This window comes from Tachyglossus aculeatus, chromosome 23, assembly GCF_015852505.1.
Source record: "Tachyglossus aculeatus isolate mTacAcu1 chromosome 23, mTacAcu1.pri, whole genome shotgun sequence".
In the NCBI taxonomy this organism is placed as follows: Eukaryota; Metazoa; Chordata; class Mammalia; order Monotremata; family Tachyglossidae; genus Tachyglossus; species Tachyglossus aculeatus.
Window position 1 is genome coordinate 16,737,157 of NC_052088.1, and position 450,579 is coordinate 17,187,735.

Below are 450,579 nucleotides of genomic sequence, written 5' to 3' on the forward strand. Positions count from 1 at the left end.
AGTGTATGTCTCCACTAGATTGTGAGATCCTTGATGATAGTGATCATTCCTACTAAAGGAAGCAGCATGGCTCAATCAATCAATCGTATTTATTGAGTGCTTACTGTGTGCAGAGCACTGTACTAAGCGCTTGGGAAGTACAAGTTGGCAACATATAGAGACAGTCCCTACCCAACAGTGGGCTCACAGTCAATGGAAAGAGCATGGGCTTTGGAGTCAGAGGTCATGGGTTCAAATCCCGGCTCTGCCAATTGTCAGCTGGGTGACTTTGGGCAAGGCGCTTAACTTCTCTGGGCCTCAGTTACCTCATTTGTAAAATGGAGATTAAGACTGTGAGCCCCCCGTGGGACAACCTGAACACCTTGTAACCTTCCCAGCGCTGAGCCCACTGTTGGGTAGGGACTGTCTCTATGTGTTGCCAACTTGTACTTCCCAAGTGCTTAGTACAGTGCTCTGCACACAGTAAGCACTCAATAAATGCAATTGATTGATTGCTTTGCACATAGTAAGCGCTTAATAAATGCCGTTATTATTGTTACTAATTCTGTCAAGCTCTCCCAAGCACTTAGTACACAGTTCTGCCTGCAAAAGGTATTCAGGAAATACTGTTGATTGATTGACTGGGTGTTAGCAGAATTCGTCCATCGTACTTGAAATAGAGTAGCCTCGAGGTCACTCCGAGGAGGAACAGTCAGTCTCACCAGGAAAATGAGAGAGCACAACTGAAAGGGCCATTCATTCATTAACCCATATCGATTGAATGCTTATTCAGAGTACTGTTCTGAGGCTTAGGAGAGTACAATAAAGACATAGTCCCTGTCTGCTAAGAGTTTACGAAGAGGAAACAGGAATTTAGATGCAAATAGTCAAAAAAGACACATTTAAATGAGAAGAGGCCCACTGTGGTCACAATTTTGAGAGTTTAAAAAAATTAAGGATTAGATTTAATGAATGCATTTGTGATTTTTTTTCAAGCCCTTACCTATTGGGTAATTTTATGCTTGTATTTAATCAATCAATCAGTCAATCAATCAATCATATTTACTGAGTGCAGGGCACTGTACTAAGCTCTTGGCAGAGTATAACAGAGTTGGTAGACACATTCCCTGCCCACAGCAAGCTAGGGCAGCTGCTCTACCACAAAATACCACAAAGACAGGCCTGATTTGTCCATTTTCTGTGACAAGAAACAAACTAATATAAGTTCCTGAATTTGAACTCAGCTAACATGATTTAACTAACATCTTTTATGCTTTTTTGAGCAAAAGAAAACTTTTTCTTCCAACTCTGAGCCATATTCTGCCTGATGAGATCATTTACTCCCTATGTGTAAAATGGGTACATTAAAAATGGTGATAACTCTTCCAGGATGCTAAGGTTCCTTTTAATAATGCAGCAACAGTACTTCAGGATAATTTAAAATCAGTGCAATTCTGAAAATGCCTCATTTATGGGAAAAAGTTTACCCATGTAGGAAGATTTGGCAAATAGCATGCTAACAAAAAAAAAAAGTCCTATTCCTCTTCTATCTCTCCTCAGTGACCAGGGATTTAAAGATTGGGAAATTTGGCATAAGATACTGATGTAGTGCTGAAAGTGTACTTTTACATAATCTGTTTAGGAACCAATTATCTATCCGTCGCTACATTCTATGTATCAGACAGCAGCAGTAGTTGACTGGCGTCACGAGGAGCCAGGCTGGATTTGGGGCTGCACTGTACTCTTCTACAGAAGCGGGGAAATCATCTTCCTTGGTGTCTGAAGCATCCTGCCCAATTGTCTGACACTGTCATTTCTGCATCACTGTAGCAGAAGCTCTTTTGATTATCCCTGTAATTTCCTCTCATACATCTTTTACGGATTTGAATAATTTAGTAATAATTTCAGCCAGTTGGATCCTTATGGGCAAATTTGATTTGGTTTTCCAAAACATCAATGGTAAACAAAGAACTGGATTCCAAAAATGGGAAGAATCTAAAGTGACCAAATGATCTGGCCATAGTCTGTTTTTTTTGAGGGGGTTGGGTATTTTTTTATTCATTCAATCATATTTATTGAGCACTTACTGTGTGCAGAGCACTGTACTAAGTGCTTGGGAAGTACAAGTTGGCAACATATAGAGACGGTCCCTACCCAACAGCGGGCTCACAGTCTAGAAGGGGGAGACAGACAACAAAACATATTAACAAAATAAAATATATAGAAGAAATATGTACAAGTACACATTCCCTGTCCCAAAGTGGGGCTTACATCCTAGATCTTGGTCAGGGGAGGGTTTGCTTTTTGAGTTTTTTTTTATGGGGCTTGTTAAGTGATTGCAAGGTGCCAGACATTGTACTAAATGCTGGGATAGATTCAAGCTAATCAGGTTGGACACAGTCCATGTCCCAAATGGGCCTCACAGTCTTAATCCCCATTTTACAGATGAGGTACCTGAGGTCCAGGGAAGTTAAGTGACGTGTCCAAGGTCACACAGCATACAAGTGGAGCTGGGTTTAAAACCCAGGTCCTCTGATTCCCATGCCTGTGCTTTATCCACTAATGATAACAATAATAATAATAGTTGTGGTATTTGTTAAGCACTTACTATGTGCCAGGAACTGTACTAAAGACTGAGATAGATACAAGGTAATTGGGTTGGTCCCAATCCCTGTCCCACATTGGGCTCATAGCCTTAATCCGCATTTTACAGGTGAGGTAACTGGGCCACACTGCTTCCCAATGTTCAATGTCTAGGCCATCTAAGCCGGGGCTGATCTAACCTATTTATAAAATTCTCCAGGGATCAAGATCCCACAAAATCAGACAAGGAATGGAGGTGTAACAAAGTCCTTCTTTATGTCCAACCCAACTCTTGTGCTGCCAGTTAAGATCATTTCCTCTTGCTTTTTTTTCCTGAGGTAACTGAGAAGAACAGAGGGGCAATCTCCCTATTATGTAATTTTGTTTATTGAAAAACTAGAATGAAGTCATTCCTTGCCTCTCTCTTCTAGGCTAAACCAGCCCGATTCCGTTTACCCTTGTCTTCTTTTCTGGCCTCCCTCCAGGTTTTGCAAATCCTTTTCAAAATGAAAAGATCCAACTCAGAGACAATGCTTTAATAAGGGACTGATCATGGACAAAATAGCAGGAGGGCTGCTTTTAATCCATCAATCATTTATTGTGTGCAAAGCAATGTAGTAAATGCTTGGGAGAATACAATATGACAGTTGGTAGACACACTCCCTACCCGCAACGAGTTTACGGACTAGAAGGGGAGACAGAAATTAATATAAATGAATAAATTACAGATATGTACATAAATGCTGTGGGGCTGAAGGAGGGGTGAATATGGGTGAGAATCCAAGTGCAGGGATGGCACTGAAAGAAGTGGGAAAAGAGGAAATGAGTGCTTAGTTGGGTTTAGGAAATGAGAACTTGGTCCCAGCCCTGATTTGTTCTACTTCAGTTAATAGATGCCATCATCATGTTTGGTTTTTCAAAAAAATCAGCATCACATTGACCCCTTGTTCTTCTAAAACTCCTACCCTCTACTATAACAATTCTGTGCCCAACTAATTTCTCCCCAGTTTTGTCTCCCTGTGGCACTTTTTTGCTTCCAGCCGTGTTCTTGTACTTAGTGAACTTGATGAGCCTGGGAGTCAGGAGGACCAGGATTCTAATCCTGGCTCTGCCTCTTGACTGTTAAATTACCTTGGGCAAATCACTTTACTTCTCTGTGCCTCAGTTCATCTGTAAAATGAGGGAAATAATAATGGTATTTAACTGCTTACTATGTGGCAAACACTTTTCCAAGTGCTGGGGTAGATACGAGGTAATCAAGTTGTCCCACGTGGGGCTCACAGTCTTAATCCCCATTTTACAGATGAGGTAACTGAGGCAAAAAGAAGTTACGCGACTTGCCCAAAGTCACACAGCTAAGTCTGTGAGCCCAGTGTGAAATAATGGACCGTGTCCAACCTGATTAGCTTGTATCTACCCCAGTGCTCAGTACCACAGTGCCTGTCACGTAGCAAGTAAATACCACAAAGTGAGAAAAATGTCATTAATAATACTACCGATCATTATTATCGAACCAAGATTTGTCCCCTCTCAGATGGTGGCGTGCCATCTACCGGGTACCAGTCCTCCAAACAACAATCCATTAGGCAAGGTAGCAACTAACAAAAGGATGATACTGAGCACAGTTAAATGCTCCAGGCCCAAACCGTATGCCAGCTTCCCCGCCAAACCAATCCCTGCACTATAGCTTGTCTCTGCCATCCATAGCACCACTCTGGGATCGCCTCTGGGTTGTCCCATTGGCAGCCACCATCCTGGTTCCGCACCGGGCACTTGCACCGTCTGGTGAGTGGCAGGAGGGCGGTGGGCATCCTTGAGCCCTAAAGTGCTCCTATTGCCTTGGTATGTGCTCCCATTTGGTCTTCATATCACTCCGAAAGAGAAATGGTCCAAGTCCAGTCTTCTGTAGTGTTGATGACAATGTCCTGCGGGGCTTATCCAAACAATTACTATTCCTTCCTTACTGAAGTCTGAACATGTTAAATATATCACCTCTCACATTTAAATTGGATTGGCGTAACTCACAAATACCTCCTGAATGCTGCTCAGTGCCTTCACAGAGACTGATGTTGAGAGGAAGAGGATCAGGCTATAACAGCTTATAGTTTTTCTCAGTCAATTGTAGTATTTATTGAGTACCTACCATTCATTCATTCATTCAATCGGATTTATTGAGCACTGAGTGCACAGCACTGTGCTAAGCGCTTGGGGAATGGGAATGACATTTTCCCTTTTCCATTGTTCAGAGACTTCTTTTCTCTGTGAGTCGGCAGAATGAATGTGCGATACTCTGCAGTTACATCCGAAATTTCATTGTCCAAAATGCATATTAATTAGGCCCTTCTGATTGTGATGGTGTTTGTTAAGCACTTACTATGTGCCAAGCAGTGTATGAAACAGTGTACTAAGCACTGTACATTACTAATTATTAAGTGCCATCGAGGCGTTTCCGATTCATAGGGACTCCATGGATATACTTTCTCCAGAACGTCCTGTCCTCTGCCATTATCCGCAACCTTTCTAATGGTTCTTCCATTACCGTTGTTACGTCTCTATCCATCTAGCTGTTGGTCTGCCTCTTCCATGTTTTCCCTGGACTTTTCCTAGCATTAGTGTCCTCTCCAGAGAATTAGTCCTCCTGATTATATGTCCAAAATATGCTAATCTATGTCATGTCATTTGGCCTTCCAAAGACCACTTTTGGTTTAATTTGCTCAAAAATCCATTTGTCTTTTGGGCAGTCCATGGTATTCCACAAAAGCCTTCTCCAACACCACATTTCAGAAGAATCAATGTTCTTTCGATCCTGTTTTTCCACTGTCCAGCTTTCGGATCCGTACATTACTAATTACCTCCTACTATACTGTGCGGTAGATAGACGATAATCATGTCAGACAGTTCTTGTCCCACATGTGGCTCACAGTCTAAGGGGGAGGGCGAATAGGAATGTAATCCCCATTTTTAAAGATGAGGAAATTGAAACCCAGTGAAGTGACTTGACCAAGGTCACACAGCGGTCAAGTAATGGAACCCAGATCCTCTGACTCCCCAGCTGAGCTCTTTAGTAATTCTCAACCATTTCTGCCCCCATTCCTACATCATTCCTATGTTTGTTTAGTATACTTCATTCCCCTTAACCAACAGCACACTGGCTGATCACAGTTGTATTCTTTTGTAAAACCAGAAAAAAGTGGGGAAAGCCCTCCACTCAATGTCTTTGCTTTTTTAGTTACATGCATTTCTCTCCCCAGAAAACAGAAAAAAAGGTTAGATTTTTAAGAAAAAGTAATTATTAATAAAGGAATCAAATTTGAGGCACTTAGATATTTAATTCAGTTTTAAGCCTTTAGTGATGATCATTATTTTCGGCATGTTCTCAGTGCTTGTGTACTTTTAGAATCAGAAATCTTTTTAAAAGAGGGAAATTTCTAGAGATTGAAAGTGTTATGGAGGGAGCCAGCAGAAGCATTAGAGGGGAACTTACTTGCATATATTTGAATCTTATAAATACATGAATTATTTCCTTTTTATTAAAAGAACATTGACTTGTCTGATTGTTGAGATACTCCCTTGCCATATAGGTGCTAAATATAGTCATTGGTGGTGATAGCAGTGATTAGAATTAGATTCCTTCAGGTTAATATTAACCAGATATAAATTATGAGATTACTGTGATACATATAGATGTAGGTATGTACATCTATATATATGTATGCTTAATACACATATATAATATAGAATATTTTACATTTATATTGAATAAGCACAAATATATCTGTATATATACATATATGTGTGTATGTATATATATGTGAAATATACCCACATACATACAGTGAGGCAAATCAAAGGTAAAACTGTGGGTTAGAATGATGATGACAGTTACCCATTCTCATTAAGTTCTGTTCTTATCTAGTTAAAAAAAAATTGAGTTGATATGGTCACCACAGTTTTGAATATCACAATGCTAATTAATAACCAAGGAAGCCTTGAGTGTTGAATGATATTCAAAATGATCCAATAGATAAGTTTCAAATAACATCCAGGTAATCAAGATAATCAGTTTTGGGTGTGGTAAATGAACAGTAGAGAGAGTCACTTAGAAGATGATGTGATTGTTCTTGCCTTTTCTTAATAACCAACTGTGTAAATTGGATTTCATCCAGATTACTGAATAGTTTGCAAATAAATAATTGCAAATTACATTTCACAGACACAAATCTCTCTCTCAATACTACCTTTCTTTTTAGAAACAAACAACCGATCTAAGAATTCTCATCCTTTTAAACCACTGTTAAAGCCTCATTCTAATGGTGTTCTAAGCAGCCAAGAAAGATGTTCTTTACCAAACACAGGTAGACCATACAGAACAGAAAGCAAGAATACAAATAATTTGCCTAATGGAATTTGCTTTTCTATTTCTGGTATATTGGTCATGTACATGGGAGTAGCAACTCAGGAAAAAATGTTCTAATGGCAGAAATTTTAATCTATTGGAAGCTCATGTGACTGATCAGGGAAGAGTCAAGGAATGTTGATGATAATTTTAATCTATTGGAAGCTATAATTTTAATCTATTGGAAGCTCATGTGACTGATCAGGGAAGATTCAAGGAATGTTGATGATCCTTCTTTAATTGCCTGGCCGATGTTTCACTTTGGAAGATAAATCCAGTGATTTGCCTGACTGCTTCTCCGTTTATAATTTTGGAGTTGAGGTGTCTGTTCCAGCCACCTGTGAGAACAAAGAACCCCTTTTAAACTGCAGAGCTAAACGTGCAAATGACAACTGAGGCAGTTCTCTCCTCTATTCCCTCTCGTCCCCTCTCTCCAGGGAGAAGTCCTGCCCCTGCTTGAGCAGAGCAGCCTGGAGTCCCCTAAACAGCTATTAAATTACCAGACAAGAGGTGAGCAGTTAGACCTACAGTCTTCTTGTTGGAAACCATGAGGAGCCCAAGGGCTGTTCCCTCGCAACAGTTTTAGTCTGTATTTTTTGTTCCTGTTTTGAATTACTGTTTTTGTTTCATTGACCCCGTTATTTGTTTGCTTCGGAGGCTATCGTCACCTTCCGGCCTTTTAGACCTTGAACACTCTGTGGGCCTGAGACCATGTCTAAAGGTAATATCCTGGTACTTTCCCCTGGTTTGCTTTGTACAGTACTTTGCACAAAGCAGCTAACAATCAATCAGTGGTATTTATTGAATGCTTACTATGTGCAGAGCACTGTTTTAAGTGCTAGGGAGAGTACAGTGCAACAGAACTGGTTAGACACATTCCCTGTCCACAAGAAGCTTACAGTCAAGAGGGGGAGACAGACATTAATATTCATTCATTCAATCGTATTTATTGAGCGCTTACTGTGTGGAGAGCACTGTACTAAGCGCTTGGGAAGTACAGGTTGGCAACATATAGAGACGGTCCCTGTGAAGAAGTAATTTATAACAAATGTCTTGAGTGATAAAAATCCTAATCATCCTTGGTAAAGTCCAAACCAAAAGAAGCCCACTGATGATAGGCCCAGTTTTTTTTTAAACTGGTTGGATTAGAAATAGATTTCTTATTACCAGCATAATTAGCTGAGAAACAGGCGTAGTGGAAAACATGAAACCCTAGTAGTCAAAGGAGCTGAGTTCTAATCCCAGCTCCACCACTTTCCTGCTGTATAACCTTGGGCAAGTCACTCAACTTCTCTGTGCCTCAGTTTCCTCATCTGTGAAATGAGGATAAAAATCTGTGAAATGAGGATACCTGTTCTCCCTCCTTTAACTGTGAGCTCCAGATGGGACGGGGCCTGTGTCCAACCTGATTACCATGTGTCCATCCCAGGGCTTAGTACAGTGCTTGGCACATATGGAAAGCAAACCGCTTTCTGGAAGAAATGCATCATTCTTGAATTTCACATGTTACTCCACCAGTGGGTAGAAAATATCAAAGGTCTTCAAACACACTGGCTGCATGACTACTGAGCTTTAATGGTGTTTGATAGATTTAGGGGGTGGCTTAGTGAGGTCACCTTCACTGTTCCCTCTGCCTACTGGAAGGGTTTTATCAACCATCATTATCAGTGGTATTTATTGAGCGCTTACAGTGTGCAGTGCACTGTATTAAGCTTTGGGGAGTACAGTACAACAGAACTGGTAGCCATGTTCCGTGCCTAAAATGAACTTACACTTTAGAGGGGGAGACAGACATCACTGTGAATAAATAATTTGTAATATATAATTCGTAGATATGTTCATAAGTGCTGTGGGGCTGAATATGGGGCAAATATCAAATCAATCAATCAATCAATCATATTTATTGAGCGCTTACTATGTGCAGAGCACTGTACTAAGCGCTTGGGAAGCACAAATTGGCAACACATAGAGACAGTCCCTACCCAACAGTGGGCTCACAGTCTAAAAGGGGGAGACAGAGAACAAAACCAAACATACCAACAAAATAAAATCAATAGGATAGAAGTGTACAAGTAAAATAAATAAATAAATAGAGTAATAAATATGTGCAACCATATATACATATATACAGGTGCTGTGGGGAAGGGAAGGAGGTAAGATGGGGGGATGGAGAGGGGGACGAGGGGGAGAGGAAGGAAGAGAAGGAAGGAGGAAGGAAGGAAGGAATGCCCACAGATCCAAGTGCACAGATGAAATAAAAGGGATAGAAGTTGAGGAAAGGAGGGCTTAATCAGGGAAGGCCTTTTACTGGCATTGTGACCTTAATAAGGCTTTTAAGGTGGGGAGAGTGGCGGTTTGGCACATATAGAGGGCTAGACAAGATCGAGGTACAGTGAGAAAGCTGGCGTTAGAGGTTTGAAGTGTGCGGGCTGGGTTGTAGTAGGATGTCAGTGAGGTGTAAGGTAGGAGGGGGCGAGCTGATTGGTTTTTTTTAATGGCATTTATTAAGCGCTTACTATGTGCAAAGCACTGTTCTACGCGCTGGGGAGATTACAGGGTGATCAGGTTGTCCCACGTGGGGCCCACAGTCTTAATCCCCATTTTACAGATGAGGTAACTGAGGCCCAGAGAAGTGAAGTGACTTGCCCAAAGTCACACAGCTGACAAGTGGCGGAGCCGGGACTTGAACCCACGACCTCTGACTCCAAAGCCCGGGCTCTTTCCACTGAGCCACGCTGCTTCTCTGCATACTGATGGAAAGCAGTTTCTGTTTGATGCTGAGTTGGATGAGAAACTACTGGAGGTTCTTGAGGAGTGCGAGGCATGGATTCAACGTTTTTTTTAGAAAAATGAGCTGGGCGGCAGAGGGAAGTTTGGACTGGCAGCGAGGTTAGTGAGGAGGCAGATTCAGTAGTCAAGGCAGGAGAGGATAAGTCCTTGGATCAGCGTAGTAGCGTTTTGGAGGGAGAGGAAGGGGAGGATTTAGTGATGTTGGGAAGGTTGAACTGATAAGATATGACAACAGATTGGATATGTAGGTTTGAATTAGAGAAATGTGTTGAAGACAATGCCAAGGTTACGGGCTTGTGAGATAGGGAGGATAGTGGTGTTTTCTACAGCGATGAGAAAGACAAGGGGAGGAAAGGATTTGAGTGGGACTTTAAGGAGTTCTCTTCTGGGCATGTTTAGTTTACTCACCTGACTTACAGTATTCTCATTTTACCCATCCAAGGTCTTCTAGGTGGTGTGAATGAGACTCACTACCATACACAATGCAATTTGCTTCTGTAATTCGAGAGTTGCTAGGGTTATTACCTTCCTCATTCATCAGGTAATATTTCTGCTCTACAAATGAAATTTTTTCTGAGCAACCAGCCTGACTGTCAGACTCACAGAGACACTTTGTAGCAGTTCTCCATTGAAACTCACAGGCATGAATCCTGCTAATAATTGAAGGTTGTGTGTTATATGTCTTCTCTAGCATTATGATATGCAACTATAGTTCTCAGAATCTTTTATCTTACCTAGATCACATTTAATTCCTGTGAAAGGTTTCTTCCCTCTGAGCATTCTCGTTTCAACTGCACTGGAAATGTTCAAGGTGTAATGGAGAAAATGCAGATATCCTTTCCTCAGCCCTCTCACCCAACTCCCTCCTCAATCAGTCAGCTCCTGGAATCCCAACTCCTTTGGGATTATCTAATCCTTTCCTCTCCTCCCTCCCCTCCCACCAGTTTACCGGTTAAATATGCAGTTTCCAAATCTCCTTCTTCAATCTCCAACCCTTCAAAATGTGCATGCCTCAAGAGTTTCACAGTGGAAGCACTTTATTTTTATCCGTTGGCTCCTTTTTAATTATAATAATTATGGTATTTGTTCATTCATTCATTCAGTCGTATTTATTGAGAATTTTAAATGTTGTTAAACATTTACTATGTGCCTGCCACTGTTCTAAGCCCTGGGGTAGATAAAAGATAATTGGGTTGGACATAGTCCCTGTCCCACACGGGGCTCACAGTGTTAATCCCCATTTTATAAATGAGGGAACTGAGGCACAGAGAAGTTAAGTGACTTACCCAAGATCACACAGAAGACAAGTGGCGGAGCTGGGATTAGAACTCATGACTTTCTGACTCCCATGCTGCTTGTGCCCTCTGCTTTTGATTGTGATTGTCACGGATGAGGATCGGGTCAGTTTAGCCCATGGATATTTGATATGTGCTTTTGGTTTATCATAAAATTTAATCAACTTGAAATAACTTGAGACATCTGAACCCCCAAAAGGCAGAAATAACAGACTTTTTCTTAATTTTCTTGGGACCGTTTATTTTTCTTTTACTTTCTGGTAATGACATCACTGATGCCATGTCTATTTGAAAGAAGATAGTTGTCAAGCAACAGACCATTTGAGGTGGTTGGAAGTAGAAGTGTCAGAAGTCTTCTTTCTGACAGGGCAGTTTGCTGTAGGATTTCACAGAAATCAAGTGGTTGAGTCGTAAGTGAGAGTGTTAGAAAGATGGGTTTGTGAGTCAATAGAAAATGTGTAACTACAAGTGTTAGTTTGTATTCATAATCAAAACCTGGTGACCATTGGTCATGACCTTAGTAAAGTGCTCTGCACACAGTAAGTGCTCAATAAATACGATTGCATGAATGAAATGACCAGATCTAGCTGTGATTCCCTGGAGGAAGTTCAGTCCTAAGAGGGAAAATGATGAAGAGACCAGATGAAACAGGTGGAATTCATATAGTTCCATGGCAGCCTATTGGAAATCACATCCTGATGACGTGATCTATGCTTGGCTTTCCACACAACTGGGGATTTGACCCTTCCTTGTTACTTACCGTTTGCAGAGTACTGTTCTTATCACTTGGGAGAGAACAATCAAGTTGGTAGGCATGATCCCTGCCCTCAAGGAGTTTACAGTCTAATGGGGGAGAGCTCAAGGCCCTGCTGAGAGCTCACCTCCTCCAGGAGGCCTTCCCAGACTGAGCCCCTTCCTTCCTCTCCCCCTCGCCCCCCTCTCCATCCCCCCCATCTTACCTCCTTCCCTTCCCCACAGCACCTGTGTATATGTATATATGTTTGTACATATTTATTACTCTATTTATTTATTTATTTTATTTGTACATATCTATTCTATTTATTTTATTTTGTTAGTATGTTTGGTTTTGTTCTCTGTCTCCCCCTTTTAGACTGTGAGCCCACTGTTGGGTAGGGACTGTCTCTATATGTTGCCAATTTGTACTTCCCAAGCGCTTAGTACAGTGCTCTGCACATAGTAAGCGCTCAATAAATACGATTGATGATGATGATGATGATGATAAAATAAATTGCAAATAGGGGAAGCAGCAAATATAAGGATATGTTCATAAGTGTGATGGAGGGAGAGTGAGTAGCAAAGTACTTGGGGGTAGAGGTTTAAGTACCTAGCTGATGCAGAAAGCAGGGAGAATAGGTGGGAGATGAGAGGTTAGTCAAGGAAGGCTTCCTGGAGAAGGTATGACTTTAGTAACGTTTTGAAGATGGGGAGCGGTGGTCTGTCAAATACAAAGGGGGAGTGAATTCCAGGCAGTAGGGAGGATGTGAGCAAGGAGTCGACAGTGAGATGAGATCAAGGCACAGTAAATAGGTTAGCGTTAGAGGCTCCAAGTGTGCGGCCTGGGTTATACTAGAAGATGAGTGTGGTTAGGTAAGAGGGAGAGAGCTGACTGAATGCCTTAAAACTGATTGTGACGAGTTTCTGATGCAGAGATGGATTGGCAAGCATTGGGGGTTTCTGAGGGATGAGGAACTGTGTGCAGAATGATTTTTTGGAGAAATGATCCAGGTAGCAGAGTGAGGTATGTACTGAATGAGGGAGAGCCTGGAAGCAGGAAGGCCAGTGAGAAGGCTGATACAGAAGTCAAAGAAGGATATGGCAAGTGCTTGGACCAGGTTGATCGCAGTTTGTATCAGTTTGTACCAGCTCTATGTGGACGATTCCCAAATCTACTTCTCCAGCCCCAACCTCTCTTTTTCTCTGCAGCCTTGCGTTTCCTTCTGCTTTCAGGACATCTCTACTTTCATTCATTCATTCAATCGTATTTATTGAGCACTTACTGTGTGCAGAGCACTGTACTGAGCGCTTGGGAAGTACAAGTCGGCAACATATAGAGACGGTCCCTACCCAACAGCGGGCACAGTCTAGAAGGGGGAGACAGACAACAGAACAAAACATGGAGACAGGTGTGAAGTCATCAGAATAAATAGAGATAAAGCTAGATGCACATCATTAACAAAATAAATAGAATAATAAATATGTACAAATAAAATAGAGTAATAAATCTGTACAAACATATATACAGGTGCTGTGGGGAGGGGAAGGAGGTAGGGCGGGGGGGGATATCCCCCTTGGATATCCCCCTGACACCACACACAGCATGTTCAAAACAGAACGCCTCATCTTCCCACCCATTTCCAGGAGATATAATCTCCTCCCTTTTCATCCTCACTCAAGGAGGCCTTCCACTGTCTCCCTCTTCTCTGCTGCCCTTCTCCCTCCCAACTGATCTTCGTCCAGTAACCTCCCCAGGGGCCCTATCGCCCTGACATCTCAGGGTGCTTCCTGAGAGTGAATGGGAGCTTGGAGCTAGTAAATGTCTCTGCATTTCACTTTCTGCCTTTCTGAGAGCTCCTCTCTGTCTCTGCCTCTCCTTGCTTGTATCTGTAAGCAAGGGCCCAATACAGTGCTCTTCAACCAATAGGTGCGTGGTTGGAGAGCGCTAGCTCTCTTCCTCCCTTCAAAGCCCTACTGAGAGGTCACCTCCTCCAAGAGGCCTTCCCAGACTGAGCCCCCTTTTCCCTCTCCTCCTCCCCATCCCCCCGCCCTACCTCCTTCCCCTCCCCACAGCACCTGTATATATGTTTGTATAGATTTATCACTCTATTTTACTTGTACATATTTACTATTCTATTTATTTTGTTAATGATGTGCATTTAGCTTTAATTCCATGTATTCTGACGACTTGACACCTGTCCACATGTTTTGTTTTGTTGTCTGTCTCCCCCTTCTAGACTGTGAGCCCGATGTTGGGTAGGGACCGTCTGTATATGTCACCAACTTGTACTTCCCAAGTGCTTAGAGCCTACTGTTGGGTAGGGACTGTCTCTATATGTTGCCAACTTGTACTTCCCAAGTGCTTAGTACAGTGCTCTGCACACAGTAAGCGCTCAATAAATACGATTGATTGATTAGTACAGTGCTCTGCATACAGTAAGTGCTCAGTAAATATGATTGGATTGAATGAATGAATGGTACCACTGAATAGAATGTTTTTCTCTGTCTCAACCTTTCACCATCTTTCCCTTCTTTTTTCATTCATTCAGTCGCATTTATTGAGCGCTTACTGTGTGCAGAGCACTGTACTAAGTGCTTGGGAAGTCCAAGTTGGGAACATATAGAGACGGTCCCTACCCAACAGTGGGCTCACAGTCTAGAAGGGGGAGACAGAGAACAAAACAAAACATATTAACAGAATAAAATAAATAGAATAAATATGTACATGTAAAATAAACAAATAAATAGAGTAATAAATGCATACAAACATATATACATATATACAGGGTGCTGTGGGGAAGGGATGGAGGTAAGGAGAGGGGGATGGAGAGGGGGAGGAGGGGGAGAGGAAGGAGGGGGCTCAGTCTGGGAGGTTTGTCTGTCCTTGTTTTCTGTTTCCTGCCCCTTGTTTCTGTCTCTCACTGGCCCCGAGCTCCCTCTAGCATGTAGGGGCTAATCATCATCATCATCAATCGTATTTATTGAGCGCTTACTATGTGCAGAGCACTGTACTAAGCGCTTGGGAAGTACAAATTGGCAACACATAGAGACAGTCCCTACCCAACAGTGGGCTCACAGTCTAAAAGGGGGAGACAGAGAACAAAACCAAACATACCAACAAAATAAAATTAATAGGATAGATATGTACAAGTAAAATAAATAAATAAATAAATAAATAGAGCAATAAATATGTACAACCATATATACATATATACAGGTGCTGTGGGGAAGGGAAGGAGGTAAGATGGGGGGATGGAGAGGGGGACGAGGGGGTTCCCTTTGACTAGCAGGAAAGGGCTGGGATGCCCCTTGGTCCTGTGGAGAATGAAGGGACACCCAGGATTTCCATCTTGTGGGGCAGAGAGGGGAAAAAGCCCTCAGGAGCAGGGATCCTCATTTGATTACCGTATTTCAGTTTTCTAGGTCCCTTCTCTCCCTCCCGTCTCCTGCCCATCTATAAGTCCTGGCGCTCTGTCTTGGAAGGAAATGAGCTCTGACACGATTTGCTCTACACAAAGCCAGGCTGATTACTTCCCCGTGTTTGCCAATCTTCCCAAGTAACAGGTTGAGCCGACTGCCTTCTAGTTTCTAAGACCTTTTCCCTCTCTCACTTCACCTCATCTGCTTCAGAAGTTGAGCCGTTGGCTCTCTGGAAAAGCTTGACCATTTCCGAGGACCCGATCCTGCCGGGAAGTAGCACGAGCGCATTAGAAGCAGTGTGGCTCGATGGATAGATCTCAGGCATGGGAGTCAGAAGGACCTGGGTTTGAGTCCCAGCTCTGCCACCTGTCTTTTGTATGACCTTGGGCAAGTCACTTAACTTTTCTGTGCCTCAGTTTCCGTAGTAAAATGAGGATTAAGCAGCGTGGCTTCGAGGAAAGAGCACGGACTTGGGAGTCGGAGGTCATGGCTTCAAATCCCCGCTCCGCCGCTTGTCTGCTGTATGACTTTGGGCAAGTCACTTAACTTCTCTGTGCCTCAGTTACCTCATCTGTAAAATGGGGATGAAGACTGTGAGCCCCATGTGGGACAACCTGATCACACTGTATCCTCCCCAGTGCATAGAACAGTGCTTTGCACATAGTAAGCGAACAAATGCCATTATTATTATTATTATTAAGACTGTGAGCCCCACATGGGGCAGGGACTGTGTCCAACCTGATATACCCCAGCACTTAGTACAGTGCCTGGCATATAGTAAGGGATTATCAAATACCATTAAAAAAAAGGCACCCAGAGCTTGAGGCTGGGAGGACATATCTCTAGTCCACCCTCATCTAAGAAATCTCCTCCCCAGTCTGGCCTGTGGAGTCCATCACATGCCCTCTCTTGGTGAGGAATCACTCCAAGGGGGCTTCTTCCTTCCAAGTCGACCTCTCTTGATTGCCACTGTTGGCGTGCAGATTTTAATGAATGCTTTTTCTTTTAGACTTGGGTTCTGAGACAGACAGACTGCGCAGTATGCAGTTTTCCCAATCAACAGTGAAATAAACGAGGACAGCAATTTCAAACTGAGCTGGGAAGCCAAGAATAGCTTTCATGAGGGCAGCTGATCGTAACGTGGAGACTGCTGAAGGGTGACTTTGGGGTCAGAGCTGACCCCTGCCTCAGTAGCTCACCAACTGAAGTGACCATACCCAAGATCACCCCTGTCCTATTTGAAGTCAGTGCTTAATCAGTGTGCACAATAGGATAATGTTTCCTCAAGAAATAAGCATTTGATTTTGATCGTCATTTCTTGTTTTATTAAAAGAGGGTCTGCTCCAGAGATGTTTGCTTCCTTTAGTGTTCTAAACTGCTCCACCTCCCTAATGGGCCCTGGAAAGGTGTAAAGGAAGCAAAGGCAGTTTCTGACCATGCTCAGCTGCAATCCCCTGTAACTCAGTTGTCAGTCAGCTGATAACTTGATTGTCCCTAAACAAAAGACTCTCCATTTAGAAACACAGAAGAAAAGCTTTTATGCACTCTGCAAATATATTCATATTGATTTCTTCAAAGAGCAAGAAAGTAATCTATCAACTGTGCCTAATAAAGCCAGGATGATTTTACTGTAATTATGTGCTGCAGATTAAGACTTAGGGATTGTTTTTTTTTTTTTTTTTTAACAAAATCAGTTATATCTGTTGAGTTGCTCCACATTGTGTTAAAAGCCGATGTCAGATGTTTCGGCTAAGCTCTAGGCAACAGAAAAAGCCATCAGCAAACAGTCCCTTTCCCCAGCATTAATTGAAAGAAAATTAGGGTTATATAACTATCCCAATTTCCCCCCTCACTCCTGGGCATGGGACAAGAGGATGCGAAGATCCTTTGAGTGTTTCTTAAGGAAGGTGACCAGAAGCTCACTGTGGGCAGGGAACATGTCTACCAACTGTGTTATATTGTACTCTCCCAAGCATTTAGTACAGTCAGTGCTCAATAAATGCAATTGATTGATTTCCTAGGGTCCAAGGCAGGACAGGGGCATGGCCAAAAAAAGGAGATGAGTGGGACACAGAAAGACAGAATGGGAGCCCTGGGGAGACACACTGAGGAGGAGATTTAAGAAAAGTAAAAAAATTGTCATGGATAATAATTACCTTGGTCATTTAGACTGTCTGTATGACCTTGGGAAAGAGCACCAGACTGGTAGCCAAGAAATCCAGGTTCTAGTCTCAGCTCCACCACTAGCCTGCTCTGTGACCTGGGAGAGATCGCAGCCTCTCTTGGCCTCAGATTCCTTATCTTTAAAATAGAGATCTACTAGAGTGGGACCCACATGGGGGACAGGGACTGGATCCCACTTGATAACCTTCTATCTACCCCAGCACCGAGAAAGTGGTAAGCATTTAATACGGGCCATAATTACAGGAAGAAACAGAACGAGGGAGGGATGGATATAGGATGAGAAAAATAGAGAAGGGAAGAAAGTGAAGGTTAAAGAGAGAAGGAGGTGCAGGTATGGAGGCTCTCTGAGCTGCTTTCAGCTGCTGTTCTTTTTCGCTCCGCTGCCATCCTTTTTCTTCACCCTCTGCTGCCCAACCACAGCAGACCCAGCCCGTCCTGGGTGGAGACTAACGGGCCCAAAAAGCCAATCTGTGGGGCTACTAGGGCCAGAAGCCGGCCATGCCACAGTGCCCCAAGCCAGGTAGCTGATTGGCACACTAAAACTGACCCTTCCAGGCAGTTTCTGGGTATTTCCAGCCCGAATGAACAGCATGTTTCTGGCTAAGCCAGTGACTCCGTGAATGGCCCAGAACCATCGTCATCATCAATCGTATTTATTGAGCGCTTACTATGTGCAGAACACTGTACTAAGCGCTTGGGAAGTACAAGTTGGCAACATATACAGTCCCTACCCAACAGTGGGCTCACAGTCTAAAAGGGGGAGACAGAGAACAGAACCAAACATACTAACAAAATAAAATAAATAGAATAGAATAATAGAACCATAGGGAAGCAGTGTGATGTAGTGGGAATCAGAGGACCTGGGTTCTAATCCCAGATCCTCCACTTGTCTGCTGTGTGACCTCGGACAAGTCACCTAACTTCTCTGTGCCTCAGTTACCTCGTCTGTAAAGTGGGGATCAAGGCTGTGAGCCCTATGTGGACTGTGTCCAAAGTGATTATCTTGTATCGACCCCAGTGCTTAGTACAGTACCTGATACGTAGTAAATGCTTTGCAAATACCGTCATAAAAAAACAGAAACAATTCAATCACAGTGTGAGCGCTGCAGCAGGGATACCTGCTGATAATAATAATAATAATAATAATGGCATTTATTAAGCACTTACTATGTGCAAAGCACTCCACCCCAAATAGGAAACAGAGCCTGAGGTGGCTTCCTCCTCTCCTCTTCCTCCTCCTCTTCCTCCCCATTGTCAGGCACTGCTGCTCCGGCTGTAGGATTCTCCTCTGCCACCCCAGCTGGAAGCAGGCTTTTGGGTGGTGGTACAGAATTCCCTAAAGTGTGGCTTTCCCACCCAAATCAGGACTCGGTTCTCTTAATAATAATAATAGTAATGACGGTATTTGTTAAGTGCTTACTATGTGTGAAGCACTGTTCTAAGCGCTGGGAGGGATACAAGGTCATCACGTTGTCCCACGGGGGGGGGTCACAGTCATAATCCCCATTTTACGGATGAGGGAACTGAGGCCCAGAGAAGTGAAGTGACTTGCCCGAGGTCACACAGCTGACAAGTGGCAGAGCCGGGATTTGAACCCATGACCTCTGACTCCAAAGCCCAGGCTCTTTCCACTGACCCACGCTGCTTCTCTCTTACATTAAAGGCGCTCGCTACTGCAAGCTGACAGAATTGCTCTCTTGGTGCTCAGGGCCCTCTCTGCAGTGATTCTCCTTCCCCAAGTATTGCTAAATTATATAGACCTCAGAGGGGATATGGCTTGGAGAATGTTTGGGAAGCACTGTGGCCTAGTGGAAAGCGTATGGGCCTGGGAATCAGAGAGCCTGGATTCTCTCCCAGCTCTACCACTTGTCTCCTGTGAGACTTTGCTTGGGCAAGTCACTTAACTTCTCTGTGTCTCAGTTTCCTCATCTGTAAAATGGGGATTAAATCTTGCTCCCTCCTACTTAGACTGTGGGCCTCCTGTGGGACAGGGACTGTGTCCAACCTGATTACCTTATATCATCATCATCAATCGTATTTATTGAGCGCTTAGTGTGTGCAGAGCACTGTACTAACCACTTGGGAAGTACAAGTTGGCAACATATAGAGACAGTCTCTACCCAACAGTGGGCTCACAGTCTACCCTAGTACTTAATGGAATATAGTGCTTGGAACATAGTAAGTGCCTAAGAAGTACCATAATAATAATAATAATAGCCATAATCATTATTATTATCACTGTTAAAGGAGCTGGCTTTAATAGAATGAAAGCTACTTCTCTTTCAAGTACTAGATTAACTCACTCCAAGGTGGGCGTCACAGCTGAGCTAAGAGTGCTGTACAGGTGGGGGGGGGGGGGGGGCTCTGTCTTTTATCTTTTTAGATTTTTAGATAGCAAGCCCCCCGTGGGACAGGAACCATCTCGAATTCCTACCTGTGTACTCTTCCCCAGCACTTAGTACAGTGCTCTACACACAGTAAGTGCTGAATAGATACTATTATTACCACTACTACCATCTTCTGCCCCTCTCAGGGTCACATCTGGAGAGTTTCCAGTACTCTACCAATCTCGACTACGGGAGGGAGAGTCAAGCAGAGGCTTGTCCATTCCATTCCTAGCTTGGCCAGTGGCTAGCGAGTGGAAGGCAATCTGCTACAAGTCAAAACTCAACTATGCTGGACAACAGTAGCATGGGAGAGAGTCAATCAATCAATCAATCAATCAGTCGTATTTATTGAGCGCTTACTGTGTGCAGAGCACTGTACTAAGCGCTTGGGAAGTCCAAGTTGGCAACATATAGAGACAGTCCCTACCCAACAGTGGGCTCACAGTCTAAAAGGGGGAGACAGAGAACAAAACCAAACATACTAACAAAATAAAATAAATAGGATAGATATGTACAAGTAAAATAAATAAATAAATAGAGTAATAAATATGTACAAACATATATACATATATACTGGTGCTGTGGGAAAGGGAAGGAGTCGAGGGCGGAGATTCAAGTTTACTGAGCAGAAGGAGGCAGTGGTAAACCACTTCGGCATTTTTACCAAGAAAATTCTACGGATACCCGTAGATACCCGTAGATACGGATACCCGTACTCTACAGAAAACCCCGGCCCACGTCCTCCCCCTGGCCTGGAATGCCCTCCCTCCGCACATCTGCCAAGCTAGCTCTCTTCCTCCCTTCAAAGCCCTACTGAGAGCTCACCTCCTCCAGGAGGTCTTCCCAGACTGAGCCCCCTTTTCCTCTCCTCCTCCCCCTCCCCACAGCACTTGTATATATTCGTTCAGATTTATTACTCTCTTTATTTTACTTGTACATATTCACTATTCTATTTATTTTGTTAATAACGTGCATATAGCTATAATTCTATTTGTTCTGACGATTTTGACACCTGTCTACATGTTTTGTATTGCTGTCCGTCTCCCCCTTCTAGACTGTGAGCCCGTTGTTGGGTAGGGACCGTCTCCATATGTTGCCAACTTGTACTTCCCAAGCGCTTAGTACAGTGCTGTGCACACAGTAAGCGCTCAATAAATCCGATTGAATGAATGAATGAATGAATACGGATACACTACCAGAACGATTGCTAATAGAGGTGGGGTGTTCTGGGAGAGACGTGTCCATGGCGTCGCTATGGGTTGGAGACGACTCGACGGCATAAGACAAGACCACCTTCTGGGCCTGCAGGCCTGGCAGCCTTAGCCCCTCTCCTGTTTTTAGGGCAGAGGAGACAATGTGTGAAGTATCACAGGCCCAGTCCCTGCCCCAGTCATCACCTCTGCCCCCTCACCCCCTCTCCCCCCAACAGTGACAAGGAACAGAGATGAGGGTAGAGAGGGGTCTACCCTCAGGAAGGGAGTTTTATCATGAAATCCCTAGACAAAGACACAGTGGGCTACAGCTGCCTGGGAATCCTCCTTTCCCTATTCACCTAGGCCTGACTGGTGAGGAGAATGTGGAAGTCAGAGAGTGCAACTCTTAACAAATTGTTAAGTGACTCCCCCGCTCTCTAATAACAATCATAATAATAGTAATGATGGCATTTATTGAGCGCTTACTAGGTGCCACGCACTCTTCTAAGCGCTGGGGAGGTTACAAGGGGATCAGAAGCAGCGTGGCTCAGTGGAAAGAGCCCGGGCTTTATAGTCAGAGGTCATGGGTTTGAATCCCGACTCTGCCACATGTCTGCTGTATGACCTTGGGCAAGTCACTTCTCTAAGCCTCAGTGACCTCATCTGTAAAATGGGGATTAAGACTGTGAGCCCCACGTGGGACAACCTGATCTAGACTGTGAGCCCGCTGTTGGGTAGGGACCGTCTCTATATGTTGCCAACTTGTACTTCCCAAGGGCTTAGTACAGTGCTCAGCACACAGTAAGCGCTCAATAAATACGAATGAATGAATGAATATATATTGTGTCTATATTGTGATATTACAAGTCTCTGCAGTTTACATTGGAACTAATTTGTAAAAGTTCAATTTTTAAGGTTCAGGAATACCAGTAAACCATTTCTAATGTTTTAAGAAGACTATATGATCAGCAGTAAAAGCAAGAGTGAAGTAACTAAGAATCCCAGGTCCTCTTTACCTTGCTTCTCTGCGGTGACCTGACAATCAGCCATTACTTTAATGAGAAAATACAGTTACCTTGACATTTTAACGTATAAAATATAAAATCTCTACAGCTTTATGCTGGTTGACACTTAACCAGTGTAGTAATAAGGTCTTCTGAACTCCAGGTCTCTTGGAAACAGCAAGCATCTAGTATTTAATGGCAGTGACAAGACTCGAACCATCAATCCATAATATTTATTGAGCGTCTACTGGCTGCGGAATACTGGACTAGGCATTTGAGCCAGTTATAAATCTTTTAGAATGGTGTTACAAATCATCAGTTTTCTGCTACAATGGCCGTGTCTGGTCATTTAGTATTCTGTAGTTGCAACATATTTCTCAAAACTGTCAATTTGTTCACACAATCTAAGTCTGCTTAAAATGAATTAAGTTTTAAGAGCTCTCCTTCACCCTATAAATGCCATTTACCCTGTAATCTCCTATTGTAGGGTAAAAACAAAGCGAGAGTAAGGAGGTGGGGAGGAAAAAGAGAGTGTCCAGTAGCTCAATAAACTAACTACCCGTAAAATTCCAGTCCTCACTGTCCTCAACTGTCTCCTAACTTTTGTTTCTACTAATTATTTCTTCAGTCTTTCTCAACTTGTTTCTCCTTTAATGCTATGAATTTATTGCAGATATGATGTGAATGAGTAAATCGTACCCCCAAAGAAATACTCAAGGTCAGAGGAAGCTTAGTCACCAGCACAGACTCTTCCTCCAAATTAGGAAGTTTCACCGCTAAGGAAGTACCACCAGTATGGAAGTTGCTGCCTTCCTCCTGTCTCGAGGAGGCAAGGTGAAAGATGTGATGTAGCGAGGCTGGAATCTGCTCTTAGTCATTGGCTTCCGGAACTGCAGGATGAATCCAGGCCTCCGAAAGGTCCAGCGGACAAAAAGTCCTTTGTGTTTTCAGGGTTTCGTGAATAGGAAATCATGATGACTAATCGTACTCTCCGCTTCAATCCATAGAGGATGAGCTCTTCCACGTCCGGTCTGACCTGGTAGTTGGGGAATGCACGAGGCGGGACTGCAGCTGCTTTTCTAATGGTTTATTTGCCACCTTGGCAAATCCTTCTGATAAGGGGATGGATTACTTGGGACCTATCCCAGAGCAGGCCCTGGGTTCTGGGGTTTTGCACAGCAGATGCCAGGGGAGGGACTCCTGCAGAAATCCTGTCTCTATCCCCTTTTTGGCCACGTCCTGGCCTCTTCCACTGAGCAGTAAGGTGGAAGGGAGCATAGGACTACGTTTCAGCTACACTTAATGCCCTTCGTATAAAGCCTAAGTGGTTTTGAGTGCAGCTCCAATGCCTTACTCCTTTAGAGAGAAAATCAGGGCTCGGAAAACGTGGCCTCTTTGATAGGTGGTCATTAAATCTATGAGGTCACCCAGGCAGGAAACACAGGAACTCCTCAAAAGCATTACGTTCTCCAGAGCTCTAAGGTGATTAGTGGAAATGAGGGGAAATAGGCCTTCAGAATGGGTTGCCTGTCAAGACAATGCTAAGCCCGGTGCTATATTTCCTATAGATTTTTTATAGAGTACCTTTCTCTCACCAATATCCACTTTATGTTAAAATGCTGTCTTCCTTCTTTGCATCTGTAAATTCAGGGTGGTTCAAACTCTGGGCTACCAAGGCTCACTAGGTAGCTTGGGCAGCCCCTCCAAGCCATAGAAAATCTTGCTCCGTATTCCCAGCAAGTCCTGGCTTGGCCAAGGGAGAGGAGACGGGCTCATGTATCCCTCATGGCATGCCTATTCTCAAAGAGGCACTCAGAAAAGCACTGGAAACCGGGCAGAGTTGGTCCTTTATGCCCCTTTTCTCCCCCTCCTCATCATCGTTAACATCTTCATCCATTGAGTACCTATTGTTGAGAGACTACGCTAGGCACTAGAAAACATCCAACAGAAATAAGAGACATTAGGTTTAATAGAGTTCTAAGCCTCTTGTCTGCTGTGTGATCATGGGCAAGTTCCTTCATTTCTCTGTGCCTCAGTTACCACATCTGTAAAATGGGGATTAAGGCTGTGAGCCCCATGTGGAACAGGGGCCCTGTCCAACCTGATTGGCTTATATCTAGCCCAGCACTTAGTACAGCACCTGACACATAGTAAGCACTTAACAAATACCGTAAAAAATAGGGCAAGCAGGCAGACGTAAATAGCAAATACAGTATAAGCAAGAATGAGAGCTTGGATAAAAATGATAGGAGTTAAAATAGGTAAATAGATAAATAACTTCTCTCCTCCTACAACCCAGCCCGCATATTTCGCTCCTCTGTGCTAACCGTCTCACTGTGCCTCGATCTTAACCTGTCTTGCTGGCCTGCATCCTGCCTCTCCCCCACTTCAAAGCCTTATTGAAGGCACATTTCCTCCAAGAGGCCTTCCCAGACTAAGCCCCACTTTTCCTCATCTCCCACTCCCTTCTGCATTGCCCTGATTTGCTCCCTTTCCTCTCCTCCCCCTTCCAAGGTCCACAGCACTTACCTATATATGTGTAATTTTATTTGTATTGATGTCTGCCATCCCCCCTACCCCCCTAGATTGTGGCTCTCTGAGTGTAGGTATTATCACCCTTTATTCATTCAATCGTATTTATTGAGCGCTTACCGTGTGCAGAGCACTGTACTAAGCTCTTGGGAAGTACAAGTTGGCAACATAGAGAGACGGTCCCTACCCAACAGTGGGCTCACAGTCTAGCAGGGGGAGACAGACAGCAAAACAGAGCATGCGGACAGGTGTCAAGTCATCAGAATAAATAGAAGTAAAGCTAGATGCACATCATTAACAAAATAAATAGAATAGTAAATATATACAAGTAAAATAGAGTAATAAATCTGTACAAACATACACAGGTGCTGTGGGGAGGGGAAGGAGGTAGGGTGGGGGGGATGCGGAGGGGGAGAGGGAAAAGGGGGCTCAGTGTGGGAAGGCCTGGAGGAGGTGAGCTTTCAGTAGGGCTTTGAAGGGAGGAAGAGAGCTAGCTTGGCAGATTGTTGTATTGTTCTTTCACAAGCTCTTAGTACAATGCTTTGCACACAGTAAGCGCTTAATAAATACGATTGAATGAATGAATTACCAGGGAGGCAGAGATTAATCAGGAAATGCCTCTTCAAGTAGATTGCTTTTTAGGAGGTCTTTGAAGATGAAGATGGTTTGATGGATTGAAGTGGGGAGTGAATTCCATGCAGGGCGAAAGTTGTGAGCAATTGGTTCCCAGGTAGAAAAATTGAGACTGAGATTCAGTAATTTTGGGAGGAGTGAAGAGTGTGTAAGATGAGGGGGGCACCTCCTTCCAGTTAGTACCCCATCTCCCTTCCTACCATTCCTCTCCAAACTCCTTGAGCAAGTTGTCTTCACCCACTGTCTCCATTTCCTGTCCTCCACTCTGACTTCCACCCCTTCACTCCATGGAAAACACCCTCTCTAAGGTCACCAATGATGTTAGAGCCCCACTCTCCCCACCTTCAAAGCTTTACTAAGATCACATCTCCTCCAAGGGACCTTCCCTAAGCCCTCGTTTCCCTTCTCTGTTGTCTGTGCACTTGGATCTGTACTGTTTAAGCACTTTATATTCACCCTACCCTCAGCCCCACAGTACTTACATAATAATAATGGCATTTGTTAAGTGCTTACTATGTGCAAAGCACTGTTCTAAGCTACAAGGTAATCAGGTTGTCTCAAGGGGGGCTCACAGTCAATCCCCATTTTACAGATGAGGGAACAGGCCCAGAGAAGTGAAGTGGCTTGCCCAAAGTCACACAGCTGACAAGTGGCGGAGCCGGGATTTGAACACATGACCTCTGACTCCCAAGCCCGGGCTCTTTCCACTGAGCCACGCTGCTTCTCTTCATCCATAATTTATTTTAATGTCTGTCTCCCCTTCTAGATTGTAAGCCGTTTGTGGACAGGGAACATTTTTACCAACTCTGTTGTATTTTACTCTCCCAAGCGCTTAATACAGTGCTCTGCATGTAGCATTCACTAAATACCATTGATTAATTGACTTTTTGATTGAGAGTGGATGTCAGACGAAGTCAATTGATGAAAAGTCTTAAATGCAGTGGTTTGTCATTTCAGCTTAATGCAGAGAGAAATGGGTAACCATGGAGGGCTTTGAGGAGGGGAATGATGTGTTCTGAATGCTCAATCAGTGGTATTTATTGAGCATTTATGGCATGTACAGTACTGTACTAAGCAATTGGGAGAGTACAGTATAACAGAGTTGGTAGACACATTCCCTGCCCCCAGAGAGCTTTCAGTGTGTTTCATAAAGATGATCTGGGCAACTATATGAAAGTACATATGAGACTATATATATATATATATATATATATATATGTATATATATATATATATATATATATATAAAACTATACTGGGCAACTATATGAAAGATAGACTGAAAACAGAAGAGGCTAGAGGTAGGATGACCACTAAGAAGACAGATATAGAGGTCAGTCATTGTTACAGTAGTCGCTTAGATTATTAAAGAAAATTTCCTTCTGCTCTTTATGCTTAAGTGACCAAGCTTCATATGTTTCATGAAGTAGACCGATCTTAATAGGCTACCTTAGGAACCTTTTGATTTGCAATTCTGGTGGGGACCTTACTGCTGGCACTTCATTTTAGTAGCGGTAAGATATGTTCAATGACTTTCAGCAGTCTTAGGAAATGGTTTTTGAGACATTTGTTAACATTTTTGGATGCCCTCTAGCCTCAGCTGGAAAACTTGTTAATGATCTCATATTATATTTTAGTTAAAGGAGTCTCTCTGGAGCACCTACAGAAAAAGAAGGTGATCTCCGGGAGCTATGGCCATGTTTATGGATTATGGATAAATTCACAGAGCTGTGAAGAGCAGGGTTACGGACTGGACAAGTCAATAATGAAGTGGTCTGTGTGTTTGGTAATCTAGGGTCCTGTGGAGTGAGGGACATGAAGGAGCAGTGTATTGTTAAATTATGCTCTCCCAAGTGCTTAATACAGTGCTCTGCACAGTAACTGCTCATTAAATATGTTTGAATGAATGAATGGCCTAGGGAGGCAGCATGGCCTAGTGGAAAGAACACAGGCCTGAGAGTCAGAGGACCTGAGTTCTAATCCTGCTTCCTCCATTTGCCTGCTGTGTGATCTCGGGCAAGTCATTTCACTTCTCTGGGCCTCAGTTTCCTCATCTGCAAAATGGGGATTCAATGCCTGTTCTCCCTCCTACTTAGATTGTGAGCCCCATGTGAGATCTGATTATTTTGTATTTGCCCAAGTACTTAGCACAGGGCTTAACGACTATCACTTACTATTGTTATTATTATTACTGTTCCCTCAGCCTCTTCTGCTCCAGCCCCAACTAGTCTCTTTAACCCTTTTCTCCTCTAACCCCCACCCCAGTCCTGGCTTTTTAGAATGCTTCCCTCATTTCCCTACATTTCCTTTGTGCCCCCAACTCCCAACCACCACCACACAGACCTCCAGAACTAGTGTCATACAGAAGGATGGTGCATTTAAGTCCAAAACAAGTGTTATACTGCTGAAAAAGGATAAACCAAAACCTTCCAAGTGCCTTTTATCCTAATTTGAAATGTTTAAAATCGAGAACTTCTGGATTACCACATCTACGAGAACGTCCTTCGCATTTCTGAAATATTAATAGCACTTTAGTTTTAAAAATAACAGCTTCTTAAATCTTTTAAAGCCTGATTGCAGGTGCAATGAGGCTGCAGGATAAGTGGGACTCTTCCGCTCACCTCTTAGACACTGCATAATCTGCAAGATTCCTGCAGTGTGGATGAGAAATAAAGCTGTTGTTTACCCAGAGAACCTGATGTCTTTTTAAGAATGGCAACATTTTTCTCATTTCTCTGACATTTCGATTTAGTCATCCTTGTCCTGTTGTTTATTTCACTTTCCTGACAAATGTGATATTCTCTTGACCACCTGCTTACTTTCTTCCAGTCACATAGGAAAAAGTGATTAGTCCAGGTAATGTCAGTCATTCTGGTGCAAGATTTGGTGGGATTTGGGAGAACTGCACCCAGTTCTTTAATACAGGGGTGACATTCTTAATAAACTCCTTAAGGAAAACTCTCCAAAGATGCCCGCACAAGCAGACATCCGACTCTTCTGCTATCACATCATGTTCTAACCAGATAGACATATGTTGTCAGAACTATCCCTAATTGCCTTAAGGCACTCTGTCCAAAACACAAAGTAAGAAACCGAGTGTTTCTGAATTTTCTTATCCTACAATTATGTTACGCTATAGCTAACATAATATAGCATCGAGGCAGCCAATACCGAAACTTGTTAGCCAGCATTTACGTTTCTTGCAAACAAGATAGTTTGGTACTGTAAACACTATCTGGAATGGAATCTCATTGTCTTCCACTAAAGGAAGCAATTAACTCCCGAATCAAATAAGAGCCTTGCTGTGGCATTAATAAGACTGGAAAATGAAGGGCCTATGGAAATGAAGTCGAATGAGTATGTGAGAATGGAAAAATGGTGGTTTCTAAAGGGACAAGTGATATATTAACCCAAGCTAATGACCTAAAAATATTTCAGTTACAGGAACTGCGATTTATTCTCCACCACAGATTAATTGAACTACAGACCCAGTTTGGGGGATTTCCAAGACAAAAAGATGCTGATTCAGCCGGGGTTGAGGTCAAGTTATTTTTTATTATGGTTTTCCCAGTGTTGTTTGGAACCCTTGAGGGTTTTCTAGAGTAGTTTGTTGGGTTCCTAAGGAGAACTTTGGAAAATGTGGTGCAAGAGATTTCTAGCTTCTGCACTGCCTCTGCATTTAATCCCACAAATGTGCCAGTGAAATGTTCTGAGGGAAAACAATGCAGAAAGGTTCTGTACCTCAGAAAACTGGAAAACACTGCTTGTTATGTAACCGCTTCAACTAGCCACCCACTAGTTCTGATGAAGTGATCAGGAATGGACACTAAATCCTTCCTGTTGGCACTAGGCCTTGCCTGCCTGGGAAGATCCTTCCCTGGCATTCTGAATAATAATAATGATAGTATATGTTAATAATAATAATAATAATAATGTTGGCATTTGTTAAGCGCTTACTATGTGCAAAGCACTATTCTACGTGCTGGGGGGGGGGGTACAGAGTGATCAGGTTCTCCCACGTGGGGTTCACAGTCTTAATCCCCATTTTACAGATGAGGTAACTGAGTCTCAGAGAAGTTAAGTGACTTGCCCAAGGTCACACAGCAGACATGTGGCGGAGCCGGGATTCAAACCCATGACCTCTGACTCCAAAGCCCGTGCTCTTTCCACTGAGCCACGCTGCTTAGTGCTTACTATGTGCCAAGCACTGTTCTAAGCACTGGGGTAGAAACAAGGTTATCAGGTTGTCCCACTGGGGCTCACAGCCTTAATCCCCATTTGACAGATGAGGGAACTGAGGCGCAGAGAAGTTAAGTGACTCGCCCAAAATCACACAGCGGACAAGTGGCGGAGCAGGGATTAGAACCCATGACCTCTGACTCCGAAGCCCATGTTCTTTCCACTGAGCCACGCTGCTTCTCTAACGGTGTGAAGAAGACACGGTCACCCGCGCTCTCTCCGTGCAGGCTGCCAGAGTCTAATTGAGGTTGGCGTTTTTCCAACTGGAGTAGCTGCATTTGGCGAGTCTGTTAGGCAGATGGAGACGAAATGGAAAAGAATGATTCTCGGTTCTAGTGGATGAATCTTTCTGGATGAGAACTTGGCCCTGGCTCCAGCTAAATACTCTGTGGGTGCTGGGCAGGATTTATTTCACAGTCCAGCCTTCTCTGGTGAAGTGCCAAACCAAAGCCTGGCTTGGATCACCCCAAATCCTCCAAAACATCGCCGCCTTCACTTGTACCCAGCTCTTTGAATTTCCACTTATTCGCTGAATTCTAACTTCAGTAAACACTTCAATTGTGATAATGTTTTGAGATCATTGAGGCAAATTTTATTGTGCGTTGATTCACTCTTTTGGGGTGAAAGAAAGTATTGTTGTCTAATGAATTCTGTTGCTATCCTTCTGGCTTCGGTATTTTATGCCTTTGCGTTGTCTGCTTTAACCTGAGCATTGATTTTTAGATTGACTGGGAAAAGCAAATGCTAGATCCTCTTGATGCAGTATCTTAATGTTTATATGGAATGTCGTCATACTGTTTGATTCCTTGTATTCTCTGCCCACATTTTAGGGACTTCTACAAGCTCGTTTGGTGCAGGGAATGATGATGATGATGATGGCATTTATTAAGCGCTTACTATGTGCAAAGCACTGTTCTAAGCGCTGGGGAGGTTACAAGGTGATCAGGTTGTCCCATGGGGGCTCACAGTCTTAATCCCCATTGGACAGATGAAGGAACTGAGGCCCAGAGAAGTGAAGTGACTTGCCCAAAGTCACCCAGCTGACAATTGGCAGAGCTGGGATTTGAACCCACGACCTCTGACTTCAAAGCCCAGGCTCTTTCCACTGAGAGAGAGTGAGTGAGTGGGAGAAAAACCTGCTTCGTTTCCTTGATGCCATGGCCTAGCATTGTGAAGTTCTTCTGGTTTGTGAGGTAAAGGTGATCTGACAGCCACAGAACCAATAAATACAAACAAAAAATGAGTTAGTCAATCATGCATCTGCTACCTCTGTTGTACTCTCTCAAGTGGCTTAGTACAGCACTTAGTACTCTCTTAGTGCTTAGCACACAGTAAGTACTCTGTAAATGTGATTGCTGTTTTGGAAAGAGTGAAATAATCACATTTTTCTCTGACTTCATTCTGAAGGATAAGCTGAGCTTCAGGTAACTGAAGCCATCATCCTCTCTGTGGCTGGAGGGGTCATCATCATCATCATCAATCGTATTTCTTGAGCGCTTACTATGTGCAGAGCACTGTACTAAGCGCTTGGGAAGTACAAATTGGCAACATATAGAGACAGTCCCTACCCAACAGTGGGCCCACAGTCTAAAAGGGGGAGACAGAGAACAAAACCAAGCATACCAACAAAATAAAATAAATAGAATAGATATGTACAAGCAAAATAAATAAATAAATAAATGGAGTAATAAATATGTACAAACATATATACATATATACAGGTGCTGTGGGGAAGGGAAGGAGGTAAGATGGGAGGGATGGAGAGGGGGACGAGGGAGAGAGGAAGGAAGGGGCTCAGTCTGGGAAGGCCTCCTGGAGGAGGTGAGCTCTCTAAGCTGGGGTCGGGTCCCCAGCTTAGGTTTTCCCTCCAAAAACACTGCATGAGGCCTCTTCCCAGAGTTCTGATTGACGCTGGGAGTCCAGACCAGATCCTTCCATCTCTAGGGTGCTCTGTCCATGAACTGTTCTTTGGGGCTGAAGCTTTGCTTTGTTCCACGCAGATTCAGGGAACAAACTGAAGATTTCCAAGATACGAGAAAAATCACCCTGTGCGGATGAGGCCAGTGATATTGGAGCTCTTGTTAAACGACGGGATCTCTTGTGAGACGTTGGCTTAACTTTGGTTCTGAGACTTTGGGACCGAGAACTGAATGAAGGGATTAATAATAGGGCTAGGGGTTTGCCAGTGCCACTAGTGTTTTCTCACTCTTGCCATGTGTGTTTCTGCTGGGACAGAGAGTATAATGAGCAAGTAGGCGAGTAGGGGTGCAGTACAGAGAAGCAGCATGGCTCAGTGCAAATAATAATAATAATAATAACGATGGCATTTATTAAGCGCTTACTATGTGCAAAGCAGTGTTCTAAGCACTGAGGAGGTTACAAGAGCCCGGACTTTGGAGTCAGAGGTCATGGGTTCAAATCCCGGCTCTGCCACTTGCCAGCTGTGTGACTTTGGGCAAGTCACTTAACTTCTCTGGGCCTCAGTTACCTCATCTGGAAAATGGGGATTAAGTCTGTGAGCCCCACATGGGACAAGTTGATTACCTTGTATCTACCCCAGAGCTTAGAACAGTGCTTTGCACATAGTAAGCGCTTAATAAATGCCATTATTAATTAATTAATTGCAAAGTGCACACAGATTTTTTTCCACACAAGACCTTCTAGATTGTAAGCTCGTTGTGGACAGGAAATGTGTCTGTTTATTGTTATATTGTGCTCTCCCAAGCACTTAGCACTTTGCGTTGCATACAGTATGTGCTCAATAAACACTAGAGTCAGAGGTCATGGGTCCGAATCCTGGCTCAGCCACTTGTCAGCTGTGTGACCTTGGGCAAGCCACTTAACTTCCCTGTGCCCCAGTTCCCTCATCTGTAAAATGGGGATGAAGACTGTGAGCCCCACGTGGGACAACCTGATCACCTTGTATCCCCCCCCAGCACTTAGAACAGTGCTTTGCACATAGTAAGTGCTTAACAAATACCATCATCATGGCAATAATTATGTACATGTCTGTAACTTATTTATATTAATATTAGTCTCACCCTTTAGGCTGTAACCTGATTGTGGGCAGGGAACATATCCACCAATACTGATGTACTGTACTTTCCCAAGTGCTTAGTTCAGTGCTCTGCACACAGTAAGTGCTCAATAGATACCACTGATTGATTGATTGATTTTCTTCACTACTGTTGACTTAACCAGAACCCTAAAAGCATGCCAAAGGCATGGTTGGACTAACTTCTCTGAAAAGACTGGGCAAAATTTTACCACACCTGCCCACTAAGTGACCTGAGGAAACCCTTGAAGTGCCAGTAGGAAGAAGAATCAAAGATAGAGTCAGTGGAGGAACTAGGGAATGGTCACCTTAGGAGCTTATTCATATTTCCACAGAACTAGTCTGTTACTGCTAAAGGGAAAAGCTATGATAGAGCAATTGTGTAAATGGATTGTATTTTGCTTCCTCCTTTTTCACCCTAAATATTGGGAGGTAAAAATCTGCCTGGGAAAAATGCGAAAAGACCTTTAGCATGTAACGCTTTCACACAGAGTAATTCATTTCATTTTTAGTTTAGAAAGAGCACTCCCAAACCGTGACTTAATTTTGTTTATGGATATTTGTTTGGGTTGTATTGATAACCAGAGAGACAGCCCGAGAAGAGTGTGTAAGGTAAAGAATAATCAAGCTTCTTAAAGACAAAGAACCCTTCGTGAAGTGCTTCATTAGAAGCAGCGTGGAGCACGGGCTTTAGAGTCAGAGGTCATGGGTTCTAATTCCAACTCTGCCACATGTCTGCTGTGTGACCTTGGGCAAGTCACTTCACTTCTCTGAGCCTCAGTTCCCTCATCTATAAAATGGGGATGAAGACTGTGAGCCCCCCATGGAACAACCTGATCACCTTGTAACCTCCCCAGTGCTTAGAACAGTGCTTTGCATATAGTAAGCGCTTAATAAATGCCATTATTATTATTATTATTATTTATTGGGCCTGAAAAATGTGTGCAGTGCTGCATAAAGCCTTTGGGAATGTCTGTAGAAAATGAAGTGAAAGAAGGGCTTTTGCTTCATTCTTGTGTTTGCGTGTCTTAAAGGAAATTAGAGTGGTTGACATGGATACAACCTAAGATAATAATTTTCTTCTCCCTAAGTCATATCCTGCCAGTTGCCACCTTGGCACTTATGCATGCCCGGCCAACCACAGCACTTTCGTAAATATTGATTTATGTATTCTAGTATCTAAGCACTTGTTTATTCACCTATCTACCTTTCCATTCTCTTTTCCACCTTAGTGTCAATCATTTTGTGCCTATCTCCCCCAATAGATTTTATCCTCTTTAATGGCTGGGGTTATACCTTTTAACCGCTCAGACCCTTCCAAACACTTAGTACAGTGCCTTTCCAGTAGGTGCTCAATGAATACTAGTAATTGATTGATATTATTGAGAATATACTTTGCTTTTTTGTTAGAAAAATTTTCAAATGTTTTAGGCTAAATTATTCTTATGTGTTTGTGTAGCTGAATCCTCCTTAGAGCAAAAGTTCAGGCTGTTGAGATTTTAAAAAACCCAACCTCATTATAATGAGTATTCAGCCCATGGATACTCTAAGGGCTTGCCTGTTAGAATAATACTTTTACCTCCTGCCTCTGTAATGATGTTGTTGCTGTAGAATTTCCCTGTTCTAGCCAGATGCCACCTATTTCTATACATACACAACTCACACTCACTATATGCCTCGAAGGATAGGTAGATTCCCAAAGCCCAATCTTCAGATAGGAGCTTCCAGTAGTTAGCACTGCCAATATCTGATTCTCCTATAATAATTTGGGAAAAGGTAGCGCTAAATGTAATATAATTTCATTTCTCCTCAGGCTTACCCAAGTGTGACAGTTCAAGTTTAGCATATTGGTCATTTTTAGTTGTAAATCTTAGTTACAAAATAATTTCAGCAATCCGTTATGATCGGATAAAAACCCTTCCTTTTCCACAGATTTTCTGACAGAACAGATTTTGAGAATTGCCTTTTTAGAGTTTCTTCAAATACTTGTCCCTAGAGGCCCATGAAAACAGTCAACAGGGAAACAAAATTCAGCCCCCTCCATTGTGTTCCCTTTAAGGAACCTTCATTATGGCACCTTCTTTCTAGAACTTCCTCAGTTCTAGAATGCTTTCATTACAGCTTCAAGGTGCTGTCAAAACATTGCCAGTTTTCCCTTCCAAAATGCATCCTATAATCTGGATGCCTGCTTTTTGTCTTTCTGAATGATTCTACGTGCCAATTCATTTCAGATAGAAATACATAAACATAAGGATATAAAGTCTCTGGAGGAAAACCCACTCAGTTGATCAGCAGGAGAAGATTTAATTGGAGCAAACAGAAACTCTAACATCATATTATCCATGTTTAACTCACTGGCAGCGGACCCAGGAAAAAGTAAGCAAAGGCAAAGAGAAGCAAAGAATCCTTTACATGAGACTGTTCCAAATTCCCCCAGCTCCTCAGCCTGGTGAAATGGATCCATTCCACTTGCTTTGCAATAGAAACATCACAGAAGCTTTGGAATGGCCCAGCCCTCAGGCTTGCCTCCACAGAGAAGCTGCAGTTTAACAAGATGAATGTGCACTGCAGCCTCAGTTCTCATATTCGTTTCCAACTCTAAAGCACAATGGGACTGTATTATGGATCATATACTATACCTGAGCCCTAAAAGAGAAAATGAGATGTATTTCGTAGGCCAAATTCAGCGCAATGTTCCTGGGTCTAAAATACAGTCCAGGGCATTACAATATTGACCTTCACAGGAAAGGGAGTGGCCCTGGAAGTTCCAGACTTGAAAGTTCCAAGTGGTCCCTTCCACACAGTTTCATTTGAATCCATTGTAATGCCTCTTTAGTAAATAGAAATAGTTGGGGGTGTGGGGGCTGGATGCTGAGCAATTCATAATGGGATAGGAAGACTCTAAAATCTCCAGTGGCTACCAGTCAACCTACGCATCAGGCAGAAACTCCTCACCCTGGGCTTCAAGGCTGTCCATCCCCTCGCCCCCTCCTACCTCACCTCCCTTCTCTCCTTCTCCAGCCCAGCCCGCACCCTCTGCTCCTCTGGCGCTAATCTCCTCACCGTGCCTCGTTCTTGCCTGTCCCGCCGTCGACCCCCGGCCCACGTCATCCCCCTGGCCTGGAATGCCCTCCCTCCCCACATCCACCAAGCTAGCTCTCTTCCTCCCTTCAAGGCCCTACTGAGAGCTCACCTCCTCCAGGAGGCCTTCCCACAGTGAGCCCCCTCCTTCCTCTCCCCCTCCTCCCCCTCCCCATCCCCCCCCACCTTACCTCCTTCCCTTCCCCACAGCACTTGTATATATGTATATATGTTTGTATGTATTTATTACTCTATTTATTTATTTATTTTACTTGTACATATTTATTCTACTTATTTTATTTTATTAATATGTTTTCTTTTGTTCTCTGTCTCCCCCTTCTAGACTGTGAGCCCGCTGTTGGGTAGGGACCGTCTCTATATGTTGCCAACTTGGACTTCCCAAGCGCTTAGTACAGTGCTCTGCACACAGTAAGCGCTCAATAAATGATTGAATGAATGAATGAATGTGCATGTGCCTGAAAGAGCCCAGGCTTTGGAGTCAGGGGTCATGGGTTCAAATCCCAGCTCCGCCAGTTGTCAGCCGTGTGACTTTGGGCAAGTCACTTAGCTTCTCTGGGCCTCAGTTCCCTCATCTGGAAAATGGAGATGAAGACAGTAAGCTCCCCGTGGGACAACCTGATCACCTTGTAACCTCCCCAGCGCTTAGAACAGTGCTCTGCACATAGTAAGCGCTTAATAAATGCCATTATTATTATTGTTATTATTATTGTGTGCTAATGCCTTAAAGCTATGTCCGAGTGATGGGAGCCCTGGACCATAATTGTAATACCTCTCTGTCCTAAAGCTGGGGAGCCTCTAGGCCATTGCTTCTCAAAGTGAACCTTCCCCACTCCCTGCAGGTGCTTTAGTTGCTCCAAGTCCCTCCAGGAGGGATGTCCCCCTCTGACTATGTCCCCCTCTGACTTTCTCCCCTTAGGTCATGGCAGTTCCCTTGCCCTCTGTAGGGCTTCCCACTCACTGGGGTCCCCAGGTGTCTATCATGCACAAAAACTGCCCAACTCTGGGAAACAGAGCGGAGGTGGCCCTTTGGGGAACAGAGAGGCCTCTCTGGTCCCCAGAGGGGAGTGTTTGTGGCTAATAATAATAATAATTGTGGTATTTGTTGAGCGCTTACTATGTGCTTAACAGCACTTAGGCACTGTTCTAAGCGCTGGGGTAGATACAAGATAATCAGTTTGGACTCAGTCCCTGCCCCTCATGGCCCCATTTTACAGATGAGGTAACTGAAGCCCAGAGAAGTGAAGTGACTTGCCCAAGGTCACACAGCAGACAAGTGGGGGAACTGGGATTAGAACTCAGGTCTCCCAGGCCTGTGCTCTTCCCACTAGGCTAATGGTCTAGCCTGCATCCAAGCTACTGAGTCTGGTCCCTTCCTTTTCAATCAATCAATCAATCAATCGTATTTATTGAGCACTCACTGTGTGCAGAGCACTGTACTAAGCGCTTGGGAAGTCCAAGTTGGCAACATATAGAGACAGTCCCTACCCGACAGTGGGCTCACAGTCTAAAAGGGGGAGACAGAGAACAAAACCAAACGTACTCTGTGCTAGATGACAGCATATTAGAAAATCAAAATAGCCTGAGGGGAAGAGAAGGACGTAAGCAGTTGTCTTAGGTCAGAAAATTAGGTGTTCAGAAGTCACTGGATCTATCCCTTCTAAGTCGAAGAACCTGACCTGACTGCAGCAGTCAGGATCACTTTTTGCTGGGGTGGTTGCCTAGGTTGCCTTTTGATAAGAAAACTCAAGCTGATTGGGCGATAATAATAATAATAATGGCATTTATTAAGCGCTTACTATGTGGAAAGCACTGTTCTCTTCCTGGTGACAGTGGGGCTCTGCCTGTGCTCAAATGCTCTTAGTTCTGAGCCCTGCTGTATAGATGCTAGCCCATGTGAAGCAGCTGATGCTCCCAGACCAGGCTGCAGGGGACAACTATCTAATGCCCAAATCAACCGATACTCTCCCCACTTCAAAGCCTTAATAAAACCACATCTCTTCCACCTTCTCCAACTAATCCATCTTTTTCCTTCTGCATCACCCATGCGCATGGATCTGTGCCTTATAGACCCTTTGATATTGGCTCCAGCCTCAGCCCCAGAGTACTTATGTGCATATCTGTAATTATTTATTTTAATGACTTTCTATTCCTCTAGACTGTCTACCAACCCTATTGTACTAGTGTACTCTCCCAAACACTTGGTACAGTGCTCTGCACGTAGTGAGAGTTCAATAAATACCATTGATTGGCTGATATTTATTGAACGCTTACCGTAGGGCCCTCAATAGGGTAAGTTGGGCCAGTAAGTGTTCCTCACATTCAGAGGATCCTGCTTCCTTTCCTCTATCCAGATCTGCCCTTTCAGTTCCCAGCCCAGGGTTTAGGTAGGAATTTAGCATCTCAAACAATTTCTTGAGTTGTTCACTTTAGTTCGATTTTTGATATTTACAAAGCTTAGGGGTGCCCAGGCCGTGCTGACATTCTATTGGAAAGGTTTTCCTGGACGGAGAGTGGCAGCGGCGGAAGGCATGAAGAACGCAGAATCAATGAACCCCATCCTGCTTTAGCAGAAATCAAAACGCTTCCAGACCGAACTGATGACCTAAAGCAACATCAGCGTCAGAAATGGCAGGCCCGAAACAGACCCTTTTGGAGATGGAGATTGGCCCTTAGTCGAAAAACAATCTTTTTTTTTAACTTTTCCCTCCTGAAAAGTTTTGAGCTCTTGAGAGAATGGCTTGAATAGAAAATCTTCTCTCTAGAGTCTTGCTCATCAAGGGGAACGGGAGGGGAACCAGCAGAGATGAGGGTCAGGGAGATGGGGGGAACCTCTGGTCCTAAAACACCCCTGTACCCCAACCAATGGGTCCTGTACACTGAACAAAATGCCCAGGGCCCCTCCGCCTTCTAGGATGGCAGCCAGAGCTGCCAGTTTCAAGCTCTCTGCTCTTTAAAACTAGAAGTGTTTCTCCTTCATTTCCTTTTTTTCATAAAAGGGGCTCTTTCTTCTTCTGACTTGTGTGAATTTTAGAATAGTTGTTTTGATGGACAGTGTCAAACAGGAGGAAACCAAAGAGAATACTGAGAAGGGAACAGCTTCTTATCATACCTCGTTATTTCCCCCATATTTGGCAGCATTCGGTTAAGCCTGGCTCTGCTGAATGCTTTCAAGGCAGGTTGTTCTTTGGGAACGTCCATGTCCAATAACTCTCACTAATTGGATGTTCAGAGTTTGAACCTTTTCCTAGTTAAACATAAAAAATGTAAATTGCTTTTCTTTCCGTTTCAACAGCACAGAAATAATTTGAAAGCTTTTCGTTTTCCTTTGTACTCTGGTTGAATGATGGTTTAAAAGCCAGGCCATTCGGCTTGTTTTCCACCTTTTTTTTTTTTACGGTATTTGTTTAGTGCTTACTAGGTGGCAGGCACTCTACTAAGCACTGGAGTAGATGGAAGATAATCAAGTTGGACACATGGGGCTCCCAGTCTTCATCCCCATTTTACAGATGAGGTAATTGAGGCATCAAGAAGTGAAGTGACTTGCCCAAGGTCACACAGCAGACCGTGGTGGAGCCAGCACCCAGAATCCAGGTCCTTCTGCCCCCCACATCTATGCTCTTGTCCACTTAGGCTACTTCTCTTCCAGAAACAATTTGGCCTCATCACCACAGCATTTATTGAGCACCTACTACAGACCAAGCACCACCTCAGGCCTGGTGATAATACTAATAATAATAATAATGGCATTTATTAAGCACTTACTATGTGCAAAGCACTGTTCTAAGCACTGAGGAGGTTACAAGGTGATCGGGTTGTCCCACGGTGGGGCTCATAGTCTTAATCCCCATTTTACAGATGAGGTAACAGAAGCACAGAGAAGTTAAATGACTTGCCCAAAGTCACACAGTTGACAGTTGGCGGAGCTGGGATTTGAACCCATGACCTCTGACTCCAAAGCCCGGGCTCTTTCCACTGAGCCACGCTGCTTGACCTTAAGGTGCTTATAATAGTCTCCCAACCACTTGATCCTCATCACTCCTGACACTTGGGAAATTTTGTATTTTTAAAATAGCGCAAATAACCCACTATCATACAATGAGGGATGCAGTCATCTGTATGCTGGACAGATACAAATATATGAATAAAGATGTTTAAAATGTAGCAGGAGCTGGGTTCTAATCCCAGCTGTACCACTTGCCTGCTGTGTGGCTTTGGGCAATAACTTCTCTGTGCTTTAGTTTCCTCATGTGTGAAACGGAGATTAAATCTTTCTTAGACTGTGAGCCCCATGTGGGACAGGGACAGTGGCCAACCTGATTTTCTTCTATCTACCCTAGTGCTTAGTATAGTGCATGGTATATAAGTACTTTAACAATACTATAATGTTTATTATTATTATTAGGGCAAGTGAGTACAACACACATACATGTGTGTGTGTTTATATATGTGTTTATGCACATGCAAACACAAACGTGCATACATTGTGGTTCCTTGTATTTGCCGAAGCCATCATTCCCATCTGTCTATGTTAAAAATGGGAATCACATTTCCATTTTTTTTGTGTGTGTGGGAGGGTGAAACCCCCTATGCTGACTCCCACCCAACCATTGTGAATTTCCACAATTGTGAACCATTGTGAAAGAGAAGAAGCAGCGTGGCTCAGTGGAAAGAGCTCGGGCTTTGGAGTCAGAGGTCATGGGTTCAAATCCCGTCTCCACCAATTGTCAGCTGTGTGACTTTGGGCAAGTCACTTCACTGGGCCTCAGTTACCTCATCTGTAAAATGGGGATGAAGACTGTGAGCCCCTCCATGGGGCAACCTGATCACCTTGTAACCTCCCCAGTGCTTAGTACAGTGCTTGGCACATAGTAAGCACTTAATAAATGCCATTATTATTATTTATTATTATTATTATTATTAATAATAATAATAATTTCAGGCCAGCTGCAGAAGGGACAGAAGGGGGCACTATAGTGTCATGGAATAATGTACAGGGTGTTTCTTCTACCAAAGCAGATCTGTTGCCACAATAGAGTCCCCACAACCCACAGTTTTTGTGTTGCGCCTGACTGCTTTGGCCCTTGGCACAGGTGACCACCTGAGAGACAATGACTTAACTGCTCCCCGAGGATGTTTCCGAGGGACTGGCCAAATCCGATACACGACCGGGCCGATGTACAGAAACGTGTTCAGGCCAAGTTTCCAAATCCAGAATGTTGACGTGGATAGGCCAAGCTCTTCCTCGGCTTTGGGCTTTTGCTCCAAATTGATGTTCAACTGATAACTGCTACCCCAAATGCTCTCTCTTCCATGATTCGGGTGGGCACTGACAACCCTCGCGTGTACTGGACACCTCAGTGTTTTGCTCCCCCTCTCCATCCCCCCCATCTTACCTCCTTCCCTTCCCCACAGCACCTGTATATATGTATATATGTTTGTACATATTTATTACTCTTTATTTATTTTACTTGTACATAGCTATTCTATTTATTTTATTTTGTTAGTATGTTTGGTTTTGTTCTCTGTCTCCCCCTTTTAGACTGTGAGCCCACTGTTGGGTAGGGACTGTCTTTATATGTTGCCAATTTGTACTTCCCAAGCGCTTAGTACAGTGCTCTGCACATAGTAAGCGCTCAATAAATACGATTGATGATGATGATGATGATGATGATTTGGCTGATGTCCGTCTGAGGTCCCCTAAGCCTGAAACTTTTCTCCAGGGGAACACCTGACACCATCGCTTGTTCCAGAGCTTTTGGGTCACTTTACCAGGTCCTGGTTACACAGGCTCCGCTTCCAAGTTGGAGAATTTGGCAGATGGAGCCATAGCAGAGGGAGGCTCGATGCTTGAAATGAATAAAAGCAAACACAGAGGGGCTTGGTGCCGCATCTGTACCAGGTGTGACTGGCTTTGTGAAGCCTAGACGGTCCAGTGGAAAACTGGATGAATGGCCATCCAAGCCATGGGTCAATCCAGGAACTGTGGAACCCAGATCTCTGAAGAGTGAAGATGCAGATCTCATTCCCCCAAATTCAGATTGGATAAAAATCCTCAGAAATTCTCCTGTAGGCTGGGAATTTTGGCTAACTGTTCTCAGCTTTCCTCACCCTGAGAAAAAGGTTTCCTTCACTGAAATGAATGCGCACGATGGTTTAGTCCATTTTAGAGAAGCAGCGTGGCTCAGTGGAAAGAGCCCGGGCTTTGGAGTCAGAGGTCATGGGTTCAAATCCCGGCTCCGCCAACTGTCAGCTGTGTGACTTTGGGCAAGTCACTTCACTTCTCTGGGCCTCAGTTCCCTCATCTGTAAAATGGGGATTAAAACTGTGAGCCCCCAGTGGGACAACCTGATCACCTTCTAACCTCCCCAGCGTTTAGAATGATGATAATAATAATAATAATAATGATGACGGTGGCATTTGTTAAGCACTTACTATGTGCAAAGCACTGTTCTAAGCGCTGGGGGGAATACAAGGTGATCAGTTTGTCCCATGGGGGGCTCACAGTCTTAATCCCCATTTTACAGATGAGGTAACTGAGGCGCAGAGAAGTGAAGTGACTTGCCCAAGGTCACACAGCAGACACGTGGAGGAGCTGGGATTCAGTACATATGACTGAATGAATGAATGAATTTGTTAAGCGCTTACTATGTGCCAAGCATTGTTCTAAGGGCTGGGGGGGATACTAGGTAATCAGGTTGTCCCACGTGGGGCTCACAGTCTTTATCCCCATTTTACAGAAGAGGGAACTGAGGCACAGGGAAGTTAAGTGACTCATTCATTCACTCAATTGTATTGAGCGCTTACTGTGTGCAGAGCACTGTACTAAGCTCTTGGGAAGTACAAGTTGGCAACATCTAGAGACGGTCCCTATCCAACAGCGGGCTCACAGTCTAGAAGGAGGAGACAGAGAACAAAACAAAACATATTAACAAAATAAAATAAATAGAATATGTACAAGTAAAATAGAGTAATATTCTATTATTCTATTCTATTACTATTACTCTATCACTCTATTCTATTACTCGCCCAAAGTCACACAGCTGACAAGTGGCAGAGCAGGATTAGAACCCGTGACCTCTGACTCCCAAGCCTGGGCTCAAAGGTAAAATATTTTATGTTTAATTGGTGAAGCTGTGTGTCCCAGTGGAAAGAGCATGGACATGAGAGTCAGAGGACCTGGGTTCGAATCCCTGTTCCACCTCTTATCTGCTGACTGACCTTGGGCAAGTCACTTAGCTTCTCTATGCCTTAGTTCCCTCATCTGTAAAATGGGGAATGAGGCTGTGCGCCCTGTGTGGGACAGGGACTGTGTCCAACCTGATTACTTGTATCTACCCCAGTGCTTAGTAAAGTGCATGGAACATAAGTGCTTAGCAAATACCATAAAAAAAAATTGCAGGCAGGGACCGCATCTGCGAACTCTGTTGTATTGGACCCTCTCAAGAGTTTATTACAGTTCTTTGCACAGAGTAAGCGCTTAATAAACCCCAGTGATTGATTGATTTTAGCTTTTATTTCTATATATGATTGTCATACGTAACCGGAGCTGTCTTCACATGCTCAGTGGTTGAGGCAACTCCCTCAAGACCCAATGTCAGAGCTGGGCAAGGACATCAGGGGCAGCAGTTGTAAACAGGAAAGCACTCAGGCCACGTCAGAATCAATCAATCAATCAATCAATCATGTTTATTGAGCACTTACTGTGTGCAGAGCACTGTACTAAGCGCTTGGGAAGTACAAGTTGGCAACATATAGAGACGGTCCCTACCCAATAGTGGGCTCAATCACTCAGTCGTATCAATTAAGCGGTTGGGAGACACAATTTTTTGTCCGTCTCCCCCCCCCTTCTAGATAGTGAGCCCCTTGTTGGGTAGGGATTGTCTCTATTTGTTGCCGAATTGTACTTTCTAAGCGCTTAGTGCAATGCTCTGCACACAGTAAGCGCTCAATAAATACGATAGAACGAATGAATGAACAGAGTTGGTAGACAGGATCCCTGCCCTCAAGGAACCTACAATCTAGTGAGTTCAATACGATTGATTGATTGATTTAACGTGTCTGTTTATTGTTATATGGTACTCTCTCAAATGCTCTGCACACAGTAAGCGCTCAATAAATATGACTGATTGACCTATGGAAGTGACACCTGCAATCTAGCGAGTTTAATACGATTGATCGATTGATTTAATGTGTCTGTTTATTGTTATATGATACCCTCTCAAATGCTCTGCACACAGTAAGCGCTCAATAAATATGACTGATTGACCTATGGAAGTGACACCTGCAATCTAGCGAGTTTAATACGATTGATCGATTGATTTAATGTGTCTGTTTATTGTTATATGATACCCTCTCAAATGCTCTGCACACAGTAAGCGCTCAATAAATATGACTGATTGACCTATGGAAGTGACACCTGCAGAAATAAGGGGCTGGGAGGCAAATGTGTTGACTTTTGGGTAAGGGGCAGAGGGCTGTCCCCAGAGGAATGCTCTAGTTTTAAGTGGGGGCCAAAGAAACTTCCATATGAGGTCTTTATGCTATGCTGCGAGAATCATATGAAATAGGGGTGGGGAAACAGCCAAATATCTGAAAATGACCTGGAGAGCAACAGCTGAAGTTGCCTACTCTGTGCTTGGCACTGTGCTTGAGAAAATACTGCAGAACATGAAAGACAAGGTCCCTGAAGTCGAGGAGCTTATGTCTGTCTGAAGAGCAAGGATTTCCTCGGTAATGATTATTCATTATCAATAAGAAAATGAGGTAAATGCGCAACATTACAGTTTCCTGATAGCACACATAGCACTGAAAAGGCACTCCAGCAGCAACCCGGAATTTAACAATATCCTAAACAAGGTCTGGAGGTGAGGGTTATGTATTGTAGTAAGAGGAATGATGATACAAAAGAGATAATCAAAGACTGCCCAAGTGTATGAGATATCCAGAGGTATTTCAGGCTCTTAAAAGAGTGGGGAGATGAGAAATCCCACAGGAAAAAAAGAGGATCTGACACATTTATGAATGACCTAGCTTTCTGGGGATCACATTTCAAAGTACATATCAATTCCATTGTCAACAGGAGAGATATTGACAGCTCATCATATTTATGCACTAAGTCAATTTACCCCACAATTTGACCCAGTTCCCCTGAATTGAGTACTACCAAAAACAATTTGGATGCGGCAATCTCTCTTGAATCTTCCTTGGGTAAGACAGGACAGAATAATTCACTGAGCTTTGTGACTTTCTTTTTTTCCCCTCTCTAAGTGTACCAAGTGATTCTACTGATTTCCTAGCCAGCTTCCTTCCCTTCACCTATTTGAAGAACACTTTATGATTATTTGGCATTCCTTGTAAGGTGTTCTTCCAATTCTTTTTAGGTCCTCCTAATTTCCAGTTTGATTCTGACTGCGATTCTTTATGTGTTTTCCAGTTCTCATGAGGGTGAGCCTTCCATTTCTTAAAGGATGCATCTCCCCCGATCCCGTGACTTCTTTTACTATGATAATCATGCAGAGTTTCTGTTTGATCATTTGGCTTTTTGGTTTGTGATACCTATTGTGTCAAGCGTCCATTAGATTACTTGTCTTTTCAGGTGTTCCTTTAATAATAATAATAACTATGGTATTTGTTAAGCGCTTACTGTGTGCCAAGCACTGTTCTAAGCACTGGGGTAGATACCGGGTAATCAGGTTGTCCCATGTGGGGCTCACACTTTTAATCCCCATTTTACAGATGAGGTAACTGAGGCACAGAGAAGTTAAGTGATTTGTCTTAGGTCACACAGCAGACAAGTGGCGGAGCCAGGATTAGAACCCACATCCTCTGACTCCCAAGCCCAGGCTCTTCATTCATTCAATTGTATTTATTGAGCACTTACTGTGTGCAGAGCACTGTACTAAGCGCTTGGGCAGTACAAGTCGGCAACATCTAGAGACGGTCCCTACCCAACAGCAGGTTCACAGTCTAGAAGGGGGATACGGACAACAAAACAAAACATATTAACGAAATAAAATAAATAAATTCATTCATTCATATTTATTGAGCGCTTACTGTGTGCAGAGCACTGTACCAAGCGCTTGGGAAGTACAAGTCGGCAACATCTAGATGGTCCCTACCCAACAGCGGGTTCACAGACTAGAAGGGGGAGACGGACAACAAAAGAAAACATATTTACGAAATAAAATAAATAAATTCATTCATTCATATTTATTGAGCGCTTACTGTGTGCAGAGCACTGTACCAAGCGCTTGGGAAGTACAAGTCGGCAACATCTAGAGACGGTCCCTACCCAGCAGCGGGTTCACAGTCTAGAAGGGGCAGGCGGACGACAAAACAAAACATATTAACAAAATAAAATTTACACATACATATATTCATATACGCACGTATGCGTACAAATAAATAGAAATAGATGTATCGGCTCCTCTCCCCAGCCCCTCCTTCCCCTCAATCCGTCCCACTTGCAGGTAGAGCCCTCCGCCCTTTCGGCCCTGTCCGATTTTCTCTTGCCACTGACACACGCTGCTTCAGCTTGTAAAGGGTATTTCCTTCTTCCTAGTGACTGAACTGCATTGTCTCCTGAGAAGAATCAATGAATCAATCAATCAGTCGTATTTATTGAGCGCTTACTGTGTGCAGAGCACTGGACTAAGCGCTTGGGAAGTCCAAGTTGGCAACATATAGAGACAGTCCCTACCCAACAGCAGGCTCACAGTCTAGAAGGGGGAGACAGAGAACAAAACCAAACATATTAACAAAATAAAATGAATAGAATAGATATGTACAAGTAAAATAAATAGAGTAATAAATATGTACAAACATATATACCTCTCCATTAAAGGTTAAACTCCTTAGACAGTGAACACCATGTGGGGCAGGGATTGCGTCCAATCTGACTGCACTGTTTCTACCTCACAGCTTGGTTTACCAAGTACCACTATTGATATTATCGTGACTACTATTCATCATCATCAATCGTATTTATTGAGCGCTTACTGTGTGCAGAGCACTGTACTAAGCGCTTGGGAAGTACAAATTGGCAACATATAGAGACAGTCCCTACCCAACAGTGGGCTCACAGTCTATTGAAGGAAGTGAACAGAAGAGGAATAACAATTGTGATATCTGTTAAGCATTTACTGTGGATCAGGCACTGTACTAAGCCCTGGGGTGGATGCTTGACCTTTCTCACAGACCCACCCATGATTTGCTTACCAGCATCTGGGTAATGGATTTAGGGTGGACAAAGCTTCTCTGAGAGGCCAAACAAGGTGGGACCCTGTCCAATCAATCAATCAATCGTATTTTTTGAGCGCTTACTGTGTGCAGAGCACTGTACTAAGCGCTTGGGAAGTCCAAGTTGGCAACATATAGAGACAGTCCCTACCCAACAGTGGGCTCACAGTCTAAAAGGGGGAGACAGAGAACAAAACCAAACATACTAACAAAATAAAATAAATAGAATAGATATGTACAGGTAAAATAAATAAGTAAATAGAGTAATAAATATGTACAACATCTGTCCAGATGTGGGCCGTGGCCTAGACGGAGGCAGCCCCGAATAAAGGGAGATTCAGAGAACCGGGATGGTTGGAAGGGACCTGCCGGAAGGAGCAAGGGCCAGATGAAGTCTGGGAGAGGTCTCCTGGCTAGAAATATTGTAACTCTCAGTGGGTGGGTGGATGTTCAGAGGCACTTTAACCTCAAACCTGTCTGGTTTGAGTTCCCAAAACCCTTGAAGGAGAGTTCCTGTGTCAGTGGCACCACTAACACTGACTCGGTGTTGCTGGGGGCGAGGTGCTGCCGGAGGCGTTGCCGCTTGAGAGCCCACACTATCCACGATGCCGGAGAGTGATGGAGATAGTGTGAACTTAGTAATAATAATAACGATGGCATTTATTAAGCGCTTACTATGTGCAAAGCCCTGTTCTAAGCGCCGGTGGGGAATACAAGGTGATCAGGTTGTCCCACGTGGGGCTCACAGTCTTCATCCCCATTTTACAGACGAGGTCACTGAGGTTTCCCTCTGTCTCCCCCTTCTAGACTGTGAGCCCACTGTTGGGTAGGGACCGTCTCTATATGTTGCCAACTTGGACTTCCCAAGCGCTTAGTACAGTGCTCTGCACACAGTAAGCGCTCAATAAATACGATTGAATGAATGAATGAAATACCTGTTATCCTCCCTTAGACTGTGAATCCCATGAAGGGCAGGGACTGTGTCCGATCTGATTATATTGTGTCTAACCCGGTGCTCGGTACAATGTTTGGTACATAATAATAATAATAATGATGGCATTTATTAAGCACTTACTATGTGCAAAGCACTGTTCTGAGCTCTGCGGACGTTACAAGGTGATCAGGTTGTCCCACGGGAGGCTCACAGTCTTAATCCCCATTTTACAGATGAGGTAACTGAGGCACAGAGATGTTAAGTAACTGCCCAAAGTCACACAGCTGACAATTGTTGGAGCCGGGATTTGAACCCATGAACTCTGACTCCAAAGCCCGGGCTCTTTTCACTGAGCCACGCTGCTTCTACATAGTGAGCGCTTGACAAGCACCTCAATAAACAGTATTATTAATAATATAATTATGATAATGATAATACATTATATATAATAATATAGTAATAATAATTATATTCTTACTTCTGCTGTTGTCACTGAAGAGGGAAACCATAGAAAACAAAATTAGATTTTAAAATTTAGAAAAGAAACTTTGATAGAATATGGAATTTGAGAGAAAGCTGTGTAATTTGTGCCATCAAGCTTTTGGTAGGAAGCGCTACTAGGACTCAATAAGCTATCCTTATCTGATTTTTGTAAATTGATGTGTCCACTGAGGCCACCCAATGCCCATTGGATTCCCAGGTTTCGAGTAGAGACTTGAGGCAAGCGTAAGATGGATCCTTTAGGGGGGTGCTTCCTCAGCGCTTAGAACAGTGCTTTGCACATAGTATGCGCTTTATAAATGCCATCATCATCATTATTATTATTGCCAAAAAGCTGACGGCACATGTTCCACAGCTTTCTCCCAAGTTTCCTATTCTATCAAAGCTTCCTTTCTCCATTTTAAAATCTAGCTTGGATTTTACGGCTTCTCTCTTCAGCAAGAAGATTGCATTTAACTATATTATTATTGTTGCTGAAGGGATCGCCTTTACTAGAGAAGCAGCGTGGCTCAGTGGAAAGAGTAGGGTCTGTGGAGTCAGAGGTCATGGGTTCAAATCCCAGCTCTGCCAATTGTCAGCCGTGTGACTTTGGGCAAGTCACTTCTCTGGGCCTCAGTTACCTCATCTGTAAAATGGGGATTAAGACTGTGAGCCCTCCATGAGACAACCTGATCACCTTGTAACCTCCCCAGCACTTAGAACAGTGCTTTGCACATAGTAAGTGCTTAATAAATGCTATTATTATTATTATTATTATTATTATTATTATCATCTCCTCTGCCCTACACATTCCTGTCTTGTCCTTCCTCCATCTCTGTCTGTTTAACAAACAACCCTTCATTCCTCTCATACTGACATGAAATAAAGGTCTCACTGCTAATCAACTACCTACAGCTGTTCTTTGTGTTTGCTGATGGTGCTGCTGCTGATTAAATTTAATCTATGCATGTGGGTATAAATGAAAACACCAGGGTGTGATTGACAACATCTTTCATGCTGTTATCTCTCTCTCTCTCTCTGTCCCTTTCTCTCTCTATGTGTGTGTGTGTGTGTTTGCTATTTGTAGTGCTCGGGACCTTTTTTGAATATATATCAAATACTTACACCTTAATCAAATATATTTCTTATTTGAATGAGCAGATCTATAAAGTTCATTTATCTCCCCAACATAAAGAGCTTTTTCAGACTTATGGAATAGGTATGGGAGCATTCGTTGTTAAAGGGAAGCAGGTGTATTTACTGAAGAGCGAGTGACTAAAGTCTATATGGGAGAAGTGGTGAGTGCGCTATGAAAATGATAGAGAGAGCTCTCAAAAGCTTTAGAAGCAAGTGTGCATTTCCTAAGATGTCAGCAACGTGAAATTCACCCATGGATTCTAATTTATGCATTGTCAAAATGGACAGTTTCCCTTGTTTGTACATATTTATTACCCTATTTATTTATTTTACTTGTACATATCTATTCTATTTATTTTATTTTGTTAGTATGTTTGGTTTTGTTCTCTGTCTCCCCCTTTTAGACTGTGAGCCCACTGTTGGGTAGGGACTGTCTCTATATGTTGCCAACTTGTACTTCCCAAGCGCTTAGTACAGTGCTCTGCACACAGTAAGCGCTCAATAAATACGATTGATTGATTGATTGATTTTGGGTGTTTATGCTCTATTTGCCAGATGCCGTACTAAGTACTGGGGTAGATACAAGCTAATCAGGTTGTCCATAGTCCCTGTCCCACATAGGGCTCAGAGTCTTAATCCCCATTTTACAGATGAGGGAATTGAGGCACAGAAAAGTTAAGTGACTTGCCCAAGAGCACACAGCAGAGAAGTAGCAGAACCAGGATTTGATTTTAAGGGATTTAAAATCCTTGTTTCGTTTGACACAATCTCATCCTCAGGGATAGGGCCAAAACATTTCTGAATCACATTTAGGAGAATATATTGTTGAAATGTGTGGACGCTTTTGGATTCTCCAGTTAATAGTGCCTTCCTTTTGACTATAAAATGGAAATTGAAACTGTTTTGTGGAAAAAAGAAGAAGAAGAAATCAGCTTTTGGCAGGACAGAGGTCAGATCTGAACAAGTCAAGAAACGTGGCAAATTGAGGTAACTATCCCCTTCCCCACAGCACTTTGTATATATTTGTACATATTTATTACTCTTTATTTTATTTGTACGTATTTATTCCTCTATTTATTTTACTAATGATGTGTATGTAGCTATAATTCTATTTATTCTGATGGTATTGATGCCTGTCTACTTGTTTTGTTCTGTTGTCTGTCTCCCCCTTCTAGACTGTGAGCCCGTTGTTGGGTAGGGACCGTCTCTATATGTTGATGATTTGTACTACCCAAGTGCTTAGTACAGTGCTCTGCACACAGTAAGCGCTCAATAAATACAATTGAATGAATGAATCCACATAATTCAAGCAAAGATCAGTTTTGCCTCAATCCATTTTGACATTTCCAATAAAGGCATTTTGGGGGTGCCAATCAGACAAGGAATTGTGCACTTCCCTCCGTGAGGACCAGACTGGAACCTCATTCTTTCTTTAGTGCAAATGGAATTCCCAGTAAGATCCACAGCACAAAAAGCTCCCTGAAGGAAATAAAAAATGGCTAGGATGTATTTGAACCCGCTGCCTTAGACAAAGATTTTCCAACTCCAGTAAGAAGCTGGGGTGCTGGAACATCATCCCGGTCCATGAAAATGAAAGTGAAATGAACTTGGATATAATTGAAAGTGGGGAAAACAATGGCTTAAAATGAGAGGTGATCACTGCTCAGCTGGAACTCAATATCTCTGCCAATCCAGCCAAAGAGCTGAAAAAATATATACATTTACATAATATCATTGCCCCTTGTGTTTGGAGATGACATTCATGAGTGGTGTTATTTTCCATGTGAGTGAATAAGGCCAAAAAGACTGACACGTGACTAGCAGCGCTGCACACACTAATTATTTTTCCTAAAAAAAGAGGCGAACAGTTTTGAAAAATCTTTTTTTTTTTTTGGCCTCACACCACCAGGAAAGTGATATTCAAAGCGCAGGGTAATATGGGAGAGTAGATGATGGGGAGAATGCTTAACTGTGACTTTTCAAGATGCTCGGCTAGGAGAAGCCTAGAAACTGTATGAGTTAAGAAAAAGCAAATCAAGAGTAGCAAGTAAAAATAGCTGGCCGGATGTTTTCCCTCTAGACTGTAAACTCCTTGAGGGCAGGGATTGTGTCCACCAAATCTTTTGTATTGTCCTTTTCCAAACGCTAAGTACCAGTGCTCTCCACACAATAAGTGTCCAGTAAATACCATTCATTCAATCGTATTTAAATACCACTGATTGATTGATATTTGTAGGCTGAGCAGCTACTATAGGGTCATAGCAATGGAGTTCCCCCAAAGCACAGAGAGCAAAATGAACATTTTAAAGACAATGGGAAGCATAATCTGAACTAAGGTAGTCCAGTTGCTGTGTGGCCTAGTGGAAAGAGAACGGGCTTGGAAGTCTGAGGACCTGGGTTCTAATCCGGTTCTAATCCCAGCTCTGCCGCTTGTCCGCTGTGCGGCCTTGGGCAACTCAACTTCTCTGTGCCTCAATTACCTCTTTTGAAAAATGGGGATTAAAACCGAACCCCATGTGGGACATGGACGGTGTGCAACTTGATTACCTTGTAACTATCCTAGCACTTAGTTCAGTGCCCGGCACATAGTAAGCGCTTAACGAGTACTATTTTAAAAAAAGCTGATTTGGGGGATACAGCGCAGCAGGCAGACCACTGTCTAGAGTGGGTGTCTGAAATTCTGATGACGGTGATAATGATGACCAGCCTGGCACGTGACAATCCGAAGAGAGGGGCTTATCTCTTTCATCAAAGGCTTTGGGGAGACCAGGAGATCAAGACTCATATTTGAAAACAGTCACAGGTGCTGACAGCAGCAAATGCTCCAGCATGACAAAGGACAGTTTTATTCAGGCACACCACGTTTGGTCACCTGTAGATCTTTTCAGTCGCCTCTGCCGTGTCTGGATAGGCTGTCACCATTAGTAGCGACATCTTTGAATATAGGGCAGCTCCAAGTGTACTAAATCACTCAGTGTGAAAGCCCAGGATTGCTTCAGGGCACTCAGTGGAAAGCAAAAAGTTATCACAAGTATCAGAAGCTGTAGACTGGAGAAGGGGCTCTCCAGCGAGTTTACAATAGTGGGAGAATGTCTCGACCAACTCCAGGGTGCATGGATACTGGATTTTAACTGTGGGCCACCATTCATTCATTCATTCAATCGTATTTATTGAGCGCTTACTGTGTGCAGAGCACTGTACTAAGCGCTTGGGAAGTACAAGTAACCTCTTTGTAACCTCCCCAGCGCTTAGAACGGTGCAGTCAGATCAGACGCAATCCCTGCCCCACATGGGGTTCGCTGTCTAAGGAGTTTAACCTTTAATGGAGAGGTATATATGTTTGTACATATTTATTACTCTATTTATTTATTTTACTTGTACATAGCTATTCTATTTATTTTATTTTGTTAATATGTTTTGTTTTGTTGTCCGTCTCCCCCTTCTAGACTGTGAGCCCACTGTTGGGTAGGGATCGTCTCTATATGTTGCCAACTTGTACTTCCCAAGCACTTAGTACAGTGCTCTGCACACAGTAAGCGCTCAATAAATATGATTGATTGCTTTGCACATAGTAAGCGCTTAATAAATGCCATCATTATTATTACAAGTTTGCAACATATAGAGACGGTCCCTACCCAACAGCGGGCTTACTAGTTGCCCCGTGATGGGGGACAGCCTGGGGAGCAGGACTGAGTTGCTCCCAGAGTCTAGAACAAATTCAGCACTTTGTTCGGGCGTATTTACTGAGCGCTTACTGTGTGCAAAGCACTGTGCGAAGTGCCTGGGAGAGTATAATATAACAACAAACAGGAACACTTGCTACTCCAGGCCCTCTGCAGTGCTTTCCCGGGCACTGTGTTGCTGATGGCGACTGGTTCCCCTGGAGAGTTGAGGGGGTTGCTTTCCCTTTTGTGAGCTGTTGCACCTTCTGCCGCTATGGGGAACAGAGTATATATATATATATATATATATAATATATATATAATATATATATAATATATATATATATAATATATATATGTGTACATATTACTCTATTTTACTTGTACATATTTATTCTATTTATTTTATTTTGTTAATATGTTCTGTTTTGTTGTCTGTCTCCCCCTTCTAGGCTGTGAGCCCGTTGTTGGGTAGGGACCATCTCTATACGTTGCCAACTTGTACTTCCCAAGCGCTTAGTACAGTGCTCTGCACACAGTAAGCGCTCAGTAAATACGATTGAATGAATGAATATTTACTATTCTATTTATTTTATTTTGTTACTATGTTCTGTTTTGTTGTCTGTCTCCCCCTTCTAGACTGTGAGCCCGTTGTTGGGTAGGGACCGTCTCTATATGTTGCCAACTTGTACTTTCCAAGCGCTTAGTACAGTGCTCTGCACACAGTAAGCGCTCAGTAAATACGATTGAATGAATGAATATTTACTATTCTATTTATTTTATTTTGTTACTATGTTCTGTTTTGTTGTCTGTCTCCCCCTTCTAGACTGTGAGCCCGTTGTTGGGTAGGGACCGTCTCTATATGTTGCCAACTTGTACTTTCCAAGCGCTTAGTACAGTGCTCTGCACACAGTAAGCGCTCAGTAAATATGATTGAATGAATGAATATTGACTATTCTATTTATTTTATTTTGTTAATATGTTCTGTTTTGTTGTCTGTCTCCCCCTTCTAGACTGTGAGCCCGCTGTTGGGTAGGGACCGTCTCTATATGTTGCCAACTTGGACTTTCCAAGCGCTTAGTACAGTGCTCCGCACACAGTAAGCGCTCAATAAATATGATTGAATGAATGAATATTTACTATTCTATTTATTTTATTTTGTTAATATGTTCTGTTTTGTTGTCTGTCTCCCCCTTCTAGACTGTGAGCCCGTTGTTGGGTAGGGACCGTCTCTATATGTTGCCAACTTGTACGTCCCAAGCGCTTAGTACAGTGCTCTGCACACTGTAAGCGCTCAATAAATACGATTGATTGAATGAATGAAGGAATGGTGAGAATCTGGTGAATTGGAAAATGATCGTCAATAATAATCTCCTTTGAAAATCCCTTCCTTTAAGTTCTCGGAGACTGATCTCTTTGGAGAGCCAAAAACCTTTGGCTTCATTAAAGTCGTAAAGCATATATTTGTTTCCCTGTGATAATATGCAATTACCTATGACCTTTTTGGGAGCTTCTTTCTTCCTCTCACCTCTGGGAACAAGCTCGTCATCCTAGCAGCGCTTAATTTGTTTGTAATGGATGAGGTGTTGGGTATCCTGGCACCTCTCTGAGGGGCAAATCAATCAATCGTATTTATTGAGCACTTACTGTGTGCAGAGCACTGTACTAAGCGCTTAAGAGATCTTCCCCCGGGAGGTTTCAGAGTGGCAGCGGGGTAGGGTTTTAGGGGCCCCAGAAGAAGCTCCAATACCTACGACCATTCATTCAATCGTATTTATTGAGCACTTACTGTGTGCCAGGCAGTGTGGCTGAGAAGCAGCGTGGCTCACTGGAAAGAGCCCGGGCTTTGGAGTCAGAGGTCATGGGTTCAAATCCCGGCTCCACCAACTGTCAGCTGTGTGACTTTGGGCAAGTCACTTCACTTCTCCGGGCCTCAGTTCCCTCATCTGTAAAATGGGGCTAAAAACTGTGAGCCCCCCGTGGGACAACCTGATCACCTTGTAACCTCCCCAGCGCTTAGAACAATGCTTTGCACATAGTAAGCGCTTAACAAATACCATTATTATTATTATTATTACTAAGCGCCTGGGAAGTACAAATTGGCAACATAGAGAGACAGTCCCTACCCGATAATGGGCTCACAGTCTGAAAGGGGGAAGTGTAACACCAGATTAAACTTTGTGAACAGATGCTTTTACAATGACATGGTTAACACCTCAAGAAAACTGTCAATTTGTGCAAATAACTAGTAATTTGACCAAAATTTTAAATAAAAGTACCTACTCTACTCCAGTGGAGCATCAGGGTTGCCCACTTCCCCTGGGGCAACCGGCGCAGATCTCTCCGTGATGGTGCCAAGGGGCTTGAGAATGGGTTCTGGAGCTCTGTCAACAGAACCTGCAAGCCGAGCCCCAACAAGTTGTGGCATAAACTCAGCCCTGCCTCATCCTCAAGCGATAATAATAATAATAATGCTATTTGTTAAGTGCTGACCATGTGCAAAGCACTGGGGAGGTTACAAGGTGATCAGGTTGTCCCACGGGGGGCTCACAGTTTTAATCCCCATTTTACAGATGAGGGAACTGAGGAACAGAGAAGTGAAGTGACTTGCCCAAAGTCACACAGCTGAAAGTTGGCGGAGCCGATTTTTGAACCCATGACCTCTGACTCCAAAGCCCGGGCTCTTTCCACTGAGCCACAGAGGATTCTTTTGTGAATTTAGGGAAAGATTTGGGGGCGTGATTGATATTTGTGGCTGGAATATGCTCGAAACATCTCCATTTGGGAAAGGGAGGAATTTGGGGGTATTATTAATAATAATATAGTTAATATTTAGTCCAGGCTGTTCTTCTGGAAAGTCTCACAGTGCCTCAGAACGCAAATTACTCTGAAGACTTTCCATAACCCTGGTCTGTGTACCTCGGGAGGTAATACTACTAATAATAATATTGGCATTTATTAAGCGCTTACTATGTGCAAAGCACTGTTCTAAACGCTGGGGAGGTTACAAGGTGATCAGGTTGTCCCGCGGGGGGGCTCACAGTTTTAATCCCCATTTTCCATCTGAGGTAACCGAGGCCCAGAGAAGTTAACTGACTTGCCCAAAGTCACACAGGTGACTAGTGACGGAGCCGAGATTGGGAGCCACGACCTCCGCCCCCCAAACCCGGGCTCTTTCCACTGCGCCCCGCTGCTTCTCCGCTAATTAACTGCGGTGCACGTGGTCCTGGAAGGGAGGGGAGGGGGGAGGGGGAGAGGGGACACTGTTTCCCCTTCCCGACTGGGAGCCCGCTGTTCGGGAGGGACCGTCTCTCGATGTTGCCAACTTGGACTTCCCAAGCGCTTAGTCCGGTGCTCTGCACGCAGTAAGCGCTCAATACATAGGACTGAATGAATGAATGAAAGGGAGAGGGGAGGAGGAGGAGGAGGGGGAGAGGAGAGGGAGCGGGGAGAGGGCGGGGGGAGGGAGGGGGAAGAGGGCGGGGGGGAGGGAGGGGGAAGAGGACAGGGGGAGGGGGAAGGGGGGAAAGAGGGGAGGGGGGAAGGGGGGGAAGAGGGGAGGGGGGAAGGGGGGAAGAGGGGGGGAAGAGGGGAGGGGGAGGGAAGGGGGGGAGGGAGGAGGGAAGAGGGGAGGGGGGAGGGGGGGAAGAGGAGGGGGGAAGGAGGGGAGGGGGGAGGGGGGAAGAGGAGGGGGGAAGAGAAGGGGGAAGAGGAGGGGGTAAGGGGGAAGAGAGGAGGGGAAGGGGGAAGGGGGGAAGGGGGAAGGGGGAAGAGGGGAGGGGGGGAAGGGGGAAGAGGGGAGGGGGGAGGGGGGAAGAGGGGAGGGGGAGGGGGGAAGGGGGGAGGGGGGGGAAGAGGGGGAAGGGGGGAGGGGGGAAGAGGGGGAAGGGGGAAAGGGGGGAGAGGGGAGGGGGGAAGGGGGGGAGGGGGGAAGGGGGGGAGAGGGGAGGGGGGGTGAGGGGAGGGGGGAAGGGGGAAGGGGGGAAGGGGGAGGGGGGAAGAAGGGAGGGGGAAGGGGAAGAAGGGAGGGGGAAGGGGGAAGAAGGGAGGGGAGAAGAGGTGGAGTGGGGAGAGGACAGGGGGAGGAAGGGGGAGAGGGGAGGAGGAGGAGAAGCAGAGGAAAAGGGCGCGGGGGGGGGGGGACTCAGCAGGAGCAAGACAAGCGGCGGGTTTAGCAGCGGCACCACTAGCGGCGGCGGCGGCGGCGGCCCCGAGAGCAGAGGAGGGGCCAGCGCACACTTTGCTCCTCCGCTCGCTCTCCGAGCCCATTAGCGCTCGGCCTCCCTCCCGCCCTCCCACGTGACGCTCCCGTCCCGTCCCGTCCCGTCCCGTCCCGCTCCCGCCTCCCCCAGCTGCGGGAAGTTTGGTCGGGCGGCGGCTGGTCCGGGAAGGGAGGAGCAGCGGGCGCAGCGGGAGCAGCGGGCGCGGGGCTGTCGGGGCGATGGCCGGGTCCGGGCGCTGAGCCCCCGGTGCCCGGTGCCGTCGGGCGGGGCGGCCATGCAGAAGAGCGTGCGGTACAACGAGGGTCACGCCGTGCACCTGGCGCTGCTGGCCCGGCGGGAGGGCACGAAGAGCGGCTTCCTGGGCAAGCGGGCGGCGGAGGCGAGCCGCTGGCAGCCCAAGTGGTTCGCCCTCTACCAGAATGTGCTCTTCTACTTCGAGGGCCGCCACAGCGGCCGGCCCGCCGGCATGTACCTGCTGGAGGGATGCACCTGCCAGCACAACCCCAGCGCCAACGGCACCCCCAACGCCAACGCCGACAAGCAGGTACACACGGGCGGGGACACACACGGACACACACACACACACACACACACACACACGCCCGGGGCTCCGGGTCCCCCCCCGAAACAAGCCGGACCCCCGTTGGGGGCCACCTGATCACAACAACAACAACAATAATAACAATGCAATTTAGTGAGCGCTTGCTCTTCATTCGTTCGTTCATTCCACCGTATTTATGGAGCGCTTACCGTGTGCGGCTAAAATGACAATAATAATAATAAGGGCATTTATTGAGCGCTTACTAGTCACTCGTTCATTCAGTCGTATTTATTGAGCGCTTACCGTGTGCAGCTAAAATAATAATAATAAGGGCATTTATTGAGCGCCTACTAGTCATTCATTCAATCGTATTTGAGCACTTACAGTGTGCAGCTAAAATAATAATGGCATTTACGGAGCGCTTACTAGTCATTCATTCGTTCATTCAGTCGTATTTATTGAGCGCTTACCGTGGGCAGCTAAAATAATAGTAATGATAATGGCATTTATTGAGCGCTTACTAGTCATTCATTCATTCAATCGTATTTATTGAGCGCTTACTGTGTGCAGCTACAATAATAACGATGATAATGGCATTTATTCAGCGCTTACCAGTCACTCATTCATTCGTTCAATCGTACTTATTGAGCGCTTACTGTGCGCGGAGCACCGGACTAAGCGCTTGGGAAGGACAAGCCGGCAACATATATAAGCCCTGGGAAGGTTACAAGGTGATGAGGCTGTCATTCATTCATCCATTCAATCGTATTTATGGAGCGCTTACTGTGTGCAGCTAAAATAATACTAATGGCATTTATTGAGCGCTTACTATTCATTCATTCAGTCGTATTTATGGAGCGCTTACTGTGCGCGGAGCACCGGACTAAGCGCTTGGGAAGGACAAGCCGGCAACATATATGAGCCCTGGGGAGGTTACAAGGTGATGAGGTTGGCATTCACTCATCCATTCAACCGTATTTATTGAGCGCTTACTGTACGCGGAGCACCGGACTAAGCGCTTGGGAAGGACAAGCCGGCAACATATATGAGCCCTGGGGAGGTTACAAGGTGATGAGGTGGTCATTCACTCATCCATTCAATCGTATTTATTGAGCGCTTACTGTACGCGGAGCACCGGACTAAGCGCTTGGGAAGGACAAGCCGGCGACATCCTCAAAAATCTCCAGTGGCTGCCAGTTAACCTACGCATCAGGCAGAAACTCCTCACCCTGGGCTTCAAGGCTGTCCATCCCCTCGCCCCCTCCGACCTCAACTCTCTTCTCTCCTTCTCCAGCCCAGCCCGCACCCTCCGCTCCTCCGCTGATAACCTCCTCACTGGGCCTCGTTCTCGCCTGTCTCGCCATCAACCCCCGGCCCACGTCCTCCCCCTGGCCTGGAATGCCCTCCCTCCCTCTGCCCCTCCGCCAAGCTCGCTCTCTTCCTCCCTTCAAGGCCCTGCTGAGAGCTCACCTCCTCCAGGAGGCCTTCCCACACTGAGCCCCTTCCTTCCTCTCCCCCTCCTCCCCCTCTCCATCCCCCCCCCATCTTACCTCCTTCCCTTCCCCACACCACCTGCATATCTGTTTGTACATATTTATTACTCTTTATTTATTTTACTTGTACATATCTATTCTATTTATTTTATTTTGTTAGTATGTTTGGTTTTGTTCTCTGTCTCCCCCTTTTAGACTGTGAGCCCACTGTTGGATAGGGACTGTCTCTATATGTTGCCAATTTGTACTTCCCAAGCGCTTAGTACAGTGCTCTGCACACAGTAAGCGCTCAATAAATATGATTGATGATAATGATGATGATGACATATAGAAGCCCTGGGGAGGTTTCAAGGTGATGAGGTTGTCATTCATTCATCCATTCAATCGTATTTATGGAGCGCTTACTGTGTGCAGCTAAAATATTAATAATAAAGGCATTGATTAAGCGCTTACTAGTCATTCATTCATTCATTCAATCGTATTTATTGAGCGCTTACTGTGCGCGGAGCACTTACTAAGCGCTTGGGAAGTACAAGTCGGCGACATATATAAGCCCTGGGGAGGTTACAAGGTGATGAGGTTGTCATTCATTCATCCATTCAATCGTATTTATGGAGCGCTTACTGTGTGCAGCTAAAATAATAATAATGGCATTTACTAAGCGCTCACTAGCCATTCATTCATTCAATCGTATTTATTGAGCACTTACTGTGCACGGAGCTCTTTACTAAGCGCTTGGGAAGGACAAGTCGGCGACATATATAAGCCCTGGGGAGGTTATAAGGTGATGAGGTTGTCATTCATTCATCCATTCAATCGTATTTATGGAGCGCTTACTGTGTGCAGCTAAAATATTAATAATAAAGGCATTGATTAAGCGCTTACTAGTCATTCATTCATTCATTCAATCGTATTTATTGAGCGCTTACTGTGCGCGGAGCACTTACTAAGCGCTTGGGAAGTACAAGTCGGCGACATATATAAGCCCTGGGGAGGTTACAAGGTGATGAGGTTGTCATTCATTCATCCATTCAATCGTATTTATGGAGCGCTTACTGTGTGCAGCTAAAATAATAATAATGGCATTTACTAAGCGCTCACTAGCCATTCATTCATTCAATCGTATTTATTGAGCACTTACTGTGCACGGAGCTCTTTACTAAGCGCTTGGGAAGGACAAGTCGGCGACATATATAAGCCCTGGGGAGGTTACAAGGTGATGAGGTTGTCATTCACTCATGCATTCAACCGTATTTATGGAGCGCTTACTGTGTGCAGCTAAAATATTAATAATAATGGCATTTATTAAGCGCTTACTAGTCAGTCATTCATTCAATCGTATTTAGTGAGCGCTTACTGTGTGCGGAGCACCGGACTAAGCGCTTGGGAAGTACAAGTCGGGAACATATATAAGCCCTGGGGAGGTTACAAGGTGATGAGGTTGTCATTCATTCAGTCGTATTTATTGAGCGCTTACTGTGTGCAGCTAAAATAATAATAAAAATGGCATTTATTGAGCGCTTACCATTCATTCATTCATTCGCAAGCGTTTGGGAAGTACAAGTCGGAAACATATATAAGCCCTGGGGTGGTGATGAGGTTGTCATTCATTCAATCGTATTTATTGAGCGCTTACTGTGTGCAGCTAAAATAATAATAATAATAATAATAATAATAATGGCATTTATTATGCGCTTACTATTCATTCATTTATTCAATCGTATTTATTGAGCGCTTACTGTGTGCGGAGCACAGGACTAAGCAATTGGGAAGGACAAGTCGGCAACATATATAAGCCCTGGGGAGGTTACAAGGTGATGAGGTTGTCATTCATTCATCCATTCAATCGTATTTATGGAGCGCTCACTGTGTGCAGCTAAAATAATACTAATGGTATTTATTGAGCACTTACTATTCATTCATTCAGTCGTATTTATTGAGCGCTTACAGTGTGAAGTGCACTGTACTAAGCGCTTGGGGAGTACAATTCAGCATTAAAGAGAGACAATCCTTGCCCTCAACGGGTTTACAGTCAGGGGGGAGGAATAGTTTTTTGGGGGGGAATCCAGAGAATAATAATCATCATCATAATAATAATGTTGGTATTTGTTAAGCGCTTACCATGTGCCCAGCACTGTTCTAAGTGCTGGGTGGCGGCTGGGGGTGGGGAGATACAGGGTAATCAAGATTGTCCCACTTGGGGCTCCCAGTCTTCACCCCCATTTTCCAGATGAGGTAACTGAGGCCCAGACAAGTGAAGTGACTTGCCCCAAATCACACCGCTGACAAGTGGTGGAGGTGGGATTAGAACCCATGACCTTCTGACTCCCAAGTCGGGGCTCTGGCCACCGAGTCACGCTGTTTGGTGAAGTGACTTGCCCAAGGTCCCACAGCAGACAAGCGGCGGAGTCGGGATTAGAACCCACGACCTGCCGACTCCCAGGCAGAGAAGCAGCGTAGCTCAGTGGAAAGAGCCCGGGTTTGGGAGTCGGAGGTCGTGGGTTCGAATCCCGGCTCCGCCCCTTGTCAGCTGTGGGACCTTGGGCAAGTCACTTCGCTTCTCTGGGCCTCAGTTCCCCCATCTGCAAAATGGGGATGAAGACTGTGAGCCCCACGTGGGACAACCTGATCACCTTGGATCCTCCCACAACCCAGAGCTTAGAGCAGTGTTGTGCATATAGTAAGCACTTAACAAATGCCATCATCATCATCATCATCCCAGGCCCTCACTTTCTCCACCAGGCCGGTGCTTAGTACGGTGCTCTGTGTGTGTACCGTAAGCGCTCAATAAATAGGACTATTTTCTGAGCCTGGCCGGGTCACAATACCTCGGGTTAAGGCCTGTGTTGAGCAAACAAGGTGGGGAGGAGGAGGGAGCGGGGTGTGTGTAGTGTAGTGGTGTGCGTGTAGTGTGTGTGGTGTGCGTGTAGTGTGTGTGGTGTGTGTGAGTGTAAGATGTGTGCAGTGTGTGGGGGGGTATGTGTAGTGTGTGAGTGTAGTGTGTGTGTAGTGTGTGTAGGATGTGTGTAGTGTGGGGGGTGTGTGTGTAGTGTGTGTGTGGTGTGTGTAGTGTGTGTGTAGTGTAGTGTGTGTGTGTGTGTGGTGTGTAGTGTAATAATAATAATGATGTCATTTATTATGTGCTTACTATGTGCAAAGCATTACTGTAAGCGCCGGGGAGGATACAAGGTGATCAGGTTGTCCAACGGGGGGCTCACAGTCTTAACCCCCATTTTACAGATAGGGAACTGAGGCCCAGAGAAGTTAAGTGACTAACCCAAAGTCACGCAGCTGACAATTAGCGGAGCCAGGATAGTGTGTGTGTGCCTGGGGTGCCTGGCATGGACTTCTCTCCCTGGGCCGCCCCTGCCTTTCCCCTCCGACCCCGGCCCCGGATTTGTTGTCGATTTGGCCTTCCCAAGCGCTTAGTGCAGTGCTCCGCACACAGTAAGCGCTCAGTAAAGACGATAGAATGAAGGAATTTGCCCCGAGTCCTGGGCAGCGCGCCCTGCATTGCGTTGTGCTTTCCAAGCGCTTAGTCCAGTGCTCTGCACACAGTCACTCAATCCGTATTTATTGAGCGCTCAGTAAGTACGATTGAATGAATGAAGCACACTGCCCCGGATCCCGGGAGCCTCAGCGCTGTGCCCAACCAGTGTGGCACCTGTTGTGAGGAGGGCAGAGTGAAAAATTTGGGGGGCTTCGCCTCCGGAAAAGTTTGGGGGCCACACACCCCCACACTGCTCTGCCGCCTGCTCGCCTCCTGGCCAGGGCTGTAGCCTAGACGTGCAGGGGAGAGTCCAAACAGTGCCCTGCCCCGTGACCCCGGGACAACCACAGGGGGCTGGAAAAGAAATGATGATGATGGTATTTAAGCGCTTACTGTGTGCAAAGCACTGTTCTAAGCGCTGGGGGGATACAAGGCGATCAGGTTGTCCCACGTGGGGCTCACAGTCTTAATCCCCATTTTACAGATGAGGAAACTGAGGCACAGAGAAGTGAAGTGACTTGCGCAGAGTCACACAGCTGACAATTGGCGGAGTGGGGATGATTGTGGTGTGGGACTCTTTACCTTTTTCATTTTATACCTGTCCAGCTTTGACAAATAGAAAGGCCCCTGATCATTCATTCAATCATATTTATTGAGCGCTTACTGTGTGCAGAGCACTGCACTGTACTAAGCACTTCTCAGTACTGCCAAACTCCAGCACGAAGACCACTCAACACAGCTAAGGACTGGGCCCAACGTGGTGTGGAATCAGAAAACACTCGGAGTGATTTTAATAATAATAATAATAATGGCATTTGTTAAGCGCTTACTATGTGCAAAGCACTGTTCTAAGCGCTGGGGGGATACAAGGCGAAGAGGTTGTCCCACATGGGGCTCACAGTTTCAATCCCCGTTTTACAGATGAGGTAACTGAGGCTCAGAGAAGTTAAGTGACTTGCCCGAGGTCACACAGCAGACATGTGGCGGAGCCGGGATTCTAACCCATGACCTCTGACTCCAAAGCCCGTGCTCTTTCCACTGAGCCACGCTGCTTAATAATGATAATAATGATGGCATTTATTAAGCACTTACTATGTGCAAAGCACTGTTCTAAGCGCTGGGGAGGTTACAAGGTGATCGGGTTGTCCCACGGGGGGCTCACAGTCTTCATCCCCATTTTCCAGATGAGGGAACCAAGGCCCAGAGAAGTAAAGGGACTTGCCCAAAGGCATCCAGCTGACAATTGGCAGAGCTGGGATTTGAACCCATGACCTCTGACTCCAAAGCCCGGGCTCTTTCCACTGAGCCACGCTGCTTCTCTTGGGGTGGGGGCAGCGCAACCATCTTTCATTAAGCCTTGTGGCGTGGCTTAATGAAAGAGTGAATCCTTTTTACCAGTTGGGCTTTGGGCGTATTATTTACCTAAAACATTCTAGAACGTTGGCCGACTTGTATTTCCCAAGCGCTTAGTACAGTGCTCTGCACAAAATAAGCGCTCAATAAATATGATTAAATGAATGAATTCTTTAAAAAAAATTACTTGGGTATTAGAGCCCCCTCGTCCCCCTCTCCACCCCCCATCTTACCTCCTTCCTTTCCCCACAGCACCTGTATAAATGTATATATGTTTGTACATATTTGTTACTCTATTTATTTATTTATTTTACTTGTACATATCTATTCTATTTATTTTATTTTGTTAGTATGTTTGGTTTTGTTTTCTGTCTCCCCCTTTTAGACTGTGAGCCCGCTGTTGGGTAGGGACTGTCTCTAGATGTTGCCAACTTGAACTTCCCAAGCGCTTAGTACAGTGCTCTGCACACAGTAAGCGCTCAATAAATACGATTGATGATGATGATGATGATGATAGAGCCTGTTGTTGGGTAGGGATCGTCTCTAATAAGTTGTCGATTTGTACTTCCCAAGCGGTTAGTACAGTGCTGTGCACACAGTAAGCGCTCAGTAAATACAATTGAAAGAATGAATGAATGAATCTGTGCCCTTTGGGTATTTGATATTCACACCACCGCACTTATGTACATATCTTCAAATTATATATATATATATATATGATGGCATTTATTAAGCGCTTACTATGTGCAAAGCACTGTTCTAAGCGCAGGGGAGGTTACAAGGTGATCAGGTTGTCCCTCGGGGGGCTCACAGTCTTAATCCCCATTTTACAGATGAGGTCACTGAGGCCCAGAGAAGTTAAGTGACTTGCCCAAAGTCACACAGCTGACAATTGGCAGAGCTGGGATTCGAACCCGTGACCTCTGACTCTAAAGCCCGGGCTCTCTTCCACTGAGCCACGCTGCTTTCATATATATATATATATATATATATTTATATATATAAACTAATATATATATATATAATATAATATATAATATTACATATAAATATAATATGTATATATATATATAAACTAAGGTTATAAACATGAGTGCTGTGGGGCTGAGGGAGGGGTGAATACACGTTGTTGGGTAGGGATTGTCTCTATCTGCTGCTGAATTGTACTTTCCAAGCAGTTAGTACAGTGCTCTGCCCACAGTAAGTGCTCAATAAATACGACTGAATGAATGACATCCATAGAGAAGGCAGCACTAGGTTTGATAATCCGAAGGATCACACTAGAAACCAATTGATTTTTTTTTTTTACCTCCCTTCTGTGGCTTGAGTTCTGTCCACTTTCTTTGCCTGAAATATCCTCATTACCGTTAATTTCCCAAGAGTGTTGGAAAATAAATGATAAATGGTGCTTCATTGACAAATTTCTCAGAATAAAATCTTGATTATCGTGATGAGGTGAAGAACAGATTAAAAGTACACGATGTGTGCATTTTCCTCCGGATGGCTTCTCTTCATAGCAGAAGCAGCGTGGCTCAGTGGAAAGAGCCCGGGCTTTGGAGTCAGAGATCATGGGTTCAAATCCCGGCTCTGCCAATTGTCAGCTGTGTGACTTTGGGCAAGTCACTTCACTTCTCGATGCCTCAGTTCCCTCATCTGTCAAATGGGGATTAAGACTGTGAGCCCCCCGTGGGACAACCTGATCACCTTGCATCCTCCCCAGTGCTCAGAACAGTGCCTTGCACCTAGTCAGCGCTTAACAAAATACCAAAATTATTAATTATTATTATTCATCATTGCAGGTTTCCTTTTTTAAAATAAATCTTTGGAAAGTAAATATTCTAAGATATCTAATACCCTTTTTTAATCGCTTTTATTACTTGGTTCCTTTAATAATCGACTCCCCAGATGTAGGGGGAAGAAAACCCATGATTGTTTTCCAAGAATGTTGGTAGTATAATTTTGAGCTAACTTGATGAGGCGTTCCCAGGATTTTGAATCAGTAATCTTTTCCTGAAGGGAAGGGTCATGGGGCTGGAAAATACCCCATTGAGTGCCACATGAGAAGAGCGATTTGCTATTCATTTTTAGCCACTGAAACCTTTATAAGATAAAATATTTTAAATTGCCCTGAAAACATGCCATCATCTCCGTAAATTCATTAAAAAGTGATAGGAATCTGGAGAAAGACTAGAGTTCTCTTGTTTCCTGAGCCAAATCGGAGAAAGTTTGAACCCAAATCTTCCGAGTGGAAGAAACCCACTCTTTCATAGAGCCAAGAACAAATGAGGACATTTCAACCTGCAAATATTTTCATGGTGATCAGTTCCACCAGGAGTGAAATTACGCCACTGAGGGAATCGATCCAACATCCGTTCAAATTGTGAGGTTTTGTTTTTTTTTTTACTTTTTGCCAAATTCATCAAAGAGCTAATTAAGTTTAAAGTATGATGCAGTCATCACTTCAGTAACGTTATACCCGTTATCTGTATGAGGTTCAATTGTTTGGCCGCTCTCATTTCTGCGAATGAAGGTAACAGAGGAAAAAAGAGCTCCATAATTTGCCAAGAACAGAATCTCAGAGTCTGGCACTGGAACTCATTCAGTCAGTCGGTGGATCCGTGGTGTTTATGGAGCACCTGCTGTGTGATGAGTTTTAGAGAATGATGAAACTCTATGGTTCCTCCCCTCAAAGATCTTGCAGTCTAATGGGGCAGGCAGACCCAAAATAATTTACAGATAGGAGCACCTGCTGCGTGAAGGGTACTGCATTAAGTGCTTGGTTTTCGAGAATGATGAAACTCTGCGGTTCCTCCCCTCAAAGATCTTGCAGTCTAATGGGGAAGTCAGACCCAAAATAATTTACAGATAGGAGTAAGAGGAGCCTGGAAAGATCGCTGTTATTACTATTGTTAGGGACTTGTCGAACAGGGAGTGCTCAATCAACCAATCAATCGTATTTATTGAGCGCTTACTGTGTGCAGAGCACTGTATAGAGAAGCAGCGTGCCTCAGCAGAAAGAGCCCGGGCTTTGGAGTCGGAGGTCATGGGTTCGAATCCCGGATCCGCCACAAGTCTGCTGTGTGACCTTGAGCAAGTCACTTCACTTCTCTGAGCCTCAGTTCCCTCGTCTGTAAAAATGGGGATGAAGACTGGGAGCCCCACGGGGAACAACTTGATCACATTGTATCCCCCCCAGCGCTTAGAACAGTGCTTTGCACATAGTAAGCACTTAAAAATGCCATTATTATTATTACTAAGCGCTTGGGAAGTACAGGTTGGCAACATAAGGAGACAGTCCCTACCCAACAGTGGGCTCACAGTCTAAGAGGGGGAGACAGAGAACAAAACCAAACATACTAACAAAATATGTAAGTTAATAAGTACACATTTTTGAGTCAGTTTCAGAACTTTCTGCTGGAAGCCCCGTGGGGCAACCTGGGGCTCGCCAAATGATCTTGCAAAGCTATGTGGGAGAAGAAGAGAAAAGGAAGATGAAAGAGGAGAAAGAAAAATAATTGACACCGGTGGGAGGGGAGGAAGCTCTGCTTTCTCCTAATACCTCCGCTTGGCTTGTTTCTCCTCCCAAGGGTCAGCTAATCATTCCTTCTGATGCTGAAGACTGTGGCCAGTGCTCATACCAAAACATATTCTTCTTTCTATACTCCCTCTATATTTTGGTTTCTCTGGTTTTACCGAAGTTTTAAGAACATATGAGATACCACGCTGGAACAGACCAGTGTTCCGTCGTGACATCTTAGGCTCGTCGTTTGTCATTTGTCATGCGCCTTCTTGTAACCTTTTGTCTCTTAGAACTCATCGAGGGCCTATGGCCCGTGAATCTATACAAACACACATCATGCACTTTGCATTGCATCTCCTAGGGACCCAATGCATACTGTTATTACTACTACTAACAATGTTGATGGTGTTTATTAAGCACTTACTATGTGCTAAGTACTGAGGTTGATACAAGGTAATCAGATCTGTCACCGCTGCTGGGCCACACAAGGTTCACAGTCCAAGGGGCGGGGAGGGAGGGAGAGGAAGTATTTGATCCCCATTTTACAGATGATGCTTCATTCATTCATTCATTCCGTCATATTTATGGAGCGCCTACTGTGGGCAGAGCACTGTACTAAGCGCTTGGGAAGTTGGGAAGCAGCGTGGCTCAGCGGAAAGAGCCCGGGCTTTGAAGTCAAAGGTCATCGGTTCAAATCCCGGCTCTGCCACTTTTCAGCTGTGTGACTTTGGGCAAGTCACTTCACTTCTCTGGGCCTCAGTTACCGCCTCTGTAAAATGGGGACTAAGATGGTGAGCCCCACGTGGACAACCTGGTCACCTTGTAAATTCCCCAGCGCTTAGAACAGTGCTTTGCACATAGTAAGCGTTTAATAAATGCCATCATCATTATTATTATTATTATTATGAGAAAACTGAGGCCCAGAGAAGTTTAATGACTTGCCCAAGGTTATACACCAGGCCTGTGGCAGAGCTGAGATTAGAACCTGGTTTTCCTGACTCTCGGTCCCGAGCTCATTCCCCTAGGCAACATGTCGGTTGGGAAACTTACTATCTTCCTTAGACCTGGGAATACTATGGTATTTATTAAGCGCACACTGTCTGCAATGCGCTGTACTGAGTGTTTGGGAAAGTATAATGGAAACCTGAACCACCTTCCCTGACCATGAGGGGCTTACGTTTTTATGGATGCTGCTGAAATGAATCATACCCTTGATCACGTAGTAGATGGTGATCCTATCCCTGCTCAGCCTTCATCTTTCCGGAATGAAAAATCCCTTTCCTTTCAGCCTTTCTGTTTTATGAGGAGGCTGTTCCAACCCCCAATCATTTCAAAAGTAGGCGGTTATTGTTTTAAAAGGTAGATGGACCAGAGGTGTCCACTTTTAATTTTGAGTAAGGGGGACGTAAGGTGGCAGACATTTTTCTGGGGAATGGGGATAATTGTCAAGGAAGTAACAGGCCAGAAAGCCACTGTTCATCCCCAATTGGAAACTGTCAGGTCTGGTCAGAGAACGGGGATGAGCGAGGCTGAAGTCCACCGCCTCAATGGTGCGGGCACCCATGATAGGCACTGTAGAGAAGCAGCGTGGCTCAGTGGAAAGAGCACGGGCTTTGGAGTCAGAAGTCATGGGTTCAAATGCCGACTCTGCCACGTGTCAGCTGTGTGACTTTGGGCAAGTCACTTCACTTCTCTGAGCCTCAGTTACCTCATCTGTAAAATGGGGGTTAAGAGTGTGAGCCCCACGTGGGACAACCTGATCACCTTGTAACCTCCCCAGCGCTTACAACAGTGCTTTGCACATAGTAAGCGCTTAATAAATGCCACTATTATTGGTTAGCTATTATTAGGTGGAATGAGACAAAGTAATTGCAAATCATTTCCAAAACAAAAATGAAATTTTGGCATATTTCTTCAGGTGTGGCAACATCCCTGGGGATTGGGGTGAGGCTAGGGATGGAGTGGAATAACAATAATAATGTTGGTATTTGTTAAGCACTTACTATGTGCCAAGCACTGTTCTAAGCGCTGGTGGGGGGATACAGAGTAATCATGGTTGTCCCACGTGGGGCTCACAGTCTTAATCCCCATTTTACAGATGAGGGAACTGAGGCCCAGAGAAGTTAAGTGACTTGCCCAAAATCACACAGCTCATAAGTGGCGGAGCCGGGATTCGAGCCCATGACCTCCGACTCCCAAGCCCGGGCTCTTTCCACTGAGCCACACTGCTGTGGAAGGGAAATGAGGGAATGAAAAAGTGATAAGGGGGTTGAAAAAATGCTTGCCATGGAACCACTGGCTCTTAGCGTCCTGCTTAAACGTCTTAAACATCTGTCGGAACCAAGAAGGGCAAGTTATTTTACGAAACGTATGATCACAGTGCTTTAAACGTCTTTAACCTCTGTCAGAACCAAGAAGGACAAGTTATTTTATGAAACGTATGATCACAGTGCTTTAACACTAGGGCCCAAGCGCTATGCCCCTCTGGGTGACTCTGCAAATATTTATTGATTGAATGAACCTTCCTCAGGGCTTTACAGAGTATGCAGAAGGGACTGTTCTTGACCTTCCAGGTTGGCTGAGTATTAATAGGAGAGCTTTGTCCTAGAGGGTAGACATAGAGGAGTATCTGTGAGGCTGCTGGTAGTGCAGTGAAATAGAAAAACGTGGGGGTGATTATTCATCGGGGGTTCTGCTGAAATCTTAGCTGGGCACGCTGGTCCTGTTGCTGATTTTGGCCATGACTTTCCCGCGCCCGGTGCTGTGGGAGCAGTGAGACAGAAGTGGCTGAAGTAGCTGCACAAGGGGTCTCCTTTCTCTATCATCTCTAGAACAGAGCTAGGCAAGGCTCAGTGGTGGCTTTAGAGTATGTCACGGCTGCAGGAGGAGTGCTCCTGAAACCACCAGCACTCTATTTTTCACTCCCTTCCTCGCCTCCTCTTCCCCCTTGTTTGTTCTCAGCTTGCAGCTATTCTATAAAAATAACCAAGAATTGCCCAGAGGTGAAGTAGGAGGGAGTTTGTCTGCGTGGGGCTGGAGGACGCAAGTTTTACTTGACCCGGATCCTCCTGTCTGGCCCTGCTAGGAACCCCGAAGGCTTGGGATCCTAAGTGGCATTTATCCCTTGCACCTAGCAGAAGTTTTTAAGCCTTAACTAGCTCTCAGAGTCTGCCCTAAATTGTCTTTTGCCAAATGTGGGAAGTTAAACATTTAAAAATGGAAACCAGTGCTTTTAAATGAGTTTGTGAGTAGGCTACAGGAAACTTATTAGCTAAAAGACCCATAACTTTCCTTTTCCTCCTACTCCATGTATTCATTTTGATTTGGGCATTGAAGTAGTTGCTCGGGCCCTATCAGTGCTGTAATTTACCCAGCTCGAGCTGTGTTTTTAACTTGCTGGGTAAGTATTGGTATTTCTTCCCCCCCGATGTTTGCACATTTGTGTGAGGCCCACACTCTCTCCTTGTAGCATGCTCAAAATTTCACATGGGTAATGAGGGGTTCCAGCTCTTTAGGAGGATAAGGGGAGCCTTTGACCTAATGGAATTGGCCGCTATAATAATAATAATAATAATAATGGCATTTATTAAGTGCTTACTATGTGCAAAGCACTGTTCTATAATAATAATAATAATAATAATGGCATTTATTAAGCGCTTACTATGTGCAAAGCACTGTTCTAAGCGCTGGGGAGGTTACAAGGTGATCAGGTTGTCCCACAGAGGGCTCACAGTCTTAATCCCCATTTTACAGATGAGGTAACTGAGGCCCAGAGAAGTGAAGTGACTTGCCCAAAGTCACACAGCTGACAATTGGCAGAGCCGGGGTTTGAACCCATGACCTCTGACTTCAAAGCCCGAGCTCTTTCCACTGAGCCAGGAAGCGCTGGGGAGGTTACAAGGTGATCAGGTTGTCCCATGGGGGGCTCACAGTCTTAATCCCCATTTTCCAGATGAGGTAATTTAGGCCCAGAGAAGTTAAGTGACTTGCCCAAAGTCACACAGCTGACAATTGGCGGAGCTGGGATTTGAACCCCTGACCTCTGACTCCAAAGCCCGGGCTCTTTCCACTGAGCCACGCTGCTTCCCACGTTATAGCCTCCTCCCCGCGCCTTGGGGGTGGGAAATGGACTGGAACCGGATTCAACAGCTCCTGGCCTGACTTTTCAAACTGGGGAGTTGTTCTCCCTCTTTCCCGGCAGGGATAATGGCTCCTTTTACCCTGGCCCAACTCCGAGTCCTTCTGGGAGCTCTGGAGGCCCATCTCTGTTCCAGTGTGGCTAGGGAGCCCAGTCACACGATGAGCAGTGAAACGAATGACTGTCTTTTCTGTCTTCTAGGCTGTGAGCCCACTGTTGGGTAGGGACCGACTCTATATGTTGCCAACTTGGACTTCCCAAGCGCTTAGTACAGTGCTCTGCACACAGTAAGCGCTCAATAAATACGATTGATTGATTGATTTTCCCTGGCAAATGGCAGGACAGAAACTTGAAATGTGAAAATCTATTCTTAACATTATTCTCGATATGACTCCTATGACTGATAATAATATAATAATAATCGCACCCGTTAAGCACTTGCTGCATGCCGAGCACTCTACTAAGCACTGGGGTAGATATAAGATAATCAGGTTAGACACAATCCCCCGCCTTACCTCCTTCCCTTCCCCACAGCACCTGTATATATGTATTTTACTTTGTTAATATGTTTTGTTGTCTGTCTCCCCCTTCTAGACTGAGCCCGCTGTTGGGTAGGGACCATCTCTATATGTTGCCAACTTGTACTTCCCAAGCGCTTCGTACAGTGCTCTGCACACAGTAAGCGCTCAATAAATACGACTGAATGAATGAATGTATATATGTTTGTACATTATTTATTACTCTATTAATTTTGCTTGTACATATTTATTCCACTTATTTTATTTTGTTAATATGTTTGGTTTTGTTCTCTGTCTCCCCCTTCTAGACTGTGAACCCACTGGTGGGTAGGGACCGTCTCTATACGTTGCCAACTTGTACTTCCCGAGCGCTTAGTCCAGTGCTCTGCACACAGGAAGCGCTCAATAAATACGATTGAATGAATGAATGAATCCCTCTCCACATGAGGCTCACAGTCTAAGTAGGAGGAGATAACATTTAATCCCCGTTAGACAGATGAGGAAACTGAGGCACAGGGAAGATAAGTAACATGCCCAAGGAAGGTCACCCAGCAGACAAGTGGCGGAGTCGGAATTAGAACTCAGGTCCTGTGAATCCCAGGCCCCTACTCTTTCTGCTAGGCCGTGCTGCTTCTGTTATATACGAGTTCTGTTCTCAGCAGGGGTTTCTGGTGGGTTGATAATTAACGATACACTGCCGATAACCTTGAAATATGGTGAATACTTGCCAAAAGCCAGGTAGTTTTCCCTTCTCTATATAGAATGAAACGAAGACTATTTATCCCCCTCTCCCCAAAATGAATGTTTGGGTTACTAGCCCTTGTGTCCAGAGAGTTTTTAAAAGAAGGACAAAGCATTTTTTTGCCACTTGAATCTGTCTTCAGCAGTCAACTCTTCTGTTAAAAATAATAACTGAAATTGCTACTGTTACACTACCTCAAGTTGCCTGCAGCACTCTGTGGGAGTTCTCACTGTGGATAAGTATGGCTACCTGTCTTGCCAGCAAGAAAATCTGGATAGCGAAGTTTAATCCACGATTTTTCTCCTTATTTAAAGACAAATGGGCACATACTTTAATTTTTTATTCAATTGAGCTGTTTTTTAGGGCTGCAGGCTTATTTAATAGGATAATCTGATGGCTGGAGACAGTACAAGCATGCAGTGGACTTACGCACTGGGGAATGTTCATTAACATTTATTAGAACTCTGATATTCATTCTTGTCTCTAATGTTCATTGTCCCAAATTAGGGTGACCCTGCATAAATGCCAATTTGTCCTGGGGGAATAAAGTTTGTTTATAAGTCATCAGTTATTTTGCTACCACGTTGCTACCTACTATCCACTTGAAAGTCTTAGAGGTGAGGCATGCAGTGAGAAATCATTCATTCATTAGTATATTTAGGTGTAGATTTTGATTCCATATGATACATTTTAAGTAGTAAATTATTGTTAATAGTCTCTAGACTGTAAACTCATTATGGGCTGGGAACGTGTCTGCTAACTCTGTTGTATTGCACTCTCCCAAGCGCATAATACAGTGCTTGGCATAAGGTAAGTGCTCAGTAAAAACCATTGATTGATTGTTAATCAAAGATAGGTATGATTGAAGGAGTATATTAAATTTGCCTGAATTAATCCCTGTTGAATCTTAATCTTTAAATGTATAATCAGGTATTTAGTGAACATCTGTGTAGTCCTGCACTCGATAGTTGATGCAAATTGGTCTCTTTCCAATTTGAATCTTATTATTGTTTGATTTTTGACAGTAAGTCAGGAGTGAAAACCTTTCTGCAAGCCTGTTAACCTTTATAATGATTTGGCACAATCTTCAACTTCTGGGGTCTGAATTAGGATGTAGTGTTATGTAAAATGTGTATTTCTTAAAGCATAGGACAACTTCCATCTGAGAGGTGCTGTGGTACTGTGTGTGTGTGTGTGTGTGTGGTGTGTGTGTGTGTGTGTGAGAGAGAGAGAGAGAGAGAGAGAAAAGAAAAATATATATTGGCAACTGTTTTGTAGAATTAAATGGCATCAGAAGTTGGACTAGGGATTCAGAGAACAGATGTTCTACCAGTTTTTGGCTCTTTACTGGCACTTAAAATGCTTTTGCGCCAATGAAAATCAGGAATATGAAAATCAATTTTTCTAAAACTGCTTGGAGTATACACAGGATGCCAAAAAAAAAAAAAGCTTGGGGAGCGAGTAGCCAGAGAAAAATATTTTTAAAACTTGGGTGTATATGTATGTTTAAAATCAATCTGCTGTTTCTTTGCCTTTTGACGAGGAAAGGAAAAAAAAAGAGATTGTCAGGAAATTAGAGAACCAATAGTCAGATGTGCAGTGTACCTTCACAGCAGGCTGATTTGGAAACAGATGAAAGTGAAAATTGCATGTGTGAGGGCTGGAAAAATGCTTGTGTGAAGGCCGGCATTCCAAAAAGGTGGACAGAAACCAGAAATTTAAAATTCGTGCTTTGTTTGTTTTTTTCATTTCTGGATTTAATCCCTTTTTAATACTAGAAACTTCGGTATTTTAATATAGTATTTTTGTTCTATTTTATTAATATATTCACTTATTCCAACTTAAAAAAAAGTCTGAGCCCTTGAACAAGAGAACAAAAGACTTAAAGGCAAATAAAGGACTGACCAAAGACACCCCCCAGGAAAGACAAGAGTAAGTGCTGACACTGTGCTTGATAATAATAATGATATTAAGCACTTACTATGTGCCTGGCACTGTAATAAGCGCTGGTGTGGATACAAGCAAATAGGGTTAGACAGTTCAGGTCCCACATGGGACTCAGAGTCTCAATCTGTAAAATGGGGATTAAGACTGTGAGCCCCACGTGGGACAACCTGATCACCTTGTATCCCCCCCAGGGCTTAGAAGAGTGCTTTGCACATAGTAAGTGCTTAACAAATAACATTATTATTATTATTATTAATAATAATCCCCATTTTACAGATGAGGTAACTGAGGCACAGAAAAGTGAAGTGACTTGCCCAAAGTCACACAGCAGACACGTCGTGGAGCCGGGATTACAACCCATGACCCTCTGACTTGCAGCCCAATGCTGCTCCATATCTACTGTTGTTATTATTGTGCACTTGTATGGAGGAAACAACTAGATCAATTGAAAGTTATCTTAAAATATGTTTAGACAGAGCATCAGAAAGATTCACTTTCATTTGGGATAGAGGACTCAATCCCAAACAGGAAAAAAAATCATGACCTTGTCATTGTGGCCTAGTGGAAAGAACATGGGCCTATATCAGAGGTTCTGGGTTCTAGTGATGGCTCGGCCAGTTGCCTGCTGTGACTTCGGTCAAGTCACTTAACTTCTCGGTGCCTCAGTTTCCTTAATTATAAAATGGAGAGTCAGTGCCTGTTCTACCCCCCCACTTAAATTGCCAGCCCATGTGGGACACAGATTGTTTCCTGTGATCATCCTCTATCTAACCCAGGGTTTAGTACAGTGCTTGGCACCTAGCAAGTGCTTAATAAACATTATTATTGTTGTTGTTGTTGTTGTTTTCCTCCACTCTGAGCCCCAAGTGGGACAGGGACTGTGTCCAACCTAATTAATTTGTGTCTATCCCGGTGCTTAGGACAGTGTTTGACACATAGTAATAAGCACTTAACAAATACCATTAAACCCCCCACCCCCCTCAACAACAAATACCACAATAATAATAATACGACAAAGAATAACAAGTTGAAATGACTATTCTGTTTGTTTGGTAGTGGGCTGGGATTTTAATTTTTGTGGTGAAGGAAGTTGAGTAAGTCTTCAAAGTAGATGAAGTTGTCATAATGTGGTTTATGCTTTTTAAAAACCTCCTGTTATAGTAACTATTGAGACAATGGCTATGAATTGGATTAGTGGATAGATGATTTGATACAAATTCCAAAATGTTCACCACTGGCAGAATGTTTTACATCCTTGCCACTCACTGTTATTTTACTGAGTTAAATACTGTAGAATTGCAAGGGAGCCCCTTGACTGACGCTACGATGTACACAATTATTTCTTCCAACACGTAGATTGTATTTTGCCGGAGCAGATTTAATAATAATAATAATAATAATAATAATGGCATTTGCTAAGCGCTATGTACAGGCACTGTACTAAGTGCTGGGGTACATACAAGGAAATTGGGTTGGACACAATACAATCCCTGTCCCATGTGGGACTCACAATCTAAATCCCCATTTGACAGATGAGGGAACTGAGGCCCAGAGAAGTAAAGTGACTTGCCCAAGGTCACACAGCAGGCAAGTGGAGGAGGTGGGATTAGAACCCATAACCACCTAACTCCCAGGCCTGTGGTCTAGCCACTACACCATGCTGCTATTGTGGGAAGAACAGGCCCTAATTCTTCCACTGTGCTATATCCAAATTACCTAATTGACATATCTGTTGTAACAGAACTGGGTGTATTTGATATCAGAGAAGCCTTCTGGTTCCAAATAACAAGACTTATTTAGCCAACAGGCTCAACAAATCGAGAGAGAGGCAGGCAGGCAGTGTGGCTCAGTGGAAAGAGCACGGGCTTGGGAGCCAGAAGTCATGATTTCTAATCCCGGCTCCCCCACATGTCTGCTGTGTGACTTTGGGCAAGTCACTTAACTTCTCTGAGCCTCACCTCCCTCATCTGTAAAATGGGGATTAAGACTGTGAGCCCCACGTGGGACAACGTGATCACCTTGTATCCCCCCAGCGCTTAGGACAGTGCTTTGCACATAGTAAGCACTTAACAAATGCCATTATTATTATTATTCTAGACTGTGATCCCGTTGTTGGGTAGGGACCGTCTCTACATGTTGCTGACTTGTACTTCCCAAGCGCTTAGTACAGTGTTGAGCACACAGTAAGTGCTCAATAAACACAATTGAATGAATGAATTATTGTATATTTTTTGATGCCAGTAGAAATTGGCCTCAAAAAGCCTGGAAGTTGTTTTCTTACACATGGAGAAAAATGTGGATATTCGGTTGTGTTCTAGAGGTTTTTATTTTGGTGTAAGGTAGGTAGTCTTCGAATCATTTACCTTGTATCTACCCCAGCGCTTAGAACAGTACTTGGCACATAGTAAGCGCTTAACAAATACCAACATTATTATTATTATTATTATTTACCTCTCAGTACTAGTTTTTGTCTTGTCTTATGATGTCGAGTCCTCTCCAACCCATAGCGATGCCATGGGCACCTCTCTCCTGCAACGCCCCACCTTCATCTGCAATCGTTCTGGTAGCGTTGTACTTCCCAAGCGCTTAGGACAGTGCTCTGCACACGGTAAGCGCTCAATAAATACTGAATGAATGAATAGTGTATCCATAGAGTTTTCTTGGTAAAAATGCGGAAGTGGTTTACCACTGCCTCATTCTGCACAGCGAACTTTAGTCTCTGCCCTCAGCTCTCTCCCAGGCACGGGTGAGTTTTAATTTGTAGGAGATTGCTTTCCACTCGTTAGCCACTACCCAAGCTAGGAATGGAATGGATATGCCTCTGCTTGACTCTCCCTCCCGTAGTGGAGACTGGTAGAGTACTGGAAACTCGTTAGGTGCGACCGTGAGAGGGGCAGCACTAGTTTGGTCTTGGGATCTGGAACACTTTGATCTCCCAGAAGTTTTCTTGGTTGAAACTCCCATTCAGGATCACTTAGCTCTGTTCTGGGCTTGGCCGTAGCCTGCACACCCAAAAAGATTTCTCCAGGCCTGACTCCGGGGCAATAATAATTATGAATTTTTGTCATCAGCAGTTTTGTAAATCAAAGTTCCCAACCTTGAAGAGTATTCAGCTTTCTGGAGTCTTTTTTTTACCAGCTAGAGACCCCTGTGGTTATAAATTTTACCATTTAAACTGCTCCTGTCAACTAGGAACTTGAAAAATGATCCTCAAACAGGAACTGGAGACTAAAATCCCTTAAATCAACTCTATCCAAGCCTAAAGCCCCAGGAACAGAAGCACAACTTCTTTGGCAGGATGTAGTGGTTTTAAAGGCTTTCTCTGCCTCAAATCACTGCGGTGTAGAGCTGCAGAGAATGTGGATTACCCAAAGTACACACAGATATGTCTTTTGAAAACTATACAAGTATTGTTTTGTGGAGTCAAGAGAAGTTAGGAATTAGGAGAACACAATAGACAGAACATTCAGCAAATTCAAGCCATGCCACAAAATACTAGTTCGAGGATCAAAAGAGCATAAAACAAAATACAGTCAGGAAATACAGCCTTTCCCGTCTCCTGACTTAGTTCTAAATTGGCAGTCAGCAGCCTTCAAGTTCCAGGCAAGTTTCTTGCCCTCCAGTTCCAATTCAGGTCTTTTTCTTCCCAGCTATGGTGCAATCAATCACACCAAAAGATCGGCTGTAGAGTGTCCCCTCCCAAGTCCTTGTAACTGTTTCTTCTTCCAATGTAGTTATGCCTCTGACTCCTTGCTCACACTGTCCCCCTGACTGGGAATTCTCTTCATGCCACAAATCTGCCACCCCTCCGCCCTTCCCAGTTCCAAAGCCCTCCTAAATTCCCACATCCTCCAGCAAGCCTTCTCTGAATAATTTACCAAAATCTCAAATTATTATTAATCTGACACCCACCTGTATATACTTATCCTTAACCATCTCAGCACATGTATATCTATACTTTTATATTCAACTGAACATTAAGTTCATTTATCCTAATTCCACTGCATAGAAATATTCTAATTGTCTCTTCCATTAGCGTTAGCACCTCAGGGGCAGAAAATGTGTTTCCGGCTTCTGTTGTTCTTCCTCCAGCGTTCACTACATCTGTTGTACTTGGGAGATGCTCAGAGGATACCAGTATTAATACTGAAGTCAGGACTGCCATCCATGGGGCTAAATTAGTTCCTTCGTTGGCTCCTGAGGCCAAACTAGCTGTGCCATGACTATGTGGAGATTTTCCTACTTGGTTACCTCTCCAATTTTGTATCTCTTCCCATTGTCCCTGCTCTTCATCATCATCATCAATCGTATTTATTGAGCCCTTACTGTGTGCAGAGCACTGTACTAAGCGCTTGGGAAGTACAAATTCAGATGGGTGAGCCTACATGCTAAATGCTTCCAGTTGTCCTTGGTTCCATCTGCCAGATTACTAGGGCAGGCAGGGCCTAGTAATTATGAGAGTATTAAGTGCTTGGTTTTTGGGTTTGTTTCTTTTACCAAGCACTGGGATAGATATCAAGTAGTCAGATTTGTCTTGCCTGGGGCCCACGGTCGAAAAGAGAGAGGATGGGAATTTTATCCACATCCTACCGCATAAGGTTAAAATGAGGGAAATGGAGGCACAGAGAAGTTAAGTGACTTATCCACTGTCACGCAGGAGTCGGGATTAGAACCTGAGTATTCTAACTCCCAGGTTCCTGCTCTATCCTCTAGACCCCTGTAACTACCTGGACAATTCTGGCAAGCCCGTCTCTCCTGACCCATTTGTTCCCTTGGTACCTGGGATGGTTCAGATCGAGAGGGAAACTATGTTCACACTTTGGGAGTGGTTTGGTCCTCCACAAACTAGAAAAACAAGACTCAGGGAGGGGTTCCATTTTTGACTCCCAGCCTTTCTTTTATTCTTTTAGGTCATGAATTCCAAAATCAGTCGTATTTCAATCAATCATATTTATTGAGCGCTTACTGTGTGCAGAGCACTGTACTAAGCGCTTGGGAAGTACAAGTTGGCCCTAAAAGGCTGGTGTTCGCCCAGAACGCTTAGTAAATGTGGTTGAAGAGGCAGATTGGGTGGCCTGTAGTCCTTGCTGCCTTGTCTGTGGGCAGACTACTGTCATTCATTCATTCATTCATTCAGTCGTATTTATTGAGCACTCACTGTGTGCAGAGCACTGTCCTAAGCACTTGGGAGAGTACAAAACAACAATAAACAGACACATTCCCTGCCCACAAAGAGCGTACAGTCTAGAGCAGGGGAAACAGACATTAATATAAATAAGTGAATTACAGATCTGTACATAAATGCTGTGGGGCTGCTAGGGGAGAAGAACAAAGGGAGCGAGGCAGAAGAGAAGAGAAAACGGGCTATACAGCCTTCCAGTCAGTATTGCCTAGTCACTCCAGTGGGCTACATCCTATCAACATTGCTACTGGATTATTTTAATCTGAGTAATAAATCAGTCCTCGAGAATCTTTCGGCACATTCATCGTCCTCTCAGGCAACTTCTGACGTCGCAGAGGGGATGCGCAGGCATGAGGGAATGAGGGTGAGATCCTTTTAAAGGGAATCTTCAGAGGCAGTGATATTTGCTGTACTAAGTGCTTGGGAGAGTATAATACAATAGAGTTGGTAGACACGTTCCCTCACAATGAGCTTACAGCCTAGACGGGGAAGACAAACATTAATATAGGTAATTAAATGACAGAAATGAGAGGTTCTTAAGTATTGTGGGGCTGAAGCTGGGTTACCAAGTGCCCAAAGGGTACAAATCTAAAAATCATCCAGTATCGAGAAGCAGCGTGGTTTAATGGATAGAGCATGGGAGTCAGAAGGACCTGGGTTCTAATCCTGGCTCTACCACTTGTTTGCTCTTTGACCTTGGGACTTCACGTCTCTGTGCCTCAGTCACCTCATCTGTAAAATGGGGATTAAGACTGTGAGCTCCATGTGGGGGCAGGGACTGTGCCTGATTAGCCTACATCTACCCCAGTGCTTAGTGCAGTGCCTGGAACATAGTAAGTGCTTAATAGATACATTCAAGGAAAAAAGAAAGTATTGTTTTGGTTTGTAGACCACCCACATCCTGACTTTGACGGGTAGATCATACACCACCTCCCCTTAACCACCATGCCAGGGTTGGGCTTTGTTTGCTCTCCCCTAGTCTCCCAAAGATAGCCAGGCCAAGGTGGTGTTCCTCAACTTGCCTTCTGTCCTGCCACTTGAACTAACCGTAAATGCCTCTTTGACTTCCTGGGCCAGGATTCATTGAGGAGCGCCTTCATCTTGGAATCCCGAAGGGCTCCCATTCTCCTATCTATGTTCCTGGTCAAGCTTTGCCATTCCAACAGTCCTCCCCATTTTCTCATCCATTTTCTCTTTGTGGGCAGGAGTGTGTCTGCTGTTAAATTGTACTCTCCCAAGTGCTTAGTACAGTGCTTTGCACACAGTAAGTGCTCATAAATATGATTGAATGAATGAGTGAATGAATTTTCCTATCCCATTTTTCAAGCCACTAGATTGTAAGCTCCTTGCAGGCTAGGATTGTATCTATCAGCTCTTATGTATTGTAGTCTCCCAGGCACTTAATAATAATACTACTAAATAATAAATGCTAAATAAATAATAAATAATAATAAATAAATAATAAATAATAATTATGTGAAGCAGCGTGGCTCAGTGGAAAGAACCTGGGCTTTGGAGTCAGAGGTCATGGGTTTGAATCCTGGCCCCGCCAACTGTCAGCTGTGTGACTTTGGGCAAGTCACTTCACTTTTCTGAGCCTCAGTTACCTCATCTGGAAAATGGGGATGAAAACTGTGAGCCCCCCATGGGACAACCTGATCACCTTGTAACCTCCCCAGTGCTTAGAACAGTGCTTTGCACATAGTAAGTGCTTAATAAATGCCATCATCATCATTATTATTATTATTATTATTTTGGTATTTGTTAAGCACTTACTATGTGCAAAGCACTGTTCTAAGCGCTGGGGAGGATACAAGGTGACCAGGTTGTCCCATGTGGGGCTCACAGTCTTAATCCCCATTTTACAGATGAGCTAACTGAGGCACCGAAAAGTGAAGTGACTTGCCCAAAGTCACACGGCTGACAAGTGACCAGGATTAGAACCCATGACCTCTGCCTCCCAAGCCCGGGCTCTTTCCCCTGAGCCACGCTGCTTCTCATACAGTGCTCTGTACGTAGTAAGTGTTCAATAACTGTCGTTGATTGATTGATTGATCTCTGATTCTGTGTTTTCCGAGTGCATGCTTCCCTTCAGTAGCATTAAGAGTTGACTCCCTTTCCAGAAACTGTTCTGGTGTTGAGCTCTAGCAGTTGAGTAGCCCAGTAAAATGGAGTTGAATAAACACTGATTAAGACTGTAAATGCCATGTGGGACAAGGACTGTGCCCAACTCGATTATATTGTATCTACCCAGCGTTTAGGACAGTGCCTGGTGCATAGTAAGCACTTTAACAAAATACCAAACTCCCCCCAAAAAAGCAAACAAAAAAAATGACTCTAATAAAGATTTGACTAGTATAAGTGGGGAATGAGGCCGTGGTTAGGTTTTAAGCTGAGATCTTCTAAAGGTGCACATGACCTTAACTGTCTCCAAGATCTGAATTTTTATTTTTGAGGGCTAGTGCAGATGAAAATGTCATAAGTGCATTACTGTTGGCCTATCTGAAGACCCATCAAATAGGTTTGCAGTATTCTGGTTTAAGTTCAGACCATAAATTATCCATGTACAAATTCCTGATTTGGCAGTTTGTCGATTTCTTAAGAGCAGAAAAATATGTGTTGTAAATGCATGACATTGGCTCACTTTTAATGCTTTAGAAATATTTTTCTGTCTTTTTTTGTGGCTGAGCTCTTCTCAGAAACAGACATCTTGGCTGTGTGCCTGGAAATCCAATACACATAATTCCTACAGACTCACATTCAACTTGGAGTAAATTTAATCTGATCATTTCAAGGTAGAGTGATAGATTTTAAGAACAATCATAGAAATAAAATATAATTACAAAATAGTAACAGGCTGACTTCTTTATATCCACAGTAATCAGGCTCTGTGTCATGGTGCCATCTGTTTCAACTCTTGGGGAACGAAGCCAAACGCCCATCCCTCTGGCCAGAGTCCTGTTCACATAGGCAGCCTAGTAAATTGATTGCTTAGTCATTGGAGAGTCAGTAATCCTGTTTGACGGTGCTCTGAATATCTGAGCAGCCCTATTTAGGAGTGTACTACTAACCCCAAACAAGACAAGTTCTAGAAGAAGAGTCCTAAAGGCTACTGTTTTCATTCAGCCTGGGCTCCCTGTAGTAGTATGACGGTTGGTGGCTTTTTATTTTTTTTTAATGGTATTTATTAAGTGCTTACTATGTACAAAGAGCCCACTGTTGGGTAGGGACTGTCTCTATATGTTGCCAATTTGTACTTCCCAAGCGCTTAGTACAGTGCTGTGCACATAGTAAGCGCTCAATAAATACGATTGATGATGATCTAAGCGCTGGGAAGGTTACAAGGTGATCAGGTTGTCCCACATGGGGTTCACGGTCTTAATCCCCATTTTACAGGTGAGATAACTGAGGCCCAGTGAAGTGACTTGCCCAAAGTCACACAGCTGACAAGTAGCGGAGCCGGGATTTGAACCCATGACCTCTGACTCCAACACAGTCTTATCATGGATAATGTGCTATCACCATGGGAAGCAGCCTGGCCTAGTGGAAAGAAGGGTCCAGCCCTGAGAGTCTGGGTTCTAATCCTGGGTTCTGAGAGGATCTGGGTTCTAATCCTGGCTCCTCCACTTGTCAATCAATCAATCAATCATATTTATTGAGCGCTTACTGTGTGCAGAGCACTGTACTAAGCGCTTGGGAAGTACAAGTTGGCAACATATAGAGACAGTCCCTACCCAACAGTGGGCTCACAGTCTAAAAGGGGGAGACAGAGAACAAAACCAAACATACTAATAAAATAAATAGAATAGATATGTACAAGTAAAATAAATAAATAAATAGAGTAATAAGTATGTACAAACATATATACATATATACAGTTTCTGTGTGACCTTGGGCAAGTCACCTAACTTCCTTGTTCCCCAGTTACCTAATTTGTAAAATGGGGATTCGATACCTGTTCTCCCTTAGACTTAGACTGTGAGGCCCTTTTGGGACAGGAACTGTGTCCAAACTGATTATCCTGTATCTTACTCCAGCTCTTAGGTTGGTACTGGTATGCTGCTACAAGAGAAGCAGCGTGGCTCAGTGGAAAGAGCACGGGCTTGGGAGTCAGAGGTCATGGGTTCTAATCCCGGCTCCGCCACTTGTCAGCTGTGTGACCTTGGGCAAGTCACTTCACTTCTCTGGGCCTCAGTTACCTCATCTGTAAAATGGGGATGAAGACTGTGAGCCCCATGTGGGACAACCCGCTTACCTTGTATCCTCCCCAGCGCTTAGAACAGTGTTTTGTACATAGTAAGCGCTTAACAAATGCTATTATTATTATTTTTATTACTGGACACATAGTAAGAACTTAACCAGTTCCATAAAAAAGTAACGCAAATAAAATCAAAGTGTCTTAAAGTATCAGGAGGATAGAAGATGATGAGGAAATACATTCCACTTTTTTTTTTCAGTAAAAAGCACTTACTGAATGAGAACAGGCCAGATACAAAGTTGTTGCCCCAGCAATGAATGACTCCAGACTTCCCGATGAAGAATTGCTTATGGAGCAATAGACTGTGAGCCCACTGTTGGGTAGGGCCCGTCTCTATATGTTGCCAACTTGTACTTCCCAAGCGCTTAGTACAGTGCTGTGCACCCAGTAAGCGCTCAATAAATACGATTGATTGATTGATTATGGAGAAAAATGCTGGGTATACTTTACTGGCGAGGGTTCCCTCTTCAGACTGATGATTTCCAGGGGTCAGATTTGCAATCAGTCACTAGTCTCAGCCCTCCCAAATTTGTCCAAAGGCGTAATTGACTGTTGATCTATTTCTACCTCAGAAACCAAACCAGAAGCAGCCCGTGTGCCCCCGTAGTGATGAGTTCTGCTGCTGCACAAGAAAAGTTCTGTAAAGTTTGAGTCACTCCTCATGGCAGTTCCAACATCTGGCAAGTTGCATGCCTAGGGAGGGGGAAAATGCAGGGACTGACCTTCTCCCCACAACCGACTAAAGCCAGGTTGGGTAATGGGTTTCTCTCCCCCTCGTCCCCCTCTCCATCCCCCTCATCTTACCTCCTTCCCTTCCCCACAGCACCTGTATATATGTATATATGTTTGTACATATTTATTACTCTATTTTACTTGTACGTATCTATTCTATTTATTTTATTTTGTTAGTATGTTTGGTTTTGTTCTCTGTCTCCCCCTTTTAGACTGTGAGCCCACTGTTGGGTAGGGACTGTCTCTATACGTTGCCAACTTGTACTTCCCAAGCACTTAGTACAGTGCTCTGCACACAGTAAGCGCTCAATAAATACGATTGATTGATTGATTGCTGAGGACCTGGCAGCCAAAGTTCAGATCCCCTTCTGAGCCTCTGGGCAACTCTTCCAAAGCTAAAGGATGTTGACATCAGCCAAAGCTCTCGAAGCGATTATACCAGTCACAGTGCTCTGAAAGTCAGCATGCTAGAAGACAGGGAAATGATTAGGGACCACTTCCCCGAGGCGGCTTGACACTGTAGAATGATGTCTAAAGAAAGAGCCAGGATTCGTACCCAGATCCATCCCTTGTCTGCTATATGGCTGTGGGCAAGTCACTTCACTTCTCTGTGCCTCAGTTCCCTCAACTGTAAAATGGAGATTGTCTGTGAGCCCAGTCCCATGTGGGACAGGAACTGTGTCCAACCTGATTATCTTGTAACTACCCCAGCACCTAATACAGTGTATGCCACATAGCGCTTAACACATATCATTTAAAAAAAACAAAAAAAAATCCTCAAAACCAAAGTCTGTTCCAACCTGCACCAAAAAATAAAAACTCCACACTGTGTTCATCTGGTCCATGCCCAGTACCATTTTTGAACTGGATGATGGTTGTGTTGTGATTATAAATTATTAGACCCATTCTATCTTCACTGATTATCTTGGATTATAAAAATTTTATGGCATTTTCACAGTTGCTTTGAAAATTGCTAAATAAAATTTTCTCATTTTCTTTAGCCAACACTACTAGATCAGTCTTCAAGAAAAATTAATAGGGAAAGCTTCATGAACTCCAGTATTCAGACATTTATTAAAACACCCCACAAAGCCAGTAGTAATTTTTGGCAGTGCTTTACAACCACTATCAGTGAATGCTTACTGATCATTCAGAGGGTGTATGACATTGTATGAGTTGTGACAGATGTACGTTTTTCCAAGTGTGCCTTTGATAATGAATCTTCATTCCCACTGAAATTGCAAGAAGTTGTATATACATAAGGCTTTGAGAAGTTGGCCTTAAGCAAAGAAAATAACGTTTAAGGGATTAAACAGCATGGAGCAGTGGAAAGAGCATAGGACTGGAAGCCAAGAGCCAGAGGTCTAGCCCCAGCTCTGCCTTTTCCCTGCTTAGTGACCCTGGGCAAGTCATAATGGGGATTATCCGTTTTTTCCACCCCATTTTTTAGTCTCTGAGCCCTTTGTCCGATCTGATTACCTGGCATCTATCCGAGCTGCTTCTGCTTAGTAATACATAGTAAGCCCTTAATCATTACTATTGTCATTTTTAATACTGTATCACTAAATTCAGATGGTCAAAGTGTAGATTGTTAGCTTCTTGAAGGAGGGGCTTTATTTTCATTTTTACGTTAATTGCTGTACAATAGGGAGGGATTAGAAACTTTTTTTTGATTAAGGCTAATGCTTTCTTTCTTATTAGTTCATTTATTAAAGGATTTTGGCTGTGCAGAAACCCTACTCTAATTTTTAGAGGAAAAAAAGTAACAGTCCTTCCACTGTTGCCAATAGCTTTCTCCTCCCCCAGTGACTTGTGTGGTCTTTCTTTAATTCTCTCTGATCCTCCTAGTTTTAATTGTTGTATAATTTGAATGTTGCTTAGTCTTTGGACCCATATGCAAATCAGTTTTTTATTCATCTTGCAGTGTTAATTCTGACTCCTAATAATTGGATAGGCTGTTAATTTAAAATGTGTTTTTTTTCCCTCTGAAATAGCATCGAGTCTACGGATTTTTATTTTTATTTTTTTTACCAAGGTCATTATTCTTTTCAAGAGCTTGCAGAGGTGGTTTGTCATTCTCTATAGGCTATGCTGGTAAATACTTCCATTTTCACTAAACTGACATTTGAGCAATTAATGATAAACCACAGTTATCTTTCCTTGTGAAGCAGTTTTGCACATTGTAATTAGTAATTTCTTTCCATTTATATCAGGTGCCCTCAAAGATTATCCTTCTTTCAGTTCATAGCAATCTTATTTATTGAGTGCTTATTGTCAATTAATCATATTTTTTGAATGCTTACTGCATGCAGAGCACTATAATAATAATAATAATAATGGCATTTATTAAGTGCTTACTATGTGCAAAGCACTGTTCTAAGGGCTGGAGAGGTTACAGAGTGATCAGGTTGCCCCACGTGGGGCTCACAGTCTTAATCCCCATTTTAGAGATGAAGTAACTGAGGCACAGAGAAGATAAGTGACTTGCTCAAAGTCACACAGCTGACAATTGGCAGAGCTGGGATTTGAACCCATGACCTCTGACTCCAAAGCCCGTGCTCGTTCCACTGAGCCACGCTGCTTCAAGCTGTACTAAGCTGTACTAAGTGCTTGGGAGAGTACAGTGTAACAGTTGGTAGATATGATCCCGGTCCACAACGAGCTTACAGTCTAGACAGAGTGACAGACAGTAATGTGAATTAATAAATTGTGGCTTTGATAACTGCTGTGGCTCTGAAGGAGAGGTGAATAAAAGGTGCAAATCCAAGGGTGACATTCATTCATTCATTCAATCATATTTATTGAGCGCTTACTGTGTGCAAAGCGCTGTACTAAGCACTTGGGAAGTACAAGTTGGCAACATCTAGAGACGGTCCCTACCCAACAGTGGGCTCACAGTCTAGAATCAATCAATCAATCAATCGTATTTATTGAGCGCTTACTATGTGCAGAGCACTGTACTAAGCGCTTGGGAAGTACAAATTGGCAACACATAGAGACAGTCCCTACCCAACAGTGGGCTCACAGTCTAAAAGGGGGAGACAGAGAACAAAACCAAACATACTAACAAAATAAAATAAGTAGAATAGATATGTACAGGCAAAATAAATAAATAAATAGAGTAATAAATATGTACAAATATTCTTAACAGTTCCTCAGGAGGCCAGGTGGCGTACAAAAGAGTGGAAATAGATTCTCACTTGCTGTAGAAATTATTACTGCCAATTTCTAGAACAGTAGCAGTAAAAAGGACGGCAGATAAAACTAGCACAAATGTCCTTGCACCAAGAAGCAGCGTGGCTCCGTGGAAAGAGCCCGGGCTTTGGAGTCAGAGGTCATGGGTTCAAATCCCAGATCCGCCAATTGTCAGCTGTGTGACTTTGGGCAAGTCACTTCACTTCTCTGAGCCTTTTACCTCGTCTGTAAAATGGGGATTAAGATTGTGAGCCCTACGTGGGACAGCCTGATCACCTTGTATTCCCCCAGTGCTTAGAACAGTGCTTGGAACATAGTAAGCGCTTAACAAATGCCATTATTATTATTATTATTATCAGTGTGATTTTTGTGCATCTCTAAAGAGAAATGTTGTCATCAGTACCATTATTTATTTATATTAACGCCTGTCTCCCCATCTAGAATGCAAACTCTCTGTGTGTAGGGAATGTTTCTACCACCTCTGTTGTATTGCACTCTGTTAAATGCTTAGTACAGTGTTCTGCACTCAGTAAATACCATTGATTTACTGCTTTCAGAACTTTGAGCTTGGAGAACATACAGTGAAAGTAGGATGGGTGGTCCCTTCCCTCGAGGAACTTATCTACTGAGGAAGACAGGAAAATTGAGTAAATACAGTAGGAAGAAGGGTAAAAACAGATATGGCAGGTGGTAAAAAAAAACAAACAGGTGAACAAGTAAAAATAAAAGTAGAGCAAATGAATTTGTAATTAAGCAGATATATACATTAGGATAGGGAGGTTGATGGGATGACATGACCGTGGAGGTAGAGTTGGTGTTCAATCAATCAATCAATCATATTTATTGAGCGCTTCTGTGTGCAGAGCACTGTACTAAGCACTTGGGAAGTACAAGCTGGCAACATATAGAGACAGTCCCTACCCAACAGTGGGCTGACAGTCTAGAAGGGGGAGACAGAGAACAAAACCAAACATACTAACAAAATAAAATAAATAGAATAGATAGGTACAAGTAAAATAAATGGAGTAATAAATATGTACAAACATATATACATATATACAGGTGCTGTGGGGAAGGGAAGGAGGTAAGATGTGGGGGATGGAGAGGGGGACGAATTCTGGCATTCCCTTAAGAATTTATTGAGTGTGAATTCTTAGAACATCCTGGTTAGGTAAGCCTTTTACACCTGCCGTCTCACCCTCCCTCTCATGGTTTTGTCAGGGGGTGATGGAGGTTGTAAACACCTCATGGATCCCAGATATGTCCTAATTATGCCAACAATGTCTAGGGCCGTGACGGTTGTCTGTGTATTAGTGACTGGTATTCCATTATCCTCAGGCAGTGGCCAAATTGGAGGGGTGGGGATGGGGGAGGGAAGAGAATATGATCAGATGTCCTGCTTTAGGTGATACTGTCCGGCCCCCCGAAAGGTCTCTGGGTAGGGACCGTTCCTTTCCATTTTGGGCCGTGGGAAGGGACCTCCCAGCTTGCGGCAAAGTGGCCCAGCTTCCTTCAGAAACAGCAGCCACCGTTGACCTGGCTGTTTGGTCCTTGGTGCTTCTTGTGTGTTTGGCCTAATACGCTTCTGGCTGCCCCAGAAATTCCAAAAATGGCCTTGGTAGGACCAGGTCAGCCTGAGCAGCAGTCATGGAAGAAGGTGCCTACAAGCCGCTACAGCCAGGGCTGCCACCCCCATTTGGCTTTAGGCAGTTGTTTGGGGTTGGCAGCTGCCAAAGCCTGAACAGCGGGGACTCTGCCTGGTGGTTTTCAGGTGGTGGAGGAAGGAAGCGTCTGGGTGAGTCGGGGGTTTCCCTCTCTATGCATTCGTGTTACAATAATAGTCAATGTTTACTTTTCCTAGAGAGTAGGATTCTCATTTAGAAGCCAAGAGTCCAAGGAGAGCATAATTTCCTAGATTTACAAATGTGTCCATTTTAGACCTTCTTGGGTAAAGTTACCACTGCATTTGTTGCGCTTTGTCTAGTTGGAAGTTAGGCTTTGCTGAAAGAGAGCGGCACTGCTTGCACACTGTGGCACACTGAGCAGCAGTGCAGGAGCTTTGCCTGACGTGCCGCTGAAAGAAACGGACTAATAGGTGTAGGGGCTCCGACAGGCTTTAAGTCTTTGCGTTTCTGGAAACAATTTCTTTTGATACTTACTGTCTTAGTTCAAGTCTACTTAAGATAGCCCTGTTTTCTTGAAGGACTTTTTAAATTTTATTTTTAATAATAATAATGACATTTATTAAGCGCATGCTTACTCTGTGTCAAACACTTTTCTAATCACTTACGTAGATACGTGTTAAGTAGGTTGGACACAGACCCTGTCCCGCATGGGGCTCACAGTCTATGTAATAATAATAATGATAATGGCATTTATTAAGTGCTTACTATATGCAAAGCACTGTTCTAAATAGGAGGGAGGACAGGAGAACTGAGGCACAGAGAAATGAAGTGACTTGCCCAAGGTCACACAGCAAGCAGAGCTGGGATTAGAACCCAGGTCCTCTGACTCCTAAGCCTGTCATCTTTCCACCAGGCCATGCTCCTTTTGTCAAGTAGTGCTGCCAAGTAGTTTAGGACCACAATCTCATGATTAGGGGACAGACTAAATTAAAAATTATAGGAAAAAAAGTCCTTTTCCTGAAACTCCCATTTTCAGCATGTTAATTGTTGACACCTAATTGTTAACACCTCTTTCGCTGCCCTCACCACCTCCAGCTTTTCAGCACATTCTGATGCACTAGTTTAATATCTGGTTATAGCTGGGTTACTGTTCAGCGTCATCTCGTCATATATTGTAAATGAGGTCAATATAGAACCAAGGTTACTAGCTGATTTAATGTTATAGGTATGTGTGTCTGTGTGTGTGCAAATGCTTCAGTACTCTGAAATTTGAGACTGTGAGCCCGCTGTTGGGTAAGGACCATCTCTATATGTTGTCAACTTGTACTTCCCAAGCGCTTAGTACAGCGCTCTGCACACAGTAAGCACTCAATAAATACGATTGAATGAATGAATGAATGAATTTGAGAGCTGCAATTTAACTCTGCATGGTCTTGCAACTTTTCCAGAATTCCACCTGCAGTGAACATATTTTATCAGGTTTTTTTTCCAGAATCCCGGGGTTTTTTTTTTTTTTTAACATGGTAGTCATTAAGCGTTTACTATGCGCCAGTGTCCCAAGGTGACCCTTGGGTACTAGCCATCTCAAGGTCAAATGCTATCTCGTGGCCACCTGAGCCAGCAGGCAGAACTCGGAAGTGAGGGTGGGATTCCACCCCCACAACCAAAACTGCTAGATTGACAGCCCAGGCTGGGAATACAGAAGGTATCCCTCGCCTCCATGCCAATCAAATTAGGTATGGAGGAGGGGGAGGGCAGAGATTGGGTAAACTAAGGCCCGGAAGCTGGAATGGCCTAGGAGCACAGGTGATAAATACCTGCGGCCTCTGGCCCTATAGGCAGAGGATGGAGACGTGCGGCAGATGGCTGCAGGGCACCTCTGGCCAGAGCGTGAGAAGCCCACTCGGCCTGCACCAGGTGAGGAGCCCTGGGATGGGGAAGTGTCCCATCCCACTGGATGCTCATGGGGCTGGAAGCCATGGGCATGGAATGAATGAATGCATTCCTCCCAAATGGAAAATCTTCGTGGGTGGGAGCTAGGAGCTTCCCCCATGGCTGTGTAACTCAAATGGATTTCTCCTGCGTGGGAAGTGCACATGAGTGCAAACCAACTGTAAGGAAATTCTGCCTGGGTGGGACTGGGGGTTCTGCCAAGCGCGAGTAATGTATACGTGTGTTCCTCCCATTAGGGAAGCTCTAATATTACTAATTGATTACATTTTTCCCAGAAGGGAAGTTCAATCCATCGCGCCTAAACAATTACATAATTCAATTCGCCTCGCGGAATAAATTTTATATAAAACTCAGGCTTTCCATCCCCGACCTCTGTCTCTGTCTCTCTCTCTCTCTCGCCGCGCCTATTGCTGAACGAAACCATCTCCCTGGACGACGGGTGACAGCCGGACACAGTAGTAAGTGCTGGGTTGATACAAGGTTAACCAGGTTGGACATGGTGCGTGTCCCACAGGGGGCTCACAGTCTTAGCCCCCATTTTTCAGATGAGGTAACTGAGGCACAGAGAAATTAAGTGACTTGCCTGCAGTCACACAGCAGACAGGTGTTGGAGCTGGGATTAGAACCCAAGTCCCTCCAACTCTTAGGCCTGAACTCTATCCACTAGGCCATTATGCTTCTCCCTAGATCATGCTGCTTCTGGGTTTTGAGAATTGATTAGGGGAATCACCTTTGGGGGCAAATAATTTATTTGAGATCTTTGTATCCTTTGCAAGCATAGGGAAGTATTTTTATCAGTCAGTCAGTTGTATTGATCCTTACTGTGTGCAGTGCACTGTACTAAGCACTTGGGAGAGTAGAGTGTATTAAAGTTGGAAATTTTTCCCTGTCCACAAATAGTTTACAGTCTAGATGGAGAGACAGATATTAAAATAATTAAGAATATGCGCATAAATTTTTGTGAGGCTGAGGGTTGGGGGGAATGTCACATGTTTAAAGAGTACAGATCCAGGTGCAGAGGATACAGAATAGGGGAAAAGAGGGGTTAGTTGGCGAAGGCTTCTCGAAAGAGATGTGATTTTAATAGGGCTTTGAAGGTGGGGAGAGTGGTGCTGTTGTATATCATCATCATCATCAAATCGTATTTATTGAGCGCTTACTATGTGCAGAGCACTGTACTAAGCGCTTGGGAAGTACAAATTGGCAACATATAGAGACAGTCCCTACCCAACAGTGGGCTCACAGTCTAAAAGGGGGAGACAGAGAACAAAACCAAACATACTAACAAAATAAAATCAATAGAATAGATATGTACAAATAAAATAAATAAATAAATAGAGTAAAGAATATGTACAAACATATATACATATATACAGGTGCTGTGGGGAAGGGAAGGAGGTAAGATGGGGGGATGGAGAGGGGGACGAGGGGGAGAGGAAGGAAGGGGCTCAGTATACAGAGGGGAAGGGAGTTCCAGGGCCAGAGGAAGGATATGAGGAAGATTCGACAACGAGGTAGGTGAGATTGAGGTACAGTGAGTAGGTTGGTGTAAGAGGGACAAAGTGTGGGAGTTTGACTGTAGTAGATCTGTGAAGCAAGGTAGGAGAGGGCAAGTTAATCAAGTGCATTAAAGCCCAAGGTAAGGAGTTTCAATGTGATGCGGAGGTCGCTGGGCACCCACTGGAGGTTCTTGTGGACTGGCAAGACATGGACTGATCGGATTTTTAGAAAAATGATCTGGGCAGCAGAGCGAAGTATAGATTGGAGTGGGAAGAGACAGGAGGTGTGGAGGTCCGTGAGTAGCCAACCCAGATATGATAAGTGCTTGGATTCTAGGGGTGTGAAGGTAGAACTGGCAGGATTTGGTGACAGGTTGAATATGTACGTTGAATGAGAGAGATGAATTGAAGATAATGCCAAAATTAAATAGAACTTGTGAGACAGATAGGTTGGTGGGGTTGTCTACAGTGATGGGGAAGTCAGGGAGAGGACAGGGTTTGGGTGGGAAGATGAGGTGTTCTGCTTTGGGCATGTTAAATATGAGATGTCAGCCGAACATCCAAGAGATGTCCTGAAGGCAGGAAGAAATGTTGGGCTGCAGAGAAAGATAGAGGTGAGGCCAGGAGAGGTCTATTTGGGAATAATTTGCCTATAGTTATTACTGTGGGAGTTTCTTAAGAAAGCGGTTTCACTTTGTGAAACATTCTGGATTCAGATTACTTTATTTTCACCGATAGCCAGACTATAGATGTCTAAGCAAGTGATGTCTGGGTGTTTAGGCTTCAGATTTTACAGGGACAGTAAGAATTACTAAAAGAAAAGAAAAAGTAGTCCAAGTGTAAATGTTGCCATCCCATTTGCAATGGAGTAAGCAGCTCTTCCCAAGACATTTCTAATGGAATACTTTCCTCTGCAATGTAAGGATTTTTCACTGAAACAAAGTGCATAAAGTCAAATGGTTTCTTTAATCATTTGTGAGGTGGGGTAGAGTAATCAAACGGCCTCTCGAAGTTGCTGAAAAAATCAGTTTCCCCAAACTGTCTAAAAAAACTCTCCTCCAGGCTATGTGTTAGATTCCTTGAATAATTTATTGGAGGAAAGTTAAATCACGGAAGACAAATTCCAGGAATGAAGTGCCATCCGATTCATAGAGCAGCATCAAAGACAATTATATAAGGGCGAATGAATGGAAAAATCTGAAAATAAAACCCAACCTCTCCCAGAGTGTAAACTCTGGAGGGTGGGATCGTGTCTCCTAAATTTTTAGTTCAGTGCTCCACCCACAGCAGGTGCTCTATAAATACTATTGATTGATTAATTGATCTGACAGGGTAGAGAACCAATGAGGATTAACATGCACGCGCTGCTCATCTATGAAATGGATTTCTAGATTTAACTTCTTGAAGTTTTGAATTTCTGAGGACATATTGTGTATCAAAGGACCTCCACTGAGTAGTAGCATTCTACACTCTCTAGCCCTAGAGCAGAGGCAGACTGGGGCAGATTGGGCCAAGGGAAGTGGGGAATGTAATGACGTTTTCAACATTTCAAAAAGAATAAATTTGAACTTTTGAAGTTATTTGTGATTTCAACCCAGAAGGGGAAATCCAAAATCAGAAATCCACCTAACATGGACAGTCATCAAGAATTAACTTTTCATATTAAAAAAAAATCAAGTTGTATCACTCTGTTCCCAGAGTTTGCTGCCACCTGGGATAAACAGAGAACAGGCTACTGTTTTCTGGTTCATATTTGGTCATCTCTCTGGAGAGAATGCACTGATTTATTGTTTATTTTTTTCTAAAATTGATGGGGAGCATTAATGCAGACACAGGAAAAAGAAAATGAAGTCCAGGAGGGCTATATCTTTCTCTGAAAGCATACATGGGAGCCAGGCACCATGTCTACATTTCATCTGGATACTCTTTCCCCGCACTCAGTACCAGCGCTTTACATACAGTAAGCGCTCAACAAATACTGTTACTGTTATTACTGCAACTGAGAAACCATCCTCCACACAATCTGTTAATGAATTAAAAATTCTTATCCACTAAAGCATTTTTAACATCATTTTAAAATTGCCTCTTGATCATGCATAAGAATGTGGGATAATCTTATATTTTGGTCAGAATCTGATAAACTTTTTTGCGGGGCTGGGGGGAGATGGGGGTGTAATTATGTGTTTACTGTGTTCCAGGCACCATACTAAGCTCCAGGGTAGATACAAGCTAGTCAGGTTGGACACAGTCCATGTTCCAACTGGGGCTCACAGTCTTAATCCCCATTTTACAGGTGAGGTAACTGAGGCATAATTCATTCCAGTAAGTCCTTCTTTGAATATAATTTTGTTACCTCTAAGAGACATCTAACCTTCTGTGATCTGAATTGCATTTTTCATCCCTTTCAGTTATGTTCCAATGTAGGTAAAAGCTGCTTTACCTCCCCTGAAGTATTTTTCTACCTTCCATTTAGGAGATTAGTTATTCCCAGCAAAACCCTACAAAACCTGGCCCTTTAGTGCTATTCTGTTCCTGATTTTTGTTATGAATGATGCTACCACAAGTAACTTAGTTCCAGCAAAACACACGCTTGCGAACCACACACCCACAGATTTGCACTATAAAGTCAGTGTTTTCAAAGGATACTGTAGAAAAATTATTTTAAAGGATCGATGGAAGTCTTGTTTTAAAAGTTTTTCCACTTAAGAAGGACAGAGAGAAAGAGGGAAACCCAGTATCAACTCAAATGATAATTGTTGACCAGAGATTACTACTTTTTGTATGGAATGATTTTTCCAATATTACTGCCAAATATAAAACTTGGGAAAAATTGATGCAGGTATCTTTGAGGAGCCTCTAACTTATAGCAATTCCTAGTGCATATTTTTTTCCTCTGAAATCTGCTTGCTACTCATCAGAGGCCTTGGCGGTTCTGCATTCTTTGACATTGATTATGGAGCCCTAGGAGCCAGTTGAAATTCAAGGGAAGATGTACACTTGATAGTTGTAAGAGTCACTATTTCTCCCTCTCTAGACTGTAAGCTCGTTGTGGGCAGGAATTGTGTCTGTTTATTCTTATATTGTGCTTTCCCAAGCGCTTAGTACAGTGCTTTGCTCACAGCAAGCGTTCAATAGACGAGATAGACGAAATCAGGGCACAGTGAGCAAGGTGACGCCAAAGGAGCGAAATGTGTGAGCTGGGCTTTAGTAGAAAATCTGTGAGGTAAGGTAGGAGGGGACAAGATGATTGGGTGCTTTAAAGCCGATGGTAAGGAGTTTTTGTTTGATGTGGAGGTGGATGGGCAACTGCTGGAGGTTCTTGAGGAATGAGGAGACGTAGGCCGAACAGTTTTTTAGAAAAATGATCCAGGCAGCAGAATGATGCATGGATTGGAGTGGGGAGAGGCAGGAGACGCATGCAGAAGTCAGTGTGGGAACTAAAAATACGGAGCTGTCATTTGGGTTTGAAGAAAATGCTAACGATAGCATGTTATATTGTTTTTCTGAGCTTCATCTAGCGGAGTGATCAGGATGTGAGGGACACAGATCGCCGAAGAAGTTTTGTGTGGCTTATTAAAGTGAACTAAAGCAAATTGAGAGACTCTTATGTTAATGAAATCAATGTCCTAATGCAAAAATTAGATGATTAAAACTGGCATTTGTTTGCTTTTCTCCATGTTAGGATTTTAGCGTGCACCTACTGTTCTAGATAGTTGGGTTTATGCCCTTATCTTGCCTTAGCTGTTGAGTTGTCTCCGACCCATAGCGACACCATGGATACATCCCTCCCAGATCGCCCCACCTCCATCTGCAGTCATTCTGGTAGTGTATCCATAGAATTTTCATGGTAGAAATACGGAAGTGGTTTACCATTGCCTTCTTCCATGCAGTAAACGTGAGTCTCCGCCCTCGACTCTTTCCCCTGCCACTGCTGCCCAGCAATGAGTTTTGACTTGTAGCAAATTGACTTCCACTCATTAGCCACTGCCTAAGCTAGGAATGGAATGGATCTGCCTCTGCTTGACTCTCTCTCCCGTAGTCGAGACTGGTATGTTGTATATGTATGTATAAACATATGTATATGTTGTATATGTTGCCAACTTGTACTTCCCAAGCGCTTAGTACAGTGCTCTGCACACAGTAAGCGCTCAATAAATATGATTGATGATGGTAGAGTACTGGAAACTCTCCAAGTGCTACCCTGAAAGGGGGTTTCTGCCTTAGTTTTCATAATTTCCAAAGAAGGAGATTTAAAACACCCCATTTCTCCTCCCCAGCCCCCCACCCCTTGCTTAATAGTTTGGTTTCCTTTTAAATATCCTTTCTGTCAAAAGTTCTGTCAAAAAATAAAACAGGATTTCAGAAAATTTCCATCAACCTGAAGTAACATTGTAGAACTTCCCACCTCCTACTGATATGATTTCTGCAAGTCCGATTTTCCTAAATTGCTTTTTCTGAGTTTTGTAGACTGAATGCAGAAATCCCGCAAACACTCAGCAGAAGAAATAAAAGCCAATTTTCCTCAAAATGGACATGTTCTGTTACACCTTGCTTGGGGAATTTGTCTTGGGGATAGGAAAAAGCTCACGTTGTTCACTGGATAAAGTCCCGTTTTATTTGAAGTCCAGATGAGAACTTACCTGAAATATTACTACATATGTCTTCAACTAATGTGGCCAATGATTTTCCATTTAAATTTTCTGGACCTCTTCTCCCCCAGTCCTCCCACCCCCTTCCCTCCACATTATTTTTTTGGTTGATGGTTATTTTTAAGTGACCCAGCTCAGGAAGGATGTGAAGGGGGTGGAGCAGTGTGGGAACTCCTGCCAGTTAATGGAAAAATTGAAAATGAGCTAAGACCTCCCAAAGTAAATTGAAAAGAGTTCCTCACAGAATAAAAAAATCCACCCTGTTACAAATAAGTACGGATTTGTGTGCCTGTCCTCAGAATATCTCTGTGAAGTATGAGACTGGTGTTTTATTCCCATGGTGGAATGCTGGGCAAAGAATCTGTTTATTCATTCATTCATTCAATCGTATTTATTGAGCGCTTACTGTGTGCAGAGCACTGTACTAAGCGCTTAGCACTGTACTAGACCAAGGAACTTTGTGGCTTATAACTTTGTAAGATAGAAGGTGATTTCCAGTGCATCAGCTGACAGTTGAGCTACGGTGAATGCAATGAGCAAGTTAAGTACTGAGGATTGTGAGTTTCTTATTAGATGTTCACTAGTTGTAGCATTTATTGAGCACCCATTGGTTGTAGTGCATTGTACTGTGTGCTTCAGAAAATTAAAGAGAAAAATTAAGATCCTATCTTCCAGCTGCTAATGGATCACTTTCATCTAGGGTGACACTCAACTCCTGCTGAGGGGTAGAAGGCCACGTAACTGCGTAACCCCTTTCATCTTTGGGTGGGGGGGCATCTGTCACTGGACCCTGAAATAGTTGCTCTCCTCATGAGGTTTTTGGAGCTGACCCTGTTCTTCTTCCATTTACCCACCCAATTTTTCCCCAGGCTGCTCAAGAGCCAGGCTTGAGGAAGGGGAGTGAGGTAAGCAGGGTCTTAGCACAAACAGAAGAGGATACATCCTGCCGAAGGATGTCGCGTGCTTGAGCTAACTGAGCTGCTCTGTGTAATGGTGGGCTGACTAGCAGGGTGATGGGAGATAAAGGATGCACTGCAGTGTGTTTAGCATATGAGTGAATGATCCTGAGGGGCCACGTCCGTCCGGCCCCATGCCCTGAGTCCCCTGTTCCCCCTCTCCCGGCCCCAGGAGAGGACTTGGCCCAGAGCAGAGGTGAAGTTAGAGACATTATTAGTCATTCCAGCCCACTATCTTGGTGAAATTTTGAATGTGTTCAAGGAGACAGGTTTGTGTGAGGATTTGGGGGCCGCTGGCTCTAAGGGACAGTGTATGGACAGGGTAATTAGGACCCTGTTTTCATCCTGATTAGGTTTTCATCCCTCTGGGCCTAAGGGAGCACCTGCTTAATGTATTTCTGGTGTGGCACCTGCTGATAAATACAGCTACTGTCTTGACAGTCATTCTGTGGCTCTCCGAAGTTAAATTGATATCATCAACCTTGTTAATGTGGACTGACTGTCACATTCTGTCTTGCAGTAATTCTAAAGTTTTATATTGCGTTTTCAGGTTAACTGTGACTTTTCTTAGTTTTGACAAATTTTTATATTTACACGCTCAATCAATTACATTTATTGAGCTCTTTGTGCAGAGTACTGATACTGATTCCACAGTAAGAATGGAGGGGCTATGGTATTTCCAACCCTAAGAGCAATCAAAAGCTTGGAAGGAACTGTTTGGGGTGGTTGCCTTCTTTGTGACCCATTCTGGTTGTACTGGACTGTAGTGGAAAGAGCATGGGCCTGGGAATCAGAAGGCCATGGGTTTTAATCCTGACTCTGCCACTTATCTATTGGGTGACCTTGGGCAAGTCACTTCACTTCTGGGCTTCAGTTACCTCATCTGTAAAATGGAGATTGAGACTGGGAGCCCCATGTGGGACAGGGACTGTGTCCAACCCAATTTGCTTGTATCCACCCCAGTGCTTAGAACAGTACCTGGCACATAGTAAGTGCTTAAATATCATAATTATTATTATCATTATTATCTAACACCCTAATTTTCCCTCTAGTTTTTTATTACAGATCCTTTGTGCATAAGTATCCAAATCACTCTTACCCTTCCTGGTATTTTCACCCTGTAGAGCTTCCTGTGGTAATGAATTTTATATTCTTGCCAGCTATGAAATGCTTCCTCTAAAGTGTTTGTTCTGAACAAACTACCTTAAAACTTAAATAAGTGACCTCTCTTGCTGACTTTATAAGAAATGAGGCAAAACAATCCCTGTCTCTTCATAACTTGGTCAACTTCAATCGTGCCCCCTTTTGCTCTTTGTCTTTCCAGACTGAAAAATTTAATTTTTTTCACTCTCTCCTGATTTGGAAGCTGTTCCATCCTTCTGGATGTTTTGGCTACCCTTCTTTGTAACTCCCTGAGCTCTGTTTGCCTTCCTACATTCAGCTCAAAGTCAGGAATAGGAATTAACTCTCTCTTTGAATAGAAAGATTTAAAGCTATAATCTACTTGGGGATCACTCCTCTAGAACAAAGGTTTCAGGCTAGAAGGTAGAATTATTGTTTGTTGTATTTTTTTTTAAAAACAGGGCTGCATAAGTATTTGCAGACATAGTTTCACAGTTCTTTTCATTTTAGTGAAACATGTTTTAGTCTCCTCTCCCATTGTACTGATAACCCCCAAGACTCTTCTTAATGAGATACCGTACTCTAAGGAAGTAACCCTAAACTCTTGCACAAGTCAGTAGTGTTGTTATGGAATTTCAGGCCATTATGGTAGTTTCATGAAATATGTTTTCATAAGGGGCCAGCATCATGCCAGCAAATGAGAACTAGAAAATTAAATTGATGAAAAACAGAGCAGTTTTTCTTCTTTTATTTGGAGTGCAGGAAACCCAAAGCCCAAATGGTGCAAGATAAATTTGAAAGTTAATGCTTTCTTAGAAATATAAGTTGCTGTAACTCTATTGTTACTGTTTGCTATGACAATAGCTTAACTATAGTGTGCTTAGTATTGATATTGTTTAGTGTACAACTCTTTTAAACCACTACAATTACAAAAGAGAGTAATCCAGGGCATCTGAGAGAGCTCCAGAAGGTGGTGGGGGACTTCAAAACCCTTTTCCAGCCTTTGGCACAGTGCAGCCTAGTGGATAGAGCCCGAGCCTGGGAGCCAGAAGGATCTGGGTTCTAATCCCAGCTCTTCCACTTGTCTGCTGTGGGACCTTAGGCAAGTCCTAAGTGCTTCATACAGCACTTTGCACACAGTATGTGCTTAATAAATGTGATTGAATGAATGGTCACTTCACTTCTCTGTGCCTCAGTTATCTCTTCTATAAAATGGGGATTAAGACTGTGAGCCCTATGTAGATCAGGGACTGTGTCCAATCCGATTTGCTTGTCTCCACCCCTGCTCTTAGTACAGTTAGCTGGCACAAAGTAACTGCTTAACGAATACCACAATTACTATTATTATAATGTGGGAATCTGCTCTGGAATCAGCAGCAGCTCCCCTGCAGCTTGGGGGAAGCCATCCATCCCTTGAAGAAATGGGTGGCCAGTGGGGGTCTGCTGTTACCCTAACATATTTATTTGTGCTTTTCATTTTTTCTTCCTTACCTATTTGAATGTGCATTTGCACACATGTAGGTGCAAATAATTGCAACTATGTCTCTATTTGTGTATGATGAAAAGCAGCATGGCCTAGTGGGTAGAGCATGGGCTGGGAATCAGAAGGACCTGGATTCTAATTCCGGCTCTTCCACTAGTCTGCTGTGTGACCTTAGGCAAGTTACTTCTTCTCTGGGCCTCACTTCCCTCACCTGTAAAATGAGGATTAAGACCGTGAGCCCTATGAGGGACAGGGACTGTGTCCAGCCCAATTGTCTTGTAGCTACCTTAATGCTTCGATCAGTTCCAGGCACATAGTAAGCGCTTAACAAACACCACTATTATTATTATTTATATGTTTGTGTAGTGGCTGTGTGTATGCGTTGCAGCTGGAGGTGAAAATTCTTCTTTTCACTCCTTCACAATAGGGAGAAGCAGCTAAAAGTGGGATGTTGAGTGGGAGAGCACTGGATGTCAATACAGTGCCAAGACAGCTATGAAAGGAAGAGAAACACTATGGGGGAGCGTGCAGGCTGGGAAGCAGGAGACTGAACTACCCTTATGGGTGGTGCCTTGATCGCTTGGGTCTGACCATCTTGGTGGTCCCCTCCCTCTTCAGTGGAATTCCTCTGTCCTAGTCAGCCTTACAGCGCTCTCATCTTTGAAGCTGACAAGTGGATAGTCGATCATGTTGAAAGTGACAGAGAAAAAGCCATGAAGATTTAACTGGGTGGTCATTGGAAACTGATGAATGCAATTACAAAAGGGTAAAAAGGTAGAAATCTGGATTGTAGGGGCTCTGGAAGAGATTATATCTCGTCACAATGATTGTTCATTGAGTATTTCAATGTCCTAGGTCACATATAGCAGAATTATACAATTGACTTGCCTCACCCCTTGAGGAATTTAACATTGCAGTGCTTTTTACTGCCCATTTGCCTCAATCCAAGATATCCCACCCCCACAGTCTGCGTATTCCCTACTGCTTGAACTTCTCATTTTATGCTGGCTATGACCAATGTGACAACAGAAGGGACTCTAACTCTGCAAAAAAATCTGTCTTCTCAATCCTCCTTGCCAGGTGAATGAAGTCAGCCTGGCCTTCCTACTCATTCATTCATTCATTGTCGTATTTATTGAGCGCTTACTGTGTGCAGAGCACTGTACTAAGCGCTTGGGAAGTACAAGTTGGCAACATATAGAGACGGTCCCTACCCAACACTTATGATGTCTACATCTCTCTAGTTGCTAGAATGTACTAGCCAGAAATTAATGGTGGGGATCCTTAGGAAGAGCAGAGATCACAAGCTGGGATGTAGTGATGTCCAAAAGCACCGTGACACACACGTCAGGAAATTGAAAGCTGTCCTTCCCCTGTCATCTCTCTAATTTTCCTTCCAAGTTTATGTCAACCAAGTTGGCTTTGTGCCTTATTTCTGTCATTGTGGCCCTTATGAATGTGGATGTTTTCTACCCTGAAGTTGCTCCCTTTGTATTTGTGAACGTTTCCTGAGGGAATGATGTAGGCTAGGTAGGGAAAGAGTCACCATATCCTGAAGCTCTTCTCTTTTAAAGATCTGTCAAAAAAAATCCCGCGAGAGAAATTTCTGACTTGGGAACAGTAAAAAAAAAACCCCAAAAACCTTATACATTTTCCTCTTCTGTATCATTTTATCCACTGCTCTAAATTATATTATTTGGGTTAAATTCTCCCTTAATGCTTCATGAATCCTAAGGACTGAGTGATGTGATCTACTCCAGACGGAGGTAGCATTTTGGCTGTCCTTTGCCAAATCTGTTGCATGAGGATGTCTTGTGAAAGACTGTCATTATTGGGACACATGGTGGTTAAATCCATTGCAGCAGCAAATCAGAAATGTTGCCCTCTTCAGATGCTTATCATAGTATTGCAGAGCTGCATTGGACCTCAAAAGACCACTAGTCCAGGCTAGATGATAGTATTTATGATTTCTAGTAGTGTGCTTAAGCCTGGGAAAGGTATTGGAAACAGATTTAGTTTCCAATTTCATGGGTATGTTGGATTTTGTTCCTTTATAAATAGGACTTTCTTGTCCCCAATCTTTGTGGGGACAAGATTATCGTGGAGCAGCTTTCTTACAGATGCAAATCTTGTTGCTTGCAAATCCCAGGCTTTAGCTTTGCACCTGTAAGAAAGCTGTTCCATGACAGTCAAAGGATTAATTAATTAATTAATGATGGCATTTGTTCATTCATTCATTGTCGTATTTTTTGAGCACTCACTGTGTGCAGAGCACTGTACGAAGCGCTTGGGAAGTACAAGTTGGCAACATATAGAGACGGTCCCCACCCAACAGCAGGCTCACAGTCTAGAAGGGGGAGACAGACAACGAAACAGAACATATTAACAAAATAAAATAAATAGAATAGTAAATATGTAGAAGTAAAATAAATAGAGTAATAAATCTGTACAAACATATATACAGGTGCTTTGGGAAGGAGAAGGAGGTAAGGTGGGGGGATGGGGAGGGGGAGGAGGGGGCTCAGTCTGGGATTTGTTAAGCGTTTACTATGTGCAAAGCACTGTTCTAAGCAATGGGGGAGATACAAGGTAATCAGATTGTCCCATGTGGGGCTCACAGTCTTAATCTCCATTTTACATTTGAGAGAACTGAGGCTTAGAGAAGTTAAGTGACTTGCCCAGGGTCACACAGCAGACAAGTGGCGGAGCAGGATTTGAACCCATAACCTCTGATTCCAAAGCCTATGCTCTTTCCACTGAGCCACGCTGCTTCTCAAAGGATGCTCCATACTCCATACTCAGATATCCTACCAAGTGCAGTGCTGCCCCTGGCAAGACGAAGGGCTCGATTGTACCCAGAGTGTCAAAAGGCTAAGATGTTTCTGTCAATAAACAGGTATTTATTGGGCACCTACTATGGGCAGAGCACTGTACTGAATTCTTGGGAGAGTACAGTACAACAGAATTAACAGACAGATTCCCTGCCCACGATGAGTTTAGAGTCTAGAGGGGGAGACAGACATTGGATAAATAAGTAATTTATAATATAGGCCAAGGGGAAGAAAATACATTAATTGGTATTGATAGGGAAATCAGTTAGTCATGTTTATTGAGCACTTACTGTGTGCAGAACTCTGAACTAAGCGCTTGGGGAGAGTACAGTATAACAGAATTGGTACCTACTGAGTGCAGTGATCACTTGGGAGAGTAGGACACTTGGGAGAACTGATCACTTGGGAAAGTACGACAGAAACAAGACTCATATTCCCCTGCTCTCAAGGAACGTGTATCAGTGGAAAGAGCATGGGCTTTGGAGTCAGAGGTCATGGGTTCAAATCCTGGCTCTGACAATTGTCAGCTGTGTGACTTTGGGCAAGTCCCACTTAACTTCTCTGGGCCTCAGTTACCTCATCTGTAAAATGGGGATTAAGACTGTGAGCCCCTCATGGGACAAGCTGATCACCTTGTAACCTCCCCAGCGCTTAGTATAGTGCTTTGCACGAAGTAAGCTTAATAAATGCCATCATTTTTATTAAGGAGCTCGCAGTTCAATAGGGAGACCTGGAAAAAAAGACTTTACAAACAGTGGGCAAAGGAAGATATTCCAGGAAGCAATTCAGCTGCATGAGCATGGAATAGCAGAAAAAGTAATTGAACGTACAAATGCATATCCAATTAAAAGTAAGCAGCAGTACATAAATGCTGAGGAGTGGAATGAAATACCTGGAGTTAAAAACAGGAGGAAAAGGACGTCTTCATGCTTACGTTTTCATGTCGAATAAATGTGAATGCAGCATGCCCTGAGCACGTCAGAATATGTACAAGGAGCTATCTGTAAATGTGGAAATGCTCAGGAAGGCCAATTATGGCATTGCTGAGATGCCCAGATAATTGGGCATCTCAGATATTGCTGAGATTGTGAAGATAATGGTGGCATTTTTGACCACAGTACACCAATCAAGCCAGGTATTTCTATTTCGGCTTAGACAAAGGTGACCCTTCTGCAGTGAGCATTTTGCAACCCTTGCCAAAAAGGAGAGTACAGCAGAATAGGCGGCGGCCTTCTCTACCTTCAGGAAGCTTACAGTCTAGCAGGGGAGATATGCGTTCTAACATCTCTGGGGTTCTGGGAGAGGAGATTACTCATTGTGCTGCTTATACCCTTTCTGTGCTAATTTGGCTAGTTGAAGGGAATAACGTGGTGGTCCTCCCAAGAGAAAGAAGGCCATGAAGGTAAAGCATCCGGCCACCAGTTGGAAATGGTTCTGGGTAAGTGAGCGAACATGAAGTAGTAGAAAAGGTGTTTAAAGCCCAGGACAATATATTTTTTTTCTTCTGTATCAACAGTATTTAGTGAACACTGATTGTGTGCAAAAAGCTGTATTAGGAGAGGTGAAGAGAAGCAGCGTGGCTCATTGGAAAGAGCCCGGGCTTTGGAGTCAGAGGTCCTGGGTTCAAATCCCAGCTCCGCCAATTGTCAGCTGTGTGACTTTGGGCAAGTCACTTCACTTCTCTGGGCCTCAGTTACCTCATCTGTAAAATGGGGATTAAGACTGTGAATCCCAAGTGAGACAACCTGATCACCCCGTATCCTCCCCAGTGCTTAGAACAGTGCTTTGCACATAGTAAGTGCTTAACAAATGTCATTATTATTATTATTATTATTATTATTGGTCCAATTCGTGGTCCTTCCAGTCCTTTAGCCTGTCTCCAAGAGTGGCAGCAGGATGCTTGCAAGATCCATGGGGGTTGCCTTCCTTGATATCCACCTTTAAGGAGGGTCATATCATTTTTTCCCTCTAGTAACCCATCGTGAATCACTCATCTATGTATTTACCCCAACTTCTCTTCTTCAACCTACTGACATTTTCTTCCTGCACAACTTCTTGTGATAACAAATTCCATTTGTTTTCCACTGGTGGTGTGAACAGGTTCCTTTGCAGCGTGGCTGAGTGGAAAGAGTACGGGCTTTGGAGTCAGGTCATGGGTTCAAATCCCAGCTCTCCTGTCAGCTGTGTGACTTTGGGCAAGTCACTTAACTTCTTTGTGCCTCAGTTACCTCATCTGTAAAATGGGGATTAAAACTGTGAGCCCCCCGTGGGACAACCTGAACACCTTGTAACCTCCCCAGTGCTTAGAACAGTGCTTTGCACATAGAGCTTAACAAATACCATCAGTATTACTATTATTCTCTTTCATTTTAATCTATCACCTTCACGCTTCACTGGATACCCCTGGTTGTAGTGTTGTGAGGTTCGGTGAACAAAATTTAATTTCTTTTTTGTCCCCACCCTGCATGATTATGTGCCTTTCCAGTTTAAGAGAATTGTGGTCTTTTCTGTGTATAGAGGAAACAGTATTCACACATTGAAGAAAATGAAATGAATCTATTCTCCTTTCCCCTCTTGTTCTCATTTGTTATTCTCTATGTCAAGCACTCTAAATCCTGAGGGGAATTAAAGACAGTTCGCAACACTTTTCCTAACTCCATGCTAAATTTCCATGGTTTTCAAAATCAGAGAGAATTTGAGTCATTGCAGAGCAAGTGCTTATCCACTTTTCTTGCGTTCACTGTTGCGAGGTTAAAATTTTAACTTTGCAGTCGTTCACATGACCTCAAAGCGTGGTTATTGGTTTCGGCAGGGTATGAGTGGAAATCTGAATTCTGAAAATTAATGGCTGGTCTCCCAGAAACTTGAAGGAATTTAGAAAGTCTTGTGAAGGAAAAAAGTAAATTAAAAACAAATCCTGCACAGGGAGGGTTGGGAAGTTGGAAGGAGAAAGCAAATGCTATTTTTCTTTTGGATAATTTTTACTGAATTCTTTCTTTTGGACTGCCTAGATTTTCAATCAATCAATCAATGTCAGTCAGTCAATCGTATTTATTGAGTGCTTACTGTGTGTAGAGCACTGTACTACACGCTTGGGAGAGTACAATGTAAACAAGTATAACAGACACATTCCCTGCCCACAATGAGCTTACAGTCTAAAGGGGAGACAGACATTAATATATAAAAAAATTACAGATACGTACATAAGTGCTGAGGGATAGAAGGGGGGATGAATGAAGGGAACAAGTCAGGGTGATGCAGGAGGGAAAGGGTGAAGAGGAAAGCCTTTTGGAAGAGAGGGAAGGCCTCTTGGAGTCAGTCACTGGTATTTATTGAGTGCTTACTGTGTGGTGAACACTCTGCTTAGCACTTGGGAGAGTAAATATTTGTGCCTTTCAGTTCCAATGGGGCAGTTGTAAATCATTTAGGAAGCAATGAGATATCAACAATCATTGATGTAACAGAAGTATTTCTGAAATGCTGTATTTGCACTAATGTAAAATCACCACCTCATTATGCAAAGTAAAATAGTTGATAATAGGATTAACATGTTTTCCTTCAGGAAATTGGCAGTTTTGAATAATCTTATTATGACAGAATGGCAAACAAATTTTAGGGTTGGCAGTGGTTACGGTCCTTGAGCTAATTTTTTTTTTTGTTTTTTTTTGGTCTGCAAGCTAAACGAAACCGTGGCTGAGATTTTATTGAGCGTTCTATGGCTTTGTCAGAAGGATGTATGGTTTGTAAAAATGGGTTAATTTCTTCTTGAGAAGAATAAATTGAGCCCCTCTTTAGTACTTCACAGGCAGTCAGGTTTTAATGTTTAAAAAAGGAGAGGAGACTTTGAGTGAATTCGCGCAGAGTTCATCATCACAATTATTCTTAGAGCATGCTATAATGTGCAGAGTACTAGGAGCTGGGAAAAATGCACTGAAATTTGAAATCCTAGGTGGTGGTGATGATGGTATTTGTTAAGTGCTTATTATGTGCCAAGCACTGTTCTAAACATTGGGGTAGATACAAGGTAATCAGGTTTTCCCACGTGGGGCTCACAGTCTTAATCCCTTTTAGACTGTGAGCTCACTGTTGGGTAGGGACTGTCTGTATATGTTGCCAACTTGTACTTCCCAAGCGCTTAGTACAGTGCTCTGCACACAGTAAGCTCTCAATAAATACGATTGATTGATTGATTGATTAATCCCTATTTTACAGATGAGGCAGAACTCCCAAACCCGTGCTAGGTGATGATCTTTAGACTGTAAGCTAACTGTGGGCAGGGAATGTGTTTATTATTATATTGTACTCTCCCAAGTGATTAGTACAGTGCTCTGCACCCAGTAAGCTCCCAATAAATAACAATTGAATTTCCCCTTCCTTCCTCTCCCCCACGTCCCCCTCTCCATCCCCCTCATCTTACCTCCTTCCCTTCCCCACAGCACCTGTATATATGTATATGTTTGTACATATTTATTACTCTATTTATTTCTTTATTTTACTTGTACATATCTATTCTATTTTGTTAGTATGTTTGGTTCCCCCTTTTAGACTGTGAGCCCACTGTTGGGTAGGGACTGTCTCTATATGTTACCAATTTGTACTTCCCAAGTGCTTAGTACAGTGCTCTGCACACAGTAAGCGCTCAATAAATACGATTGATGATGATGATGAATTGAATGATTCATCCCGCCTCCCCCACTCATTTGGTGGTGCTGACAAGACTGGTTTAACTCTGTTTCAGAAGTGGAAAGTAGCCAAGGTAAAAGTCTGTTGGATAGATCTCCCCTCTCCTGTTGATAGGGTGATGAGATTGAGAAATTGATTTGTACTTGGTTTAATTTTGGCAGAGTGGTTTGACCACATAAGGAGGGCACTTAAGGTCATCTGGAATAATCGTGACTGGCAGAACAGAATTCCTTTATCTTGTAAGGACAAACACAATTGAGTTTCCTGTCCTTTTATTGTGCATTGCCTTTCTGATATCTTCAATATTCAGCCGGCCTCTTTGAAATCTGATAGGATTTAGCCCATTTCCTGTCGGAAACTCTCCCTGGTTGTGCATGCGAATGACTCTCTCAACTAACCTAGGTTTATATCTACTTACCAGTAACTTCTGGGTGGTTTCTGCAAGTTAGATGTAGAAATTGTGAAGAATTTGGTATGGGTTTGAGAAGCTAGGTGCTGGAATTAGAGATCTGGCAGTAAATAACATGAAAAGAGCTTTCATCTTGTCTGTGAAAGGCCGTAGAGTTGTTGTGTTTTTTTTTTAGAGAATCTAGCCTTACAAATGATTTTCTTATCATGTTAACACATTGTCCTTCCAAACAGGTGGCAGTTCTGGCCTCTTCTATTCTTTGTTTCCAGGAAGCATTTTAGATAACCTAATGTAATGGGAGATAACCAGGTCAACTGGTTGGCTAAATCAGTCAAAATATGTAATACAGACATAGCCTTAGAGCAGAACACTAAGCCCCCCTCTTTTCTTCCCTCTTCCCCCCTCAAAAAAAATCAGCACTGGATTAATATATGAAGGGTTCTGAAGTGCAGGGAAGTAAGAGGGGAAAAATGCTGATAAAATCTTTTCCATTTCTGATGTATGTGAGGCCACCATTGAATATACAGGCTTCCAGAGTGAGGGAGAATTTATACCAGATGAGAGGAAGGGAATACTGATTAAATTTCTTGTGCTTCTATGTGGGATGGTGGGCTGGTAAGAGGAAAAAACATGGGTATACTTTATTTTTATTTTCAGTGCTGAAATAGTACTTTCTTGAGGTGGTGTGGTGATGGAGATTCAGAGAAATCTTTTATGGTAAGGGGAGGCTTGAACTTGTTTAAGGTAGAGTCAGGGAAGGATGAATCAGTAGAGAGTAAGACTAGTAGTAGGATTTATTGAGCGCGCACTTGGAGCAGTGGTCTGTACTAGGTGCTTGGAAAACATAAAATAAATAACACACTCCCTGCCCATGCAAGTCTTACACTCTAACGGGTGGAGACAAATGTAAAAATACTTGTAACTAGATGTGGGGGCTAATTGAGTTCACTCGTATACACAAGTACTGGGGAGCTTATAAATAAGGGCTAGAGTTGGCTGAAGGGATGATGTGGCTCAGCGTGCTGGGAAATTAATTGGGGAAAGACTGTCAGAAGAGGTGGAATTTTAGGAGGCATTTGAATGATGGGGAGAGCTGTAGCCTGTCCGGTGTGGGAATGGTGGGAGGCCTCAGCCTGGGAAGCAGCATGAACAAGGTGGTGGAGGTGGGAGAGTTGAGAGCTCGGAACAAGCCAGAACAGAATGGTGGCATGGGAAGAACGAATGCAGCAAGTTTGGGAAGAGAGGGTGAAGAGAACAGATAGGTAAGATGGAACCAGATGGTGGAGAACTTTGAAACTTACTGAGGCAAATATTTGTTTGGTGCAGAGGTTGAAGGAGAGTTGAAGGGGGGAAGCAAGGTTTCAGGTTGGAGAAATGTTAGGTAAATAGATGAATTTGCTGAAGTATAAATTTTTTATGGTATTTGTTGAGTGCTTACTACGCACCAGGCACTGTTCAAAACGCTGGGGTAGATACAAGCTAATCAGATTGTGGCTTAGGGGAGGCTTAGCCCCATTTGACAGATGAGGTAATTAGGCACAGAGTAGTTACGTGATTTCCCCAAGGTCACACATCTTACAAGTGGCGGAGCTGGGATTAGAACCCAGGTCCTTCTGACTCCCAGGGTCGTGCTCTTTTCACTAGGCCAAGCTGCTTTTCTGTCCTGTCTTGCTGAATGGTATTGCTGGGTATTCGGGATTTGGAGGAGAGTTTTCCAGCACGGCCCACTGACTGGAATAAAAGACCAATCTCTCTCCAAAGCCCTTAGAACCTGCTCTCTGCTTCTTAGTGTAGAAATCAACAGAATTATAGTTTGATGGAGCTTCCAGATTATAATTTGGGATTTTACTTAACTGCTGCCTGCCCTGCCACTTGTGTGCAATTTACTTCACCAAAGCAGGCTCTTTGCTGTTGCCTGGATCACTTTGTCTTAGGCCGTCGAGTCGTTTCCGACCCATAGTGAGGCCATGGACACGTCTCTCCCAGAACGCCCCGCCTCGATCTTCAGTCATTCTGGTAGTGTATCCGTAGAGTTTTCTTGGTAAAAATGCGGAAGTGGTTTACCATTGCCTCCTTCCGTGCAGCAAACTTGAGTCTCTGCCTTCCACTCTCTCACGTGCCGCTGCTGCCCAGCACAGGTGAGTCTTGATTTGTAGCAGATTGCCTTCCACTCGCTAGCCACTGCCCAAGCCAGGAATGGAACGGGTATGCTTCTGCTCCATTCATTCATTCAATCGTATTTATTGAGCGCTTACTGTGTGCAGAGCACTGTACTAAGCGCCTGGGAAGTACAAGTTGGCAACATATAGAGACGGTCCCTACCCAACAGTGGGCCCACAGTCTAGAAGAACTTCTCTGTGACTCAGTTACCTCATCTGTAAAATGGGGATTAAAAGTGTGAGCCCCTTGTGGGACAACCTCTCCCTTCCGTAGTCGAGACTGGTAGAGTACTGGAAACACTCCAGATATGACCCTGAGAGGGGCCCTTGGATCGTTGCCTCCCCCTCAATACTTGTTTCATATTTGGACTGTCACTGCCCGGCCCTTTTAATAATAACAATAATAATAATGGCATTTATTAAGCGCTTACTATGTGCAAAGGACTGTTCTAAGCACTGGGGAGGTTACAAAGTGATCAGGTTGTCCCACAGGGGGCTCACAGTCTTAATTCCCATTTTCCAGCTGAGGTAACTGAGGCCCAGAGAAGTTAAGTGACTTGCCCAAAGTCACACAGCTGACAATTGGCAGAGCTGGGATTTGAACCCATGACCTCTGACTCCAAAGCCCGTGCTCTTTCCTCTGAGCCACGCTGCTTTGCTTCTCTTTAGATCAGAGAGCTCTGAAGTTTATCTCTTTATGCAGAGTATTCCCCAGACTTCTGACTTTCCTGAAAATGTAACTCAGCTGCCTGAGCCTCTCACTTTCCACCAAGAGTATACTGGTGAACAGCATTGTAAAGGTTTTAGTCCAAGAAAGTTCACTCTGCCTTATTCTAAAGCTTCTTAAAAAACATGAGTGGATCTGGGAGAATTCCTGTGACAAGAGACAATGGAACTAGGTTGTTCTCCCTCTCATCATCATCGTCATTATTATGATTATTATTTAAAAGTGGAAAGAGCCCTGGCTTGGGAGTCGGAAGTCATGGGTTCGAATCTCGGCTCCACCACTTGTCAGCTGTGTGACTTTGGTCAAGTCAACTTCTCTGTGCCTCAGTTCCCTCATCTGTAAAATGGGGATTAAGACTGTGAGCCCCACATGGGACAAACTTGATTACCTTGTATCCCCCCCCCCCCCTCAGTGCTTAGAACAGTGCTTGGCACATACTAAGTGCTTAACAAATACCAACATTGTTATTATTATTATCATTATTTGTGTCAACCACTGTTCTAAACACTGGGGTAGATACAAGACAATCTGGTCTGGACATTCTTGGTCCCACATGGGAATCACAGTCTCTAAATAGGAGGGAGAACAAGTATTGAATACTCATATTTTCCAGTTGAGGAAACTGAGGCACAGAGAAATTTACTTGCCCAAGGTCACACAGCAAGCAATTAATTGGCCCAGTGGGGATTAGAACCCAGGCCCTCTGATTCCCAGGCCCATGCTCTTTCCATTAGACCGTGCTGCTCTCTGGCCTTTCCAAGGGGTTTTAGATCAGGAAAAATACTCCCTAGGCTTGGGTCTAGATTAGGACAGTGTAAGGAGCCAAATTACTTTAGCAGCAGGTGGTTCTCCTCTTTAAGATTCCCTCCCACCAACTGAGCCTAGGGCTGCCAGGTAACAAAGCAAACCCAGGAAACAGCAGGGGATAGGGTTCCATGGGGAGGGATTGCCAGTTTCCTGCCTATAAGGAGTTCAGTTTCTGGCCCATTTAATTGAAGGTGCCAGAGGGACATCCATGTCCTGGAAGGAGGAGGAAATTAAAGAGTATAGCAGGTGAAGGGACCAGGCTGGTGATAAAGACTTGGAAGTCGTTCACATGAGATTGTAGAAGAAGGTTTGATAGGGTGAATTCACTGAGTTGTTGCGTGAAGAGCAAGAGAGTGAGCTTTTGGGACCCCACAGTCCAGGGAGTGGAGACATTGAAGAACCAACAAAGGGAGATGAGGAGTGAGAGAATACTGTGTTGGTATAACCAAGGCCACAAAAGTGTCTAGAAAAGTGGGGTAGTCCTGGATATATTTGAGGCCAATAGGTCGTGGAAGATTAGCACAGAGTAGAGCCCATTAGGTTTAGCTGTAAGGAATGCCTTTGGAGAACTTCGTGAGCGGAGTCTCAGTAGAGTGAAAAAGGTTAAATCCAAACAGCCAAGGTCAAGAAGAAAATTATGAGAAAAGTGGAGGCAGTGGATGGAGCCAGTCATTCAGGTAGTTCAAGTAGATTGGAATGGATGCAGGGAGGTGGGGCAATAACTAGAGGTTGTCAGTGAGGAGGTCAGGAGGAAGTTTTTTCAGGAAGGGGAGACGGCTTGCCTGAAGTCAGAGAAGGCTAAGTCAGAGGGGAACAAGAAGATGGAGGAAGTTTTTTTTGGTTTTTTTAAGAGTTGAGAAGGGATGGATTCCAAGGAACGGGGAGATGGGATGTATTTTATAAGTAATAGGAAAATGGCCTCTTGGGAGACAACTGGAGAGAAATAGAAAATATGGATTTGGGGGCAGGAGAACGTTGAGAAGGGATTTTTTTTTTCATTTCTCTAATAAACAAAAGAGCACAGGACTGGGAGTCAGGAAACATGACTTCTAGTTCTGACTCTGCCACCTGCCTGCTGTGAGACCTTTGGTAAATCACTTCACTTCTCTGTCTCAGTTTCCTCATTTGTCAAATGGGGATTAAATGCTTGTTCTTCCTGGATTTAGACTCGGAGTCCTTTGTGGGATAGGTACTGTGTCTGATCTGATTGTATTGTATCTATACAGGGCTTATCCCAGTACTTGTCACATAAGCATTTAGCCAATACTATTATATTATTATTATCAACAAAATAATGAAGTCATCAGGGGCTAGAGAGGGAGCATGAAAGGCTTCAGGTGGGAGTTAAAGAAGTGGAATGGTCTGTGGGAACTTGGGAGAAAGGTCAGAAGCAGCATAATAATAATGATGGTATTAGTGGGTCTTCAGATGAAAAGACAGGAATAATAATGAGAAGCAGCGTGGCCTAGTATATAGAGCGCGAGCCTGGGAGTCAAAAGGAACTGGGTTCTAATCCCGGCTCCACCACTTGTCTGCTGTGTGATCTTGGGCAAGTCATTTTTTCTCCGTTCCTCAGTTAGCTCATTTTAAAAATGGGGATTAAGACAGTGAGCCCCGTGTGGGACATGGACCATAGAAGCAGCGTGGCTCAGTGGGAAGAGCACGGGCTGGGGAGCCAGAGGTCGTGGGTTCTAATCCCGGCTCCGCCACTTGTCAGCTGTGTGGCCTTGGGCAAGTCACTTAACTTCTCTGGGCCTCAGTTCCCTCATCTGGAAAATGGGGATGAAGACTGTGAGCCCCACGTGGGATAACCTGATTACCTTGTATCTACCCCAGCGCTTAGAACACTGCTTGGCACATAGTAAGCGCTTAACAAATACCAATATTATTATTATTATTCAACCTGATTGGGTTGTACCTACCCCACAGTGCCAGGCACAGAGTAAGCACTTAACAAATAACATAAAAAAGAGGGTAAATTTGCAATGGCAGAGCCCTGTGTGGTTTTGGGATTTCCATCAAGAGAACTTGGCTACATAGTGCACCAGCAGAGGAAGTTACTATGGTGATTGTGTAATAAAGAGCAGGGGGTTGGCAAGGTAGAAGGGATGGAGAGAGAGTAGCGTGGCTCAGTGGAAAGAACATGGGCTCTGGAGTCAGAGGTCGTGGGTTCAAATCCCGGCTCCGCCACTTGTCAGCTTTGTGACTTCGGGCAAGTCACTTAACTTCTCTGTGCCTCAGTTACCTCATCTGTAAAATGGGGATTAAGACTGTGAGCCCCCCGTGGGACAACCTGATCACCTTGTAACCTCCCCAGCGCTTAGTACAATGCTTTGCACATAGTAAGTGCTTAATAAATGCCATCATTGTTATTATTATTATTATTATTAGAGTAGGGTCAGGGAAGGCAACTTAGTGCTTGGGTGTGGTGAGGAGGGCTTCAACCTTTTCCTTGTAGCTCATTGCACATTGCGCACAATCTATTTTTGATCATCACTATGATGAAGCACTGGCAAAATAATCCATCGGATGTAGCATAATTCTGACCTTGGCAAGTGCGGGAAGGACAGCTTGAAATGTTTCAGGGTGGAAAATAAAGTGGTGGCAAGAGTGAGGTCACACACACTTCGGGAGGCTGACACTAATTGTGGGAGGTAGCATTCATTTTAAAAAGTCTGTTTTTAAAAAGTTTGACTCCAGATTCACAATATGAAATAAACTCCGTAAGTGACGCATTGTTACTCCTCAAGTAGAAGTGATGTCTATGGAGATCCTTTTGTTGCCAATCAATTAATCAATCAGTTGTAATTATTGAGCACTTACTATATGCAGAGCACAGTACTAAGCATGGAAGAGTACATTATAAGAATAAACAGACACATTCCTTGCCCACAACGTGATAGTTTGCTGTTTTTGAAACTTATAATGACCAGCAGCACTGCGAGGGCCCTGTCGGTAGGTACTGATATGTTCAGTTTTTCTTCATTACTGTAGTTTTGTGTGTTTGTGTATTCTGAGGTTGCAGATTTTTGGACCTGTCATTTCCTCAGTGATTGGCAGCTAAATCGTTGCCTTTGAACTAAACAAATATGCTTTTAATGCTGTAAACCTCCTTTTTGATGGGCCCCCAGAAAAGCCCGTGATGCCACCACGAGTAATTTGGTCCTGTCATATTTTTAATCTCCTCCCTAATCCTGTTCCCATAATCTTTCATAACCAGACATGTCCCCAGATGTGCACCAAGTCATTTTATTCCCTCTGTTTGTTCAGCATTCATTGTATTGTTTCTATGTTTTCAATTTTAAATTGAAACCATTGAGAGCACCGACCCTGCTTCTCACTCAACTGTCAATAGTTTTCCGATAGGAAAACCCCCTAAAATGAAAAGCTTCAAAGTCTTTCAACTTTTTACTTATCCTTTGCTCATTCATCTCACTTGTTTAGAATCTTTGACTGTGCCGAAATGTTTTGTGGGTTTCTTACATTTGGAAGATTTAGTTTGGAAACTGAAAAGAATGATGTGACAGTTTCAAACAATATTCCAAGACTTCCTTTAGTACACATTGCAACATTTTCAATTACTATTTGGACCTCTATATGTCAGATACCATTCGTGAGAAACAGAACTGCACATGAAATATCAGCCCAATGCTTAAATTTTCAAATCTCCATATTTGTAAAGGAAATTGATAGTTATCAATGTAAACTGATCACAGTCATAAGCACTTTTGATTTCTGACAGGCTCTGATGGTGTGTTTACTCATTTTTTTATTCCACCAAATCATAATGCTGTGGAAACCGAACTGTTTAGAAAGCTGAAAAATGATTCTGTTATTGTTCACATATGCCATCTCACACACAACACTGGTTGTATTATGGCTAATACCGTTTCTTGGTTTGTCACCAGTGCTTTTGATAAATTAGAGGTGTTTATGTATAACTGATTTGGAATGCTGAGATTATAGGGCGCTGGAGCTTTCTCTTTTTGTTACCATTTATTCTTCTACTTTCAGATCTTTTCAGTCTACTCATTTGCATGACAGTTTGTGCAAATACCTTCTTAGATATGCTACTTGGCATTGAATTTTCAGCACAATACATATGTTTTTGAAATATTGGTAATTTTTCAAGTATGATCCCCAAAATATCAGTGACCCAGCTCTAAATTATGCGGGAGTCGACTATTCTCCTCCATTCTTCTGCTTTTTCTTTCTCTTTTCTTCCATCTCATCCTCCTCTCTTCTCTGCCCACCTTCTAGATGTTTGGCACCTCCACCAAAAGGGTACTTGACTGGCATGTGACCTTGGACAGGTCACTTCTCTGTGCCTCAGTTTCCTCATCTGTAAAATGGGAATTGAATGCCCATTTTCCCTCCTCAGACAGTGAGCCCTCTGTGGGACAGGGACTGTGTCCTATTGGTTTAACTTGTATCTACCCCAGGGCTTCATACATTGTTTGGTACCATATTATTATTATCATCATCATTATTATTATTGTATTTAAGTGCTTACTAAGTGCCAGGCACTGTACTAAGCTCTGGGGGTGGATACAAGCAAGTTGGGTTGGACACAATCCCTGTCCCACGTGGGGCTCACAGTCTCAATCCCCATTTTATAGAAGAGGTAACTGAGCCACAGAGAAGTTACGTGACTTGCCCATGGTCACACAGCAGGCAAGTGGCAAAACTGGAATTAGAACTCATGACCTTCTGATTCCCAGGCCTGTGTACTATCCACTACACCAGCTAAATTATACAATAATAATGATAATAATAATAATAATTATTGTTATTATCTCCCTCTCTGCTAAGTCCATTGTATTGTACTTTACCTAGTGCGTAGGTGCAGTGCTGTGCACAGAGTAAGCTCTCAATAAATATGATTGATATTGAGGGAAAGGAGGGAACTAATCGGTCATTGAAATGGATATAAACTTTAAAAGACAGATTAAAGCTGGCTGCTTAAAGAAGGTACAGTATTGGGCTTTTGATTCAGTGGATTAATTAAGATTCCAGTTCCTTTTCACTAGAGACTAATCCAGAACAAACCATGTAAAGCAACTCTGTTGCTTTATCATTTGTGCCATCCTTTTTAAATAGGATAAGTGAAAGCAATGGAACTATGCAATGTAATGGAAAATTATTCTTCAGGTGTATTTGTTGAGGGTACCTCTTTTAACTCTTTAAAAAAACTTTGAGGGGTATTACTGTTGATGATGCTGAAGTAATCTCCGGTGGAGAACAGAGGACAAGCTTTGGTTCACAGTTCCTTCATGCAGAACTATTAGCGGATTAACTGTTCTTTGATTCATCGTAGAAAAGGACAGGAGCTAATGGGTTTCAATTACAGCAAGAGAGATTTAGGTTAGATATAAGGACGAACTTGTTGGTAATAAATATGGTTCAGCACTAGGATAGGTTACTGAGAGGTCATGGAATCTTCTTCCCTGACATTTTTAAAACTTAGACTAGTCATCTGGCATGAGTGTTAAACTGAAATTTTAAGGGAAAGCCAGACTACACTCAATTTTTCTCCATTTCCATCCAAGGATACTTTCTTATGAAAAGGAAAAATTCCTTATATTTTAGGCCCACATCTGCACTTCAGTCTTGCAAATTAATTTTCAAGTTATTTTCAAAGGTTGGCATTTGCAGCTGGCAGGGCTTTAGTTGGACTTTACTTTTTCTTTACTTCCCCATACAACAAACTTCAGTACCACATGCCCTCCAACTCTACACACACAATTATGTGAAAGAAATAGTTTAACCTTTGGTTTATTCTGTTAGTGTAATTGCACCTCTGCCTTTTAAAGGTTGCTAAATTAATAAGGGCTCCCAAGCCAAAATTGCCTTTGAGGTTCCAATTGAATCTTGTAACTGGATTTGACCATATATCATTAATGGTTTCCTCTTACCAAGTGAGGCCCGGAGGTTGCAGTTCTTGAAGGCCTTAATTTATCAGCTTGTCCTTTAAACAGTCGATCTGCCCTTGTATAGATCTTCCAAGTTCTCTTTGGCTAAAATTTACATAGTTTAATTCAGTGTAATACTACAGCAAGTTCATTCCATCTTCATTGAGTTTTCACCACATTTTTTCTCATTCATTACTGTGTGGTTTTTTGACTGCTGTACAGCTTCAAAAACTCAAGGCGGATCTCCTCATCTATAGGGAAGAGGAGGTGAGTTTAGCGGAAAGCATCCTGAGAGGACACTAGAGAAACTTGGTTTGGAGACCTAGATCTTCTGGAGAGTAGCCTTTTGACTTTTGGCAAGGCAGTTAAATCTCGTTTATTTTGAAACTGCAAAATAGCGCTCTCACAGTTCCTGCCTCGGACTTCCTTAGTGCATTGATGGTAGGTAGGGAAAAAACTTCAGCTCCACAGAAAATATTGGTTCAGTGAAAGCCCGTTGTGCCAGTTTCAAGCCTGGGCATAATATAGACCAACTCTTTAACTCAGTAAAAGTCCCTCCTTGAAACATTTATCTTGGAACTGTTGTTAGAGTGCCAACTGACAGTACTAAGAAATACTGGACGTGTTGGGTTTTTTTAAATGGTATTTGTTAAGCACTTACTTTGTGCCAGGCACTGTACTAAACCCTGGGGGAGATACAGGATGATTGGGTTGGACACAGTCCCTGTCTCACATGAGGCTCATGTTCTTAATCTCCATTTTACAGGTGAGGGTACTGAAGTACAGAGAAGTGAAGTAACTTGTCCAAGGTCACACAGCAGGCAAGTTGCAGGGCGGGGACTAGAACTCAGTTCCTTCTGGCTCCCAGTCCCATGCGCTAACGTCTAGGCCATGCTGCTTGAGAAGCAGTGTGGATCAATGGAAAGAGCACGGGCTTGGGAGGCAGAGGTCACGGGTTCAAATCCCGGTTCCACCAATTGTCAGCTGTGTGACTTTGGGCAAGTCACTTAACTTCTCTGTGCCTCAGTTACCTCATCTGGAAAATGGGGATGAAGACCGTCAGCCCCACGTGGGACAATCTGATTACTTTGTATCCCCCCCAGCGCTTAGAACAGTGCTTTGCACATAGTAAGCACTTAACAAATGCCATTATGATTATTATTATTCTCGGCTCGGGCTATTGAGACACAAATGAGGTCACTTGTTTCACCAGGCACAGATTAATGTGGTGATATCAGATGGTCCATTTTGCAAAAGTACACTGATCTCTCCTGCAATTGGAGCATTTCTCAGAGGGGAGACCCCCAGCCCCCCCAAATCCTACGAACGGGGTACTGCTTCTGAGCCACGGAACTTGGGAGCCGGAGCTGTGGTGAAATCTCCTCCCTCCACCAGTGTCTTTGACACCATCCCTCCGCACCTTAGCAAAACACTTGCCAATCTTTCGTCTTCCCCTCCCTGTGAAGTCCTTGTGGTCAGGGACTGTGTCTACCAACTCCCAAGAGAAGCAGCGTGGCTCAGTGGAAAAGAGCCCGGGCTTTGGAGTCAGAGGTCATGGGTTCAAATCCTGGCTCTGCCCCTTGTCAGCTGTGTGACTTTGGGCAAGTCACTTACACTTCTCTGGGCCTCAGTGACCTCATCTGGAAAATGGAGATTAAGATTGTGAGCCTCCCGTGGGACAACCTGATCACCTTGTAACCTCCCCAGCACTTAGAACAGTGCTTTGCACATAGTAAGCGCTTAATAAATGCCATTAGAAAAAAAGAGCATAGTACACTTGTCTGCATCCAGTAAGAGCTCACTAAATTCCGTTGATTGATTGAAGAGAGGTTGACAGCAACCGAAAAGTATCTGATACGAATCCATACTAGCCAAGGGACAGACCAGCTGAAAGCCACATTCTCCCATAGAAAATTGGGTGAATGACAACCCTAAATCTTGCCAAAAAATCATTTTCCTGTTGACCTGCTGAGCATCCCCTCTACTGATTGCATTTGGACAAACAAGGGAAAGGATGGCAGCAGTAAGTGTCACAGCTGATAGTGGCCTTGTACATTGGGTACCAGTGAGGTCACTTTTCCATCTTTTTGTTTGGAACAACGTTAAAGAACTTCAATGAGGAACAGTGCATCTGTCCTTAAATGAAGTTGTTCTTCCCCAAAGAAAACATATGCCCTTAAGGTTTTCATTTGAGCAAGTTGGGTATGTGGCAATCTTCAAGGTTTTGTTTGTTTATTGGGCCTAAGTTATGGCCTGTCATTCTGGAAGCCCCATAATTGTTCTGCTGCTTTGGTTGACCTTTAGAGTCTTCCATTCCCCATTCATGGAAAGACAACTTTCTTCTCATGCCAGTGACATCCCAACAAGTGTGTCTGCCTCTGGAACAATAGGCCTTGTTGGGATTTTGCATGCCAAGATGAGAAGTGATTTTTATTTGACAGAATCTGCATTATTTGATTATTACTTAAGTGATGAGTTTTTATAAACATTTTGCTGAAATTCAGCGGGGTTTTTTTGCAGGGGTAGGGAATTACTTTGGCCTGTGAATTTATTAACAAAAATTGCTATCTGGGATGTGTTGTAACCATTTAATTACAGTTTCCTAGAGGGCAGGGATCCTGTCTTTCACCTCTATTGTGTTCTTTCCCGTGCTTAAAAGTACTCTGAATAAGTTAGGTGCTGAATACTATTGATCGATTTGATGTGCTGAATGACATTTTAGTAAAGTGATTTGGGCAGCAGAGTGAAGTAAGGACTGTAGAGTGGAGAGGCTGGAAATTGGGAGGTCAGTGAGGAGGCTGATGGAATAATCCAGCCAGGATATGACAAATGCTCTGGCCAGGGTGGTGGCTGTTTGGATTGAGGGGAGTCAGTCGATCAGTTAGTGGTATTTATTGAGCACTTACTAAGTACTGAGTACTGGAAGAAGGCTTGGGAGAGAGCAATATAATAGAATTAGTAGACACAATCCCTACTCACAAGGAATTTAAATACTAGACAGGGAGACAGACATCAAAATAAATTAAAGAAAGGGGAAATAACAGAGTATAAGGATATCTATATAAGTACTGTGGGGCTGGAGGTGGGGTGAATATCAAAGTGCTTAAGGGGTACACGTCCAAGTGCAATGTAGAAGAGAAGGGGAATAGGGCAAGTGAGGGCTAAGTCAGAGAAGGTCTCTTGGTGAAAATGTGATTTTAGTAGGGATTTGAATATGGGAAGAGTGATGGTCTGTCAGATATGAAAGGGGAGGGAATTCCAGGCCAGAAGAAGGATATGGGCAAAGGGTCAGTGGTGAGACAGATGAGATTGAGGTACAGTGAATAGGTTGAAGCTAGAGGAGCAAAGAGTGTGAGTTGGGTTGTATTAGGAAATCAGTGAGGTAAGGTAGGAGGGGAGCGAGTTGATTGAGGGCCTTCAAGCTGATGGTAACGAGTTTTTTGTTTGAGAAGTTGGAAGGGAAACCATTAAAGGTTTTTGAGTAGAGGGGAGATGTGGATCAAATGTTTGTTTAGACAAATAATTCAGGCGGTAGACTAAATTACGGACTGGGATGGGAAGAGGCAGGAGATTGGGAGGTCTATGAGGAGGCTGATGCAGTAATAAAGGCAGGCTATGGTAAGTGCTTGGATCAGCATAGTAGCAGTTTTGATGGATAGGAAAGGGCAGATTTAAGAGATGTGAAGATAGAACCTACAGGATTTGATAGATTATGTGGGTTCATCATCATCTATCGTATTTATTGAGCGCTTACTATGTGCAGAGCACTGTACTAAGCACTTGGAAAGTACAAATTGGCAACATATAGAGACAGTCCCTACCCAACAGTGGGCTCACAGTCTAAAAGGGGGAGAATGAGAGACATGAGTCCTGGATAGTACCAAGGTTACAGGCTTGAGAGACATGGAGGATGGTCATGTGTACTGTGATGGAAAGGTCAGAGAGTGGGCAGGGTTTGGGTGGGAAGATGATGAGTTCTGTTTTGGACAGGTTACGTTTGAGGTGTCAGCTGAACACTCTGGTAGAGATGTCCTGAGGGCAAGAAGAAATACGAGACTGCAGAGAAAGAGAGACATCAGGGCTGGAGATGTAAATTGGGGAATCATCTGACTAGAGGTGGTAGCTTAAGCTACGGGAGTGAATAAATTCTCCAAGGGAGTGGTTGTAGATGGAGAATTAGAAGGGGACCCAGAACGGAGCCTTGAGGGACTCCCACTGTTAGGGTGGGAGACAGAGGAGGAACCACTGAAAGAGACTGAGAAGGAGCAGCTGGAGAGATAGGAGGAGAACCAGGAGGGGTGAGTGTCAGTGAAACCAAGGTTAGATTATGTTTCCAGGAGAAGTGGGTGGGCAGAGGTCGAGAGAGATTAGGATGGAATAGAGGCCATTGGATTTGGCAAGAAGAGATTCATTGGTGACCTTAGAGAGGGCCGTCTCTAAGCCAGATTGCAGGGGCTCATTCAATACTCACGTTACAACTAGGAGTTCAATTTTAGGCATGTTGACCTTGAGGTGTGCGAGACATCCATTTGAAGATCTGAAGGCAGTAGGAAATGTGAGTGTGGAAGAAGGTAGATTTGTGGAGGAAGGTGGATTTGTGGGCGTCATCTGTGTAGAGATGATCATCAAAGGCATGGAAGCTAAGGAGTTCCCTGAGTTGTGGAGTGTAAAGTGAAAGAAGAGGGGTGTGGGTCCCAGAAGTGAGCCTTGAGGGACGCCCACGTGTATGGGGTGAAGTGGTTGGAAGAGTTTACGAAGACTGAGAAGGAGTGGTTAGAGAGGTAGGAGGCGAGCCAGGAGAGAATGTTAAAAACAAGGTTGAATAACATTTTTAGAGGCAGTGGTCATCAATAGCGAAGGCACCTGAAAGATCAAAGGGGATAAAGATAGAGTAGAATTACAGATGAGGTAACTGAGGAACAGAGAAGTGAAGTGACTTACCTAAGGTCACACAGCAGGCATGCAACAGTGCCGGGATTAGAACACTTGTCCTCTGGCTCCCAGGCCTGTGCTCTCCACTAGACAATATTACTACTACTACATGCCCACAAAACCTTGTTGATGATCTCATCACTGGTTTTTTATGTTCTTTAATATTATCATCATATCTCAGACTTATAAGCATTCCTTTGGCTGGGATCGTGATCCAGTATAAAAGGTCATCTTTTTTTCCCAAAGAACAGGAGAATCAGGATTGTTCCTCAAGAACAATCACCATTGGGGAAGGGAATGTGTTTCTTTTCCTTTTATATTTTTCCGAGCACTTAGTATTGTGCATCCCATTCAGTGCTCGATATAACCGTGACTAGTACTAAAAAAGCTGTTGGTGAATTTTCAGGGGTTATCCTGCATATTGACGCATGTTGTTGATGCAGATGTCAGCTGCATACCAGCCATTCATTTCTTGGACTAATTGAAAACAAACCCGAACAATTTTTGAAATTTCTATGTTCATATGTGTGCCAAATAGCTTATAGTAGATTGTTCCAAGATTAATGTCTTTTTTTCTTCTCTACTCCCGTGGGTGGTAGCACCTGGTTATTGCAGTAATCACTAGTTTTCATTTAATCTCTTGTATCTGTTGGAAGGAAGAGTGATTTAGTTGTTAAAGGTTGATTTTGGGAGTCTGAAAATTAAAATTTTTTGCTGGCACAGACATGACTCTCCACGGGGCCCAGGAAAAATGGGTTAACCTGTTCCATCTTTAGTTTCCCATCCGTAAGATGGTTTGTGAGAGTGAATGCCTGAAAAAATGAAACTTCAAGCACAGAAGAATCCAGAACTTCTCTTTCATTTGGATGGTAGTGAAGGGGAGAAGAGAATAGAGGTACCCTGAAGAGGTAGGGGGTGGTTCTGGAACAGCTAAGGTGGAAGTGTTTGTCAGGATGGGCTCATATATCAGATGCAAAGGTAGGGCAGAAGCAAAGAATTGGAGACTTAGCAGTACCTGAGCTTAGTAAGTGAAAGTGTTTCATCTCTAATGCCCCCTCATTTCAAAACATTGTAAGATTCCTACGTTGCTCAGAATGTTTCACTTCAGTTCAGAGTAAAAGTAGGTGAATGAACTAATAAACAAAATAAACAGAACTCATGCCTCCCCAACTATTTGGATAAGTTGGAAAATATGTGCAAAAATGGTAAAGCTATATAAACTCCATGAGATTCAGTAGGATTTTCTGGGGAGGTTTTCAGATTTTGGTGTAAAGGAGCATTACAGCATATCATGTTCAGCCTGCATGAGGGCCTAGGAAGGTATTTGGATCCCGAGTACTTGGAGGATTGGGGCAGTCAACATTTTGGGGAGAAGTTCTTTCTTTTGAGCTTTTGAAAGAACTGCCAAGAATGCTTGTGGAAATCTTTTCAGTAGGTGCAACTTGATAGGTTGCCATAGTTATACCATTAATAAAGAATTTCTTTCTTTTTTTCCAAGTACTACTTCACGGTTGTCTTCGGCCATGAAGGTCAGAAGCCTTTGGAACTCCGATGTGAAGAGGAGCATGATGGTAAAGAGTGGATGGATGCCATTCATCAAGCCAGGTACTACAGCAATCTCTGCATCCTTGGAATGGGTTGGGTGGACAAATGCTGTCATTTCCACACTTGTTCTCCGGAGTAATGATGATCTTGGTACCATTTTACCTCTGAATGCCTGTTCTCCATCGATGTGAGAGGAGGAGGGCCTCTCTTGATCTAGACCCCTGTGATGTCCCATAGAGAGCCCCCCTACCACTCCAGAGAATCCAGGACTTGGCCAGTTTGTGCCCTCTTTAAAGAACAGGATCGCTTCTTACTGGCATCATCTCAAGTGAGGGAGGGATCCAGAGGTTCAGAGATAAATAGAAGGTATGAGGAGTTAGAGATGAAGCCTTTAGGAGATACATTGTCTTTTGACTTCCCTCCGACCTAAGAAAATGGGAAACCTTATTAATCATTCAATCAGTGGTATTTATTGAGTGCTTCCAGTGTGCAGTGCACTGTACTAAGCACTTGGGAGAATACAATAGAGTAGATAAAAAGGATCCCTGCCCACAATAAAGGGGGAGACCATCATTAAAATAAATTAGGGATGGATATGTACATAAATGGTTTGGGGCTCAGGGAGGGGTGAACATCAAAATCCTTAAGGGGTACAGACCCAAGTGCATAGGCGATGCAGAAGGAAGGGCTAATGGGGAAAAGTGAGGGCTTACTCATGGAAGGCCTCTTGGAGGAGACATGATTTTAGTAGGGTTTTAAAGATGGGGAGAGCAGTGATCTTTTGGATATGAAGTGGGAGGGAGTTCCAGGTCAGTGGGAAGAAGTGGGCAAGGGATTGGCAGCAAGAAAGATGGGATCAAGGCACAGTGAGTAGGTTGGCTCGGGTGAAATGTTGGGTTGTAGTAGGATATCAGTGAGGTAAGGTTGGATAGGGAGAACTAGATTAAGGATACTGTGACTTATTCATTCAATTGTATTTATTGAGCGCTTACTGTGTGCAGAGCACTGGACTAAGCGCTTGGGAAGTACAACTCTACCAGAATGATTGCAGGTGAATGTGGGGCGTTGCGGGAGAGATGTGTCCATGTCATCGCTATGGGTTGGTGAGGACTCGACATCATAAGACAGAAACTAGTACTGAGAGGTAAATGATTGGAAGACTACCTACCTTACACCAAAATAAAAACCTCTAGTACACAAACGAATATCCACATTTTTCTCCATGTGTAAGAAAACAACTTCCAGGCTTTTTGAGGCCAATTTCTAATGGCACCAAAAAAAATATAATCATTCATTCATTCATTCATTCAGTTGTATTCATTGAGCATTCACTGTGTGCAGAGCACTGTACTAAGTGCCTGGGAAGTACAAATGGGCAATATGTAGAGACGGTCCCTCCCCAACAACGGGCTTGCAGTCTAGAGTAATAATAATAATCACACCAGGGCTCAAACTTCCTGACAGAGACTCTCCTGTTGCTGGGGCAGCATGCCAAACCAAATAAAAATCCATGAAGTTATTTCCAGCTGCCATGTCTTCCATGGTCTATTAGTGTTACAATGTTTGAGTCAGTCGGGATTACATTCCACTCCCCCTGATGATCACCAAGCTGACGGTGCTTCCTTCTACTGTGGTAACCACTGGTGTCTCAGTGTAACTCTCAACCCACTGCTGGGAAAGTTGAAAACAATCATTGACTTTCAGGATGCAGGCAGGGCCCTGTGTTGGTGGAGAAGCCGAGAAGCATCTAGATGGCAATGTGAAGCAACCAGGCTTTGCTGTCTATTCTATCATTGTTCTCTTGGGGATTGTTCTGTCCTAAGCCTATTTGAAGTACTTACTCTTAGCCCCAGAGCCCATGTGGTAGCAATAAGAACAGGGCAATTTTCCTATTACCAATAGATGCCTAGAATAGTGGATTTAGGGGTGACTCTCTGGATATGTATTTAGTCTGTTTTGCTATTTAAATGATTGCTATTTCCTTTTTTCCCCTTTTAAACAGTGATACAGCCCTCATCACAGTCTTCAGTTTACATTCCCTATACTATTTAAACACTAACATGTACATTAGCACTTCCTTCCTCCTGACTGTAAATGGTTTCAGTGTATACATTCCCTCACTAATTTGTAACTACATGAGGGCAGAAACTACTGTGGCTTAGAGGAAGGAACACAGGACTTGGTGTCAGGAGACCTGGGTTCTAATCCTGGCTCCACCACTTGCTTGCTGGGTGATCATGGGCAAGTCACTTCACTGTGCGTCAGTTTCTTCATCTCTAAAATGGGGATTGAGTATCTGTTCTTTTTGTCCCTTAAACTGAGCCCCATGTGAGACAAGGTTTGTGTGTGATCTGGATTATCTTATATTTACCCCAGTGCTTAGCACAATGCTTGGCATATAGAAAGTGCTTAGCAAATACCACAATTTCTGTTCTTATTATTAGCTCTTTTACTCTCCCAATCCCATTGTACAGTGCCATGAACACAGTAGGCACTCCTCATTCTCGGCTTCAAGGCTGTCCATCCCCTCGCCCCCTCCTACCTCACCTCCCTTCTCTCCTTCTACAGCTCAGCCTGCACCCTCCGCTCCTCTGCTGCTAACCTCCTCACTGTACCTCATTCTCTCGTGTCCCGCCGTCTACCCCTGGCCTGGAATGCCCTCCCTCCGCACATCTGCCAAGCTAGCTCTCTTCCTCCCTTCAAAGCCCTACAGAGAGCTCACCTCCTCCAGGAGGCCTTCGCAGACTGAGCCCCCTTTCTCCTCTCCTCCTCCCCACCCCCCCATCCTACCTCCTTCCCCTCCCCACAGCACCTGTATATGTTTGTACAGATTTATTACTGTATTTATTTTACTTGTACATATTTACTGTTCTATTTATTTTGTTAATGATGTGCATCTAGCTTTAATTCTGTTTGTTCTGACAACTTGACACCTGTCCACATGTTTTGTTTTGTTGTCTGTCTCCCCTTTCTAGACTGTGAGCCCGTTGTTGGGTAGGGACTGTCTCTATATTTTGCCAACTTATACTTCCTAAGCGCTTAGTACAGTGCTCTGCACACAGTAAGCGCTCAATAAATACGATTGAATGAATGAATATTGTTTATTAGAATTTAAACATACCTGAGCTATCCCCTGTGTTTTATGGCAGCTTTTTATTTGTTATTGACAGTGTTCTTTGAAGAGACACTACAAGAGTGAGACACCGTAATTTGTCATATAATTAGGTAGGGAAATATTCAACTCAGTCATGATAAGGGATGAAACATTTTTCTAGGAACTCAAACAATGGAAGCATATGTGGATGTGTGTTGAGGCTAGGAAGAAAGAAAGCTGCTTTATGCTCCCATTTATAAAGCTTAGATTGGAGCTGGATGTGCGGTTATTTGACCATCCTCACCCTGGGTCCTTCCAGTTGCTAACTGTTGTATTGTACTCTCCCAAGCCCTTAGAATGGCATTTTGTAAGTAGTAAGTGCTTAATAAATGCTATTATTATTATTATTGCTACTCTGTGCTTCAGTTCCCTCATCTGTAAAATGGGGATTAAGACTGTGAGCCCCCTGTGGGACAACCTGGTCACCTTGTGACCTCCCCAGCACTTTGAGCAGTGCATTGCACATAGTAAGTGCACATAATAAATGCCATAATCATTATTATTATATAGTAAGCACTTAATAAATACCATTATTATTATTATTTCATTAGGTCAGTTACAACTGTGTAGAGGCTCTGGTGCTGCTCCCTGTACTACTGTTTTTGATGTGCAGCAAAGATCATGTCCACCATGCCAAGCTGTAGGCCGAAGCCACATTGTGATTTTGGGTGGTAGAAGATGTTGGTTGACTGTGTTCTTTAGTAGCCAATCCAGGAGGATTTACAGCGAGGATCTTTCATGAGACACCTCAATAACTACTGCTATCTGATCTTTGAAGATGGATACAATAGGGGCACATTAAGATCCTAAGCACTTCCTCAGGGGTCCATAGATTGAGGATGAGTGTGTGCAAGTGCTTAAACTAGCCAGTATGTCACCCGGCCCCAAGGATGTTTCCAGTTTTCATGACTTCATTGCAGTGACTTCTCCAATAGTTGGTACGAGTACTGTGCTTCCACTTGTACTTCCCAAGCGCTTAGTACAGTGCTCTGCACACAGTAAGCGCTCAATAAATACGATTGAATGAATGAGTGAATAGTGGGAGGTTTTGTCTGTTTTGTAGAGCCTTGTTTTCAGTTGTAGAAGGCATATTGAGGAGGATATTGAAGTGTTCTTGCCATCTTCTTATGATCCCCTCCTTTTCTTGTAGTATTTAAGTGCTTGCTATGTGCCAGGAACTGTACTAAGCGCTGGGATAGATACAAGGTAATTCGGTTGGACACATTCCCTGTCCCACAATAGGGCTCCCGGCATTAATCCTCATTTTACAGATGAGCTAACTGAAGCACAGAGAAGTGAAGTGATTTGCCCAAGGTCACACAGCAGACAAGTGGCGGAGCTGGGATTAGAACCCAGCTCTTTGATTCCCAGGCCCGTGCTCTATCCATTAGGCAACGCTGCTTCTACCTCCTTATCTTCGGAGGTTTCGTGGTGGCATTTTCAGGGTCATGTAATTTCTTTAGAGAAGTGTGGAAGTTTTTGGTTCTGTGGTGGTCTGAATTGCCCTGGCTTCTGCTTTGGGATCTCACCAGCTGTGGCTGCCTTGGCATCCCGCCATTTGTGGCTATGATGTTGAAGTGCTAATTGCAGCACATAGCACCTATTAAAATCTTCTTGAAGACCCTCCTTAAAGTAAGCCACCCCCCACTTCCATTTGGTGTCTGCTTCTTTGACTCCCAGCAGTTCACCGATGTGCTTGCTCCACCTCTGAGGTTGAGATGAACTGGAATTTGAAAAAGTTTAATTTGCCTTCCCTGCTTTCAGTTACTCCTCGTCAGCACTGTACTGCAATTGTTTCAGCATTCTGCTGGCATCCACTCTCTTCACATGTCCTGTCCAGTAAAGCTGTATTGTGATGAGCATTGCTTTGGTGCTGTGGTCTGATTGACTACATTCTAGGACCTAATGGGCAGGAATCCTGTTTTACCATATGTTTAATAATCATCATCATCATAGTAATAGTGGTGGCATTTATTAAGCTCTTACTATGTGCAAAGCACTGTTCTAAGCGCTGGGGAGGTTACAAGGTAATCAGGTTGTCCCACAGGGGGGCTCACAGTCTTAATCCCCATTTTACAGGTGAGGGAACTGAGGCCCAAAGAAGTGAAGTGACTTGTCCAAAGTCGCACAGCTGACAATTGGTGAAGCTGGGATTTGAACCCCTGCCCTCTGACTCCAAAGCCCGTGCTCTTTCCACTAAGCCAGGCTGCGCATGGCATATAAACAGAAGCGAGCCATCAGAGCATACAACCAGAGCCCTTAAAATGTGGCAGTAACACCACTACCCAATCAAACGTGTATTAGTTTGATTATAATTATTATTAGCAGTACTTTCTAAGGGCCATGTGGTGTAGGCCTTTTCTGCCATTGGGGTGGGGTAGCAACTCCTCCCCCGTACCCATTCCAGGGGGAGGCTCCTTTCCCCCGCCACAGAGCCGGGTGAAGAGAGGCCAGGAGCCTCTATGACAACCGCTACAACTTTGGGAAGTTTGGGACAGCTGCCCTTTGGGGCTTTGCCTGGAGCAGTGAAGAGTGGAGGATTAATCCGTCCAGCAAAGCTGGGCTACATTGCTAAATCATTTCAGACTGTAACAAGCAAATTTTACAGTATATAATCATTTTACAATTGTTTAAAATTTGCATCATTAAAAGCTAGGTGGTAACCATACGCAAAGTGCCTCTGGGCAGCAAAATTATAAATCCGCCCTCCCTGCCGCACCTAGCAAATTAAATGGAGAAAATATAAAAATGCCACGTTACGATAACGAGAAATGCCAGGAAGTATAACGAACTAGGGAATCTCTCAGGAAATAAATTGGAGCGTGATAATTTTGAATGAATATTATTAAGATCAAGACAAAGAAATGGTGCTTGTTAGCTCAGGTGGGGAGGAAAAAAGTCTTGGCATAATTATTTTTCTGTATTTCATTGTTTTGCAAGTCATTTTTGGAGTCTGTGACTTGTTAAGGAGGGAAATGGTATCCTCGGGAAAGGCAGCGCTCTCTCAGCACAAGTGGAAAAATTATTTTTAGGGAAGGAAAGAAAAGAATGGTAGGGTTAGAATACAAATTGTGCGTTTGGTATGGTAAGTAAATGACTGGGAAAGAAAACAACTGGGGTGACATTAAGTTCTTAGTACGATGATCTGTTCTTAATACGTTCTCATGAGATTCTGAATAGAGGAATCATTTTTTTAATGTGTTTTTCAAGCCCCTCTGGCCATTTTTCCTAAAGCCTCCTGATTGGCCTCTAAGATAAATTTTTCTCACTGCCCAATCTGTCACATGTACAACATAGGTACCAGTTAGAGGTGAGGGAAGTTACAGCCTTTTGGGTTGAAGAATATTGCCTGCTGATGGAGGCGCTGTCGTAGTTCAGTCAAAATAACAATTATCACCAGACTACCAAAAAAAAAAAAAAATAGATTGATCATATGGGGCTTGTTCTGACCCCTCCACAATGTTCTCCACTGGCAACCCAATTATATCCAGGTGCGGTCTCTAGTTAGTCCTTTCAGTACCAATAGCATTTATCAAATGTCTTGGGAAGCAGAGACAGGTGGCTCCAACATTGTATAATCAAGTGCAATTGACAGATAGGATTTCCATTCTTGGGGGGTGACTGGCAGTTGGCAGTCCTCTCCCACTGGACTCACCACACTCTGGGACTTGCTCTGGTTCCCTTTGTAAAAAAGTCATAGTGGAAGAGAAAAGTCAGTCATTGTAGAGACACAAATCAGCTCTTTTCAGTGCAAGGAGACTAGGAATGCAAATAGCCGAAAAGGAAAGTTAATATGGAAACCTGTCCAATTCTGGGCAGTGAATGCCATCACACGACAGGGTCAACGGTCACTATCGAGCCATACACACCGTGGGGAGGGAGATGAAAGGCTGTGATCAGAGTATTGAACGTTGGCCTGCACACATACACAGTCTAACAAACTGCCGTTCATCTTACAAATGAAGCATATGAAAAGTAGCATCCAGATGCTAAGCTAATTAAGTCATTTTCTCTCCAGCTATTCAGACATTCTGATTGAAAGGGAAGTGTTAATGCAGAAATACATTCATCTGGTTCAGATTGTAGAGACGGAAAAGATTGCAGCCAACCAACTTCGACATCAACTGGAGGATCAAGACACAGAAATTGAAAGGCTGAAATCGGAGGTATTTCCATGCACGCCAACTGATCTCCTCTTATTGTTTCATTACTCAGTACTCTTTTTGTTGCTCTGGGATTGTCTGCAGTTTTAATTGCAACACAGAAGAGCAGTCAGGAAAGGGCCAATCGTTCTACAAAATCACTTGTTCCTTCTCTCCAACCCTGTCCCTCCCTTCTCAGGAATTTAAACCACACTCTGGTGATATGTTTAAACAATACACTTTGATGACAGAGCTAGTTCAAGCTCAGCAGCTCCTGACTGTACCACCATTTACTCTTGATATCCTGGAAGACATTTATTTTTTTTCCTGCATCTTCCAAATCTTCTGCAGGGAAATTTTCCAAAAATCTCAGCTGTGGTTATTTCCCTTTTCTTTGCAAGCATCAAATCGTCTCTGGTATATGGGATACTGAAGTTATGTCAGTTCCAATCATGATTCCAACTGATGGTAACTTGCAGTGCGTGATCCCCAGATTATTACAGTTTTTAGCATTCTGATGTGGCACTGTGAAATCCAGTGTTGTGGCAAAATGCTTTCTGGCCCTGTAATTTAAAAACAAAACGATTATTGTCTTCCTTTGCCACAGCAAGGTAGAACAGATTCTTGTCTGCCTTGGTGAAAGAGACAGACATTTACAAACAGATTCTCTGACATTTATATATCAAGTTTGTTTTCAAGATATATTCTAGTCTGAATTGTGATCTTTAGGGATGAACTTGCCCCTCGTTGTACTTATCTGCTTAGGAATCAGTTACTCAAGATCTTATTTAGTGATGATTAAAATGGATAGAACTTTGGCCTGGGAGTCAGAAGGACCTGGGTTCTAATCCAGGCTCCACCACTTGTCTGCTATATGATCTTGTGCAAGTCATTTAACTTCTCTGCGCCTCAGTTACCTAATCTGTAAAATGGAGAGTAAGACAGGGAGCCCCATGTGGGACATGGACTTTGTCCAACCCAATTTGCTTGTATCTACCCCAGCACTTAGTACATTGCCTGGAACTTAGTAAGCACTTAACAAACACCACAGTTATTAAACTAGACTCAGGAACATTCTAGACCCCTTTTTCCCTTCTGAGTATTTGTTGCCAGACACAAATGGACAATAAAGTGATGCATCCTATTCCAAAGAGGTTTTCTGTGTGGTCTTCAGCACTGCAGTTGTCTGACTTGTGCGTTTTAGAGCCTAAATGGAAATTTTGCCTGTGTTCCCTCTCTCTCGCCCTTAGTTTGGCTGAGAAACACCGTGGCTCCCTAGAAAGAGCACAGGCCTGGAGTCAGAGAACCTGGGGTCTAATCCTGGCTCTGGTATTTGCCTGCTGTGTGACCTTCTCTGTGCCTCAGTTTACCTCATTGTAAAATTAGGATTCAATGCTGGTTCTCCCTTCTACTTAAATTGTGAGTCCCGTATAGGGACAGGGACTGTTCTAACCTGATAATCTTGTATCTAGTCCCAGGGCTTACTACACTGCTTGGCGTATCGTAAGTGCTTGACAGATGCCACCATTGGTAGTATTATTCATCTCCTGGAAGGGAGAGACAGCACGATCTGTGAGCTCTAGGGGACCCTGGAAAGAGGGTCTGTAAGGACGATCGTCAAGATGCTGAGCCTTTGAGGGTTGCGGGGGATAAATGAAGGGAGAGGCGTTCTTCTCCCGGCCCCCTCTGCCCCCCGGATTGCTTTCTCAAGAGCTCGGAGGACCCCTACCTAAAGGGAGACGGGTCCCAGGGGAGGCACTGAAGTCGAAGATGCTAGGATCTCGAAACTGACTTGAACTGATCATTTAACTCTGTGTTCTTTAGATTATTGCTCTCAATAAAACGAAGGAACGAATGCGACCATATCAGGGCAACCAGGAAGATGAGGATCCGGATATCAAGAAGATTAAAAAGGTGATTTTTTAAAAGTTTCCTGTTTGAAAGGGGGCATGGTCATAAGGGTATGTATTTCCCTCTCCAAGTTTCCGGTCTGTCAACCAGTGGTGACGAGTAGGAAACAAGCAGTCAGGAGAGCTCAATTCTAGTCCTGGCAGTGCTACTTCATTCAATCATATTTATTGAGTGCTCACTGTGTACGGGGCACTGTATTAAGCTCTTGGGAGAAGTAACAATAAAAAGACAAATTCCATGCCCACAACAACTTGATTATAGGCATGTCATTTTATTTCTATGTGCCTCAGCTTTCTCATATGTAAAATGGGGATAAAATGCCTGGTGTGTGTCTCTCTCTCTCTCTCTCTCTCTCTCTCTCTGTCCTGTGTGGACTAGGGATTGTATCTTTTTTGATTACTTTATATCTGGCTTGGTGCTTAGCATAGTATTCAGTACATAATGAGCATTTAATAGGTACCAGGGAAGCAGCATGACACAGTGCATAGAGCGTTGGCCTGAGAGTCAGAAGGTCATGGGTTCTAATCCTAGCTCCGCCACTTGGGCAAATCACTTCAGTTCTCTGAGTCTCAGTTGCCTCATCTGTAAAATAGGGATTGAGTCTGTGAGCCCAGCGTGGGACAGGGATTGCTTGTATCCGCCCCAGCGGTACAGTGCCTGGCAGTAAAGCGCTCAATAAATATGATTAAATGAATGAATGGCACATAATAAGTGCTTAACAAATACTATTATTATTACCATCATCATGATTATTATTAATTGTTATTATGAAGAGAGGTTTCCAGAGTTACACCATGGAGAACCACAAGTAGGATTTTCACTGTGAAGAGATAACGTCTTTGCCTCTCCTTGCCGGTTTAGGTGCCTTGGAAAAGGGTGGATTTTATGTCTCACCCCAGTTCAGTGATTGAGACAGGCACATACCTGCTTGTGCATCCTTTGAGGGCCGGGATTCCCCCTCTAGAGCTGCAAGCCTCTATGTGGGCAGGGAATATGTCTACCAACTCTGTTGTACTCTCCTGAGGGCTTAGGGCAGTGCTCTTTGAGCACAGTGAGGGCTCAATAAATACCATTGATTGATTGATTAGTACAGTGTTCTGTGGACAATATTCCTTCAGTAAATGCTCTTGACAAGAACCCAGGGCTCAGAAAATGTTGCAAAAAGTTGAAAGCCTCTTTTCTTTAGATTGTTTTCTCCTCCTTTACAGGGACTATGAGTTCTTCTCCTAGTTGTCCCCACCACCTGATGTAGGGCTCTGTAGCAGTGGGAACTAAGTTAAAACTGTTGACTGACTGAAAATGGATGGGTGCACCTATGCTGGTCATGTCAGCCATTGCTTTGCAGTGATGTTGCTTTCACAGCTTAATTTTTTAGTTGTTTTAGTTGGAATTTCTTTATCTTCCTCGCAGAGATTTGACTTGAACTTTCAGCAGGCTTTCCCACTGTTTCCTTAATTTAATCACTTTGTTGATAATCACATGCCAGACCAAACAATTCTTTTCCCCCCCTTTTAATCAGGGTGATTATGAGACACTTCCTGGTTGAACTGTGCATCTTGTTGACTAACACCATTAAATTGTACCCTTCAGTGCAGTATACCTTTCGTTCCAGCAACGTAAGTGGGACACTTACAGTGCATCAGAATCTTTCTTATTTATTCAATCTGTAGCACTTTTGGGGTTAACACTTGAGAGCCGTCTCTTTTTAAACAAATGGGCTTATATAGATAGAAAACATGAGAAATAAAGGGTAAAGATCACCTCAGTGCCTATCCAGACTGATTTAAGGCTGATTGAAATTGTGGAGTGGATCATAAATTACAGCAATCCTTCAGTAGATTTTGTCACATAACTTGCAGAATGTTGGGTTATGAAAATATATGTTGTTTTAAATTAAAAAGAATTGAAATCTATTTTGGCCTTTGAGGACCAAAGATCGATTGTATATTTGAGATTAGGTATTTGCTAATGAAACTGACAGACAAATGACAAAGGATTGTAAACACGGTAGAGGTGGTGGAGGAATCAGTTTAAATCCAAGATAGCATAATTCATGTGGGTGAAGTGCCAAGAAAAAATAAAAAGTGTGAGAAATATTGAGCAGGCAGCAGGAAAGCTGAAAGGATATTGTGTTATCATTTAGAAATGAGTTTGCAATCTAAAACTCTTGCAAACTGTTAAATTTGGCTATGTGACACAACATTGCAAATGGTGAAAGTTGTTTTGAAGATATCACAAATGAGAGTTGGAATGTCTCTTTTTTTTTTATAAGAAAATGAGGCTATCCAAAGTGAGGTTGCAAAATGAATGAGAGTTCCCAAAGCAAGGTAACTAGTAGTAAATTGAGGTTATGAGGAGGTTTTTAGGGAAAGAGGCTGTTTTCCTGAGTGCTCCCTTCTTAATTCTTTAGCTTTTTTTAGGCTTCAGCATATACTCAATCCTCTTATCTTCTCATACTAAGAACATGATAGCTGAAAAGGAAATGACTCGAATTATACCAACAAACCACGAGAAACTGCATTAGCATGCTTTCCAATTTTTAATAAATCACATTTTTTAGCATGAAAAAATCGACAGGCAAAGCATCCAGTTTGAAGTTTTCTGTTAATGAGAATATGTCTCAGTAAGATCTCTATTTTGTTGTTCTCTCTAGGTTCAGAGCTTTATGCGGGGATGGCTGTGTAGAAGAAAATGGAAAACCATTGTTCAAGATTATATTTGTTCTCCCCATGCAGAAAGTATGAGAAAAAGGAACCAGATTGTTTTTAACATGGTTGAGGCGGAGTCCGAATATGTACATCAACTCTACATTCTTGTGAACTGTTTTCTCAGGCCGTTAAGAATGGCTGCAAGTTCAAAGAAACCTCCTATTAGCCATGATGATGTTAGCAGCATTTTTCTCAACAGGTATGGCAGTGGGTTTCCTTGGTTCACTTAATTCTGTGGAACACATTATTTCAGCAGCAGTGCACTCTTCCTTCTCAAAGTACTATATCCCACGAAGCTATGTTGTGTGACCGTTTCCTTCAAGAGAGATGACAAAGCTAAATCCGCAGTCCTTCTTTCATTAGAACTAGACTTTCCTCACCATTATCCTTTGGCTTCTGATTGATTTTCTGTATATCCCTTTCTATCCCCTCTGGGGTACCTTACCCTCTGGTGTGACTAAATCTTCCCTTCCTGGCAAACCTAGTTTTGATCTGCCATCCCTCCTGCTCTGCTTAACCAAAAAAGGCTTTCTACCAAGGCCCCGTCCCAGGTTAAAGGGTATCTGCCGGTCCTAATTTCAGGGGATTATCAACCTTCTCTATCCCAGATCTTTGCCCCTGTCACCAGACCTACAGCCTGTCCCACTAGGGTTGGTGAGCCAGAAACAGAACAGACATGATTTTGGTTTCCAAGAGGAATACATCTTTGTCACTATTTGTGGAATCAGTGTTTGTTTTACGGTTTACCAACAGACACTATTCAGTATGAAATAAGAACAGCCGAGTTACATATGTAACCTATTTTCTGTTCATTTTCAATTTAATATTTGAGTATTGCTACCAGGAAGGTTGTACTTGTCAATGTTTCTTAGTTTCTCTCTCCTGGATATTAGCAAATACATAATGAATCGTGCCACAGGTTGTATAACACCGACTACCGTAAGAGAGACTTGCTAGGAGAGAAGCATTGTGGCCTAGAAGAAAGAACTAAGCCCTGGGAGTCACAATACCTGGGTTCTAATCCTGGCTCCGCCACTTGTCTGCTGTGTCCTTGGTGAAGCCGCTTAATTTTTTGTCCCTCAATTTCTTAATCTGTAAAATGGGATTTACAGATTACTGTTTTCCCTCCTCATCACCAGTGGCATTTATTGAGCGCTATGTGCTGTGCAGAGCACTGTACTAAGTGCTTGGAAGAGTTCAGTATAACAGAGTTAGCAGTCATGTTCCCTTCCCATAACCAGCTTGTGAACTCCATGTGGGACAAGGGGCTATGTCTGAGCTGATTACTCCAGCATTTAGTAAAGTGCTGGGCACATAGTAAGTGCTTAACAAATAGCACTATTTTAAGAAGTGGCAGGGCTATTTGATTTACCACTCTGGTTTTTGATTGTCTCCAGGCTTCACAGAAATTAGTTCATCTTGGAAGCTTGGAAAATGGCAGTGGGCACATAGATTCTAATTTGCAAATAGCTTCCAGCACTGTTTGGCCAACCAGCAGCAGTTTGCCACCAAATCTGAAATGGTCCCCACTCCCTTTCCCCCTGAATGTGGATTTAAGGAGGCAATTTATCGAAGGCAGGGCTTCTTTCTCAAGCTTCCTGTATGTACTTACCTTTGAAGTTGCAGCTATAGGCTGGTTCATATACTTTCAATTTAGAACTTCAACAATTGTCCACACTTTCTGTTATAATGGCCTTGGTGCAATGTGGAGGAGGGTAGTTTTCAGGTAGAGGGCTCAATAGCATATGAAGGACAGTCAACCAAGGTGAGTGACCACCACTTCTTTCTGCTTTTGAAGGGGTTGGTGGGGAGGAGGGTGTGTGTGTGTGCGTGTGTACATTTGGTGAGTTCTCCCTAGTGAAGCCATTTCTTGCGAATGAGGGAGTACTAGAGAATTAAATCAATTAAGAAGTAATCTGGAAGTTTGGCTCTTCCATTGACCAAGATCATTCATTTCTTGTTTGCTCTACTGTCTACATATTGACGAGCTCCCATGGATAGAGTCACGGTCTCTATATGTTGCTGACTTGTACTTCCCAAGCATTTAGTACAATGCTCTGCACACAGTAAGCGCTCAATAAGTACGATTGAATGAATGAATCTTTCAACTGAAAGGCAGCTCTGATTAGTAAAACATTACTTTGCATTTCTGAGTGCTGTTTCCCAGTGCAAGTAAGAGATGAACAGGCCTCCCGGGAGAGTTCTTCTTGCCCAAATCCCTGCAGTAAAAGTGTAGAAGTCTTTTAAATGATAGGACTCACCAGATATATTTTCCTTTACAGATCTTAATGGCAGAATGAAAGCTCAGTGAAATAAGAAACTTGGGTGCAAATGGAAGAAGGGAATCTAAAAGCATTCTAGTACTCAGTTCTACCCCATTTTAGTTCTACCCCATAAATCCTTGTTTCAAAGTATTTTCTTCAGAGTTTTTGAAAATGAGCAAAATACGATGTGGTGTTTAAGTACTTACTATGGGTCAAAGACTGTACCAAGCACTGGGATAGATACAAGATATTGAGTTTAGACACAGTCCCTGTCCCACATGGGACCAACAATCTAAGTAGGAAGGAGACCAAGCATTGAATACTCACTTTACAGATGACGAAACTGGGGCATGGAAAAATTAAGTGATTTACCCAAGATCAAAGAGCAGAACCCAGGTTCTTTGTGACTCAGACTCGTGCTCTTTACACTTGGCCATGAAATAGAAGCTGGGAGCATGTGTTGGGATGGAAGGCTTGGGAAAGATGGGGGAAGGATGGACTTGGGAAAATTAGGAGATCCAGGGCCCTGGGGACCACCCACTGGACTTGGTAAGTATTGGTGAGGTCTGCTCTGACAGCTATTCCCCCAGGAGGTATAGTCAGGGCTGTTCTATAGGTGCAGAAACCTGGCCTTCTGTGACGATCCAGTAGCTCTAGTAACTGCAGGTGTCCTCCTGCAAGGATTTACTGATCAAAACCCGAAAGCTCTTGTCCTAACTCAATTTGCTACAGCCGTGGAGTAGAAGAATGAGAAGAGAGGGAATGACCGGGTCCTGCCCTGACCTTGGGATGAGTTCTGTTGATTCCTGGAAACCCTCCCGAAGTCAGAAAAAGGGATCCAGGCATCCCCTCCTCCCCTGCCTCCCTGTTTTCTGAGCTTGAGGTAGGCTAAAAAGGGGCTCCTCTAGTGCAGTAACCTGATCTGTAGGGGTCAAGGAGATATCAGGGTCCAACTTCTGATTCTAAAGTCCGGGGAACTCACCTGGGTCAGAAAACAATATTTCCGTATCATTTTGAAGTCAGTTATCATTCTTTTTATCATTGTGATCTTTTTCAGTGAAACAATCATGTTTCTTCATGAAATATTTCATCAAGGACTGAAGGCAAGGATAGCTAATTGGCCTACTTTAATTTTAGGTAAGTCCCTGCTGTTTAGGCATAATATTTTCTTCTCTCACAGTTGATGTTTGCGTTGGTGTATGATTAAATTAAAATTTCTGTTAACCCAGAAATTAACCCAGTTGAAGAAGGAGAGTGAGAGAGTACGTAATTGATCATGTGGGTGATATTTCATGGACATGTTTGTTTGGGATCTTCTGCTTGAATCTGAACCTCAAGACCAGCCTAGGCCCAGAAGTTGTTTCAACTAGGAGTAATTATTTAGATCCTATTTGGCCCCTGGATTCTTTCCATTATTGACACAAGCTGCTGGTTTGGTGTGCTTTTCCAGGGCTCTGAGTTCCATTTTATCCATCAATAGCATTTGCTGAATTCTTACTGAGGGCAGAGCACAATTCAGTGCTCTGGGAGTACGATGGCATTAGGAGACACTGTCCCTGCCCTCAAAGAGTTGAACTTCCATCTATCAGGGCAAGACAGGAATGAAATACAGAAGCAGTGTTGCCTAATGTGTAGAGCACAGGACTTGTAGTCAGAGGACCTGGGCTCCTCCACTTATCTGTTGTGTGACCTTGGCCAAGTCTCTTAACTTCTCTGCACCTCAGTTACCTCATCTGTAAAATAAGGATTAAGACTGTGAGCCCCATGTGGGACACGGACTGTGTCCAGGCTGATTTGCTTGTATCTACCCCGGTGCTTTTTACAGTGCTTTGCACAAAGTTAAGCCCTTAACAAAAACCATCAAAAATAAACACGTACACAAATAAATAAATAAATAAATTGCAGCTAGGAGGAGGAAAAGAATGGAAAGGTGGATATGTGCATGAATAAGTGCTTTAAAAGGAGTGCTTACGTGTGATTGTGAGTACAGGAGTGTATAGGTAGCACAAATCCAGTTAGCAACCTCCCAAAGGCTTTGTTACAGTGCTCTGAACACAAGTAAGCGTTCAATAAATCCAGTCGATTGATATAGAAACTGTAGATAACCAGGTCCTGTTTCCCATAGCTCAGCTCATTTATTCCAATACTGGTGAGTGTGCTGATAAACCACAGTATTTCCTTTCTCTTTCTAGCTGACCTGTTTGACATTCTGCTGCCGATGCTGAATATTTATCAAGAGTTTGTCCGTAATCACCAGTACAGTCTCCAAGTCCTGGCAAATTGTAAGCAGAACAGAGATTTTGATAAACTCTTGAAGCAATATGAAGCCAACCCCGCATGTGAAGGGAGAATGTTGGAAACGTTCCTTACGTATCCAATGTTTCAGGTAACTTCTGGGGCATCTCTCGATGTGTCATTTCTGTAAATTTGGCCGCACCATTAAATTAAGTGCAGACAGAACAGGTTTATGGAGATGTGTCATTTAATCAGGGTTGCTGAATGTCGCGAGGGTCCAGGCCTAAAGGTCCCCCACTGATCCCTGGATGATCTGTTCTCATCAGCAGGTGGGAGGACCAGGTCCTGTCTTCCTGATCTTTTTTGTGTTGCCAGACCTGTCAACACAGGGAGAGGAGCTTGGCACGGGATGAGTTTTGGGGAAGGGAGGAGAGACAGTGTCATGAAGTCAAACAGGCACTGAGATTTTGGGTTCAGTGCACCTGAACCCAAAAGCCTGCAAAGATTCCCCAGAGCCAGATTGCTGTCAAAAGCAATTCCAGGGCTCTAACTGTGGGGAAAGTGCATGTTTTAGACTGTGAGCCCACTGTTGGGTAGGGACTGTCTCTATATGTTGCCAATTTGTACTTCCCAAGTGCTTAGTACAGTGCTCTGCACATAGTAAGTGCTCAATAAATACGATTGATGATGATGTTGGCTTGTAGCTCCTGCCTTCAGCAATCTTCCAGGGCTCCCAGCACCCGAAGCACTCAGCAGAAAGTGAGATGTAAACAATGCAAAGGGTCAAGAAGAGAACCGATGGAGAGGAAATAAGGCAGCAAGCCTATACGACCCATTCTAGGAGTTTGGATAGAGATGGGAGCAGGGAGAAGGGGTCGCTAGCTGGAGGGGGCCAGAGGATGAAAAACAGGCTTTTGTAAATGGGGGGCACTTGCATGAATGTGAAGATAGAGAGGGAAGAGGTCCTGGAGAGTGAGAGGTTGAAGTGGGCAGTGATGGAGGGGACACCTTTCACCTTTCAGTGCTTGGAATTTCTGCACTGAAGCGCAAAACCTAATTCAGTCAATAATATTTGATGACTACTATGTGTGGGGTATTGTACTAAGTGCTGTAAAAGAGTATAATAAATTTAGCAAACCTGATTCCTGCCCCCAAGAAGCTTAAGATAATTTAATGTTGTCATAAGAAAAGCAGCGTGGCTCAGTGGAAAGAGCACGGGTTTTGGAGTCAGAGGCCATGGGTTCAAATCCCAGCTCTGCCAATTGTCAGCTGTGTGACTTTGGGCGAGTCAGTTAACTTCTCTGTGTCTCAGTTCCCTCATCTGTAAAATGGGGATTAAGACTGTGAGCCCCCCGTGGGACAGCCTGATCACCTTGTAACCTCCCCAGTGCTTAGAATAGTCCTTTGCACATAGTAAGCGCTTAACAAATGCCATCATCATTATTATTATTATAATTCTGTTTCCTGAAGTGCTTGTTTGCTGCAAGTTCTACGAAAAATCAATTTTGTGTCCATGTTCTGTAAATCAATCAGGGGAGACCTTGCAGTTATTCTAAGAAGGAATCCCATTACAGTCAGATCCCACTAGACTGTAAGCTCCTTGAGGGATCAAGTATACCAACTCAGTGGTATTGTAATTTCCCAAGTGCTTAGTACAGTGCTCTGCACACAATAAGTACTCAGTGAATATCATTGATTGACTGCCTGAAATAAGCTGTGTTAGTTTCTTAAAAGTTAACCCTCAAGTTTCTCAAACCCAGCTACAAAATTTTAGAAAACCCGAGACCCAGTTAGAAGTTGCATGCAGTTAGGCAAGCAGAAATAGCAAAATGAAGGGGAAATTTTGTTAGAGAATAATTTTGGGTTATTTTGTTTACTCTGCTTTGGTTTTTTGTGGACTTTTATTTTTAAATGGGGTTGGACTGTTTGAATTTTTTCTTCCTGTGAGGTAAAACATCTCATGAGGGAAAAATGCAAAATAATCAACCAAGTTGTATTCCAGCTTTATGTACCGTAAGACATATTCTCAGGAAAACAAACTTTGAAATCAAATCCGCTGTATATTTGTTGTAGCAAATTTATTTTAAAAGTGAGAAATGAAATTATAGCTTTGGTAGATGAGAGGTCATGCAACGATTCCATGAAAAATGTAATCACATATGTTTCCAGGCATGGGGGCTTTAACACTTGTGTGTTATGAACCAAAAAATAAAATAAAAATGAGAAAACCACATAAAGATGGGAGAAATGCAAATTGCTTTAAAGTACCAAGAAATGCCCGCATAAATGGCATTAAGTGCCAGGACTTCATACCCAAATTTTGCTCTGGGTATCCATTTGGTACTTTGATATTTTAGGAACTTTGTTTCAAAGGCCTAATTACAGTATAATCTATAATGATTCAATTATAGGGCAGCTCTTGGGGTTGCTGTAGTGGTTGCTTTCACCCTGGTCTTTGATTGACTGGCATGATAGAAACCTGTGTAGGTTGTTTCTGTTTCGTCCAAAGGGACAGCCCCTCTTATGATATAATAAAGTCAGTAGACAACAATCCCTGCCATCAGTGAGCAGTCTAGTCAGTCAATTGTCAGTTGTATTTATTGAGCGCTTCCTGTGTGCAGGGCACTGTACTAAGCACTCGGGTGAGTACAACAGAACTTGCTGTGTGACCTTGGGCAAGTCACTTAACTTCTCAGAGCCTCAGTTACCTCATCTGTAAATTGGGGGTGATGACTGTGAGCCCTATACGGGACAACCTGATCACCTTGTATCCCCCCCAGCGCTTAGAACAGTGCTTTGCACATAGTAAGCGCTTAACAAATGCCATCGTCATCATCTTACCTGGCTCTGCTCCTTTCCCTGCTGAGTGCCAAGGTACCTGGCTTCCCTCTTCCCCCGCAACCAAGTATTAGCAATAGAGGACTGGCCCAGCAGGAGTTTTCCGTAGTCTTAGCTTCTCCCTTGGGTTCAGTGACCCAATGGAAATGCCAGAGAAATCGCCCCTTTTGTATGTTGGAATTTTGTACTCCTTTGAACTCATTTTCAGAGGGGGAAAGGAGGTCACAACTTTAGTAAGTCCTCGGAGGTGATTTCCCCAAGGAGATGTGTCTTTCACTTTGGCCCCTCTTTGGCAGGGATGGCCTTTGGAGAGGTGGCTTTTACAGGGCACTGGGCTTTGTGTGTTTGAGAGATTTCTGAGCCTCATTCTTGGCAAGAATTGCATAGGTCAATCCTGGTGAAACTCCTTGGTGGCTGCACTGAATGACAGCAAACCCTCATTATCCTGGTTCCTCCCTACTTTTCTCATTGTATGGGGCTCCTACTTACCTATCTTCTCATGGCCTAAGTCTCCTGCAACTCTGATCTGGAAGAGATCAAGAGTGTGTCCTTCACACACAAAAAAGGTTTAGAGGCAGTCATTTCCATTGGCTTCATGGTGTGTGCACCCAAGCATAGACGTGGGACCAGTCTGGGAGATGGGGCATATACTGTCTTTCTTGAATCAGATAAGGCCATGTTTCTGTGCATGAAGTGCGGGTGCCAGGAGGAATTTTGGGGGTGTTTAAATGGAATTTATGCTTGATTCTTTCACTTGAATTCATTCAGTTAAATCGTATTAAACGCTTACTCTATGCGGACCACTGTACTAAGCGCTTGGGAAAGTACAATGCAACCGTAAACAGCGACATTCCCTGCCATGGTTAAGGCCCACTGAAATATGAAATTGGGTGCAGAAAAGAATTATGTGTATAGTATTAGCCTTGCTTATGAAAGACAACTGCTGCATTTTTAAAAAAAGGTCAGTGAAATCCAAGTGATTTGTGGAGTTGTACCTTGAAAGTCTACAAATAAGCATTTTTATAGTAGAACACTCCCAAGTGTTTAGTACAGTGTTCTGCAAACAGTAAATGCTCAATAAATATGATTGACACTGTTTAATCAACATTTTAATTCCATTCTTTATGAATATACATTTTCAGTTTCCTGAGTTTTAAAATGCAGCAACTGGAAAGGACATCATGTAAAGGCAGGGATTTTTCAACTGTTCAATGAAGTATAATTAAAAAGCTGAATTTTGATTGATTCAGACAAGTCTCTCACTTGAATGGCCCCAATTCCGTTCCCAGTTAGCTCTTAGATTTATATCTAGTGATTGATTATCTATCTTGATTATGGATATTTCAGGACCTTTGTTTATCCTCCTCTTTCCTTCTGCCTGTCCTTTGGGTATTTCACTGCTTATTTGTGGAGAGGCACAATATTTCAGTCAGTTTTGTTCCTTGTAAACATCTCTGACAAAAAGGTTTGTGGTGGGAGGAGATTAAAGGGACTAGCTGAAATATCAAGCTTGTGGGTTGCATTTATTTAGGCAAACCCTGTCTCCTGCTCTTTCAGATAATGAAGGGTGGGCTATATTTTAGTTTTGCCCTGATTATCATCACCGTTCTTTAGGTCATAAATTCTCCATTTAGACTCTAAGCACCTTGAGGACCAGGAATTTATCAGTGGTATTTATTGAGTGCTTCTGTGTGCCGAGCACTGCACTAAGCCTTCGGGAAAGTGCAGTCCAACAGGGTTGGTAGACACAGTCCCTCTGCACAAGAAACTTGCAATTTACTTGGGAACATGGGTCTTCCTTCTTTTGAAGTCTCCCCCAGTGCTTAGTATAATAGTTTACGCTCAGGTGCTCAGTAAATACTTTTGGTTGGTTGATTGGGTCATATTTAGCAGATTCATATGGCAGTTATCAACTTTCTACAGCACCTACAGTGCCTGTGACATCGAGGTTCATCAATGAATATTGAAAAACAGCAGCAACATTCAGTCCTCCACCTGCTCCCCACCCCTCTCATCCATCTTTCCTCTCTTCCATCTCCCATACGAGGCAGGGCTGCTTCTATTCTTATGTTGATCTCCCTGGAGGCCCACAGAGCCCCAGTTCTTTCTGAGTCCTTTTGGGACTAATAAAAGTTGGTCTTGTCAGCCTTATCCCAGGTGAACTCTTCAAAAATCAGTGAGGACTGTGGCCTTCTGCAGAGGAGAGTCACATGATGAAGATGTAAACCCTGTGCCTACCATCCTGATTTTAATAATAATATTAAATAATATAATGTAACAATAATATTTTAGCAATAACAGTGGAATGTATTCAACACTTACCATCTGCCAAACACTAGACTAACCACTTGAGCAGATAAAATATAATCAGATCAGATATGGGCTTCGTCCCTCACTGGGCTCACAGTTGTAGGGAGACAGAGGCAGGTATTTTATCCCTGGTTTACACATGAGGCAACTGAGGCACAGTGAACCTAAGTGATTAGAATCTGGGTCACTCCTGACTTCCAGCCGTATACTCTTCCATCTAGGCCACACTGCCTCCCATATATGTGCTCCTCTTTTATGGTACCTGTTAAGTGTTCACTGTTTGCCAGGCACAGTTCTAAGCACTGGGATGGATACCCGTTCCTTGTCCCAAATGGGGCTCACAGTCTTAATCCCCGTTTTACAGATGAGGTAACTTGAGGCACAGACAATCATATTTATTGAGTGCTTAGTACAATGCTTTGCACAGTGCTCTTAGTGTGTGCAGAGCAATATAACAGACACATTCCTTGCTTACAGTGTAGAGAAGTTGTGACATACCCAGGGTCACACAGCAGACAAGTGCCAGAATTAGAGTTAGAACCCAGGTCCATCTGATTCCCAGGCCCATGCTCTATCCATTAGGCCATGCTGCTTCCCCTGTTCTCGATTGATTACTCGTAAATGAGAACTGAAGTTTTAGCACAGTTTTCTTGATCCTGTTAAGTGAAATTAATAAAATACAACTGGAAGCTGTGGAAGACTCATCTATTTTCAACAGTAGCATGCTTGTGAACAGTGTAAATGAAGTGGGTTTTTGCACACTACAAAAATGTGTTTTGCAGCAGTGGGGGGAGGCAGGGGTTTAGGGATGTGGAGTGTGTGTGTGTGTGTGTGTGTGTGTGTGTGTGTGTGTGTTTCTCAGGCCTTTAAAACTAAAAATTCACAAACCCATTCCTTCTGGCTGCCATGTCTCAATACTAACTGCATTCAGATTTGCTAAGCCTGTTTACCAAACCAGTCTGCAGGAGTCCTCTATTTTGTTCTTACTGTGAGAGATAACTGTTTCATCGGAAAATCTGATTGACCACCACAATTCCTTTTACTGTAATATTTCATTTGCTTTTAGTTTCCCAAATTTTCTTTGATCAAGGAACATTTATTTCAAGTAAAAAAAGTCATAGTTAAAAATATCGTGAGGAGTGATCATTTGTATCCATTGTCATTATGTATCCTGGTGTTCGCTAATGCCAATCTTCATTTACTTTTAAGATTCCTAGGTATATTATAACACTTCATGAACTTCTAGCACATACACCCCATGAACATGTGGAAAGAAAAAGTCTGGAATTTGCCAAGTCAAAGCTAGAAGAATTATCAAGGTATGTGGGGGTCTTTGAAACGGAGAAGTAAGTCAAAGAGTATCACATATAGTGTGTAAGCATGTGTAGCTTGCCCACAGTCCTTGGGGACTGTAGACCCGATTTCCCTTGTTCTCAAGAAGCAGAGTGGCCTAATACAGCACGGGCCTGGGACTTAGAAGGACCTGGGTTCTAGTCCTGACTCCGCCACTTGCCCGCTGTGTGATCTGGGCAAGTCACTTCACTTCTCTGTGCCTGAGTTACCTCATCTGTAAAATGGAGATTAAGATAGTGAGCCCCATGTGGACAAAGGACTATGTCCAACCTGATTATCTTGTATCTACCCTAGCGCTTAGAACAGTGCCTGGCACATAGTAAGCGCTTAACAAATGCCATAAAAGAGTCATTGTGGGGATGACTTTTACCCTGTTGAAAACTGCAGCCATCTGCTGCCCATGTCATGTTGCAGGGTTGTAAAGGATCCTAATGATGATGATAATAATATTAGTATTTTATGAAGTGTTTACTATGTGGCAAGCACTGGGATAGATACAGGAAAATAAGTTTGGACACAGTCCCGGTCCCACATGGGGCTTAAAATTTAAATAGGAGCAAGATCAGATGTGGAATCCCCACTTTATAGAGAGGAAACTGAGTTTTGGAGAGATTAAACGACTTCTCCGAGGTCACACAGCAGGGAATAGAAGCCGGGGTCCCCGGACTTCCAAGCCAGTGCCATATTGCTTCCTTCATTACTACCCATTAGAGCCTCACTGTGGTCACCCCCAGGGAACCTGTCCAGTCCAGTCCTTGGTTTATGACAAGCCACGATGCTGCTGGGAAAAGGAATGGGTGCCGGGGAATCTTCAGGGCAGGAGAGGGAGGTGATTTGAAAGCCTTAGCAAAGCTTTCAGGCAGGAGCAGAACGTCCATTACTTTCATTAGAGCTAACAGCATGACTAACCAACCAGAATTAAATGGCTTGCTCTTGATTTATTTTAATGTGCTGTTTAAATGAAAATCCCAATACGAATAACTAAATGTACAAATTACTTGTGATGCAATAAAAGAAGACTTTTCCGGGGCAAATTTAGAGGAACCATTTAAATTATGTCATCTCCCATGTAAGAACGTTCAGACATATTGTACTTGTAGAAAAATAAAACTAAAATACAGTACTCCACCGTGGTTCTGCTTTCCTAGCTAAGTACTCATAATCATTTCTTTTTCTTGGGATTCTGCTGGAAATGTCACAGTGTTATTCATTGACAAAGTATTCACAGAATTCAGGTTGAATACACTCTGGGCACTTGCTAAGCTTTTTCACTCTGAATAATTTGAAATTGATAGACATAATAGCAAAAAGCCAAATGATCCTAGAGAATATAGCATTCCTCAAAATAATCATCTGTGGCATGATCAAAAGAAACCTAAGGAAACATAGCTAAAGTCATTCTACCGAAAAATCTATTAGTTGGCTTAGATGCCACTTTAATTTTTCTGCAGCTTGGGAGATTATCTGGGGCCTAGCAGTTGCTTATTTTAAGTTGCAGATCTTTTTTAATTTGCTCACTTTCAGTAAATATAGTCCCCCATGTGGAACAGAGAGGATGTCTTCAAAACAGTGTGTCATTTCTGAGGTTCATTTGTAAAAATTCACCTCTACCCAGCTTTTATTAAGTGATTAATTAAAGTGCTGTTTGTGCAAGCCATGAGCTGGAGGAGACCAGGGGCTCATCCTTCCTTGGCTTGACCGTGGGTTTTATTTGCATCCAGATTGGGGCTCCCGGATATTACTTTTCCTTTGAATACTAGTAATGATGGTCTCGTGTATTTTGATGGCAGCAGGGTAATGTAGTGTGATATAACCCGCCCCTGCCTGCTCCTGAAACCCCGTTTGTATCATGCCCAACAGGATAATGCACGATGAAGTGAGCGACACAGAAAACATCCGGAAAAACCTTGCCATAGAAAGAATGATCGTGGAAGGCTGTGACATACTCTTGGACACCAGCCAAACTTTCATTCGTCAAGGTAGGCCTCTGGCTTGGAAAGTCATGATCTGTGCCACTGTAGCATAACGACTATAGGAAAGTGGCCCCGTCTGGGATGATTTGTACCAAGTTGTCCCCATTGACCAGTGGTTTTGGGCTATGGTTGAGGCCCACCTCTATGCTGTTTCTTTTCAGGGGCCATGAAAAACAGCAACACTATAATAGTAAAGCACGATTGGGACAGTAAATTACATTCTGACTGGACTCTCCTCCTCAACGGACCGGACATTATCTACAGCTCCATGGAGAACAGGTCTGTCTGGCCAATTGACGTCGCAGTCTCGGGTGGCGATGACATCCGGGCAAAGACCCAAGAGAAGCTTGAAATCCTCAAAGCTCTGTCAAATAGCGGCAGAGAGAACGTGCGGAGTGAAAACAGCTGTCTCTTGTTCCCATTTTTCATCAGCACTTCCGGAACAGCCCCACATGACATAATTTGATAATCCGATGATCCCTCTGGCTGCCCACTGACATGATTTTTCATGACCGACACCAGCCGGAGTGGTTATTATAGTTCTTTGCTCATGGCACAGTGATTCTGTGTATGAGCTGTCTGTCTGGGGGGCTCTCAGCATCTTTGCTGGTTAATGAAGCCTTGGGTTCCAGAAGAGCTGAAAACATTCGGACCTACAGGAATGAAGAACAAAAGAGCTTGAGGACACATGTTTGTACATGTTTCCACAATCAAAAACATATACGGCATTGTTTCAAAAGGGATAATCCTTTTGAGAGGGATTCTGCTGGTGGCTGTCATAGAAACAATCAGGTCCTGGACTGTTAAATGATGGATAGGCACATTTCATGTAGCCTTGATTTAGCATAGCTGGTATTTTCTTTGAGCCGGGAACGAATTCCAAACTGGGCTTTACTGTAACGTGCTAATATTATTCAAAGGAGTCCGTGTAAAAGCTTGCTATACAAAGTGTGTTTAGCAATTTATGTTTGTTCAGTTGTATATCTTAGCTGCCAAGAGTTTTCATTTGTACTGTGCACAGTAATCTTTGTGTATGGCACCGGAAAAAAATTTAATGCATGCCGTTCAGCACTCTGTGATTTGGTAACGGGCAGAGAAAACCGATTAGCACAGGGTTCGCTGAGTAAGCTTGGAAATGTAATTTGCATATGTGCAACCACTGGTTTTGTCACTTTGTAATGCTTCATTTGAATCTTCAACTAAAAATGGAAAATTAATTTATTATGGAATGCTTGAATATTGATCTACTGGCCTTTGGATGTGTTTTAGATTAATTTTCACTGTTTTGGGAATTCACTGGAAACTCTGCAAGTTGATTTGAAACTCTTGGGTTGTGCACAAAAAAGGAGGAAAAATAGAAAACTTCCGGAATTACTGTCACACTTAAATCTGTTCTGGTTCTTGAAGGGCTTTTAAAATATTTCATTGTAAGGTTCGTGTTCACGGGCATTTATTATGCTCCTTTAGCGTAAGTCGTATATGTATCTGTTAAGGTGCGTGTAACGAAAACTATTGGAAACCAAAATTTACTGGGCATCATCTTTCCTTCCATTGTAGAGACAAAAACTGGTCCAGAATTGTGCTCAGCCCTGATTAATAGTTGTGTACTACAAGTGTAGATGTTTCCCATTTATGGTGGGTTTTTTTTCCCCAGTGTGTTGATGTGTTGCTGCCAGATGTACTTATTTGATTTGCCTATCAGTCATATAACGCAATATCCGTTTTGGCTTAAATGCTGAGGAAATAATCAATAAAAGTTGATTATTTTCAGATCTCAAAATGGAAGAGGAATTTGGTTAAAAAGACCATCTGTGGTTACTGTGGTGTGGTCCCTTCCTCCAGATTCACTCATGCATGTCAGGACGTGTTGGAGGGCTCCATTTGGGCTCCTTGGTTTGAGCATTCTCCACAGAAAGATGCTTCTCCCCCGTCTGACCCATGTGATTTGGGAATGTGCTGCAAAGCTCTTTTTTTCCCCCAAATTAAGTCATCATTCCTGCCTCCCTCTTCTCTCCCACCCCCAAGCACACACTATCTGAGAGTAAAGGTTTACACTACAGACCGTTACTTTTTTTTTCCAACAATTAATGCTATCATTAATCAATTAATGATAGTGTGAAAACAAAATTGAATGCCATTTCAGGGTTTAATTATAATCTCAGTAAACTGGGAAAACTAGGGATTGTGCATGAATTTGTGTGGTACATGACATGGTTGTGAGGTGATAGTTCATGAAACCAACTGTGAAATTATAATTTAATATCCAAATTTTGTTGCATTTTTTAAGAGGTTTCGATTAGGTATTTGAGAATACATGTAAAGAGAAAACAAGATTGCTTGCTTAGCTAAATATGGCATTAACCTAGATTTTCTCGTACATGATAAACAATCTACCTCTCTTGTGTCGGGAAGAAAAATGAGAATTTTCCCTCAAATTTCCCCCCAAGGTGACTGTACTGTGCTCTGCTTTAAAAGACTTTGTTTTACATTTACCTTTTTGGTGAAGTGCTCTCCCACCCTCAGAGGGCATTGAGTGATGCCCTGTGGTTGAACTGGTGAAGCCCATTGGGCACACCTGCAAACTTTGTTTAAATTTACAAGGCTACTCAGAACTCTGGAGTGACTAAGGAGCTCTGGGGATGCAAATTTGAGCCAGGATGGACCTGGAGGCTGTGCTGTGGCCTACAGCCATTCTAGAAGGGTCTCAGTGTGTGAGTGGGCCATGGAATTTCATCAAGGCTTTTTGGCTGATTCTGGGGGTCTCCGTGCCTCAACGCTCTCCGGGGGCTCTCAGCACTGCCCCAGGATTTAGCGGGCTAGGCTGAGAGGGCTTTGGCCAGCGGGAACAGCTTACCAGGTAGCCACGAGTGAGGTAGATGAGCACAAAAGTCTTACAAACTCTCCCTGAGCAATGCCATTCTGCTCATTGGACATACCAACGTACATACCAATGTGCTTTTCAGCAGTCAATCCATCAGTGGTATTGAGTGCTTACCATGTGCGGAGCATTGTATTAAGCTCTTCAGAGAGTACAATATAACACAATTGGTAGACACATTCCTTGCTCACAAAGAGCTTCTACTTTGTATATATCCTCTATTTGCACAGCTTTGGTTACCGACTAAGGGCAGGTGCACCTTTCTCTCCAGTCCTTCTTCACAAGTTCCCCATATCTTATTTCCTGAACTTCCCCAATTATTTGCCTCCTGGTGATGTCTTTGAGTTTAACCTGGAAACTGTAGAATCACCAATTCTTTTTCTCCCGTCCAAGACCCCTTTACCAACGCTTTTCTTGACCACTGTTGAAATGTGTCTCTTGGCTTTCCTATATGAAATAACGATATGTGTTGCTTATTATGTGCCAGGCACTGTACAATCTGGGTATCTAGTTTCCTTTTTTCTCCAGAGTCAAAATGTTGCCAAATCCTGAAATCTTCTTTTGTGGCCTATGTCAACAGCAAAATCCCTGGTTTGGGTCTTGGGTTTTTATATCTGAGTGAATATAGTCTTCTCGGTGGTTTTACTGTTTCTATTTTCACTTCCCTCTAGTTCATCCAAAATATTGCACCAAATAATCCTTCTTGGATACTTCCCTGGTTCCTAACTGCTGTCCCCCTTAAAGTTATTCATCTTCAGTTCCCAGGACGTCTCTGCCCACGTTACTCCTCCCATTCCATTCTATGAAGCTGCCCACTCCCTTCCTGTCAGTCAAACCGTATCTGGCCTCCTCCCTCCTGTTCCCTACATTCCCCTCTTTTTCTTCTCATACACCCACCTCCAGGCCTTCTTCCATCCTGTTCTTTATGCCCAGAATGTCCTCCCACTTCACATCTGTCAAGCATCTACCCTTCATCCAAACCAATCCATAAATGGATTTATTTTTCCAGGGCACATACCCTAAGTCACTCTAGGTGGGCCATATATTTTAGGACGGATGGGCTTTATCAAATTAAAGGCACCCCGCTCCCCCACGCACCCAATCTCTTCATTTTTAAAAAGCATATTAAGAAGGGAAAGTTTTATATATATATAAAACTATATATGTATATATATATATATGTGTATATATATATATTTTTTTTTTTCATGGAAAAGTTAGGCTTGCAAGATGGCACGTCCGTAACCATTAGGATAGTAGTTGTGTAGGAAAGCCATCATATTGTTTCTCCAAACACCCTGCTGCCGTTTTCTGAGGGAGAATCCTGGATCCGATGGGCCACTGATCTGACACAGTTGATGAAATTGCATTCATTCTTGTTTTCTTAATCGTATTCTCTTGTTAGCATGTAAGCTCTGTGAGAGCAGGGATCCTGTTTTGTTTACATCCCATTCTTCGACTTCGAAAAATCTACTCTATTAATGCAACAAGGATGTTATCAGAAACGGTTGTGCATCCAGTAGAAATTTCTAAATAAGCAACACCCATCCTGCCACTCTTTCGAAGGACTGACTCAAGAGTTAGGGAGGAGCCAGCCCAGGGGATGCTAGGAAGAGGCCAGAAGAACCAAGTGGCCCATGACTGAGTCTTTCTGCCTCTACCAGGCTCCTCTTAGCTGACTCTCCATCTGTCATCTGTCTCTGGCATCTCCTTCTGTGGCTTTCCCCCACCTCCCGAAGTCATGGTTACCTTCCCCACACCCCACCTGATGATGGAACCCTTAACTGTAATGATGATTATTTTAATATTTGTTAGAGTATGTGCCCTGCTGTAGACTTTTCTTTCAAAGTAGATTGTTGAGGCAATGTACATAGTATATAGTACATAGAAATGCCATAAAAAAATTTATAAAAGTCATTGGTTGTACAAGGACTTTTGTTCTGAATTAACTTCCTTCCCTGCTGTAAGAGAAGAGTGGTAGAAATAATGAAAAGTGCTTCAAATGTCTCCCTACAAATTGTTAATGCAAACAAAGTTAATTGTGTAGCTCTCCATTTGGTTCAGATATATTGTTTAGCCTAAATTTTTGTTGGTTTTTTTTTTTGTTTGTATTTTGTTTTTTGTTTCCAAAATCTAGTGAAGCTTTAAAATGCTCCAGGCTTGGGAAAGTAGTAGAAATTAAGAGTGGTGTCCATTTATGTGCTGGAGAGAATTTTATCATTTTTTTTTTGAAGAAGCTGAGTCCCACGTGGGACAGGGACTGTCTTCAGTCTGATTTAACTTGTATTTACCCATGTGCTTAGAAAAGAGCTTTACATATAGCAAATGCTTAAACAAATATCATAATTAAGAGCAAAACTACTCATGTGAAATAGATTAGATTCATTTTTGCCAGAGGAGGTGAAACTTGCTACAACCAATCCTGGACATTTATTGTAAATCAAAATATTGTTTTAGCTGTAAATTTAAGCCGTAATTCTTTGCAGTCATGTTTCAGTGAGCAAGGAGAAACTGCATGCCTAGTGGATAGAGCACGAGCCTGGAAATCAAAAGGACCTGGTTTCTAATCCTGGCTCCTCTAACTTGTCTGCTGTGTGACCTTGGGCAAGTCACTTAACTTAGTGCCTCAGTTAACTCATGTGAAAAATGGGAATTAAGACTGTGAGCCCCACGTAAGCTAGGGACTGTGTCCAACCTGATAAGCTTGTATCTAGCCCAGCACATAGTACGGTGTTTGGCACATAAAGTGCTTAACAAGTACCATAGGAAAAAACCTTTCTTTCAACTTACATCCTTTCAATACATTGCCCAAATGCATGCAGAATTCTCTAGATTTGTAGCTGATGAATGCATCTGCATTTGGTGCACACTTTTTGTACTCTTCACAGACCTAATAATGTATATTTAGAGAACATGTGACTAATGCAGAATTGGATCCAAACTGTGTAACAGACTCAGGAGAAGCTAATACAGCGTTTAAGCCAAATTATTAGAATTTCATCACCTTCTTTCCCCCAAAGTGCAAGGAATTTTCTTGTTTAAATTCTGATAAATTACGATTGACAAACATAAAGTCCTTTATGTTTGGATAAAATAGGTCCCACTGAGAATAACAGCTAGAACCTTCACTAAACAGACATTTAATTGAAATGTATTCTTTACTTTTGTAATCACCAGGTTCTCTTATTCAAGTCCCTTCAGTTGAGAGGGGGAAACTTAGCAAAGTTCGCCTGGGATCATTGTCTTTGAAAAAGGAAGGAGAAAGACAATGTTTCTTATTTACAAAGCACTTTTTAATTTGTACAAGAAGTTCAGGAGGAAAACTGCATCTGCTAAAGGTACTGATTTTCTGTAACTACTCCATTTGCTGTCTACACATTTATAAAAAAAATTCAGGGTACTAAATGTGTAAATCACTTCATTTTGCCTAGTAACTTGGCATGAAACGTTAGTGATATGATATTTTCAAATTCTTACACATTGTAGTAAACAGCTGTGAGACAATGCATAATTACAGGCTGTAAAAGCTACCTTGCTGTGTATTTTGAAAGCAGTGACAATACTTTTTAAGGGTGTGTTCCTCTAAGATTTGTAGTTATATTGCAGGGAAATAGTATTTCTAGTTAACAGTTACCCTGCTGCAAAGGAAGTATGATGTACCATTAGGTATGCAGGGGGATTTCGTACATTTCTTTTTGTAATGAAAGTAGCCAATTTTTCTATGTTATTCATTCCAGGGTAATGTAATCCTGATTTTGTTACCTTGGTCTTTACCTAAATGGAGGAATATAAATGGGAGTGTTAAATATTTATGCAATTTGAAATAAGGAGGATTTTACTGACTATGGCTATGTGGATTTTGTAGTCATGGTGTTTGAAAGGAGTGCATGTCTTTTCAAGTGTGGTTTTCTTTCTTTTTTTTTTTTTTTTTTTACTTCACCATCATTTTTTAGGACGAATAGCTCAAAAGCCTGATTTTTGAAAGTCTTAATTCTGAGGTTGTGTAGCATTGAGATGGACTGACCATTCATGAGAATCCCTTGCCCCAGAGTACTGAGAAAGGGGCTACTTGTCTGGGTTTTCCTTTAGGGACTAGACACCCAGTTTATTTATGGAGATTGAGAGGTTTCAAAAAAGAACCACATCCACGTATTGCACTTGCTGGAAGTCAATCAATTTTATTTATTGAGCGCTTATTGTGTTCAGAGCACTGTATTAAACCCTTGGGAGAGTACAGTATAAGAGGATTGGTTAGTGCTCAGAACAGTGCTTGGCACATAGTAAGCACTTAACAAATACCACCACCACCATTTACATTCGAGGAGGAAGCCTGGGTATTGGGTTGAAGTCTTCTCTAGGGCTCTATTTTTCAGCATCTAGAGATTAAAAGTTTTTAGGTTTCAAGGGTTCTCATAGTAAATGTAGTCATGGTATTTATTGAGTGCCTCTTCGTGATGTGATGCACAATATCAACAGTTAACTGCTGGTTCAAAGTTCTAAGGGTTATTCTAGGGGTCTGGAAGGATTAATGCATGCTTCCATGGGACTTATGCCTAAACATCGATCAGTCAGCGGTATTTTCTGAGCACTTTGTTCAAAACACTGTATTAAATACTTAGGAGAGTACACGGGCTTGGAAGTCGGATGATGTGAGTTCTAATTCCAGCTCCGCCTCTTGTCTGCTGTGTGACCTTGGGCAAGTCACTTCACTTCTCTGTGCCTTAGTTACTTCATCTGTAAAATAGGGATTATGACTGTAATCCCCATGTGGGACAGGGACTATGTCCAACCTGATAGAGAAGCAGCGTGGCTCAGTGGAAAGAGCCCGGGCTTGGGAGTCAGAGGTCATGGGTTTGAATCCCGACCCCACCACTTGTCAGCTGGGTGACCTTGGGCAAGCCACTTAACTTCTCTGTGCCTGTTACCTCATCTGTAAAATGGGAATTAAAACTATGAGCCCCTTGTGGGACAATCTCATCACCTTGTATCCCCCAGCGCTTAGAACAGTGCTTTGCACATAGTAAGTGCTTAACAAATACCATCATTATTATTATTATTATTATTATTGTTACCTTGTATCTACCCCACTGCTTCGAACAGTGCTTGGCACATAGTAAGCGCTTAACAAATACTATTATTATTATTATTATTATTACAGTAGAGTTGGTAGACACGAACTCTGCCCACAAGCAGTTTTCAGCCCAGCATAGTTAATCATGTGTCTCATATATTTGATTCTGGTGGGGAGCTTAGATGGTAATGGTTCTTTCCAAATTGGAGACCACCCGGCTCAAGCCTGAGTGCTTTTCTAGGGCAGGGAGAGGTGAGCATCAGGGTCAAAAACTCCAGCCTGGGCCAGAGTGGTCTATGGGAGGTGGTAGTGACATGGAGCTTGAAGGCAACTCTCTGGTGGATTGGGAAAAGCCACTTGGGCCTGAGACTGGAATTTCCACCATCACTGCTATTGCCTCTTCCAGCTCCAGGGTGGCACTGCCAGTTGGCAGGAACTCCAGCTGGGCCCAAGGACCAGCCTAGGGGAGATGGCATTTGTGCCATTGGGAGGGCCAGAGAAGGAAATCTCAGCGGTAGGGGCCCACTTGGTTCAGGGCAGTTTCATCACTCGACCTCCCTGGCTAGAGAGCTGAGTTAAGGATGAACAAATCTCATACTTTTTTTGTGTAGTGCAGGTAAGATGTTTCTTTCTTCCTTCCTTCCTTTCTTCCTTCCTTTCCTTCCTTCCTTTCCTTCCTTCCTTCCCTCAGTAAACGTGTATGAATGCTTATAAGTCCTTTCCTCCACCCCCCTGGCTAGAGAGCTAAGGATGAACAAATCTCATTATTCTTTTTTGTGTGTAGTGCAGGTAAGAAATTTTTCCTTTCTTTCTTTCTTTCTTTCTTTCTTTCTTTCTTTCTTTCTTTCTTTCTTTCTTTCTTTCTTTCTTTCTTTCTTTCTTCCTTCCTTCCTTCCTTCCTTCCTTCCTTCTTTCCTTCCTCCTTCCTTCCTTCCCTTCCTTCCCTTCCTTCCCTTCCTTCCCTTCCTTCCCTTCTTTCCTTCTTTCTCTTCCTTTCTCTCTCTTTCTTTCTTTTTCTTTCTTTCTTTTTCTCTCTCTCTCTTTCTTTTCTTTCTCTTTCTTCCTTTCCTTCTTTCCCTTTCCCTCTTTCTCTCTCTCTTTCTCTCTCTCTTTCTCTTGCTCTCTTTCTCTCTCTCTTTCCTTCTCTTTCTCTCTTTCTTCCCTCTCTCTTTCTTCCTCTCTTTCTTTTTCTCTCTTTCTTTCTCTCTTTCTCTTTCTTCCTTTCTTCCTTTCCTTCCTTCCTTCCCTCAGTAAACGTGTGTGAATGCTTATGTCATCCCAATAGGCATGTGGGTGTGCTATTTTTACATATAAGTGTGTTTATGAACATAAGAACTTTGCATGTCAGGGGTATTTTTGTGTTGCACTCTGAGTGTGACTAGGCATTACTCTTCATATTTAGTGATGAAAACCTGTGATTTGTTTCTGCAGACAGGTGGTGTCCTCTCGTTAATTGACTGCACCCTGATTGAGGAATCAGATGCAAGTGATGATGATTGTAAGTTATATTAAAACATTCTTAATTAGAGACTCAAATCGCAGATTGAAAAATAAGTTGTTGCCCTTTTCTAAACTTCATCATAGTAAATGATTTGACTTTCCTTTTCCAAGAGAGAGAAAGGAAAACAGTGAAAACATATTAGTTTATAATCAGTTTTCTCCCTAAATAAAATAACAGGAATATAATAGTCACTCTGGAAAACTGACCTAAAAAATGGACTTGTCTTCTTTTCTCTTGTGTATATATGATTATATAATGTGTTCTTTTCTAACCATCCCGGAATCCATCCCATGTGTTGTATTTTCCTGACATATGAACTGTGATTATTTTTCAGTGGCCAGGACAGAGGAGAGATTTAAACTGGGATATTTCAATATAGTGATTTAATTTAAATAACAAAGAGTGCATCGACATGTTTTCTAGAGAGATAGGAAAGAGGGTGTCTTTCTCTCTTTCCCCTTCTCCCCCCACTCCTCCAACACACACACACACACACACACACACACACACAAAATATCCCAAAATCTCCTCTTGAGCAAGTTTTTCCTCACTTGGAGTGGAGTCACTTTTTGATAACCCAGTTTTCCTGACCCCAGCGGTCCCCATAGGATCATCATCAATCGTATTTATTGAGCGCTTACTACGTGCAGAGCACTGTACTAAGCACTTGGGAAGTACAAATTGGCAACATATAGAGACAGTCCGTACCCAACAGTGGGCTCACAGTCTAAAATGAGAGTGGGGGCTGAATAAAAGGCCGCCACTGGCCTCTTGGCTGAAATGCTGCAGAAAGAACCACTGCCCTGCCCTGGCTGATCTACACTGCACTCGTGAGCGGGGAGTTCTGCAATGATAATGGGGGAAAGAGACCCTCAGCTTCAGACTGGGCATTGAGTCTTTTCAATGACAAATTATTGGTTTTTTGGCTTGTTTGGTATTTTTGTTTTTTGTATTTTTTATAGTATTTTTTTAAGCCCTTACTATGTGCCAGACACTGTACTAAGCTCTGGGGTAGATACAGTGTAATCAGGGCAGACCCAATCTCTGTCCCACAAGGGGCTTACAGTCTTAATCCCCATTTTACCAATGAGGTAACTGAGACACAAAGAAGTGAAGTGACTTGCCCAAGGTCACAGAGCAGACAAGTGGCATAGCTAGAATTAAAACTCCGTCTAGTTCCCAGGCCTGTTCCCTGCTCACTAGGCCACACTGCTTCTCACTGTTATATTTCCATTTCTTCCTTGTGTAAAGCGAAAGGCTCCGGGCAAGTGTTTGGACACCTGGATTTTAAGATAGTGGTGGAACCTAGCGATGCTCCTCCTTTCACCGTTGTCTTGTTAGCACCGTCCCATCAGGAAAAGGCCGCATGGACAAGTGATATAAGTCAGGTGAGCTAAAGCCGCCTTTGTAATATCGCACATGATCACAGCACTCCAGAAATGCCCCTGTGGGGATTTTCTGTTGCTCGTTCTTTGTTTTGTACTCCCCCAACTGCTTAGTACATTGCTCTGTACATAATAAATACCATTGGTTGATAGATTAGTTTTCAAGATTCTTTGAAATATGACTTGCAGTTGGATTTTTATATTGTCTGCCTATGGTACTTTGACCTGTGATGGCTCTTTAAAAGTGTCCTAGACTCATTTTGATTTTTCTGCAAAAAAAAAAAATCTAGCTTCTAAATGATGCAAACTAGTTGCAGATTTCCTTTCAGAGAAAGGAAAGACCAGACCCTTGCTTGAGGCTTTTCTGTTAAAGCATTAAAGGTTTAGAAAATGACAATCAGTAGTGAACATTAAACAAAAATCAGACAGTTGAGAATTTTTGAGGGTTGCCGAAAATCAGCAAACAGTAATGGGACCAGAGCTTTTTATTCCTCCCATGCTCAAGGTCCTAGAACTGCGGGTTTCTGACTGAGCTGGGCAGGGTTGAGACAGGAGGAATTAAGATTCCTCACTCCTGTTGGTTCTGGAGGACAGATGAATTGATCAAGCTTTCCAGTGTGTTTTTTTTTTCCCATGATTTTCCAGTTCTGGTCTTAGTTTTGTGCTTCCCAAGTTCAAGCTTGTGATCATTTATTTAAGCTCTAAGAGTCCCTTTTTTCAGCATTTTTGCCCTGGCCAGAAACAGCAGTCTTGCCAGAGGTGAAAAGTAGCTCCCTTCTTCATGGGCTAGATCTACGATGTTATGATAATTGTGGCATTTGTTAAGTGCTTATTGAGTGGTTATTAAGTGCTACGGTGGAAACAAGCAGATCAGGTTGGACACAGTCCCTGTTCCACATGGGGCTCACAGTCTTAATTCCCATTTTACAGATGAGGTAACTGAGGCACAGATAATTTAAGTGACCTGTTCAAGATCACACAGCAGACAAATGGCAGAGCTAGGATTAGAACCCAGGTCCTTTTGACTTGCAGGCCTGTGCTCTATCCAGGAGGCCACACTGCTTCTCATAATTCTAGACAAATCCCTGAAGAGCTCTCATATCGGAAACCAAACAGGTTCACCTAAATTGTGTCTGAATCCACTGATTTACTGTAGCGCAGGCTAAAGCTAAGACTTCCATTCTCATAGTGACTCATACTTTGGCCAGTCCACTGGGCAGAGTTGCCATTCTCATTGTTTAAATATAATAAACTCTGAAATCTGCTTCGGTGAGATTAAGCATCTGGGGATTTTAGCGGGAAGGGGAGGAGAGAAAGCCAGATCACAGTCACTACTCCTAGTAAAGGGAAAACTACTTTAGTACCTGAATTTCCCACATGTGTCCCCCATGGGTAAGAGGGAAAAACTCTGATGACATCCTACTTTTTCCCCATCCTATTTCTATGGATTGTGACAGTTAAACTGAACCATTCATTTTTCATTCATTCAGTTCAATTGTATTTACTGAGCGCTTACTGTGTGCACAGCACTGTACCAAGTGCTTGGGAGAGTACAATATAACATTAAAAAGACACATCCCCTGTCTGCAACAAGCTTACAGAGGACCAGGCAGGTGACTTAATGTTTGTCCTAATAAAAGTAACTATTAAAATCATCCTGCTTTGGTGAGTTCTCTCTTCAAGACCCCTTATCCATTCAATGTCTTAAATGGGAAACTCAAGTTGAAACAATCTATAGGAAAGAATCTGCTTTTAAACAGCATCTAATTGCTGGACTTCGCTGTTTGGGGGTCCTTCCGAGCAGAAGGGAGTAGAGCCTCAGACTAAACTATCCCTGAGAACTGTGTAAGCAGCAGTCATATGAGAGCTGATAAGATCCTTGGCCCCAAGCAAAACCAGAGGCTATTGTAGTCAGCGTTAGGAATTGCGGGAAAGAAAGAAGGAAAGCGCAGTTTAGAAGTCATTCAAGGTTTTGTGTACCTGATTCAAATAGGATATCTGTTCTGGGGAAAGCTGATAATCAAAGCACTGGTTAGCTGAAAGAAAAAAAAGCAGTTTTGTTTGGTAATCTGAATTTCTAATAAGCAGAAGTTTAGTTCACAATTCCTGGAGGCTGGATAATTGACTTTTGGCAGCATTGAGGGGAAAATCAGCAGTGGGGCAATGATTGTGGCTTCAGGGCCAGTTTTCCAGCTGATGCGAAAGGAGCTGCTCCGTGAAGAAGAGGCATGTTCATTTTGGTACAGGTCTGTCTAATTAATGGTTGTAGAGTTTCTGCCAGAATGGAGAGGCTTTGGAAGTGAGCTTTGTCTTTCTCTTAGAAATAGGGGAATCATTGGGTGTCAAGTTGAATTTATGTATTGCCAGCTCAAATTATGCATCTGCAAATAGTTGCTGGTGGAAATATTAGCCTCCGACGCCTATTTTGAGGTGCTAGAAGGCCTTTGAACACAATCATTCATGCAATTTTAGATGATGAATGGCAGTTTCAAGAATGCGGAAAGTAAAGAATATTTGTGCCAACATCATGAGAGCTGAAAAAAGAATTTAAGTCCTGTATGTTAGTGTCCTACAGCATGTTATTTTATCAAGGTGGCCACCAAAATATTAAACAGCATTTTATCTTTGAGCCTGTCTCAACTGATCATCCTTGAATCAATAATTTATCATCATCTTTACTTTTCTTTTTTTCGTCTTGGTGAAAGGGGAGAAGTAGTGGGTTGTCAAGGCAGAACATTTGATCCATTTTAATGGCTCTTGGAAGCATAGTTCTTTGACAATAAAGTTATGAAGAATGATCTGAAGCCAAGATATGCCTGTGGTAATTTTTCTGCATTTCATTTTCCACAGTGTGTGGACAATATTCGATGCAATGGTTTAATGACCATAGTGTTTGAAGAAAACTCCAAAGTTACCGTGCCACATATGATTAAGTAAGTCCTGCAATTTTCACCGTTTTTCAAGTCAAGACAAAACTGAATGTCAGCTGGAAACTTTGAGGCAGATTCTTTTAAGCTCAGTCATCAACAGTCTATTAGATATTTCTTTGTAGTAATGTGTTAATTGCACTTTATGGTTTTTTTTATAAATTGCAAGCACACCTGCAAAAATAATCCTTCCAAATTATGGCTCACTATTAAATCATAACTTCATTATGTATGTTATTTTGTTTAAATAACCCAAAATATAAACTTTGTTAGGTTGAACATGTCGAGATTTTTTACCACAGTAGAAGTTTTTTGGGTATCTGATATAGAACATTTCCCAGATCATCCTGTCCTCTGCATTTATTATTATTAGTAGTAGTAATAATAATAATAATAATAATGGTCTTTATTAAGTGCTTACTTTGGGCCAAGCACTAGGCCACCACCTTTGTCCAGTGACTTATGTCCCGACTAGACCACTGGATTCGCCTCCTTGCTGGCGTCAAGGCCTCTGCACTGTCACCTCTTCCCTATCCAGTTCATATTTCCGGCTGCCGCTGGGATCATTATTCTAAAATTTTGTTTTTCAACTCATTCTTGACACTCCTGCCTCCAACCGTCTAGATGTAAAGAGTAGTGTCCTCCAACTGGAGTTCCTACTAGGCCCCAAGGATCGATTTAGCACAGAAACCTAAATGTAAACTTGTCCGTTCTAGACCATCAGCTCATTATAGGGAGGGAATAATAATAATGTTGGTATTTGTTAAGCGCTTACTATGTGCCAAGCACTGTTCTAAGCGCCGGGGTAGATAGAAGGTAATCAGGTTGTCCCACGTGGGGCTCACAATCTTCATCCCCATTTTACAGAAGAGGGAACTGAGGCCCAGAGAAGTTAAGTGATTTGTCCAAGATCACACAGCTGCCAAGTGGCGGAGCCAGGATTTGAACCCATGATCTCTGACTCCAGAGCCCGGGCTCTTTCCACTGAGCCACGCTGCTTCCCCCGAATGTGTCTCCTAACTCTGTTGTATTGTACTTTCCCAAGCGCTTAGTACAGTGCTCTGCACAGAGTAAGCACTTAATAAATACCATTGATTGTTAGGATCAGGGAGATGTGGACTCTTCCTGGTACCCCTTTGTTAACAGCCCATTAAGCCTGAGTAGGGGTTAATGGAGTCATTATCCTCATAAGGATATAGAAATCTATGCCATGCACCCACATTTTTGAAAAGTCCTGGGAGAGGTAAATATTTTGGAAAATTAAAGGCTTGTGTTCTGAATAATGCAGAAGGGATGAAATAACTTCAAAAACCTTGTGAGACTGGGGCCTAAACCCATAAGGACTTGATTTAAAAAATATCTGGCCCCTGGGAATTTCTCTGGAACCTCCGTTTGCCCAAAAGCAGCTTTAGTGCTTATCAATCAGGCAGCCAATTGTATTTATTGAATGCCTACTTGGAAGAGTACAATATAACAGAAACATTCCCTGCCCACAACAAGCATACAGTACATTCATGTGTATTTATGGTCAATGATTTCTTCACTCACCCTTAGGAGTGACAACTAAATCTTGTCCCTCTACATGGAGAGATTTGGGGGTACCACTCTTTTCTGCTAGCTCACCTCTGAACATTCAATTTTACTGTGTTTCAAAGGAATTTTTGATTGTTTTTTTAAAAGCCATGGAAAAAAATTCCTAGGAAAATGAATTTTTTATCTCTTAGGCTTCTCCTGGGAAATAAAACCTGAGCTTCTATTAGCATAATAATGAAATTAATAATGTTGAATTCCATTTTATTGCTCTAGAATGGAAAACATTTAAGAGTCTAAAGTGTAGGAATGCTCATTAGTTACATTTTATGTTGGAGGCCACATTTTGGGAAGGATTCATTCAGTTAATCTATTCACTACATACTTCACAGCTCTGAACCACAGGGAGGATGCAAAAACATTATATGGTAAATTGAAGACTTCACAATTGGTTGCTGAAAATGCACATGAAATTGAGGTTTTGTAACATTTGCTAACTTTGGCGGCCAAATTCAGCCTGTACAGAAAGTGCTCTGTTAGTCTAATTTTAGCTTTGTTCCAGTTAGTTGCTTTTTTTCTTTTTCCTTTACACTGTTCCTAAGAAGTACTCTCCCGGAGGGAAATGCTCACCACACCCTTCTAGAGGAAGAGGGAGGAGGGAAAAATGGAAAGCACTCGTGGCCCGAGATCTCTCATCTTACAGACTTGAGGGTGTTGGTTGCTTATCAGAAACTCCCCCTGTGCATGCATAGCGACTGTCTGAGCAATCAACCTTCATCCTGCGTTTGACCTCATGGAGCAGGAGAAGGACCGAGGGGTGAGCCAGCCTAAGGGTGGCATGGAGGAGAGATGGCAGAGCTGGTTGCCCACAGCTTCGTTTTTCCACCCACTGTCCCGCCTCTCCTCTCCCCACCTCCTCTGCACCTCCACTGCCCCTACAGTGACTGTCACCTCTTCCACTACAGGTCCCACCCCTACTCTAGCCCCAACTTCATCCTGCCGCCCTCCTCTGCTTGACAGGGCCCAGAGACGAATCTCACGTATTTTATTTCTGTGATTTCTTTCACCGTCATTCTGATTAGACCTAATGGATCAGAGTCTGCTTCGTAGGACTGCTGGCTTCTAGGCAGTCTACTTTCTGGGAAGTAGATCATCTCTAAATCTAGAGCTCTTTCCCGTGGTCAGCCTTTTCAGAGGTCCATCTGCCTGTTGGAAACATCTTCTCAGCTAGACTAATGGAGGCTTTACCCAATGTCTGAGCATATTTCTTAAGGAAGCACCAGTTTTCACAGTTGGGGGACGAAGGAAGTTCGCAAGGGGAGTTCCCTCCAAAGCTCTTCTAGGGAGAGCCGAAGGTTGGCCCAGAGAGAGATGGAGTTTTTTTCACGTAGAGTCAGGAGGAGCCCATGTGACTCCTTAGAAAGAGAATTCCCAGTCTTTGGTGTTCCTCCACCCGTTACTGGGTGGAGGAAATATTCTAATAATAATGATAATAACAATTATAGTGTTCTTTAAGTTCTTAGGTGCCAAGCACTGGGGTAGAGACAGGATAATCAGTCCCTGTCCCACATGGGGCTCCCAGTTTAAGTGGGAGAGAGAGCAGGTAATAATAATAATAATAATGATGATGATGGCATTTAAGTGCTTACTATGTGCCAAGCACTGTTCTAAGCACCGGGGTAGATACAAGGTCATCAAGTCGTCCCACGTGGAGCTCATAGTTTTAATCCCCATTTTACAGATGTGGTAAATGAAGCACAGAGAAGTTAAGTGACTTGCCAAAGATCACACAGCAGACAAGTGGTGGAGTCGGGATTAGAACCCCCGTCCTCTGACTCCCAAGCCCGTGCTCTTTCCACTAAGACATGCTGCTTCTAAGGTATTGAATCCCCTTTATTCAGACGAGGAAACAGAGCCACAGAGAAGTTAAGGGTCTTGTCCAAGGTCACCCAGCAGACAAGAGTCTGCTGAGATTAAAATAAAAAAATAATAGTATTTGCTCAGGGTTTACTACGTGCCAGACACTGGATTAGAACCCAGATCCTCCCTCCTAGGCCCGGGCTCTTTTCACTAGGCCACGCTGCTGTCAACTCTATATTTCTTTGCTATGCTTTGATGGAAAAACACAAGTCAAAGGATTTTGCTTCTTTCCCAGAGAAGATTGATTGCCGTTTTTAAGATTCTGTTGAAATATTCCCGGTTGTGTAGGTCCGACACCCGCCTTCACAGAGACGACATCGACATCTGCTTCAGCAAAACATTGAACTCCTGCAAAGTCCCCCAGATACGATATGCCAGCGTGGAACGCCTCTTGGAGAGGTTGACTGATTTGCGATTTCTCAGCATCGACTTCCTGAACACTTTTCTACACACATATCGGATTTTCACAACTGCGGCTGTGGTTCTGGAGAAGCTGTCTGATGTATATAAAAGGCCTTTCACCTCCATCCCAGTCCGGTAGGCCTGGGGATTTTAAGTCACAGGATGGCGACTTTAGCGTTTCCCATTTCATCAGGCTCATCAGGCTGATGAGTAATCCATTGTACCCTAAACAAGGCCCCTGAGTTTAGTTAAGGGAGGATACCATTGTGTAACAACTTTTTTGACCTGAATTCTCTTTTCTGTCATGAATGTGTTTGGGAACATCTGGGTTCCCATTTTGGTTCCCATTTTCCAGTTCATTTGGGAGACGTAGTTTGATAAATAGGGCATCTCAAAAACACCCCGAAGATGTCCTTGGTGATGGGGAAATTAGCCAAACAATAGTAATGTGGCAAATGTGAGATTTTTGCCAGTGAAGCATATGTTGTTGAATTGATGTTCAGAAAGTTAATTTATAATGGGCCTGACTCATTATGTGGTCTTTGGTTTACTTCTAGGTCCTTGGAATTATTTTTTGCTACAAGTCAAAATAACAGAGGAGAATACTTGGTGGATGGGAAGTCTCCTCATGTGTGTCGCAAGTTCTCCTCTCCACCGCCTCTGGCAGTGTCTCGAACCTCCTCTCCGGTGAGAGCCAGGAAACTGTCATTGACTTCTCCCATGAACTCAAGAATAGGCGCTTTGGATCTCTCCACTTCTTCCACTGCCAGCAGTCCTACTTCTACTTTCAGTCCCGCTACATCCCCGCCAGCCAATGCTGGTAAAGTACCACTGGATCTTAGCCGAGGCCCTTCTTCTCCTGAACAAAGCCCTGGTGCCCTAGAAGACAATTCAGAGAACCCACGCGTAGATCTGTGTAACAAGCTACGAAGAGGCATCCGAAGAGGTATTATCTTAACTGCAGAGAGTTGGGTACGGTACATTAGGGGTTTTGTCATTCGGCATGTTCCTGGAGAGGGAAATTCCGGTTTGTCAGGAATTCCGGTTATAATAATAATAATGATGATATTTATTAAGTGCTTACTATGTGCAAAGCACTGTTCTAAGCCCTGGGGAGGTTAAAAGGTGATCAGGTTGTCCCGTGGGGGGACTGACAGTCTTAATCCCCATTTTACAGATGAGGTCACTGAGGCACAGAGAAGTGAAGTGACTTGCCCAAAGTCACACAGCTGACAGTTGGCGGAGCTGGGATTTGAACCCATGACCTCTGACTCCAAAGCCCGGGCTCTTTCCACTGAGCCATGCTAGTTATCTAAAGATTACACACTAGGACAGGTGGGGTGGTGATGATAATAATAATAATAATGGTGGTATTTAAGCGCTTACTATGTGCCAAGCACTCTTCTAAGCCACGGGGTAGATACAAGGTAATCAGGCTGTCCCATATGGTGCTTACAGTCTTAGTCCCATCTTACAGATGAGATAACTGAGGCACAGAGAAACTAAGTGACTTGCTCAGAGTCACTCAGCTGACAAGTGGCAGAGTTGGGATTAGAACCCACAACCTCTGACTCCCAAACTCTTGCTCCTTTCACTAACCTTGATGCTTATGGGCTGTAGTGATCGTTTCTACTAGCAAATGAGCATGGTTTGCCATCACATGGTTTGCCTCCTACTTCATTAACAAAATTAAATCCATCAGGTCCGACCTCCCCAAAGTCTCTTCCCCCCTTTCTCCAACCCCCCGGCTCTCAACATTCTCTGCTACTCTCCCATCCTTCCCAGTGGTATCCTCAGAGGAACTCTCCTCCCTCCTCTCAAGTGCTACTCCGGCCACCTGTGCTTCTGACCCCATTCCCTCTCATCTTATGAAATCTCTCGCTCCATCCCTTCTCCCCTCCTTAACTTCCATCTTCAACCGCTCACTCTCCACTGGTTCCTTCCCCTCTGCCTTCAAACATGCCCATGTCTCTCCCATCCTAAAAAAACCCTCTCTTGACCCCACCTCACCTTCTAGTTATCGTCCCATATCCCTCCTACCATTCCTTTCCAAACTCCTTGAACGAGTTGTCTACACGCGCTGCCTAGAATTCCTCAACAACAACTCTCTCCTCGACCCCCTCCAGTCTGGCTTCCGTCCCCTTCATTCCACGGAAACTGCGCTCTCAAAGGTCACCAATGACCTCCTGCTTGCCAAATCCAACGGCTCATACTCTGTCCTAATCCTCCTCGACCTCTCAGCTGCCTTTGACACTGTGGACCACCCCCTTCTCCTCAACACGTTATCTGACCTTGGCTTCACAGACTCCGTCCTCTCCTGGTTCTCCTCTTATCTCTCCGGTCGTTCTTTCTCAGTCTCTTTTGCAGGCTCCTCCTCCCCCTCCCATCCTCTTACTGTGGGAGTTCCCCAAGGTTCAGTGCTTGGTCCCCTTCTGTTCTCAATCTACACTCACTCCCTTGGTGACCTCATTCGCTCCCACGGCTTCAACTATCACCTCTACGCTGATGACACCCAGATCTACATCTCTGCCCCTGCTCTCTCCCCCTCCCTCCAGGCTCGCATCTCCTCCTGCCTTCAGGACATCTCCATCTGGATGTCCGCCCGCCACTTAAAGCTCAACATGTCGAAGACTGAGCTCCTTGTCTTCCCTCCCAAACCTTGTCCTCTCCCTGACTTTCCCATCTCTGTTGACGGCACTACCATCCTTCCCGTCTCACAAGCCCGCAACCTTGGTGTCATCCTCGACTCCGCTCTCTCATTCACGCCTCACATCCAAGCCGTCACCAAAACCTGCCGGTCTCAGCTCCGCAACATTGCCAAGATCCGCCCTTTCCTCTCCATCCAAACCGCTACCCTGCTAATTCAAGCTCTCATCCTATCCCGTCTGGACTACTGCACTAGCCTTCTCTCTGATCTCCCATCCTCGTGTCTCTCTCCACTTCAATCCATACTTCATGCTGCTGCCCGGATTATCTTTGTCCAGAAACGCTCTGGACATATCACTCCCCTCCTCAAAAACCTCCAATGGCTACCGATCAATCTGCGCATCAGGCAGAAACTCCTCACCCTGGGCTTCAAGGCTCTCCATCACCTCGCCCCCTCCTACCTCACCTCCCTTCTCTCCTTCTACTGCCCAGCCCGCACCCTCCGCTCCTCCACCACTAATCTCCTCACTGTACCTCGCTCTCGCCTGTCCCGCCATCGACCCCCGGCCCACGTCATCCCCCGGGCCTGGAATGCCCTCCCTCTGCCCATCCGCCAAGCTAGCTCTCTTCCTCCCTTCAAGGCCCTGCTGAGAGCTCACCTCCTCCAGGAGGCCTTCCCAGATTGAGCCCCTTCTTTCCTCTCCCCCTCGTCCCCCTCTCCATCCCCCCGCCTTACCGCCTTCCCCTCCCCACAGCACCTGTATATATGTATATATGGTTGTACATATTTATTACTCTGTTTATTTATTTATTTATTTATTTTACTTGTACATTTCTATCCTACTTATTTTATTTTGTTGGTATGTTTGGTTCTGTTCTCTGTCTCCCCCTTTTAGACTGTGAGCCCACTATCGGGTAGGGACTGTCTCTATGTGATGCCAATTTGTACTTCCCAAGCGCTTAGTACAGTGCTCTGCACATAGTAAGCGCTCAATAAATACGATTGATTGATTGATTGATTGATCACAACAGCCAGTAGCTGTGCCGAAGCTGGCTTTGAAAGAGAGGGGACTGTTTGCAGATCACATTAGTGGATCAAAAAATCGGCCTCTCAGGGCAGATGGAGCATAGACAACTTGAAACCGAAGGGGGAACATCAGTGAGGGGAAGGAGCTCGCTTAGTTGGGTGAGTTAAGACTTCCACTAATTTGAGTGGCAGAGGGTTTATGCCAGCACCTACCGAGACTTAAATATCAGATACTCCTCAAGGGTTCCATCAGCCACAGTTGCCTTGAATGGATGATATCCCAAGTGTTGATTGTTGAGCTTTCTGGTTAGTAAGGTGCCGTATAACACAGCTTTTATTATAATGTTTCGGTCACCCTGGACGGAACTTTAGTGCTTATTTCTGTTAATTTCTCTGACTCCTGCATAAAAATTGAGAAGCAGTAAGACCTAGTGGATGGAGCACAGACCCGGGAGTCAGAAAGGCCTGGGTTCTAATCCTGGTTCTTCCATTTGTCTGCTCTGTGACCTTGGGCAAGTCATTTAACTTCCTTATACCTCTGTTGCCTCATCTCTACTGGAGATTAATGGGTTCAAATCCCGGCTCCGCCAATCGTCAGCTGTGTGACTTTGGTTAAGTCACTTAACTTCTCTGTGCCTCAGTTACCTCATCTGTAAAATGGGGATTAAGCCCGTGGGACAACCTGATCACCGTGTAACCTCCCCAGCGCTTAGAACAGTGCTTTGCACATAGTAAGCGCTTAATAAATGCCATTATTATTATTATTATTATTATTATTATTATTATTATTATTATTATTATTAAATCCTACTCCCTCCTACTTAGAATGTAAGCTCCAAGTGGGACAAGGACTGTGTCCAACTTGTGTATCTTGTATCTACTCCAGCACTTAGTACAGTCGTTGGCACATAATAAGTGCTTAACAAATTCCCTGAAAAAGACAGAACTACTGTGACAGTAGCATTGGACCCCGGGGTCCTCCCCCTCGGAGGAGTGGACACTCACTGGAGGCAGGCAAAGAGTGCCCATGAGGCAGTGGAGAAAAGCTGTCTCCCTACTAAGACCCACTTGTGTCCAGCAACACAATTAGAAAGGAGGGGTCACAAGATATTGCTTGTTGTAGCAGGATCTCTCACTCCTCGGGGCTGATCAACCAGTAGCTAAAATATGTCTTAGGTGTGGGCAAGGCAGGACCTTCAGGGAGGTCGTGGTGATGATGGTATTTGTTAAACGCTTACTATCACTGTTCTAAGCGCTGGGGGGGATACAAGGTGATCAGGTTGTCCCACACGGGGCTCACAGTCTTAATCTCCATTTGACAGATGAGGGAATTGAGGCACAGAGAAGTTAAGTGGCTTGCCCAAGGTCACACAACTGACAAGCGGCGGAATTGGAATTCAAACCCATGACCTGGCTCCCAAGCCCGGGCTCTTTCCACTTTCCACAGAATTATTATTCTGTGTGTCAAGTAATCTGGAGTAACGTGTTCACACTTTTCACAGCCTTTCCTCATGGTCAGCTTCCATTTTTGGTGGCAGGGGCACTCACAAGACAGCTCACAAGAACCCCGAGACCACACCCTCATGAAAATCAAAGGAAATGTGGGAGAGGGCAAGAGGTGCCGTATGTTTCCTGGTTTTTTTAGTCCTCCCTGCCCCTCTTGTGGTATTTAAGTGCTTACTACGTGCCAGGCTCTGTACTAAGCACTGGTTAATACAAGTTAATTAGGTTGGACACAGTCCCTGTCCCACATGGGGCTGACAGTCTTAACCCCATTTTACAAATGAGGTAACTGAAGCTCAGAGAAGTTAAGTGACTTGTCCAAGGTCACACAGCGGACAAGTGGCAGAGCTGGGATTAGAAACCAGGTCCTTCAAAATCCCAGGCCTGTGCTCTATCCACTAGGCCACACTGTTTCCTTGGCCCCTGGTCTGAATTCCCTTTTACATTATCCCTGCCAACCCGATTCAAACCTATCTGGGCAGGGCAACCTTTAAGGCCTTGCTGGGGTGCTACAGTTTGAACACATCTTGTGATTTGAAAGAGAATGTTCCTAGTCTCCACGTTTTTTGTTTGTTTTTTTTAACCCACTTCTCCCCATTACTCTGAGGAATCTCAGCTCAAACCAGACAGCTGAGAACTCATTCTGGGCACAGAGCTGTGTTTTTACCCTTCGCAACTGAACAGAAAAGTAGGGAAGCTCTAAGGAAATGTTCATGGATTTTTCTCCCACCATTGCTCCCGAGGATTCAAATCTCGGCCGTAAAGTGTATTTCTTGGCTTTCCTCACCTTGAGGCATGTAATGTGTGTGCCCGAGCCAACCAGCTCTTTTTCATTAGACACTTTTTGCTGACTTTTTTTTTCCTACCGCCCTACGTGCCTGACTTCTTTGAGTCAAACCAGGAACATTGATTTGGGATTATGCTTGTTCTTTTTCCGTGGCAGAATTATGAAGAAACTGTATGGAAAGTAAACCTGACATTGTAGAATTTTTTTTTAACAAGTCACTGTGCCCTGCTTGATGTAAGTGTGCCATTCAAGTAAGCCACCTGATGCTCCCTGTTTTGGGGCCTGTGTGTTCTTTACAGGCTCGGGGAACCCAGCAGATATCTTGCTGTTAGTGTTTTGCAGCTGACATGCTGTGAGCCCCTGGATCAAAGAGAAGCAGCACGGCTCAGTGGAAGGAGCACGGGCTTTGGAGTCAAAGATCAAGGGTTCAAACCCTGGCTCCTCCACTTGTCAGCTGTGTGACTTTGGGCAAGACACTTCACTTCTCTTTGCCTGTGACCTCATCTGTAAAATAGGGATGAAGACTGTGACACCCCCCCCCCCGCCCCGAGGGACAACCTGATCACCTTGTAACCTCCCCAGCGCTTAGAACAGTGCTTTGCACATAGTAAGTGCTTAGTAAATGCCATTATTCCCCCTTATAGACTGTGAGCCCATTGTAGGGTAGGGACCGTCTGTATATGCTGCCAACTTGTACTTCCCAACGCTTAGTACAGTGCTCTGCACACAGTAAGCGCTCAATAAATATGATTGAATGAATGAATGAATAAAATCAATGGAAACACTCCAGAATAAGGGGGAAAAGGGGTTCTGCTGAATTATCAAGGGCACTGAAAAATCTGTTAGTGTGAAATTCAGGGTGGGACTGCAGTGTAGCAGAGGGAGCTGCTCATTAGATGGCTTTGCTGACAGCTTACTAGAGGAGGAAGAGAAAGATTCAGGGCCTAGAGGGATGCCAAGTTCTTATCAGGGGAAGAACTAATGGGAGCTTGCAGGTGGTAAGAAGGGATAGAGAAGCTAGCGTGGCCCAGTGGATAGAGCATAGGCCTGGGCATCAGAAGGACCCGGATTCTAATCCAGGCTGTGCCACTTGTCTGCTGTCTGACCTTGGGCAAATCACTTCACTTCTCTGTGCCTCTGTTACCTCATCTGTAAAATGGAGATGAAGACTGTGGGACAGGGACTGTGTCTAACCTGATTACCTTGTATCTATCCTAGCACTTAAAACGGTGCACAATTATCCCTATTACTATTATCATTGTTAATAATAATAATGCAAGGAGGAGTTGCTTGGAGCTGCTTAAGAATCTCATTGATCATGGAGAGTAATGACTGGATGGGAGTTGGAATTGAGAAGCAGTGTGGCTTAGTGGAAAGAGCACGGGCTTGGGAATCAGAGGACATGGGTTCTAATCTTGTGTCTGCCACTTGTCTGCTCTGTGACCTTGGGCAAGTCACCCAACTTTTCTGTGCCTTAACTCATCTGTAAAATGGGGATTAAGATTGTGAGCCACCACGTGGGACAACCTGATTACCTTGTATCTACCCCAGTGCTTAAAACAGTGCTTGGCACATAGTAAGTGCTTAACAAATACCATTATTTCATTCATTCATTCAATCGTATTGAGCACTGTACTAAGCGCTTGGAAAGTACAAGTCGGCAACATATAGAGACGGTCGTCTTATTATCTGTGGAACCTCTCAGAGGGAGTGGGCAGCGAGAAACCTGTAGGGGTGTTGGATAGCCAAAAGAAGTGGAGCAACATCCAGGGTTTAGGGGGAAGGAGAATGTGCATGAACTCCAGGGAGGCACAAACTGGCTCAGTGGAAAGAGCATGGGCTTTGGAGTCAGAGGTCATGGGTTCGAATCCCGGCTCTGCCAAGTGTCAGCTGTGTGACTTTGGGCAAGTCACTTGACTTATCTGTGCCTCAGTTCCCTCAACTGTACAGTGGGGAAGAAGACTGTGAGCCCCCTGTGGGACAACCTGATCACCTTGTAACCTCCCCAGCGCTTAGAACAGTGCTTTGCACATAGTAAGCGCCTAATAAATGCCATTTTTTTTAAAAAAAGCTGCTACAAAGAAATCCTCCTCTAGTCCAGGAATGACTATTTTTTTTCACTCTCTTCTAAGGACTGGAGTAGATACTAGGTCATTACATTGTTCGCCATCCTTGTCCCATACAGGCCTCACTACCTTTCTTATCCCTTTTTATAATTGAGGAAACTGAGACTCGGAAAGGTTATTTATTGAGTAAGCGCTCAATAAATACGATTGAATGAATGAGTGATTGATTGAATGAATGAGTTAAGTGGCCCGCTCAAGGTCACCCAGCAGGCCAGAGACAGAGCTGAGATTGGAATCTGGGTCTCTAGACTCTTAGTCCTACTATTTTTCCATTAGGGAGTGTCTTTAAGGCCCACATCCCCACCTCCTCCCTTCCCTCACACTTGCCGCGACATTGGAGGGCGCAGGGGGAGGGCAGAAGCAGTGTGGTCCTGAAATCCGTCCTCTTTTAAAGCAGCTGTCCTAGAGTCTGCGTCGCTGGACCGACCGATTCCTGAGAGTGCCCCGCCTGCGGATACGGCAGAACTATCCCCCTGCAGATCCCCCTCCACCCCTCATCATCTCCGCTACCGCCAGCCAGGTGAGTCCAGCAACCTACACCGAAAAGTAAAACCGGGATGAATCTCAACTCCCTCCAGTACTACTTGCTCAGTAACCTTCCCCTGTCTCTGATGTAAAAATGAGCCAGGTGTAGCCCACTACCCTACCAGTAAGCAAATAAATATCCAGATTTTAAATCCACTACCTGCATTACAGGCATGTATGGGCAGCACAACCATTTAATGAGACGCCGTATAAAACTTGAGAGTTTTGTATCCCGGTGGGTAGAAGCTGTTCCTGGTGCGAGAACAGTTAATGAGCTTGGTTCTCTTGTCTGTAGCTACCGAGGGCACCCGTGGGAACCGTGAAAGGGAAAGCAACCTCCCTCTGCTGCCCCTTGGTCTCTCTCCATTTTCTTTCATTGGAATCAGAGATTTACCGACTTCATGGCGGTTTGAGCCTGCCCCTCTCCCTGCCAGAGTGGTGAGGAGGTGGGAAGGAAGCCATGCCAATGGCAGATGGCCAGCAGAAGAAGTTCTGATAGTGTTTATTGAGTGCCCACTCGGTGCCATACACTGTTCTGTAAACACTTGGGAGAAAACAGCAGTAGCATGAGACACATTCTTGGTCTGCAATGGGCTCACACTCTACCGAGAAGCAGAGTGGCTCTGTGGAAAGAGCATGGGCTTTGGAGTCAGAGGTCATGGGTTTGAATCCTGTTCTGCCAATTGTCAGCTGTGTGACTTTGGGCAAGTCACTTATCTTCTCTGGGCCTCAGTTCACTCATCTGTAAAATGGGGATGAAGACTGCGAGCCCCCTGTGGGACAACCTGATCACCTTGTAACCACCCCAGCGCTTAGAACAGTGATTTGCATAGAGTAAATGCTTAATAAATGCAATAATAATAATTATTATTATTATTACCGTATGTGCTCTAGGCTCCAGACTTGCCCCACAGCAGCCCAACCTGGGCCTGATGGTCACATTGTCAAGTTTATATACACAGTCCTCTGCTGCATGTAGGAGGGAGGCAGAAATTGTGAATGTGGCATTTAAGTGCTTATTACATGACAGGCACTGAACTAAGCACTGGGGTAGATACAAACTTGTCAGGTTAGACGCAGTCTGTTTTCGACGTGGGGCTCACAGCCTTAATTTCCGTTTTACATATGAGGGAACTGAAGCCCAGAGAAGTAAAGTGGCTTACCCAAGGTCACTCAGTAGACAAGTGATGGAGCCTGGATTAGAACCCAGGTCCTTCTGACTCCTAGGGCTGTGCTATATCCATTAGGCCACGCTGCTTCTGTCCTCCCCCAGCGCCTGCTGTATGCCTAGACATCTCTAGCCACCAGCCACACTTAAAAACAGCTCAGTCTTAGCCTGCAACGCAAGGGGGAATTGCCACTTGTATTTGGAATCTGGGTGAACTTTCCCAGTGCAGTGGATGGGATTTCCAACTTCTGCCCAAAAGTCTGAACGTGTTCAAATTCATTCAGTTGTATTTTTTGAGCACTGTGTGCAGAGCACTGTGTTAAGCACTTGGGAGAGTACAATATAACAATAAACAGATACATTCCCTGCCCACAACAAGCTTACAATCTAGAGATGGAAGCAAAGTGCAGGCTGAATCAGAATTATAATGTCATTGGTGGGTCTGGGCTTATTTCAAGATGGTTTGATGTTTCTCTCCATCTCTTGCTTTATTCTTTTTGATTGAACAGGGCAGGCTGCTGACAGCACCCACTGTTCCGTGTCTCCAGCCTCAGCTTTCGCCATTGCCACGGCCGCAGCGGGACATGGAAGTCCACCAGGTGAGAAGTGCGAGGGAGGGGTGGAATCCTGGGGAAAGCTGGCTTCCGACTCTGTTTTTAAGGTGCCACGGTGGCCCTTTTGTGTCCTTGCAGCTGGACTCCACAGATCCCAAAGTAGTTGCAATAGTACTAAGCGCTTTCTGTGTGCAGAACAGTATACTAAGCGCTGAGAGAAATTACACAGGTGGGAATTAAACACAGTCCCTGTCCATAGAATGAATCCTACAGGGACCAACTGGGAGTGTGCGGGAGTTGTTTGTGCCCAGTGAGTAAACCCAGGAAGTGTCCCATGTGGAAGTCACTCCGAGTTTTGCTGTCAGATCATTGAAGGTGTTGACTCCATCCCCCCCATCTTACCTCCTTCCCTTCCCCACAGCACCTGTATATATGTATATATGTTTGTACATATTTATTACTCTATTTATTTATTTTACTTGTACATATCTATTCTATTTATTTTATTTTGTTAGTATGTTTGGTTTTGTTCTCTGTCTCCCCCTTTTAGACTGTGAGCCCACTGTTGGGTAGGGACTGTCTCTATATGTTGCCAATTTGTACTTCCCAAGTGCTTAGTACAGTGCTGTGCACATAGTAAGCGCTCAATAAATACGATTGATGATAATGATGATGATGATATAGGGGGTTGCATCCTTGGAGTGGCTTGGGACAAGGAAAACGTGCATTATAGTACTCTGGCCTCGACCGATGCTCACACAGGAGCACAGCTGATGCTTCTCATGTTGCAGCGTGTTCTGTCCAGGTAGATGTGCATTGTCAGCTCAGTGTTTCCTCATTTCCCAATGGTGGTTTTTTTTTTAAGATACCTGTAAAGTGCTCAATATGTTACAGGTACTGTTCTAAGCACTTTCAGTTAGTCCATGTCCCACGTGGGGCTCACAGCTTTAATCTCCGTTTTACAGATAGGTAAATGCAACGGGCCAAGGCTTTGAAACGTCTTTCATTGACCTTTGTAATCACGATATCTTCAATGTCTCACAACCACAGCCTGTAATTCAGACAGTATTCAAGATAAGGGAGAATTGAGCTTGTTACAGCCCTTGATTGTATCCTTCTTGTTACCTTTTTGAAAGTATGACCATTTCTCCTAGAGCGTGAGTTTTCACTCAGCATTTTGGAAGTAGCATGGCCTAGCGAATAGAGCATGGGCCTGGGAATAAGAAGGATCTGGGTTCTAATCCTCACTCTGCCACTTAACTACTGTGTGACCTTGTTTGTCACTTAATTTATCTGTGCCTCTGTTACCAACTTGTACTTCCCAAGCGCTTAGTACAGTGCTCTGCACACAGTAAGCGCTCAATAAATACGATTGAATGAATGAAAATAAGGGGAACTGTAAGAATTTAATATTATTTTCTCCATATGTTCCCATTAAGGGTACAAAGGAAGATATACGAAGGGTGGAACTTTTAAAAATGGGTTAGAGATTCTTTAAGAATTTTAGCTCTTGCTGAATACGTTCTCCTAAATGAATAGAGAACATAATTTGAATTAATTTAGGAATTAATGTATTTGAAAAATGATTTGAGAAGATGGAAAGCAAGAGGGTCCCTGTTTTGAAATCAGACAGGAAGATTTATATTTATAGCTTTCATTAGGAAGCCATACAAATTGATGATAAAATAAGCAGAGGAATATGCATGATGCGCATGGACCTCTATAGTAATTATGTAAATTCTCTCTGAATTAGAGAGTGCAGACTGACTGAATTCAGTTTCTGCTGCATTGGCTAAACCCAGTACATTTTGGGCAAGTCAAGCAAGATGTATTTTTATATGAAAATTGAACTCAGCAGTCCTAAAACTTGCTCTCAGGAAGGGCCATTAAAATTGTACCTAACAGCCTGCAGTGATGATATTGAATCTCTTTAGGGAATTGTCACAAGTATTTTTCTAGTTATTATTGATTTCAGTTTGCAATAACTCACTTTACAGTGAGTCTTTCTTAGGTAAAGGATCTTCATTATGCTCTTAATGGTGATATTGATATATTTTGAATAATTTGATTTTTTCTTGCTGTGCAACTTCATGAAAAATTTGGTCTACCTTAAAATAATCAAGGGCCAGGATTTCTTAAACTGATTTGTACCCCTGGTATTAGACAAGAGGAGGATCGGGGAGGGGACTTTTTGGGTGAAAATTGAGGAAAAAACACATTCCATCTGAGATGTGAAACTGTGTAATTGGAAATGGATTTCGGTTCTTAATAACTTCATTGAGCACATTGAGTTGTGACACTGAAGCAAGGTTGCGTTATGATTTAGAAGGCCCCAAATGGCTTTAGCAATAACACTTCAAGAACCTGGTGTTTACAGAGGAATATTTCATCGTTGTTCAGTGTCATCTTGAGGTGTATATGTACATGGTCTGATGCTTTATTTAGTCTTTGCTGTCAGCTCCTAGTGTACAGAATTTTACCCTACTGCAGGTGGCCTGCCTTGGGCTGTGAATTTTCTAGGTCTTGTGAATTGAGTGATGGTGGGTCAAGGTAAGCCAAGGATAAGAAGCAGCGCGGCTCAGTGGAAAGAGCCCGGGCTTGGGAGTCAGAGGTCATGGGTTTGAAACCCGACTCTGCCACATGTTTGCTGTGCGACCTTGGGCAAGTCACTTAGCTTCTCTGTGCCTCAGTTCCCTCATCTGTAAAATGGGGATTAAGACCGTGAGCCCCCTGTGGGAAAACCTGATCACCTTGTAACCTCCCCAGTGCTTAGAACAGTGCTTGGCACATAGTAAGTGCTTAATAAATGCCATCATCATTATTATTATTATAAGAAGAACGTCTGGAAAAGATGACAGAAATAAAGGGTGGGAAACATTTTTTATGACTTCTTCGCAAAATCGAGTATGTTAGCCTTAAAACAAATTGAATGGGTCTGAGCACTGTACTAAATGCTTAGGGAGCCCTCCTTCAAAACCCTCCTAAAATCACATCTCCTCCAAAAGGCTTTCCCAGACCAAACGGGAAAGCCTTTTGGAGGAAATGTGATTTTTACCACCCTCCCCTTTGCATTGATTATGAATCTGGCTTTGTAGCCCTTGAGCACTTTGAGACTCCTCCAAGCCTGCCATACTTATGTAAATACTCTTATATCCTACTATTTCCCTTATCCCTAATCTACTTTAACATCTCTCTCCCCCTGTAGGCTATAAACTCCTTATGGGCAGGGGTCACTTTGACCAACTGTATTGTATTGTACTTTCCAAAGCAGTTGATATAGTGCTCCACACACAGCGAGGCCAATAAATACCATTGATTGATTGATTCAATAGAGTTAGTAGACATAATTGTCCTTAAGGACTTAACAATCTAGTGGTGGAGACAGACACTAAAATAATCTCCAAGTAGGAGGAAGCAGTAGTCTTGAAAATCTGTGTACTTGAGGGCTTTGAGTGCCCAAGTGCTTGGAAGTATTGGGTGTTTGCCTTTTTATGGTATTTTCATTCATTCATTCAATTGTGTTTATTAAGCACTTACTGTGTGCAGAGCACCGTACTAAGCGCTTGGGAAGTACAGGTTGGCAACATATAGAGATGGTCCCTATCCAACAACGGGCTCACAGTCTAGAAAGGGGAGACAGACAACAAAACAAAACATGTGGACAGGTGTCAAGTCGTCAGAACAAATAGAATTAAAGCTAAATGCACATCATTAACACAATAAATAGAATAGTAAATATGTACAAGTAAAATAGAGTAATAAATCTGTGCAAGTAAAATAGAGTAATAAATTTGTGCAAACATGTACGGGTGCTGTGGGGAGGGGAAGGAGGTAGGGCGGGGGGGATGGGGGTAGGGTAAGTGCTTTCTACGTATGTGTCAAGCGTTGTTTTAAGCTCTGGGGTAGATACAAATTAATCAAGTTGGACATAGTTCCTGTCCCACATGGGGATCACAGTCTAAGAAGGAGTCTCAGAAGGTATTGAATCTCAGTATTACAGTTGAGGAAACTGAGGTACAGAGAGGTGCCTTGCTCAATGTCAAACAATAAACAAGTGGTGGAGCTGGGATTAGAACCCAGCCCCCTTTAGGAGACTGGCAGGCACCACCCTACCTCCTTCCCCTCCCCATAGCACCTGTATAGATGTTTGTACGGATTTATTACTCTATTTTACTTGTACACATTTATTATTCTGTTTATTTTGTTAATGATGTACATCTAGCTTTATTTCTATTTATTCTGATGACTTGACACCCGTCCACATGTTTTGTTTTGTCGTCTGTCCCCCACTCCTAGACTGTGAGCCCGTTGTTGGGTAGGGACCATCTCTATATGTTGCCAACTTGGACTTCCCAAGTGCTTAGTACAATGCTCTGCACACAATAAGCGCTCAATAAATACAATTGAATGAATGAATGAACCTCCCTCCTTTATCCCAGAGTCTCATTTAGCCTGCAGATTGGGTTAGAGTGGTGAATTCTTCTAGCAAACAGTGGAAGGGCAACCAGACAGGAAAGAGTGTCGACAGCAGGGGAGAAGGCAGTAGCCCCCCAGTTGCCAGGGGCCACATTCAGTTCCTCTGAGCCTCAGGGGAGCGGCTTGGTCCAAAGCAAATTGAAACTGTATAAAGCCGGAAAGGGATTGTGAAGATCCGCCTGGTGCCATGGGAATTCGGCCTGGCTACCACCCCAAATGGAAGGTCATTCCTTCCGGAGAAGTGGCAGGGTGGGATACTGAGTCCAGAATGGGCAGAATTGGCCATTCCTGTGTCTCGGGGAGCAGCGCACTCTCTCTCACTGGGGCCTAGCAGAAAAGATAAATATATTAATGTTTTGTGGTGAAAAAGGGTTGGTGTGAAATCTCCGTTAGATTTTTGAGACAATCAAAAATCTAGAGGAGCATTGTGGCCTAGTGAAAAGAGCACAGGCCTGGGAGTTAGAAGACTTGGGTTCTGATCCCAGCTCTGCTGTGTGACTGTGGGCAAGTCACTTAACTCCTCTGTGCCCCAGTTTCCTCACCTGTAAAATAGGGACAAGATATATTGTGAGCCTCTTGTGGGATGAGACTGTGCCAGATCTGATAATCATGTATCTGTTCCAGCATTTAGCACATACGAAGCACTAATAATCAGAGTCTTCCCAACGTTCCCCATGCCCACTTTACACACATACCTGTTCTGTGCACGAAGACATTTTTCTAATCTAAAGTGAGTGTGGGTGTGCCCATTTACCTGAGTAAACGTGGATTTCTGGAGTACAAACAGATTGAATTTGGCTGCTTTGAGGCATTGGTAGTAATGGACAGCAAGGAGTGTGAATTTAGGAACAATAATTTACAAGTTAAACAAACCAACATAAAAATTGCTTACAATGAAACGAAGAGTTCTTAGGAGGAGAATCCCCTGACTCCTCACCCATACCAGTTCTGTAGTGGTAGTAGTATTTATTGAGCCCCCACTTGGCACAGTGGACTGTATTAGATGCTTGGGAAGTTCAGAATTACAGTGACAAATTTCCAGCAGACAAGGGCTTACATGCTAATTGGGGAAAGCAACATAAAACTATTTTCAAGTAATGTGGTTGAAATAAATTGAGCAGCCCTAGATACACAAATGTGTTAAGGAGGGTATAAATAAAGTTCATAAGTGCCAAGAGTGAGCAACATAAATAGTTTAACGTTTAGTTGAATAAATGCATTATCTTAAGTGCTGAAGATGAGAATAAGTATGGATATATGTGGTACAGATGGCTGAGGGGTTTCTATGATGTGGGATGCTGTAATAAACTTGTGAAGAGAAGGGAAGGGCAGACAACACAGAACCTTAACTGTTACTTGTCTGGTCCTACTTTAGGCGCTTTCTCCTTAGTGAGCTACTAAGGGATTCATTTTTGTAATGAGAGTTCATTAAAATTCTGAGCAACCCATGCAGCCATAGCATAGAGGGAACTTTCCTTAAGCAATTGTTTAAACAAAATGGTCTTAATGAGGGGTTTTCCAGGTGGCTTGTTTTCTGATTGAAGCAAATAGCAGAGTTTCATCTGGTTTATTGCATTTCCATGCAAGACACCCATCAAATACTTGCAAAATTAGGGGACAACCTGAAATTAATAAGTTGGTTTAGATTATCCTTGTATTTCAAGACTTGAGAGCACTGTCCCCCTTCTAGAATCACCAGCTAAGTAAGACATGGCTTGAATAGACTCATGTTTTCTTCTGCTCCCGAATCTCAAGCTGTTTGATTTTAACAAAACTGTTGCTTAGCAATACAAGGAAACTTAATAGCTAAATACTCCTCTTCACACTGAGAAGCGCCTCCCTGTGTAGCTATTGTGAAGCTGTACTACTGATTTAAAAAGTGTAATTATCATTGTAAGAGAAAATTGAAGTTTGCCTTTGTGACACATAACACCTTTCCCTTCCATCCCGGCAACAACCCAGTTGGAGATGGGTTGGCCCAGTTTGAACCCAGAACACAACAGGGTTGTTGCTCCTCATCCTCCTCGTCCTTGTCCTCTTTCTCCCCTCCCTCCTCCTCCTCTCCTTCCTCTTCCTCTTTCTCCTCTTCCTCCTCCTCCTCTTCCTTGTCCTCTTCTTTCTCTTCCTTTTTCTCCTCCTCCCCTTCCTCCTAGTACCCAGCATTTACTAGGCAGTCTCACCTGAGACAGAGGATGAGAGGGGCTGGAAAATGGGGCAGTTCCTTCAAAGTTCAAGGATATCGGGGGCGGTTTATGTCATTCAGAGAGTCCCCCCACCTGAGACCCTGGAATTGGGTTGTGGGAGGGAGGAAGGGAAGGAAGACGAGACTGTTCCCTGCCTTTCTGGGGGTTCAACTTGAGGAAATTTGGAGGCCCAGCTAGAATTCAGAATAATGTAGAATCCCTGCTATGCCCTGGTCTTAACTCATCCCACGAGTGAAGGCTTCTCACTTTGGCCCTCAGAGACCTCTGGGTTCTTGAGGAGAGCTACCAGCTCCCAGGAAATCACAGAGCACTTAGCACAGGGAGGCCCCCACTACAAAGGCAAAGGGAGGCCGAGAAGCAAAGCCCAAATGACCTGAGTGATTTCCAGTGCTCCTCGTACCCATAAAGTGCATGAAGCCCTTCGGAGTGAAGCAAAAGTTCAGCCTGGGCCTGGGAAATGGGAGCAAGCAGCTCTGGCTGACCCAGTGTGGCGTGAACAATAATAATAATAATAATTATAATTATGGTATTTGTTAAGCACTTACTATGTGCCAAGCACTGTTCTAAGCGCTGGGGTAGATACAAGGTAATCAGGTTGTCCCACGTGGGGCTCACAGTCTTAATCCCCATTTTACAGGTGAGGTAACTGAGGCACAGAGAAGTGAAGTGGCTTGCCCAAGGTCACACAGCAGATAAGTGGTGGAACGGGGATTAGAACCCATGACCTCGGGCTCCCAAGCCTGGGCTCTTTCCATTAAGTCCATGGCTGTCTTTATCCCTGCCTGGCACACAGAGTACCTTTCACCGTCCACTTAGCATCCCCAAACAGTGCCACAGTCCGTACTTTCCCCACATGTGACGTGCGTGTCTGGCAATATCCGGAAGCAGGAGGAAGTGTCTGGGTGTCACCTGTTCACATTCTGGAGGAGTACAGGATGGGAGAAAGCCCCGGGCTGATTTAGACATGTTCCCCTTGAAAGAGTGGCAGCAGTTGATGATGATGATAGTATTTGTTAAGCACTTACTATGTGCAAAGCACTGTTCTAAGCACTGGGGGGATCCAAGGTGATCAGGTTGTCCCACGTGGGGCTCACAGTCTTAATCCCCCTTTTACAGATGAGGTCACTGAGGCCCAGAGAAGTGAAGTGACTTGCCCAAAGTCACACAGCTGACAATTGGCGGAGCCGGGATTTGAACCCGTGACCTCTGACTCCAAAGCCCGGGCTTTTCCACTGACCACGCTGCTTCTCTATGTTATGTGTTATGGTGGTTGGTACAACCAGAAACCATCTGAGTCCAAAGCTCTGCCAGCTTCCTGGGAAGGGAATTCACCGGGCATGGGAGGGCTTCTCCGCAGGCCTTTAAGCTGAAGGCTGCTTGTGTTTCCAGGAGAGTGCTTTGGTCATGGGAATCCTGTAGCTGGGATTGAAATGATCACTCTGTGTTGCCCTGTGGAATCAATGATGAGAAAGCTAAATTGTCAGATTGATGATAGGGTACTTTTAATTATCCTCCCTAATAGACTAGACTGTGAGCTCAGATAATCGAAATTATGGATAATCTCCCTGTGGCTTTCCCTGTTTCCATGCTGTCTGCTGCTGCTGTGGCCTGCCCTTTCCACCCCCCCTACTCCCACTGGGAATCTGGCCAGCGTGGACCTGAAGGTCATTTTCCAATGCTCTCCATCTATCAGGCTATCCTGGGGACCAGTGCAGCTCCTGAACCAATCAATCAATCAATCAGTCATATTTACTGAGCGCTTACTGCGAGCAGAGCACTGTACTAAGCGCTTGGGAAGTACAAGTTGGCAATATATAGAGACAGTCCCTACCCAACAGTGGGCTCACAGTCTAAAAGACTGTTAAAAGACCAGTTTAACTGGTCTAAAAGACCAGTTACCTTCTCTTTGCTCTCCATGGCCCTGGATGTCTTTTCTTGGATTCTTTGTGCCCTCCACCTTCTCTGGAGTCCCTGGAGCCATGGTTGGGTCTGGCCCTCCTCAGGGCCTAATGCTACCTGAAGGAAGGTGACCCAAGCACTGGCTGGGAGATAGAAAAAATATCTTTTTCTTATACTTTATATCCACCAGTAATTTCTTCTTTATTTTCTTCTTCTTTGCTGGTCCAGATACTAGATAATTGGGCTAGACACAGTTCCTGTTCCAGGGCTCATAGTCTGAATCCCCATTTTAAAGATGAGGAAACTGAGGCACAGAGAAATGAATTGACGAGCCCAGGCGTACACAGCAGACAAATGCAGTGTGGCTCAGTGGAAAGAGCGTGGGCTTTGGAGGCAGAGGCCATGGGTTCAGATCCTGGCTCTGCCAATTAGCTGTGTGACTTTGGGCAAGTCACTCAGCTTCTCTGTGCCTCAGTTAACTCATCTGTAAAATGGGGATTAAGACTGTGAGCCCCCCATGGGACAACCTGATCACCTTGTAACCTCCCCAGCGCTTAGAGCAGTGCTTTGCACATAGTAAGCGCTTAATAAATGTCATTATTATTATTATTATTATTATTATTATTATTATTATTATTATTAAATGGCAGAGCAGAGATTAGAACCCAGGTGACTGCTAGGCCCATGCTCTTTCCACTAGTTCATGCTGCTTCTGAGGCAGGGTGGCCTAGTGGAAAGAGTGTAAGCCTGGGAACCAGGAGATCTGGGTTGTGATTCCAGCCCTGCTACTGACCTGCTGTGGAACCTTAGGCCTGTCCCTTTGGGCCTCAGTTTCGTCATCTGTATGATGGGGATAACCTATCTGCTCTCCCTACCTCTCAGACTGTGAGCACCATGTGGGACAGGGGCCATATCAGATCTGATTTCTATGTCGTGTACTAGTTCCAGTGCTTATAAGCCTGTCAGGGATGAGAACTGGTTTGCAAGTGGGACTGTGCAAACCAGTATTACTACAATAATTCCCACGAGCTTGTTCTCAGTCCCCTCACCTGGGTGACTGTACCATGGAACTTCCTCCCGCTTTGTTTCCAACATATCCCCTCATCTTTAAAGCCCTACTGAAACCGCATCTCCTCCAGTAAGCCTTCCCTGATTAATCTCTCATCTGCCTACTCTATTTTCCCCTCCCTCCCTCAATATGCACTCGAGTCCATATCCACTTTCCATCCCACCCCTCACCCCCAAGTCCATATGTGCATATTCTTATAATCTCGCTTTCCCTACCTGTAATTTATTTTAATGCCTCTTTCCCCCGTAGATAGTAAGCTCCTTGAGGGAAGGGATTTTGTCTGCTTACTCCATTGTACTCTTCCAAGTGCTTAGTACAGTGCTCTGAACGCGGTAAGTGCTTAATAAAGACTATTTAGATTACTAGGTATCAAATAGTCCAGGTTTTAGACAATAAAGCTCACTCTGGCTCCCAATTTTGGACAAAGGGAATGAGGCGATGACCATCTCTTTCCCTAAAGACCAAAGATGCTTTCGTCCAACATAGAAGCTATCTGCGTTCTTTCTGTTTTTTTGGAACAAGACTTTTACAGAATGTCTCAGCCAGGCATTTCGAGAGAGGCTTAACCACTAACTTGACAAGTCAAAATTTTAAAAACACATCAAGGCTCCCAGCAGTGCAGATGGTTTCAAATCTGCTTTAAGGAAGCTTTTTCTCTTCCTACAGTGTGACTAAAGGACCTTAACCAAGGAAGATTTCTTCAAGGATTTCTTTGCCATATTTCATAGTTTTGTCTATGATTTTTGATAACTAGGGGAGGCAGAGTAAGAGTAGTAATAGCCATTATTCTGGGAGTTCTACATGCACAGCACTGTACTAAGCGCTGGAAAGAAGCACACAGCTGAAAAATCGGCATTGGCCCTAGCCCCCAGTGGGGCCCACAGTCTAAGACTACGGGGAACCATGTGGCCTAATGGAAAGAACGCAGACTTGGGAGTCAGGGGGCCTGGGTTCTAATTGCAAGTCCACCACTTTTCTGCTGTGTGACATTGGGAAAGTCACGACCTCTCTGTGCCTCAGTTACCTCATTTGTGAAATGGGGATTAAGACCGTGGGCCCCGTGTGGGACATGGACTGTGCCCAACCTGTTTTGTTTGTATCCACCCCAGCGCTTAGGACTGTGCCTGGTACACAGTAAGCACTTAATAAATACCAGAATTGTCATTAAGAATAAAGATAGGGAAGGGCTTAGTGACAGATACATAAGGAAAGATGAAACACAAATGTAAACATCAGGGACTAGTACAAATATCACTGAGCAGCAGGGTATTCAGGTTTCTCACGGCTCAGACCAACAGAAGACACAGCCATAGCAGTGGCCTACCCGGAGTTTGAGAAGTTGAACAAATCTCCCACTCCCATTGTGCCCTTGGGCTGGAGTAGGGGCCGATGATAGCCCGGTGCCGTGGAAGCGGGGCAGCCTCTCGCCCGCATCGGAGGCCCTGGAGGATGGGGCCAAGGTAGTGGGGAAGGGTACATGCAGCTGACCATTTGTTTGAGTGATTAGTGCAGAAGGAGTACATAGTTCAAAAACATACTTTGTGGGTACCCGAGCTGCAGCTGAGACTCTCAGAGTACTTCCTTTGGGGTGCGGGCAGCAGTTTCCCTCCACCAGTCCGCTTTTCAAGAAGCGGTGTGGCTGAACACAAGGAGGTGTGAAATCTGGAAAGTAGCTGAAAGTTCTCCGGACCCATCGGGCAGATGACTTATTAATGGCCCGACATATGAAATGCAGCCACTTTGGGTTCTCTGAACACAAAACAGTCCAAATACCTCGGCTTTGGAAATGGCAAGTCTTTTACCCTCAGTGATGTTTCTGAGGCACTTCACCTCCTCTGTTGTCAGCTGTTTAGTAGTTTTCCAGATGAGTCTTTGACACTGCTTAACTTGCAAATTTTGTAAATTTATTCATATTTTCATTCTCAATATTTGTTGAGCACTTACACGGTGCTAACTTTATGGGGCGGGGCTACACTATTGTCTGTGGAGGGCTTACTGTCTAGTGGATACAAAATTGGTAACAAACCAGAATGGTGGAGAGCATTGAATCTGGAGGATGGGAGCTTTTCTTTGCTGTTAGAGGACATGGAGAACCACAGGAGATTTTTGAGAATTGGAGAGACATATGCTAAGCTACATTTCAGGAAGTCTATCTGGACAGTGATGTGGGGTATGGATTGAAGAAGGGAGCGGCGAGAGCCTGGGGCACCCATGAGGAGACTGATCCAGTAGTCCTCAATATCATCATCATCAGTGGTATTTATTGAGCACTTACTGTATGCAGAGCACTGTACTAAGCGCTTGGGAGAGTACAATTCAGGAGAGTTGGTAGACAAGTTTTACCACAGTATGAAGAAAGTTTGGGCCTGTTTTCACTTCTACTTAGACTATGAGGCCCATGTAGGCCTTCCCAAACTGAGCCCCCTTTTTCCTCTCCTCCTTCCCCTCCCCACAGCACCTGTATATCTGTTTGTACAGATTTATTACTCTGTTTTACTCGTATATATTTACTATTCTATTTATTTTGTCAATGATGTGCACCTAGCTTTATTTCTGTTGGTTCTAATGACTTGACACCTGCCCACATGTTTTGTTTTGTTGTCTGTCTTCCACTTCTAGACTCTGAGCCCGTTGTTTGGTAGGGACCGTCTCTATATGTTGCCAACTTGTACTTCCCAAGCACTTAGTACAGTGCCCTGCACAGAGTAAGCATTCAATAAATACAATTGAATAAATGAATGAATATGGGACAGGGATGGGGTCAGATGTAATTACCTTGCCTCTACCCAAGTGCTTAGTACAATGTTTGCCACATAGTAAGTGCTTAACAGTTATCACTAAAAAAAAGTTGGGGAAGTGGAGGCTGTTTGGGTACAAAGGAAAGGGGTGGATCCAAGAATTAGTTTGTCAAAAGAACTGGCAAGATTTAGCAGTTAATTGAATGTGAGAGAGAATAGTTGAGGATGACATCTCAAAGATACTGGTATAGGAATGATGGTGGAATTATTGGGAAAGATAGGAGAAAGAAAGAGGGGAGAAGGGAATTTTAGTTTTGGATGTGTTGAGTATGAGGTGCAGGTGGGACATCCAGGTGAGGATTCTGGTGACAAGAGGAAATAGGAGATTGAATAATGGGAGAGAGATCAGGGCTAGAGAAGTTGAGGTGGATTAGGGAGTCATGCACCTAGAGGTAGTAGCTGAAGCCATGTGCTCTGCACATAGTAAGTGCTCAATAAATACAATTGACTGATTGATGTGAGTGAGTGAGGTCCCAGAGAGTGTGGGTGTAGATGAAGAGATACTGGGCAGGAAAGTGGGACAATGAGAGTGGGGGCCAGTTAAAATGGGGTGGCTGGGTTGAAGACTTTGAAGCCTGATACTGGTATTTTGGATCAGTTCCACAGTCTGTAAAACCATCATTTGTCATTTTCCCTGTGTTAAGGACTTACCCATCTGGAGTTCACATGCTAAGTGAAATGTTATCGTTTAAGTTAAAGCATGAGCGTTATTGTCCCTCTGCTTTATGAATGCATCAAGGTTGTTTGTTAAATGGAGTTTCTGACCAGAGAGAGCTGGCTCTTGGAAGCTTCAAGGAAAAATCGTCTCCTCCCCCAAGCTTAGTTGGGCTGGCCTTTCCTGACAACCTCTCTACTGTGAAGATCTCAGCCACTACTGTGGCTATTCCTTCCATCTGGATCCATTCCCCAGCCGCCACCATTCACCCTCTGGAGCTGTTCCCCCAGCTCTGTTCCACAGTTCCTGTCCCACATTGGCTCCCCTGACTGCCACCCCCCTCCTCTCATTGAAGAAGGCCAAGAGTTGGGTTTAATGTTTTGGGGAGGCATAGTCACCCTTTAGTGCAGGACACCCTCCTCCCTTAGGAGAAGCAAGGGGCCCTTGTTACCTGACTGTATTCCTGCCCCTCCCTGCATATCTCACCTGATTTCCTGGGGGTAACCCAGACCCTCAAGGAATCTGGTTCCTTGCCTTGGTCCAGGGAGCTAGAAGGGCCCCACTCCAGGAGAGGTACCACCAGAGACTCCCAAACTAAAACCTGAAAGCAAGCGTCACCACTGAGAACCAGGCAGGTATAAGATTGTTCCCTCTTAGCTGTTCTCAAAGGTTTGATCACCAACATTTTCTTTTTCCTTTCTAGGTGGTTGTCTATCACTTTATATTGTGATGGAGGTTTATTGAGTGTGTGCGGGAGGGAGTCAGGGGTGGGGGGGGAGAGAGAGAAAGAGAATGAAGGAATGTATATGCGTGAATGAATTAAGGCCTTTTTTTCATTAAAAATCCCAAGATAGCAGGAGATAGGGCCAGTTCTTATTTCTTACACTTGTCATGCAGCCTCTATTCTCTGATGTTATTTGCAATTCCACAGAGACAGACTCTTCTTCTTAAATATGTTGTAGAATTGGAAAAGGAAGAATGACCACAATCAACAAAAATCCCCCAAACTTTTGGTCCTTATCAAAAAATAACAAATTCTATGAGAGGTGTCAGGCTAACGGGAAGGGTTCAGGAATTGGGTTTGCAAGGAGTCTGGCCTCATAGCTCCCAGTTATCTATTTGTTCAGAGTTGAGTTGTTGACAGCCTGGGCCAACAGGGACGTAATCTGTGTCAGTTTTGCAATTTGAACACTGTGGTTAGTGAATGTGTCTAGATACCATTCCAGTGTTCATTAATTCTAACTTGGAGAAATTTTGAGCTTTCTGTTTTCCTTTTGTACTGATCCATGGCTGACTGGCAGAAATTTTCAAATGTGGATACGCTGGGAGCTGTGGTGACCAGAAATCGTGATTTTGGAATGATGAAACTAGGATGGATGCACTGCTGACTGGTGCCTGGCTGAGGGAATGGAAGCAGGATGTACCTGGGACCCAAGTGTGTCTGCTTAATGAGCGCACCCAGATCAGACAAAGTGGCTTGAAGTCTTAGTTTTAAAAATAGATGTGCACTTTTAGGAAGAAGTGTTCCATTCTCTTTGATGATAGGTTTCCCCTAAGTCTGAGTGTAATTTTACAGTACATTGATTGTTTGTCATAATTTCTGATCCTCTGAGATTTAATTACTACTCTCAGGCAATCCCACTGGGAGAGACACTTTTTCATAAAAATATGTATGCTCAGTCATTCAGAAACTAGAATTTGATTTCAGTCTCTGTCCCCTACAGGTGTAGTTAATAATAATAATTGTGATATACAGGTGATTACGATGTGCTAAGCACTGTACTAAGTGCTTGGGTAGGAAGGAAAACGGGTTTGATTCTCCATTTTACTGATGAGAAAACAGGCACAGATAAGTTAAGTGAGTTGTCTGAGGTCGCAGAGCAACCAAAGTGGCAGAGCTGGGATTCGAACATGGGTCCCCTGACTCCTGGGCCCGGGGGCTCTTTCCTATAGGTTTCCCCTCCTTCCTCTCCCAATCCTGCCCCTCTCCATCCCCCCAGCCTTACCTCCTTCCCCTCCCCGCAGCACCTGTATATATGTATGTATGTTTGTACGTATTTATTACTCTATTTTATTAGTACATTTTTATTCTATTTATTTTATTTTGTTAATATGTTTTGTTTTGTTCTGTCTCCCCCTTCTAGACTGTGAGCCCACTGTTGGGTAGGGACCATCTCTATATGTTGCCAACTTGTACTTCCCAAGCGCTTAGTACAGTGCTCAGCACACAGTAAGCACTCAATAAATACGATTGAATGAATGAATCAATCAATCAGTCATATTTATTGAGCGCTTACTGTGTGCAGAGCACTGTACTAAGCGGTGATGGAGATGGTGAATGAATGAATGTTAGACTGCTTCTCTATCTGCTGTTGCAATTGGATGCATTTCTGTGGTTAGCATTTTGAAACTCTATGTTGTAGGGAAAAAAATCAGCAGCAGATATATAGAGACCTCAGCATTCCCTAATCCAGTGTTTAAGACATAATTATGGCTCTGACAGGGATCTGTAAAGCAAGGGTGCGAGTGAAGCTGTGATTCATTTCTTTCATGCTGTTAGACTGGCACAAGTGGGTGATTACGGAACCCAGTGTTCTGAATCTGCTCTGAGGGAGGGCAGAGTGTGTGTGTTTGTGTGTCTGTGTGGTGCGGGGGGTGAGGGGGAGGGAGAAGGGAGGGGTACTGGAAGCAATATGGGGCTTGCTACTAGAATTGCCAAGGGCAGGCCGAAGCACATTGTTGAATTAGCGTGGCAGTAGGGATTCATTAATATGGAGCTGTCACCAGCTCATCTAATAATAATAATAATGATGATGGCATTTATTAAGCGCTTACTATGTGCAAAGCCCTGTTCTAAGCGCTGTGGAGGTTACAGGGTGATCAGGTTGTCCCGCAGGAGGCTCACAGTCTTCATCCCTATTTGACAGGTGAGGGAACTGAGGCCCAGAGAAGTGAAGTGACTTGCCCAAAGTCACCCAGCTGACAATTGGCAGAGCCGGGATTTGAACCCCTGACTTCAGACTCCAAAGCCCGTGCTCTTTCCACTGAGCCACGCTGCTTCTACTGTGCAAAGAAGCCATCAGTGGCACCCACGTGGGAAGTAGGGTGGCCTAATGGATAGAGCATGGGCCTGGGAGCCAGGAGGACCTGGTTCGAATCCTGGCTGTGCCACTTGTCTGCTGTGTGACCTTGGGCAAGTCACTTAACTTCTCTGTGCCTCAGTTACCCATCTGTAAAATGGGGATTAGGACTGTGAGCCCCATTTGAGACAGGGACTGTGTCCAACCTGATTAGCTTGTGTCTACATCAGTGCTTAAAATAGTACTTGACGCATGGTTAGCGCTTAACAAATACCATTATTATTATTATTATTATTCACTAAGGGGAGCAGAACCCTGCAGGATCATGCTCTGCTTGGTAGGATGGAGTGGGATAATGTGAGCTGGTGGCCACAGCCTCAAAGAACAATGTTTTTGATTCTCAGGAAAATTCCTTCCCTTCTGGAGTCGCCTCCAGGTTTGAGGCCAGGCCACGGGGAGCTGTTGGCGCCTCACTCTATTCTTCAGCTGGTCTTGGAAGAAGCGGGGGCATTCCTTGTCCCAACCGGGGAACTTTCAGCAGTCAGCTGAGAATTCCAAAGTTTCCTGGGGTCCTGATGGTTCATTCTCAGTTCACCAATCAATCGATGGTATTTATCGAGTGCTTACTATGTACAGAGCACAGCCCTAATAGAGTTGGCTGTAGTGTTCCCTGTCTTTGAGCGTACAGGCTAGTGAAGAGCTTACAGTCTTCATGTGAGATCAGCTTGAAGCCAACCCAACATCCTAGCCCAGGCCAGAAGCCAACGTTTCTCCCACTGAAGTGCATGAAGGTTGTGATACACTCCCCTGTCGTGAACCCCCAGGCAGGTCCAGGAGCCCCAAACCACTATTTGAAGGTTCAGGGACTTATGGTAAGGGCAGGTGGACAGTTGTGTGGCATCTGGGATAAAATTTCCTTGGGGGCTCCCCTGCCCATGGCCACCCTGGTGTTCAGCGGATCAGCCACAGGCTGGCCAATTCCAGCCCCCAATCCTGGGCACCGGAAAGCTCCCCCTGTCCCCGCCTCTTTCCTCTCTGCCTCAGGGCACCCTTCGGGGAAAGCCTAATCCGACCCCATCATCAAGGGCTAACGTCTTCTGGGATGAGGCACGAGGAAGACTGGAAACTTGCCAGGGAGAATCTCCAGAGGGAAAAATGAGTTAGAACGAATTCCAGAAGTTCTTCAGAATAGCACTTCAAAGATGTCTGCCAAAATTCAATTTTATCATTTTCCAAATGGCCCTTTCAGGTCTGTGAGGGCTATGGTCTTTTGTTTATAAAAAAAAGTGTGTGTGTTTGAAAACCGTATAGGTTGCTTTCCTCCCATCCCCTAATTTCCCTTCTCTCCTCTCCCCCACCTCTCTGCATGTTTGCCCCTTCCTCTCCTCTCCCCTCTTTCAGCCGCTCTCTTCCCTTCTCCCTTCCTCCTTTCCCTTCCCCGCCCATTCCTCTCCCTTCCCCTCCCTCTTCCACATTCACCCCCTTAACTCCTTTAGAGAGCTGCAAAACAATCCTCTTGCGTCTTTACAATTAATTTGGCCTTTCTGGCTAGTGATGAAAGAACTCTGATTTCTGATTTTGCCGCTGACTCACTGTGTGTTTCTAGGCGTATGACTTAACCTCTTTGAGCGTCAATTTCCTCGTTGTAAAACATGGATAATAATACTGCTTTATAGGGTGTTGGGAGAATTAATGAATGTTTACATAGCACTGGGGTAACTGCAAATGAAAGGTGCCTTGGGAGCACAAATTTCTGTTATAAATTTCACATTGAGAATGTCTCATCAGCAATTGTCATGCCTAGGCTTTTTCTTAAATGCACCTCCATAACTTCTGCTTCTTGATTGCCCTTTCAACTCCCACTCCCCTTCATTTTCCAGCCTCCCTTTTCTTTTTCTGAGAATGGCTGAGAGAAAGCCATTCTCTGAGAATGGCTAAGGTGTCCAGGTCTGTGCTGCTAAGTTCTGGGCCGGTTCTGTGTTTACTGGAAGTGGAGATTAGGATATTCCAGAGTGACGTGATTCCCTAAAATCCTTATCCCACCCCCAAACTTGATAGTGTCCTTAGTGCTCAGGGTCATATTTGGCAAGACTCTTTAGATCCCCCCCACATCCCATGCCGTTTTCGAGATGGTGGCTGCACACCTACAGGACCGTGCTGGAGGAGGAGTGTCTGAAAGTTGGGGAAGGCCTAAAAAGCTGCAGTGAGAAGGCTGCTGCAGAACCCCGAAGTGGTCACCCTCCACACTGATTCAGAGATGTCACAGCCTGTCCCCCTTCCCGGGTGGTGCCCACTGCCCCTGTTGTGGACTGTTGTCCCTGCAGAGACATGCTGACTTTACTGCCACAGCAGCAAGAGTTAATAATAATAATAATAATAATAATAATAATGGCATTTATTGAGCGCTTACTATGTGCAAAGCACTGTTCTAAGCGCTGGGGAGGTTACAAGGTGATCAGATTGTCCCATGAGGGGGGCTCACAGTCTTAATCTCCATTTTACAGATGAGGTAACTGAGGCATGGAGAAGTTAAGTGACTTGCCCAAAGTCACACAGCTGACAGTTGGCGGAGCCGGGATTTTAACCCATGACCTCTGACTCCAAAGCCCGGCTCTTTTCACTGAGCCACGCTGCTTCTCCTGAGTTCTGAAGAGGTCACTCCCCAGGGACCAAGCTGGTGGGCCCTGGCCCCAATCAATCAATCAATCAATCGTATTTATTGAGCGCTTACTGTGTGCAGAGAACTGTACTAAGCGCTTGGGAAGTACAAGTTGGCAACATATAGAGACAGTTCCTACCCAAGATGGGCCCTGTAAGGCCGCCGTCCCCTGGGTAGGGCAGAATGAGTAGAGCCCAGGCCCTCAGACCCCCTGCCCACTCACCCTCCATGAGGTAATGTGGGGAGAGCTGAGCCTGGACTCTGAGTAGAGAGAGGCCAGACCAGGTGGACACCTGGGCCTCTTTCCCCTCCCCAAAAAAAGCACTTCCCTGCTTCCCTCTTTATTAGAGCCCCTCACTGGCCCCACATGCCAGGGAGCACACTCCTAGCATAATCTGATTGAGTAAAGGCAGATACCTTTGCTGCAAAGTTGTATGTCTACCAGATTATGCTGGGACGGTGAACCCTGGCATGTGGGGAGCTCTAATAAAGGCTTTTGCCTTCTATAGCCAAAGAAATTGAAACTCCCCAGTGCTTCGTAGACTCCTCCCCTTAATTTGCGGTTCATCAAAGAGTCCTTCAGAATGAGCAAGTTCCTCCTTTCTTATGATGAGCATATATGGGGTGTTTAATTCACCTTGTTTAATTTCATTTGACAACCACTGGGCTTTGTAATATCAGATTTGTAAACAGTCTTCAAATACTTTTTCCATTTATGCCCCATCATTGAAATGAAGACAAGATCCTGGGTAGTCATAAATGGTACGAAAATAAGGAGGCAGCACTATAGTATGGAGATGAACTTGGGCCAGGAATGATGGTTGACTTTAGGAAATGGCAGTGGTTTGATTTATTTTTAAAAATTAATTCCCACATCAAAACTTGTCCAAATGTTAAAGGCAGGAAGAGTTAACTGCTCTAACTTTCCCTTTACTAATCTATTATGTACTTCTTGCCACATGAATTTATCTAAACTCCTCTTGACCCTGCTAGTATTTTTGGCCTGTATTGCTTCCTGTAGTAATGAATTCCATGTGCTTACCACCCAATCTGTAGAGAAGGGTTTCTTTCTGTTTTGTGCAAATCTATCCACTTCAGGCTTCAGTTGCTCTTAAACGTGATGATGTGGTGAACAACAATTCCATGTTTGCCCCGTCCTCACCCTTCATGAGTTTAAAAACGTCACACTTGGCCCCTCTCATCTGTAGTCTGCCGGAGAACTGATCTTTTTCATCTGTCCCCAAGTGGAAACGTCCACCCCCCGATCGTCTAGTTTGTCTTTCTCAAGATGCAGCAACCAAATTGCTGGTTTCCAGTTGTGGACACATACCATGGGTACTTGGGTTGCATCCCAGCTCCGCCAGTTGTCAGCTGTGTGACTTTGGGCAAGGCACTTAACTTCTCTCTGCCTCAGTTCCCTCATCTGTAAAATGGGGATTAAGACTTTGAGCCCCCCGTGGGACAACCTGATCTCTTTGTAACCTCCCCAGCACTTAGTACAGTGCTTTGCACATAGTAAGCGCTTAATAAATGCCATTATTATTATTATTATTATTATCTTTGTGCAGAAATGCTCTGGGCATGTTACTACCCTCCTCAAAAATCTCCAGTGGCTACCAGTCAACCTACGCATCAGGCAAACACTCCTCACTCTCGGCTTCAAGGCTGTCCATCCCCTCGCCCCCTCCTACCTCACCTCCCTTCTCTCCTTCTCCAGCCCAGCCCGCACCCTCCTCTCTTCTGCCGCTAACCTCCTCACCGTGCCTCGTTCTCGCCTGTCCCGCCGTCGACCCCTGGCCCATGTCCTCCCCCTGGCCTGGAATGCCCTCCCTCCCGACATCCGCCAAGCTAGCTCTCTTCCTCCCTTCAAAGCCCCACTGAGAGCTCACCTCCTCCAGGAGGCCTTCCCAGACTGAGCCCCCTCCTTCCTCTCCCCCTCCCCATCACCACACCCTACCTCCTTCCCCTCCCCGCAGCACCTGTATATATGTTTGTACAGATTTATTACTCTGTTTATTTTACTTGTACATATTTACTATTTCACCCTCTGCTACACTGCTGCTTCCTCTGGGAATGGGGAAAAGGCCCAGGACGGATTAAAAGTGAACAGATCAGATTAATTTTGGTATTTGTTAAGCACTTACTATGTGCCAAGCACTGTTCCAAGCTCCGGGGTAGATAGAAGGTAATCAGGTTATCCCACGTGGGGCTCACAATCATCATCCCCATTTTACAGATAAGGTAACTGAGACACAGAGAAGTTAAGTGGCCTGCCCAAGGTCACACATCAGACAAGTGGCAGAGCGGGATTAGAAAACACATCCTCTGACTCCCAAGCCCATTCTCCTTCTACTAAGCCATGCTGCTTCTCTGTAGTTTAATTAGAGGAACAGGATTTCATCCTTATATAGTAAACCGTATATGCTTAATTATATTGAGCATCTACTGTGTGGAGAGCACTGTACTAACTGCTTGGGAGAGAACCATAGAAATAGTATTTATTAACTTATTTACATCTTCCTTAACACTCATGTTTGCATTGTCCACTCAATATGTTTATGTTTGTCTCCCATATTAAAGTATACACTCTTCAAGGGTTGGGAAAATGTCACTTAATTATTTGGTACTACTTCACTGCCTATGACACCGCACTGCACCAAGAGGACATTCAAATGCCGCTGCTGCTACTATTACTACTACTAGGATTCCTGTTCTCTAGGAGCTCAAAATCCAGCAGGGGAAGGGAAACTAAGATAAAATGCAAATTGGAAGAAGAGATGGTTATGTATATGTTTGACCTTGAATAGTAGGGTATATGAAGTCAGTGTGTACAGAAGTGCAGAGTGTTGTAAAATAAGAAATGAATTAGAAAAGATTTCCTAGAGAAGATGTGATATCAGTAGGGCTGTGAAATTGATGGGTGTGAATGGGGCATTGAGTACCAGGCTGAGGAAGGAGAGACAGAAACGAGGCACAGTGAATACAATCTTCCTGCTCTTTTTTTGCGCACATTATTGTGATTCATGTGAAGCACATTATTGTGATTCATGTGAAGCAGCATGGCTCAGTGGAAAGAGCATGGGCTTTGGAGTCAGAGGTAGGGGTTCAAATCTTGGCTCCACCAATTGTCAGCTGTGTGACTCTGGGCAAGTCACTTAACTTCTCTGGGCCTCAGTTCCCTCATCTGTAAAATGGGGGTGAAGAATGTGAGCCCCCTGTGGGACAACACGATCACCTTGTAACCTCCCCAGCGCTTTGAACAGTGCTTTGCACATAGTAAAGCACTTAATAAATGCCATCATTATTATTATTATTTCTGTTGTCTCCATTAGATTGTAAACTCCTTGAGGGCAGGGAAACTGTGCTCGGCTTCTGTTGTATTCTCTAAAGGCCTTTGAACAGTAATCCACGCTTAGAAGGCACTCAGTAAATACCGTTGATTGATTCATACCACAGTCATATCAATGTCATTCATTGAGTGCTCACTATGTGCAGAGCACTGTACTGAGCACTTGGGAGAGTACAGTACAACAGAGTTGGCAGATATGTTCCCTGACGACAAGGAGCATGCCGTCTCAAATCATTTATCAAAGGTAACCCTTCCCACATAGCTCTAAGGTTTCGATAGAGGCACAGTTGTAAGAAGTAACAACTACTTTCTCATCATAAGGTCTTGGATTGAACGTGGCTACCCAGATTTCATGATTGATTCTTGTTGATCCCAGAGTATGCTGACCGTAATAGTTGAAGATTACCAAAAGTAACATGGCTCTTTTCATTAAAGAAAAACTGAAGCCATGCTTTGCTGTAACTTTAATGTAGACTTCCCCTTTCTCGGTTAAAAAGAAGAATCTACCCCAGTGCTTAGTACAGTGTTTGGCACACAAGAATAATAATGATGATGGCATTTATTAAGCACTATGTTCAAAGCACTGCTATAAGCCCTGGGGAGGTTACAAGGTGATCAGGTTGTCCCACTGGAGGCTCACAGTCTTAATCCCCATTTTACAGGTGAGGTAACTGAGGCCCAGAGAAGTGAAGTGACTTGCCCAAAGTCACACAGCTGACAGTTGGTGGAGCCTGTATTTGAACCCATGACCTCTGACTCCAAAGCCTGTACTCTTTCCACTGAGCCACGCTGCTTCTTCAAATAAGCTTTTAGCAAATGCTATAACTGTTGTTCTTGTCCACTGTTATATGGAATCTCATATTTCTTTCTTCCAAAAAGACAATTCACCAGTTGCCCTTCATTACATTACTGTTTTCTTGATAAAGCAAACCAAAGTGACTATTTCTTTATCTCATAGAAGCTCTTTTTTTTATATAAATACAGCATCTAGAACTCACCCCTTTTTTCTTAGCCTCTTTCTTCACAGCCTCAAGCTTTTCTATTGTTTGGTGTTACTCTCCCCCCGGAACTGAAGGACCAGTCTAATTGCTCTTCCCCTAAGGAAAATGTGCAGGTTAATGAGGGCTCGGGCTTTTTTCATCCGTTCCAAGTGAACCAGGTTAAGCCTATTAAAATAATTTATGCAGCAGCCAAGATGGCAGAGGTTGGGCACCCTGGAAGATTAGCCCTCAGAGTGTACCTTGGCTCTGGTTCACTTTTCAGTTCCTGCCTGGGGGATAGGGAATTGCCTCAGGAGAGGTATAATTGCAGGCCACTGGCAACAGGTGATGAAGGGGTTCATCACCTGTTCAGAAAGAAGTGTTATAAACACTTCCTGTAAACCCTCTCTCTAGTTATTTCCTTTGACCACGCTTTGTAAGTAGTCCTCTGGAAGAGTTGCAGTCTGTTTTCAGGAATCGAAAATCCTTGTGAGTACCAAAAATCTACATGTGAAAGGACAAAACTCAAAAGGGCATGCAGGGAAAGTGACTTTATGAGACTTTAGTCATCTAATATATAATACAGATTTTTACAAGAAATCTTTATACATTTTCAGTTGATTAGTAGCATAGTTATTAATATTGGTTTGCTCTGTGAATATAGCAGCAAAACTTTTATTTGAATGTGTAAATATATATATAATTTGACATTATTAATTGCCTTTACATGGCTTGTGAAATTGACATTTGGGCTGTTATACTCTGAAAGGCTGTGAGAAAGTATTTACATATGATATTTAAGTTGGCCTGCTGTTAGTTTGGTATTTACTTCCTCCGAAAGTAGGATTGGAGAGAGGAACTTGCGATAACTTTTTCTTGTTTTTCACTTTCTTATTGAGGCTTTAGCTGTCATTACGTACTAGGAAAGTGGTGTTCTTTCTGCATTGTCTATATAAACCCTCCTAGGAGAGGTGCCTTTGAATTTTCGAGTATTTTTCCATATTTCAACCAAAAATTCCTGACCAATTTAAAGAGTGGTCTTTGTGCTTTACTACATATTAGTCTGTTGTTCTAGATCATTAGCAGCTATTATATTCATTTTTAATCTTATTTTCACTGGCTTGCCATTGCTTGCACTCTTCCTTTTAAAATGAAAGTGTCCCTTTCATTTTGCTCTGATGCCATATGGGATCACCTCCACTGCATTCAGCCACTTTTCTGCTTTTAGTGAAGGACTCAGATTCTCATCTTTTTGTTAGGATTCATTCAGTTGTATTTCTTAAGCGCTTATTGTGTACAGAGCACTTTACTAAACACTTGGGAAAGTACAATACAGCAATAAACTTAGTCACATTACCTGCCCACAACAAACTCTCTAGGGAGAAAGCAAGGGTTAGGTGGGCATTTGGCAATTTGTTGTGTAGACTGTGTAAATAACATCAAAATTTTCTGTTGATGAAAATGTAGTGAAAAGTTAATATTCAAATAATGTATGTACTAGAAGTGATATCAACTTTTCTTTTGGTACAATCTGTGGCACAGCCATTCTGCAAGAAACATGTGGCTGCTAAGACAGAATGCTCATGCATCATTTTGATAATTGCAAAAATTGTTCTTTTGTCATTTGAAATGAGGCGAGAAATTGGGAAAAAGTTCAAAATACTTTGAGGGTTTTAAGAAGCAACAAGTTTGGGCTTTAATTTTCTGAACTGTATCCCTTTGCTCAGTTGAATTACTAGTTGATCTAAAAGTCTGTAAATTTTTCTTCAAACCAAGGTCTGAGGAGAGAGGACATGGGGAGATTTAGGAAGGACAGAGGGGTGGTTTATTCCTCCTGTGGGGTGGAGAAATGAGGAAGCCCAGTGGTTCCTTTCCAGGCATAGATTTAAGTCCTAGATGGTTGCAGAGGGATTCATATCCTCCTTATGAAGTGGGATTGGTTTCCCAGCTCAGTCCAGGAGAAACTACAGAAAAACCTGTTGCCTGCGATTGAATAGCAACATTCTGGCTTAGGTTGGAATCCCTGTTTCTGTCTAGCTAAAAATGAATAATTTTGAATGTTTGAGAAAACATGATAGTCAAGCCCTCCCCAGAATTGGTTTAAACTTTAAAAAGCATACTTCGTAAGTCTCAGTCCTGAATACTTCTACTGCTACTACTATTACTACTAATAATAATGGAATTTAAGTGCTTACAGTATGCTAAGCACTGGAGTAGATACTATATAATCAGAACAGCATGAGAAGCAGCATCACCTAGTAGAAAGAACACAGGACTAGTTGTCAGGACACGTGGGTTCTAACCATTGGCCTGCTGTGTGACCTTGGGCAAGTCATTTAACTTTTCTGTGCCTCAGTGTCCTCGTCTGGAAAATGGGGATGGAATACTTTCATTTATTCATTCTTATTTACTGAGTGCTTACTATGTGCAAAGCAGTGTACTAAGTGCTTAAGCATTGTACTTAGCACTTGCTCTCCCTCTGCCTTACACTGTGAGCCCTGTGGGGAGCCAGAGACTGTGTCCGATATGATTGTATTGTATCTACTCCAGTACTTAGCACATCATAAGTGTTTTACAAATACTACAATTATTATTATTAATATTATTATTAGATCAGACACAAACCCTGTCCCACATGGGGCTTACAATTTAAGGGATAATATAGCTACAAACTGTGCCTATGCATGATATATGCCTGTCCCCCATAGAGCACTTATATATCTTTACTCTCTGTTTCCCTAGTCTTCTGGTACTATTTTGCAAACACTGGCCAAATAGTACCAGCCTTCTGGGACCATTTAAAATCAGCAGAGGTTTTTTCGGTGGAAATCTTGTTACCTGGCACTGTGGGTGAATGGAGACCTCTCTGATAAGTTTCTGTTTTGATGTCAACTGTTACTTTCGCTCATTGCTTCCCAGAACCTCAAATCATCATGTCTACTGAACTGTAAGAAGGAATCCCCCAGCAGTCTGCAAGGCAAAGGGATCATAAATACACACAAACCCTATGAGTCATACTGGCATGTGGTGCTGGAGATTGGCTTCTCAGTGACTTAAGAATCTGAAAATTAAAGAGTACAGAATATGGTTACACATACTGAAATTTCAGAAGGCTGTAGCAAAAATGAGCTATTCTCTAAAAAGAGAAAAATAATGTCTGTCAGGGAGCTCAGTCCCCCCCAAACTTTGACCTTAATCGGTAGTGTTTATTCATTCAGTTCATTCAATCGTATTTATTGAGCACTTACTGTGTGCAGAGGACTGTACTGAGCGCTTGGGAAGTACAAGTCGGCAACATATAGAGACGGTCACTACCCAACAGCGGGCTCACAGTCTAGAAGGGGGAGACAGACAGCAAAACATGTAGACAGGTGTCAAAATTGTCAGAAGAAATAGAATTAAAGCTATATGCATATCATTAACAAAATAAATAGAATAGCAAATATGTACAAGTAAATTAAATAGAGTAATCTGTACAAATATGTATGCAGGGCGGGGGGGATGGGGAGAAGGAGAGGAAAAGGGGGGCTCAGTCTGGGAAGGCCTCCTGGAGGAGATGAGCTCTCAGTAGGGTTTTAAAGGGAGGAAGAGAGCTTCAAAGATAACCATTAATGATGAGTTTACCATTATTAATCAATAGTGTCCTTTGAACACTCATTCTGTGCAGAGCACTGTACCAAGCAGTTGGAAGAGTACAAGACCTTTGAGACATGACCACTGCCTTAAAGGAGGTAACCATATTATTAGGGCTGGGCAGTTCCTCCAAGACAAATTCCGACACCTCTGGAAAGCTTAGTTCTATGTGGAAATGTGTGAAACTCCTTATGTAGCTACTTAGCAGCTATTTGTGGAGGGAGGGCATTCCGAGGAGTTTTTGCTTGATTCGTAGGTTGACAGGCAGCCACGGGAGATTTTTGAAGAGGGGAGTAACATGAGTTGACATTGGCCTCTCATTGAGCACCTCCTGTGTTCAGAGCACTGTATTTAATGCTTGGAAGAGTACAGTAGAGCTAGTAGACATGCTTCATTCAGTTGTATTTATTGAGCACTTACTGTGTGCACAGCACCATACTAAGTGTTTGGGAGAGTACAGTGCAACAATATACAGACATATGCCCTGCCCACAATGAGCTTGCAGTCTAGAGGAGGGGATACAGACAATATAAATAAACTTATGTACATAGGTGCTGTGGGGCTGGGAGAGGGGGAGACAAAGGGAGCAAGCCAGAGACACAAAAGGGAGTGGGAGAAGAGGAAGAGGGGGCTTAGGGAAAGCCTCTTGGAGGAGATGTGCCTTCAGTAGGGCTTTGAAGGTGGGTAAGTCATTGTCTGTCGGATTTAAGGGGGGAGGGCATTTCAGGCCAGAGGCAGGACTGGGCGAGGGATCAGCGGTAAGATAGAGGTACAGGAAGAAGGTTAGCATTAGGGGAGTGAAGTGTGTGGACTGAGTGGTAGAAGGAGAGTATAACAAAATACTATACACGGCTTCAACTGTCATCTCTACGCTGATGACACCCAAATCTACATCTCTGCCCCTGCTTTCTCCCCCTCCCTCCAGGCTCGCATCTCCTCCTTCCTTCAGGACATCTCCATCTGGATGTCTGCCCTCCACCTAAAACTCAACATGTCCAAGACTGAACTCCTTGTCTTCCCTCCCAAACCCTGCCCTCTCCCTGACTTTCCCATCACTGTTGACGGCACTACCATCCTTCCCATCTCACAAGCCCGCAACCTTGGCGTCATCCTCGACTCCGCTCTCTCATTCACCCCTCCCATCCAAGCCGTCACCAAAACCTGCCGGTCTCAGCTCCACAACATTGCCAAGATCCGCCCTTTCCTCTCCATCCAAACCGCTACCCTGCTCGTTCAAGCTCTCATCCTGTCCCGTCTGGACTACTGCATCAGCTTCCTCTCTGATCTCCCATCCTCCTGTCTCTCCCCACTTCAATCCATACTTCATGCTGCTGCCCGGATTGTCTTCGTCCAGAAACGCTCTGGGCATGTTACTCCCCTCAAAAATCTCCAGTGGCTACCAATCAATCTGCGCATCAGGCAGAAACTCCTCACCCTGGGCTTCAAGGCTGTCCATCCCCTCGCCCCCTCCTACCTCACCTCCCTTCTCTCCTTCTCCAGACCAGCCCGCACCCTCCGCATCTCCGCCGCTAATCTCCTCACCGTACCTCGTTCTCGCCTGTCCCGCCGTCGACCCCCGGCCCACGTCATCCCCCGGGCCTGGAATGCCCTCCCTTCCCACATCCGCCAAGCTAGCTCTCTTCCTCCCTTCAAGGCCCTACTGAGAGCTCACCTCCTCCAGGAGGCCTTCCCAGACTGAGCCCCCTCCTTCCTCTCCCCCTCGTCCCCCTCTCCATCCCCACAGTCTTCCCTTCCCCACAACATCTTTATATATGTATATATGTTTGTACATATTTATTACTCAATTTTACTTGTACATATCTGTTCTATTTATTTTATTTTGTTAATATGTTTGGTTTTGTTCCCTGTCTCCCCCTTCTAGACTGTGAGCCCACTGTTGGGTAGGGACTGTCTCTATATGTTGCCAACTTGTACTTCCCAAGTGCTTAGTACAGTGCTCTGCACACAGTAAGCGCTCAATAAATACGATTGATTGAGAGTAGTGAGGTAAGGCAGGAGGGGCCAAGGTGATTGAGTGCTTTAAAGCCAATGGTGAGGAGTTTTTCTGTGATGCAGAGGTGGATGGGCAACCCCTGCAGTGTTTTGAGGAGTGGAAAAACATATCCTGAACATTTTTGTAGAAAAATGATCTGGGCAGCAGAGTGCAGTATGGACTGGAGTGGGGAGAGAGAGAGGACACTGGGAGGTCAGCAAGGAGGCTGATACAGTAATCAAGGTGGGATAGGATGAGTGATTGTATTAAAGTGGTAGTTTGGATGGAGAGGAAAGGGCAGATTTTAATGATGTTGTAAAGATGGGACTGACAGGATTTAGTCTCCTGACCTCAGGGAGTTTACAATCTTGTGGGAGAGGCAGGCGCTAAAATAAATTACAGCTTGGAGGAAGTAATTAAATATAAAGAGATAAACATAGCTGCTAAGTAGATACATAAGGAGTTTCATACATTTCCACACAGAACTAAGCTTTCCAGAGGTGTTGGAATTTGTCCTGGAGGAACTGCCCAGCCCTAATAATACGGTTACCTCCTTTAAGGCAGTGGTCGTGTCTCAAAGCTCTTGTACTCTTCCAACTGCTTAGTACAGTGGTCTGTACGGAATAAGTGTTCAATGAACACTACTGATTAATAATGGTAAACTCATCATTAATGGCTATCTCAAATATTCTTAGGTTCCACAGGTTCTCTGTGAGTATCCTGATGAAATTGTAAAAAAATTCTTAATTCAAAGGGGGTCTTCCAGATTTCTATTCCCGAATCTCACATGATGCAATTTCAACTCTAATCCCCTTGTTCCTGGTGAAGGTGGAGATCAGTGGTTTGGCATTCTCCATATCAGAACCCATTTCTGTTGCCAACTTGTACTTGCCAAGCACTTAGTACAGTGCTTTGCACACAGCAAGCGCTCAATAAATACAATTAATTGAATGAATTTCATAGAGAAGCAGCGTGGCTCAGTGGAAAAGAGCCCGGGCTTTGGAGTCAGAGGTCATGTGTTCAAATCCCAGCTTTGCCAATTGTCAGCTGTGTGACTTCGGGCAAGTCACTTCACTTCTCTGGGCCTCAGTTACCTTATCTGGAAAATGGGGATTAAGACTGTGAGGCCCCCGTGGGACAACCTGATCACCTTGTAACCTCCCCAGTGCTTAGAACAGTGCTTTGCACATAGTAAGCGGTTAATAAATGTCATTATTATTATTATTATCATTATTATTATTTTGGTCTTGTAGGCAGTTAAGATTCCTATCACCTTCCTTTCTCCTTCAGACTTGAAATCCCACTCCACCACACAGAAGTAAAGGAGACAAGGGTGAAGTCGAAACCAGTGTGTTGTAAAAGCTGATACAGGGCCTCAGTTTAGAAACATTTCAAGTGCCATTCATTGTCACTCAAAGCATAAGTCAAGGACTGCCTAAGGACCTGAGAATTTCAGAATTTACCCTGTGTGCTCGTTAACTGTTTCAGTCTCCAAATAGAAAAACACATTACGGTAGGATTTGATGGATGTTGCTATCAAAGGTTTAGTGGTGCCATTTTAGGTTGAATGGAGAAATCATTTCCATGTGCCACTATATTGCTGGTCAAATAAAGATATAACAGGGACAGAAGAGCCCAAAGTTGAAGTTGTTTGAGAAAACTGGAAGGCCCACTGGTAGTTAACATTAATCACTATAATCAGAGCAGACCAAACATTTTCCTGATAATGAATAGCAGAGGACAATTATGACCTTGTTTCTAACAAACCCTGTCAGGAATCAGAAATAGCTCCTATAAATTTACTTTTTAAAAGCCTTTCCCGCTTTATATACCTATGTAAAATTTTCGTTGTGTGGTTCAGTGCTGCATTTATCTAGGTATTATAATCAGTTTGTAATTCATATGGCTAATTGTACTGCAAGAGGTTAATCTGTGAAAAGAAAAGCTCTTTAGCAGGAAAATGTTACCTAGGTTACCTTTTATTGGTTAAAGCCAGTGAGCTTTCAGATATTGTATTTGATTAGCAACGGGCAATTAAATTCTACAAGGTACTGTCATGTAGCACCAACTTCAGGACTGGGGCTACTGTGTCAGAGTGGATTTTATTTGTAAGGCCAAAGTCAAAAACGTATCCTAGGAATGTAAAATCTTACATCGCTGATCTCCTACAACAACTCTAACACCAACCTTCTCATTCTAACTCAGTCTTGTCAATCTCACTACCGACCCCTTCCCCACATCCTCCCTCTGTTTAGAGCCCCCTCCAGCTTCATATCAGGCCACCACTCTCCCCACCTTCAAAGCACTACTAAAGTTACATCTCCTCCAAGAGGCCATCACCAAGCCCTCATTTCCTTATCTTAGCCCTCCCATCTGCATTGTCTATGCACTTGAGCCTCTTCTCCTTAAACCCTTCAATATTCACTCCTCCTTACCGCACTTTTGTACACACCCTTGCATAATTTATATTAATGTCTGTGTCCCCATCTAGCTTGTAAGCTCTCTGTGGGCAGTGCTTGCCTGTACGTACTCTGTTATATTGTACTCACTCAACTGATTGGTTGGTAAAATCCTAGAATAAGAAATCGGGTCTTCAAAACACTCAACGTACAATATTTTATTAAAGGGAGTGCCAATTTCCTGAAAGTCCTTCCAGAATTCAGCCTTAGGACCTGAGGAAGATTTTTTTTCTCTCTCCCCACCCCTCCCCTTCTCTCCTTCTCCCCCCCCCTTCCCCCCCTTCCCCCTCTTCCCCCTCTTCCCCCTCTTCCCCCTCTTCCCCCTCCTCCCCTTCTCCGTAAGGTCTCTGGACATCGTGGTGTAAGGTCTCTGGACATCAAGGGGTGTCACCTGCCCAAGGAGTGGTACCCAGGTCATGTGACCAGCTCTGCTATCCTGGCCAAGTGCCAGGGCCTTTAGGATTTTGAGGGTCCGTAGGCTAGGAAAACTTGGGAGGCACCAGAGTGGTGAAGTGGAAGGGATGTGTAGGCAACTGGATGGGGGTGTATGGTCCAATTGAGGAGGAGACAGATGCTGGGGGTCTGTTTTAGGGATTGTTGGTGAGGTCTCCAGGGGCCATTCTAGATCCCACCTGTGACTCCCACCTGTTGCGTTTAGAGCAGCGCGAAGAGTTTTGGACACTAATTTGAATGAGAAACTAACGATGCTTACCAAGGTGCCGATTGTTGGACACAGTTCTGAACGTGGGAAGCAGAGAAAGAACTTTTAAGTCAGGATTGAGAAGAGTATTTCAAATTTGGTAGGCTCATTGCACGCTCAAACAATAGATCAATCACAATCAATCATATTTATTGAGCGCTTACTGTGTGCAGAGCACTGTACTAAGCTAGATGATCTCTTTAGCCTAGTAACTGAAATATTATGCAGTATTTTTGATCATAAGCAATATTCATTCATTCAATCATATTTATTGAGCACTTACTGTGTGCAGAGCACTGTACTAAGCACTTGGGAAGTACAAGTTGGCAACATATAGATATGGTCCCTACTCAACAATGGGCTCACATTCTAGAAGGGGGAGACAGACAACAAAACAAAACATGTGGACAGGTGTCAAGTCGTCAGAACAAATAGAATTAAAGCTAAATGCACCTCATTAACAAAATAAATAGAATACCATCTACCGGCTGTACAGCTAAAGTGGGATTGAGAAGGTGAAGAAATTCAGGCTATCTTTCTCCAATATTGTCGAAAGCAAGTAACGCAGATGATCACACATTTGAGGTAGAAACTCGCAGGGCAAACAGCAGCTTGAATGGTAGAAATAGACAGAATGTATCCTTTGGCTTTTCTGCTTTCTCTTTCAAAATGGAAGTGTAAACTCATGAGGCTGTGCAGGCCATTGGAAGTAATAGCTGTTCAGGTGTATCTGAATAACTTGTCTCTTCCCTCTTTCATTCATTCATTCAATCGTATTTATTGAGCACTTGCTGTGTGCAGAGCACTGTACTAAGCACTTGGGAAGTACAAGTCATCTGTCAGATAGGAGGGAGGGCGTTCCAAGCCAGAGGTAGGATGTGGGCAAGAGGTCAGCGGTGTGATAGATGAGATAAAATTACCCAGATACCCCCAAAATGCCCCAATACCAAAAAAAGTCCATTTTTGGATCCCCCAGCTCTGCCCAGACATTGCCTGATCTTCCTGTGCTTTTCTAAATAATTACAATACTTAAGTCCTTACTACGTGTCAAACATTGTTCTAAGCGCTGGGGTGGATACAGATTAATCAGATTGGACCTAGTCCCTGTCCCACGTGAGGCTCAGTCTAAATAGAAGGGAGAACAGGTATTTAATCCCCATTTTACATATGAGGGAAATGAAGCGACTTGCTTTAGGTCACACAGCAGATAGGTGGTAGAGCCAGGAGGTCTCCCTTGGTGACCTCATTCGCTCCCACGGCTTCAGCTATCATCTCTACGCTGATGACACCCAGATCTACATCTCTGCCCCTGCTCTCTCCCCCTCCCTCCAGGCTCGCATCTCCTCCTGCCTTCAGGACATCTCCATCTGGATGTCCGCCCGCCACCTAAAGCTCAACATGTCGAAGACTAAGCTCCTTGTCTTCCCTCCCAAACCTTGTCCTCTCCCTGACTTTCCCATCTCTGTTGACGGCACTACCATCCTTCCCGTCTCACAAGCCCGCAACCTTGGTGTCATCCTCGACTCTGCTCTCTCATTCACCCCTCACATCCAAACCGTCACCAAAACCTGCCGGTCTCAGCTCTGCAACATTGCCAAGATCCGCCCTTTCCTCTCCATCCAAACCACTACCCTGCTAATTCAAGCTCTCATCCTATCCCATCTGGACTACTGCACTAGCCTTCTCTCTGATCTCCCATCCTCATGTCTCTCTCCACTTCAGTCCATACTTCATGCTGCTGCCCGGATTATCTTTGTCCAGAAACGCTCTGGACATATTACTCCCCTCCTCAAAAACCTCCAATGGCTACCGATCAATCTGCGCATCAAGCAGAAACTCCTCACCCTGGGCTTCAAGGCTGTCCATCACCTCGCCCCCTCCTACCTCACCTCCCTTCTCTCCTTCTACTGCCCAGCCCGCACCCTCCGCTCCTCCACCACTAATCTCCTCACTGTACCTCGCTCTCGCCTGTCCCGCCATCGACCCCCGGCCCACGTCATCCCCCGGGCCTGGAATGCCCTCCCTCTGCCCATCCACCAAGCTAGCTCTCTTCCTCCCTTCAAGGCCCTGCTGAGAGCTCACCTCCTCCAGGAGGCCTTCCCAGACTGAGCCCCTTCTTTCCTCTCCCCCTTGTCCCCCTCTCCATCCCCCCGTCTTACCTCCTTCCCTTCCCCACAGCACCTGTATATATGTATATATGGTTGTACATATTTATTACTCTATTTATTTATTTATTTATTTATTTATTTTACTTGTACATTTCTATCCTACTTATTTTATTTTGTTGGTATGTTTGGTTCTGTTCTCTGTCTCCCCCTTTTAGACTGTGAGCCCACTGTTGGGTAGGGACTGTCTCTATGTGATGCCAATTTGTACTTCCCAAGTGCTTAGTACAGTGCTCTGCACATAGTAAGCGCTCAATAAATATGATTGATTGATTGATTGATTAGAACCTAGGTCCTTTGACTCCCAGACGCATGCTCCTTCCCCTAGGCTATGCTTCTTCTCATTTTTTGTCCAGACTCCTTGAATGGGATGCATACAACTCTCTTGACCCACTACCATCAGGTTTTCAGCCTCTCCACTCCCTAGCTTTCTCCCAGATTACCAGTGACCTCCTCGCAGGCAAATCCAATGAGCTCCAATCCATCCCGGTCCTCCTTGTATTCCTTTCATCCTTCTGTATTTTCCTTCTGTCTCTTGTGCAGCAAATAGGGAAAATTCCCATTACACTGATCTGTGGGTCAGGATCTCCAGGGACGGAACTCCCTGGGGATTCATGACATTCCAAAGTGGTACCACTTTAGAGAGCGGCAGTGCATGGGGAGTGGAGAGGAGCTTAGGCGAATATTAAATTCTGCAAATGTTATTAATTATTAAGTATTTCTCTGTGTCAAACATTGTATTAAGCAGATGAGGTACGGTCCCCATCCCACATGAGGCGCTCAGTCTAAAGGGGAGGGAGAATATGTATTTTATTTCATTCATTCAGTCGTATTTGAGCACTTACTGTATGCCAGAGCACTGTACTAAGCGCTTGGGAAGTACAAGTCGGCAACATATAGAGATGGTCCCTACCCAACAGTGGGCTCACAGTCTAGAAGCAGTGGTATTTACTGAGACCTTACTGTGTGCGGAACACTGTATTAAGCACTTGGGAGAGCACAATACTGTATTTTGACCAAGGTCACTCACAAGCAAGTGTCAGAGTAGGATTAGAACCCAGTCTCCTGACTCGCAGTTCTGGGCTCTTTTCCACTGGCCACACTGCTTCTTGGCAACCAGCCAGGATTACTTCCCTCTCCTCTTTTTCCCTCCATAAAAAGTGAAGACTCTCCCAAAATTCTCCTGGGCAAATCACTTCTAATTTTTGAGTGCCTATGATGGGCAGGATATTGTACTAAGTGCTTGGAGGACAACAGTAGAATTAGTAATGTGATCTCTGCCTTCATTGAGCTTACAGTCTAGCCAGAGACAGACACTAAAAATAAATTACAGATAGGAGGAAGGAATAGAGTGAAAAGATGCGTACGTAAGTGCTGTGGGGGATTGGAGATGCAGAGGTGGTGAATAAGTGTTGAAATGGCAATTGTGGGATATCAATTGGGGGACAGTAGAAATCAATCAGGGAACACCTCCTGAAGAAGCTGAGACTTACGAATGGCTTTGAAGATAGGGAGAGTAATAGTCTGTTGGATGTGAAGTGAGGCAGAATTCCAGGCAGCTGAAAGCCTTCTGCGGTAGGCTAACCCTACTCTTCTCCAATCCTGAATATTACATGCTCTCCGTTTTTCTTTTCTACTGCTACCTGGGGAGGGCCGGGGAGGGCCGTGGTGGGTCCGATGGAGACGAGAGTGGTCCACCCTTCACTCTCCTTTCTTTAACCAGGAAGAGCTGGTTATTCAGGAAACAGGAGTAATAGCTGTGTGTTAGACTTTCCATTTTATGGACTGTCATAAGCCCTGTACCTCCCTCTCCTGCCAGCAATTTCAAGAGCCTCTTCCAGAAGAATAGGCACCTGGCAGGCAAGAAGCAGCCTCAAATAAGTGGTGGAGAAGCAAGACTCTTTGCCCCAGGCCCCAGACCACCTGGCCCAGTCCTAGCTTTCTTCTTCTGGATTCCCAGGGTGGGGAGCCAAGCAGTACATCCATCCCTTCCAAAGCTAACTGACCCTATGGCTTTGGATGACTGACCGTCTTAACACACACCATCTTTGCTCCATAAAATGCTCTCTGGTTTGCATCAGCTCCACGTTTCCTGAATGGTTTTACTGAAACTGGGAAAATAACTCATTTATGTACATTTGCAGGTATTTAAGACGATTAGAAAGGACTTGGAATAGATAAGTAGAAGTAACAATACTTTGAAATGACCAATGCCATTATTATGCCATTGTCTCGTTTGCATGTTTAATAACAAATGACTGTTTCCAGCTTCCTGAAGAGAGGCTTTAATTTCACTTTTGATTTTTCCCTCCGAAGGATTTAACAACTCTGAGAGAACGTGCGACAAAGAGTTCATAATTCGCAGGGCAGCCACCAACCGAGTCCTGAATGTTCTCCGCCACTGGGTCTCAAAGCACTCTCAGGTAATTTTTTTTTTTTTACAACCTTTGGGAAAATGATTTGTTGGCGTTTTGGGTGATATATGAATGCAGATAATTCATTCAGTAGCATTTATTGAGCTCCTACTGTGTCCAGAGCATTGGACTAGACACTAGAAAGAGTACAGTAACAGGAGGAGACACGGTTCCTTCTCCCAAGGAGTTTACAGTCTAATGGGGGAATTAAATCATGTACAAAATGAAGATTAACGTGCAGTTGTGACTACAGCCTCATGATTGGATTCTCATTACCCTCTCCATATTCATCCCAGTGAGTTATCGATGAGATTGAGAAACAGGGTCGCCTTGTGGATAGAGCATGGCCCTGGGAGTTAGAAGGACCTGTGTGACCTTGGGGAGGTCACTTCACTTCTCTGTGCCTTAGTTACCTCATCTGTAAAATGGGGATTAAGATTCTGGGCCCCAAGTGGGACCTGGGCTGTGTCCAGCTGGATATTTTCTATCTACCCCAGAGTTTAGTACAGAGCCTGGACCTTAGTGCTCCCTCCTACGACCAGTTCTCCCTCCTACCTAGACTGTGAGCCCCATACGAGGCAGGGACTGTGGCCGTCCTAATGGGGAAGCAGCGTGGCTTAGTGGAAAGAGCACGGGCTTGGGAGCCAGAGGTCGTGGGTTCTAATCCCAACTCTGCCACTTGTCAGCTGTGTGACCTTGGGCAAGTTACTTAACTTCTCTGTGCCTGTTACCTCATCTGTAAAATGGGGATTAAGACTGTGAGCCCCATGAAGGACAACCTGATAACCTTGTATCTATCCCAGTGCTTAGAACTGTGCTTGACACATATTAAGCGCTTAACAAATGCCATTATTGTTATTATTATTATTATTACCTACCCCAGCACTTAGAACAAGGTCTGACACATAGTAAGCACATACTACTACTACTAATAATGATAATGATAGTACTTGTTGAGCAGTTACTATGTGCCAAGCACTTCTAAGCTCTGGGGTAGATATAAGTAAATCAGGTGGGACACAGTCCTTGCCCCACATGGGGCTCCCAGTTTTAATCCCCACTGTACAGATGAGGTAGCCGACGAAGCCCAGAGAAGTGAAGGGATTTGCCCCAGGTTACACAGCAGACAAGTGATGGAGCTGAGATTGGAACCCAGGTCCTTCTGATTCTCAGGCCCATGCTCTATCCACTAAGTCAAACTGCTTCTCCATTAAGCCATGCTGATTAACAAATGCCATTAAAACCCCCCCAAAACCAACACCCCCCTCTCCCCAAAAAAGATTCCATTCCGATATATGCCGGGGGAATATTTCTATTAGTCTTCAGGATATCTGGTCTGCTTTCTCCCTGCCTGAGAACGCCCAGGTTTACTGAGAGGGCTGTAGGTACACCCCCAATGAACATTTTATAATGGGAGGAAAAAAATCCAAGCACTCTTGTTAGAACAGCCCTCAATTTTGGTCATACATTTCAGAACAAAGACACCTAGATGTTTCCGTGACATTCAGCTCTCGGTAGCAGCCCCCAAGGGCCCACCGTGCTCAGAACTGAGTTGGACTGTTATTGGGTCACTGGCTCAGTGTTCTGCCTTCAGAAATGGCTGGAGGATGTTTAGAAGTCCCCATATGATGGTCGACATCATTCACTCGTATTTCATTCATACAATCATATTTATTGAGTGCTTACTTTGTGCAGAACCCTGTACTAAGTGCTTGGGAGAGTACAGCACAACAATATTACAGACACATTCCCTGCCCATAACAAGTTGACAGCCTAGACTGATCTATGCTCCATATCAATTCATTTTATATTTATTTCAAGTGGTTCATCTTCTATTCAACAGTAAAAGGTGGATAATCTGTCAATCTAAGGAAAGCAGTTAAATACATTTTAGCTATACTTTTTTTTTTTGCTGGGTTGGGCAGTAAGAGAAGGTCATTCAGTGTTAGCAAAAAGCCATCTCTAGAAGCTTTGGAAGCATCATCTAATTTAATCCCCTAGACTGTGAGCCCACTGTTGGGTAGGGACCGTCTCTATATGTTGCCAACTTGTACTTCCCAAGCGCTTAGTACAGTGCTTTGCACACAGTAAGCGCTCAATAAATACGATTGAATGTATGAATAATTTTGGACATTCTAATTACATATATCCTTTTCTGTGTTTGCCTAGACATCCATCCTATTAGATATGAACCATCTAAAAATCTTCTCTATGTCTTATATATCTCTGTCTTTCTATCTAGCAGCCCACTTTAGATTACTCCTTCAGGAATATCCATATCTCTCTTGAGCCTGTTAATGTTTCCAGCCTGCACAGTTTCCTACATAATAATAATAATAATGTTGGCATTTGTTAAGCGCTTACTATGTGCAAATCACTGTTCTAAGCGCTGGGGAGGTTACAAGGTGATCAGGTTGTTCCACGGGGGGCTCACAGTCTTTATCCCCATTTTACAGATGAGGTAACTGAGGCCCGGAGAAGTGAAGTGACTTGCCCAAAGTCACACAGCTGACAATTGGTGGAGCGGGGATTTGAACCCATGACCTCTGACTCCAAAGCCCGTTCTCTTTCCACTGAGCCATGCTGCTTCACATCAGTGCATCCCTTATACATATTGGTTTTGGTTTTGTTCTCTGTCTCCCCCTTCTAGACTATGAGCCCACTGTTGGGTAGGGACTGTCTCTATATGTTGCCAACTTGTACTTCCCAAGTGCTTAGTACAGTGCTCTGCACGCAGTAAGCGCTCAATAAATACGATTGATTGATTGATCACACTGGGTGAGGATGCATTTTCTCTGTCTTGGATCAACCGCCTTTAGATTGTGCATCAAAACTTTGATAATGTGGCATAGATGCACTCCATGTCATTTCACCAGTGGGGCTGTGATATCAGATAGAGAGGCCCTCAGGGATCTTAATAATCTGTGGCTGGAAGGAAAAACAATTTGCTCTTCATTTTTTCACATTTTTTCCCAAATATTTGTCAAAGGGAATTCTGGTCATATTTTTAACATGGGACTTGGGGGTAGGGGGGGCTTCCAGGGAGTGGGACAGGTGGCCCAAAAATGGAGGGGGGAGAAAGAGGGCAAGAAAATGAGACCCAACAGAGAGAACATCAAAAAGAGACAGAGATGGAGACACAGTGAGAGGGAAAGAAAGAAACAGACAGTCAAGGAGGGAAACAGACTGGAGGGAGAGAGAGAGGTAAAGGGGTGATAGGCAAATAGACATACCCTCATTCATCCAGATAAGCTACTGTATCTGGTTCAAGAGGAAGATTATCTGATTGTACCAGAGACAGCCAGCCTGCCCCTCTCCCTGTCACTGCCTCAGCCTTGCTGTTTGGGTGTACAGCTGCTACAGGCTCCTTCCCAGAAATTTCCAGCATGTCCACCCTACTTGCAGCTCCCTCAGGCTGGAAACTTGAAAACAGAGGGCAGAAGATGTAGGCCAGCATCGGGGCAGCTTGGCTGCTTCTCCTCCCTCCTCCACCTCCCTGCTGCTATCTTTCCTGGGGTTCCCGCTCCCTTCAGGAAGACTTAAGACCATTCTGGCCCAAAGGGAGACTCCACGGGGTCCCATTGGCAGATTATGGGGAGTGGGCTGAGGGCCGGAAATTTGTGCTGCATAATGGTCGGTTGGGTGTCTGATCATGTTAGTCTGCTTTCCTAATCAAGGCTAAGTAGTAAGACTGCAGTGCTGTCATGGCACAACAGTGGTTTCAAAGCTAAGCCTTTAAATGTGCAATCACGTGGATTAGTTGTTTTCCCAGTTCATGCTTATGTTGTCACACTTGTACTTTTCCTCTGTGAATACATCGTGAAATACGGAAACCACTGAGCTTTCAGAGAGAAGAAAAGCCAATTATTGCTAAAAATAGAAAGCCGAGATAACAGATTATAGGTCTTGTCGGGTAAAAGAATTTGTATAAATAACGTGACGTGCTTCCCTCCAACAAATAATCAAGAGTAGTATTGTCTCCATTGTCTTGAAATGTTTTGGGCACTATCTTTTTGTGTTCTTTCATTGCTGATTTGTCAAGTAAAATTCATTATTTTGAGTTTGTAAGTGTAAGTGTTATGGTACTTGCTTCGATTATCAAGGCTGCAAAGCATTTAAAAGAAGACTTTCCATTTTTTTTGGATGGTATGTGTTAAGCACTTACTATGTGCCAGGCACTATACTAAGTGCTGGGGTAGTTGCAAGCTAATCAGATTTCACACAGTCCGTACTCCTCATGGGGCTCATAGTCTTAATCCCCATTTTGAAGATGAGGTAACTGAGGCACAGAGAAATGAAGCGACTTGCCCAAGGTCGCACAGCAGACAAATCATGGAGCCGGGAGTAGAACCCAGGTCCTCTGACGTCCATGACCTTTCTCTATCCACTAGGCCACACTGCATACAATGCTAAGCACTTAGTACAGTGCTCTGCACACAGTAAGCGCTCAATAAATATGATTGATAATTTCATCCATTAATACTTTTACAATGGTTTTATTGTGTGAAGGGATTATCGGGTTTTGCCTACAAAGAAACCATTATATCATGCTGTAAGGGCAGAGGTGATTTTCCTGCAGAAATATCATTGAGTGGAGGCACCACGTGGCCAGAAAGTGGGACAATAGTCACAGCAGGAGAGCTGAACCCCAGCCTGGGGAAAAAAATGTTTGGAGACAGCCCCAGTCATCCCCCCCAAAACAAAACAGCCACTCAGAGCTCCCCATTACCTTCTTTTTCTGAGACTGCTATTATTGAGAGGACCCTGCACGCCTCCCCGTCTTCCTCCCGGGCTCACACCCAGAAGTCGATATGTCCAACATCTTCCCTTTTTTAGATGAGAAAGGAAATCTCTTTTCAGATGCAGATAGCAAACGTTAAGCAGATGTGGTTGCTCCTTTCTTCAAGTTAGAGGCTTCTGAAGTGAGAGGGTGAGCCCCGTGGGGCAAGCGTGTTTCTCTCATAGTGCTGGCCAGCCGCGCGTGCAACCAAGCACGCTAATTAGTGGGGTCGGCCGTCGCTTCTGTCGGAGCCTGACAGCTCCTTCTTCGGAGAGGTTGGACAGCGCAGGGCGATGGAAGGCTCCCAAGCCGTTCCATAGAGGCCAACTGTCATGTTACTTTCTGGTTCCCAGCCCCTTCATCTGACAACATCTCGGGACTTGGTTTTACCAGGAGGTCCGTACGCCTGTCCACCCCCGGCACTGTCGTAAGCTGCGTACAGTAGCTCCCGGCACTCTGAGACGAGCTGAGCAAGTCCTCCCACCTCGGGCCGGGTGCCCATTGCTTCGTTTTAGCAGGCTCACACAGCTTGGGTGTAGAAGCAACAGTAGTAATGGTACTTACTGGATGCAATACACTGTATTCTGCACTTGGGAAAATGTAAGAGGAGCACAAGACACATTTCCTGCCCCTCAAAGACCATACAATGTCAAGGGGGAGGCAGAAAAAGTATTAAGCCGTGGCATCATTATAAATCCAGCACACACACCAAGTGATGAGGATGGGCAGAGATAAATACTTTGGCATTAGGAGGTGGTATAATCCTTGAGTGAAGGATGGCTGGGGATTATGAAGCTGTTACCCCTTCCTCTGCTCCTCTGTCTCTCCTCTCGGTGTCCTTTATCACTTTACCTTGGTGTCTTACTTTTGTCACTTCCAGTAGTCTGAAAGTGGGATAATTGTGCTAGTGAAAGAAATGTTTCGGAATGTTTCAACTTAATCGTGTGAAGGGATTTCTTTTTTTATTTCTTTTCATGTAGGTAGTTGAGGTTTTCAGTTATGGACTCATTGACTAGGATCTGAGTTTTGACACTTTCTGGATATTGTGTGTGGGAGTCACAATCCCTGGGGAAATCAGGCCAGTGCAGGGCCCTGTTGGTTGGTGGGGGATAGTTTTAAAGTGCAAACACCTCACCCTAAAATCTTCCTCCACCACTGATGCTGTGCAGTGGCAGGACTCGTAGGAGACATCCTGTTGCTACAGTTGTTGTTGCTCCCCTCCTCATACCCCCCAGCCTTCCTAGGGCAGGCCCTGGGATCCTCTGGTCCCCCCTTCCCCCAGCCCCAATTTTATGTGATCGTTGGCTTTCCAAGAGAGACGCTGTGCACCCGTGGTTGGGAATCCAGAGTGCTGCCAGGAGGGATGGGGAAACAGCTGATATTTTAATGGCGACCAGCAAGGGGCAAGAAGTAATACTAGCAGTGAACCTGGAATAGTCAAACATCCTAATTAATACCAAGGATCTAGAACAGGTGGAACTCACCAGGGCTGGAAGTTATTTCTGGAAGTTTTTTGGTCCTATATCCCATTCAGATGACAGGAGACGAGACTGTTGTAGCTGTGCTATGGACCAGCTTTTCTGAAGAGACTTCAGACAGCCCCAGGCCTGCGAGAAGGGGGTCCCCTGTAATGGAGGGGGCCCAGAGTTAGCTGCCTTGATTGGCCCTATCTTACTGACAGCTCATATTGTCTTGCTATTTCTGTGTTTCCTGGGCTGCCTTGATTGACTGATCAGATCTGATCTCCTCATCTCCTACTACAACCCAGCCTGTACACTTCAGTCCTCCAATGGTAACCTTCTCACTGAACCTCGATCTCATCTATCTCCCCGTCAACCTCTGGCCCACATCCTACTTAATAATAATAATAATGGCATTTATTAAGCGCTTACTATGTGCAAAGCACTGTTCTAAGCGCTGGGGAGGTTACAAGGTGATCAGGTTGTCCCACGGGGAGCTCACAGTCTTAATCCCCATTTTACAGATGAGGTCACTGAGGCCCAGAGAAGTGAAGTGACTTGCCCAAAGTCACACAGCTGACAATTGGTGGGGCCGGGATTTGAACCCATGACCTCTGACTCCAAAGCCCAGGCTCTTTCCACTGAGCCACGCTGCTCCTCTACTTCTGGCCTGGAATGCCGTCCCTCCTCATACCAGACAGATAATTGCTCTCCTCCACTTCAAACCCTTATTGAAGGCACATCTCCTCCAAGAAGCCTTCCCTGACTAAGCCCTCCTCTCCTCCCACTCCCTTCTGTGCCACTCTTACTTGCTTAATAATAATAGTAATAATGGTCTTGTAAAGTGCTTGCTATGTGTCAAACACTGTTCTAAGCGCTGGGGTTGATACAAGCTAATCAGTTTGGACAGAGCCCCTGTCCCACATGGACTCACAGTCTTAGTCCCCATTTTACAGATGAGGTAACTGAGGCCCAGAAAAGTGAAGCGACTTGCCCAAGATCACACAGCAGACAAGTAGAGCCCATGACCTTCTGACTCCCAAGACCGTCTCTTTCCACTAGGCCATGCTGCTTCATTCATTCCTTCATTCATCCTTCCTCCCATCCCCACAGCATACATGCATATCTCTGTAAAGATGAATTTATTTATTTATCTATTTATTTATGTTAATGTCTGTCTCCCCCTCTAGAATGTGAGCTTGTTGCGGGCAGGAATGTGTCTGTTGTTATATTGTACTCTCCCAAGCACTTAGTACACCGGGAAGCAGCGTGGCTCAGTGGAAAGAGCATGGGCTGGGGAGCCAGAGGTCGTGGGTTCTAGTCCCGGCTCCGGCACTTGTCAGCTGTATGTCCTTGGGCAAGTCTTTTTAACTTCTCTGGGCCTCAGTTCCCTCATCTGTAAAATGGGGATGAAGACTGTGAGCCCCATGTGGGACAACCTGATTACCTTGTATCTACCCCAGCGCTTAGAACAGTGCTTGACACATAGTAGGCACTTAACAAATACCAACGTTATTATTATTACATTTGCTTAGTACACATTAAGTGCTCAATGAATGAATGAAATCCTGATTAGACTTCCCAGCCATTTATGTAGAACAGAAATAGACCTCACAGTTTGTGAAAGGAATAAACAATCTGCACTTAAACCTGCAGCTCTAAACAGCCTCAGGATGTTCCCGAATAGCTTTCCAGCCCAAATGCCGGGTGAAAGCAGCTATATTGGCTAGAATGCATTGTGGCAGAACAGAGTATATGTCATAATCAGAAGTTCTCACAAAACCCCGAGATGGTGCGTGCAAACAAAGGGTAAACTGGGGGGCTTTAATTATAGAAATGACCTTTGCAGATATTATTTTTGTGCCGGTCCTTTTCTTTACAAAATGGCATATTGGATTTATAACTAGAAATACAAAGGTTTTTGCTCCTTTGGAGGTGACATTTTACACTGTCAGAAAAAAGGTAATGAAATTCGGAGTTGTGTGTCCTTAGCTGCTCTACTTCAGCTGTGCACTGTGGCCTTCCCCCATCCCCCTGCTTGATTTTATTGGTCACAAGACAGGGCGGGTGGGAAGTTGGCACTTACACATGATAATAATAATGATGGCATTTATTCAGAGCTTACTATCTGCAAAGCACTGTTCTAAGCGCTGGGGAGGTTACAAGGTGATCAGGTTGTCCCATGGGGGGCTCACAGTCTTAATCCCCCATTTTACAGACGAGGTAACTGAGGCACAGAGAAGTGAAGTGACTTGCCCAAAGTCACATAGCCGAAAGTTGGCGGAGGCGGGATTTGAACTCATGACCTCTGACTCCAAAGCCCGGCCTCTTTCCTCTGAGCCGCGCTGCTTCTCACATGTAGCCTAGGCCCGGGATCGTTTTTGGTTTGAAGCACAAGATATGAGAGTTGTCTGTCAGGAGTGAGCCTCCGCTCCCTCAGGGTGGCCCGGGGGAGATAGTCCACCCGCATCATCATCATCAATCGTATTTATTGAGCGCTGACTGTGTGCAGAGCACTGTACTAAGCGCTTGGGAAGTACAAGTTGGCAACATATAGAGACAGTCCCTACCCAACAGTGGACCAGAACCCTCGGTTTTGAGCGCCTCAGAATGAAGGGACGAGGGGGTATTGGCTCCTAGAATATTTGGTGCAAGTGCTGACCACGGATTAGGGCTATGTGCAGTGTGGGGACATAATAGCTTGTTTGAGAATTTGCATACATCCCAAAGATATGTTGCTTCACTGAAGAGGCATGCCTTCCATCTCTTTCACTGCTTGAGACATTGTTTGTCATTCTGGGACAACTAATAATAATAATGATGGCAATTATTAAGCGCTTACTATGTGCAAAGCACTGTTCTAAGCGCTGAGGAGGTTACAAGGTAATCAGGTTGTCCCACGGGGGGCAAACAGTCTTAATCCCCATTTTACAGATAAGGTAACTGAGGCCCAGAGAAGTGAAGTGACTTGCCCGAAGTCACACAGCTGGCAAGTGGTGGAGCTGGGATTTGAACCCATGACCTCTGACTCCAAAGCCCGGGCTCTTTCCACTGAGCCACGCTGCTTCTCTAATGGCACGCTGGTGATGTTTGGACAGGTAGAGTGTAGTCACAGTTTTACATTTCAGCCTTCAGCTGAAATTGTGTGTGGTGTACTTCTCACACTTTCTTCAAAATTTGAAATTCCAGTTTCCAGGGTCAGCAGACTGGAATGTCTGGGATGGGAAGTTGCCAAATCCCAGTGTTCTTACAACCTGGGGGTGACATTCCTGACGAACCAGGATTGAGGAAAACTCACATTTTATTAAGTGCCCCATAACAGACACTGCGTGATCGCACACAACTGTTTCTTTGGACAAGGGTTGCTGAAAAATATGCCCTCCTTCCCTCTCAGCAATCTCTTCAAAGCGTGCAGTGAGAACTCATTTTATGAGGGAATAAGGGGGTACGTGGGGACTGTTACTCAAGAGACCTGCCCCCAGCCCTTCTCACTCTGATGTTTGCTCCCAGACTCTTGTATCACCCCCAGCTTTGTTCTAAGGCACAACCTCAGCCTTCGAACTGCCACCATCCTTCTTTGCAGCATTTCTTATCCAGCCTCTAGCCCCTATTCCACCTCCTCCTGCCCCATTCCGCGTTTCCTGAAACAGAATCCATCCACTTCCATGGGGGAGCAAGAGTGCGCAGTGCGCTTTCCTCGCTCTTAGACACCTTCCACGGCAGGGACTGCCGGGGAGGTGTGAGCTTTATCGAGGTCAAATCTTGGCTCCCCATTTTTATAGGGCCCCAACGAAACTGGGAGATGCTGGAAGGCATTTCCTTAAAACAGGAAAGTGAATTTTTTTTCAGGTCCTTAGAATACAGTTGATACAGTTGATTCTTTTTGTATTACATCTGTTAAACACTTACTGTGTGCCAAGCACTGTAGTAAGCACTGGGGTAGGTATAAGATGATCAGAGTGGACACAGTCCCTGTCCCACCCAATGCTAACAGTCGTAATTCCCGTTCTACAGATGAGGTAACTGAGGCACAGAAAAGGGAAGTGACTGGCCCAAGGTCACACAGCAGACAAGTGGCAGAGCCAGGATTAGAACCCAGGTCCTTCATGCTTCCAGGCCTGTGCTCTATCCACTAAGCACGCTATGTCTCACAAGTTAAGTGACTTGCCCTAAAGTGACACAGCAGGCAAGTGGAGAAAGACCCAAATCTTTTCATTACACCACGCTTGTCAACAAAAGGCATTTCAAATTCAAGTCAACAATAATAATAATGATAGCATTTATTAAGCGCTTCTAGGTGCAAAGCACTGTTCTAAGCGCTGGGGAGGTTACAAGGTGATCAAGTTGTCCCACGTGGGGCTCACAGTCTTCATCCCCATTTTACAGATGAGGGAACTGATGCCCAGAGAAGTGAAGTGACTGGCCCAAGGTCACCCAGCTGACAAGTGGTGGAGCGGGATTTGAACCCATGACCTCTGACTCCAAGCCCAGGCTCTTTCCACTGAGCCGTGCTGTAATAATAGTAATAATTACAGTATCAAGTACCAACTAGGTGCCAAAGCACAATCCTAATTAGGGTTTGGCATGACTAGACATCGGACACAATCCATGTTCCACATGGGGCTCACAATCCAAGAGGGAGGAAGAGCAATTATATTATCCCTTTTTACAATGCATAATAACACATAATGCCATATATATATGTAATACATATATAAAATATATTTATCAGTATGTGGTAACTGAGAGGTAGAGGCTTTAACTGACTTGCCCGAGGTCACACAACAAATCAGTAGCGGAGCTGGGATGAGAAGCCGGGTATCCTGACTGTCTCTCTGGACCATACTGCCTCAGTGCTCCCTGTATTAGTAAACTCTGGCACATTTTCCAGGAATAATATTTTCCCGAGAATACCTTCAAACGCCGACTTTGAATATGAGCCAGGAGTTGGCGAAAGCTCTTCCCAGTGGGGTAAAGACCGCCACGAACGGCTCCTCCCCCCCCATCACATGGCAGGCCCAGGGCCCCAGGGTAGACCTGCCAAGTAAAGTCTGTCCACTTGCCTAAGAAGTTGAAAATTGGCTGTGATTGTGAAATGCCTGCAGCTAAAGGGGATTCTGATTACGCCGCATTAGACATTTATTACTTCAGCTTTAAAAATAATTTTCTAAAAGTATTAGGCCTGCAAAATTGTCTGTCTAAAACATCTGCCTTTGCCTCCACTCCTCCCCCTCCTAGCCGTCTCCACCTCCGTTTCCATTCCTCAGGTCACTTTCTGCCGGTTCCCTCTTGGACCGCCCTTCCCGAACTGGACTAGGGCGTCTGCTAGGGACATTAGCCCAGCTTGCCTAACGCTGGTTTCAGGATGATGATGGCATTTATTAAGCACTTACTATGTGCAAAGCACTGTTCTGAGCGCTGGGGAGGTTACAAGGTGATCAGGTTGTCACAGTCTTAATCCCCACTTTACAGATGAGGTAACTGAGGCCCAGTGAAGTGACTTGCCCAAAGTCACACAGCTGACGGTTGGCGGGGCCGGGATTTGAACCCGTGACCTCCGACTCCAAAGCCCGGGCTCTTTCCACTGAGCCACGCTGCTTCCCAGAAATGAGTTCTTTGAGAGCCACTACTGAGGGAGCAGTCGGAGGGAACTTGGCCGTGCAGCAGGAACCCGGCAGAGCCGGCTTGGGGGTTGGGAGCTGGAGGCAGGGGTTAGTCTGGGGCCAGGCCTGTGGTTCTTGGCTGCAAGGTGAGCCCACTGTTGGGTAGGGACTGTCTCTATATGTTGCCAACTTGTACTTCCCAAGCTCTTAGTACAGTGCTCTGCCCACAGTAAGCGCTCAATAAATGCGATTGATGATGATGATGATCAGATAGCCACCCCGTAAAGTGCCTCTGGTGGGGGTTGGCGGGCTCCTGGGAGATGGGAGGAGAAGCATGGGAAAAGCAGCGTGGCTCAGTGGAAAGAGCCCGGGCTTTGGAGTCTGAGGTCATGGGTCCAAATCCCGGCTCCGCCAACTATCAGCTGTGTGACTTTGGGCAAGTCACTCCACTTCTCTGGGCCTCAGTTACCTCATCTGTAAAATGGGGATTAAAACTGTGAGCCCCCCCGTGGGACAACCTGATCATCCTCCCCAGCGCTTAGAACAGTGCTTTGCACATAGTAAGCGCTTAACAAATACCATCATCATTATCGTCCTGGACAGCCCCCTTTCTCTAAATATCAGCATTAACTCTAACCCCATTTCACAAGGTTCTGTCTCCAACAGATACACTCTGTGATACTGCTTTGGACTCGGGTGCCCCCAAAGTAATAATAATGACTAATGACATTTATTAAGTGCTTACTGTGTGCCTAGCATCATGCCAAGTACTGGGGTAGATACAGGATATTCAGGTCAGCAGCATGGTCTAGTCCGGGCTTTGGAGTCAGAGGTCATGGGTTCAAATGCCGGCTCCACCAATTCTCAGCTGTGTGACTTTGGGCAAGGCACTTCACTTCTCTGTGCCTCAGTTCCCTCATCTGTAAAATGGGGATGAAGACTGTGAGCCCCCCGTGGGACAACCTGATCACCTTGTAACCTCCCCAGCGCTTAGAACAGTGCTTTGCACATAGTAAGCGCTTAATAAATGCCATCATTAACATGGGCTTGGGAGTCAGAAGAACCTGGGTTCTAATTCCAGCTCTGCCACTTGTCTGCCGTGTGACCTTGGACAAGTCACTTCACTTCTCTGTGCCTCAGTTACCACAACTGTGAAATGGGGATTGAGACTGTGAGCCCCATGTCAGGCAGGAACTGTGTCCAGCCCCATTTGCTTCTATCCACCCCAGCACTTAGTACAGTTCCTGGCACATAACAAATACCAGAATTATTATTGTTAGGTTAGACTCCATCCTTGTCCCACACTGGGCGCTCTCAGTTTCCAAGTGGTAGGGAGAAAGAGATATCCCCGTTTTTCAGATGAAGAAACTCAGGCAGAGAGAACTTGCCCACAGTCACACAGCAGGCCAGTTACATAGCTGAGATTAGAACCCCAAAATAGAAAAGTGGAACACATTTCATACCCTTTAAGTCTGCTATATTTCATTTCCCCTTATCCTGAAAGCATATTTCTTTTTGGTGTGCTCTGATTTCCTCTAAGTCCTGGGATGGTGGGCTGGGGCTTATTTACACGGGCTTATTACTTCAGTAGGTTACAGCACTTCTTTGAAGTATAGATATTCCTTGAAGCAATGCTATTCTTGGTTACTCAGATTTTTAGAGATGCAAACCGTCTCTTCAGCCTTCCCCGAATCAATCAATCAGGGGTATTTATTGAGTGTTTACTGCGTGCAGAACTCTGGACTAAGCACTTGGGAGAGTGCAGTACAACCGAGTCAGTGGACGAGATCTCTCCCCTCAAGGAGCTTTTAGTGTAGTGGGGGAGACAGACATTATAATACATTACAGAAAGGGAAGTGGCAGAATTTAAGGATGCTGTACATAAGTACTATGAGGTTGGGGTTGGATGACACCAGGAAGAACCAAAAACAACCGTATTGGTTGTTCCCAAAGAAAGTCAACAGACCTAGCCGTTGGGACCAGAACTCTTATATGTCACCCCCCACCCCCCTTTTAGACTGTGAGCCCACTGTTGGGTAGGGACTGTCTCTATATGTTCCCAATTTGTACTTCCCAAGCGCTTAGTACAGTGCTCTGCACATAGTAAGCGCTCAATAAATACGATTGATGATGATATGTTTCCAGTCCCAAGTTTCTGAATAGCTGTTGCTGCTGGTTTGAATACTGTGACTTTCTTAGAGAACCTTTATTTAGGCAGAGGGTGGGTCTCATGGCTCCCTGTGGAACTCTGAGTGTCCTCTTCTATCCTGCTCCTTTTATTCATTTAATCGTGTTTATTGAGCACTTGCTGTTTGCAGAGCACTGTAGTAAGCCCTTGGGAGAGTATCTTGTGACAGCAAGCTTCTTTTAGGTCCACATTGCCGGCTCCTTCCTCCCCTGATGAGGATTTCTTTAATCAGAGGGTGAAAGAGATGGGGGAGATGGGGATAGAGAGGAGAGAAAAGATGGATTGAGGGTTCTGCCATCCCTTCCAGCCCACGGGTCACCTGTGCTGTCCCCTCTGTGAAGGCAGTTCCTTGAGCCATTATCTTGTTCAGCATCTGCAGGACTGGACCAGAGTTGTTCCCAGACTGCGGTACATTTATAGAAATTACAAAATATCTGCCTTCTCTCCCTCGTGAATTTGCCATCCTGCTTTCACGGACAAGATTTTTGTAGACTAAATTAAAAGCTCGTCTCTAGGCAAGGAACATGTCTTCCAACTCTTATTGTACTCTCCCAAGTACGTAGTACTGGGCTCTGCACACAGTAAGCACTCAATAAATAATGATTGATTGACTGATTGATTTTTCCCATTCTCCTGAGGCTGTGCAGTGGCAGATTTGCACTGAAACAAATGACGATTTGAAATGTTGAGATTTAGTTGACCAAGCCAGACATGGGAAAATAAAGCTTTAAAAACAGACCCTCTCATCTCTGTAAGCTTGTTGAGGGCAGGGAACCCATCTACCAACTTCGCTGCATTGTATTCTCCTGAGTGCTTAGGACAGTGGTCTGCACTCAGTAAGCACTCAATAAATACCATTGATTAATTGTGAATTTTTTTGATCTTTGATCTCCGACTGTACATTCTTTGTCCTCAAATACCAACACTTGTTAATTAACCAGCCTTTGAGAAGACTAACATTTTTATTTGGAATATTCCCGTTTTTATTCATTCCTTCAGTTGTATTAAGCGCTTACTGTGTGCAGAGCACTGTAGTAAGCACTTGGGAAAGTACAATACTGCAAACTGATTTTTGATTGACTCAGTGGTTGAGCTGCCAATGGCTAGGAAGCACCCTGATTTCTGAACGATGCAGCTGATTTCACCTGGAGCCCAAACACCAATCAATCAATCAATCATATTTATTGAGCGCTTACTGTGTGCAGAGCACTGTACGAAGCGCTTGGGAAGTACAAGTTGGCAACATATAGAGACAGTCCCTACGCAACAGTGGGCTCACAGTCTAAATGGGGGAGACAGAGAACAAAACCAAACATACTAACAAAATAAAATAAATAGAATAGATATGTACAAGTACATATCAAGCACCAGACAGTTCTCCAAACGTCAACCCTCCCGGGATGAATTTGAAGCACTTTTCAGATTGGATTTTCCTCTCCACGTTAACTAAGAGGGTGTCATTTTGTTGCTGTTGGCCTCTTCACAGTTATTTCTGTTTTAATGCACCTCCTCCTCCTCCTCTCAGATCCACGCCTTTTTCCCAATCAATCTCCTCAGTCTGGTACAGCCTCCTACTCCACTTCTGCTTAGCTACGTCCCTGTTTCCAGGAGCACAGCAAGTCCTTCCTACCCTGAGTAAGAGGACAGGCAAAGTAGATTCCCCTCACCACCCTCCTTACCCCTTACTCGCCCCTCCTACCCCAACAATCAATAAATCGTATTTATTGAGCACTTACTGTGCAGAGCACTGTACTAAGTGCTTAACAAACAACTGTCCCTTCCACCTGGGACCTCAAGAACAAAGGTGGAAAAAATGTAAATGTTCTGTCCTTTCCCATCTCTCCTTGGTAGCTAGGAACCACATTGTGTGTCCTTTGAAGTTGAGCTCAGTAAACATGACTGCTGATGACAGTTTAGGATTATATCAACGATGGTAATTACTGAGCACTTACTGTATGCAGAGCATCATCATCATCAATCATATTTATTGAGCGCTTACTATGTGCAGAGCACTGTACTAAGCGCTTGGGAAGTACAAATTGGCAACATATAGAGGCAGTCCCTACCCAACAGTGGGCTCACAGTCTAAAAAGGGGGAGACAGAGAACAAAACCAAACATACTAACAAAATAAAATAAATGGAATAGATATGTACAAGTAAAATAAATAAATAAATAGAGTCATAAATATGTACAAACGGAGCACTGTACTAAGTGTGTGGGAGAGTACAGTGCAACAGAGTTGGTCGGCCCTTTCCCTGCCCACAAAGAGTTTTCCGTCTAGGGATGTTATAATGAAAAGATCCTAGAGGCTGTGCATTCTGCTTTTATTGTACACTCCCAAGAACCTAGTGTGGTGCTTTGCACAAAGTAGCTGCTTAATAACTACTGAGAGTGTTCGTTTAATTATTAGTACATAAAGTACATCATTTAATACCGTATGCCCTAGCACAGTGGCTATTGTTTTTTCCCTCTTGCTGGATTAGCCTCTTTTCTACTTTAATCCAGTTTCCCCCTTTCTGCTCTATAATGGATATGTGTTCTGCTTATCTGATCATGTCTTAACTCTAGACTGTGAGCTCCTTGTGGACAGGGAACGTCTGCTAACTGTTGCACTGAACTCTCCCAAGCACTTAGTTCAGTGCTCTGCGCATAGCCAGCACTCAATAAATGCCATTGATCGATTGACCGATGTAACTTTTGTGCTTTGAAATAAGGACCTGTGTTTCAGGGTCATAAGTAATTTAGCTTTCTCTTTCCTGGTAAAGAACTGTAGTACCCAAGGTTCTACCCTTGTTTCTCAAGTGTGTGAAAATATTTTTCTATTAATAATTTTTCTTTGATGCTGTATGTGAATTTTTGCTTCATTAATACTGATGTTATCACTCTCAATTCTTGCCGAACCCTTGTACTCTCCAGTGGTAATTTGGCCTAGCTTCCTACTTTTTGTGGCCCTCCTGCTATCAAGTTCATTTTGCTTTTGGTTTAACAACAGAGCCCTTTCCTTGTAACTTTTCTTCCTCTCCCTCCTGTATTCCCCTTTTCACTTATTTTTCTTAAAGAACATCCAGTTCTCCTGAGCTGTTTTGCCTCAGAGACTTCACTTCCGTCCCGTAGGAGTCTTCCTGCGGTTTCTCTGAGTTTTTTTAAGTTCACTTTCTCAAAATTCGTTTTTTGACTATTGTTTTACTTCTATTCCTTTCTGTTGGATCTGAAATTGCAAAGTTTTGGGGTTCATAGAGGCCAAAGAATGATAGATCAATAGGTCAATAGTATTTGTTGAGCCCTCACTCAATGTTGATGCTGTAGTAATCGCTTGGGAGAGTACAATAGCGGGTATGGAAATGATCCCTGCCCTTAAGCACTTTACCATCTAGCCAGGAAAGCAGACATTAAGTAAAATAAAGTACAGGTGGGAAGAAACAATCATCATCATCATCAATCATATTTATTGAGCGCTTACTGTGTGCAGAGCACTGTACTAAGCGCTTGGGAAGTACAAATTGGCAACATATAGAGACAGTCCCTGCCCAACAGTGGGCTCACAGTCTAAAAGAAACAATAGAATATAAAGATACATTTAAGGCAGAGAGAGTGATTAGTACCCAAATGCTCCGCTATACTTGAGGGCAAGGATCTAATATATGTACTCTTGATCTCTTTCAATCAATCAATCATATTTATTGAGCGCTTACTGTGTGCAGAGCACTGTACTAAGCCCTTGGGAAGTACAAGTTGGCAACATATAGAGACGGTCCCTACCCAACAATGGGTTCACAGTCTTCAAGTTCTTAGGTCTGTGTTCTGCACCCAGTTAGAGCTCAATAAATACCATTGATTGATTGACTTTAGGGAGGTCACTCAGCCCAGGTTTCTGAGTCTTGAAGTGTGAATGGCCCCCATCCATTCTTTCCTTAATGATGTGCAGGGGAGGAGTCTTTATCAGTGATTTTTTTTTGTCCTGACAAGTTTTGGTCCAGCCAGATTTTCTCATGATTTCATTTTAACCAAACTTCCTCTTCTCTACAGACGCAAACAACACCAGACCCTTTCAAATACTTGTAGACCATGTAAAAATCCCCGTGTTAAATAACCCTGGTTCCATTATTTCCTCGTAACTTCTATTTTCCATCTCTCTATTCGTTTATGTCCCTTTTCTCTGGACCGTCTCCACATCCTCTGCATCCCTTCTGAAGTATGCTGGCCGAAACAGGAGGAAGCACTCTAGAAAGGGTCTGACCAACGTAGAGGAATGTGAGCCGGGACTTTGGAGTCAGAGGTCATGGGTTCAAATCCCGGCTCTGCCGATTGTCAGCTGTGTGACTTTGGGCAAGTCACTTCACTTCTCTGTGCCTCAGTTACCTCATCTGTAAAATGGGGATTAAGACTCTGAGCCCTCTATGGGGCAACCTGATCACCTTGTAACCTCCCCAGCGCTTAGAACAGTTCTTTGCACATAGTAAGCGCTTAATAAATGCCATTATTATTATTATTTACCCACTCTTACAGGGCACACACTGGTTTATTCCTCCACTAAGCTTGTTGGCAGTTTGAATTTGAAAACCATTTACTACAGTGCTGAAATGCATTGGCTTAATAGATTACAGGACTGGGAGTCAGAAGGACCTGGGTTCTAATTATGGCTCTGCCACATGTCTGCTATGTGACTTTAGGCAAGTCACTTAACTTCTCTGGGCCTCAGGTACCTCATCTGTAAAATGGGGATAAGAGTGTGAGCCCCATGTGGGTCAGGGGCTTGGTCCAACCTGTTTAACACTTATCTACCCCAACACTTAGGACAGTGCTTGGCACATAGTAAGTGCTTAACAAGTACTGTAATTATTATTATTCATTATTCATAATTATTATTCCACTTTTGGCTCCTGCTTAATATTTTCTGGCTGTTTCTGAACCCACACAGTCTTTCCTTTGTTCCCTGTTTGTGTGGTTTATTGACCCTGAATAAATTGCTCGGACTTTCATTTTATTTCTGGAAGATCATTTTTCTAATTCATCGAGGTCGCTTTGAATCTTACCTTCCATGGAATCTTTATTATTCTGGTATTTGTTAAGCGCTTACAGTGGGTCAAACACTGTTCTAAGCGCTGGGGTAGATACAAGTGTGTGTAAGGCCTGCTGTGGCATAGAGGAAAGGTAACAGGCTTGAAAGGCTAGAAGCCTGTGTTCTAATCCCCACTCTGGTATGAGAATCTAAAAAAGATTATAAATACCCAGGAGGGTTTAAAACAAACATCATTAAAGGGCTGAGGTAATTTATTTCTTCTAGACTGTGAGCCTGTTGTTGGGTAAATTGTATTTTCCAAGCGCTTAGTACAGTGCTCTGCACACAGTAAGCACTCAATAAATACAATTGAATGAAGTGCTCTGCACACAGTAAGCGCTCAATAAATACGATCGAATGAATGCATTCATTCATTCGATCGTATTTATTGAGCGCTTACTGTGTGCAGAGCACTGTACTAAGCGCTTGGAAAGTACAAGTCGGCAACATATAGAGACGGTCCCTACCCAACATCGGGCTCACAGTCTAGAAGGGGGAGACAGACAACAAAACGAAACATGTAGACAGGTGTCAAAACCGTTAGAATAAATAGAATTATAGCTATATGCACATCATTAGGGCTCACAGTCTTTCAGCTTTAAATGCTTGGCTCCTGGACCTTCCACCTGGAAGTTGTGCTGTGAACCCCCCAGGAATTAGTTGGATATTGTGGGGTGTGCAGTGTTGTTCACCTGCCTCTGTGACTTTTGGAGAAAGGGGGTAATGTTGTGATAATAATAATAATAATAATAATAATAATAATAATGGCATTTATTAAGTGCTTACTATGTGCAAAGCACTGTTCTAAGCGCAGGGGAGTTACAAGGTGATCAGGTTGTCCCACAGAGGGCACACAGTCTTAATCCCCATTTTACAGAGGAGGTAACTGAGGCACAGGGAAGTGAAGTGACTTGCCCAAAGTCACACAGCTGACAATTGCCGGAGGCAGGATTCGAACCCATGACCTCTGACTCCAAAGCCCATGCTCTTTCCACTGAGCCACACTGCTTCTCTGATGCAGTGCAGAAGTGCAAACCCCATCAGGTCATTGCCCTCTTCTTTTCCATTTTTCAGGGGCATTTGGAAGCTTTCTTCTTACGGTCTTCATTTTCTGGGTAAAAGAGTAATGGTAGAAGTCTGTCATGCACAAGTGAACATTTCTTTCCGTTCTGGGCCCTCTAACCCATTTTTCAGCCTTCCAGATTTTTTCCCTGGGTACTTATGTAATGTCTGTTGGTGTGTAACAAAGACTTCCAGCTTTTTGGGGGTCTTCGATTTCTTGCGGATCTCCACACGTTTTGGGCAATACCGTAGTGTATTTTTTTTTATCCTCTTCTTCTTGTTACTTTGTAACTTCCTCATTGCCTTAATCTTTTTCAAGATCATTGTCCAGTGCCCATCACCTTGAACGTTTAAATCATACATCCTTCAACCCTGGTTTTGAGCCAGAAGCTTCCCAGTGAGGATGCTGTTTCACCTCGTATCCTCAATAGAGATTGTCCTTCCTTTAACATGAAAATTACATTCTTCCTCCCCGCCCGGCCCGCTTCTCAAATCAGAAGCTAAAACTCCTGTGCCACAGATACAAGTTGCACAGTTTCTGAAATAATCTACTAGGGCTGGTGTATCTGGCAAGTCAGATTTCATGAGAAGCAGCATGGCTCAGTGGGACGAGCACGGGCTTTGGAATGAGAGGTCATGGGTTCCAATCCCAGCTCCGCCAGTTGTCAGCTGTGGGACTTTGGGCAAGTCACTTCACTTCTCTGGGCCTCCGTTACCCCATCTGTAAAATGGGGATTAAGGCCGCGAGCCCCCGTGGGACAACCTTGTAACCTCCCCAGCGCTTAGAACAGTGCTTTGCACATAGTAAGCGCTTAATAAATGCCATTATCATTATTATTATTATAGTTTTTCCCCAGGAGCCTATTGTGGGTAGCAGAAGGGTTTGCTGTAGCATCAGTCGAGTCCTGCATATTGTCTTTCCGGCTGTTCCAGGAGCACCATCTTGTGGAAACTCTACTCTTGCATAAACCATAGGAAGAGCTGGGCTTTGAATATAAAACTCATCATCATCCTCATCAGTCGTATTTATTGAGCGCTTACTGTGTGCAGAGCACTGTACTAAGCGCTTGGGAAGTACAATTTGGCAACATATAGAGACAGTCCCTACCCAACAGTGGGCTCACAGTCTAAACGGGGGAGACAGAGAACAAAACCAAACATACTCATGGTATCATCATAGTAATGACAGCATTTGTTAAGCGCTTATGATCTTAAAAAAAATTCTTATAATCGCTTTAAAGCCATGCTATATAGGCTCGTTGCTTCCTCGTAGGCATGATATACAAATTCACAAAAATACAAAACTAACTGGTGTGCCAGAGTAAAGCTGGAGTGTTTCAATCTGTAGTTAAAAAGCCGTGAGACTGAAACATCCATATCCAGCTCCCTGAATAAAAAAAGGCAAATTTCATACTGCTGTCAGGACGATTATTTTTAATGAAAGTAGTAAATAGATTGTGGCGGCCTAACATATTTAGAGCTGAACTTGTAGGACATTCAGTTCTCTCAGTTATGCCTCCTTTAAGATGCTCCAAACAGCACAAGCCAACTTGTACTTCCCAAGCGCTTAGTACAGTGTTCTGCACACAGTAAGTGCACAATAAATACGATTGAATGAAATGAATGAAAAAGAAAAATCAAGGGCTTCGCTCTCCTGCAGTTCTGTTCCTTTTCTACATTCTTCTATCAGAGTGTGCCACATCCCCAATTCCTGATCGGGAACCACCTTACGTAAAACCCACGGCCACCTAAACCAGAGAGCAATCAATCAATCAATCAGTAGTATTTATTGAGCGCTTATTGTGTGCAGAGCACTGTACTAAGCGCTTGGGAAGTACAAGTTGGCAGCATATAGAGACGGTCCCTACCCAACAGTGGGGTCACAGTCTAGACGGGGAGAGAAATCCTACAAAATGTTAGAGGGAAAGGGGGAGAGCAGTGTGGTGTAGTGCATAGAGCAGGCTTGCGATTCAGAAGGTCATGGGTTCTAATCCCAGCTCCATCGCCTGTCTGCTTTATGACCTTGGGCAAGTTATTTTACTTCTCTGTGTCTGTTACCTCACCTGTAAAATGGAGATTGAGACAGTGAGCCCCACGTGGGACAGAGACTGTGCCCAGCCCTATTTGCCTGTATCGGGCACTAAGGTGCAGTGCCTGGCACATAGTAAGCACTTAACAAATATTATTATTATTATTATTACTGCTATTAACAGTAATAATAGTAATTGCTGACTGAAATAATTTTGCATGTGCAAAGTGATATTCAAGTTTTTTTTTTTTTAATGTGATCACAGACGGTTCTTTCAAGTGAATTTTCCAAAGACTATAAGGTACGAGTCATCTGCAGTCCGGCAGAAAATTGCAAGTTCTGTACTGCTACCGGTAGGATCTGCCCCTTAGGTTAACCAGGCCGTTGACTATAACCAAGTTGATCCTTGTCATCGAAGACACCTTACCCTGTCCATTATGTTCGTCCGTTGGGCTAGTGATTCATGTTAAGTAGGAATTAAGGAGGTGCACATTGGCTGAGGTGGGGAGGTGATTAGCATCTATGAAATTATTATACCCTGAGAGGGGAAGACTCTTAAGAAGTTACCATGCCTGCTCCCTGCCCATCCCCACATACTATATATATATATGTAAAGCCTGGCAGTAAAGCTGTTTGAATAGGCTCTAGTTGACACCTTTGGGAGAGGCTAGCATCTGCAGTACATACACATGGTAATTATAGATGAAATTTTCAAGAGTTTCTAACAACTCTAGCTCTTGTAGTCGGCTGCTGCTTCTGTTTCCAAGGAAACGGATACTGGATGGCAAAATACGTAAGGGCGTTTTGGTCTTCATTGCACAGCTCTCGAGTAAACCAGCTCTAAAAGCAGCTTTAAGGTAAATGGAACAAAGGTGGCTAATTTCTCCATTTAAGCGTTTGCACTGGTCTTCAAATTGCAAAACAGATTAGTTTGGCTGACTGATGAAGTGGGGCCTTCTCTGAGGAAAATAGGAAAGCTAATTTTTCCACCAACATCCAGTTCTGATAGGCTGTAAGCTCGTTGTGGGCAGGAAATGTGTCTGTTTATTATTATATTGTACTCTTCCAAGCGCGTAGTATAGTGCTCTGCGCACAGTAAGTGCTCAGTGAATACAATTGAATGTATGAATAGTTAAAAATAATAGTTTCAAAATAGTTTCCCTTAGCCCATAAGAGGGATTTAGAATGAGCCAACTCCTACCTGTTCCAGGAAAAAAAAATTGAATTTTTAATTGAATCAGGCAGTGGTATTTACTGAGCACTTACTCTAAACAGAGTACTGTGCTAACGTCTTGAGAGAGTACAATATAATGGAGTTGGTAGACATCAATCAATCAATCAATCGTATTTATTGAGCGCTTATTGTGTGCAGAGCACTGTACTAAGCACTTGGGAAGTACAAGTTGGCAACGTACAGAGACAGTCCCTACCCAACAGTGGGCTCACAGTCTAAAAGGGGGAGACAGAGAACAAAACCAAACATACTAACAAAATAAATAGAATAGATATGTACAAGTAAAATAAATAAATAGAGAAATATGTACAAACATATACACATATATACAGGTGCTGTGGGGAAGGGAAGGAGGTAAGATGGGGGATGGAGAGGAAGGAAGGGGGTATGATAGGATATGATAAGGGGCTGACATAAGGGGTGGTAGTTTGGATGAATAGGAAAGGGCAGACATGTTTCCTGCCCACAAGGAACTTAGTCTAGAGAGGGAGGGAGACATTAAAATTAATTATAAAGATGTATCTAAGTGCGGTGGGGCTGAGGGTAGAGTGAATATCAAGTGTACAGATCCAAGTGCATAGGTGGCACAGAAGGGAGAGGAAGTAGTGGAATAGAAGGCTTAATTGGGGAAGGCATTTTGGAAGAGATGTGATTTTAATAAGGCAATGGGGTTGGCTACGAGATAGATGCGATCGAGGCACAGTGAGGAATCTAGCCCTCGAGGAGCAAAATGTGCAGGCTGGGCTGTAATAGGAGATCAGTAAAGTAAGGTAGGAGGGGGCAAGTTTTCAAGCTGGTGGTAAGGAGTTTCTGTTTGGTGTGGAAGAGGATGGACAGCCCTTGGATGCCCTTGAGCAGTGGGAGGTGTGAACTGAATTTTTTTTTAGAAAAATGATCTGGGCACCAGAGTGAAGTATGGACTGCAGTTCAGAGACAGGAGGCAGGGAGGTCAGTGAGGAGGCTGATGTAATCAATCAATCAATCGTATTTATTGAGCGCTTACTGTGTACAGAGCACTGTACTAAGTGCTTGGGAAGTACAAGTCGGGGCAACACATAGAGACAGTCCCTACCCAACAGCAGGCTCACAGTCTAGAAGGGGGAGACAGAGAACAAAACCAAACATACTAACAAAATAAAATAAATAGAATAGATATGTACAAGTAAGATAAATAAATAAAACAAACAAAAAAAAATAGTCAAGGTGGGATATAAAAAGTGCTTGGCCCAGTGAGGTGGTAGTTTGGATGAGAGGAAAGGATAGATTTTAGCGATCTTGTGAAGGTAGAACCGGTAGGATTTGACGACAGGTTGAATATTTGGGTTGAGTGAGAGAGATGAGTTGAGGATAATGGCAAGGTTACAGGCCTTCTGAGATAGGGAAGGTAGTGGTGTTGCCTACAGGGATGGGGAATCTCCTCCCTCACTTTTTGTTACTTTCTAGCTACAGCAGAAGCACCATGGTGTAATGGACAGAGCACAGTCCCGAGAGTCAGAAAGTCATGCATCCTAATCCTGGCTTTTCCACTTGTCTGCTGTGTGGCCTTGGGCAAGTCACTTTACTTCTCTGTGCTGCAGTTACAAAATGGGGATTAACACTGTGAGCGGGACAGGGACTGTCCAACCTGATGTGCTTATAATAATGGTATTTGTTAAGCGTTTACTATGTGCCAGGCACTGTACTAAGCACTGGGGTGGATGGAAGCAAATCGGATTGGATACAGTCCCTGTCCCACGGGGGACTCACAGCCTCAAACCCCATTTTACAGATGAGGTAACTGGGGCCCATCCACCCTAGCACTTAGTACAATGCTTGGCACATAGTAGGCACTTAATACCATTACCAGTGTGATTTTTATGTAAAGCCATTTCTAAAAGAATTGGTTTCTTCTGTCAAATGATACTCCTGATGATAGAATCAGGAATCATTTCACAGTATCCCCTTAAAACCCCCACCTCACTGCCTGAGGTAGGCATTTCATTTTCAGGACCTTTTCCCTTCAAATTCCCAAATGAAGAATAAAAAAAAATTATTTTTTTTTTTGTAGGATTTTGAGCTAAATAATGAACTGAAGATGAATGTCCTAAATTTATTGGAAGAAGTTTTACGAGACCCTGACCTCCTCCCCCAAGAGAGGAAAGCCACGGCCAATATCCTGAGGTGAGGGTTTTTCTGAACTCGTATAACTTGAGGGACCCTAAATTTGGACCTGGCTTTATGTAAATTGAAGTTGTACAAGTAAGGCCAGGAGAAGTACCCCGGAATCAAGGGATCTGGAGAGCCCATCAATCAATCAATCAGTCGTATTTATTGAGCGCTTACTGTGTGCAGAGCACTGTACTAAGCGCTTGGGAAGTACAAGTCGGCAACACATAGAGACAGTCCCTACCCAACAGCGGGCTCACAGTCTAGAACAGGGAGACAGAGAACAAAACCAAACATACTGACAAAATAAAATAAATAGAATAGATCATCATCATCAATCGTATTGAGCGCTTACTGTGTGCAGAGCACTGTACTAAGCGCTTGGGAAGTACAAATTGGCAACATATAGAGACAGTCCCTACCCAACAGTGGGTTCACAGTCTAAAAGGGGGAGACAAAACCAAACATACTACAAAATAGAATAGATATGTACAAGTAAAATAAATAAATAATAGAGTAATAAATATGTACAAACATATATACATATATACAGGTGCTGTGGGGAAGGGAAGGAGGTAAGGTGGTGGGGATGGAGAGGGGGACGAGGGGGGAGAGGAAGGATGGGGCTCAGTCTGGGAAGGCCTCCTGGAGGAGGTGAGCTCTCAGTAGGGCCTTGAATAGATATGTACAAGTAAGATAAATAAATACAGTAATAAATATGTACAAACATATATACGTACATACATCTCGTTCCGTCCCGTCTTCAGGACAGCCACTTTAGTCATCCCAGAAAGATGAGGAGTCATTTGTGTTTGAGGTATTAGTTAATTCGTTAATTATGATATTTGCCTTCAGAGAAGGAGAATCTGCAACCTTCCAAAAGTAAATAATGGATTTCCAACTGAAGAGCTAAAAATAGCTCAGGGCAGTGAAGCCTCGGGGTGGCACGGGTGCCTGTCGGCCTCTCTTTGTGCTTCTGCGGTCCTGGCAGGGCCTTTCCATGGAGCTTTTCTGCCTCGCCTTGGCCACCCTGTCAGAGCGGAGCCTGGAGAGCGGAATTCCGTCCTCGGGACACAGGGACAAAAGGACTCTTACCCCCAGGCCTGGGGCACTGATTTATTGGAGGGTGGGGAGGTGAATTCTCCTCTGTCCTTTCCAGGTGGGCAGAGACTCTGGGCACAGCAGGGTACTATAAACTGCAGGCCCAGGGTCTCAGGTTATGTGGACTCTTCAGGTACAATACCTGGGTGGCATCAAACACACTAGATCAATCAATCAATCAATCGTATTGAGCGCTTACTGTGTGCAGAGCACTGTACTAAGCACTTGGGAAGTACAAGTCGGCAACACTAGATGTGGGAGCATTGATCAGGCTAGCGGCCAGGATGCCCCCCAGTAGTTGTGCCAACTTGTACTTCCCAAGCACTTAGTACAGTGCTCTGCACACAGTAAGCGCTCAATAAATACGATTGATTGATTGATCAAACACACTAGATGTGGGAGCACTGATCAGGCTAGTGGCCAGGATGCCCCCCAGTAGTTGTGCCAACTTGTACTTCCCAAGTGCTTAGTACAGTGCTCTGCACACAGTAAGCGCTCAATAAATACGATTGATTAAATGAATGAATGGTCTGTGGTCAGAGACTGTGGCTATAACAAGGGAGGCCTCGTCTCTGCCCCTTATTAAGGCTCAGGGGAACGTGAAGGCCAAAGAGGCCGAGTCGGAACAGAGCCTGCCATACACCTGAGATGGCTCTGAGCGTTAGAAAGATTTCTACTTCAGGCATTTATCTGCCAATCCAGGGTAGAGTTAAATAATGGCAAGTTTGCTTACTGGCAGACTTTCCCGGATAAATAGGAGGGAGAGATGGTGGAGCCACCATTAGTAGAAACCCTTTCAACAAAGAAAACATCGAAGCCTAGAAGATGGCGGTAGCCTACTTTTGACTTCACAGAAGTGACTTATTTAATAACACTGAAAATAAATACGACAGCTCAATCGAAGGACTTTGGAAGAAGACAGCAAATGGTTTCAAGCTAAGAGGAGCGGTCTTAAATTATTTAATCGACTTAGAGAAAATACTTTTCTATAGAAAAAATTATACTTTGAGCATATTGTCCAGCAAAGAGAAGTGGTTTGGAAGTTCAGTAATAAGTAAAGCCCCTGTGATCTTAACAGAATGTGTCCCTGAAGGAAAACAGATTGGTATACTAATTATGGAGGAATTCAGTGTAAATCAGAGATGGAGATGTTTTTGGTACATGAAGGATTGTTTGTTCTTAAAGAGCAACATGATAGAAAAGGAATTTTTCCTAATAAGCTGAGCAATTCAGAACCTGGATTAAAATCACAGGGTTCAGATCGTACTGAAATATAGCGGCTTCAAAATAACTCATGATGGATAGATAATAAAGAAAAAAAAAGACTGTCTTACCATGAAACCGTGTTTTGCATTCAGGAGAATGTGAACTGATGTAGACATACTCAAGACTTGCCTTTTTAAGAAAATAAGTTTTTAAGGAACAGAAATAAGGGACTAAAAACCTCCCAATTGGGTCTCTAAGTCTTGAAGCCCAGTGAGGAGTCAGGTGGAGACCTGCCCAATCTTCCCACACCAAGGGAAGTTTGAGGAGGAATGAAATGATTAAAGTGCATAGCTCCCCAGTCTCAAGAAGCCTCGGAGAGGCTGGCATAACCACTGGCCTAAGACAAGAAGGGGAACTGTCAACTACTGATGTGGTAATTTTTGCATCTTGAAAAACTTAGAAAATGCAGTATCTGTAAGTAAAGGAGTTGATGTTATTTTAATGTTTCTCTCCAAGCACAGGAACTCATAAAAATGAGCCCCAAACGCACTAGGAGAGTGTAGTTACAGAGCCGAAGATCTTCCCATGTTGCATTCGCCTTGGCGACGTGGGAAGCCTTACATAATAACTGGGGGAGTGGAATTTTTGTCTGTTCTATGGAATCCGTAAATGTACCTTAAGTTGTGCCAGAAGAAAGATGCAGTTTCCCGCCACGCCAAAAAGCCTGGAAAGGTGGGTGGATGGACGGCAGCTGCTCACAGTAGCAAACCAGAGTTTGGAAACCCAGGGGTTTCCAAATTCCAGATGCCAATTTGTCCTTCCCAAGCGCTTAGTACAGTGCTCTGCACATAGTAAGCGCTCAGTAAATACGATTGATGATGATGATGGAGTTGGTTAAGTTTGGGGGAACCCCTGAACTCAGGAATTTCTTCCCTCTGCTGGTCCAGCCAAGCCAAAATTTATTGACTAAACTCTGTTTTTTGGCTTTACTTCGGACTGAATTGTTTTGAGACATTAAATGTTCTAAAGCTGTTCAACTATTTAATATTTGAATGTGTGCTTGTAGGCATAAAGTGCAGCCGATAGAAAGTTAATAAATGATGAGCTTGGTTCTTGCAGAAGTCAGAGGGATCACGGAGTAAGTAAACCAATCCTAGGGACTTGGCGCCAAATTGACCTCAAGGGAGATTGCTTAGGCCCCGGGTACGTGGGTCAGACCCCACGAATTCTTAGCTCTTTTAGGAGATCCGTTTCCGTGTCTGTCAAATGACTTTCCACCTAAGCCAGTGGAAGGAGGGAGAGCTTCCATGGGAACTACAGAGCCAAAAGTCAGCTGTGTGACTTTGGGCAAGTCACTTAACTTCTCTGGGCCCCAGTTACTTCATCTGTAAAATGGGGATTAAGACCGTGAGCCCCCTGTGGGGCAACCTGATCACCTTGTATCCTCCCCAGCGTTTAGAACAGTGCTTTTGCACATAGTAAGCGCTTAATAAATGCCATAGTTATTATATACAGAGCCTCCCCTAGCCATAACTTTAAAAACTGGGGGCTGAAGTGTCCTGGCACAGGCAAAGAAGAGATAGTAATAATTGTGCTATTTTAAAGCGCTTATTATGTGCCAGGCACTGTAGTAAGTGCTGGGGTAGATACAAGCTGATCAGGCTGGGCACAGTGTAGTATTCCCCTTAAGCTCAAAAAGGCCACGTCCCCAGTGAGGGTTGCATTCTGACTGAATCTTCAGATTTTTTGAGAAGCAGCATGGCTTAGTGGATAGAGCACAGGCCTCTAAATCAGGAGTTCTTGGGTTCTAGTCCCAGCTTGCCATTTGTCTGCTGTGTGACCTTGAGCAAGTCACTTCACTTCTCTGGGCCACAGTTCCCTTATCTGGAAAAGACTGCAAGCCCGGTGAGGGCAGCGATTGTCTCTCTCTATTGCTGAAGATTGTCTCTCTCTCTCTTGTCTCTCTTTGCCAGCGCTTAGTACAGTGCTCTGCACACAGTAAGCGCTCAATAAATACGATTGAATGAATGAATGCTCTGCACACAGTAAGCACTCAATAAATACGATTGAATGAATGAATGCTCTGCCCACAGTAAGCACTCAATAAATACGATTGAAGGAATGAATGAGATTGAGACAGGGAGCCCCATGTGGGACAGGGACTGTGTCCAACTGGATTAGCTTGTTACACAGTAAGCGCTTAACAAAGCGCTAGAGAGGCAGCGTGGCTTAGTGGAAAGAGCACGGGCTTGGGAGTCAGAGGTTGTGGGTTCTAATCCCGGCTCTGCCACTTATTGCTGTGTGACTTTGGGCAAGTCACTTCACTTCTCTGTGCCTGTCACCTCATCTGTAAATGGGGATTAAGACTGTGAGCCCCACGTGGGACAACCTGATTACCTTGTATCTACCCCAGCACTTAGAATAGTGCTTGGCACATAGTAAGCATTTACCATATACTATTATTATTAATAATAATAACAATAATAATAATAAATACCACAATTATTTATTATTATTTTGGGGCAGCAGAAATGAGCAATAACCCCCTAAATTAAAATGGTGTTGGTGTCTTGGAGAGGTACAGATTGGACGGGGATCTGATCAGACCCTAAAGCCTAACCTGTCATAACAACAATAATAATAATAATAATGGCATTTATGAAGCGCTTACTATATGCAAAGCACTCTTCTAAGCACTGGGGAGGTTACAGGGTGATCAGTTTGTCCCATGGGGGCCCACAGTCTTAATCCCCATTTTACAGATGAGGGAACTGAGGCACAGAAAAGTGAAGTGACATGCCCAAAGTCACACAGCTGACAATTGGCGGCGCTGGGATTCGAACCCACGGCCTCCGACTCCAAAGCCCATGCTCTTTCCACTGAGCCACGCTGCTTTGTACATATTTATTCTATTCCCATTATATTGTTAATATGTTTTGTCATCCGTCACCCCCTTCTAGACTGCTCACCCGCTGTTGGGTAGGGACCGTCTCTAGATGTTGCCAACTTGTACTTCCCAAGCGCTTAGTACAGTGCTCTGCACACAGTAAGCGCTCGATAAATACGATTGAATGAATGAATGAGCAACGCTGCTTTGTCACAAGTGGCTGAGAAAATGGGGCCAGAATGTTTTTCTAGCCCTTCTTTGAGCCCAGACTCGGAGGCAATCTTTGAGAAGAACCGGTATTGCCTATGGTTCCTTAAAACCATGTGTTTGGGCATGAAGATCAAAGTTCTCCCTAATCTGCTCACCCAATCAGTAGTATCGATTGAGCATCTACTGGCTGCTGTCCCTCCCCTTGCCCACTTTAATTTTGCGTCTTTATCACTCAGCACTCAGGTGTGCTGTTTGGTCAGGTTTGAAGCTCAGCTTCCAACCAAGCCCTCCTCCCCCGGCCCTGTAGACTTTGCTGGCAGGCCTGCCTCACTTCGGTCATCAAACTATCCGCGGGATGTGGAATTCTCCTCTTGGAAAATGAAGGCCATGGGTCAGAATTCCACTTCATCACAAACATTTCCAGCCCATCTTGGGTAATAAAAACGCGACAGCCTCTACATAACGGTTTATCTTGACTTAAAAAAAAAAGGTTTTCCTGGTTCACTTTGTAATTGTTTTCAGACAATCCTGCTGACTCATCATCAATCGTATTTATTGAGCGCTTACTATGTGCAGAGCACTGTACTAAGTGCATGGGAAGTACAAATTGGCAACACATAGAGACAGTCCCTACCCAACAGTGGGCTCCATAATATTCCTTGGTTTACAAAGAACAGTCCTGAGAGTACTGTTTTTTTGTGTGGCCCTAAGGCAAAAATCCAGGTAGGGACTGTCTCTATATGTTGCCAACTTGTACTTCCCAAGCGCTTAGTACAGTGCTCTGCACACAATAAGCGCTCAATAAATATGATTGATTTTGACCTTTTAACTCTAGGAACTCCATTACGGCTGCAGATTTGTTGCCGACTTGTACTTCCCAAGCGCTTAGTACAGTGCTCTGCACACAGTAAGCGCTCAATAAATACGATTGAATGAATGAATGAATGAATTTGGGACCTCTAAGCAGCAAGAGAGCTGGGATGGTACTTACGAAGAAGAGAAGCTTGCCCAAGTCCGGCACACTCCACAGGTCCCAGTGTTGCAGCCGCTTTCTGTGTCCAGGAGTGTGTTGGGCAGTGGCTGTTTCCCTTTGATCGTCTCTCGAATACAAAGTTTTTCCAGACCCTGGGGCCTCCAGAAAGGTGTGGGCATGAGTATTTTGCAGCGGCCTAGGGCGTTTCAGCTGAAGGGAAAAGTGGGGTGTCAGGCCCTGTCAAACTCAGGCTCCAGTCCACAGCGACTACCCAGTTAGTCCCAGGTGACATCCAAGGTGTTGATTGTGATCTGTAATTCCTTGGGTCGTGGTTACCTTGGAAATAGCATAATCTTGTAGTCTCCAGGAGAGCTGAGGTCAAATGGAGAGTTTCAGTGATTGACCGAGAGAGAACTGCATTTAGCCCTTTCTTTCCGCGTGTTTGAATTTCATCTCTCTGTTCGTTTGGGCCAGGAAAAAGCCCTTTTGCAATAACCACCAACCCTTATCCTTGGCCAGCGTCCCCAGCTCGGGGCTGGGCAGCTGTCCCCTAGCTCCCCAAACCTGAAATGTCAAGGTGGGTACCCCTAGCTGGGCTTAGAGAAGCAGCGTGGCTCAGTGGAAAGAGCCCGGGCTTTGGAGTCAGAGGTCATGGGTTTGAATCTCGACTCCACCACATGTCTGCTGTGTGACCTTGGGCAAGTCACTTAACTTCTCTGAGCCCAGGTTACCTCATCTGTAAAATGGGGATTGACTGTGAGCCTCACGTGGGACAGCCTGATCACCTTGTAACCTCCCCAGCGCTTAGAACAGTGCTTTGCACAGAGTAAGCGCTTAATAAATGCCATTATTATTATTATTATTATCCCAGGCTGTGTGAAGCTTGGTCCCCAGGCCTCGCTCCCAGAGATTTCTGCCATGCTTCCTACTGCTAGCAGTGCTTTTGAGGAACTTTCCACCTTGGCAGCAGTTCTGAGGGGAAAATTCCTTCCGAAACAACTCTAACTTGACAATTCAAAACAAGAAAACCAAGGCACGTCCCGTTCCCTGAGAGACAAATGAGCAGGGACCCTTCCAGGGCACCAAATGACCCGTTCTGCCAACAAGTGTGTTAGCACAGAGCACCAAAGGCCCCAAAGGACCCGTTCTGCCAACAAACGAGGGTTAGCACAGAGTGCCAAAGTACTGCCAGAAGGAAAGCAGGTAGGAGAGGAACCTGATATTCACCAATCGAGCCAGTTGTGGTCTTTGAACCGTCTGGGCAAACTTGCATCTTATCAAATTTTTTCAGCTCACCGTCTGGGCAAGGGAGAAATTGGACTGACTTCTTGTTCGCCCAGGCTCGGCAGCACAAATCTAAAAACTAAAAGAACAAACTTACCTTATTCACCAATACACGCAGGCCCTGACCTCCTCAAGTGGTGCAAAATGAACACTATCTTGCTGAACAAAAATATTTTGTTGGTTTATTTATCTCAAGTGTCCAAACACTGAGATAGAGGATGAATTTATAAGGTAGTTTAGATTCTCATCAGGCATTCAGAAGAAAGTATCTCTCCTCCCTTCACAAGATAAAAATTGGAGGGTGAAAAAGCGGAATTATGAAGAAAAGCTGTAGACATCAATTCTTGGTTGTAACCTTGACCTTTGTTTCCGGTGTGATTGTTGCATATTTAAAAAATTCCCACTGCCATCCTGATGGGTCTTATGTTGATCTCTGGCATTGTGGTGTCTTTTTCAGGGCTCTTTCTCAATATGAAGAAGACGATGCCCGTCTTAAAATAGAAGATTTAATTCAAGCGGTGAGTTCGACCCAAGTACCCATTCTCCCCCTGCACTACAGTTGTTAATTGATGGTGAATTTCTAATATGCAGATCCTTTGCAATTTCTTCCCAGTATCTAATGAATTAATGGTATTTATTGTGTTTACTGTGTATGAGCCCTGCCCTCAAAGAGTTTACAATCTAATTAGCTTCAGTATAGTTTAGCTAGTTAACTGGCACACTGCATTGAAAGCTTCTTCATTTAACTGGATTGATTTTTCTACTAACATTGCTAGTTTTTACTGCTAAATACACCTGAAGCCTCATATACAGTGAGCAGTCAATGGAAGTATGTTGCTAAACTGGCACTGAATGTTTAACACATTCTAGTAGGCGCCTTAGAGCGGATGTCTTATTCTAGATATTCTTTTCTTTGACTTTCCTAAGGCAATAAACAGTATAAGAATAAACAGTTCCATTCTTTTCGAGTTGAGATATTGCTAGGCGATATATTTGGCATAAAGTGATGACTTCCGGCATGCAACTTGGGATGGTGAAAGTTTAGTCATAGCTTGTAATATGAAGTTAGACGGCCTTCTGAAATATTATGAGCTTTTATCATGCTCCGTTTTCCAGCTAAATATGTCTGTACAGTGCTGAAGTCATGTGGCTACATCTCGCACCTATTGCGTTTCCAGGGAAACTTAGAGTCTCCTGTACACCATGGTGTATTAACTGCTTTTTCTTCTGTCCTTGCATCAGTTTTTGTTTGTAAATTGATACCTCGTATTCTGTCTGTACACCCGTAGAGTTTACAATCTACTGGGTGGGACTGACATTTAAAATAAATTTCAAGTAGGGGAAGCAACAGAGTATAAGGATAGGCCCATGAGTGCTGTAAGGGTTGGGGGGGGTGAGCAAGTCCTAGGGGTAAAGACCCAAGTGCATAAGTGACCGTGAATAGGGTGGGGAGATGAGAGGTTAGCCAGGGAAGGCTTCCTGGAGGAGACAGTTTTAGTAAGCTCATTGTGGGCAGGGAATGTATCTGTTATATTGTACTCTCCCAAGTGCTTATTAATACGGTGCTCTGCACGCAGTAAGTGCTCAATAAATGATTGATTGAAGCCTCTGAAGATGGGGAGAGTGAATTTGATGTATTCTGCATTCTCAAAATACCCCCGTCTGAGACGGCAGCAGAAGTGCTCATTCACTCATATTTATTGAGCGCTTATTTATTGTACTAAGCGCTTGGGAAGTACAAGTTGGCAACATATAGAGCCCAACAGCGGGCTCACAATCTAGAAGGCTCGGGGTGAAAGATAGGAGGGGGTTAATTAACTTGCCGACATGGTGAGATTTTACTCCTGCGAGCTGGCGTGATGGATGAAATGTTTGGGTGGTTGTGTCGTGCTGCAAACTCAAGACTAGGATGGAGAGGTTTGAGGACGGACGTTCTTTATTTTCAGCGAGACACAGTTCACCCACTTGTGCCCACCAGGAATTTGCAGGCTATGTTTTGGACCCTTAGAGATATAAGACCCAGAAGAGTTTTTCCCTTAACAATTGCGGGCACTTATTAAGGGCTTACTACGGGAGAGCAGAAGCACGCGGGGTCCATAATCCAGGGGCCGAAGGATCGGAACTTTTGAACTGTAAAATGGGGATTGAGACTGAGCACCCTGAGGGCCAGGGACTGTGTCCTACATCAATCAATCAATCAATCGTATTTATTGAGCGCTTACTGTGTGCACAGCACTGTACTAAGCGCTTGGGAAGTACAAGTTGGCAACATATAGAGACAGTCCCTACCCAACAGTGGGCTCACAGTCTAAAAGGGGGAGACAGAGAACAAAACCAAACATACTAACAAAATAAAATAAATAGGTATGTACAAGTAAAATAAATAGAGTAATAAATATGTACAAACATATATACATATACAGGTGCTGTGGGGAAGGGAAGGAGGTAAGATGGGGGGATGGAGAGGGGGACGAGGGGGAGAGGAAGGAAGGGGCTCAGTCTGGGAAGGCCTCCCATTATACATGATTAACGTATATCTACCCCTGCCCTTAGCACAGCGCTTGGCACATAGTAAATGCTTAACAAATACCATAGTTGTTGTTGTTAATTATTACTGTGTGTCAAGCACTGTGCTAAGTGCTGGGCTGGATAGTCAGATGAGACATGATCCGTGCCCCACACGGAGCCCAGAGTCTGAGAGGGAGGGAGAACAAGATGTTAAAATGTTAATCCCCATTTTACAGATGTGGAAACTGGGACGAAGAGAAGTTAAGTGACTTGTCCAGTCCCATAGCAAGCAAGTGGTGGAGCCAGGATTAAGAACCCAGGACCCTGGACTCCCAGTCCTTCAGTAGGCCAAACTGTTTTTCCTTGCAATAAGTTTGGCTGTGGAGCAGCCAGCCGTGGCATTTCGTTCATTAATGTTGGTGTTGAAGGTTTTCATCTCTTTGCCTGCTTCCTGCATAACCATCATAAGCCTAGAAATTATGGTACTTTTTCCCCTCTTTCAGGAAAAACGAAGGTAGATACACCTAGGCTTTGGAGCAAGTGAGTTTTGATATCATTCCATGTTTGCTTAACTGCTCTCTCCTTTGTTTCTGCAGTCAGACTGTGCCAAGGCCGAGTGCTTTGAAACCTTATCAGCTATGGAGCTGGCAGAGCAGATAACCCTCTTAGACCACATCGTTTTCCGAAGTATCCCCTACGAGTAAGTGTTTCCCCGAGGACACTCAAAGCACAGGTCTCCCAGCTGTCTTCCTGTAAGTTGTTTTATATGGCAACACTGATTCACAGGGAAATTTCTGTCCAGAGAAACATTGATCAGCCGCCTTGGGCATTTCAGGTTCTTGAAGAAGGGCATTTCGAGAGCGGAGACTCTTTAGAAAAACCCCAAGCGCAACATTTTGAAGTCGTGCCTCTTTTTTTTTCTGTGACTGTGACATGAATCTACAGTCAATGTACTGCATAGAAATGTCTGTCCCCACCAACTCTCTCCCAATTTCTAATACCCAAAAATGCTATGGATACAGTTCCGGAATGATTGCAGATGGAGAGTGGTGTGTTCTGGGAGAGATGTGTCTGTGGTGTCGCTATGGATCAGAAGCAACTCAACAGCATAAGACAAGACAAGCGACCAGTTCCCATAATAATAATAATATTATAATGGCATTTATTAAGCGCTTACTATGTGCAAAGCACTGTTCTAAGTGCTGGGGAGGTTACAAGGTAATCAGGTTGTCCCTCGTGGGGCTCACGGTCTTAACCCCCATTTTACAGATGAGGTAACTGAGGCACAGAGAAGTGAAGTGACTTGCCCAAAGTCACACAGCTGACAATTGTTGAAGCCAGGGTTTGAACCCATGACCTCTGACTTCAAAGCCCGGGCTCTTTCCACTGAGCCACGCTGCGTTCCTCTGGGTGGAGAATTATTAATCCCCTGGTGACGGTTGCCCTGTGTGGAACGGGGACTATATTCAACCTAAGAGTTGTGGTATTCGTTAAGTACATCCTGTGTGTCCAGCACTGTTCTAAGCGCTGGGGTAGATTCATTCATTCAATCGTATTTATTGAGCGCTTACTGTGTGCAGAGCACTGTACTAAGTAAGCGCTTGGGAAATCCAAGTCGGCAACATATAGAGACGTTCCCTACCCAACAGTGGGCTCACAGTCTAGAAGGGGGAGACAGACAACAAAACAAAACATATTAACGAAATAAAATAAATAGAATAAATATGTACAAATAAAATAGAGTAATCAATCAATCGTATTTATTGAGCGCTTACTGTGTGCAAAGCACTGTACTAAGCGCTTGGGAAGTACAAGATGGCGACATATAGAGACAGTCCCTACCCAGTGGTGGGCTCACAGTCTAAAAATAAATACGTACAAACATATATCCAGGTAGATATTAAGTTAATCAGCTTGGATGTGGTCCTTGTGCCCACAGTGGGCTCCCAGTCTAAGGAGGAAGGAGAACAGGTAGGAATCCCAATTTTACAGATAAAGAAACTGAGGCACAGCGATGCTAAATAACATGCACAGCAGGCAAGTGGCAGAGCTGGGATGGGTACCCAGGCCCTGTGATTCCCAGGCCGTGCTGCTTCTCCTGATGATCTGTATCCATTCCAGAACTTAATGCAGTGCTTGGCACGTGATCTGGCACTTAACAAATACCGCGATGATTATTAGTCTGGCTTCATGTACTTGAGCTGTTCCTTGGCTCCATAATGCTGCCTGTCTCACTATCTTGTCCTGCACTCCTTAACTCCCAAGTGCCCTTTGACCTCACTTCTTCCAGGTCCCAGAGGGCGAGTACGCATTATGTAAGTTCCCTCCCAAAGCTTCCTGCTGGGCGTAAGATGTTTCAGTGTGCATCTAGCCAAGAGCTCCTGGAAGAATGAAAAGCAGCTGCTAATAATGGGAGATTGGGCAGAGAAGGTGAAAACTTTATTTCAGGTTAAATAGCGACTGGGTTGATAGGCTTTTGTTTTGTTCTAAAGCTAAAAACCAAGACTGAGTTGTGCTTGGTTCTCCGCCCATATCTAGTGTCTTTCTTTTTAACCTTTCCCTGTTACTGATGCCTTGGTAATAATAATAATGGTATTAAGCACTTACTATGGGCCAAGCACTCTTCTAAGTGCTGGAGTAGACACAAGGTAATCAGGTTGTCCCACGTGGGGCTCACAGTCTCAATTCCCATTTTACAGATGAGGTACCTGAAGCACAGAGAAGGTAAGTGACTTGCCTAAGATCACACAGCAGACAAGTGACGGAGCTAGGATTAGAACCCACGACCTCTGGCTCCCAAGCCCATGCTGCTTCCTATTGATTTTGAGTCGATCTCAGTACCAACCATTGGCGTGGGCATATGGGAAATGGAAGAACCAGTCTCCCTTGGCAACTGCACTGCAAAATGCTGGAAGTGAAAGCCTGCTTTGGTGAGGACAGTTATTGCCAGGGCCTAATTTATCAGCCTGACAATGATCTTAATGATTGTTTTTAATTGTAATAATTGTTAAGCATTTACTCTGGGCCAAGCACTGGGGTAGATGCAGGAGAATCAGTTTGGACACAGGGCTCACAGTCCAAGTAGGAGGGAACACAGGTAGCTAATCCTGATTTTAGAGATGAAGAAACTGAGGCACAGAGCAGTTAAACTGGGATTAAAACTCAAGTCTCTGCTTTTTCCAAGCTACCTTACTGAAGATTTGGGTAACTGAAAGTGTTTTGTTGTTCTTTCAGGGAATTTCTGGGACAAGGTTGGATGAAATTGGATAAGAGCGAAAGGACGCCCTACATTATGAAAACGAGCAAACACTTTAATGATGTGAGTAATCGGAAAAATACTTAGCCTTGGAAGTGCAGCAAAGGATGGAGTGCAGGGTATGCCTATTTATTAAGCATTTATTGTTTGCAGAAAGAGAGCAATGTACTAAGCCTTGGGAAACAATACACAGGTGGGAATTAAGACACAGTCCCTGGCCCTCAAAGGGTTTACAGTCTAAGCAAAGATTGTGTGTGTGTGTAGTACATAGTTGTTCTCAACCTGTTTGGTTTAACTTTCCAAACCATGAGAGTGTGGAATTCTTTCTGGTTGGAACGACGACTGCCTGGCACTGTATGAAAGAGATGAGAGTCCATCTGCTAAATCAGGCAAAATCCTTCATGGTATTCATTTGCAACGTTTCTCTGAGTGAATGTCAGTCTCATCTTTCACCTTTTGTTCGCCTTTTTCCTTCTTGTGATTTTTTTCCCCCGTTTCATTGTTGCAGTGGTACTAACGAGCCTCCAGCCCTCTCATTAGTGAGTCTGGCCTCCCGGCTTTTATCTCACCGTGCCATCTCCGGCATCCAGGCGAACAAACACTTCCTTACAGGGTCTGGCTCAGCAGCTTTGTACTTGCAGTCATTCTAGGTCGAGAGAGCGGTCCTGAAAGTAGTAGGCTCAGCACCAGATTTCTGCTCCCCGGCAGGAGTCTGGACAGTGTGATTCTGCAGCAGTTCCCCACTCAGGAGGAAAGGGGCCCGGTTCTGCCAAACCCCTGGGGTTCCCAGGTGGCACCAGTCGCTAGGACCCGGGTTTGGGGAACGGACTTTCACCTTCCGTACGAGATGGGATTAAACAGACCAGTCGCCCCCGACTAGATAAGAATGTGAGAGTCTTTATTTAGCCTTCTGGTTCACAATATCCGAGGAGCAGAAACCCGTACAGAAAGGATCAGGTTGCCAACATTCAACACAGTGGCTCCTTGAAGCCACTCGTGGCTGTCCCAACTCACTGGGAAGACATCAGGGTTCTCTGGCCATGAGCCCCAACACTAACACCTAGAACACAGCTTTGTCAAAGAGAAAGAAACATGGGTAAACCCGATGTAACCTGTTTTTGAGGATAACGCAGGTAAACACCGAGCAGCAGGTCCTTAAGGGACACACCTATAGGTCAGTCACGCTTACTCAGCCCAAGGGGGTCACTGAGCTCTATTCTAGGTCAACAGTAGGGGATACTTATATTTCCAGTATCTTTACTAGTATCTAGTATATTTCTAGGGGGTTCCTCATGGCATTACTGGCCCTCACAAAGTGGGCATAGCACAGTGTGGGTGGGAGGGGGTCCCATCTCGCAAAAGAAATGATCTCCAGGGTGCCAATTTTCCAGGATATCTGGCCGATCCAGGCTTCCCACCCCAGGCGGTGCATAGCTAGCATATTCCCAGCCAATCTGGGCGGACCTCCCCTCTGAGGGAACCATCTCATTAGCTGCGATCCGCACCTGTTGATCCCAGGGAAGCCAGGTTGGCTCCAGCTCCCCTCTCTTCTTGGGCCCCGGGACATTGTGGTCACAGAAATCAAAGCCCCCGGAAGGGCACCAACCCTCCTGACAGGCTGCCAAGCTAAGGCCCCGCTGCTGAGGTTTAGTAGAGTCCTATCGTCCTCCACACAACATCCACTTGGAGAAGAGCCGTAGCGGTTGGACCTACACTGTTTCTGACTTTCTGGGAAGCGGACCTGGGTTTCAAAAGTCACATTTACTGAGCGCTTACTTTGTACTAAGGCGCCACAGATCTATTTGTATGGATTTGGGAAGGAAGAAGTCTCATTTTCCAGTTGCCTGGACCATTGAGAAGAAGGTGGGGGAGCAGCCCGCCGCCTCAGAAAGCTGGCCGGTCACTATGTGCTTATTCTCCAAGGAAGCACAGCAGGGGGATGGTGGAGAGAGCAGGAAAACTCACCTAGGAAAGATGGGGCCCCAACTGAGGCATGATGTTTTTGAGGTTACCGCCTACAGAAATAGATCCTCTTCATTGCTGGGAGAGTTTTTTTCGTGTTAACAAATTTCAAACCTGTAAAATCTTACCTAGAATGGGGGTTCAGTAAAAGATGAGAACATTTTCCCCTCTTCTTAATAATAATAATAATAATTATGGTATTTAGTGCTTACTATGTGCTAAGCACTGTTCTAAGCACCGGGGTTGATACAAGATAAGCAGGTTGTCCCACATGGGGCCCACAGTCTTAATCCCCATTTTACAGATGAGGTAACTGAGGCACGGAGAAGTGAAGTGACTTGCCCAAAGTCACACAGCAGACAAGTGGCTAAACTGGGATTAGAACCCATGGCCTCTGACTTCCAAGCCCGGGCTCTTTCCACTAAGCCACGCTGCCTCATTTCCATACACTGGGATTATTAACATGAGAATCAATCATTACTTCTTTTCCCCTCACTAGGTGCCGTACAGAACTCAAAGGCGGCACAGTCTGACCCAACTGACGTGCCTATTTTATCCCACAGATTAATTTAGTTAATTCCCTCCCAGAACTTTAACCATGTCTATTTCCAAGCTATTTCTTATCATGCTGATGTTGTTTTTCGCATCTACTTAAAAAATGATGGTGTGCAGTTGGGGTGTTTTCCCCCCCCGCCTAAATCCACCTTCTTTTGGCTCTGTGCCAGATGAGTAACCTAGTAGCCTCCCAAATCATGAACTACGCTGATGTCAGCTCTCGGGCGAACTCGATTGAGAAGTGGGTGGCGGTAGCTGACATCTGCCGCTGTCTGCACGATTACAACGGGGTGCTGGAGATCACCTCGGCCTTGAACAGAAGCGCGATCTACAGGCTGAAGAAAACCTGGGCCAAAGTGTCTAAACAGGTAAATCACAGTAAGTTACTCATATAATGAAGAAAAAAAAAAAAAAAGCTTGCTACTGGTGGGTAGCGATCAAAAAGAGGTGACAAACCAAATATTCCTATTTAGGAAGATATTTAATAAATGGGGCCAGTTGAACTTGTACAGTTATTGTGTTTTCACTGTTAATTGGTCTTAGACCCATGCGTGCCTATCCTAGCCTGTAAATTTCTGGGAAATGAAAAAGCTAGAGCATTTGTATTCATTCACCTATTTCAACAAGCTACTCCTGCAGCTGTCTCATTGCCATTGTCACCTGGTAGTATTTAGCTTAGTGGTGCAGCCAGTCTTAGAATCAACCCCACAGGTAAAATAAAGAGAATTTTCAGGAGCCTTGGGCCTCAAAGACCCTTCCAAATGGCCTCAGCTTTAACTTTTGTGCTCTGGATTGGAATCACTCATCTGGGAACTTCCTTCCTTTCTTCTTTTCTTCCTCCCTCCACATTTTTTGTGGTATTTAAGCACTTACTATGTGCCAGGCACTGTACTAAACACTGGGGTAGATACAAACTAATCAGGTTGGACACAGTCCATGTCCCAAATGGGGTTCAGTCTTAATCCCCATTTTACAGATAAGGAAGCTAGCTGAAGCACAGAGAAATTAAATCACCCAGCAGACAAGTGGTGGTGCTGGGATGAGAACCCACATCCTTCCTTGTGTCTCCCAGGCTTGTGCTCTTTCCACTAGGCTGTGCTGCTTATTGTAGCATTTATTAATTGCTTCATTAAATCATAAATTGCACCATGTGACACATGTTTTCCTATTTCTGAAACTGGCAGTATAATAGGCTCACTTAGTGGTGTTTGACTGAGTGCTCTTTTTCCCTTCTAGACTAAAGCTCTCATGGAAAAACTTCAGAAGACGGTATCGTCTGAAGGGAGATTTAAAAACCTTAGAGAAACACTCAAAAAGTAAGTTTGTAATGAAAAATTATTCACAGTTAAATGCACTTAATTTGCATGCGATTTATTAAAAAAATAAGTTGCCTTTAAGATAATTTTCCTAAAGAAACCTTGCTCTACAACCCGGATGATCCCACCTAAAATTATGTTCCGCTGTTGGGTAGGGACCGTCTCTATATGTTGCCAACTTGTACTTCCAGTGCTCTGCACACAGTAAGCGCTCAGTAAATACGATTGAATGAATGAATGAAAAACAATCTTGCCATTGCCTTTTCTCAAACTTCCAAGTGTTGGTGATTTGTCTTGATAAATCACCCTGTTGGTGGCTGGGTCAGCGAGACAGAGCGTCCGCCTGCTTTCCAGGGCGTTTGTCTAAGGTTATTACTTTTATCCGATTGGCAATTTTCTCGTTATATTATCATTAATTTGTATGTTCTTGGCATTTCTGGCTGCAGCAGAGGGCTTCAGAGGTGCTTCCTGATGAAATCTTTCCCTGCCCTGATCTTTCCTTTGTCCCCATCAGATAGAGACTCGGTGTGGTCCTGTGGTCAGGCCCCCAGGTGGATGGAGGCACTTCCACGAACTCAGCTCAGGGGATGAGAAGGCCAGGTGCACTTATAGACTGGGAACCCCTTGTTGGTACAGAGACTGTGTCCAACCTGATATCTTGTATCTAACCCAGCACAGTGCTAGGCACACAGTAAGCACTCAACAGATACCACAAAATCAAGAGAGAGAGAGACAGACTAGTCAGAAGGCGCTCTCTGAGGGTTATGACAGTGAGTAGGCCCAGGCAGGGGGGCCTCTGAAGGTCACCCTGACAGAAATTGTGGCTTTAAGATGATTCTTTGAGTTTTTATTGCTAAAAATTGGCCTCTTGCTCTCCTTTTCCAAGCCACCTCACACCCTCAAAAAAAAGAAAATAAAATAAAAGATAATTCTGGTTTTGGAGCATGACTGGCTTCTATAAAATCCAACACTTTCCCTTTCGGCCTGGATACCTAATGGCGAATAATGCTTTCGGTAGTGAAATGAGATTACCATGGTAAATCCTGCCAACCCTCCAAAATGTGTTTTTCTTCCTACTGATTCTTATTTAATAAGTGTAAAAAACAGTCCTGTATGGTTTTTAATTATAATGATGGCATTTATTAAGCGCTTACTATGTGCAAAGCACTGTTCTAAGCACCGGGGAGGTTACAAGGTGATCAGGTTGTCCCACGGGGGGCTCACAGTCTTAGTACAGTGCTCTGCACACAGTAAGCGCTCAATAAATACGATTAATGATGATGATGATCCCCATTTTACAGGTGAGGTAACTGAGGCACAGAGAAGTGAAGTGACTTGCCCAAAGTCACACAGCTGACAAGTGGCGGAGCCGGGATTTGAACCCATGACCTCTGACTCCAAAGCCCGGGCTCTTTCCACTCAGTCACGCTGCTTCTCTAATTTTAATTAACAAATTAACAATTATTAATTAATAATTAATTAACACAATTAATTTAACTTTAATTTAAAAATTAAATTAATTTTTAATTAACAGTTTAGTGTAATCTCTCCTATCAGTCACTCAGTTTCCCAAGTCTCAAACCCACCTGGCTCATGCCGTGGACTCCACAGGTAGCTAGACCCATGATCTTCTGTGATCTTGGTCATGGGATCTCTTGTAGGCTGGCTCATCACAATCCTTAAATTGATTCAGTCTGGAGAAAGGATGAGGAAAAACCACGTTCACTGAATCCGTAAAGATAAAAATTGAAGGGAAACCACTGTCAGGGGGCACACTTTCTCCTTAATAAGGGAAAACAAAGTAAGACATCATCTAGGGCAGCAATATAAATAGGTAATTATGACCCCTAACCAGTGCCTCTCTCCCCTCCACTATGTATCCCTTCTAACTTTCAAACTTCTGCTAAAGACTCTTCTGTGACGCTTTCAAGACTAGCCTCAGTGGCTACTCAAGCCACCCCAACCAATTCATTCATTCAATCAATTGTATTTACTGAGCACTTACTGTGTGCAAAGCACTGTACTAAGCGCTTGGAAAATACAATTTGGCAACAGATAGAAACAGTCCCTCCCCAACAATGGGCTCACAGTCTAGAAGGGGGGGAAGACAGCCAGCAAACAAAGTAGACCGGCATCAATAGCATCAAAATGAATAAATACAATTACAGATATATGCACATCGTTAATAAAATAAGGTGAAAAATATGTACAAATACTAGTACTGTGGGGAGGGGGGAAAAGCAGAGGGAGGAAGTAGGGGTGATGGGGAGGGGAGGAGGAGCAGTCAGTGGTATTTGAGTACTTTGTTTCGAACACAGTACGCAGAGCCCTTGGAAGAGTACCATAGAGGAAATATACACAATCCTTGTTCTGTACAGCTGTAGTCGGTCATGTCTTTCTTTGGTTCTGTCACTTGTATTCGTGTCACTTTTTTTTTTTTTTTTGCGGCCCATGGTTCCTTGAGGATAACTTCTACTTCCTTTGCCACTTCCCAGAGCATGTACTATGGAGTTTTGCACACATTGGACACTCAGTAAATTATTTGAACTGCGTGGCCCTTTTTTTTTTTAAGAGATGGAGCAGGCCTGTGGCAATGATCCTTTGATGTCTCCCATAGAAGAGAAAAAATAATTGGATGATTTAAAAAAAAAATGGTTGCAAAGCTCCAAATCATGAGCACTATGCAGGATTTGGAAACTTGACCTGAAAAATGTTAGTTTAGTTCCAGAAATTGTCCAATTTATTCTCCTTCCCCCCAGTAAGATTGAGCCCCAAATGATCTGATTATACTTTTCTAGCCCACTGCTTGGCCCACAGTGAGCCCATAATATCATAATAATTGTCATTATCGCTAGCTACATGTCAGATAACAAACAGGTCCAAAGTCTATTGAACAACTAACAGGCAAAGAGGACTGATTATGATATATTGTATTTTAACTGGTAGGAAGTGGGCAAGTTAAAAGAATAATAGGTTTGTAATTTTTTACACTTGTTTTAAAGACTGTGTGTTGTATTGTTCCATACACAAAATACTGCACGATATGTGACTTTTATGATACTCTTCGAGCCTCGTTTTATATTAAAATGCTCTGAATATTTAAATTTACATTAGTTGTGCTCCTGCAACGGCAATCCCAAACAAAAGTAGACATTTATATTGTCCTGCTGAAAAACCGATAGTAATAAGTGAAAACTGTTCACAACACAGTTGTAATCCTCCTGCTGTTCCCTATCTTGGGATGTTTTTAACGGATCTGGCGTTTATTGAAGAAGGAACACCCAACTTTACCGAGGAAGGTCTCGTAAACTTTTCCAAAATGAGAATGGTGAGTATAATTTTGACAAAGGGGAGTTGATGAACTTTGTTTAATTAATTCTTTCGTTCAATTGTATTTATTGAGCATTTACTTTGTGCAGAGCACTGTACCAAACATTTGGGAGAGTAGGAAACGATAGTCACATTCCCTGCCCTCGGTGAGCTTACACTCTAGAGGTGGGGAGACAGACATCAGTACAAATAAATAAAATTACGGATAGGTACTTAAGGGCTGTGGGGCTAGGAGGGGAGAAGAGCAAAGGGAGCAAGTCTAGGTGATGCAGCAGGGTGTGGGAGATGAGGAAAAGTGGGGCTTAGTGGGGAAAACCTCTTGGAGGTGATGAGCCTTCTGTAATGCTTTGAAGAGGAAGAGAGTCTGTCGGATTTGAGGAGGGAGGGTATTCCTGGCCAGAGGCAGGATGTGGAAAGGGAATGGCGGTGAGACAGGCGGTATCGTGGTACAGTGAGAAGGTTAGCATTAGAGGAGTGAAATTGTGCAGGCTGGGTTATAGAAAGAAGCGAGGTGAGGTAGGAGGGGACAAGGTGGTGGCGTGCTTTAAAGCCAATGGTGAGGAGTTTTTGTTTGATGTGGAGGTGGATGGGCAACCACTGGAGTTTTTTGAGGAGCGGGGTGACATGTTCTGAATGCTTTTCTAGAGAAATGATCCAGGCAGCAGAGTGAAATAATGGACCAGAGTAGAGAGAGACAGGATGCTGGGAGATCAGCAAGGAGGCTGATGCAGTAACCCAGGCTGGATAGGATGAATGATTGGATTAACGTAGGAGCAGTTTGGAAGGAGAGGGGAAAGGGCGGTTTTTAGCGATGTTGTGAAGGTGGGACCAACGGGATTTAGTAATGGATTAAATATGTGGGTTGGAGTCGAGGATAACGCCAAGGTTATGGCCTTGTGAGACAGAAAGGACAGTGGTGCCCTACAGGTATGGGCACGTCACGGGAAGGACAGTGTTTGGGTGGGAAGATAAGGAGCTTTGTTTAATAAATACAGATTTCATAAAAGATTGCACCTGGGAAAGGTGGGATCCTAGCATATTCACCCCTTATTCTTACAGTTTGTGGGGGTTAGGAAAATAGTAATTTTGATTCTAGTCTGTCCTCAAGGATGTTGTAATGAAGCCACTAGAGACCACGCAGAGAAACATAACAAATAAAAGGAATGGGGCTTGGCTACTGAGTCATCAGGACCCCCTGGCCCTGTAGGAGTGCAATGCTGAAGAATTGAGAGCTTGTTAAAGGATGCTGTATTAATAACAATGATCATTTAAAAAAATTAAATAGTTGTTAGGCAGTTACTATGTGCCAAGCACTAGGTAAATGCAGTACATGCGGATTGGACACAGTCCCTCCCCTATGTGGGGCTCACTTACAGTAAGGGAAGGGAGAACAAGTACTGAACCCCCATTTTACAGATGAGGAAACTGTGGCACAGAGCAGTTAGTGGCTTACCCAAGGCCCACTGTCGCTGGAGAAGCGGAACTCAGCTAAGGTGCTAAGCGGGTGTCGGGGACAGGCTGTAGCTCAGAATTTTGAGATGGAGGGAAAGATGAAATCTTCACGTGCTTATTGTTGTTCTATCATCTGGCAGATCTCGCATATTATCAGGGAGATACGTCAGTTCCAGCAGACTTCTTACCGGATAGACCATCAAGCCAAGGTAACGCAGTGTTGGACTCAAGATACAGACGTCGTGCCCTCATCCCTGAGGGAGCCTACCTCGTGGCAGCCAACCAGTGGAGAAGCAGTGTGGCTCAGTGGAAAGAGCACGGGCTTGGGAGTCAGAGGATATGGGTTCTAATCCCGGCTCTGTCACTTATCAGCTGTGTGACTTTGGGCAAGTCGCTTAACTTCTCTGTGCCTCAGTTCCCTCATGGGGAAAATGGGGATTAAGACTGTGAGCCCCATGTGGGACAGCCTGATTACCTTGTATCTCCCCGCAGTGCTTAGAACAGTGCTTGGCACATAGTAAGCGCTTAACAAATACCAAAATTATTATTATTATTTATTGAACACTTGGGAGAGTACAGTGATTACAATTTACTCTCTACAGTAGCCTTGACAGAAAGGGAGGAAGAGTAGGTCGAATGAATTCCTCAAAGTGAGTATCACTTTTACTTACCAAACGGCTCCCAAACGGCTCCCAAAAGAGTCTTCAAGAAAACCGGGATGGCCGGAGCACAGCTTTAGTTTGGCTCAGCATAGGTCTGGATCCGTCCAGGTGGCTGGGGCAGAAAAATGAGAGGAAGGAAGGAGTGAACATAAGCAGGGCTACTGCAGCATTCTCCCCTTTTAGTATAAGGATCTTCAGTGATCCCTTGCCCACAGTAGTAAGGAGAAAATTTCCATTTAGGGCTGGTATTGAGAGCGGGTGTTTATGGTTGGTGGTCCACCGTCAGGGGTAAAGGTGTTATTGCCTTGGGTGAAGAGGACAACCCAGTGAGGCACCTTGGGGAAGTCTGGGTTTAATACAATCAATAATTATGGTATTTGTTAAGCACTTATGTGCCAATCACTGTTCTAAGCGCTGGAGTACATACAAGTCAATCAGGTGGGACAGAGTCCCATAAGGAGCTCAAACTCTTAATCCCCATTTTTACAGATGAGGTAACTGAGGCCCGGAGAAGTGAAGTTCATTCATTCAATCTTATTTATTGAGTGCTTACTGTGTGCAGAGCACTGGACTAAGTGCTTGGGAAGTCCAAGTTGGCAACATAGACGGTCCCTAGCCAACAGCGGGATCACAGTCTAGAAGGGGGAGACAGACAACAAAACAAAACATATTAACTAAATAAAATAAATAGAATAGTAAATATGTACAAGTAAAATAGAGTAATAAATATGTACAAACATATATACATATATAGAGGTAAATACCACTGAATGAATGAATTTATTTATTGGATGACTACGACAGAATTGATAGATATGTTCTCTGCCCACAGTGAACTGAGCGTCTGGAGGGGATTCTATTGTCAGCTGTGTGACTCTGGGCAGGTCGCTTCACTGCTCTGGGCCTCAGTTCCCTCATCTGTAAAATGGGGATTAAGACTGTGAGCCCCCCTGTGGGACAATGTGATCACCCTGTAACCTCCCCAGCGCTTAGAACAGTGCTTTGCACATAGTAAGTGCTTAATAAATGCCATTATTTTTATTATTATTATTATTTCTAGGAGCCTCAGGCCAGGATAAATTGTATTTATTAAGCGCTTAGTAACCCTATATCTACTCCAGCGCTTAGAACGGAACTCTGGCCCATTCATCCAATAAATACAACTGAATGAACGAACTGTCGTTCCATTGGACTCTCCCAAGCGCTTAGTCCAGTGCTCTGCACGCGGTAAGCGCTCAAGAAATACGACCAGACGCCAAATCCGCTTGAACTGAACCCCGTGGCACGTAGTAAGTGCTTAAATACCATCATCGTCAAGTGACTTGCCCAAGGTCACACAGCAGAACCCAGGTCCTTCTGGCTCTCAGGCCCCTGCTCTATCTACTAAGCCATGCTGCTTCTCTGAAGGTTTAAAGAGGCCGAGGGCTCTAAATCCCACACCTCTGGTAGAGGGAGGGAGGGAGAGATAGCCCCTTTTTGTCCCCCTTGTTTGCCTATCTAGGAGTCTTTTGAACACCCAGGGGCAGACCCACCTTTCTGGAGCATACCTACAGATGCTGGGGGGAATAAAAACTCCAGAGTAAGGGCCCGTGAGGAAGAGAAGTTCAGGTGGCCAGGGCTATAGGACAAGCCGGGCTTCACTTTCCCATCTGGCAGATTTGGTGACCAGGGGAAGCAGGCTTAATGAAAGCAGACAGAAAATGCTGCTGCTCTAGAGAGCTCCAAAGGTTTTTTTGGAGCCTTTGGCCGAGGCTTTTAGCCCAGCCAGGATACCTGCATATGTTGGACTGTCCTGGTCAAGCACAGTTGGCTAATTAGACTTGAAAACACAAAAGGGTGAACATTTCCCAAAGAGACACCCCCACTAGCAACAAGGAAAATGCACTGGATCAGTGGTAGCCAATCAGCCCTCACTGTATGAATTCCAGTCATCATCATCATCAATCATATTTATTGAGCACTTACTGTGTGCAGAGCACTGTACTAAGCGCTTGGGAAGTACAAGTTGGCAACATATAGAGACAGTCCCTACCCAACAGTGGGCTCACAGTCTAAAAGGGGGAGACAGAGAACAAAACGAAACATACTAACAAAATAAAATAGAATAGATACGTACAAGTAAAATAAATAGAGTAACAAATATGTACAAACATATATACATATATACAGGTGCAGTGGGGAAGGGAAGGACGTAAGATGGGGGGAATGGAGGGGGGGCAAGGGGTCACGATGTAAACAAATACAGATCTGTTATACCACACGTTTGCTCATCCCTTAGATGTCTGTGGCTCTCATTTCCCCAGGTGAACCCCCCACCCAAAGAGGGAAGGGTCGAAAGGGTCATTAGGAATATAGACCAAAATGACTCTGGAGTGCCCAGAACCATTCATTTGCTGTTGGTTGGGAATGCTGATCCTTCTCTTTGTTTCAGGTCACTCAGTACCTACTGGACAAGACTCTCATCATAGATGAAGATACGCTGTATGAGCTATCGCTGAAAATTGAACCTAGACTCCCTGCTTGAAGAGCCAGCTTTGTCCATGAGTGTGCAGAGAGCTTTAGTGCTAAAGGACAGATCTGTGCATGCCACACCCTCCGGAATGCTAGGGGAAGAGGAGTGAGGATGACACGGCCTCCGAGAAATCCCCTCGTCAGGCAAGGAAAACACTGCTGCCACTGCTGCTGCTGCTGCTGCTGCATGGGATGGAGGAAAGGCAAAAAGACTTCAGACTTGGGAGCGGGTCGTGGGGTTGGTGTCAGGGGATTATTACTTGGCAAAACATAACGATTGCATTGAGGTAACAAGCATCTAGAGAAGAACTGAGACTTTCTGGAACCTATATGCTAGTAGCCCACTCCCCTGGGATTAGTTAGGGAAGGAGACAAATCTAAACCCCATAGTACGTTCCAGTCGATTCAAGTGCTCCGGCAGAGGGAGGAGGAACGACAGGCCTCCGGGTTTGACGGTTTTCTGGGCATGCTGCTCTCACCATTGTGCATCTACTGACCCATTCCCGGGAGTTTTCTGCTTTTGTATTTTTTTAACTGCAAATAGTAGGTGCCTAACAGAAAAAAAAAAATGTAACTCACATTTGATGGAGACCGAACAACTTCGTGGCAGGTTTGAATCTTCCAGCATGTGCGCAGTTTCAAAAGTGTTGTAAATATTTATATCTAGAGAATAATATTATGTTCTTTAGTGGTCTCACCCGTGTTGGGAGTAGGCAGAATTGGGAGGGGGTAGAGTAAACGTTGAAAATCAAGTTGACTTTATACATTCAACTCCTTAAGTAAAACCTAGGGAGCTGCTTGGTTTGACTAATGCGTGGCTGACCTGGAATTCTCTTTGGAGTCCGTATATACGGTCAGCTTTCTGGGTTGGCGGCAGGGTCCTCACTGCTGTAGGTAGTCTTCAGGAGGAAGTAGGTAGGTACTCTTTGCACATTTCCTCTGAGCTCATGTTGCGTTGCTCTTGACCACTGGAAATGCAGGCACTTTTTTCTCCATAACGGGAGGTGCTTAACTACCTGAAAAGCAGGAAAGAAAGGGGAAATCCATTTTTTCCCACTGTAAGTGAAGTTAATTGGTTAAAAAAAAATCAGCTTTGTTCACTGGCTTGATGTTAGCTCTATTTATTCTATTTATTCCTCTTATGTGATTCTATCAGCGCATGATCAGCCCTTATTCATTCTTGCCATGTGAGAATCTCAACAGGTGAGCATTTGTTGTTGAGAAAGTTGTCCAGCGCTTAGAGCTGTTTTTAAAATGCCAATGTGAACCATCAGCCCTAAACGTGAGCCGGGGCACTGTTTCCTCATTTCTTAGTTGAGCAGGACCGGTTGTACCTGCGGAGGAAGCGGGTCAAACCGACAGAGCCTCCTGGGTGCCAGGCCGGAGCAGTGTCTTGAACTTTTCCAGAGGTGATTCTTTAGGCAGATGAAAGAAATAGGCTCCACCACTGCTTACCTCCATTCTCTCTTCTCAGGGAGAGTGTGTTTAAAGAAAAAGGGAAAGATGTGACTAGTGCCCACTGACTCTTAAAGTTTCTGTTTATTAATACCGATGGTGAAAAATCGTTTTGCCTGGCTTATGTTTTTCTTCTTTACTTGCACTTTAATGATACTGTTAGGGCCAACAGCTGCCTGATAAATTCCACTTTGGGTCCTCTCCAGGCCAGGTGGAAAGGTGAGCTGAAAATGGACCTCATTAGCAGTGACCATCAAGACCATTTTCTGCACCTCCAAGGCCAGGGCTATAAATGGCTACACTGCTAAACATCAGCTAAGTACTACAAACCTCAACTGAGAATGTTGGAGCAGCTTTCCAGAAGCATCTTTAATTGCTCACATACTAGCCCTGGGACCCTAAACACACAAAGGGATAGTTCTAGATGCTTTCTTCTCATTTTTAACGTTGTGTGTTTGATCTTTTTATTAGCAAGTGGCAAGAGACCTGTTGCATGATTAGAAGCATGGGATTTGGGGCTCTTATAAGAGACGTGACATAATACAGACTTCAGTGCATTCATTTTAAAATAACAGGATTAAAAGTTAACCTATGCCAGTTTCACAAAACAGCTCAAGGTCTGGCCATGATGGAGGAGCGCAGTACAAGGTGTCTTGGAATACATATTATTCCTGTTCCCAAAGAAACAAAGCTGGGCACGGTACAGGAAGAGGTTGCTCATAGTGGCTACTGGCAGGAAAATACTCCTGGTACAGGGACTACTGTGGCAGCTCTGCCTTGTGATCCTGGCTGGAGGGGACACCTTTCACACCCATTGAGAGTTGGAGTCCTTTTGTGTCTCTACATCCAAAATGGACTAGTGTCTGTGTGTTCATCAATTGAGGGAGAGAGATATAACTAAAGAAGCAGTTTAAATAAGAAATGCCCCTTCCACCTATGAGCAGCAGCTCAAACACCGCAACGCCTGTGCCCATTCCCGGCTTTTTTCAACAATCCCCCCATTACCTGGGGAGACACCCAAAGTTGCCTTTGGGCACACCCCAGTCGTGCACTCAAACTGATAACTGCCCAATGCAGCAGCTAGTTGGAAGAAGCATCCTCCTGCAAAGCATGCCAAACTCCATGGGGTTTCTTAGGGTCGAGCCCTCAGTAGATGATGCTCGGCCCTCAGCTTCCCTAAAGGGAAATAAAGGAGAGTAGTACGTAGCCCAATGTCTTGTGCTCCCACTTGATGCCCATCTAAAAACTTCAAGAGACACAACACCCCAGGGATCAATTCACTGCCTTAAGTTTTTTCTTTTCCGCATCGACATGGCTGATCTGCCTGTTGGAGGGGAATGACCCTTACCAGAATCCCACAGCAGGGCTTGGGTGGCGTCTGTATTCATTCATTCAATCATAGTTATTGAGCGCTTACTGTGTGCAGAGCACTTTACTAAGCGCTTGGAAAGGACAGTTCGGCAACAGATAAGGACAATCCCTACCCAACAACGGGCTCACAGTCTAGAAGGGGAGACAGACAACAAAACAAGTAGACAGGCATCAATAGCATCAAATGTCTGAATGGCAGACACCACTGGTCATTCTGCTTTGGCTCTGGCTGACAGCAGGTACTGCGTGGCCCTATCTGCCCCAGAGCAGACAGATCTTGTGATGCTCTCTGGGGGGGTATAGTGAAAAACTACTGGTCCTCACCTCCGAGACTCTTGGAACTGGGTGTCTTGCCCCAAAGGAGTCTCCATTCATTCATTCACTCATATGTCTTGAGTGCTTGCTGTGCGCAAAGGACTGTACTAAGCGCTTGGGAGAGTACAGTAAAACGACAGATACATTCCCTGCCCACAATGAGCTCACAGTGCTAGTCTAGCTAAGGATTTTGTTGAATTGAAAAAAAAGGAAATAGTTTTCTACTTAGCTCTGGCTGAAGGCACATGTGCCCAGATTTCCACACCCTAGTAATGCCGACCTTAAAATGGACCTGCCTGGGGACTTGTCCCTCTCGAGCTCTGCTTACAGCTGCTCCTGCTTCCTCCTTTCCCCAAGACAATACTAGCTCCTGCCACAGACAAGACCCAACAGTCACCTCACACATTTCACACCTGCAGATAAATGGGGTATTGGTGAAGGGAAGGGGAAGGTTGACTATTCTAAGCAAAATGGGGCTGTATTTTTGGCACCCTTCTGATGCATCAGGCAGGAAAACTTACTGCGTGAAATGATTTTAGCTATCATTTTGGGTCCTTTCACCTGTGCGCAGATGCTCTCGGGTGTTGGTAGAGACCTGAGATGAGTCAATCACCTGAGGAGTTGGCACTTATGCCAGGGCCCCCTCCCCCTGTAGGAAACCATTGGATATTTGGGACAAATTATTCAACGCAAACACATTTTCCATCTCGTGCATACTTGAGGATTTTTGTCATTTAGTATTACGGTGATGCAAATTTAAAGTCACAATTATCGACGGGCCTTTGTGGTTTTAAAGTTTCTGAAGACGTTAACATCACATTCTATAGCAAATAAAGCTCTTGGCCTTTAAAAAATTTGGAATAAATAACAATATCTGTATTGAAGTTTTGATTACGTGCAATGGGCCGGGAACTGATTTCTTTTCACACACTTTCCTATGTGCAGAGCACTGTAATAATAATAGTGGCATTTATTAAGCGCTTACTATGTGCAAAGCACTGTTCTAAGCGCTGGGGAGGATGCAAGTTGATCAGGTTGTCCCACAAGGGGCTCAAAGTCTTAATCCCCATTTTACAGATGAGGTAACTGAGGCACAGAGAAGTTAAGTGCCTTGCCCAGAGTCACACAGCTGACAAGCAGCCCATGCTCTTTCCACTGAGCCACATTGCTTCTCTACTAAGCACTTGGGAGAATATAACAATAAACAAATTAGAAGCAATCGCTCCTGCTCCATGTGCCCTCTGAAGAGGCCATTTCAAACCTTCCAATAAAGCACCTTATTTTTAAAGGGAGGGCTTACTGAGTTTCGATCTCTGTGGTTTCGATTTCTGTCTTGTCAGAAAAGGCACCTCCTACACTGAATACGCCTTGGTTCTTTCACCAAGCGCTTAGTACAGTGCTCTGCACTCAGTAAGTGCTCAATAAATATGACAATGAATGAATGAACATCTCTGTTGAATATTTGAAATGGAGGAAAAGGAATATATATGTCCTTGAAAACTGCAAATTGGTTCTACTGAAAAATGAAATATGTGTGAATGTTGAACCTCTGTATTGTATAAGCTCTGTATAACTGTGCAATTGATTTTGACTGGTTTGTCTAATGGACAAGGTGTAGTATGTTTATTTTCTTTTAACAGAAATCAAAATATGTGTCCCCAACATCTGAATTGTCCATGAAGGGTGGACTGAAGGGTTTGTTTTGTGTTATCAGGCATAGTTTGGGGGGTGAATGGTGAGATTATGCCTATATGCACATTAAACGCATTATTTTTCTTGAATTCTAAATATCACTGATTCTTTCCCCTTTCAGTCCCACAATTCATTCATTCTTTCAATCGTATTTATTGAGCGCGTAGTGTGCAGAGCACTGTACCAAGTGCTTGGGAAGTACAAGTCGGCAACATACAGAGACGGTCCCTACCCAACAACGGGCTCACAGTCTAGAAGATGCGGGGTGGTTCACAGAGTTCAGCCCAAATGGGCCAATGTGAACTCTCTCGTCATCATCATCATCAATCGTATTTATTGAGCGCTTACTATGTGCAGAGCGCTGTACTAAGCGCTTGGGAAGTACAAATAGGCAACATATAGAGACAGTCCCTACCCAACAGTGGGCTCACAGTCTAAAAGGGGGAGACAGAGAACAAAACCAAACATACTAACAAAATAAAATAAATAGAATAGATATGTACAAGTAAAATAAATAAATAGAGTAATAAATCTCGCCCCATGGACTCTGCCCTGGGGAAGTGGTGGGCAAGCAGTCGGAGGAGGGCCTGGGGCAGGTGCCCCATGCTGCCGTAGCCCAGGGCTGGCCCAATTCCTCTAGGTACTCGGGACTAAATCCCAACTGGGTTTGGAGGCAATGGGTTCCACTGACATATGGCTCCGAGCGCATTATGAGAATTCAGTTTACGTGAACATGCACAGTGTGACATGGGTCAAGGTATTAAATTCTCTCTTGCTCCCCCCGCCCCCACTGCCTTAGCTGAGTGCCTCATGAAACACTGTTTATCAGGTATTTCCTCACCTGCTCTCACTTCGTCCCTGAGAGCCAAGGGTAAAGAAAGTACTGAGACTACAGACAGAATAATCCTACGACTGAAACTGCTGGATACAACTGGGAACTCCCTTCCCTTTAACTATATCTCTTAATGCTATTCCTTTTAGGGAGGGAGGACATCATCTATGATAATGATGTTTGGACAGACGGACAAGTCTAACTGACACGTATCTTTGCTGCAAATAAACGACATGCTGGAAGCTTCTGAGATTCCACTCACTGCCTCTCAGCTCGCCACCCGCCCTGTGCAGATAGGCAGGAAGCCAATTCATGTAGCCTGGTATAGTCTTCCTCTACACCAAGTAATTACGTCGGCATCTCCCGATGCCTAGAGAGAGCTCTCAGATGTTCCAACCAACCAACAGGGAAACTATGGGGGCACTTCACAGAATCCCAAGGGGTGCTCACCAGAAAAAGAGCCAAAATGGTGGGTTTCCTCCATTACTTCATTGAAAACTGAAACCAATCACTATTTACTCAATGAGGGCTTTCCTACCATTGCCCGGGGTAGCTATAAACCTGCCTTCGCCTCTACACCAGGAAGAATAAAAAAATTTGCTATGAGCCAGTTTTTCCCACCATTTTAACAACCATTCATTCATTTGTATTCATTGAGCGGCTTACTATGTGCAGAGCATTGTGTTAAGTGCTTGGGAGAGTACAACAATAAGCAGACACATTCCCTGCCCACAATGAGCTTACAGTCTGGAGGCAGGTAGACAGACATTAATACAATTAAATTATAGATATGTACACATATGCCGAGGGGATGGGAGGAGGGAAGAACAAAGGAAGCAAGTCAGGGAAAAGCAAACAGGAGTGGGAAAAGAGGAAAGGGGGGCTTAGGACAGCCTCCTGGAGGAAATGTGCCTTCAATAAGGCTTTGGGGGTGGGTGGGGGGATGCAGAGTAATTGTCTGTCGGTTTTGAGGCCAGAGGCAGGATGTGGGCGAGGGGTTGGCGGCAAGATAGTCTAGACCGAGAACGGTGAGAAGGTTACATTAGAATTGCAGAGCCCTGAACATGCTGGTGGCTCCCTAAATTTAATCTCCAAACTCAAAACTTAGAGGTTTTCCTAAAGTTCAGACACAGAGGTGTGGATGTGGGTTTTAGACACAGTTTCCACACCTCAGGGAAACTCTTCATTGGGACATCACCCAGTGTCCTAGAGACAAGTCATTCAAGAACTGTATGCAAAGGACTGCGTTCTACAGGCACGCATCCATGAAGACAAGCAAATGACTGCAAACCACTTTGCCAAATCAGCTTAGAGTTATGGGTGACAATAAGTCCAAAGGAACTGGAGTGACAGCCTGCATCGGGGAAGCCACACACACATACAATCAAATATTCACCTTGGTAATACCAAACAGATGTGACAGACTTATACCTAGGCAGCACACTGACCAGTCACGCGGAGCTACGCAAGGAAGCAGAAATCTGAATCCAAAAGGCCGACACAACCCTAGGGAGACCATTACACAGAGTGTGTATTAGTTTCCACACAAAACTCAGGGTCTACAGAGCCCTTCCCTCTTCCTAGATCCGAGTTCACAGTGTAAACTGATCTGAAGAACACGGGTGTGCTCTCGCAGAGACCTAAAGGTATTTAGTGCGGTCATTTAAGACTGTTTTGTTTCCACTTTGTTCAAGAATCTTGACCTTTTTGGAGCTTGGTTTGTGTACTTTTCTCTGAGGCAGAATCATCATCATCATCAATCGTATTTATTGAGCGCTTACTGTGTGCAGAGCACTGGACTAAGCGCTTGGGAAGTACAAATTGGCAACATATAGAGACAGTCCCTACCCAACAGTGGGCTCACAGTCTAAAAGGGGGAGACAAAATCAAACATACTAACAAAATAAAATAAATAGAATAGATATGTACAAGTAAAATAAATAAATAAATAAATAAAGAAGCATCACAGGATGCCGAGTATTTTGCTCGACACCAGAATATTATAATAATAATAATGGCATTTATTAAGCGCTTACTATGTGCAGAGCACTGTTCTAAGCGCTGGGGAGGTTACAAGGTGAGCAGGTTGTACCACGGGGGGCTCACAGTCTTCACCCTCATTTTACAGATGAGGTAACTGAGGCACAGAGAAGCGAAGTGATTTGCCCCAAGTCACACAGCTGACAATTGGTGGAGCCGGGATTTGAACCCATGATCTCTGACCCCAAAGCCCGTGCTCCTTCCACTGAGCCACACTAATGTGACAGAAAATATTGTGTAGTTACAACTACTGCCTGGAAGAAATACATGGAAATGTCTCAGGGACCCAGGCCACCCCTCAAGTCCTGGCGAGCAGCCTGCTGTTCGACAGCAGCTGCTCTGCCGGCGGCCAATCCCACCTTCGGTCAGAAGTGCTGGGGGTGAGGAGGACTGTAAATATGTATATATGTCCTGTATATATGTACATATGTTTGTACGCATTTATTACTCTATTTATTTATTTTACTTGTACATATCTATTCTATTTATTTTATTTTGTTAGCATGTTTGGTTTTGTTCTCTGTCTCTCCCTTTTAGACTGTGAGCCCACTGTTGGGTAGGGACTGTCTCTATGTGTTGCCAACTTGTACTTCCCAAGCACTTAGTACAGTGCTCTGCACACAGTAAGCGCTCAATAAATACGATTGATTGATTGATTGATTGACTAAAAGTGAGGAGAAGCAGCATGGCTCAGTGGAAAACAGCACGAGCTTTGGAGTCAGAGGTCATGGGTTCAAATCCCGGCTCCGCCAATTGTCAAGTGGTGTGACTTTCGGGAAGTCACGTCACTTCTCCGGGCCTCAGTTCCCTCATCTGGAAAATGGGGATTAAGACTGTGAGCACCCTGTGGGACAACCTGATCACCTTATAACCTCCCCAGTGCTTAGAAGAGTGCTTTGCACATAGTAAGTGCTTAATAAATGCCATTATTATTATTATTATTATTATTATTATTATTAAAAGGGGCAGGCACAGTAAGGAAGCCCGGCTTTAGGAACCAGTTCCTCACGGGCCCCGCCAGGGGAACCAAGCATGGCAATGGGTAATTAACAGGATAGAATCCAGGCAGAGTTTCCTGATGAAGGAATAGGGACTCCCAGAAAGAAGGAAGCTTGCTGGCTTGGAAGTCCAATGAGCCATCCAAGCCGGGCCCCACCGCTGCCTGGAGGGTGTACAGAAGGCTGGCTCCCTTCGAAGGGACGGCCGTGCTCTGGGTTCCTGGCTGGTCACTGCTATTTATAGGAGACCTTTCTCCCCTTAGTTTGTGGGCTATGTGCTGGGAGGTATTCCCGAGCTATTTTTATCAGGGATCTGGTTGGCCTGCACCCCCTCCCGCCACCGAGCCAGGGATAGGAAGACAATGTACTTTAGAAGGAACGACTCCCAAGGAGAAGCCTAATGCTGATCCAGCTCTTATCCTAGTCCGCCTTGATTACTCCATCAATCTCCTCGCTGACTCCCTGCCTCCTGTCTCTCCCCCACATTTATTAAGATGGCATTTGTTAGGCACTGGCTATCAACCACTCAATCAATGGTATTTACTGAGCACTTACTGTGCGCAGAGCCCTGAACTAAGCAACAGAATTAGCAGACATGATCCCTGCCCAAAACGAGTTTACCGTCTTGAGCTTACAGGCTAGAGAAGCAGATGGCCAATCCGCCTAGGGTTTTCCTCTTTTTTTAATATGGTATTTGCTAAGCATTCATTCAGTCAATCATATTTATTGAGCGCTTACTGTGTGCAGGGCACTGTACTAAGTGCTTGGGAAGTACAAGTTGGCAACTTAGCATTTCCTAAGCGCCAGGCACTGCATTAAGTGCTGGGGTAGATTCAAGTTTAACAGGTTGGACCCAGTCCCTGTCCCATATGGGGCTCACAGTCTTAACCCCCATTTTCCAGATGAGGTAACTGAGGCACAGAGAAGTTAAGTGACTTGCCCAAGGTCACACGTCAGACAAGTGGCGGAGCTGGGATTCGAACCCAGGTCCTCTGACACGCAGGTCTTTTCACTTGACCTTCCAGTCCTTACTTCACTCGGCTGCCCGGATCATTATTCCACAAAACTGTTCGCTCCACACCTGCCCATCCACCTCTGCATCAAACAGGAACTCCTTCCCATCGGCTGCCCCCTCCTACCTTACCTCCCTGATTTCCTAACCAACGCAACCCTCACACTATGCTCCTGTACCCCTAACTCTAATGCCAACCTACTCACTGCACCTCAATCTCACCTATCTCACCATCGACCCGCTGCCCACATCCTCTGTCTGGGCCAGAACTCACTCCCCTCTCATATCCCCAGCCCATCACTCTCCCCACCTTAAAAGCCCTAGTAAGAGGCAAAAACCCTCCAACAGACCTTACTTGACTAGCCTTCGTTTCTCCCACTCACCCTCCCTTAGTTGTTCTCCTTTCTACATTGCTTTCCCCCTCCCCATCCCCCCGGCCTTACCTCCTTCCCCTCCCCACAGCACCTGTATATAAGTATATGTTTGTACGTATTTATTACTCTATTTTATATGTACATATTTATTCTATTTATTTTATTTTGTTAATATGTTTTGTTTTGTTCTCCCCCTTCTAGACTGTGAGCCCACTGTTGGGTAGGGACTGTCTCTATATATTGCCAACTTGGACTTCCCAAGCACTTAGTACAGTGCTCTGCACACAGTAAACAATCAATAAATACGATTGATTGGTTGATTGATTAGTACAGTGCTCTGCACACAGTAAGCGCTCAATAAATACGACTGAATGAATGAATGCTTATACACTTGGATCTGCACCCCTTAAGCACTTGATACACATGACACTCCCAGCCCCCCACAGCTCTTATGTACATATTCTCATACTCCCCCATTCTTCTCTCAGTAAATTAATAATAATAATAATGATAATATTTGTTAATTGCTCACTGTGTGCCAAGTACTATACTAAGTCCTGAGGTAGATACAAGATAATCAGGTTGGACATATTCTTTGTCCCACATGGAGTTCGCAGTCTAAGTGGAGGGAGAACAGTCACCGAATCCCCATTTTACAGATGAGGTAACTGAGGCACAGAAGTGATTTGTCCAAGTTTGTACAGAAGGCAACTGGTGAAGCTGTATTTAGAACCCAGGTCTGTGCTGGAGGTGCTCAATAAATACTTTTGATTGAGTGACTAACCTGCTCACTCCTCATCCTTTCCATCACTCTTATGTACATATTCTCATACTCTCCCATTCCCCTCTCAGTAAATTAATAATAATAATAATGATATTTGTTAATTGCTCACTGTGTGCCAAGTACTATACTAAGCCCCGAGGTAGATACAAGATAATCAGGTTGGACATATTTTTGTCCCACATGGAATTCGCAGTCTAAGTGGAGGGAGAACAGTTACCGAATCCCCATTTTACAGATGAGGTAACTGAGGCACAGAGAAGTGATTTGTCCAAGTTTGTACAGAAGGCAATTGGTGAAGCTGTATTTGGAACCCAGGTCTATGCCGGAGGTGCTCAATAAATACTTTTGATTGAGTGACTAACCTGCTCACTCCTCATCCTTGCCATCACGGAGATGTGGTTCTTGATGGCTGACACAGTTGTCCCTATGGTTCTCTCCCCATATAATAATAATAATGATGGCATTTGTTAAGCGCTTGCTATGTGCAAAGCACTGTTCTAATGAGGAGGAGGAAGGTGGGAGGCCTATTCTTCTCCCTAAAATCCTGCTCATTCTGCCTCTGAAACATTTCAGAGAACTGCCCCTACCTCCGTACCCAAATAGCCATCACCCTGCTCCAAGCATTAATGATCACATCATGGTTACACTACCATATTCAGCGTTCTTGCCAGTTCCCTGCCTCTAGCTTCTTCATACTCCCAGCTGCTGACTGGATCACCCTCCTGAACCCACTGCTCATCTTCTCAGTGCTTGCCCATCTCCCTCTGCATCGAATGAAACCTCCTTACCTTCAGCTTCAAGCTCCCCACCGAGCTGATCACAGGGCTTGAAACTCCCTTCCCCTCAAATCGACCAGCCCTCAATTCTCCCCACCTTCAAAGCCCTCCTAAAATTTCATTAATTATCAAAACAGGGCCATACCAACCCTACTGCTCCCTCCAGCACTTATGTTTTTATTACCCTTCCTCAGCTCTTGTGTATATCTAATAAATGGCATTTACTGAGTGCTTACTATGTGCAGAGCACTGCACCAAACACTTGGAAGAGTACAACAGAGCTCGATCCCTGCCCACAAGGAGCATATGTATATTTGACTACTCATTCATTCATTCGTATTTATTGAGCGCTTACTGTGTGCAGAGCACTGTACTAAGCGCTTGGGAAGTACAAGTTGGCAACATATAGAAACCGTCCCTACCCAACAACGGGCTCACATTCATGCCAATTTCACTGCTTGTAAATGTTTTTATATCTATTTCCCCAGTTAGAATGTGATCTCCTTCCGGGTAGACTACTATCGGCTATGGTTGTATTTTCTCCACTTTGGTTGTATTTTTTCAAGTTAGAATAGAAGCCCTTAACGGGCAGAAAGCGTGACCTGCTACGGTTGTATTTTCCCTGGCGCTTAGTGCAATACATTACATTGAGTAGATGCTCAAGTGAGTACTACGCTACCACTGACAATCTCATTTCCTTGCATGGTTCTCAATACTGATCCCTTCTGTGCTCTTCAGAAAATTCTCCATTTCGGAAGCGTCTTGGGGTGCTCACAGTCTTGTCAGCATTCTCTACAGCATCGAAAGCAGCACACAGGGCATGAGCTAATTTCAAAATGCAGTGGGGTCGAACAGCGTCAATGGAGGCTAGACCTTCAAGGGCACAGTTGTGTGAACAAATGCTTCCGGGCGACGGGGCAAGGGGATTGGAAAAGTCCCTCATTTCCCCTCCCAGCTGACACCCCCCGCCCTGGGATCCTGCCTGATCCCGGGACTCTTGCCTGATCACTTTACACTTCTTGTCTGACTTGGGAGCAGCAGGACGTGTATTACTTCAGCTTCAAGGTCAGTACCGTTAAACTTAACTTCATTTCTCCCAATTGGGGAAGCTATGCAACAGGATGCTGACCACGGCTGACTGTCCGTTCTCGCTTTAGCACTGGAGAAGAGGAATCCCTGAGAGTGTGGCCATTTGGAACGATATTTGTTTCCAAAATGGCTCAAAACCAAATCTTTTAACAGCAAAAAAGGGGCAACTTCATATGGTGATACTTCTGTTCAGTAAGTAAAAGCAACTGATTTGAAGTAATTGGTAATCCTAGCCACTCTGGAAAGAAGCTTGCTGTCAGCTGTGAAAGTTTTAGAGTCAGAGAGGTGGCTGGGGCTATAGATGTTCCCATAGCGCATAAGTACACTTACAAGGGGGGAAAAGGGTAAGTGGCTCATGACCTGAAATGCCACGTGAAGCAATAAATATTAAGTAATTTCCTTTCTGCAGGTTCCCTATCAGGAGTCTAGAAATTTTCTTGAAAAAAAAACCAACAAGAAAAAGGTATTCTTAGGTGTGTCTCTTTGTCAGAGCCACTTAAATCTGAAAATGCTCCCTCACTACAATGTCATTTTATTTCCAGGGATCTTTTAGTTCGTTGTGGGCAGGGACTGTGCCTACCAACGCTGTTATATTTTACTCCCCCAAGCGTTTAGTACAGTGCTCTGCACACAGTATGTGCTCAATAAACATGATTGATTGACTGATTCACCATCATCAAAGGGAGGGACAATTCTGTTTCTTGGGCTGGGATGACAGGAAGACGATATGTCTTTTTGTGCTTGGCACTGTTGTTTTTGAGGCCTATTGAGTACTTCCAACCATCAAGATCACAGCAGATAGAGCAATTTGTTAAAAAGGTTTAAACCATTACACTGGTGTTCAAACTCATTTTTAAAAACTGCTTTTCATTCATAATTCATTTTATTCCCCCATGTATGCCTACATGAAAAAGCTCAGAATGGCTTGTGAGCTTTAATGATTGTTTCCTAAAGAAACCTTTTGGTTAACTTTTGTAATAATGCTTTGTTGGAAGTTTATAAGTCTTGAATTTTTAATTATTTTCTTGTGGTTCGGTGAAGCAGATGGGTTAAATGATGATGTTTTTCAGGTTTCTGCAGGTTATGCAGAACATTTCTGCAGGACATTTGACAAAAAACAACAAAATAACTTTTTCTTGTACCTGCTTTTCTTTCAAATAATTTAAGTGAGAGAACTTTACCAATGACTTTGTGACACTGTTGAAATGTCAGTCAGGATCACATGGACTATCAGCTAATTCCAGTAATGACATGGCTCCAGTATTTAATCTAGTTCTATTTCTAGAAATGCCACTTTTCCTACTGGCACTCTTCATGCTTCCTTCCATTTCGGGCATAATACCCGTGCTCTCTAATGCAAACGAATACCCTCTATCTCTCTCAATACTTGTTTAAGGGGACCATGGAGTGTGAAGACTTTGGTACTAATTATTCTTTACTCCCAACTCTGATCTCCCCTATGGCCCCCGGCCCCCACAAAGCCCCCTTTTAATCCTCCTAAAAACCTAGACTAGGATAATAATGTTGAGTAAGACAGCCTTAAGATTAAAAAATAGGGAGCTGAATTTCTGCCTCTTTTGGGATTTTCACAGGGAATCCACAGCTCTTATGTTAGTCAGACAGACCCCAAAATCAAAACTGATCTAGGGTGTTCCCTTTCTGAGAGTCAGCCAGTGTAGGGAGGCACTGCTTGTTGCCAACGCTAAAGATGACTTTTCTAGGTCACTCCCCAAATTGCTTGTGAAAGGCAAATCTGCAAGAGGCTTTCCTAGAAAGGGGATAGACAAAAACCATTCCCACCTAGTCATCCTAAATGCAAACAGGCTCCATACAAAACTCTTGGGTCCCAACAATGCTTCTACAGCCTCATCTGTCCTGTGGTAGATAACATTTATGTTGAGTCAACAACTACTCTTGGAGCTCAGAAAAGCTGCCTTGCCACGTACACTTGGCTCTTGGGCTCAAGGAGCTAACAATCCAGCACCACCATGGACTACTGTCTCTCCCGGCAGTTTATGAAAATTGCCATCCTTAGCAGGTTAATAAGAGTAAGTTAAAGGGCTTCACCTCCCGGCCCATGGCACTGTGCACGTTGAGAAGTACGAAGCTGCTAATATAGTGGGTTGTGACCTTTCCACATAGCTCAACCCTAAACAAGAAGGGAGTCAGATGGGGGTTGTCACATTAGCACATGGGCACACACAACTGCACCTGGAAGTTTGAGGTGGGGAACCACAGTCCGCATGGTCGCTTGATTGACTTTGCCCAGACAGACCCTCCCACCCCAAATTCAGGCCCCATAACCCCATTCTACCCGTGCTTCTGTTCTACCTAGTTAGAAGGCAACTATGACTTTAACTGTTAAAAAGATAATAAACTAAGTAACAGACCTTTCTTCGTATTCTGCCAACTGAGCTCCCTCTCCTCAGCTCTCCCTTCTCAGGCCTACCAAAGGAACCACCGAGTCAGTGGCCCTTTGAGACCCTGTTTGGTTAAAGTCCTGATGCTGTAAAGCAATGATTTTCACCCAGTGGTATGCCACCGCTTGGCTGGAAGAGTACCACTGTGTGAGAAGCAACATGGCCTAGTGGAAAGAGCACAAGCCTAGGAGTCAGGGAATCTGGGTCATTATCCTGGCTCTGCCACCTGCCTGCTGTGTGACCTTAGGCAAATCACTTAACTTCTCTGTGCCTCCGTTTCCCCATCTGTAACATGTAAGACTCAACATTGTTCTTCTTTCCTCCTCAGACTGCGAGCACCATGTAGGACAGGGACTGTGTGTGACCTAATCATCTTACATCCACTCCAGCGCTTAAGTACAGTGCTTAGAATATAGTAAGTCCTTCGTGTTTTTAATGGTACTTGTTAAGCACTTACTATGTGCCAGGCACCATACTAAGCGCTAGGACAGATACAAAATAATCAGGTTAAACACAGTCCATGTCCCACATGGGGCTCAGAGTCTTAACCCCCATTTCATAGATGAGGTAACTGAGGCACAGAGAAGTGAGGTGCAGCCTACTTAACAAATACCATAATTACTATGCTATAATAATAAAAGCATTGCTGTAGAATACATTTTCCTATCTTATGAATCTGAAGTTCTGTTCAGGGGCCATCTACTAACAAGTTTTCCCCAAAGAAGGGAGGAAAATGGGTTTTCGATCATGGATGTGGGGAGGCCGTGAAGTGGCTCCGACACTCATCGAGAATATTCGGCCGTGGCGGTGGCAGGCCCGCAGCTTCGGGAACATCAGAGCAGCAGCGGCAACCCAGGGGGGATGGGATTCCACGCATGCCAGCTCCTTCAGCAGAAATCCAAGGACAGGCAATGAGACCGGCCTAATGCCACCCCACAGGGCCACGGGAGAGTCACATGCTCTGAGGTGATGCGGCCAAACTGTCCGCAGAACAAGCTTTTCTACACGTGTGGGCTTGAAGAGAAGGTTTCGCGGTTAAGGTCCGATAATACCATCATTTGGTTCTGCAGAGATTTATTCAACCTCAGAAGAGATCTTAAAGCTGTGTCGCGAGGATGGTGCTTAAGTTCTGTTACAATCACGACACCCCAATTAAGTCAAACCAACACTAACCTTGGCACTTAAGTACTCTAATTGTATCTTCAGCTCTCAACAATATACATATCATCAATCGTATTTATTGAGCGCTTACTGTGTGCAGAGCACTGTACTAAGCACTTGGGAAGTACAAGTTGGCAGCATATAGAGACGGTCCCTACCCAACAGTGGGCTCACAGTCTAAAAGGGGGAGACAGAGAACAAAACCAAACATACTAACAAAATAAAATAAATAGAATAGATATGTACAAGTAAAATAAATAGAGTAACAAATATGTACAAACATATATACATATATACAGGTGCAGTGGGGAAGAGAAGGAGGTAAAATGGAGGGGATGGAGAGGGGGACGAGGGGGAGAGGAAGGAAGGGGCTCAGTCTGGGAAGGCCTACTGGAGTAGGTGAGCTAGTAATTCTGTAAAAAATTCGTCCCCCCTTTCTCTCTCTCAATTCCCTCAGGCACTTAGTATAGTACTGCTAAACACATAGTATGTGATCAACATATGCTATTTATTGATTGATTGACATGATTATTCTCAGAAGATGACTCACTTCTCAAGCTGTCCTTCGGTTTCGTGAGCCCTAAGTGGGATTTGGACTGTACCCAACCTGATTAATTTCTATATACTCCAGCGCTTAGAACAGTGCTTGACCCATAGTAGGCACTTCAATACAATATAATGATAATATTAACATGGATAGTGGGTGTTGTGGTGAAGATACAATCACAGTGCCATTTAGTTTTAGAGTTTTAGAAAGACCTATTCGGCCCTGATTGATAATTGCAAAGTATATGGGGTGCTGAATCTGTTCTATTGAAATCTCCAGCGTTTGTCATAGTTTCGTTCCACTTTTCATTGTCACCAGTCACTTGGCCTCTGCCCAAACACTAAGTTCTTTTCATTGGCATATAGCCCTGCCAGTATCCTTCTAGACTGTGAGCCTGTTGTTGGGTAGGGACTGTCTCTATATGTTGCCGAATTGTACTTTCCCAGCGCTTACTACAGTGCTCTGCACTCAGTAAGCGCTCAATAAATGATTGAATGAATGAATGAATATCCCAGCTCTGGGCTTGGGTAGAATTGCTCAAATTCCACAGTCTCACAAGCTCTGAGTTTCATTTTACTGCAATACTTTTACATCTACTCTCCACCTAGAATTAAGCTCCTTTTGGACAGGACTTATACCCAATGGATATTCAATAAATACCATTACTACTACTACTACTGCTACTACTTTTGTTGGATTAGAGGATTCCTGGCTAAGCAATGAAATCCTTGAGGAAGAGAGGCGTAGGACTGGGAAAGCAATGTGCAAAGGGGTTTCTTGTGGATGGATTTTTTTTTTCAGCCCCCTGCATTCAGTCCACTGTCTTGATAAACTCTGTTCACCTTCCAGACTCCACATGGGCAGGTTAGACTAATCCATCAAGCCAGGGAGAGGCAAGATGCTGCTGGCTGGGAGGGGGTGCAGGCTCTCTACATTGGGCTGAGCTTCTCTTAGATCTTCTGTGTCTCCCAAGCTAATCCTGAGGAAGAGAGCTCAACTGTGCCTTGGTACCCATAAAGCTGCATGTAGGTGCTAAACTTTTGTTTTATTAAGAGTGGGCCAAGCATACGCCATTAACCACAGAACAGCAACAGAGCCCAACACTTTTCTCCAACTTCTCCTCTCTTGTCTCTTCCCACACTCTCTACCTTCCCGTTGCCCAGAAGAAAACTCTGGGAGGATAAGGATGCCAGGGAAAGACTGGGTCACTTCAGTGTGTTTATAGACCAAGCACTCAAATTGCTGTTGATAATGCTGACTTAGTGTCTGAATCTTCTTCTTTACGGTATTTAAGCACCCACTATGTGACAAATACCGTTCTAAGTGTTGTAACACTGTTCTAAGATACAAGTGAATTAAGTTGGAGATAGTCCCTGTCCTACATGGGGTTCACTGTCTAAATAGGAGGGGGAGCGGGGGAACTGAGGCATAGCAAAGTTAAATGCTTGCCCAAGGTCACACAGCAAGCATTTGGAAGAGGTGGAAATAGAACCCAGGTCCTCTGACTCTCAGGCCTGTGCTCTTTCCACGAGGCCATACTGCTTGAATGATCCCACCGGGTGGGGATGAGAGAGAGGAGTGGTGCTGGGCAAAGCACCAGCACTCTAACCCACTTCTCTACAAAGGTTTCTCAGTTCTGAAGTCTCAGGATCGTGATTCATCCGCTGTTCCTCATGGGAGATTCCACCCTCATTACCACCACCTCCAGGGAGTAGAGGAAAGAGGGATTTTCATCTATCACTGTGGCTACTGGCTGTTCTGTGATGGACCCTCTTTAGCAGACCCCAACTGAGATGACTCCTCTTACTATGACTCCCCTCCAATTTGTCACATCCTAATCCCACATCCCCCTACAGCCTAAGAATTTTTTCAAATAACACATTTCCAATGAACTCCTAAACTCCCTAAAGGCTATAAAAGGTGGAGAAAGAAACGAGTACTTTGACCTTTCACCTACCCTCAAAGGGCAATGAGGCCAGAAAGTGGAGAGGTACCTCATTTAATAGCATTAAAAGATCCCCATGTATTCGGTAATGCGCTGGCCACTGTTCCAAACAAATTAAATATCAATCAATGGTATTTATTGGGCACTTATTCCCCCTCTAGACCATAAGCTCACTGTGCGCAGGGAATGTGTGTTACACTGTACTCTCCCAAGTGCTTAGTACAGGGCTCTGCACACAGGAAGCACTCAATAAATACGACTGATTGATTGACTTACTGTATGCAGATCACTGTACTAAAGCACTTGGGAGAGTATTATACAGTTGGTAGACACAATCCCTACAACATGTTGCCGTAATGATGGGCCACAGATAAAGTATTGATTACAGAGAAGCAGCATGGCCTATTAAATAGAATTGAATTTTCTATTCAATAGAAAAGAGCACTGTTCCGGGAGTCAGAAGACCTGGGTTCTAATCCCAGCTCTGCCAACTGCCTGCTGTACAGGCATGGGGAAGTGACAACTTCTCTGTGCCTCAGTTTCCTCATCTGTACAATGTTCTCCCTCCTATTTAGACTGGAAGCCCCACGTGGGGCAGGAACTGAACTCTTGCAGCCAAGGTGCAAGAGGAGGGAAGACTATTGGGGAGACCTAGGCCTGGATCTTGGGGTAGTGACTGGAGGATGTCACAGCAGACAGCAGCCACTGTCCAGGAGTTGGTGCTCCCTGGTCAAAGGCTGGTGATCTAGCCAGGACGGCTTGGTATACCACCTACTGGAGGGCACACTGGGGGGTTTTCATGTTAGTTTTCTAACAATTTGTGAGCAAAGTCTCAGTGTAAGAGGTTTTCCTTGATGTAAGGACTATAGGTACTCCTTTCTTGCACTCAGCGGGCACTCAATAAATACCAACTACCACTACTACTCCCTGACGTTTATCTCTGATGGGAGTTTAAGGTGCTTTCCCAATAGTGTCAAGTGAACTATCCCAAGATCCCCATGAGGTATGCAGGTTATTAAGTTCCGGTTAATAAATGGGACAACCAAATTATTGACTCGTCCTAGCTTACACAAGAGATCAATATGGGATGGTGGGAGGGTTGGGAAAGAGAAGGTGGTGGGGGAGAGGGAGAAAAAACATGCAGAGAACACTTCTTAGCATAGGGTCATGTATCCAACTGCCACCCAATACAAATTTAATCATAAGAGTTCAGATTTCCTGTTTCGTGCTTGACTCACTAAGGAGATGGCTCCAGCATGAAAGCAACTGAGTTGAACGTATCCTGAGGATTCGATGGCCACATTTTCATTAAAAGTCACTAGATCAGCAGTGAAAGGATATAGCCATTATGGCAGGCATTGGGGACAGGAATGAAGATCAGATTGGGGAGTTCAGCAAGAAGCAGCAGCAGGAGCAGGAGCAGATAATAGTATTTAATGAGCGCTTACTATGTGCAGAGCACTGTACTTCCCACTTGGGAGAGTACAATACAATAGAGTTGGTAGACACTTTCCCTGTCCACAATGAGCTTACAGTCTAGAGGATAAGAAATGGTTTATGTGTTCCTCAGGATGCTGAGGCATAAAAGAACTTATTTTCTTTTGTCTTGGGCTCTACTGTTGCTATTCTCCTCTTCCTGGGACAGCGAAGCTTTGGTGAGTATTTTCCCTGTGTTATGAGTGGAACTGTGTATGTATGGTAGGTGTGAATGGGACAGTGTTTAAGGTAGGAGCCGGTTGTGACGGGGTGATGGACAGTCTGGGTGAGAAATGGGGGTTTGCGTGTGTGGAAGGGGAGGGAGGATCGTTGTAGGGTGATACGGAGTGGGGGATTCTTATGTTTTATGGTGAAATCTTGAGATCCTTCCAAGGGTATAGATTTTTGTTTTGTTTTGTTTTATGTTTCCAGGCATTCGACAAAACATGAGACAAGGCCCCAGGGCACAAATAGATAGACCAAACACAAACCTAATGGAAATCTGAAATTCCACTAAACAGAGGTGTGGGTGGCAACTTGATGGTGAAATCAGCTAGCACTTTAACACTTAATGAGCTTCCTCATTTAACAGCAGACCCTAAAAAGTCAGTGTCCCAGTTCTAGTCAGGGGCCCTAGACTGAATATTCCTACCTCATCGCCTCTCCTTTTCCTTCCACAATTTCCAACATAGGTGCACCCAGCAAATTCATTCATTCAAACGTATTTATTGAGCGCTTACTGTGTGCAGAGCACTGTACTAGGCGCTTGGGAAGTACAAGTTGGCAACATATAGAGATGGTCCCTACTCAACAGCAGGCTCACAGTCTAGAAGGGGGGGAAATGCCTCCTTGCCCTGCCCTCCAATCCACTCTATGTATACTTCCCCAACTCCATTCTTCCTTCCACTCTACAGGCCATTACAACAGGAAAAAGTATGTCAGAAAGTAGTACTTGACATTGAAGCAAAGGAAAATGAGCACACAATGTGAAGGCGTTATAGTAAGAACTCTGTGATATAGTGGGGGGCTGTTAAATATTGAACTATTTTATTCTGGGAAACTATTTTGAGAACACTGACTCTTATTTCTTGCCAATCATTTACAGTTTGGTAGGATTAGGAGATTCGTGGGGGGCTATGTTCTGTTTCCTCCGACCTTCACTTGCAATTGTTTCTCACCTCCTTTGGTTTATACCTCTTGCCCCCTCTACCAGCCCATTTCTCTGATTTACTGCCTCTTTAGCTCTCCAGAGGTAGTTCCAGGGTGGGTTTTTTTTGCCAACTGAAAGGTTAGAGGAGCATCTAGTGACCTATTCCTACCACTCCAACAGCTACCTCTAGCACTTGTATGTATTTAATCATCTCTATCCTCAGCATTTGTGTGTGTACAGATACTATCAGCTGTTCATTAAATCATTCTGAATACTCAGTTTTGAAAATGCTTTCATGACTGCCTCCCTTGCTGGAGGCTACGCTCCTCACGGGCAGGAAACATGTTGTGCTTGGGTTGTATTTTCCCTAATCACTTAGTACAAGGCTTTGTGCCCAGGGGGTGCTCGATAAATACCAGGTCACCACAACAGAACTGGGAGTCTTGAGTCACAGGGGACTGCTGCAAATCCAATATGCGAGACACCCTTCGTAGCTCTAGCTGCTAAATGACCCTGCCATCGTGAGCACCCAAATAAGGCTAATTGGCTTGGGTGCCAGTGCTGGAGATTGACAACCAACCGAAGGAGCGTGAAGGTAGCTAATGATAAACTGCAGAGCATCTAGTTGAAGGAAGGTGTCTCAGGACTCCCTGGAGGATGCTGTCTGTTCTCCCAACCCTTCATCAGTTAGCAGAAAGAGGCTGTAAAAAGCCTGCTGGGGAGCTGGGTTACTGATACCATTCCCAGTAAACCAGCCCACCATCAGGACCCTTACTGGGCCCGGGAGGTCTTGGTCCCTGTCTTCTTAAAAAAATGGTATTTGTTAAGCATTTTCCATGTGCCAGATACTCTACTTCGCATTGGGAAAGATACAAGATAATTATAATTGTGGTATTTGTTAAGCGCTTACCATGGCCAGGCACTGCTCTAAGCTCTGGGATGGGTACAAGCAAATCGGGTTGGACAGAGTCTCCGTCCCATGTGGGGCTCACAGTCTCAATCCCCATTTTACAGATAAGGTAACTGAGGCCCAGAGAAGTGAAGCGACAAGCCCAAAGCCACGGAGCAGACAAGTTGTGGAGCTGGGATTAGAACCCAAGACATTCAGATTCCGAGGCCCGTGCGCTATCCACTATACCGTGCTGCTTCCCTGGTTGGACACAGTCCATGTCCCACATGTGGCTCAGCGTCAATCCCTACTTTATAGTTGAGATAACTAGCGCATGGAGAAGTCACTTTTCCAAGGTCATTCAACAGACAAGTGGTGGAGCCAGGATTAGAACTCAGGTCCTTCTGACTTCCAGGGCCACAGGGCCATCTCTCTCTCCTGCTCTGCTTCACTCACAGTCTGAAAGAGGACGAAAGGTTCTAGAAAAAATGGGGGTGGAAAAACTGGCATCAAGCAGCAGGTGACAGATAGTCTGGTACCAGCCCACAGCATACAGCAGGCAGTGTCTCTTTTAATTAACATAAGACATGCGTAGAATGGGGAAAGTAACTCAGCATGATGCCTCTTGGTCCACAGAAACGGTGGGAGAATGCCCTGGGTCACTGCCTGCCTCCTGTCATTAATGTTACCTGGCAACTCTCTTCCCGTGTCTTGAGGCCCACTGGGGTGGTGCTTGAATGACTTTCTGAAGGGCTGCTCAACCTGCACTGGCATGTCTGGTGCAATTCTTCACTGTGGAACATGCACACTTTCCCTGACTGCTGAATCCAATAAACGGCTGGGAATTTAACCGTGACGAGGAGTTTGCCTGAGCCGGAGTGCAAAGCAGAGCAATCGCACTCAAGATTAAGGCTCAGAAAGAATCCAAAAGCAGACTGGGAAATATTTCCAAAATCAGCCCTTCAGAAGGTTTGGAGTATCATCACTCCCCTCCTAACCGATGTGTTGCAAGCTTGCCCTTTCTACAACCCGTATGCTCCTCCCTAGGGGTGCCCTTTCCCCCATTTTTGTAAACGGTGGCAAACATCCTCCCCCGCGAACGTTCACCATGGAAATCTGTAGCACCGTGGGAGAACTTTTGCCGAGTCTGCTCTCTGGCCAACGGGGTGAATTTTTGCAACCTGGAGGTCAGGACTGGAGGGACGGGGCATAGAAGGAAGGAGACTGGCCCCGATGCCGGACCCCGGGCACGGGCCCAAGTGCTCCAGCTGGGTAATGGGGAGCAGCAGTGGCCCAGTCCTGCTAGAGGCAGGAGAAAGCAGTGGAGGGGGTGTGGAGGCCGGCTGCCAATGTTACCACTGCTTCCATGTTTGTGGTGGCCACAGTTCTCTCTGGCAAGAACCCCCCTCATTCTCCCTTGCCCCAAGCTGCCAGAAGCACCCAACCCCAAGGCCCCCCATCTGTCCTGGGGTGTCACCTGGCCAGCCCAGCCAGGCACTGCTTCATTCAATCTTATTTATTTAATCATATTTATTGAGCGCTTATTTTGTGCAGAGGGCTGTACCAAGCGCTCGGGAGAGTAATAATAATAATGATACCATTTATGAATCACTTGCTATGTGCAAAGCACTGTTCTAAGCACTGGGGAGGTTACAAGGTGATCAGGTTGTCCCACGGGGGGCTCACAGTCTTCATCCCCATTTTACAGAGGTGCAGAGAAGTTAAGTGACTTGCACAAAGTGACCCAGCTAAGTGGCGGAGCCGGCTTTTGAACCCATGACCTCTGACTCCAAAGCCCAGGCTCTTTCCACTGAGCCACGCTAATAATTGCAGGGAGCACCACACTGGGGTCGAGGACGAGACACTGGGACTGCAACCACCCCCCACCCTACCTCAGGTTGGTTTGGATGGGGGAATTAACCTCCACTCCTCAGTCAACACCGCTTGTGGGGGTGGCTAATATACAGCCAGTGATCAGGAAAGGGAGGGAGGCAGTGGAATGAATATGCCTGAAAAATCCTGGGAAAAAAGTGGAACTGAAAGGAAAATTTAGAGGACACTTTCAGTAGAAAGGGAAGCAGCGTGGACTGATGGAAAGAGCGTGGGAGTCAGAAGACCTGGGTTCTAATCCTGGCTCTGCCAGTTGCCTGCTGTGTGCCCTTGGGATAATCACTTAACTTTTCTCTGCCTCAGTTTCCTCAACTGTAAAATGGGGATTCAAAAACCTGTTCTCCCTCCTACTTAGACTGTAAGCTCCACGTTAGATGGGGACTGTGTCCAACCTAATTAAGCCTGATCTACTCCAGTGCTCAGAAGAGTGCTTGACACACAATAAACACTTAAATACCATCAACAATAATAAAATAATATACTAACAATGCATTTATGTGATGGTCAACCTTTCTGCAAAGCTTTATTCTGGTGAGATTAGAGGAGCCAGTAGCAGGCAGCAGCCAGGGGCAAGAGAGGCAGAATATTTTATCCCAAGAAACAAACCACAACCAGTCTTGGTCTTCATCTCATCCCAGTGGGACCCTTTAAGAGCAGTTCTGGGAGATTAAGGACATGGAATAAACTGATGATGCTTAGATTTCCCTTTTCTCCAAAACCATGTCCCAGCAGTTTCAAAAAGCATATCGACTTCTATAAATAATAATGATAGCATAAATCAATCCTGCCTGAGAGAACAAGATAAACAAAATTCTGAGGGCTTAGAGGAACCACAGATCATCACTTTGGCACATTATGGAAGCTTTATTTTTTATATCAGAAAGTTCTACCTGTGTGCAGAGTAGTGTTTCTATGACCTCATAAATCACATTCCTTCCTAGCTTGTGTCTCACCTACAAACTGCATTTTAAACGGTTTGGAGAATAGTGCCTCGCAAGAAAAATGGTGCAGGGCTGGATATTTTTATAATTTTGTCCCCATGTAGTTTGTTTGAAGGGTACCAAGAACCAGAAGTGCCCACTTTTGGGCTTTTAGTAGATGGGGACTGGGAAAAGGCAGGTTTCAAAGAGCTGACAGGTCAACCACCATTTTGAGTCTTTTCAGTCCTGCCTGGCAATTCTCAGATGTTGTTAGAGACCTAGCTAGGGCATTGATGGAGTCCAAACAAACAGCTGTGGGGTGGACTGCCCCTCTATGTTGGTACACAGAAGAAATGCAAGGTAACCATGAAAAAAATCAAGAGTAATGTAAGTCAGATATAAGGGAGGACATCTTGACAGGAAGAAATGGGGCCTCAGTCACTCCCAGAAGCGGGGACAATGTTTTCATAGTGGACCCTAGAGACCAGAAATGGGCAAGCATCCACAGGATGGGATGGCCCTGGTGAATAAAGCATAAAGTTGACCTAGCTCAGCTCTAGCACTGCCCAGAGAATACAATGGGGAGGAGCTGGGTTATGGACAGAAGTTGCAGGGGGGGCGAAAACACCCCAAGGGTCCAGGATTTTACTTAGTTTAGCTCACTATAGCAACAACTCACTACCCTAAACACTGGTAACTTGCAAGAGTCCTCTTGTCTTCCTAAGTCCCCAGCTTACAACTCTGCTGGAGGAAATAAGATTTACTTGCTAGCAATATGGTGCTCGTAATTAGAAGTTGGTTCTCTCCGAGTCATTACCACAAGTTTAACAGACTTATCCTTTTCTCTACCTGCGTTTTCCCAATTCGTGCTGTTGCTAAGATTCAGAGAGTTGCTTCTAAATATCAAGCAGAAGCAAAATCTGCTTGATAATTTGATTTCCTGGAGTAGTGCCGAAACAGAGTTTGCCAATCATCCGCTGTACAAGTATACCCTGGGTTATGGCCACCCCACAATATTTGTGACTTGGGGGAACATTTGACCCTAATTGCTAATGCTCCCCAGGATCCGGAAGTCCTACCAGCGAGATCACATTTGATCACTGCCTTCTCTTCCCTGTTCCAAGCGCTTACCATGTGCAAAGCACTGTATTAAATGCTTGGAGTAGTATGATACACTGGAGTTGGTAAACGTGATCCCTGCCCACAAGACAATTACAGTCTCGGTTCCTGCTCCTAGTTTCCAACACCTAGACTCGCTGACTTGCCTGTATTTCTTAAAAAATGAGTAGCACGTGTGGTGCTGCTGTCACAAGTTAACACGGGCTGTGTGGGGCATCTCCCCCGCAGCCAAAAACTACTGCAAAGTGTGAGCCGCCATGGCCCAAAGCCACAAACACAACCAGGTATGGCATGCTTTCCTCCTACCTCTGTGGCAGGTACCCAGCAGTAGCTCACCCCGCTGGGGTGGATACAAGTTAATCAGGTTGGACAAAGTCCCTGTCCCACATGGGGCTCATAGTCTTAGTCCCCATTTTCTAGGTGAAGTAACTGAGGCACAGAAAAGTGAAGTGATTTGCCCATGGTCACACAGCAGACAAGTGGCAGAGCTGGAATTAGAACCCAGGTCTTTCTGACTTCCAGGTTTATGCTCTATCCACTAGGCCACACTGCTCTCCCCGCTGCCTGCTCCCAGCCCCTGGCAGCAATGACCCCACTCTCCTACAACTTGTAGCCCCCTGTGGCAGTGGTCCTCTTCCACCTGTAGCCCCCTGTGTCCCCCCACCACCCCAGGCTCCCACCCACATAGGAATGGATTGAGAATGGATGGAGAGAACCTCTGCTGCTGAATAATGACAATAATAATTCTGGTATTTGTTAAGCTCTTACCGGGTGCCAGGCACTGTACTAAGTACCTGGAGTGGACCCAAGCAAATCAGGTTGGACATGGTCCCTGTCCAACATGGGGCTCACAGTCCCAGTCCCTATTTTACAGACGAGGCAACTGAGGCCCAGAAAAGTGAAGTGACTTGCCCAAGCCACACAGCAGACAAGTGGCAGAGCCGGGATTAGAACCCATGACCTTCTGGTTCCCAGGCCCGGGCTCTATTTACTATGCCGTGCTGTGTTCCAAGGTGTGACTCCCACTAACACGATGCCTCCCCTTCCCCTTTCTTTCATCAGATGTTGCTATGACCCAAGTCCAACTCCTGCCCCCCAAAATGTAAATGACCAGAGTGCTGCCAACTTGTACTTCCCAAGCGCTTAGTACAGTGCTCTGCACACAGTAAGCGCTCAATAAATACGATTGATTGATTGGGGGGAAGGCAGGGCGGGAGGAGAAGGCCCTCGGCTGGGGTTCAGGAGAGCCTATGGGAAGAAAGGAGAGAAGGGGAAAAGGAGACGGGGAAGGTGGTTAGGGACTTACCATATAATTTTTCTTCCTTTATAGGGCCCAGATATCAGAATCAGAATTAGGCCCAGAAGCAGTGTGGCCTAGCGGATAGAGCATAAACCTGGAAGTCAGAAAGACCTGGGTTCTAATTCCAGCTCTGCCACTTGTCTGCTGTGTGACCATGGGCAAATCACTTCACTTTTCTGTGCCTCGGTTACTTCACCTGGAAAATGGGGACTAAGACTATGAGCCCCATGTGGGACAGGGACTTTGTCCAACCTGATTAACTTGTATCCACCCCAGCGTTTGGAACAGTGCTTGACATACAGTAAGCGCTTAAAAAATATCATTATTATTATTATCATTATGTTGAGGCTAGATCTAGAAAAGAACCTAGCTAATTACATGTAAATCTATTGAAAGAGGTTTTCTACGACACAGCCACGTTTTCACAGCCACAACCTGGCTGTATCATGGGGCATACCTGTCCTTTCACTGACGCCCTTGGGAGGCTGAATGGTTATGCCCAAATGGGGAGCTTTGATTTGTCGTCATCAAACAACAGCAAGGGCAGGAAAGGAAAAGTTGTTTTCCAAAGATTATTTCATATTTTTAGCTAAATGGGTACAGACGCTTAGCTGAAATTTTATGATGAATGGCAAAAGAGGCTGTAAGTACATCTACTTCTTACTATATCACTGCATATACTTTGAGTTAATAATAATGGTGGTATTTGTTAAGCGCTTACCATGTGCAAAGCACTGTTCTAACCGCTGTGGGGGGGAATACAAGGTGATCAAGTTGTCCTACATGGGGCTCACAGTCTTCATCCCCATTTTACAGATGAGGTAACTGAGGCTCAGAGAAGTTAAGTCACTTGCCCAAGGTTACACAGCAGACATGTGGCGGAGTCGGCATTCAAACCCATGACCTCTGACTCCAAAGCCCGTGCTCTTTCCATTGAGCCACGCTGCTTCTTTATGTATTGCTGTTACATATGATGTGTGGGTGACAGAGAGAGAGAGAGAGAGAGAGACAGACAGACAGAAAGAGAGAAAGAAAGAATCTGATCTTCAGGTTTGAAGAGATTCTTCAGTGTGTGTGGGTGTAACAAAAACGAGGAACAGGTGAATCAAAATCCCTTCCACACAAGGGTCACCCACTGCTGCACTGTCGCTCTTGCTGTTCGCAGTGTCTGGAATGTCTTTAATCCTTCTTCTTGCTAGCTAGTTTGATCTTCCCGACATCTCTGCTCTAGACTGACGTCTCTTCCCAGACTGAGCCCCCTCCTTCCTCTCCTCCACCGCCCCCTCTCCATCCCCCCCGCCTTACCTCCTTCCCCTCCCACCACCTGTATATATATTTGTATGTATTTATTGCTCTATTTATTTTATTTCTACATATTTATTCTATTTTATTTTATTAGTATGTTTTGTTTTGTTGTCTGTCTCCCCCTTCTAGACCGTGAGCCCACTGTTGGGTAGGGACCGTCTCTATATGTTGCCAACTTGGACTTCCCAAGCGCTTAGTCCAGTGCTCTGCACACAGTAAGTGCTCAATAAATACGATTGAATGAATGAATGTATATATGTTTGCACGTATTTATTACGCTATTTTATTTGTACATATTTATTCTATTTATTTTATTTTGTTAGTATGTTTTGTTTTGTTGTCTGTCTCCCCCTTCTAGACTGCGAGCCCACTGTTGGGTAGGGACCGTCTCTATATGTTGCCAACTTGGACTTCCCAAGCACTTAGTCCAGTGCTCTGCACACAGTAAGCGCTCAATAAATACGATTGAATGAATGAATGTATATATGTTTGTATGTATTTATTATTCTATTTATTTTATTTGTACATATTTATTCTATTTATTTTATTTTGTTAGTATGTTTTGTTTTGTTGTCTGTCTCCCCCTTCTAGACTGTGACCCCACTGTTGGGTAGGGACCGACTCTATATGTTGCCAACTTGGACTTCCCAAGTGCTTAGTCCAGTGCTCTGCACTAAGCGCTCAATAAATACGACTGAATGAATGAATGAATAAAAGAATCGTCGGGCTCGGTCACATTAATCCAAGCATTTGTCCTATCCCGCCTTGATTACTGTATCAACCTCCTTGCGGACCTCCCAGCCTCATTTCTCTCCTCGCTCCAGTCCATACTTCACCTTGCCATCTGGATCATTTTCCCACAAAAACGTTCAGCCCGTGTTTCCCCACGCCTCAAGAACCTCCAGTGGTTGCCAATCCACCTCCGCATCAAACAGAAACTCCTTTAAATCACTCAGTCACCTTACCCCCTCCTTCCTTAAGTCGCTGCTCTTTCACCATAACCAAGCCCGCACCCTCACTCCTCCGATGCCAACTTACTCATTGTACCTCGATCCTTCTATCTCACCGCCGGCCTCTCGCCCAGGTTCTGTCTCTAGCCTGGAATGCCCTCCCTCTTCATATCTGACAGACAATTACTGTCCCAACCTTCAAAGTCACGTTGAAGACACATCTTCTCCATGAGGCCTTCCCTAACTAAGCCCTCGTTTTATCTTCTCTCACTCCCTTCTGCATCACCTTTGCCCTTGGATTTGCTCCTTCCCTCCCTCAGCCCCACAGCACTTATGAAGCACTTAGAGAAGCAGCGCGGCTTTGTGGAAAAAGCACGGGCTTGAGAGTCACAGGTCGTGGGTTCTAATCCTGACTCCACTTGTCAGCTGTGTGACTCTGGGCAAGTCACAGTTACCTCATCTTTAAAATGGGGATTTAGACTGAGCGCCCCACCTGGGACAACCTGATAACCTTGTATCTTCCCCCAGTGCTTAGAACAGTGCTTGGCATATAGTAAGCACTTAAATACCATCATCATTATTATTATGTACATATCTATATTTATTTATATTCATGTCTGCCTCCATCTCTAGACTGTAAGCTCACTGTGGGCACGGAACAAGACTACAAACTCTGTTATTCTGTATTTTCTCTCAAGCACTTAGTGGAGTGCTCTGCACACAGTAAGCGCTCAAATACGATTGGTAGGTGGACCTGATGCTTCCTCCTTGCAATCTATGGCTTTGTTGCAATAATCTGAGGTTGTAATTCACAGGTGGTTAAAATATTCTTTCTGTCCTCCTTCCTTTGGGCCCTTACCTTCAGTTATGCTTTTGAATCTTTTTTTATGCTCTTCCCAGTGAGGCAAGGCTGTGATAAGCACTGCCTCAATGCTGGTGAGCTGACTGCATTCTAAGAGCTCACAGTTAGCGACCCTGTTATGCCATTTGATGACGACTCCCAAATGCTGCTAATGAAGCTTTTTGAGAATATTCAAATAGTTCAGTTTATCTGGCACATTTGGATCCGCAGGCATATGAGGCAGTTAGCTCATCAAGCTGCTTTGCTTTCCAGACAATCCCAAAGAAGAAGGATGACCAGTGCCTTCTCTCGGTTCCTCACTGGCCGCAGCGCATCTGCACTGTTGGCCACCCTTGGCACGGGTGCTCTAACGACCGGTTACCTACTCAATCAGCAGAATCTGAGTGCCGGGGCTTATGAAAAGCCTAAGCTTTTTCCTGCAAGGTAAGTCCTCTCTGCTTAAAAACCATCCCGAGCAATAGCCAGAGATCGGTTTCCTTAGTGCTCAAGCGGGGAGAATCGGGGAGCTGAAGAATACATGTTACCTGCTTCTCCTTGTCCCCGAATTCATTCCAAGTTTAAATATATCCATGAGCAGCACTGTCAGGACATCAGTCAGGGACATGATGTTGGAAGGCGCCCAATAAGGCCCTCAATAAACGGAGAAACAGCATGGCCCAGTGAATACAGCACAGGCCTGGGAGTCTAAAGGACCTGGGTTCTTAGTCCCAGCTCGGCCGTTTGTATGACCTTGGGCAAATCACTTAACTTCTCTGTGCCTCAGTTAGCTCATCTGTAAAATGGGGATTAAGACTGTGAGCCCCATGAGGGCCAGTGACTGTGTCCAACCCCATCATCCTCTATCTCCCCCAGCACCTAGAACAGTGCCTGGCACGTAGGAATTGTTTAATACCACAATTATTACTATTATTATTATTATTTTGAGACAAGGGAAAACAAGCAGTGTCTGCTCTGCTGGGAAAAAGGGAATGAGAGACTTCAACCCTGCTCCCAGCAAAGTTTGTCTGGAAACACATTGTGGTCCAGATTGACTACAGTATTGGGTAAGGCATTGGTGTGGAAGCAGGCACCGAAAAGGGAGGGCAGGAAATGGGCTAGCGTGCGTGAGCACGCACACACACACAAACAACCCCACCCCCCCCCCCCCACAATGCTGCACTGCCTGTGTCTCTGGGCTCATCCCTGGAAGCTTGCTTTTCCCCAGATGCCATTTTGGGTTTGTCCAGAGTTTCTTCTGTTTCCTCTGTAGCCAGATACCGGGCTGGGGAGGAGTCTCTGGGCAGCTCTGAAACCCAGGAAGGCTGGCAGCACGGCAGAGGACTGTGTGAGTGAGCCTTCCTTTTCCGAAGGCCCCTGCCCAGGGAAGACCCCTACGTCTGCCTGGACCCCTAACAAGACAGGGAAAGGAATCCCAATGACCCTTTGCTCTGTCCTGATTAGCTTGAGCCAGGGTTCACAGGGACCTTTGGTGAATTACAATGAACAGGGTTTGTTACCAGTCTCCTGTCATTAGGTTGAAAACAAGCCTGGCCAGGTGGAAGGTGTTAACTTTCCTTTTTCAAAATGACAAACTCCCAGCTCCTTTCACTACTTGTTTTCCCTTGTCTCATCCATCACTACTGTCAAAAGCATTTACTGAGCACCATACTGTGGGCAATGCACTGCACTAAGCGCTTGGGGAAAAGAAAACGAGCAACCATCACATAAAATGTAATCAGAAAATTTCCCGGACTCAGAACCTAACCTCAACATCTGTTCCGGGTGACAACGCATCTTGAGAAAAAATGTGCAGGTCAGTTTTTGATGCCGTCTGGCTGATTCTGTCCTCCTGCAGAAGCAGGGAGGAGAGAAAGTATAGCTCCACCAGCTACTGGATTTCCTCACAGTTCAAGTATGAGGAACAAGACTAGGACCTTAGCCCTTTCGGTTTATTTAAAATGCATTTACAAAAGATGAAGAGCAGCCTGCGTGGTGCTGCTGTAATTTCTATACTTTTACTTTGCCTTCTGGTAAGAATAATAATAATAATATTTGTTGTTTGTTAGAAGCAGCGTGGCTCAGTGGAAAGAGCACGGGCTTGGGAGTCAGAGGTCATGGGTTCTAATCCCGGCTCCACCACTTGTCAGCTGCGTGACTCTGGGCAAGTCACTTCACTTCTCTGTGCCTCAGTTCCCTCATCTGTAAAATAGGGATTACGACTGTGAACCCCACGTGGGACAACTTGATCACTTTGTATCCCCACTGGCGCTTAAAACAGTGCTTTGCACATAGTAAGCACTTAATGAATACCATCATTATTAAGTGTTTACTCTAGGCCGAGCACTGAACTGGGCTCTGGGGTGGATAAAAGACATAAGCTATTCTCTCTTAAGAGGGGCACTCGCAGCTTCCTTTCCCCAACAGCGGGCTCTGGATTGTCAGCTTAATTCATTTCCGCTGAGCCCCAGCAGTTGAGTGGCCCAGTGGTGTTCAATGCAATTGCTGCTGTTAAATAATAATAATAATAATGATGATGATGATATTTGTTAAGCGCTTAGTATGTGCCAAACACTGTTATAAGCGCTGGGGTGGATACAAGGTAACCAGGTTGTCCCACGTGGGGCTCACAGTCTCAATCCCCATTTTACAGATGCGGTAACAGGCATAGAGAAGTTAAGTGACTTGCCCAAAGTCACACAGCTGACAAGTGGAGGAGTCAGGATTAGAACCCACAGCTGTGTAAGTGACATGAATCAGAAGGCAAGCGAGATCGGACTGAACTTTCCAACCAGTTGGGCAAAAAAAAAAAAAAGGCCTTTTGACCTTCTGGCATTGATATTTCAGTAGAATGGCAGGAGTGGCAGAGGGAGACCTCTGACTCCCAATCCCATGGTCTTTCCACTAAGCCACACTGCTTCTCCAAGCAGCCCGCCCTGGCTCTCTTCTTGTCCAAGAACCATCTGAATCAAAAATGTGCCTTCGAATGTCGCCTGACACAACTCTGTCTCTGCTGTCCTGCAGTGCGGACTTCCCGGACCTACGCAAACATAACAACTGCATGGCTGAGTGTCTCACGCCAGCCATCTACGCCAAGCTCCGGGACAAGGCGACGCCTAACGGCTACACCCTGGACCAGTGCATCCAGACTGGCGTGGACAACCCCGGCCATCCCTTCATCAAAACTGTCGGCATGGTGGCTGGGGACGAGGAGTCGTATGAGGTGAAGCCCCCTGAATCCCTTTGGGTTTGGCTGCCAAACCAGATAGAAACAGATGGAAATCTTTCTACAAGCTAGATAGGAAAGGGTCCGTCTTTCTTGAAACTGGCATCCCAGAGGATGGAGATACAATGGGTTTCTACAGAGCGATTCTGGCAGATAACCCCAATGTCTGCTTCTTTAAGGGGCTCAGAGACTGGTATCATGAAAGGGAACCACGACAGGCTGGCCCATTCACAAAGCTCCCGTGCAGTTTCCCCAAGAACACACTTTATTTGCTGAAGACTCTCTCATCCCTAGCTGCAAACTGCGTCACGTGATAGGTGTGAGTGAGCTCGCCTCAAAACACAAGCAATGGAGAAGAGTAGATGTGTTAGAGCCCAAAAGCTGATCTGAATGGAAGTGTTGGTTGTTGAGAAGTTCTGCAGGTATAATTGCGCTTTCAAAGTTATGAGATGCTCCTCCCAATCAGCTGGAGTCCTGGCTTTGAGGTTTTTTCATTCGCATTTCAACAATATCAACAACAAGACCCCAGTCGGAGCTACGGATTGGAGGGCAGCAGGGAGATTCTGGGATCTGGTTGAGTTTAGGCAGCGTATAAATTCAACCTCAACTGTTGGACTGGGCTTTCCCCATCATCCAGAAACCCCCGAAATCAGACTGCCCTCTCAAAGGGCAAGAAAACAAGTGCCTTTCCTCAGGTACCCATATACAGCACTTTCTCATTCAGGATATCCAGGAGGATGTGATGAGTCGCCCTTGAGGCCTCAATGTCCAGGCGATATTCAGCTCATAAGGAGCACATCTAATATGCACCTGATGTATTATTTAACGTTTTAAAACCTCATTCCCTCCCTAATAGAGTCGCTCTCTTAACCAGATGCACCTACAGTCTCATTACCAGAAAAGAAACCCAGGATCCACTTTTCTTCAAACTGACACCAGGGGAAGAATTCCTCTACACTAGTTTTATAACTCATTATTTGGTTTAGCCCTTGTATTGGGGCGAAAAGGAGGAATGAACTATCTTCAAGGGAATCACTGTGCCTTCCACTCCTCCAGGTGTTTGCTGACCTCTTTGATCCAGTCATTAAGCTGAGGCACAATGGCTATGACCCAAAAGTGATGAAACACTACACTGACCTCGATGCAACCAAGGTACGATTCCATCTCTAGCCTCTAGTTCCCAACTTCCCACCGATCCAGAGCTGGGTTTAAAGGATCCCATTCTAAGCAGCAAGTCCACAGTGTACTATTTATTAAGCATCCCCTGGGTGTTGTCCACTGAACAAGGCATTTGTGAAGCAAGAAGGTTGAAGTGACATGTTCCCTAAGCACAAGGAGATTACACTATAATGGGGGAAATAAACATAAAAATATTTTTCAACTGGAGTAGTCAAAACAAATACACCGAGCGAACATATATTCATGAGGGCCAAGGAGGGTGAAAATAAATAAGTGCTAGAGATGGCGGAAGGGATGATACAGCTCAGGGTGTTGGGAAATTAACTGGAGGAGGAGGAGGTGGGATTTGAGGAGGGATTTGAATTCAGGGAGATCTGAGGTCTGTCTGATGTGGGGAGGGAGGGAGGGAACACACTGAGCAAGGGGATGGGGGTAGGCGAGCTGAGAACAAGGCGCTGCTAGAACTTTCGCTTGGGAGAGGCAAAGACAGGGGTTGGGGAACAGCAGGTGAAGAAAGGAGATAGGTAAAATGAGGCCAGATGGAGGAGAAGCCAGTTATGAAGAGTTTTTCTTTGGTGCAAAGGGCCACTGGGGACCAGTGGAAGGTTTTGAGGAGATGTGGGCTCAGTGATGCTTCATTAAGATATCTGTGTTGCGGCACGGGGTGAAAACTGGAGGTGGGGAGCCTGAGACCAGGAACATTAGAACTTTCCAGGGGTGCAGCTGCTCTCCCGTGGTCTAAATAATCCCTGGTGGTCCTGCTGCCTAATGGATCCTAGTGCTTTTCAGATTCTCGCTGGAAACTCTTGGTCTTTGGGTCCCGCTACAATTCTGCGGAAGAGGGGAGTCAGGCATCAAAGGGGCAGTTTCACTAACTTAGAAACGTAGTCTGCAGGCCTGTGTGTGGTGAATGAGTGTGCGGGCGGGTTTTACTCTCTCCTCTTTCAGATCACCCATGGGCAGTTTGACGAGCGCTATGTCCTGTCCTCTCGGGTCCGCACCGGTCGCAGCATCCGGGGCTTAAGCCTGCCCCCAGCGTGCACCCGGGCCGAGAGAAGAGAGGTAGAAAATGTTGCCATCACAGCCCTGGAGGGGCTGAAGGGCGACCTGGCTGGGAAGTATTACAAATTGACAGAAATGACCGAGCACGACCAACAGCAACTTATTGATGTGAGTAACTGTGGGGGGCAGGGGGTGCTGGATTCAGGCTTCTACCATAATTCCTCTTTGTACCTGACTTTCCAGCCCCGATACTGGAGTGACTGGCCAGCAGCCCCAAGGAAAAGCAGTTGGTCTACGGGTGGGGGGAGAGGTGCCACTCCGGCTCACATTCTCGGAGTGAAAATCTTCAGAGTCTTGGCTTTTTCTCTCATATGTGACACTGGCTGAGTCTGAGGTGGGGGGAGGAAAATGCCATTTTAAATTCTGAGGCTTTACCATCTAGTCACGAAACTATGCTCTTGAAGAAGTCTGGGCCAAAAATCCAGGGCACATTTGGAAACCAAAAAATGTGTCCATGTTTACTTTAAACATAAAGAAAATATCTAGCTGTGGAGTTCCTCTGGCACACTAGAGAGCCTAAAACTTGTTACATCAAAGAGATCGGAAACAATAACCGACTTTCTCGCTTCCCAAACAGAAATCCTGCCATTCAGGCTGCAGGGAGAGAGGCTGGGAGAAGATAGCATCGCACATCCTAAAACAGGAGATGGTTTATGGAGCAGGATATGGGGTTGAGCACAAAAATTCCAGGGCTGCTAAGTAAACCCAGGGAGCAGCTTACAGTCTAGAGGGGATATCTTTACTCTCCCAAGTGCACAGTAGAGTGTAAATGCTCAATAAATACCAAGGATTGATAGATTGATTTGCAATCTCTGGGCAAGGGCAGTCTGAGAATGCCGATTTCAGTCTATCAACAAGGAACCACCAAACTCCTATTGTCTGCTTTCTTCCTTGGCCCTGATTATTGGAAATGAGAAACAGACTTTCAATCAATGGTATTTATTATGCTACTTACCGTGTGCAGACCACTGTACTAAGCACTTGGAAAAATACAATATAATAGAGTTGGCAGACCTGATCCCTGCCCACAGGGAGCTTACAGGTTACAGGACTATATTTCCTAAGCATGAGAAGCAGTGTGACCTAGCAGAAATCAGAGGACCTGGGTTCTACTCTCAGCTCTGCCACTTGTCTGCTGTGTGACCTTGGGTAGGTCACAACTTCTCTGCACCTCAGTTATCTCATCTTTAAAATGGGGGTTAAGACTGTGAGCTCTACATGGGACACAGGCTATGTCCAACCTGATTATCCAGTATCTACGAAAGCATTTAGTACAGTGCTTGGCACACAGTGAGTGCCTAACAAATACCATTAAAAAAACTCCCAAACAAACCAAAAAACACTTTCAAACATGGTGAGCAGCATTTAGTCTCCTGCTTTAACTTAGCGGTCTTTCTTTCTCATTTGTGCATTTTGGCTTCCAGGATCATTTTCTATTTGATAAACCAGTGTCCCCTTTGCTAACGTGTGCTGGGATGGCTCGTGACTGGCCAGATGCCAGAGGAATCTGGTATGGTGCATAAAGTACAGATATTTGCATTGTGTGCAAAAGATCTTTGTACAGATCACCTGGCTTGACCTAACCCTGCAAATGCTATGTCCTGCAGTTGACAGCATGCTCAGCTTAAGTTAAATTAGGCTAAAAAGAAAACATGGCCTGCTTGAGCAAGCGCACCCAAGAGCGAGTGTATATATGTATGCACGATTGGTGTGAACCTACAAAGCGAAGGAAGCAGATTTGAATTTTGCAAATATTTTGTGTGAGAAAAATACACTTACATTTGGGGTGAAAAACAGTTTAGACAGCAAACTGAATCAAACTCGAGGGTTTTATGAAATTTGAACCCCCTGATCTTTTTTTGATGAATGAAGCCAGGCAGGGCAGTATAAGGAAGGGTGTTAAAACTAAAACAAAGAATACACCGAGTTTGGCTGAAGGCCAGTACGAAACCCCGCCTTTTCCAAACTAGCCTTGAAAAGTAGAAAAGTTCCTACTAGCTGGAAACTTTAATTTTAAGTCACTACTCACTTTCTTCAAGCGCAATGATTTGACTTCCAGGGCTGTGCTATAGGGAAGCAGCATGGCCTAGTGGACAGAGTATGGGCCTGGGAATCGCGGGACTGGGTTCTAATCCTAGCTCCACTCCTTGTCTGCTGTGTGTCTACTGGCAAGTCACTTTACCTCTCTGTGGCTCTGTTCCCTCATCTGAAAAATGGGGATTCAATACCTGCGCTCCCTCTTATTTAGACTGTGAGCCCCATGTGGGACCTGATTACTTTATATCTACCCCAGCACTTAATAGAGTGCTTGGCACATAGTAAGCACGGAACAAAAACCACAATTATTATGAGCCAGGTGGTGCATATTTTCTGATTCCCTCTATCCCAAACACACTGCGTTCAAAAGATAAGGTTTTCAAAAACTTCCGCTAAGTACTCTTTCTCTTTTCCCTATTAGTGGCACAAGCTTTGGACTGTGCTGGTGAGAAGATGAACATTAAGAGGAAACGGGCTTTCTAGGGGAGCTCACTGTGATCACAGTCAGGAGTTATTGTCACTTGGATGGGAGGCCCCTGGGAGACTGTGTTCCTGTCAATTGGGGGGATGAAATCCCAGAACTCTTCTCCTCAGCCCTCTCAAGGGAAGGGTACTTTGTGGTTCTTATCCAGGCCGAATGAAGAAAAACTAGAGACTTCCAGGAAAGGACTATTTTGAAATGAGGCAACCAGGGAGCTGAGGATAGTGAAACAGTTCATGAAGGATTATTTCTCGTATATATATACAACCTAAAACCCCCACCAATTCCATTTTACTTCCTTTCTTCACCAGGCACAACTATGACAAGACCTTTCTCATCTGGATTAATGAGGAAGACCACACCAGGGTGATCTCTATGGAAAAGGGGGGCAATATGAAGCGAGTGTTTGAGCGATTCTGCCGTGGATTAAAAGAGGTACCAAGTTAAACACTTAAATGGTTTGAATTCCTTCAGTGAGCATTAACTCAGTCCTACAGGTTGGGCAAACCTTCATGTTGCCAGGCCTTTGAGTTGGGGGCTCAAGGGCAAGGATATATAATAATAATTAATAATAACAACAACCACAATAATATCTAAATTTTCCAATAAAAGGAAACTGAGCTCAGATTGCTTTCTCCCTCCCTCTACGCTCCCCTCCTCCACTCCACAGGATATATGCCTTTTTCTCATTAGGCTAGTCCAACCCTGAACACATCATAAGAAAGATAAGGCAAAACATGCATTTTCATCATAACATCTTATTTTTAGACTGGTGGATGATGAGAAAGTGGAAAAAAAAAGATCGTTGGACAAATTTACAGTTTTTTCGCCTCTGGAATGGAGAGGTTCCCCAGCTGTCCAACATCCTGATAGTAAGGGAAGGTGAATACTAGAATGGAGGCTCTAACTAGTGATGTGAAGAGAGCATGAGCCTGGCAGTTAGAAGGACCTGAGTTCTAATCCCAGATGCACCGCGTCTGCTGTGTGATCTTGGTCAAGTCATTTAACTTCTCTATGCCTCAGTTACCTCACCTGCAAAATGGGGGTTAAGACTGTGAGCCCCATGTGGGACATGGACTGTGCCCAACGTGATTAGCTTATATCTACCCAAGACCTCAGTACAGTGCCTGGCACATAGGAAGTGCTTAACAAATACCATTTTTTAAAAAAAAGTCAAGCCACCAGAGGCTAAGGAACGCAATTATCTACCAAACAAATAATCAAACCCTAACTTAGTCCAGCTCCATCCTTAAAATGGTCAACAAAATGTATTTGTCAATTAGCAGCTTGATTTTTGACCGCAGTTCCAGAATGTGTGCTTTCAACCTAGGTTTTGGCCAGAACACAAGGGCGTATTTCAGAGGGAGCCTTCTTCTGAGCTTTGGTCAGGGGGGTTAAAGGACTCCCCACCACCACCAGACTGTAAGCCTGTTGAGGGCAGGGCATGTGTTTATTGTTATACTGTACTCTTTCAAGAGCTTAGTACAGTGCTCTCACACAGTAAGCGCTCAATAAATATGACTGAATAAATGAATGGTGGGATTCTCATCAGTCTGGGATGACTGGAAGCAGGGAGATGGATCAGGTGATCCCTCAGAGCCTCTGGTGGTCCAGCATTATGAGAAAGTTTCGAGACAGTGTGGAGCCACTCCACTCCAGATGTTGCTTCTGCAGATCACCAAATTGAGTGGTATCACATTTGTTTGGTGATTTATTTTGGAGGAAAACAGTAAATCTGTATGACCATCTTTTTCCCCCACTTTCTCGCTACTTGCCAATCTAAAAAGAAGTTCACACATGAACCAGGTAACCTGGGCCTTGACATCCTGCGGTCTCTGCCTTTTTTTTTTTTTTTGGTAAAAAATGGTATTTGTTAAGCGCTTACAATGTGTCAGGCATTGTATTGAGCACTGGGGTAGACACAAGATAATCAGATTGGACACAGTCCATATCCCATTTGGGGCTCATAATCTTAATCCCCATTTCACAGATAAGGCAATTTAGGCACAGAGAAGTGAAGTGACTTGCCCAAGGCCACCCAGCAGATTAGTGGTACAGCTGGGAGCAGAACCCAGGTTGCTGACTCCGAGGCCTATGCCCTATAGAGAAGCAGCATGGCTCAGTGGAAAGAGCACGGGCTTTGCAGTCACAGGTCATGGGTTCAAATCCCGGCTCTGCCATTTGTCAGCTGTGTGACTTTGGGCAGGTCACTTAACTTCTCTGTGCCTCAGTTCCCTCATCTGTAAAATGAGGATTAAGACTGTGAGCGCTTAGAACAGTGCTTTGCACATAGTAAGCACTTAATAAATGCCATCATTATTATTATTATTCACTAGGCCACAATGCTTCTCCCTGGGATAACCCATTCCACTCGTACTCAAGTTTCCTTTCTCATTACAAGAAGATAATAGTTTTCTACCTTCAAGTGAGGATAACTTTCCAAAACACTGAAGGTAGACTACGAATGAAAATTCCTTTCAAAACTTTGTTCAGGTGCTCTGGCTTTTACCATTTTATATCCCACTCCGAGTAGTATTATTTTTTCACCGAAAACATCCTTAAGTGATGACTGCCAGCACCAAGTGGCCATTTCAGATCTGAACTCACTGCCTTAACATGAAGTGTGTTGCACACTGAAATCTGTCCAATGGTTTTCTCTCCACAGGTGGAAAAATTAATCCAAGGGCGGGGCTGGGAGTTCATGTGGAATGAGCGCCTAGGCTATGTCCTGACCTGTCCTTCCAACCTCGGAACTGGATTACGTGCCGGAGTCCACGTTAAAATCCCAAAGCTCAGTAAGGTATGGAACCAAAGGCATGACCTGACCCTTGATTTGTGTCAGCTGCTGGCATGATCACCTCACTTGATGAGCTATAAAAAGAACTGAGTGAACAACTGCTACAGCGACCCAGGGTGAAAATAACCCTCCACCTAAAACTTTTAGAATTGCTTCACCTGAAATGTGAAGATTACACTATCTCAGAAGCTTTCCTCAGAAAGAGTGCCACGTGTATCATTTATTATAATGAAGTATCTATCCCACTGCTTAGTACAGTGCCTGACACATCGGAAGAGCTTAACTAATACCATTTTAAACGAATAACTTTAAAAAGCAATACAAACCCCAAACTCTTGCCTGCATAACAGCATACAGAATGCTTTAATACCGTGCTTACCTAACGGCAAGGAAACATGACCTTTTACTTAATTAAAACAAAACTTCCAGATGAATAATGCATTAATAACAGGGCCACTGCAATAGCCAGAAAGAAAAGGCACAGAAGCATCTCTACTGGCATTTGAAGTAGGGGAAGGAAACTAGGGGTATCAGTGACTGTGGACCACTGAACTTCTTGAAAAAATGGCTATCCATCCGCTCTTGCACCAGGACCCCCGTTTTTCTAAGATCCTGGAGAACCTGAGACTTCAGAAGCGTGGCACAGGCGGTGTGGACACTGCAGCTGTGGCAGACGTGTATGATATCTCCAATATTGATCGTATTGGACGTTCGGAGGTAATGCGTTTCTCTTGGATTTTTTGTTTTTGAAGTTGTGCTAAGAGAGCAATAAGGGTTGGCAAGCTTACAACCTCCCTTACCTGCAAACCTTGGGCATCCTTCCTGAAGCCTCTTGTTGCTCATGCTAGACTTTTGTGAGGCATTATTTCTCTTAAATGGGGATGGCCAGAAATCTATACAGGGCAAAAATAGTATATACTGCCAAATCCCAGTTAGCGCTCTTATCTGTTTCCATGAAAACACAAATGGTAAGCACAAGAGCACTAAACATGCAGAATTTCCCACAGGAAATAAAGGGAATTGTTTACTACATTCTCTTGACCCACAAAACAATAGACATGCATTTTTTAAAGTGATTAAACAGCATGACACTACTGCAGGATCAAATAGTAATATAAAACATGTTCTACTAATAAAAAATTATGAATAAGTGAATACTCAATGTTTAAAAAGGTTATCATTCACATCCTATTTGGTAAAATGGCACCTTGTGCTAACAGACCTGCCATTATCAATGCTAAAGTGAAATGGTATTTAATCACTTTAGTGAGTCAGTCAAAACACTTTGGGGAGAGAAGGGAAAGGCTTAAGTCAAGGTAAATAAACTTCGCAGCATTACCTCAAAGTGAAAGGGCTCTGAATTCAAAAGTACTTGAGAAAGATATAATGGGAATGACTGTAGTCTAGCTGAGCCCAAAGAATCCAGGAAATTCTGAAAAACACTATTATCCATCACATAACTGTTCTTGGAAATGCATTCCAAGGCTTTTTCGGCAACAGAAGGTCTAGTGTGTTGAAGTACTACTACATGTTTCCTACTGTGATGTTAGAGGATGCGTTTGTCAACTCAGACTGCGGGCTCAACTTGTCTCTCAGGGTGAATTTCCCAGAACTTAGCTCCTCATTTCTTCAGATTTCCAGTCAATCAAAAATCGCTTTGACATCTTGCATGGTTAGTTTAAGTACTACAGTGCTCTGCAGAGAATAAACACTCAAATAAATACTACTGACTAACTGAATTTGATTTGGCAAATATAGCCAAAGAGGCAAAGTGATAGCGTGGCTCAGTGGAAAGAGCCCGAGCTTTGGAGTCAGAGGTCATGGGTTCAAATCCCAGCTCCACCACTCATCAGCTGTGTGACTTGGGGCAAGTCACTTCACTTCTCTGGGCCTCAGTTACCTCACCTGTAAAATGGGGATTGAGACTGTGAGCCCCACATGGGACAACCTGATCACCTTGTAAATTCCCCAGCGCTTAGAGCAGTGCTCTGCACATAATAAGCGTTTGATAAATGCCATTATTATTATTATTATCTAGCATTTTAAAGGAGCCAATGGAATTTTCTGTCTATTGCCTGGGAATGCTAAAACAATAGAATTTTAAAACCCAGTAAGGTCTGGGATGTCACAATATGTTGCTACATTACTAAGCCAACCACAATTGCAATGCCCTGGGGTGGGTAAGTACAATCCATGTTCAACTTAGGTCTTTTCTACATGCCTGGGGAAAGCAAGCTCTCAGATGCACGAGGAAAAAGGGCCTCCCTGCAGGCAACAAATTAATCATTCATCCACTGAAGCAGCAGAGCTCTCGATGCACCGAACAATCAAAAGAAAGGCTACAAAGAAAGGCTACTCTGGCTACGTCTGGTGTGTGGCACAAACTGCACACCAGCATGGACACTGAGGGGAATCCAGAGAGATGTGATCTCCAGACACTCTTGGGAAGGCACTTTTCAAGTTGCTCTTCCCCTGAGGAGGCAATGGGGCTGACAAAACCCATCAGAGATAAAGAGAACACACCTGTTTTTAATGAAGAGTTCTCCATGCCAATAGAGCTGGTTTTTCCAGCTGGCCCATTTCCACTTCTTCCTGCTTTCTAACTTGAGGACAATACACTACTTAGTACTATCCTTATTAAAGGGTGAGCAGAGAAGAAAAAGGCGGTGAACCTCTAATCAATTAAGTTAGCTGTAAGCTCACTGTGGGCAGGGAATTTAACTTCCAATTATGTTGTACGCTCACAAGCGCTTAGTAGAGTGCTCTGCTTATAGTAAGCACCCAATAAATGCCACTGACCGATTGCAGGGCGTTTGCTGAAGAAGAGTCACATTACTTAATTTGCTGAATGAAATATATCAACTTAGATATCTCAATCAATCAATCGTATTTATTGAGCGCTTACTGTGTGCAGAGCACTGTACTAAGCACTTGGGAAGTACAAACTGGCAACATATAGAGACAGTCCCTACCCAACAGTGGGCTCACAGTCTAGTTTCTCTAAACTGAAAATTCTGTAGATGTGTAAATAATGGCATTTGCAACAGTGTTAGCTCCTTGCGGCAGGCAAAATGTCTAATTCTGTGATACTGTACTCTCCCAACCGCTTAGTACAGTGCTCCGCACCCTCAGTAAGCACTCAATAAGTATAATTGATTGATCATTGCAACAATGGATTAAAAACTGCATTTACCGCACCCTCAGTAAGCACTCAATAAGTATAATTGATTGATCATTGCAACAATGGATTAAAAACTGCATTTAGTGCACGATGTTCTTTGTGGATAGTACAATAATCCCGGGGCATGAGGTTTCTGTGATGTTCATCCTTTTGACTCCTTAACAGATTTGTACAATTGCTACAAGAATTTTTGCCAGTTTGCCATCTCTATTTCCACTGCTATCAAAGAGGAGAGAGCCCTGAGGTCACTGGGGCAGGCTCTCCAGAGGTCTCCTCCCTTTCAGAGGATTTCTCTAGCAGACAGAATCCCTGTGAAGAGGAAGGCACTGATGGCTGCCCCTATGCTACCAAGAGCAGGACTCCCATGGTGACCAGTTCATTCTCCACCCCATCACGGAGACAGTCTTAAACAGCAGGGAGAATACTGGAAGGGGTATGGGCTTCCCTGGTTCCATACTTTATATTGGACAAAGTATTTTGATGAGGTGGCATGATAGTCAATTGTATTTACTGAGCGCTATGTGCAGAACACCGTACTAAGCCCTTGGGAGAGTACACTATAACAATAAACAGACACATTCCCATCCCACAACATGCTCCTTGCACTGCATTGGAAAACAATTGCATTTACTGAGCACTGCTGGGTGCAGAGCACTGCACAGAGCACTGTTTGCTTGAGAAAGAATAATTGAGCAGAATTGGTAGACATGTTAATATAGCATAATTCTACGCTCCAGTGACTGAGAAAATCTCCAACCCAACATGTCTCCCAAAACAAAAACCCACTTGTCTCCAAAAATCAAAAACAATAAACCATTCAGCTTCTCCAATACAAATTCTTTCCTAATTGGACTATCTGGATAAACTTTGTGATTCATGCTCTTGGATAAGCTTTGTTAAAAAAAAAAGTCTGCTCTACCTTGATGCCAATGAACCCTTTAGAGAAAGTTTTTGGACTTTTTAATTTGTGCGATGCTGAAATGACTTAAGGTCGTGGGAGCCGGGCCAGTGGAACACTGGATGGCACAGGAAACGTTTTCCTTTTCCGTTTTGCTTTGTCCCTGCTTTTTCCTTTCATATCTTGTAAAAATGACGCATTTGGTCCACTGGAGATAGAATCCATTGATTCCTAGGGCTGGAAGGGTAGGCCACCCCAGAGGGCAGAAGGCCACTAAGCACAGCTGCTAAACCTGCAATTTTTCCATGTTTGCGGAGGGAGGGTGAATAGGGAGTGGTGGATTTGGGGGAGCAGTGGCATCTGGCTGCCAAATTCCACAGCTGCCCCACCCTCAGCCCTGCCTTTTAATGGCAGCATGTGGGACGCCCCCAAACTCCAGCAGGCCCAACCTAGGGAGGTCCTGAGCTCCCAAAGCTCAGCCAGGCCCTAGCATCAATCAATCAATCAATCGTATTTATTGAGCACTCACTGTGTGCAGAGCACTGTACTAAGCGCTAGCCCTGTGAACCTCTGCTCGTCCACCTGAGCAGCGGTGGTTTGACACTGAGGATATCTCCCTCATCTCACTTTCAATCAACACTCCCAACAGGTGGGGGAAGAGGTTCTATTTTGAAAACCCAACTAGAAAAGTCCCAACTTTCCTCAGTAACCTATCTCCTTATCTTCCCAATTCCGCAGCGCAAACCCTTTCTGTCTTGTTCTGTCTCTAATGGAGATGGGAAAACTGCAGGTTGCCATGCTGAGTTTGGGAACTCTTCATGTATTTAAAGATCAGCCCTCTGCCTTCCCTCCCACTTTATGATGGAATTTGTTAAGTGCTTATTATGTGCCAGGCTGGGATGGATACAACCAAATCGAGTTGGACACGGTCCCTGTCCCAACGTGGGGCTCACAGCCTCAATCCCTATTTTACAGATGAGGTAACTGAGGCCCAGAGAAGTGCGGTGACTTCTCCCAGGTCTCACAGCAGACAAGTGTGTCTGCTCTATCCCCCCCATCTTACCTCCTTCCCTTCCCCACAGCACCTGTATATATGTTTGTACATATTTATTACTCTATTTATTTATTTATTTATTTTACTTGTACATATCTATTCTATTTATTTTATTTTGTTAGTATGTTTGGTTTTGTTCTCTGTCTCCCCCTTTTAGACTGTGAGCCCACTGCTGGGTAGGGACTGTCTCTATATGTTGCCAATTTGTACTTCCCAAGCGCTTAGTACAGTGCTCTGCACATAGTAAGCGCTCAATAAATAAGATTGATGATGAAGTGGTGGAGTCAGGATTAGAACTCGTGACCTTCTGAATCTCAGGCCCGTGCTCTTTCCACTATGCCGTGATCCCTGTTCCCTTCATCTTTCCCTAGATGTCTTATATGCTAGCCTTTCCATGATTTCTCTGATTCATCCCGAATCTTTTCCAAGCTATGAAAACTGGATTTTTCTAGACACCCCTTAGGAAAGATGTCAACTGAAGCGCTGCACCACCTGAGGGCTCAAGAGAACCGGGTGACATTCACCTCTCAGGTCCGCAAACTGCAGGGTTGTGGGAAGATGCCGTGCCCAGCAGCCAGGGCACCCCTTCCGGGATCTAAATCCGTCCTTCCATTTTCATTATCTTGGCACTGTCTTTCATCGGCGTGGCTTATGGTTAACATCCCATTCCTCGGGGCGAGTGAAATCCCCCCAAGATGAAAAGCGCCCAGCTGCCTGTTAACTGTTCCTGCTGTTTGATACCTCATTTGTCTGTTCCATTTCTGAAGGTGGAGCTAGTCCAGATAGTCATCGATGGAGTCAACTACCTGGTGGACTGTGAAAAGAAGCTGGAGAAAGGCCAGGACATCAAGATCCCCCCTCCTCTGCCCCAGTTCGGCAAGATGTCACCTCAGTGAAGTTGGTTCCCTCCACCCCTTTTAAAAATATCTGTCCGCTGGTGTGACAGGTATGAATAAATAAATCTCTAGGCTGAGAGTTATTGTAGGCTTAGAAGAGCCTCGGTATATAAATGTAGGTCTCTTCATAATAAAACTCTCTCTAACGTCTCCAGTTTGGTATTTTTTAAGCTACTGTGTCACACAGTTGTCACACTGGAAACCTGCCAAAAGTAGTGAAAGAGCTAACATTTAGTGCCACACAACCTGAATGGTAAGAAACGTTTCCAGTCCAGCTGCCCAAGGCCAAGACTTTAAGCTTTACTACAAGGAATGATTTGTGAAAATTGGACTGATAAAATGAAAAAAACAATGACGAGGAAATCCATTTTCCCGGCAGAAGTGGTAAAGATACACTTTCATTTCTTCCAACCAGGACTGCTTCCACTCGAGGTTTGCCTGAAAATGTGCCTTGGAATATTCAACTGAAAATGCTGTTCTGTGGCTCAGTCAGTGAGCCAGTTGAGGGACAGGGTCCCTATCTAATTCCCCACCTAGGTACTTTCCCTGCTCTCGGTACAGTGCTCTGCACACAGTTAAGTGCTTCATAAATTCTACTACTACTAATGCTTTCTAATGAAACCTAATACTTTCTACATCCAGCAAGATTCAATTCAGTCCTACAGACTCCATATTCTGATATTCTTTGCCATATTATTTATTGTTGGAGGTGCCAAGAAGGTGACTACTGTTCCCTTGGCTAGTATTATGAGGCCCTGAAGACTAGCTGGGTAGTTACACAACTTGTGCGACTCCACTGTGCAACTTGCGTGGGATGCCTGAACCCTCCACCCCCTGTGGATAATTGTGACCCTCAAAATATGGATTGCAGAAAAGGCGGCAGGGCAGACCTCCTGAGTGGGGAGAGCCGCTCCTCTCACCTCCACCCCAATCCATCAATCGATCAATTGAATTTATTGAGCACTTACTGTACAAGGTGCTGGGGAGACTAGGATACAACAGAGTTGGTAGACATGTTCCCTGCCCCCAAGGAGCTTACGGTCTAGAGGGAGAGACTGACTCATGACCTGTCTGGTTTCCTGGACCTGTCTGGACGGTCTCCGGCCTCCTGATCGATAGCCAGTCTGTGAACGGGGTGCTAAGATTTCAACATCTCCACATGTGTCGTTATGGCTCCAGCATTACTGGCCAACTACTTGGATTCTGTTCAGGGGGTTGGATACTAACGCTTTTTTGTTTCTGTTTAGCAGAACAGAATCCAAAACGGTTAGTTTGAGCTGGTGCATGAAGGGAACTTTTGCCCTCATGCCGTAGGGCCCCTCAGTGTACCTGACTAGTTCTAGAGTCTGACTGATTCACCCCTATGGAAAAGGAATTCTGGTAGCACCAGGCTTCTCCCCTCCTTTTGCTACCAGATTGCTTCCCAACACTGCTGAATGAAGAGGATCTCTCTCGGTCACAGAGCATCTCTGATGTGATGAATGGAATGGGTCCCAGTCCTCAGCAGAGGGTCTCTGACTAGTCTTCAATCAACTGAAGCTAAATCTTCACCCAACTGGAGTCCTCATCCATTTGAGGATCCCACAACGCTTTCTGTCAGCCGGGCGGATGTGCTGGTGTCAGAATGTCCGAGCAGTCTCTGAGACTGGATTAATAATAATAATAATAATAATAATAATGGCATTTATTAAGTGCTTACTATGTGCAAAGCACTGTTCTAAGTGCTGAGGAGGTTACAAGGTCATCAACCTGATCTGTCTTAATCCCCATTTTACAGATGAGGTAACTGAGGCCCAGAGAAGTTAAGTGACTTGCCCAAAGTCACACACCTGACAACTGGCGGAGCCGGGATTTGAACCCCTGACCTCTGACTCCAAAACCCGTGCTCTTTCCACTGAGCCACGCTGCTACCCCATGGCTTCAAAGAAGTGGATACTGTCTGTACCAGGCAATTCAGAACTTTATACCAGTTTGCCTTATGCACGTCCAAGGCAAAAATACAACTTTCTTCAGGAAAATTTCCTTTTTAAAAAAATTTTAACCTGGTGCGTATTTTTTTTTACTTTCCTCCATATTCCAGATCAATCAACCAATGAATGGTATTTATTGAGCAGTTACTATGTGCAGAACACTGTTCTCAGCACTTGGGAGACTACAAGAGAATTAACAGATATGTTCCCTGCCCCTGATGAGCTTAGATGACTGAAAACTTGGAGAAACTGCAGGAAGTGAAACCAAAGCAATCACGGATTGCTAAACCAATTCCACCAGACACAGAGTGCTAATTTGACGCTTCACCATTTGTCAATCTCCCTTTGCCTACAATCCTTCGGCCAATCTGGCAGAGCTCTGATCCAAGTCAAGCACATCCTGTTTTCCTTTCATGATACCAAATGTCCATATTAATGATACAACCCTGTCTGGAGAAGTAGTACATATGACCAGGTATTTATGAGTCAGAAATGAAAGAGGTTCCCCCCCTTACTTTATACAGGTCTGATAGCGTGATTCCCCTAGCTAAAGAAATCATGACAGGCTAACAGTTGCGGTTTTCTATGGTCTAACAATCAATATTTATTGAACAACTCGGTTTACAACTTAACGTTAGCTATCTGTTTAACAAAAGAAAAGGCTCCTCTCCCTGCCTGTTCCTTCACATAGACCACAACTTTTACAGAAGTAGTGTGACATAATAGATAGAGCCCGGGCCTGGAACTCGCAAGGACCTGGGTTCTAATCCGGTTCTGCCACTTGTCTGCTGTGTGACTTTGGGCAAGTCACTTAAGTCCTCTGTGCTTCAGTTACCTCTTCTGTAAAGTGGGGATTAATAATAATAATAACAATATTAATAATAATGCTTTTTGTTAGGCACTTACTACATGCCAAGTACTCTTCTAAGCACCGGGGTAGACACAAGGTAATCAGATCGTCCCACGTGGGGCTCACAGTCTTAATTCCCATTTTGCAGGTGAGGTAACAGGCACAGAGAAGTTTCATGACTTTCCCAAAATCACACAGCTGACAAGTGGCAGGGCCGGAATTAGAACTCATGACCTCTGACTCCCAAGCCTCTGCTCTTTCCACTAAGCCACGCTGCTCCTAGACTGAGCCCCAGGTGGGGCAGGGACTGTGTCCAACCTTTGTCCTTGTATCTACCCCAGTGCTTACTTAGTACAGTGCCTGGCACATAGAAAGTGCTTAACAAATCCACACACACAAAAAAAGACGGCGTAATCTGTGCCCTCATCTCCTCCTCCTCCTCCACCAACCCCAGGGAGGGCAGCTTTCTATACCCTCACCCTGGCCCACTCCCCTGGGAAATCTGGTTGAATCTACCCCAACAAGACACAGGGAAGCAAACATTCTTGGTCTTTACTTCAAGGTCAAAGATTTCTTTCACATCTTTTTAAAGCCGTAGTTCACAAACTAGAGTGGCTTCTGGCATTCAGCTGACCCGATGCAGGAAACATTCACCTCTCGCTCCCGTTCCAAAAGACATCTTATATTGTCATTTACTATGTGATCATCCAACATGCTGCATGTTGTCATTTGGGAGTTTTTCAGAATTCCCGAGCCCAGAGTGCTTCTCCACCTCTCCACTTGTCAGAGACACTGGGTTCCTCTCCCAGATTCCCGTTTATGCCAGGGCTGCTTCCTGTGGGTTTGGAGTTTGCCAATCTTGGACCACACTCCCATTGCGCCACTGATGGGGCGTCACAGTGATCTCACTCACTTGTCTTCTGAACCTGGCCCAGTTCACAGTCAAACATGTTCAAGCACACAAATGTACAGTGAGGTTAAACAAAGACCCAAACATCAAGACGACACAATGACAATTTACTAAAGCCTAAATACAAACCTGAAGAGAGTCAAGTCAGCTCATTGTGGGCAGGGAACACGTCTACCAACTCTGTTGTACTGTAGTCTCTCGAACACTTAAAAAAGTGCTTTGACCACAGTAGGTGCTCAATTAAATACTGATGATGATGAAGTCATAATCCTCCACTGACAGAGATGGGAGTGTTAATACGGTTAATGAAAATCCATGCTTGCTAGTGTTCCAACATGAACTGTGGTAGGTCTGGGAAATCACTTTCTAGATCTTCTCTCTCCTGCTAGGGCTAAGATAAATGCTCATGTCCTTGCTCATGGTTGAAAGGAATGGGCCAAGGACCTTAGAGTGGGCTGGGCCAAGCCCCTTGTTCAAAGATCACTCGGGGACAAATCAATCTATTTCAGGTTTGGCTGTTGAAAATTATGGCTGATTAGCTGATTCTTTTTCTGGAAAGGCTGATAATTGAACTTTATCAACATTGGACTTGAAGCATTTCAATTTAGACAATTTGTCCAACTCCCTCCTCTCACTTTCCCTGTGACAAATTCCACATCTGCCACATCCTTGGGATGGCATTTTCCAAGGGTAGGGGGGCAAAGGAAGGGAGAAGGTGACTTCAAGCCTCTAGAAATTATTTTTCTATTAATTTGGAATGAAAGATTTTTGTTGGGCTTGGGACGTGGTGGAAGACATCTGTGGAATGAAAGATTTTCCCGTTAATGGTGGGAGGGTTGGCAAGGTAGGTGTAAAGATCATGGATCAAAGTGCTGAAAAACAATTCACTGTAAATTCCACTTCATACTGCAAGCATGACTGGAACCTCTGTGGTGAGTGCATTTTCAGAATGCAAAAATTATCACCTGGCTCTGATAACACAAACAGGACAACATAATTTAAGATCTGAAAAAGTGGGATTTAGCAGCATCATGGGCCTAACATATTAACAAAATAAAATAAATAGAATAGATATGCACAAGAAGCCTTCCTCCCTGCTGTGCACATGCTAATTAGAAACGCATCTGGGCTAAAAAGAAAGTTAAAAAAAGTGCCTGAAGGGCAATCTGAGTCCAGCTGAAATGAACCTGAATTTCAAACAATAGTAAGAGTTTCTCACTAAGGAAATCTACAGATATAATGGAAAAGCCTCACTGCGGTGTATGCTCCTGCCCTTTAGTAATAAAACCACCTGCCACTTTGACTTTACCGCTTGTTACAATTTCTACGACTCACGTACAACGCCGGGATACAGCAAAAACATTTATAAGGGAATAACGAGTAAAGAGGGGACACCAACGCTACTTCATGGCACGCTGAGCTGCCGGCACCGCAAAAACAAAGCGGGAGATTAAAATGGTTTGGAACCTCCTGTGCCGTGAGGCGGGAAGGACAGAAGTGGTGATGACAGCTCGTTCCTGTGGCCTCCCAACCCACTGGTCAGTCAGGCTGCCTCGCCGCTAACTGGCACTGCCCCTTCCCCTGCCCAGGTCAGCCGGGACACCTATCTGTCCCCGTCCTCTGCCTCTGTACGACGGAGAATGTTGGGAAGGCTCAGGCCCACCCCCCAACACTGCTGGGGCAATTCCTCTGGCTGGACTTGTGGCTGCTGGACTGAGCCACGAGGAGCCCAAAACTTAGCTCTTAAAGCCACAGGGCCCTACTGCTTTTAAAAATTTTTTTGTTGTAGTTATTCCTCTCTCTCAATCTCTCATCCTATCCCGACTGGATTACTGCATCAGCCTCCTCTATGATCTCCCATCCTCCTGTCTCTTCCCACTTCAGGCTATACTTCATGCCACTGCCCGGATCATCTTAGTGCAGAAATGCTCTGGGCATGTTACTCCCCTCCTCAAAAATCTCCAGTGGCTACCAGTCAACCTACACACCAGGCAAAAACTCCTCACCCTCGGCTTCAAGGCTGTCCATCACCTCGCCCCCTCCTACCTCACCTCCTTTCTTTCCTTCTCCAGCCCAGCCCGCACCCTCCGCTCCTCTGCCACTAACCTCCTCACTGTGCCTCGGTCTCGCCTGTCCCGCCGTCGAACCCCGGCCCACGTCCTCCCCTTCGCCTGGAATGCCCTCCCTCTGCCCATCCGCCAAGCTCGCGCTCTTCCTCCCTTCAAAGCCCTACCGAGAGCTCACCTTCTCCAGGAGGCCTTCCCACACTGAGCCCCCTTTTTCCTCTCCTCCTTCCCATCCCCCCTGCCCTACCTCCTTCCCCTCCCCACAGCACCTGTATGTTTGTATAGATTTATTACTCTATTTTACTTGTACATATTAACTATTCTATTTATTTTGTTAATGATGTGCACCTAGCTTTACTTCTATTTATTCTGACAACCTGACACCTGTCCACATGTTTTGTTTTGTTGTCTTTCTCCCCCTTCTAGACTGTGAGCCCATTGCTGGGTAGGGACTGTCTCTATATGTTGCCAACTTGGACTTCCCAAGCACTTAGTACAGTGCTCTGCACACAGTAAGCGTTCAATAAATACGACTGAATGAATGAATGAATTCCTGGCCCTGCCTTTCATGGTTTTTGTGGTTTTTTTGTTTCACCCTTCCTTATGTGCCTGTTGCCAGTCCCCTTTCCCTCTTTAGTCTTAAAATGTGACGCTTTGAGGACCAGGGACCCAAGGCTAATTTTCATCTGTGCATTCCTTCCCAGTGCTTAGTACTGTGTTTTCCCACCAGTGCTTCATAAATGCGAATCAATCAATAACATATACTGAGCTCGACTCATCTCTCTCATTCAACCCACATATTCCATCTGTTACCCAATCCTGTCAGTCTAACTTACACAACACTGCTAAAATCCACCCTTTCCTCTCCATCCAAATTGCTACCGCGTGGATCCAAGCAATTATCCTACCCCGTCTTCACTACTGCATCAGCCTCCAGGTGACCTCCCTGCCTCCTGTCTCTCCCCACTCCAGTCCATACTTCATTCTGTTGCCCCAATCGTTTTCTTACAAATCATTTTCTTCAGCGCTTAGAACAGTGCTTGGCACATAGCAGGCGCTTAACAAATACCATCATCATCATTATTACAAAAAGTCAGTCCATGTTTCCCCATTCAAGAACTGGTTGAGTGGTTGCCCATCCACCTCCACATCAAACAGAAACTCCTTACCACTGGCTTTAAAGCGCTCCCTCAGCTCATCCCCTCCTACAACCCAGCACGCTCGTCTAACACTAACCTACTCACTGTACCTCAATCTCATCCATCCTGCCACTGATCCCTCACCCACACCCTGTCTCTGGCCTGGAACTCCCTTCCCCTTCATATCTGACAGACCACTCCTCTCCCCACCTTCCAAGCCTTATTAAAATCACATCTCCAAGAGGCCTTCCCCGATTATTTCCCTTATTGCCTCTTCCATCTGTGTTGCCCCTGCCCTTGGATTTTTACCCTCTATTTACTCCATCTTCATCCCTACAGCACTTATGCATGTATCTGTAATTTATTTTGTGTCTGCCTCCCCCTCTAGACCATAAGGTCCTTGTGGGCAGGGAACATCTACTTCTAGACTGTGAGCCCGTTGTTGGGTTAGGGACCGTCTCTCTATGTTGCCAACTTGTACTTCCCAAGCGCTTAGTACAGTCCTCTGCACACAGTAAGCGCTCAATACGATTGAATGAATGAATGAACTCTGTTGTACCGAACTCTTCCAAGTGCTTAATATAGTGCTCTGCCCACAGTAAACAGTACGATTGACTGAGCGTTTACACTATGCAGAGCACTGTACCAAATGCTTGAGAGAGTTCGACAGAGTTAGTAGACACGATTCCTATCTTCAAGGAGCTTACAGTCTAGTAGAGGGGAGGAAGACACATTTCAGGTAGGGAGAAGCGACACTGCTCAGGGGGGTGGGGTTAATAATAATAATATTAATAATAATAATAATGGCATTTGTTAAATGCTTACTATGTGCAAAGCACTGTTCTAAGCACTGGGGAGGATACAAAGTGACCAGGTTGTCCCACGTGGGGCTCACAGTCTTCGTCCCTATTTTACAATGGAGGAGTGGAGAAACGTAGGAGTGGAGAGTGGAGAGAAGGAGCGTGGCTCAGTGGAAAGAGCACGGGCTTTGGAGTCAGAGGTCATGGGTTCAAATCCCGGCTTCACCACTTGTCAGCTGTGTGACTTCGGGCAAGTCACTTAACTTCTCTGTGCTTCAGTTCCCTCATCTGTAAAATGGGGATTAAGACTGTGAGCCCCACGTGGGACAACCTGATCACCTTGTAACCTCTCCAGCGCTTAGAACAGTGCTTTGCACAGAGCAAGTGCTTAATAAATGGCATCATTATTATTATCATTATTAAGTACCCAAGTGGAGGAAGGTGAGTGTGGAAGTGCTGGAATGCCAGAAGGTGGGGAACGTGCCTAGAACCCTCCGCTAAAGCTGAGGGGCCGAGGACCAGACAAGTATGAACACAGTATTCGTGCGTGGGGACTCATATAGTTAATTTGAACTCTGTCGCTACCGCTTGCATCTCATCAGCAGCTCATGAGGAGCTAACTGCATTCAGGTGCACTTCATTCAATCGGGAATGGATTAAACCATAAAAATTAATGAGGCACTAAAAGGCTTTAATGAACAAATACGGGTTGTTTTTTTAAAACTCTCCTATGCATTTTACTCTAACGACAATTCGGTTAGCAGCCGCTCCTCTCTGACAGAAATGTACAGTTTTGATCATTAAATAATTTACACATTATTTTCAGTGTTCACCTAAGTAAGCTTTACAGTACAGCTTAATTAAAACGAGGACACATTTGCCCCTCCTTTGCCACCTCGGCTATTTATCAGCACCTGAACTGGAACAGTGAACCAAAGTCTCTCTCTAGAGCACACATTCTTCCCTCTCCTCTAAGCTCCCTGCTGAAGAGAGAAGGCAAAAATGGAGACATCCATGGCAACCGGAGGCTGAGCTGCATCCCCTCTTGGTATTCTGGCGCGCCCACAGGCATGGGCTCGGACTTCCACCGACAATGAAGCTGCTTAGGGAGGGTGAGACCCTCACCCCTCCTCATCTCCTCCCACAGGGGTCTTCAGGAGCCACTGCCTGCCTAGTCACAGCTCTTTAGACTGCCTAGGTAACAGCAGAAACAAATACTGGGAAGCATCAAAGGGAAGGTGTCATGCTACAACATCCTAAGCACACAGACAGACATATATCACACAGATAATTGCTCTCCCCCATTCCAAAGCCCTACTGAAGGCACATCTCCTCCAAGAAGCCTTCCCTAAGCCCTCCTCTTCTCCCACTCCCTTCTGTCACCCTGACTTGCTCCCTTCATTCATTCTCCCATCCATCCCCACAGCACATATGTATATATCTGTAATTTATTTATATATATTAATACCTGTCTGCCCCTCTAGACTGTGAGTTTGTTGTGGGCAGGGAATGCGTCTGTTGTCACAGTGTCCTCTCCCAAACTCTCAGTTCAGTGCTTTGCACACAGTAAGTGCTCAAGGAATGAACACATCTAGGGTCAAGGCTTTGCTTGCTTTCCACTGAGGGACTTAACATGGTGCCAGGGCTTCATTTAACTAAATTCAAAAAAAGAACCTTTAGAATGTCTTTATTAGGATAAGTTGGGACAGTTATGCTCTCCACTTTAAAGCCTTACTGAAGACACAGCCCCTCCAAGACACCTTCCCTGACGAAACCCTCTCCCTTCTGTGTCACCCTGACTTGCTCCCTTTACTCATCTCCCCTCCCAACCTCCCTGCACTTGTGTACATATCTGTAATTCACTTATTTACACTGGTGCTCGTTTCCCGCTCTAAACTATAAGCTTGTTGTGGGTAGGGAGTGTGTTATATCGTACTCTCTCAAGCTCTTAGCCCAGTGCTCTGCACAGTAAACACTCAATAAATATGATTGACTTGGCTCTGCACACAATAAGCACTCAATAAATATGACTGAGTGACTTCGCTATTACTTTTTATGCATCTGGATCTTAGTTTAAAATTTTCATTCCAATTGCTCCTGGCTTCTTTTTAATTAAATTCATTTGAACACCTATGCTTAAGAATTAGTATTCAAAATCTGGTATGTTAAAGATACTCTTCAGAACTGCACATCACTCTTGGCTTCAAAGCTCTCCATCCCCTCGCCCCCTCCTGCCTCACCTCCCTTCTCTCCTTCTCCAACCCAATCTGCACACTCAGCTCCTCTGCCACTGCTAACCTCCTCACTGCGCCTTGTTCATTCATTCATTCAATCATATTTATTGAGCGCTTACTGCATGCAGAGCACTGTAGTAAGCGCTTGGAAAGTACAGTCAGCAACATATAGAGACGGTCCCTACCCAACAACAGGCTCACAGTCTAGAAGGGGGAGAGACAACAAAACAAAACTGTGAGATTCCTGAGTGGTGGGGGACCTTCCCATTACCATGAATCCCAAGCAGCCAGGGCAGGGCAGTTAATCAATCAATCAATAGCATTTATTGAGCACTTACTATGTGCTTCGGAGAATACAACAGACTTAGTGGACGTGTTCCTTGCCCCAAGTGAGCTTACAGTGCAGAGGGGGCTATACACTTTACGTGCTGAGTACCGTAAATAACTTGCTGAGTGGCTGCTAAGAAATTAATAATATATAATTTATGGTATTTGTTAAACGCTTATATGTGCCAGGCACTCGTTCTCACCTATCTCGCTGCCGCTCCCCAGCCCATGTCCTACCTCTGGCCTGGAATGCCCTCCCTCCACACAATCGCCAAACTAGCTCTCTTCCTCTCTTCAAAGCCCTACTGAGAGCTCACCTCCTCCAGAAGGCCTTCCCAGACTGAACCCCCCCTTTGCATCTCCTCCCTCCCCCCCCCACCCTACCCCCTTCCCCTTCCCACAGCCCTTGTGTATATTTGTACATATTACTCTATTTTTTAATGTTGTGTATATAGCTATAATTCTATTTATTCTGATGGTATTGACACCTAATTGTTTTGTTTTGTTGTCTGTCTCCCCCTTCTAGACTGTGAGCCCGTTGTTGGGGAGGGACCGTCTCTGTATGTTGCGGACTTGTACTTCCCAGGCGTTTAGTACAGTGCTCTGCACACAGTAAGTGCTCAATAAATACAATTGAATGAATGGATGAACGAATGACTTGCCCAAGACCACACAGCTGACAAGTGCCAGAGATGGGATTAGAACCCATGACCTTCTGATTCCCGGGCCAGTGCCCTATCCACTAAGCTATGGTACAGCACGAACCACCTACCAGATTATTTCCTCAGCTCCAGGAAACAAAAGTCAAAAATAAAGAGAAGCAGTGCTGCCTAATGGATAACAGGCCTAGGAGTCAGAAGGACCTGGGTTCTAATCCCAGCTCTGCCACTTGTCTGCTGTGTGACCTTGGACAGGTCGCTTTCATTCTCTGTGCCTCCGTTACCTTAACTGTAAAACGGAGACTACGACTGTGATCCCTACGGGGGACAAGGGCTTTGTCCAACCTGATTAGCTTGTATCTACCCCTAGTGCTTAGTACAGTGCCTGACACAGAGTAAGTGCTTAATTACCATTAAAAAAAAATAAAATAACTGGTCTCAGAGGAGCAGAAAAGTTTGCAAAGACTCCTACCTACTTGTAATTTGGACCCAAGTACTTCCTTGGCCCCCACTTAGGCCTTGACCACTAAAGGATCATCACCGGAGGAGCTGATTCTGATGACGAGATGGGTCAGGCTGCTTTATGGTTGTCATGACCAGTATGGCTAATGTGGCTTTCTTCCCTGCATTTCATTAAAGGAGAAAGCCGGTGCTCTTTGGGGAGATCACTAGCTCCAGGTTACGCCTGCTCCTCATTGCTTAGCAACCCCAAGTAATCTGTATTCCGCTATTTGTTTTTTTTTTTCATTTGACACTTCACACACATGGGGTTTTTCCTTTTTTTCCACTTCTGAAACAAAGCAATATTGTTTTAAACCATGCAGTTGCCACGGGTGTGTGTGGGGGGGTGGGGGGAGCGGGGAACAGCTCGCCAAACATGACAAAGGCCATCTTCAGGGCCATTTCCATATGAACATTTTGCAAGTTTCACTGGAGGAGTCATGTGAGCCCCCAAAACTTTCCTGGGCTTTATTTAAAAGGAGACCTGGAGGGAGTGACATAACTGCCAGCCATATTTTTGCACCGTGTGCCCAGTTCATTTCCGATCATTTTTTTTTCCAATTCACTGTTCCCTCTCCTTTCTGTCCCAAATCACGGGGGCTTCGGGGAGTGAAGAGAATAGATGACGGTACGATTCCCAAACAGCTGTTAAATGCCAACCTGAAACTAGGCAAACTCCCTCTCTTTTCAAGCTCACCAGTCCACGGCTCTGCCCATCTTGCCCATCTTGCCCATCTTGCCCCTCTAGGCTGAAAGCTTGTTATGGGCAGGAAATGTGTCTGCTAATTCTGTCGTGTTGTACTCTTCCAAGTGCCTGAGCACATAGTAAGCATTAAACAAATACCACCGACTGATTTTCAAAGCCCTCCTGAAGAGCCGCACCTCTTCCAGGAGGCCTTCTCTGATTAATTTCTCCTTTCCCCGTTTTATTCCCCTCAACTGCCACCCCAGAACTTGGTTCCAACCACGCATTTATGTGCGGCAATAAGCTGTAGCACTTTCCTACAGGCACTCTCACTTAAGCCCTCACTCATCTGAATGACAGCTTTTCTTCTTTCTCTCTGTACAATATTTTAGTGTTTTTTTCCCTACTAGATTATAAATTCTTTGAGGGTAGAGATCAGACGGAATTCTTCCAAGAGCTTAAGACAGAGCTCCGCACATAATAGTTTAAGGATGCAGTAAAATAGAAAGACAGAAGACAGCAACATAGCCCAAAGCAGGCTCCTTCTGAATCGGAGCTTTGAAGAGCTGGGGAGACTAAAGAGGCAAAAGCCAGAACAGCTTCAGGCACTAAAAACAACAAGAACAACAACACAACAAAGGATTGCCTTTGGGTGTGCTCAGTGTGACTGGGACTGCAGCTCCTATATTGGCCGTTTTAGCAACAAGTTCACTCACCCGTTCATTCAATCGCATTTATTGAGCGCTTCCTGTGTGCAGAATGCTGTCCTAAGTCCTTGGGAAAGTAGGATATAACAATAAGCAGACACATTCCCTGCCCAAACGCATCCAAGGGTCATCTCCTCTGTTGAGGATATGTACATAACTGCTGAGGGAGTAGGGTGAGTATCCGGGTACTTAGGAAAAATTACAAAATAAACGGTATTTGTTAAGCACTCACTATGTGCCAGTCACTGTCTCTTCCCACTTCAGTATATACTTCACTCTGCTGCCCGGATTATCTTTCTACAGAAACGCTCTGGGCCTGTCACCAGTCTCCTCAAAAATCTCTAGTGGTTGTCTATCCACATTCATATATATATATGTTTGTACATATTTATTACTCTATTTATTTTACTTGTACGTATCTATTCTATTTATTTTATTTTGTTAATATGTTTGGTTTTGTTCTCTGTCTCCCCATTCTATACTGTGAGCCCACTGTTGGGTAGGGACCGTCTCTATATGTTGCCAACTTGTACTTCCCAAGCGCTTAGTACAGTGCTCTGCACACAGTAAGTGCTCAATAAATACAATTGATTGATTGATTCATATCAGAGAAGCAGCGGGGCTCAGTGAAAAGAGCCCGGGCTTTGGAGTCGGAAGTCATGGGTTCGAATCCTGGCTCCGCCAACTGTCAGCTGCGTGACTTCGGGCAAGTCACTTAACTTCTCTACACCTCAGTTACCTCCTCTGTAAAATGGGGATGAAAGCTGTGAGCCCCCCGTGGGACAACCTGATCACCTTGTAACCTCCCCAGTGCTTAGAACAGTGCTTTGCACATAGTAAGTGCTTAACAAATACCATCATTATTATTATATCAAGCAAAGACTCTTCACTATTGGCTTCAAAGCTCTCCATCCCCTTGCCTTACACTCAGAGAAAGATTTTGTGGGCAGGGAGCATGTTCATCAACTCTTTTATATTATAGTCTCCCAAGCACTTAGTATGGGGCTCTGCACACAATAAATGCTCAATAAATGTGACTGACTGAAAAAGAATATGATTGATTTAAATTCACTCATTCACTCAATCGTTTTTATTGAGCGCTTACTGTGTGCAGAGCACTGTACTAAGCGCTTGGGAAGTCCAAGTTGGCAACATATAGAGACGGTCCCTACCCAACAGAAGGCTCACAGTCTAGAAGTCTAGAGAGATGAAAGGTGGGCGGCAGAGGAGTCGCCAGGGACATCCATGTGGATGTTGAAGTCCCCGAGGATCAGAGTGGGCATGAAAAAGGAGAAAAAGAAAGGCGAGAAAATCGTTAGATAAAAAAAAGTTGGAGGTGGGGCCAGGGGGCAATAGATGATGGCTACAGGAATCTGGGCGGGGTGGGAGAAACGAATACTATAGGCTTCAAAGGTGGGGAGGGAAGGGAAGGGAAGGAGAGATAGTGTAAAAATGATGCTGGGGAACGAGAAGGAAGTCAACACCTCCTCCTCTTTTCCCGGTGAGCCTTGGATAGTGGGAGAATCAATCAATCATATTTATTGAGTGCTCACTGTGTGCACAGCACTGTACTAAGCGCTTGGGAAGTACAAGTTGGTAACATATAGAGACAGTCCCTACTCAACAGTGGGCTCACAGTCTAGAAGGGGGAGGAAGAAGCCTCCCTATAAGGGATGAGGTGAGGGAGGAGGGAAGCTCTTGCTTTCCGCCAGGCCCATCGGTAGGTTTCCCAGGGCAACAATGGACACTTGGTGAGACTCTGAGGTCAGGTAGAGGGAAGGTCGGGGCAGACCGAGGGTGGACAATCAATCAATCATATTTATTGAGCGCTTACTGTGTGCAGAGCACTGTACCAAGCGCTTGGGAAGTACAAGTTGGCAACATACAGAGACGGTCCCTACCCAACAGCGGGCTCACAGTCGAGAAGGGGGAGACAGAGAACAAAACAAAACATATTAACAAAATAAAATAAACAGAATAGATATGTACAAGTAAAATGAATAGAGTAATAAATATGTACAAACATATATACATATATACAGGTGCTGTGGGGAAGGGAAGGAGGTAAGGCGGGGGGGATGCAGAGGGGGAAGAGGGGGAGAGGAAGAAGGGGACAGTGCTGTAAGGCCTGCAAGTTGGCGTGAGAAGCAGCGTGGCTCAGTGGAAAGAGCCCGGGCTTGGGAGTCAGAAGTCATGGGTTCTAATCCCCGCTCCGCCACAAATCTGCTGTGTGACCTTGGGCAAGTCACTTCACTTCTCTGAGCCTCAGTTCCCTCATCTGTAAAATGGGGATGAAGACTGTGAGCCCCACGTGGGGACAACCTGATCACCCTGTATCCCCCCAGTGCTCAGAACAGTGCTTTGCATATAGTAAGCGCTGAACAAATGCCATCATCATTTTTATTAAGTTCCAGGGCGAAGAGAAGTGTAGAGGGAGACTGCTAGTGGAAGGTCCTCTAGGTCAAGATCTGCCACCTGTGGCCCTGGGACACTGAGTCTGGGCTTATCCTGCCCATCGCTCCCACTCATTCATTCAGTCGTATTTATTGAGCACACAGTAAGCGCTCAATAAATACGACTGATTGATTGATTGACTGATTGGGATTTGTTAAACACTCACTATGTGCCAGTCCTGGGGTGGACACAGGCAAATCAGGTCCCTGGCCCATGTGGGGCGCGCGGTCTCAATCCCCATTTTACAGATGAGGTAATCTGAGGCACAGTGAAGTGACTCGCCCAAGGTCACACAGCAGACAAGTGGTGGAACCAGGATTACAACCCATAACTTTCTGATTTCCTGGCCCGTTCTCTAGCCACTACGCCCTGCTGCTTCTCATGGACTTGAGTGCATAAGTGACACCAAAGGAAGGGAGGTTGGGGAGGTGAGAGGTTAGTTGGGGAAAACTTCCTGAAGGATCCAAATCAATAAATCAACAGTACTTACTGACTGCAGAGCATTGTACTAAGCACTTTAGAGAGTCCACTACAATAGAGTTGGTCAACACCTTTTCCCCACCTACAAGGATTCTGAAGAGTGAGCTAGTGTATCTGTTTCCCAATTACCTAGAGACACCAAATTCTGGATAAACGTACCTACCACCTACAGTAGCCGAATGCACCACTTTTTTCCACCCAAATACACTCAGTAAATGCTCAATAAATACAACTGAAATGAATGACTGAATGACCCCTGCCTGACCAGTGGAATCTCACATACTTTTATACATCTTTTAACCGAGTCTTTCCTGGGCAACGCTGCGTATTTTGGTTAGCTCATACACAACACACACACAGATAGGATGCTCAGCAATTCCATATCTAAAAGGCTTGAGGCCCCATACGTTCATAAAAAAAATTGCAAGTTATTGTACTATCCCTTGATAATGGGTGAAAACTAGACATTTTTACAGCATCAGATGACATCTGAAACCGACTACAGGTTAAGCTATTTCTACCGATCCTTGAGACATCCAGCACTTAGCACATAGTAAGTGCTTAACAAATACCATCATTATTATTATTATTATTATGAACACAGGGCTGACTGAGGATCCTGCTTTCTGCACACAAAAGTCAGACTCAAAGCTTTCTAACTCAGATCACGACCTGCCAGATCACTTTGCTTAGCAACTTTGCATTTGGGAGTGCATCTGAATATGCTCAAGCCATTACCTTATGAAATGGTCTCATCCTCTCCTGACATCCTGCTGTCCCCGTTGTCCTGCATAAGCGTTCCTTTTTCCAAATCTCCTCTTCAAATGTGGCCTAATGATGAAGGGGGAAAAAAAAAAATCAGTGTGACAAAGCCCTTGGGAATAAGGTTAATGAAAACAATCCCTCTTAGTTTTTACCTCATTCATTCATTCAATCAGTTACATTTATTGAGCGCTTACTAGACTGTGAGCCTTATGTGAGACAGGGATTGTCTCCAACCTGATTAACTTGTATCTATCCCAGCGCTTAATACAGTGCCTGGCACATAGTAAGTGCTTAACAAAAAACATTTAAAAAAAATCAATTCTGTTTACTGTGTTCAGAGTACTTTATTGAACACTTGGGAGAGTACAATAGGGTTGGTATTCATTCTTCATTCAATCGTATTTATTGAGCGCTTACTGTGTGCAGAGCACTGTACTAACTGCTTGGGAAGTACAAGTTGGCAACATAGACACGGGTGTGAAAACACAGACACGGCTGGTAGACACGATCCCTAGCTTACAATCTTCATGGGGAGCAAGACGTTAAATTACAGCTACTAGGAATAATAAGAGTATAAGGTTAGCTACATAAATACTTGTGGCTGAGGAGAGTATCAAAGTCTTAAGGGGTACCCAGCCCAGTGCGTAGTCAACGAAGAGGATAAAGTGGGTAGGTAAAATGCCTTCACACTATTTAGACATATCATCAGTCTATGTGATCTCTGGAAACATCAATCAATCAATCAATTGTATTTATTGAGCGCTGTGTGCAGAGCACTGTACTAAGCACTTGGGAAGTACAAGTTGGCAACATCTAGAGACAGTCCCTACCCAACAGTGGGCTCACAGTCTAGAGACATGGAAGTGTATCATATTTAGCTGCTTCCATCAACTTATTACAAGAACCTTATGGCCAAGGTAAAACTTGACCTAGGAGGTAAAAATGAATTCTAAGCCTCAGAAGTGTTAAGTTCATTAGAAATTTTCTTTGGTGCCATTCTCTGTGCTTCCTCCCCGCTTTCCAAAGCTCTGTTAATTATGTTAATATGTCTTGTTTTGTTCTCTGTCTCCCCCTTCTAGACTGTGAGCCCACTGTTGGATAGGGACCGTCTCTATATGTTGCCAACTTGGACTTCCCAAGCGCTTAGTCCAGTGCTCTGCACACAGTAAGCGCTCAATAAATACGATTAAATGAATGAATTAGTGTGGCTTAGTGGAAAGAGCACGGGCTTGGGAGTCAGAGGTCGTGAGTTCTAATCCCGGCTATGCCATTTATCAGCTGTGTGATTTTAGTCAAGCCACTAACTCCTCTGTGCCTCAGTTACCTCATCTGCCTAACGGGGATTAAGACTGTGAGCCCCACGTGGGACAACCTGATGACCTCGTATCTCCCCCAGTGCTTAGACCATGGGTGGCACATAGTAGGCGCTTAACAAATACCATTATTATTATTGTTTTTATTATTATTATAATAAATTGAGATTCAGGCCCCTTGAAACTCCTGAACTTTTAACAGTAAGATCAGACGGTTGTGTATGGCGCCCTCTAGTGGCGGAAGGCGAAACCTGCAAGACGACTCTTTTTCAAAAAATAAAAATACAAATTAAATGGAAAGAAAAGCTGATTTACCAGTCACCTACAAAGTGGGGGGCCCCCTTGCAGCCCAGTTCTCAGATACTGAGCTAGAGTCTATACTGAATCTAGAGAATTAAGAGAAGCAGCGTGGCTCAGTGGAAAGAGCCCGGGCTTCGGAGTCAGAGGTCATGGGTTCAAATCCCGCTCCACCTATTGTCAGCTGTGTGACTTTGGGCAAGTCACTTCACTTCTCTGGACCGCTGTTACCTCATCTGTAAAATGGGGATTAAAACTGTGAGCCTCCCGTGGGACAACCTGATCATCTTGTAACCTCCCCAGCGCTTAGAACAGTGCTTTGCACATAGTAAGCGCTTAATAAATGCCATTATTATTATTATTCTCTGGGCCTCTGTTACCTCATCTGGAAAATGGGGATTAAGACTGTGAGGCCCCCTTGGGGCAACCTGATCACCCTGTAACCTCCCCAGTGCTTAGAACAGTGCTTTGCACTTAATAAATGCCATCATTATTATTATTATTACTTGGAGTCAGAGGTCAGTCAATCAATCATATTTATTGAGCGCTTACTGTGTGCAGAGCACTGTACTAAGCGCTTGGGAAGTCCAAGTTGGCAACATACAGAGACAGTCCCTACCCAACAGTGGGCTCACAGTCTAAAAGGGGGAGACAGAGAACAAAACCAAACATATTAACAAAATAAAATAAGTAGAATATGTACAAATAAAATAGAGTAATAAATACGTACATATATACATATATATAGGTGATTAGGGAAGGGAAGGAGGTAAGGCTGGGGGGATGGAGAGGGGGAGAGGAAGGAGGGGGCTCAGTCTGGGTAGGCCTCCTGGAGGAGGTGAGCTCTCAGTAGGGCCCTGAAGGGATGATGATGGCATTTATTAAGCGCTTACTATGTGCAAAGCTCTGTTCTAAGCGCTGGGGAGGTTGTGTGACTTTGGGCCTCAGTGACCTCATCTGTAAAATGGGGATGAAGACTGTGAGCCCCCCCCGTGGGACAACCTGATCACCTTCTAACCTCCCCAGTGCTTAGAACAGTGCTTTGCACGTAGTAAGCGCTTAACAAATACCATCATCATTACTATTACCCCAGCACTTAGAACAGTGCTTGGCACATAGTAAGCGTTTAACAAATACCACCATTATTATTATTATTATTATTATTCCAGCGCTTAGAACAGTGCTTTGCACATAGTAAGCGCTTAACAAATGCCATCATTATTATTATGATAACCCCGGCGCTTAGAACAGTGCTTGGCACATAGTAACCGCTTAACAAATGCCATCATCATTATTATAACCTCGGCGCTTAGAACAGTGCTTTGCACATAGTATGCGCTTAACAAATGCCATCATTATTATTATTATAACCCCAGCGCTTAGAACAGTGCTTGGAACATAGTAACCGCTTAACAAATGCCATCATTATTATAACCTCGGCGCTTAGAACAGTGCTTGGCACCTAGTAAGCGCTTAACAAATGCCATCATCATTTTTATTACCTCAGCGCTTAGAACAGTGCTTGGCACCTAGTAAGCGCTTAACAAATGCCATCATCATTATTATTACCTCAGCGCTTAGAACAGTGCTTGGCACATAGTAAGCGCTTAACAAATCCCATCACCATTATTATCACCTCAGCGTTTAGAACAGTACTTGTCAGCTAGTAAGCGCTTAACAAATGCCATCATCATTGTTATTATTACCTCAGCGTTTAGAACAGTACTTGTCAGCTAGTAAGCGCTTAACAAATGCCATCATCATTGTTATTATTACCTCAGCGCTTAGAACAGTACTTGGCACCTAGTAAGCGCTTAACAAATGCCATCATCATTATTATTACCTCAGCTCTTAGAACAGTGCTTGGACCATAGTAAGCGCTTAACAAATGCCATCATCATTATTATTACCTCAGCGCTTAGAACAGTGCTTGGCACATAGTAAGCGCTTAACAAATCTCATCATCATTATTATTACCTCAGCTCTTAGAACAGTGCTTGGCACCTAGTAAGCGCTTAACAAATGCCATCATCATTATAATTACCTCAGCGCTTAGAACAGTGCTTGGCACCTAGTAAGCGCTTAACAAATCCCATCATCATTGTTATTATTACCTCAGCGCTTGGAACAGTGCTTGGACCATAGTAGGCGCTTAACAAATCCCATCATCATTGTTATTATTACCTCAGTGCTTAGAACAGTACTTGGCACCTAGTAAGCGCTTAACAAATGCCATCATCACTATGACTACCTCAGCGCTTAGAACAGTGCTTGGCACATAGTAAGCGCTTAACAAATCCCATCACCATTATTATCACCTCAGCGTTTAGAACAGTACTTGTCAGCTAGTAAGCGCTTAACAAATCCCATCATCATTGTTATTATTACCTCAGCGCTTAGAACAGTACTTGGCACCTAGTAAGCGCTTAACAAATGCCATCATCATTATCATTACCTCAGCTCTTAGAACAGTGCTTGGACCATAGTAAGCGCTTAACAAATGCCACCATCATTATTATTACCTCAGCGCTTAGAACAGTGCTTGGCACATAGTAAGCGCTTAACAAACCCCACCATCATTATTATTACCTCAGCGCTTAGTCCAGTGCCCTGCACACAGTAAGTGCTCAATAAATACGATTGAATGAATAACCCCGTCACTTAGAACAGTGCTTGGCACCTAGTAAGCGCTTAACAAATACCATCATCATTATTATAACCTCAGCGCTTAGAACAGTGTTTGGCACCTAGTAAGCGCTTAACAAATGCCATCATCATTATTATTACCTCAGCACTTAGAACAGTGCTTGGCACCTAGTAAGCGCTTAACAAATCCCACCATCATTATTATTACCTCAGCGCTCAGTCCAGTGCCCTGCACACAGTAAGCGCTCAATAAATACGATTGAATGAATAACCCCGGCACTTAGAACAGTGCTTGGCACCTAGTAAGCGCTTAACAAATGCCATCATCATTATTATAACCTCAGCGCTTAGAACAGTGCTTGGCACATAGTAAGCGCTTAACAAATCCCACCATCATTATTATTACCTCAGCGCTCAGTCCAGTGCCCTGCACACAGTAAGCGCTCAATAAATACGATTGAATGAATAACCCCGGCACTTAGAACAGTGCTTGGCACCTAGTAAGCGCTTAACAAATGCCATCATCATTATTATAACCTCAGCGCTTAGAACAGTGCTTGGCACCTAGTAAGCGCTTAACAAATGCCACCATCATTATTATTACCTCAGCGCTTAGTCCAGTGCCCTGCACACAGTAAGCGCTCAGTAAATGCCATCAATGGCATCAATAAATGTCAACATCATTATTATTACCTCAGCGCTTAGAACAGTGCTTGGCACAAAGTAAGCGCTTAACAAATGCCATCATCATTATTACCTCAGCGCTTAGAACAGTGTTTGGCACCTAGTAAGCGCTTAACAAATGCAATCATCATTATAATTACCTCAGCGCTTGGAACAGTGTTTGGCACCTAGTAAGCGCTTAACAAATGCCATCATCATTATTATTACCTCAGCGCTTGGAACAGTGCTTGGCACCTAGTAAGCGCTTAACAAATCCCATCACCATTATTATCACCTCAGCGTTTAGAACAGTACTTGTCAGCTAGTAAGCGCTTAACAAATCCCATCACCATTGTTATTATTACCTCAGCGCTTAGAACAGTGCTTGGCACCTAGTAAGCGCTTAACAAATGCCATCATCATTATGACTACCTCAGCGCTTAGAACAGTGCTTGGCACCTAGTAAGCGCTTAACAAATCCCATCATCATTCTTACCACCTCAGCGCTTAGTCCAGTGCCCTGCACACAGTAAGCGCTCAATAAATACGATTGAATGAATGAATGACCCCGGCACTTAGAACAGTGCTTGGCACCTAGTAAGCGCTTAACAAATGCCATCATCATTATTATAACCTCAGCGCTTAGAACAGTGCTTGGCACCTAGTAAGCGCTTAACAAATGCCACCATCATTATTATTACCTCAGCGCTTAGTTCAGTGCCCTGCACACAGTAAGCGCTCAGTAAATGCCATCAATGCATCAATGGCATCAATAAATGTCAACATCATTATTATTACCTCAGCGCTTAGAACAGTGCTTGGCACAAAGTAAGCGCTTAACAAATGCCATCATCATTATTACCTCAGCGCTTAGAACAGTGTTTGGCACCTAGTAAGCGCTTAACAAATGCAATCATCATTATAATTACCTCAGCGCTTAGAACAGTGCTTGGCACCTAGTAAGCGCTTAACAAATGCCATCATCATTATAATTACCTCAGCGCTTGGAACAGTGTTTGGCACCTAGTAAGCGCTTAACAAATGCCATCATCATTATTATTACCTCAGCGCTTAGAACAGTGCCTGGCACATAGTAAGCGCTTAACAAATCCCATCACCATTATTATCACCTCAGCGTTTAGAACAGTACTTGTCAGCTAGTAAGCGCTTAACAAATCCCATCACCATTGTTATTATTACCTCAGCGCTTAGAACAGTGCTTGGCACCTAGTAAGCGCTTAACAAATGCCATCATCATTATTACTACCTCAGCGCTTAGAACAGTGCTTGGCACCTAGTAAGCGCTTAACAAATCCCATCATCATTCTTACCACCTCAGCGCTTAGTCCAGTGCCCTGCACACAGTAAACGCTCAATAAATACGATTGAATGAATGAATGACCCAGGCACTTAGAACAGTGCTTGGCACCTAGTAAGCGCTTAACAAATGCCATCATCATTATTATAACCTCAGCGCTTAGAACAGTGCTTGGCACCTAGTAAGCGCTTAACAAATGCCACCATCATTATTATTACCTCAGCGCTTAGTCCAGTGCCCTGCACACAGTAAGCGCTCAGTAAATGCCATCAATGCATCAATGGCATCAATAAATGTCAACATCATTATTATTACCTCAGCGCTTAGAACAGTGCTTGGACCATAGTAAGCGCCTAACAAATGCCATCATCATTATCACCACCTCAGTGCTTAGAACAGTGTTTGGCACCTAGTAAGCGCTTAACAAATGTCACCATCATTATTATTACCTCAGCGCTTAGTCCAGTGCCCTGCACACAGTAAGCGCTCAATAAATACGACTGAATGAATGAATGACCCTGGCACTTAGAACAGTGCTTGGCACCTACTAAGCGCTTCACAAATGTCATCATCATTATTATTACCTCAGCGCTTAGAACAGTGCTTGGCACCTACTAAGCGCTTAACAAACGGCACCATCCTTATTACCACCTCAGCGCTTTGTCCAGTGCCCTGCACACAGTAAGCGCTCAATAAATACGACTGAATGAATGACCCCGGCGCTTAGAACAGCGCTTGGAACGTAGTAAGCGCTCAACAAGTGCCGCTATTGCGACAACGATGATTATGATAATGATCATTAAAGCCGACCGCCCTACCCGAGTCACGTGACGGCCGGAGGACCATAGAGAGCGGGCGCCGGAAGTGTGGCGCGCGCGGAGCCGCTTCCGGTGAGGGGCGGCGGCCTCTCTCGCCCGACCTCCCGCCGCCTCCGCTGCTCTGGAGGAGCCCCTCCCTTTTCCCGGCGCTCGCGCATGCGCACTGGCCCGCCCGCCCATCCTCCGCAGGACTGGTAAGGCCGTGTCCGCGTGGTGCGCGCATTGCGCTGCACGTTCAATCAATCAATCAATCAATCAATCGTATTGATTGAGCGCTTACTGTGTGCAGAGCACTGTACTAAGCGCTTGGGAAGGACAAGTTGGCAACATCTACAGACGGTCCCTACCCAACAGTGGGCTCACAGTCTAAAAGGGGGAGACAGAGAACAAAACCAAACATACTAACAAAATAAATAGAATAGATATGTACAAGTAAAATAAATGAATAAAATAGAGTAATAAATATGTACAAACATATATACATATATACAGGTGCTGTGGGGAAGGGAAGGAGGTAAGAGATGCCCTTTGCTGGGGAAGGAGGAAGCCTCCACCCCAGGGCCCCTATTTGCCAACTTGTCCTTCCCAAGCGCTTAGTACAGTGTTCTGCACACAGTAAGCGCTCAGTAAATGCGATTGATTGATTGATTGATTGATATTGATTTGGGGGGCCCGGAAGGGAGGGACTCACCGTCTCCATCTGTTGCCGACTTGTCCTTCCCAAGCGCTCAGTACAGTGCTCTGCACCCAGGAAGCGCTCAATAAATACGATTGAACGAATGAGAGAGAGAGAGAGCTTGAACCCCGCAGGGACGGGGCTGCCGCACCAGTCGATCGACCTATTTATTTTACTTCTACATGTTTACTATCCTATTTATTTTATTTTGTCCATATGTTTGGTTTTGTCGCCTGTCTCCCCCTTCTATCAATCAATCAATCGTATTTATTGAGCGCTTACTGTGTGCAGAGCACTGTACTAAGCGCTTGGGAAATACAAGTTGGCAACATATAGAGACAGTCCCTACCCAACAGTGGGCTCACAGTCTAAAAGGGGGAGACAGAGAACAAAACCAAACATACTAACAAAATAAAATAGATATGTACAAGTAAAATGAATAAATAAATAGAGTAATAAATCTGTACAAACATATATACATATATACAGGTGCTGTGGGGAAGGGAAGGAGGTTAAATGGGGAGGATGGAGAAGGGGGTGAGGGGGAGAGGAAGGAGGGGGCTCAGTCTGGGAAGGCCTCTTGGAGGAGATGGGCCTTCGGTATAGCTTTGGAGAGGGTGAGGAGAGTCACTGTTGAATAATAATGATCACTTTTGAATAATAATAATAATGACCATATTTGTTAAGCGCTTACTATGTGCCAAGCGCTGTTCCAAGCGCCGGGGGGATCCAAGGTGATCAGGTTGTCCCATGGGGGGCTCACAGTCTTCATCCCCATTTGCCGGCTGAGGGAACTGAGGCCCAGAGAAGTCATCCATTCATTCATTCAATCGTGTGGACTGAGCGCTTACTGTGTGCAGAGCACTGTGCAGAAGCAGCGTGGCTCTGTGGAAAGAGCTCTAGACTGTGAGCCTGCTGTTGGGTAGGGACCGGCTCTAGATGTTGCCAACTTGGGCTTCCCAAGCGCTTAGTACAGTGCTCTGCACGCAGTAAGCGCTCAATAAATACGATTGAATGAGTGAATGAATACTGAGAGCACACCTCCTCCAGGAGGCCTTCCCAGACTGAGCCCCCTCCTTCCTCTCCCCCTCCCCATCCCCCCACCCCACCTCCTTCCCCTCCCCACAGCACCTGTATATATATTTGTACAGATTTATTACTCTATTTTACTTGTGCATATTTATTCTATTTATTTTATTTTGTTAATATGTTTGGTTTTGTCGTCTGTCTCCCCCTTCTAGACTGTGAGCCCGCTGTTGGGTAGGGACCGTCTCTAGATGTTGCCAACTTGGACTTCCCAAGCGCTTAGTCTAGTGCTCTGCACACAGTAAGCGCTCAATAAATACAATTGGATGAATGAATGAATGAGAGCTCACCTCCTCCAGGAGGCCTTCCCATACTGAGCCCCCTTTTCCCTCTCCTCCTCCCCATCCCCCCCACCTCCTTCCCCTCCCCACAGCACTTGTATATATCATCATCAATCGTATTTATTGAGCGCTTACTGTGTGCAGAGCACTGTACTAAGCGCTTGGGAAGTACAAGTTGGCAACATATAGAGACAGTCCCTACCCAACAGTGGGCTCACAGTCTAGAAAGGGGAGACAGACAACAAAACTTGTATATATATATTTGTACAGACTTATTACTCTATTTATTTGACTTGTACATATTTACTATTCCATCTGTTGTGTTAATGATGTGCATATAGCTTTAATTCTATTTGTTCTGACGATTTTGACACCTGCCTACATGTTCTGTCGTCTGTCTCCCCCTTCTAGACTGTGAGCCCGTTGTTGGGTAGGGACCATCTCTATATGTCGCCAACTTGTAATAATAATTAATTCATTCAGTCATTTATTGAGCGCTTACTGTGTTCAAAGCACTGTACTAAGCGCTTGGGAAGTCCAAGTCGGCAACATATAGAGACGGTCCCTACCCAACAGTGGGCTCATGGTCTAGAAGGGGGAGACAGAGAACAAAACAAAACATATTAACAAAATAAAATAAATAGAAACAAAATAAAATAAATAGAATATAATAATGATGGTGTTTGTTAAGTGCTTACTATGTGCAAAGCACTGTTCTAAGCGCTGGGGAGGTAACAAGGTAATCAGGTTGTCCCACGGGGGCTCACAGTTTTAATCTCCATTTTACTGATGAGGTCACTGAGGCCCAGAGAAGTTAAGTGACTTGCCCAAAGTCACACAGCTGACAGTTGGAGGAGCCGGAGTTCGAACCCATGACCTCTGACTCCAAAGCCCGGGCTCTTTCCTCTGAGCCACGCTGCTTCCCAAGCGCTTAGTACAGTGCTCTGCACACAGTAAGCGCTCAATGAATATGAATGAATGAATGGGGCTCCCAGTCTCAATCCTCATTTTACAGATGAGGGAACTGAGGCCCAGAGAAGTGAAGTGACTTGCCCAAGGCCACCCAGCAGACAAGTGGCAGATCAATCAATCAATCAATCGTATTTATTGAGCGCTTATTGTGTGCAGAGCACTGTTCTAAGCGCTGGGGTAGTACAAGAATAATAATAATAATGGCATTTATTAAGCGCTTACTATGTGCAAAACTCTGTTCTAAGCACTGGGGAGGTAGCAAGGTAATCAGGTTGTCCCACGGGGGGCTCACAGTTTTAATCCCCATTTTACAGATGAGGGAACTGAGGCCCAGAGAAGTTAAGTGACTTGCCCAAAGTCACCCAGCTGACAGTTGGCGGAGCCGGAATTCGAACCCATGACTTCTGACTCCAAAGCCTGGGCTCTTTCCTCTGAGCCACGCTGCTTCCCAAGCGCTTAGTACAGTGCTCTGCACACAGTAAGCGCTCAATGAATATGAATGAATGAATGGGGCTCCCAGTCTCAATCCTCATTTTACAGATGAGGGAACTGAGGCCCAGAGAAGTGAAGTGACTTGCCCAAGGCCACCCAGCAGACAAGTGGCAGATCAATCAATCAATCAATCGTATTTATTGAGCGCTTATTGTGTGCAGAGCACTGTTCTAAGCGCTGGGGTAGTACAAGAATAATAATAATAATAGTGGCATTTATTAAGCGCTTACTATGTGCAAAACTCTGTTCTAAGCACTGGGGAGGTAGCAAGGTAATCAGGTTGTCCCAAGGGGGGCTCACAGTTTTAATCCCCATTTTACAGATGAGGGAACTGAGGCCCAGAGAAGTTAAGTGACTTGCCCAAAGTCACCCAGCTGATAGTTGGCGGAGCCGGAATTCGAACCCATGACTTCTGACTCCAAAGCCTGGGCTCTTTCCTCTGAGCCACGCTGCTTCCCAAGCGCTTAGTACAGTGCTCTGCACACAGTAAGCGCTCAATGAATATGAATGAATGAATGGGGCTCCCAGTCTCAATCCTCATTTTACAGATGAGGGAACTGAGGCCCAGAGAAGTGAAGTGACTTGCCCAAGGCCACCCAGCAGACAAGTGGCAGATCAGTCAATCAATCAATCAATCATATTTATTGAGCGCTTATTGTGTGCAGAGCACTGTTCTAAGCGCTGGGGTAGTACAATAATAATAATAATAATGGCATTTATTAAGCGCTTACTATGTGCAAAGCTCTGTTCTAAGCATCATCATCATCATCATCAATCGTATTTATTGAGCACTTAGTATGTGCAGAGCACTGTACCAAGCGCTTGGGAAGTACAAATCGGCAACGTATAGAGACAGTCCCTACCCAACAGTGGGCTCACAGTCTAAAAGGGGGGAGACAGAGAACAAAACCAAACATACTAACAAAATAAAATAAATAGAATAGATATGTACAAGTAAAATAAATAAATAGAGTAATAAATATGTACAACCATATATACATATATACAGGTGCTGTGGGGAAGGGAAGGAGGTAAGAAATAATATTCTTATTATTATAAGGAAGGAAGGACGGAAGGAGGTAATAAATGCCATCATCATCAATCGTATTTATTGAGCGCTTACTATGTGCAGAGCACTGTACTAAGCGCTTGGGAAGTTATTAAAAGGATACCGGAGGCTGGTAGACTGCCCACTGGGCTCAGAGAAATGGCAAGTCTGGAATTAGACCGGGTGGCTTTTTGACTGGTGCATCCAAGTTCTCTCTTCAGGAAACCTAGACCTTCCCCGGGGCACCTTTCCATTTCCAATCAATCAATCAAGCCATGGCATTTATTGAGCGCTTACCGTTTGCAGAGCCCTGTACTAAGCGCTTGGGAGAGTTCCTTGGGGCACCTGACCTGTCACTGTGAGGGGAGTGACGAGCCGCCCTGTTCCTCTTACCAGCCTTTTTTCAGAGATTTGTCAGAGTGTAGCGCTAGCAATAGTATTTATGAAGTATTTACCTTGTGCGAAGCATTGTAGTAAGCATTGGGACAGAGGACACAGGTGGGAGACTCTGTCCAAGGGGCACAAAATCTGTGAAAGCAATCCGTCACCCTCAAAACGAATAAGATATCAGATAATAACAATGATGGCATTTGATAAGTGCTTACTACGTGCAAAGCACTGTTCTAAACACTGGGGTAGTACAATAATAATAATAACGACATTTATTAAGTGCTTACTATGTGCAAAGCACTGTTCTAAGTGCTGGGGTAGTATAATATAATAATAATGGCATTTATTAAGCGCTTACTATGTGCAAAGCACTGTTCTAAGCGCTGGGGTAGTACAATAATAATAATGGCATTTATTAAGTGCTTACTATGTGCAAAGCACTGTTCTAAGCGCTGGGGTAGTACAATAATAATAATGGCATTTATTAAGCGCTTACTATGTGCAAAGCACTGTTCTAAGCGCTGGGGTAGTACAATAATAATAATGGCATTTATTAAGCACTTACTATGTGCAAAGCACTGTTCTAAGCGCTGGGGTAGTACAATAATAATAATGGCATTTATTAAGCACTTACTATGTGCAAAGCACTGTTCTAAGCGCTGGGGTAGTACAATAATAATGCATTTATCAAGCACTTACTATGTGCAAAGCACTGTTCTAAGCGCTGGGGTAGTACAATAATAATAATGGCATTTATTAAGTGCTTACTATGAGCAAAGCACTGTTCTAAGCGCTGGCGTAGTACAATAATAATAATAATAATAATGGCATTTATTAAGCGCTTACTATGTGCAAAGCACTGTTCTAAGCGCTGGGATAGTATAATAATAACAATAATGGCATTTATTAAGCACTTACTATGTGCAAAGCACTGTTCTAAGCACTGGGGTAGTAGAATAATAATAATGGCATGTATTAAGTGCTTACTATGTGCAAAGCACTGTTCTAAGCGCTGGGGTAGTACAATAATAATAATAATAAAAATGGCATTTATTAAGTGCTTACTATGTGCAAAGCACTGGGGTAGTATAATAATAATGGTATTTATTAAGTGCTTACTATGTGCAAAGCACTGTTCTAAGCGCTGGGGCAGTACAATAATAATAATAATAATGGCATTTATTAAGCACTTACTATGTGCAAAGCACTGTTCTAAGCGCTGGGGCAGTACAATAATAATAATAATAATGGCATTTATTAAGCGCTTACTATGTGCAAAGCACTGTTCTAAGCGCTGGGGAGGTTACAAGGTGACCAGGTTGTCCCACATGGGGCTCACAGTCTTAATCCCTATTTTACAGATGAGGCAACTGACGCCCAGAGAAGTGAATTGACTTGCCCAAAGTCACACAGCAGACAGGTGGCGGAGCTGGGATTTGAACCCACAACCTCTGACTCCAAAGCCCCTGCTCTTTCCACGGAGCCGCGCTGCAGTCAGGGTGTCCCACGTAGGGCTCACAGACTTCACCCCCATTTTACAGATGAGGGAACTGAGGCCCAGAGAAGTCACGCGACTTGCCCAGAGTCACACAGCACGTTTGTGGTGCTTTATGAAAGCTCTTCAGTTTGTAGCAGTATTTCAAAGGGCAGGAACTGTTTAACATCGCGTAGAATTAAGGATGCTTGAAACTAGACTGCTCTCAGACAATCCATATCTTTGGCTCCTCTGGGGCTAACATGCTGAGGTCAGTTAGAGAAGCGATCTGCCATCAGAAGGCATATGGTTTAAGCAGAATATTATTTACTTAGATTCATATATCCGCAGAAGAGGCTTTCCAAAACAAATTTAAGATTAAAGGACAAGATCTGTGTATATCTTCAAATCTCCAATGCAAATTAACTGCTGAAATAGCAAATTGTAGCAGACAGCAAGAAAGATAGGGAAAGGACATGGGCGACTCGCAGATGGGAATGCAAATGGAAGACTTAACATGACTTTTCTTATTTGAAAAGATAATATGATGGTATTTGTTAAGTGCTTACTATGTGCGAAGCACTGAGGGGGATACAAGGTGATCAGGTTGTCCCACGTGGGGCTCTCAGTCTTAATCCCCATTTGACAGATGAAGGAACTGAGGCACAGAGAAGTTAAATGACTTGCCCATAGTCACACAGCTGACATGTCTCTATATGTTGCCAACTTGTACTTCCCAAGCACTTAGTACAGTGCTCTGCACACAGTAAGCGCTCAATAAATACGATTGATTGATTTGGCAGAGCCGGGATTTGAACCCATGACCTCTGACTCCAAAGCCCGTGCTCTTTCCACCGAGCCACGACGGTGTCCTATCCCTCGTTTTTCAACCTCAAACTAATAATCAAGTAAGCTTCCCTTTGATTTGTCTTTTGCGTTCTAGACTAAATTTATATGTTTTCCAAGGATAGCACCGAGTATCCACACTACAGGATAAATACACCCATCTGTGCAAAAATGCATGTTTTCTCTCCGCATTTTGGTCAGAAGGTTGTTGGGGAATTAGGAAGGATTCATCTGTCAGTGCAGGCATATTTGGATACAGGGTGTTGTGGTGTCAGAAGAAACGGCATGTGTGTGTGGCGTCAGAGAACATCAGTACTATAGGGCGCTTATTTTTCAATGATCATCATCATCAATCGTATTTATTGAGCGCTTACTGTGTGCAGAGCACTGTACTAAACGCTTGGGAAGTACAAGTTGGCAACATATAGAGACAGTCCCTACCCAGCAGTGGGCTCACAGTCTAAAAGGGGGAGACAGAGAACAAAACCAAACATACTAACAAAATAAAATAAATAGAATAGATACGTACAAGTAAATCAATCAATCAATCAATCGTATTGAGCGCTTACTGTGTGCAGAGCACTGTACTAAGCGCTTGGGAAGTACAAGTTGGCAACATATAGAGACAGTCCCTACCCAACAGTGGGCTCACAGTCTAAAAGGGAGAGACAGAACAAAACCAAACATACTAACAAAATAAAATAAATAGAATAGATATGTACAAGTAAATCAATCAGTCAATCAATCGTATTTATTGAGCGCTTACTGTGTGCAGAGCACTGTACTAACCGCTTGGGAAGTACAAGTTGGCAACATATAGAGACAGTCCCTACCCAACAGTGGGCTCACAGTCTAAAAGGGAGAGACAGAGAACAAAACCAAACATACTAACAAAATAAAATGAATAGATATGTACAAGTAAATCAATCAATCAATCAATCGTATTTCTTGAGCGCTTACTGTGTGCAGAGCACTGTACTAAGCGCTTGGGAAGTACAAATTGGCAACATATAGAGACAGTCCCTACCCAACAGTGGGCTCACAGTCTAAAAGGGGGAGACAGAGAACAAAACCAAACATACTAACAAAATAAAATGAATTGATATGTACAAGTAAATCAATCAATCAATCAATCAATCGTATTTATTGAGCGCTTACTGTGTGCAGAGCACTGTACTAAGCACTTGGGAAGTACAAATTGGCAACATATAGAGACAGTCCCTACCCAACAGTGGGCTCACAGTCTAAAAGGGGGAGACAGAGAACAAAACCAAACATACTAACAAAATAAAATGAATAGATATGTACAAGTAAATCAATCAATCAATCAATCGTATTTATTGAGCGCTTACTGTGTGCAGAGCACTGTACTAAGCGCTTGGGAAGTACAAATTGGCAACATATAGAGACAGTCCCTACCCAACAGTGGGCTCACAGTCTAAAAGGGGGAGACAAGAGAACAAAACCAAACATACTAACAAAATAAAATAAATGGAATAGATATGTACAAGTAAAATAAATAAATGGAGTAATAAATGATAGTTGTGATAACACAGGCCCTGAGTTCTAGGAGAACTGAGTGTATTTGTAATTTGTTGAGGTTTTTTATCCGCTGGGCAAATGCACGAAATGTAATAAAATGGAGACTTGCTACTTGTGTTTTTCAGACAGATAAGGACCTTGCAAGGAAATCATGACCCGGTGGGCACGGACTAACACGGCCCATAATAAAAAAGCTCTGGATGCTACGCCATGGGAAGAGATGAAGGAAGGATCCACTGAGGGAGCAAGCCAGAGTTCACCGGAAAGGAAACCGCGTCATCCCGACAGACTCTCCCTTAACAAGGAGGTACCCCGATTGAAGCCGAGGAAGAACAAAAAGAAAAAAGATTATCTGAATGAAGACGTGAACGGATTCATGGAGTACTTAAAACAGAACTCGCAAGTTCTCCGCAGTGGGAGGGCAGTAGCAGACACTCAGGAAGTGAGGAAAGAGATAGCCACGGCTTTGAAGAAGGATAACCGCAGGGAAGAAAGGAGATTGAAGAGGCAGGAGACCAAGAAGAATGCCATGGTATGTGGGAGAGGGGGTAAGCGGAGCCCACCTGATTTTGCCCTGGGTCGGAAATCAATCAATCAATCAATCGTACTTATTGAGCGCTTACTGTGTGCAGAGCACTGTACTAAGCGCTTGGGAAGTCCAAGTTGGCAACGCATAGAGACGGTCCCTACCCAACAGTGGGCTCACAGTCTAGAAGGGGGAGACAGACGACAAAACGAAACATATTAACAAAATAAAATAAATAGAATAGATATGTACAAGTAAAATAAAAAAATAGAGTAATAAATACGTACAAACATATATACAGGAGCTGTGGGGAAGGGAAGGAGGTAAGGCTGGGGGGATGGAGAGGGGGAGGAGGGAGCATGCTTATTTCTGGACTTGACCCCAGCTGTTGAAGTGTGACGACAGCAAAAATGAATCACTCCAACAGTGCTCTTCTCGTTCTACATGTACTAGTTTGGCTTGTAGTGAGTGTGCTGTACTGGACCCCTGGGGGACATGCAGTAGAAGTAAAATATTTTGAGGAATTACAGGTTTCCAAATATGCCCTAGATCAGAAGGTTATTATTATGGTGGTATTTGTTAAGCACTAACTAGATGGCAAGCAGAGTTCTGAGTGCTAAGTTAGACACAGGTTAATCAGGTTGGACACAGACTCTAGTCCACCTGGGATTCACAGTCTAAGTAGGAGGGAGAATGGGTATTTAAGCCCTGTTTTACAGTTGAGGAAACCGAGGCACAGAGCAGTTGACCTGTCCAAGGTCACATAGCAAGCAATTGGCAGAGCAGGGTTTAGAACCCAGGTCCTCTGATTCCCAGGCCTGTGCTCTTTCCACTGGGCCAGGCTGCTTAGATATCAATGATAAAAAAAAAAGTCCCAGGAAAGTAAGTAGAGAACATATCACAGGAATGCAAAAGTGGCTTAATAGAGAAGTCTCCACATAGTAACTGCTCATTAAGTAGCTTTGATTGAGTGATAGGCTGTTGGAGTGGTATGGCCCTTCACCACGTACAGGCCAGTGTATACGCTGTCCATGCGTTGAGGAATCTGCTCTTTAGATAGGCCTACTCCACAAAACCATTTCTTGAGCTTTGAAGAGCCCTTTTCTAGAATATCTGCTCCCTGCCGTCTTTTGTCCTTAAGGATGACCATCAGTTTTTTTAAATTTCTGTCGGTTTTTCAGGCCTTTCTGCAGATCCTCTTTCTGGGTTCTCCGTTTCATATTCTCTTGTATTTTCCACTAGGCCATGCTGTTTCCCCGTGCAATAGAAGATTCTTCCTGTTAGCGGCTACAGGGCGGGACTATCCCCAGGCGTGAGGATTAGTGCTTGTAAATGACTCTGAAAACATCTGATTTCTGTGCTTTCGTGTTATTACGGGTTGTAAACGATCTTTGCAGGATATCTTGAGAATATCCCAATTTGAAAATTGAAGTTGCCTATAGAAAATCAAAAGTCACCTACGGTCATCACAGACTTTTCAGATATCTTTGGCGGCCAGTGCTGCTGATTTGTTGGGCTCCTGTTGGCTGGGGAGTCATTGGCTTCTCCTTGTTTTTCCAGGTGTGCTTCCACTGTCGAAAGCCCGGCCATGGGCTTGCAGACTGTCCAGCTGTCCTTGAGAGTCAAGATATGGGCACTGGAATCTGCTACCGGTGTGGTTCTACAGAGCACGAAATCAACAAGTGCAGAGCAAAAATAGATCCCGCTCTTGGTATGTACATTTTACACGTTCCGTGTATTTCCAGGTTTGGGTCTCAGATGTCATTGCTTGAACCGATGTTTTGAGTCTATGGAGCCCCACAGTTTTCTAATGACTTGGATATGTGTCTCTCTTTGACGGTTTAATTATTAATTTATTGGCATGCTTCACTAAGAATGATGTAACAATCTAATACAGAGTAGTTCTAAATGACTGAAACACTGCAGCACTCTGACGTATTGCCAAGTAAATTCTCTTTGAGTTGGATTTGAAAGCAGCTAACACATGCACTATTGATTCTCGCAGGGGAATTTTCTTTCGCAAAATGTTTCATTTGTGGAGAGATGGGGCACTTATCCAGGTCTTGTCCTGATAACCCTAAAGGACTCTATGCTGAAGGTGAGTATAGTTATCCTTGGATTCCAAAGAAGATTGTTAGAAAGAGCTGAATGGAATGAATTTTATAACATTGACTGAATGGGGGTACCCCCAGTAGATGGGATGTCGGAATCACCAACAGAAGTTTCAGAGAAGCTTATCCGTATAGTCTAGGCAATCTGGATTGAAATAAGGTGAAGATGTGGTCTAGGGTAGCCCAGGGTGGTTGGGGACTCTGATTCATTAATTCATTCATTCAGTCGTATTTATTGAGCGCTTACTGTGTGCAGAGCACTGTAGTAAGCGCTTGGGAAGTACACGTTGGCAACATATGGAGACGGTCCCTACCCAACCACGGTGCAGACACTCTAGAGGCATTCTAGAAGTGGATTAGATGTCTTGGCATAGAAGAACTGGAATTCCCATCTAGACCCCCAGTCTCTCCCACTCACTGCTTAGGTCTGGGCTTACCTCTCTGTTAGTGTCTGCGTGGAGCAAATAAGACAATTCAAAGGATCCACGTACATTTAAGCCCCCCTAATGAGAACTCATCCATCAGCTAGCTAATGCTACGAGGATTTTTAATCACAGTTGCATCATGGTAGAAATCAAGTGGAGATTGAGCTGGGGCAGATGGTATTTTTTATGAGATTTCACCATATGTGCACCATCTGATTGGCAGCTGCACTGTCTGTCCCCTTCATCCTCCTGGCAGTCTGTCCAATCTCTGCTCTGAGATGACCCAAGGAGGAGGAAGTAATAATAATAATAATAATGACATTTATTAAGCGCTTACTATTCATTCATTCAATCATATTTATTGAGCGCTTACTGTGTGCACAGCACTGTACTAAGCACTTGGGAAGTACAAGTTGGCAACATATAGAGACGGTCCCTACCCAACAGTGGGCTCACAGTCTAGAAGGGGGAACTATGTGCAAAGCACTGTTCTAAGCGCTGGGGAGGTTACAAGGTGATCAGGTTGTCCCACGGGGGGCTCACAGTCTTAATCCCCATTTTACAGATGAGGGAACTGAGGCCCAGAGAAGTTAAGTGACTTGCCCAAAGTCACACAGCCGACAATTGGCGGAGACTGGATTTGAACCCGTGACCTCGGACTCCAAAGCCTGGGCTCTTTCCACTGAGCCGTGCTGCTCAGTGGCTCAGGGGAATAGAGAAGAAGAATAGGGCTAGCAAATAGAAAAGTTAGAAATGCGGTGTGTCTTTCGGGCAGACCTTACACCAGGCTTCCAGATGTGACCTTAGGTCAATCAGTATTATTTATTAAACAGTTACCGAGTGTAGAGCACTGAACTGAACACTCCTTTCTTACCTTGCAGATTTCCTATCACAAGCCACACGCCTAATTGCGACCCTACTCACTGTACCTCAATCTCATCTGTCGTTAAGCGCTTAGTACAGAGCTCTGCACACAGTAAGCGCTCAATAAATATGCTTGAATGAATGAATGAATGCAGCTGACACCTGCGCGCATTCATTCAATCATATTTATTGAGCACATCCTCCCTCTGGTCTGGAACTCCCTCCCCCTTCACGTCTGACATGCTACTACTCTCCTCACTTTTAAAGTCCTTCTAAAATGACATCTCCTCCAAGAGGCCTTCACTGACTAAGTCCTCATTTCTCCTATTCGCCATCTTTTCTGCATCGCCTATCACTTGGTTCTGTGCCCCTTACAGTCTAGCAGAGGTAGAAGTAGTGATATGGGACTCCAGAAAACTAGTCAGTTCCCCAGATTCAGCCCCCACTGACTACTGTGGAACCAATTGTTAACTTTGCTCTGAGTGAATTTTGGCCGGGGGGGGACCCCAAACCGGGAAAAATCCTTTTAAAATGTATGCCTGCCCCACGCAGAAACAACCAGTGATCTTAGAACAGCTCCCACGGTGAAGGTCTTGCCCAGATTACCATATATTAACCATGCAAAAAATGAAAATAAACCCCACAGCCTGCATTTCTCACTTCATTTTTGAGGCGTCCTATCTTTTCATTCATTCATTCAATCGTATTTATTCATTCATTCAATCATATTGAGCGCTTACTGTGTGCAGAGCACTGTACTAAGCGCTTGGGAAGTCCAAGTTGGCAACATATAGAGACGGTCCCTACCCAACAGTGGGCTCACAGTCTAGAAGGGGGGGATAGACAACCAAACGACATATTAACAAAATAAAATAAATAGAATAAATATGTACAAATAAAATAGAGTATACAAATATATATACAGCAGGCTCACGGTCTAGAAGGGGGAGACAGACAACAAAACATTAACAAAATAAAATAAATAGAATAAATATGTACAAATAAAATAGAGTATACAAACATACAGCGGGCTCACAGTCTAGAAGGGGAAGACAGACAAAACAAGACATATTAACAAAATAAAATAAATAGAATAAATATGTACAAGTAAAATAAATAGGGTAATAAATGTGTATTATTTTTTGAGTGATCTCTGTGAAGGTCAGTGGCACATAGATCAAGCGCTTAGTATAGTGCTCTGCACACAGCGCTTAATAAATACGATTGAATGAATGAATGGGGTGCATACGTCAAGGAGGCAAGGAAAGTTTGTCGTCGGAAAGTCAGTGCGGTTCAAGCTGTTGGCTAGAAAGAAGAATTCCTTGGAATAAAATAGCAAACCTTTATAGAACTCTGTATTGAATGGAACCTGGACATTCTCATTACAACACAACTGAATACAATAATACATAGAAGATACATTTCAGCTGTGCTCTTTTTACGTCAATATCACTTGTAAAAACAAGATCAAAAGTAGATTATAAATGCCCATGTCTCAACATAGCAGGAGCTTGCAAAAGGAGAAGAAAATGTATCCTACATCTGAACTAGGTTTTGACAAGAGTCCTGGGGAATTGCATTTTCTCAGCTGAATATATCTTGGAAAAAACATTCCTAAAGTACAATCCCTTTCTTTTAATATTTGGCCAGTGGGACTTATATAGTTATCACTTGTTTTTAATACATATTTTATCATAATTACTTCAGAATGACCTTCTTAAATGACTTATTGGTAGACCACAGCCTATTTTTGTTTAAATGTCAGCAGTCTGGTGATTGAATTTCAGTAGGAGGGTAGTGATTAGCACAAATAGAGGCCCCCCCACAGTGGTTCCCACAGTTCTGGGTTCCACCCAACCGTTGGAACTTGGGGCCTTCCAGTGAAGTCAATGTCCTGCCCCCCGGCTTCAGTTCCCTCCTCGCTTTCCCCGGTAGGCGAGCCTGAATGATTTTAAGTGTAGAAAGACTGACAGTTCTTCCCTGGAAGGAAAGGAGTTGGGTAACTTTGCACATGACCAGTTTTGTTCTTCTTTAACAGGAGGTTGCTGTAGACTGTGTGGCTCAGTGGAGCATTTTAAGAAGGACTGTCCTGAAAACCAGAATTCAGGTGAGGTCCCTGGGTCTACCATTCAGATTGTTAGGGAGAAATGCCCGTGGCCACTTCCTGAGATCTCTGAAGTGGTAAAAGAAGCCGCTTGAGAACTTGCTGATATGTTGGAAAGTTCCATTTTTGCTGTGCACCTAACCCACATGGAGATTAACTGAATTCTCTACATGTTCAGACAACATGGTGCTCAGGGAGCACTGGCCAAGCACCTTCCACAATGATATTCCATGACAGATGCAGCCCCCTTTAGCCAGGAAGACCAATAAATGCTTCTTGGAAGGCTTGGGCACGGGGCAGTGACATCCTTTACAGGATTTGGTTTTATCAGAATAAGAAACTGCTAAACCTTCTTTGCAGATAGTGGGGTAGCACTGAGCCATCCTAGGTGATGTTTCCATAAAGGAAGAAGCATTCATGTATGTGTCCCATCCAGCTCCTCCACTACACTACAGAAAGCCCCAAAGATCCAGACCATGGGAAAAGAGACTTCGGTGATTAGTGACTCCCTCTACCTGAATATATCTAGCAAGGAAAGAAAAATGGCATTTGATTGGTAAAGCACAGGACGTTTGTTTCCAGTCTGGTCTCACTACTCTTAGGTAGTGAGATTGAAATGATGAAGTGGAATTTGAATTCTCCCTCCTGGGAGGACTGCCAAGATTGACAAGCGGACGCTGTATAATTTCACAGGTGGAATCATGTGCGTCTAACAGTGACGCTACCTAACCCCTGCTGGGCGCAACCTCTTGGAATTCATTGACTCCGTAATGATGAACTCAGAAAGAGGATGAAACCATTTTCTCATCAATTTGTGAAATGCAGAGTAGATACATTTCCCTAATTGGGGCCAGAAATTGATTGTAGTGCTCTGAAATCAAGGGTTATAATCAATTACTGAAATGCACGTTCTTTCTTTTAGTGATGGCGTCTTCTCAGCTTGCAATTCTGTTCATGTCCAAATGAGTTCTCTTACTAAGTCAGGGATGATTCATATGGATGTCTTCAGAGTGGTTTTACCCATATTCTTTCACATTCCTCTACAGACCAAAAAGCAACAGTTGGTCGCTGGACCGAGGGAATGAGTGCAGATTACGAAGAAATTCTAGACGCCCCGAAGCCACAGAAACCCAAAATGAAAGTCGCTAAAGTTGTTAACTTTTGATGGAGGAGAGAACTGTCTTTGTTACTGCCTGACTTATATTCTGCCCTGAACTCGTGCTACCAGTTGAGAATCGGCTCCAATGGAGCCATGGGTGCCGAATGTAGTTTCCTGGGTTTTGATGGCAATGATTCTTATCAGAAGAGGAATAGCATCAACTCTGAGCGATCCAGAGTATGAAAGATGCATGGTTAGGAGTTGCCTCCAACACAACAGAAACCCTACAGAAAGGAGAAGCCTCAGGCAAGGCCCAGCCTCTGTGACACCGGTCGGTAAAAACTGATCTGAGAATAATACAAGAATGTGACTCCTCACGGATAAGGGAGGACTGCCAGCTCTTGTTAGCTCATTTTTCATCAAAGCAAGGGAAAGATTTCTAGATAGTTTTCTTTCATAAATGAACTTGAAGAACTCACCCTTTTTCTAGCACTGTCAATATTGATAAGCTGCCCAAAATTCACTCTATTTTTCAACATTTATTAGAAGCTTTTCAGTATCATGACTTTCCTTCGCTGAAAACTTAATTCCAGACTTGAATGTACCTGCAGTCCTTAAAAGAGGGAGAACACTGATTAGCGAGACATGGGTGTGTTTCCTGACTACGTGAATTTAATTCAGTTCACAGAATTTATCATACGGTGTATCATACGTATGTATCATACAGTGGTGTATTGTGGACTTCATCTGGAATTCCACCTGATCAAATGCACTTTTAATTGGTTATCTTAGGGGTTTTACCCCAATCATTGTTTAAAAATTAAAGTCTGAAAACATCTGGTGTTTGTTCATTGCATCCTAAGAGCTGGACTGATAAGTGGTCTTCATTATCATCAGATGTGAAAATTTGAACAATTCTCCATATAACAGTTTATTTCTCATGTCCCATATGAGAATGAAAGCTTTCATAACCACACATACCAATTTCCCCAGGCACTGCCAGACAAAACCAACATAGCTATTATATGAAAGTGCATCTATTTTCCCAATTTATTAGAAGCCTTCCTGTTGCTTGAAGGCCTCTCAGTGCAAGTGCAAAATACAGTCTATTTCAGTCAGACATCCTAGGATAACTGATAGGGGTTCCGTATGGTACATGCTACACCCGAAAGACTTGCCAGTTGGGGCAAGACTAAACACTCTGTAATGTGGTATCAGATGTGTTGAATCGAAACAGGGAACAATTCATACATTTAGTGGGGAAAATGAAAGCACATTTGTGATGGCTTGTGCAATGGACAAATGGGAAAAAAAACAACACATAGAAACCTCTCAGTAAAGCCCATTATTGTCAGGAAAGTATGTGTTTTTCTCAAGTTGCTCATCTGTGAGATTTTTCAAGATGCTAAGTGACGTTGTAAGTTTAGACTACATTTTTAAGAGAGTCCGGGCCACTTCTGAGAGCTCGTGGGCATAGAGTTTGGATTCAACTTGTAGTTCCCAAGCGCTTAGTACAGTGCTCTGCACACAGTAAGTGCTCAATAAATATGATTGAATGAATGAATTGACCATGTTAAATAAAAAGGAATAGAATCTTAGAACTGCTATTAAATTGTACATGCCCTGGCTTAGGTTTTATACCGATTTCCCCAGTTAGTAAACTTTCCCAACCACTCTGGTCACTGGAGGCTTTGAGCGACTTCTTGCCCAGCTCAGTGCAAGCAAGGAGTCATTTGAGGCCCCGAGTTAGGAGAGTTCCTCAACTCCAACCCACTCCTCCTCTACCTCTACATGATCGAAGCAGCGTGGCTCAGTGGAAAAAGCATGAGCTTTGGAGTCAGAGGTCATGGGTTCAAATCCTGGCTCTGCCACATGTCTGCTGTGTGACCTTGGGCAAGTCACTTAACATCTCTGAGCCTCAGTTACCTCATCTGTAAAATGGGGATTAAGACTGTGAGTCCTACGTGGGACAACTTGATCATCTTGTATCCCCCCAGCGCTTAGAACAGTGCTTTGCACATAGTAAGTGCTTCACAAATGCCATCATTATTATTATTACATTGTTGAAGCACTCATGCGAACCTGTATATTAGAGTGCACGCTGACATACACACTTCAGTGCTAATTTTTCTCAGGGCCGTTATCAGAACACTGGCAATCCTACTAGTCAAAGTCAAAATATGTGTAGAATTCTTATAACTTGCAGTGACTTACTACCTCTGTCCTATCTACTTGATGGACTCTCCCATCAGATGACGAACAAGCCTCCGACTTACCACTTCTGGTACGTTCATCGGGAACACTTCAGAACTGAAAGCCTGATTACCACGATGGTGGTTCGCGTTGCCTCATCTGTACACTGACGGTCGTATTCCTACCGGAGCTTGGAGGCAAGTCCGGATCTACCTTCTTTAGACAGTGTTTCTGTTAAACCTGGGCAATAAATCAGAACAGAAGCCCTAATCCTTTAACTGCATAGCTAATAACAATAACAAGAAGAATGGTATTTGTTAAGCACTTACCGGATAAAGCAATGGGGTGGGTACAAGTAAATCAGGTTGGACACAGGCGTTGTCCCACGTGGGGCTCACAATCTCAATCGTCATTTTACGGAAGAGTTAGGCGAGGCACAGAGAAGCGAAGTGACTTCCCCAGGGTCACACAGCAGACGTGGAGGAGCTGGAATTAGAACCCACTACCTTCTGATTTCCAGGCCAGTGCTCTTTCCACTACGCCATGCTGCTTCTCTAAGCAAGTGAGTTTACTATTCTGGAAGTGACTTTTAGACTGTGAGCCCAATGTTGGGTAGGGACTGTCTCTACATGTTGCCAATTTGTACTTCCCAAGCGCTTAGTACAGTGCTCTGCACATAGTAAGCGCTCAATAAATACGATTGATGATGATGACTTCGGGAGTCTTAAATACAAATACCATATTCTAAAGGTCCAGCTTGCAGAGTTGAAACATCAGACCATAGCCTCACACTGTTTCATTTTTTTAAATGGGCACAAAGTAAACTTGTCCACCATCTTCCTTTTACGGGCCAAAGAAAAACTTTAAGCTACAAACGCAACGTTTCAACCATTTCCTTTTCTTTATTTAACACGCTATAATATTTTAACTCCACATATTAAATTATGGGAAATGAGAATCTGGGAGAATTATTTGGAGCCCATTTGTAAGCCACAGAAGGGTACGTCTGCAGTAGAAATTATGACAGGACAAAACTTGAAGGTCAGCCATTATACTGTTAACCTAACTGGGGAAGAAAGGGCTACTGGCATGTATGGTCTGAGGGCCCTGAACTCCAGGGGAAGAGCTTTTTCACTGCTAGGAGATCCCTTCAACGAAGGCTCATCCAGCAAACCTTATTCTGGGGGGGCTGCCCAATTCTTGGCTTTATTGAGTAGAAGAGTAAATATCGAAGCAGGGATGAAGTGTTAAAGTAATGATGATGAAAGGAGAATTGAGGCCCTGTTCTCTGACTCTGACACATCCCCTTCGATAGGTACTTTACATGTATGCGTAGTGATTGATTTTAAATTGGTCAGCCACCTTGGCTTCACGTCAAATGACACTAGTAAGTAGTTGCTATTGCAGGAATTGATTGTCTTCCATTATGTTTTAATGTCCTCCTAATTTCAAGCTGGAAGAACGTAATACATCTTCTCTGATGCTTTTGACGTGCAAGATACCTGCTATTCACATAAAACAAAGTGTCATCCTATTCATCAGCTAGGCAGCCGAAATAGGGCTTCATTTTACGTTTTTTTTTTCACAATAGAAAGTTGAAACTGATCACATACAATTACGAGAACCGTACAGTTCTTGTGTCATTTTACCCAACACATAACACTGTATATTTAAAGTCTGGTAACAAATTCGTCGATAGTTGTTTCTTCTAAGAACTGAATGCAAGAAGCTGCAGTTTCCTCGATGGATCTTGACCAGCCGCCAAGATTTCCAGCAAAATAAGGTAGGATACTAGAGGAGACTTGGTTAAAGTAAGATACCTGTTTTCACAAACAAAAATACAAGTTTTTATTTGCAAGCTTATGAAACAGAACTTTTTTTTTCTTAGACCTCTTTCTTCAAATTGTTTTTAACACTGGAGGGAAAATAAATGGCCTAATCAAGGATGAGGGAAACATTCTCCCATTTCATCGGTTTCATCACTTTAGTAGCTTTGATCCCAATTAAATTGGGGGGGCAGGGGAGAGATTCATCAAGATCAGGTCAACATTATCTGATCATCCACAAACTTCGGGCAAGTCACTTCTCTGTGGCTCAGTTACCTCATCTGTAAAATGGGGATTAATAATAATAATAATAATAATAATATTGGCATTCATTAAACACTATGTGCCAAGCACTGTTCTAAACACTGATTAAGACTGTGAGACCCAAGTGGGACAACCTGTTATCCTGGTATCTACCTCAGTGCTTAGAACAGGGCTTGGCACATAGTAAGCACTTAACAAATACCATTATTAGTATTATTAATAATAATAATATAGGCCTAAACTCTACTTACTGCAAACTGTCTGGGTATTTCAGGAAGTCTGAGACTGAGCTCATTCTATACTGTGAGCTCATTGTGGGCAGAAACGTGTCTGTTGATATATTGTACTCTCCCACGTGCTTAGTACAGTGTTTGCACACAGTAAGCGTTCAATAAATATGACAATGAAGGAATGAATGGAGTGAGGCTAGAAATTCATGAAGGGATGGAGGAGCAGGGTAGGAGTGCACAAAATTAGTCTAAAGCCCCCAACTTCTCATATTCCCTCCAGTTTTTCAAGCTCTTTTTAAGACCCGAGTAAGTGGGTTATAAATCTCCTCTTTGCTTCATTATTTAAAGCAATCTTTTGGAAACTGGTTGGCCCCCAAATTTAATAACAATAATAATAATAATAATAATGTCATTTGTTTAGCACTTACAATGTGCAAAGCACTGTTCTAAACGCTGGGGAGGATCCACGGTGATCAGGTTGTCCCCCGTGGGGCTCACAATCTTAATCCCCATTTTACAGATGAGGTAACTGAGGCAGAGAGAAGTGAAGTGACTTGCCCAAAGTCACACAGCTGACAATTGGGGGAGCCAGAATTTGAACCCATGACCTCTGACTCCCAAGCCTTTGCTCTTTCACTGAGCCACACTCCTTACATTGTATTATGAGCAAAACAGCATGAAAACAAACACTCCTTCCCATAGTTAAGTCAGGGGACCCCAACTAGTCAGGCCTCTAACAGACAGGGACGCCTGCAAATCCCATCTCCATCCTGGAATCCCAAGCCATGCCTGGAGTCCCCCGGGGGGCTGGGCATACTGAATCTATTTCTCACATTTCCCCTAGCTGTAATTTATTTAAATATCTGTCTTCCCCTTTGGACTGTAGCTCCTTGTGGGTGGGATTGTATACTAAGCAGTCTCCCAAGTGCTTAGTAAAGTGCTTTGCACACAGTAAGCACTTATTAAATACCAATGATAGATTCAGAATTCTGCTGGGAAATGGGTGAGGTCAGACACATTGATGGGGAGCACTTTTCTTGACTATGATTACTTAACAGCAACAAGGTTTGATTTCTAGACTGTGAGCCCGCTGTTGGGTAGGGACCGTCTCTATATGTTGCCAACTTGTCCTTTCCAATCGCTTAGTACAGTGCTCTGCTCACAGTAAGCGCTCAATAAATAATGAATGAATGAATGAATGGTCCTGCACCAAGCCCTCTGCTCTTGGGCAGAGAGGGAGGCCGGATCAGATGCAAGCCCTACTATCCGGAGGCTCCAGAGATACCTCGCCCTTATCATCCTTCTGGTCCCACTCTTGGGAAAGGTTTGCTTAACAATCACATTATTCATGACTTATTAATAATAAAAATAATAATAACTGTGGTATTTGTTGAGTGCTTACTAAGTGCTGGGGTGGATGCAAACAAACGGGTTGGACACAATCTCTGGCCCACATGGGGCTCGTAGTCCCAATCACCATTTTACAGATGAGGTAACTGAGGCACAGAGAAGTGAAGAGATTTGCCCTAGTTTCCTCCGAAGACAAGTGGCAGAGCCGGGAGTAGAACCCGTGACCTTCGGACTCCCAAGTCTGTGCTCTATCCACTATGCCATGCTGCTTAATATCAGTTAAGTGGGGTGGTTGTCACACGTTTGATTTTAGACCATGCGTTTTCCTGCTGAAGCAGAGGCGGTCACCTAGGCCACTATTGTGACCACTGCACTTCAAGCTGTGATGAAGTGAAGTGTATGTGATGGGTATGTGTGATGTACACACCTAGACCAGTTACTAGGATTTTCTTGGGAGACATTCTACAGGGTATGAAATAGAAGACTTATAAAGTTGATTTGCATTTATTAACATTTATCTATCTTGGTACCTTCTGTTTTTTCCCGCTGTGGTCAGTCTCCCCTACATTACACTGTGACCCTCTGCAAGCCACAAATGGTGTCTGAATTAAAAATGTCCTTGTATTCTTCACAGTGCTTAGTACAATACATCATCCATCCCCATGAAGTGTATATGATGTGAAGTGTGGTGAGCTGTGAGAAGCTTCAAGCTTCTCCCCCTTTTAGACTGTGAGCCCACTGTTGGGTAGGGACTGTCTCTATATGTTGCCAACTTGTACTTCCCAACCGCTTAGTACAGTGCTCTGCACAGAGTAAGCACTCAATAAATACGATTGATGATGATGATGATGATGATGAGCCCGAGCCTCTGTTCCTCTAGCCAAAGTACCCTACTACTTTTTTGTTTTCACTTTGCACATCAGTCTTTGTCTTATTTGTTTAAATGATTTTATTATTCCATCTATCCTGAAGTGTTTGTTGTCAGCCCCCACTCCCCCTTTATGTTCTTAGATTGTGAGCCCCTCGAGGGCCAGGAATTGTGTCTCTAATTCCCACCCATGTACTCTTTCCCAGTGCTTAGTATTGTGCTCTGCACACTTAAGAAAGACTACTATTATCACCACAACTACTGAGGGTAAAAACTCCAGGTGAGAAGTATAGTTTGTAATAAGAAGATTTCCTCAGCATCTGATAGTAATACTTTCTCAAATACTCATATATTTGGAAAATATCTGTATGAATTTAGTCCTAAGCCCGACTGATCATATTTCCCTGCAAGCTTCTGAACTTCAAGGTGTCATCAGTAAAACCGCCACTTCCTTCAATAACCAGCCTCAATCCCCGCACAAGAGATGGCATCTTAATAAAGCGTGGATAGTCTCACCATATTGATAAAAACTTTTTCAGCTATCACCTATTCTTTTGTCTTGTTCTCTCCCACGTGGTTAATACTGCTTACGTTCTTACTTAGAAATCCATCCTTTACTACTGTACTGTGGCATAAATGAAGCTATATTTCTCTACAAGCAGTACTAATGGCAGAGTAAACCATCTCAAATCGTATCGAGCTTACCTTGCATGAGCTATTGCCCAAAGCTTCTACCAAGAATCCTGCACATGGTATTTCACTTCTGATGTACTGGTGAGAAGGTGGGGCTGAAGCTAGGATAACTGATCTCACTGCTACCAGGTAACTGTCACTGAGTAAAAACAAACAGGATTCATAAAGTCCTCCCCAACAAGTTCACCATTATGTCTGCCCCCCAAAAAAAATTGGATGAGAAAACAAACGTATTACATCAGCTCAGTTTGACAGAGAAAACCAGAGACAACATCAGGACCCAAACCCTAGACCAGTTACTAGGATTTTCTTGGGAGACATTCTACAGGGTATGAAATAGAAGACTTATAAAGTTGATTTGCATTTATTAACATTTATCTATCTTGGTACCTTCTGTTTTTTCCCACTGTGGTCAGTCTCCCCTACATTACACTGTGACCCTCTGCAAGCCACAAGTGGTGTCTGAATTAAAAATGTCCTTGTATTCTTTGCAGTGCTTAGTACATCACCAATTATAAGTGCTCACTAAATGATGTTACTGATCACTGTTCTCTCCTGAAGCAGTTCTCAATTAAAAATTTTGTTATGACTTCCAGAAACCTAAGCCTGGCTGCTAATGGCCCCTGGAACAGAAACTGACTAGGGAAAAGAGAAGAACAATGGGAAATTCACGGGACTTTGATGAAATTCTTTCCTTTCTCTAAACTTCTAAATTACTCTGGGCAGGGATGGCTTTTGTCCAAGGCTCTAGAGGTCTAAAATTTTCTGTCTCCTTCCTCGTGACTAACAAGCCCTCTCAATTGTCCACTCCAAGCTTCACACTCTCTACTATGCTCCTCCCTGGGTCAGAGTTACCCTTCTTCCCTTTACCCACTGGGCCTCTTCCCCTTTACTGCAGTTCACACTGGCCCAGCAGGTAGTCAGTTTTTGGCAGGGGAAATGGAGGCCAGGCTGAAAGAGCATTTTTCCCTTTAATCAGCCCTGTAATTTGCTACATTGTGGGAACGGTCAAACCAAATTCCGAATATGTCCTCTAATGGGAGGAGAAACTCTTGCTCCTCTACTACAGTACTTCCTTCTCCCAGGGTTGTCCCAGAACAGTGCCAAAGCTAGAGTGATACACTTTTTCTTGGGAAAAGGTGCCCAGGCCCACAGGCTCCCGAGAAACCAGTGAATAATAATAATAATAATAATAATAATAATGGCATTTATTAAGCACTTACTATGTGCAAAGCACTGTTCTAAGCGCCGGGGAGGTTACAAGGTGATCAGGTTGTCCCACGGGGGGCTCATAATCTTCCTCCCCATTTTACAGATGAGGTAACTGAGGCACAGAGAAGTGAAGTGACTTGCCCAAAGTTACACAGCTGACAATTGGCAGAGCTGGAATTTGAACCCATGACCTTTGACTCCAAAGCCCATGCATTTTCCTTCCTGACATGACACAGCATTCCCTTGGACGTTGACTTCATGGCCTAGTGGATAGATAACAGGCCTGGGAGTAACAAGGTCATGGGCTCTAATCCCGGCTCTGCCGGTTGTCTGCTGTGTGGCTTTGGGCAAGTTACTTTACTGCTCTGGTCCTCAGTTAACTCATCGGTAAAGTGAAGATAGAGACTGTGAGCCCCATGTGGGACAGGGACTTAGTAGAGAAGCAGCGTGGCTCAGTGGAAAGAGCCCAGGCTTGGGAGTCAGAGGTCATGGTTCTAATCCCGTTCTGCCACTTGTCAGATTTGTGACTTTGGGCAAGTCAACTTCTCTGTGTCTCAGTTACGTCATCTGTAAAATGGGGATTAAGACTGAGAGCCCCATGTGAGACAACCTGATCACCTTGTATTCCCCCCTCAATGCTTAGAACAGTGCTTTGCACATAGTAAGCACTTAACAAATACCATTATTATTATTACATTGCTTGACACATAATAAGCGCTTAACAAATATCACAGTTATTATTCACCCGGAGGCCTCCTAAGAACGGTTCCAAGCCCCCAGTACTCTGGTACTTCAAATACTCACCTGTCTTCACTAGGCTTTCTGAGTGACACGAGTACCACCAAATCTTTAGGCTTATCACCATGTGATGAAGGACATGTGATGTAATATATTGTGTCATCTTCACTCACCCTACTTATGATCTCACAAGACCTGCCAATTCAAAGGACACGAGAAGCAGAAATTGACTCTGAGGCTGAGTCTACACTGCAAAGCAAAGCAGGGCAGGGTAAAAATCCTATGAATTTTCCTCCAATTTAGACTGTAAGCCTCATGAGGGACAGGGACTCTGTTCGACCTGATACATCATCATCATCATCAATTGTATTTATTGAGCGCTTACTATGTGCAGAGCACTGTACTAAGCGCTTGGGAAGTACAAATTGGCAACATATAGAGACAGTCCCTACCCAACAGTGGGCTCACAGTCTAAAAGGGGGAGACAGAGAACAAAACCAAACATACTAACAAAATAACATAAATAGAATAGATATGTACAAATAAAATAAATAAATAAATAGAGTAATAAATATATACAAACATATATACATATATACAGGACATATATACATACATATATCTATCTATCTATCTATATATATACACATACACATATACATATATACACCTGTACCTACCCCAGTGCTTGACGCATAGTAAGCGCTTAACAGATGCCATAGTCACAAACCTTCTCTGCATCAGCCTGCCCTCCTTCTCCAACCAAGCTGATCTTGTTATGGGCAAGGAACGTGTCTGCTAATTCCGTTGTATTGTACTCTCCCTAGCACTTAGTACAGTGCTCTGCACAAAGTAAGTGCTCAATAAATACCACTGATTGAGTGATCTTCCACAACTTACCCGGCTTCGTTTTTCATCCAGCCGAGAGAATGGATTTTGTGGGGCTGGGGGAGGGTCAGGGTGAGCGCTGGACAAATGAATGGGTGGGAGAAAGCCTGTGGACTGGCCGAGTTGAAAGCATGAAGGGGAAGAAGAAAGAAGAACAGTTTTGACTACAGAGGAGTTCACCTTTGACCTCCAGAGGTTAAGGGGATGCCCCGGGACTGAAGTTCTGGAGAACTATAGTGGGTCAGCTCAGCCGTGGGAAATTCCTGCCATTCGCCACACTTCCAGGCCGAGATTAGGAGAGCGCTTTTGCCATCATTCCTAAGCCTCCCAGCTCCAAAAGGATCATGGCCGTACAGATCCAGTTAACTGGCCTCAATGGCCATTATCCTAATTGCCCATGGGGTTCTCCCAAGCCAGTTGTCTGGAAATGGAGAAACAAGAACCTCGGATATGTTCTTCTATAGGCCACGTTTCCTTGGAAAGATTCCACACACTCTGGGTAAGTTAACCGTGCTTAGCACATTCCCTGTCCCTCGGTGCCCAATTACAATGACATGAACCATGATGTATTATTTTGGCATTCATGCAAATGTATTACAGAACCCCAGAGAAACCTCACTTTAATTCCATTTAATCATCCATTATCAGGTGCTAATTACAGTGATTTTTAGCTTTTAAAAGACGAAGCCATAACTCAATTAGATTAGGAAATAAATGATAATGTTTAACATAACAATAATAATGTTCTTGTTAACTAAACAGGAAGCAAGCATTAGTCTCACCCTTGAATCCAGGCATTTGGGGAGGCCTACGTTGCTCTAGAGGGAGGGGAGAGTGTCAGGTTCACGGTTCTGGGGCTCGCTCGGTCTAACCCATCTCCCATAGGCCCAACTGGTGTACTTGGAACCCTGATGGCAGTAGAGTATGGCACTGGATGCCTCAGGGAGGGGAAGGGAAAGGGACAGATGTAGTGGGGTTGTAGACTGTGGTAAATAACAGACCCAGGAGTGCAGCAGGGGAGGACAATGAGGGAATTGGAGTGATGGGAGCTCCAATACAAGCCACCCCACTCGCTTTGCTCCTCTAATGCTCACCTCACTGTACCTCGATCTTGTCTATCTCGCCGTCGCCCTTTCGCCCTCGTCCTGCCTCTGGCCTGGAACGCCCTCCATCCTCAAACCCGCCAGACAATTACTCTCCCCTCCCTTCAAAGCCTTACTAAATGCACATCTCCTCCAAGAGGCCTTTCATCATCATCAATCGTATTTATTGGGCGCTTACTGTGTGCAGAGCACTGTACTAAGCACTTGGGAAGTACAAGTTGGCAACATATAGAGACAGTCCCTACCCAACAGTGGGCTCACAGTCTAAAAGGGGGAGACAGAGAACAAAACCAAACATACTAACAAAATAAAATAAATAGAATAGATATGTACAAGCAAAATAAATAAATAAATAAATAGAGTAATAAATACGTACAAATATATATATACATATATACAGGTGCTGTGGGGAAGGGAATGAGGTAAGATGGGGGGATGGAGAAGGGGACGAGGGGGAGAGAAAGGAAGGGGCTCAGTCTGGGAAGGCCTCCTGGAGGAGGTGAGCTCTCAGTAGGGCCTTGAAGGGAGGAAGAGAGCTAGTCTGGCGGATGGGCAGAGGGAGGGAGGGCATTCCAGGCCCGGGGGAGGACGTGGGCCGGGGGTCGATGGCGGGACAGGCGAGAACGAGGTACGGTGAGGAGATCAGCGGCAGAGGATCGGAGGGTGCGGGCTGGGCTGTAGAAGGAGAGACTGACTTTCCTGACTAAGCCCTCCTTTCCTCTTCTCCCTCTGCGTCACCCTGACTTGCTGTCTTTATTCATCCCTCCTCCCCGCCCCTTGGCATTTATGTACATATCTGTAATTTATTTCATTCATTCATTCGTATTTATTGAGCGCTTACTGTGTGCAGAGCACTGTACTAAGCACTTGGGAAGTACAAGTTGGCAACATATAGAGATGGCCCTTACCCAACAGTGGGCTCACAGTCTAGAAGTTATTTATACTAATGTCTGCCTCCCCCGCTAGACTGTAAACTCACTGTGGGCAGGGAATGTGTCTGTAGTTATATTGTACTCTTCTGAGTGCTTAGTACAGGGCTCTGCATACAATAAGTGTTCAATAAATACGACTGACTGACTCCAAGCAGACGCGGGTGGTGGCTGGGAGGGCAAGAAAGCAGGACTTGGCTGTTCCCTTGCACAAGCCCTGGTACATACTCACCCCAGCCCCTTTTCTGTCCTTACAATTCCCCCGGGGACGGAAGCCAAGGAAAGTGGACAGGGTCAGGCAAAGACTGAGTGTAGGAGGCCGAGGAAGGAGTCTTACGAGAATGTGGAAGAAACGACGGGGCCCAAAGATAGCAGTACTGCTTTAACTCTGGGCTTTTGCAGCGATGACAGTGGGGAAGCATCCTGGGGATATGTTCGGAATGTGTACTTACAAGAAATGAGGGTCCCACTGGGGCCGTTTGGTGAAGTCGGACAAGAGGGAGAAAACTAAATTTGCTGGTTTCTCCACTTGCTTTTCTACACAGATTGACAAGACATCACTCTCCTCAAGGGTATGGATTTTTACCTGAAGGGAAAGAATATTGTAAAAAAGAAATTACAAGTCAAATGATTTATATTTTAGTTCTTCCTAAAATAAGTGAACAACAGAGGCAGTCTTCTGCCTGGTGAGACCCAGATAAGGACAGGCACTTGGGCGGATTTCCCTTCATTTAGCTCGGTGGGTAGTACACTGGGCAAGGAGTCAGTTATATAATGGGCATGGCTCAATGGAAAGAGCCCCGGCTTTGGAGTCAGAGGTCATGGGTTCAAATCCCAGCTCTGCTAACTGTCAGCTGTGTGACTTTGGGCAAATCACTTAACTTCTCTGGGCCTCAGTTACCTCATCTGAAAATGGGGATTAAAATCTGTGTGCCCCCCCACGGGACAACCTGATCACCTTATAACCTCTCCAGCGCTTAGAACAGTGCTTTGCACATAGTAAGCACTTAACAAATATTATTATTATTATAATGGTACAGGTAATGCCAAATTCCTGGGCTGGTCATCCTTGAGAGCAGGGACTGTGTCCTTTACTTCCACTGCAGATACCTAGTGTTTCCCGCGTGCCTACCCTGCGCTACATTGTACAGTCCACTAGATTTTAAGGTCCATGAGGGCAGGGACCGTGGCTATTAATTCTCTTGCATCCTTCCAAGCACAGTACAGATTCAGCAAAGAGTAGACACTCAATAAAAGCAATGGATTGGATGAATACAATAGAGATTAAAAACAAATCCATGCAATCTAATAGGGGAGTCAGACATAAATGTCTTACAAATAGGAGAAAAAGAGAATGGAAAGACAGGGGAGTAAATAAGTGCTTCAATGTATATGGCATGTAAATCAATACGGCATGTAAATCAATATGTTCATAAGTGCAATGGGGAGCTGGGATGATAGTTGGGGGGATACGACCTGGGAAGCAGAAAAATTAATCAAGGAAGGCGCCTTGGAGGAGGTGGTATAGCGTGGCTTAGTGGAAAGAGCATGGGCTTGGGAGTCAGAAGTCATGGGTTCGAAACCCGGCTCCGCTACTTGTCAGCTGTCAGCTGTGTGACCTTGGGCAAGCCACTTAACTTCTCTGTGTCTCAGTTACCTCATTTGTAAAATGGAGATTAAGACTGTGAGCCCCACGTGGGACAACCTGATCACCTTGTATCCCCCCAGCGCTTAGAACAGTGCTTCGCACAGAGTAAGCGCTTAACAAATACCATTATTATTATTATTATTATTTCAGGAAGGCTTTGACCAGGGGGAGAACTATAATGATGAATAGGTATGGTAATTGCTGAGCGCTTACTATGTACCAAGCACTGTTCTAAGTGCTGGAGTAGATAAAAGTTAACCAGGTTGGACACAGTCCCTTTCTCACACGGGGCTCCTATTCTTAATCTCCATTTTCCAAATGAGGAAACCGAGGCACAGAAAGGTTAACTGACTTACCCAAGGTCACACAGCAGACATGTGGCAGAGGCAGGATTAGAACCCAGGTCCTTCTGATGCCCAGGCCTGTGCTCTATCCACAAATCCACCCCACTTCGCTATGTACTGTTTTTCTGCACACACGGCAAGTGCTTAATAAATACGAATAAGCGAACGACCAGTTGGATCCAGGATTGGATTAACGGTGTCAGGGGCATGGAACAGAGCTGAAATGGGACCCCTCTAACATCTGGGAAAGAGTATTTGAAGAGCAAGCAGTTCGTCTCATTGCTCTATGTGACCCAGAGTCTCCTACCGGGCTCCAGATTGTGGGAAGCACAGGCTAGAGTCGTTTCTCCAGTGTAGCCCCTTGGGTTAATCCAGCCCTGGCTGGGCCTCAGTTCTCCAGGAGAAAACAGATGGCCCCTCTTCTCTACCTCTGAGCCTGTCCATCTTTGTGCTCCAGGTAAATAAAATGAGAAAAATGGAAATCCAGAGATGGAAAGAGGGAGGCCGATGATTCTGACCCAGGGAGCACTGTTCTACACCGATATCGATCCCATCCTTTCTGCCCCATCTCTCCCCACCACCCCAAACTGCATGACATTAAGTTACAAGACTTGCTGCAACTCAGGCGATTGACTGGTTAATGGATCAGCCTCTCCAAAAATTGGCCCAGGGCCCTGAATTTAATGGCAATGCCATTCCCCACACCAGGGGAGTCCATTCAAAGCAGCTTCAGTCCTGCTCTCAAGATCTATAAATTTATATTCCCAGGAAACCTATCAAACAGCATCTTTAATGACTTGATGGGCTTTCAGTCCTGTTGCCTCCTTGTGACATTAGACGAGAGCCTCCAGCACTGGGGCGGTACAATCAGCTGGGAAGGATGGCTAATCCTTAAGACACTACGATGTCCTCTCTTAGAAAAGGGGATGCCATACTTGGGAGAGCTTTGATGAGGAGTTAAAAACATCATCATCATCTCGATGATTTTGCTAATAATAACGACTAAGAAGAGGGATATCTTCCTGCTCATTTTCTCCATTTAGTTCGTCTTGCCATGAAGTTCAGAGTGTTGAATTTGCAATCTTATCATTCCCATGGCAACAAATTATGGTAAGATAAACAAATATGGGGTTATGACATCCCCACGGGAATCAGCCGATGGGGAAACTGGCTCTGAAGAAGAAAGCTTTATTTAAACATAAGTATCTTCAACCAGAGAAGGCAGAAGCTCTAAACATCCACGGGAAGAAAAGGCAATTTGCTAGCTCCTTCTTTGCCAATTTACCTGGGCACAAAGCTTACCTTCAAATCCACAGTTATGTCAAGAAGCAATAACTACACCATGGGTACTTAACACAATATTAATAGCAATATTGTGGCTTCTGAAAAACCCATCCCCATGTGAGGAGGCTCCTCCACCATAACCACTGCTAACTTCTGATAGTTTCTATCACCAGTTGAGCCACAGCAGGGGGTCGGTTCCCAGAGCTCTGCTAACTGCATTGGTGACATCTGTGCACAAATAAAGCTGGCAGTGAAGAGGGCTGGGGGGAAGATGCAGTTCCATTTAAAACATGGGGAGAGGAAAATTCTGCATCTGTCACCTCTGTCCTGGCTGAGACAACAGAAGAGAACTCCTGAAACTTTCCGGTGAAAGCTGTCCCATCCAGGAGGGACCCAGTCATTCAGTCGTATTTATTGAGTGCTTACTGTGTGCAGAGCACTGTACTAAGCGCTTGACCCAGCAAAGGTTCTGCCCTGGTCATGGCTGCTGGACACGGACATCTGCCCAGCAGGTCTTCGTAGGGCTTCTCAAAGACAGCACCTGCTTCAGAATCAATCAACCGATCAGTAGCACTTACTGAGCACCTACTGAGTGTGGTGCACAGGACTAAATAGTTGTGAGAGCACGAGAGAATTTGTTGGCATGATTCCTGCCCTCAGGGAGTTTACAATCTAGTGGGATCTAGAATGCAAAGGTTCCTAATGGGTGAGGGAATACTGAGTGGACTCCACAGGCCACTTTTCGGACCCCAAAACTTTCCTGAGTTAATCCCAGGGAGGGATCCCACCACAGACGGAAAAGCAAAGCAAAGGTTGCCCATCCGGAAAACAAATGTCAAGTGCCACATGATGAAGACTTGGACTTTTCACCCCAAAGAGTTGTTTTGGGGGCGGGGAGCCCCACTACCCCAGTACCTCCCCCCGCCCCCCCCAAATCATGACTGCACCCTGTCAGATGGAAGAGAAAAGGAATAGGAGGTAGAACAGAAGAAACTCCCCAGGCAGACAGTTCACTCTTTCACCTTAGCGCAGCGCAGACTGTCCCTTTTGTAGAAGATGCAAAGAACCATGGACACAGACACTCAGAGTGTCTGATCCACCTAATCACATGGATGGAATTTTTTCACATATTAAGGAAATGTAAGGTTTTAAGAAAATAAAAGATTGGGGTTCTCCATCCCAAAATACGCTCTTCATTTCTGGTACAAGTACAGTTATGGGCTAGTTATTTATGGTTCACACTGCAGCAGAAAATGCTCTGCATTGTCTTTTGCAGTACAAGACTTCACCAAATTTTTCTCTCTTTCGTGCCAGATGGGAGTCAATTCTTTCCAGAGCTGCACAGGAATTCTTATATCCTGGCAATGATACAGAGAGCAGTTTTTTTTTTAATTTTAAAGAAATCTCCCCTGCTTAAACCCACCCCAAAATAAGAAGCAGCATCTGCTGGAGGGAGGGAGAGAAAGGACAAAAAAACCAAAAACCCAAACCAAATGCATGCTCCTTCTGTCACCCTGCCTGAAGCCCTGGCCAATTTCCAGGGAGCTGTGCTTCTCTGAAAAAAGGGTTATGAGGAGAACAGAGAAAACAGAGGGAGAGGGTGAGAAAAAAGGGTTGGGGGGAAAGGGGAAGGGAGAGGGGGAAAGAAAGAAAAAAGAGGGAGGGGGAGGGAGAGAGAGTGTAAAGATATTGAAGAAAAAGTAAGATAATTTGATGTTAGGATTGAACAAACTAGGTATTCCAGCTATAAAATTTGGATGTTCAAAAAATTCCTTGTTGCTTGTGGGCTCCAATTCCAAAAATGAGGAAACATCAGCCAGACCAAAATGAGGACACCCCATGGAAGTCCTAGGATTGCACTATCACCATCTTAAAAGGCTTTAATGCTTTTAACCCAGATAAAAACACCGCTTAAAAAATGAGATACCTTTTGCTGCCTCTTTTGAGGGTCAGAAGGAATTTGGAATACTGTAAATGCAATAATAGTTGCCCTCCAATTCCACAGTTACCTTTCCCACAGCACTGGTTATTTCCCAACCACTTTTGGCTGCCAGGTCTTTCAAAGATTCCACGTTGGAAAGGCTCAGGGTCACCTGGAATATAATTATTTGAAAATAGTTTCATAGATATTAAGGCGGGAGCACAGGGAATTTATACACTCAAATAATCAATCAGTGGTGTTTACTGAATGCTTACTAAGCACTTGGGGGAGAACAATAAAGGAGAGTTGGTAGAGGTGTTCCCTGCCCACAGGTGCTTCACAGTTCAGAAAGGGCAGGCAGACAAAATGAATTACAGATATGTACATCAGTGGGGCTGGGGGTGGTGAGGTATTGGGGCCGAAGGGGTACGATTCCAAGTGCAAAGGCAATGAAAGAGGGAGAATAAATAGGAGAAATGAGGCCCTACTCAAGGAAGGCATCTTGGAGGATACGTGATTTAGTAGCGCTTAGTTTTGCTCAGGAAGTCAATCATCAATGGCATTTACTGAGCACCTACTGCATTCAGAGATTTAAGTGTTTGAGAGAGTACAGTAGGGTTAGCAGACATGAAATCTGCTCTTAGGCACTTATAAACCATCAGGGATGTGTTAATTGTTAAACCCAGCCATTTAGGATCCACTGGAGCTGGAGTTTGACCTTGCCATGATGACTGGATGATCCTTAAGAACAGGGTACCCGTAATATTCATTCAATCGCATTTATTAAGTGCTTACTGTGTGCAGAGCACTGTATGAAGCACTTGGGAAGTACAAGTCGGCAACATATAGAGACAGTCCCTACCCAACAACGGGAATATCCAGTTTTAGGAGACTACCCTTGCATTGTAGAACTAGCCTAAAATAGTCCAAGATACCAGGATTTGTCTTCGAACACAGACATTACTCTGATCATATCTGCAGTCCAAATTAGTGTTTCTGGGACTTGGACTCTGAGAATAGATGCCTGGACCCAGACAAAGCTCTGAGGGATAAATGTCCAGTACAGTTCCATATTTCTACCTGGCCTAGGCATCAGAAGTACCAGAGGTGCAGTCATGTGGCAGTGGACACCAAAAAGCTGCACTTTGGGGAGCTGAGTCCAGGGTGGGTGGTGAAGTTTCGGAAGTCAAAAGTCTCCAAAGACCACCCTCGCTCACCTCCACACTGCCCCAACTCTGCCTCACTGGAAGTGAGGTCTCAGTTTTGGCTCTCATATTTATGGCCAAGAGGCAAGAAAAAAGTTGTTGCCAATACCATATTTACTTGCCTAACTGCCCCACTATTTTGCATATTTTTTGCAATCTAAAAACAAGGTGAGGGCTATTATGCGAGGAGTTAAGTCTGGGAATAAGGGGATCAGGAAAAAGAAAGAGGACAGAAAAGGAGTAAGTTATGGGGAGGGAAGGTGTCTGCTAATTTTGTTGTATTGGGGGAAGTGCTTAGTACAGTGCTCTGCATATAGTAAGGGCCCTATAAATAGTACTGATTGATTGAGGGGAGAAGGAAGAGAAATGTTAGAGGACACTTGAGACAATATCTAATATAACATCTAACATCTAATACCTCGATTGTATTATCCCAAGTGCTGCTTACAATGGGCCCTCAATGAATTATGAATCTCTTGCCTCTTCCTACACCAGAGTTTGCACATCTCAGTGAAATACTCCCCTTGATGTTCCTGTATCTGTAGCTTTGTTCTGACCTTTCCCTTCTAGCTACCCCATCATGCACAGATAAAGAAGAAACTCCCAGGCCCAAGCCTTTGTCTGGCTTTCGTGCAATCTGACCCTTTTCCTCTTCCTGACCAGTGCATGCCACTATCCCTGCTTACTAAAATAATCATTTACTACCTCCTCAATAATTGGGTGGGGGAAATTCTGCAGTGGAGGCACTTATGTGAGTAGATATGGTATATCATTTCTAAGCCATAAACTTTGATACCCTAACATTCACTAAATGTTACCTGACTATCCGAGAGAGAACTTATGCAGCTTCCTAAGTGTCTAACAACTTCCGAGAAGGGTACACTCTAGGAGAATCTGGCTCAGAAAGCCAATGGACGCATAGCACATCACTGAAAAGAAACTGACTAAATTTATATCAGTGAAAAAATGATCTCCAAACGTGTCGTTGAGAGGTCAGGTAGTGAGCAAATTAATTGTCCGTGACAGGTAAATGGTTGAAGTGGTCGGCGTCCAATAGGCTGCTGCTCCAGCTTCCTGGCCATCGGTCGGAAAAGCAGGAGTCTGACGATGCCAAACTCCCGCTGCCAACATGGCACCCCTTCCGCCAGTCAACCCTGCGTTCCTCACCCCTGTTCTCCCTCCTACAGTGGCTGCTGCTTTCCTGCCTGCTTCGGTCTGCAATTTGGCAACTGGAGGCTTGATGAAATAAATCACCGAAACAGGAGACTGTCAAAAAGCAGTTGAGGTTTTTGCTTATCGCCACAGCACTGACGGTGCCGCTGTTACCTGGTTATTGGCATTCCAGTGATCGCAGAGGGGACTGTCTTCTTTATGAGAGGTGACATATTTCCTGAAATGAAATCAAGAACAACGGGAGGGTGATAACACGAACTGATGTTTAGAAGAAGCAGCATGGCCTAGTGGATAAAACATGGGTCTGGAGTCAGAAGGACCTGGGTTCTAATGCCAGGTTGGTCACTTGTCTGCTGGGAGACCCTGGGCAAGTCACTTGACATCATTTTAGACTGTGAGCCCACTGTTGGGTAGGGACTGTCTCTATATGTTGCCAGCTTGTACTTCCCAAGCGCTTAGTACAGTGCTCTGCACACAGTAAGCGCTCAATACGATTGATTGATTGATTATGCCTAAGTTCCTTTTTCTGTAAAATGGGGATTAAGACCGTGACCCCCATGTGGGACAGGGACTGTTTCCAACCCGATTTGCTTGTATCCACCCCGGCACTTAGTACAGTGCCTGGCACATAGTAAGTGCTTCACAAATACAATTATTATTGTTGTTATTCTTATTAATAATAATAATTGAATTGTCGCATAATCTGATCAGCATACAAAACTTACTATGCATATTAATATGTATATTACATATGCATAGTGAAGCAGCGTGGTTCAGTGGAAAGAGCTTGGGCTTGGGAGTCAGAGGTCATGGGTTCTAATCCCAGCTCCGCCACTTGTCAGCTGTGTGACTTTGGGCAAATCACTTAACTTCTCTGTGCCTCAGTTACCTCATCTGTAAAATGGGGATTCAGACTGTGAACCCCATGTGGGACAACCTGATTACCTTGTATCTCCTGTAGTGCTTAGAACAGTGTTTGGAACATAGTAAGCACTTAATAAATGCAATGGTATTATTATTATTATTATTATTATTATTATTATTATTATATTAGGGTTCACATGATCAGTAAAAAGCCGCTTTCATCAGATGGGAAATCAAGAAACATAATTCCCACCATACTAATATGGCTAGTTTCCAAAAATCTTGATTCTTTGCTACGTACCTGCCTAGTCGTATCCTCTTTCGAGCAACAGCTCCACGGTATCTCCTTAATTCATCCTTTTAAGGAAGGACAAAAAGGCAGCTGATGAATACCCACTATTGAACTTCTTTTATTTCTTACCCACATTTCGACTGTCTTTTAACAATCAAATGCAAACTACTATTTCTGATGGGGTCTTGATGATTTCGATTTTAGGGCTGGTTCTCAGAGTGTGCATAAGCAAGGGCCAAAATGGACTTCATTTATGGTTGGTCCTGTTTGTAGGTTAGGGATTCAGGGAGATACACCACTTGCTCCAAATCACAAGGGGAACTACTGAGAGCCCCAGGGCAGTAAAGTCCTAACCAATGACACTTTTTCATCCCACCATTTCCCCTCTTCCTCCTCTTTGCCCCTGCACCAAAAAAATAAGGTAAACAGGACTTCCAGTGGTCTTCTGTGCTGTTGAAATAGATATCTTTTCTTTATTTCACCTCCTTGCAACACCTCTTTATCCTCGCCTGAGAGGAGGATAGGCGGTCACAACCCCCATTTTAAGAAACAGGATTACAGTAGGAAAACAGAAAATGACTCTCCAGTGTCTTGGAAGAGTCAGTGCACATTCCTAAGCAATTATAACGAAAAAAAGAGTCCATTACTATTGATTATTATCCAAACAGCTTCCTGAAAGAAGGAAGTATTGAGGAAGAAGATAATGTAGAGAGGCAATTTTGAGGGTAGAAAAGAAACAACTTTCAGGTGTATAGCAGGACACCCAGAAATGAGTGTAGAGAAAGGAAAAAAGGGGCCAGAAGAAATTAGTCTTGCAATTCCAGAAACGGAAAGAAGATGAGAAGAGATGAGATGAACACTAGGGAGGAGGGTAGAGAGGCTTAGGGAAGATCATCATACCATTCTGGAATGGAACTCGTGAACAGGACAAGAAGCAAAGTCTTAAGAGATGGAAAGCAAAGAAGTTAAAGAACCTCAAGAGTTAGCACTGGGGTTAAAAGAACAAAGGGGTATGGCTCTGAAGGTGTCTTGGAAAGAGCCCTGCACCCCCAACCTCCCCCTAAGGATGGTCTGATTGTTCCATGCCGTGTGACAATTACTGACCTCTGAAATGGGCTTGACTCTGGGGAATGTGATGAAGTTTCCCGCTTCATTGACCGCGTGATAAATGAGAAAAGCACTGTTGATGTGCCGCCCTTGGCCCCTGGTCCATTCCTCACAGTTATAGGCTTCCACACGGACTCCAACCTCCACACTAAGGGAGGAGGGAAGACAACAAAGCAAAATTAACCTTACGAGCCATTCCCCCCCAAATTCCAAATAAAAATGGGAGTCTCTGATTTGACTACTTCTGATTAAAGCTTCGGTGGTAAATGGATTCAGGCGCTTCCTTACTGTGAAGATGTAGCCGTTTGGTACTTATCCCTCTGTATTGACTGCCCTCTTTAGTCTCTCTTTCCTAAGCTGTAGGCAAGCTTTTCAAGGACTAATGGGCATAGCCACAAAATTGGTAACAGAAAAGGCCCCAATTGAGTCCAAAAGAAGAGTTTAGTAAACAAAAGAAAAGCAAATGAGATTAGACAGTAATGAGTGGTAATCTCCTAGGTTTAAATAGAACAACTATAACAAATTAAAAACACTTTTTCTATTGCATCAACAGAACGACAACAAAAAAACCTGGCCTGAATTAGTGTGTGAATCTACAGGGCTAAATGCTAAACCATTAACATAAACTGTTTGCCCATTATACACAATTTACTTGTGGGTGAGGCCCTAAAGCTCTGAATTATTTTAGTCTGAGTAAGGAAAAGAAAGTGCTTTACACTGTGTAGCGATAAAAATACAATAAAATACAATAAGAGCTTATTTTAAATGTTAAAATACACTCTAATTTGGAATTAATGGGGGGGGGGGGGGAGGTGCTATCCAAATTACTTAAAAGTCCAAATAATAGATTTAAAAAAAATGAATTGTACTATTTTCAAATATAGTACACAAACTATAGATGGGTACTAATAAGTAAAATGAAGTTAATGAAAAAAATTAGTAACAGACATACATTAAATAATAATGTATCATATCCAGTAACAGAGAAAGCAATGTCTGTACTTACAACTTTTTTCTTAATAAATATCGCTTTAAAATGCCTGGGTTATCATCATCAATCGCATTTATTGAGTGCTTACTATGTGCAGAGCACTGTACTAAGCGCTTGGGAAGTACAAATTGGCAACATATAGAGACAGTCCCTACCCAACAGTGGGCTCACAGTCTAAGGGGGGGGTGGTGTTATCATACATTCAAATTAGTATAATTAAAGTGAATCTTATATGTTCCTCTGGTCTTCTCAATAATGATATCAAACTCAAAACCAGTGTCCTGTTTGAAGAACTTCATTGAGACAGCTCATGCTTATCTCTAGAATCTCTTTACCAGTTCTGAAATGTGTTGTTAACAACGGCATTGAAGACCAGACGATCTCCGACAGTGGATGGCCCACGAAACTTGAACATGTCCACTGACTTCAGGATGGGATGGGAACGACAGAGAAGTCTGGAGGAGAACAAAAGCCGAAACAAAAGAGCGACAAAAAGAGTGAACGAATGGGATCATCTTTTTTGCTTTCTTCTTTCTGTCTGTGCATCTGACTTTAGTCTGTAAGCTCACTGTGGGCAGGAAATGTCCCTACGAACTCTGTCAAGTGCTTAGTACAGTGCTCTGCACACAGTAAGCCCTCAATAAATAGGATTGAATAAATTGTAGTTTCCCAAGTGCTTAGTAGAGTGCTCTCCACACTGTAAACTCATTGTGGGCAGAGAATGTATCTGTTTATTGCTGTATTATACGCTCCCAAGCGCTTAGTACACTGCTGTGCACACAGTAAGCGCTCCATAAATACAACTGAATGAATGAATGAATGTAAGTGCTCTATAAATATAATTGGTTGACTGATGCGTGTACTGTGAGTTAACTAGAATTGATGAAGAGGAAGTAATCCCTGTTACTAGTCTGCAAAGAGCGTCATCACCTGTATATATGTATATATGTTTGTACATATTTATTACTCTATTTATTTGTTTATTTTACTTGTACATATCTATTCCATTTATTTTATTTTGTTAATATGTTTGGTTTTGTTCTCTGTCTCCCCCTTCTAGACTGTGAGCCCACTGTTAGGTAGGGACCGTCTCTATGTGTTGCCAACTTGTACTTCCCAAGCACTTAGTACAGTGCTCTGCACACAGTAAGCGCTCAATAAATACGATTGATTGATTGATTGATCAGTGAAGGTGCTGATAAGGACCAGCATCAGACCTGATCCTTGTGCATAAGCTTTGTATGTGACCCCAGAGCCAGAAGTGCATCCAATTACCACCAATTTGGCCAAGATCGCACTTCCCCATCTTGTCCGTGGGAATTTCACCTAAGGCAGAACCAAATAATCATAATAATTATAATAATGGTATTTGTTAAGCCCTTAACAATGTGCCAGACACTGTGCTAAGCGCTGGGGTGGATCCAAGTAAATTGCGTCGGACCCAGTCCGTCCCACATGGACAATCTCAATCCCTGTTTTACAGATGAGGTAACGGAGGCCCAGAGGAGTGAAGTGACTTGCCCAAGGCCACACTGCAGACAAGTGGTAGAGCCGGGATTGAGCGTGGCTCAATGGAAAGAGCCCGGGCTTTGGAGTCAGAGGTCATGGGTTCGAATCTCGGCTCCACTAATAATAATAATAATAATAATGATGGCATTTGTTAAGTGCTTACTATGTGCAGAGCACTGTTCTAAGCGCTGGGGGGGATACAAGGTGATCAAGTTGTCCCACGTGGGGCTCACAGTCTTAATCCCCATTTTACAGATGAGGTAACTGAGGCTCAGAGAAGTTAAGTGACTTGCCCAAGGTCACACAACAGACATGTGGCAGAGTTGGGATTTGAACCCATGACCTCTGGCTCCAAAGCCCGGGCTCTTTCCACTGTGCCATGCTGCTTCTCTACTTGTCAGCTGTGTGACTTTGGGCAAGGCACTTAACTTCTCTGGCCCTCAGTTCCCTCATCTGTAAAATGGGGATGAAGACTGTGAGCCCCCCGGGAGACAAACTGATCACCTTGTATCCTCCCCTAGCACTTAGAACAGTGCTTTGCACATAGTAAGCGCTTAATAAATGCCACTAAAAAAAAAACCCATGACCTTCTAACTCTCTAAGTCATTAATCACTATGCCACTTTGAAGGTTACAGAAATTACACACTGGTTTTTCTTCATCTACATGGCCTATCACTACTCTCCCTCTGTCATCAACTGTGAGCCCCATGTGGGACACGGACTATTGGATCTAATTATCTTGTATCTAACCAAGTGTGCTAATCACAGTGCTTGGCACACAGTAAGCACTTAATAAATACAATGATTATTATAAGAGGAGGCTAAATTTTCCTGGTATGATGTGCTCTTCCCAAAGTCACATTGGGTGTGTCCTAGGGATGTCTTTCTTAGTGCTTTCTGCTCATTTACTAAGGGAAAGTCCATCCAACTCTTTTAGGTGATTGAAAAGAGGTTGTTTAATGATTTGCTCTAGTATCTACTCAGGCAGAGATGTGGAAATGACCAGTCTGTAATTAGTAATAGAAGAGTCCCTCAATATTCATCTTAAATTGTTTCAATGGACACTGAATATGTGAAAAGGCATATATTCGAGGGTTATTTTCTCTCAGAGTACCCCCAACTCTCTTAGAATTTTAATGTTTCTCATAATTTAATTTATTTTAATGTCCATCTCTCTTGTAAGCTCCTGGTGGGCAGGTAACGTGTCTACCAACTTTCAAGCACTTAGTACGGTGCTCCGCACACAGGAAAGGGCTCAATATGATTGACTGATTGATTGATAATGTGGGGATTACGTTTTTGAAAAGCCCCCCATTAAGGAAAATTCATGTTGCAATACTCAATGGGTCTATCCCTCTTGCGCAAATACACAAACTGTTTCTTCCAGTATTGCAGAGTGCTAAATCCAACAGGCTTAGGCTGTCGGGTGGAGAGTTCCCTAATTTCCTAAAGGTGTTCTAGCCAAAACTCGTGGCGAAGACACGGGTTACAGCAGAAATGTGTGTACTTATGACACTTTTAGTTAACATCGGCTGGGAACATGGGAGCCATCTAGTGCCTGTGATTAGCTACATTTTCGAAAATGAACTGCAACGTACAAAATAAGTGATGGAATAGGTAAAGAAGAGAGGTTCGTTAAAACTTGCCACAGACGAATAATCATAAAGGTTGGGTTGGAGGATGAGGAACATCTCTTATTGTCTCTTTTCTCCCATTTCAAAGATAAGCCTCTTCCTAATTCTCAGGGAATTCCCAATCCTCCACGGGTTTTCAGAAATAATAGCTAATAGCTCCGCAATAGCATTCATTCATTCAATCGTATTTACTGAGTGCTTACTGTGCGCAGAGCACTGTACTAAGCGCTTGGGAAGTACAAGTTGGCAGCATATAGAGACGGTCCCTACCCAATAGTGGGCTCACAGTCTAGAGGGGGGAGACAGACAACAAAACAAAACATATTAATAAAATAAATAGAATAAATATGTACAAATAAAATAGATTAATAAATACGTACAAACATATATACATACATACAGGTGCTGTGGGGAGGGGAAGGAGGTAATAGCATCCTCCAATTTCTTTAATGCCCTCAGGATGAAAGGTTGCATCAATTTAAATACAGGCAGGTTTCTGTAGAGTCTCTCAACAAGCTTTCTCCATTTGCAAGATTGTCTTCCTTATCAAGTGGGGAGGGCTTTGGTCATCTGTTCAGAATTGACTACTTCATAAAGACATGAGTGAAAACCAAAAAACTCAACAGGAAACTGAAAAGGCAGACGCTTTTCCTATCTGTCTACCAGATTGGTGACATTCTCACTAGTGCTCCTGTTTTGCCTAATAGAATAGAGTTTTTTTTGTTACTTTTTATGTCTTTGTGTATCTCCTTTCTGCCTAATAGAATGGAAGAGGTTGGGGTTTTTTTGTTACTTTTTATGTCTTCGTGCAACTCCTTTCTGCCTGAAGCTTTTCTAATTTTGTAGCACTACCACCATGGGAGAAAATTCCTCTTTAATGATCTGCCTTAATTTCCATTTTTGTCACTTTCCCATTTCCTCACTGGGTCTCTGTAGATTCTGTCAGCTCCATGACCGATTTTTACCCGGAGATGGACAACCTGAACTCCATTATCTATGTGGCATTGAACCCGGATAGAACTGTGGCTTTCTAGTAACTTTCTTCAGAGAATCATTACTCTGACAACTTTTCCTTCCCTGTTCTGCCGTTTCCTTTACTCTCAGCTCCTTCGCTGACCTGGCCTACTGGCCTGAAGCTAAGTAGTGATAATAATAATAATATCTGTTATGCACTTACTATGTGCCAAGCACTGTACTAAATGCTGGAGTAGATAAAAGATCATCAGGTCCCAACATGGGGCTCGTACTCTAAGTAGGAGAGGTAACAGGCATTGAATCACCATTTGACAGTTGAGGTAAATGAGGCACGGTGAAGTGAGTTACCCAAAGTCACACAGGAGACAAATGGCAGAGCAGACTGTGAGCCCGTTGTTGGGTAGGGACCGTCTCTACATATTGCCAACTTGTACTTCCCAAGCACTTAGTACAGTGCTCTGCACATAATAAGCGCCCAATAAATACAATTGAATTAATTAAAACCCAGGTCCCTTGATTCCTAGGATCATGCACTATGCCATGCTGTTTCTAAGGTGTGCCTAAAATATGAGACTTTCTCCCAAGGCCCAGTGGGATATCTGCAAAAATGCAGCCCTGTCTCCAGGGTTTTATAAAATGCCCACTTGGCCTTGAATTGGTCCCATATCTTCCAGAGCATTTGCAAATAACACCCTTCCCTGTACCCAAATAGAAACAGTCCTAACAATCATTTAGTTCCTATTAGAGGTCTCTCTGCATCACAAACCATACCTAAGTGAGCTCTGCATTTATAAAGGAGGCTTGGACAGTCATACAAGAGATGCCCTGCCTTTCAGTCACTATTAACCCATGTCACTGATTCCTCCCTTTCACTGTTAACAGAATTTAGGCACACATCAAAAGGGTAAAGCTAATTGATTTTCTTCACACAAAAACTTTTCTGGGTTTGCTTGAAAGATGCTAGGTTGCATTTACTGAAGCTTACACCATGTCTGGGAAATTGTGAAATGACCATTTTAAATTAGAAAAATGATGCTTCTTTCATTTTCTATATTTCAAGCTATACACTTACTCTGGGCAGAAACATTTCACCATTGTTCAATTCATAAAATGACACCACTGTTTAATTGGCTATGTTTTGTACAGTTAAAACAGCACTTATGGCAAAGATACTTATTTCTAGACTGTGAGCCCAATGTTGGGTAGGGACTGTCTCTATATGTTGCCAACTTGTACTTCCCAAGCGCTTAGTACAGTGCTCTGCACACAGTAAGCGCTCAATAAATATGATTGATTGATTATTTTCCCTAGGTACAATAAATCTCATTTCCATAGCAACATTTTTCTGTGCAAAATTCACAACAAATGTGATTTTACCAATCCCTGCCCTTTTGGTGTTTTTTTTTTATTTTCTCCAAAAGATACTATTGAACTATTTGCGCTGGTTGCATAAAATGCTGGCCTGGACAACTACAGTACTGCTAATTTATCTCCAACTTATTTAAAGAAAAAGAGTAATATTTTGGAACCTGAAAAGATTTTCAAATTTGGTTTTCCAAATATTGCTTTCTGCTCCCCTCATTCTCTATTTAAGCGTTCGGCTATGGCAATTCCAACAGGCGTCTTCAAAGGTCAGATCTAATTGTGAGTTGTGTTACAATAGTTTTGAAACACCACCAAACATTTTTTCAAGAGAGAAAGATTGTTTTCTCTTTCTATGCAGTAAACCATTGTTTCTCAGTGTTATAAAATTAGCATTGATAATTCAAAATAAAATCCTTACAACTGTCACTTCAGTTTTTCTTTTGATCTGGAAGCTCAAAATTTTCCCTTTTGGACAAAGTGTCAGATTTATCATGTAAAGAACAGGAGAAGCATTTACTTGTTTTCCAACTTTCATGAAAAGCAGTGCTTTCTCTCTCCTCTTATCCAACTCTATTTTCTCTCTATAATAATAATAATCAGAATTATGGCATTTATTAAGTACTTACTATGTGCAAAGCACTGTTCTAAGCGCTGGGGAGTTTACAAGGTGATCAGGTTGTCCCACGTGGGGCTCACAGTATTAATCCCCATTTTACAGATGAGGTAACTGAGGCACAGAGAAGTTAGGTGACTTGCCCAAAGCCACACAGCTGACAAGTGGCAGAGCCGAGATTTGAACCAATGACCTCTGACTCCAAATCTCGGGCTCTTTCCACTGAGCCATGCTGTTGTCTATCCCTGCCAGACAGCTCTTCCTAATTCTTTTGTCATTCAGAAAAGCATCTTTGGAGAGAAATAGCAGAGGTTTCCCACAAGACAGGTTCCCAAACCAAAGGCCAAAAATTGAGGGCCAACCTTGCTGAAATGGTGGCCACTGTCTCCATCCAAGCCATAATCTGGCCACCAAATGTGCTTCCACTGTGGTTTCCATGAGGCGGGAGGACAAGTTCAATGCTCTGGACACTGGTGTGGCTGGTTGAAACCACAGCCTCCCCTTGGTCACACTCAGCACCTAGAACACAAATTTGAAATATTAATTGGGGCAGCATTAGCCACTTTTTAAAATGGTATTTGTTAAGCGCTAATTGAATTCATTCATTCATTCATTCAATCGTATTTATTGAGCACTAACTGTGTGCAGAGTACTGTACTAAGCGCTTGGGAAGTACAAGTCGGTAACATATAGAGACGGCCCCTACCCAACAATGGGCTCACAGTCTACAAGGGGGAGACAGACAACAAAACAAAACATGTAGACAGGTGACAAAACATGTAGACAGGTGATGTCAAGCACTGTTCTAAGTGCAAGGGGTAGATATAAGATAATCGGGTTGGACACGGTCCCTGTCTCACATGGGAATCACAGTCTTCACTCCCATTTTACAGATGAGGTAACTGAAGCATAGAGAAGTTAAGTGACTTTCCCAAGGTCACACAGCAGACGAGTGGAGGAGCCGGGATTAGATTCCAGGTCCTTCTGACTCTCAGGCCCATTCTCTATCTGCTGTGTGACCATGGACAAGTTACTTCATTTCTCTGTGCCTCGGTTTCTCGGTACAAAATGGGGATGAAGACTATGAGCCCTAGGTAGAACAGGGACCTTGGCCAGTGCTATTATCTTGTATCTACCCCAGGGCTTAGTACAGTGCCTGGCACATAACAAATACCACAATTACTATTATTATTTTGGGTCTCAGATAGAGCCATGCTCTGGGTGTAATCAATCTCCTGCCAGGGGCATGGAGCACTGGGGATTGAAGTGCTGACCATTGCCACTGCGAGCACCCCTACTTCTCTTCCATTGCTCCCCACCATCGCTGAACAGGGAGCTGCAGAGGCAGAAAGAAGTGGGGTTGGCGGCGGGGGGTCGCACATGCACTGGAGTGAGAGTAAAAGTAGGAGACATACGTGGCAGGGAGCGTCTCTATATATAGCCAACTTGTACTTCCCAAGCTCTTAGTACAGTGCAGTAAGCGCTCAATAAATACAACTGAATGAACGAACAGGCCAAGAACATTCAACTGTCAATCTGGCAACGCCACCCCTTCTCCAACTACTGCGGTGCTCCTGGAAAACTAGAAGTGGTGAGGGAAAAGGGCAGGAGTAGGGGATTAAGTGGAGAGAGGGAGAGGATGGTACAGCAGGAGTGGTGGGGCCTTAAGAGTGTTCTTAGCTCTAGAATCCTCGGTCTTCCCTCTATGACTGTCGGCCCAAAACTGGCTTTCATAAAAAAGCAAAATTATCCCCACTTCTAAAACCAAAATGGCTAAGGAAGAGTGTAAGATCTTCAATGGTATGGATCCTGCCTTGTCTTGTCGTATGCTGTAGAGTCATCTCCAACCCATAGTGTCACCCCGGACACATAATAATAATAATAATAATAATAATAATAATAATAATGATGGTATTTGTTAAGCGCTTACTATGTGCAAAGCACTGTTCGAAGTGCTTGGGGGATACAAGGTGATCAGTTTGTCCCACGTGGGGATCACAGTCTTCATCCCCATTTTCCAGATGAGGTAACTGAGGCACACAGAAGTTAAGTGGCTTGCCCAAGGTCACATAGCTGACAAGTGGCAGAGTGGGGATTTGAACCCATGACCTCTGACTCCCAAGCCCGGGCTCTTTCCACTAAGCCACGCTGCTTCAAAAATAATGGTATTTGTTAAGCGCTTACTATGTGCAAGCACTGTTCTAAGCACTGGGGAGGTAACAAGGAGATCAGGTTGTCCCATGGGGGGCTCACAGTCTTAATCCCCATTTTCCAGATGAGGGAACTGAGGCCCAGAGAATTGAAGTGACTTGCCCAAAGTCACACAGCTGATAAGTGGCAGAGCTGGGATACGAACCCATGACCTCCGACTCCAAAGCCTGTGCTCTTTCCACTGAGCCACGCTGCTTCTCTCCCACATCTCTCCCAGAACGCCCCATGTCCATCTGTAATCGTTCTGGTAGTCTATCCATAGGGTTTTCTTGGTAAAAATCCACTCGTGGTTTATGATTGCCTCCTTCTGCATAGTAAACTTGAGTCTCCACCCTCGAATCTCTCCCATGGCACTGCTGCCCAGCACAGGTGAGTTTTGACTTGTAGCAGATTGCCTTCCACTCGGCCCAAGCCAGGAATGGAATAGCTATGGCTCTGCTTGACTCTCCCTTCTGTAGTCGAGACTGGTAAAGTACTGGAAACTCTCCAGGTGCAACCCTGAGAGGGGAGGATCCTGTCTACTAAGCCTATTATACTCTCTCAACTTCAGTGTACTGCACACAATAAATACGATGGAGAAATTATTCTAGAAAGGGATGCTTACCAGGGGATAGATGGGCAAGTTAAGAGGAACCTCTAAACAATGGTAGCTGAAGTGAAAAGACCAATGGACACTACTTTAAAATTTTTGTGGAATACAGGTGTGCCTGAGTTACAAACCATTCAGCATGAGAATACTGCATTCTGTGGAAATATTACTGCATTTGGACAAAAGTGCAGTCATGGGCTAAAGGGGCACCATCATGCTATACTTTGGGTCCTACTTCTTCTGAATCATATCTGCTTGATTTTCTGACAAATATGATTCTTTCTGGCAGCAATGGAGACACAATGTACTCTGCCTGCAGAAGAAGTAAAATGTATTCAATTATGCTTCCGGCATCATCATCTAAGTCATTAACTAGGTTTAAATTACACAAACGTTATTGTTAAGGATGGATGTACACAACAGAAAGAACACATCCAGGTCTGTTGGAACCTGAGCTGAGTGTGCAGTGTATCCAGACAGAAACATCGTCATTTGGGTTGTAGAGAAGAAAACATCTTGACGTAGCCTGTGGGATGATGAATAAGGGACATCAAGAAGGTTCTTTATGTCTTACCGTTTCCTCTTGAGGAGATATTCCGGGAATGGACTGAATCAGAAAATCACAGACTAGCGGGATGCTGACCTTCATTCATACCACTTTCTTACCCATGGAGATATCTGCTTTTTTTTTCAGCGAACCTGTTCTCCCTCTCCTCTTTCCTCTCTCCTCTCTCCTCCTTCCCTTCATTGCAATTTATTTATTTGGTAATTGTACCTACTTCCCCATTCCCAATAAAATATTCTGAGAAGAGCTTCACACTTGTAAGAACATAAGCAATGTCATTACTAGAGTAATTTTTTTATTACTCTATTTATTTTACTTGTACATATTCTATTTATTTTATTTTGTCCATATGTTTTGTTTTGTTCTCTGTCTCCCCCTTCTAGACTGTGAGCCCACTGTTGGGTAGGGACCGTCTCTATATGTTGCCAACTTGTACTTCCCAAGTGCTTAGTACAGTGCTCTGCACACAGTAAGTGCTCAATAAATATGATTGAATGAATGAATGAATAATCCAGAGGCTGGCACCTTAAACTCTATTTGTCCAAAGCTGAACACCTCTTCCCTTCCAAATCCTCTCCCCCACCTCAATCAATGATATACATTGAACATTTACTGTGTGCCGTGCACTGTACTAAGTGCTTGGGAGAATATAACAGAGATAAGAGCCACAGTCTCTGCCCTCAAGGAGCTTACACTCTAGTCGGGGAGAGAGGCATTAAAATTACAGGTAGGGGAAGCAATCATGTATAAAGATATGTGCATAAGTGCTTAAGACTCAAATGCATAGGCAACACGCTAAGAAAGGTAAAGTAGGGTGGGGAGAAGAGAAATTAGAGAAAGTTTCCTGGAGGATATGCAATTATTATTATTATTATTATATTTGCTAACTGGTTACTATCCGTCAAGCATTGTTCTAAGCACTGGCAAAGGTAGAACCTAATCGGGTTGGACATAGTCCCTGTCCCACATGGGGCTTACAGTTTACGTAGGAGGGAGAACAGGAATTGAATCCCTGTTGTACAGATGAGCAAACTGAGACCCAGATAAGTTAAGTGACTTGCTCAAGGTGACACAGCAGGGAACCAGCAGAGCCAGTATTAGAACCCAGAACCTCTGACTCCAGGCCACACTGCCCTAATTTCAGTAGGGCCCTGAAGATAGGGAGAGTAGTGGTCAGTTGCTTGTTAAAAGGAGGTAGTTCCAGGAGGAAGGGCCTGAACTACAGGTTTTTTGAGCGACATTAGGGAGAGGGAATGAGTATGTTGCTTTTAGAGGAATGTGGGCAAGTTGGTAGTGGGAGAGGAGCAAAGATGTGTGGGGGAGAGCTAATTGAGTGCCTTAAAGCAAATGGTGAGGAGTTTCTGCATGATGTGGATATAGATGGGCAGTTCCCATGAAGGTGTTTGAGGAGTGGGGAGACAAAGGCACAATGGTTTAGATAACAGAATGAAGTTGGACTGAAGTCAGGGTGATCAGTGAGGAGGCTGATACAGAAATTGAGATGGGCTATGACAAGTGCTTAAACCAATGAACTTTCCCATCTAAGTTGACCACACCACCACCTTCCCAGTCTGTGACACTCATAACCATGGCAGTATCGTGGACTCTCCCCTCTCTTTCAACCCTCATATTCAGTCTGCCACCAAACTGTCAGGTCTTCCTCCACATCATCTCCAGAACATGTCCCATCCTCTCCATCCAAATGGTAACCACGCTGGTTCAAGCACATTGTCCTGGCTTGACTACTCACTAGCCTCCTCGCTGACTTGCTTGCCTTCATTCTCTCCCCTGTTCAATACATACTTCACTCTGCTGAGCAGATCAACATTATATGACATTATTCTGCACATGTCTTCCCACTCCTCAAAAACCTCTAAATGTTGTACATTGCTCTCTGTATCAAGCAGAAACTGCTACCGGAAGACATTCAATCAGATTTCTCCCCCTTCTAGACTGTGAGCCCACTGTTGGGTAGAGACTGTCCCTATATGTTGCCAACCTATACTTCCCAAACGCTTAGTACAGTGCTCTGCATACAGTAAGTGCTCAATAAATACGATTGAATGAATGAATTTCTCCCTCCTACTAATCTACTCTCTTCTCCCATTATACCTCAGTTCACATTCTTTGTTCCATTTAAGCTAAACCTACTCACTATCCATCAATCTCGCCTCCCTTGCTACTGACCTCTTGATCACCTCAGTCTCTGATTCATGCCTAGAAGTGCTTCCCCTTCACATCTGACCTACCACTATTCTCCCCATCTTTAGAGCCCTTCTGAAATCACTCCTTAAGGAGATTTCTACCATCTTCCCCTTATATTTCCCCAATGGCCACTTCAGCAGTTCCGTGTCACTTTAGTATTTGGGTGTGAGAACACCCCAAACCTTCCTTCCCCATAGTACTTATGTACCTATCTTTCTACTGTACTATTTCATCCTATCCAGAGATTATTTTAATGTTTATCTTTTCTAACTACTGGGAACAGGGGTCTTCTACTTCTATTGGACTCTCTGAAGTGCAGTATATGCTGTGCACCTAGCTTTACTTCTGTTTATTCTGATGACTTGACATCTGTCCACATGTTTTGTTTTGTTGCCTGCCTCCCCCTTCTAGACTGTGAGCCCGTTGTTGGGTAGGGACCGTCTCTATATGTTGCCAACTTGGACTTCCCAAGTGCTTAGTGCAGTGCTCTGCACACAGTAAGCGCTCAATAAATACAATTGAATGAATAAATAAACAGTTCGGATCGATCAATGGATCGGTCCCTTTAGCCCACTATGCTGTCTCCAATAGGATTTTCAATCAGTGGTCAGCCCCTTCTTCAGGCTTCCGGAGAGATTCTTGGAGAAAACTTTCTCAAGATTTCCCCATTTGATGTTTTAGAATAACTATTCTGATGAATAGATAACCAGATAACTTGAAGAGCTGGATCCCTATCCTCCTCCAGGAAATAATACCCTTTTGTCCCAGTGCTAATCTGAAAAAGGATAGGCTTACCCAACACAAAGGAGCAGATTTGTCATTGTGCCTCCCATAGGCATTAAGCTTATTACCATCCTCACTAAAGTAAAAGAGTGTTCTCTCACATTTGGGACTCTATCACTCTGCAGGAGAGCTCATCTCTGAGAGGCAGAGGACAACGTTCACAAGGAATCCTACCATCCTACCCCAATGAATCCAATAGACTATCTATAGCACACTCCACCAGTGCAACTCGTACCCAGTTAACTTGCTTTGGCAAAGCAACAGACACTTTGAGAGCTTTACAATCATCCTGTGATCATTTCAGCTCATCGATTGCTTGCACTTTGGATGTTCTCAAAGCATTCTCCAATGTTGGTCTGATCAAAATTGTTTTGGCTAGAAATTGTGGCATGGACTGAGCATATTGTGCTATTTTTCCTTTCACTTTCACCTTCACCATTGAACTAGGGGCACAAATGTATGAAATAAGTTTCTGGATAAGCCTGAGTCATGGTTGTTCGTTAATTAATCTGAAATTTACCTAGAACTCAAAGTGCCTGCCCAGAGAGTAACGTCTAAAGTCCCTAGTTTATCTATGTGTACAGCTTGTAAAATAGCTGCAACTTCAGAACAAACTTTGCCACTCAAGCTTGCTTAATTTGATTTTTCCTTGACCAGAAAGAACTCATATGGCAACATATGGCAACCCAAAAAGAATTCTATATGGCAACATTATCGAGACGGTCCCTACCCAACAACGGGCTCACAGTCTAGAAGGGGGAGACAGACAACAAAACAAAACATGTGGACAGGTGTCAAGTCATCAGAATAAACAGAAGTAAAATCTACAAAGGACTGTTTTTCAGCAACAGCTGTATTTATTGAACACCTACTGTAGGCAGGACACTTATGAGTTGAATTACTTTTCAATTCCTACTATAACCATCAACCAGAGCAACAACAGAGATGGAGAGACCATTCAAGGAGGCAGCATGGTTGAGTGGAAAGAGCATAGAACGGGGAGCTGGAGGAGCCAGGTTAATAATAATAACCATAATAATAATAATAGCAGTATTTGTTAAGTGCTTATTATGTGTCAGGCACTGTACTTAGTGCTGGGGTGTACAAGCAGCAGTGACAACACGGGCTTGGGAGTCAGAGGATATGGGTTCTAATCCCGGCTCCACTACTTATCTGCTGTGTGACCTTGGGCAAGTCACTTCACTTCTCTGTGCCTCAGTTACCTCATCTGTAAAATGGGGATAAGACTGTAAGCCTCAAGTGGGACAGGGACTCTGTCCAAACTGATTACCTTGTATTGACCCTAGTGCTTAGAAAAGTGCTTGGCACATAGTAAATGCTTAACAAATACCATTAATACTACTATTATTATTACTACTCTTACAGGCAAATAGAGTTGGACACAGTCCCTGCCCCATGTAGGGCTTAGAGTCTCAATCCTCATTTTACAGATGTGGTAACTGAGCCACAGAGAAGTGAAGTGACTTGCCCAATGTCACACAGCAGATAAGTGGTGAAGCTGGGTTAGAAACTTCACTAGGCTGTCAGCTCTTTAAGGGATTGAATCTACCAACTACTTCATACCTTCCCAAGGGCTTAATACAGTGCTCTGCACACAGTACATGGTAAATAAATGCTATTGATTAGTTGAATGGTCTGCTGAGTGCCCTTGGACAAGTCACTTAACCTCTCTATGCCTCAGTTTCCTGTCTTGTAAAGTGGATATGCCTTTCCATAACTCAAAAGGGTTTAGTGTGGGCAAAAGTTAGATAAGTAATGTGAAAGTGCTTTGGGAATAAAAGCATTGTGCAAAATTAAAATTTTATTAAAGCGGTCCATGTAGACAACACCAGTATCCTATCTCACAAGTCCATAACGCTGGCATTATCTTCGACACATCTCTCTCATTCGACTCACATATTCCATCTGTCACCAAATCCTGTCAGTTCTACCTTCATGGCATTCTAAAACCCGACCTTCCCTCTCCATCCAAACTGCTACCATGCTGACCCAAGCAGTGATCCTATCCCACCTTCACTACTGCATCGGCCTCCTCACTGATCTCCCTGTCTTTAGTCTCTCCCCACTCCAGTCCTTACTCCCTTCTGCTGATTGGATCATTTTCCTAAAAAGACATTCAATTCATCTTGCCCCACTTCTCAAAAACCTCCAAGGATTGCTCATCCACCTCCACATCTACCAGAATCTCCTGACCATCAATCAGCTCTCCACCTCCGATCTTATCTGGTTGATTTCCTATTAAACCCAGTCCACAGCTTTGCTCCTCCAACACCAACTTACTCACTGTACCTCGATCCTATCTTGCCGCCAACTCCCTGCCCGTGTCCTCCCCCTGGCCTGGATCTCCCTCCCCCTTTAGATACAACAGCCCACCATTCTTCCCACCTTCAAAGCCTTTCTAAAATCACATCTCCTCCAAAAGACCTTCCCTGACTAAGCCCTCATTCCCTCTACTCCCTCTCCCTTCTGCATCACCTATGCACTTGGATCTGTACCCTGTAAGCACTTGATATTCACCCTACCCTCAGCCCCACCGCACTTATGTGCATAATTTTAATTTATTTTAATGTCTGCCTCCCCATCTAGACCGTAAGCTCCTGGTGGGCTGGGAACTACCAACCCTATTGTATCGTACTCTCCCAAGTGTTACATACACAGTAAGGGCTCAATAAATAAGATAAACTGATTGATGTGGACTGATTGAATAAGGAAGTGACAATGCCTGCTTTTGGTTTCCGTGAGGAACGAGACTGCATACGGGAGAGGACCTCCCTCTGCCCCCATAAAGGAAAGCTGAACAGCCCCAGTCAGCACCCAAGATGTTTAAGTAGAACTGGATGAATATGAAAGGTCAGGGCAGTTCCTCAGGTCTCCTTTTGAGCTTTGGACAGGCGGCATTGAAATATAAGCTCCTTGTGGGCAGGGGTAAGGTCTATCTACCTTATCTATTGTAGTATACTGTCTCAAGAGCTTTGTACAGTGCTTTGTACACAGTAAATGCTCAATAAATACCATTGATGAATCAATATGTATATGAGGTGACCTAAACTCCAACGAGAGTCCACCTTTTCCACAACATGATTAGAATTGGAAGATTTGTATTCAATTAGTATAACTTAGAGCTTGCAACGAAGACCTGAGCTAGCTTCTCTTGTAAAGATTTAAACAAGAGGAAAATATATAATTTCCAGTTGCTAGAAATTGCCCCGAAGCCTGATTAAGTGGAAATTCATGGCGAAAAGAGAAGGTAATGTTATTCTTTTCACTGTCCCAGAAAAAGGCCACACAAGACAGACCACACTTTCCCCCCTTCAAAGACTTACTATAATCATCTCCTCCAAGAAGACTTCCTAATTAACCTCTAATTTCCCCACCGTATTCTCTCTCCTTTCTGTCAGCTCTGCACTTTGCGTCTACCCTGTAAGAACATGGTTACCCCACTTACGTACATAATCACTGTAATTTATTTTAAATATCTTTCTCCCCCACTAAATTCCTTAAGATGAGGAATTGTGTCTACCAATTCCATTGTATTGTACTTCCCCAAGTGCTTAATACTGAGCTCTGCACAGGGTAAGTGTTCAACAAATATCACTGATTAAGATTTGTATTTATACTCATACACATGCTTCATCAAAAACGTTCTTAAGGGTCCGATCTTAAGGAAGCACCAGCAACAATTTGAAAATAACACTGCATTTATTCTTAAATCCAGTCATTATCCTTGCAGTAGCATCTTTCAGCTATAAATTGACATAAATTATCATGAATTGTCGAGAAGTAGCTCAGTGGAAAGAGCACGGGCTTTGGAGTCAGAGGCCATGGGTTCAAATCCCGCCTCTGCCGCTTGTCAGCTTTGTGACTTTGGGCAAGTCACTTAACTTCTCTGTGCCTCAGTTACCTCATCTGCAAAATGGGAATTAAGCCTGTGAGCCCCCCGTGGGACAACCTGATCACCTTCTAACCTCCCCAGCGCTTAGAACAGTGCTTTGCACATAGTAAGTGCTTAATAAGTGCCATTATTATTATTATTTATGAATCTAAAGACATGACTCTTTAAAATCCCCTCTATCTACCATTACAGTACTGGCAAGTTAAACACTAAGAATTCAGAGTCCTCCTGGGTTTCAATTAAGCTCCTAGGTTCACTTATTTAGCCTCTCATCTTTCAAAATGTACTTTTTAGAGACTCATCAGAAATGGCTCCCACCTGGAGGCCCTCTACTGAATGACCAAAGAAGCTGTGAGACATGGGTGGAACAGAAAATAATAAGAGAATGCTAGGATTAAGATAGGAGAAGCACCCAAGATTGGGATCCCATGCCTAGCATTCTTCCGCCACCTACACCCCAGCAGAGTGGAAACTGCTGGGGTGTCTGCCATGTCCTAGTTACAGAACTGCACCTTATATTTGTTTATCTTAATGGTCATTTTATTAATAATAGTGGTATTTATTGAGTGACTACAAAAGAAAATCTAACAGAAGCAAAAGACACTTTTCTTTCCTTCAAGGAGTGTGCAATCTGATAGATTGTAACCTAATTTTGTCAGTCACTGTCTCCTCCAGATCTTCAAAACCAATTTATCCAGCTTTTTTGCTCCCTTAACCCATTAGATTGCAGTCCCCACACCTTTTTTTAAAACAGTGTTCCTTTTTACCTGTCTACCAGTTAACCCACTCAATCAACTTCATATAGTGAGTGCTTTTTATTTGCATAGCACTGTCCTAAGTGCTTGGGAGAGTCCAGTATAACAGAATTTATAGAAACGTTTCCTGCCCCCAACAAGCTTACAGGCTAGAGGGGGAGACAGACATTGATATACATCAATTATGGATATGTACATAAGTGCTATAGGGCTGAGGGAGAGGTGAATAAAGGATGAATAAATCAAACTACAAGGGAGATGCAGAAGGGAGTGGGAGAAGAGGAAATGAAGGCTTTGTTGGGGAATGTCTCTTGGAGGAGATGTCCTTTTAATAAGGTTACAACTTACACCCCACAACTTTCAGTTGGACTATTGCTTAGAATTTTAGAAGTTTCTCCTAGAAAGTTTTACTGACCATTCAGCTTGATATTCTCTTTCATTAAGTTGTTGAAGGCATCTTCATGCTGTAGTCGGACTTTCCTCCGTTCACTCGCAAGATCATACTCCAAAAAATCTTGTCCAGTGTGAAGTTTTACTGGCTGTAAAATAACCTGTGGAAGGAATAGACGAATATTTAAAGACTCTGGTTAAATAATAAAATGATGGCATGATTTTTTTTAATACAGAGAACCCTTGAAGTTTTTTTTTTTTTGCAATAGCATTCTTGATTACAATTTATCATGTAGTTTTAAACAGAAACTACAATATGAGAAATTCTTAAGGCAAATAAAGGTAGCCTCTTTTATTTCCTAATTTAAAATGGGAAGAGCTTTCTAGCTTATATGGTATTATTACTTGAATTGTGCCCTGAAAAGTCAATTCAGAATGACCTATTAGAATGAACTTAATTTTAAAAAATCTAAAAATCAGTCTTACACATTAGCAATAATTAGTTTCTAATCCCAACTCTGCCATTTGTTTACTGTGTGAACTTGGGCAAGTTACTTAACTTCTCTGGGCCCCCTGTAAAATGGGGATTAGGACTGTGAGCCCCATTTGGGACAGGGATTGTGTTCAACCTGACTAAGTTGTATCTACCCCAGTGCTTAGAACAGTGCTTGGGAAATAGTAAGTGCTTTATTAAGTACTATTATTGTTATTATTATTATTAATGAACACTTTTAATTACCAGAGAAAAACATAAATCCTCTAATCAAACTAATAGCGTACCTACCTTCCCTTAATGGCACACGTCATTTTCATAAGGTTGAAAACATTTTCAATTGGTCAGAAAAGTAAAAACAATAGGGGCATCCAGACTTGACTACCTGTAAATTTGAAACCCCGAATACTGAAACCCTATAACTTGTTCTGTCCTCTCTCAGTGGGGCCCTTTACATGTTATTTTCATCGTAATTCCGTGCTTACCCCTTAGCAAGAGAGAATTTCTATTTTCTTAACAAAAATTGTGGAGTAGGAAGGCTTCCTAATCCTAAAGATCACTAAATCCACCCCCTACATAACGGCAGATCTCTTTCCCAATCTCCATCTCCACTAGAACTCCTCATCTTTCCTGACAAACCTTCTCCTCCCTCCCACTTTCCCATCACTCCTTTCAATGCCACCATCCTCCTTGTCTCAAAGCCCACAGACTTGGCAGAAATCTTGATTCATCCTTCTCCCTCAACCCGCACATTCAGACGGTCACCAGATCCTTATTGTTCCTACCCTCATGACATTACCAGAATCTACTCCTTTATCTCCTTTCAAACTGCTACCAAGCTGGTCAAGGTACTTGTGATAACCTGTGTCGACTGCTGCATCAGCTTCATCACAGACCTCCTTGACTCCAGCCTCTCCAGGTCATACTGCTGCCCATATCATTTATCTAAAAAAATCATTCTGCATACATCTCCCCACTTCTCAAAAACCCCAAAGGCAGCCCACCCATCTCCACAGCGGACGAAACCATCTCACCACTGTCTTCAAGGGACTCAATCAGTCCTCTCCCCACCACTTATTCTTGCTCCTCTCCCACTGCAACCCAGGCTGCCCGCTTTGCTCCTCTAATACCAATCTACTCACTGTCGCATGCTCTTGTCTCTTTTGCCATCAACCCTTGCCATCAAGCAACGTGGCTCAGTGGAAAGAGCCTGGGCTTTGGAGTCAGAGGTCATGGGTTCAAATCCAGGCTCTGCCAATTGTCAGCTGTGTGACTTTGGGCAAGTCACTTAACTTCTCTGTGCCTCAGTTACCTCATCTGGAAAATGGGGGATTAAGACTGTGAGCCCCCCGTGGGACAACTTGATCACCTTGAAACCTCCCCAGCACTTAGAACAGTGCTTTGCACATTGTAAGCACTTAATAAATGCCATTATTATTATTATATCTGACAGACCAGCATTCTCCTCATCTTCAAAGCCCTACTAAAATCACAAATCCTCCGGGAAGCCTTCCCTGACTAATTTCTCTAGTCCCCATCCTATTTCCAAGTGCATTACTTGTGCACTTGAGCCCCCACTCCCTAAGCACTTATAAGTACTCACCTCCAACTCAGAGCACTTATATCTTTACACTTGATTGCTTCCTCTGTCTGTAACTTCTTTTAATATCAGTCTCCCCTGCTAGGGTATATGCTCCTCGAGTGTTGTGTCTACTTACTCTCTTGCACCATTGATTGTTTGACTGAGAAAGGTGTAAAATGGGGATGAAGACCGTGAGACCCCTGTGGAACAACCTGATCACCTTGTAACCTCCCCAGCGCTTTGAACAGTGCTTTTCACATAGTAAGTGCTTAATAAATGCCATTATTATTATTATTATTATTATTATTGTTATTATTAACCTCACTAGCCCACAACCTCCAAAGCCAAGCTTGAGTCTGCGGGTGTTCAGTCCTTATCTCATCCACATTCTTCCACTTTGCCTCACGTGTGAGGAGCAATTATTTATTTGCCATCCAAGTGGCCACTTAGTCTTATGGAATTTATTACGCGCTTTCTATGTGCCAAGCACTGTTCTAAGCGCTAGACTAGATACAAAATAAGTAGGTTGGACACAGTCCCTGTCCCACATGGGGCTCACAGGCTAAATAGGACAAGGAACCGGTATTGAATCCCCATTTTACAATCGAGGATACTGAGGCATAGAGAAAAGTTAAATGACTTGCCCAAGGTCATACAGCGAGCAAATGGCAGAGCCGCGATTAGAACCCAGGTCCTCTGACTCCCAGGCCATACTGTTTTCACTAGGCCATGCTGCTTCTCACTCCTTTCCTTTTTCAAATTCCCACACAAGACTCTCATCCTAAAAGACAAGGGGGGCACTTTAAGAAATCCCACAGGCCAACTGCGATACACGGGAATAAATGGAATACTGCTCTGAACTTCCACCAGCCTCTGCCCGAGGGAAAGATCCAACTGCCGATCTTGCCCTCAATCAATATAGAGCAGCTACTGTAGGCTGGGCACCGATCTGAGCATAGTACAGACACTATTTTTGCCCTCACGACATGCAAAAAAAAGAGGCTCACTTAGAAAATGCTGCCTCATAATACTTGCTATTTTATTATTGAGAGAAGCAGTGCAAGTTATTATATTTTATTATATTATATTATTACCTGCTATGATAACCCAGCATTTTTCTCTGGAATGACATGGGGTTACATGTTCCTGGTCTTTATTGGCCTGCTCCATCCGTGAAGAGCCCCATTCCTGCCTTGTCATTCCTAGCTACAGATTTAGTCAGTGCCAGTACAAGTCTTCATTTTCATTTCTGACAACCCAAGCTTAATCTCAAAAACCACCTCCTCAAAGGGGCATCTCTACCTTCCTTGTCAAGTTACCTCATTTGTCAGTTTAACAGTTACGTAGGCACCTGTGTTCTCTATTTAGCTATTTAATTGCTTTCATTATATTGTACTCTCCCAAGCACTTAGTACAGTGCTCTACAGTAAATACGATCAATTTATTTTGATTATTTGTATAGACGTTCTTATTCTTTAATCTATTGTTTACTTTTCCCCATTAGATTATAAACTCTTAGGACAGGGACAGTGCATGTTACCACTCCCACATTAGGCGCTGTATAAATGCTGCGGCTAATGGGTGATTTTTGCTTTTATTCAAGCATAGGGGAATCATAACTTCTCTAAACCAAAATGAGAATTCTCAAGCTTGTTGTCACCTATTTTCCCACTAAGCCTATCCCCACCCTGTCTTCCTGCTGGGTCTCTTTTGTCCGCTCCATTCAGTTTGTGAACCCACGGGGAAAGTGATCTGTGAGCAACCCTCTGTGGTGTAAATTAATACCACAATCAATGGTACTTATTAAGTGCTTATGGGACACAGAGCACTATACTAAGAGCTTGGAAGAGCACAATAAGACAGAGTTGGTAGACATGATCCTTGCTCACTCTTGTCCCAACGCACTGATAATTCAGAAAAGTTAATAGTGATGGCATTTGTTAAGCACTTACTATGTGCAAAGCACTGTTTTAAGCACTGGGGAGGATACAAGGAGGTGATCAGGTTGTCCCACGTGGGGCTCACAGTCTTAATCTCCATTTTACAGGTGAGGGAACTGAGGCCCAGAGAAGTGAAGTGACTTGCCCAAAGTCACACAGCTGCCAAGTGTCAAAGCCGGGATTAGAACCCATGACCTCTGATTCCCAAACCCATGCTCTTTCTACTGAGCCACACTGCTTCTCTCAAGTTAAGTAAAAATCAGTATGACCGTCCCTCTGGAGGTTCTATTATTTTTCTCCCGATGATAACATTTCCAAGAGAATTCGGCAGCCAGTGAGTGTACAAATTTCTGACGATTACGGTGGGGAGGTGGGGAATTTTGTTGCACTCCCAGTTGAAAATGCTTTCTGCCTCGTGAAGACTAAGTGCATCAATTCTCTGAAGAAAACCATCATGTATCATTTTGGGAAATTTCATCAGACTGTCAAAACATTCTTTAATAAATAAACAGAAAAAAATCAATAGGCTGCTGTGGAACATAAACAGAGTGCTACCTGACCACCACCAAATCTGAAAATATGCTTGATTTAGACCCCGAGAGCTCATAGTCTCCGGCTTGAATGCTGGCCTGCTGGATTTCAGCCTAGTTAATCATTTCCAATTTCATCCTGAAGTGAATCACTATCATCCGGGGTGCAAGGCGGAGACTGCAGTGAGTCAGGTAAGCTCAAAAGTTCAGACCAAGTCATTGATCTTTCACTGACTGTTGTGAATGTTGTGCTACTGAATGGGAATTTTACCGAGAGGCAAAGAAGGTTAGTCAGTATAAAGGTACTGCAGGACAGCCTGAACTAAAGGGGTGTTTAATCACCTAGCTTCCAGGAGAAACTATTGAAGAAGATTCTGGGACATGGGGTGTCCTGTCATCAGAAGGGTGGAGCCATTAGGCTCTGCTGCCATTAATAATAATAATAATAATAATAGCAATAATAATAATAATAATGGTCAATGGCCATGTGCAGAGCCCAATCCCATGTTCTGGAGGTTGAGGGGTGTGTGGGGAGTTAGGATCCCTCAGATATAGGCAAGCTTGACTATGTACCCTCCTGTTTGTGGTCAGACTTGAGTTGGGGAAGCCACTTGTGGCAGCAGGAGTGCGAAAAGATGGTGAGTTTACCTACATGCAATGGATCCCCGAGGGGTGCTGGGATGAAAACCTCAGAGCAGGAGCAACATCAGACACCTGCAGGAAAGGGCCCCTCTGCGGCCCAGTCGCCCCTAAGACTAGGAAGAAGATCTTTGGTCTCAGGGCTCTGCTTGATTGGCTAGGGCATAATAATAATAGTAATAATGATGGTATTTGTTAAGCACTTACTATGTGCAAAGCACTGTTCTAAGCACTAGGGGGATTAAAGGTGATCATATTGTCCCACGTGGGGCTCACAGTCTTAATCCCCATTTTACAGATGAGGGAACTGAGTCACAGAGAAGTTAAGTGACTTGCCTAAAGTCACACAGCTGACAATTGGCGGAGCCGGAATTTGAACCCATGACCTCTGACTCCAAAGCCCGGGCTCTTTCCACTGAGCCACGCTGCTTCTCATGGCAAGGCTCTGGGCAGACCACGGGCTGGGGATTTTCATCCCGGGGAGCGCTCTCCAATGGACATTTGCCTTTTCCCACCTTTGTGGCTAAAGAAGCAGGTGAAGGCGTCTGGGAGGATGAAGGTGAAGGCTCAGAGAAAAAAATGTTTCCCTATTGGCTCCTCTTTCCCGGGCCAGAGACAAAGGTGCTAGGGCAATCTACTATTCAACCCCGACCCACTAATCTGTAAAATGGAGGTGGGTGTATTGAGCCTGACTTTAAAATGCAGCTCCAAGGACTTTAGACAAGGGAGCTTCCCCAGCATCCTGAGCATGAGAGGGGCAAGCTGAACTGCTCTGAGCCCTCCGGGGTCCAGCAGTCTTGCTCTGAGGGCTATTTCATGGGACTATTCCCCTTACTTGCCTAGAAAATGATTTTTAAACCTTCATAACTCAGCAGCTCTGACTTTTCCCCCTCATGTTATCAAAAATGATTGGACCATAACATGAAACTGCTTGCTAAATTGCTCTTGCTCTTTTTTTAAAAAGGACAATTTTGAGTTATGTAACTATAAAAAAGTAGCAAGGCAGTAAGCAGTAATTTCGAAGAAAAAAATCTCTGACCTTCGGATGCTTAAAATAATGTTTTTCCTTCAAAACCCAAGGAGAACTATTTTATTCTATAGTAGTGAGATTCTCCACATAAACTACGGGTCCTGAAGACTCAAAATATGACTAAGTAATGAACCTCTAAAAAACCATCTGGGATGGCTGTGCAGTCTCAAAAGAGAAGAAACTGAAATTTGACCGTGATCCCGACTTACATAGCCATTACCTTTTCTCCTCCAACGGGCTTAGCTACAAATGTAGAAAAAGCCACACTAACAAGTTTCTCAGTTCCTGTGAAAGTATCCTGTACGGTAACTTTAATGCCGACCTATAATGAAAAGAGAAAAACTTTTAGGGCCTACTTAAAACATTTCAACAATTCATAAAGTCGATCACCGTCTTCTGCACAATTTTTAAAAACCATGCCGCACTTAAGCTTATTGGATGGATTGATGCAGATATTTTCCACTTTAATTATGTGAGGATTTTTGTTTTACCTAACACAAGCCACGGGACCTATGGCAGAGGAATTATTTAGTAGTGTAAAATCAATCAGTAGTATTTACTGAGTGTTTACTGTGTGCAGAGCACTGCACTAAGCACTCGGGAGAGTACGATATAACAATGTAACAGGCATATTCCCTGCCCACAGTGAGCTTACACTCTAGATAAGCTAAATATTGATGAAAAGCTCCATTATTTCATTTAAATGATACATATTTATACTTCCGTTTCTGTATTGCTATCGTTTTTAAAAACTGGGAATATATTTTTCAGCTTTGCCACACTACTTTTTTCATCAAGCCAAAGCATTAGCAACTTGTAATTTACTTATTCACTTATGTCTATCTTTGAAGAACTATTCTCTCCTTGTTCAACATGGTATAATTGTCAATTAATGTTTACTGCCTCCCCTAATAGATTATCTTCCTCTTGAGGGCAAAGAATCATGTCTTTCACGTCTGTGTATTTCCCAAGCACCTCCCACACTGCTGTGCATAAGCTGGCATTCTAAGGCCTGATTATTACAGCTACTTTTTTCATCAAGCCAAAGCATTAGCAACTTGTAATTTACTTATTCACTTATGTCTATCTTTGAAGAACTATTCTCTCCTTGTTCAACATGGTATAATTGTCAATTAATGTTTACTGCCTCCCCTAATAGATTATCTTCCTCTTGAGGGCAAAGAATCATGTCTTTCACGTCTGTGTATTTCCCAAGCACCTCCCACACTGCTGTGCATAAGCTGGCATTCAATACTGACACACCAAATCCACCCATCTATTTCTTGTACAAATTTGCGGTAGCCAAGGCCCAGGTAGTCCTTCATTAAAGAATCAAAATCTAGATTATGGTGGCTCACAAGCTCATGCATTATGCAGAGTATTTCGGTTTCTGTCTCACCCACAAATGGGATACGTTCAGGCTGATCACTTATCAATTAGGACAGTATATCGCTACTTCGGTGTACTGCTTGACTAAAAGCCAGACCACAGGGGCCTAACTTACCCTCAGGTAAGTGCACTGCTAACTGGAAGACTCTCACTCATTACTATTCAAATAGCCACATCCGCAAAAGAAGTTGAAGTCTACTGTACTTCCTCAAGTTCGGAATCAGATTGGCTACTGTAAAAATGTATCCATTAGCACTCTCTCTCCTTTCCTCATCATCATCCGAGTGGGCTAATAACCAAAAACTGCTTAAAAATAAAATTAAAAAAGATCTCTTACCTCCATACTTGTGTTGAAGGCTCTGTTAACCTTCGCTTGGATATTTATGATCTGTCCAATTCTATAAGTAAAATGAAGATCTCGGTAATAAGGACAAGCTACTCCATAAAATAATTTCAGATTTGAAGGCAATTTCAAGGAACCAATTTGTGTAGAGAAGCAGCATGGCTTAGTGGAAAGAGCCTGGGCTTTGCAGTCAGAGTCATGGGTTCGAATATCAGCTCCGCCAATTGTCAGCTGGGCAAGTCACTTAATCAATCAACCAATCATATTTATTGAGCACTTACTGTGTGCAGAGCACTGTACTAAGCGCTTGGGAAGTACAAGTTGGCAACATATACTTCTTTGTGCCTCAGTTACCTCATCTGTAAAATGGGGATTAAGACTGTGAGCCCCCTGTGGGGCAACCTGATCAACTTGTAACCTCCCCAGCACTTAGAAGAGTGCTTTGCACATAGTAAGCGCTTAATAAATGCCATTATTATTATTATTATTACCCCAAAGTAACTGAATGATTGAGAGCCAGGGTCATAATGGTCAAGTTCACACTCTGGTAAACTCAAGGAAATTACATAAAAGGACTGAGTTAAACCACATACATGTGCAAAGTATCCAAAACACCAAAAACTAGTTAAATCGATCCATCAATCAATCAGTGGTATTTATTGAGCCCATACTATGTGCAGAGCACTGTACAACAGAGTTGGTAGACACGTTTCCTGCCTATAATGAGCTTATAGTCTAGATGGAAGACTGACACTACTATCAAAAAATTAAGGATACGTACTTAAGTGCCACGGGGCTGGAGGTGGAGTGAATACCAAATGACAAGAGAGTGAGCAGTGATGATGCTTCACTGACAATGTCCTCTCCTGGTCTCTTCCTATCTCTCTGGCTACTCCTCCTCAGTCTCTTTCACAAGCGTCTCCTGTGGGAGGACCTCAGGCTCAATTCTGGGTCCCCTTCTATTCTCAATCAATCAATCAATTGTATTTATTGAGCGCTTACTTTGTGCAGAGCACTGTACTAAGCGCTTGGGAAGTACAAGTTGGCAACATATAGAGACAGTCCCTACCCAACAGTGGGCTCACAGTCTAAAAGGGGGAGACAGAGAACAAAACCAAACATACTAACAAAATAAAATAAATAGAATAGCTATGCACAAGTAAACTAAATAAATAAATAAATACAGTAATAAATATGTACAAACATATATACATATATACAGGTGCTGTGGGGAAGGGAAGGAGGTAAAATGGGGGGGATGGAGAGGGGGACGACGGGGAGAGGAAGGAAGGGGCTCAGTCTGGGAAGGCCTCCATCTTCACCCACTCCCCTGGTGAACTCCTTCGCTCCCACAGGTTCACGCCGGCTTTAGATTAAATTTGCTTCAACATGTGAAGTGGGCTACCCTGCCTGAAGGGCAGTTGAACAGTAGTTGATTCACAAGGCTGATCTAGGCGAACAGTTTCTCCTAAAGCAAACTTTACTTTGCATCATTTAAATCTATTCACCTTCTATTTTACACCCCACTGTTTAGCAGCATTTATTCAATCGTATTTATTGAGCGCTTACTGTGTGCAGAGCACTGTACTACGCGTTTGGGAAGTACAAGTTGGTGACATATAGAGACGGTCCCTACCCAACAACGGGCTCACAGTCTAGAAGGGGGAGACGGACAACACAACAAAACATGTGGCCAGGTGTCATCAGAATAAATAGAATTAAAGCTAACTGCACATCATTAACAAAATAAATAGAATAGTAAATATGTATAAGTAAAATAGAGTAAATAGAGTAATAAATCTGTATGCAGTCCAGCAAGCTGTGTCTTGGAGACCTCAGTTAATTCACAAGCAAAAAGCAAGGGCGATCCAGAAGCAGGTTCTGGCCATGAACTGGGCATTTCACTCATCTAACAGAGAGCTTCGCTAAACCTCCAGAAGCCATGGTTTCAGTTTTCGGTCCAATAAAATATCAAGCCCTAAAACTTCAAAGCAGACGCTATCACTCCCCGGAGGTTGTCCGGGTCTGCACATGCGATATGCATGCAAGACATGAGGCTCTGTCACGATAAGGGTTTTAACCACCAGTTCGGAAATATCACTCCAAAACTTGGAGACATCGTGGTGATGGGTTTGCAGGAACTCAGTAAACCACTTGATAGAGCGCTTGCTGCCTTCGTCTTCGGTTTCATCCCGTTCGAAGTGCCCATTGTGGCTAGAGCACGGGCCTGGGAATCAGAAGGTCACGGGTTCTAATCCCGGCTATTCCCTTGTCTGCTGTATGACCTTGGGCAAATCAGTTAACTTCTCTGTGCCTCAGTTACTTCATCTGTAAAATGGGGAGTGAGACTGTGAGCCCCATGTGGGACAAAGACTGTGTCCAACCTGATTTGCTTGTATCCACCCCAGTGCCTAGTACAGTGCCTGACATATAGTAAGCGCTTAAAAATTACAATCAATTTTATAATAACACGTTCACATAAAGGGTCTTGTGGCAATCTTGACTGATAAATTACTCAAAATGCAGAAGCACATGTCTGCACTGTAGAGGAAAGCAAGAAGCGGCACCCTTTAAGGAATTCAGTAAGAGCTCAACAAATGTCATCATCTGATTGACAAGGTGAGAGGTAGCGTGGCCTTGTGGAGAGAACATGGTCTCGGGAGTCAAAAGGACCTGAGTTCTAATCTGGCTCTACCAACTGCGGGCTGGGTGACCTCAGGCTGGTCACTTAACCTCTCTGTGCCTCAGTTTCCTCAACTGTAAAATGGGGATCCCTGTTCTCCCTTCTACTTACACTGTGAGCTCCGTGAGGGACAGGGACTGTGTCTGACCTAATGAACTTGTACCTACCCCAGTGCTTAGAACAGTGTTAGACACATAGTAAGTGTTTAACAAGTACCGTTAAAAGAAAAAGTGCTCAGCGGACTCCCTTTTATAAACCGTGGGTTCAGAAGGTACAGGAATGAATTAAGCAAAAGAGTTTCAGCAGGGAGTCAAGTAGGGGAATAATAATAATAATAATGATAATGATGGCATTTATTAAGCATTTACTATATGCAAAGCACTGTTCTAAGTGCTGGGGAGTTTACAAGGTGATCAGGTTGTCCCACGTGGGGCTCACAATCTTAATCCTCATTTTACATTTTACATCCTCATTTTACAGGATCCTTAATCCTCATCCATCTGGATGTCTGCCTGCCACCTAAAGCTCAACATGTCGAAGACTGAGCTCCTTGTCTTCCCTCCCAAACCTTGTCCTCTCCCTGACTTTCCCATCTCTGTTGACGGCACTACCATCCTTCCCGTCTCAGAAGCCCACAACCTTGGTGTCATCCTCGACTCCGCTCTCTCATTCACCCCTCACATCCAAGCTGTCACCAAAACCTGCCGGTCTCAGCTCCGCAACATTGCCAAGATCCGCCCTTTCCTCTCCATCCAAACCGCTACCCTGCTCATTCAAGCTCTCATCCTATCCCGTCTGGACTACTGCACTAGCCTTCTCTCTGATCTCCCATCCTCGTGTCTCTCTCCACTTCAATCCATACCTCATGCTGCTGCCCGGATTATCTTTGTCCAGAAATGCTCTGGACATATTACTCCCCTCCTCAAAAACCTCCAATGGCTACCGATCAATCTGCGCATCAGGCAGAAACTCCTCACCCTGGGCTTCAAGGCTGTCCATCACCTCGCCCCCTCCTACCTCACCTCCCTTCTCTCCTTCTACTGCCCAGCCCGCACCCTCCGCTCCTCCACCACTAATCTCCTCACTGTACCTCGCTCTCGCCTGTCCCGCCATCGACCCCCGGCCCACGTCATCCCCCAGGCCTGGAATGCCCTCCCTCTGCCCATCCGCCAAGCTAGCTCTCTTCCTCCCTTCAAGGCCCTGCTGAGAGCTCACCTCCTCCAGGAGGCCTTCCCAGACTGAGCCCCTTCTTTCCTCTCCCCCTCGTCCCCCTCTCCATCCCCCCGGCTTACCTCCTTCCCTTCCCCACAGCACCTGTATATATGTATATATGGTTGTACATATTTATTACTCTATTTATTTATTTATTTATTTATTTATTTTACGTGTACATTTCTATCCTATTTATTTTATTTTGTTGGCATGTTTGGTTCTGTTCTCTGTCTCCCCCTTTTAGACTGTGAGCCCACTGTTGGGTAGGGACTGTCTCTATGTGATGCCAATTTGTACTTCCCAAGCGCTTAGTACAGTGCTCTGCACATAGTAAGCGCTCAATAAATACGATTGATTGATTGATTGATTGATTTTACAGATGAGGTAACTGAGGCCCAGAGAAGTTAAGTGACTTGCCCAAAGTCACACAGCTGACAAGTGGCGGAGCCGTGATTTGAACCGATGACCTCTGACTCCAAGGCCTGGGATCTTTCCACTGATCCTCGCTGCTTAGACTAGGAAAGGGGAGGAACAAGGGGAGGAGGCAGGAAGCAATGCTGAAAACGCTGGGCCAGGCCCATCTCTTGTCTTAGAGCAGCACAGCCTCTGCCTTTGGGAGCCAGTCCTGCCTCAGTGCTAACACTACCTGCTCCTCCACCTTCCCTACCACAAGGAACTCTAAATCTAGACCCATAAACCAATCAATCGAGCAATCAATCACTGGCATTGTTGAGCACTTACTTGATGCAGACCACTGTACTAAGCATTTGGGAGGGCACAATATAGTTGGTAATAATAATAATAATAATAGCATTTATTAAGCACTTACTATGTGCAAAGCATTGTTCTAAGTGCTGGGGAGGTTACAAAGTGATGTGGTTGTCCCACGGAGGGCTCACAGTCTTTATCCCCATTTGACAGATGAGGTAACTGAGGCCCAGAGAAGTTAAGTGACTTACCCAAAGTCACACAGCTGACAATTGGTGGAGCCGGGATTTGAACGCATGACCTCTGACTCCAAAGCCCGGGCTCCTTCCACTGAGCCAAGCTGCTTCTCATGGTAGACATGATCCCTGCCCTCAAGGGACTTACCCTCTAGCAGAGGAGACAGACATTAAAATAAATTACAAGTAAGAGAAGCAGCTCGCATAAAGATAGCTACATAAGTGAGGTGAGGTAGGGTGGCTATCTAATTGCTTGTCCAATTTCCTCTCTCTAGGTGCACAAACCTATGCGCTCAACTCCAACCTCTCTGCTGGCCTCATCTCCCTCCCTGGAATGCCCACTCCCCCCTTCCCCTGGCCGGTCCTGCATCAATCCCGCACAACCACCCTTAACCCTAGACCATCTCCTGAGTACGCTTCCTCCATTTCTGTCCACAGGGCATGAAGTTCTGTGTTGGTCAAAATCCAGGCACCAGGCCTAGTTTGGCCACTCAAATTTATCTTTACCTGCTCTAACTCTGCAACACTACTTCTCCCCCTTCAACTCCTATGCCCATTGTTCCCACCAACTATTCCAGACCTTTTCTTCCCTCCTCAACCCCTTAGTGACACTACCTCTTCCTCCTTGGTCACCAATAACCTTTCCAAATACCACGTTGACAAAATTGAAACCACCAAGCATTAGCTTTTCAAAATTTTCCCCTATCTCTCCTTTCCATCCCCACACCCACTCTCTCATCCTTCATTGCCATCTCTCAAGAGGAGATCTCCTGTTTGCTTTGAAAATCTACCACCTCCACCTGTGCCTCTGACCCCAACCTTCTTCTCTTCCTGACCTCCACTTTCATCTGCTCACCCTTTAACGCTTCCTTTCCCTCTGCCCTCAGACATGCCTACCTTTCCCCTAACCTAAAAAAACATTTTTATGGACCCCACCGCACTATCTAGCTATTGCCCTATCTCCTCCTCCCATTCCTGTTCAAACTACTGGAAAGGACTGTATACACCTACGACCTCCACCATTTTCTCTCCTCCAGCTCCCTTCTTGACCCTCTACAATCCATTTCTCTCCCCCCTTCACTCCACTGAGACTGCTCTCTCCAAGGTCACCAATGATCATGTCCTAATGGACTCTATTCCTTCCGCGATTCTTCTCGCGGCACTCGGCTGCCTTTGACATTGTGAATCAGTCCCTTCTCCTGTCATCACTATCTAACTGTTGCTTTTCTGACACTGTTCTCTTCCGGTTCTTCTCTTACCTCTCTGGCCAAGCCTTTTCCACTTCTTATGTGAGCTTTTCCCTTGCTTTCATTCATTCAATCATATTTATTGAGTGCTTACTGTGGGCAGAGCACTGTACTAAGCTTTCCATTCCCTACTTATGGGTGTCCCTCAAGGTTCTATTCTGGGTCCCCTTATTCTACTGGCAAGCTCAAATACCACTTTGTGGACGATGCCTAAATGTACTTCACAATGTCTAATTTCTCCTCCCCTGCAATGTTACGTCTCCACCTGCCTTCAGGACAGCTCTACATGAAAGTTTCACTGGAACGCTCATCCTCCTTCCCCTCTTACCTTTCCCCTCACAGATGACCCCCCCATCATCCTTGATTCCTCTCTCTCAACATTCAGACCCCTATATCCAGTCTGTCACTAAATTCTGTTGGCTCTTCCTCTACAATATTCCTGGGATCCACCCCATCCTCTCCATCCAAGTGACTACCACATTAGATCAGGGACTTTCATATCCTGACTTGACTTCGGCATCGGCTTCCTTCCCAATCTCCTTACCTCCGGTATATACATCACTCTGCTGACTGGATCAATGTCACTCTCCACACAGCTCTACACTCCTCCAACACCCCCACTGATCGTCCATTCCTCTCTCATTCAAACAAAAACTCCTGATCTCCGATTTTAAAGTATTCAATCAGCTCTCCCTCCTACTTACCCATTCTCTTCTTCCACTGCACCCCAGCTTGTACTCTTTATTCCTCTCAAGTTAAACTACTCGCTGTGTTTGGTTCTCAATTTTCTTACCATGACCCTCTCATTCATGCCCTCCCCCTGGCTTGGAACAACCTACCCCGTCACATCCAACAGACCACTGCTCGCTCCATCTTCAATGCCCTTCTGCAATCACATCTCCTCCAGGAAACCTTCCCCATTTAATTTATAATCTTTCCATTTTATATCATCCAACTGCTACTTCAGCACTTCTTCACCACCTAAGCACTGAAGAACTCAAAACCCCTCAAAGCACTTACGTAGCATATCTTCAAATAGATTACTTCCTCTGATCTGTAGTTCATTTTAGTGAGTCTCCCCTGCTGTACTGTAAGCTCCTTGTGGGCAGGGATCACAATTGTAATTTATTTATTTATATTAACGTCAGTCTCCCCTCCTCTAGACTGTAAGGTCATTGTGGGCAGGGAATGTGTCTATTATTGCATTGTACTCTTCCAAGTGCTTAGTACAGTGCTCTGCACACAATATTAGGTGCTCAGTAAATACAAATGAATCATGCTTTTTAATTAAACTGAATTCTCCCAAGTGCTTTGTAGAGTAGTGCTTTGCGTACAGTAGGTGCTTGATAAACTCTGTTGATTGATTAATCCAATTTTCATTTTCATTAATATACAGAACTCGACTCAGAAAGTGACCCAAGAAAGTGAAAGAGGTTATGTCTTCCAAATTATAAAAGCACATAACAAAGAGCTCTCAAAACTGCAAATCATTTTTCGCATAAAATGCTGTGGGGAGGAGCAAGATTTCCTTGGAGTTCCCACTGATTTACTCTGGTAAACTGTACCTGTGCAATTACAAGGACTGAAGGGGATAAAAACCCATGAGATTCTGTGAATGAGTTCATTGTTCTTTGAAATTAGCTTTACACAGGGCTATTCCTTCCCTGTAGGAATGCACCAGAACTCGGAGGAGGAATAATAATAAGTATTATAATTATTATATTACTATTATAATGATAATTATTAAAAGTCAACAACTAAACAGTAGGAGAACACTGCTTAGGAATAGTACTAATAGTATCTACTGAGCATTCATTCATTCATTCAATCGTATTTATTGAGCGCTTACAGTGTGCAGAGCACTGTACTAAGTGCTTGGGAAGTACAAGTTGGCAACCTATAGAGACGGTCCCTACCCAACAACGGGCTCACAGTCTAGAAGAGGGAGACAGACAACAAAACAAAACATGGGGACAGGTGTCAAGTCATCAGAATAAATAGAAGTAAAGCTAGATGTACATCATTAACAAAATAAATAGAATAGTAACTATGTACAAGTAAAATACATAGAGTAATAAATCTGTACAAACATATATACAGGTGCTGTGGGGAGGGGGAGAGGAAGGAGGGGGCTCAGTCTGGGAAGGCCTCCTGGAGGAGGTGAGCTCTCAGTAGGGCTTTGAAGGGAGGAAGAGAGCTAGCTTGGCGGATGTGCGGAGGAAAGGCATTCCAGGCCAGGGGGAGGACGTGGGCCGGGGGTCGACGGCGGGACAGGCGAGAACGAGGCACAGTGAGGAGATGAGCGGCAGAGAAGTGGAGGGTGCGGGCTGGGCTGGAGAAGGAAAGAAGGGAGGTGAGGTAGGAGGGGGCAAGGTGATGGACAGCCTTGAAACCGAGTGAGGAGTTTTTGCCTGATGCGTAGGTTGACCGGTAGCCACCGGAGATTTTTAAGGAGGAGAGTAACATGCCCAGAGCATTTCTGCACAAAGCACCCATGGAATACTAGAAAAGGATAAATGAGGAAGGAGTTTTTTTTTTTCTTTTTAAAACTCCCAATCTGAAAATGTTAAACAGCTAGAATTGAACCGCTTCAGTCCCCCACCTTCCCAGTTCCACTATCAGGAGATATGTTGAGGAATCTTAATTCTTCTCTCCCTCTTTACACCCCATTTAACAAACCACCTATAAACCAGGGATCCATAATTTTAGAAAATCTTTCCCTAGGAAGAAAGCACTGGTTTTCCATAAACGCACATGATTTTAATTTATTTTGACTGGTTTGAAAACAGGCATGCAAAAGTGCGATCTTTTTCTTTTCCTAATGAGTTCAGTTTAAGCCTACTCTGTTGCTCCAACTTTGTTAACAAAGTTGGGAAAATAACTTTTCTTTTTCCTTGGGTCCTGAGGCTAACTTTGGGCAAATACTGCCATCCACCATCTCTATATTGTACTTCCCAAGTGCTTAGTACAGTGCTCTGCGCAAGTCAGCACTCAATACATACGACTGAATGAATAAATGAATCCAGGACACAAACCACTTATGTACGGTAAAGCATGCATTTTGAATGTATTCCTCCGCCTTGAAAAGATTTCAAAACAAAAGACGAATTTGTCCTTTCTGATCTCTCAACCTCCTGTCTCTCCCCGCTTCAGTCTATACTACACTCTGCTGCCCGATTATCTTTCTACAGAAACGTTCAGGTCATGTCACCCCCCTCCTCAAAAATCTCCAGTGGTTGCCTAGCAACCTCCGTATCAAGCATAAACTTCTCACTGTTGGCTTCAAAGCTCTCCATCACCTTGCCCCTTCTTACCTCACCTCCCTTCTCTCCTTCTACGTTCCGGCCCGCACACTCCGCTCCTCTGGTACTAACCTTCTCACTGTGCCCCATTCTCATCTGCTCCACCATCGACCTCTGGCCCTCATCATCATCATCAATCGTATTTATTGAGTGCTTACTGTGTGCAGAGCACTGTACTAAACGCTTGGGAAGTACAAATTGGCAACATATAGAGACAGTCCCTACCCAACAGTGGGCTCACAGTCATCCCACCTCTGGCCTGGAATGCCCTCCCTCCTCAAATCCGCCAAACTAGAACACTTCCCCCTTTCAAAGCCCTACTGAAAGCTCACCTCCTCCAGGAGGCCTTCCCAGACTAAGCCCCCCTTTTCCTCTGCTCCACCTCCCCTCCCCACTGCACTTGTGTCTATAGCTACATATTTATAAGTATAATTCTATTTATTTTTATTAATGATGTGTATGTATCTATAATTCTTTTGATTTATGATGATGCTACTGACGCCTGTTTACTTGTTTTGATGTCTGTCTTTCCCAGACAGATGTCTGTCTGTCTTTGATGTCTAAACTGTGAGCCCATTGGGAAGCAACGTGGCTCAGTGGAAAGAGCCCGGGCTTGGGAGTCAGAGGTCATGGGTTCAAATCCCAGCTCCGCCACTTGTCAGCTGTGTGACTTTGGGCAAGTCACTTCACTTCTCTGTGCCTCAGCTACCTCATCTGTAAAATGGGGATTCAGACTGTGAGCCCCACATGGGACAACCTGACCATCTCATATCCTCCCCAGCACTTAAAACAGTGCTTTGAATGTAGTAAGTGCTTAACAAATGCCACTATTATTATTATTGTGTGCAGGGATTGTCTCTGTTGCTGAATTGTTCTTCCCAAATGCTTAGTACAGTGCTCTGCACGCAGTAAGCGCTTAATAAACATGATTGAATGAATTAATGGTGCCAATTTAACCATCTTGGAAAAATGATTTGATGATATATGTTATTTTCTGGTTTGGTGCTGCCTATTCTACTGAGGTGGGGAGGAGAGGTGTCAATAACAAAAACAAAAAGTAGTTTTCAGTAACCAGAACAAATGATCCAATCTGTTATAAGAGGACAATTAACTGAATTTAAGGTGAGAGTGAAGGGGACATTGATTGACGTGTTCTCTTGACACTGAAGTAAAAATAATATTCTATCAGTCCCTCAAAAGAGTTTTTTTTTATTGTTTGAAAATGCCATAGAAACTTAGAGTATAGTCAAAACAATCCAGAGAGCTGAATTGTCTCCGGAGAATTTTTATCTGGCCCTCAACTCTCCAAAGAAATTGGTACGGCTTATTTAGCTACAAGGGATGCTGTATGCAAGACAAAGACAGCAGAATATTCAGAGATAAGTGATTTGACTGAATAGCCCCAAAAAGTAACAAGATTTACCACATGTTCAAAGAAAGCATAGATTCCTCTAAAAACAATATGAGCAAGAGTAAATCCTATGAAGTTTATAAGAGAATTCTTGACAATTCATTAATCAAAAGAAAACTTTGTAATACATGAAATAAATCATTGTTCTCTCCCTCAGGGTGCCCAGGGAAGAACAGAGATAAGCAGGGTTTTAATCAAAGGAGGTGGGATGCAGAGGGGGTTTCAAGAGTGTCTAAAGTGAATTGCATTTGCTTTTCCCAACAGGAAAAGATTTTGACTTCACCGGCTGTGGAGATATGTGTCTGGTCAGCAAGTGGACAAGTGGAAGAGGTTGGGTCTTTTGTTGGTGGGTAGTTGCTTTTAAAATTTAAGATGCTTTCTGTGCTTAAAGCCCAGACACACAGTCTCACTTGGAGCAGTGGTACGCTAGCTCAGTGTCATCTCTCTGGAAGAGAAATTATTAAAACCAAAAATGAAAGATTCTAAGGCTGATTTATTAATGTTTACAAAACAAGCTATGAGTGAAAAATGCACTACAGCAGTAAGATGGTTATCTTCATTTTTGAGGAGGTTTATTAAAGCATCAACCCCCAGAAAGAAATCGAGCTACGTCAACAGAAAATGCGCCCGGTTATTAATGCCTGGCGAGATTGCTCTTCAAACAGATACACTCATAAACATGGTTGTGCTCATGCAATGTTTATGTAAATTGGGATAAAGTTCACTGGACTTTCAGTTTTCTCTCTGATTTACCTGGGGTCAAAGATAACTTTTCTCTTTAACAGCAGCTTGACTCAAATGGATGGGCTTGGGCATTATAGGTACACTTCTAAAATGAAACCATGGGTGTTCACTGGGAAATAATTCAACACAAATATATAACATACCTAGCGGTCTCCTCAAACTGTATGTCATCCACTGATGCTGTGACGCAGGAAACCCCAGCATGCTTTTCAGCTTCAAAATAATACACAAAATAGGTTAGGCAAGTACAGTGGCAGCATTTGACATACATATATTCAGACAGCCCCGCCATCTGACCAACAGCCTGCTCTCAGTCACTCAGGGTGGAATTCCCAAATCCTTTTCTACTACTACTACTGCTGCTGTTGCTCCCTTCCAATCGATCAAATTGACGGTATTTATTGAGTGCTTACCGTGTGCAGAGCACTGTGCTAACCGTTGAACGGCAACCTAACAGAACTCAAGGGAGGAGAAGAAAACAAGACACAGAAGAATCAATTTTGGGGTGAAGACTGAGCCTCACATCCACCTTTGCGGGAGTTTTGGGTTTCTTGGAGCAACAGGTCTTTTCAATTTGTGAATGTTGCTTTTACTGCAAGGTAATTTCAGGAGTTTCTACTCTTTGAAATAATTTGCATGTGGTGGTTTCGACTCCTTCTAGTTATTTCAGATAAGATATTAATGGACATGATCCTTAAGTCCACTACCGAATGGTGCTTGGTACCACCAATCCTCGCAGTCCGGAACCAAGTCTTTCACAGGTCTATGCAAAGATAGTGTCCGGCTGGAATAGTGTTAAATTCTCTAGTGAAAATGTCCTTCTCCAGGCTTTTTCCACCACCACATTTTCTAACGAAATGGAAAATTTCCAGTTAGAACACAATTCAAATCCTGTTCTATTATTTATCCCACACTGAGTTCCCACAGTGAGCCGCGCCGGTCTGGGAACTTAAAATGACAAAACTGCATTCTCTTCAGGAACTTCTCTGCTCTGTTGTCACCGTCCAGAGTGCCTGTCATTTTTTTTTACAATAATAACACTAATCACAATAATGCACAAAGAGCCACTTGATCCTCCCCTAAATTGGTGAGGTTTGGGGACATTCATTCATTCATTCAATCATATTTATTGAGCGCTTACTGTGTGCAGAGCACTGTACTAAGCGCTTGGGAAGTACAAGCTGGCAACATATAGATACGGTCCCTACCCAACAGTGGGCTCACAGTCTAGAAGGGGGAGAGAGAATAAAACAAAATATATTAACAAAATAAAATAAATAGAATAAATATGTACAAGTAAAATAAATAGAGTAATAACTTGGACAACACCAAGCAGTGGCTTCATTCTCAATCAATCACATTTATTGAGTGCTTACTGTGTGCAGAGCACTGTACTAAGCGATTAGGAAGTACAAGTTGGCAACAGATAGAGACAGTCCCTACCCAACAGTGGGCTCACAGTGTAAAAGGGGGAGACAGAGAACAAAAGCAAACATACTAACAAAATAAAATAAATAGAATAGATATGTACAAGTAAAATAAGTAAATAAATAAACAGAGTAATAATTCTCTGAGCTTTTCTCCTGAATACCCAGCGACAACCAGAGGAATGCCAAAATCTCTCTTTAAAAAAGATAATCTAAATAGTCCAATAAATAGATGACATGTTGGTGTTCTAAGGTACCTCAAAGATCCTGAGGCAATTCAAAAGTTACCATAACTCATTTAACAATCCTTCCAAGGGATAAAGGTTGGTGTCTTCAATTTATAGCTAATTTATCAGATCCCAGAGGACTGAACAGATGGACCGACGGACCCGGTGGTAACTTGGGCACACCTTTCTCTGAGGAACAGGCAGCCAGCTGCGCTGTCAAGCAGCGGCCGAAGCGCGATACTTGCTGGAAACCTCCCCTTAGGCCCTCATTACATAAGACACATGAAGTCCATAGTAAAATAGCGCTGGGCTCCAGGTACATCAGCACAGGCAGAGTTGTCTTGGCTGCAGTTATTTGCAAGCTTCTGGTAAATACAATGCAGCAGCATCCTTCAGAAGAGGAATTATTTAATCAATCAATCAATCAATCGTATTTATTGAGCGCTTACTGTGTGCAGAGCACTGTACTAAGCACTTGGGAAGTACAAGTTGGCAACATATAGAGACAGTCCCTACTCAACAGTGGGCTCACAGTCTAAAAGGCTATAAATCTCTGGGGTGTCCACTAGATTATAAAGTCCTTTGGGGCTTGCGATTGTGCCTACTTCTGAGAATAATAATAATAATAATAATAATGATGGCATTTTTTAAGAGCTTACTATGTGCAAAGCACTGTTCTAAGCCCTGGTTACAAGGTGATCAGGTTGTCCCACATGGGGCTCACAGTCTTAATCCCCATTTGACAGATGAGGTAACGGAGGCACAGAGAAGTTAAGTGACTTGTCCGAAGTCACACAGCTGACAAGTGGCAGCAGTGTGGACTATAATAATGATGTGTTTGTTAAGTGCTATGTGCCAAGCACTGTTCTAAGTGGTGGGGTAGACTCTAGGTAATTAGGTTGTCCCCCGTGGGGCTCACAGTCTTTACCCCCATTTTCCAGTTGAGATAACTGAGGCCCAGAGAAGTGAAGTACCTGTATATATGTATATATGTTTGTACATATTTATTACTTTATTTATTTATTTATTTTACTTGTACATATCTATTCTATTTTATTTTGTTAGTATGCTCGGTTTTGTTCTCTGTCTCCCCCTTTTAGACTGTGATCCCACTGTTGGGTAGGGACTGTCTCTATATGTTGCCAACTTGTACTTCCCAAGCGCTTAGTACAGTGCTCTGCACACAGTAAGCGCTCAATAAATATGATTGATTGATTGATTGATTGATTGAAGTGACTTGCCCAAAGTCACACAGCTGACAAGTGTCAGAGCCGGGATTAGAGGACTCGACCTCTGATTCCCAGCCCGGGTTCTTTCCACTAAACCACGCCGCTTGTCCGAGGATCTGGGTTCTAATCCAGAACCCAGTGGAAAAGTGGCTCGGTGGAAAAGAGCACGGGCTTTGGAGTCAGAGGTCATGGGTTCAAATCCCAGCTCTGCCAACTGTCAGCAGTGTGACTTTGGGCAAGTCACTTAACTTCTCTGTGCCTCAGTTACCTCATCTGGAAAATGGGGATTAAGACTGTGAGCCCCCCCCCGGGACAACCTGATCACCTTGTAACCTCCTCAGCGCTTAGAACAGTGCTTTGCACATAGTAAGCGCTTAATAAATGCCATCATTATTATTATTATCAATCCCGGCTCTGTCACTTGCACGCAGTTTGACCTTGGGCACGTCCCTAAACTTCTCTGTGCCTCAGTCTGCGAAATGGGGATTTGATCCCTGTTCCCCCTCCTACTTGGCCTGTGAGCCCTATGGGAGATCTGATGATCTTGAATCCAGCCCAGCGCTTAGTCCAGTGTTTGTCACAGAGTAAGCGCTTAGCCAATACCACAATTCGTATTAGTAATGATGGTATTTGTTAAGCGCTTACTATGCCAAGCACTGTTCTAAGCGTTGGGGTAGATACAAGGTAATCAGGTTGTCCCACGTGGGGCTCATAATCTTAATCCCCATTTTACAGACGAGGTAACTGAGGCCCAGAGAGGTTGGAGAAGCAGTGTGGCTCAGTGGAAAGAGCCCGGGCTTGGGAGTCAGAGGTCGTGAGTTCTAATCCCGGCTCCGCCACTTATCTGCTGCGTGACCTTGGGCAAGTCACAATTTCTCTGTGCCTCCGTTACCTCATCTGTAAAATGGGGATTAAAACTGTGAACCCCATGTGGGGCAACCTGATTACCCTGCATCTACCCCAGCGCTTAGGACAGTGCTTGGCACATTGTAAGTGCTTAACAAATGGGCGAGTCACTTCACTTCTCTAAAGAGCCCAGATTTTGGAGTCAGAGGTCATGCGTTCAAATCCCGGCTCCGCCAACTGTCAGCTGTGTGACTTTGGGCAAGTCACTTAACTTCTCTGGGCCTCAGTTCCCTCATCTGTAAAATGGGGATTAAAATTGTGCGAGCCCCCCGGGGGACAACCTGATCACCTTGTAACCTCCCCAGTGCTTAGAACAGTGCTTGGCACATAGTACGTGCTTAACAAATACCAACATTATTATTATTATTATTATTAGGTCCTCAGTGACCTCATCTGTAAAATGGGGATGAAGACTGTGAGTCCCCCGGGGAACAACCTGATCACCTCGTGACCACCCTAGCACTCAGAACAGTGCTTGGTACATAGTAAGCGCTTAACAAATACCAACATTATTATTATTTTTTTTTTTCTCTGGTCCTCCATGACCTCATCTGTAAAATGGGGAGGAAGACTGTGAGCCCCCACAGGGGACAACCTGATCACCTCATAACAACTACCAACATTATTATTATTATTATTATTATTATCTGGTCCTCAGTGACCTCATCTGTAAAATGGGGATGAAGACTATGAGCCCCCCGGGGGACAACCTGATCACCTTGTAACCTCCCCAGCGATTAGAACAGTGCTTGGCACATAGTAAGTGCTTAACAAATACCAACATTATTATTATTATTATTATAATTCTCTGGTCCTCAGTGACCTCATCTGTAAAATGGGGATGAAGACTGTGAGCCCACCGGAGGACAACCTGGTCACCTTGTAACTTCCCCAGTGCTTAGAACAGTGCTTGGCACATAGTCAGCACTTAACAAATACCAACATTATTATTATTACTATTATTATTATCATTATTATTATTATTATTATCATTATTATTATTCTCTGGTCCTGAGTGACCTCATCTATAAAATGGGGATGAAGACTGTGAGCCCCCCGGGGGACATCCTGATCACCGTGTAACCTCCCCAGCACCTAGAACAGTGCTTGGCACATAGTAAGCGCTTAACAAATACCAACATTATTATTATTATTACTATTATTCTTTGGTCCTCAGTGACCTCATCTGTTAAATGGGGATGAAGACCGTGAGCACCCCGGGGGTTAACCTGATCACCGTGTAACCTCCCCAGCGCTTAGAACAGTGCTTTGCACATAGTAAGCGCTTAATATTCATTCATTTAATCATATTTATTGAGTGCTTACTGAGTGCTTTGCACATAGTAAGCGCTTAATATTCATTCATTCATTCAATCGTATTTATTGAGCGCTTACAGTGCTCTGCACACAGTAAGCGCTCACTAGAGAAGCAGCGTGCCTCACTGGAAAGAGCCCGGGCTTTGGAGTCAGAGGTCATGGGTTCAAATCCCGGCTCCGCCACTTGTCGGCTCTGTGACTTTAGGCAAGTCACTTCACTTCTCTGGGCCTCAGTTCCCTCATCTGGTAAAATGGGGATTAAGACTGTGAGCCCCACGTGGGACAACCTGATCACCTTGTATCCACCCCGCCAGCACTTAGAACAGTGCTTTGCACATAGTAAGCGCTTAATAAATGCCATTATTATTATTATTATTCTCTGGGCCTCAGTTACCTTGGCTGGAAAATGGGGGTTGAGACTGTGAGCCCCACGTGGGATAACCTGATGACCTTGTATCTACCTCAGTGCTTAGAAAAGTGCTTTGCACATAGTAAGCGCTTAACAAATACCAAAATTATTATTATCATTCTTCTTCTTCTTCTTATTCTCTGGGCCTCAGTTACCTCAGCTGTCAAATGGGGGTTGAGACTGTGAGCCCCATGTAGGATAACCTGATCACCTTGTATCTACCTCAGCGCTTAGAACAGTGCTTTGCACATAGTAAGTGCTTAACAAATACCAAAATATTATTATTATCATTATTACTATTATTATTAGTATTCTCTGGGCCTCAGTTCCCTCAGCTGTCAAACGGGGGTTGAGACTGTGCGCCCCACGTGGGACAACCTGATCACCTTGTATCCCCCCCACGAGCACTTAGAACAGTGCTTTGCACATAGTAAGTGCTTAACAAATACCAAAATTATTATTATCATTATTACTATTATTATTATTATTCTCTGGGCCTCACTTAGCTGTCAAATGGGGGTTGAGACTGTGAGCCCCACGTGGGACAACCTGATGACCTTGTATCTACCTCAGCGCTTAGAACAGTGCTTTGCACACAGTAAGCGCTTAACAAATACCAAAATTATTATTATTATTATTATTATTATTATTATTATTATTATTATTCTCTGGGCCTCAGTTATCTGAACTGTCAAATGGGGGTTGAGCCTGTGAGCCCCACGTGGGATAACCTGATCACCTTGTATCTACCTCAGTGCTCAGAACAGTGCTTTGCACATAGTAAGTGCTTAACAAATATCAAAATTATTATTATTATTACTATTATTATTATTATTCTCTGGGCCTCAGTTCCCTCAGCTGTCAAACGGGGGTTGAGACTGTGCGCCCCAAGTGGGACAACCTGATCACCTTGTATCCCCCCCACCAGCACTTAGAACAGTGCTTTGCACAGAGTAAGCGCTTAACAAATACCAAAATTATTATTATTATTACTATTATTATTATCATTCTCTGGGCCTCACTTACCTCAGCTGTCAAACGGGGGTTGAGACTGTGCGCCCCAAGTGGGACAACCTGATGACCTTGTATCTACCTCAGCGCTTAGAACAGTGCTTTGCACATAGTAAGCGCTTAACAAATACCAAAATTATTATTATTATTATTCTCTGGGCCTCACTTACCTCAGCTGTCAAATGGGGGTTGAGACTGTGAGCCCCACGTGGGACAACCTGATGACCTTGTATCTACCTCAGCGCTCAGAACAGTGCTTTGCACATAGTAAGCGCTTAACAAATACCAAAATTATTATTATTATTATTCTCTGGGCCTCACTTACCTCAGCTGTCAAATGGGGGTTGAGACTGTGAGCCCCACGTGGGACAACCTGATGACCTTGTATCTACCTCAGCGCTTAGAACAGTGCTTTGCACATATTAAGCGCTTAACAAATACCAAATTATTATTATCATTATAATTATTCTCTGGGCCCCAGTTACCTCAGCTGTCAAATGGGGGTTGAGACTGTGCGCCCCAAGTGGGACAACCTGATCACCTTGGATCTACCACAGCGCTTAGAACAGTGCTTCGCACATAGTAAGCGCTTAACAAATACCAAAATTATTATTATTATTATTATTATTATTATTATTATTATTCTCTGGGCCTCACTTACCTCAGCTGTCAAATGGGGCTTGAGACTGTGCACCCCACGTGGGACAACCTGATGACCTTGTATCTACCTCAGCGCTTAGAACAGCGCTTTGCACATAGTAAGCGCTTAACAAATACCAAAATTATTATTATTATTATTATTATTCCTTCTTCTTCTTCCTCTTCCCCTTCCCTCATTTACCTCAGCTGTCAAATGGGGGTTGAGACTGTGCGCCCCAAGTGGGACAACCTGATGACCTTGTATCTACCTCAGCGCTTAGAGCAGTGCTTTGCACATAGTAAGCGCTTAACAAATACCAAAATTATTATTATCATTCTTCTTCTTCTTCTTCTCTGGGCCTCAGTTAACTCAGCTGTCAAATGGGGGTTGAGACTGTGAGCCCCACGTGGGACAACCTGATGACCTTGTATCTACCTCAGCGATTAGAACAGTGCTTTGCACGTAGTAAGCGCTTAATAAATGCCATTATTATCATCATCATCTTCATCAATCGTATTTATTGAGCGCTTACTATGTGCAGAGCACTGTACTAAGCGCTTGGGAAGTACAAATTGGCAACATATAGAGACAGTCCCTACCCAACAGTGGGCTCACAGTCTAAACGGGGGAGACAGAGAACAAAACCAAACATACTAACAAAATAAAATAAATAGAATAGATATGTACAAGTAAACTAAATAAATAAATAAATAGAGTAATAAATATGTACAAACATATATACAGGTACTTCACTTCTCTGGGCCTCAGTTACCTCAGCTGTAAAATGGGGATTAAAATTGGTCGAACGCCCCCCCCCCGCCCCCCCAACGACTCCCCCGTCCGGGGCCGGGGCTCGCGCGCGCCCCCTCCGGCGGCGGCGGGGATGGCGGCGGCGATGGCCCCGCGGGGGCGCCCCCTACCGGCCAGGCAGGCGGTGGTGTCGATCCACTTGAGCAGCTGGCCGGCGCTCAGCTCCCCGCGGTGGTTGGCGTGGGCCTGGTCGATGGTGTGGCACGTCTGCACCCGTGCACCCTGCTGCATCTGCATCTGCCCCTGCATCATCTGCCCCTGCATCATCTGCCCCTGCCCCTGCATGGCTGCGGCTCGGCCCCGCTCCTCCTCTGGCCGCAGGCCCGGACCCGCGACCCAAAGGGCACAGGCCACTTGGCAGGCGCCCCGCCCGCCTCAGCTGCCAAAGGCCTGCCAGGCGCCGAGGTCCTGGGTTCCAATCCCCACCCTGCCGTTTGTCCGCCCGGTCACCTCGGCCAAGTCCCTTCACTTCCTCTCAGTTCCCTCGTCGGCAAAATGGGGGTTGAGACTGCACCCACCTCAGTGCTTAAGGAAAAGTCTCTCACGTCCTCTCAGTTCCCTCATCTGTAAAACAGGGATGGAGACGGCGAGACCCCCCGGTGGGACAGGGACTGCATCCACCTCAGTGTTTAGGAAAAGTCTCTCACTTCCTCTCATTCCCTCATCTGTAAAACAGGGATTGAGACGGCGAGACCCCCTGTGGGACAGGGACTGCATCCACCTCAGTGTTTAGGAAAAGTCTCTCACTTCCTCTCAGTTCCCTCATCTGGGACAGGGACTGCACCCACCTCAGTGCTTAGGAAAAGTCTCTCACTTCCTCTCAATTCCCTCATCTGGGACAGGGACTGCACCCACCTCAGTGCTTAGGAAAAGTCTCTCACTTCCTCTCAGTTCCCTCATCTGGGACAGGGACTGCATCCACCCCAGTGCTTAGGAAAAGTCTCTCACTTCCTCTCAGTTCCCTCATCTGTAAAATAGGGATTGAGACAGCGAGACCCAAGTGGGACAGAGACTGCATCCACCTCAGTGTTTAGGAAAAGTCTCTCACTTCCTCTCAATTCCCTCATCTGGGACAGGGACTGCACCCACCTCAGTGCTTAGGAAAAGTCTCTCACTTCCTCTCAGTTCCCTCATCTGTAAAATAGGGATTGAGACGGCGAGACCCATGTGGGACAGGGACTGCACCCACCCCAGTGCTTAGGAAAAGTCTCTCACTTCCTCTCAGTTCCCTCATCTGTAAAATGGGGATTGAGAATGTGAGCCCCCCTGTGGGACGGGGACTGTGTCCAATCTGCCTAATTTGTATCCACCCCAGTGTTTAGGAAAAGTCTCTCACTTCCTCTCAGTTCCCTCATCTGTAAAATAGGGATTGAGACGGCGAGACCCAGGTGGGGCAGGGACTGCATCCACCCCAGGGTTTAGGAAAAGTCTCTCACTTCCTCTCAGTTCCCTCACCTGTAAAATAGGGATTGAGATGGCGAGACCCAGGTGGGACAGGGACTGCATCCACCCCAGTGCTTAGGAAAAGTCTCTTACTTCCTCTCAGTTTCCTCATCTGTAAAATAGGGATGGAGCCGGCAAGACCCATGTGGGACAGGGACTGCACCCACCTCAGTGCTTAGGAAAAGTCTCTCACTTCCTCTCAATTCCCTCATCTGTAAAATAGGGATTGAGATGACGAGATCCCCTGTGGGACAGGGACTGCATCCACATCAGTGTTTGGGAAAAGTCTCTCACTTCCTCTCAGTTCCCTCATCTGGGACAGGGACTGCCCCCACCTCAGTGCTTAGGAAAAGTCTCTCACTTCCTCTCAGTTCCCTCATCTGTACAATAGGGATTGAGACGGCAAGACCCATGTGGGACAGGCACTGCATCCACCCCAGTGCTTAGGAAAAGTCTCTCACTTCCTCTCAGTTCCCTCATCTGTAAAATGGGGATTGAGAATGTGAGCCCCCCTGTGGGACGGGGACTGTGTCCAATCTGCCTAATTTGTATCCACCCCAGTGTTTAGGAAAAGTCTCTCACTTCCTCTCAGTTCCCTCATCTGCAAAATGGGCATTGAGACTGTGAGCCCCCCCGTGGGATGGGGACTGTGTCCAATCTGCCTAATTTGTATCCACCCCAGTGTTTAGGAAAAGTCTCTCACTTCCTCTCAGTTCCCTCATCTGTAAAATAGGGATTGAGACGGCAAGACCCAGGTGGGACAGGGACTTCATCCACCCCAGGGTTTAGGAAAAGTCTCTCACTTCCTCTCAGTTCCCTCATCTGCAAAATAGGGATTGAGATGGCGAGACTCAGGTGGGACAGGGACTGCACCCACCTCAGTGCTTAGGAAAAGTCTCTCACTTCCTTTCAGTTCCCTCATCTGTAAAATAGGGATTGAGACTGTGAGCCCCCCTGTGAGACGGGGACTGTGTCCAATCTGCCAAATTTGTATCCACCCCAGTGTTTAGGAAAAGCCTCTCACCTCCTCTCAGTTCCCTCATCTGTAAAATGGGGATTGAGGCTGCGAGCCCCTTGTGGGGTCAGGGATTGCATCCAACCCAGTCCTTAGGAAAAGTCTCTCACTTCCTCTCAGTTCCCGCATCTGTAAAATGGGGATTGAGACTGTGAGTCTCGCATGGGACAGGGACTCTGTCCAATCTGCCTAATTTGCACCCAACCCAGTGTTTAGGAAAAGTCTCTTACTTCTTCTCAGTTCCCTTGTCTGTAAAATGGGGATTGAGACTGCGAGCCCCATGTGGGAACAGGGACTGCATCCACCCCAGTGCTTAGGAAAAGTCACTCACTTCCTCTCCGTTCCCGCCTCTGTAAAATGGGGATTGAGACTGTGAGTCTCGCATGGGACAGGGACTCTGTCCAATCTGCCTAATTTGTACCCAACCCAGTGCTTAGGAAAAGTCTCTTACTTCTTCTCAGTTCCCTTGTCTGGCAATTGGCAATTGAGATTGCCAATTTGTACTTCCCAAGCGCTTAGTACAGTGCTCTGCACACAGTAAGTGCTCAATAAATACGATTGAATGAATGAATGAATGTGGGGACAGGGACTGTATCCAATCTGCCTAATTTGTATCCACCCCAGTGTTTAGGAAAAGTCTCTTACTTCTTCTCAGTTCCCTTGTCTGGCAATTGGCAATTGAGATTGCCAATTTGTACTTCCCAAGCGCTTAGTACAGTGCTCTGCACACAGTAAGCGCTCAATAAATACGATTGAATGAATGAATGAATGTGGGGACAGGGACTGTATCCAATCTGCCTAATTTGTATCCACCCCAGTGTTTAGGAAAAGTCTCTCACTTCCTTTCAGTACCCTCATCTGTAAAATGGGGATTAAGACTGCAAGCCCCACATGGGACAGGGACTGTGTCCAATCTGCCTAATTTGTATCTACCCCAGTGCTTAGGGCAAGTCATTTCACTTCTCTCAGTTCCCTCATCTGTAAAATGGGGAATGAGACTGCAAGCCCCATGTGGGACAAGGATTGTGTTCAATCTACCTAATTTGTATCCACCCCATGGTGACAGGGACTCTGTCCCACCCAATTACCTTGTATCTACCCCAGTACTTACTACAGTGCTTGGCACATAGTGCTTAACAAGTACCATAATAATTATTATTCTTATTAGATGGAGCAAAAGCCAAGTGAAATCCGCTTCTGGACTGACCCCTTCATCTCTCCTTACAAGTCCCAGCATATAGAGTGAATTATGTGGCTATGAAAACCTGGCCAAGGGATGTTCCTGGTTTGCTTTTGCAGTCATTTCCTCTCAACAGCACAGGCAGTGAGCATCAAGAGGGAAAGAGTCCTCTCAATTCCCTCATTCACTCCAGGATTCTGGCCCCTAACTCTGTTTTAAAAGATCTTAATTTCATCCCAGTAAAGTTCGGTCTGGAGGTCAATACCTCTTTGACTTTGACCCTAGGATCTCTCTATATACTCTGCTCTTTCTACAGTTTTTTTTTATGGCATTTTGTTAAGAGCTTACTACAATCCAAGCACTGTACTATGCGCTGGCTAGATATGAACTAATCAGGTTGGACACAGTCCACGTTCCACATGGGGCTCACAGTCTTAATCCTCAATCTACAGATGAGGCAACTGAGGCAGTAAAGCTACGTGACTCACCTAAGGTCACCCAGCAGACAAGCGTTAGAATTGGGATTAGAACCCAGATCCTCTGATTCGCAGGACTATGCTCTTTCTATTAGGCCATGCTGCTTCTCGATCTTACCTTATTGCTGATCTTTTTTAGATGGTCAGGCCTTGGGAGACCAGCAGTTGTATCTAGTTCTCACCACTGCACCTTCCAAACCCTTAGAACAAAGCTTTGCATGCGGTAGGGGCTTAATAAATACGATAACTACTACTGTTAAGACAGCTTGCTGCTAAGGTCTTAGTGACAGTTTAAGTTCGGTATTGAAAGTGAAGATGTTTTGGTTTGCCCAAGTTAGGCTGAAAAATGACCTTTGGTTCATTATGCTGACTTCTACTCTGTAGAGCTGACTCTGTAGTGAGATCTAAATCCATCTCATCTCTCCCTATTAATTTGGTTCCAAAACACCGTCATTATCTCAGCTATTTCTGAATGACTATCTCAGGGACTTTTGTCCGTTGAGGTGTCATGTTCTCCAGATAAACTGTAAACAGAAGCTTATCATCAACGGCCTGGTACTCTACTTGGGAGCATCTTTGATTTCTTCTTCATAAGAGAAATTGAATAGAACTAGTACCTAACACCTCTCCCCTGATGATGGGGAAAATATTAAAGAGGTTGCAGTTATTATGACTGGCAATAACATTATGTAATAAACATCAGAGCTGTGTAAATTTCTCTAGACAACCAAGCCAACTGAGAGTAACTAATTGCAGCCTGAAAAGCTTTGCTCAGGTCACGGTCCGGCATAGAAACACAGCTAGGCATTCTGGCTCAGAACAATATTTTCAGCCAAACATTTCTCTCTCCAAAACATACCTGTCTTGTGAGACAGAGCCTTTGAAATGCAGCGAGCCCAACCTGATCATTAAGGGGGAAATTCCTGGAAATCATCCAGTGCTGAAAGCCAAAATGGAAGTTTAAACTCATTTTGCTAAGATAGAAATGTTATGGGAATCATCCAACAAGAGCCACCTTTCCCCAAAGAAATGGCACTCATAAGAAGTTTCAGTCGTGGAAAATATTTTCCCCCTGGAATCAGAAGGCTCACCGTAGGTCATCTATTCTTGTGCTTGGCTGAAGACTGAGGCTATTTCTATTTGGGACGCCATTCTATTGACTATTTTTTGCCAACTGAGCATGCTGGTGGTACTGAATGTCTTTTAAGGTTGCTATTTAGCTTTATTTAATCAGTCAGTCAATCAATGGTAGGTACTGAGTGCTTACCGTGTGCAGAGGACTGAGCTAAGCACTTGGGAAAGTACAATGCAACAGAGTTGCTAGATGCAATCCCTGCCCATAGGAAGCTTTCAGTCTACAGGGTCAGACAGATGTTAAAATAGATTAGGGATAGGGGAAAGAGAGTATAAGGATAGTTACCTAAATATTATGGGGCTGGGGTGAGTGTCAAGGTGCTTTAAGGGGTACCCAGCCAGTTCTCCTTCCTCCTCTCATCTTAAAGTCAGATCAGTGAGTCATAAATGCTGCTTTGCAGCTCAATAAAGGCAACAGCCCCTCGCCTTAAAATAACTGGGATATACCCTTACTGTTTTCACATTTCACATAATGCAAGCTCATGCAAAAGGAATTCCATTCTGATGGTGATATTTCACTGTATCCCTTAATGCCAAAGGGTAACAGAATTAAAGAGCTGGGAACAACACAACAGTAAATGCTATTCCTAACCATTTTTAATCTCATTTTTCAACCAATGATGGGAGGAAATCATCACCTAGTACAGAAACCCATATTCATCAGGGGTTGTCCCAAAGAATACCAGCTCCAGTTTACAGAAAGCACACATTATACAAATATGTGTTCCCTCCCACAAAAGATTGGCAGGAATATAAGCAACTAATAAAAATTTGCTGTAAGAAAGCAGTTTGTTTTCATTTTTACATTTCGTACGGTCACTGAACTAATTCATGAAAAAATGGTAAAGCATTTTCAGTTCCAAGGTAGAAGATTTAGGGAGACCCTAGAGTTTAAATGATAAAATTAGACTCTCTAACCTTGTCTGTAGAAGAAGAAGTGTTAGGGGACATGGCAGATGAGCACCCTTGACTAGCTCAATCAATCCGTGGTATTTATTGAGAGCTTACAGACTGCGGAGTACAGTCCTAAGAGCTTGGGTGACTAGAGTACAACAGAGTTGGTCTTTCAAAGTATTTTAACTATTCTGAGCATTTATTATTCAAGGTAGAAAAGACCTCAACTAAAAGTAACTTTGCTCCCCCCCGCCGCCGCCAAAACCTTATCATTTTAAAGGGCTTTATAGCTACTCATCAATTCACAGGAATATATGCCTAAGAGGCCAGAATAATTATGAGATGAGAAACCAAGACAGTGCATTGCATATCTACATGTCTATGTTTCTGAGTAGCTCTCTGTTGCTCAGCCAAATGGCCAAGCTATAGGAAATGTTTTCCAACAAAATACTGAAAGTATACAAATGTGCAAGAGCTTCTTTCTCATAGACTCTCCTAGCCTATAAACTCACTGTGGGCAGGGAATGTGTCTATCAACTGTACTCTGTACAACTGCACTGTACTCTCCCAAGCTCTGTACACAGAAAGTGCTCAATAAATAAATGTTTGATAGACACTCACATACTTGGATTAAGTCTCACTGTTGGCTGTGTCATCGCCAAACCAAATGATAACTCTTTAGGTAAACAGATTTTGTTGCCGAATTGTACTTTCCAAGTGTTCAGTACAGTGCTCTGCACATAGTAAGCGCTCAATAAATACAATTGAATGAATGAATGAACGAACAGAAAAGCATAGTCCCGCCTCGTGTTAATTTATCCCCATGTTCAGCATAAAAATTACTTAGAAAAAGAACATTTGGGGGACCTTGATTAATTTAATAGAACTGCTTGTCCTTTCAAGATGCATCACAATAATAAGATTTTTAAATATGCAGGTCTTTGGAAAATATTCTGTATTCTTTATGAATCATCTTCTATATAAGAATCTGCCAATTTTCAAGCATTATAATTAATGTATCATGTAATGTATAATGTATACATAATATACACTAGCTATGAATACTACACTAATATATAATCTAAATAATATAGAAAAATAGATTTCATCAAAATATGTACCCATCCATTTTTAAGCTAGCAAAGTGATAGCTTGAAATAAGCCAGAACCTACAAAATAGTTGTAAGAAGCATTTATTTCTTACCTGTTACTTTCTCTTCTCATCTATGTATGTTTTCCAAGACTTTCACATTCTTCTTATTCTACAGTGTAGACATCAAAATTAAAAGACCAAAGGGAGGCGAACTTGAGCTCTAAATCCAATTTCTGTAGGTTCCGTTGTAACTCCCCAGATCACAGTGCTACTTTTTGGCCAGCTGAAGTCTGCTTCAAAGCCGATTTTTAAATTAGTAGAGTGAGAAGATCACATCTTTTTGGGGGTGCCCATGGCCTCTAGGTTCCCCTTAGCATCATCAAGTCTGGACTGAGCCCACCCTAAGCAGAAGCACCTCAGGAGGCCTGGCTTGGCCTTGAATCACCCTTTATTTGAAGAACCCCAGGAAGATGAGTTAGTTTTGGAGCCAATCTAAGGATTTGAGCTCACTCTACTCAATCAATGGTATTTATTGAGCGCTTACAGTGTGCAGAGCACTGTACTAAGCGCTTGATAGAGTACAATATAACAGAGTTGGTAGACACGTTCCCTACCCACAAGGAGCTTACACTCTAGGAGAGATCCAAGTAGCATTAGGGGTCCCAGACTGGATCAAACCTTTCAGGATTGCCCCCAATCTCCTACTTGCTCTGAAGCTTTCTCTGGTCTCACGGACCAAACTAGATAGTCTCCAGGCTCCTGTTTTTCCCCAGGGCTGGGCTGGGTCAGACCAGAACCAGACTAACTTTTGGGGATGCAGAGTGAAGTTTGGGATACATAATCATTTCCCTAGCTGTGTTTCCTTCTTGTGGCCCTCGAAATGGAAACAGGAAGAGTGAAAACCCTGGTGGAAGTAAAGCTAAATATCTATTCTAATGCTTCAGTTTAAGACCATTGAAAACCTGTAAATGCGTGTCCAGCGTGATGACTCATTTTCCATCCAGCTCTGAAGTAAACCCAAAGGTGTGCAACCGAATCCCTGTATTGCAAATTCAATTTGGTAGATTTTGCAATATTGCTTTACAATATTCAATAGGCCAAGCTATAATTTAACTTCTTAAGAAATGTAGAATTCTTAATACACTCAATAATGTCATTGTTAGAACTCATAAAACATTTCTTCAGAACAATGCCATGAGAATCTTTAATTAAATTAGGGATGAATAATGGAAAGCATGAGATTTGTCATGATAACACCCAACATTGCTAACGGGCCTTCTTATTTTCATCCATTCATTCATTCTTTCAATCAAACGCAATTACTGAGCACTTACTGTGTGGAAAGCACTGTACTAATTGCTTAGGAGAGTACAGTGTAACAACAAACAGACATATTCCCTGACCACAGTGACCTTATGGTCTAGAGGTGGAGACAGACATTAATATAAACACATAAATAAATTCCAGATATGTACTTAAGTATTGTGGGGCTGGGAGGGGTGGTGAATACAGGGAGCCAGTCAGGGCGGTGCAGAAGGGAGTGGGAGAAGAGGAAAGGAGGGCTTAGTCAGGGAAGGCCTCTTGGAGGAGATGTGCCTCTAATAAGGCTTTGAGAGTGGGTAGAGAAATTGTCTGTCAGACATGAAGAGGGAAGGCATTCTAGGCCAGAGTCAGGACATGGATGGGGTATGTTCCTTAGCTGGGACATAGGCAATATTCTTTTTAGTTGAAACAATAAATTCTCCTTTTGTTTTTTTTTAAATGAGGGAGCCTTCTGTCGGGAGTGATGAATGAGCCTCAGTCCTCAGATGAAGGACTGATTATAGTGGAAGTGGTTTGAGCAACGCCATTCATACTCTCTCTTCCCTATCAGTCATGTTCCCATAGAGGCGCTCAGAGATTTTCCAGAAAATAAATTGTAACAGGAAATTTTAGATGAATTGGGATTTTTTGATCCTAGAGGAAAGAAAATTTTGAGTTTTTTTATGGTATTTTTAAACGCTTACTATGTGTCTAACACTGTTCTAAGAGCTTAGCTAGGTATAAGTTAATTAGGTTGGACACAGTCCCTGTCCCGCATTGGGCTCACATCTAAGTGACCAAGAAGTTAAGTGACCTGCCCAAAGTCACATGGAAAGCAATTGGCAGTGTCAGAATTTGAACCCAGGTCCTCTAACTCCAAGCCCCGTGCTCTTTCCACTAGGCCATACTGCTTCTCATTTAACTATAACTTTATAGTTAAATTTATAAACCTCTATTCAACCAGTCACTTAAGTTTTGCAAGCCAAATACAATTGGCTTGAGGGAACTGAAAGCATACACTGATCAAATAAAGCTCTTGAAACCTCACAAGCTTCTTAATGCTTGAATATGAAAATTAGCAATTTAAGGGATGTATTGAAAGAGCAAAATACCATTTCCTCACTTCTCTAAAACCTCCAATTGTTGCCCATTCATCTCCACATCTAACTGCTCCTCACTATCAGCTGTAAGTCACTCATTCAGCTCTCTCGTCTTCTATCTTCCCTCCTCTCCTAGGGACTGTCTCTTTATGTTGCCAACTTGTACTTCCCAAGCATTTAGTACAGTGCTCTGCACACAGTAAACGCTCAATAAATACGATTGACTGATTGATTGATTGATTGGACAACCCAGCCCACAAACTTCACTCTTCTAATGCCAACTTACTTACTGTGCTTTGATCTCATCTTTCTCACCATTGATCCCTTCCTCTTGCCTTCCCCCTTCATAGCTGACAGACCATCTCTCTTGCTATCTTCAAAGCTCTACTAAAATCATATTTCCTCCAGGAAATCTTCCCTGACTGATCTCTTCTCCCCCAACCTTATTCTCCCTCCATACCGCTTCATCCATGCACTTAAGTCTGTACTTCCTAAGCACTTTTGATACCAAAACCCCACAGCCCTCAAGTACATATCTTAAACTGTGTTGATTCCCCCATCTGTAATTTATTTTCATATCTGTCTCTCTCATGAGATTGTAAGCTCCTTGAGTAATAATAGTAGTGGTTATAGTACTTAAGTGCTTATTGTGCACAGAGCTCTGTACTTAGAATACACAGGAGGGAATTAGACATGGCATCTGTCCCTTGGGGGAATCACAATCTAAGGTGACAGGGATCCTGCCATCTCTCAAGGGCTTAGTACATTGTTCTGCACACAGTAATTGCTCAATAAATACCACTGACTGATTGATTACAGGCATTTCCATTGTTCTGCACACAGTAATTGCTCAATAAATACCACTGTTTGATAGATTACAGGCACTTCTATTAGCCCAAATGTTTTTAAGTTATAAAACTTACCTTTGAGCCAACTTCTATCCGCTCGGCCTTCCAATTTTCTAAAAGCACAGTTAAATGATTTTCCCTCGGTTTCATATTCTTCTTTTATATTATAGGCCCCAATTAAATTAACTTTCCTATTAAACAAACATGTTGAGAATGAAGGATTTTGACATGTTTTGCCAATTAATGAAACTGAAAAGAGTTAATAAATCTTCTGAGAATACATATCATTCTTGTAAAATGAAACTTTATTCTAAAATGTATCCAAAATTTGAAGACACAAAGCACCATTTAAACATAGACATGTATATATACAGAGAGCATTAAAGCACAAAAAATTGTTATGATTGTATACTACTTAATAAGCTTCCACCGATAAAACTTTAAAATTTAAGTATGTTTCTTTTCCAAACAATTGAAAATTCTATGTGCAAATTACATTTTCTATCACTCAAAAAGAATAAAAGGGCAAAAAATATGAGAATATTCAAAGCTGCAAATTCAAATACAAAAACGAAATAAGGGTGTAACTCCATACACTTGGTGAGCTCATGCAGATATGCAGTGTAATAAACTAAGATTCCAATTCATCACAAATGGAACAAATCTGCTTTCAAAAGGAAGAAAAATTGGTGAACTAAATTAGACCAGTTAGAACCTAAACTGGAGTGTATTTCAAAAATTCTCTCTACTCTCTGAGAGACTCTACTTTTCTGTACCCAAATTCTCTAGAATATGATTGCTGATATAGCACATCTGATGCCAAACTATAGCTTATCCTCTCTTGCACTTAGATATCTGAAGAAGACTTTTCCATTTTAGCTCATTTCCTGAGCTTCCCTAAACACGAATCATTCATAGTCACAATCTGAATATGTATTTAGCAGGACAGAAAATTCCTGCTAAAGTTTTATCAATGGTTCAATGATGTAGTTAACATGTTTTCTTATAGAAGACATTCAAATTTCTGCATAAACAATAAAAAAGTATTGAAATTTTTCAAGTGAACAGGAATTCTTCCCATCCAAAGTTCAACATTATGTTTTAGTTCTTTCCTATGCAGTTATTAGAAATCAATTCTGCAAATCCAACTCAATGAAGTTCAGTGGAATCAAAAGGAACATATATGCTGACCTATTTAGAGACTTAGACTTTCAACCTCCTTTATGAATATGGCTATTATTATTTGTTTTTATAACTGCTAAAAATTCACCTATCACAAAGGTACAGAGTTGAGCATGATCCTTCCCCTAACTCATAGCAATAAAGATTAATTGAGCATGTTAATTTGACTGACACCTATTTTTGATGAGAATCAGACTTACTGACTTCAACATTTTTAGCTGAATCTAAATGGACAAGTTATTTGGATCATTTCCAGCCTAAAAATCATTCAAGTCCTAATGTCCATTATTTCAGGGCCCTTAAAAGTCCTTTAATGTAAAAATAAATATGGATAAATGATATCAAAATATATTTGGGGTTCAGGAACACTAAGATAATTTGATCATTTATATTCAATCTTTGACCCTCTTTATATAAGCAAGTGAAGAGGATAGATGTTTAAAATAATGATTATTCTAGAAAATCAAGAGCCAAGAGATACTATTGTAGAATAACCAGTTTAGGATCACTACCATCAGGACTAACTATATTAATTATATTTACCACAAGATGAACTGCACTGCTTTCCTCTTAACATTGCCTATGAGACACAAAATGTTTGGGGATTAGCATAAAGAAAAAACACAATTTTAAACTCAATCAGTGGAACTTATTGAGCACCACAACACAGTGAGTGCTTGGAGAAAATAACAGAATTAGAAGATGAGATATCACCCTCAAGGAGTTTACAATCTAGTAGGGGGTGGTTTCAGATTCAGACTAATTGTCTTATTTCTTAGTATTTAAATCAAATAGCAGATTTATTACACACACACCCCTCACCCCTTTACTCCCACCTATTCAGAAAAGCACATTCTTTTAAAAGAATGAAAAAAATAAAAAAGAATAGGATTTTGAAACCTTTCTCATCTTTTAAATTCAATGTTTAGGTGACATAGTAATAATAATAATAATGATGGCATTTATTAAGCGCTTACTATGTGCAAAGCACTGTTCTAAGCACTGGGGAGGTTACAAGGTGATCAGGTTGTCCCACGGGGGGCTCACAGTCTTAATCCCCATTTTACAGATGAGGTAACTGAGGCACAGAGAAGTTAAGTGACTTGCCCAAGTCACACAGCTGACAATTGGCGGAGCCAGAATTTGAACCCCTAACCTCTGACTCCAAAGCCCAGGCTCTTTCCACTGAGCAACGAGAAAACTCCTGCTTCCAAGGAATAAAATGAGCCTTTCTGATATCAGCAAATAAGATAGGGAGGGAAAGTTTTGGGTTTTTAAAAATCTTTTAATTTCTAATTTCTTAAAATGTTGCAAATGGTCCAATTGGGAAGAGAGTAGTAATATACATATTTTTGAAGGCCTGTTTTTCATGGGTTAGTTGTAATTCAGAAGTAAGCAATAGACAACATGATGGTGATGGCTAGTGAAACATCAGATATTGTGAGGAAAAAAAACCGGAGGCTTTTCTTTCAACAGGTTATTATTTATCCAACTTTGATCCGGTGTCTGTTCTATTTTACTTAGCAAAGCATACATCAAGAATCCTGTCTCTCAGGATATATGTTGTAATAATAAGCATACTGTTTATATTGTAAATGCATTTCAGAAGCCACTGTAAAATTAATTTGATTTTCGATGCAAGGTTCTGAGTTTCTGAGGCAGACTATTAGTCTGCTACTTAGATCAGCATATCTGTTTGTAGAAATAACTCTTCTATTGCAAATGCGATTCAACAGATGAAAATGACTGAAGAAAGACAAGACGGAATTACGCTTTAGGATCACAGAAAGAAATATGGGATTATTCTGTGAGAAATGAAAGGTTGTAATAGATGAAACTCTCCTGTTCGTTTTTCATAATTTTATAAAAGAAGTTTTTTGGAAATCAAAACTACTAGCCCAAAGTTATGGCTATGTTTGCCATTAAATGTTGTCGAGAACTACTGATTGAAGGGGCATAAGTAGTTGACTTAGTTTGAATGTTTCAGAAGAAACTACAAATCATGCTTGGCCCATGTGGTAAAATTTTGCCCCCAAAATGTCTTTCTACAGTGAACATCCAAAAAATTGTTTGACTCAAAATGTTAATATGCAGGAAATATAATCCCTTAACATGATTTGTACAATATTGATGGACACCTTCACATCTCTTTGATGAACAATTTTAACTGATACCTTATCCAGAAAGAGCAACTACTAAGGCAGCACAGAGAACAATATTTTCAGGGAGGGAGATCAGATTTTATTGTACATGAAAAATAATCCACGAACATCAACCTTTCCTATCAGTTACTGAATTATTTTTCCTCTTCCAAAACTTTACTAAAACTTAGAAAATAGCAACAACAAAACAAATTTCTTGTAAATGCATCATCCAGATTATGGAATTCATTAATAAATCACTTCCTGTGTGCTGAGCTCTTGAGAAAGTACAATACAATGAAATTAGTAGACACATTTCCTGTCCACAAATCTAGACCCATTTGGGGAAACTTCGAGAAGTCAAATTAAAATTTACAAGTGAGATAAGTCCCAAAATTCAATTCAGAAACTGGGAGGGGAAGTGCTGTCTAGGAATACAGTAACATATTTTCTTAGGTGCACATTCAGAGGTGCATCCTGCTGATGTTATGGGAGATGACCGCTGATACTGCCAATATGACTATTGCCAATGACTAAAGGAGAGGGATATCAAATGGGAATACACTGAAATTGAATTCTAGGATCTGACTTCACTGCAGGCTACAGAGCATGTGGAAGTAGCAAGGAGCATGAATAATCCCCTTCTAGACTGTGAGCCCCCCTTTTAGACTGTGAACCCGTTGTTGGGTAGGGACCGTCACTATAGGTTGCCAACTTGTACTTCCCAAGCACTTAGTCTAGTGCTCTGCACACAGTAAGCGCTCAGTAAATACGATTGAATGAATGAATGAATCCATCAATCAATGGTCTTTATTGAGCACTTACTATCCGCAGAGCACTATACTAAGCGCTTGGGAGAGAACAATACAACCGAATGAGCAGACATGTTCCCTGCCTGTAATGAACTAGGGTGGTTTGGAAGTTTGGACAGAGGATAAAAGCTGATGCATCAATAAATTGTAATTCTCCCATCCCCAACAAAATGTGTATGAATGAATCCACCACTGAGCTGAGGAATCGAGCCATGCTCTGCTCTGTATAGCACGTAATGTTAAGGTTACCTGGACATCATAGTCCATGACATCCTAGCATCCTGGGAATTCCAGCGCATTCTGGTGCATTCCCCTCCAGAGACCACTCCGGCCTGGGTCAAGGCCACCCCGTAGGTGGTGGTGCTACTATGAATCCCTGTCACCCTTGGAGGCATCCTGCTTGGTATCGAGTATGATCAATCAATCAATCAATCAATTGTATTTTTGAGTGCTTACTGTGTGCAGAGCACTGTACTAAGCGCTTGGGAAGTACAAGTTGGCAACATATAGAGACAGTCCCTACCCAACAGTGGGATCACAGTCTAAAAGGGGGAGACAGAGAACACCTCTTCCCCACTTCCTTCAGGTATGAAGAAACAATATGGGATGCTATTTCCTCTTTCAATGTTTTGAGATCTAGAATGACACAGATTTTACAGAGAATCTGAATCAGAAAAAGCCAACTCTCAATATTGACCAGGAATCCATCAATCAGTCAATGGTATTTAATGAGTGCTTACTACTTACAGGGCACTGAATTAAGCATTTGGGAGTGTACAATAGGGGTGGCAAATGTGACCTCTGCCCTCTAGCAGCTTACAGTATGGTGAAAAAATATAACTAGAAAGTTTTAATTCTGGCTCCACTACTTGTCTGCTGTGTGACTTTGGGCAAGCCACTTCACTTCTCTGTGCCTCAGTTCCCTCATCTGTAAAATGGGGATGAAGACTGTGAGCCCCACATGGGTCAACCTGATGACCTTGTATCTACCTCAGTGCTTAGAACAGTGCTTGGCACAAAGTAAGCACTTAATACCATTATTACTATTAAAATCCACTAATGAGCCCAATTCTCTTCAAGCACAACATTTTAATCACCAGCCTTTCTGGGCTTAGAGGAAAGGCTGCTTCTAGAGTTTCCTCTCCTCCAAGATGGGTTTAGGGATGATTACTGGATTCTAATCAACTTTCTAGATTTCACTTTGAAGAAAATCCTTTCCATTCTCACTTCTGAACTGTCATTTATTTTCTTCTATGCAGACAATGTCACATTTTAAAAATGCTCAGGCAAAGGAATAAATGTTGTACCTCCTGGCTGTAATACTTGGGCTATATAATGGTAGGAAAAGGAGGGGGTTCCTTCACCCAAATTTACCACACACTCCCCTGGAAGACTGAAGACTTTGAAACAAGAGGATTAAATTGCAGTTCAGCTTGCGGAAATACGGAAAATTTCCCACAACGGAAGAATTTGAGAGATGGGTTATAGTTAACGAATAATTGCATTTCTCAACAGAAGCACAAAATTACTGGGACACACTTGCGTACAACCCACACTACACATCTGTGAACTGTCCTTGCTTATGGATTTTTGGGGGCACTAGAAGAGGATCCAGATATTTCAAACAGCTTGGCATCAGGTTATGAAAAAACAAAAAAACAAAAAACACTCAGCCAAAAAAAACACTTGGCCACTTTTCCTCAAGTGCTTCTTGGTAGACTCAGATGTGGTGGTAAACCTCTCTGATTCTAAAAGGAGGCTTCAGCAGGTAAATGTCCCAGGAAATTTCAATTCTGCTCGGCAGTCACCAGACAGGCAGAAACAAACACCGACTGATCCCGCCTGCCTGAAACTTGCGGAGCAGTAAGCAAACAACCTTTCGAAGAGTTTGATAGTTCACCCTGTCCAGGGTGAGCAACCATTTGTACCTCCTGGTAAGGTAAGATAAGTTTATTTAGTTGATTTTGATACCAAATGCCTCACGGGGAGGGCAGGCAGGGAAAAATGTTTGTTGTTGGTACTTATTTGCAAGACTGTTTAATGCTTATGAAGCATTAACAGGACTTTGGTTTTTAAGGTCCTCTTAGGAAACCAGCTCTCAACTGAATAAACTTCATGTAGTTCAGTTTAACCACGCTGCCAAAAATTTTCAAACATGCACATTGGTAATACATTCTACTCAAATTCAATATAAAAAAAAATACCTGGAACTAGAGAACCGTTTACATTCTTGCAATCAGTATTAACCAAATCCTTAGTGCCTGCAGTTAATTCAAGACAGCCGAACAACTCCCAGAACACTTGAGGGGAAAAATTGATGTAAGATGCCCATTTCCCCAAGCACACAGTCCAGCGAATCTCTATTATAAATGCAAAAGATCATTATGCAAATCTTTCCAGAATTGGAAGGTACAGTAACATCATCCAAAATAAGGCTCTAAATCTTTAGGGAAGTGAAGCGATTAGAGGCAACCTGTCAGACCTCTACTCACCCCAGACCACTTCACACTGAAATGATTTAAGAGTCTCATTTTAGAGATATTCACAACACACGAGTTCGAGAGAGATTCTCATTGTGAATTCTTCTGAATTCAAAAGTGACTCTCCCTGGATCATGAACCTTTGAAACCCAGCATCTGTCAGGAAGGACTGGTTGTGAGATTTATATCTGGATCTTTTGAGCTACCTGCTTTTCAACTGCACTTTGTGAAATGAACTGTCTTTTCCTACTGCCTTGAAGCACAGAGAATTCAGGACGGGGAACTTTGCTCCTCTGATGGACTTCGTGGGAACATCATACAAATAATGACCCTGAATTCAAAATGTCATTTTGTGAAAATCAGATATGGATCCTGGATTTTTTTCACTTTTTGTTTTAAAGTATTGGGCCCTTAAATAATAGTTGTGGAATTGGGGAATTACTCGTTGCTTTCCCTCCTCACTAGCTATTTAATGCAATCACAAAAAGCATTCACAATACTCTACTTTTAATGCTAGAAAATGTCTCTCTAGGGGCTCTTCAGGAACCTAAAAAGCATGCATCAGTAACCACTCCCAAAATTAACATAATTAAACATATTGGAATTCAGCTAGTGCTTGCTTGATGAGATGGCCCTATGAGAACTCTAAAGTGAAATGGAGAAAAATTATTTAAATTTGAATTAATGTTCCGGTCACTGATTGATTTATGTGTACTGTTAAACCAATTCTGAAACCAATACGCATGCTTAACATCGCTTCAATCATTCGTGAACAATGGCAAACTTGATGAAAGAGCAACAAATAACGGACAACAGTATTACCCACATGGTTGTAAAATCCAAAGTTACCTTTTGGCTTTGAAACAAGAATTTGCAGTCATAATCAATGGAGACACAAGCTTTCTAACACAAACCTACTATAATTTATAGACTCTATGTGATGACAGAGATTATATTGTGTGCATTAAAAAAAGAAACCATTTCTACTTAGAATTGGAGGAGCAAATGTAAACAATTTGACAACGTGTTTGATATTTTAAGTAACTGAAGATGATATAACCAGGTAGAAAGATGTCCCTTCTAGTTTCATCAGAAAATGGGTACTACTAGGTATAGAGGAAACCTGCAAACATATAGTTTGGTAACCGGCATAAAGAAGAACAGATTTACACAAGGATGGCTGTATTCGTTGAGGAGGAACACTTGCCACAAAAGCAGATACAATGAGGTGTTTGCACATTTAAAGATTTTTTTTGATAAATACTTCTTTGGATGGCATGGTTTTCCAGAATTTATCTGAATGCACCCAGTATTTTCAAATTGGCCCAGAATTAAAATTGGCCTATTTCCATTTCTTTTCATATCATTTTCATGCTTTTATCTGAGGCTTTAACAGAGTTATCACTGTAAACGAAAACCTTACAACTACAGTAAACTCAGGTGTTTGTTTAGCTTCCTTCTCTTTCACCTTCTATTATCATTTTACTAGTTTGCCCATCAATCAAAAGGCAAGAAAGGAGATGAAGTTCAAATTAGTGCTTTGAATGGCATTTTTCATTGTTTCAAATATCCATATTTTTGTCCCTCGGTAGTGTGGTAAATGAAGAGTTGCCTACACTAAAAAAATCTGGAATTATATTTCTCGAAGCAAACCACCCTTAAACCACACTTAAAGGATATGTTGTAATTCTGAATTCCTACAAAGGTTTTTCCATGGGAAAATTTCTACTTAATAGAAGCGAAATGCAAACTTCATTTTATTAAATGACTAGGAACCCAGAACTCATTTAGAATTTATCTGGAAGGAGCTGATAGAAGTCTGTGGATCAATACGGAATGTCACTTGTTGGGAACTGTTATATCTGTAATCTCCAGGTATGTACCAGAGATGAGGAAGAAGAATAGGCAGCACCAAAGAATTCCTACAGCTCTATTTGGCCCAGAGATCTTGTTATGGCCAACAATGTTTTAATGTCACTGGCAAGAAAGGATTTAGGAGAGAGAGTTATTGCACATGTTTGAAATCAATTATAGTTCTTTAAGAATGCACCACAAACCCCAAAGGCAGGCGTTCCTATGCTGTTATGTATTCATGAGTTCACTTCCTCTGCACTGGATAGCTACTAAAATGAGACTGGGTGTCTTTTCCCCACTATAGGAAAATACAGAAATAGTTTTGTGTCAAAGCTCTAATTGTAACGAGTGGCCAGATACTACAGGAGAGAGTAGTAATTTGTGGGAACATCTGAAAGAAAAAAAAAGGTTAATTTTTGTGAATCAATACTTTTCTTTGGAAACTTTTCTTTAGGCAAGTCATTTTCTATCCAACGTGAACATTCGCCTTGTGATTTTGTAGCTATCCTAGGTCCGATTTGCTTGGATCCACCCCAGCGCTTAGTACCGTGCCTAGCACAGAGTAAGTGCTTAACAAATATCATTATTATTAGTAGTAGTACAGCGCTTGGAACGTAGTAAGCTCTTAACAGATATTGTTTTTATTATTATTATTGTACCCTGGGAATCTGATTCCACAAAGTCATTCATTACTTACCAGTTGTAAGTTTTTATCACGCATCTGTACTGCAAATATTTATGGCTAAGAATTTTCAGCCTTCTTAATTATTTTATATTTTGAGATCCCTGGTTTTGATGGTTTGGGGGGTCTACCGTCTAGTTCAATTATTTATAGTGGGAATCAAGTTCATGAAGTTCTGATCTGATTTCTCAAAACTCTATCACTCAAGAAACATTTATGCTGGATTCAATTGCAAAGATTTGATTTATTTTCAACCTCTTTTCCAAACAGTAATGAAATAGTTGCTAGAAATGAAAGGTTGGAAATTATAAATGAAAGCTATACTTTTATTAAATGTGAAAACATGTACCCAATAAAAGGATATCTTTGTACATTTTCATGGCAAGTTTTCCCGTTACAGAAATTCAAATGATGAATAGTGGCCAAATATAGGTGTGGATAAAAATGGTGAAGCAGTTATCCTCCGATAGTGAAAATTGTAATGATGAACAATTAAAAATACAGGAAAAGAGAGTAAATTTACAAAAATGTTTAGGTAGCTGTGGGCAGTGGTTTAATAAATTAAGAAACAGAAGAAAGCTAAAAGTCAACCTAGACACGAATTAGATTTATGCATAAAATTATGCATTTCAAAAACTTTACAAGAAACATCGTATTACTATTTCCAGGAAGACTCAAGAATGAACAATTTAACATGTCCTGAGAACAAAAACCCAGTTTCAAATTCTAAAATTATGACTATTAGGTAAACTATTAAGGACAGCTACTGTGTGCATGAAAAAGAAATATTTCTAACTACATATAAAGATTTTTTCCCTTTTTTTGTTTGAAACATCAACATGCCCTTTAAATTATTCTAATATGCTACTATATAGTTTGTAGTAATTATATTAAAGAGATCCCGATGCAAATAAAGCCCAAGATTTTCAAAAAACAGAAAGTCCTAAGAAAAGACAAAGTCATGCACACAAATTATTTCAATTATAATTAGTTCAGATTGAGACATTTTCCAGGGTCTGATGGAATTTCAAAGGAGATTTGTTTTTCATACTCTGGAAGAGCTGAACAGGTTTCCTTACTGAATCAGATCCTTTCGTTATTTTTTAATAACTAGATGGATCATTACATTTAACTGATGCCCACGAGCTGCTCAATTTCTTAGCTGAAGAAAACTTTGTTGGTAATACCAGTCACCAGTTTCCCTTTCTACGGGACATCAGGGGAATCCAAAGTCAGCTCTTTTCAGATATTTGTGGATCTCTCACTTAACGCAGGAGGGGAAAATTGACTGTGCAGCTTCGAGTTTAACTTGGAACAAATACCCTTAACCACATCACTCCTTCCTACAAATATTAAAGTTTACCTTGGTGGCCCTTCAGGTCTAAATGCAATCTAAAAGATGAAGGACCAAATGTGTCTAGGGGGCAGGACTGTAAAATTCAATGATTTTGGCAATCAAAAATAAGTACAACATTTATTCTGCGAATAGCCACCCTATCAAGGAAAAGGGATAAAGAAAACGTGCAATTTTGGGCACGGATACACAGAGAGGGCAGGGAAAGGAAGGGAGTATTTTGGGCCCAGGGATACCAAATAGGATGGGGAAGCTTCCCTGTAAAGTCCTAGTCTGCTGTACATATACCTTTGTTACACTCTATAATCCATACACAGTACTGTCTTCATGAAGGATAGGAAGAATATTGATATTCATATGAACTTCTTATGGAAATCATTTTCTTTCTGCTAAAGAAAATGTTAACAGAGATATGCTTTTCTTACCTGTTAATTACAGTATGAATTTTTTTCTTTCGAACCCATCGAAGGAAAGGGTGGCTCAGGGACCCTGCAAAGGGACTTGGAGCTTTTTGTCTGAAGGATCTCACTAGGATATGGGATGATGACTAAAACTTGGTCCTACATGAAATCAATCATTATCGTCATCCTTGGTTTCTAGTGAGTAAATATCCCAGTCCTAAATATAACAATTAAAAATGCATTCGCTTTTACAAACATTTACTCTATGTGAAAGCACTGAGCTAAGTGCTGGGGTTGATAGGAGATAATCAGATCAGACACAGCCTCTGCCCCTGCTTAGGAGAGTGGGGGCAAGACAACCCCCATTTTAGAGATGAGGAAAGTGAGGCTCAGAGAGTTAAGGTGCTTGCCCCAAGTCACCCAGCCGGCTAGTGGCATTGTTGGGACAAGGACCCCCTGACTCACACCAAAACCATCACTAATTGAAATTAGCCTGTATCTTTGCTACCTGTATTGGCAAAAAAGATAGCCACAGACACTGAATCACCCTCTTGTCCTCAGGTGCAGTTTCTCCACAGTAAGGACGGGGCAACGAAACTAGCATGGAAGTTGAGGAGGTCGGGGAAGCCAACGTCTTCTACCTGTAATCTAGGGCTGTCAATCTGGTATCTTTCATGAGTACTAAATTCTTATTTTAGGGGATTTGAGCCGAGACAGGGAGATTCACTTTCATCCATGATGTATCCCCAAACTTTAGCATAGGATTTAAGCTAAAGATTAGGCATGTGATTCATTAAAACCAGTTTTGCAAGAACTGAGGATGGGAATTATTGCACTTCAGAACTTCAAGTAGGAATCAAGTATGAGGCAAAAGATCCATCTGTCCAAATGTATATAAAAGTAAGGTCTCTAGTAATGAATAAGCCAGGGCAGGGCGGTAAAATAGGGTAGCTATAATTTATAGCATATAGCACAATAGGTTGGTCAAAAGTACCACCAAGTAATAATGCAATACATGACTGTTACATTTCATCTAAATGAAAAATAGACAATATAGTTGATATACTGAAGTGAAAATGGAACTGGGCAAGATGCCAAACAATAGTTGAAAGACACAGAAATGATTCATAAAGATGCTGACAACAAGCATCTCTCTTGAAAGGGATCTCTAAGTCTGCAAAAATGAAATGCCACAGGAAAGATGGTGAAGTGACAGGATAGCGTTTGCCTGAGGGCAGGACTCTTTGATCTTTAAAAAGTTCTATAGCGTACCTTATGTTCAAATCTGATCCTTAGGAGTCCAAATTTCAAAGTTGGACTTCAACAGATGTATATTCAAACCTGGGTTTCTGCTTTCAAATGGGGGCATTAGGAAGAGTTCTGCTTCATCCTGTTTGGTTAATGATCAAATGTGATGAAACAATAATTTGTCACACAAATTAAAAAGGCAAATCAGGGTCTTTTGATAACACTAGTGAGAGCTGTGGTATTTGTTTTGAAGGCCCCCAGTTGTAAAGGGGTGAATATCAATGAAGTAGTGGGTCCCCAGCTTTGCTTAAAGCTTCTTCTCTCCTCTCTGTGCACTGTTTTTATTTAATCAATCAATCGATGGTATTTATTGAGCGCTTACTATGTGGAGAGACCCTGTACTAAGTGCTTGGGAGTGTACAACAGATTTAGCAGGCACTTCCCTGCCCATAATGAGCTTACAGTCTAGAGGGAGAGACAGACATTTTTAGACCAAAATGGGTGTGATGATCTGTCAAGAACAATGGTGGGAACTGAGGTTGCACCCAGCTCTGAGGCTATGCCCTTATCATTTGCAGCTCCATCCTAAAAAAAAAGAAAAAAAGAAAAAGGAAAATGAAAACATGTGGTGTACTCTCTTCTGCCCCACATCTGCTAGTGTTATTCCTCTTACGGTGGTGGCAGTGGAGATGTCAGTAGGTCCCTGATGGTGGTAGGCCCTATCCATCGGCCTAAAGATGGATAAAATGGCCTAAATAAGGTAGGATGAGAAACATGGATAAGGTAGGTTGAGGAAAGAGTGAGAAGTTAAATAAAATCCAGTCCCTTTGGCTACTCATTTACATTTCTGAGAGAAGGCTTCTTGGAGAAGGCCCCTAAAATCATTTGCTAAAATGAAGTGTATCAGAGATCTGTAGGATAAATTCAGCCTCATTCAATCTGTCTACCATTACCCTGCAGAGCTGAGAATAGGCTATTCCTAGATCTCACTATATATGAGAAAATAACAGCCAATAGCAAATGCTGTTGACCAAAGACCCACAATAAGTCTATTTCTCAAGTTATCAAAAAAGTTTTAAAAAATCTGTTTTAGGAATCATGTGCTATTAGTGAAAACAGTACTTAGGAAAAGACTTGCATTCCCTGAGTGCTGTGAAGCCACACTTTCCTTCTTCTTCCCAATGAAAAACCTAGCAAACAGTACTCAAAAGCCCTAGAATTTTAGAGTTGGCTACTAAGCACTGGACCAAATTAGCCTCCTGTAACACTCCATACATTTTCAATGAAATCCAATACCAAAGAAAAATATGCAGAATATACTTAGCACCTACACAGAATAAGAATATCTGCCATTATTGTTTTTCCACAGCTGTACAGATTACCATTGACATTATGCTACAGCTCTGAATATGCAAATAAATAAAGGCAGCTACAGTAACTCTACTACACTAATGACACAAGGGGGAGAAATCAGTGCTTAAAAATAAAAATGATATTCTCCCCAGTATGTTTTCGTCCTTTGTCAAATCCCTATAGAGTATTGTAAGTGAAGTCAGAAGAAAAAGGATGACATTATTCTTTCAGTGTACACTACTGTGTATTTCAGGTTGGAAACTCTGGAATTTCATAGTGAAACTAAGTGAATCCAAACCTGAATGACCTTTATAAAGTGATCCAAGACCTCACAGAATCAGCTTGTGAACGCTTTGCTACAGTATTCTTAGCCAAAGAAGGCTGCTAATATAAAAAGGAATAATTCACTTCAAAGGGTTGAGATATTCTTGAATGTGTGATCAGCCTAAGTACCCATGGAGGTGGAGCAATCATTGTGAGAAAGAATATTTTACACAGTTCTACTATCATTCTTGGTGTTTTTATTTACAGATTGTGCTCATGTACAATACTGAAAACGTACAGGTGTAAGTTAGAGAAGCAGCGTGGTGCTCAGTGGAAAGAGCTCAGGCTTTGGAGTCAGAGGTCATGGGTTCAAATCCCAACTCCACCAATTGTCAGCTGTGTGACTTGGGCAAGTCACTTAACTTCTCTGTCCTCAGTTACCTCCTCTGTTAAAATGGGGATTAAGACTGTGAGCCCCCATGTGGAACAACCTGATCACCTTGTAACCTTTCCAGCGCTTAGGACAGTGCTTTGCACCATAGTAAGTGCTTAATAAATGCCAACATTATTGTTATATTGTTTACTTGTTATTATAAGGTGAGGGTTGCCTGATGTCATCATTTGTGTGCAGTAAAATGTTTAACAAGTAACCCAAATAAAAAGTAAGTGTGCATTCAGTTCAGATACTGTATATACTCGCATAATTGCCACCAACACATAATTTTCCCTACTGAATTTTTGAGAAGGAAACAAAAGATTTTTTTTTTTTCACCACATAACTTTAAGCTGTAATAGAAGAGAAGTCAGGGATGCAGTTTCCAGTGCTCCTCTAACCTTTCCCTTCTCCCCTCTGTTCCTCCTCTTTGTTTTCCTGCTCCATTACTTGCTCAATTCTTATCTGACACATGTAATAGCCCCATCCTGTTTTTGTGTTGCAAAATGATTCCAAAAAAGCAGGTCAATTAGGTGAGAAAATACAGTAGGAGCCTTGGGTGGAGACAGAAAACAGGAGTGCAAGAAAGCTGAGCTGTGTCACTATAGGTCGGTAAAAACGGGGTTAATGAATCACACAACCAAATCCGTTATGCTTGAGATTTATTACTATGCCCCTTTGTGTAAATGAGAGAGTATCATTTGGTAGCTTTTAAAACAGCAATTCTTACTGAACAGACCTTAAATTTTTACAGTATAGGATTCTGAGATTTTCTCCCCTTATGGACAAATATTTTTCTTGCTCGAGATCAAGAAGCCTGAAATTGATTGAACAGGGAGAAAAGGGAAATGCATGAGATGAAGAATTCAGTTTACTGAATTTTGTATTTCTTACACCGTAAGTCAATAATAGTGGCCTATTCCAGGATTAACCTTGGATAAGGACAGCAAAATCAGGCTTGGATTCCTGGAGGCAATAGAAACAATTCACTTCTAAGAGAGTAAATACAAATCAAGATCAACTTCAAAGAATCAACAAAATGGCAAAAATACAGTACTATAATATAATTTAAGATAATAGTAGATAGTAAAAGAACTATCTGGGTTTCTCATTTTGCTAATGATGTAGCTTTTCAGAAAGATCTTCAGGATTAGGACTTTAGATAAAAAGCAGATATCTAGGCAAAATGTTCTATTCAGGCTATTCTAACAACTGAACTAAAGACATTTTTGTTTGATTTTTTTTCATTAGAAAGATTTTTTTTGTAGCTCAAAGGCCCGATGCCGTTCTCTGATATACATCTTCTGCCTCTTGAACTCTGTGATTAATGGGGCCATTCATTTTATTACAATTTAAATCTAGGCCATAAATTTAATTCACTTCCCTTCTTCCCTGAACAGTTCTACCCCGCACTCAGTTATACACTCGCAAAATCTTTATTCTTCAGAGAGGGCTACTTCATTAGGGACTTGAGAGGAGTAAGTCCTATGGGATCAAAACCAGCAAATAATCTGCTCATCTCCTCCATTTCCTACAAACTGTAGGATTTTACTTTAGGAAGCAGGAAGGACTCCCAATGCAAACCTCTCTAGGGTGAGTTTGGAAAGCCAAGACAAAACCACCCCTTCCACTAGGTCAAATGTTTGGTGCTACCATTGCTGATGGGCCTCAGAACAGGCTCTCCTGTCTCTCCTTCAGGGAATGGAGTGAGACTCTTCCTATTTTTCCAGTATTGCCTGGTAATGTGCTACACTCAGGTTTTTTTTTTTTTCTTTTTAACCAAGGCAGAGCAAAGCACTGGATTTGCCCAAGGGCTGAAGAACATAGAGCCACTTTAAGTGCTGGCAGAATATTTTATTTTTTTGCAAACCATCCCCTTGCCATCTCTTGGAAAGCCTCTAAATGTCAGAGTGGCCTGATGAAGGCAAAGGCAGAGGCCAACATCACTGCTGCCAAATTTATCTGGAAAAAAATCCGAGCCATGCAGAACCCGACTGCATTCGGTGAATCGATACATCCAGACTGGCAATCCCTCACTTCTCCCTTCTGCCAGCGGCACAGAACACGCTGGGACAACATAAAGTCGCAGTAGTGGTTCCTAGGCAATGCAGCCAAATCCTCCATGTGTGCATAAAGCCATAACAGCAATTTCATCCCTGTTGTTTCACAGTGCCTGGGTAAAAATATTCAATTAGATTAAGAATCTGATTTCGGTCTAAGGTCTGGTATTTCCGTTGAGAGGCAAAACATTCCAACGGTTGTTCTAGATCTACTTCTGGGCCTGGTCTCATTAAACTGAAAACACACTGCCAATAATAGGACAGCCCCTGCTTCTTTATTGCTAGGTTTAAAAGCAACTGGGGCTCATCTATTATCATTTCTGATTTTCTGAAATAAACTGTTTCAAACAACTCAAGACTTTCTCTTATAATAGATATTGCAGAAATATACTGTAATTAAGTCCCCAATTAGGGAAGGAAAAGTATCTCAAAACCTTCAAAAGGTATGTGAAAAACTGTTAGATTTGACATAAAAATTAGGACAAGCTTTCTTCTGTTTCTTGAGACAGTACAGGTTTATGATTCACAGGATATAACTTGTATCAAACACAATTTAATGAAAGCTCTCATATAAGCAATTTTATTCCTATCCATGATTGCAGACATTTACAAAACCATAACAACTTATCATCTGAATTCACCTTAAAAATAACTTATATAAAGCAGTGATATACACAGCACAAAATAGTTCAGGGGGGAAAAAAGCAACTTTTAATAATTAAAATGTAAACGTGACAAAGATGGAATAAAAGTCCCTACTTCTTATTCTACTTAAGATGTCATGTGATAATATTTTACAATGTCCCTGTGGGCACATGTATGCATGTGTGCATGTATATGTATATAGAACATACATACATACAGTACATTCATTTTCCCCACAATATACATACACAGATAATTGTTTGCAGTTCTGTTTAGGCAATTCTAATATGCCACTCTTACAGTTGTTTTGAATCACGCTTGTACCCGCTTTCTCTCACAAAGTAGGAGAGAAGAGCAGGAAAAAAAAAAAGGTTGGTTTGGTTGTGACTGAGATCCTTTTGTTTAAACTGTACACTGTGATGAAATATTTTCTTCTGTAGTAGTTCTGTGAAGAGGGCTGACTCACTGTGGTTTTCATGAGGAAATTTGGTAATGGATCACACACTCATTGTCATGCTAGGGGAATACTGGAAGAAAAAGAAATCATATTTTAGCAAAAATTATTTCACAGAACAATAAAAGCCAACCTGAAGGAATAGCACTATGTTTGGATACAATTCTAACTTTTCTCTTAAAGGTACCTTTTCACCTCTTACAAGACCATAAAAATACAAAAGGTTATATGAGGGATAAAACTTCAAACTTTAACAATATTGCTGTGAGAAATTTACCTAGATCCTGGTAATAATAATAGTAATAATGATGGTATTTGTTAAGCGCTTACTATGTGCTAAACACTGTTCTAAGTGCTGGGGGATACAAGGTAGTCAGGTTGTCCCCCATGGGGCTCACAGTCTTAATCCCCATTTTACAGATGAGGTAACTGAGGCACAGAGAAGTTAAGTGGCTTGCCCAAGGTCACGCAGCTGACAAGTGGCGGAGCTGGGATTCGAACCCATGACCTCTGGCTCCCAAGCCCGTGCTCTTTCCACTGAGCCATGCTGTAGTAATCAACGAAATAATCAAAACCATTTATTGAGCAACTACCATATGTACAGCCCTGTACTAAGCACTGGGAAAGGACAAAAGAATTAACAGACCATATTCCCTGACCTCAGAGTTTACAATTCAAGTGGATGTGACCTAAAATAAAAGATAGGAGCGTAGTAATAAGAGTACAAAGATATACACATAAGTGCAATTAGGGAGAGAACAGAGAGAGAGGAGTGAATATCCAGAGCTTAGGTGGGTGCTGAAGTGGCCTGTAGAGGGATACATAAAGTGGGGAAAATTAGAAATCGATTGGGGAAATCTTTCCGGAGGAGATATATTTTCCAGAAGGGCTTTGAAGACGGGAAGAGCAGGAGTCTGTCAGCTGTGAAGGGGAAAGGTATTCAGCAGGGAGCAGGGCATAATAATTATTGATAATGACGGTAATTTGTTAAGCGCTTACTATGCGCCAAAGCACTTGGTTACAAGGTGATCAGGTGGTCCCACGGGGGGCTCACAGTTTAATCCCCATTTTACGGATGAGGGGGACCTGAGGCCCAGAGAAGTGAAGTGACTTGCCAAAGTCACATAGCTGACAGTTTCTGAGCCGGCATTTTGAACCCATGACCCTGACTCCCAAAGCCCGGGGCTCTTTCCCACTGAGCCATGCTGCTTTCCCATGAGAAAGTGGTCAGCTCAGTGGTGGGAAAGATGAGAATGAGGCCCAGTGAGCAGGTTAACTCCAGAGTACTAAAGCACATGATTGGGGTATATATCAGCGGCTGTGGTACAGTGTTTTGCACTCACAAGGCCACTCCATAAATGATTTGGATGACCAGTGATGACAATGATGGTCCGGTCTATTGTTCCCTTCATGCCCCGGGGGATGGACGATATCGTGCTGCCCTAGGAAATCCTTCTTTCTGATTAGACTTACCCTGCTGGAGCTCATGCAGGTACTGTGAGTGGGAGGGATGGTTTGCCCCTGAAATGAGAGCTGCCCTCTCACTCCTCCTGGCTACAAACCTCTGAGTCAGTTCATCAGTGAGTCCACTGATAACATACCTCCTGAAAGTTACGTACTGTTTCTAATCAATCAATCAATCAATCAATCATATTTATTGAGCGCTTACTGTGTGCAGAGCACTGTACTAAGCACTTGGAAGTACAAGTTGCAACATATAGAGACAGTACCTACCCAACAGTGGGCTCACAGTCTAGAAGGGGGAGACAGAGAACAAAACCAAACATATTAACAAACTAAAATAAGTTAGAAAAGATATGTACAAGTACAATAAATAAATAGAGTAATAAATATGTACAAACATATATACATATATACAGGTGCTGTGGG

The 450,579-nt window shown here is 43.8% G+C and overlaps 5 protein-coding genes, 1 long non-coding RNA gene and 1 other non-coding gene across 19 annotated transcripts in view; 4 read left to right on the forward strand and 3 right to left on the reverse strand.

The window, feature by feature from the left end:
- Positions 1-19,905: 19,905 nt before the first annotated feature.
- Positions 19,906-20,043, forward strand: LOC119944982. The gene has a single exon (XR_005456119.1). It is a non-coding gene; the product is annotated as a small nucleolar RNA SNORA7 (small nucleolar RNA).
- Positions 20,044-57,468: 37,425 nt separating this feature from the next.
- RASGRF2 (Ras protein specific guanine nucleotide releasing factor 2) lies at positions 57,469-266,578 on the forward strand. 3 transcript variants are annotated; one of them, XM_038765854.1, is made up of 27 exons: positions 57,469-57,745; positions 125,556-125,662; positions 132,775-132,922; positions 134,723-134,812; positions 137,463-137,716; positions 140,839-140,918; positions 141,974-142,167; positions 148,374-148,483; positions 150,378-150,496; positions 156,546-156,706; positions 159,871-159,937; positions 161,192-161,328; positions 164,176-164,258; positions 167,991-168,239; positions 168,662-169,050; positions 176,588-176,713; positions 178,396-178,485; positions 214,876-214,982; positions 240,438-240,550; positions 248,654-248,714; positions 251,301-251,404; positions 253,939-254,023; positions 256,648-256,845; positions 257,714-257,793; positions 261,004-261,121; positions 262,716-262,784; positions 265,669-266,578. In XM_038765854.1, the coding sequence occupies exons 1-27, from the start codon at positions 57,476-57,478 to the stop codon at positions 265,759-265,761; spliced, it is 3,702 nt and encodes a 1,233-aa protein (XP_038621782.1). In that variant the 5' UTR covers positions 57,469-57,475; the 3' UTR covers positions 265,762-266,578. The 3 variants fall into 3 exon arrangements, with proteins under 3 accessions (XP_038621782.1, XP_038621784.1, XP_038621783.1); XM_038765856.1 differs by having other exon boundaries at positions 261,066-261,121; XM_038765855.1 differs by having other exon boundaries at positions 176,591-176,713.
- LOC119944744 lies at positions 254,840-336,846 on the reverse strand. Of its 3 annotated transcripts, XR_005455943.1 has the most exons (8): positions 336,810-336,846; positions 329,728-329,820; positions 266,572-266,764; positions 266,328-266,411; positions 263,247-263,349; positions 259,380-259,487; positions 256,627-256,837; positions 254,840-256,050 (listed from the first exon to the last, which is right to left on the reverse strand). It is a non-coding gene; the product is annotated as an uncharacterized LOC119944744 (long non-coding RNA). The 3 variants fall into 3 exon arrangements; XR_005455945.1 differs by lacking the exon at positions 266,328-266,411 and having other exon boundaries at positions 266,601-266,764; XR_005455944.1 differs by lacking the exon at positions 256,627-256,837.
- CKMT2 (creatine kinase, mitochondrial 2) lies at positions 278,342-313,357 on the forward strand. 2 transcript variants are annotated; one of them, XM_038765857.1, is made up of 10 exons: positions 278,342-278,462; positions 296,673-296,843; positions 299,421-299,619; positions 300,679-300,774; positions 301,750-301,971; positions 303,288-303,373; positions 304,693-304,816; positions 307,047-307,181; positions 307,770-307,895; positions 313,079-313,357. In XM_038765857.1, exons 2-10 carry the CDS (start codon positions 296,692-296,694, stop codon positions 313,205-313,207), a joined length of 1,269 nt encoding a protein of 422 aa, XP_038621785.1. In that variant the 5' UTR covers positions 278,342-278,462; positions 296,673-296,691; the 3' UTR covers positions 313,208-313,357. The 2 variants fall into 2 exon arrangements, with proteins under 2 accessions (XP_038621785.1, XP_038621786.1); XM_038765858.1 differs by lacking the exon at positions 278,342-278,462 and adding an exon at positions 278,582-278,678.
- A 113-nt stretch (positions 336,847-336,959) lies between the features above and the next one.
- Positions 336,960-353,583, forward strand: ZCCHC9 (zinc finger CCHC-type containing 9). Its single transcript, XM_038765659.1, has 6 exons — positions 336,960-337,003; positions 345,742-346,148; positions 347,703-347,853; positions 348,148-348,240; positions 351,581-351,649; positions 352,693-353,583. The coding sequence occupies exons 2-6, from the start codon at positions 345,768-345,770 to the stop codon at positions 352,809-352,811; spliced, it is 813 nt and encodes a 270-aa protein (XP_038621587.1). The 5' UTR covers positions 336,960-337,003; positions 345,742-345,767; the 3' UTR covers positions 352,812-353,583.
- Positions 353,584-355,858: 2,275 nt separating this feature from the next.
- On the reverse strand, positions 355,859-421,126 carry ACOT12 (acyl-CoA thioesterase 12). Its single transcript, XM_038765564.1, has 15 exons — positions 420,952-421,126; positions 413,009-413,078; positions 401,317-401,377; positions 399,811-399,912; positions 393,402-393,537; positions 382,328-382,484; positions 376,204-376,323; positions 374,875-375,025; positions 373,780-373,835; positions 372,768-372,831; positions 370,325-370,408; positions 365,492-365,625; positions 362,186-362,314; positions 360,182-360,308; positions 355,859-356,758 (listed from the first exon to the last, which is right to left on the reverse strand). The coding sequence occupies exons 1-15, from the start codon at positions 421,124-421,126 to the stop codon at positions 356,609-356,611; spliced, it is 1,716 nt and encodes a 571-aa protein (XP_038621492.1). The 3' UTR covers positions 355,859-356,608.
- Positions 421,127-446,379: 25,253 nt separating this feature from the next.
- Positions 446,380-450,579, reverse strand: part of SSBP2 (single stranded DNA binding protein 2) — a 344,236-nt gene continuing 340,036 nt past the window's right edge. For 7 of the 8 annotated variants that reach the window (XM_038765547.1, XM_038765543.1, XM_038765542.1 and 4 more), the window contains one exon: positions 448,673-448,762. In XM_038765547.1, the coding sequence (XP_038621475.1) occupies positions 448,733-448,762 (30 nt within the window). In that variant the 3' untranslated portion in view covers positions 448,673-448,732. Of the gene's footprint in view, positions 448,763-450,579 lie in introns of all 8 variants that reach the window. The other variant, XM_038765540.1, reaches the window with a different exon arrangement.

Coding starts and splice junctions, on each gene's coding strand:
- RASGRF2 (XM_038765854.1), top strand. CDS start 57,476: ATGCAGAAGAGCGTGCGGTACAACGAGGGTCACGCCGTGCACCTGGCG. Junction 164,259..167,990: donor ACCGTGCCACATATGATTAA/GTAAGTCCTGCA, acceptor CCGGTTGTGTAG/GTCCGACACCCGCCTTCACA. Junction 169,051..176,587: donor ACGAAGAGGCATCCGAAGAG/GTATTATCTTAA, acceptor CCTCTTTTAAAG/CAGCTGTCCTAGAGTCTGCG.
- CKMT2 (XM_038765857.1), top strand. CDS start 296,692: ATGACCAGTGCCTTCTCTCGGTTCCTCACTGGCCGCAGCGCATCTGCA. Junction 299,620..300,678: donor GGGACGAGGAGTCGTATGAG/GTGAAGCCCCCT, acceptor CCACTCCTCCAG/GTGTTTGCTGACCTCTTTGA. Junction 304,817..307,046: donor TCTGCCGTGGATTAAAAGAG/GTACCAAGTTAA, acceptor TTCTCTCCACAG/GTGGAAAAATTAATCCAAGG.
- ZCCHC9 (XM_038765659.1), top strand. CDS start 345,768: ATGACCCGGTGGGCACGGACTAACACGGCCCATAATAAAAAAGCTCTG. Junction 348,241..351,580: donor TAAAGGACTCTATGCTGAAG/GTGAGTATAGTT, acceptor CTTCTTTAACAG/GAGGTTGCTGTAGACTGTGT. Junction 351,650..352,692: donor TCCTGAAAACCAGAATTCAG/GTGAGGTCCCTG, acceptor ATTCCTCTACAG/ACCAAAAAGCAACAGTTGGT.
- ACOT12 (XM_038765564.1), bottom strand. CDS start 421,126: ATGCAGGGGCAGGGGCAGATGATGCAGGGGCAGATGATGCAGGGGCAG. Junction 372,832..373,779: donor AAGAGGATACGACTAGGCAG/GTACGTAGCAAA, acceptor ATTTCATTTCAG/GAAATATGTCACCTCTCATA. Junction 360,309..362,185: donor AGAAAGCCTAGTGAAGACAG/GTGAGTATTTGA, acceptor GTTTTTACTCAG/TGACAGTTACCTGGTAGCAG.